The sequence below is a fragment of the Prionailurus viverrinus genome, chromosome B4, assembly GCF_022837055.1.
Source record: "Prionailurus viverrinus isolate Anna chromosome B4, UM_Priviv_1.0, whole genome shotgun sequence".
NCBI lineage: Eukaryota > Metazoa > Chordata > Mammalia > Carnivora > Felidae > Prionailurus > Prionailurus viverrinus.
In genome coordinates, this window is record NC_062567.1 from 102,765,912 (window position 1) to 103,342,627 (window position 576,716).

A 576,716-nucleotide genomic window follows, 5' to 3' on the forward strand; every position below is an offset into this window, starting at 1 on the left:
GGCCAGGTATGAAGCTAAGCACATTTCAAATATCACCTCATTTACTGTTTACAATAAATTTGTGATATTTCCCAGAAAAGAAAATTCAGTAAAGAGTTTAATGCAAGTTCCCTTAACCCGTCTGTGGTAAAAGACCATTTTATTTTTATTTCCAATCCTTTACTGACCCAAACTTTTATAAAATATCATATAAATAACTAAAAGTATGACATGAAAAAAGCTCTAAAAATACAAATGCCAATTATTATTAGATTGAATAGACATAAAATTGCTCTAGCAATCTGCTCTAAAAGTTTCTAATTCTATATTTCTGTACTTTCTCATCACTAACTGATAACATACCCTTCTTGGACCAGCTCTGATGCAGACTGAACTTTGAACAACACTGTTCAGCAACTTGTTCCAAGTAGCAGATCAAGATTCTTTGGACTCCAACATTTTGTTCTGAACTTTGAAGCAAAAGACTTCCTTCCACACTTCAGGAATCTGGACCAAACTGCCAATAGGCCCCAGAGAGAAATGCTTTTCTCAGACATAATTTCACATTAGGCTTTGCCTCATTTCCTGTCCCCAGTCTAACCTTTGTGTGAAGGACACTGGAAACATTAATTACAGAATTATTAAGGACACTCCACCCTCAAGGGTGTGGTCCTATGACTCAGCAGGACAAAATAGTCCACTGTCCCTGCAGTCAAGTGATTCAATCTTGGATAAACCGCAAATGAGGCATCAAATTTCTCTGTCAGAGTGTCCTCCAGAGTGAGCTCTGTGCCCGCTGGTGTTTCTAGCACTCCCTGTGATCTCAGTTACAGATTTCCTGTAAACAGTTGCCTGAAGGAGAACACCCACAACTCTTTGGGACTGAGCAATAATCTATAACACTGGGAAGTTTTTAAAAATTAACATTTCTCCCGGAGACAACCAAATCCACAGAGGCCACATTCTGCTAAAAGGTACTCAATTTACATTTCCAAACAGAACAAATGACTTCTCAGACCTGAAACATCTGCATTCAAGTAATTTCCCTGTCTTTCTTCAGGGTAATGTGCGGGATCTAATTTTACAGTTTCATCACTAAAAAGCCCATTGTGGTGTGTGTGTGTTTTTTTTTTCTCCAAAAAATAAATGGGTGGTCTGCGTCAAAGGTAAATACAAGTGTCCGAAATTTAGAAGACAAAAATATGTAACACTGTCCACATTTTTTTCCTAATCTCACTCAGTTAAAAAAAAAAAAAATCTTAAGGTCCTGTTTCAGCCAGAGTCATTTTAATTTGGAATTTAATAACACAATCTGTTTATTTCAGAATGTAATAACTTGCTATACATACGATTGTTCCCTTTCCTTGAAGCAGCCCAAACCTAAAGTAAATATTAGAATATATTTCTGGTATATTTAACAGCATGGTGGAGAATTCACTGTAGTTTACACAACTGTATATCTTCATAGAAGAAACGGTAGGTGAACAGATTTGATGTGAGTTTTCTGACCTGGCATTTAATCCAGCCCTGAACACTTGTACAGGTAACTGTGCTCAGCTGTGTAATTCTGTCATCTGGCATGCAGACCTACATTTCAAATAGAAGACCAGCCTATGGCAGCAACTTCCTCAATCATGACATATTTGTAAGCGGTGATGGAAGGGGAAGTTTCATTCTGAAGTTGGCTTCAAAAACCTTATGTTGGCAACAAATTACTTTGGTAGTCTTTATAACTAAGTAACATTTTAAAATGAGGTACCAAAGGGGCACCTGATGATATGCCCCGATTGGAGAGACCCCCTGAAAACAAACCACCAGAGTCCAGAATCAAAGCCAAGCGGCAAGGGTCGTTTATTGCAGGTTCGAACCCGGTCCTCCGCGCACTCGTTGCCGGTGACGCTAAGAGGACCCGAGTAAGGATCTTACAGCTTCTTTTATAGACAGGCACAAACAAGTTAGGGATATTTTTTAGAGGTTACAGAGCTGTTGTTGGTTAACATTTAAATTTGAACGCTCAGCAGAACTTGATTGGTTCCCGCCTTTATTTCAAACCATTCAGCAGAACTTGATTGGTTCCCGCCTTTATGTCAGACTACAATCGGGCACGCCCTGGCTGGTTTCAGGAATGGGGCGGGGGGGGGGGGGGGGGGGGGGGGGGAGGTCTTTTCTTTGCAGTTGTGAGTACACCTGGTAATTTTTCTCTTAGTCTCTCACTGGGTGGCTCAGTCCGTTCGGCGTTTGATTCTTGATTTCCACTCAGGTCATAATCTCACGGTTTGTAAGACTGAGTCCCATGGTGGGCTCTGTGCTGACAGTGTCGGGCCTGCTTGGGATTCTCTCTCTCTCTCTGTCTGCCTCTCCACCCTCCCCCACTCCCACCCCGCAACTCATGCTCTCTCTCTCTCTCTCTCTCTCTCTCTTTCAAAATAGGTAGATAAACTTAAAAAATAAAATAAAAATGAAGTACCCTTTTCACTTATACAGACTATGGACATAATTCTGGAAGGTTCTAGAAAGTTCTTCATTGTTGTTTTAATTGCATGTTCTACTACCTGAGGTGGGGTTCAGGACATGCTACCCCAAAACATGGCACCCTGGCATATTGAAAATGTTAAGCTGAAAGTATTTGAAGAAACAAAAGAAGCAGGAAGGTCAGAGTGAAATAGGTCATAAAATCCTCATGTGAGAGGTGTTCTCCCTATCTTCTGAGAAAAGAAACATCTTTATCTCTGAAGACAGAGGGACTCCGAGAAGAATCTGAACAGGCCCTGTGAAGTTTCCCCAGTTTACTATACCTACCTCTTACTCTTCGATCTATATTTCTTCATGACTCTGTACTCTTCATTAAATCTAGCACAAAAATACTCGGGTCTAACTGCTTCTTCAGGTCTTTTTTTTTTTTTTAACATTTATTTATTTTTGAGAGACAGAGCATGAGCAGGGGAGGGGAAGAGAGAGAGAGAGAGAGAGAGAGAGAGATACAGAATCTGAAGCAGCCTCCAGGCTCTGAGCTGCTTGTTAGCACAGAGACTGGACGAGGGGCTTGCAAGAGCATGACCTGAGCTGAAGTCAGGGGCTCAACTGACTGAGCCACCCAGGCGCCCCACTTCTTCAAGTCTTCATTTCTTATGAATGTTCCTGTGTCATGTAAAACTTATGTAAATTTATATGCTATTCTCTTGTTAGTCTGTGTTTGTCAATTTCATTTTTAGACGCAGTCAGGGACCCTAAGAAGATCAAGGAAAACTTTTTCCTCCTTATATCTGATTATGCCCAAAATGTTAGCCTCACCTTCTCCTTTTCTTTTCTTTCCTTTTCTTTCTTTCTTTTTTTTTTTTTTTTTTTTTTTTTTTTTTTGTCTCCAGACTATATCTCTCCAGACTAAATAATTCCCTCTGTCCATTATCAGTCATTTCTTGGTTACCTGAAATGGATTTCCCAAACTGAGAATTATCCATTCTTTTTATATTTTTCTTCTGCATTGTGTCCTTTGTCACTTTAGTAATTCATTAATGCTTTTACAGATCTACTGGGAGGTGAGGGGAAAATGAACGTCGCTTATTAGGAATCCTTATAAAGTGAAAAGTGAAACCAATGGCTAAAGTAAGTTTCTGTGAAATGCCTCCACATCATTAGCATGAGGAATCAAGAGCTATCTGAACACTGATAAGCAGCCCAGAAGTTTAGAATTATCCTGAGGCAATTTCCCATTTTCTGGTTCCTTTCTAAGTAATTCTCTGTTGATATGCTTATGCAGTTATCTATCTCCCATTCTTCCCCTCTTTCAGCAAAGTAGTTCTTCATTCTTGTGTAGCAAAGCTTTTTCATATTTCTCTTAAACTTTTTACCAAGATCTCCAAAAAAAAATAATGGCATCTCCCTTATATTTGTTTGGACATTTTAGTTGTAAGAAACAAAACTCAGCTTGAGCTAATTAAGGTGCACAGGTTGATTTATTGAAAGAATATTGAAGAATTCCCCAAAATAAAAATAATTAAAACAAACAGGGTAGCTCCAGGGTCACTGGGGAGAAGAAATGAAGCCCCTCCAATAGCATGTCTCTCTTTTTGCTTTTTTCTGGATTTTGGCCTTTTAATTTCAGGCTTTCCCCCTAGAGAAAGGACATGAAAGCAACTTTGGGGTCACATCCTTCAGGTGCCGTGAGCAGAGAGGAAAAGAGACTTTTCCCATAAGACCCACTTAGAAAATCTTGGGAGAAACAGCTTTCTGTTCAGCCTGCATTGGCTTCTCATTTCTAGCCTTGTGTTACTGGGGCAGTTTCTTTTTGTCCTTATTATTTGTTCTTTTTTCAATATTTCTTTTCATTTCAATTTACTAATAGTTCCCTTTTCAATCAGAAATTAAATAATGATAATTTTAACTGTTGCAGTAAGTTTAATAATACGTTAGATCTAACTTTAGCAGAATGCTTACTACGTGCCAAGCTTTATGATCAGTGACATGCATGTAACTACTTATCCTCAAACAACTGTGAGTTAAGTCTTAGAGTGAAGCTGGAAAGTAACTAGTTCCCATTGGTAATTGATTGTTAGACCATAGCTTGAATACTAAAACCTAAACTAATATTGTTGAAGTATCAGAGTTGAACCAATGAGACGTGATTTTTGCATAGAGACAGTGCCAGGTTTTTAGCTTTTGTTACATGATGCATCAGGTGAAGATCTCTGGCTATACACCACTTCTGGTCTCTCTTTGTGGACTCACATGCAGCTAGACAACATTTCTGAGTATCCTTGCTGCAAAGTGTAGTTAAGTGATTGAGTTCTAAGCCATGGCAAAGGATATCTGCATCTTCCGGACCCTACCCACAAACCTTCCCCCCATGTGCTGCTCCAAGCTCTTTCAACTTCCACTGGTTGAATGCAGACAGTGACAAGGAACGGGGGAAGGGACACCAGACCAGAGAAGGACTGAGCCCAGAGGAGAATTACTCTGACCACTCAAGCAGCAGTCTTGGACCAAAACACAAGATTTCAAAATCTATTTGTTACTACAGGCTACTCTACCTTAACTCATTAGAACACATTAGAGAATTACTTTATATTTTATAATTAATTTTATACACATATGCAGTATATATTCTCATTGCTAGCAATAGTTAATTAATTTTAAAAATTGGGTCATGTATGGCTGACTGATTGATTTAAAGCAGTTGAGCCCTACAAGTAGGGAAGAAATGTTTTAACTGACATCTCTGTAATTCAGCCACCTAGGCTTTTAGAGAAATCTTCTGCACTAGAAATGAAGAAGTGTTTTGGGGGAGCCTGGCTGTCTCAGGCTTCGGAGCATGTGACTCTTGATCTCGGGGTTGGGAGTTTGAACCCCACATTGGACATAGAGATTACTTAAAAACAAAATACTTTTTAAAAAAGAGGGAAGTGTCTTTACAAAGAAGTCTACCATTTCATCAGCCTCCATTCTTACCCTTAAACATTGGGGGGGTGGGGGGGTGGAGCTCAGTCATATTTTAAATTTTATCTCAATAGCAGTATTATTAGCCCAAATTTCACCAATGAAAAGACTATATTCATTTTCTGTTGGTACTGAAAAAAAAACAATTGCCACCTACTTGGTGGCTTATGACAGCAGAAATTTCTGATCTTACAATTCTGTAGGTCTTAAGTCTGACCTGGGTTTCACCGGGCTAAACCGAGGTGTCTAAGGCCTGTGTTTCCTTCTAAGGGCTCTAGGAGAGAATCCGTTTCCTTTCCTTTTCCAGTTTCCAGAAGCTGCTCACATTCCTCGTCTTATCACTCTTTTTCTCCATTTTCAAAGCCAGTAAGAGCAGCTTTCAAGTCCTTCTCACACAGCTGTCACTCTGACCTCCTCTGCCTCCCTCTTCCATATCTAAGGAAGCTTGTGATTACATTGGACCCAAGCTGATAATCCAGGACAGTCTCTTCTATTCTGAGGTGTGCTGATTAGCAAATTTAATTCCATTTGAAAAATCAGTTCTCCTGGGCCATGCAACCTAATATATCTACAGGTTCCGAGGACTGGGACTTGGGTGTGTTTAGAGGGGCCATTATTCTGTCTACCACAGAAACTGAGGCTTACAGATAACAAGTTGGGAGTACCAGTTGGGAGTCATTCCATGACTATCTTTGTGTCTTTCTTATCTATCTTTTAGCTCTTCATTGCTGATTAAATTTGTTCTCGTATTTCTCACAGCTAAGATAAAGCTTTTATTTTTGGTGAAGACATCACTTTTTTTTTTAATTTGAGTTTTTATTACAACCTTTCTGTGTAGCTAACCCATGTTTTTGACCCATATTTGATTAGCGCATGGATGCTGTCAACAGGATTTCTCTAGACTTTTAGACTTTTAAACATCTCTTTTTCATAGTAAAATAAAAGTCTCCATCTCTAATGGAGATGCTTTCTCCCCCCTCCATGGCAGAAATAGAAAATATGTGCCTGTGTCCATACTCTGCCACAGATCCACTCTCTTGTCTGTCATTCACTATTGGCACAAGAGGCTGACACCTGTGACAAATCCCAGGCTTGCTTACATCTGGCTTCTAAATGGGATCAACCAATGGGAGACAAGGGCAAAAAGGGAGTGGGCATGGAGTATTTCTCCTTTACACCCTCCCTACTTTGACACTATATGGCTGAACAACATAGGTTTGAATTGCAAGGGTCCACTTGTATGCAGATTTTTTTTTTTTTTTGGATAAATACCGTACTATAAATAAATTTGTTCTTCCTTATGTTTTTCTCAATATTTTTTCTCTAGCTTATTATAAGAATATAGTACATAATACATATAACATACAAACTTTGTGTTAATTGGCTGTTTATGTTATCAGTGAGGTTTCAGTCAACAGCAGGGTATTAGAAGTTAAGTTTGGAGGAAGTCAAAAGTTATACATGGATTTTTGACTATGTGAGATTCAGCAGCCCTAACCCCAAATTGTTCAAGGGTCAACTATATTTACATAGGGCCAATTCCACATTTCTCCTTCACCATAACTTCCACTGGGATGTCCCTGGTCTAAAAACTCCAGCTCTCACTGAGTCTTGGTATCACTATTACCTCCTTTTTCCCCTTTGGTAGTAAGGGTAGTGATCGTTTCCCACTGATAGTGGTCTCTGGATCCTCATCATCCCTTGTATGTTCCTTTCATGGTCCCATATTTCTATAAGAAGATTTTCAATAAGTTCCTTCATTTGAAATGAATCCTGTTTTCTGCTGGAACTCTGACACAATATCCCCAAACAAATTATCCTAAAAGAACATTTGTATCTGATTTTAATGGTAAAACAAATAGATCTTCAGCTCAGTGGAGCTAAACATTCTCTTTGATGATATGTGAAAATGGCCAAGAAGAAATGAAAGAAGGTAACCAGTGGTCTTCCTTCACACTCTCTCTCTTTATGTGTCTCAGGACTTAACCTCATAATGTATACTTTCCTTATAGAGATCAAAACTACCATTCATTCATTATTCAACATTTACTTGGAACAAAAGAGTGGTTTAATGACACTGATGTGAAAAAGAGACAATATTGGAGCTTATAGCAAAGGAGGAGAAGGTGGTTGGGGACAGTTCTCAAAAAATCACAAAAATATAAAATTACAAGCTGCCTTACCTGTAATAAAAGAAAAAAATAGAAAGGACCATTGAGCAAGGAAGTAGGGGAGCTAACTCACCTGGTGAGAGTGGGGGAGCTTCCTCATAAGATGATGTATATGCTGAGGTTTGAAGGAAGGGAGTGATAACTCAGAGAGGAAGTGGGGATAAGGAAAGCATGTAGTGTGGTTGTACAAAAATCTCAGATAAATCCCAGAAGGCACAAAGGCCTCGAGCAGCCATAGAACTTGACAGTTTTGCAAAATCTAGAAACCAGTGAAACTGGATTACAGAAAACAAGGCAGATGATAAAACAATACATGGGGCACAAGTCAATGGCCACCTTACTCAGAATTTTGCATCCATGTTAAACATTTTGCTTATCACCTTAAGAACTATTAGGGGCTATTTCATGGTTTTAAGCAGATGAGTGATGGCAAGACTTGTGTTTCTTAATAATAACTCTGGTTGCCACAGAGAGGACAGTTTGTAAAGAAGCAACAAGGTATAGAGCTGGGAAGATGGAATATTTCTTACTCAGGCAAGTGATGAGTGTAGCCTGAACCAGGATAGAGAGACTAGAAATAGAGAAAGAGCCACCATTTTGAAAAATGTTTAAAATTGGTGAGAATTTGTAAAAAAAAAAAAAAATACAGATGAGGATATGGGGAAGTGTCGAGTGGGCCCCCAAATTTCAGTTTGTGCAATTGGATGAGGCCTTTAATGAGACTGGAACCGCTGGAAGAAATCCAGATTTAGAGGGAAGAGTAGTGTATATTTAGTTTAGGACATACTGCTTTGATATTTTATTTTATTTTATTTTATTTTATTTTATTTTATTTTTTAATTGTAGTAAGAATACCGATTATGAGGTCGACATTCGATAAATTTTTAACTGTCCAATACAGTATTGTTAACTATATGCACTATGATGTACAGAAAAAAAAAAATCCTAAAATTCACATGGAACTACAAAACACCATGAATAGCCAAAGCAGTCCTGAGAAAGAACAGAGCTGGAAGCATGAATCTTCCTGATCTCAAGATATGTTATAGTAATCAAAAATAGTAAGGTACTGGCATAAAAACAGATATATGGATCAATGGAACAGAATACAGAGCCCAGAAATAAACCCATGTATATATACTTGATTTTCAACAAGTGAGGCAAGAATGCATGTGGGGAAAAGACAGTGTCTCTGACAAATGGTGTGGGGGAAACTGGACATCCACTTCCAGAAGAATATGACTTTCAGACTAGACACCAAACCAGATGAATTGTGAAGTAGAGATGCGCACAGTTCTTGCCTCTCTGAAGAGAGATCTGTGAGGAAGAAATATGAGGACCATTAGAAGACAGATAGTGGTGGACGTCCTGAGTAAGGAAGAGAGAGAATATAAAGAGAATGGAAGATAATTGTCAAGAAGTTTAGAAATTTTTTTTAATGTTTTTTATTTTTATTTTAATTTTTTTAAATTTTTTACTGTTTATTTATTTTTGAAGGAGAGAGAGAGAGACAGACAGACAGACAGATAGAATCTGAAGCAGGCTCCAGGCTCTGAGCTGTCAGCTTAGAGTCCGATGTGGGGCTCCAGCTCACAAACCGTGAGATCATGACCTGAGCCAAAGTTGGACGCTTAACTGACTGAGCCATCCAGGCGCCCCAGTGGTTTTTGGGTTTTTTTTTTAATGTTTATTTACTTTTGAGAAAGAGGCAGAGAGACAGAGGCGTGAGTGGGGGAGGGGCAGAGAGAGAGAGAGGGAGACACAGAACCCAAAACAGGCTCCAGGCTCCTAGCTGTCAGTACAGAGCCCGACTCGTGGCTCAAACTCATAGATTGTGAGATCATGACCTCAGCTGAAGTCCAACGCTCAACTGACTGAGCCACCCAAGTGCCCAAGAAGTTTAGAATTTAGGAAAAGTGGGCACTGTGATTAATCCAGGAGGGATTGGAAGAAATATGTCATATGCTTTATGAAAATTTACTGAAGGTTTAAGGATTCTTTGACTCTCTGCCTTTTATTCCTTTATCTAAATTGTAGCTATACTACCCTTTTCTAAGAAGCAATACTCTGTTTTTCTTCTTCTGTTCCTTGTTGAAAGAAAACAAGCCAAAATATAAAACCCCGGATTTTTTTCATATTCTAAAGAAAATAAATATTTAAAATTTCTAGTATTTAACTATCATTTAGTAATTAAGATCAGATTTATATTTTTATTATTTTTTAAATGTTTATTTTTATTTTTGAGAGAGAAAGCGTGAGTGGGAGAGGGGCAGGGAGAGAAGGGGGGACAGAGGAGGATCCAAAGCAGGCTGCGTGCTGACAGCAGAGAGCCCAATTCAGGGCTTGAACTCAGGAACCGTGAAATCATGACCTGAGCCGAAGTCAAAACCTTAACCAACTGAGCCACCCAGGCACCCCTAAATTTTTATTTTAAAAACTTTGCTTCTTTTGCAATGGGTCTTAATTTTGAGACCCCCCGAGAATCTGTTCAAATAATGGACCCTTGTCTGGGAAGAAGATGAATAAGCCCACATTTAAAATGTTGTCATTAAATTCACGAGCCCCAAGGAACCCCTGAAGTCTGTCATCCAACCATAGACTCCCTAGAGAGGGCAGATCAAATCCTCCTGCTCTAAAGGAACACAGAAAGAGTGTTTTGCTATTTTTATCTTAATTTTAATGATATAACAGACTGCTTTGATTTGGGATACATTAGGTATTTTTTAAGGACTTGAATTCCTGATATTTTACATATGTTTTGTTTCAGGACTCATGGCTTTTAATGATTACATATTTTGATACTTTTCATGACATTGAGCTTCTCCACACATGACAAAATGGAAGATCAAAGATGTTTTAAAGGAGAAAAAAAGCAAACCTTGATTTTACAAAAAACTATCTCTAGAGAGTAGCTTTCAACCTGATAAGTTTTCCCTTTGGCAACCAAATTATTTTTTCCTTACACACAAACATATTTATTTGATTTTTCCTTATTATCTTCTCCTGGAGGAGTATACCAAAAATAAGCTGCACACAAAGTATGAGGAATCTTTTCTAGACCTTTATCTAAAACATAACAGATTATAAACACAGTAATATAAGACATGCAAAATTAATGTCTCTGCTTTTCCCATAATTTTTTAATAGCAATAATTCTTCCTTCTGACAGTCCCTTACTGAGATGGCAAAGCCACTGGTTTTTGTTGTGGGTTTTAGATTTTGGCATCCAATTTTATATATTATAAAATTATATTATAAAATATAATGCATATATTTATTTAACGAATGTATGTTAGCTTTCTGGCTGCAATATTACTGTAGATGTAGAAGATTCTTCAAGATATGCATGTAGTCAGAATTGCTTTATTCAGAATTAGTCCTGTTCAGACCACTCATCCCAGGCCCTGACTGAGTAAAGGAGAATTCTATTACCATGACCCACGCCTGGCACACAGCAAGCCTGCAGGAAGTCATCGCTGCCCCTAACCAAGCCAGATGTGACTTAGTGATGGTAGAAAATCTAACTCAGAATCATAGCCTCAGCTCTGTTCTCACGCAGTCTGAAGGGCAGCGCTCTGAAAAGCATCAGGTTGGTGAGACTGGCGTGCGTTGTAGAAACATTTCCTCAGAGAAATAGGCTTGTATTTGAAATGAAAATGAGGACTGCAATATTTACAAGCCTCATCCTGTGCAAAGAGTAAGGCAGAGGCTATCAGAGTTGGCAAGCAGAGAGCTCGTAACAACAGCAACGGAGATAGTGATTCACACAGAGGAGAAAACACGGTAAGCTGAGTTTTGTACTCTTGGCCACATGCAAAAAATGTGCCAGATTTTAAATTTGCCATCTAAATATGATAACCCCAAAGGAGGAAAAGGTAGAAGCTTATCAAATCTCTCCATACTTTCAGTTTTCCTTAAATATATGTTTTTGGAATAATACAAGAGGAGCATAAACATTGTTTGAAACATTTTTAAAAATGTTTCATTTTTTTTTAAGCCTTTGGATTTGTCATCAAGTGCAGTATTAATGCAAATACCTGTGGCGAGAATCCAATACAGATCCAGCAATGTTTGTCAGCGTGGTTAGATCTGAGGGCTATGGCAAGGTGGTACCAAGAAGTTGAATTCTGGGGAATTTTGAGACCAGCACAGGGTAGATTAAAGAATAGATATGCCAAGTCCCTGAAAAGCAGTCTCCTGCTTTGTGAGAGAGACATGGAGTGGTGGGAAAGAGGGAATGAGGGATATTTGCAGGGCATACTGACTTTTTTTTTTAGGCTTAAAACAACAGAAACTTATTTTCTCACAGTTCCAGAAGCCAGTTCAAATTCAAGGTGTTGGCAAGATTGGTTCCTTCTTGGGGGCGCAGAGGGAGACCCCATATCATACCTCGCTCCTAGCGTCTGGTGGTTGCTGGTGATCCTTGGCATTCCTTGACTTACAGCTGCATAATTCCAATGTCTTTTCCCATTGTCACATGGCCATCTTTCTTTTGTGCCTCTGTCTTCACATGGCATTCTCCTCTCCGTGTCTGTGTCTCTTCTCATAAGGCAATGACCCTATTTCCAAATAAGGTCACATTCTGAGGTTCTGGGAAGGACATGAATTTTGGTGGGGACACTATTCAGCCAAGTACACCATTACAAATTCTCAATTTAAAGTAGGCTGCATTTGTGGAGCTATACCAATAAACATACTCACACGTTATTTATTACTACCCAAATGGTGAGCCAGACACTTCATTAGATCACATTTCATGCATTGTACTCAATTCTGAATACATCATCCACAAGAGGAAATGGGATTGAACTAGGATGTGAATGGGGTTATGAGGATTTTAGAAATGGTATTCTATGGGGGCGCCTGGGTGGTTCAGTGGGTTAAGTATAAAACTTCGACTAAGTCATGATCTCATGGTTTGTGAGTTTGAGCCTCACGTTGGGCTCTGTGTTGACAGCTCAGAGCCTGGAGCCTACTTTGGATTCTGTGTCTCCCTCTCTCTCTGTCCCTCTTCCTGCTAGCACTCTGTCTCTCTCTCTCAAAAATAAATAAAACATAAAAAAAAAAAGAAGAAGAAAAGAAAGAAAGAAAAAAAAAAGAAATGGTTTTCTATGGATAAGAACTGAGGTCATTCAGTTGGAGAAGATTTGGAAAGTCTGGATGGCCCTCTGCAGGAGGACTGTCCCTTCAGAGGAGAGGTAGTAAAGATGATCAGATTGTAAGTTACATAGATCACAGGTCTGTACGCCTGTAGGTAAGAAACACGGGTTTGCCTTTTTCCGGGGAGGGAGGGGTCTCTTTATCTTTTCACATTATACCAGATACCAGCCTGCATCTCTCAGAAGACAGGATAGTGACTTTATTTACTTTTTTTTTTTTTTTTTAACTTGGGAGACATTTATTTACTTTCCCACATCACCAATCATGGATACGAGTGGCTAAGTCTTATATTCCGTCAGGAAAACAGAGCGCTATCACATCCTAAAAGATCTGTGATATTTGGTCACAGCATCAAGCACTCCTGGTTTTGGTCCCACAAGCCTTCTTTGAAATGACCTAGGGTTAGTGATTTTAAATACTAACGTGACTCCAAAAGACAGGCAGGCTATGAAGCCATTGATCAGACTCGTAAGAACAGAAAAAGACAGAAACCTATAATTTTAACACCTTAATAGCTACCACATACTGAGCACTTAGTGTATCCAGCCAGGGTACTGTGTAGTCGATACATATCTATTTAAGTACCAATTATTCCTATATCATGGATGAGAAGACTGAGGCTTAAGGCAATTAAATAACTTTCCTGGGCACACAACCAATTGGCATGGTATGAGTTCTAAACCAGACAGTGTGGCTCCAGGCCCATGCAGATACTGGCAGGGCCTCCTGAGACAAGGAGCAATGATATCTGACTGCAAGTGTTGTGTTTTTAATGCATGCCCAGTGTTAGTGTGAGAGATGCATCAGACAGTCTCACCCTGGTGCCGCCAGTATATACTCCACTCTTCATTTTTTATTCACTTCTTTGTCCAATACTATTGACTATCCATTTTATGCAAAACTGTGCAAAGCATCAGGGTACAAAATCACAAGTAAAAACAGACACCATTCTTTCTATCACAGAGCTTATAAATATAAAATAGCAGCAGTGATAAACGCTATGCTGGAGGCAAATGAGGCTATAAAACAGACCAAGGCTATTTGTCCGAGTCAATGAGGCCAGTGTGGGGTTCATTCAGGACATGCCATTTGAACCAGGATTGAAAAGATGCACAGCAGCCAACTCCATGAAGGGATGGGTATTAAAGAGTGCTAGACAGAAGGAACATCAGATGCTAAACTGCCACGGGTAGGGGATGTGCAGCAATCCTGAGAGACTGAAACACCAGTGTGGTTGGAGCTGTGGGGGCAGAGGGATGTGGAGGAAGATGAAATTGACAGGGCCACAGAGACCATGCAGAACCTGAAGAGGCATTAAAGAGATTTGTGCTTATTTATCCTAATAGCAGTGGGAGGTCACTGCTAGTAAGGGCCAAGGGTAGGGGTAAATGTTTTAAATAAACCATAGTTACAATATGTAGCATAAACTGGAGAATGGAAACATGGAGATCAGTTGGAGGCTATTATAGTTGGCCAAGTGAGAGATGCGGGTAATTTGAACCCAATTTGTTGATGGTGATGGGTTGAAGTGTAGAGATTGAAGTGTAGTGAGATGTTTTTTAGAAGCCAGAATCAATAGGATTTGGAAATGTATTTGTTTTGAGAGTGGTAAGGGAGAAGGTACTATCAAGATTGACTCTAGGGATTCTGTTTTATCCAGCCAGATGAATGCTGTGCCATTCACTAGGACAGAACAGTAGGACAGGGGAGCTCATGAGTTGGTTTGGGAGATAGGCTTATTTTGAGATGCCTTTGAGACGTTCAAGTGGAAATGTCAAGTAGCAAGTTAGTTATATGGATTGGAACTCAGAGAAGAGGTTGAGACCGGGAACTAGAGATTTGTGACTCATCTGCTTCATCTCAGTGATGTCACTCTGTGTGGGCGAGAAAGCCTGGAGAAAGGATATAGAGTGAGAAGTAAAGTGCCAGGGAGGAAAGCTGGAGAAGGTTCAGCATTTATTCCAAACCCCCATCTCTATGTCCTGCCTTCAAGAAACCATCAGATTAGAAGTGATGTGACTGCAAGAAGAGTGGTCATCCTGGGGATGTCAAGTGTCCCCATTTTTGCACCTGCACTTTCACAAGATAAATTCACAGCTGTTTCTGATAATACTGTAGATTCTCATGTATAGGTGGGCACGAGGAGAGAATGTGCAGGTCATGTGAATTTTGTACTTTAATAATTGCCATTCTGCCGTCATCTCACCTCTGTGCGTTTCAGAAATGGCGAGCCAGTCTCTCAGAACCCCACAGGAGACAGTCTCAGAGCCTTTGTGACGTTCAGAGGGTACATCCAGCGAGAGTCCCTCTTACAGACCCACTTCCAGCCCCCATAGTACTTATTTTTATATCCCAACATTCAATCTCGGTGGAGCTAAAGGTAAGGTCCTGTTATGTAGAGATTCTGGAGACATCTAGACCTTAAGGAAGAGAGAAATGGTTGGGAATAAGCATTATGCGAAATTCTAGGGTATCAACATGATCTAAGTTAATAACTGCCTGGCAGTGAAGACCCCACTTAAGGGAGAGATTCCAAACTTGTAAAACACCTGGACTGCACTGTTACATGACTTTTTTTTTTTTTCAAAACCAAGAGGTCAAGCCTTAATTTCTTATTGTATTCTCTCGATGTTCTTTAACTGTGAACTGCTTTTCTCACAAAAACACTTCACAGGGATTCATGTTTAGAATCGGGAAGTATGACTGGCAAATCTATTGTTTTGGGGGTTTATCCTTTTATTGTCAAAGGCATTTTGCTTCAAAAGGTTCTCCCCTAATTTTGGTCTTAAGTAAATGAATGTATGTTCACATCTCTATAATTATGTTCACATTTGACACATTTTACTTTTCAGACCTTTTGTTTAGCTGTCATGTAATCAAATTATGTCTTACAAATAAAAGTATAAATAGAAGCAAATGTAGACAAATTACTTAACCTCTTTAAAGGCACCCCGATTTTCTCATCTCTCAAACAAGGACAATAATACCTGCAGAATGGGGAAAACAATTTTCATATTCTCCTCACTTTTCTACCTCAAAATAGAAACTTCTGCCTTTTAGAGACATTGAATTAAAGCTTTTCTGCTCTTTTTCTTTTCACCCTCCTCACTGGCTGTCCCCACAGGATGAGTAGCAATTTATACAACTGGTAAAATGAAGGGAGTGTCACATGTATTACTCCATGCTTCTCTACGGGGCCAAGATAATGTGTTAAAGCTTGGGGTATGCATATGACCTTTCTCTCTCTACACCTCTATTTAAGTTCGAGTAAGACTAAACACAACAACAAAGAGCCCTGAATACGTATTATGGCTCAGATATAGTAAAGATTTGTCTCTCAGGTACAGTCCAAGTCATGTATTTCCTGGTTGGTGAATGGCTTTTCTCCACCCATCATTCAGAGACTGAAATCATTTCTTCTGTGGTTCTGCTGTCTCCTAGCTTGGAGTTATCTGCATCCCACTAGAAAAAGTCAAAGACAGTATGTAGGGACAAAACCTATTTTTAAAAATCTTGTTTCCAAATGGCACTTATCAGGAGGCCCCAGGTGGCTCAGTCCGTTGACCATCCGACTCTTAATTTCGGTTCAGGTCATGATCTGTGGGATCGAGCCCCGCTTTGGGCTCCATGCTGAGCGTGGAGCCTGCTTAAGATTCTCTCTCTCCCTCTGCCCATCTCCCACATGTGCTCTCTCTCTGTCTAAAATAATAATAATAAAATGGCACATATCGAAGACTTGGGGGGAAATCTAGTAGTTTCTCTGGTTTTTGGCCTTTTGGTCTCTCTGTGCTTGACAGAGTTTGTGGCAGGCAAGAATTCCCCATATAATGTTCTGTAAGCTCAAGTTTATCAAGTTTGGATCTAGAGATTCACATTGGGGCTGTTATATTAGGAGTCCTCTCTGGGTTCCGGGCTAAGTTAAATTTTCCAGTCTAGCTGCAGAGTGAACTGGTTGCCACATTCTGACGCTGGACTTAGTTTCAAATACTGGCCTGCCACTTACTACATGTCTCTCTTCCATTATGTCTCATTACCTTTCTCTGTTCATCTCTCTCTCTCTCTCTCTCTCTCTCTCTGTTTCCTCATCCATGAAATGAAGATATTAAAAGAGCATACCTTGGGACGCCTAGGTGGTTCAGTCGGTCAAGTGTCTGACTCCTGCTCAGGTCATGATCTCTCAGTCTGTGAGTTTGAGCCCTGAGTCGGGCTCTGTGCTGACAGCTCAGAGCCTGGAGCCTACTTTCGATTCTGTGTCTCCCTCTCTCTCTGTCCTTCCTCCACTTGCACTTTGTCTCTCTCTCTCTCTCTCTCTCTCAAAAAGTAACATTAAAAAAATCTTTTTAAATAAAAAAAGAATAGCATACCTCAAAGAATTAATAGCAGATTAATTTAATTAATTCCTGTAAAGCACTTAGTAAATGCTCAATGAAAATGAACAATTCTTATTACTACTAAAAAAACCAATAAAACCTCTAACTAAACTAATAGTTTAGTCTATTTTTGGCTTCTGTCTATAATTTCTCAATTGGACTGAATGCAAAAGAACTAGAGGCACATTAATGACCATCTAACACTTACCTTCAAGTGTACTGGCACTGTGCCTGGAGCATTCTAGAAATAATAAAAATTAAAAAAAAAAAGAAAATGTTATAGGTTTTCAAGTTATTTCCTCAATTTCGGGCCTTAATTTTTTGTTTGTGTTTTGTTTTGTCTTTAGCCATAGCACACACTTCCATTCTATTCTCATTTGTAGTCTATAACTTGCTCTGTCAAGATGCTTAGGTTTCCAAATTTGAATTTAATGAACATAGGTTCTTCATAGATGCCTCTTCACTTGGTCTCTGTTTATTTATTAATTGACGTTCAGCCATGCTTAGAGACTGTCTCTTGCGTCTTTAGTAGCTGGAGATCACTAAATATCATTTTTTTAAAAAAAATTTTAATGTTCATTTATTTTTGAGAAAGAGACAGAACACAAGCAGGAGAGAGGTAGAGAGAGAGCAACGCAGAATCCAAAGCAGGCTCCAGGCTCCACGCTGTCAGCACAGAGCCCGACATGGGGCTTGAACTCACAAACCGTGAGATCATGACCTGAGCTAAAGTCGGATGTTTAACTGACTGAGACACCCAGTCAGAGCCACCGACACTTCCTTCTGTGTCAACCTAGTCTCTTCCCCACTTAGCATCAGATTCCTATTCTATATAAAGATTCTCCTTTACTGATTTCCTGGATATTTCAACATCTCACGGGTTAACTAATCACCACAACCACTGATCACCTTGGATGTGGACCTTTTGGAGCCATAATGTCATAGAATGCTCTAAGTATCTTATATCTGCACTGTGTTGCCATCTGGTTGGTTGATTGTCCATCATTTCATTTACTATCCAAGTATCAAGTAGCTCAATTTCTGGATAAGAAACAAGGGATCTAAGAGGCTGAGCAACTTTGTAAAGATCGCCCACTTTGTAGACCCTTGGGTGACACTGCAGGAGTTCTAGTCCCTCAGTGGACACTTCCCTCCATTTACACAACACTTCCCTTGAAACTGGCAAGCAGCACAAACTGTAGCTCTGGTATTGCATTTATCTTTTCTCCCCTTCAGTTTCTTCAACTCTCACATGGGATTAATAATATTGACCTCTCAGCGTTTCTGTGAGGCTGGCCCCTAGCAAGCATTCAATTCTTGTGTTAAAAGAAAGAAAAAGAAACCAGAAGAAGCAGAAGGGTACGTTCTTAGAGAGAAACAAAATCATTATGAAATATTGTCTTACATGTTGTTTTGTATAATTTCCTATCCCCTCCCTAGATCTAAGAAGTTATCCAGGGCCTTTGGGCTCCCTTGCCCTAAGAGAAGCATAGTTCACCTTTCTGAAGACGACTACTCCTTATGTCTAACTCATAGATTAAAATATGAGATTAAAAGTTCATGGGATTAGTGGGGATTCTCAGTCTTGTTCAACCCACTCGCTTGCAGTGCCTGAAGGAAGTGACAAGATCTTAAAAAAAAAAAAAAATGCTTGGCAGACCCTAGAAAATTGAACACTTGGCTCTGAGATTTTGGAACCAATGACATTCTTGGAGCCCCAAGCATGACAGAAAGGTTGCTGCCTTTCACGTACTTATTTGGGGTTAGGTAATGAGAATTATCTGCAGCAACCGTGATAGGCTGAGCACAAAGGAGTCCTTTTCCATTTTAGTCAACCACATAAACCACGGGATTCTCAGGAAAGCCTCAGGAAAGGGAGCGGTTGCTCACAAAACGACTGAGTCTGCGTCTCCAAACAACACAGGAAGATAAAACTCCAGTTAGGTATCTTGTTTAAATTAATTAAACAATGTGATGTTCCCTATTCACCTTATTTGGGGGACTAAAATTCAAATCCACTAAAACAGTGTGAGGGAGAGATGAGAGGGAAGAAAGATTTATGCCCAGTGTAATAAACTATTAGAATAGAAAAGAAGTCTGCATAGGAGAAGGGGAGAGAAGGCCAAAATATGACTAAAGAGTAAGAGGACCAAGAGGTTAAATGTCAAAGGGCAAAAGTCATGAATTTCTATTAACTTTGTTAACCCTCCGGAGGAGACTCACCGTAACTTCTGTGCCATAGTCACCTATCGTGCCTTTGTTCTTAGAAGCTTGGCTAAAGCTGTGCCATCCGTGGCAAAATACCTGAGGGGTAATGAGAGCCACCTCTTTTATGTGTTCCTGAATGGTAGGAACTCTGCTCCATCTTCCTTCTGTTTATACTCCCAGCATCTCATAAATATAGAGAACTCAACAAAACTTCCCTAAACACATGGGAGACTGAATCATCTATTTTTTTTTTAATTTTTTTTTTCAACGTTTATTTATTTTTGGGACAGAGAGAGACAGAGCATGAACGGGGGAGGGGCAGAGAGAGAGGGAGACGCAGAATCGGAAACAGGCTCCAGGCTCTGAGCCATCAGCCCAGAGCCTGACGTGGTGCTCAAACTCACGGACCGCGAGATCGTGACCTGGCTGAAGTCGGACGCTTAACCGACTGCGCCACCCAGGCGCCCCGGGAGACTGAATCATCTAAAGAATTCCACTTTATACAAAAACTTTTGGATATCTCGGACAGATACTTCACTATACACTAAGCCGTGGTCTAACTATTTCCACCAAGATTTGTGGAACAGAGCTAAATGGGTTTAATTTCTCAACATCATTTTATATTCATGATAATCATACCTTTCTTCAGGTATGATTACTCATTCTAAGTGATCATTGTTTAAGAATCAAAACTTAGAAAATAAAGAGTAACATTTATTTGCTTTAAAAGAGTCAGCAGGACAAGAACCACATAATTACTCTCCATCTGTTTCTTGAGGATCACATATGAAATAACAAATGTCCTCTTTGTGAGCAATACTTCCATTATATGCATCTGGTAGTAGAGAAAAAACAATGTGTTGCCCTCTGGTTTATAGTTCCATTTTAGGAACTGAAAAAATATATAAAAATAGGAACACTGTGTATAATAAGTAACTGTAGCATGTTTTTCTCTGGTGTTGGTACTCATCACTTTCTAATAGAGTTAACAATTCAACATAATATGCTATTAAGTTGGGCTTTATCATAAACCAAATTTCTTAATAAAAAAATCAGTGTTCTAACTGATATTTTATTTTAAATGGTCTCTTGCAGAGATAAATGCAGGGGGAAAAGGTGCAATAATTCAGCCCAGCAAATACTTACTATGCAACAACTGGGTGCCAGCACTATTTCAAGAATTTGCCTTTAACCATAACAAGAGGAGTAAAATTCTTTTTTTTTTTTTCAGTCTCTTTGGACATTTCCAGGCTGTTTGAATTTTTAAAAATATTTGTGCTCAATGTGGAAGTAAAAGAGAAGGTCAAACAATATGCTTAGCTTAACAGTGGGGAGAAGAAAATTCTTGTTTCTTCTCTGCCTAGAAATGGGACAAATAAATAGATCATCTTGTTATTTGTTTTTTCCACTTTTAGATTTTTTTATTTTTTATTTTATTTTATTTTATTTTATTTTATTTTATTTTATTTAGAGAGAGAGAGAGAGTCGGGGAGAAAGAGAGAGAATCCCAAGAAGACTCCACTCTGTCAGCACAGAGCCTGATGCCCAGGCTTCATCTCATTACCCTGGTATCATGATCTGAGCTGAAATGAAGAGTTGGACGCTTAACTCACTGAGCCACCCAGGCATTCCTCATCCTGTTATGTAAAGGAAAAAAGTAAAGACTGTTTCATAATCAAAATGCCTATTTGGGAGCAAGTTATTGTGTGTTCCTAAGAGCAGGAGCCATGTATTCAGTAAAAGCATCATACTGACAGAGTCCACTGGATGACTGTGGAGGTGCTGTTTTTATTTACACAATACAACTGACTTAAGCAATCAGTCTTTAGTGCAATTAAGTATAACTAGGTTTTCTTTTCTTTTCTCTTTTCTTTTCTTTTTTTTCTTTCCTTTCCTTTCCTTTCCTTTCCTTTCCTTTCCTTTCCTAAGAGTTTAAGTAATCTCAAGGGGCGCCTGGGTGGCTCAGTCTGTTGGGCGGCCGGCTACAGCTCAGGTCATGATCTTGTGGTCTGTGAGTTCGAGCCCCACATCGGGCTCTGTGCTGACAGTTTGGAACCTGGAGCCTGTTTCCGATTCTGTGTCTCCCTCTCTCTCTGCCCCTTCCCTGCTTGCTCTCTGTCTCTCTGTCTCTCAAAAATAATAAACATTAAAAACAAAAATTTTTTTAAAGGTTAAGGTAATCTCTATACCCAACATGGGCTCGAATTTACAACCCTGAGATCAAGAGTCACATGCTCCACTGACTGAGGCAGACAGGTGCCCCAGTCTTTTGAAAATTAATGAACAAGTTTGGTAGGCTGTAGGAATATATTAAAATAAATGAGGGGCCATTGGGACAACTTCAAATAATGTGATTTCTTTGTGTGTGTGTTTGTTTGCTTGTTTGGTAACTCTGACTTCTACATAGGCAATGTCTAGGAAAACCTCTTTGCTCTCCTGATCACAGCTTCTCACACATCAGATGCAACAGCTGTTTTAACTGGCACGTCCACACAACCGTTCCTGACAGGAAGTGCATTAGAACAGTGAATGTAATTGAAGCTGCCTAATTTAGGGAGGCAGCATACCCTTGACCAACTGGGAATGTGGCCAGAATATTGGAGCTAACACTTCCTCTTAGAGAAAGGGACGTATCCCTGCACCCAGTCATACCATCTGCTCCACCGAAGTCCTTCTCTCCCTGTCTTTGGTCTCTCCTATAATGACTCGCCTTGGTGTAGGATTGCTCAAAAGTGCCCTGTATGATATATGAACACCATCTTCTGAAAATGTATGTTTTGCATATGCCCATTTTTGTAGTTTATAACGCCAGATTTATACAGAATATGCAGGGAAAGGTAGATAACAGGAAGGGTATAATAGTTGGGTGATATGGTGACAGGACGAAATAAGGCATTTTTATCTTACAAATTTAAATTTTAAACCAGATCACTTGAGAATTGGACAACTTACAATCCTACTGGAGTGATGTGCGTTTATGGGGCAGGTGTTATGCAAAAGCCTGGAGCTCGAAAGGAATGAAGCTGTCTTTCAACGTTTTTATCTCAAGGGAAATCTTACAGAACAAACGGCATGAATGGATACTGAGCCAACAGATGACAAGAGGACTTGCTCCATTCTCTGGAAAATATGATGATAAGAAACAGATTTCAGCTGTTCCTTCAGTTTTTTCTCTACTGGACAACAAAGCTGCCAAGAAATGAGGATACACAGATTATGACACACACATAACCCCTCCACCTGCATCACATCCTGACAAGCCACAGCGTTTCTTTGCTTCAAGGGTAGGAAACCTACCCATGAAGAGAAATCGTCTTTTCCTACGAAATACTGTATTCTACAGAAAAATCAAGCAAAACAAATGAGTATTCCTGTGATATTGTTTAGAAAGCAGTTGAAAATACCTCTAACATCAATATTCAGAGGCTCACATAAACACTAGTCCAGAAAGTAGAATCCCACTTTTACCTCCCCTGACACAAACAGACAAATAACAACAACTAAAATAAAGAAAAATTAGGGTCAGTGTTCTATTGCTCTGTTTAAGTACACGTTAGCTCTTCGGCCTATCCCTGACATTCTCACAGCACAAGGCAAGAGCATAAATGGAAACCTACATACCATCTACTTTTTAAATCACGCAAACAGTTCTTTCCTTCTATTCTGACAAATATACTTGCATAATAACAAAATCAGAAAATATGTGTATAGCTAGGTTTTTTCATAAAATTTAATTTGGCAAAAGATCAAAGCTGAATGAATTTAGTTACTATTGCACACGTTGGGTGTTCAGTTGATGGGCTAGTGATGTCCTTTTTTTTTAATGTTTGATTATTTTAAAAGAGAGAGAGAGAAAGAGCACGAGTGAGGGAAGGGCAGAGAGAGAGGAAGAGAGAAAATCCCAGCAGGCTCTGCACTGTCAGCACAGAGCCTGATGCAGGGCTCAAACTCACAAACCATGAGATCATGACCTGAGCCCAAATCAGGAGTTGGATGCTTAACTGACTGAGCCACCCAGGCACCCCAATGTCTTTATATATATATATATATATATATATATATATATATATATTTATTCAGCCTTTATTTATATATATATTTATATATAAATATATATGTTATATATATATATAACATATATATATATATGTTTATTTATTTTTGAGAGGCAGTCAGAATACGAGTGAGGGAGGGGCAGAGAGAGAGGGAGACACAGAATCAGAAGCAGGCTCCAGGCTCTGAGCTGTCAGCACAGAGCCCGATGCACGGCTCAAACTCACAAACTGGGAGATCATGACCTGAGCTGAAGTCAGATACTTAACCAACTGAGCCACCCAGATGCCACCCCCCAATGTCTTGATAAATCATAAGAAAATCATAGTACATACATTATTATGTTTTCTATAAAATTTATTAAAATTTGTTTTTAATATTTATTTTTGAGAGAGAGGGAGAGACAGAGCGTGAACAGAGGAGGAGCAGAGAGATAGGGAGACAGAATCAGCAGGCTCTAGGCTCTGAGCTGTCAGCACAGAGCCCGACGTAGGGCTCAAACTCACAAGCCATGAGATCATGACCTGAGCCAGAGTCGGATGCTTAACTGACTGAGCCATCCAGGCACCACTATAAAATTTATTTTCTTACATTCATCTCAGTAAGCTCCTTGATTATGTTTTCAAAATCAAGATTTTTGTATAGTTTTTTGATAACATCAATGATTTAAATAATTAAGTATGTAATTATATCCAAAGTACAAAATTTGAATATATTTTCATCAAAAATATGAATTTATGTAAAAATCATGAACACAATTTATTTTGTTTTCAAACTAAATTATAATTGTTCCAAAATTTTCATTATAAGGAAAAATACAAATTATAATTTGTAAATAAACACACTTTAAATAAAAATTATTTAAATAAATGTTATTAAATAAATTCCTAACATTCAAGGTCCACATAGTTGCCAATGTAAAGAATCAGCATCACGTTTTAATACCAGATCTACAAATACAAATTTAAAAGAAATAAATTGCTTAATATTCCACAATATTCTTCAGCTGCCATGTGCATCAGTTGAGAATACACACTAAATTTGTGAGTATTGATAGAATCACGAATGGGAACATATAAACAGGCAAGGTGCACTGGGACCTAAGTAGCACAAGCTTGAAGGTGGTGAAAGTGGTTACCGTGGAACAAAAAACTACCCCAGCTATTGGGCTATATCATGAGGGGACTCTGCTGTAGTCCAACCTACAGAGTCCAAAGACTTGGTCTTGATTCCAGTAGGTATGGCTATCTGAGGAGATTCAATCTGTTTGATGGGAACACAGCCAAAGGAGTCCACAGGTATCGGGCTATACTAGAAGTCAAGAGATGGATGGAACTGTAGGTTTCAAGTGATATATAGCAGAACCTTCTTGAGTAGCAGGAGGGCCCAGGTAACAGAGCTCAGGCTCCATTGACAAACCTGTCAAAACTAGGCAGGATGTCAGGGTCCCAGCCAAGTGGGCTTGGGTGCAGGGAAAAGCTCTGTATCCAGATGGGTTTTGAAATGATGGGAGAAAACCAAAGCAGATGTCTGGATATAGACATAAATTCAGCCAGCACAACAGGGGTGAGGGAGAAACATTGATTCAGTAGGCAAATGGTGGGAGAGAAACAGAAAGCATGTGGATCCCAGGTCCCTTGTATTTTCTGCCATGGTGAGAATAGTTTCTGTTTGGGTTGAAGTTGAATCTCAGTGAAAAGGGTATTTGTGATTATAGTTGAGTGGAGCCAAGAAGAAGACAAAGGCTGAATAATTTTATGTATTTATTTTTTAATAATTTTTTAATGTTTGTTTTTGAGAGAGAGAGAGAAAGAGAGAGAGAGAGAGCACAAGCAGGGGAGGGACAGAGAGAGGGAGACACAGAATCCAAAGTAAGCTCTAGGGTCTGAGCTGTCCACACAGAGCCTGACATGGGGCTCGAACTCATGAACTGCGAGATCACGACCTGAGCCGAAGACAGACACTTAACCAACTGAGCCACATAGGCGTCCATAAGTGATTTTAAAATAGTGCCATGGTATGGCATATTTTTAAAGTGCTTTTATGGGATTGTTGGGGAAATTGTTTATTAAAGTTTTAATATATAGGTCCAGTATATTTGTGAGGTTTAATTTAACTTTAACTATGATGACGTTTGACCTGATATTCATGGTAAATTTTGTATTAAAACATTATGCAAGTTTTCATTAACTTATGTTCAGTGGGTTTATATATAAAATAAATTTTGGAAAATCTTTATTACATCTTAAGACTCTTGATACTGGTATTCCCTGAGTCAACCTGGGGCCCTGAGACTCTGCACTTATCTTAAAATAGTTTTTGTGACAGTGCTGAATGGCTGAAATTGTGTACTGCATTTTAGTATCAAGTGTAAAAACAAGTCTCTATTAAGAGACAAAGCTGATTCATGGATCAGCTCTGTCCATGAAAATGCAAATTTCTGAATACAAGATCTTAGCAGGAAGATAAGGTATATTCTTTCCAGTCCTGAAAATCAGTTCTAGATAACTTTTGCTTTCTAAAGATGGTTTTCTTTTCTTTTTTTTTTTTTCAACGTTTATTTATTTTTGGGACAGAGAGAGACAGAGCATGAACGGGGGAGGGGCAGAGAGAGAGGGAGACACAGAATCGGAAACAGGCTCCAGGCTCTGAGCCATCAGCCCAGAGCCTGACGCGGGGCTCGAACTCACAGACCGCGAGATCGTGACCTGGCTGAAGTCGGACGCTTAACCGACTGCGCCACCCAGGTGCCCCTCTAAAGATGGTTTTCAATGCTGTTAGGAATACTGACGTGGTATGAAATTTCAAAGAAAAAAGTTTTGGATTTGGAACTTGAGTTTCAAGGGACTGGCAAGGATGGGGTACTGCTTGCCTGTTCTTACTGGATTTTACATTCCAGAGACTTTGCCTTTATATGATACAGGAGAGGCATAATCAAGGAGCCAAGCAGCCACTTAGATTTCAAGACACTACAAGTGAATAATAACTGGCAATCAGGAAGTGGAAATCATTTTTGTTGACTCTTTTCCTAAAAAGGTACTGTCTTTAATATTTTAGCTCCACTGACTGATCTGAACGGGGAAATGACTTCCCCTAAGAAAATGCTTTGGTGCAAAATCTATTTTGTTAATATTCAGGCAAACGTTTTGATTTTAACTATTGTTTCATATTATTTCCTGCTTATATCCATTAAAGAAATAGCCAGCAGATCAATCTTCCTCTAAATACATGCTCCTATTTTGCTGAGATTATTTCACCGATAGCTTACTGAAGTGTCTGTATTAGAGATACACTGTAGTGTGTGTTTCAAAAATATAGGTAGTAAGGTAACTTTAAAAAGACACATAAATGAATAATAATTCTTAATTTGAGTGATACCAGAAAGCCTGAAATGGCATAAGAAAGGGTATTCTGCAAATATTAATTATCACTTAAAGTTGATTTCCCAGAATCGCTTTTTTAAAAAATTATGGTAAAAAACCACATAATATGATATCACCCTCTTAACAATTTTTAAGTATACAGCAGAGTTTTGTTATCTCTATGTACATTCTTTTACAGCCAATCTCTAGAACATTTTCACCTTGTGGGACTGAAACTCTGTACTCACTGAACAGGCATTCCCTACCTACTCTTCCCCCAGCACCTGGCAATCACTCCCAGCATCACTTTTAATTAATAATCCTTTATTTAATATTATATAGTTCTAGAATTCTTCAAAAAGTATCCATACATATTATTAAGGAATTCTTGAGTTGTTTTTATTGAATAATTGTTTCCAGAATCTCTGAACGGCTTTCCAGGGTTGGATAGCCAATTTTTACTTCGTTGCTATCTGGTGTTTCTGTTATAAAACATGATTTTTAAAAGGTATTTTGAATATGATGAAGAGATAGGAAATGTCATTTGTATATCTTTGTGTATACATTGTATTCTTTTATCGCTACATCTGGCCTCAAGGTAAAAGGCTAATTTTTCTCTGTCTACAAAATAGTTTTAAAAGGTATTCCTTGATGTCCATCTGTGCAGAGTGGCATCCCCTTGCTTGGCTCTCAATACTGGATTGGGGCATAAAATTTCCAACAGTGGGAATTAGTCCATTCCCCACCTGAATCGTAGCTTATTGGTGTTCTCTGCAGGAATTCACTACCATTAGTGTTTCTATCTTTCACATTCCAAATTCTTTGTATCCTGCCAAAATTCAGTAGCCTTCTGGACTTTGCCTCCATTTTTGCGTATACAGAACCTAAACATGATTTTGTTTTTATGACCCATGAGTCTATCTCTTTTGATTCCATTATCTCACAAAAATCTCACCAGAGCAAAAAAACCCAAAAAACAAAAAACAAAAAACAAAAACCCCAAAAACAAGCAAACAAAAATGACTTTGAAATCCTCTCAAAAGCTGTTCCTTCATCATTTTACGAAGGGCTTAAAGAAGGAGAGAATCTAAAAAAGTCACTTGATTCTGAAGTAAGTTCTCAATATCGTTAATGAGATGGACACTGTATAAGATTTAACATAAGAGGCTTTTGGAACAAGACAGAAATGGTATAGAATCCTGGGTCGTCAGTTACTTGTGCTATCCAGCGCAAGTTACTTAATATTGTTGACCCTTTGTTTTGTCATTTGTGAAAAGATAGTAATATTCATTTGGCCAGACTATTATGAGAATGAAATTACATAGTGTATTCAACATACCTGGCATAGTACCAGTTGGTACATAGCAAGTGCTCAACAAATATAAACACCTTTTTTTTTCCCCCTGTCTCTACATCAGAAACCCTACTTATTTGGCTGTGGGTAAGAGAGACAGTAAGGGGGATGGAGAGGGGATTAGCAAAAACATTGTATTCAAACAAGGTACAGGCACACATGTGGGCAGCTATCATGCATGGCTTTTAGTAGAATTACTTGGGCAAAGGACTGACTGCCACCTGTACCCAGAGCCAAGTTAAAGGGTGGGTCAGCCAGGCAGTTGCCCCGCATTCTTATTCACTGGGATTCTGAAATCATAACTGAACTAAATTGGAAATATAGTTCATATTTGGCTCCTTTCATAAATGTAAAGATGATTGATCCCTTGAATTGCAACTCAAAAGTCACTTTGGGTCAGAATCCACCTATCCCCACTGGGTATTTTTGTGGCATATTTCTGTAAGGAGGTGTCACGGTGCAGTAACCGACCAGGCCACTAACCCCGAGATTGAAGTCTGTACTTGCTGTCAGCTGAAATGTTAAAACTGACTACAGCACGTGATATATGCTGTTTGCTGAGAGCCGGTGATTTACAACTAAAGTTTAAACACTGTAAGATACTTTCAAAGATGCTGTCATGTCCTGAAACATCACAAAACTAAAACTTATCATAGAACAGGAACCACAGAAGAATGAGAAATGTTTTACTGGCATGAATGCATGAAAGAGAGTGGGGATTGGGGGGGGAGAGAAGAGAAATTGAAAATATCGGAAAGGAGCTTGTAACTGTATTCATTAAAATCACTTATCTTTTGTGAATGGTAATGATTAGCGCTGTCCATGTGACAGTACAGATTTGGGTAATAATTCCAGCTAAGTTGAAGTGTTGTGTTACTTTCAACGCCTATAATTTTCTCATTTTGAACCTAAAGAGAAATCCATGTTGAACAGATATTTTAAGGGTTTTGCTTAGAAAGGATGACACCTGCATACATTAATCCTATCCTACCCATGTTACTAACTAATATCTTAGGCCATAAATGTTCACTCTACTTCTCATACAGAGAACTCACTCAAAGAACAGACACATTTTTTGGATCTAAATGCCCACACACACATAATCACATATTAAATCACATATATTAAATCACATATACATCTACCTAAGAAATAGATATATCTTAGAAATATATCCTATATATATATATCATATACATATATGATACGTATATATATGATATATACGTATCATATATGTATATGATATATATATCTTAGATATATAAGAAATAGATATATCAAGAAGAGGTGAAAGAAAACAAGAGCCAAATGATAGGGGCTTATAATAGCAAGTGGAAAAAAATGTAATTAAATAGAGGTAGGGAACAACGTTGAAAAAGAAGAACCAATTTGTAAAAATTACAATACTCGACTTTAAGACTTATAAAGCTTCAGTATCAAGACAGTTTCATGTTGTCATAAAAATAGACAAAAGGATTGATGGACAGAATATATGTCCAGAAATAGATCTATGTATATATGTCAGTTGATAAAGATGCAAAGGCATTTCAGCAGAGAAAATAAACTTTTTTAGCAAATCATGGTGGAACAATTAAATATCCAAAGACAAAAAAAAGGAGAGAGGGAGAACTTTAAGCAATATTTTATCCCAAAAACAAAAACTAAGTCCTCATGGGTTATATATCTAACTCTAAAATCCCAAAACTGTAACATGTGTAGAGAAAAGTAGGAGAAACTCTTTGTAACCTTGGATTAAGCAAACATGTCTTAGATACAACATCGAAAACATGATTAAAAGTAAAGATCAATTGGACTTACTCAAAATTAAGAAGATCTGCTCTTTGAAAGACACCATTAAGAGACTGAAAATACAAGCCAAATGCTGAGAGAAAATGTTTGCAAATTATATATCTAACAAAAGACTTGCATTTCAAATAAAGAACTCTCAAAATTTGATAAGAAGACAAAGAATGCAATTTTTTAAGATGTCTTTTTGACAGAGAGAGAGAGAGAGAGAGAGAGAGAGAATGAGTGGGGGAGGGGCAGAGAGAAAGGGGCACAGAAGTACATTAAGTGCTGTCATTTCCTTCATTCCCATCAAGTGAGACTTTGAGCTGCCCAGATGAGCAATGCTGGACTTCTTTTTTTTTTTTTTTAATTTTTCAAAAAGTTTAGTTTTGAGAGAGAGAGAGAGAGAGAGAGAGAGAGAGAAGCATGATTTGGGGAGAGGCAGAGAGAGAGGAGACAGAGAATACCAAGCAGGCTACGCATTGTCAGCACAGAGCCTAATGCGGGCTCGAAAGAACTGGGAGATCATGACCTAAGTCAAAGTCCGATGCTCAACTGACTGAGCCACCTAGGTGCCCCAAAGGATGCAACTTTTTAAATGGACAAAAAATAGATTTGAAGCATGGAAAGGACTTGAAGCACTGTTGCTAATTTGCAAATGGAAAGAGAACTTGTGAGAAGGAAGGCAGGCAGCCTGTAAAATCTGAGGAGAACAAATGGGGACTTCAGTCCTATACCCACAAAGAACTGAGTTCTGCCAACATTTGAATGTGTTTGGAAGTGGATTCTTCTCCAGAGCCTCCACATAAGAGCCTAACTGCTCTAAGCCCTTCATTTGCATCAAGTGAGATCTTGAGCTGAGAACCCAGATGAGCCATGATGTACTTTTTTTTTTTAAGTTTATTTATTTTTGAGAGAGAGACAGAGAGACAGAGACAGAGAGAGTGGGGGAGAGAGCACGAGTCGGGGGGAGGTAGAGAGAGGGACAGAGAATACCAAGTATGCTCCACATTGTCAGCACAGAGCCCGATAAGGGTCTCAATCTCACAAACTGTCAGATCATGACCTGAGCGGAAGTCGAGTTGGGCCCTTAGCTGACTGAGCCATTCATGCATCCCTTTTTTAATTTTAGGAGGACTTTTTAAAGTTTATCTATTTATTGAGAGAGAGAGAGAGAGGGAGGGAGTGTGTGTGTGTGTGTGTATGTGTGTGTTTGTGCGGGTACACATGGAGTGTGAGTGGGGAGGGGCAGGGAGTGAGGGAGAGAGAATCCCAAGCAGGTTCTGTGATGTCAGTAAGAGCTCAGCTTGGGGCTCAACTCGATCCCATGGACTGTGACATCATGACCTGAACTGAAACCAAGAGTGAAATGCTTAACTGATTGAGCCATCTAGTTACCCCCATGCTGGATTTCTGATTATAGAACTGAGAGCTATAAATTTGCTTTAAGCAGTTGTCTTTTGTCAACAAAGACATGGGGCAAATGATTTGAACAGACTTGTCACCAAAGATGTATGGGTTGAAAATAAGCATATGGAAAGATGCTCAACATCGTTAGTGTTAGGGGAATGACAAAAGTAAAATGTATTATTCTTTCACACCTGGTAGCATGTCTAAAATTAAAAAGACTGACTCTACAAGTGTTGGCAAGAATGTGGGGTAAGTGGAACTGTCATAAGCTGATTGCAGGAATGTAAAATGGTATAACCACTGTGGAAAACAGTTTGGCAGTTTCTTAAAATAGCAAACACTATGGGACTGAATGATTCAGCCATCCACTCCTAGGTATTTACCCAAGGGATATGAAAGCACATATCCATGCAATGACTTCTCATGAATGTTCATAGCATCTTTGTTTGCACTAGCCAAAAGCTGGAAAGAATTCAAATTCTCATCAACAGATACATGGATAAAGAAATTGTAGTACAGCCATACAAATAGAATATTACTCAGAGATAAAAATAAATGAACTATTAATATACACAGACACACTGAAGAATCTCAAAATAATTATGCTGGGTGAAAGAAGCCCCCCTCATAAAAAAAAAGTAGAGTGTAATTTCCATTTATATAAAATTTTAGAAAATGCAAACTCATCTATAGTGACAGGAAGCAGATCAGTGCTTGCCTGTATCACATGTTTGCAATATAAATTATAGGTGACAATTGCCAAAAATCAGCTTGGAGGGGTGCCTAGGTGTGGGCGGCCCAGTGGGTTAAGCAGCCAACTCTTGATTTCAGCTGAGGTCATGATCTCACAGTCCTGAGGTCTAGCCCCACCCCCCACCCTGTGCTGGACATGGACCCCGCCTAGGATTCTCTCTCCCTCTCCCTTTGTCTCTTCCCCACTGGCGTGGGGGTGCTCTCTCTCTCTCTCTCTCTCTCAAAAAATTCAGCTTGGAATTCATGAATCTAATGTCTTCATTTATCCACTTCAATTAGGGACTGACTTTCCAACTGACTGCTAAGAAAATAAATGTCTTAGCTTCAAATCTACCATTGCAGACAACCTGTTTTCTTAATAGCTGGTCTCTGTCAGGGCAGATTTTCATATGCATAAGGGTGGCTTTGTTGTTTTGTGCATTAAGATTTAAATGCTGGAAGCAAAAACAATATAAAAAAGGGAGGAGGACAAAACACAAGAGACTCTTAAATATAGAGAACAAACTGAGGGTTGCTGGTGGGTTGTTGGGTGGGGAGACGGGTTAAATGGGCAAGAGGCATTAAGGAGGACACTTGCTGGGATGAGCACTGGGTGTTATATGTAGGGGATGAATCACTGGATTCTACCAAAATCCTTCTTGCACTATATGTTAACTAACTTGGATGTAAATTAAAAAGTAAATTAAAGATAAATAAATAAATAAGATTTAAATGTTTTCATAGGAATAAAATATGCAAAAATACAAGAGACTCAAAAGGACAAAAAAGATGAAAGAAAGAGCATTGGGGAAAAAAAGTATAGGGTGGTGGAAATCTACATGCAAAGCTGTAAATGTATCATTCATTTGTAATTATTAAATAATAGTATTACAAATTATAAGATATTTATTCATTTAAATGGACAACTTAATTAAATCTATTGCAAAAGTTTTAAATACAGTGACTTCCTGTCATTTATCATTAGATTAATAGACCAACTCTAAATATACTTTCTAGTCATTTCATAGCAATAATAAATGGATTAAATACGCTATATGAGGTACAAATTTGTAGTGGGGTTTTTAACATAATTATATTAAATCAATTATAAATGCTTTATTTGGTTTTCCAAATTGTAATTTGCATTAATACTTTCATTACTTTGTTGGAGTTTGAGTTACGTTACTTATCCTCGCTATTTTTGTAATATGTGATGTGGATTATGTTAGGAAAAATGCCTATACAGGATTTGAATACATCTATTTTAAAAAATATATGTGGGGTGTGTTTGTATTTTATAGAGGAGGGTTTCTAATATGTAATCTCTGGAGTCTTTGCAGGTTTTGATACGAGATTTGGGGGAAAAAATCAGGTAAAAGTAGTTGACAAAGGAAGATAAGTATTTTATCCTTAATCATCTGAGTGAGGGGAGAGGAGGAAGAATATGAATTTAATCAAAACATCCTGGAAGTAGCCAGGAGTTCCTTCTCCTGAAGCAGATCCCAAAGGGGATGTGGTGTTTTGAATGGGAGAAGGAACAACAAGATTGGACTGAGTAGTGCTTAAAGCATAGACTTCTGGAGTTAAAAGACATAAATTCAAATGTCAGCTCCACCACCAGAAGTGGAAGACTATGAACAATTTACCGAACCTCTCCACGCCTCTGCATCCTTACCTGTAAGAGTAATGGTACCTATCTCCCAGGGCACTTGTGAGGATTAAATGAGGTCATAAACATAACATGCTCAGTGAAATGCCTAATTCCTAAAAGGTGTTCAATGGCTGGTGGCTGTTTTTTTTTTTTTTTAAGTCTAAGTTCTTTTTTAAATTTTTTTAATGTTTATTTATTTTGGAGAGAGAGAGAGAGAGAGAGAGAGAGAGAGAGAGCAAGCAGGGGAAAGACAGAGAGAGAGGGAGACACAGAACCCGAAGCAGGCTCCAGGTTCTGAGCCGTCAGCAGAGAGCCAGATGTGGGGCTCGAACCCATGTGCCTTGAGATCACAACCTGAACTGAAGCTGGTTGCTTAACAGCCTGAGCCACTCAGTGGCCCCAGCTAGTGGCTATTTTATAAAGGAGACAAGCCACATGTGGGTGTGGAGCAGTCCAATGCAAAAGGTTCAGAACTAAAGCTGTTACTGGTGGCAAGAGGAGACAATGGTTTTGATAAGTATCCTCTTGTAAGGCACAGAGACAGGGGTCAGCTGCGAGGCCCTGAGAGCTTAAGCTGTGCTGTCCAATAGAGTAGCCACTAGCCAATGTCCTAATTTAAGTTAAAATTAAAATTCAGTTCCTCAGTCACACTCGCTATATTTTAAGTGCTTAGTAGCCACATTAGCTGACGGCGACTACATTGGACAGTGCAGCTCTTCAACTACCTTTGCAGAAATGTTTGTTGGACAATGCTGGCTTAAAGGGCTCACGTTGGGCTGAATCCCAGGGCAACATTCATGAATAACTGGTTTACTTAATGTCCTCATCAAATCTCATCTTCTCTCTTCTCCTTATCTTTTATTTTACGGAATCTGAGGCTTATCAAAACTGTGACCCAAGAGTCTGTGCAATTTTTCAAGCTGTAGGAATATTTTTGATCACTGTTTATATCAGTGCATGTGAATGCATTTGGAGAGATTCTGTGAAGGAGGTTGTCCTTGCTTTTCTTGATTGAGTTTGAATTCTATCATTAGCCTTAACATCTCTGCAATTACCCATATCTGGTTATTAACATGTTACTTCTACACTCCTCCTCCTCCTCCTCTCCTCCCCTACCCCCACATCCTCTGAATTGCAAGCTGGGAGACTGTGAGATTTTTAAAGTGATCATTATTTTAGTAGCAGCTGGTTCTTAACAGCCCCGGGTTTGTGACAGAGGTGACAGGATTTGTTTCTGTGGCTGTATTGTCCTAATTATATTCCTAATGGATCACAAGTTTTGGGACAAAGCGATGTTACATATTGCAGTGTCTGCAGGGCAGGATTTTATGGTGTGCTGGGAACATCTAAATGTAACATGTGTAGCCGATGCATTTACTGTCATTAGTTAACCAAGCAGCTAGTGTGCCTCTTTCAGCTCCCTGACCCACATTTCATCCACGCTCTGCTGTTTTTCTCCTGCAGGGTTATTTCCTGAGTAAAGCCCAGAGCTTATGAGTCCCCCAGCAGAGAGCTCTGTTCTGACCTCCCTAAACAGGCAGTTTCACCTGCTGGGCTAGTGTTTTTCTGCCTCCTAGTCAATCTGTTAAGATTTTAGCAGGAGATTCTTGGATACCTTTTCCACAAAACATATGGGAGATTGTAATTACTTTGGCCTGGTACAATTTTAGAATTGAGAGAGCAAGGAAGAGGTGCAAATCTTCTGTTCATAAATAACCAAATCTGTGGGCACTTTAAAAGGCATTCTGTGCAGCAGGAGAATTTATGTGCCACATTTCACCCTTGGCACACTCTCCAAATGAATTGTTCAAAGAGAAGTTATATTAGGACAAATAGAAATGAAGACCAACTCCAGATGTGGATTTTTAGTTAATATTTATGCAACACCCAAAGGGAAGACGGTATTGCACAATAAACCAAAAATGTCTTAGGCAAATAAGGAAATCTTTACCCCCAGGACCTGGCACCACAAAGGTATGAATTATACAACAAAGGCCTGGGAATGCAGAACGAATGCAGGGTAGGTCGGGGCGACTATAAAAAAGAATTCATTGAGGAAGTGGTGAGGTAGCAGATGTGTGGAACCTACTTTGGGAAAATAAGGGCTTAGCACTTTTTTGGCCAGTCTTGTGTCTAAGGTAGAAAAGTCAAGCCAACCAGCCTAATTTCCTTCATCTGTGGAGAGCAACAGTAGCTTTAAATAGAATATGTATATCTATATATATATTCATTACCGAGGCAGCAATCTACAATGGGTGGGTATACCTTAATACACTGAAAAGCAATGTCTCCAGATTTGAAATGATCTCCAAGGATAGTGATGACATCTTTGAGACGATAACGCCCTCCCCGCGCCCCACCCCCACCCCCCAATTGGTGTTCAAGGAAGGTAGGAAATGCAGAAAGTGGCTGCTTCTCAGTCCTTGGAGAGTAGTCTGAATGCAACCAATGTTTAATGCGTTGGAAGAATGTTGAGACCTACATTAAATTAAAATAGGAAAATTTGTTAAAATCAGCACAGCTGTTTTTTCAGCCTTCCATTCATCAGGGACAGCAAAATGTGATTTCTCACCATCTCCCAGGCTCCCAATCCTCAGGAGTTGGGAGTAGGGAGAGGAGAAAAGAAGGAGGTGGAGGAGGAGTATAGAAAATATTTAGAACTATTGGAGCCTTGAAGTGGAGACAGCTCTGGAAATGCTTACAAGCTGTTTGCACGCTGGACCCAAACCTCTTTACTACTTTCATGCCTCGGAGTCCTCTTAATTATTGAAGAGAGCTGTTTGTGTGTGACTTACCATAGGCTTTCCTGAAGAACTGATGCTTTCTTCAGAATTTTTAACCTACTTCCTCCCTCTCTCCTTTGTTAATTCTTCACTGTCTCTACCATGGACAACAATTCAGTTTACCTTATTCTCTCATGATGAACATTTGTGAATTTCCGGTTGCTATATTGTTTCTGCTAAGCACATTTATTTGTTCATTTGTTGTCAACATTTTGTGTTGTTTTGTTTTAGCTTCTTCTGCTTGTCCAGATGTTACAGGCTCTGGGTGTTATGTGGAAAACCGGGCTGTTAAGATCCTCGCCCTCTTGGAGCTGCTGGCATTCTAGTGGGCATTCCAGATACAACGCATGCTATCAAGAAAATCTTTCGGGGGAAAATGGGACAAAGATGGCTGGGAGTGAGGCTACGGTATAGGGTGGGTGGGGGAATTCTCTCGGGTGGATGGATAACATTTGAATTAAGATTGGCATGCTGAGAAGGAGCTAGGGAAGGTCTGAGAAGGCATCCCAGGCAGAAAGAGGAGAGAGTGGTGTCAGAGGAGAAGGATGCCCGTGTGGCTGGAACACTCGAGCACAATGTGAGGGGAGGGAAGGGATCAGGGCCAAAGGAGTGCCTAGCTGGCCATGGTAAAAATCAAGAGTTTTATTCGATGTGTATCAGGAAGTCATTAAGCATTTTAAAGTAGAGACATTGTAAGTTTTCAAAAGAATCTTCTAATGCCTGAAGTAAGACTGTGGGGAAGGGGGAACTGCAGAAGTAGAAATAAGGGTACTGCTTAAGTCCATGCAGGAAATAAGGGAGTTAGAAATAGGGTTGGGGCCATGTGGGCGCCATGATCTACATTTTGGAGGTATCTAGGTTTTAGTGAACAACTAAAAGGAAAGGAGAAAGTTGGAGATAATAATAATTATAATTATTATTAACACTTCTATTGCACTTAGGTGTTTCACACCTTAATTACTTTAATCTTCATAATAATAGTACCCACAGATATTATTTTCATCACTGCTGTATAGGTGAGACAAAAGGGGCACAAAGAGGTTGAGGGACTGGCCAAAGGTTTCTCATGTAATAATAGCACAGTGAGGACTTCAGTTCCTGGGTGCTCTTCATCCAGTGTGCTAGGATCCAATATCAACATGTAAATACAGTGGAGGGATACAGATATAGAGGAACTTGATGGGTCAATTAACAGGATTTTTTAAACTTTGCAACAGTGAGCAGAGGTTACAGAGTTAAAAAAAGAAAGTTAAAAGATCAGTGTCTGAAAAAAAAAATTAAAAGATCAGTGTCTGCCTTTAAAGATACAACTCCCTTTTTTGTATGTTTTACATACGTTTGTCTCAGGGAACAAAAATGGGTCCATCTTGCATGGCAAAATAAATATAATAAATGTTCACCATTTCATCCGTGTCTACACAGATTTTTTTGTGAAATCAGGAAAAGACGGAGTTTTGTTTTGCTGACACCCAAACCACAGTATTTACTTCTCAGGCCATGGCCAGACATCCAGAGGATTACATTTGTTGCCCTGGATTTGAGTCCTGGAAAGCTTGTTACTTAGGCGCTTCCCTTGGACGGCGGAGGGGAGGGGGGCGGGGTCAGTCAGCCCTCTCCCGGTCTGTTTTCCAAGCACTGTGGTTGTCATGCAGCAGGGGGCGCTGCAGTAGTGTTCATCTTGGTCCACGGGAGCCCATCGCCCAGCCAGAGAGGGGCCAAGCCAGGAGGAGGTGTGGCAGGCAGCCCACCGTCCTCTATGGTCTTACAACTTTAGTACTCAGAGCTCGTCTACACAGGCCATTCTTTTACACCATCATTTATCAGGTTGGACGCCTTCCATCCAGTCCTGCATCCGGGCGGAAAGGAAAGGGCATTAGCTTCCCGCCTTCCTAGGTTTTGAGGATAGCGGTGTACCGGGCTGCAGAGGCGTCTCTTCTCTGTATTTCCAGAGTCAGCCTGAAAGTCCCCCCTGAAACCACGAAAGGCCCCCGCAGCTGCGGTGTGTGCGTATGTGTTTCTTTCCTCTCCGGGGGTCCTTTCTTTTTAACCTGACTGCGGGAACATTCTCCTTCCCATGCGTCTTTCTACTGACATTCGGGACGACGGTAGGCTCGGAGCTGAAATCTCTCCCTCCTAAGATGCCCCCCAAGCTCTCCAACACCCCCTCCCATTTCGACTCACTCGCTGTGAGCGTGTATGAGAGGTCGCGTGAATGTTTGTGGCCACCGAGCTGCAGCCCTCGCCAAACCTGTTCTTCCTCTCTCGGTCCCCAGAAGTCCCTCCAGCTGACCGGACTTACGCCTGGCAGCGCTTGGCACAGTCAGCGCTGGGGCTGAGATCCAGTCGGTGCCAGGCACTGCCAGGCAGCAGCGGCGCGAGAGACCGGGTCCTCCTCGGTGTCGGTTCTCTAACAGCTCCTACTCCCAGGGCGCACTCCAGCTACCCCTCTGGGCTGTCTTCCAGCAGTCGCCCTTGGGTCCCGGGGGCTTTCCGGAGTGAAATCGAAGGTGAAGGAAACAAGAGGAGGGCGGGAGGTGGGTGGGAGGAGCCCCGGGCCGTGGGGAGGTGGGAGGAGCCTCCAGCCAGGGGGTGGTGTGGGAGGAGCCTTAGGGGAGGATCTGGGTGGAGAAAGGGGCCGGGCAAAGCCGGGATGGAGGGTTGGCCACGCAGGCGCGGGGGGCCGCGCCGAGAACCCCACGCGGGAGCTTCTGGAGTCTCCAGCCACCGCTCCTCACTTCACCGGAGAAGGGGCTGAGGCTGGGAGGGAGCTAATAAAGAGTGAATGAGCGGCAGCCGCTGTGGCAGCCGGAGTCAGCCGGAGCAGCACCGGAGCCGTGCGCCCGGGAGGCGGCGAGGGGAGGCGGTTCGCCTCGTCCCTCCCACCCGCCCCTCTTTCTCTCTCTTCCTCTAGCTGGTCTCAGAGTCCGGCTGGGTCCGGTCCCTCTGTCCCCATCCCGCATTCTTCCACCTCCTCCGAGTCCCACTCCTCACCTAGGGCGCCCCGAACTGCCATGGGTTAGGGTGGGGGCCGCGAGCCGTGCGAAGGACCAGCCCTGTACATCCGCCGGGGGGCGCGGAACCCGAAAGCCGCCAGCCGCTCGCGGGCGCCGGGCATGGGGAGCGTGGTGTGAGCCCGCACCCGAAGAGGACGCAGGGGCTGCGGAGACGGGCGCGAGGAGGAGGAGGAGGAGGAGGAGGAGGAGGAGGAGGAGGAGAGCGGCGGATTGCAAGGACCCGAGGGAGGAAGGGAGGGACAGGAGGGTGGGGAGCTAGGAAAAAGTGAAGCTGGGAGGAGAAGGCGGCGGAAGGTGGGGATTGATGCTTCTGTTTTTTGTTGCCGCTGCTGCCCTCGCGCTGGGAGCCGAGCCGGAGGAAAGGCGGTGGAGAGATGATTGCAGAGTTGGTGAGCAGCGCTCTGGGGCTCGCCTTGTATCTCAACACCTTGAGTGCGGATTTCTGCTATGATGACAGGTAAGGGGTCGACGGGCTCCGTGGGGACTCCGCGGTGGCTCAGAAGCTTCCCGCACTTTAAGGCTTGAAGCGCGTCTTACAGGAACTGGTCCAGCACCTGAAGGTTTAGGAGAAGCGTAAACAACACCCAGAGCAAACACCGGGACGCGAGCGCGCTGGGCGGGCTGAAGGAGTTTGGGTTCCTAGTTTGCGGCAGGTTCTTTCTCTTGGTTCTTGGCTGTTGGCGAACGCTTAAGTATCCTAGCGGAAATCACAGCAATTTGGGAAACTGTTTAATCAAGGTATTAAATGGAAAAAAAAAAAAGTCTTAGGTATTTCTTGGTGCACATTGAGCGATTTTAGGTCTGGGCTGGAAGGAAACCGCTCCCCTCCTCTGAATAGGTCTTCCCTGTGACGTTTCCTTTTATTGATGGGACACTTTTATTTCCCGAGGAAAAAAAAACACACACACACACACACACACCTTTGACAGTTACCAAAATAGTGGAAGGAGAGAATCGTCCTGTGCTCCAACTTTCCCATTTGACGTGTACGGTACTTTACTTTGAGCCAAGATAATGCTGCTGATGGACACTCCGACTCCCCCCTCCTCCCTCACCAATCGATGGAGTAGCACTTTTATAAAAGCCTGCGCTTTCATTTCTGTTTGGGAGTTTTACATTAGACGTTAGCGATTCTTTTGTGCTAATTGAGGAAGAAGACGCCCCTAGAGACTGAAGTTGTCTTCTGCATTTGGGCTAGTTTGGGTGGCTAATGAGACCTGAACTGTGTTGTCAAAGAAACTGCATCGATTTCTGGAAAATGTCACAGTTGTGCTGGTGTCTCTACCTATTTTTTAAACGTTGTTAGTGTTTAGAAACTGGTGAAAAGCTCCGATAGCCATTAGGGAAAATTCCAATTTGTGCCTTTCCGGTGACTTAATCTGATTACAATTAAAACAGATGCATAATTAAAATATATTAGGGAGAACAGCACGCCTGGCTAAACTTATTAACCGTCCTGGGGTGTTTCATGCTCCATTGAAATTAAACCATCCAAAAAGTGAGCACAGATTTACTTTGACAGCTTTTCAGCAGCCTCTCTGGGCTATGGAAAGGGAATGGATCCCCAGGGTCAGGGCAAGGCAGAGAGTGAAGTTAGAGTGGCTGATCGTGAAGGCAGAATCTTTTCTGGGTGGTAATTAGCCATCTCTGGTGTGCCCACTCTACGGGGAAAAGCATGTTCATGGATGTATGCTTGAAATCTGTGAATCTTGATTTACAGCCACATGTCTGCTACGAAATCAAGCAAACTCTTCTTAATGCATTTTATGTAGTTTCTATCAGAGACTGGTTGATAAGGAAGCCACTGTTAGACGTAAACTTTTCCTCAACTTTTAAGCAATGTATATGTTTAGCAATTATGCTACATGCTCTGAGAAATAAATATTCTTTGTGTAAGACTGGGGTGAGCTGCTTCTGTTCCTTCCAGTTTTTTGTTACCGTGCACCTGCTATTTCTAGGGTATTGGAAGAAAAAACTTTTGCTTCCAAAGATGGGTGACTTTTCACTAAAATGAGCTCAGGGATGAATCTGAGAAGTTCCTGTTTCTGTTGGGGACAGTTTGAAAAGTAATCACTTAAGCCAAGAATAAAGAGCTTGGAAAAAAAGCAACTTAACTGTAATGTGCTAAGTATTGTAGAACGCTGTGATAAATCAAGCATTCTCAGTGTATGCTGTCCTTTATTCCTGTCCAGTTCTGTAAAAAATACATGTCAGAAGAACATATCCTGTAAAGATGAAGGCTTGAACTAAACTAAACTTGCACATACATTTTTCTATAGATTTAATGCTTATTTTGTGTTCTTTAATCATCGGTCAGGAGCATTAGGACTTTGTAACTTGGGGAGAATAGTGTGAAGGAGATGATAAATGAGTTGTGCTTTGATGGTGGGCAATCGTCGTAAGTTCTTTACATACTGTAGGTTGGGTGCAATGTCAAAATTCCTGACTTAGCTACGGAGATGAACATAATGTGATGAGTTGTCCATATCATCTAATTGATAGCTTGCTCAATATATGATACATAGATAGACATCATATACTGATATGATGTTGAGAGCCTGTAAATATAAATTATACTTTGCTGTGATTTGGAAGTGTATTTTTAGTCCAGTTTTCTTAGTAGCAGAACTGCATATACAGTCCTATGCTCTTAAAAGAGCATGAAGTCTTAACAGAATCAAACTTGGTTTTCATGTATCCTAGAAATTCTGATACACTTGTTAATAGGAGTGTGGAACTTACTGGATGTCTGCATGGCCTGTGCAGGTGATTCAGTGCCAGAGTGCTCTGTAAATTGTGGCTTTTTGGATATAATTTGTATCTACCTTCTCTAACTCACAGCTCCATGTGGAACTGGGGGAGAGCTAAGGAGTCAAGTGGAAACTGTAGGATGATGATAATGTGTTTACTTCTAGTACTGCGTTTCAGACTACAGAGACTCAAGTTTAAAAAATTGTGTAAACTGCATGTGTGCATTCCACTACCCCCCAGGAACTTTGTGAAATACAGTTCTGGAAGGAGAGGCCAGTGCTGGGAGCTTGCGAGAAGGGAGATGGCTCTTACGCTTGACTTGCTTAACTAAATCAAGACTCTGCATTTTAGCTGAAGAATCTGGCATTTGCTAGAGGAGGGCTTTATATTGCTTCAGCTTAAACATTATTGCTGTGGTACTTCTCAAAGTTATCATTTCCTTTAAATATGGTGATCAAGTTTACTTTGTAAACTATATATGTAATTACTTTCACTGTTTGATGTAACTTGGTTGAGATTAAGTGGTAATCTGAAACTTTTTCATAGCAAAATCGATTTCCCTATGGTAAAACTTAATATTTTACAACTGTTTTAATGCTAAACTTAAGAATATGGCTGGGAAGAATAGAGTTCATCATATCTGATGAAAAAGCATATATAGTTTCAGCTTCACCGCCCCCCCCCCCCCCCAACTCCATCCCCTTGCGTTCAGTCTAGCCATGATTGTATTGAATCTTAAATTGTGGTTAGAGTACAATTGGAATTATAAATGTGCAGTCTTGGCCAAATTTGAAGTCATGATGAATGATGACTTCTTGAAGGGCTCTCTCATTTTCTGGGGAAATTTGGTGTTTAGGTCACTGGAAAAAAACTTGCTGACCCCAAATTCTGTGCCCTCTTATATGTCTGTTGAGGATAACATTGCATCATTTTCACTATGTCCTCTTTAAAAATCCTATCTTAGGTTTTGCACAGAGATAACACTCAGAGAGGAGTCTGTGTCCTTCAAAGCAACAGAAGTATGCCAGAACTGTTGTTTTGTAGTCAGATTTCATGTTGCACGTATCATCTAATTGATAGCTAGCCCTTTATGATGTGTAACACGTAAACAAGAAGATAATGCACCTAACACGTATTTTTATTCTTGTGTGAATAAAATCATACATTACTTAAAAAAAAGATAATTTGAGTATTTGGAAGTGGGAAGTGGGTTTGTGGTACTCTGAAATTTCTTTTCCTTGTTGTCCATTTTGCAGTTTGTTAAAACCAACCTTGATCGTCAACGTGACCGTTAGGTTTCTTAGCTATTCCATTGTGCAACAATCGTGTGAAACTTGGAAGAACAGCTCCACAACTGAAATTTCAACTTTTCAGTCAAAACTACCACAACTCTTAATAGCACTTTCCTGGTTTAGTATTCTTTCAGATGTGAATATAAATCTGTTTTTATAGAAACATGAGTTAATCTAAAGTCATAAAGATTTTGATTAACAGCATTTAAAATGAAGGAATGGAGGAATTAAGATATTACAACTTTTTTTTTTAAATCTTTTTTTTTTTTCTAAGGGTATTCAACTATTCCTTCTGCTTGGCCCTTTTAAAGTTATTTGGGTTTTGACCTGGTATGATAAGAATCCCTTATGAAATGATCAGTCACTCTTTTAACTTCCCTCTAAAACATTCTAATAGGCTTGCAGGAGAACAGTCTGGGATTGTTACCTTAGGATTCTAGTATGTTCAACCATTGAAGTCGTGCTTGGTATTTAGTGAAAGCATGTTTAGGAAGAATTACTGTATAATCAAAATATATAAGGAAGGAGTTTGCTTTGTATCAAAGTTGCCTACTCAGGTTTTTATTGGAAGAAGTCAGTGTATACAGGGGTGTTACTGTACTCTGATTTTCTCTCCTGAGTTTATGATATACTGAAAAAAATGCAAGTGGATACAGTTTATAGTTTATGAACTATTTTAATGTATTTTATTTTCTAGCTAAGTTTAATCAAATGTATGCAGGACAGATTCATTTTGCAGTTTGAACAAATACATCTCTTAATAGTAAATTAAAATTAGGTGAAGCCAGTATGGACTACTTTACCTTACTTCCAATGAGCCTGTCACATGCGGTTTATCCTAGCTAATGACCCAAAGACAAGCACTGAATGGCCATGTATAAAGGCAATACGGAGAATTGCCGCGTGCCAGCCATGTGTCTCTTAGTTGTGTTTCTCTCTCTATATATTATAATAACAATATTATTATTATGTGTGTGTGTGTGTGTGTGTGTGTATGACGTGGGGGGCTATATTATTATATATTATTGTTTTACATTTTTTGTCATCTGCATTTAGTTTTTTTAGTACTAATGTGCCCCTAGGGGAACCCTTAATTCTCTGATGCTATAATTCTGAAACAACTAGAACCTTTTGGATTCCAACTTGAGTTAGGAGGACAATTTGTCTTCCCAATCTCTCTGTTGCTCTTCTGCATGCTAAAAGCACTTCTTTAAAAATGCCCATGGTGTTCCAGCTGTTCATCATAGGCAAAGGGAGCATATCTCCTAAAACAGGCACCTTCATAATGTTAGGAAAGGGCATAGTTTACCCTTGTCACCCTGAAAAATGTGTGGCTGACAAACCTAATAACTTTATCATTCTCACTTACCATGCTTTTAATACAATAACATATACCTTTTAAGTTTTTTGATTATTTTCTTATAAGCTAAATATCACGTAGCTTTGGGTACCTACTTTAATGGCTTCACAAAGTGACATGTGTGGCAGCTTTGATGGAAAGGACAAATGGGTTGTTGAATGTAAACCCTCCTCTTCTGTGAATAGCTGTTCTCATTTGGAGCCTGGTTGAAAAAAAGAGGAGAGACATATGACCAGGAACTGTGTACGTTCTGTTTTTCGTGAAGGCATCATACTTTAAATAATTACAGGTGTAACTGTGCACAATGCTAGATGGTTTCTTTGAAGATTTTATTTGTATGTACTTTTGAGGTATAAATGACTGTGTTCAGCAATTCACTAATTGTGAATACTCCTACACATAGGCTTCTCATATATATGATGCATAATACAAACAGCGGCTGTTCACCCTCGTCAGCAAACATCGTTACCGGTCTGTCCTTTCCTACTGTACTATAGCTGGTATTGTAAACTCTTTGAATCTGGGAGTCTGATGATAAACTTATAAAAATGCTGATACATTGTACTTTAGCAGATTCACTTGCATTTAGTCATGTTTATTTTGATTGATACTCGTATTTTAAAACTTTTATTGGGACTCTGTTGGCTTCTTTCCCAGAACAGCTGTGCTGAGGGTCCATGGTAGGTGGTTTGAACTGGCCTTGTTGTTGGTCTGGTGCTCACTGGCACTGTATTCATACACGTAGAAGCTTTAGAATACCTCTCCCCAAATGTGTTTTTCCTGTTTGTCTGGATCAGTTGTTTTCCATGGAGGGAAACAGTGGTTGAATACTTTGAATTAACTAGATTTGCCTCGACTGGTCATGGGGATTGAAGGCTTTTGCCTCAAAGATTTTTTTTTTTTTTTTTTTTTTTGGCTGTAGTTTCTAGGCAGATAATTCCATCAAGATGCAGCACTATCAAATTTCTATTGATCTCCTTTCCTCCTCTCTGACAGTTTAACTTTTCAATCATATTTGTCAGTTTCTCTGGTACTCAAGGTTTCTTGGAGCAAAATGTATAAATGTTTGTTTCAGTCTTTTAGAAACTCTTTGGGATTACAATTTTGGGTTCAACCATGACTTTTTTTTTTTTTTTTTTTTTCTTACAGGTAAATGGGAAAGAACTGAGTGAGCCTAACTACTCAAAAAAATTTTTGAAAAAGGCAGGAACACTGAAGTGATTGGTTTTCAAGATGCTACATTAAAAGTTGCTATCGTGTTTTTAGAGTAGTTTGTTTTCTTTAAGGGCATTTCATAAGATGCAGTTAATTTGAATGACCAGAATGATTATTTTAAAGATGAGATGAGCAGAGAGATTTTTATTGGCTCAGGTCTAAAAAATTAATATGGAAAAGAGATTAGAATTGAAAATTCTAAATTCACCTTTAGATTTCATTTTATTGTGGAATTAAATGAAATTATATGTACACTTATTTATTCTAAAAGTTCACCTTTAGATTCCATTTTATTGTGGAATTAAATGAAATTATATGTACATTTATTGATTATAAAGGTATGCACATGCCACATTGCTTGAGGGCAGTGCTGCAGTATCTGTTTTAAGAGTACCTTAGTATTTGGCAGAGGAGATACTATTGAGCTTATGATAATTTGATGTAAGCTTTTGTTTCTTGTTTTCTTTGCTGGGGCATCTTGTGATATCAGAGTGAGGCAGGATATGAGGCGTGGCCCAGCATGTAGTTATAGTTCAGGAGATTGACTAAATTACATGATTTGTCAAATGAAACGTACATTAGTGCCCTTCCAATAGCAGCTGTGTGTTAGGTGTTGGGAAAAATGAAATGGTTCTGTCCTATCCCTTTGCCTTTGATGATTGCCCTTCATTTCTGTGGCATTTATTATAATAAATGTGTCATTATTTCACTGAGACATCATGTTTAAAAAAAAAACACAACCCAGCAAGTTCACTAAAGGCTTGTGATTATGATTTCATTAGCAAACAGTGTATAAAAATTATTGCCATAGGGTAAAAGGAATTTACTGACATTTGAAACTGAAAAATTTCCAAGTTTTGATAACAAACATGCTTTCTTCCTAATTGTGATTCCAGATTATTGATTTCTTCAGAAGTAGAAAGTTTTGACTGTAGAATCCTAGAAATTCTCCCTTGGCATCATTTAGGAGTATTTTAACTTCAAAGGATGTGTTATTTGCTGAAGAGTGGCCACTGGGGCGCAATATGGCTCTTGACATTTTGAACAGTGTTAAATGATGATACTGAAGTATTTCAAACAGCCATGTTTCAGCATTGTTTAAAAATCCAGTGGGAAGAATGGCAATCCATATAACCCTGCATTCTTGGAATTCTTTGGTTATTAATTTTAAATGCAGTTCACAAGTTTGCATTTTATAAAATAAGTTTTTTTTAAAGATGAGTAAGTCTAGTAAAATTTTTTACAGCTGTGTCTTATGAAATTTTGTTTTCTTTTTTGAATTGCTTGTAACTATTCTATTAAGAGACTGAAAGGATACAGACCATAGCCTTGTTTGTTTTTGCTTTAATCTCTTGGTTGGGTTCTATGTCTATGTTTAGAACATTGTTACAAAGCATATTATTATTAAATTTCTATTATAAACCCTAGATTATAAAACTAGTCTTGGAGAGAGGCAGATAAGTGAAAACACTTTGGGAAAAGTAAACATCTTGTTTTTGTTAATTTCCAATTTGTTCCACAATGAAGGCAGATCTACCCTGCTTTCTTTTCTGTTAGTGGCATCCCTTGGATTAATACTGAAAGTCAGTAGTTTAATTCATTACAATGTCGGTGCATGTTGAAGCGCTATCTCTGCAGATTGTGTCTGCAACAGGGGATAACATAGGTGGTGGCTTTACAGATTACATTGACAGGCTCGACCACTTTTAGTTTGGGGGAAGATGCTTGTCATTACAAAGCCATTTAAGGGAAGTGGTTCTTGAGGTAATGCTGGCAGCTGAAATACTCATCTGGGGACCTTTCTCATTGTTTTATAAACTGTCTTTTGGCTACTTCTGTCTTCTTATCTTTAGGTTTTAAAAGGTATTGCACATACTGAGCCTACTGCCTTGGATTATAAAAGATGTCTTAAGTCTTAAGGTAGAATACTTGGGTACAAATATTTTGTCAAGTGTACTTCTTTTAGAAGAGGATGTTCCCCTCCTCCTCCAAATAATTAACTATAGGACTGCTCTCTGAAAGCAATTGAGAAGAGCTCATTTTGACAAAGCAGGCTTCTAATGACAAATTTTCCAACTACAAATTTGCAGAAGAAAAGTTCTCAGATGATGAAGAAGTTTAATCAGGCAAAAAGACATTTTTATTTGCAGAAATAGGCCCTTTAGAGGGAGGCAATTATTTATAGTTGATGTGAAAAACCGGTATACCTGAATTCATTTGGTAAACCTCATTTAAAATAGGAAGGTTATTCTATTGGAAAAAAAAATGGTGCTGAATTGTGTCACTGAATTTATATTAAAGAAATAAGGTTTTATACTTTAACCCATTCCCACAGGGTTATGTACTGATTTAACCAAAGAAAATGAATTTAAGATTTGAAGAAAATCTATGAAAGATACCGGTGTGTAGACTGAAATTACCAAATATACTTTGCCACAAATATCTAGTCTTTCATTTAAAATATCCCATTAGAAAGCATCTCTAGGGTTGCTTCCTTCGCCTTTATATTTAAGAGTCTGTATTTTTTCTTTTAAAAGCAGTGGTGTTTTGGGCATTTGTTTCGCGTTGAACAGAAACTGAAATTTCACTGTTGGAAACCTCCTGTATGTCATCAAGCCATTTCTATGAGAGAGTAGCTAGTAGCTCCTTTGGAACTCATGCCTGATAAGATTGAGATGCCTGTGGCAGACAAGGGGGCTTTCGACCTTGTCCTCTCTCATCATTTGCTCCCTGCCTTCATCCTTTGACATGGATGATTGCCTTTTAGGAACTCTTTTAAAATGCACTTTAAATCTCTAGTTTCTTCAAATCAGAGGGATCCCTCCGTGCTTCTCCTAAAGATACATTTTTGAACTGGGCCTGGGCCTCTTGTTGGGTGCCCCTCTCTCTCTCTCTCTCTCTCTCTCTCTCTTTTAAGAGAGAGAATCCCAGACAGGCTCCATGCTCAGTGCCTGACCTGAGCTGAAATCAGGAGTTGGGCACTCAGCTGACTGAGCCACCCAGGCACCCCCTGAATCTCTTTCCATCCAGGTATATATATATATATATTTTTAAATCAGTGCTTGCTAAACTCCCTTCTACCTGCAAATCACCTGGGGTGTTACAATGTAGGTTCTGAGACAAATCAAGAAATAAACTCTTAACTATAGAGAACAAACTGATGGTTACCAGAGAGGAGGGAGGTGGGGGCATGGGTGAAACAGGTGCCAGAGATTGAGGAGGGCATGTGTCATGATGAGCACCGGGTGATGTATGGAAGTGTTGCATCACTATATTGTACACCTGAAACCGCTATAACACTATGTTAAACTATACTGGAATCAAAATAAAAACTTGAAGGAAAAAAGAAAGGAAAAATATATTTCAAAAATGCAGGTTCTGGCTGGAGTGGGGCTCAGAGTACATGTCTGTCTCTCACAGGTGCAACAGATGATGCTGGTTCATGGACCGCACCTTGAGTAATAAGGCTCTATTTCATTTAAATGTATTACATCAGCTCAGTCTGTTTCACAGACGTTTGGAAAGATTGCCTAAATTCCTGAATTGAATAAGATTAAGGATAAGGTGCCTGTTCTCTGTGTAGCAGTTTGGCCATTTTATTTCATCTTTATGTTTTGTTTTCACATTTGTTCAATCATGACATCTTTAAATTGATCAGATGGATTTGAGGTATTGTGTAGATTTTGAAAAGGTGGAGAGCCTGTTGAAATTCTAGGAGATGATCTCTACTGAAATGTCTGTCACCATCTTGTATTACAATATCATCTCCTTTGTAACATTAGTGTGTAGACAGATGTTGGATTCTGATTTTGACAAACTGATCTGCAATTGCCTTAGGCTTGGACTTGAAAAACACTGATGCTTACACTGAGTCTCTGTAGTCAGTGCCGTTTTTGGTTTGTGCCTCTTTTGAACAATTCCTTGTAAGGAAACTTGACTTACATTACGTGAAGACTTTACAGACTTTAGACAGGCACCACAAAATAGGTGTTTAGGCAGCTGAGAGTAGGAAAGATTTTTATATATTAATGATATTTAGGGTACTGGGTGATGTGGTCATGTGAAGGTACCTACACAGGATTAGAAATACTTGAACCCATGTAATTTTTTTAACCTGGCACTTATGCCTTAGCCTTTGGGCATTTTGGGGGCTTTCTGAATAGATGAATGTCCTATATATCTGAAGTTTTAACTTCCTACTAATAGACATCTTTTTTTTTTTTTTAAGCTTATTTATTGATTTTAAGAGAGACAGAGATAGCGTGGGTAGCAGAGAGGGAGAAAGAGAAGGGAGACAAAGAATCCCAAGAAGGCTCTTCACTGTCAGCTTGGAGCCTGATGCAGGGCTCGAACTCATGAAACTGTGAGATCATGACCTGGGCCGAAACCAAAAGTCAGACGCTTAACTGACTGAGCCACCCAGGTGCTCCCTAATAGACATCTTCTTAAAGAACTCATTCTAAAATCGGTAATGATTATTCCTTTTTTTTTTTTTTTTTTTAATACTGTGCACTAGAGGCAGTATCATGAATGAACATTGAGCCAAGATCAAAGGCTGGCATTTAAGTCTTGCAATTACTACTGCATTGAGCTACTTTGCTCTCTAAAACTTTGTCTTATAATGGATCAGGAAGTGGAAATAATAATAACTGCTGACCACAGAGTGAGGATGAAGTGAAATAGTATGACAAATATTCTGTGTGTGTTTTAAAAAGCTGCATGGGTATATACCCTTTGATGTAGAGGGTGTTGGACCTGAAGGTGACTCTTAGTTATCACTGCACATTAGCGTCTGAGAACAGAGCTGTGTCCCGTTCCAAGCTGTTGCTAACTTTTCCACTTCCAGTCAGTGGTTGAGCTCCTGCTGCCGCAGCTGTTTCGCCCCCCACACCCTATCTCTGCTTCTCATCTCTGTCCACCCTCTGTTGGTTAGCAGTCCTTAGTCTGACGGCAGAAGCGGTTTTTTGCTCTGCTGTATTTCTTTTCTGTTGCTTTCCCCATGCTTCTGGTCTCCGTGCACGAAGGGTTATTTTGAATAGACATTCTGGCCAATCTGAGCACTTTTTTTCCTTCTGCAGAGTAAAAGGCCCAATTACAGTGCATCGGGTGTAAATAATCTTTGGTACTTTGGTTCTGCTTGGCAGGATGTATTATTACTGGGTACTCATGGTTTCCCTCTTCAATGACAGCCCTTTTTCTTTTGGGAATACATGCAGATTCAGATCAGTTCTGGAGGCTCGGTGATTAGGAAAGCTGTATGTCAGATGAGCCAAAGTTTTCCTGCGTTCAAATGTTTGTGTGAGTCAGTAATGTATTGAGACTTTGCAGTGAGTATGTTTAGTATATGTACTGGAGAGTAGCACCTAATATCTAAACCCGGTGATTCACTTTTACAACTAATTAGAAAATATTTCCTTCTTTAAACCTTTCCAAACAATGGGGTGGCAATAAGACTATAAAAACTTCAAAGTCAGATAATCTAGGGATTTAATCCCAGAACTATTACTTGTTAATGGTATAATTTTGATTGTTACTTAAACTCTTTTAGCCTCTGCTCCCTGTTCTATAAAATTGGAGTGGTAATACCTCCTTGATAGAGTTGTGGGGAGAATTTAATGAAATAAGCTACATAATTAGTGCCTGGCACAGTGTCTGGTCTGTCTAGGATACTTAAATATTTCTCTTGAGAAATTATTCATTAACTATTGATTGCTGGTAGTTGAAAATCACTATATAATAACATCTGGAAATATTGTAGAGCATTTAGGGGCATTTCTTTCGAAAGCAAATATTAAACATTTAAACTTGTTTTAGTAATTTTTCACTTAGAATTTCAGATAGATGTAGGATAACTGAAAGGGTTCAGTGAACTATATATTTATTATATTAACTATGAATTTTGGAATGTAATTTTCATCTCGAGTTATAAGTTTGGAAAAATGATGCTGAAACTTAACCATTTTATATGCATGCATGCACACATGTAAATTTTGCCAATACAATGTTTGTAGTGTATACTCAAAAGTGCATATGAAGAACAGAACTAGGATTTCTTCCATCTTCTTTATAATTGATACTCTTCTTTAAATTTGATGATGCTGTGCATAGGAGTATATGCAAAATTATGATTTTTTTAAGCATCTTCTAAGAACTGTCCCACTCTATAATGTGCATCTTAGACAATGAAAAAGCTTAATGAAAATACACAATTGTTTTCGGTTTCATTGTGAAAGGTTATGTTGAGTTAAGAGTTAGCCCGAATCCCAGAAATACTTATATATCTTTTGTTTTATAGTGAGCAAAACTGGACATAAAAGCTTATTATTTTTTGAAACCTTTTCTGGGAAGCTTGTTATGCTTTCTCTTATGAACTTACTCTCTTACCAGGACCTATAACGTGCATTAATTTATTTACAGGTGGTTCTGCATTTAAGAATATTGACCTCTCTCCTGATTAAAATAGATCTTTCTTCACATTTGCTTAACATTTTTCTAGGAATCCCTATATAAAGAGAACACATAATCTTATAACTCTAACATTTCTTGCTTTCCTTTTTTTTTTTTTTTTTGCCTAGAAAAAGATTGCCCCCCTCTTCCCTGCCCCAAACCATGAGATAAGTTAAGTATATTGAAGTTTTACCATATTGGTAACACAGCTTTCTTTTTAAAGTCAAGGTATGGCGGTAATGATTCCCCAGGTTCCCTTCCAGCTTAAAACAGGTCACAATTCTAGGGTTATGGATTTGGGTTCATTTGCCCAAGAAATATGCTTGAAATTGGCCATTTTGGGGTAATTAATAATATGTTAAGTAAAACGTTGGCCTTATTGTCACATATAGAGTGAAAAATCAGGCACATTAATAAACAGTCCGTATCAACCAGAGATGTTTTTACCTCAGCCATAATCATCATTTATTTCCTATGTGTTACCTTATTCGCAGTTGGAATGTTTACTCTGTTCCTATTGATAACTAAATTCTTTTTTTTTTTAAAAAAAATTTTTTTTTCAACGTTTATTTATTTTTGGGACAGAGAGAGACAGAGCATGAACAGGGGAGGGGCAGAGAGAGAGAGAGGGAGACACAGAATCGGAAACAGGCTCCAGGCTCTGAGCCATCAGCCCAGAGCCCGACGCGGGGCTCGAACCCACGGACCGCGAGATCGTGACCTGGCTAAAGTCAGACGCTCAACCGACTGCGCCACCCAGGCGCCCCGATAACTAAATTCTAACAGCAAGTGGCAAGCTCCTAAAAAGGAGAACACTTTTGGTTCTTGTTGGATGGCAGCCTAGTTTTCTCTGGTGCACATCTGTTCCTTGGAACATTTTTAGAATATTCAGGTGAAAATTCACTTAGTATTTTAATAAACCAGATTCTGTTACTGATGGGTTAAAAAGAATCAGTCATACTGTTTTAATTTATTAAAGGAAAATAACAAATGGTTTTTGCAGAGTAGCCCTCAACTCTCTGGAATTAATTTAAAATTAGTACAAGAAACCAATAATTCAAGACCTTATTAAACATGCCTCAGCTGCTGATTTTTAGGACTAAACAAAGGACTAGCATTTGGATTTCTGCAGGGTGAGGGTTGGATGGGAAGGTGTGGGTACCTATTATAAGGGAGGATATTATCCTGTTTTGAAGTATGACATCCCTATGAATGAACTTCGGTGGAACTGACAAAGTTGACTTGCAGAGGGTTTTGTCCTTTTCTTGCTTATGATACAGTGCTTTCCTTTATGGTATAGGGGCGGCGTCATTATGGGGAAGTGTGGGTGAACTTTGTTTGTTGGGGGAAAACAGAGATAAGAAAGATGGGTGGTTTTGATTCTGATCTTTGTGAATTGGAACCAGAGTGGCACATAATTGTCAGTTTCTTGAGGTGGAATCAAGACAAGTTGTTAGGAATGGAAATCCTCCAATTTAACTGTTTGTGGAAGTAACCCAATGGTGTTTTCTAAAGATTATATGATATATTTTGATTGCATGCTGAATTTTTGGTGTGTGTTATAAAATAGAAGCTTGTTTATGGTTTTAAAATGCTATTGTTATAAATGAGAAATCTTTGTAAATACCTCATCTTTGTGTATTTGGAATTTGAATTCTGAGAATTTATTATGTGGGGAGGGAGGGAATTAGGTTTATTTTTCAAATGGAAGCCTGAAGGTATTAGTAGACTTACTGTTAAATTGGACAGTTTATTTATATACCGTAAACCGTGTAGATTTAAGGTGGACCATGGATGATATTTAAAGGTTACAATGGTTTTTAATACTAAGCATCATCTTAAGTTTAAATTTTTACTTTTATTTCTTTTTGTGTCATCATTGTTTATGAAAACTGGTTGAAAATGAAGTTCAAAGATTTCTGGTACATCATAAGGTTTGACAAGAAACATTATTTATTCCAAACTTGAATATAAACTTAAACACAAACCAGAACTTAGCCTGAATGTTTTCTCTTGAAGCATCTTTGGAAGTCTATATAAAAATAGAGTAAATGCTTTGCATGCAGCTTACCTACTGCATTTGAAGAAAATCTTTTGTGTATGTCTGCAAGCTATTTGTGTGTTCAGGAAGAGTTTACCAGAACAGACTGAAATTGGTAGAAATAGGTCAGAGTAACACTGCAGCTATAATTCTATTGAAAACTGGAATGGTATTCTCTCTTAAACTCTTGAGTAAATGGAAATTGATGAATGATTTCTTTTGTGAAATATTACTGGTTTTTTTGTTCACTTAAAGAAAATTATTTGTATTTTGCTTTTGAAAATTATTTATATTTTAAGGATTGTTTTCCCCCCATAAAATCATATTGGTTGCTAACTCTTGGCGCTCTTCACAAACTAACTTTTGTATCAGTGTTGATATCAGAAAAAGAGGGCGAGGAATGGAAATTAAGAAAGCAACAAAAAATGATAAGGAGATAATTGTCTTTGTACCGTAACAACCAAAAGACTTAAGGATGTTTAGTGATGCCTTTGTAAATTGTTTTGTTATATATTTGCTCATGAGCACTTATCTCAGAGGCCAGAAATGGCTCTTGTTACTAGAAGTGAGGGAAAGAAAAGAACGGTAAGGGTATGTTTACCATTTAAGTACTCTGATTTCTGCAAATTATAGTGTAAAATTATGAGAATTGTATTCAAAATTTGGGAGAGAGATTTGAGTGTGGTTTATTTTCAATTCAGGAAATCAGCTCAAATAGGCATTGGCCTTTGGTTTCAAAGTGTTTAGTCATTCTTATGTAGAAATGTGTTGTCTCCCAAGAAAGCATCCTTGTGGGATGCTTTCAGCTTATGTCACCACCCTATTCCTTTAGCTAGTGTTTGCAAATGCCTAGCTGTGTCAGGAACCCTGTTAAATCTTGGGGCACCTACCGAGAAGAAGATGTAATCCATAATCTCCAGTTGCTTAGAGTTTGGTGGACAGACCAGATAAGTAGTTTCTCTCAAATAGGGGCATGCTTACTCTTCTAAGTGAGCACACAAGAGAAGTACTTGACCCAGGCTGCGAGGGAGTAACATGTCAGAACTGTCTGAGGAAGAACCAATCAAATTAGCTTGATAAAGATGATAGAGGGGGAGGACTATCTGGGGAAAAAAATGCACAGGAAGAGAAAGGCACAGTGTCCAAAGAGAGGGCATAGCGCCAGAGGAGAGGGTAGGGAGAGAGAGGAATGGAAAATGAATTGGTGAGAGAGCCACGAGCTGGAACACTCGGGCCTTGAGTTCCATGATAGCATTTTGAGACTTGTCGGAAGTAGGTGAGATCCAAAGCAGAAAGACCGGAATAGTGTCCATTTATAGGATCATACAAGCTATTTAGGATTATATTAGAGGATTTCTGTTCCCAGTGATGCTGAGTGTTAAAATAAGCTGGGGACAGAGGTGAACAAGAAATGTGAGTGTATTAGAAATGGAAAGGTGAAGAGAAATTGGCCTCCCTTGGTGTGAGTAGCAGAATGGGGAGGGAGGGTGAGAGAATTTCTGTCCTGTGCAAGTGGGAAGAAAAGGAAACCCAGGTACATCAGCTTGGGGTGAAGGGAGGTGGAAAGATTAGCCTACTTTCCTCTGTGCAAAAGAGGAGACATGAGATATCAGAACATCTCTGCTCGCAACATGTTATGGGTGTGGAGGTTTTGGAGTTTGGCAGGCCTGTATTGTGGCTTTGAACTGTTGCTAACACATTGTCACTGGGCCTTTGTTTTTGCTGGCGTATTATGTATTTCGGTAATAAGGACTTTTGGTTGTAAGTGACAAAATGTCTGATTCAGGGAAGGTAGATCCCTTTGCTTGTCTGAACCTGAGGCCTGTTGAAGTTATGAAGACTTGATTTTTTTATCTCATGGTCTGGCCATCATGGTTATCGTGGCCAGTGGCAGCCTAAAGTTCCTTCCTTAGCTCTCCCGGAAATGCTCCAGGGAGGACCTTACTTATCCTAACTTAGATTATAAGCTCATCCAGGAAACACAGTTACTAGCCAATTGGGGTGCTTTTGCCAGGTGTAGGCACCTGCCTGAACCTCTGGTCTGACATATGAGTACAGAGAAAGCTGGTTTTCCCGTCCCACACTACATGTAATAGGTTCACCACAGGAAAAGGGGCTCCATTAGAAGGAAGGGCAAGGTATTCTGGGGGCAGGGGGAGACCATAGACGTCCACTGAACCTGGGATGTCCACTTCCATTCTATCCTTACTGCCCTTTGAGTGGCACTCTTTTGTGCCAACTGGATGCTAAATGCAATCTCAGAAGTCACGTGGCTTACATAGGCATGAGATGGTCACTCATGGGGTAGAGCATTCATGTGGCTCTACGTGGGCAGATTGGATTTGGATCACCACCTACATCAGGAGTGGGCACCAAGGCCTGTGGGCCAAACCCACCATATAGCATGTTTTTATAAAACAGCCATACCCACTTGTGCATGTATTATCTGTGGCTGGTTTCTCTTTACAGTGGCAGAGTTGAGTAGCTGTGACAGAGACCTTGGGCTTGCAAAGCGTAAAGTATTTACTATCTGGCCCTAAACTGAAAAAGTTTACCAACGCCCAATCTAAAGAGAAACACACATTTAAAATTCTTCTAGCAGTCTTCCTGATCCCCGAGAGCACAGCTGGGCACGCTCAGGGGTTCCCTGACATTAGTCAGGAAACCTAGCCCTAAGAATTGTTGGGAGTTACAGCTCAAGGTCAGACTCACAGATGTAAAATTTTGCCAACTTCTCCTCAGATGACACTAGGGTAAGCACTTTCAGGCGAGTGTTGGGGAACCGTGGCATGGACCCCACATCTCTACGATTGTTCCCGTCTTTGCCTTAACCAGTGCCCTGATCCCGAGCGTGTTGCTGAGAAGTGGGTTTCTTGCAACAGTGGGTCTTTGTGTGCGGGTGCTGTGTGCCCCCGCCACGCGGCCCTGGCAGTCATGTTTGGCCTGCAGGAAGTGCCTGCTGCTTCCTCTCTGAGTGGAGGCCTCTGGGATGCTTGTGTAGCTGTTTGGAAACCTGGCCCCCCTGCATCTGTAGCCCCAAGCCTGTGTTTGCAAGCAGTTGTTGCCCAGCTGTCTGCTGCTTTGTTACATTGTTTCAGTCTCTGCTTCAATGTGCTCTCCAAGTGTTTTTGCTTGACCTCCCCCTGGGTATCTGCCTTGCTTTAGCTCATTGCCGAGCAGCTGTTTGGTATTCTTCTGGTATCCATTTTCCCATGTGGTCTGCCCACTGGTCCTGATTTTCTGTGATTGAGGTTTTGACACCTGCAAAGTGACTCTGCATCATTGCTTGGTTGTCGACAGCCTCGTCTTGATGCTTTTTTCTTCTTTCGGCTCCCCAGGAGGCACCCTTGATAAAATGTGTTCAAGAATGCACTGCCTTGATAGGAGGTTTTTTTTTTTTTTTTTTTTTTTTCCTTATTGGCAAAGAAAAAGGCCGTATGTTTTTTTGCTTTGAACTGGATTGCCATCTTCCGCACTCTTTGAGAGTCCCCATTTGTAGGATGGTTTCAGTTTGGATATGGTTGTCCTCTGATAGAAAAATTGGTGTCAGGACCAGGATTGCCTACTACAGGATTGTGGCTGATTTCTTCCGCTTTTCAGGAGTATTGTTAACTTATGGGGTTAACTTACAGGGTTAAATGTGAGTTTTACAAAATAGTAGTCCCTGGCTTTTCAAAATTTGTACCTCAAATTCATCTTTATTGAGTGGAAAATTCTGCCTTTGGTATTATTTTTAATAATGAATTTGAAAAACAACTAATTATATATGCATATGAGATGAAGTTATAAGGCCTGATAAATAACTGGAATACGTTTTAACCAACAACTATCTGTTCTACTTAAAAACAATGCCAGAAAAGCACATCTTATTTTGATTTCCAATAAGAGCCTATTACAAATTCTTAATTCATAAACCAGGTGGTAAACATTGTAAAAGCAGACGTTTAGGTAGAAAGGTTTTGACCCGGAGGTAATGTAATTAATTTACAAAAAATGAGCTAGAGGAGACACAGTAAATCAAACATATATTATAATACTTGTTTAAAAGGTATCATGATATTCTGAGTTTGGGGAAAGTTCAATCCTAATGTTAAATTTTATGAGTAGGTATGTAATCTATATGCATTTACATGCAGTTCTCTGCTTGCCAGAAGCCAAAGAAGAAACAATCAATTTACAAATAACACAGAGGCAGTAAATTTGTTGGCGGCACTTCTGGGCCTGTTGTAATTCTGTAGTTCTTTCGATATGCAAGTTGTGAATTGCTGATGTTGCTGTGAGCCAAAGATATGGAGATATGTGAACGTGTCCAGGCAGCACTTACATTATGTAAGGCTTGGAGGTATTTTGATATCAGTGAAATAGTTTATGGGTGTAATAGGAAAATGTATACTGCTGAAATCATAGCCATAAAATCAGTGTTTATATTGAAGTTTCCATTCCAATTCACATTTTAGGTTTAAAGGTTTTGCTTGGTGCTGTGTGATCAATCGAGACACAGTTCGCCTCTGGCAGGGGTTCAGGTCTGAATCTACACATCTTATTGGCTCTGTTCTAATCACATTGATCACTTTGAACTGTCACCTAGGAAAACATGGCTTCCAACATGGATGCCCTGTTTTCTTCTACAGTGGTTCAAAGTACATGACAGTCTCCCTCTAGTAGCTCTCTTAGGTCTGGCTGTCATAGTTGATCTTTTTTGCTTAGTCCAGGATGATTGCTATAAACGAGCTGAGACCTGGGTTCTTGCTTCTGCAAGGATGCTTCTGTCTCTTCCAGGCAGCTCAGTATTTCCATCTCAAGTCACTTCCAGGTTACCTGTTGTGGACCTAAATCTCAATCTGAATAAATTATGATTATTATGAATGTGATAAATGAGTAATGAATTTAAAACCAGGAACATTTCGAAGGCATATATTTTATTTCTCCAGGGGAAATCAAGTAGGATGGATCATTGACTAATGGATGCCCTTGAGAATATTCTTTAAGTTTTCACTCCGGCCGTATTATAATGGGCCTATCAGTGACTCGTCTGAACCAGGGTTTGCTCACCTCTGAACAAGACTGTAATTCCTGATCTCATAGTGTTGTTATGAGCATGAAATCCACTTCAGCTTCATATGCATTGTTTGCTCTAATATGCCAGGCACTATGTGAGTGGAATGGCATGCAAATGATGAATCATATGTTCTCTGGTCTCAAGGACCTCGAAAACCTGGTCAGTCATCATATATTTTGGTTTCCTACATGAATGAACACTTTGCTGAGGTATGAGAATACCCAGTGGGGGCCTGTAAGAAGAATTAGATTACCTCTGGAGAGACTGGAAAAGGATTCATGGAGGAAATGTCAGGTCGTTAGGTTGGTGGAACTCAAAACTGTGACTGCAGAGTTTTACATGTGTCCTCAGCATGGATGATGGTAGATTGAAAAAAAAAATCAGGCTGCTCAGGATGACGATGCTTGGCTTAGCAGATAATGAGGGCAGGAGTGCGGAGAAATAGGTTCTGCTTACATAAATGGGTTAGAAAAAAGCTTAGGGTGAAAAGCTGCCACCACACTGAGATATTGTAATAGGATCATGAGTACTTTCCATCTGATGCCAATATACTATTGTACTTTGATCACAAACTCCATTTGCACTCCAGGCCCTTCTTACACGTACAGGTTAATGATTGCTGTCTGTTTTCTCCATGTTCACGTGTGTAAGGCCTTGTTTTCTTCATGTTTACCGTGTGGGTAATATCTTATGAGCTCAATAAATACAGAGACAAAACCCCTGTTTGGGGCTCTTGTCTCTTCTCGGACATTAGCCTCTCTCATATTGAATTCTGCATCTGCTCCCTTGCTGGACAAGAGAGAACCCCAGACTCCTAGTCTGTGACACAGGAGGAAGTGGTATGACTTAATGTGGTGAGGTTCAGAGATGGACTTATTAGTGAGGTTTCTGATGCAGTACTTTGAAGATGGAAGGAAGAACCAGGGAGAGGCTGCTCTGGCTCCCAGCTCAGATCTTCCTGGGCCACGAGTTCATTTGAGAATAAAGTCCGTTCTGAGGAGTTTTAGAAAATGGTAAAGCTATATGAAAATACAAATAGTATCGTGAAAAACCCCACAAAAATAATAATTAGGCATGCAGTAGATTATTGTGTCCTTTTAATAATTATGTGCAAAATACAGTGAGTTCTTTGTGTATTTATTTTCAGCTAATCCTCTCAACCCGGTAAAGCACTTACTTTGAATGAGGACGTGGGCTCTGTGAGGTTAAGTAACTTGCCTTAAGGTCATTGAGCCATTAAATGATGAATTGGATTTGAACCCACACAAGTGTGTCTCTGGAGCTCAGGCTCCTGACCCCACTCCATTAAAGTACCGGAATAGACGAGAGTTCAGGAGATCTGAGTTTGAATCCTGTGTTTTTCCTGGGAAGTGTGTGAGCTTGCACCTTTACTTCAGCAAGTATTTACTTGTATTTCCCCATCTTGGTCATTGCAGCACAGACAAGAGATGAATCTGAGGCAATTTTGCTTTTAAAGCAGCTTTCTTTGGGCCATGGATCCCTTTGGCCATCTGGGAAAACCGATGGACTTCTTCCCCCCAAATTGTCTTGAATGCATAAAACAGAACATAGAAGCCAAAAAAGTTGAGATATAATTATCAAAATACTAAAACCCCAGTTAGTTGTAGTAATACACATTCTTCTTTATTAATCGATTTAATAACAATCAAGTGGCCGATCCATTAGCTGCTATAATATCAAAGTAATGATGAGTGTAAATGATTTTTTTTTTTTTTTGAGAAATTTGTAACAACTGCACTGTGATAGAAAAGTATCTGTGAATCTGCATGGTGTCACTGCATGGTTTGCTGCCTTTATTCATAATTAAAGGTAATCCTAAATATCTTGAGGACTAGAAAACTAAGCTGTACTTTTTTTTCCCCATCTAAGGTCATGGGCTCCTTAAATTCTTTCTGTGCATCAGGATGAGAGCCCCTGGTAGGACAAGAAGGCATTTATTAAGATGCTACGAAGAAAGAAGGCAAAAAATAAAGGTCATTGGGAGTGTAGAGGTTAATATTTTTTGGACTTTTACCTCTCTAAACTGGAGGAGTTTGGCTGGGGTGAGTAGCTGGAAGCCTAGGAAGGGGCATGGAAGTTCATAGTGAGAGTCCATCATTGACTTCTATTAATGGGGCGCCTGGGTGGCTTAGTCGGTTAAGTGTCCGGCTTTGGCTCAGGTCATGATCTCATGGTTCGTGGGTTCAAGCCCCGCATCGAGCTCTGTGCTGACAGCTCAGAGCCTGGAGCCTGCTTTGGATTCTGTGTCTCCCTCCCTCTCTGTTCCTCCCCTGCTCTCACTCTGTCTCTCTCTCACTCTCTCAAAAATACATAAAGATTAAAAAAAAAATTAAAAAACAAAACAAAACCCTGGAGCTCATTCTTTTCCAGTACAGGATCATATAAGCTAACAAAATGTTGAGATTTTGTTTGTTTTGTCTTGGATTTTGATCAATAATTTTATAACCTCAAGGGTAGGACTGGGTAGTTTATGTTCAGAAAATCTGATTATTAGCTTTGACTTTTGATTAGTAAAATGGGAAAATACATTGTGAAAAGACAAAGTTAGGCATAGCAACTTTTGGAAAGCTAGGCTTGGGTTGAGAACAGTGGATACACTTAAAGCGGTCTATGGAGAAAATGTTGGAAACTGCCGATTTGGATAATCTCTAATACCTCTTTTAACTCTGATTCTTTCACCCAAATATCCTTGATATTTTATGGCATACTGAAATAAGTCTCGTTTTCCATGGATTCTGATGAAAGAAAAGAAAAAAATGAAAACAGATGGAAAACCTGAAAAGTAACTCTTGGTTGATTGACAGTAAATGTGGAGAATGCTTTAGAAAGGAAATGAAATGTTGTCTCCAGCAGATGGAAGTGTGTAAATTTTTCCTCCACATTAGAGCTAGAATCACTGTGAGTGGTAGTGTTTCAGATAAAGAAGAATAGAAAGAAAAATTGTATGATTATCATCACAGGTAGAAGTAAAAGAAAGGGTTCACATTTTTATTAAAGGCTCATGCCCAAAAAGGAAAAGCCTTTCCTGCAAGATGTGGGTCCTACCCTTTCTTCCTCTTTATTTTTCGTGCTTTGTCCTCAGAGAGCAGCCTTTATCTTCTTCCATTTTTTCTCTTCTCTTCCAGTCCTTTCAGATCCTGTCACTCCTTCCTCTCTGCCATTTCCACTCTCCCCTCTCTTCCCTCCCCAGTTCAGGTGATGCTGAACAGGGGCTCAAGAGGAGGCATCTCATTGAGCCTCACAGAGTTGATGGCACTTTGAGAGCTTCTTTTTGCATATTATCTCATTTAGCTCTGCATAGCAGAGGCACCTCTAAATTCTGCTACGTGGCCCAGGTAATCTGCTAAATAGAGTGATACTCAAGCTACAATTTGGGAAAGGGGAATGGCAGTCATGGAGATGCTGTGGATTGACTCGCTTGCCGGAAGCCCGGAGACTGGCTCACACATTCAGAAAACTACAGGTTGTTCAGAATGACCAGTCTCAAGGATGTATTCTGGAGACCTGCCAGAGATGGAACTTACAGAAGCAAGGAGAAAGGAGTTTGTGATGGGCCCTGGGTGACAAGCTAAGGAGCTAAGCTGAAAGCTAGCGGGGAGCCCTTGAAGGAGAGAAATGATCAGGCTTGGATTTTAAGAGCGAACCCTCTGATGGAAATGGGATGGATAGACCAGAAGAGCCAGTTGAAGGCAGAACAGGTAGGAAGCTTTCGCACTAAATAAGGGGAAACATTGAGAGTTGTAACTAAAGCTGAGGGGATTAGGAGAAGGAAGCAAATTTGAGGGAGTAAAGAAGATTCTAGAACATGAAGATTGGAGAAACAATGGGTGAAGAAGTTTAGGAATTTGTTGAATTTCTGAGGATTGTGGATACTTTTAGTATTTCCTGTGTGAAGGGACATAGGAGGAAAGCAGTATTGAAGGGAAGGCTATAGAGTTTGGTTTGGGACGTGTTGAATTTGAGGGTCCACTGGCATAGGAACTGTGGAGGAGTTTCCAGAAAACAGGGGTAGGGTCTTACCTACTTTACAATTAGCGTATTGTGCACTCAATGTGTGCCAGCCAGGGTTCTAAGCACTTCACATAGATGATCTCATTTATTCCTTAGAATAGCTCTGTGAGGTGTAGGTATGATTATTGTGAGAAAAATGAGTCATAGCAAAGTTCAGTGACTTCACTAACGTTACATATTTAGAAAGTGGTGGAGTATCCTGTAATTCCGTTTATATGAAATGCCCAGAAAAGGCAGATTGGTAGAGAAAAGAGAAAGGAGAATAGTGGTTTCCTGAGAGTGAGAATGGGGGTGGATGTAAATACACGTTAGAGATCTTATTAGGGTCATGAAAATACTCTAACACTGATTATGGTGATAGTTGTACCACTCAGTAAATTTACTAAGAATCATTGAATTGTGCACTTGAAACGGGTGAATTTTATGATATAAAACTCTATAAAGTTGTAAAAAATAGTGTTCAGGGTTGGGATCATTATAAATGTTTTATTTTAGCTGTTGTTTTCACTTGGGCTATAATAGAAAAATGCTTTTAAAGATAGCAAGTCATGTTCAAGTGCTTCCTGGCACCCTGAAAATTGTGCCTGTAACTTAAAAAAAAAAGTATTTGTTTTTTTATGCCAATCTTTCAGTTTTTGCTTGATTACTACTGTCCGTGAAGCATTTTTCTGTTCCTGCTTGCACCTTGCTGGTTCGAAGCTCCTTTGGGATACAGGGCAAGATGACTAAGCTGTCTTCTGCCTGCTGCCTGCTCTCGTTTGCTCCTTCTCTTCCTTCTGCATTCAGAAACTGTGTTAGGGATGAGGAATTAAGCAACAACAACAAAAAGAAGATAATTAAAACATTCTCCTGTCACTGGCATTCTAAAATTAGATATTATAAAGAACTCAGTGGGGCTCTGAGTCTTCCCTCATAGACACAAGGGAGGTTCTGTATAGGATTGCTCCTCTGTGTATTGCCTTGGTTTTACGTTTTGGTTCATGGGATCTGAATATAGGTTGGGTACAACCTTGTTTAGAAAGTTCCCATTTTGTTATAGGCCATGAAAAGGATTCCTTGTATCCATATTTGCTATGATACCTTTAGAAGCAGATAATGGCAACAGAACCCAAGTCCTTCCTCCTCTCTTCACCTCTTAGTTCTGTCACATTATCATCATTTACTTTTATATTTTTCATTATGAAGTAGTATCTCAAATCATCCAATGTTATATAAAATGTAAAAGAAGAGAGATAATGGTGTTTTGCTTCTTCTGCTTTGTTTTACAAACCTTGGTGTCTAAATCATTTTTTTTTTTTTTCTTTTGGTCAAGTAAATCCAATTTTGAATGCAACAAAGACTTTTCTGGTTAATCTTTGGGAAATCTGGTACATGTTTGGGCAAAATGTCAACTTGATGTTTGAGTTTTCATACTGTGTTCTGAGGAGCAAGCTTTTATTTCTAATCCTCTGTTCTTATTTGTGTCATCAAATAATGGCACTGATTGCTGGTGGCAGATTAGAAATGATAATGATGCTATTATCAGAATTAGTGGACACTTGTCAAGTATTAGTGGCGCATTCATATTTGGATGCATTGGAATATTTGTAAATTGTTTCTGTGAGTGTCAGTTAAATGTGGGGGCAGATGTGTGGTAGGTACCTGGATTTATCACCAAATCTAAGTAGAATGTCTTTAAGGCTGTGCACTATGGTACCATATGCTGAATGGTTTATTAAATAGAAAACGATAAGGTTGACACATAAAACTGAAACTTTGTGATTGAAATGCCCATATGCCTTTTCTGCTTCTCACATACAAGCATTGCTTTCTACACAATTTGTTGAGGCAGGGTGGCAGAGGGAAGGAGATATATGTAGAGAGGAGATAGTATTTACCTGGCCCTGCAGAACAGAAATAAATATCTTCACATTTAAAGTCTCACAAATCTGAAGAGGAAGACGAGCGGGAGATTTAGACGGCTGGGCTGTTTGTGTTCATGAGGGAGAAGTGTATCACTTCCAGCCTGGAAGTTGAGGTCCTTCAAGCTGTTAGTGATGGAATTCTTCACCACATTGTGAACCTGCCTGCAAGACAAATTTATTATCTGTTTGCTGTTTTTACTTGCAAGAGTAACAAAGGATCATTTTTATATTGTGTGCTTTAAGAGGCTTATTATTTAGGCACCTAAATTGAACAAATAAAAACCAGCTCTTTAAAAAATTGGAAACAATTCGAAAATGCAAAATAAGACATGAGCTACACAAAATACTTTGAAATCTTCAGGGGACCTCTATTAATTATTCAGAGGGCATTCATTCAGTAAATTGTTTAGTACTGTCAATGTGTCAGGCATTTCGCTAGGTTTGAAGCTGTAAATCAGGTTTTTATTTATCCCGAATTGTGTTGCAAAAAAATACAAAGCAAAGGAAAACAGAATAAAACAGAAAACAGTTAGTTAGTAGCCAACAACCTAAAAATTAGGACACTTTATTCCTAGATTCATATTTGCAGCTTTCTTAATTTAAAACAAATTAAAAAGAATTTGACAACAGCAGGCTCATATTCCTGCATGGAACCAATTAGCAGGAGCAAAAGAGTGACTGCCCCCTCATTACCAGTTTTATAGATGAGACAACTTAAGAAACACAGTTAGGCAGTGTCCCCAAGGACGCAGACTGTATATTGTGGAGTTAGATTTCAAACTTCATCTCATCCAATTAAAAAACAAAAAAGTTCTTTCTGCTCTCTCATATTGTGGAGGTTGCAAAGCAAGATATAAACTAATATTTCCTACATTTGGCGATGCTTTAAATCTGTGAAACCTGAATTATACTGGTACACTCTAACAACCAACCTGTAAATCTAGGCAGGAGTTTAATTTCCTTTCAGAAAGGGAGCTGTTAGAGGCTCAGAGCATATCTGAAATCTACTAAGTGACAGTGTCCAGATTAGAACACAGGTCCCTGGCCTCAGGTGTTGGAGATTTTGGAATGCTCTGAAGATCACAGTTTGGCTAATAATCTGAATATTAAGCTCAAATTCAGAAAACGTGTTCTTCTTAGGTGTAGGATGAACCATATAACAGTGCTGTTTTGGTCAAGAGTGGTCAGAGATCAGCAATTTCATGTGGTTTAGTGAGTATTTCTGAAGAAGTACACCCAGTCACCAGTATGCTTGCTACATTGTACTTAATGTTTATAGAGATTTAACCTTTCATAGGAAAATGGAAATTGGGAGTTTTGGAGTTTATTAAGCAATTTATTAATATCCAAATTGAAGTTGTGGATTCCAACGAGCAGATTAAGCTTATAGATCTAGGATTTAGACTTGGCAAACACTATACTTTTTGTCCATTGTGGAGAGTTTAATTCTGTTGCTTACAAATATGAAACAGCACCTTTCCATTGTAGCATATATATTCAGGATATTGAGTGCTAGTATATAGCAATTACTACACTTCTATGGCTTTTGTTGCTATGGCTTTTGTTGATTATATTATAAGTAAGTCTGAATTACAAAATATAATAACAAGGTAAATAAGCAAAGACTTAAAATGAACAAAATACTCACTGAAAAAATGTCAACAGCCATCTCTTTACTTTGCGGATTGTAGACTTTCAGGGAATCTCTGTTTAAAGAATGAGTGAAAACCTCATGCAATACAGGTGCCACGACATTGGGTGAGTGCTTTTTCCTACTGTATACCCAAATTACTCATGTGGTAATTGCCGTTGGGCATGGGCCTGGTAGAGAAAATGTGATTCTGTCTCTTTATCACGATGTCATAATGTAGGGGAAAGAGCATAGCTTAGACTTCAGGTAAGCTTGGGTACGTGTTCTGGTTCCATTGGTTTTCTGTATGACCACAAGCAAGTTATGACTTGACTCTTATTTAACTGCATAATGGAAATGGACAATATCTGAAGGCCAGGGGAGTTTGAGATTCAGTGTGCAAAGTTCATGGTAAATAGTACAGGCTAGCTAAATGGTAGTTTTTATTGCTATTTTCATTGTTTGTTGAAATGATGTTTTTAGCAACATTTTAAAGTGATTCCAATTTTAAAATACAGTGATTGATTTACTTGATGTCTAAAATTTCATCTTTTCTGCCCTTCTTGCTCCCCACTTTTTTTTCTTTCTTTCTTTCTTTTTTTTGGTAATAGCTTTACTGAGATATACGATTCATCCCTATCATACAATTCACCCATTTAAGCTTGTACAGTGTACAGCTTTTTTCCATATGTTTATAATATTTTTAATAAAGATTATATATATTTAAGTTGTACAACATGATTTGATATACAGTTGACCTTTGAACAACCCAGGAGCTGGAGGGTCAATTCCCTGCACAGTCAAAAATCCAAGTATAACTTTTGACTCCCCCAAAACTTAACTACTGAGAGCCTGCTATTGATCAGAAGAAACCTTACTGATAAACAGTCTATTAGCACGTATATTTTATGTTATATGTATCACATACTGTATTCTTATAATAAAGTAAGCTAAAGAAAAAATGTTATTTGGAATCATAAGAGAAAATCCATTTACAATACTGTACTGTTTTTAAAAAATCTGCATATAAGTGGATCTGCACAGTTCAAACCCATGTTGCTCAAGGGCCAGCTGTACATATAAAGTGAAACGATTACTGTAGTCAAGCTAATTAACATATCCTCTCCTTACAGAGTTAACACTTTTTTGTGAGCGCACTCGAAATATACTTTTAGCATGTTTCCAGTGTTCAGTACAGTATTAAGCACAGTCATCATGCCTGTATATTTAATCTCGACTTATTTGTCCTGCATAGCTGCAGCTCTGGGCCCTTTGACCAACATCTCCCTATTTCCTTCCCTATCCCCTGGTCGCTGCCATTTTACTTTCTCTTTCTGTCATCTGATTTTCTTCTTATTTTAGGTCCCACAAATAAGTGAGATCATACAGTATTTGTCTTTCTCTGTCTGGCTTATTCCACTTAGAATAATATCCTCAGGGTCCATCCGCGTCTTCACAAAAAGCAGGATTTCCTGCTTTCTCATGGCGGAATAATACTCCACTGTGTATCTTCTTTATCCATTTGTCTGTCAAAGCCACTTAGTTATTCTGAATCATACTGCAATAAACATGGGAGTGCAGAGATCTCTTTGAGATCCTGATTTGACTTCCTTTGAGTATCTATACACAGTAGTAGGTTTTTAACGTATTCACAGATCTGTACAACTGTCATCACAATGCTTAGAACATTTTAATAACTTCAAAAAGGAATTCCATATTCTTTTGCTATCATTCCCTATATACTCATTCCCTTCTGTGTGGTGCAACCAGTGATCTTTCTTTTTATGTATATGTTTGCCAGTTCGGGACATATTCACATGCATGTAAATGGAATTATATGTAATGTTTTATGACTGGCTTATTTCACTTAGCAAAATGTTTTCAAGGTTCATCATATGTCATAGCATGCATTGGGACTTCATTCCTTCTTATTGCCAAATATTCCCTTGTATGAATATGCCACATTTTCTTTAGGCATTCATCAGTCGATGGATATTTGGGTTTCTATCTTTTGGCTATTGTGAATAGCGCTTCTATGAACACTCCTATACAAGTTTCTGTTTGAGTCCCTACTTTTAGTTTTTTGGGTATATTCCTAAAAGTGGACTCGCTGGTTTTGTGGTAGTAACACTATGTTTAAACAGTTGAGGGACTGCCAGACTGTTTTACAAAGTGGCTGCACCCATTTACATTCCCAGAAGCAATCTAGGAGTTTCCCATTTTCTCCACACCTCAACACTTGTTACTATCCTTTTCCTTGTCCTCCTAGTATGACAAGAAATGGTGTGTGTAATATGGTATCTCATTGTGGTTTTGATTTACATTTTCTTGACGGCTAGTACTGTCGAACATCTTTTGTATGTCTCCTTGTTATTTTATTGTGACTCTTGAATAAACCAAAAAGCTCTAACTTTTGTCTGATTTGTCTTGTCCAACTCCCAGTGGCCAGGGTTGGGGGTGGGGGTGGGGTGGGTGTTGAATGATGAATGTGCATCTAGAAAGCTCAGCAAAAGAAGATTTAATAAATGTTTCTTACTTCTGCTATATTTTAGCTATCAGATCAGGAAAGGAAAACAAGAGTAGAACTAATTGCTCATCAAGAGAGGAGTAACAAATATAAGTGGTTCCGATATGCATTTAAATTAGATTACATTTAATGAGAGGTTTTCTAAATGGAGTTAATTTGAAAGGACACATAAGTCATTGGGTTTAATCTGTGTACCTTTCAGTAAATAGCTACAATCCCTCCTCCTTCCTTAATTTCTGGTAAATAAAACTTACTCTTCAGAAGAGCATTTTACTTTCTTGTTCCTCATGATCTCTCTGAACAGCAGCTGCTGGGTGGGTTCACTAGTGTAATCCATCTGGTTAGAGGACAAAGTCACACTTTCCAGTTCCTTATGGACCAGAAAACATGGGCATTTTGACAAAGGAGCAGGGAAAGTAAAAAGGTTTTGTATTTGCTTTTTCTTGTAATAACTCAATTATGTTTTCATTTTGTTTTTTCTTTGCTGAAATAAATTCTACTTTGGTCACTTTCAATATTAAAATCAACAACAGCAACAACAACAACAACAGCAACAACAACAAGTAGTCATCTTTAGTTAGCTTCCTGCTGGATAGGGACTAGATCTGCAATTATGCATTGAACCTATTGTCTATAAAAAAGACCCTTGCATCCAACATTTGACTGTGAGATAATTTCTAAAAATAGTGGAGTAAGAAGATAACTGACCGATTTAGCACATGCTTTGAAAAAAATTCCAAGTTAATTTTGGTGAGAGAAGACAGAAATAGAGATTAAAATATTCAAGCTATTTAAACATTTATAGAAAAGTTAATGCCTTGCCCGGACAAAATTTCTAAGATTTCTGTAATGATATGTGTGGCCATTTGTATAAAGATGTACTATTTTTTTCAGAGTGCTTTTCCATTCAGTATTGTGTTGGCTTCTCACAAGAACTATGTGGTATAAATAGGGCAACAGTAATATCCTCACTTTAGAGCTGAAGAAATTGAGATCTTAAGATGGTAATGACCTATCCAAATCTGTCTTCTGGTTATTGATAGAGTGAGGATTTGAATCTGGCTCTACTGACATCATCAGCACTTTTTCTCCTGCACTCTGTGGCTGTTTCACTTTTGCTGGATTGCTTCTGGAAGAACTCTAAGGTTTTTTTCTTTGTATATTTTGCAAAATGTTCACCAGCTCTCCCACTCCTGCCATTATAAAGACTCTCCTAATGAATTATGCATCAGCGTTTGACTTAAAAAAGAAAAATCAAAGGACTTGGATTTAAGTAGTATTCTCACATGGAAACATACTACTTCTTACATGCTTTTCTTTTCCCCTAAAATTGTTTGTGAAAGAATGATTTAAATACTAATGTGAAGCCTCATATGATGTTGCCACCTCAAGAATATGTGATTTGCTAAGCTGCGGAAAGTAGTTTTAAAGAAAAATTAGCTTCAGTGGCATTAAAAAATTCTTGTTCTTTTCCCCCCAATTTCATCGACTGTCAATAAAATCCATCTTAAGAAGCAAAATGGATTTTGACAAGCAGTCCTCACTTTCTGCTGCAGGTTGTAATTGTCTGAATTTAACATGCTCCATCCGATTGATCTGTAAGACTGTAGAGTTTTCATGGCAGGTGTCTATTCATCGTGTCTTTGTGGTACCTGTTGTAGACTCTGACACATGGTAGGCACTCATCAAATATGTTCTGAATGAATGAATTAGGACTCGGTGGTTCATTATCTGATGTGAAGGAAGATCATAGTCACAGAATTAAAGAGAAATTTATAACTAATCATTATTAGACCTTAGGCCTTATAATTTGGTGCAGGAGAGGGTTTGAGGCTGAGACTAACTGGTGCAGGTAAGTTGCTCAGAGGCAGGGGTTCTCCTTGGCAGAGGAAGGTTGGAGGAGTGGAAGTTTCCATTTGTTTCTATTTAGAAATTCCCACTGTATCCTGAAACCAATATTGCACTCTGTTAACTAACTAGAATTTAAATAAAAACTTGGAAAAAAAAATTCCCACTGTAGTTTTCTGCTTTTGGTGAGCTGTGGTTGTGCAAGGTGTTCTGAGAGATGGGATCCATATGGCCTTTTCGGCATTACCAAACCAACGTACAGGTTAGAGTATATTACAGAGCATCCTAGGATATCTGAAAACACATCTAGTCTGCTCTGTGCATTGAAAGGCAGAGTGTAGGCTTTCTCTAAGTAACCAATTGAGTGTTGTCACTTACATCTTAGAGGCCCTGGATAAGTCACTTAATTTCTCTGAGTTCCAGCTTCCTTATCAGTCAAATGATACAAAGACCTTTGGATTTGTTATAAGAGTTTGCTATTATTATAATTTGTTATGAGAGTGAGTGATAATATAAAAAAAATATTGTCCAGTTTCCTCCTGACATAACTCAGGTTTGAGTGTAGGGCATTGAGACTGTGCAAGGTAGACTGGAAATTCAGAAATAATCCTTTATTAATTTTGGAGTCTTAGAAAGTACCCTGGTGTCCTTTAAGAACCTATCATTACCTTAGGAGGACTGAAGGGAGATTGGCTGTTTAGTCAGAGCCTCTCACCTGTCAGGCTTAAATAGGAGTCACATAACAATATGCTACTTGTTAGACTTGAAGGACATAAAAATGTTGTATGGAAACTTGGAAGGAGACTGCTAATCAGTTGTCAAGGGTATATTCCGTCATAAATCTTTTAGCGATAGATTGGTATGACTCTCTAAGAACATATGGCCATTATTGTGTGATGTTATTATCTCATATTGTGTTTCTCATAGATAGTAGCATCCATTTGTACTTCCCTGGGAAAAATATTCAGTAACTTCATGACCTTTGACAATATTCATGTTCAGACAATAAACACCTCTGGGCTGCTAGTGTCCAGGAGATGATACATGCAAACCATAGAGCATCACGAAGTTAGGGAAGATAAAGGCAGTTGTGAGATGATCACCTCACATTTTTGAGACCTCTTACTATTAATTATCCAGAATCTCAGAGTGTTCCTTTCCAGTAGGAGGAGAGCAGGAAGGGGAGTTACAAACTAGATGTAGAGCAAGAGGCCTCTCCTTGTTCAAAAAAAGTGTTAGTAAAGAGTTGGTTGTTATTGTTGTTGTTTTTTAAGTCATCAGTAGAGAATATTTTTGGAAGGCATCCAGATTTGGAAGTGGGGTCAGGGGAGAATATTTTTTCAAGAGATCTTGCTAATCTGGATAATCAAAATAAGTTTTCTTTTCACCACTTTTCCACTTTTTTATTTTCTGTCATCTTTGTAATACCTGGAGGTGTCTCCATTAAGTGTGAATTTATTTGTACTGGATATTAACTTTCTTTTGAACAAGTAGCATTAGAAAATGGAAATTATGATTTATGGATTTTGGGACAAGTAGTTCACAAGATTCTTATTAAGATAACATGTCAAGAAAAATTGTTCTGGATGTCTCTGCTGTTGTTGACTGGAAGTGGTTCCCAGTTGTTAAAAGTGCACACAGATTGAGATGAAAAGCATAGGGGAGGCCCTAGATGACTGAAGATGTGCAGGAAGCATGCCTACCACATGGTAATGGGATGGTAGTGACACTTGTGGTTCTTTTACCTAGCAAAAACAAACGAACAAACGAACAACATTCCTTGAGTGTTTCCTAAGTGCCAGGTATAGACCTAGGTTCTTTATATACAATGCTCCTCATTTCCCAGTGACCCTGATAGGAAAGTTCTGTTGTTACCTGTATTTTACAGATAGAGAAAGTAAAGCTCCCGGATATTATGCAATTTGCCCAGGTCACATAGTTAAAAAGTGACAAAGGCAGAGTTTGGGCTCAGTCAGTTATCCCATACGGCTGAAATGCTGTGTATCCTTGGGAAGCCTCTTTCCTTTCCTGATGTGCAATTGAGTGACCTGTTAAATAACGAAAGTCTGTTTTCTTTGTGTCTCTTCTAATTCTGATCTTTTGTGTTGGCTTTCCTGACAACACTTTGTGACATTTATTTTATTTTTCATTATAGAAAATAGAAAATAAAATAGAGGAATTAAATTGTAATTCTAGCACCTCAAGCATATAATCAGTCTTAACCCTTTGTTCTATTTTCTTCTAATCCTTTTCAACGTATGTATTGATTTGTTTCTTCTGCTGAGACTAAACTACACTATTTATTCAAAGCCTTTGCATCCAACTCTTTGGGTCTTCAGATTTTCTATGTTATTCTCTTATATTGGTGTGACATAATCTCCTCCAGAGATGCCTGGCATCTTATTCCCAAGACAGGGGATCCACAACTTAAAAAAAAAATGCTTTTTTTATTTTTAAAATTTTTTTAACATTTATTTATTTTTGAGAGACAGAGATGGAGCATGAGTGGGGGAGGGATAGAGAGAAAGGGAGACACAGAATTTGAAGCAAGCTTCATGCTCTGAGCTGTCAGCACAGAGCCTGATGTGGGGGTCAAACCCACAAACCACGAGATCATGACCAGAGCTGAAGTTGGACACTTAACTGACTGAGCCACCCAGGTGCCTGTTAGAAAAAAAACATGTATTTTTGGGACACCTGGGTGGCTCAGTTTGTTTAGTGTCTGACTCGTGGTTTCGGCTCAGGTCATGATCTCACAGTTCGTGGGTTCAAGCCCCACGTCGGGCTCTGTGTTGACAGTGCAGAGCCTTCTTGGGATTCTTTCTCTCTCCCTCTCTCTCTGCCCCTCCATCCCACGTCTCTCTCACTCTCAGAATAAACAAATCTTTAAAAAAAAATATGTGTTTTTAATTCAGGCTTCACCCAGAAACCTGAGAAGGAGGGCAAGAAATCACTCCCTAATGCAACTCCACGGTGTCAGGATAGCCAACAAATCAAAACAAACAAACAAACAAACAAAACCCAAAAAGCACCGAAGTAGAAAGTAGAGAAAGAAAGGAAGAAAATGAAATGGCAGAATACTAAGCAGCTGAACAACTTGTAGCTGAGGGTTCGAGCTACAGGACAAGAAGTTTGCACCTTCATAAGCGCAACCTTTTAACACTCTTGAGACAGAGCTCTGAGAGCCGTGATTAAGGATCTGCTCTGGTCTTCGTCACCTCATTGGCTGTTCCTCCACCGGTCCCTGATGGTCTCTAGCATTTACAACAACACATTGGAGTAGCTGGCAATGGCAGGCCCTCCTGTGCTCCCGTGGCCCCCGGCATCACTTACCTCACTGGAGTGCCTGGTTCTCTGCTGGCCTTCTGGTTGCGCGAGCATTGCTAATAGAGATGAAGTCCTATTCGGTTTTGTCTTTTGTGTACCCCCAGAGCTTATTATACAGTAGGAACTTTATTACTTAAAACTGGCTTGAGATTATTTAACTTTCTTAATTTTTAGGAAAAGTTTGTTTTGATTAAAATAATCCTTCTAATTTGAAAAGTCAAAAGTACTACGAGGCTTTTAATAAAAAACAGACCCTCCTTCATTCACTCCCTGTTTTAGAGCTGCGTTTCCCCAAAACGGCCACTTTTCATCTCTTCGAGCTTTACTTCTGCTGTAAGTATCTGTGCACTGGAATAATAAGAGGGTGGCCCTAAGGCCACTCGTCACTTAGGTGCCTTTCAAAAAGAATTGGTGATGGGTATGCAGCTGGCAACGCTCTGTCCGCTTTGAGCAGCGCTGACTTTAGGGGAGACAGATTTTCAGGTCTCCGGGAGATGCTTGCTACTATTGACCGTTCTCTTTAACCCATGTGCACAGAAGTGAACACCCTTAGCCTACCCTGTTTTGTACAGTTGTGTAGCACATGAATATTCTTCAGTGAAGGTGCTAGTTGAAGAGTGAGGTGGTCAAGTCATCTCAGAATCAGAAGCAGAGGAATGAGAAGATAAATTTAATGGAGCCATCCTGAAAAGAAAGCTGCCTATACATCAGTCCCCTTTGCATTACTGCGGGCAGCTTCTCTTTTAAAAGTCTAACGGGCACACTTTGCAAAGTGAGATCTACTTGGAAATTGTGGCTCACATTTTCTAGGGAGGTTAAACGAAGAAGTGAGGCATAGAGATAACTATTTTGTCTTTTCAACTATATAAGTTATTCTGATTAATGTGTTGGCACATGGAAAACTGTTGCATTCAGAGTAGCTAGCGGCTTTTTCTAGTAGCTTGTGGAGAAGCAGACATCTTCAATAAGGTAATTATTTTAAGTGCATCTGTAGCTATGTAATGTGCACATGTGTTTGTAATTACAGTTGGCGAATTTAGAATCAAGTGCCAGATTTATCGGTGTTTATATATTCAGCAAATGAAAAAATCTATTTAATATTGGCTGCTACCTTTACAAATGTGCATTGTTTCAGAGTTTGCAAAGCACGCTCCTTGATAGTTGTCACCACTTAAATTTGCTGTGTAATATGTAGCACAGAAGATTGCGTCGGGTAACCTAACAAGCTTATCGCTGAACTGAGCAAATGTTACTTTGTAGGTTGCCAACATGGGGCTCCAGAGTGTCTAGCCGTGTGGTGGTAAGACTTGGCATGTAGGAGTTCAGGGTTTTTTCTCATCTTTTAAAGAAAGAAAATTATACGTTAGTGAGTACAGTAATATTTTCAGTAAGTAGAAATAACATGCTGTCAGGACATAATTTATGAGAAGTATTTAGTAGGCCATATACAAATTTTAGAACAGTGGGAATTTTTGGCTAGAAATTTATAGCAGTTTGCTCTTAACTAAACTCCAGGCATCAGAGGCCTGCATTTAAATACTTCATATGTACATTAATTTGTTTACTTACCAATTTGTTGAAGTTTTAGGCTTTCATATAAATAACAGGCCCTTTTTTTGGGCAAAGTCAAGAAAAATAACATGTAGGATTTGGTGCAAGTAATGTCTTACATAAACAGTTTAGTTATGTGTGTGCGCACTGCAGTGAGATTGCTGTGTAATCAGGAACTGGTAAACCAAGGAAGTGTGTAGCTGGCGAGGTCCTATTTTGTAAGGAGTGGTTTATGTAATAAATGACTAAATGGCTCTGCTTTAGTTCTCGGATCACGCTAATATATGCAGAAACAACATAGAGCCAATTCTTGATTAATAGGAAGTTTACCTAATTTGTAAGTCATGAGGGCTGCCCCTTTTTCTCCTTGTTCCTTGCCTCCTCTGCTTCCCCTCCTCATTTTCATAACTGCTTGGAAAAGGTTTGGGTGGGAGAATGATGAGGATTTATCTGGTCGTGATTTCGGCTGATGTTGTTGGAAACTAGGAATGGTTCAAGTGTCTTGCTGGTGTTAAACTTCAGAATTAGTCCTATATGTATTAAAAAAAAAATTGTTCAGCCTTCTTTACCAAAAGCAATTTCAAATTGACTCTGGTTCTGGAAATTTAAAATTCTGTATCAGGCTTTACTATCAATTTTTATACAGATTCTTGTCAGAGTAAATGTCTCAATGGGGCTTCTCCCCCCCGCCCCCCCCCCCTCACCCCAGGCTACTGTTTTCTGGAAGAACAGCTATCCTCCCTGCACTTTGGTTCTCATGATCTTTTAAGGCTCAATGAACAAAGAACACAGTAGTTACACACAGACAGATGAGGACTAATTCAGATTTCCAGCTGTGTGGAAGCATGGGTTAGCTGTATTTCTGTAGGTCACACAATTAACTAATTTTATAGTTCTAATTTGGAATATTCCAGGACCTACGCAAAACACTGTTCGCTGGAGCTTAGAAACTGATAAAACGTAGTTTCCTCTTGGGTGCCATCTGAACAGGGTTAATTGCCCTAACAGGACCCTTTTGGAAGGAGTTCCAAAGCATGGATACTAATATCAGCATCACTGTGAGATGTCAGTGGGCTGTATTCACATAATTAAAGCAATTAAAGGCATCGATTAATATAGAAGAAAACTTTTAAGAATTTTTAAATTTTCATCATTTTTAGAAAGAATCTCTTTATTTTCTTCAAAATACTTTCCCTGTTCATTTTGCTTATATTTATACAGTTAAAGCAAGTTGAATAATGGAAACTATGCAATTAAGAAAGGATGGATATGGGATAAGATCATTTAAGTCTGTTGAATTGTAAGGAATTCCTTGCTGTGAGGTGAGGGTAGCATGTAGGTTTAAGGATACCAAAAGTCATCACAGATTTTAGTGCTATTTCAGTTCAGTAGACATGTATTGAGTACCTACTGTGTTACTAGGTAATAAAATTCTGATTAATGGGATTCACAGATGAATAAACACACTGTGTGCGTGCCAGCTGCCTCCTTGTGCAGAGTTTAGGGTTATGAAGTCCACAGTTAGCAGCTTGTTCAGTGATTTCAGTTTTCTTCTTTTGTGTGTGTGTGTGTGTGTGCACGCGTGAGGGGGGTTAATATACCTTTCTAGGAAGTATTTACAGGCAGTCAATCTAAGTGATTAGTCTTACTTGATATTTTTTCTTCTGGTAAATGACATGCCTTTGAGTATAGGTAGGTAGAAGTTGTTTTGAGGGAAGTTTTCTAAGAGATTATGATTTTGACTGTTACGCCAATAGCAAAGAAGAAGCTAGAAGACAGGGCAGTTGGAGTCCAGAGAAGTAAGAAACATGGTGACATGAAGGAGATTTTGTCTGTCTTCTTTGTGGAGGATATAATGCCAAAGGCATTCTGTGTGTAAACTTGTGTAGTTCTTTGTAGATTATACAGTGAGGCTGAGCATATATCCAAGGAAATATCTCAAGTTTACATAGTCATGGAACTGGTCTTTAAAACTGTGTGTTTCTTCAGTTGCATACCAGGGTATAAAATGGCAAATTTTAGCCCACGAATATTCACTGAGGCCCAGGTCAGATGCAGGTTGCTTCCTCCTCGTCATTGCTGTCACTGTCTTACAATTTTATTAAAGAACTAGCGTGTGCACTCATTCAGTTCTTCAACGTCAGCTGAGTGCGTAGAATGAGTCTGGCCTTGGGCAAGTCACCCCAAGGTGTGTGGGTAAATCCCTAGTCTTTTGATAAGAAGGAGCTCAGATGAACAGATAATTGTGCTTTGTGATATTATGATGTTATGCAGTGGTTGATATATGTTTTCTATTGCCATGTAAACAGTTACCATAAGTCTGAGCAGGCTTGGTTGTGTTCTCTGCTTGGGATCTAACAAGGATTAAGTCCAGGTATCAGCTAGGCTTTTACCTGAAGGCTTGGGGAGAGATGTGTTTCCAAGCACATTCAGGTTGTCAGCCGAATCCAGTTCCTTGTGGTTGTAGGTCAGAGGCTCTCATTTTCTTGCTGTCAGCTGGCGGTCGGTCACTCTCTGTTCCTAGAGGTCACCCACATTCCTTCAAATGAGGCTCCCTCCATCTTTAAAGCCAGTAGTGGTGTGCCAAGTCCTCTGGTACTTTGAATCTTTCTGACATCCTTTCTATCATCAGCCAGAGAAAACTTCTTGCTTCTGAAGGGCTCATGTGATCCGGTCTACACCCTTTTGCCATAATCACAGGATTCTCCGGGGGCAGAGATCATGAGCGTCATCTTAGAATCTTGCTCACCAGAGTTGTTACTGGAAAATGAAGAGAGGTTTAAAAATGGCTTCTTGGAGTTGGTGATAACTGAGCTGGAGGGACATACAGTTGGGTTAAAGTCCAAGTCTCCACTTACTGGCTTTGTCATTATTATCCAACCAATATTTACTGGGGGCCTGTGTTAGGAGCAAGTTACTGCACTCTCAGAGACTCATTTTCCTCAGTCACAAATTGGGAGACCTATATTTACTTTGAAGGGTTCTTGAGAGAATTAGAGATAATATAATTAAATACCTGACAAAGAGCGGTGCTCATCCATGGAGCTATCAAGAGGGTATATTGCCTTGAGCACAAAATATTACGAGGTGGAGAAGGTTAGTGCCAAAAACTCAGTAGTAAGATAAATTACATGCTAGGCAATATTTTAAAAAATAAAGTTAATGCAAAAAATCCATAATGAACCAAATATCAAAATAAATAACACTCCTTGTGCTGAGCCATACTGTGGTCTAAGGCAAAAGGAAGTCAGTGATACTGATCCTATCTTTATTTAAATATTATTTTGTTCTAACTTGGATTTTTAAAAATAGTGTGTTAATTTCTCTATCTCGATGCTGAGTTTTAAATTTTGCACTCAAGATGAAAGCCTTTGTCACCATACCCTAGCCCTGGCCTTGTTCACTTGGTAGAAGGTTTTTCTTTTCCCTTTTGGGACCTTGGAAATCGGCAATAGAGCGTAGAAGTTACATAGATGGTACAAAAAATTTAGTCAGAGTCACACTTCACTTTGAAGATGGTTTTTGACTACATGTAAATATTATTTTAGGTTATCATCCTGTCATTGTTCTCAGTAGTTCTTCCATTTCTTCATGTATTAAAAGAATGACCAACAATTGTCAAGGCGATTGACTTATTTTTTTTTTTTAATATGTACTATGTGGAAAGTACAGAATTCTTTTTTTATTTTGGAGTTGCTTTAAACATCTTTGAGTATCAATAAAGTCCCATTAGAGTGTTCTAATAACGGATCTGTCAGTTTTGACTTTTTTGTTTAATTCCTCTCTAATTTCAGTGGCTTTGTAATCGTTCTTTTTAGCTCTTGAGTTTTATTATGGGTGCTTTCCAGTAATGTAAGTGGTTAGGGCAACTGACATATAATATCAGAATGACTTTTTTATTGCAAATCTGTGCTCTATTGTGTTTTCCTTCCACAGCCTTGTCAGAAAAGGCTAATATTTTCTATGGTCTGGGCATTATTCCCATGGTGGATATTTAGTCCTGTGATTGCTGTATTATTGCTAGCATTTTAACATTTCTAAGAAGTACAAACCAAGATGCCGCTTGTTATTTTGAATGTATTCCAAACAATAGACTTTACCTAAGAATAGATAGTTGGAAAAGGAAAACATTGCTTCTGACTAATACAAGCTCAAATGAAGTCTTTGACTTTAATGAAGGTTGCAGTTATACAGCTTTTATGACATGCTAGAAAAATTTATTAATCTCCCTTTTAGCTTACAAATGAACAAATGCCCCACATTTACACACTCATACACCCATGATTTCAGACATTCTTAAATCCTGTAAAATGTGAGCAACCCAAAAGCAGTTGGAATTTATGACCATAAAATAAAATGTCCATCAGGGGAGGTCATATTAATTAATCTGAGGGAAATCTGATACTTCCATTTAAAAATTGTTCTGAATGGTTATAAGCATTAAGTGACTAATGCCATGAGTGCTTTCCTTAATAAAATTTTGACTAGAATTGTAAAATTATGGTGTTGTTTAATCTCCATCCTTTTGAGAAACTTAAATCACACTGATGTCATGATAAATTTAAATAGCAGTCAATATAATACAATTGAGCCAAATTTCTTTCTATATTTTTGCAACTGAACAGTCTTAACACATGCTTTTTTTTTTTTTTTTTGAATATCACATGTCACTAGTAGGAGAGTAATGTTAATAATTAAAATTGTTATGTGCAGCTCTGTTTAGATATGAATTTGAACCTACACCCAAAACATCCACATTGTGGAACTAGAGGGTTCTGTTTACCGCTTTAAAGCAACCACTCTGTAGGGAACTTTTAAAAATAGCTACATTATTAATATATTTATTTAAAATGGCAGGCAGCTCTCTCTACCCCAGGAAGGGAGCAGGAAGTAGATGCCACTGTAAGCAACATAATAGGCTTGTTTCTTAGTTTTGTTTGTATACATATTGCAAATTGTTCAGGAAATATAAATGGATAAATAGTCGGAAGTGAAAGATGATAAACATGGAAATTTTCAACTACAGCTTTGACTGTAAAGAAATTTGACGTTGCTTTAAATCTGTGATGCTCAAGCTTGCCCATAGCAAGCCATGAACAACCTATTGAGCTATTTTGTATGCTTTTTAAAGGAATATTTTACCTTTCTAATGCCTAACTACCAGAGCCCAACAGGAGATAATTCCTTGATGTTTTTGTGAGGATCACATTCAACAGAAAGTATCTTAGGCAATGACGTAGAATAATAAATATATGTTGGGAGAAAGGAAGAAGGCCCATTGGTGTGCAAAGCAAGCTTTAAATTCTTTCTCAGCTTTGCCAGTAGTAATTTTCTAGGAGTCATCAGGTTACTGTGGTATTTTTATTTTTGCCTTTCTTAGAAATTTCTAATAGTTCCAGTTTAAACAAAGTAGTATAAATCGTTTGATCTAGTATAATTAGGTAATTTTTCTTTCTCTTCATTTTGCAAGTTTGAAAAGGACAAATGGCAGAAATTACTATGTTCTGTTAAAATAGCATCCCAAGGGACAAACCTGTATTATATCTAGTAAACAAATGAAAATGGCTTCATTATTCATAAAACCAGATGCCTTAGGGGAATTTATTTTTATCTTATGGTTTAACTACTTTATCGGAATTCTCTTCCTACCTTTCATTTAGTTTAGGAAAATATTTCTTTTGATTTTGAATAAGAAGACTGATCTGTTGCCTTTTAAATTTTGTAATCACTTACTGAGGGACAGACATTTGCGTTCCAAATGAATGCACAGAATTGTTAATAGTTACTTGTTTTTCTTCTTAAATAGACAGAAACAACAAGTTGGCTCTTATGTTTGTTTTAGTTTTATAGTGTTTTTCAAGTTTTAATGCTGTAAGATAAGTTTTAAGAACAGGGAACGTTTTCCTCTGAGTCACTTGGGATAAATTGTCTGTTGACCTAGTAGGAAAACATAATAGTTGAAAATGTGTTCATTCATATGAAGTGAGAATTCCAGATCATTTACCACCAAATATTTAAACACTCTGAGGCTCTTATGGGAAAGAAGAACCAGTTATTATTGTTAATTATTTTAATGTTGGTGGTAGCTGTTTTGATCAGTGATGAAAAAAATTAGTAAAATGATCCTTAGTAAGTCTGCTCCTTAATTAAAAATGGTACATAGAATGGTGTTTGATAAATGCTTGTCCTGTGAATGATTAAGGCAGTGATTATAAGAATCAGAGTGGCCAGTGTGCTAAACAGTGCCAGATATATGCGTTGAACACTAGAATTTGAGTAAGACATATTTCTGCCTTATAAGCGCTCAGATTCCCTAGCCTCTTGGTGGGTAGATGTGGCCATATGATTTAGTTTCGGATGTAAGTAGAAGAGATGTGTGTAACTCGATAGGCATCATTTTCTTTTCTCTTCCTGCTGGCTGGAATATGGGTGTGATGGTGGGATCAAGATGGCCCCAAAGGGATACCATGAGTTGAATATAGCAGAGCAAGAAGATAGGAGTCTGTCTGGGTCCTAATGTCAGGGACCTGTATTTCTGGCACTAGACTCTGTATTTATGTAGATGGAATGAAATCCCATCTTGTTTATGCTACTGTTATTTTGGAATTTCTACTTATTTTTGCTGAACTTAATCCTATGTTAAGATCTAATGAGACAAATGTAATCATTGGTCAGGAAGCTAGGTAGGCTAAATGAATTGAATAATGGATATAATTATTCCATCTGTTAGGAATAGGTGGATATAATTAAGGCAAGAATCCAGGGTTATCCATCTTTATGTGGATACAAGATGCTAGATAGGAATCCAGGAAGACTGACTTCGAAAACCTTAAAGGAAAACAGTATTGGAAAGAGTACTACAGTTGGCTTTACAAAACCTGTGTCCTACAGCCAGGATTGCTGTTTACTATTTAGTGAGCCCTGGTTCCTCCAACTATGAAACATACTTTTGATGGTTAGAAAGATAAAATGGAACATGGATGGTGAATTGCTTTGTAAACCATATTCTGGGTAATTAGCACATTGAACATGTACAGCTCATAGGATGGAATCATAATGCAAACTTGAATCGTGCTTCCTGCTATCCATTTAAAATATTCAGAGGGTAAAGTTTATTCCCTGTTATTAATGAAAATCCTAGCAAGTCCTTTGACTTTTGTGGTGGTACTAGAAAGCCTTATAATTCCTTTAAATTGCAATTATCGTCTTTTTTTGGGAAATAAATCTTTGTCTCTGGTAGACATTGTAGAAGGGAATCTCCATTCTGGAAGGGTAGATGTGATGGGCTTTTCATTCATTTCATTCATTGAACACCTACTATGTAGCAGGCATAGTTCTAGGCTTTGTGGAGTATAGCAAGTGACAAGGCAGAAACTCCTGCTTCTTGGAGCATACTTCTACTGGCTACTACTTTATTCCTTGCTAATTTTTTCTCCATTTACTGGCTGCTGTCATAGACTCTTCTGTGCTATAAGAACAGTATAAAGTGTCCACAGGAAAGTTCTAACTTTAGGTTATGTATTCACACTGGCTTTGCACACTCTGGATCCAGCAGATATCCAGAGCTAACTCATTTTCTTACGGGTGTGTCTGAATCCATCAGAGCCTCCCCTGCTGGGACCCTCTGACCAAAGCTCCCCTGGACTGTTTTGTTTTTCCCTGTGGCTGACATTTTCCCATCAGCCCTTGTTTTTTGGTGATCTGAGTCATTGTCTTTCTCTGTTGGTGACCCTACCTGAGAGCCTTGTTAGAAATGGTTCAGAATGGCTCCAAGCTGGCTCTTCCTTCTGCCAGACCCACGGCTATAATCCATGTCTTTGCCCATCTTTGACCTCCTCTTAGAAAGGGGAACCAGCCAGTGCTTCCCAGATACAGCATTCTTTTGTGTTGCAGCAGGCTGATATTTCTTAGGTTGGGGACACCAGTAAATTGTGGCTTCCAACTATGGGACAATAAAATAAGCTTTCAAGGTGCCCTTGAGGTTTCTTTCTATTGAAGTGAAAGAGGTAGCACTCATTCCTATTCTCCTGTTACCTGATACTTTTGTACCCATTAAATCAGCAAGGGTGCCTACTTCAAAATTTGCATTTTAGTTTACACCTCCCTGTTTATCCGATATTTATCATCTGAGGCCTGAACTAAAACTCTTATTTTAATATCCACTTACACATACTTTTCAAATGTAAAAGTTGTTTATTTGTATTCTGTCTCAAGAGGGCTTTCCTAGGGGTAGCATTGCTGTTTTTGAATTTCAATGCTTGGCTAAATTACTTAATCTTGGCCCAGATGTACAGAGAAAATGGGAGCTTTTTTATTACTCTGTTAACTGATCAGGATTTCCTTGCTTCCTGGATAGTAGGAAAGGGACCACTACAAAGTCAAGGAGAAGAAACAGTCCAACACAATTAGATCGTATCTTTAGGTAAAATGAGGGAGGATCTGAGGTTTTTCTTCCTATCCTCTCTCCTTCAAGTGGTCATGCGAGTGGATGGGGTTGAAAGTGGGACATTGGGTAGAGGCGGAGTTGGGGTCCTTTGGTCTGCATACAGCCCTATGAATTCTCATCAGTTCCTAATGGCTCTGTTAATGTGATCAGGATGAGTGATTACTGAGATGCAAGTAGTTCTGTCTTTCTAATGAGGAGAACCTGGACTAATCCCTTTTTTTTTTTTTTTTTTTTTTGGATCCCAGTACTCTTCTTTCAATTTGTTTGTATTTCTTAGCGTTTATATTTCCCCTCCTGGGTCACATAAAATTGTGGGTTCACTGCGTACCTTATGGAGGCCATCATGAATGTAGTATGGCCAAAGATGATTGTCATTACTCCACATTTTGGGGGGGGATCCTTCTAAAACATATGCCTTCCCCACTGAATGTAGGACCACTGTACTTGACTTTCATGAGCCCTTCTGTCTTCTGCATCCTTATGATAAAAATCCTGCAAGATAGAACCATGCTTTCATTTATTTCTTTTTGGAAACTTCTATGTTGTATTATCTTTCTTCATGTCTTCAGCTTCATGGCTAAGCCTAAATGAGACAGGAGGATCTAATCAGAAGGTCTTTGAAAAATTTTGTGACACGTACGATATTTACATTACATGCTATTGCTGTATGGTAGATTGGAACAAAGGTAACTGGGTAGGATGCAAATGAAAAGAAGTAGGAATTTAGAAATGGCTGTCTTCTACAGAAGACAACTTTCTACTATATCCTCTACATTCTTCATTCCCTTTATCCAATTTATTTTCATTACCATCCCTTCATCATTGATACCCAGACCATCCGATCTCCTTGCCTCTAGTATTCACCTACTCTGGTGCATCGTGATTGCTTCATATGTAGACAGTTACCTTTCTATAACAATTTTGACTATAGCTACCCCTATTTGCTGTCTTTATTATGAAATTTCTCTTGTAGCTACAATAGTAGCCATGTGATTTTTGGCAGATGATTTATCTTCTGGGCTTTGGCTTACCTATTGGTAAAATAAGGATAATAATACCTGCTTCATACAATTATCGCTAGGATAATAAAAGAGCACCATGCCAGGCAAGGACTATCAGGCATTCAATGAATGGTAGTTTTTATTATTCCTTTTCTTAGTTTCCCAGCACAAGCCTTCCCTTTTAGCCAGGGTGTTGTCACTTTCCTAAATGTTTTACATTCACTTTTGATCTTGGTTCTCAAATTTGGCTTTTATGCTACAATTTTTTGTTGAGTACCCTTTCCCTCCACTTTGCCTGTTTAAGCCCTACCTATCCTTTAGGGTCCATTGCAAGTCTTATTTGTTTTATAGGTGCCTTTATGATAGCTTTATTTCCCATGAATCTGCCCTTTCTTTTAACATCCTTTACACCAATAGATAATACAATTCTCATAACACCTTACAAAACATGAAGCCCTAGGCACAATGCATTATAACTTACCTACTTCATGTATGGATTTTGTATTTTTTCTCATTGTTTCCCATTATTTTTCTGGTTTTTAAAATCATTTCCTTAGCTTCTTCCACTGGAGACTATGCTCTTGGAGAGAAAGTTTTGTTGTCTTTTTTGACCTGTTTTTATAAGTAAACAATCATGTGCCAAGTGCTTGGTAACCAGTTATTACAAAATATAAAACTTTGACTACTGTTGACTAATAATAACTATTAAATTATGTGCATTGGACTTCCATAACCTTTTAGTTATTGAATATCCATCCAATACCTCTCAAAAGTATTTATTGTTTGTGTCTTTGAAAGAAATACTAGTGACTATTTTGGTAAGCTTCTGAAATTTGAACTCTCATCAGAGAGTAGGAGTCAAGTACTATCTCAGTTTGAAGTGTTTTTGTTTGCAAATAACAGGAAACCTGTCTCTGGAGACTTTAAACAAATGAGAGTTTCTTTTTTTCAAATAATAAGAAGTTCTCAGGCTAGGAGTCTGTTGCTGCACAACATCACAGACTAGGGCCTTTCTTTTTCCTCCTCCATCTTGGACATACTGGCCTGGACCTTCACGCATGTCGCTTCATTCTTGCCTAGTGGCTGCTACTCTTGTAAGTGTCTGGTCCATCCATGTTCTGGGCAGAGAGAGTAGGGGAGGCAAAGCATAGGAAGGGCACATCTGCCAAGGCTTTAAAATAGTTTTTATTTATAGAAGCAACATAAAATTTTGCAGAACTCCCAATGGAAAACCTACTTACATCTCCTTGCATAGAAAAGTGCCACATGGTGACCCCTCTCTGCAAGTGGCTGGGAACAGGAGGTAGAGGAAGGTCGGGGCGGACACTGATAGTACCCCACACTAATAGTAAGCAACAGTTCAAATGGCTATTTACCCACCTGAGACTCAACTGTGAAAGTGCCCTCTACTGTATATCAGCAAAAAATCATGCTTCAGGCTAATGACACTAATAATTTAACTTTTCTGAAGGGGGAAGTTTATACTTATTTGAAGTGGATCCTGCTACTCATTGGCTTTTTTTGTTGTGAAAGACTGTATACAAAAAGATAGTATGGTTTCAGGTTTGGATTGAAGAAATACTCAGACTATAAATCTCGTTTTATTTCTGGAAGAAAAAAAAAAGTCACCAGTGAGCATCTTGAAAGCCACAACAGGGATTTATTTTGCCTTCTGTTCATGTGTACGCCCTTTAATTTTTTCATTCTTCAAGCAGAGTTCAGGCAACCCCAAATTAAAGCAGTTCATGGTGTGCGGCACGTGATGATTAAATCTTATCTGGCTGTTCTGGAGATAGACAGATAACAGTTGTCCTGGAAAACCTTTTGTAGTAGCTGAAAAGACAACTGTCACAAAGAATGCTGTAACTCCCCCGTGTTACAAGATAAAGTTAAATTAGATCAGCTGAGGTCCTTTGCAGGTAGTGATCCCTTTAATAGTATTTGAAATGTGTTGACTGAACAGAAATAGTGTCCTAAGTGAAGTTTCATTATCCATGGGAGCCTGTTGTAAATAGCACAGTGTTGTGATGTATGTTTAGTTAATTTCATGTTCTTTTGAAGCTGCTCTTCAGTAGCTTAAAATGCTTATTACCACTAAGCATTGTACATTAGCACACAAGAGCCTAGAGAAAACACCACTTACCCTTTTGGTAACGGACAAATAGATAATAGCGGAAGATGGAATTAATTATCTTTATGCAGATGTCACATCAGCCTGCAAAAGAATGGGATTATTTATGCTTCGGAAAAAAAATACCATTTTGTTTTTATGAAGATGCAGAACAGGCAAATAGCTGCTGAAGAATAAATTATTTGAATTGATATTAACTCAGTGGCTTATTCAGAGCATCTAGGAATATAGTACACATTTTTTAAGCCTCCCTTCTCCCTTTTAAATTCAAGAAGTAACTGCAAAATGCTGCAGCCTTCTGAATTAGGAACTGTGGCAGAATGATTGGTTTCTTTTGTCCTGCTCTTTACATGGGCAGTCTGTTTGCTTGTCGGCACTATTCAAGGTGCTGATCCTAAATTGTAATACTTATTGGCCCTGGCTGTAGAGAGAGCATTGTTTGCCTGTCTTACTGTGCTCCCGAAAGCATTATGGAATATATATAAGAATTCTTAAATAAGGGTTTTTCGTTTGTATTAGAAGTTTCTTCCAGTGATAAAGAAAGCTTTTGTAGCTGTTAGAAAAAGGTATGGGACGTGAGGGTTTTGAAATAACTAAGAACCATATGTGCATTTTTAAAGTTCTTTTTCCTCACTTGCTCAATTATTCAGCTGTTGATTTGGCTCTGACATTTTTGTGTGGAAACAACTAACATTATCAACATTTTATCCGTCTGTTTAATAAATGCTTTGAGGTAGGTGCATTGCATTTCTACCTCATCTTGAGTTCTAGGACTTAATTGATAGCATTTGGTGCTGTATGTGTTTTTGTCTAATGGGTAGTGTTTTGTTGAATTGAGCAGATACTAGGGGACACATAATTTTTCAGCACTTAGGTGTGTAATGGGGATAGAAAAATGACTATGGCGTCTAGCTTTCTGAAGGGGAGAGAGACACGCGCACGTGAACAGACACCACGTGTCATAGGCAGACTTCTAAAGATGGCTTCCCTGGGTTTTCATCTCCTGGCTATTCAATCAAACATGAATGAAGGTATTATAGTGAAGGGATTTTGTAGTTGTAATTGAAGCCCCAAATCAGTTGACCTTAAGATACGGAGATTATCCAGATGGGCCAGATCCTAAAAGTTGAGCCCTTTAAAAGCAGAGAATTTTCTTTGACAGTGGCAGAAAAGGAAATTAGAGAGCTTCAAAGCCTGGCAGGGACTCTCCGCACCTGACCATTGCTGGTTTGAAGATGGAAGGGACTACGTGAGAAGGATCGTGGAAGGTTCTAGAAACTGTAAGCAGCTCCTTGCTGACAGCCAGCAAGAACATGGTGACATCAATTTTACAGTAAGAAAATAGGATTATTCCAGCAACTTGAATGAGCACGGAAGTGGATTCTTGCCTAGAACCTCTAGGTAAGAGGGCAGTGCAGCCATCACCTTGATTTTGGTTTTGTGTCAGACTCTAAGCAGAGAACCTACCAGATTCATGCTGAACTTCTGACCTACAGAACTGTGAGCTAAACGTTGTCTTGTTGCAGGCCTGTACATTTGTGGTAATTTATTTTGTAACAATAGAAAACTAATACACAAATACAGATAGGGTGGTCACTCTATGCTAAGAGAGGTTAGAGACGGTTCATTAATACCAATTTAAGGACCTCCTTTCTTTCCCCCAGAAGGGGTCAGGATGACATTAACAGAATTTTAGATCACTATTTATGTCCTAATTGTATACTGACAAAATAGAAGTCCAGAAGGGTTAATATTTTTATCCACGGTTTTGGAACTACGTAGTGGAAGACAGAGCTGGGATAGGAGCTTGTACCCTGATTCAGGTTTCAGTGTTGTTTCCATGTATCTCACGGTGGTGCATAAGGAATTCTAGCTTTAAATAGGAAACAAAGTATAAAGCCAAAAAATGGCAGTTTCTCTGTGATAACGCCAAATATCAGGGAAGAAAGGAATAGAAAAGAAAAGTAATTTCAGGAAAGCATTATGATTTTTTATCTGAAGATTCCAAAGCATGGAGTGCAGTGTGGTATATGTTGCCATGACTGTTTTGATGCCAGTATAAAACCATGGCACGCTCAGTGGAGTGTTAGTCCATTCAGAGGTGACCTATGGCCGAGTTCTGTCAGTGATTCTACTGTTATTTGGAGTATTATTAAAATGGCTTTTTTTTTTTTAACTTTAGACATCTGGAATTTTCTTTTGAGCATCCGTAGTGATAGCAGCTATTTGACCCACTTTATTTTATTTTATTATTTTATTATTATTTTAATATTTTATTTTATTTTTAATTTATATCCAACTTAGCATATAGTGCAATAACGATTTCAGGAGTAGAATCCAGTGATTCATCCCCTACGTATAACACCCAGTGCTCATCCCAACAAGTGTGCTCCTTAATACCCATTGCCCATTTAGCCTATCCCCCAACCTATGACCCCTCCAGCAACCCTCAGTTTGCTTTAAGAGTCTCTTATATTTTGTCCCCCTCCCTGTTTTTATATTATTTTTGCTTCCCTTCCCTTATGTTCATCTGTTTTCTATCTTAAATTCCACAGATGAGTGAAGTCATATGATATTTGTCTTTCTCTGATTGGCTAATTTCACTTAGCATAATACACTCTAGTTCCATCCATGTAGTTGCAGATGGCAAGATTTCATTCTTTTTGATTGGCGAGTAATATTCCATTGTGTGTGTGTGTGTGTGTTGTTGATAGTGCTACTATAAACATTGGGGTGCATGTGCCCCTTTGAAACAGCACACCTGTATCCCTTGGATAAATACCTAGTAGTGCAATTGCTGGGTCATAGGGTAGTTCTATTTTTAATTTTTTGAAGAATCTCCATACTGTTTTCCAGAGTGGCTGCACCAGTTTGCATTCCCACCAGCAGTGCAAAAGAGATCCTCTTTCTCCACATCCTCACCAACATCTGTTGTTGCCTGAGTTGTTAATTTTACCCATTCTGACAGGTGTGAGGTAGTATCTTGTTGTGGCTTTGATTTGTATTTCCCTGATGATGAGTGATGTTGAGCATTTTTTCATGTGTCTATTAGCCATCTGGATGTCTTCTTTGGAAAAGTGTCTATTCAAGTCTTTTGCCCATTTTTCACTGGATTATTTATATTTTGGGTGTTGAGTTTGATAAGTTCTTTATAGATTTTGGATACTAACCCTTTATCTGATACATCATTTGCAAGTATCTTCTCCCATTTGGTTGATGCCTTTTAGTTTTTTTGATTGTTTCCTTCACTGTGCAGAAGCTTTTTTATCTTGATGCAGTCCCAATAGTTCATTGTTGCTTTTGTTTCCTTGCCTCCAGAGACAAGTTGAGTAAGAAGTTGCTGTGGCCAAGGTCAAAGAGGTTGTTGCTTGCTTTCTCCTCTACTGTTTTGACGGCTTCCTGTCTTATGTTTAGGTCTTTTATCCATTTTGTGTTTATTTTTGTGTATGGTTAAGAAAGTGGTCCAGGTTCATTCTTCTGCATGTCGCTGTCCAGTGTCCCCAACACCGTTTGCTGAAGAGACTGTCTTTTTTCCATTGGATATTCTTTCCTGCTTTGTCAAAGATTAGTTGGCCATTCGTTTGTGGGTCCATTACTAGGTTCTCTATTCTGTTCCATTGATCTGTGTTTCTGTTGTTGTGCCGGTACAATACTGACTTGATGATTACAGCTTGGTAGTAGAGACTGAAGTCCAGAATTGTGATGCCTCCGGCTTTGGTTTTCTTTTTCAGGATTGCTTTGGCTCTTTAGGGTCTTTTCTGGTTCCATACAAATTTTAAGATTGTTTTGGCTCTGTGAAGAATGCTGGTATTATTTTGATAGGGATTGCAAATTTTTTTTTTTGACATATAAACATGGCATAGTTTGTTCTTAAGCATACTTTTTTTTTTTTAAATGTTATTTTTAGTGGTAGTTAACTGATGTTATGAATAAGGGTAGCTTCTTGTTTTATTTGTACCCAAGAAATAGGATTACCCAGTGAATTCCACTCTTTGCTTATTTCATAGTAATTCTGTGTAGAGCCTCTGTAGTGTTGGCCTGGAGTGTGTTGGCTGCGGAGGAGGTGAAGTGAGAGGTTCTCTATTTTCATATCTTCTTTTCCTGCCCAGAGGTCTTGCGTTACCATGGAATCACTTTTGTTTTTCCTGAGTGTGCCAAACTCTTCTTCTTCCTTTTTTTAACAGAGAGATAGATGACTTACAACAATGTGTAAGTTTAAGGTATATGACATTGATTTATGTATTTATGTTGCAGTATGATTGTCACTGTAGCATTAGCTGACACCTCCATCATATCACATAATTGTCATTTCTTCTAGTGTTGGGGATAATTAAGACTGGTCAGACTCTTTCATCTTGGACTTGGCTTCAACTTTAGAAACTATCATTCGTTTGTGTTCACGTAGTGAGAAAACAAAATCCTTGTCCTTCTTGACTTACATTCTAGTAAGAGACAGACAAGCAACTTTTTTTTTTTTTTTTTTTTTTTTTTTTTAAAGCTTAGGACAGTCTACCTGCTTGGCTTCTCAGACATGAGACTAAAAATGTGGGTACAACTCTACCTTGTAGACTTGATGGTTTCTTTGCACAGCAGCTGAGCTCCTGAATTTGAGTCCCAGCCTCAGCACAAAGAACCCAGTATCTCCATTCCTTTTGGTCCCAGGTGGGCTCCATTTCTCTTGATCTCATTCAGCCAGACTTGCTGTGCCTCTTGGAGCAGATATAAGCAGAAGCTAGTCTAGTGCCTCAGGAAAGAAAGTTAAGATTGTGTTAACACATCGAAACTTTATTTAAAGCAGTTTTTAAAGATGGACAGGGGAATGAATAGTTCTCACAAACAAAACTATAATAAGCCAATTCAGATATTTGTGTGATAGCACAACGTGCACTTAGTTTTTTTCCCTTCCCTTCAATTGTATTTAGCTCAAATTATGAAGTGCTTTCTAAGTTTTATATCATTGAGCTCTAAAAGTGAAAACCATGTTATAAACAAAGAATGACTGATGTTCGGTACCTCCTATAATGCTGACCAGTCAGGTGGGCTAACGCTGGAAACCAGCATGCATGGTTGAGATGTAGGGGCGAGATGGGCTTTGATATCTTTTCCTCATTTTTGAGTGGTGACCCGAAACAGCATTGGGTTTACCATTTCCTGAAGGAGTTAAACTTTCTTGGCATTCTTCCCTCCGTTCTCCCCACCTACCACTACCAGTGAATAGGGATTGCATCAGAAATAGTCATAATATTAATTATCTTGTAATAATAGCTGATATATAGAGATTTTTTTAACATAAGGCTAAGTGCTTTGTAAGAATTAGCTCATTTATTTCATACAACAATCCTGTGAGATAATCATAGGTGTCCATCTTCAGTCCTGTGAGATAATAACAATAACTATTATCAATCCTGTGTCTTTGAGTGGATTCTTGTTTCCAACACCTCAGAAAGTGCTTCATAAATATTTTTTTTCTAGTTCCTCACCAGGGCCTCCTGAGGTATTACTCTACCAGCATGTAATCTGTTTGAGATCAGTGACTTTATTTATTTTCTTCTTCTGGATGAAATCCTAAGACAGCAGCTATTATAGCACTTGGTAGGTGCTTAGTAAATAGTTGATAATGAATGAACAAATTCCAAGTTTTCTGATGATGAGACTGTTAAACAAAAAGAAGTTAAATTTGCTCAAGGTCAAGTGGTGAAGTTGGAATTTTCACCAACGCAAGTGTGACATAAGAGCCTTTAATCTTTCTTTCTTTCTTTCTTTCTTTCTTTCTTTCTTTCTTTCATTTAAAGTTTTTATTTAAATTCTAGTTAGTTAACATACAGTGTAATATTAGTTTCAGGTGTAGAATTTAGTGATTTATCACTTAAATACAACACACAGTGCTCATCACAAGTGCCCTTCTTAGTTCCCATCACCCATTTAATCCACCCCCCTGCCCACCTCCCCTCCAGCAACCCTCAGTTTGTTCTCTATAGTAAGAGTCTGTTTTCTGGTTTGTCTATCTCTGCCTCCCAGTGTTCATTTGTCTTGTTTCTTAAATTCCACATATGAGTGAAATCATATGGTATTTGCCTTTCTCTGACTTATTTCACTTAGCATATAGTACACTCTAGCTCCATCCACATCATTGCAAATGGCAAGATTTCATTCTTTTTGATGGTTGTGTGATATTCAATTGTGTGTGTGTGTGTGTGTGTGTGTGTGTGTGTGTGTGTATACATACATGCCACATGGTCTTTATCCATTCATCAGTTGATGGACATACAGGCTCTCACCATAGTTTGGCTATTGTTGATAATGCTGCTATAAACATCGGGTGCCTGGACCCCTTTGGATCAGTATTTTTGTATCCTTTGGATAAATACCTAGTAGTGCAATTGCTGGGTCATTGGGGAGTTCTATTTTTAACTTTTTGAGGAACCTTCATATTTTTTTCCAGAATAGCTGTATCAGTTTGCATTCCCACCAACATTGTAAGAGGATTCCCCTCTCTCTGCATCCTCACCAGCATCTGATATTTCCTGTGTTAATTTTAACCATTCTGACAGGTGTGAGGTGATGTCTCATTGTAGTTTTGATTTGCATTCCCCTGATGATGAGTGATGTTGAGCATCTTTTCATATGTCTGCTAGCCACAGCCTGTAATTTCTATGTGTAAGCTATGAGAGTTATTTTTGTTGTTGTTGTTATCAATTTCTGTAGTAATGTTGAATTTAGAGGCTGAATGATATATACTTGTAGGTTTCTGAAATAATAGGTATAAAGTTATTTTGGAAACTGTTCACAAAGTTATTTTGAAACTATTGTAAATCATCTCTTAGTGGAAAAGCTGTAGGTTAGAGTGCCTAGTCTTGAAGAAATCATGCATAATGTGAGCATTGCTTGTTTATGGGAAAATATGAATGTACACAAATATATATGAATATATTCATATGAGTATATATGAATACATATGAATATATAAAATTCTGTGACACATTCCATCATATTTTTAGTTTTTTTAAAGAAGAAAAAGTTGAAAGTGTAATATTTAGCACATTTGCCAGTGTTTACTATTTTATAAACTATAATACATAATTAAAATATGGATTTCCAAAATGTATTGACACTAAGCTCGTACTGTCAATATTTTGTAATGCTTTTCTCTTTCCCTTTTATAAAAAAGTATCTGGAATTATGAACATGTATGTTGTATGGAGTCTGAACTGTGTTTTTGATACTTACACATTTAAGGCGTTTCTAGTGAAAGTTTTGTGTTAAAAGGGGTGAACAGAGTTTCAAGTTATTTCAAAAATGATTGCACCAATTTCCATTATATCCAGAACATTTTGAACATGTGCTTTGTTCCAACCAATGTTATTGGCTATTAGTTTTCAAAGTTACTGTAATTTTTATAGGAGAAAAAGGGCATTCCATTTTAACTTGAAGTCTGTAGTTTTGGTAAAGTTAAACATTTTACAAGTTGGTATTAACTAAATACACTCCCCCATAAGTTATCCATTCATTTATTGGCAGTTTTTTGTTTGTTTGCTTCTTTTTATTTAGCTCTCTAGTTGGTTACAGGAATCTCATGACTGGTATTATCCTGAGTTACTAATATGCAAGCTGTTTATACTCTGAAGAGCATAAAATTGGGAGCAGCTAGGCATTCTTTGGGTATAGTGGTTTAAAGAATTCATAAAGGCTAACCACTACATCCCGCAAATTTTGAATTGGGAATATATGACTACATAATACCAACATATACGTTAGTAGACATTAGACAACATCCAGAATGTAGAACTTTAAAGAAAATTAAATGCTACAATAGGATTTGGCTTTAAATAGTAGCAATGAACTTTATGCATAATAATCTAAGACTTTCGGGGGTAGTACTAACAATATATTGAGACACATCTTCTGTATCTCCTCTTTATTCCAACTCATGGCTATGCTGTGGTGGGGAGTAACTGGATCTGAAATCTCCCACATCGGGTGTCACTGTCTTGCTGTCATTAGCCACCAGGCTCCAGTCACCCAGATCAATTGTTCCTGCTGTCCTTGAGGGCTGCTTCACTGAGAGTTTCTCTCTTTGGGTCTTTTCATCATCTTTTTGAATGAATACTGTTCTCTTAAGCCAACAAAATAGAAGCATACACCTGTTGACCTTGTGGCTTTTCTTTTCCAGTAAAGAAGAATTCAGGCAGATACCGGATATAGAATTGGTCCTATCTGCTGCTTATCTGGTCTACTCATCACTCTTGCCCTCCTATACTCAGGAGCCAAATAACTCTTCATAGATTAACTGTGTAAAGTTTATTTAAAAACAACAACAACAACAAACGTACAGGGAGGAAATCATTTGTTGCTTCAGTTTTGATATTGTCATGCCAGTTTGCTCGCTGAAAACAAAATAGCTTTTTTTTTTTTAATTTTATGAAGGAAGTTTTGTAAAAACAAAAAGTTTGACCACATGTAAACATCCTTTCAATGATTTCTCATTTGTGGCTTTACTGTGTGGAGGACTGAAGTTTAAAATAAATACAATGTTATGATAATAAGGGTTTACAATGACTTTTTCAAATTGGCCAGTGTTTTATATATTAATTATGTGGCTTAATAATTTTGACTGGAGAAACCTGACTAGGAAAACAGTTATTCATTTCTGTTTGCCAAATTGAGAAGAATTCCTAAAAAAGAAAACTCCAAAAGCTCGTTCCTTTCAGAGAAGGTAAAAAACTTTACACATAACTTCTGAAATTTAGGTCTCTTTTGTGAAATAGCCAAAGGCATAATAAATTCTCTGGGAGACCCAATTGATTAATGTGTAAAGCTGCTTAAAATTTCAAAGATCTTCTAAAATGCATTTCTAGTTTTTTGATGCAAAAGTTAGTTGATTTCAAATGTCAGCCCATGTTGTATGGTGATGAAAGTGGTTGGCCCTGTTAGGAAAATACAGGTAAAAATAAATGGTACTGTGTTAATTGGAAGAGCTTGATGGAGTTAGAGCCATCATTGAGCAAATTCTCCAGAGTCTTAGTAGGTCATATTTTGCCATGTATTGGGATGTTCTGGGATCCTAGTTACATCTATCAAGGGACAAATGGAGATGTCACCAGAATCAGGAGATTGAGATTTATGCCTGGGAGTCCACCTCTTTTTCTAGAAGGTACCCCAAGGGAATGACATTTGCTCATACTTCCATTATTCTGCCTTTTGTTTATGAGAAATGAGTTGAGAGAAGATGGAGAAGTTAAGGCATTTCATAGTGAATAATAATCAAGAGTAATTACACTTTTAAATGCACTCTGTTATTAGTGACTTCTACAAACAAATATTCCATTATTGATTTTTCTCACTCAGTAGTTTAATTCACTGAGTTAGGAAAACAACAAAAGAACTCGGGATGTTCGGCTGTAAGAAGTAGATTGCTCTTAGCTAAAATAATAGACAGGCTCTGCTAATTTATTGGTCGAACAAAACTTTGTAAGTTAAATGCTTAGATTATACTTTTGTAAAAGTTTGTTTATCTTGAGAGAGAGAGAGGGTGAGCAAGCACAAGTGGGGGAGGGTCAGAGATAGAGGGAGACAGAATGCCAAGCAGGCTCTGTGCAATCAGTGCAGAGCCCAGCGAGGGGCTCGAACCCACGAACTGTGAAATCATGACCTGAGTCGAGATCAAGAGTTGGACACTTAACTAGCTGAGCCACCTAGGCACCCCTAGATCATGTTTTTAAAAAGTACTGCAGCAGAGTCAGTTCATGCAGTAGTGTTTCATTTTGAAATGTGGCCAAGCACTCCTGAATTTACATGGCCTGGAAATTGGGTTTTCTGATATAAATTTGATATAAAAATCCAGGTCAACTGCACTCATGTCTTTGTGAAAAGGAATGTTTGAGGATAGGTTAAATGAGCTACAGAAAGATTCCTAACAAAGGTGTCATGCAAGCCATAAGTATTTACCAAGTACTATTCTGTGAGCAGCTTTCACAGGTGAAAGCTTCCTTGAAATGGAGCCCACAGGGGCCACTGGGTGGCTCAGTCAGTTAAGCATCCGACTTCAGCTCAGGTCATGATCTCAAGGCTTGTGGGTTCGAGCCCCGCGTTGGGCTCTGTGCTGACAGCTCGGAGCCTGGAGCCTGCTTAGGATTCTGTGTCTCCTTCTCTCTCTGCCCCTCCCCTGCTCGTGCTCTGTCTCTCTCTCTCAAAAATAAATCAACATTAAAAAAAATTTGAAAACATTGAAATGGAGCCCACAGAGTTCATTGGTATACATACTATTGTATTTGGAGTGCCTGTCAACATTCCAACTTGGCCATCCCTTTGAGTGAAAAATTCTTCAGATTCATCAGTGTTGTAGGCAAATGGCATTTAACTTCTGATTGCTGGGAACCTTATTACAGAGAAGGCACTGGGCAGGTGAGCTGAACTGCTCAGTGTGTCTGTTTTCCCTTTGTTCTTTTAAGGTATTGAGCAGTAGTTGATTGTTGTAGGTGTCTTGTTGGTTGTGCTTCTCCAGTATCATCTCCCCTTTTCTTCTCCGTATAGTATCTGGAATTTCATTTGAGAAACCTTTTCTCCTGTATTCTCAGACTGTGTAGTTCAAAAGGGGCTGCTGTAATGGGCAATGGACCCATCTTCTGCCCACTCAGTAGAGGTCAAGTAACTGATACTGGTCAAATGAGACCAATTATTCAATATTTTGTTGGAATTATTGGAAAAGGAGACTAACCTCCCCCCCTCACTATCCCTTCACCGGAATTTCTTGGCTAGTAGTAAGCAAGATGGCCTGATGTTGGTGGGAGCTCTCATCATTCCTGAGACTGAAGCCAAGCTTGAACTGGAAATATAGAATCCTGACAGCCTAGTTTGAATACATCATCATTTATATGAGGCAATGAATTCTCCTTTTTTGTGTAATGCAGTTTGAGTTGGTTTCTGTCACTTGTAACTTTAACAGACCTGATTGACATACTGGTAATACTTTAATATTGGAAACACCTTCATCCTCAAAGCTAACTTTTGTGTGTGTACCATTGATTTTCTTGTCAGTTTAATTTTTCTTAAAAAATAGAGCATGTTTTTTTTTACCCAATAAAAATGTACATACTAAATGTAAAATGGTAAAATAGAGCAGAAAGACAGACTTTTACTTTTACGCTCATAAGCGACGTTAGGCAGCCCTTGTCTAGTTTGGGAGTCAAGGTTACAATAGCTCATAAAATGAGTTGCGGGAGCATGTGACATACACTTTAAATATCTTAGAATTTTATGGTTAATTATACCCCAATAGTGCTGAAATTCTTTAAAGAAATTAGTTGAGAGCATTTCCTGGTTTTTTAATTTTTTAATTCTGTGAAAGAATTTGTGTAAGATTAGAATTATCTGTCCTTTCAATGTATGGTGACGTTATCTATAGAATGATCTAGTCAAAGACTGTTACTTCCTTATATTTTCTTTGGGCTTGTTTTGTTTTTCTCATGTCTTAGGTTAGATGCTTCAGTAACTCTAGCCCCCTAGTACTGCTCCCATATATAATGGTTTACAGTTTTCCTGAGCAGGAACGTCAGGACTCTGAGGTATATGAAACACTTCCAAGGACAGATAAGTCCTTGATTAGCAGAATGGCCAGGTTATTTGAGTCAGTGTCAGAGAATTGAGAAGAAAGCATGCATTTTCTTTATAAAAGAGAAGGTTGGGTGTGCTTGGGAGTAATCATCCTGCCAGTAAAGCTGCATGAGGATTTCACCTCACTGATGTGGCTTCGTGGCTTTGGCAGGTATTACTGCTTCCAGATTTGGTCACAGCATGGGACAAAGGAATATACAGACCTCCTTCCTGCCTTTGAATAATTAGCGTCAGCATAGTATCCTGAACAGTGATAGGATATAAACAAAGTAAGCAGATAGAGAACCTGGAGAGATTTGGCTTTGGGGAATTATTTAGCAATAATCACCAGCTCTGTTGAATGTGGAGGCATTTGTGGATTTTGACAGCATTTTCCTTCGGCTCAGCAACATTTACCTTTTTTTCTTTTTCTTTTCTTTCTTTCTTTTTTTTTTTTTTTTTTTTTTTTTTTTTAAAGGAATCTACCACATAGTGGAACTGAGTGAGGGCCCTGCTGGTTGTATACACAGATGGGCAACTACCAATCCAAATATCACACAGCTACAGGAGCATTCACCCAAATGGCTCTAACTGAGCCCTTTGCCTCGAGGGCCTTTTTCTTTCTGTGAAGAAAATTCGAATCAGTGCACTAGTGGTGATTATAAAAATACTACTATTTTAAAAGGACTTTCAACTTCTCGTCTTTTGTAGTCCAGCTTCTTTTCCTAAAACAAAAGCCTGATTTCCAGAGATAAAATTTAGAAAATACATGACAAACCCTGAATACTCTCAATGTGGGCATGGTTTATGTATGTAGTCTTAACTGTGTTTATGTTCCTGTAAAGTTGAAGTGAATCCTATTTGCAGCATAGTTGAAGAACTTGCCGTTTACGTAATCCACTGGGACTCTATTAGGAAGCGAAGAAGAGCCTGTCCCACAAAACAAGTGATCTTTGGGACATGATTGGTGAAGTATTCCTTTATTATTTGTCATGATGTGCTGTGTTCATTTGGTTCTAAGTGGAAATAAATATTGCTTCATTTGTGTAATTGCTTTCTCTTGCAATTTGCTCATGAAGAAAGTCTCTTTAAAATATTAACATTTGATTAAATGAACTTGAATGTTTACCAAGTTGTTCATACAAATGGCCTTACCTTCTGTGTGGCAACCTCCAGTGGCCAGCTGCAAATTAATGTTCTCATCGGTCAGTTCATTGAAAAGCAATCTGAGGCTCTGTGTAGGTTAGGAAATGTACCTATTTTAGGAATCCAACTTGTACAGTGCTTATTATCACAATTCATGCAGTTATGAGGTTGCTCTCAAACACAAGAGAATATTTATTACTGATTTGTCCAATCAGTCCTTATTCATGTATCCCTCTCTGCTCAGTCCTACCTGCATCTCTACCCTTTGGCATCAGTTAGATAAGTCTTTGACTGTCTTCTGGAACACATCTCCAAATCACATACAAATGCAGTGCAAAAAACAGTCAAATTGGGCATATCGCAAAGGATGCAAGATTCCACGGAGTGAGTGCAAGTGGCTCAGTAAGATCTGAGTTAACACATAAACCTGTAGTCAAATTGCATTGGATCAGGCAATTATCACCATGATAATGACAAGAGAGGCCCTTCAAAAGAGTATGATTGAAATATCAAAGGATTAGGTGAGACTCTTAGAAAGATCAAAATTTTTGACATTTTGACAGACATGGGTTGTTTTTTTTTAAAGATATTACTGTAATGTGCTGGCTTGTATGATGCCATTATCACTTTAAAATACACATTTTACATTATTTTCTACCTACAAAAGAATATTTGTAAAATATAATTATGTAAGTGCTCTTAAATCCTGTATTTCTGCTTTCACTGGGAAAAAAACATTTAGAATTTTGTGTTTATTTTTCCACTGTTTTTTTTTAAAGTAGTTTCACCATGTATTTATCTATTTACATTTATCTGGTTTTGAACTTTCTTGACCTGCATAAAGATTTTTGTTCTTTACTTTACAAAAACTCAATATAATATTTAAAGGTTTCTTCTTGTGATATGTAGCTTGTCTTATTATTTATACTTCCGTATACTATTCTACAACAATACTGACATTTCCAAGATTTGATATAGATCCATGGAAATTCTTGCATATTGAGAGTGTGAGTGGAACTCGGTATAAAACTTTGAAAAAGAGTTTGGCATTAACTTATAAAGCTATTTATATAGTTTCCTTCCTAGGCATAGACCCTAGATCTAGAATGATAGCTTAGAATTATAAATTTTATAAAATTGTCTATGACACAGTTTTTTAAGTGTAGTATAGAAGGTCAGATGCATGAAAGTAAATTTACCAATCTGAAAGTAAAGACATAGAATAATTATTTTCCGTTCAAACAGCAACTTAAACTCAAAGCTTGTTATCCCTTAGAGTAAGAATAGGTTTGAACAATATGAAAGCCCTGTATCAGATATCAGAAAGTAATTTGGCTTATTTTAGTATTATTTGGTGTAAGTGTATGTCCAGTAGAGCATCCCATTTCTTAAATATTTAACATGAACTTGAAAATCACTATATCAGACATCACTCAAGGAGGCAGCGTGGCCAAAAGGGAAGAGTCCTGGATTGGGTGTCAAATACTGAGATCTATACAATTAGTGCTCTGCCTCTTGAATCTTGTCTGGTCTTGACCTCTGAGTATCAGTTTCATCACTGGTAAAATAGGATTGATGGTGTTAACTTTGCTTCCATGGCGGTATGTCAATTGAGTGAAATAGAAAATGGGAACCTTCTTTGCAAGTATAAAGTACAGTATAAGCTGAATGTTCACTTTTATTGTTACCATCACTGCTGTTTGGAAGAATCCTGCTTTAATAGACAAATCCAGATCATATCTTTTAAACATTTATATCAAGAGAATATGTCTCATGCCCTGGTGTATATTAAAATAGCCTTTTAAAAGAATGCCTTGGGGACACCTGGGTAGCTCAGTTGGTTAAATGTTAGTGGTGATGCAGAGGCTGCTTGGGATTCTTTCTCTCCCCCCACCCCCCGCCCCTCCCTGCTCTATCTTTCTGTCTCAAAAATAAACTTCAAAAAAAATAAAAAGAATGCCTTGAACCCTGCTGAATACCTCAACTTTTTATTTTGTTACATAAAATGACCAAGAACTGTTCTAAGAATTTAAAGTAACTTTTCCTCCTTCAAATGGCTTGACCAAAATTTATCATTAAAGAGAGATAAGATTCTAATTGTAAATTTTGAATACTTCTTTTGCTCTTTATGGAAAAATTCCGAAGAATGATATAAAAGCACTTTTAGGTGAAGAGGATAAACTGTAACATTGAGGTCTTGATCCTGTGTGGGTAGCTGTCTGACGTGATTACTGCGTAAGCACCAAATTCTAGCTCAAGTACTGACGAAATTCCAGTACTTGATAGATGTATGTTAAACTTTGTCAATAATTTGAAAACCTTGCTTTGTGAAAGCCTGGAAATGTAAAAAAGTTAAAAAAAAAGTAATGGGCAATTTTTCTAAGTTCTGGTAACAAATAGAAGCCATGCCCTTTTAGAGATGACAGCCTAAAGGCTAGTTTGTAAACTGTTAATAATTTGTAAATATCATCTCAGATTAATGCTTGGATGAATTAATGCCTGGAGGTTAGACACCTGGGAGTTGATGTATAAAGTGATTTGGATAAATGCGAGTCTCTTTAAACCTTTGGAATTCTTCTAAGCTAAATGCAAAAAAAAAATTATCTTAACAGACTTTGGGTACTTCGATAACCTAAGTTTTAGAGAAGTATATCTAAAATAACTATGTGATGAATAGTGATGCCACTGGATTATTTTTCTGTATTTTTTTTCCTTTCCTCGTTTTAATTTCTTCATTATTTAAGTCATACTATTTATTACTTTGTACAAAGTCAGGTCTCAGGATTAGGAAAGACAAATAACCAAGTAAATTTGGGAAGTAACTAATTTATTTGAAGAAAATAACTGGGTTGTTTCCTAATTCTTATTTTAAAATATGTAGTCAGCATTTCTGAGGAGCTCCCATTTAGTTGAATCTCTACAAGATATTGGTGGCATTATCTTAGCAAGATTTCTGATACAGTTATTTGGTCATTCCTTTCTAAATCAACCAGTTTAAAACAGGAACAACAACAACCCCCCCCCCAAAAAAAAAACCAAACAAGACAAAACCAAATGTGTACATATTCTCAGATTTTCACTTGATGACTATATTTTCTTAGCTTTAGGAGAATATTAAGTCATCTAGTAAACCTGTTCTTTCTGAGTGTTAGCTCGTACTTTGGCTAAGGTTTCTTTGGGGAGCCTTCAGTGGCAAACTGGGAGTTAGATGCTAAGCATTCACCTATAGAACGGGATCTCTTGGCTTGAGGATGCAGTAGAGTGATCAGTGAGGGGCATGGGTTTTGTCTCAAGCAGATGAGTTCAGTGTTTATCTTTTCCATTCAGCAGCAGTGTGATCTTAATCAGGTTTGCTAACTTCTCTGAGTCTCCATTTTCATACCTCTTACAGAATGGAACATATTTCGTTGTACTAAATGTTTTACAGAATAGAGTATATTGTCATCGTACTACATGTTAAAGAAAGGAGGTATTGATACAACATGCTTACCTTTCTGCCTGGCATGTCATGTTGCTCAGTAATGGTTAATGGTTTGTGGTTAAAATGAGGCATGAGCTTGATCAAGTAGGAAAAATTGCAGAGTGATGAGGGTTGGGATGAGTATAGTGTTGCTTGAAATGGAGATGGCTCAACAGGGAGACACATGCATTCCAGGCTGTGGCCTCAGAGATTCCAATAAGTATTAGCTTGAATTCCTGTCCCACATGGTGGAATTCTCTGTGACCTTACTGTCTTTAGGGATTCATAGAAAACTCACGTTTCCCTAGGCACTGCCAGTTCTAATTTCTGCTTTTGCCAAGTTCTGGATGAATCTCTGTTACACAGTGGATGTGCTTGTGATATCTCTCTTCCACTCCCTGGGACCCTGCTTGGCTAAAGTGGCCTCTTTATTTACCAGAGCCCCACTGATGTTAGTGCTGTGTACCCAGATATTAATGGAGGTTTGATGTAAGCCAGAGGTTTGCAGCACAATACAGCAACAATGTAAAACAGACCCTTAGAAATCTCAGCCTTAAAAATCCCTTCAGTTATTATTGCTCTGGGGAGTATTCATTGATTGCTTGTTTTTGTCTCTACTCAGGTACCAGCCTGCTGCCCCACTGCTGGGTATCTTTTCTCTCTTGTTTACCTCACTCTTCCTCATTCTCCCAAATGCTTATGTAGTTCTGCAAGAGCTGTTAAAGTGTCTTGTCCTGAAGCATCCTGATCTTTACCCCATACATATCGGGGTATGTAGCCTTACCTCCAACTTCTCTTCCTGACAGGAATGCTCTGGTCACTTAACTTCTTGTCCTCTGCTCTGTTCATCAAGGCATTATTTCCTTGGATAAGACTCGAGAGATTGAATGTAAGGGTGAAGAAAAGGGAATCAGTAAGGAGTCCAGGATTGCTAGACTGGGAAACTGGAAGAAGAGGATTGCCGGCAATGCAAATGCAATGATTGGTGAAGGAAATGGACCTGGTGATATAGTGGACATTATCTGAATATTCGAGAGCTCTTTGCCATGTTTGACATTTTCATAAGACTAGTTTTAGGATAATTATCTTTTTAAGAAGTAGGTTAAAAAAATGCAACCGTGGAAGGGAAGATAGCCACAAAACTTATTCCCTGTTAATTGTGGCTCCTCTAAGAAGGAGGAAGTGAAGTACAGGAACTAAGTTGAAACAATAAAACTAGTGATCAGTCACTGGGCAGATGTTTGTCCATTCTTCTGGGCTTAGAGAAGAATCCTCACAGGGGGAGGCACTGAATCAACATTATCTTTCTTTGGGGCATTTAGTTGATGGAAAACAGGAAATTGGGAGAGAGACAGTAACTCGGTTCATTGGGATTCTTCCCAGGAGTGGGAGAGTGTAGTCTTAGATAAGGGTATACGTTTGTTAGGAGGTTCCAGGAAGCCTATAGTGGATAGCATACAGCCCAAAGGCAGAAGGAGGTAGCCAGCTAAAATTGGAAGCATACTCAGCCTTGTGATGTTGGAAATAGGGAGAAGCCTGGAACATTTTTTCAGTATCAGCACTGAAAGCCCAAGCACAGAGAAACTTCTAAGACTTTATGATCCAAAGCAGCAAGAGGCTTTGAACTCTAAAGCTGTAACAGAGTTCTAGGCTAGCAGAGTCTGGGCCAGGACCTGAAGCTGGCTTAGCTTGGCTTACAGTGCCAGTATGCATGCTAAGTAAGTCTCACCCTAAAGCATCCTTGTGCAGTGAGAGCTGAGCAATGTGGATGCACATTGAGTTTTGTTTTTTTTTTTTTCAGTTTATTTATTTTGAGAGGGGGAGTGGTGGGAGGCACAGAGAGAAGGAGAGAGAGAATCCCAGGCAGGCTCCATGCTGTCATCACAGGACCCGACTTGGGGCTCTCACAAACTAAGCTGAAATCAGGAGTTGGATATGTAAGCAACTGAGCCACCCAGGCACTCCTTGAGTTCTTGAATATTTGTATTTTCAATTAAAGATCTCGTTGAGAATCCATTCCTCTTTTTGGGTGCTCTCTTTTAATAAATAGATTCTTTCTTTTGTTGTCTTCTTTTCATTTTTTTTGACAAATACTTTTTGACCCCAAATAATCTGACCAGGGTGATGAGATGGTGAGTATAATGACAGGGAACCTATTTTAGGGAGCTAATAATCTTCCGGGGGGAAGAAGAGAAGTTTAGAATACCTAACATACTGACACAGACTAAATTTTAATACATATTTTTTGAATGCTCAATTAAATACTGTGAAAGAGATGCTATGAGTATTTGGGCAAAGTGTGGGCTTTGAGAAAAGTGCCTTGATTGTTTACATCCCTTGAAAAAAAATATTTTCACTGATGTTTCACTGGGGTTTTGTGAGAAAGCAGAGGTAAATACATGTTTTCACTCTGCTGCCTTTAACGGACATCCTCCATTTAAAAAAAATCTAGTTACTCATTTGTTTTTTGCCCTCATGTATTGATGGAAAGAATTACACTAATAATTTTCCTGTAACTAAATAAATATTACACCTGAGAATAAAACCAACATAAGTACAGGGTGATATATTAATATAGTGCTAGAGTCCATTTGCAAGTAGTTTATTTTTGTACTTATTTCATGATTGGGCTGTGGTTTTTGTTTTTTTAAGCTGTATTTGTCATGATTATGCTAGCATCATAGAATCATTTGGGAAGGTTTTATGTTCTCTAAAACATTTTATATGACATGAGTATCTGTCCCTTGGGTTTGTATGACTTTATCTGTGTGACCATATTGTCCTGGCTCTCCTTAGAAGGTATTTCACTGACAGCTTTTTGTTGTGTTGTGGCTATTGATTGGTTCAGTTTTATTTTTCTTTTTTTTTTTTAATTTTTTTTTTCAATGTTTATTTATTTTTGGGACAGAGAGAGACAGAGCATGAACGGGGGAGGGGCAGAGAGAGAGGGAGACACAGAATCGGAAACAGGCTCCAGGCTCTGAGCCATCAGCCCAGAGCCTGACGCGGGGCTCGAACTCACGGACTGCGAGATCGTGACCTGGCTGAAGTCGGACGCTTAACCGACTGTGCCACCCAGGCGCCCCTCAGTTTTATTTTTCTTATTTAATCCTTTCTTTCTTTCTTTCTTTCTTTCTTTCTTTCTTTCTTTCTTTCTTTTTTCCTTCCTTCCTTCCTTCCTTCCTTCCTTCCTTCCTTTCTTTCTTTTTTTTTTTTCCTGGAAAGTAATTTGTATCTCTGAGTGTTTAAAATGTTTTAGGATAAAGTGGTGAATAGTGTTTTCTTATAACTTCAAAAATCTGTGTCATGTTTTTGTGTCCCTTTTTTCTTACTGAGTTCTTTTATCTGTCTGCCTGTCTGTCTTTAATAGACTTGAGCTTGGTATAAAACATTTTTTCAGATTTTCAAAGTGTTGTCCTCAGGCCACAGACATACAGAACCACTGGGGTGCTGGTTTAAAGAGGACAGCCCTGGACATCTTTCCCTACAGTTGAGTCAATATGTTTTTAATAATTTCCCCAAGTAATCTGTAAGTGTAGTAAATTTTGAGAACTACTGAACCAGAGGGTTCTATTATTCATGTACTTTTATTTTGTAACACTTGGATGTGTTAATTAGTTCTATAATGTTTTTTATGTCTTATAATCAATTTCTGACTTGATCTTTATAGCTTCATTTTTTTCTTATATTTCTAACTTCTGTAGTTAAATGTTTACCTAAGTTTTTCTACTTTATAGTGCTTAGAAATGGAAGCATTTTATTATAAATTTGCCTTTCCTTACTATGCAACAAAGCATAGCTTTTAATTTTACCGTGATTCTCTAATGTTCTCTATTTCTGCTTCAACTTATTTTTGTTTGATGAGTTAATATTTAACTTGCAGATTTTTTATGTATACATTTAAAATTTATTGTTTCAGTTTGCTGTGATAAAAGAAAGGCTTCCTTTTAAAAATATGTTGAAGTTGTAAAAGTATGCTGAAGGATTCATTCTCGAAGTACTCTTTAACAATGAAAGGTGTATCTTTTATGGAGAGTAGAACTTAATATATATTCATTAAAGCAACCGTATCAGTTGTAACATTCAAATTCTCTAAATATCCATTTGTTTTGTCCATTTAAATGGAAAAAGAGTGAGAACAATATTTCCTACCCTGTTATGTTTCTACATTTCTTTTATTACATATATATATTTAGTACCTTATTTTTTGTTACATGAAACCTCCCTGATTTGCAGTTTTTCGTGTACAGTGTAGGGGTAACACCTATTTCACAGATTTTAGTAATGCTCAAATGTCATATAGAGACATTCTTTTCATAGTCCTTACCTTTGTTCATGGATTAGATTGTATATATGTGTGTCTCCCTTCCTCCTTCCTTTCTCCCTTATACTACACCCCTCACTATATTCTATCTCTGTGTGCAAGTGTATATGTATCTTTACTTGTATCTTATCTTTTCATTGTAAGACACCATCTTTAAATATTAGAGGGAGCACCTGGGTGGCTCAGTTTTGGTTAAGCATTGGGTTTTTGATTTCAGCTAAGGTCATGATCTCACAGTCATGAGATTGAGCCCCTCATCAGGCTCTGTGCTGAGTGTGGAGCCTGCTTGGGATTCTCTCACCCTCTTTCTCTGCTCCTCCCCTGCTTGTGCTTTCTCTCTCTCTCTCCTTCTCAAAAGAAATCTAAATAAACATTAAAAAAATATTTAGAGTTTAAGTCACACATACTGTGTTGACTGAAATATCACTTATATCTTTTTCTCTCAAGTTTGATGCTATTGATGGATTTTTTTTTAAGTTTTATGTATGTATGTATGTATTTTTGAGAGTGGGGGAGGAGGGTCAGAGAAAGGGAGAGAGAGAGTGTGGAGCCTAATGCAGTGCTCAAACCCACAAAACGTGAGATCATGACCTGAGCCCAAGTCAAGAGTTGGATGCTTAACCAATGTGTCACCCAGGTGCCCCTGATCAATTTGTTTTTAAGTGATTTCAAAGGAATACACCTTTTGGGTTCCAATAATATCTGACTTAAGTTTTTATAGAGCATAAACATATTTTCCTATTCCTTAATTTATTAATATAAGAAAAGATACACTGATGTCTTCTTTTAAAACTGACAATATTTACTCAGTTTTACTTCCTTTTACCATTTTTCTTCCCCTATTTCTTTTGGCATATTACTATTGTTTTTAGGTTTTTATATGTTTATATTCTTTAGAAATTACTTCTGTTCTTTGCATTCTCTTTTATGGCAGCATTTACAATAGCTGTTTTTTAATCTTTATATTGGCTCTGTATGTGTCTGAATGCTGCCTTTGGATACAAGTACAGAAGGACCCTTTCCTATCTGTCACTGGTCTCTGTTTTCAGGCACAAATGAACAATGTGTGAGACTATGTTATTCTTGTGTTGCAATATTGCATCCTTGGCTTCTGGGAAAGTTTCAAGCCAGTCTGATATTTTTCTCCTTTGTAGTTTTTACATTTTTCTGCCTTGATGCTTTTAGAATTTTTAAAAAATTCTTACACTTCAAAGATGATCTAGGCTATCATCTTTGACTTTGGTCAGTTTTCATTACTTTGCCTGGTACTGAGTGTTACCTTGTTCCTTCAGCTTTTCATCAGCCTGTGGAAGTTTCTTCTCCACAAATGTTTGGTATTTTCTTCCTTGTCATTTTTTCAGTCCTTTTTAAGGACTTTCTGTTCCTTTCTACTTCATACCATGCTTTTCCTTCTTCATCTGATTTTTTTTTTTTTTTTCCTTTTCCTTGGGATGGAAGAAGTTTGTTTCCTGCTGATTGATTCTGCTGTTTATTTTGTCTTCTGAGGATTTAAACTCTGCTATTGAATTTTCAGCTTTAGTCAGCTGTTTTCTGAAAGAAACGCAGCTACCTTTAAATCCTGCTCCTTCCTCAGCGAGTCCTTCCCTGCTCTTTACAGAATCTCATGCTGTTCTGTCAGATCTCTTATTTCATAGAGGCCATGTTTTCTCAAGTTGTATTAAGAACACAAAGGTGAGGTGAAGTATTTGTTTCCTGAAATCATTAAAAAAATAAGTTTTCTTCATATTTTTTATGTTTTAAAGTTTGTGTGTGTGTGTGCGCGCACGCCTGCATTTATTTTTTCTGCTACGTCATTTTTTAATGTTTATTATTTTTTTTAATTAACATTTATTTTTGAGAGAGAGAGGGAGTGTGTGATGGGGGGAGGGGCAGAGAGGGAGACACAGAATCTGAAGCAGGCTCCAGGCTCTGAGCTGTCAGCACACAGAGCCCAGTGCGGGGCTTGAACTCATGAGCTGTGAGATCATGACCTGAGCTGAAGTCGGACGCTTAACCAACTGAGCCATACAGGTGCCCCGAATGTTTGTTTATTTTTTAAAGAGTGTATGAGAGCAGGGGAGGGGCAAAGAGAGAGGGAGACAGAGGATCTGAAGTGGGCTCCACACTGACAGCAGAGATCCCCATGTGGGGCTTGAATTCACAAGCCTGTAGATCATGACCTGAAACAAAGTCGAGTGCTCAACCAGCTGAGCCACCCAGGTGCCCCCTTTGCTAAGTCATCTTTGCAAACAGAGAGGTCTGTTTAGAACTGGCATTTATCTTGCAGGCTTGCAGGATTACCTTGAGGCCTCTTCTCTCAGAACTTGTGCTGGAGAGCTGGTTGATAAAATCAACACTGTAAGTGGAAGGTTCTAGAAGTTAGATGGAGAGGAAGCTGGAGTTCTACAAACTCTGTTAGACAAATTTTGTGTCTACTGCCTTCCCTTCTGCCATTTAATGAATCTGTAAGGACAGAATTCACACTTAGTTTCTGTGTTTTTGCTTTGATCCTGGAGCCAGGTTTGCACTCTGGCTGTGTCCACCCCCTTTCTGGTACTTCAGCATTCTACAGAAGGAAAAGACCCCAGCACACTTGTTTTTTGCATGTTGTAATAGCTTTGTGACTACTCGGCCTTCTAACACAGCTGCTCTGAGTTAAGCTAAATAGTGTGTGCCCAGTATCCCATGGCCTGTCCACACTTCCAGCTCCTAACTTTGCAAATTAAGATGTGTTAGTGGAATTCTGCCAAACATGCTTTGTTTACTTCCCACAACACTGGGTAGTTTTCTGGTGGTGTGGCTGGTCCTTAAGGCCCTTAATGTCTTTTTAATTACGTTCCATATGCAACATATCCAGGATAAATTCCTCAACATTTCTGGCATCTTGAGAGGGATGCTTCCTTAGTTTATAGCGTTGATGCAGGATTTTCTACAGTTATACGTTTATTGGTCATGAGAGTTGAGATTCTGAGAGCCTATATGTAGTTTTTTGTCTAGCATCTGAACCAGTTGAGAGAGAGTAAGGAATCAAATGGAGATCATACTGCTGAATTACCAATAAAGCTGTTTTGAATGTGGCATAGAGTGTGACAGTTGGTAGTGCTGATACTTTTTTCCAGACAGATCTTTCTCACGCAGCCACAGGCAGAATGGGCCATCAGAGACCTTCTTTTTCAAGGACAAAGAGCGCCTAGCTGTTGTGTGGCGTAGAGAGTATATGAAAACACACAGTCTCGCAGGCAGGTATGTCCCAAAGAGTGCCAAGAAGGGACTGAGACACCATGTCCAGCCCAGTCCCCAGCTCACCATTCAGCAGGTCTCTCCTTTTCTCTCAGGACCAGTTGAGGGGTGTTAGAGTCTGGCAGTGTTACTTGAACAGCAGTGTGAGATGTAGGGGTAAGTGCAGCTACCGAACAATTATTACGATCTAGAATCTGCATGTGTTCAAGCCATCACGTCTCTAGATGTTTTCTGGAGCATAAATGTGAAAAGGGATGTAAGAACACTTATTTTCATGGCCGAGTTTTGTCTTCTTTTAATATAGTTGTATGAAAATCTGAAGAACCAGGATGACTATATTCTGACTTTTTATTGAAAACTATATGTTACTCTAAGTATAAAATTCTACTGCTAGAGTTTAATTTTGCATGTGGATGTGAATCCCATTAGATTTTAAGTGTTTTTGAGTAATTTATTATTATACTCTTAATAAAATGCATAATTGCAAGTCAAATTGTGACTTTTACTTGAGTTTGCCTAGGAAATAATAAACCTTCCAGTCTGTGAAATTTATCCCATTTAATATAATATGACTGTAGTAAATGATTAGGCAATTAAATTCCTTAAACATATGCATTTGATGAATTGATTTGCTTCTAGTAGTTCTTGGATCATTGTTTATAAGGGTATCTGAAAGATTTAGGGTTTCAGATTTTCAGATACATTTTGCTCTATTACAGAATGTTAGAAGAACTGAATGCTCTGTTTTAGTTCAGCAGGATATTCCATCTGTTTGAGGGTTCAGTGGTATACTTCCAGAGTCTAGCCTACAAAAGGGATGTGTTAATCCTCAGATCAAGGTAAATAAACACAACCACTGACCTCTAAAATAGCCTAGCTGAGCTTTCCCTTGAGGTAATTTTATCTTTCATTTATATAAGAAAAGCCAAGGGGGAGACTCATTTGCCCGAAGTACTTACTCTGAATGAGCCCATCACTCTTTAATTACTGTGTTCTACTTTAGATATAACCTTTATGATTATCTAAAATTACCTTATTAATTTGTTTTCTTGTTTATTATCTGCCTGCCTATCAAAACATAATTGTCCCAGAGCAAGTAACTTAGATGTCTTGTTCACCAAAGTATTCCCAGCTGAGTGCACAGTAAAGAGTTGTTGAATGCCAGAAAGTGAATTTGCGTAGAGCATTTTATCCTTAGGGCAGAGATCAGAAATCCATGGCCTGCCGGAACCATTTGTTTGATACAGTCAGTATCATTTTTTTTTAATTGAGTAAGTTAAACATTTATAAATTGAATTGCAAATAAACACCAAAGTTTCTGACTTCCCTTGAAAACTTGAAGGAGCTGACGACACTGGCCTCACATCATTATGTGCCATCACCAGCAGGAACTGGGCAGTGTTTATCACACATCAGACATGACGCCTACCTACATCTATTTATTTGTTTGTTTATTTATTTACTGCTTGGCCACTGAAGACTTTTGAGTTTGGTACCTTTGCTTCCAAACCAGCCCTTAATTTTATTATAAATAAGAACAAATAATGGTGTCACTTAAATTCAGTGCTTTTTGCATTTGACAACAGTACAAATTATATTGACATATGGGTAAGGCAAAAATAAATAATTGAGTAGGACAGAGAGGTTATGTATAAATAACTAATGAACAATAGAAACTGGTAAGTGCTATTTTAATGGAATTCCATTGTACCTACACTTAATTTACATGAATTGAAATATCTACGATAGTTGCAAAGAGATAGGGAGGTCAGAAGTGAAATAGGTAGTTAAAGAAGGAAAGTAGGTTAGCCAGAAAGACTGGAGCAGTGGCTAAGGGAAGAGAAAGGGGTTATAACATTTGTTCTGCTTGTACCACATTCATGTTTGCACCGGAATAAGTGTTACATGGGGCCAGCGAATCTTCTGTTCCCACTGTTGGTTGCATTTACATTGTGCCTCTCTTCCTCTGCTGCTGTCTACTGGATATCTAGATGTGAATATTTCTTACATCATGGACCTTAAGTGCCAATCTACTACTACTATTGGTTGAACTGAACAAACAGGAATTTGCTTCTAACTTGGGAGACTTAATTTAGGGATTATGGTCTTCTTTATAAGGAATTCTTAAGAGTTATTTTGATTCAGTTATGTTTTTGTCTTATGTGCTGACCCAATTCCATGTAAACTTCTCTGTTTGTATTTAATTTTTTTTAAATGTTTTTGAGAGAGAGAGAGAGTGTGTGAGCAGGGGAGGGGCAGAGAGAGAGAGGAAGACACAGAATACAAAGCAGATCCAGGCTCTGAGCTGTCAGCACAGAGTCCAGCGTGGGGCTCAGACTCATGGACCATGAGATCATGACCTGAGCCGAAGTTGGACGCTTAACCAACTGAGCCACCCAGGTGCCCTCTCTGTGTGTTTAAATTGTGGTGGTATACTAGAGGGAAGAGGTCAAACCTTCCAGATTGTAGGATGTAAAAGTGTTTCATAGAGGTGATAGCATTTGACTGGAAACTCAAAAGGTGGTTGAAGTGGAGCACACCCTAGACCCTTGTTATCCAACATGGTAGCCATTTGCTGCACATGACAATTAAAATTAGTGAAAATAAAATAAATTAAGGAATTCAGTTTACACTTGCGCTAGTCACATTTGTAGAGCTCAGTAAACTCTTGAACTCTTGACTAATGGCTATCAAGTGCAGAACATTTCCTTCATTGCAGAAAGTTCTACTGACAGTTCTGTCTACTGATGGTAGACATAGGAAGTAGTTTGCATCAATTACAGGAAGTAGAACAATTTTGACTTCTGTTACGGTGAACAGTAAATAGTTAACAGAACATTCCCTGTCTCCCCCACACCCAAATAAATTTAATTCTTTTCCCCTTAGAGTCAAAAGTTAAGCCGAATAATGCTAATTCTTCCCCAAGAAATTATGAAATTTTACAACTATTCTAATTCTGTCCTGGGTCCTTGTTTCTGTTATGATCTGTGGAATTATTCAGCTCTTGATATAAACTTGGAAGCAATGTTGGGGCAGGCAGAGATATCTCTTTCATATGTATAAAAGAAAGGTTAATTGCTAATTGCTTAGAAAAATGTCCTCATATTTTTTTTATTGACAGAGGTTTGAAAGAATTTTTTTTTTTTTTTTGGTTTGTTTGCAAATGTGGTTTGGTATTTTGATGTATGTAGCTGATCGTTTTTCTTCACATAACTTACGTGCCATGTTGGTTTTTTGATGGGAAAATGGAGCCCAAGTGAAAATGTTATATGTTGTTTTGGTGCTTCTAAACTTTCTCCCACTTCTCCTCACAGTTACTCCTCAGTTAGTTATATTGGTTGTCACCAGAGACTACCAGCTTCTATGTCTTTTTGGCAGTTTTAGAGTCTTGTTTCAAATTATATACAGTCAAAAGCTTGGCAGTGATTTGTTACTGCTCAACCTAATGTTCTTTTGATTGTATTGCAGTTTGTGATAAAGTATCTGTTGATTTGTGATAAATAATTAATATTGTTCGGACTGTTGGAGTTTCCTAGGTAGTGGTTTATGTACCGAGGACTAAAGAAAATTTGTCTAGCAGGTAATTTATCCACAGCAAAATGAAGAGGGATATTTCTTTAGCCAGGATATTAATGCTTGAGCCCTAAAGTGGCCTCTTGAGGCCTTTTATTTTTTTTCCATTTTCTTAAAGCAGATGTTATTTTTTTTTCTTGGCAGTTTCAGAGATGAGAACTGTAGGTAAGATTTTTTGTGTGTCAGAATGAAAAGAGTAATCCTTCGTTGTTTGGATGGTTTTTTAGAATTGATATTGCCCTGCCGATGGTTAGGAGGAATACCTCTTTCACCCAGGACATCTTTACCTTTTTTCTCTATTATTTTATCTAAGAGATGAAGAACAATGAAGAAATGAGAAGAAAAAAACCCTGAATAACAGTGGCTTCAGTGGGAGGGAAGTACATTTTTCTCTCAAGTAAAAATTCCCATCTAGAGCTGATAGGGCTCCTTCAATCCGTCTTAAGGTGGCCTTTCATCTCAGGTGTTAGATGGCTGCCACGGCTTCCAGTATTGAGTCTTCATTTGGGCAGTACTGGGGAGGTGGGAGGGGATGACACCCACTTTCCTTCAAGGGCAGGACCTGGAAGTTGTTCTTGTCACTTCCACCGCATCCCATTGGCTGGAATTTGGTTACATGGCCACAGCTAGCTGCCAGGGAGGCTGAGGAACAGTCGTGGAGTGTTCCCATCCTCAGCCCAGACCGAGTGTTCTGCTCTAAAGGAATAAGGGGGAAGTCTATCAGGGAATGAGATGTTGCTTCTGCCATGAACCAACTACTTGGTATCCATTTAGCATTCAAACAAATTGTGAGCCTTGCCATTGGTAAGACAGACACCGAGTAAACGGTGTGTTATTTTAGAGTTTATTTTGCCGCTAATTAAAAATCTTAATGGCAAGGAAAAAATTAAAGCAGGGGCTGCCTATTTTCTAGGGCCTGCATGAAATGATAGAAACAGGATTGACCATCCCCAGGAGTCATGAAGGCCTATGAGAATATACCATGTGAGGGGTGTGTATAACAGGAATGTTACAAGAGGATGTTTAAAGTAATTATAGCTGATTTTAGGCCTCATGAAGTTCACGGAGTTCTTGATGACTAATAATGGTCACTGAAATTTTTTGCAATCTCAAAAAGAAAAATATTTTTACTGGAGAATAAAAATGTTCTGCTTGAGGCCAGCCTTCATCTCTAGTAGCAATAAAAGCCTGTGATATATAATGATGCTCATATTTCTTCCTTTTTCAATAGCACTGTGGTAGGGAATGTAAATGTACCAAGTTGCATCTAGTGGATGGAGACAAAATTCAGCCCTTTTATGCTTGGTTTGATTTTCCTCTGACATATTTATAATCTTTTAGTTTCTTTAGCCTGTAATTGAGGGCTTGGCAAATTTTCATTCTTTGAGAGGATTGTGTTCTTTCCTTTTGGAAGGAAATATAATTTAGGAAAAAAAACTGGAGATGGGTTGTCCGAGTGTGTTCAAAAAACCCAATTTCTTATTTTTCCAAGAAAATCAAGTATGTATATGAGAGTATCCCATTGAAGTGAACTAACCTTTACTGAGTTTCCAGTGATATATACACAAATGCCAGTATTAGCTAATATATATTAAGAATGCCTTGGCTTATTCATGTTAGCATTTCCAAGAGTGTCTCTTTTAGGTTTAGATTTTTTTTGTTTCTCAAACATGCTTATGTTAAACATAACATAGGATGGAGCCAAGAGATGAAAGGGACCAATGTGGGTCTTCCTCATGGTTCCTAGGGATGCCCAGGTGATATGTTTCTGTCACTGGCCCTCAGGGAGCATCAGCTCAGCACCTTGTTTCCACTCTGGGTGTGTGTTGGCTTTGGGGTCACCTGCATATTTTATTTCTTTTCATTTCCTGATGGGAAGGGGCTTAGTTTGGACACTAAACTCTACTGGACAAATGTGTGCTATGTTAAACAAACTTGAAAAAGTCTGCACTGAAGGTAGGCGCCAGCCAACCCAGTTGATCTCAGTGGTCCCCTGTTCTGTGTTACGTAAGTCCAGGTGGTGCCATATTTTCATAGATTTCAGTGTAAACGGTGCCCCTTGACCATGAAGTCTCTGGTCACAGCTTGGATCCTGGTAGTCGTCATATGTTGTAGCTAGAATGACGTTTTCACCTCTCATTGTCCAAGCCAGAATCTTTTTGAGAGTAAAAGAGAACCTGAGTAATAACTACACCAGAGCAACACATGTGAACTCATGTTCTCCTTGCAAAAGGGACGTTTACGGTTCTCCTACTTATAGCAATCAGTATAGAACCTAGTTGGTAATTGAGGCAGGTTAAATAAGTTATTTCTCTTTAAAATAGTTTTATTGATAGCAAAGCAGTGAAACAAATGAATCAATCAAAACGAAGTACACTAAGAATGACCTCCGCTTTCTATACCATGGGTTTTCTAAGAGAAATCTTTAGAGGATGACTTTATTTTTTGTATTGAATAATCTTTACAGAGGATTCAGCATGTTCTCTCATATGTTTCTCCAACTGCTACAAACTGTTAAACTTACTTTGAATTGTGGTGAGGTTTTCCCAGTAAATGTTCTGGAGAGTATTATTTAAAAATGTCTTTGTAAAATTCTTTAAGTCTGATGTTGCCTTGCTCACAAACTGCCAGTGGCAAACTCTTATATACTATCTCCTTCCAAATGCCTTTCTGGGTTTTGCATCTCTTTACATACCAGGTCTGTTTCCCACTCCCCAGCTGACTTTTTTGCTCTTGCTGATCCATCTCTTAAAAGGCTCCCAAGTACTGTTTCCATGGTTTTTCATCATGACTTGGCTGTTTTCTCTCCTTCTGCCTGTTCAAATCCTTCCCATTCTTCAAAGTGCGCGTCAAGGCTCCTTTCCTCTGCCTGCTTGTCTGTGGGGGTTGCACCATGTAGGAGAAAGTGATGATGAGTTACATTAGTGTCCTAGACTCATGCCCCAGATCCATCATTAGGAAGAGTATGTAACCTTGTGACTCTGTTTTCAGTAAGTTGATGCTAGTATAAATCACTTTTTCACCCAGATGTAAGGAATACACTTGATAAATATTACTTAGTTTTAAAAAGGAAGGAAACTCTGTTACATGCTACAACATGGAATAACCTTGAGGACATTATGCTAAAGAGAAATAAGCCAGACACAGACAAATACTGCATGATTCCACTTACAGAAGGTATCTAAAGTGGTCAAGTTCATAGAAACAGAAAGTAGAATGGTAGTTACCAGGAGCTGGGGGGAGGGGAGATGGGGAATTGTTAAATGAGTGGAGTTTCAGTCTTGCAAGATAAAAAAGTTCTAGAGATTTATTGCACAGTAATGTGAATAAACTTCATACTACTTGAACTGTATACTTACAAATGGCGAAGATGGTAAATTTTACGTGTTTTTTTTTCACCATATTTAAAAATAAATTAAAAAACTGGGGGAGGGGAGAAAAGAAAATATAAGTTGTAAAATACTATGTAAATCTTCATTATTATTCCAGTCTCTTGTATTTGGTCAAATTGTATTAATGTCTACTAATTATTTTACATACAATAGTCTTACTTCCTCACAACATTCTCCATAGCTTAAGAGCAGAGACAGTATCTTAGAATATTTCATTATTACCCAGCCATGCCTACAGAGTTGTGATGGGCACATTATTAAATATCGAGCATTGCAGGTCTGTTCAGAATTTTCTCTCTTCATCAGCTTCACCCTTCTGAAGAGGTTTGAAATAAGGCTTGCTAAGTGCTAAAATGGAGAGTTCCTTTTATTGTGGTTGTCAGTCAATTAAGAATTCTCCCACAGCCTGACACTTCCAAGGCTGAGTAGCATTATGGGCAAAACAATGTGGCAGAGAAGGACGTTCCAGACAGAGAGTGTAACATGAACAAAAGCAAAGAATCTGAACATCACGGCAGAGTAGAAAGTATAAGAAAGTTTGAAATGGTCCCAGTGCAGGAGATGGTGTTGGTAGTGATAGGATCCCTGGGGGGAAAGATTGACAAAGGTCAAATTCTGATGGGTTTTATAGTAACCATGCCCACAGGGAGATATAGAAGGATTTAGGCCAGGGGTATTAAGTATCAATTAGGATCTATTAAATAGATTATTCTACTGTGGTCTCTCATTGAAGATAGCAAATGAGAATGGTTTGTGTGATAAGCCTTTCAGTTTTAACTTACATTTATTATAATTTAGAAACTTGATATTCAAGGTGCAATTAAATGTTATAAAACCTATCAGGATAAGCATATGATTAATGTCTTGGTATTCAGAAAGTATATACTAGTAGATATATATTGAACTGGGATCAGGAATAGTAAAGACCTAAAAAAAGAATAGTAAAGATGTGATAATAGATAATAGATGGATCCTTTTGTTATTTTTTCAATAGCTGGATCTTTTAGCAATTTCGTTTAGCATAGCAGTTAAATAAATAGCCACATTCTCATGATGTTACATGTCATAGTTCTGTAGCATTAATGGAGTCTCAGTGGAGTCAGGGTTGTTCCTTTAAAGATGGATGTTTTTGGGGTGCCTGGGTGGCTCAGTTGCTTAAGCTTCTGATTCTTAATTTCACCTCAGGTCACCTCAGCTTCTGAGTTCGAGCCCTGCCTCTGGCTATGCACTGACAGCGCGGATCCTATTTGGGATTCTTTCTCTCTCTCACTCTCTGCCCCTCCTTCCCACACTCTCTCTCACTCACTCTCTCTCTCTCAAATAAATAAATAAATAAATATTAAAAAAAATAAAGATGGATGTTTTGTAAGTTCCTCTGTGTGTCATTTATTTGTAAATATTGCATTATGGGAAAAATTATTTTTATTGATTATCTGTTCTTCATCTTTTCTGTTTGCTTTTTAGCACATCCACACCCATTAAGATTGTTGTTAATGAATTGAGCAAAACACAATATAAGCTTTTTGCCAATATTTGCTTTTTAAACCTTTACCTAAAGTATTTAATGCCAAAACTGTTACTTCCTTGTCTGCCTGGCATAATCTTAGAGTGAATGAGAACATTTAGCTCACTTTCATTAATCAAATGGGTTTAACTGGCCATTTTAATGTCTAAGAAGAAAAGTTTTCTCCAGCTTCAAAGAGTAATAATTTGTTCCTTTTTTCCCTTTTGTGAGAAATATGGAGTTAGGTGGATTTGAGATAATTTTCTGTAAAATATTGGACTCAGTGCTGATTTTTGACAGCAATCACCACCTCCTTTTGGAATGTTTATATTATATAGGTATTATTGAATACATGTTATAAATTCTGTGTATTGTATAGATCCTTGTGATACGAATCTGTAAAAAGCCTCAGTAGCATCACATAAAACAACTTAAGAAGGTTAGCATACACAAATTAACCATCAAAAATGGAATGACCAAAATAATAAGGAAAGGCACTTTTAAAAAGTCTCTTAGAAACATAAACAGGAAAAATAATATTGTTGGCCCCATGAGAAATTGAATTAACACTTTCAGTTTTGTGGTAAAAATGTATTGGTATTTGCAGAGGTCAGTGTTAAAAATGCATGGGACACAAAATATATTTGTGTATATAAATAAAAATGTTCTAACTTCCTTTTTTATTGATTTCTCAACATATCAGTGTATTTCTTCTTTTTCTTTTTTGTTTTTTAAGTAGAATTAATGGACTTTCTGGCTGCAAACCCTTGTGTTTAAGTCACAGTCTAGTGGAAGTAAGTTTCTTAATAGGGTTATGTTTCCGATCTGTTTTTGTTACAAAGACAATTTTCTGTTTTAGAAAATGGAGCTACGATAATGAATGTGAGATTTTATTTTGAGTTTTCTGAACTTCTGTTCCCTTTTGAGTTATCCTGGAAAAGTTTTGCCTTTGCAATTATAAATATTTTCTGACCTTAAATAACTTGATTGCTGATTTAAAGTCCATTCTCATTCAGAGTAGCTGAAACTTTTCTCGAGTTGAATCTGAACAAAAGTGGGATTTAAAACAAAAACAAAACCAAATCAGAACTGGGCAGGGGATGATGGCTGATGATCAGATCACGTTAATAGGGTTAACATTCAAAATGCTGAAAATATATCTCTCCAACTTTTCCAAATCAAATTTCTGCAGTTATCTTGCAGTAATTTAAAAAAAGAAGGGTTTTCATTGCTAGGAGAATGGAAAAACCAACAGTCCTATAGTACATTTTAAGAAAGGGGTTCTTTGTCACATTTGAATAGAGTATGTGTGTCCAGTTTGCTCTTTATTATTTTTTTCAACGGAAAAAAAATCAACAAGTTGGCACTTGGTTGTACAGATTTTTCTCTTTGTGGTGGAAATACTGGGATGTTGTGGGAGAAAACCGCTGCCCATCTTAACACAGATGCTAATTGTATTCTCTAATTCTTCCTGGTTGCCATTGCGATGTTCTTAGCTGCCTTTTATTCGTTGTGTCTCTAGGACAGAAGTGATTACTAATTATGGATCATGCTGCACTGTAGAAGTGGGCCATTTGGTTTTCTTTTCTTTCGTTTTCTTTCTTTCTTGTTCCCCGTTTTCTTTTATTCTTTTAGGGAGAGGAAACTGAAAAGAGGTTTGGAGGTTTTCATGCTGCTGCTCATCCCCTACATGCCTGGGCCGCTTCCCTAATTTGCATGGGTACCTTGGGCATTGTCCTGTAGGACTGGGATAGCATGACCTCTTCTTTAGTTTAGTGACCCTTGTCATCTTGGTGTTCATTCCTGAGGCCTGTTTAATGCTAATTAGGGCTTCAACCAGTTGCTGTTTACAACTGTGTGCTTTAGAAAGCAGGGCCCTCTCCAAAGACCACACTGGTGGTCTTAAACTGAACTAGTAGTATTGAAGACCCTCGCCTCCCTCCCCAGCTCCAGAGAAAAGCCTCTTAACATTTCTGTTTATTTAGAAATATGTAGCGACAACATCGTTAACATAAACAAATAGTGGAGAACTGAATTTTTGGCCTCAATGCTTCTTAATGACAGGCCAAACACTCCTTAAGGGCTGCTCTAATCCCTAACTCCAGGGTCCCCCCAAAATAGATGTTCTCTGCCTCCCTTCTCACTGCGAACATTGGATAAAGGTATTTTGGAGGGCTGAAAAACAGAGGGCAGGTTCAATGACCCCAAGTTTAGGAATTATTTACAGTATGATTATCTATTTGATGACACTGCTTGAACCAAAAGAAACCATTTTGTGAGCCTCATGCATGATGTGTGTTTGACTTTGGTAAATAAAAGTTCCAGAATTTATTACAGGTCTTATCTGATAGTCATTGTATCTGCATTTCAGCTGAGAGCTCTGCCTTCCTGGTGTTTAGCTAATGCAGATAGACTCTTTGACCAATAATGCTTTCGGACACTCTCATCTATGGAAGTTAATGGAAGCCAGTGTTAAGTCAAAGACCTCACCCTGATGATCACTTTGGAGAGCTGGTTACAAAGCCCCATTTTGAGACAGCAGCTCTGAGATCAGTGTTTGCCATAGTCACTGAACCACACTGTCCCTGAAAAGAGGACAATGGCAAGAAATCTGTGTCCTGTGGACATTTATACTCTCTGCCCTTAAACTAAGTGCAGTGTGATAGCTGTTTAAAGCATTGGGATTCAAGGCTTGTGTGATATACAATACCTTTACATTACTTCTGAGTAGCCTCTTTATTCCTAATTTTTATAATGTGGCATATTTATTGCATTGAAGTTAACAAAAATTATTGAGTGTTCCTTTTTGCACAGAAAGGGTATGTGGAGTTTATTGGGGGGAAATGCTTTCATTTGGTCTTTCATGGGCATAATAAATCTCAATCTCATGTTGATAGGCTACTTGGCTTCATAAACTTGTTTATGCAGTTTCTTTTACAATGAAAATAGGGTACAGTAGAATTTTTGATTAGAAATTTTTCAATTAAAGGCAAATGAGCTTAGATGCTAAATGGATTTGAGTAACTTCCTGGATTTGGAGAAAATTAATAGGTGATAAAAAGCAAGTAATGCAGGTCATTTAAAAAAGATAAGTCTTTTTTTCTTGTTGGTCAGGTAATTTTTAAGTAATTTTTTTTGTAGCTCTTTCTATAAAAAGGTGTATGAGTAAGTGTGTGTGTTAGAGAAACAGACAGACACTCTGAGTGGTTAAGGCCAACTTAGAGATCCTCCCTTGCCTCTTGTTCCTCAGCTTTGTTTCCTTCTCAGACACAAACAAGAGGACAATGGATGGAGGCAGACCTTCTCTTTCCTTGGCATCGATTTGACAGTAGGGTATTTGTAGCCAAGGGAGGAGAACCTGTGTTTCACCTGTAGAATTCTGATTGTGTGTTTTTCCATAGTATGTCAGTGATTTTTTTTTTTTTTTTATCTAGTAAATTTCATTCTTGTCAGTGGGGAACTGACACTTATGATTTCATCTAGGTTTTTAATCTGGCCAAAAGAGTAGTTATGTGGTGGTGAAAATCTGAGGGACAGGGGCTCACTACCAAATTGTCATTTCATGAAGAGTATATTTATATTGTACTGGTTTCCCAACACCTAAAGGATCCTCAAGGGGGTGTTTTTTGTCTCAAGGATACAAGCCTCTGCAGCCAGTGAAGCAAAGGGGTTGAGGGAACAGGCTGGAGAGGAGGACTCAAGCAGCAGTCAACTTCAGATGGTTCTTTCCAGTTCTTGGTCTCCTCAACTGTTAAAACGTTGAGATTGTACCACATTCTGCCTGCTCTATAGTAGGGTTGTGGTAGGTCAAGATGAGATGTTTGTAACAGGACTCTGCAAGTTGTAGAGTGGGATGCGCAAAGATGTGAAAATTCTGAGTACAGCCATATTTGCCATTAATTACCCTTAGCAGACATAACTATGTAGAGTAGGCCTCTCTATATGTGGGGGTAGTACAATATACTCTTCATGAAATGACAGTTTGGTAGTGAGCCCCTGTCCCTCAGATTTTCACCACCACATAACCATTCTTTTGGCTAGATTCCCCCCCCCCCCGCCTTTTTTTTTTCTAATTAACTCTAATCATTCCAAAAAAATTTGAGAACACATATATACTATATAAATATATTAAAAAAATTTTTTTAATGTTTATGTTTGAGAGAGGCAGACAGACAGAGCATGAGTTGGGGAGGGGAAGACAGAGAGGAAGACACAGAAACCAAAGCAGGCTCCTGGTTCTGAGCCATCAGCACAGAGCCTGATGTGGGGCTTGAGCCCAGGAACCACGAGATCATGATCTGAGCCAAAGCCAGACACTTACCCAACTGAGCCACCCAGGTGCCCTTCACTATATAAATATTTTAAAAACATATTAAAATATTTATGCATGTGTAATTATACACATATAATACTGTGGTAATATATTTTGTATATTACAAGCCTGTAAAACTGGGAACCAAGATGGAAGATTCAGTATATTTCTTCCATACCCTGGTTGATTTTTTTTTTTTTTTTATATCAACTCTCCTCCAATAGAGTGTGAAAAACCCCCTTAAAGGCATTGGCTGGGAGATTGTATCCTGGAGAAGATGGACTATGTTGTCCGAAGATCTGTGTATTGAGAAAGTAGAAATGCTACATGACATTGACATAAGATGTATTGTTCAATATATGGCCTTGGTGGACGTGAGTGTTAGATCTGGTATAATAGCTATATTTGTATGGTGACAAAATTGGTGTTTTCTCCTACTCTATCAGAAATTAATAGAGGGTGACAATTTGATCCTGGGCCATGGTTCAAATGGCAGGACCAGGCTGAATTTGTAGGCATTAAAACCCCCTAGCCTCTATCTTTTTCACCCAATTTAAGGCCACCTCACTTCTTTTCTCCCTCTAGCTATAGATGAAGCCTGACTTCCTTTTCACTTCCATCTGGAAGTCCAGAAATGGTTAGGCAATGTGGAGTTAGCATTTTGTCAGGATAATTCCATGCTTCATTTTTTGGTTTTTGGTTTTTAATTTTCCTGGCATGTATTCAGCTGGAGTTAACAGCATATTAATTTCCTTAGTGGAGAACATCAGCTTTATTATAGAATTCTGCCCTAAAGCTTTCTGAGCAGCATTGATTTCTCTTCTGTGTGTGTGTGTGTGTGTGTGTGTGTGTGTGTGTAGCATAGATTATAATTTCTGCCTTTTTTTCTCCCCCCAGTTTCCATTTGGGAATGCTAGAAGTGAATGATTGAAGGCTTTTACCTGGCACGGAAGGGAAGGGATTTGCCATACTTTCCTTGTGGTTTTGCTTCTCTTAAAGATACAATGATGTAGGATTCATTAAGATCCAGGGCACTGGGAAATGACTCAGTTTGACTTTGCAGGCTCTCCTTAGGGCTTGAAGCCACTGCGGAATTTGGGGAGCACTGAAACATTAGATGGGAAAGACAGAGGAAAGCCTCCATTTTGCTTTGATTTTTATCAGAATTGGGAAATGCTACTGGAAAAGGAATTTCCTTATACTGTGCATAATGTTGAGCCCTCTAAGTTTTTTTCTTGGTATCAGCTATTTTAATTTTAATTAAAAAAAAAAAAAAACAAACGAAACCAAACCAGAATATATTCTTCCTGTCCTGGCATATGAGAATTTAACTTTTTCTTTTCTTTGTGAATATTATTTGGTTTACCAAGTCATTGGCTGTAGAGCTCTTTGTTTTCAGGCAGAAAAATACATTTTGCCGAAAAAGACCATTTGGCTGTGAGTTCCCTCCTCCCCCAAAATTGGATTTCCCCATACTATTGAAAAATACTGTGAATTGAAGGAATCATTTTAATATTTTGAAATGTTACTACTTATATTTTATTAATCCCATTACTAATCAAATCTATGGAGTTTGTCTTTATCAATATCATTTCCTATATGGAATTTTGAAAACCAATTATTAATCTTGTCAATAAATTAGAACTGCAGAAAACTTATTAGTTATTTTTTTGATGGACAGAATTGTCAGTGGGATTGTTCCCTCTCACTATCTCTTTCTCCCCTATCTTCTTCACTCTCTTCAGTTAGAGGGAAGTTCTCAGATTCAGAATTTAAGTTTTTATAACAGATACACTTCTTGTGATATATATGTATGTATATGCGTGTTTGTGTGTATACACATATACCTGTATCTCTGTCTATGCACTTATTGTTGGACTATGTAATTTAAGCAGACTTCACAAGAAAGAGGAGCAACTCAAGGAATGATTTCTTACCCAATTAATCAGATGCCCTGAAGTCAATAGTGACCTTGAAGAAAAAAATGGCAGTCTCTCACCATTGAACCTGATTTGGCAGGCCTGAAGCTTGTCTTTCTTACTTTAGGATGGTGTGGTCTTCATGATTCTCGACAGTGGGACTCAGCACTGACCCCTGACCATTGGAGGATTTGGTTCATTTCTGCAGATACCAGTTAAACATCTGATAAGTAGAAGGCAGTTTGTAGGCGTTTCTGTCAGTTTAAGTACATATTAAAATTCTGAGTGAGGCTTTTTATATTACATCCTTTTGGATTTTTAGATTTCTTCCCAAGTTTTGGTCACTGCAGTGATTAGTATTTTTAAGTGATTACTTAATTTTTTTTTCTTTTTTCTTTTTGCCTGTAGATCAATACAGAAACTTAAGCTACCCAATAACCTGATGGCTGTTTTGCTGATATTTTTTTCTTTTTCTGATTTCTCTATGTTCTGTTTGGTGAAGTTTTTGTTTTGTTTTGTTTTGTTTTTTAACTTTAAGAAGCAGTAATGAGGCAGTGATCAGCTCATCCAATATGTATATATACACATATGTATTTAAGATGTATATAAGATGTACAATGTATATTATACACACACATACACACATCTTTTTTTATCCATTTATCTGTTGATGGATGGGATACTTGTGCTGGTTCCATATCTTGGCTTTTGCAAACAATGCTGCAGTATACATAGGGGCACATATATCTTTTCAGTGTGGATTATTTTATTCCTTTCATTGAAGTAATTTAACTCATGTTGATGCAGAGATCAATGGCACTGAATTACTTTCTTCCATTTTGTACTGTGAGAATTTTTTTTGCCAGTTGGTATTTCTGATAGGGAAATAGATCTCTGGTTGCATGTGGGGTGGGGGGAAATGAGCGTCTGACATTATTTTGAAATAGTGCTGATGAGTTAACCTTGAAATGTTGACTTTGCAAGCACTCATTTATTGGGAGTTTTTTGATTTAGAATATTACTTCCTACACTTCTCCCCTTTGTCTCCAGCAGTGACTTGGTCTGGCATCTTTGCATAAAGTGTCTGAGGTCCTGAAGAGCTCTGAGAAGTTTTCCTCGGGCTTTGCGAGTACCTCAGAGTGAAAACAACCCCAATTCCAAGGGCTCTTGTAGATTTTTTTCTTTCTATAAGCATTTTTACTCTTCAGTTATGCTGTAGTTGCTTGGTGTATATAGCATTTAAAAATGAATTCTTGTTTTATTACAAACTAGAGAAAATGAAAAGTGCTCAATTTCTGTTATCTTTCTCATGCTGTGGAAGGCTGTATAACAATGTGGTTTGCATTGAGCCCCAACACTCTTTCCATTGCTCAGTGAGCTTCATCAGGCTTTCTTTCTAACAAACGTTGTTTTAGTTGGGCAGTGGGCTTGTACATTTTAATTATCATACCAATTGAAAACTAGTAAAAGTCTTTTGCATATTTATATTTTCACTATCATTTAGACAGAGCACTTTATCATTTTCTTTCTGTGTGTTTTACATGGGGTGAGTAAAATGACATGGCAAAGGGATATTATTGATGAAATGTCATTGGAACTTATTTTCTGAAGTAAATTTTCATTTTACATGTATTAGCTTGTTTGTATTTTAACTTGCTGAATTGGAAAGGAGATACTATTAAGGAATTGTTTATAATGATGTTTTAGATTCTTACTCTTAAAGGGTTCAAATAATACAGAACCCATCTACATGTAAATGAATTTATGCTTTTCCCTGTAGTGTTAGTATTTGCTAAATCTTCCCAGACTATTGCTTGCTAGATTTGCTTCTTAAAATCTTTATTCCTTACAATTATCTTTGACCTAATTCATTTCATCGTATCAACACAGATTTGTGTTTATATAATTCTCTTCGGTGATTAAAAACAGATAACAGAAATTAAATGTCCTTAGACCAACAGTGGGCTAAAGTTTTCTTTCCTCACTCCATCCCGATAATGTATGTCCCATTGTAAGAAAGTAATGTATGCTTTCCAGAATGGCATTTTGGTGTGAGATAAGAATAGATTTTCCAGTGTCCCAATAGCATTTCAATGATTTCCTTACAAAAATTCTGTCATGGGTTTCCATAAAGTAAACTTATAAAAGTCAGATCTGTTTCTATAGTTTAAATATAACTTGATTTAAAAAAAAATCTATTCTTATATAACACTTTGGAAACATGCATTTTGGGTAAAGTGCTTTTTATTTTGGGGAGAGTTTATTATAGCAATAGTATTCAAGTGAAAAAGTGACATGACTGTATTTTTTCTGACCCTTTATATAGATATTTGGAATAAGGGAAATAAGTAGTTTCCCACAAATTCAATGGAAATATTCAGAATTCTTACATCATTGCAGCTACCAGTAACTACTGGCAAAATTGAGGTTGGGTGATACGTATTTGTCAAGGACTCCGTTATCATGGTTACTTGATTTTTTTTTTTTAAAGTTTTATTTTTGAGAGAGTGAGTGAGTACAAGTGGAGAAGGAACAGAGAGAGAGGGAGGGAGAGAATCCCAAGCAGGCTCCATGTTGCCAGTGCAGAGCCCGACGTGGGGCTAGATCTCATGAATGGTGAGATCGTGACCTGAGCCAAAATCAAGAGTTGGATGCTTAACCGACTGAGCCACACAGGAGCCCCCGCCTTTTATTTATTTATTTTTTTAAGCAACATTTGGTAGGCTAGGAACAGTAGTAATGTGTGTAGCAGGGTTGTTTGGGTGGGAGGTTGTCAGTGCTGGGATTGTAAATCTGTCCCCTCTCCCTTTTGTGGCCCTCCCCCTCCCCCCATTTATCCCCCTTCTTACATGGTCCTTTGTGTTTTACATATGTGTCTTCACCATTTTATAATTTGTTTAGTTGCTATCTTCCTAGTGTGATGAGTAAAAAAAAAAAAAAAAAAAAAAAAAAAAAAGTTACTGACTTATTTTTCTTTGCATTCTTGCTCTGCCAGACCCCTTTTCATGTTCAAGAACTAATGTCCCCATCTTTTCCAGCTGGCACTTTAATGTCCCTGGGAAATCATGTTATAATTATGTCCCTAACATCTTGTCGCACTCACCATAAGCACTTAACTGCTCTTGGGTTTTTGGCCTATTCTCTGTGTCCTTTTCCTAGTGCTCTGAAGTTCCAAACCCCCGCAGCTCTTCCCTTTCACTTTCCAAACCAGGAGTTCTGAACGGACTTTTACAGGAAAGCCTGGCCTGTATTTCTCTCACCAGATGTTCCTAACTCTCTAAGGAATGTTCCTCCCAGGTAGTAAAGAGTTTCCTTTTGCCAGATGGCTTCTAAGAGTCTCCAGGTTCATTCCTTTTGTCTTTTTGAAACCAGCCACTGAAACCTGGACTAAACAAAGTAAAATGGGTGTTCAGATCCTGTGAGTGGCAGAGGTAGGAAGCGGGGCTTTGCTGAGCAATCAGGATCATCCAAAATAGTGTCAGGGAAAAAGAACTGCCACCTGTGAGCTATACTTGTGTGTATCCTGAATTCTAGAAGTTGTCAATAAAGAGGGAGAAGGAGTAGGTTTGAGTACACTTTCATGGTCAAGCTACATTTAAAATAAGTAATAAACAGGCACAAAGACTCTGTAAATACATGTATTTTTTAATGTTTATTTATTTTGAGAGAGAGAGAGTGTGTGTGAGCAGGGGTGATGCATAGAGAAAGAGGGAGACACAGAATCCAAAGCAGGCTCTAGGCTCTGAGCTGTCAGCATGGAGCCAGCCCTATGTGGGGCTTGAACTCATGAACTGCGAGATCATGACTTGAGCCGAAGTTGGATGCTTAACCGACTGAGCCACTCAGGTGCCCCAAGAACTCTGTTAATAAATATAACTATGATGAATAATGGCATTAGCAACATGAGCAACATACAGGTTCACTAAACAAACTTTGTCTTTCCATCTAGGATGAACCATGTTGACTTGAAATACAATGCCATGCTTAATTTAAAATTATGTAGTGATATTGACTGAGCCAGACTCTTTATTGGGATATGCAAACAACTCACGTTCTTGATGACCTCTGGAAAAACAACAGTGACAAATGATGCCAGGGGATCTAAAGAAATTTGTGCTGTTAATACTACAGAAAGAATCCTGACTAATGGGCATTTGATTCATCTTCTATTCTTTGAATGTAACCTTGAGTCTATTCTAAGAACATGATAGGAATACAAAGAATAAGAGTTTGGGATACCTTATGCTTTCAATTTGCTCTCTACATTCTATTGTATTTGCTTTTCACATTTAACTTGTGAAGCAGGTAAGGCAAGTATTATTAATATTATCCTACATTTTATGGAGGAAGAAACCGCTTGGACAAGATGAGTAAACTTCCCAAGGCCATGATGTCAGGTCCAGAGTCCCATGCTTTCTGCTGCTGAGCCCAGGGCTTTGTCACAATTGTGGAGGGATGGGTTGGGCCAATAGGAGTTGATTTTCTCTCTGGCGGCAGTACACTGTTCCTGTCCGAGAGACTCAAGTTGTGAAATTTCTCTACTATCAGTAGTTTGTTTTGGTTTGGCTTGGAAATGCCATTTGATACCCTCCCCACCCCCTCCTTTTTTTTTTTTTTTTCTCTTATGAATTCCTTTTAGAAGAAGGGGATGCTGACTTTGCTGGTGAGAGACAAATCTCTGGATTACATTTAATGTGTTTAAAAGATCCCCTCTTTTCCTTCCTTCTTTTCCTTTGCCTTTCTTTTGTAATATATTTTGAACAAAATATAGTGATTGCTAGGGTACTATCGTGCCACTTAACCCCTGTTCGGGAGAGCCAGTCGAATGAACCCATCCATACCAGTCCAATGACGTGGGTGAGATTGGGTATTATCTCTGGGTTTCTGTCTTATGGGACCAGATGCTTCTCTCTGAAGACTGTAAATTTAGCCAATAAACAAGTCATCTTGAGTATGTTATGCTTCTGTCCCGGAGATGGAAGGAAACTTACTCATATATTTTAACCTTCAGTAATATGGTAGTCTTCTTTCCAAGATTAGCATCCTTCAGTGACAGAGCTAACACATGATTAGATTTTTCTAATGAGAAAGCCCTTTCACTAGGAGACTTATGCCTCTGCTATGGACAGAGGCCATAGTCCTGGAAGTTATCCTGCATGAAGTTACAAAATCCTTCCCTTCGGAAGTTGGTGTTTATCAGGAAGAAAAGCTTTTCACCACTTTTCTTATGGTAAGGAGCATAGCTCCCACTTGCATTAGTAGCATATCTGATTCTTATACCTGAGTGTAAGTAGCATATCTGATTCTTATACCTGAGTGTAGGTGCCTGCCTTAATTTAATCATTTGCTTTGTAAGTTAGGCTAGAAAGCATGTCACATCTTTGTTCTTTATACATGAATTGTCCATTTCAATAAGAAGTCTATTCCCATGTTATGTAATTCCAGTTCTTGAGCTTTTGAACTTTCCATGTTGCTAGGGTATTTTATTCTTTGCTAATATAGCCATATCTCTGGAGCATCTTTACTTGTGACCACTTTCATGGTTATCCCAGTTGATGTTTTCATTATTTTTTTTCTTTGTTTCAGTAACTCTTGTCTGTTCTCTGCCAGTAATCTTACATAAAATGTTGCACATATATTTATAGAATCAAATTGCTCTCCTAATTAAAAACCTGTGATTATTCTATAGGCCAGAGGTTCTTAAATTATAGTCACTGGACCAGCAACATCGCCAGCCTTAGGGACTTGTTAGAAATGCAGATTCTCAGACCCCCACCCTAGTCCAAGTGAATCAGAAACCTGTTTTATGAAGCCTTCCAGTGATTCTCATACACCCTATGGTTTGAGAACTACTGTGTCAGCAGTGGGATAAAGTCCATCCTCCTTACCAGGCACATAGGGCCTTTGACAGCCTCATGCCTCAGTAGCTCCTGCTCCAAGCTTTGTCTTCATCACCTACCTGCCCCAACTGTCACTGTTCTAGACTTCTTGTCATTTTCACCACATGACATCTACTTCCATGTCCTGTACTTTGCTGAGCTATTCTGAGTTATCAAGAATGTTCTTTCCCTCCCCCAATCCCCATGCTTGGTGAATTCCCTCAGATGCAAAATATAGTAGAACGAATATGAACAGGCTTGATTTAAAATCTGTCTGCTGTCATTTACTAGATGTGTGTCCACTCTTAGCTTAGTTTTTCTGATCTAAAACTAGTGATAATAATATCTTAGCACAATTTTAAGACTGAATGAGATGTTCTGTATAAAGCACCTATCATAGATTCTCTCAGGGAGGTTCAGTATAATTTTGTTGAGGCAAAATTCACACTACATAAAATCAACCATTTGAAACTATTCAATTAGTGGCTTTCAGTCCCTTTCACAATGTTGAGCAATCACCACCTCTATCGGGTTCCCAAACATTTCAACACCCCCAGAGAAGACCCTGTACCCGTTAAACAGCCTCTCCCTCTCCCCCTTCTGTCCTCAGTGTTACCTTTACATGTTCTTTTCACATGATAGGTCAGGAGATGAATATTACCGTATGCATCTTTGATTTTCTCAATATACAGAGTGCTTACCATGTAGTATGTATACAATTTGCATTTTAATTATGATAAATTGAAATGTGCTGAGTAGCTAAATCAGACTTCAAAACATGGTTAATATATGTTATACAGTCATTCTAACTCTTATGTGATTTCCTAAGTGTCTGTATTGTTATCTTTACATTAGCAGAGCTCCTCTAACAGAATGGATACACACATGCAGCCATTTCAGTGTTTAATTACATAACAGCAATATGGTTAATTATTCTGAATAGTTTTTACCGTTTCTTCATTATCTAGCTATTTATACAAACCTAACTGTTGTAATGCGATGATGGAACAGTATTACTTTCTTTTTTAGGCCCCCTCTCTTTCACCTTCCAGATCTTAGTTTTTAAACTCTCAAAATAATATTTAACCCTTGTCAAAGACTTTGCATTTTGTGTAGTTTTTGTTTATTTAATCTTTATCCCAAAATAAAACATAGTCCTTTTTTGGGGGGGGGGGGTAACATTTAAACACATCTTCAGTTCTAAATTTTCCAAATTTACTTTGAAACTAATAACTTCTAAAAAGCATTATCTAATTAATGTTGCTTTCATTTTCCGGTGACATAAGTCCAATGTATCCTTAATATTTTACATGCAGAAGAACATGCTTTCATTCTAAATGACTAAATTAGTATTACCACCTCAAATGACACTGGATTTCACTTTTGAAGTATTAACTCTCATAAGGAATTAACAGCCTGAGGATTTGAGGAATTTCTACACGTCTTTTTCCTGTGCCAGTTTAGAAATGACTTAGGAGTTAGTAATATGGTGTGGGGGTGGGAATGGGAGTTTTTCAAGTTGGAACCCTGGCGCTCATTAGCATCTTTCAAACTCTAATGCTTTTTGTTTCAGATAGATTTATTACACTGTCTTTCTCCCCAATTCACTGCAGTGTGTGAAGGCTCAGTTGGAACGAACAAAAGATATATAACCCTTGAACCAATTAGCATAGCTTACAATGTTCTTAATAGGCTTATCTACTGTATATGGGACTTGGGAAAATGACTTAACTTTTATGCTTCCTTGATCTCTAGGGAAGTTTTTCAGCATCAGCTGCTTTATACCCACAATGTAAACTTCACGTATTTGATTTTCAGCTTTCTGATAGAAAACCGTCTTTACAATTTGATGGCTCCAGGGTGCCATAGTCACTTGCTTGCAGCTATTCAGTTATTTGCGCAGGGTCTGTTGATGCGTGAGAAGAGGGCACATGTGACTTGGTCCTGGGGCGACTCGCGGCCCTCAGTCCGCGTGGGGGACAGGGCACAGGACTGCAATTTGTTCAGCTAGTGCCGACTCCTGGGGCGCGCCCCTTCTTTCTGACTCCTCCCTTTAGCCTTTGTCCTCGCTCTTTTTCCTGCCTGTCATTGAGCTTTGGTCCCTCTTTTGTCTTTGAGAGGTATAAATGATGCACATTTCCCCTCTTCCACCCCATCCACCCACTCACACACAGAAAGGGCTTGTGTCAGAGGAAATAAATTGCGTATATTGTTAGTGGCTTTTATTTCAGAGAACAGGGCAAACCCTGCCACACTCACCTAGAGAATATTGATACCACAAATGGGTGGGGGGCTGTACCTCTTGTGAATTCTGCTTTTAAGATTTCAAGGAGAAGTATCTTACAGTTTTATTTTGTCTTAGGTCGAAAGAGGTGGTACTTTCTTTTTTTTTTTTTTTATGAAATTTATTGACAAATTGGTTTCCATACAACACCCAGTGCTCATCCCAAAAGGTGCCCTCCTCAATACCCATCACCCACCCTCTCCTCCCTCCCACCCCCCATCAACCCTCAGTTTGTTCTCAGTTTTTAACAGTCTCTTATGCTTTGGCTCTCTCCCATTCTAATCTCTTTTTTTTTTTTTTTCCTTCCCCTCCCCCATGGGTTCCTGTTAAGTTTCTCAGGATCCACATAAGAGTGAAACCATATGGTATCTGTCTTTCTCTGTATGGCTTATTTCACTTAGCATCACACTCTCCAGTTCCATCCATGTTGCTACAAAAGGCCATATTTCATTTTTTCTCATTGCCATGTAATATTCCATTGTGTATATAAACCACAATTTCTTTATCCATTCATCAGTTGATGGACATTTAGGCTCTTTCCATAATTTGGCTATTGTTGAGAGTGCTGCTATGAACATTGGGGTACAAGTGGCCCTATGCATCAGTACTCCTGTCTCCCTTGGATAAATTCCTAGCAGTGCTATTGCTGGGTCATAGGGTAGGTCTATTTTTAATTTTCTGAGGAACCTCCACACTGCTTTCCAGAGCGGCTGCACCAATTTGCATTCCCACCAACAGTGCAAGAGGGTTCCCGTTTCTCCACATCCTCTCCAGCATCTATAGTCTCCTGATTTGTTCATTTTGGCCACTCTGACTGGCGTGAGGTGATACCTGAGTGTGGTTTTGATTTGTATTTCCCTGATAAGGAGCGACGCTGAACATCTTTTCATGTGCCTGTTGGCCATCCGAATGTCTTCTTTAGAGAAGTGTCTATTCATGTTTTCTGCCCATTTCTTCACTGGGTTATTTGTTTTTCGGGTGTGGAGTTTGGTGAGCTCTTTATAGATTTTGGATACTAGCCCTTTGTCCGATGTGTCATTTGTGAATATCTTTTCCCATTCCGTTGGTTGCCTTTTAGTTTTGTTGGTTGTTTCCTTTGCTGTGCAGAAGCTTTTTATCTTCATAAGGTCCCAGTAATTCACTTTTGCTTTTAATTCCCTTGCCTTTGGGGATGTGTCGAGTAAGAGATTGCTACGGCTGAGGTCAGAGAGGTCTTTTCCTGCTTTCTCCTCTAAGGTTTTGATGGTTTCCTGTCTCACATTTAGGTCCTTTATCCATTTTGAGTTTATTTTTGTGAATGGTGTGAGAAAGTGGTCTAGTTTCAACCTTCTGCATGTTGCTGTCCAGTTCTCCCAGCACCATTTGTTAAAGAGGCTGTCTTTTTTCCATTGGATGTTCTTTCCGGCTTTGTCAAAGATGAGTTGGCCATACGTTTGTGGGTCTAGTTCTGGGTTTTCTATTCTATTCCATTGGTCTATGTGTCTGTTTTTGTGCCAGAGGTGGTACTTTCGTACTTAGGTATGAAAGAGGTGTTTTAGGTGGAAAGAAATCACTGGTACTCCTTCCTTTTATAAAGGCTTTATTATGAAGACAGGAAAATGGTAATCCAATTACTGTATTATATGGTATTCCAATTTGATAAAGTAAATTTAACCACCTCTCAAAAGTATCTTTGTTAAGAGATTAGAGTGGGAAGCTGGAGGGACTTGCCTTGGTTATGGATTGTTGGACTTCAGGCATATTACTTACCTACTCCAAGTTTCAATTTCTCCATCTGCCAAAGAGACAGTAATCACAGGATCCTTGTGAATAGTCCTGCACAAGGCTACTGGTAACAGTCTCTACCTTGTAGAAAACATTCCAGACAGGGAAGGTAGCAGCGATACTGATAGAAACCTTTTAGGAGATACAGAAAAGGAGCTTAGGATCCTAAGAAAGGATGCTCTTGAACCAGAAGAAATTGAGAAAATTGTATTTGGTAATTTCTTTCATACATTCCATATACTGTAGAAAACTCTCAGTGACATCTTTGATATCCTGATGCTGTATTAGCCTCGTATTTGTGTCTGAGGGGTAGAGATTGGGTTGCCTTAAATAAATAGTGGTTTTCAGGGCACCTGGGTGGCCTGGCCAACTTCGGCTCCTGTCATGATCTCACAGTTTGTGGGTTCGAGCCCCGTGTCGGGCTCTGTGCTGACAGCTGGAGCCTGGAGCCTGCTTTAGATTCTGTGTCTCCCTCTCTGCCCCTCCCCTGCTCGTGCTCTGTCTCTCAAAAACAAATAAACATTAAAAAAATAAATAAATACTGGTTTCACAGGTTTATAGTTGGAAGCATGATTAAATAATTTACCCTGTTTCCCCTTCTTATGTTGTAGATTTAGGTTTATGTATTATCAACCATTTTGGCCTTTCAGAGGTAATAAGGTGTGTTAGAATACGGGATGTGTTCTGAACACCAGAAACATAGTGCTAACCACATAGAAGATATATGTGTGTCTATGAGGCGGATGAGAGCCTCCTTTTGAGTTGCTTGATTTTAGTGAGAGTGGAAGGGAAGTTTTGTTGGGAGGAGACTGTGTTTGTAGCCAAGGTGACTGTCCAGATTCTCTCAGCCCTGAATTTCAGTGAAGGCATTGAGAGCTATGGGGGTGGGGCGGGGGTGGGGAATAGAGCCTGTTACTAAGGTATCTTGAAACAAGGCTGAAGAATGATTTTATTTGCTGTAAAACATAAGTTTTATAATAGACTGACACCAGCTGAAGGCCCTGGTGCTAAATTGAACCCTTTGGCTTCTGGTTTTACTAGAGAAAAAATTTATAGGAAAGCTGGTAGGCTTTACCCTAACATATAATGCACATGTAATGACTAATTATTTCTGGTCCTTTACATGTATTTTAACTTACTCAACAGCCTCCTTTATCTTTTGGTGAAAAGAATTGATAAAAATAACTTCAGCCTAATCCAGCAGTTTAATTTTAGTTGGTCTAAGAATAGCTTTGTTAGGGTGGTGAGTTTAAGGGGAAAAAATACATTTGTGTGTACACACACATTCTGCATAACATATTTAATAAAGTACTATGTGGGAGATATGTTAAATTTAATGTGTTTTTCTAAAGTTAGGCATGATCCTATGTATCCAAAAAAATAATATCTTAAGAAGTTATGTTTGCCACCTTGCAACCACTGGAGAGTAGACTTTAAAAAGGTAGGTGGCAAAGACTTTTAGAAGAGTAGTATACATTTAGTTGATAAGGTAAACTTGATTTTGTGAGGAAAGGTGATGAATCTTCTATTTGTGTTTAATTTTCAGTATACATTAACCACATGATTTAGCTTTCATTCTTTCTTCTTTCTTTAAAGGACCATGTTGATGCAGATTATTGAATAATGCAGCATTGGTTGAAAAATATGCCCATTTCATGAGTTAGAGCCAAGGGGATGGGTATATTTGAAATCTCATAGTCTTCCAGAACTCTTTCTGGAAGTCCTGAAAAGTCACTGTGTTTCTATAGTATGGCCTAGTGGGGTAATGAAACCAAATAGGACTGGGTTTAGATCCTGTGCTTCTTAGTAGCCATGCAACCTTGACAAATGTGATTGACCTCTGAGAACTTCAGTGTTCTTATTTGTTAACTGTCCGTAACAGTCCCTGGCACAAAGAAATCACTGGTGAGTAAAGTTCCCTTTACTTCTCCTTTATTAGTGTATTTGAAAGCACTTTGCACAATATTTAGCATTTAGTGAGTGCTTAACAAATGTAGCTCTATAGATGTATATTGAATTTATTTAGTCTCTTACCTTTTCCTGTCAGTCCCTCCTCCCCATATATACCATTAATGTAGCCAAATACTTGCAACAGCCAAGAATATGCATTTTATTTGATTGTCAAATATTTTGTTACCCAGAAATAGAAAACAGCTCGAAGGCGTGGAATGAATCCTACTCTTGTGGTCTTCTGCCCCGTGGTAGGGGTTCTGTGGCTGACCTCAGGATGATTCCTCCACCAAAATGATGTTGGGGCTGCATCAGGGGTGCCCAAGTCATGCCCAACCTAGATGGGCCACCAGTATAAATTTCAGCATTTCCTTCAAGGGCCTCTTCTGAGGTTGTAAGCATTCTCCTCAGCAGCTTTCTTGGCTGAACCTTGGTTGAAACTTCTGGCTGGCTACCTTTCTTCCCAGGCCGGTTCTGTGAAGAAGCCGAGCGGTCTAAAGACCAAGAGCAGGTCACCTTGGGAGTCTGGGATGTAAGTGCGGGGTCTGCACCTTAGCAGCCACCAGTTATGACCTTGAGCAAGTTATTTAGCTCCTTGAAGCCTCAGTTTCTCGCCTATAAAATGGGGATATGGAGGTTTCTGCCTCATGCTTTTGTGAAATGCTATTTCAGTTATTATACGAGTAGATATGAGCAGCTCAAAATAACAGCCGTAATAATAAATATTTTTGAGGTCATGTCTCTGTAACACAAGGCTAAATGTTGGGTGGTTCATGCTATGATTTATGTCACTGGAGTACCTGAAATAGTAGTTTTTAGTCGTCTTTTGAACTTCTGCTGTTTATACTATAGTATTCATACTTTATAGAGTTCATTACTTTCCCTGCCTTGTTTTCAGCAACACTGATTGCCATTCTTATAACACCGTAGATGTTCTGCAAATGATTTTGGCTTTTTTATATCATTGGAAAATAATTTGATGAACTATTATTTTTTACATGGCCTAGTTGCTGCTGTAAGGTTATGTATTGCTAATTATAATTTCAATAAAAGGGTGGGAGGGCTATCATCTCTGTCAGTTTTTTTAATTCACGAAGGCAGTCCTTACACTTCTATGGTTTAATAAATCAGAGAGTCACTCTTATGTACTTCAGAAGAATAAGCCTTCTTGTTTAAAGTGAATAGATTGGTTGAATTTCTCATAGAAATGACCCCATGGTATCCTGATTTATGGTCTCTTAGGAAGCACTAACTATTTTCTTCAAGTGTCATATATTGGTTGCTGTATGAAATGAGGTCTAGGCAGATAAAAAAAAAAAAAAGCAAAACAGAAGTCATGTCAAAAGCATATGTAAAAACATAGTTCATTGCCTCTATTTTCTGCATTCTATGAGTTGTATAGTAAATCAGTTCCTAAGATAATAGACTGTAGTTCATCAGCCTTTGAATTATCTGACAATGGTTGCTGGCTTATTCATATATTCATGGCATGTTTTTGAAGGGTTTTAGGTAGAACCAGGAAATATTAAGTCATTTTAGGCTCATGTGAGAAGATTGGATCATGTGATTTGTGTAAAAATGCTGTGAAGCTTATAATTCCTAGGTACCATGGATGTCTCTAAATTTTTGTCTGTAGAGCAGTTTTTTTTAAAAGTAGTTCTTTTTAATATAACTGATCTCATTTTTATTATAAAAGTTGTAAAAGCTTGCTACTTAGAGAAATTATGGCTAAGGAATAGCCAGAGGTAAAGAAAATATGCATTTGAAACAAATCCAAGCCATGACAATATTTGCAGGAAAAAAAAATTGCTTTTAAGGGCAGTTGTCGTACTTGATGCCTTCAGAAAAGCCCATGTTATATTTGTAACTCTGACCAAAAATATCATTCCTCCCTTTTACAAGGTAAGGTAAAGTCATTCCCTTCTGCCTGCCTGTGTATCACTGCAGCTGATATTCTAGTTTATAAACTATTTTCATGGGTGAATTACTACCAAAGAATTATCTGTAGTAGCTATCTACAGCTTTAAAACTTACCTAGAATTATTACACTTTCAATAACACTGATGAAACATATACTCTGTGATGGAAAATGCACTCCATCCTACAAACCAGAGGTCAGATGATTACAGACTGGTGGTGCAAACGCCTTCTTTGATTGGGAATCACTTAGCTTTTTTACTCCCAGACTCCCTATTGCAGCAAGAAAGGCTGTGCCCTGCTATTTCCCAGAGATGAGAAGTGAGCTTTATATACTAAGAAGCATTTTCTAGGGAATAATAAGTGCAGAGGTAGGATATGGTAGAATAGAAATACTTGCTGCCGTGGCCACATGTCTTTTAAGTTTTTGGAAAGAGGTGTATTAATTTGCTAGGGCTGCCATAACAAGTACCAGCAGCTTAGTGGTATAAAAAGCAGAAATGTATTGCTTCCCGTTCTGGAGGTAGATGGCTGAAGTCAAGGTATCAGCAGAGTTGATTTCGTCTGAATGCCGAGGGGAAAGGATGTGTTCATCACTCTCCCCTGGCTTCTGGTGTTTGGGCAGCAGTCTGTGGCATTACTTGGCTTTAGAAACATCACCCTGATCTCCGCCTTCATTTTCCCATGACATTCTTTTTCTGTGTGTGACGGTGTCCAATTTTCCCCTTTTTATAAGGACACCAGTCACATTGGATCAAGGCCTACCACAGTGACCTCATTTGAACTTGATTATCTCTGTAAGGATCCTGTCTTCAAACAAGGTCACATTCGAGAGTACTGGGGATTAGGATACTACATATCTTGGGTGCCTGGATGGCTCAGTCAGTTGAGCATCTGACTTGGCTCAGGTCATGATCTCGCGGTCCGTGAGTTCGAGCCCCGCATCAGGCTCTGTGCTGACAGCTCAGAGGCTGGAGCCTGCTTCAGATTCTGTGTCTCCTTCTCTCTCTGCCCAACCCCCATTTGTGCTCTGTCTCTGTCTCTCAAAAATAAATAAATAAATGTAAAAAAAAAAAAAAAAGGATACTACATATCTTTTATGAGAGAACACAGTTTTACCTGAACAAGGGTTTTGCTGCTAAACCCCTGAGAGCTGCTTGCTGGGGCATTGTGCCAATGATGGATATCAAGAAGCATCATGGTGAGTTTTAACCACCACACATGCCAGCCTTAGGCTTGCAGTATTGTTAAGCGTCTTGGGCCCATAGGCATACACCTAACTATTCGACCTCATTGATGAATCTACCAATTGTGATCAGCGCCATTGCTGTGATTAATACTCAGTTCATTGTGCTCAAATGTCTTACTTTCTTGCTTTTATGAGGAAATAAGTGGAATACCTTTTTTTTTAAGTTTATTTATTTTGAGAGAGAGGGAGAGAACGCACGTGCACACGAGCAAGGGAAGGGGTGGAGAGAGAGGGAGAGAGAGAATTCCAAACAGGCTCTGTTCTGTCAGTGTGGAGCCCGACATGGGGCTCGGTCCCATGAACCATGAGGTCATGACCTGGGCCAAAATCAGGAGTCTGCCTCTCAACTGACTAAGCCACCCAGGCACCCCCTAGAATACCTTTTGAACAGTCACATGTCTGCACACAGAATCCCAGGTGAAGTCAAATGTCCTGGCCTTTTGTGAGACACAAATAGAAATAAGTAAGAAAATAATAGTGATGATAAAGCAAGTAAACAGAAATCAGTATATGTTTGTCAGCATAAAGCAGAGGGGTTAAGAATTTAACCTGGTTTCAAGGGGCACCTGGGTGGCTTAGTCAATTAAGCATCTGACTCTTGATTTTGGCTTAGATCACAATTTCATGGTTCATGCGTTTGAGCCCTGCATTGTGCTCTGTGCTGGCAGTGTGGAGCCTGCTTGGGATTCTCTCTCTGTCTCTCTCACCCCTCCCCTGCTTGTGCGCTCTTTCTCTCTTTCTCTCAAAATAAATAAGTAAACATTAAAAATATATATATATAACCTGGTTTCAAACCCTGGCTCTACCAGCTGTGTGATACTGGGTAAACTGCTTAATCTCTTTAGCCTCAACTTCTAAATCTGTAACTGAAGGTGAAATTAATACCTTTCTCATAGAGGATTGCTTGCAGCTTAAATGAGATTATACCCCGAAAACTCTGAAGTTCGTTGCCTAACCCGTCGTATCAGCACACTAGCTGAAGGGAATAAGAAAACCACCAAAAAGGCTGCTGCTCCTGCGGACATTGGGAAGCAGGCACTTCCCAGAGCTTGGGGAGACAGCTGGTTCCTTACCTGGCAGTGCTTCTCGCCTGTGTCTGCTGTGGTCCCTGACCCTGTCAGGGTTTCTACCCCTTTCAGATTTTGTGTCTGGGTACCAGGATACTTGATCTCAGCGCTTGGCACCCAGCTGGGCATCAAGCCTCTTTCTTCTCTTTTAAGTTTCATTCATTGTTTTTTTTTTCAGAGCATTTTTGTCATGAGAGCAGATTATTGGAGGAAAAGGAGGAAAAAAGTATAAACAGAATTTACTTAAGTTCCTAAGTAGTAAATGCTAGTCAATAACCACCCTGCCACCAAAATTCTAGTAGTAGTTTTAGTGTTCTCACACCATGAACTTGGAAATGTATGATTTCTTCTCACTGATGAAATAATAAAAATGTCATGTCCACGCTTTTTGCAGGCATAGGGAGAAACCAGGGTTTGTCCTTGCTGATTTTTAACTGGCAGAGTCCAATCTTCTACAGGCACATTTTTCCCGTTAACGTTTACTTGGAAATATGGAAATTGTTTGTGTGTGGCTTAGAGCTGTCCCCGTTGGTTGTAGATCATTTTTAAACAACAAAGAGGGGGTTAAATCAGAAACACACGTTGGCATGCTTAGAAGGAGTGTTAATGGAAGTTCAGGGTACCAGGCTGTATTTTTGTAACTTTTATGTATTTTTTTTATCGACTGTGTTTATTTTTAAACTTTTTAAAGGGGAGGCAGGGGTTTTAACAACTTCTAAAATATTTGACCATCATTTTTAAGACTCTTCTATGTATGAGGCCGTATGCATGGGGCAGAGATAAGGAAAGCTTCCAATGTAATAAAGGACATAAGACAAGTAGACAGAAGTCATTTGAATGAAAAGAACTGATTCCCAACTGGAGAACTCAAGGAAACTTTTTTAGTTTTCTTCCTTGAGGGATGAAACTGATTCTGACAAAGAAAACAGGATGAAGAGGAAGAAAATTCTGAGGAAAAGGCATGACATACACAAAGGTGAAGTGCTGGTGGGGAGGCTGGTGCTGTGGTGGGGAGGCTGGTCTGACAGTGTAGAATACCTTGAGAAGATGGTATGGTGATGGGGAGAGCCTCGAAGGAGCTCCTCTAGTATTCCTGGTTTATAGATGTGAGGCCTGAATGTCGTTAATGAAGGCAGGAACGTGGAGAGAATGACAAGGGGTGTGAAATATTGTAAAAGTGTTGTCAATGAGATTTAATGCAGGTTAGATATGAGAGGGGATCAAAGATGGCCCCAGTGGTGTGATCCAGAGTTTCTGGGAAAACTGGGTACCATTAGTAAATGTAAGGAATACAGGAAGAAGATGTTAAAATTTAGATATGTTGAATATGAGTGGGTACTATGAGATCATGACATTCAGTTGGATATAACTAACAAGGCAAGTGGAAATATGAGAGACTTAGTATTGTAGATATTGGACTCATTCTTGACAAGACAAGACAAGACAGTTGAGTTCCATGGGGTCGATGGTATTCTGAAGAAACCGTAGAGTTAAAAGCTTTCTGATGTGGAAGATGAAATGAAAACAGAAGAGAAGAGAAAATAAGCTTCGAGCAGAAAAGAGGAGTGCTGTGTCACAGAGAATGATACAGGGGAGAATTTTAGGAATGCAGGGGTGCCTGGGTGGCTCAGTCCGTTGAGTGTCTGACTCATGATTTTGGCTCAGGTCATGATCCTAGGGCCATGAGATTGAGCCCAAGTCAGGTTGAGCATGGAACCTGCTTAAGATTCTCTCTTTCCCTCTGCCCCCCCTTCCTCCTTTCGTATGTGCGTGTGTGCTCTCTTTCTCTCTTTCTAAATAAATAAATAAATAAATAAATAAATAAATAAATAAATGGTGCATTAGTTGACCGTCTTAAATGTTCTTGTGAGATTAAGGAGGTTGGCCACCTTTCAGAAAGCACTTTGACCAAGAGCCATGGGTTCCAGATCAAAGTATATGGAGCTAAGGAGTCTGTAAATGTTAAAAAGTGAGAACTGCTACTTATAACGATGTTTTTCTTGAAATTTTAAAAAATTTCTTTATTTGAAACATCTTGGTAGATTATTTTTGTTGCTTGGAACTGAAGTTTCTGAAAGACAAATCTTGAATTTTATAATTAAGTAATGTTACCTTTTTGCCCCTGGAAACTTTATAAAGCAGTGATAATTAAATTTTGGTTTTAATAATAAAGACAAGCTATGCTTGTGACATAATAGCTGCTTAATTAAATATTTACTTAAATTCCTCTTTTGCCCAGCCTTATCCCTACCTGAGTATAAAAGGGCTATTTACAGAGTAAGGTCTCATTAGATGCCTATTGATCAAATAATATCAAGTTTAAGTTGTAGTTTTAATTTGTGGAAGGAGTAAGTTATTCTGTTTTCCAGAAATTTCTTTAAGTGAAACTCCATATTTTTTATTAATTTTTTTTAATGTTTATTTATTTTGGGGAGAGAGAGAGAGACAGAGCATGAGCAGGGGAGGGGCAGAGAGAGAGAGGGAGACACAGAATCTGAAGCAGGCTCCAGGCTCTGAGCCATCAGCACAGAGCCCCCCTGTGGCTTGAACTCTCACAAGCTGTGAGATCATGACCTGAGCCAAAGTCGGGCACTTAACCAACTGAGCCACCCAGGTGCCTTGATTGGAGCTCCATTTTTATGAGATATCCTGCATTTGAAGACACTGGAAATTGGCATTCTTCAGAGCCATAGATATAGGACAGGTTAACCATAGATATAGAACAGGTTAACCATACAGAACTGGTTAACGAGATCTGTAACTTGACAGGGACCCTGTGTAAACACAGCAAGTTGCCCTTTTGCATATTTGCTTTTCCACTTTTTTTTAAAGCTCTGGTCTTTCATTGCTGCCATCAGTGATGCTACATGAGATTAAAAAAAAAAAAAAAAGTAACTCACCAACCCTTTACTGAGGGTCTGTATTGTGCTGCTTTGGGGACTGTAGAGATGAATGATACGGTAGTTATCCTTGAAGTATATGCAGTGTAGTAGGGGAGACAGAAGTAAACAGAGAAATTACAATTCAGCCATTATAGTGTATGAACAAAGTCTGGAGCAGGGCGTGTGGGCATGTAGAGAGAGGTGTAAAATCTAGAGAAATTGAAAGGCAGTCCTTAATTTTGTGCAGTTGAGTTAAAGATTGTCAGATAACAGCAACCTAAGCACTTCACAAATGATAAAGGTTTCAAAAGATTGTTTCCTTTACTCTTTCTGCTTTTTTAAAGGAAAGAAGAAAGGACTCAATTAGTCACACAAATACAGTAACACTTAAAATTATTTAAGTCAAGGAGTTAGGAGTTAGGATGATTTTTCCATGGCAGCCAAAGTTAAATTTCTCCTCAACTTCCCTACAAGGGCCAAATAAATATTCAAATGATAGTATTTGGCATTTCTATTTATTTTATACTTGGTATTTGGGATTTCTATTTCTTTTCTTTCCCAGGGGGAGAAGAATATAGAATGTGGATATACATACGCCATTCTTAAATATATGGATTGTGTACATGTCTTATCCACTCTTAGAAAATCTACCCATAAGTTTATGATACCTAGCACAGAATCTTGTTCAGTTCCTAACAGGAATTTAGTTTGTATGATTGATTGAGAGCTTGGCAAACAGGAAGGGGATGTAGATCCTCAGATTCTCAATAATTAATAGAAATATTCAGAAATATTCTAGGATACAAATGTGCTGCCTCACTCCATATATGATTTGTAAGCCTATGAAGTAGACAAATAAGGAGGTGATTGTATTCATAGCCAAATGATTTTTCTCTTTATGAAAGGATTCACCTAGGGTTCCTTTAATTAGGTAGTTTACTCAGTGCATTTAAGTGTTAGTTTCCAGACCATTAACTCTTTGACAGAAGAATGGAGGGGCAGAGAAGCTTAAACCAGAGTATTGGGAACAAGCTTCTAGATTGTATTGTTCATAATGGAGCAAAAAGAAGGATGAATGGTTTCCTTCAGTGTTGACTTCTGGGAAAATATAATTTCCTTTTCATATCATATGTGAGTACTATCTCTATAAGATACAGTTGATAGGGAAGTGTAGGTTTCATCTGAGACATAATGCATTAAATGTAGACTTAGGTGTTCCAGAATGGTAATCTTTGAGGCAAGGCATGTTTCTGTAGCTGATGTAAATAATATTCCATAAACCTGTTTTGGGATATTAGATAAATTATACATGGCCTCTGAATGTGTGGCCAAATTGAATACAGGTACATGGATGGATGAGCATCGTATGAGGCCAAATCCACCTTCACTGAAATAACTACTAAATACAAAATGTCCAGATTAATTTATTCTGGGACAGCATAATTAGATCAATAACAGAATATTGGTATAACAAGCGGTAGAGTCATCGTAACAAATACATTTATATTGAGACTTGGGCTAGAAAGCAATTGTCAGCATGTAAGTGGCTATATGAGGGAGTAAAATAAAACTATTTAAAATAAATATGGATGATAAAAAACAGAATTATCCCATTTATATTTGTAACTATCTGAAAGTTATTAGCCCTTTCTTATAATGGGCTTTAAGAAATTTCAAGTCTCACTTGAGACTTGGATAAATTTTAATTGGATGTAGAAGCTGGCATCTCTAGAATCAATCTTTAAAAAATGGTTTATGGGGATTAAATGGTCTCTGGGGATTAAAAAGCAATACAAACTATTAATAGAAATTGAGCTAAAATGTCCTTAAAATTCAACACCACAGAAATTAAGTGACCTAAAAAGTGACATGAACTGTTTTTGAAATGTTTCAGAAGAAGTGGCCGAAGATATAATTAGTGTACTCGTATCCTTTCAAAAAAGAATTTCCCAGGGGCGCCTGGGTGTCTCAGTCGGTTAAGTGTCCAACTTTGGCTCAGGTCACAATCTCGCGGTTTGTGAGTTTGAGCCCCGCATTGGGCTCTGTGCTGACAGCTCGGAGCCTAGAGGCTGCTTTGGATTTGGTGTCCCCTCTCTCTCTGCTCCTTCCCCACTTACTCTCTCTCTCTCTTTCTCTCTCTCTCTCTCTCTCTCTCTCTCTCAAAAATAAACATGAAAAAAAAATTTCCCTGATTTTATTATAGTGCTTGCCTGAAAAGTAGTTGCCAATGTAATTTTATTTTTATATATAAGATCATGTTAAGATCACAATAAAATGTGTTTACAATATATTAATAATCAAGCATTATGCACTCTTCTTTCACTTGTCCATTTACTTGTTCAGACATTTACTGATCACGCTCTGTATACTGCTCTAGAGGAGACCCTCTGTAGTGCAAGCAAAACTTGTAGTAGATGTTCCACTTTCCCATCCAGTGTTCTTCCTCACTGCTACTTGCTACATCTGAAATTCAGTTCAAAATTATAATTTACGTAATCTTTTCTTGTCTGTTTTGTTTAGATATTATAATAAGCCTTTTTACTAAGCCTGGTTTGGAGTTAGTGAGTTTTCAGTTTATTTTCTAACATGTATTTTTTCTTTCCTGTTGACATTTTAGTGTATGGGTTTTCCCTAATCAGCTTTTTTTTTTTAATTTTTTTTTTAACATTTTATATATTTTTGAGACAGAGAGAGAAAGCGCATGAACAGGGGAGGGTCAGAGAAAGAGGGAGACACAGAATCCGAAACAGGCTCCAGGCTCTGAGCTATCAGCACAGAGCCTGACGCGGGGCTCGAACCCACGGACCGCGAGATCATGACCTGAGCCGAAGTCAGACGCTCAACTGACTGAGCCACCCAGGCGCCCCCCTAATCAGCTTTTTTTAAAAGTGTAAATCTGTATGAGTTGAAAGTTTTGCCCATTAGTATATCAAGTTACACTTAAACTGCTACATCACCTCTCTTCTTGGTGTTAGCCACCACTTTCAAGATTTCTTACACTCTTTAATCCATTATGCACTGATTTTTTTCTAATGGAAAAAGAAAGAGCTCTCAATCGACTTTATACCCTGAGAGAAGATAATAAGACTCAGAAATTAATTATTTATAAATACACTAGTATTTAGATAGTAGATGAAAGCATCTATTGTATGAAATAATATATATTACAGCTAGTCACCAGTAGTATACATTGGCATAAGGAAGAAAATTCCAAATCCAGCTCAATAAATTGCTTCTTGAGAGTGTACTGAGTATCATGCTGGGTACTTTATAAGATAAACAGAAAGCCTCAGATCTTGCTTTTCATACCATTGTAACCTGGTTGGGAAGAGAGTCATAGTACATTACATGGCAAACATTACAAGGAGGTGGGAAATAACTGCAATAAAATTCCTTGACTGCACAGAAGGCATCATTGCTTAAAGAGAATGTTGCATTGCAAGTCATTTAAGGGGTTGAGATCTCTGAGGAGGAAATGGACATTTTGAGATAGTTCCACATGATGAAGAAAAGCACAGAAATAGTATAAAAATGTAAGATATAGAAGTGGCTAGAAATAGGTTATTATTGTTTTTTATTTTTAAATTTTTTGTTTTTAATGTTTATTTTTGAGAGAGAAAGAGAGAGACAGAGACAGAGAGAGAGAGTGGGAGACACAGAATCTGAAGCAGGCTCTAGGCTCCGAGCTGTCAGCACAGAGCCCGATGTGGGGCTTGAACTCACAAACTGTGAGATCATGACCTGAGCCGAAGTCAGAGACTTAACTGGCTGAGCCACCGAGGAGCCCCAGAAATAGATTACTTTTAAAAGAGTTTTATTGTTTTTATTTTTATTGCTTGTAGTTTTATGGTTTTACTAACACGAATAAGACATGCACAGAGGCTGTCTATTCATTTTCTTCACTGTACAGCCTGACGTTGGGATTGGTGACTCTGATGGCCACGTGGGCTGCCCTTTCCACAATACGTTGAGGTTCTTGGAGGAGACATCATGAGCAATCTCTGTACAGTGAGATTTGTTGCACGTTCGCAGCACTTCAGACTCCCTGACGTTGTGGATTAGGGACTTCCGGGAGCCACTGGGCAGTACGTGCTTTGTTTTCATGTTGCTCCCGTAACCAACGTTGGGCATCAAGAGCTGGTGCTTAAATCGTGTGCACACCCTATTGTCAGTGCCTCTGGGTTTCTGCCAGTTGCACTTAATCGTGACTTGTCGTCCACCTGGTGCCCGATGTACTTCTTAGTCCTCTTTTTAATGATCTTGGGCTTCACCAGAGGTCTGAGCGTGGCTGTGATGCCAAGTGGGGGATGGCTGCCATCTCCACAGGCAGCGCCAAGGAGAAGGGGGCAAGTTTTTTTGCTTCTAGACATTTTCACAAATAATTATTTGCATTTTTTTCTTTGTTTTGAACCTGAAGTCTCTAGGTATAGATAAGGGTTGAAGGCAGGAGTAGATTCTGTGTGTAATCAGTCCTTGACAGTTGCCTGGAGCTTAGTGGTTTTGGGACTGGAGTGTAAAGGTAAGTTGGGGATTCATGTCAGGGATGACTAACATGTAAGAAATAATCTTCTCTTTCAAATTTCCACTGAGAAGAGACATAAGACGACCATGCTAGGAATGCACAGTGTTTGCTGCAGCCATCTTTTGTATTAGATAGAAATACCTGGGGTAGGTGTTTGTATAATTTGAATATTCTCTAAATTAGGCCAGTCCTTGCCATGTATGTCTCCTTAATCTCTGTTCATTTTGGAAGACCTGAAACTCTGAGAATTTATATACAGAGCCTTTTTCTGAAGAAACTGGCAATGTTTTGTTCCTTGTAATGATACTTAGTTTTGTTTTGGATAGGAAGAGCAAATGCCACTCAGCCTAATGAGAGAGAAGACTAAGTATAATCAGTTGTTCTTACGTATTACTTCCTTTAAAAGCATAGTAAAACTGGGTGTTTTCCCCTCTGCTGTGGTCAAAGGAAGCTTAGGCTGCTTGCTGTCAAATATTAGAAGATTATGATTTTTCTGGGGCGCCTGGGTGGCTTAGTCGGTTAAGCGTCTGACTTCGGCTCAGGTCGCGATCTCATGGTTTGTGAGTTCGAGCCCTCCATCAGGCTCTGTGCTGACAGCTCAGAGCCGGGAGCCTGCTTCTGATTCTGTGTCTCCCTCTCTCTCTCTGCCCCTCCCTCGCTCATGCTCTGTCTCTGTCTCAAAAATAAACAGTAAAAAAAATTAAAGAGGGGCGCTTGGGTGGCTCAGTCGGTTAAGTGGCTGACTTCAGCTCAGGTCATGATCTCGCGGTCCGTGAGGGCTGTGAGTTCGAGCCCCGCATCGGGCTCTGTGCTGACAGCTCAGAGCCTGGAGCCTGTTTCAGATTCTGTGTCTCCCTCTCTCTCTGCCCCTCCCCTGTTCATGCTCTGTCTCTCTCTGTCTCAAAAATAAATAAATGTTAAAAAAAAATTAAAAAAAAAATTAAAGAAAAAAGATTATCATTTTCTTTAAAGCATAATGGATGAGATTTCAATTTGTCTTTCATATCAAAGGCAAGGGTGTCATGTTTATAGAGTTCCATATTTAAAGCTGTTTTAATTTTAAAAAACATAGAAATTAATTATAACTTACACTAATAAAATAACTATTTAGAAAACAACACAAATACTATATACACAAAATATTGAATCTCAAATTGAGTCTATAAGATCCTCTTTCAAGCATGGAAAGTTATATTTTTCAACAAGGTTTTTATGAAACAGAAATCAACTATTTTTTATTTATTTTATGCAGTAAATATTTATTGAACACCCTGTGCTAGGTTTTTCTAGACATGGGGGTGCAGAAAAACCTACTCTTGTAGAGATTACACTGTAATAAATTAATGAGGCTTTGCATTCTCTTATATTTCACAAAAATGGTATTAATTTGGTTGGTTATCATTTTATGTTACTTAAACTAATATTCTGCACAAATTATAATCAGTGTTTTGCCAAAAAAATACAAAAAAATCAGTGTAAATGTGTATGTTATATGGAATATTTTAAGAGAAATTGTTTAGGGGCACCTGGGTGGCTCAGTCGGTTAAGCATCCAACTTCAGCTTCAGGTCATGATCTCGTGGTTCGTGAGTTCGAGCCCCACATCGGGCTGTGTGCTGACAGCTCGAGCCTGGAGCCTGCTTCAGATTCTGTATCTGCCTCTCTCTCTCTCTCTCTCTCAAAAATAAACATTAAAAAAATTAAAGGAAATTGTTTAAATTATTATTTTTAAACAAAGGACAGATAAGAAATGTCATATATTTGCAAATTTTTTTAGAAGCCCAAAATATAATTCTTCAAATTATAGTGGTAAGAGCTTATATACATCTTTCTGAACGGAACCATTTATAATATGAAAAATATTATTTCATATTAGATTCTTGCTATAGGTAAAATTAGTGCACTTTTGAGGCTTATTTGAAGTTTTCTATACCATTCTCTGCTTTCTAAGATATTTTAACATATTTGCAATTCTAGAAGAACGTTAGTGCCTTACTTTTTTCTTCTTCAGTAGCTTCTACCTCTTACTGACTGAAAGTAAGATCAGTTAGTTATCTTAGACTAGCTGCCCTTGAGTTTTATTTCAACCACATCTCTCTATAATTGTGATTGTATGGAGAAAATTGATTCATGAATCCTTATGTTCCTTGGGAATTAAAAACAAATCCCATAGGAGGTAAGGAATTACTTTAAAGTAATGGAGCAACTGGAAATCTGCATGTAGTACAACTTGTCCATTTAATGGAAACAGACTTAACTAACTCTTTTGAATGAAAGGCGTATTTGAAATGACATGAAATCGATTTGAAATGTGGATAGAACTAAAATCAAGTGGTGTTTTATTAACTTGATCTATTGGTTGTTTTCTGTATCATATGGGACAGCTGTGTCAAAGGCAGTTAAGATAGAATTTTGGAGGCAGCCTTTTACATGTGATAAAAGGTTGTCCCTAGGCTTATTGACATCATTGGCCACATGAAATTATAAACCCTTGACTGGCTTGGTCTGTCTCCCTCTCCTTTCTCTCTTTCTTTCTTTCATTCTTCTTTTATAAATATTTTATAAATATTTCTTTTATAAATATTTTATATTTTATAAGCCACTAGAAAAATATAGAAATTAGGTTTTTCCTTTTATAAATATTTTATTTTATAAATTTTGTAATTTTTTATATTATATATTTTATATATTATATATTATAATTTTCATAATATTTATAAATTTTATAAATATTTTAAAAGCCACTAGAAATATTTTATTTTATAAATTTTATAGATTTTATAAGTTTTTTATATAATATATTTTATATATTATATATATTTTATATATTGTAATTTTTTATAATATTATTTATAAATTTTATAAATATTTTATAAGCCACTAGAAAAATACCGAAATTAGGTTTTTTTCATATAAGAAATTTGACTGATATAAAGCGTGATTTTTTTTTATGATTAAAGACTGGTTTGAGAAACAGTGAAATCACTTCTAACCTCTGTCCCTAGAATATCAGTTTTCATTTTTGATTATTCGATTTAAGTAGTATATATAATTTGCTTGATTGCAATCATACTGTAGACCTAGTTGTTATCATTCTGTGGAAACTCGGTTTTTAACAAACCTATCAGACCAGTACATTCATATATTCCCTATTCACTTTAATAATGATTACAACCATCTCTTCCTTTCAATGTGTGGGAACTCAGCTACTTAGTACTTAAGACAATATGTATGTTTAAAAATTTCTTAGTATCTATCTAGTTTCTGCTTGAATGTTTATGTTTATCGAGAACTCACTACTGTGTAGCAGCAGCCTGATATATTCCTGGGCATCTTTAGTAGTTGCTCTGTTACATTGAGTCAAAATACTCTTTTCCTTATACTTTCCCTTATTAAGCCTTGTGAAACAACACAGAAGTCAGCTAATCTCTTTGCCCAGTGACAGCCTTTCAAATGTTTTAAGCCAATGGTTCTATCTACTCTTTAGCTTTTTTTCTTTTAGTTTGAACATCCCATTTCCTTTGTTCAGAAGTTTATGTGGCTTTATTTCTAAGTCCCTAACTATTCTGGTCACCTTTCTCTTGACATATTCCATTTAATCAGTGTCACATTTAATATCTAGCCCTATACTGAACACTACCATGAAACCACTACCTCCCTTGACCTATCAACTGTATTTCTACAGTTTCATAAGCTTTTCTGGCAGCCAGTTTACACTACTGGGCTTGGTCAATTTTTTCCCCCACCCTTCCTCCTCTTTTAAGCTGTATTTCCTTCTGTTGTCTTTTCTATATGCAGTCATTGTTTTACCATAATTTTCAGACTTCAAGTTTTAAGTCTGCTTTATTGATTTCGTTGGTATATATTCATTCATTTATGTGTGATTTTAACAAATATTTATTGAGCTCCTATATGCCGGGTATTCTAGCGGGTGCCGATAGATCATAATGGTCAAGATGTAGTACCAAAATGTATTTCCTCCGGTGTCTTGTGACCCTGATTATGCCATTAGAGGGGAATGATAATAAAGAAGATGATGATGATGGTTATAGCCAACGATTATCAGGTGCTGCTATATCTAGCTCTAACGACAGTCCTTAAGGTGTAGGTGCTATTATTATTCCCATTGTACAGATGAAGAAACTACAGCTCATAGAGATAAAGTAACTTGTTGATGGCCAGCTGGTGGTTGGCAGAGCTCGCATCACAGTCCAGATGATGGCGTGCAAAGTCTGTTGTTTTAACCATTCTGCGAAGATAGGAACAAGGTAGAAGTTTAAGTAAGGGAAAGACTTTGCTTTTCAGCATGAATGGCAAAGACTTCTTTGAAGAAATGGGATTTTGAGGGAGATGTTTCTAGCAGAGAAACTATCACTAGATGGGGGTGGGCACGAGGGTGGAAGAGTACAAAGCATTAAAGAGGAATCCCATTTGTTCAGTTTAGCTATACTGTGAGATACATATAGGCATGCTGAAATGTAACAGGAAAAGGAACTAGAGACAGATTGTTGAGTACCCTATGTATCATGCCCATATAAGTGTGTTGTGTTGGTAAGAAGAAATCATGAATAGTTTTTGAGCGAGGGTGTTCCGTAGTCATATCATGCCTTAAAAATACGATCTTGTAACATTCAGGAAGGATTACAAAGGATGCATATAGATGATCAGACTGGGAACAAATTCAGGGCTTGAATAAGTAATCAAACTAAGAAGTAATCAGAGCCAGACTTACCAGTTATCAGTGGAGGGAACATAAAGAACAGGTATGAAAAAGACAGGACATTGCTTCAGTTGTTTTGAGTTTGAAACCAAATGACTATTGGAAGAAGCAAGAAGTAATAAATGAAAATGAAGATGCTGCTAACGGAAACAGTCAGATCTGGTTGAGGATTTTTTTTTTTTTAGGAAGATGAGGAGTAGTTGACCTTTAAAAAATGTTGAATTTGAAGTATTGCTGTGAAATCCAGATGGAATTATCTCACAGGCAATTTGAGAATCAGTGATATGGAAGAAAAGGTAAGAGTGGTAGATGGGAACCACTGTTAGATGTAAAGGGGTAGGTGTAAAACATGGTGCATGAGGGCAAGAGGGCACATTGCAAGTGCTACTTCTAGGCTTGGAGATGACTGAAGGGATTTTCTGAAAGTAGTCTGTGACAGATATCAGCTTGGCTGTTTTCGTAAAGACTTTGTGTATAATTTCAACTTAAGCTCTTTGTTCGTGCATTTCCTGATTTTTTTATGCTACATTCCATGAGTGGGTCAACCTCAAACACTTCATTACTAAGACCAGATGCTAATTCCACTATCTTGGCCAAAGTTTCAGATTTTCCTTTAAATTTAACAGCCAAATCCTTGCCTTATTTTCATTTCTTTCATCACTTGGCTTGAATTCTTCATGGTTCTCTCTTTGAACTCTTTCCTTTTGTAGTCTGCAAATTCTGTCTCTTCTGATTGCATGTTCTTAAGTGTTTCTTACCCGGTTGGCATCTTGTGGCCCACCATCCTATGCATGCTTCATCACCAGGTAGGCTGCATCTTCTGATTTCATTGAGGTTTCTGTAAAGTATTGCAGTTTACCTGTGTTGCAAAATGTAGCTTGATTTATATTATTTGATAATCATTTCTTTGGGATTTCCTGTGTGGTCTTTAGAGTATTACGAAACCAATGGCCTTCCATGCCTCTGGCAACCAATCAGCTTTGTACTGTTTAGTGGTAAGATTATTACATTTGAAAATATTTAAAGTCATCCTTTAAAAATTTTTTTTTTAATGTTTTTATTTATTTTTGAGACAGAGAGAGAGCATGAGCAGAGGAGGGGCCGAGAGAGAGGGAGACACAGAATCCGAAGCGGGCTCCAGGCTCTGAGCTGTCAGCACAGAGCCTGACACGGGGCTGGAACCGATGGACTGTGAGATCATGACCTGAGCTGAAGTCGGACGCTTAACCTACTGAGCCACCCAAGCGCTCCAAAATCATCCTTTTTTTTTTTTTTTTTTTTTTTTTTTGGAATACTATCCTTTTAATTTTACAGATTTTAAAGAAAGAAGAATTCTCTTGGGGCACATCTGACCTCATATTTAACTTTTGAAGGGAAAGTGTGGCTCCTCTGACAGGGTCAGGAATTGAATTCTCTATTATCCTTGAATTTTAAAGGGATCATAACAGTCAATCCATTATGGGAAATCTCTCCTTAAGTTTTATTGATGTTGGCAACTGTTCTGCTGAAGATAAATATATTTTTGCTTACTCTGTCCTAGGAAGAAGCAGAAGTGAAAGGTTGTAGGCTAAAGATATTGAATTAACTGCACAGTGAAGGTGTGACCCAGTAAATTTAAGGAGCCCAATATGCTTCAGTTTGACATGTTGAATTCATCTGAAAGATAATGCTGCCCATTCCCAGGAGAGAGTAATGGGCTTCATTAATTCCCATTATATAGGATGATTCTTTACAGGTGCATGGGCTGAGGTTTAGTGAGTGTGGTTTATTGGAAAAAGTCTATTTCTCCCTCTACTTCTGGAGCATTCTAATAGACCTATGTTAGCTTCACACCTCTCCCCTTTATAAGCAGACTCCTCATCTTTGCATTTCCACAACTGAATGTCCAAAATTTATATAAAAGGAAGTTTGCTCACTTAAAATTTTTTGTTGAGTTAAATGTGTTAGCTATTCTTTTTCTAATTCTTCACTTTAGAAGTGAGCACTGAAATTTCCATTTAGAGAACATTTTACTTGCTATAAAATGTATGAACCTCAGGACATTAGGAAAACCTAAATCATTTCAAAGAGACCAAACAGCAGTAGCTAATTTCCTTTTAGTGAAGTTAAGCTTCACTTGTAAAGACTTCACTTAAAGTTGAAAGGCACATATGCAGTGCCTTGTTCTCTATTACCGTCACCCTAGAATCAGGGGCTACTTTAATATTCGTTAATTTCTTGAGGGCCGCAGAGTTTTTAAGGGATTGCCAAAAAATTTCCAAAAAACTCATGAATAGATGGTACCTTGGTGACGATTTTAAAAGGTTGTGGTCTCTGAAACCTAGTGTGAGTATGTGATAAGATAGAAAGCAGGGCCAATAAAATAGACTTCCATTATCTTCCGGTACATGTATCGAGAATAGCTCTATTACCTCAAAGGACCACCAAAAATCTGTTTTTTTTTTTTACTTCAGATAACATTAGGCTGAGTTAAGATTTGTTAAAAAGGGATTAAAGAAGACAATTGGGGTGATACAACCAAACTTTCATCATTCATGAATGGGATAGTTAGAACTACAAAATAAAGCTGATGGCAGGTAGCTTTCATAAGATTAACAATAAAGAACAAAGGAGGAGAAAAATAGGAAATCTATGATTGGCTGGGGCCACCTAGTCAACCTTGTTTGGGGTCAGAAGGTCCAAATTGGTTTAGCTTTGGGAATTGGCTACCTTGAGAGATGGAGCTTCTACTCATGCTGGGACATTTACAGGAACACATGGGTTATCTAAATTTAAGCTTGCTAATGTGGTATCCTAGGTAGGAACAGCTCACTCTTGGGCCCAGAAATTTGTTTCAAGAGATGAGCAGACTTTTTGACTATAGTTGTTTCTCACAATAAAAAGGGCAGGTTTGTAAGTTAGTAAACTTCCAGTGACTAGAAATGTTCAGTAGAGATTGAAAAATTAGAGAAGATTCTAACTGGAATCTTTTCTGAGAAGAAAGATTGGATAAGGTTTGCTTAGGCAAATAAAATTTTTCTTCTGCTTATTCCAGCCCACACTCTAGAAATAGTTCAGGTTGAATTGTTGAAGCAGAGGTGGCACGGTGTATATGAACATGGGAATAAAAGTCAGAAGAGCCAAGAATTTTCCTTCTATAAAACTCTATTTTGTACATTTACCTGGTAGCTAAGACATTTTCTACTTTTCCTAAAACCACTTTTGTGTTTATTTTACTGTTATATAATATTCTTTTAGGAATTGAGCCTATGGTTCAGTAGTTCTGTATAATGCTATTTGGCCCGTATCATGTAATAATTCTTGGATAGGAGTCTTTGTAAGTGGAATGAAAAAAGGTCCTTTGTGCTGTAAAAATCTATTGCCTTTGACAAAGGAAAAAAGAATCACTTTCTGTGTGTCAGTGTTTACTACCGGTGACTTGTTTGCATCAAATTCTTCACTGTTGTTCATCAGATCATTTGCGTCCTTAGTCATTATACTTTGTTTCACTCCTCAATGAGAGTAAGCACAGGAGGCCATAAAAGAGGAAATTGACACATCATTTACTCCATAGTGTGGACTTCCCTACTTCCGTAAGAACCCAAGTTGATTAGCTGACCCTGATAACTGTTATCTTCTAAAACTCTGGATCAGTTGCCTTTTGTTGTCTGCCATAGACAAGATAGAAATTAGAGTCTAAAATTTTCCATTATCCCAAAGGTCAGCCGGCACATTCGAGAACCACTGATGTGTGCCACCAAGCTTGAGCCTGCCGGTGAGAACCTGCAGAGAGGCAAAAGGCAACTGATCCGGAATTTTAAAAGATAACAGTTATCAGGGTCATCCAATCAATTCAGTTCATTTGGGAGTAGGGAAGGCCACATTATGGAGTAATTCAAGTTCCAGCTTCTTTATTCACTTGTAAGCTCAAGCTTGGCGGCACATGCTAGTTATTCTTCAGTGTGTAGGTTGACCTCTGTGATAATGGAACATTTCAGGCTCTTATTTCTATCTTCTGTGTCTTTGGTAGCATTTTCTGTATTGTGTCCAGCAACATGCTTTACTTACATTTACACCTTAGAGGAAGAAGGGAGCTGGAGTGATGATATTAAGGAGGGAGTCAAATCGCCTATTTTTCCCTGTGTCTTATCATTCAATGTTTGTATCTCCCCTTTTCTTCATGGAAATAGTTTAGCATTTCTTAGACATGGAGCTTAATTTCTGGACTTCTCGGACCTATGTTTTGTTTTTTACTTTATGCTAGTATTGCCATAGAACTGCTGACTTGCCATGTTTTGGTTTTATATTTTAAGTTAATCAATGAGAAAAATACAATTTCAAATACTTCCAGATGATGTATATTATAAAAAAGTAATTTCTTTTGTCCTTGTTCCTGTTGTGGTCTTTTCCCTCAATATAAGTTTTCCATAGTAAGTCTTTGCAGAATAAAAATTGTTTCTTACTTATGGGAGGTCTAAAAAAAATGATGGATGGCTTAACTTTAATGCTTCCATCTTTTCAAACAAACATAACAAAATTTTGCCTAACTCTTCCCATGTGCATGGCCACGTGCTATAGACCATGATCCAATAGAAAAGTTAATTGTGAGGTTCTCTAGGTCATTGGTAACAGTGAGCATGGTTGTAGGTGAAGTATTTGTGTTTATTTCTTGTGTAAATATATGCAGAGAATGACATCCCTTGCTTTGATTGTCAGCATTTTTAGGGCTCTGTGAATCTCTGTAATACTTAGTACGACCGTGCCTGCTAAGAGTCGTTTAACAAATACTCTGTGATGTTAAATAGTGTTCTAGCATGTTCAGCCATCATTTAATTACTCTCTCATATTCAGCCTGTTAGAATTTTAGGATGGAATGGGGCTTTTCCTGAAAAGAGATCTGTTTGAACCTCATGAACTACAAGCTAATTAATATGAAAATAAAAAAAAACTGCATTATTAGTGATTAAATATGCATCTATAAACTTCATCTCCAATCTAAAATAGTTGTAGTGGGTAAACTTTCTTATCACTATCATGTATTTTTATTATTTTTAATCGTGCTGTGTAAAGATAAATTCACAGTAGGCATAAAGTTAAGATCTAACCTTTTCTAAATAATTCCTAAGAATTAGTATAATGGGCACTCTACAGCGTTTCACTTAGTTTTTAGGATTATTTATATTTCTAGATGTGAGGAAAATGCTTAAATTACAGCGTTTACAGTATTGCTTAGAAATGACCATCCAGCTACTGGTGCAATGTTTTCTTTTCAAGGAAGACTGCTGCTTTAGTAGGGTGCCTAGCTAGCTCAGTCAGTGGAGTGTGCGACTCTTGATCTCGGGGTCATGAGTTCAAGGCCCATGTTGTTAAAAAATAAAATCTTAAAAAGTTTCAAAAAAAAAAAAAAGACTAGTGATTAAGACACATTTTTTTCCATTCCTAAATTAACTCTAATGATTGGAAATTTTTTATTTTAATTAAAAGTTAATTTTCTTATCACTTTCAACATTAATGGCTCTTTTGTCAGACTTGACATCTCTTATTTTCTAACCATTTAGATAACATGGTTCCTAGATCCTTCATTCTTCTGGTATTCTTGTGGATATTCTCCAGTTTATCATGGTTCCTTTGGAAGTGGGGTATTCTGAACTAGACACTGCTGATGACCTCATATTGCTTTCTAAGGAAACTGTATATATTTATTAACTTACCTTATGTTTGTATTAATTATTCTTGCATGCAACTTACCATATTGATTCTTAATGGCCTTATGAATAATTAAAACACTCATTTTGTCTGCTATTAAGCCACAGTTCTCTCATCCTTTACTGGTACAATTGATTTATAGACTTGGAGTCTAGGTTTTTATATTCAAGTATGCTAAATGTAATTTTTCTTGTTTCTCTTTTTTTTTTTTTTTTGTCTCTTGGAAATGTTTTGAATATTGACACAGTAAATGGAAGAGTGACTGTCTCCTTAAATTTTGTGCCTCACTCTAGTTCTGGCCCTGCTCTCTTCCTTCCTTACCATTTTTATTTTCTTGGAACTAAAGGATTCATAGCCTCAACTTGAAAATATTGTTTTAATTAAATAAATTCATAGTAATAGTGATGATAACAGCTCTTTTATTTTAATTTTATTTTTATTAAAAATTTTTTTTTTTAACGTTTATTTTTGAGACAGAGAGAGACACAGCATGAACGGGGGAGGGGCAGAGAGAGAGGGAGACACAGAATCGGAAGCAGGCTCCAGGTTCTGAGCCATCAGCCCAGAGCCCGACACGGGGCTTGAACCTGCGGACTGCGAGATCGCCACCTGAGGTGAAGTCGGACGCTTAACCAACTGAGCCACCCAGGAGCCCCAACAGCTCTCTTTTAAAAGAGGGAGAAGTAAGCCTCATTTTACAAGTGAGGGGAATTAAGCTTAGAAGGATTAAGTAACTTCATTTGCATGTTGATTTATTCAATAATATATTCATTCAACAAGTCACTTATTGGATACTTGCTATGTGATAGGAACATGGGAGTTTGTTAAAAAATAGACGTAGCTTCTGCCTTATACCTCTTACAAACTGCTTTATAATTTTCATCAAAAGTACTTTTAATACAATGGGTTATTATTCAGAACTAAAAGGAAATGAGCTGTTGGAGAGCCTCTCTGGCACAGTTGGTAGAACATGCAACTCTTGATCTTGGGTTGTGAGTTCAAGCCCTATGTTGGGGGTAGAGTTTAGACAAAAAAAAAAAAACCCAAAAAAACACAAAACCCGAAATGAGCTGTCAAGCCATGAAAGGACATGAGGGAATCTCCAATGCATATTACTCACTGAAAGAAACCAATCTGGAAAGGCTCCATACTGTATGATTCCAACAATATGACATTCTGGAAAAGGCAAAACTATAGAGATAATAAAAAGCCTAGTGGTTGCCAGGGGTTAAGGAAGAGGATGGGGTGAGTAGGCAGGGCACAAGGAATTTTTAGGGCACTGAAACTATTCTGTATAGCATAATGGTAGATACATGTCATTTTACATTTGTCAACAACATATAATGTACACCACTAAGAGTGAACTCTAATGTAAAGCATGGATGTGGGTGATAATGATGTGTCAGTGTAGGTTTATTGATCTTAACAAATGTATCTCTGGTGTGGGATATCGATGGTGGGGGAGTTTGTAGGGGGCAGTGGGAACTGCTCAGTTTTGCTATGAACCTGAAACTGCTTTAAAAACAAGTTCTATTTTAAAAAGTATGCTTATATAGCCTATTTTTTCTCCCCCTTTTTGGGGGGATGGGGGAGGGTTTATAATATCATGGGAGGTTTCAGAAGTACCAAACTAAAACTCACATGTGTTCCTTGGTTATACCCTGGGTATATAGGCTATCCCCTGGGTTAGAAGCCATTAATGTTGTTAGCTTATGATACCAAGTAAAATGTTTCTGGGTGATTTTGTGGTAAATTGATTTCCAGTGAGCATCTCTTCCAAATTCCCAGTAGCAAATGGAGAATTTGACAATATTATCAAACATGGGTGTATTTTCTGAAACAGTTTTAGAGTTTTATAAAAATGCTTGTGACTATCCTGTGGTAGAGTTATTTTGTCCTTAGTACAGCTGAGTACATTGCAGTAGGTGGTGTTTTCCATTTTCTATGTGGTGGCCTGGCCATGACCAAATAAATTATCCTCATAATCCTTACATAGCCTGGGACAGAGCCACAGTCTGAATCCAGGTGTGGGAGAAAATGCTAAAAAAAGACGAGAAGGAGGGTGGAGGGGGCATCTTAAAATCCTTCTTTGAAATGACGCTAGAAGGAAACTAGAGTGTTCTGAAGAGTTTTAACTTTAGTGTTCTTTTATGGAACTGAAATTAACCTGTGGTAATACCTCTTCTATCATTGTTTCTGGAAAATGACATGTTCTATAAATTAATTCTTATATTAGCATTTTATATTCTGAAACATTTCCCTTAAAAGTTGGTGGAAAATCTTTCTAAAATGTATTTCATATTTGCTTTCCTGAACATTCATCTTTTTACATGACTCAGTACTATCATTATGATTATTAAAATTTTTTTTTTCTGTAACATGTAGACATATTCAGGAACTCATCATACATATAGGAAATGTTTTTCCCACACAAAATGGCCACAGGCTTACGGTTTTATTTTTGTATTTTAAGAAAATATCTTTAATATTTTTTCCTTCATAATTATGCTGCCAGGTGTTACTTTTGCTTTTCATGAGTACTGTAACAGGCTTTCCACATTTCCTGATTTGTTAAATCCAATTTGCTATGGAATAAAAAATAAGCGTATTTAGCTTGTTAGTATTTCTAAGTGTGAGTGGACAATTATTAGCATAGATATTTTCCTTGGCTTAGAGAAAGATAGGTAAAAATCTACAGTTGGGGAACATACAATTGTTTTAGGATTTGGATCTTTTGGTAGTTTCATATTGACTCTCATTCTTTATTTCTATAGGGAAACCCCAAGTATTCCTGTTTCTGGAAGGAGCTAAGTAGATTTTCCTTTTTTAAAATTTTTTGCTTTTTTTTTTAAAGTTTATTTATTGAGAGAGAGAGGGAGCACATGTATGTATGTGAGAGAGAGAGAGAGAGAGAGAGAGAGAGAGAGAGAGAGAAAGTGTGTGCATGCACACGCATGGGGGAGGGGCAGAGAGAGAGAGGAAGGGAGAGAATCCCTAGTAGGCTCTGTATGGTCAGCACAGAGCTAGATGCAGGGCTAGATCTTACAAACCCTGAGATCATATCTCAGCGGAAATCAAGAGTCAGACGCTTAACCAACTGAGCCACCCAGGCGCCCCTCTTTTTTTGCTCTTACGTTCTCTAGTTCTATCTCTGGTGCTGAAAGACAGGGTAGGTATTTCTTATCTTGATCTGTGTTCTAGTCCTGAATCTCTTCTTATACTTTCCTTTAATCCTTTCCAGTATTTCTCTCTTCCCCCTACCTCCCCTTACAAAAATAGAAGAAGAGTAATGTGTAAATATTAAATCCTGGTGCTAGTTGTTATTCAGTCTCTTAGACAACAGGTATTGTATCTAAACCTTATAATTTATATTGAAGGGACTGGATCTTTAAGGAGAGACTACGTAATAATTTATGCAACAGGCAGAGTCTATTAGCAGAACCCAGAGCCCTCCTTGCCTGATAAGGTTTGGTGACCAGAATGGGTCACCATGTGACTTTGATATATTAATAAAAGTGAACACTATTAATTATAATGATTTGGGTCAGGGTAGTTCTAGAATTCACTTATCAAAGTGTATAGCACAGAGCAGGCATTCAATACAGATGTGTTGAATAAAGAGAAATAAAATGCTAGTTAGATGTTTGGATAAAAATTAATATATGTAACATGTATCAGTGTGTGCAGAGAGGAGTGATGCCAATATTTTATGTAAGGAAAAGATAGAGAATAGATTAAAATAGTAGGAATTTTATGTCTGTAAAAGTTTAGTAAAATTAAATGGCCTGGAAAGTTGTTGTTCACTAGGATGTTAGAAATGGAAGCCTCGAAAGAGCGTGCAACTCTGGATCTCGGTGTCATAAGTGTGAGCCCCATGTTGGGTGTAGATATTACTTAAATAAATAAAGCTTTAAAGAAAGAAATGAGTGCCATGATTCTGTGATTTATGATTATTGAAATTTGCATTCGAATGTTAAGCTTTCTAGTTAAATAAGGGGGAAGGTCATTATGGATGAGATTTTCAGGAAATAATCTATTAAAAATAGACATAAGTAGTTTAGAAACCACTGTATATGTTTATTATGATTTAGCTTCTCCTTTGACAGAAGAGGTAGGGAACTTAAGAGGACTTTCTTAAATTGATTGAGCGTCGACAATCTCAAGTGAGTTTATTTGAAAGTTTTTTGAGCTCTCAATAGTACTGGAAACAGAAGGTATTTATAATGGGTCAAAAAGAGTTGGAGATGTGAGGAGGGATGTCCTTATTTCTTATTTTCCTGCTGACCCTGATGGGAAGGGCACACAGGGCTCCCAGATTCAGTCAGCCAGAAGAGTAGAGAGCCAGTCAGGGTTGAACTAAGAGACATGAGGTGAACGGTGCTGATGTTTTTAAAGTAACTTCAATTTCTCAATTGAAAAAATGTTTCCAGTTCTTCGCCAGTAGTTTCTGTTGTCACTTCTGCTTTCTTCTCTGCTTTTCATGCATTTTATGAAAAAGTTCCTTCCTTAGTCACTTCTCTTCCAGTTATGTTACATACACATAATTACTCAAATGATTAAATGGGATACTGTGTAGAAGATTTAACTTTAAGGAAAGGAAATTTTCCGATGAGGAGAAACTTTGCTTATGCTGTTTATATAAGGTATTATATATGTATTTTAAAGTTTATTTATTTATTTTGAGAAAGAGAGAGAGCATGAGCCTATGCATGTATGAGTGGGGAAGGGGCAAGGAGAGAGAGAGAATCCCCAGCAGGTTCCATGCTGTCAGTACAGAGCTGGGCAAGGAGCTCTATCTCAGCAACCTTGAGATCATGACCTGACCCGAAATCAAGAGTTGGACGCTTAACCGACTGAGCCACCCAGATGCCCCAGCTTTTATATTTTTGTGACTTTTCCTTAATATGTCTTCACAATTTGTTCCTTCTGTAATAGGAAAACACAAAACAAAACAAAAAACTCCAGGTTGGTGGAGAGTGGCTAAGTTTCTTCATATCAATAAGTGAGAAAGTCCACATAAATAATTAATAACTAATTGAAACTTTTACCACAGCTTGAACAGCACTTACTTCAGAGTGCTGGCTTTGGTAAATTGAGGACAAATGGCAGATGATCCTGGATTTGGATAAATTTACGCGTATCAAGTTGATATACAAACTTCACTTTTAAAAACAAATGTTTAAATAAATTCATTAGTCAGTTCTATATTCTACTTCAATATCTTGTCATTGAGTGAAGGAAATTGGTAAATGAGCACATAATTCATCGTGGTTTGGCCTTTGATGAAAGTACTGTATATCCCGTATTCATCCTGTGTAGATTACAATAATAATAAGTATAAGAGAAGCATATGTTTGAGCACAGGGACGTGCATTCTGTTTTCATGCATTAAAACCTTAGAATACCATGCTAATGTTACCTCAATAATGGCTGCACTAAATATGTAATCTTCTGACGTTTAGCTTTGTGCTACCTTTTCATCATTTTACTCCACGCCTCTGAAGATTTTTCTTGTTCCCTGGTAAGTTTTAGAGTTTAAAGTATAATTTTAATGGTCTGCTTAAAAAAGATATTTGTAATTTTGCATTCCATTTCGAATCATTTACTCACATAAAAGGACTTGCAGAGATGGAGAGCCTCAATTATGTTCATATGTAATTATGCAGCAACATTTGCTTCAAATCACTGCACATCTTTGGTGGTAGTAGAGAGTATTTTTTAATTACTGGATGTACTGATTTTTTTCCTCTGGTTGAATGTACGTGGCCTTCCTGATGAGCTATTTGAAATTCTGACGTGGCCACAGAACATGCACTCTTGCCTACTGGGGGTTGGAATATCTTTTTGGTGACCAAATCTGTGTGATGCTTTCAAGCCTAATGCTTAGAGCTCTGTCCACATTTGCGAAGTATTAGTGTCTGCAATTTCGTTTCCCTTTCTCTGTAAACTTTCTACATGATCAACATATTTCGTCTTAAATTTTATGTATCTATTTTAGAGCTCAAGATTTTAAGGGGCTCTAATTCCCTTGTTTTTCGGATGCCAAAGATTGGAGTGTAATAATGTTAAGTAATTTGCATAAAGTAATTCTCAATTGCTGACATTATGACATGAATCCAGCACTCTGTACTTTTATTATGCAGTGAAATTATAATCTGCTTAATATAAATACATGATGAAAAGGTATATTAGCAGTAAAATGTAAAACATCAAAAACATTGAAATTTAGCTAACCATGGTATCTTAATTCATAACTATAGTAAGCTGGTTTTGTTTGGTGAAGAGTTAAAACCTTTAAAAATGCAATACTTCTTTTCTCTCTCAGATAAGGAGGAAAGCAGGAGGAAAGTGAGTCACATGACTTAAATACCTACCCCCTGACAAGCAGTTGAGGAAAACGAGGCTCAAAGATATTAAAGATATAGCCCAAGTTTACTCAATTAGTACGGGATCAAGCTGGGAGAAGTCTCTTTCAATGTATGTTGTTCTTTGTATCAAATGATTCTAGCTTTAAATACAAGAGAGAAGTATCTCGGGGTGCATGGGTGGCTCAGTCGGTTAAGCGTCCGACTTCGGCTCAGGTCATGATCTCACACTCCGCGAGTTCAAGCCCTGCGTCGGTCTCTGTGCTGACAGCTCAGAGCCTGGAGCCTGCTTCAGATTCTGTGTCTCCCTCTCTATGACCCTCCCCCATTCATGCTCTGTCTCTCTCTATCTCAAAAATAAAGAAACATTAAAAACAAACAAATAAATACAAGAGAGAAGAATCTCTGCAACTGCTGTGAATTTTGAACATAGGATGTAGTTTGAATAACCCAGGTTAAATTTTATCCTATTGTATTATGGAAGAACAGATCAGAGATCTAGAGTTTTATGAGAGGGCAAAGAAGCTTGTTATGGGGCAGGGCCAACTAGTAACCATGTCTGTGCTCAGTATAGTGCAGGGATGAACATCTGAAATGCTTCCAATTTTGTAGGGCCTTGATAAACTCTAGGGAGAAATATTCTTTGTAAAATAGCAAATATTTAAGCTTTTACTATGAGTGATAGACTTTGCTAGGTAGTTTAGAGGAAAAAGGAAACATCATCAAGGATTTCTGGCTTCCTAATGTTTGTAATTTTTGGGGGGTTCACTATTAGCACCCATAAAATCCTTAGACCCTATCATAGTGTCCAAATAACTGCTAAATTGGCTAACACACAGTGCAGTGGTATGCATTTCAACTTAAGGCAAAAAAAGAAAAAAAAACTAGGCATTAAGATAGAATAAGAGACTGCAAGAATTTCAGAAAGTTCTTATTTATAGGGGCAAAAATTTAAGAAGTTACGTACTGTCTAATATAGTGATTCAGCTACCTGCAGAAGTATTATCATTTATTGAAAAGCAGTAGTGTTCTTAGTAATCTTCAGGAAAACTTAAAAAAAATGGTAAAAGTAATTAGATACTGTAGCAGAACCAAATTATAACGTTGTGAACACATTGACAAAGTGTGGACCAAGAGTTGTATTATTTTGACAGTGATGTTTTTTCCTATGTGGATTCAGTGTTGTCCACTTTAGGCACTAGGCTTTAAGTAATTTTAATTTCCTGACTATGCTATGGTTTTATCAACCCTCTTTAGTTTTTGTTGTTTTGTTTTGAGGAACCAGAGACATAATTGATTCAGAAAGCTTTCTGGGTACTCACATAAATCCACAGTGAGAACCAAATCTATTTGCTCCTGATTGAGTTCCTTTCATGGTAATATTGTGGAAACATGGAATGCTAGAGTTTGAAGGAGAATCAAAATCTGTTGTCCTAATCCCTCCTTTATAGATGAGAAAAGCTACTCAGCTTGTGAGTAGCAAATCAGGGATTATCTGCTAAGATTTTGTTTGTATGATTTTGGTTTTTAGAGTGGCTTTTTGTTTTCATTTAAAAGAGAATTTACACCATCCAAGTTTTTGTTTTTTGTGAGTACTTTTTAAAATATTTTACAAGTAAAGAGATCATTGACTTTAAGAGGCATGAACACAATTCTAGTTTAATGACAGAAATTAGTGTAATAAACATGTCATCAGCTGATTTTGACAAATGTCACCCCTAATTGATGATCTTACTTGAAAAAAAAGGTGTAGATAGACAACTTAATACTGTTTACATATAGTTATTTTTGCTTTTTTGGTTTAACCTCTTCAACTTTAAGAGGATTACAAGAGTTCATATTTATAAAGTTCTTAGAACAGTGCCTGGCACACGCTAAGGGCTATAAAAGTCTTTGTTAAATAAATAAGTAAAGAAATATTAAGTATATAAGAGAGAGCGATGCATGATCTATGCGTTCTGGTACTTTAAGGACAGGAAATATGAGAAAAGATTTTAAATCTCAGTGTTCTGATTTGCCAACTTGAACAGTGTAATTTATAAATATTAAATGGTTGATCTTTTATAATGTGGTTACCATTAACCTTTATTCTTTATTTTAATTCAACTGATGTCATTTGAAAATAGAGTAAAAGTAAATGTCAATGGAAATACAGACTAAGCACATATCAGGACAGAATAATTATAAAGCATTCAGGTCTGTGAACGATCATATTTGTAAGAGTCATTTTATTTCATGATGACGGTCATAAAGTTATGTTCATGTTTCTGAGGAAGGAAAGACCAAAATGTGTTTTGCCGTATGTGTACTTTATAGAGGTGCCAGTCCTCCATTTGGATTTAAAACTGTCTCCTATTTGGTGTTTGGTGTTACTTGAGATTTGTTTATTCAGCCAGCATTTATGGAGAGTACTGTGTGTGAAAACCTAGGACAGTTTGCTTTGCAGCATGTTTATTGGTTTTGAGAAGTTATTTGAGCACCAAATATGTTTCAGGCACTCTTCCAGGATCTAGGAATATAGTGGTAGAAAAACAAAACATGATCTCTGCCCCTCAGTCCTTGTAATCTAGTGGAGGAGACAATCATTAAGCAAATAATTATCATGGGGGTGAGTTTTATAAAGGTAAAACAAGGAGGCTTCATTACGCAGAAATGTTAGAAGGTTTCTAAAGTCAACTTTGAGGCTGAACTTTGAGGGATGAGAGGGAGTTAGCAAGGTAGACGGGGATGAGGTCGAGACGGGAGGGAAAGCTTTAGAAGGTCTTTACAAAGATACTGAAGACATTAAGAGCTCCATAAAAGAAAGGATAAAAATCAGACGTGGCTGAAGGTTTGATATTAAATGAGAACCGGCCTCAGATGTCGCTGAGAAGGTAAGCAGTGTCATCTAAGCCTGAACTCTGTAGAAAGTATTAAAGGTTTTCTTTTTGGTCCCACGAGCAATGGGATGCACTTTCAGGAATGGAGTTACAAATGAAGTTTGCACATGCGCTGATCAGTTTGGTTTCTAAACGATGAGTGCAAAATTGAAAGGTTTGAAACAGCATTTTCACAAATGAAACTGCATTGTCTCAAATTGAATTCTATTATGTTCTTATAATTATACCTTTGCGTCTCCGCTCAGCACAGTGGCCTTAAAGTGTTTATTGATCTACTCTTCCCTTGGCCAATGTAAGTGTTTCCGTGGTGTAGGTGAACTAGCTGGGTAATGCCCCACTGATGCACATTATATCTTGCCCTTCAGAATAGCTTGTTTGTGATACACTGATTTACAAGTAGCCAGAGATGACATTAGTAGAACATTGGGTAACGATTCTTTCCTAAAGAACAGTGTGTCCTGGAAGCCATTTTTTCTTGCTGTGCTTTCTTACTATGCCCTAATGGTCCCCCAAATGTACTATGTGTCCTCAATTGTAATTTTTTAATATTTAGTGCCTACTTTATTTTATTTATTTTTTATTTTTTTAAGTCTATTTTGAGAGAGAGAAAGAGAGAGAGAGAGAGAGAGAGAGAGAGCAAGTCAGAGAAGGGCAGAGATACAGGGAGACAGAATCCCAAGCAGGTTCCACGCTGTCAACACAGAGCCTGAGGCAGGGGTCAAACTCACAAACCGTGAGATCATGACCTGAGCCAAAGTCAAGAGTGGGACGCTTAATCTACTGATCCACCCAGACACCCCTAGTATGTAATTTAAACACTAAGCAGTGACTTTTATTTTATGTGTTAAAAAAATACATGTCAAAAAAGAAATTGGAAATAACCTAAATGTCTATCAGTATATCCCCGAGTGGTGGAATACTGTAATACTCTGTGGTAGTTGCAAGAAAAAAGGTGTATAAATATGGACCAGTCTCAGTCACCTGTTAGATCAAAATGTAAATTGCAGAATGAGACTTAGCTTATATTGTATTTCAGTAAGTTTTAAATATACACAGAGCGATACTATATATTTTACATGGAAAAATATTTAAATAGTACAAATATAAGAACACAGGGTGAAGAATCATACTAACTTCAAGATGGTAGTAACTTCTGAAAGGAAAGGTAAGGGATAGAATTAGGGATAGGTTTAACTTTAATATTATAGCTTTTGTTTCTAAAAGAAAAACATAGTTGAAATAAATCATACAAAAATTGAATATTCGTTCTGGATGGTGAGTGTTATGTGTGAGATATCGGGTAAATAAAGTTATGGTCATTTGCTTCGATTTTGGTGGCAAGTAACAGTTGAGTAGAAGTGGCTTAAACTATAATATGTTTATATTTAGTTGATTTGATAAATTTGATTTAATAAAATTTCTGGAGGAAGGCGGTCTCAGGATTGGTTTGGTGACTTAAGCATGACGCTAGGGACTTGTGGTCTGTCCAGCCCCGTTTGTCAGCAGTTTCTTCCGTCTTTGTGAGGTGGCTGTATCTCTGTGCCTCACGTTCTCATAGGAAGCCGCTGAAGTGGGATCCAGAAAGGATGAGGAGTTCTTCCCTCTCGTAATGAGAAAATATTTCACAGAAGAGTCTCATTAACCAGAGCCTGAACTAAGTCCTGTCATAGTATGGTGCCTGGCGGACTGTAGGTGGTTAATAAATGGTTGTTGGAAAGATGTATTTTCAGTAAAGGGGAATGGGATTGTCACAATTATTCTGTGAGGTTTGACTTTCTGAGTGATCTTTGCCTTCAGGCCAAACTCTTTATTGATGATGCACTTTTACTGAAATGTGAAGTGTAGAAGTTTCCACATTTTCATTTGTTTTTATTTATTACTGTTGTTTTTAATAAATCAAAAGGGAGCTGCAGATCATGGGTCTCAATCTCTTAATTTTTCCCAGATGAGGAAGCAGATATCCACACAGGTGTGGCAGTGCTGACACAGGAATTCCAAGCCCTTGATTTCTGCTCTGGTGTTCATTCTCGGTACATTCAAATTGTGTAATCAGTACTGTGAATCTCCTGAAGGATTCTCTTAAGGACTTTTGGTGAGGCTGAAAGATGCGTTAAGTTTTTGAGGGACGCCTGTGTGGCTCAGTTAGTTAAGTGTCTGACTTCAGCTCAGGTCATGATCTCATGGTTTGTTGGTTTGAGCCCCACATCGGGCTCTGTGCTGATAGCTCAGACCTGGAGCCTGCTTCAGATTCTGTGTCTCCCTCTCTCTCTCTCCGCCCCACTCCTTCTTGCCCTTGCTCTTTCTCTCTCTCTGTTTCTCTCTCTCCCTCTCTCTCTCTCTCTCTCTCTCTCTCCCCCCCCCACACACACACACACACAAATAAATATTAAAAAAAAAAGAAAAGTTTTTCAAACCTATAGAGAAGTCCTCTTGCATCACTATTATTGTGCCAGCACTGGACTAAAATTGATGTAGCTCTATGTTGCCTTTGTAATTGATTGGAAATGGATTGTATAGAAAATTGTATCTGTGAAGTAGCCAACCGTTATCATTTTGAATTGTCTGAGTGAGGTTTTCAGGCTGGATAACCAGGCTAATAACCACTCCTTTTCCTGGAACTAAACATACTTGGGGTCTTTATTTTCTTACACAGGCCATCTAGCCGAATTCATTTGACTGTGTAGTTTACAAGAAAAAAAAAAATGAAAATATAACTTGGCAAGCAAGTGGTTGTGTAGGAGAATTAATTTCTTGCTAACCTTGCTTCATCATTCCCCCTTCCTTACCATGACCAAACTTGATGTACATTTTATTTGAGAAGCAGTTGCTGTTTTTAATTATGTGTGCAACTCTTTTATAAGTGGAACGTGTACTACGAATTTTCAGGCTGAATAAATAATATACTACTGTGGACCGATCAGTTATTTGTATTGTAATTGTTATCTTGGTAAGAGGTATTAAAGTACCTCTCTATATTTTGTCCTGGGTGATACTGTGTCCTACATTAATACCTGGGGTGTATCTTCTATAATCCCAGCAAAATTTCTTTTGCAAAAGCACTGGTGAAATTTTATTAAACTCTGATGAATTATAAGGCTTAGCCCCCCTGCCCCACCTCCACCCGGAATCTCCTGAAAGGCCTAAGTCTTCACTACAAATAAATAGCGTGCCAGTGGCAGCTACTAATTCAAAGCAGCTTTTGAATCCAAGCAGAAAGTTTTAAAATTCTCTGGATTATAGCTTTAACTTAATTTCAGCCAAAGAAATGAGACAATTTCTTTAAAAGGAGGAATGAGGGACAGAGGACAGAAGATGTAATAGATCAGTCTTTTCCCAAGAAAAGCAAATGTTTTAGTTCCAGATTAGCAGTCCCAGTTCCTTGCTGCTCCCACCCACCATGGAAATTGAATGTAAAGCTTGGGCTGTGGTCAAGACACCCTCCAAGAGATTTAGTACTATCCAAGGACTATCCAAGATGGCTTCAGTTGAGTACAAATTCTGCCTAATTATAGCTAGACCTGGCTGCTTTCTCTTACTGGAGGATTTTCTCCTCCTTGTGCATTTTTGTCTTCATTTCGACATGTCAATAAACTTTATGGAGTAGAACACATAATGTTGCCATATTTTCTAGAGTGTTTTTCAATGACAAATTTGTTTATGTTTTTAAGGTAGCAAATGGAAAATATTTTGTTTCACCATGGCATAATAAACCAATAAAAACAGCTGGACAAACATTTATCAACTAAAGTAGGTGCTAAAGTCCTCTGTGAAGCTCAATCATGCGTTAAGAGCCTTGTTTCAGTTTATGGCTGATGTTTTCAGAATTACTAGTGAGGCTGCAAAGCAGTGTCAACTAAAAGTCAGCTAAGAGCTTCTGTGTTTTAGAATTTCAGTAGTTTGGGCTCTGAGAAGTCTCTGCTCTTTGTTGAGATTCTTTCTTGAGGAAGTTGTGGGACAAAAGCAGAGACACATCTATTTCTTTTTCCTCCAAATGCTTCTTTATTCATTCAGTTGTTTTACTCTCAAAATGTATGGTTTATTGCCAAATAAGTCTGTAAGGAAAATGGAGATCCCAAACAAATATGCCAAATATACAGCTGTTAATCTGTTAGCTAATTGGACTATTGACAAATTCAATAATGTATTCAAGATTTTTGAGCTCAACTTTAAGAAACGTTAATTTTAACCAGGGCTCTATCTTGACACTTAAGGCTGTTACCCATTATATGAATAATTGGTTTCCAAAACGTGAGGCAAATATAGCCAAGTAAGTAGGAGGCCTGCAGAATGTTGTTCTACTGTCCTCTTTCAAACAAAACAAACACAGCAGCAATACTGGCACTGTGCCAAAATAGAATAATTACCCACCAGGTCTCTTAAAGGTGATTTTCAAAGCTTACATATTTGAGGAAAAATATCTAATTAAAAAAATTTGTATACTTACTTTTGTAACTGAAAAGTTAAAACAGGGTATTTAAAGTGTGGTATGTGTGCTACTTATCTTAAAGGGTATACACATAAACATTTTAATATTTATTTTAAGGATTATTATTAAAAAAAGGTAATTAGCATGTCAGATAATCCATGGGTCATATTATTAAAAACAAGGCAAAATGTAATAAGGAAAACAAGATTGAGGCATTTAAAATTATATATACATATATAATTTTATATATTTTATATTTATATTTATATTTTATATTTATAAATATTTATATTTTATATTTATAAAATATATTTATATTTTATATATATATATATAATTTTAAATGTATATTTATTTTTGAGAGAGAGAGAGAGCATGCGTGTGCACAACCAGGAGAGGGGCAGAGAGAGGGGGAGACACAGAATCTAAAGCAGGCTCCAGGCTCTGAGCCATCAGCACGGAGCCTGACATGGAGCTCAAACCCATGAACCCCCATGAACCGTGAGATCATGACCTGAGCCAAAGTCGGATGATTAACCCAACTGAGCCATCCAGGCACCTCCAAAATTGAGGCATTTTAAAGGTAGATATTAAGTAATTAGTACAATGAGAACGTGTGTGGCAAAACTTTTGGAAGTTCTGTATGAATGACTAGTGTGTGGGAAACACTGGGTTCTTAGTATCTGTTTTAGCAGTGGTATCCCACAGAGATACAGAATCATTGAATCCCAAGATTTGGAATGCCCTTGAAATTTACCTAGTGTAGACTTCATCTAATACATATATATATTTTGAGAGAGAGAGTGAGAGAGCGAGACTGACAGTGTGAGAGTGTGCAAGCAGGGGGAGGGCAGAGAGAAAGGGAGAGAGAGAATCCCAAGCCAGCTCAGCACTGGTCTGGCTCCAAGCTGTGTGGGGGTTGAACTCACAAACCGCAAGACCATGACCTGAGCCTAAACCAAGAGTCAGACCCTCAACCGACTGAGCCACCCAGGCATCCCTTTTATCTACTATTTTATCATGATGATCTATCCTATTTTTGGACTTCCAGTGATGGAGAACCACTAACCCCTGAGGTGACATTTTCCATCATTAGATACATGTAACAGTTAAAGTTCTTCTGTATAATAGCTCATCATCCAGCTGTTACTAATTCCATGATCTCAGTCTGTCTTCATGATAAGTATAGAATAAGTCTAATCCTTCTTTCTTATGATGCAGTTTCAACAATTTGAGGAAATGTGTTATTCTTTTTCTCCTAAATCACTTTTTACTGGCTAAATAAACCTCTTTTTCTTCAGTAGTCCACAAAGTGACATGGCTCCAAGATCCCCATGTCATGTTGGTTTCTGCTTTGAATGCTTTCTGGTTTTAAGATATCTTCCCAAAGGGTTTCCTATAGTTGGGTGACTTCATATAATTTAGATAATCATTCTGAAAAGAGGGTATTAATTTAAATGAAGTGGAATCGTGCATAGAATTTTTCTATTACAGAGTTTATCATATGAACCAATAGATATGTGTCATCAGCATTTTTATTACTTGTATGTATAGTAATAGTGATAGTATATAACACACAATAATATTGAGAAAATGTTTCAAGTTTATTATATCCTTATGGTAAACACTGTAGGTTTTTAATTATGTATTATGCTTGTTTGTATTGCAGTCTAATGTTACATGTTTCCACTTGATTTTTTTTTTTTTTTTTTGGTGGCTATATCATACTGACTCATTGAGTCTTACTTTTTTCTAAAATCTCCCCAAGTATTTTTCCATGCATATGTTGCTGATTCACATCTTCCCATCCTGCAGCCTCTGGCGTTGGACCTAATTTTCGGTCTTAGGATCTAATCCTTATCCCTATTAAACTTAACTTTGTTTACTTCAGTTGGTCATTCCATTCTGTCAAGATCTATTTGGATATTGTGCTCTGCTAATGAAAACGTTCTTCCCTGCTTAGAATGGCATCAGCACTTCTCCCCCACCCCCCAAATTAGGCATTCTTTGCAATCTAACTTTATTTCCCTGATTGGGAATGTGATGTATACCCACTGCACAGTTATTGGCCACCTGTGCTAGTTGTGTTGGGACACTAATATTTTACCAGTTTCTCACTGGTATGACCATTGCAGTTGGTAAATAGCTATCGCCTTTTCCTCTCCTGGGGCTTTCTTCTTCCTTGACCATCCTGTTCCCTTACCTGAGATCACCTGGAGCTCCCCAACGTCCAGCTACTTAAAGTTTAATGCTGAAGGTAGCATAGGTCCTATAAAACCTTGCTCCAGTAATGTGGCCAGTACCCATTCTGTATCAGTTATTAATATTTTGAATATCACCCCTGGGTATAGCATAATATGTATGAAATCCATAGCCACGGAACTGACCACTTACCTTAATTACAAGTTTTCTAGTTCTTCAGATGTATTTGAGGCCCTGGAGAGATTTTAGAGGAAGTTTTGAGTGATGAAAGCTGCATGGAGGATATCTGCTATGAAAATTGTCTCTCTTCTTCAAGTCAAGAAAAGCTTCGGGATCTTCTTTGTTCTTCTTATGAAGTTATTCTTCATTTTATTTTGTCTTATCTATGTGCTGCTCCAGTCTTTTGTGTCATGTTTTCCTTTGGTAATTTAGTAGAAAATAAGACATGATGGTAATTTTTATTCATTTGTAGGCACATATAAACTGTTAGCACTTGCTTCTACATGCCTATGGACATGAAGCACCTTGTATACTTTAGTGAGGAATTGATTGTGATAACCTTATTAATACACTTGGTGAAGTCTAGCTAAGTGCAACACTGCAGTGGGCAAAGAGGCCCAAAGATAGTCACCCCCTAATCCTCAGCACCTGCTGAATATACTATCTTTCATAGCATCAGGAACTTTGCTGGTGTGATTAAAGATTTTTGAGAGAGAGAGAGAGAGAGAGAGAGAGAGAGAGAGAGAGAAAGAAAGCAAGCAAGCATGAGTAGGAGAGGGGCAGAGAGAGAGGGAGACACAGAATCCAAAGCAGGCTCCAGGCTCTGTACTGACAGCAGAGAGCCTGATATGGGGCTCAGTCTCTGAACCATGAGACCATGAGATCCAGCTGAAGCTGGATGCTTAACCGGTTGAGCCACCCAGGTGTCCTATCTAACACTTATTCTTGAAGTCTTCCCCTTGAGATGTGATTTGGAAATATGTTGTCTGCTTGTTATAACAGCAGCTTTATATATTTTTGTAAAAGTTTATTTTATTTTGAGAGACAGAGAGGAGAGGGGCAGAGAGAGTGGGGGGGAGAGAGAATCCCAATTAGGCACCCCCCACTGTCAACACAGAGCTTGACTCAGGGCTCAGAAAAAAGAAAGGGAAAGAAGATCCGAAGTGGACTCTACTGACAGCAGAGAGCCTGATATGGAGCTCAAACTCTGAACCGTGAGATAATGACCTGAGCTACCCAGGTGCCCCCTTATCCCATGAACCATGAGATCAGGACCTGAGCTGAAATTAAGAGTTGGATGCTCAACTGACTGAGCCACCTACCTGCCCCACAGCTTTATTCTTAATATGAGTTATAGTGGAACTTGACTTGCCTCTGGATTAACCATCTACTGAGGTCTGCTTGATGCAAAATATGTACTAAAACTGAAGCTCAGGAAATAAGGCTGGGTTTAAAAATTAAATGACTGAAGAAATAACAATGGTGACTTCTCAGTAAAGAAAATTCAGTTTTAATCGAGTTGAATTCTGGAAGTGGAACAACTGTAAAAAAATTGGCATTATTCTAATTGTCTGTTTTTGACGTTGTTGTTTAGAGACTGTAAGGCTTTTGGTCAATAGAAAACTCAATAAATGCAGAACACTCCTTGGTGAAATCCCTTCTGCTCCAGACAGCTTTCCAGTATGTTGTACTAATTTAGCATCATTTAGACTGTTTAGTCAGTGCTGTTAGTTGCAAACGAAATGGTGTGGCCAGAGGGAATTGACCAACACAGTTATGCTCTTTTATTCTTATTCTGGAATAACCCAAGTCAACCCCCTCCCAAATTATAAGTGGGAGGGGGCAAAGGGCCTCTGCCATACAGAGATAACAGGGCTGGGAGCAGTGTGGTGTAGAATTAGCATTGGAACACCAGTCCAAAGATCTGTTTTTTTCTAAGTTTTCTTCTTACTCACTATATGATCTGGATGACAGTCTTTATTGTCTTCACTGAAAAGATAGGAAAAACATTTGTGACATTGCATGGTGCCTATAAAAATATTTTGAAAACTAGAAAGTTCTGTACATACATTAAGTAATCATGGTTATTATATAAACTTCCCCATCGTTCTTCTCACTTCCTTTCACCACTCTGGGAATCCAGATGGAATCACGAGATAAAATAGGCTGGTGCAACCAGTGCTGACTTTATGGTGGTGACAGCATTGGTGTCATGATGTCATCACCTTGTGACAACTGTAGCTTTGTTGTTCTTTGTTGTGTTACTCTCCTGCTATCCTTTCCCTCCCTCAAAATAACTAATGCACCATAATCAGTGTGCAAACAGTGTTAGTCCCAGAGTAGTTGTTTGTGAGCATAGTGTAGATAATGAAACTCTTGTTTTGTTTGAAAGTTAAGCTTTTGGTTGAGTGCACTTCCTACCATGATGATCATTTTCAGCATGTGGAGCCCATTAAGCAGTGTTCGAGCTGGATTCACAGTTTAATGTGCTAACACTGCATCTGTTTCTACCCTGATGATAACACCTGGATCAGTTTAGAACTTATGTAGAAGTTTAAGATGTGGTGTAGTTAATTTCTAAAACAACTGTTGATCTTTATATGTGTGAACCCCATGGTCTTTCACATTCCAGATGAATTCACTGCCATTTGAACATGCTTGTACCTGTGTGTGCTTTCAGAATGGGAAATAAAAAACACGTGCCTTCCCCTCTAGGAGGCTTATTTGCACTTAAATTCTGATGGGTGACAATGATGAGATTATTACTTTTTTTTTTTTTTTTTTCCTTTTGGGATGGATAGGAAGATGCTTTTATGTTGTATTTCTTCTAACCTTTATCAAATGTTCATCTAAAATGAATAGTTGATGGGTGGTTTTCCTACCTACTTTATCAAAACATATGAATACACAAAGTCCAACCCATTTAAGATGCCATGAGTAAGTCTTGGATTCCTCTTGGGAGCACTGAAATGGACAAGCATTAAAAATTAAAGAAAGGCAGTTCTGTTACTGAGACTTCACACTTTATCTCTGTGGCTGGCTAAAAGCAGAGTGCCAGTTCGCTGGAGCTTTGAGAAATGACTTTTCCCAATGACCCACTGCCTTTTAAAGACAGCAGAGCTTGGAGTTCCTTTTTAAAGTGCTAAATGCCCTTGGAGAGTTGCAGTACAGTTATATTCCCATTAGAAAGATTGAACTTCTCTCCAGGATGCCCTCAAAAAAGAAACCATTAGAAGACAGGACCAATAGAGCATTTGGGATGCCTATTCTGTTATCCTCACCAAGGCAACTTTTAATGTTCGTTTTTCAGTGTGAAAATCCATCTACTCTGAGTGGAGTGACCATGACAGAGAGTGCCCTTGCTCTTTTTCATGAGGTGATCACATTTCTGATCTTCTAGATTATAGAGTATAAACTCCTCAAGATTGTATTCCAGGCTGTCATAAATTATAGCCTGTTCGCTGCCCACCCGCATAGGATTGGCTTATATGAAGACCTATAAAGAGAACATTTTCAAGTATTACGTTCACTTTTTTCTTATTGGCAAAGATACAAGAAGTTTAATACATATTGTCCCGCTTTTTAGAAGTTGCTGTCTTGGAAAGCAAGGAGTTTGTGTGTGATTGGAAATGGTGGCAGTAATTCTTTTCCTACTTTGTGCAAGAAAAAATAGGGGTAGCTTACAAAAGAATAGTTTGCAGATCACATTACAATTGTTTTGTTAGAATTAGTGATCTTCAGTCCAAAAGAAATACCAAGCCCAGCTTCTTCGGTGGTATGCAACTGTTATTCTTCCAGTGAGGCTCCTTCCCAGAATATTCTAATTAGGCTGTGCACTATGACATAAGCCCTGTGACTGTTTCTTCTTTCTGTTACGCTTGTTGATCCTGTCACTTAACTTTGCTGTTATTCATCCTCCCTGATGAATTAGACTGCTACGAACATCTTTCTTGTGTTTTTAGATGGGCTAATGGGGTTAACTTATCATTCATACAGGCAAAATTTCATATTGGGGAGGTAGAGGGGAAAGGAAGAAAGGCCTGGAGAATATGCTAAGAGAAAAGATAAACAGCACCAGTAACTGAGTGCTAGATACTGACCAACATCTTAGGAAAACAAAGTGCTCTTTTATGAAGTCCAGAAAGGCAAGAGAGGTGATTTATTATAGTAAGAGTCCTTTGTTAAGCACCTACTATATGTCAGGAATTAACCTCCTTATCTTAATTTTTATTTTCTTTTATCTTTACCAGAATCAGTAGGTTATAGATGAGAAAACTGAATCACTCAGCCATTAAGTTTAAGCAGAAGAATTTGAATCAAGATTAGGCTAACTCTGGTGTGTGTGTGTGTGTGTGTATGTGTTCCACACATAACATGGATTTTATGAGTTGCCTCAGATAAAAGATGAATGCAGATTTTTAAAAAAGTTTTATAGTTTGAAGTGAAAAATTAGATCCCTTGTGCTTAGATTCCTTTGATTGAATACTGTCTTCCATTCTTTTTTTTAATAGTTCATGTCTTTATTTACTGTTTAATTTTTTTTTTTTTTTTGAGAGAGAGAGAGAGAGTGTGTGAGTAGGGGAGAGGGGCAGAGGCAGAGCGAGAGAGAGAGCACTCGCGGGGCTTGATCCCACGACCTTGGGATCATGACCTGAACTGAAATCAAGAGTCAGATGCTCAATTGACTGAGCCACCCAGGCAACCCCCATCTTCCATTTTTATACCTCGGTCTGCTTGTTCATTTCCGCCTTGTGCATTTATTGGCCTGGTTACTTGCATGTTGAAAAAAAATTGTTTTATTGGAAGCAGCCAGTGTGTCAGAAATTATGTTTAGTGAAGGCAGTGATGGTCACAGTGGAATAAAAATGATCCTGTGGTCTGGTTTTGGGGTTCGGACTTAATGGAGGCTAGCTGAGTTAGCAGTCATAGATAATGGAGTGCTAAAGAAGATGTTCCTAATATCCAGCTCTTTCACATCTGACAATTTGGGCATTGGCAAAAGGATAAAATATACCGTACTTAAGATTCTTAAAGAGACATGCTGGTGCTTCATAACACATGTTCATAACACGAGACCTGAAAGATCTGATAGCTTTCATTTAACATGCAGCAAGTGTATTTTAAGTGCCTACCATGTAATTTATTTAAAGAGCTACAGAGCAAAAAAGTGTCAGGGCTTCCAGAAAACTTCCTTAATTTATTTCTTGATTATTAAAGTTTGGTCGATGAATGACATCTATGTTAGAGAGCACTGTATATTGAATGTCCATAAATTTTAATGGTGGAGCTAATATCTCCTTCTCTCCTCATTCTTGGATGAAATATCTCGTGCCTTCCATGACAAATTAGAGAGTTACTAGAGGTTTGTGGACCAAATGTTTGGGTACTTTGTGTAGGCTCATCTGTGTTAGTTTTAAATTAGAGTGTTTTCCTCCTTGCCTATCTGTTTTTCATCAGGGATCATATATTCTTGTGTCCAAAAAGACTCTCCGATTTAGCTGTGAGGCTGATTTTATTGTAAGGATGTCTGTGTATCCTGTCATCACAGGCAACCTTGGTGAAACTTCCCATGTTGTGTGTGTATGTTGCTGCAATATGTTCAAAGTCTGATCTTTCTCAGATGTATGTGTGTGCGTAACTATTTTATAGCTGAAAAGGGGTGCAGGCTGCAAAATCTCTGACAGAATATGTTTTCTATTATATTTTGTAATATGAAATTATAGGTTAGTTTTTGGCTTTCATAAAGCTGCCTTTTTCACCCGTCACTGGAAGACAACTAACACCTTCCTTTGACTCACGTTTTCCAAGACTCCTTAGTGTTAAAAGAAGACTTTCTTTTTGAAATGCAGAAATTAAAAGAATATGGTACAAAAGCATTTTTTATAGCTTTATTGAGTCTTGAGGGCAGATATATGGATTCCAGACAAAATGCAATAATAGACTAGGATTTTACTTTCAAATCGTCTTAGAAACACTTCTCGTTGGAGATTTATTGTACATGTGGAGGAACAGAGCTGCTTTGAAGGTTAAATGGAATAGTTTGGAGAACAGTGTTCAAGGTCTTTCTCTGCCTGGTATTAAGTGTGTGTTCTTTAACTAACTTAACCCGTCCAGCTTCAGTTTCCTCCTTTCTAGCAGTCTTGTGAGGGTAAGATGGGTTAGTGTATGTGTGCTTTGTAAGCTTTGTCAATCTCAGGGTAAATATGAAATGGCGGTAGTATTTTATTATGTGTGTTTAGTTAACGTTAATGCCCCATTGGCATGATCAGGAAATGCCCCCCCCCCCCCCCCCGCCCCGCGGTAGAGAGCATAGACAAATCCTGGCAGAACTAAGAATGAGATACCTCTTAAAGTCCTATTTATACTCACAAAGCAGTTCAACCCCTGTCATCAAAAACACAGCACCAGGCATAGTGTTGGAGAAATAAGACTTTTGTGTGGAATCTAGTTTCTCTGAAACTCTGCAGGATAAACAGGATAGTGTATGTAATTATATACGACGGTCTCTATGATATAGTTGGTTGTTTTCTTCTGTAAGGGCTGCTGGAACAAAATCCCACAGACAAGATGGCTTAAACAACGGAAACTTATTTTCTCTTGGTTCTAGGAGGGAAACGTCTGAGATCAAGGTGTAGGCAGGTTTGGTTTCTCTTGAGGCTTTTTCTTGGCTTGCAGATGGCCACCTTTTTGCTGTGGTCTCATATGGTCTCACCCACCCCCCATGTGCATTTCTAATGTCTTTTTAAATGTCCTTTTCTGATAAGGGCACCAGTTAGATTGCATTAGGACCCACCATAATGGGCTCATTTTAACTTAATTACCCATTTAAAGGCTTTATCTCCAAACATACTCACATTCTGAAGTACTGAGGCTAGGGATTCAACATACGAATTTTTTGGTGTGGGGGGGCGGGGAGCACAATTTACCCCATAACGCAGGGAGAGCAGTGGATGAGGAATTGAGATTTGGATTCCCTTGTGGGCAGCTCTGATCTTTACTTATGCCATTGCCCCAGGCAAGACTCTTAACTTCTCACGTCCATATCTGCCCACATCCATTTGCTTCCAGGGTGGTGACAAGGATTCAAGATCATCATGAACCTGAGTACATTTTGTGAAGTGTAAAAGCATGATACAAATGCAAGGTGATATTATTCCATGAACACCTGTGAAGGATACAGTGGCAATATGTGGAAATTTTTAGGTAGGAAAGACAAAGGATCATTGGATTTTGCTAAAAGAAGTTTCTTTTGGCTATTGTCTTTGGCTACGGGAGAAGCATGGATAAAGGAAGGTGACGTGGTTAAGACTTGATTCAGAGAAGACAGGGGTTAGGATAACAGATAGGCCAAGCATCTGGACATTGCAGCACGAAATGTCTTTCCTCCCCCAGTGCCTGTTTTCCTAGAGTCTATTAGTTTCTTGGTTTAAACTACCCCCCCCCCCCCACCACTTCCATGGGCTGTCAGTACTCAGGCTGAGAGCTCTTGGTGGGTTCACAGGCAGTGAACTTTTCACTTTTCCTGTTTACCTAAATGAAGGTTATAGCTTCTCCTTAAGGATGTGATTTTTTTACACAAGGTAATACTTGAGTAGTTGGGAGAACTACCATACCCTTTAGTATGTGTTCTGAAATTTGTAATTCTTACATACAAAGGCACGTGTTTTAACTAAAGAGGTGTATTCTCAGCTTGCCATTCCTACCTATTTAGAGTGCATTTGGATAATCTAATCCTTAAACACAAAGATTACATCTTCTTTTATTCTGTAAAAGCACAGAGAATAAGGCCATGCACAAAAAAAGATGTTCTTGACATCTTCATGGTTATACTTGTATTTGTTTTTGGAATCTGGGACCCAATAGAGACCATTCATTTTCCGATGCTTTGAACTTCATTAAAAAAGTTATAATCTGACATTTATTTCTTCTCTTAAGAAATAGTGAAACATTTGTAATTTTTTGTAAATAAAAAAATTATAAGGAACCAGCCATCCTTTAAAACATCACTGATGCTCAAGACCCCATTGTAAGGAAGCAGTATGATATATTAAAAAGGAAAAAAAAAAATAATCATCTTTTTATAGACCTATGGATTTATGAAAACATATGAAACCAAAATTCATAAATGATATAATGTAGTATACTTAAAGTGGTTCATATACTTGAATTAACTTTTTGGAACAAAACAGCTTCATAGTACCCCTTCTGGTACTAATTTCAAGTCTGGAAAAATAGAAATAAGGATATTTTCGTTAAGCTTTTAAGTTGAGGCTCTGATTCAATTTAGTACAGTGTGAAGGAGGGGAGTTGTGACTATAATATTTTATTATGTCAGGATGGCATGATATGGACACAGTGAACAAATCATTGCATAGAAAAATATTAATATTTTCGTCATACAAATTGCAAGGCACTGAAACTATTTTGAGGTGTTAAGCTAATATTAGGTAGAGGATTCTTTTAATCATTGAAATTAAATGCTTGGAGTGTGGTGTTCCTGGTAATTTTAGGCTGTTAGTTTTGGCTCTAATCTTGCAAAGTGCTTTTCATATAAATACTTTAAAAAACATCTTTAGGCATCTGACTATTTAATTTTGAAATGAACATGTTTCTGGGGTGTCTAGGTGGCTCAGTTGATTAAGTGTCCACCTCTTGATATCTGTTCAGGTCATGCTCTCATCGTTGTGAGGTCAGGCCCCGGGTCCAGCTCCACGCTGAAGGCAGAACCTGCTTGGGATTCTCAGTCTCCCTCTGCCGCTCCCCTGATCATGCTCGCATCCTCTGTCTCTCTGTCTGTCTATCTCCCACTCTCAAAACAAACATTTTTTGGAAAAGAAATGAGCATTTTTCCTTTCAATGAATTATTAATTAGCTTTCAGGGGCAAAGTTTTTTCTTGGCTATTTCCTATAGAAATTCTGAAAATGACAGCATTGATTTATTTGAGGAACTATAGATATTTGGAAAATATTTAACCAAGGTTCCTTCTCTGCATTTTCTCCCAGTAAGAGAAGGCAGGTGTCTGGGCAAACTCTAGACTTGGGTGAGGAAGAAGCTGCCTCATCTGAGGACGCTCCAGGAGACTGAATCTCTAGCAGCTCTGGGCTTAGGTTACCTTCAGCCAGGACTGCTTTTAATTAGAAACTTCTTTTTCTTTTCTTTTCTTTTTTCTTTTTTCTTTTCTTTTCTTTTCTTTTCTTTTCTTTTCTTTTCTTTTCTTTTCTTTCCTTTCCTTTTCTTTTCTTCCCTTTCCTTTTCTTTTCTTTTCTTTTCTTCTCTTTTTTTTCTTTTCTTTTTTTTTTTTTTTTTTTTTTTTTTTGCTGTGGAGACCATGGTGGGAAGGGCTGGGGAGCGTTGCTGTGTTAGATGAAGTTCGTAAAACTCCTTTATTGCTCATAGGAAAAACTCCTAAAGGGATGGAAGAAGGGTCCACGAAGAATGTTCCTTTAGTAACAAGGCTGAGCATTCTTAGACTTCCTTTGCACAAAGCAAGCAATTACTGGTGGCCCTGTCCCCTGGATGTCTGACAACAGCCGTTTATTATTCCAGCAGCCTCTTTTCATTCAATGTCTACAGGGTGGCAATTAAAAAAAAAAAAAAAGAAAAGAAAAAAAATTGAAGTGCCAGTTGTTTAGCACGTCACCATCTCTTCCACTGAAGGGTTTACAATCTTAGTGGGGCGGCGGCGGGGGGATGAGGTGGACACCAAGATAGAAACAAGCCACTTTAGTAATGTGTTACATGTGAAATGATAAATTCATTCTAGAGCTTAGTGCCTTCTATTTCTGCTGGGACCTAGAGACCTAAGTATGCTCTTACCAGTCCAGCACCCAACACTGAAATTTACTTGCCTACCTTAAATTTCTCAAGGAATCTGAAATACATTGCTTATCCCCAAACTAAGACGGACTGCAGATGTTATAGTATTTCTCATTCCCCCATCCTGTTAGCCAAGTATTTGCATAATAACTGGAGCTTTCTAAATATAATGGCTTATCCCTAAAGGACTCTAATGAAGGGATTATAGGTTAAGTGGCAAATGAATGCCAAAGACATTTGGGTAAGCCAATTAACCTGATGGTTTTCACAGTTAATTATCATTGAATGAGCAGAGGTTAGTGCCCAGAGTGAGTGAACTACTTTTAGATGAAATTGATAATTTCCTATATACTTGAAACAATGAAGAATTTTTAAAAGCACTTTTCCAGAAGGTGAGTGCAGTTTATTGGTACCAGTCATTTCTAGTTAGACTTCATCAGAAATATATCGAATGCCTACTATGTGCTAGGTTCCAAAGGATAAATTAGATGCCTTTCTACTTCTTAAAAGTTGACAGTGCATTGGGGGAATAACAGTGCATTGGGAGGTTCTGACAAGACAACAGCCGAATCAAACCTGAAGACCGTTGGGAGATTGATATCCAGCTCAATTCCCCTCCATTCATGAAGGACATTAATTAGTACAAGGCAGAGTAATGCCAGTGCTTCCTGTTGCTCTATTCCTCAGACTTCGCCCTAGCAAACTAACCTATTGTCTGTTTTCAGCTCCCAAGCTCACCGCTTTCTGACCCGACTCATGGTCTGTGAGAATATTGACTATCAGCCTGGCAATGTCTTTGCAGCTCCCTTCATGTAACTCCTTCCATGCTTTTCTCTAGGAAGCTTTGGATCTTCTAACACTGTTGGGAGTCTGTTTTGTTCTCCTATAGCGGTAGGGATTTCATGGTAGTGTTTTCGTAGTACAGTGAAATTGTCTGTACACTTACTTGCCTCTTCTATTAGGCTGTTTCTCAAAGTTGATGGATCTGTTTTGCTCACCATTCTATCTGCAGTGCCCTTTATGTAAGTGTCTAGTCTATCACTGAATAAATGAATATATATATGGGTGAGCAAATAATTCTCTCTCTCTCTCTCTCTCTCTCTCTCTCTCTCTCTTTAGTAAATAATTTTCTTATGACAAAATTCCTTTTTTGGGGGGGCAGTGATTTTCAGTTGGGGATGGAAAAGGGAATATCAGAATTACTTGTGCCCCATTTTCAACACGTTGATTTCCTCCTGCTCCTTCTGAAATATCTTCCACATATCATCCCATTTAGGAACCCTGTTAATTGTATTAAGAAGTCAGAGTTGCTAATGGGAATGTGTTAGTACTCAATGTCAAAATTAAGCATATTTGCAACAATAGCTGTGAACGATGTTGGGGGAGACTGTGGCACCACAAATGAGCATGGGGGATTGTAGCATACTTGGACGTATGTAACTGAACATACGTCCTGGCAGAGGAAGGAAAGGAATGACTTGAGCAAAGGCCTAGAGGCTGGGAAGTTAGGATGACATTGAAATGCGTATGGAGAAGTAATGGGAGATTGGTCTAGAAGGCATAATGGGGATGGCTATGAATGCTGGGCTGTGAAAGATGTTTATTATGGTAAGAAATAGGGCATGATGAGGGATTTTTATGGAGTAGAGTAGTGGTGTTAGACTTATATATCAGGAAGTTTTTCTCTCTCCATAGCATGTGTATAGTGGATCAGAGCGGGAAAGAAAGCAGTCAGGGATAACTATTTAGTTCAGTTTAACAAATATTTATTATGAGCCTAATATGCGTTGGGCACTGGGAGAAAACAATAGGGCCCGATTCCTTCCATGAGGGGACTTATCAGCCTAATGAAGGAGAGAAAAATGAACAGGCAGTTTTAGTAAGCATGTTAAGCTGTACAGGCAGGACGTAATGAAAGCCCGCATGAGACTAGAACAGAGAAGTTAAAGGTAGATTCAACAGAGACTTGCATGTTGGATTTTCTCTGAGGTTCTGAACAGTGTTAAAATATTCTTAACCAATTTAAAAATGGATGTAGGAGCAAAGAGAGAAGGAGCCCTCACGCACAACCTTGATAACAGTGTTGGAGGAATGATGGTACTTAATGAGGGACTTGTATGAAAAAGGAGGTAGATGGCGGGGAAAAGTACTGGGATTTGGTCTCACCAAGTTAAGATGCTAAAAGGGCAACTAACAATATCGGTAAGTCCAACATCCTGTTTTGTTTAGCACCCTCTTGGTTGTAGATGTCCAAATGACCATTCAAAGTGACTCATGAATAAGGAGCATTTACTGGTTTATTTAACAGTGTTATTAGCTTCAGGCATGATGGGATCCAGCTGCAGTAGGAATGGTCTCTTTGTCTCCTAGATCTGGGTTCTTTGGTGTTGGCTTTATTCCTAGGCAGACTCTGTTTTCAGGGAATTCTCTAGCAGCCCAGTATTTCATCTCATTCTCAAAAGAAGATGTTCTTTCACAGTAGACTCTTGGGGTTGTATTTGACTCTGATTGAACTGGCTGGCTGCTAAATCAGTTGTTGTGGCCAGGAATGAGGATAGGGGACTGTAGTACATTAGTTGGCCAAATCATCGATGACCTTTCATCAGGAGGTAAGGGCAGCCTCACCCTATCCATATGGACTAAAAGTCAATGTGGGTTATTCTCAAAAGAAAAGCAAAACAGGACACTGTTAACTAGAAGGGGCCCCAAACCACAGCAAGTATCCATTACACAGGCTCTGTAATTTTCAAACATTTAAAGTTAACATTGCTTTGTTTGATCTTCAACATAACAGTTTGTGGGAAGTGCTGTTATCTGACAACCATAGGTAATGACACTGAGCTTTTGAGAGACTAACTGGCCAAAGGTAGTACTCGCGGTGGTAGTAAAGGAACCAGGATGTCATCACTCTTCCTTCCATTCAGGTGTGGAGATCAAGTGGGCAGTTGGAAGTGGGTGGCTCCAGCACCCAGATTGGAGACACAGCTGGAGAAGGCAACTCTTGAGTTGGAGATGTTGGAGACGATTGACCATAGAGGTGGAAAGTGTAGAGAGAAAGGTCAGGGAACAGAACCAGGAAAGAAACATCCATATTTGGGAGAAAAATGCGAAGGAGATGCTAGTCAAGGAGAGTTAGAAAGAGGTAGCCTAAAAGGGAGGAGGAAACTCAGGAGACTAATGTGTTAAAGACCAAAGGTAAGACTTCATAGATGTGTATTATCTTGGGAGTGTCATTAAAGCTTAAAGGAATTTTAAGTGAGATAGATACTCATGACCATGATCCGGAGATTATGAAGGCTATAAACATAATGAAGGCTAGCAGCACTTGCTTGGTGTTGATGGTAATACTAATACTAATAATGATAGCAGCTAACATATAACATATATGATGTTATATATACACATTATATTACATGTAACAATGTACTTTCTGCTTACTGATTTACTCCTCACAATGACCCTGTAAGACATGTATATTTATTATCCTTATTTTACAGATGAGAAAACTGAGCACCCTGGACTCTAGTTTCATTGGCTCTGGAGTCAATTTTTTTAACTTCTGCAGTTCACTGTCTTTCCAGGGCATGGACAGGCATCCTTGGGTAGCACTGAAGTAGGGCAGGTTAACAAAGGTCATTCTTTTTCTTCTCTCTCTTCTAGAGCCAATTTCAACCCATCATTTGAATTTTTTTTTTCTTTTTTAATTAAAAGTTTGTCCTCTACTTACCTTTCAGTAGAACAATTGAAAACACTTTTGGAAGAGGCTGCCATTTGATATTTGAAGAATGGAAGCATCATTTCTGCTCTGATGGACTCATGGTCATTTATGTGGGTGTTTGTGACTGAAAAGGTCAACAGACAGAAAAAATAGCAGTGAGAGAAACACACACAAGGACAGTTAGGATGGCAGTGTCACACCATTCATCAGTTTTACAATAGTGTTGGCCTTTGTCAACATTTCCTAAAGGAAAAATCATAAGGCAGCAAAAACAAAGAGCCACAAATGAACAAAACTGGAACAGGTTAAGACCTCCTTGAAGACTTGAGGGACTGGATGTTTTTGCTTCAAAAGACAGTCTCTCAGTCATGTGTTCTCTGGAGAATTCTGCCTGCAACTGTTTCTTTTTCACATCTGCTGCTCCGATGTTCTTCACCTTTCCCGGAGTGGAAAATTTCCTAATTCCTTAGTGTCTTTCTGAATTTTCAACACCAATTCATAGCAGTAACCTAAGAAATTGTATCAGTCTGAAATTTTGTTTTGAGTTAAGGTTTTTCATTAGCTGAGAAAGAGCAGAAGTAGTTTTGCCATTTCCATTTTGGACTCTTGTAAGAAAATGCAAATGGATGAAAATCTATTATGCTTCGTGTTGAATGATTACCTTTACTTCTCATTTTGCTGGCAGATTATTTAGATTCTATTAAAGCCCTTTTGGTTCATATTTTTCTTAATATGATGTGAGGGATGCGTAATACATCCCTTATCACTGACTTGCATGTGTGACATGACTTATATACTAAAGCCCGGGACAATTTAGTCTTATTTCATGTCTTTTGCCATAATATTCATTGGCTAACTAAAAACCTGCCTAAGCAGATAATACCCATCAGAGAATTTTATCATATTAAAGTCTCCCTTAGTATAACATGTTTTGCACATGGGTAAAGTGTTCCTTTGCCTTTCAATTTTGTTCCATTAAAACTGTCCCCTAAATTTTTTTCTACGGTATAAATTTAGGGCTGTGTCTCAGCAAAGTTTCCTCTTGTGGCAAAACTATGAGATTTGTGAATTTTGTTTTTTGTCTTGAAACCCTTGTTTTGTGAGAGTTAGATATACAGTATATCTTGTCGGCTTCCACAGATGACTAGATTTATTGCTATAAATATAAGAAATTCTGGCAACTTTGTATAGCTTTTTTAAAGAATACATGCTTCCTCCACCCACCCACCCCCCCACCCCCCGAGAAAGTCTTTGTTGAGTTGGTTATGGAGCTGAACTAATAGCATGTAGAAAACCTGGTTTGAAGAACCTGATTCTCTATCCTATATGGATCCGCCGTGAAAGGGTGAAGTATGGTCCTGAACAAAATGTGCTTTCCAGCTTTCCTCACTGCATTAGCAAAGCCTTCTCCCAGAATGCTTTGCCATCGAGCTTTCTACTGCCCTGACTTCAATGGCAAGAGTGTTTCTCCATTGATATTACATAAATTCACATCAATATCTAGGTTAATGTTTAGTAGAGGCCAGTTGGCTTTTCATTCTGAATTGTTTGAAATCAGCTCTGACAACGCTGTTTGGCAATTTGGCAGTTTTTCATATTTCTTTTAAATTTTAATTATAACCCATCAAGTCTTAAGCAGTTACTTCTGGGTTAGACTCTTGATGAATGTCATAGCAGGGTGTTTTAATTTAATGGATCCAGAGTAACATCTGTTTCTAATATTTTAAAAGCCAATTTATATGGAAATTCGTTTAATACACAGTCAATACACGGAGACTTGTAAAAATAAAAACAAATATGGAAAATCAAACCCCTGTGATATAGTAGGTCTTCTGTTAACAAAGGATTTCACTGATGGCAAGGTTCAGCTGCTACTACCTAACACCCAAGATATCACAGCTTAAACAAGATAGCGATTTATTTCTCATACTCACAAAATGGTGAGGTAGTTAGCTTAAAGCTGGTATGGTCTACCATAATAGGGACTCAGTTTCCTTCAGTCTTATTGCTGTGCTCTGTGGAGCATGACTTCTATTCCTAAGGATTCCCTATGGCCCAAGATGGCTGCTGGAAGTCTAGCTATTACATCTGTGCTTCAGCAAGAGCAAGGAGTGGGGGAGGGAGGGTATAATGCTAAGCTTTTTGCTTTTAAGGACACTTTCCAGAAGTAGCGTGTAGCATTCTGCTTATGTTGCACTGGCCAAAAAATAGTCACATGATCGTATTTAACAGCAAGGGAAGATAGGAAATGAAATAATTTTTTCAGATGACTATCTACCCAGCTAAAAACTAAAAGATCTATGAGTACGGGAAAAGGGGAGAACAGACATTGGAGAACAACAATCTGTGCCACACTGAATATTTTTTAAGACATGATTTTAATAGACCTTCAGCCTTTTATTGAGCATCTAGAAAAGTCCAATGAGTTCTCATGAATAAATAATATATGTAGAAGGACTAGCATGGTGTTTGGCTCAAACAAGATAATCGTGACTACTATTGATAGGTTTTAATTCTAACCCCCACTTGCATCTAATTTCAGAGACTGTGAGTCAAGCTGACTTTAATAAGGGAGTTTTTGAACACCGTACCCCAGTCTTTATAGAATAGTAGCAACAGCAGCTCACAGAGCCCAGATGTCATGGCGCTAGGTCTCCAGAACACTCGTACTGGCAAAGCAGTGTTCTTTGCTTCTCTATATAGAAGATAAATACACAGTTGGGAGTGTTTGTTAGCTGTTTTCAAGGTGAAACTATTATTGTTACAGAAACTAAAGCTCAGAGAGGCTAATTGGGAAGCAAGTTAAAGAAGCAGTTGAAAATGAGCATTGCCCCATCATTTGACCCCAACTGGAGTACTAACTGTTCTTTCCTCTGGCTGTGTCACCTTGGATGGGTTTCTTAATCTGTTTGGATCTGTTACATTTTCCTGTTTTTGAAGATGCTCAGGTAAATTACGGAGCATGTTTCCCCTCAGTCCAGGGCTTTTCCAACCTCGTTTTGGTAATATTCATGTGGAGATTCCTTTGATCATGCCTGCCTCACAGTGAAAAGCTGAACCGATGGGGGCTGGAGGTTAAAGTCATCAGGTGGCTTTCTGTCACATATTCTTCAGCTGTACAAATGCCCACAGCCTTCAAAAGCCCTGACATCACACCAGGCAAGAGGCTTCTAATAATGGAGGCCTCTAATAATGTCTTGACCTCTCTCTGTCCTTCTAACTCACGTGCCTCTATTGTGTTCTGTAAGTATGGAGATGGACTAGGGGTACAGACATTCAAGATGCCACCTTGATCTCTGGAAGATATAATGGCATAGAGCAGGGATCCTTCAAACTGAACCATTTACAGGCCAACATTTGTACCTTGTCTGCATATACCGGTACTGTGGGTTCCTTAATATTTGTCTTTACGTTGAGTTTTTAATTTTTAACAGCTTCATTCTGAGCAAACATCTGTGAAATCCAGCTTCGATTTGATAATTAAATTTCCTTTCAAGTACACATTAAAATAAATATATCCATTCAAATTTTTACCAGGTTTGCCTGTGTATCTTCTAAAATACTTGCAGTGGTAGGTAGATCATCACATTTTGGGAACTGCAACAGAGTGGAAAGAGCGCGAGCCATGAAACTCTACCCTGCTGATTCCAGCTGTGTGACTTTGCTACTATTATCGATTGATCATTCTTAACCATAATTTGTTCACTTGAGAGATGTAGATAATATGTACCTCATCATTTACTCTAAGGATTAAACAAGATACAGCCAAGGAGACTGTTACAATGCTTGGCGGATAGCAAGTCCTCAGCGAATTACTAGGTTATCCTTCCTTAGAGTCTGTTTGCAGATACCAGGCATGCAGGCCTGTAACTGCTAGTTCTCAGAAGCAGGACACAAGGCACTTGGTATGGATGATTGCAAGTCCTGTGAAAACTCAGAGGGAGAAAGGCTGAAGCTTTCTAGAATGAAGGAGAAAAGGGAGACATTTGGATGAGGGAAGAGGCATTCTTCCCTGCCTCTACGGCTCTCCCTTGGCTACTCAAAGTGTGGCCCAAGGACCAGTAGCATCAGCATCACCCAGGAGCTTGTTAAAACTGTGGCATCTCCGGCTCCTCCCCAGACCTACTGACTCAGGACCTGCCTGTTAGCAAGATCCCCCAGTGATTTGTGTGTGTGCCTGAGAAGCAGTGCTCTGGGCACAGATATTCTGTCTAAGGTATATTTCATTTCTACTAGGGAGTTAGTCCTTGCTCTCAGCAGATCTCTGCACCAAGATCACCTGCACGAGGATCACTAGTAACACCTGCGCTGCGCTTTATAGAAGATGCAGATTCTCAGACCTCACATCAACCTGCACCCGTAATCTGCATCTTTAGCCCATACATTCCATGATTTTTTTAAGGCCGCTGTTTGACAACTGCTGTAGTAAGTCTTAAACCACCTATAGAAACTGCATTTATTCTTCAAACATATTTGCATTTGAACAAACAAGAAAACTTTTGAGAAAGAGAGATACAGTCCTAATTGTAGTGTCAGTAAGCATTAAGGGGAGGATCTGAATTCAATCTATATGTAAAGGCTTCTGTAAGGCTCATTTGCATTAATCCTGCATACCTGGAATCCCATCATACACAGGATAACAGCTTCCCAGAAGGCAGTGTCTTAGCAATGTCACACACAGTTGACACTTGAACAACATAGGTTTGAATTGCATGGGTCCACTTATACATAGATTTTTTTCAACAAATACAGCACTGTAAATGCACCTTCTATTATGATTTTTTTTAATAATGTTTTCTCTAGCTTACCTTATTGTAAGACTGCACTATATAATATGTATACAGAATAGGTGTTCATCAACTGTTCATGTTATTGGTTAGAATTCTGGTCGACAGTAGACTATTAAATTTTAGGGGAGTCAGAAGTTATGCTTGGATTTTCAACTGCATGAGGGTCGGCACCCCGACCCCCATGTAGGACAAGAGTCAACTGTATTTTCTTCTTTTCCGAAATTTTATATTTGACTTTCTGTAAACATTTTGTTTTTTAGCCGTGCTATCAAGACTAATCAAGACCTTCTCCCAGAAACTCCCTGGACACACATTTTCTACAATGATTTTTGGGGGACTCTTCTAACCCACAGTGGCAGCCACAAATCCTACCGGCCACTCTGCACTCTTTCTTTTCGCCTGAACCATGCCATCGGAGGGCTGAATCCCTGGAGCTATCACCTCGTCAATGTCTTGCTGCATGCAGCAGTCACCGGTGTCTTCACGAGCTTCTCCAAGATCCTCCTTGGGGACGGATACTGGACCTTCATGGCTGGCTTGATGTTTGCCTCTCACCCCATCCATACGGAGGCCGTGGCAGGAATCGTGGGACGGGCCGATGTTGGGGCCAGTCTCTTCTTCCTCCTCTCCTTGCTGTGCTACATCAAACACTGTTCTACAAGAGGCTCCTCGGCCAGGACTTGGGGCTGGTTCCTGGGGACAGGACTGTGCGCAGGATGCAGCATGCTGTGGAAGGAACAAGGAGTGACCGTGCTGGCTGTGTCGGCAGTTTATGATGTCTTTGTCTTTCACAGGCTGAAAATAAAACAGATCTTACCTACCATTTACAAAGTAAGTGATTGTGGGCGCTGGAGCATTGGGTTACTGAGCAGCCTCCTTGCCTGGTCCTTTTCCCCCATTTAAAAAGCAAATTTGTCCCTCTTCAAAGAGAATTTAAAGTAAGCTGTGTTTTGATCTTCAGTAAGTGGAAGTGTCCTTTTTGACCTTTCCCTACTAACATGGGTTTCATTCCTTGATTGTTTTATGTCTTGGGTTTCTTATTTTCATGATTTCAAAGGGTTCTGGTAGCTGGACAGTTTTGCCTTGTAAAAATTATGCACCTTTAGTATTTATTTTTATTCATTTTTTATTTCGGCCCCAATTCTCTGTAATCCAGTAAATTGCTTATAATGTGTATTTATAAAAGTATCAGAGCTGATAATAGAGCCAGATGCTAAACTCTGTAGAGGGGAAATCCTCTGCCATTTGTTAATAGTACTTTTCCTGATCTGACTTTGGAAAACAGCCCTTCTCTGCAGTGCACTGGGAACTCAAATTCTTAAACAATGAATCATCTTCACCTTTTCCTTGTTGTAGTGAATAAGAATAGAAGAGTCAAAACAGAAAGAGGTTATTATAAATTTTGCCCTGAGGCCAATTAAGGCCTTTGCCTCAGGGCTTAATATTTGCTCTTCTGTATTCCCTCAGTGCTTTCAAATGCACTGTGGTTTAAAGGTCACAGAAGCATTTTCAGATCTCTCCCACCTAAGAGGACCAGTTTTTGGCTAGTGTGTTAGGGGAAGGCATTGGACAGACAAAGCTATCTTGAGAAACTGCCTCTTTCCCATCTCCCCATTATCTCATTCATACTAAACTTACCCTTGCTTTGCCTTTTAGTTAGAAAAGATGCACTTGGCCAGTGCTGGCAAATCTTGGTCCTGTTCTAGGCCAGTTCCCCCTTCCTTTTGGACACTTAAGTGAGGAGCTGTGATTTTGGATACTTACCTTGAGAAAGCAGTCAACTTTTCTCATTTTGGCAGTTCTTTCCCCTACCCCCGTCAATTCTCGATGTTACTTAAAATCAAATTGGGAAGAATTGAAGTGAAGGAAAAATTAAGGGAAATAGAAACATTTATTTATTTTTTAATGACTTTTTTTTTTCTTCACTTAGTAGGCAGAGTAGTTACTGCTGCTCTCTGTGCTCTGTGGGGAAGCATAACCTTTTCAGTTAGAACTCAAGTATCAAGTGCTTAATGAAGTTCTTTTGTGATTTCGATTATATGCTGAAACTTTAAAAGAAAACTCTGGTTAGGTTGAGTTTGACGCCTAAAAACAATAGTTTGAAAGTCAAATTCTTAATTTCAAATCAATTTTAATTATTCTTTCTGGGAGATTTAGGGAGAGAATTCTTTTTTTCTTTTGTTTTAAAACCACATCAACAACAAAACAAGCTTTCTTGTTTTATTGGAAAGACAGATAGAATACACATAAATCATGGTCTTTGTCCTGTGGAGACTATTTGAGGACTTTGCATCGATAGCCTGTGAAACATTGTGGTTGGACATTTTACAGAATTTCCATTTTACCGTCTCCTGGAATACGAAATGATTTTGATATACCAGTTCAGGACTTGATTTTAGGACCTTTTAAAGTTCTAAGACATTTTCAGTTTTCTAAGCATATTTTCAAGGACAGAGTTGCTGATAGAGACCCTTATTTTAATTGTGTCCCCTACAATTATTTGGGGCATACCTATAATAAGAAATTATTCTTTATCTTAAGTTTATTTAAAAAAAAAATGTTTAGTTTTGAAAGAGACAGAGCATGAGTGGGGGAGGAGCAGAGAGTGAGAGGGATGCAGAATCCGAAGCAGGCTCCAGGCTCTGAACTGTCAGCACAGAGCCCGACACAGGGCTTGAACCCAGAAACTGTGAGATCATGACCGGAGCCGAAGTCAGATGCTTAATCGACTGAGCCACCCCCAGGGACCCCGGAAGTTAAATTAAAAAAAAAAAAATTAAGTTTATTTATTTATTTTGAGCAAGAGAGGTAGCAAACTGGGGAAGGGCAGAGAGAGAGGGAAAGAGAGAATCCCAAGCAGGCTCTGCACTGTCAGCAAGAGCTGGATGTGGGGCTTGAAGTACAAACCTTGGTACGTACCACTGTGAGATCATGACCTGAGCCGAAGTGAAGAGTCGAACTCTTAACTGACTGAGCCAACCAGGCACCCCTATCTGAAGTTAAATTGCCCTGAGCATCCTGCTTAAGAAAATAAGAAATGTCGCTAGCAAAGGAACTCCTAGCAGCAGAGAGTGTGAAACACCCCTCTCCCCACCCCCCATGTCATGGGAAAGGACTTAATACTTTGAAGATTCGGTGTCCTGAGAAGTTTCCAAATGGAAAGTTGCCTAGACTCTCTGGCAGCCATTGCTTGTGGGCAAGGGAAGTAGTTGAAGCAGCAAAACAATCTGAGAGTCGCTATCTCCACTCTGCTTTTTCTTTCATTCTCACATTTTGGGCCAATGGGCTTAATGAGAACATTTCAGTAACAGATTGTATAGATATGCAAGGGACCATAGAGACCTTCTATGCCAGTCCCTTTATTTCCAGCAAAGGTATAGAACACCAGAGGTGTGAAGGTCACCTAGAAAGTGGTAGAATCACTGGAACTAGGATACATATTTGCGTGTGTTTAGCGATCATTTTACTATATTTTGAAGATGTGAAGATGAATGAACAAATGTAAATAAAGTCAGATGACTTACTTGGAAGAGAAGAAAATAAAATGGAATCAAATATTCACTCACACTGGCTAAGTAACCTTAGGCTAGTTCAATGACCTGTTTTTTTAATCTGGAAATGGAGACGGTTCATGTTCTGTCTTAGAGATGTTGTGAAGAGTGTAATTGTGGGGTGTTCAGTGTGAGCTGAGTGCCCAATGTTTGGAAGGCACCTGATGATACTAGTTGAAGAGAAAGTGGAATCAGTGGAAATTGTAATTCTTTATTTTAAGGAAGAGAAGGCCAAAAGATGAACTTCTACTAGTCTTTAAACATACAGTGGTTTTGAAAGCATATGACTTAGGAATCAACTAAGGCTGAAGCATGAATATTTAGGCAGAAACTTTCATTTAGAATTTTATGACTATGGGGCTTGTAAACACTGGCATAGATTACATATGGAAGTTATAGAAAATTCCATATTCTGTCTTTATAATATATAGATTTCTATGCCTGGGGTGAGTTAGAAGAGACTCTGAAGGAAGTGAATTAAAAGACTTTAGAAGGTCCTTTTCAACCTTAAAAGAATAAATCATCTTAAATATCTTGCCAATTAACTCCACATCATGGTTTGCCAGATGAAATAAACTTCCCTGCCCTATTAAAACATAACTTTTATATAAACAGAAAGCTCCAGTGCACAAATGTTTAACTCTGTTATGCAAACCAGTGAACCAGCCAAGTACTCAAAACCCAAAATGGCGGACCTCTTAAAGCTGGAAATTATTAGGACCAGAGGGGCAAGGCTCTCTGTTTTGATAGTTTCATCAGTAATGTTTTTCTCATAACGGTCACACTCAACTTCTTTCTTCACAGTGTTGGTTTCAGTTCTGCACCTTTTAAAAGATTTTGGGTCTTTTAAATGTGCACCAGGGCCAGGCAGAAGGGATTGGTGGAAGCAAGATTCTGCCCACCTCTAGGACCCCTCTTCATCCAGTATTACAATAAGAAAATACAGGTTTGGGTTGGGTAGAGTTTGAGATTTTTCCCTTTGCTTTTCAAGTGAGAGAGAGAGAGAGAGAGAGAGAGAGAGAGAGAGAGAGAGAGAGAATGAGAGACAGTGCATGCAGGTGAGCTGGGGAGGGGCAGAGGGAATGGGAGAGAATCTTAAGCAGGCTCCTCACCCAGTGTGGAGTTTGACACGGGGCTGGATCTCATGGCTGTGAGATCATGACCTGAGTGGAAACCAAGAGTGGGACACTTAACTGACTGAGCTACCCAGGTGCCCCAAGTTTGAGATTTTTCTAAGAAGACAGACTTCTGGATTTTTCTATGACATTTCTTATTATTTAAAATCAATTACTAGTTTAAAAACAGATAAACCCTGTTTGGGCCCAACAAAATCCTTTGGATGACTGAATTTGGCCAGAATTCTTGGCTGCCAGTTTTTGGCTTCTAAGGCTCATGCAGATGATGCACATATCTATATTGTATAAAAGACGTTTGCAGTTCTGCAAAGGAAATATGAAAGTTTTCTTTCTTTGAAGTATGTGAAAAATAGTAAGGACCTGGCATATTGTAGATACTTTATTTAGCATTTAATAAATACATAATATATGTGTGCTAGGCACTATCCTGAGTGTGCTAAAACATAAACACATTTAACTTATATAATAAGTGCTTATTGAGAGAATATGACTTATGAACTAATGTGGTTGAATATGACATGAAATAATATAATCATACGGTTGTCAATAGTTAAGATTTGTTTTTTGTTTTTGTTTTTAATGTTTACTTATTTTTTGACAGAGACAGAGTGGGAGAGGGGGAGGGGCAGAGAGGGCGACACAGAATCTGAAGCAGGCTCCAGGCTCTGAGCTGTCAGCACAGAGTCCGACCTGGGGCTGGGACTCATGAACTGTGAGACCACGCTCTGAGCCGAAGTTGGACGCCGACTGAGCCACCCAGGCGCCCCTTGTGTTTGTTTTTAATAGTTAGCAAGATTTGTAAGAAGACACCAAATATAAAATCTTCAGAAGTGTGTTTGAACAAAATGTGTGTTCATAAACATCTTAAGTTTTTTTTGAATGATCCTCTTCTTCGCTTCAGCATTCTATTTATGGTGTTTCCCACATTGTCCTTGGCATCTGGTGCACCATCTGACACATAGTAGGTACTCAGTAAATTATTGAATTCACACTTGTTTCAGTTTGCCTTTAAAAAATGTGTGCCTGAAATGTTACAGTGAAATCCAATCCTCTTCCCTTTATACAAATGAGGATTTCATTCCTGGTTTGGGGTCCAGAAGGTACAATTGGAAGAAATGCATGTCAGAAAAATGTTGAAAAGTAAGTTTTCTTGACTTCTCATCAAATGATTATTTTAGGCTTTCTTAGATGACTTTCACCTACTTTAGTTTTATGTGGTCAAAAAGTAAAAGTGGGGGAGGTGGCCCTTGAAACACACTTAAACTAGCCTTGCAAATAAATGTTTCACTTTTATCTGCCCACAAAATTTTTTACAAGTCTCCCATGACCCCAGGAGGTACATGGGTAATAAAATCAGCAAAAGCAACATTTTTCTTACTTACCAAACATCAGTCATTGCTTGCCTAGTGGCCATTTTCTGTGCTTATTTAACATCTGTTAACTGTTTTAATGTGGAAACATCTTTTTTCCCTTTATTAGCCTCATAATCACTTATTCAGTTACAGGTGGAAAAAAAAATTAAAGAAAAGGAAATCTGAAAACCAGTGTAACAATTCTAATAATAGCCCAAATTGATTTGGAAAAATAGCCCTTTTAGTTTGCTCTTTTAAGAATTTCTGTAAAGATGACTATCTTCGCTTTGCTATAGTTGCTTCCAAGATGTACCCTATCTGGACAAGTTCCTTTTCTTAAAATTAAATTTTGTAGCTCTATTTCATGTAAATAAAATGATGAGACTACATTATGAGAGAGGAAATGGGGAGGCAGTGCCGCTTTTGGGAAAGGAGGCATCTCTGTCTAGAAATAACTTTTTCATTTTAATGCTGAGCAGGATGTGAATGGTGGAGGTTGCCTATGGTGAAAAAGTTTATCTTGGATGTTAGGTAAGCTTGGTTCTACATCAAGATGCAGTGATCAGACACAAAGTAACAAATAATCATCTGTTTTCAAACTATTTACAGGGTTTACCTTGAGAATGTTTCCTGAGGGCAGGGGCTTACGTTCTGTTGAAGGTTTGGGGTTTGTCACTATTGGAACACCGAGGATCTTAAATGTGGTGCTTCTGTACATCTATTTTGTGTGACTCCCCCTGTATAGAAGAGCATGGAAAGAGAGGTGCATCGCCTACAGGTATTTGCACATTGAATCCACATGTGCTTTTTTATTTGATTAGCTGCTGGGGATGGCATTGGCCCAACATGTTATCGTTTACAGCTTTGTCCCTTTGCTTTCTAGACTAGGTTGTGGTTTTACTCAAGATGTGACTCTCATATCAATTGCGCTGAATGAAATATATATTTGCTGTTTCTGATTTTCTTCAGTCCACATCTGTGCCATTCTACTTCAAGTAGTGTTCCCACTTTCTTATGATTTTCTTTCCCTTCATTTGCCTTACACTTGACTTTGTGAGAATCCAGATATAGCAAGACGCTCCGATTCTGATCACAGTATTTCCTAGCATTATTGAAACTGGAGGGCTGACTATTTGTCATGTACTTACAAATGAATTTGGATTTCATCCCAGTAAACTTGTTGTAGCATTTAATATTCATGACCTATAGAACTTTGAAACTTTGAATAGATGCCAGCAGTGCTAACCAGATAATACCACAAATAAAGGTGAGGTTCAAAAATATTTTACAACTCGGAAAGTCAAAGATTAATATTAATAAGGTATTTTATTTCTGTGGGTTGCCTTCATTGCTCAGCTGATTTAAGATGATTCTGTATTCTGGTTACAGTTTAAGTGCAAGTTGAGTAATTGAAATTTGGAAGCTGACTACCCTTGCCAGTTCATGTAATGCTTGTGTTAGAGTGTTAATACCTGGAAGGGTGATCTATTTGCAGATTATCTTTTTTTTTTTTTTTTTTTTTTTAAAGATTCACCTTTGTGCAAGACGCTGTATTAGGGCTTGTGGGGATTCAAAGATGAGTGCACAAAATTCTACCCCTAAGGACATTTTAGAGTAGGCTAGAAAGTTGTGAATAGCACATGCAAATGTAGAACTGAAATTCAAGCTGGAAAGTGGGGAGGCTGTAAGGGAGGCACTGGGAGTGCAGGACAGCTTCGAGGAAGGGGGGTGTACTTTCTGCGGAGGGGATCAGGAAGCACTTTCAGGAGCAGAGACATTTGAGCAGGGCCCCGAATGGTGGTTCAGATATAGACATTTATAATTGGAGAGGTGAGGGAGAGTGGAAGGTGGAGCCTGAGAACTGCACAGAGGGAAACTCCTAGGAAGTTCCGGGGGACCACTGGGCAGTGGTTTTGGCAGATACAGTGCATGAAATGAAACAGGAAAATGAGTGAGGAAAGGTAGATTGAGGCAGCTAGTATGTATAATGATGTAGGGACCTTTTAAGGTATGTTGTGGCCCCAGCAATGTTGGGAGACAATGCATAATTTTTAAATGTGCTTGTTCTTCGACTGGTCCATGGGAGAAGCTTGGGAATGTCCAGGCTAGCGCCATTTCGCCACTTGGGAGGCTTTCTTCTGTGTCCTTACTTGGGGACAGACCTGAGAGAGGATCCCTTTGATGATGAGACAGATTCAGGAGGTTTATCTCATTCAGTGAGTGTGTTTCCTGCCATCTCATTCTTTAGCATCAAGAAAAAAAAAGGCAGTTATTTTTCAAAGTTAGATTATTTTACTTTTTACTCTATAGTATCTAGCATATTATTATATACTCCTAATGAGAAAAACAGGGAGTCCTTCAGGGCTTTCTCCTGTGTCCGTTCTTCCAGCATTGCTGAACGGTGTTCAAATGTTACAGTGAGTGGCCACAAGTACAAAATCCCTCTTTGTTTTGTACTCCTTACAGGAAGACAGAAACATTTTTCAAAATGGTCCTTTTTACAATACAGAATAAAATATTCTATCAGCACTGAATTTCAACCAGTTAACTCCGTATACCATCAGTGAAAATGACACGCAAATTGGACCTTGTGATGAATAAATAATGAGTCTCATTGAAATCATCTCTGCTGTTCTCATAATACTGTCTGGGATACATATTACATCACTCGGCTCAATTTTCGATAACCTGCTGTCTCAGAGGAATCAGATCGACTGAAGGGGATCTCATGATTATCTGGTTACTCATATTCAACTGGGTACCTTCAGTTTCACAGAAAAAAGAAAAAATACCCAATGTGGTTTGCACAAATTTCAGATCACTGTCATTGCCTGTCTTAAATGCTGGGAACGGTGGAAATGCTAATTTAGTGTTGACCTCTCAAGTGGAATTTAAGCTATAGAAAGGCACATTCCAGGAGTGCATTAGAGATTCCTGAAAAGGCATGATCAGGTAGGAGGTGGGGTGGATAAAACTGAGTATTAAATCAAATTTATTGATAGTTAAAATAGTTACGAAATGTGATAGTGCAGTAAGGTTGCATGGTGTGGCATGTTTTAATGTTCACACCAGGTTCTTACCTACTGACCACAGTGTTCCTTTTTTCAAAAAGAATGGTAAGAAACCAAAAGGGGAAGAGAGGCAGCCAAAGTGTGCAATGATTTGGTGCTAGGAAGGTCAATGTGCCCTTGCTCCCTGGGTTTGTCTTTACAACTCTGCAGCACCCAGATGGCTCCTGCATGCTCTGTTGGTCTGATTATAACTCTTGCATCAAGTGAAATAGCATGAATTCAGAATTTAATACATGTTTCCTCAGTAATTATGGCCTTGATTAGTGAAGTCAGTGTATCAGTTCCAAAGGACACTTTCTTTCTCTCTCCACATGTTTACTCATTTAATTTCAGGAGATGAAATAAACTGCAAAGATTTTTTTCGATATGATAAGAGAATCTACAGTGCCTGTACCTGGTATGTGGTTGTCATTTTGCTAATAATTCATGTAAGATACAAAGCAAACAGCAGGGACAACATGAGAAAAATGAAGGACATTTAAAAACAAGTAAATGACTTGGTTTTTAGTAAGAGAAGAAATGGAAAATATATTTAGAATTTCCATTAAAATATTGCTTAACGTAACTAAGTACCAAGTACATTTAATAGAGTTCTTGATGATATGCAATATCAGTTGTATTTAAAAATAGTTTACGTATTTAAAAACTGAAAAAAAGAAAAAAATCTTAATATTTTAATTTTGTGCATTTTATGCATCTTAAACTCTTAGTTTTCAATGTGTTAACTCTGTCCCCTCCCCTTTAAAAGGGTTTATGTGTGTGTGTCGTGTTATGGGTCCTATTAGAATAAATTGCATAAAGACATGCTTCTATACTAGAGTCAGATTATACCAAAGTGATACATGAATGATTTGAGTGTATTTCCATAACTTCTATGAAATGGAAAACTCCAAATTGCATAGAATTAATCTTCTAACTTGCAGTTGGGCAAAAATTTGCCAGTTTCGGTGTTCCACAGAATGTAGCTTCTTTCTTCTTAAGATCTTGTGACATGTGATGAAGAGTTAAATCTATCTAATAGTATAAAAACCACCGCTGTTTACTTCGAATTACCGTTGGGCGTTTGGCTGCTCTCCTCTTGCACAGGTGCTAGTAAGGCTATTGTGGAAAAGCCATAGGATTGGAGCATCTAGATTTAGATGCAAATTGCTGTGACCTTGGATAAATTACTGACCGGTTTGCACATCCGTTATGTGGTCTGTAAAATAGGAATACAATATTTGCCTTGCAGGGTTGTTAGGTATGAATATCGTCAATGTACACTCTTCCGCCAAGTTCCTTTCCTGTAGAAATATCATGGTCATCAGCGTTTCACAGTGTTTCCACATTTCAATAGTAACGAACTTTTTACCTGTCATTTTGTAGAGCACTCAGCGTAGTTGTTGCTTTTCTCACAGGGATGCAGGGTGAAGCATCAATCAGAAAAAAATGGAGTTTTTGCTATCCTGTTCACCGGTGCTGACAATGTAAAGAATATTGAGAAAACAAACAAACCTTTTGCAAGGATAATTCTTCTGAACCACACAATTTGATCATTTCTCTTTTTGTTTAATCTATTGGAAACAAATATATTTAAGTCATTCCTTAATTTTTCGTCACTGTTTATATCAAAGCATCAACTAGAAATTTTGTAGCCTGATTTTTTTCCCCTTCTGGCTCAGGATGGTGCTGTTGCTTATACATCTGAAAATGGAGTCCCCTCCTGTTCCCCCAGCACCCTGTTGCCTGTATATCCCCTTTAGCCAGGTTTAGAGTAAGGAGGATTAGTTCAGTAGCTGCAATAGCTTGCAGCATTCAAGTCTCATTCTTTGAAGAAAGGGGAAGCATTGTTATCACCTAAAGGTGAATGTTAATCTCTTTCTTTCCCCTATTCTTTCCCAATCCTGGCAGGCAATATTGTTACAGCTGATTCCAGAATCTGTTATGAGAAACCTTTTCAGGGAAACATTGAGGCTGCTTTTTATTGGTGGTGGTGATGCTCAGCCGTTTATTTCCCCACCTCCTAGGGAGATAATAAAGAGCGAAAAGTTTTATTTTTAAAGGAATACTGCATCTGGCTGCCAAAATTTTTATGAAATATTTTGGATGCCTTAATAATATTCAGACCAAATTATTTTTACAGCAGCCTAAATCCTGGTAACGGTGGCTTGTTGAGACAAGTCTATAATAGGTAAGATTGGTTTTGATTTTAGAAAATCCAGTACTTTAAAAGTCTGATCTAATCTTCAGATGGTACAGGCGGTAGGTGGGGGTTGGTGACTGCTTCAAGATTTTAGGATTCATTTCATCATGTGTTTCCTTCGAATAGTCCAAACTGGGATGATCATCAGCGTCTCACCGGGAGACTTTTAAACCAGAGATTGCAGCCCAAGACTGGAAGCTACTGAATAAGAATCTTTCTGTCTGCTTACATTTTGTTTTTGAGGCATTGACAGGGAGCTGGTGGAGAGGCAGCAGGAGAGAAACTACTTTTTAAAAGCTCTCTCTCTGATTTTGATGATAAGCTAGGTTTGGGACCCGCTCATGTGCATTGATATACCTCCATACAGTATCATGAAAGGTCAAAAATGTTTTGTGGCTAGAGAGAGGTATTAGAAACTATGTATCTACATGCCGCCCCTTCTCTCTCCACAAATGTGAGGTCTGCAGAAATTAGGCACAGGCTTGGTTGAGAGCAGAGCCTCCTCTCCAGGTTCTACTGCTCTGTCACTTTCCCTCCCTGACTTCAGTTTGTAGAAACCTGTTACTGTGGAATTAATTTTCTATTTGTCAGTTAGGACTGCCTGGTGTTAATGGACCTGTGTACCCATCCCTCAAGTTCATCATTAATTAAGATTCAATCCTTCTTATTTTACCCCGGGTTCTCTTTGCAATGTTACTAATTCTAGAATACTTTTTGAAAATGAGTTGTTTTGTTTTTGTTTCCATCCTCCCAGGCCCCTCCTTTTCCTGTCCCCCCCCCCCCCACCTCATTCAGTTAAGTGCTTAAGTTTTTGTACGTTGTCTTCCTAGTCCAGCTTGATTTAAATCTGCATTCAAACGGAATATTTACTTTTGTAGCTACCAGAAACTTAACACAAAGACACTAAAACCACAGTGTGTTTTTCTTCCTAATTTGGTTAATTGCCTTTACTAACAGTGTATAACTGTTTGAAGTAGGTTACTCTTCAGTGGAAGGATTTTCTCTTTGATGATGTAGAGCCTGAGATTGGTCTAGAAGAGCATTAAAAAAAATATTGGGGCAGCTCTTTGTGGCTACCTGCTTCCAACTCACCAAGGCACCATGCACTAACTCAGAAGCAGGGGAAATTTTTGGCATTAGCAGTTGACCCATCAGCTGGGTAAATGCCACCAGGGGTGCCTGCATGGCTCAGTTGGTTTAAGCCTTGGACTGAGTCTTTGATTTCTGTTCAGGTCATGATCTCAGGGTTTGTGAGATGGAGCCCTGCCTGTGTGCAGAGCCTGCTTGGGATTCTCTTTCCCTCTCCTTCTGCGCCTCCCCTGCTTCTCTGTTTGCCTTCCCCCTGCTCCCCCCCCCCCAAATAAATAAATAAACATTAAAAAAAATGCCACCAATAGTATCTTAAAGATGTTCAGAGTTTCTTTTGACTACAATGTGAGTTTAGTGTCTCACTGTTGGGTGAATATTTGAATCAGTGACAACCTTAATGTCAAAAATGAGGATAACTCCAAAATGAACGTATTTCAGAGATGAAATAGCAAGAATGGAGAAAATGTAGAGGTGCCAATTGAAAAATGGGCTGGCTGAGTGAGAAAAGGACTGAATTTAAGTTGTCAAAGCAGCAGCCTAAAGTTTCTGGTTTTGGGACAGGATAATTTGTAGTCTTTGATTCTCCTGCATTCTGCAGTATAATCTTCTCCAGGGCTGTGCCGACTTCCATATTGTTCAAAGAGGAAGAGAAATCACTCATTTGAATCCATTAGCTTTCATTTGCATATACACAGAGCTGGCAGTAATAATGATAACAACCATTTATCATGCCTTACTGTGTGCTTGGTAGAGTGTCTTCTGTACATTATTTTGTTCACTCTATGTGAGTGGGTATTATTAATCTCATTTACAGTTAAGGAAACTGAGGTTTATGGAGGTGAAGTAATTTTGCCCAAGGATTCACAGACAGCATACAGTGAAGGGGTCTCATTCCAAGTATCTGACTCCAACGTGCATGGTCTTCCCATAATACTGTTTTTATACAAGCTTAGCTAAAGTGGAAGATCCAAATAGTATTTTTAAAAATATTTATATATTTATTTTGAAAGAAAGAGTGGGGGGAGGGGTAGTGAGCGATGAAGAGAGAGAAATCCCAAGCAGGCTTCACGCTGTCAGTGCAGAGCCCCATATGGCGCTCGATCTCACCAACTGAGACATCAAGACCTGAGCCAAAATGGAGAGTCAGACGTTTAAGGGACTGAGCCACCCAGGCATGCCCCACCCCCTCCCCAGATAGTATTATGAAGGAAATAGCCATTCTTACATTACTTGGCCTTGGGACAGATGCTACTTACTTACAATGGCTTTAAATACAAATTATCTGCTCGTCCATATGCAACAGTTTTATGGTTGCTAAAAAATACGTAGATGGATAACATATTATCCCAGCCCCTAGGAAGTACAAAACACGTATACAATAATTACATCACTCTGCACTAAGTGCTAATAGAATTCCATAGAAAGTGCCAGAGAAGCACATGTGTCTGACAAACTAATTCAGCCTTGTTGAGGAAGAGTCTGAGACAGTGGCAGAGAAGTAGTGACATCTAAATAGCCCGGTTTATCCAGGATTTTGTTTTGTTTTATATTTTTTAAAAATAATTTAAAATCATTTCATGCTTGTGCATTTCATTTAGGTTCAGAGTCAACTTCCTTATATCCCCCCCTCATGCCTGTCGTGTGACAAGAAATTTGCTAGATGCTTTTTAATTTTTTTCCATTTTTTTGATAAATAGGTACTAAGTGCCATTTAGGTATGAGCACTATTCTAGATGTTAAGGATAAAGTAAGGAAGAAAACAGACGAAATTCCTATTCTTTTGGAATTTACAGTCTCTAATTTAGCAGCTGCAGTTACCCTGTGAGGTCACTCTGTACTTTTTACAAGAGGTTGTTGAGTGAACTCCCCTGAATTGATCAGCGTGCAGTGAGACAGGGTTTCAAAGGTAATGCTAATTCTGAATCCAGATCCTTTCCAGTGCAGGTCATTGTTTCTCAATAGAGTTTCCTCGACTAACGAATGGCCTAATTATTTATGGTATTAGATAAGTAGTAATGATTGTGTGTGTATGTGTGTGTGTAATTGGTTTAGAACCTCCTTGAGACCGAGGACTGGATCCTTTTTTTTTTTTTTTTTTTCCTTTGGCATCCCTTTTCCCAGAGATCTTGACATTGTGATCTTGGTATTTGGAACTTGATCCTCAAAATCACATTGGCCTGCAAGGGCATATCCTGTCTGCCATGGACCTGCCCTACATTGAGCAGATTTAAAGGAGGTACATTGTACATGTATATCCTTTGAGGTTGGATTTGCATCCGAAACTCCTGTCAGCTTCTGCTACCTGCTCTGAAATGCATGGTGTTTCTCAGAACCGTGCAAAAAAAAGAATTATTTGGAGCCAGTTCACATTGAAATATTTGGTTTGGCTCTGAATTTCATATTGTATCATTGCTAATCAACCATATTAACTTATTTATGTGTCCTTGACAGGCAGTACATTTCTAACGGCTTTATAAGGGAAAAGATGAGTCTGTGCCACAGAGGTTGCTTTATAATTCAGATAAAAACACTTTTTCCCGCATTTCATTAAAAATATAAAACAGCTTAGATTAGCTAACAATGTGATGCCACCGGTTCCCATGTGTCTTAGTGGGTCCTAAATTGCACAGGATGTCATGTCTCCTTTGATGTGCATCATAAAGACTTTTTTCAGAATTTGAGCTTTCCTCTCTCTCTCTCTCTCTCTCTCTCTCTCTCTAGGCTATATCTATATATCTATATCTATCTATCTATCTATCTATCTATCTATACACATATAGGCTACAAGTTCCCTGATTGAGTGCCTAAAATGCTTGAGGCGTGATATAATTCAGATTTGTTTTAATTATTCAAAAGTGATAGGGTGCGTAAATTCTGTATTATGTACCGAGGTAGCATTTTGAAGTCAGAAACATTTAGTATTTCTGAAGGGAAATATGTGAATATTTACAATAAATAGAAGAGATAAAGACTACAACTATCCTCCTGTCAGTTTAAATCAGGGGCTTTTATTTCTTTTTAACATTTTTACTGAGATATAGTTCACATATCATAAAATTGAGCCACTTAAAGTCTATAGTTTATTGTTTTTGAGTGTGTTCACCGAGCTTTTGCAATTCTCATCCTAATCTGAATTATGTATTTTGAAATTAAGGATAAGGGGCTTTGGACCTGTAGTTACTGTTTTGTTTTGTTTTATTTTGTTTTGCTTCTTTAAAGATGTAGATGTTATTTTTTACTTTTTTTTTTTTTTTAATTTTTTTTTTTTTCAACGTTTATTTATTTTTGGGACAGAGAGAGACAGAGCATGAACAGGGGAGGGGCAGAGAGAGAGGGAGACACAGAATCGGAAACTGGCTCCAGGCTCTGAGCCATCAGCCCAGAGCCTGACGCGGGGCTCAAACTCCCGGACTGCGTGATCGTGACCTGGCTGAAGTCGGACGCTTAACCGACTGCGCCACCCAGGCGCCCCATTTTTTACTTTTTAAGTTTAACAAGATCTTTAGAAAGAAGTTATGACATGAATCCATGTATATCAATAAACTGGTTAAGGTCTTACTGAGACCCTTGAATGCTTTTGCTGTGTGTTTAATATTGTTTGCCTGTCTTATTTGCTGTTTAACAAATTGGTAATAAGTTTGGGTAATCAAGGTATCTTCTTTGGGGTTATGTTTGGGTCAGAATGCTTGGATCCTTATTTTGTTTTTTTAAACTATGATAAATCATGGGCCCCTACATAAATGCAATTTTCCGGAGTAAGAATCTGATGTCAGAATACTTGGATCCTTGTTTTGATTTTTTTTTAAACTATGATAAATCATGGATCCCTGGATAAATGCAGTCTTCTGGAGTAAGAATCTGACGTCAATATTTGAGTGCTTGTGGGCTGTGTATTTGGTGCATGCAATATTTGATTCTCGAATGAGGAACAGTGGTTTATGGTATAAACAGGAACCTGGATACTTCTTATTCTTTCCCATGTATTTGCCTCTCAGTGTGGTTACCCATGTCTGACACATGCAGCCATTGTTTTTAAAAACATAGAATTGACTTGTTTTTAGCTTTGACCAGGAATTTTATCAAAGTGTAAAGGTGCTTGTCAAATCTAGAATAAACCCAATTTCCATTTCCTTACTTTTTTGGGGAAAAAAAAAGGAAGGAGAGAAAAGAAAACATATTTTTAGACAAACTGAACATATTTAAAGATGGAAGTGAATTGAGAGTTTTTTTTTTTTTTTCACCCCTTTAAAGTAATGGCCATCCTAAAATGTGTCCCAGCTTGCTTCCTAGAGGCAAATTTGCTTCTGAGCAATTTTAAAAGAGCAATAACATAAACTTAATTATGGGAGAACGATTCTATAAAAATTTAATACGCCATTAAGACATTTGCTGATTTACATCAGATTTATATAAAGGTTGTTTGAACCTACACCTTTGCATCCAGCTGGTAGCCTTTTTCTAAGTTAATTACACGAAAGGCTCTGAAAAATGTTAGACATTTGAGAGAAGTTGTGATTCCAGAGATAAAGGGAGCACGCTGTGAAAAGTATGGCCATATGGCATAATGACATAAATCCTGCAGTTCTAATCAGGAGGCCTGGGTTCTCACGCCGTTTCTGCCACTAGCTAGTTGTGTAATTGTGGACAAGTCATTTAGCCTTTCCAGCGGTTATTTTCCTAATATGGGAGATCTTGGGGATGCTTCAAGAACCAAATTACATTGTACTATGTTTGATCATAATTAAAAAAAAAAATTTTAGTGCTATTTTTTTTTTTTTTAATTTTAGCCTTGTCTTTGAAATAATCTGACTGGAAAGATGGATTAATTGTGCAAATACTAAGTTCTTCATTTATTCCCAGGAACAAAAGATTAGATCCCAAAGTACTTATAATAATGTTTTTTTTGAAGGCCAGGTATTTACTGCAAACTGAGTGGGCTGTGTGTTGTATTTCACTTTTCAGAGGAATCTGTCTGTGTTAAAATACCTCCGTATCTCCCTTATATCACAAGGGTATGAATTGATCTTTTTCATTATCTTGTAAACTTAAATACAGTTAACTGAATTTCTGAAATGGATTTATCTCAGCAGTAAATCATACTGTCTAATTCTTAATTCCTTGCTCTAGTCTACATAATTATTTCCTTATATCATTTTATATTAGCTGTGCTATCATTTTATGCATAAATTAAAAATGGACTCTGATCCTATTTTCTATGCAAGAAAAACAGCATGTTTTCCTTAAATACCACAATGAATTTGCCATTCTCTATAGGGAAATTAAAAAAAAAATAAAAACTACAGAAATAATGTTATAAAGTATCAAACAGTGATCGGAACTGAGAACTCATCATACTTTATGCCCAATCTCAAAGATTGGCAAACAATGAGTGTAAAAGGCAAGATAGTTAATTTTTTTTCTGCTTTTGAAGGCCATAGGGACTCCGTGACAACTATTCAGCTCTGCTGGCCTACTGCAAACAAATGGGTGTAGCTGTGTTCTAATAAAACTTTATCTAAAATCAGCCAGGCACCAGATTTGGCCTACAGGCTGTAGGTTTGCTGAATCTGTCTGGTAGCTTAGTTGATAAACCCATGTACGTTAAGTCATATAGGATCTCCAAAGAGATTAGGAGAATATATTTATATTAGTTTGAATCATTAAATTTCATACAACTTGCATTCATTTTACAAAGCCTTTTATATTCATTTTTATTTTTACCTAGATCTTTAATACTTCTCTCAAGAGGATATTAACCTTTCTTTTTTTACAGTTGAGGAAGCCTAGAGTTGTACAATTTCCTGAGGTGACTCTAAGAGTGCAAGATTTTTACTGTATTTCCCTGCTTTATATTTTATCAGAGTATTAGTGAACTCATCAAGCAGATATCTCCAATCTTGCTTTGTGTTACTCGGATATCATTTACTCTAGAATTTTGAAAGTAAATTCAAGTTCAAATTTAACACCATGACTATTCTCAGGATACCGAATTCATTCAAAATAATCATACAAAGTAAACTTTGGTAACAATTCCCCCTAAAGGAAGCCCAAGTAAGCAGAAGGTGGTTTCCAAGAATAACCAGCTCTAGAAGTTCACAGCAGCTGTCAAAATATATGTTCAGTTGAAATTTAGCTTGTGATATGAGGGTTCTTGAAATTTGCTTTGTCCTCATCTTCCTTGATTTTTTTTTTTTTTTTGCAAGTGACTTAAATCTAGTAAAGGTACCTGTTGAGTACTCTCCATAAAAAGCTGAGCACTTTTATCATGAAGAAGGGCTGTCACTGGAAAAAAGTTGAAAAGTAAATAATACTATAGAATTATTATTCTATAGTATTAATTAATTAATTAATTAATTAATTAATACTATAGAATAAATTTGTTTTGGCCAGGGTTGTTGGTGCTGGAATGATGGTATGTTTCTTTTTCTTTGTTTTTCTTTTTTTTTCCCCTGTGGGTCCTGGACACAACGAAGGTATGTTTCTTACTGTGTTTACCTCCTGAGTAGATAATGAAGTAGTGTTGGCTTTGGCAGTGATTTTTTTTTTTTTTTTTTTTTTTTTTATATCTTGGTGATCAGTGTATTGGTGGTTGTGGCATAGTTCAGTTGGGTAGGAGCAGAAAGTTTGACAATGTTATACTATTTACTATGTTGTAGCTCTTTAAAATCAGCTGTTTTGCTTTCTCTGAATGAGGAGCAGTTCAGGTAGTCACAGAATAATCATTAGAATTATTGGTTCAGAATGATAAAAGCCAAGATAAAAAATCTGCAAGTCAGTGTGGATTTTGCATATATTTTCCATTTTCCCTTAAACTCATCAAGCCAAAATCTCAAATCTCAAATTTTTAAAAAAATATATTCTGTAATATTGTTTAATTTAAGTATTGTTTAATTATTCCTTTTCAGTGTGACTTTCATTTGGCCCTTTTCAAAGTTATTTCATTCTTTTTTTATGATCATTCATAGTATTTTCTTTCCTTTCTTAATTAGGCAGCTGATTGCATGAGGAAATATGCCTGCTGCTTTAGTAGCAACATGGCCTGGGAATCCTGATATTACCTCTTTAAACTTAACTCCATACATCTCAAATCTAGGATTTTTGAAGATTAAATGAATGTGAATACATGGAAATCTCTGAGTGCCTAGCACATAGTAATTGCTCAAGTAGTGTGGGCCATTTATTTTTTTACCTATTTTAAGATGGCAGTTTTCTCTGCAAGTGGGCTAATTTTAAAATATGTACCATAAGGGCACCTGGGTAGCTCAGTTAAGCCTCAGACTCTTGATTTTGGCTTGGATCATGATCTCACAGTTGTGAGATCGAGCCCCACGTTCCTGCTTTGGACTCTGTGCTCAGTATGGAGCCTGCTTAAGATTCTCTCTCTCCCTCTCTCTGCCCCTCCCCTGCTAGCACATGTAACTGTGTATGTGCTCTTCCTCTAAAAAAACAAAACAAACAAACAAACAACACCCCCCAAAACCATAAAGATCATCTAGTGCAGGTTTAGATATTTCTTCTAGAAGAGTCCATTAGAGGAATTAGAGTAAATGTGAATACTCAGATACTATTTTGAAATATCGCAAGGATATTAATTCATTTGTATATTCATCAATCATTATGTTTTTTTCTTCACTGCAACACTAAACTAGGAAGTGGCTGTATTTTTAACTGGGTTATTTAGGAATGAGATAAAGATAGCTTCCTCTCTGGGACCACATTCTCCATTCACTGGAAGTATGCAATTATGTACAAGTTTCTCAGATCCCACAATAGCATCCTTTTGAAGGAACTGACATTGTAGGTTCAAGTATATCCTATCTCTCATATCCTCATCTCTTACATTTGTCTAGTGGTGCATTGTTTAGAAATCTTTCCAATGCCTCATATGACCTCTTAAACACCTCAGGAAGTATTTTAAGAGTCTTCAGTAAGGGCTGAGAATGCCCAGAGGTATTACATAATTTGATTACTGTCCTCTTGTTACGGAGAACTTGCAAGTCTAATCATTACAAGTCTTGTCTTCCTGATTCCTTTTCTTCCTTCCTCCTCTTTGTGTCTTCATCCTTTTCTTTTCTTCTCTTCCTTAAGACACTGTATTCTTCTCCTATTTTTTATTAGTTAAAAATAGCCCTAAGGATTAGGAACTTGACTGGGCTTCCTAGTGCAGGTATATTTAGTTTATTTATTTATCTGTTTTTTTATTGAGAGAGAGAGAGAGAGTGCACGCATGCATGAGTGGGGAAGGAGCAGAGAGAGAGGTAGAGAGAGAATTTCAAGCAGACTCTGTGCTGTCAGTGCAGAACCCGATTTGGGGCTTGAACTCATGAAATGCAAAATCATGATCTGAGATGAAATAAAGAGTCAGACGCTTCACCATCTGAGACACCCAGGCGTCCCTTTAGTGCAGGTATATTTAAAACACACATGAAACTTTTTTCCAGTATAGAAGAGTTTTGTTTTTTTGTTTTTTGGTTTTTTTTTGCCGTAGGGGCTTTAAATGCTTTACCATTGTTTTAACTCCCAAATCAGTGAAGTGCCCACCAAGAAAAAAAAAAAAAAAAGAAAGAAAACTGTTGAAGAAATTATGGACACCAGCACAAATCTGTATGTCAAAGAACTGAGCTTCTGGTATCACCTAGCCATGTAGACTTCAAAAAGTCCCAGGAAAAGGAACCCTCTCTGTGTATTGTCTTATATAGGTACATGGACTAGAGAGATCAGATTGGACTAGTGATCACTGTATCAAGATTCTGGTGTATCTATCTAGAACTACCCTCATATACTGCTCTCCAGCTTCCTTCTGGACTACTGTCTTGGTTTATCGTTCTTTTGCTCATTCAGTCATCTACTCAGTCATTCATGTACTCATTTCCCCATCTAGTACTGAGTGCCTGTTCTGTGGCAGGTGCTGGTACAGTTGCTGTGGATAATATACTTCGTGATCAAAATAAATTCCTGCCATCTAGGAGCTTGTGTTTGTGCAGGAGAGCAGTGAAACTCATTTCTGAAGAGTATGATCATTATTAAAGATTATTAATGCTTAGGGTCACTTTGGGCCTTAACAACTTCAGACTTGACCTTTACAATATATGATTTCTTTCATATGGTATAAGATTGGACAACTTTGAGAAGGCAGGTATTGGTGTAGCCTGGAGGAATCAGAGAAGACGTGTGGAAGAACTGGAATTTAAGCTGGAGGTGAGGAAGAACATTTGGTTGTTGGATGTGACATTAGGTTGATGGATATGAATTTGGTTTATATCTAGAATCATAATGAGACCAATACCACTGAGGGGATTTTGAGGTTTCAAGCAATAAAGGTATCAGTATCACTAGGGGATTTTGAAATGTAGATAGTAAAGATGGGCCAGATTTTGGACAGCTTTGAATACTAGGCCGAGGATATTGAATCTAATTCTTGTTTTACATTGTCAGTTATTGAGAATTATTGTAGATATTTGATGAAGAGTAGTGATTAAAAGGACAAACAGAAGGGTAAGATACTATTCCATGAGCACAGAGGAAGATGAAATTTGTGTTTCTGAATGCCACAAAATAGCTCTGTGTTTTGAGGGAATATGTTGAAGCTTTAAGGACATCAGTTTCCTCATTGCAGAATAAACATTGAGGAGATGCTCTCCAAAGTTCTGGGATTTTACAAATAGAAATTTCTGATCTAGATCTCTTTAGCACTTACTCATCTGTGGCTTTGTGAGCTTTTCTTTTAGAAGTTCATGGTCTTTCATGGTAGATGCCACCTTAAGGTTGGAGAGGGTTAGATCAAGTTGAGGAAGCTGGTTGGTGAAGAACTACAGGTGGTGGTTACAAAGTGGGTACTTATGTGGTTTTGGGTGGGTTAGGGGAATGGAACCTTGAACTGAGAATCAAAAAGGTAGCTTTGAGTCCTGGTCCTTCTCATTAGCTGTGAGATTCTGAGCAACATTCTTCACATCTCTCTGTCTCACTGTCCTTTTATAAAATCCTAACTTACAAAGTTTGCAAACATCATAGGGTTTTAGAAAGAATTACTTGAGAATACACACACACACACACACACACACACACACACACACACACATTCTGTAAAATGTTTAATAAACATTCCTAATTAGTGTTACTACTGCTATTACATGACTTCCCCCATAGTTGAATATAATGACAGAATAGAATGTTTTCTAGGCACTGCTGTCCTCACTAGATGCCAGGACCCCATCTGGGAGGTTTAAAATGACTTAACAGGTGTTGGAATTCATTAGGCAATTATACATGATTCTCTCTTTCCTTGTAATATCTGGTCTCTCATGGAAAAAGACAATGGACCTTAATTTGTTCTCACTTTAGTGTATCATTCGGGTGACCTGCACTTGTTTAGATTGTTGAAACAGCAAGACATGTGTGTTGATTGGAGATATAGTGCAGAATAGAAAAAAGTAGATTTATAACGAAATATGATTCGCACTGTAAAATTTCTGGAGTTTAGTTTAAGAGTTATTATGGAACCTTCTCAAGAATGCAATGTCCTGTTGTTACTTAAAAGGGAATATCTGAGCTACAGAGGCTAAATGAAGACTAACACATCCTATAATTGTTAGTGTTATTGAAATGTATATTGCAGTGTTGAACTATTTCATCTTTTGGTTTGATTAATGTTTGACTTGCCCACGGTATGGGCTGCATGAGTTTTCTGCACTGTGAGTGTTGCTGGTGGTCACTGCTAAATTGAGGTGGGGAACAGGGTACAGCACGAGGGGACAAGGATTACCAGTGCATTTCAACAAGGGTGCAGTAAGTCGGGAGCAAGAAACCAGAGCCTTCTAGTCAGGTATGTTAACCAATCCACTCCACTTCCCCTTTGCTTAGTCCAAGCTTACTGAATGCCAGTCATGTACCTGGAAAAAACTTCTTGCTTGTCTCCCAGCAGGGATGTCAGGGCCAGGAGCCAGTCAAAGAAAATGATTGACAGTTTAGTCAGAGAGCATACACTAAATCACAACTGTTAAAGCAGACAGAATTCCCATTAGACGAATGCCTTTTTGGACGTAATCCAATGATAATAATCTATTAAAACAAGTTGTCTAATCTTATGAGTCAACTTGAAAAGAGAAGGGGATGCAGGGTGATTTGCAAAATGTTTGCACATGTAAGTTCAATTTATTTAATTTTAAATAATTAGGGCATGGCAATGATTAGTGCTAATTGGAGCTATGTCGGGCTGAAAGAATTATCCAGATATGTTTTGAAGAATCATGAGAGATCTTTGCAGTAAATCGTACTTAAAACTCTGTGTGTGTGTGTGTGTGTGTGTGTGTGTGTGTGTGTGTTAATGCTAAAAATCAAAGATACACATCTTAATGAAAAAAAAATACCAGATTTTAACCCGGTCTGAAATGATTTGAAAACCAGTACTTTAATGATAACTACAAAGGGTGGATGTGCTTAAAAAGGAAGACTAATGGGGAGAGTTTTAATGGCCCTCCAAATAGGGATTTAATAAATGCAGAATTCTTTTTCTAACCAATTTGAAGCAAGATCAAACTTTTGGGTTGTATTGAAGTCTTAATTCAAGTGGAGGACAAATACTGCTGTGGATTTCACAATTTTCAAATTCCTTCTTGTTTCAGAATCTTCTTCTGAAGTTGCCTATGACCTTATTGAATACCTCCATTCCCATATGTATCTTTAAAAAGTTAGTATATAATTGAATTTCAAAACTCATAATAAAAGAGGAAAAGAAAAAAATGTGGTAGGTTACATTTACACAACGATTTCATCTGTTTAGGTTGGTAGCCACCTCCAGTAGGTTCCAAAAATTGCTTTTGCCAAGTTGCTTCTGGCAGGAAGAGATTCTTGGAGAGGCTATCAGAACAGTTCTGAACTGAAAAACTTTAGTATTTTTGTTTGTTCCCAAACATCTGGCTTATGGCCACTTGGCAGCTATATCAATCATTTCTCTGTCTGCATAACATGAAACATGCAACTAGTTTATTATTCCTAAAGTAGGTATAATTTAAAGGTTGTTCTTGATGATTAATTCCAGCTAATAAAGGTATGCATTTAAAAGTGCTTATTTGGTGATACAAACATTAATTGATGCTCTTAGAAAAATTGTCCCATTTATAATAAATATTGCCATCTATGTTACTATTTTATTTTTAAAAAAGAAATTCACTTTCAGAGTAATAAGATGTATAGGTGTGAAAGATGGCTCTTCTTTTCATGAAAACTAAAATTATACTTTTTGTTTCCCATGTCACTCTTGTCTAGACTCAATTTTTGTTTTTAAAGTATTTTCAGACTCACCTGGGTGGCTCAGTCAGTTAAACTGATTTTGATTTCGGCTCAGCTCATGATCTCATGGTTCCTGAGATTGAGTCCTGGGTTCCTGAGATTGAGCACTGTCAGTGCAGAGCATACTTGGGATTCTCATTCTCTCTCTCTCCTCCTCTCCCTCTCCCTCTCCTCCCTCTCCCTCTCCCTCTCCCTCTCCCTCTCCCTCTCCCTCTCCATCTCCCTCTCCCTCTCCCTCTCCCTCTCTCTGCCCCTACCCCCAGTGTGTGTGGGGGCTCTCTCTCTCTCTCTCTCTCCCTCTCTCTGCCCTTACCCCCAGTGTGTGTGTGTGTGTGGGGGCTCTCTCTCTCTCTCTGTAAAAATAAACAAACAAACAAACATTAAAGTAATTTCAAATCACTGGCTCTAGGTTACTGCTATTAGCTCCAATTTGCTGCTTTTTACATCTCTTCCTATATTAAAGGGAATTAACCAAATAGTCCACTCAACAAAGATTTGGATGTGGAGTTATTTTTTTCTGTAACAGATTCTAATAACTGTAACTCCCTTTACTGCTCTGATGTACATGAAAATTTGGCATGGTTGTTTATTTACACTTTTATCTTTTAGGAGAAGCAAGGGGGGAGAATAGGTAATGACCCCTTTGCTTGCTTAGTAAACCCAGAATTTGCTACTCAGCTGATCTTGTGAGGATTCCAGTTCTGTTTGATTCTGCTCTGAATGACTAATAATTATAATGCCTGAATGCGTGCCACAGTGTTGTCTGGGAATTTCTGAATAGTTGTAATTACCAGATATTGAATTACAAAATTCAGTTACAGAATTACAAAATTGATGGATGTTTTCTCAAGTGAACAATTTTCTTTCAAAACACCAATTACTCTGCCTCAGTTTCCCAATAAAAGAAACAAGTGTTATTTCATAAATCAGTGTGGTGTTTTGAGAATAAGGACAAAATCGACATGAAAAATGTTTAGATAAAGGGCTACATTTTTATCTGTGAGTAAAAGAAAATAATCATGTGTCTACTTTGACATTGAATTTACTCTATATTTAGCAGAAGACACAAATAATTATAGAGGGAGAGCATATTTCCATTTCAAAATAATAAGCATTGAAATGATGTTTATTAACAGATACCTACCCATACGATGTATATATTGTTTTATTTGTCTGCGTGAAGTCTTCCTTTTTTTATTGGTGTCTATTGTATCTTCATAGGAAAGTCCCACACTCATTAAATAGCTGGCTATTATGATATCTTTGAGAGAAGAAGGCTATGTCTAGGCCTTCCCACTGAGTGAAGCCTCATTATAATTTGTCTCTTTAGGTTTCCAAAATGCTGGGCTCACATGCTTAACTCATTAATGAGACTGGAACACATCTCATAATGGCTGGTTTGTCGCACTAAAGCCACACAGAGTTAAAAGAATGTTACAGTTTAATCCATTGGCGCAGGAAATGCATTTGCAATGCAGTTGCCCACTTGAGGAAAGATGGATAGAAAGGAGTTCCTTTCCCAAATTCAATTAATGTTGCGCTCTTTTATTTTGATTCCCCCCATTAGGTGTATTCTTAAAGCGCAAGGAAAGGAATCTAATAAAAACCAAAAGTAGTTTGATAGTCAAAAAGAGGTGTCTTCTTTTGTTTCAAGTATTTTTTGTTTCTTAGGTGACAAAAGGATATTTTCTTCACATATTTTCTTCATAAAGGCTGGATTGTTTCGTGGCTAACCCGATTTGACCATAGTGCACTGCCTGGTGGGAAGTGTTAAACCTCTTATTTTAAGCTAAACAAGATTACTCTGAAGGCTGGCATTCAGGGGCTTGCTTTTAGTGTAATGGGTTAGGGGCTGTGGCACACCCCTTACAGTTCCAGTAATTGAACTCTTTGGGTACTTCAGTTCCTAATAGTTAGCTCTAGAAGGAGCCTGCCATGGGTATGCAAGAAATTGCTAACTGCTTGATTTCCCCATGTTAGCTTAATGAGGAAGAATGGGTCACCATGCCAACAAACACACCATAGTAATGGGCTTAGAAACATCCTTCCCTTGATGTTTGTTTCTCATTTGGGTATTTATAGTATCCTACAATTAATGTAGAGTGTCCGACAAAAACCAAACAGGATTTGAAATTAATGTTATCTCTCATACAATACGTGTAAGTTACTGTGCTCATTTAACCTGAGTTCTAGTTCCTTCTGTTGTTCCGTCTTATTAGATCAACTTTGAAAGCAGTTAAAATGTTAATATGCACTTAATGTTCATTTTTTTTTTTTACTTTTTGCTGTTTTTTTTTTTAATATTTTTGAGAGAGAGAGGACAGAGACAGAGTGTGAGTGGGGGAGGGTGAAAGAGAGAGGGAGACACAGAATCTGAAGCAGGCTCCAGGCTCTGAGCTGTTGGCACAGAGCCCAACATGGGGCTCGAACTCACCAACGAGGAGATCATGCCCTGAGTCAAAATTGGACGCTTAACCCACCGAGCCACTGGGGCACACCCCTGATGTTCATTTTCAATTGATATTTCTTCATTCACAACTTTTAGATATTGATCTATCAAAGCCCATCTAATTTCATTTGGTTTCTAAAGGCTTTTATTCTAGTTACAACCATTCTTTAAATAGTCTTTGTTGTTTAGAACAGTTTTAGGGTTACAGAAAAATTGGATAGAACAAAGTCCCCATGTAGGTCACACTCAGTTCCACCTATTTACTGATATCACACGCAAGTATAATATATATGTTACAATTAATTAACCAGTGCTGATACATTATTATCAACTAATGTTCATACTTAGATTTCCTTCATTTTTACCTAATGTCCTTTTTCTGTTCCAGAATGCCATCTAGGATAGCACATTACATTTATTTGTCATGAGTCCTAGGCTTCTCCTGGTTGTGATTTTTCTCAGACTTTGTTTTTGATAACCTTGACAGTTTTGAGGATTCCTTCCTAGTCAGATATTTTGTATAACGTTCTCCACTGGAATTTGCCTGATGGTTTTCTCATGATTCAACTGGGTTTATGGATTTAGACAGGAAGAACACCAGTAAAGTGACATTTTCATCACATATCATCGAGGGATTAAGGGTACATGCTGTCAACATGACTTAGCACTATTAAGGGTGACCTTAATCACCTGGCAGAGATAGTGTTTTTCAGGTTTATCCACTGCAAAGTTATTCTCTCCCGATTCCCTCCTTTCTCTTTGGAAGAAGGCACTATGCACAACCTGTATTTATGGGGTGAGGATTATGCTCTCTCTCCTTGGATGTGGACTGTGTGTGTGTGTGTGTGTGTAATATTATTTGACATTCATCTGCAAGGGAGATTTGTCTTTCTCCTTTATCTATCTATCTATCTATCTATTTATCTTTTACTTATCAGTATGGATTCATGGATATTTATGTTTAAGTGAAAGAATAGATGGTCATCTTAGGTTTCTTCTCTTCATGTTACATTTTAAAAATGTTCTAAAATGCCCATTTTTAACCAATGTTAGCTAGTGTCATATGGAGGAATAAAGATTATGAGGAATTTAAAATAGGCTAATAGTTGTGATTATAATTAAAATTTAAAAAACCCTATTTTCTTTGGTGACCTTTTACTACAAAATCAACCCAATGATATTTGGTCTTGAATTTTGGATAAGTATCTTGTCATTCATTAAATCAAATTACATGAAATATGCTTTGATACTCTTTAGATTTTTATATAAGCATAGTCTCCCTGATGACAACCTTGTTTGGTAAATTATAATTTGGTCTAAAAGATGTCTAAGTTTTCATCAGTGGATTTCAATCTGTAACTGATATATTAAGCTACTATATGTTTTTCTGGATAGGTACAACTAAATACTTTTTGATGGATGTTTGAAGTCAGTGGAAAGTATTATGCTCTAGTATAAAGTTAGCTTGAATAAACAAAAGAACTCCTTATAATCTAAAGTGCTGAATATCTCACTAACATATTTTTTTATGCCCTTAATCTTCAAATTCTTTCTCCACAAAGACTGGATATACCCATCTGTTGAACCTCATCATATCTTTTAAAATGCTAACCTTTAAAATTCTTTTATTTTGTCTGTTAGTTGGTACAGGAAAAAAAAAAGTTTGTCTTGTATCTAGGGTAATTTTTAATAAGGAAGCCCATTTTTTTTTCTTTTAGGGGAAACACATACCCTGACAACTTGGTGATGGCAGAAATTTGATAAATCATATGAATATGTTCTAGAAACAATTTCTAATTATACCTTTAACCATGCATCCCTTCTTGTCACATTTTCAGAAAAGTATGCTTTTATATTCATGTTTTGGGGTGAGTCTCCAATGAGAACTATTTTAGAAGGAGGGAAGCTAGGAGAAATCCTATATTATTGATATAAGGAAAGTTTATGACTTCAATGATGAATAGTGGATACAAAGTAAAGGATGCTAAATTTTTGTTATGTCTGGATAGCCTTTTCTCTCAGTTATTCTTATAACTTTCAGATACTGATTTTTATCTGCTTTATTATTACAACTCTACTATCATTGCCAAGGGCTTAATTTGGAATTAAATGAGCCTTATGCTTAAGTAATTTGTTTTCATTAGTTTGCCAAAAATGAGTCTCATGATGGTTTTAATACTCTAAGGCAGAATGTTTACATTTTTCTTTCATTGAGTATAAAATATTCCTTTTCAGTTTCCTTTATGTCCCACAGAATCTGAGATCAGAAGGCAATATTGAAGCTGCCACTGTGAACGGCAGTTTTCCTTGAATAGTAGAGAGGGGAGCTGTTCTAGTTGATTTTTGCTCTTCTCTTGTGCTATTTCTTTAGGCAAAGACTCTCATAGAAGAAAATAACGCACTACAGAGCTTGTATAAAGGCATCACCACTAGTTAATACGACAGGTTCTTCTGATCAGCTTTGCCTTCATATTTCAGGTGATGTGTGAGAAAGATTTTGATGTTTTATGATAAGTTTCACATTATTTGCTCATTATAGCTTTTATTCTATTAGTGTTTCCAAAGACTAGAGATAAAAATGTCAACCATGAACTTGATATCCTTATTTGATTTTCATTCTACAATTTTCTATATCTGACAGTTCACAAAAATCCCTCTAAAATTTTGAAATTAGAAATATATATCTATTTTTTTAATAAAATGGAGACTTATGCTGATTTCCCTTTTAATGTTAAAGAACTTTTTAAGAGGTTAACTTAAAAAAAAAGCTGACTTACTTAATTTTATAAATGAATAGTGATTTAAAACATGAAGGGTGGCTCACACAGTTAAGCGTCCCTCCCACTCTCGGTTTGGGCTCAGGTCATGATCTCAAAACTCATGAGTTTAAGCCCAGCATCAGATTGTGTACTGACAGCATAGAGCCTGTTTGGGATTCTCTCTCTCTCTCTCTCTCTCTCTCTCCCTCCCTCCCTCCCTCCCTCCCTCTCTCTCTCCCTCTCTCTCTGCCCCTCTCCTGCTCTCTCTCTCTCTCTGTCTCTCTCAAAAATAAGCAAACATTTAAAAAATAAAAGTAAGACATGAAGGAATCCTGTCCATTCAGTAATTGACATAGAATGTATCTGATAATGATTCTTCTTAGGGATGTAATCATTTTCCCATTTCCAATTCTACTTTTGGCATGAAGTTGTACTCAGGAACATGGCTCTCCAGAACATGTCATTGCTTTTATGTGTATTTTCCATGGAGAGATATGGAGTCAAGCAGAAAAGTTTTGATATGAAGGTGCAAGGCCAGGTTTCTCTGTATGATGACAACTGAGTTGGCTTTGGAGTTGTGCATTATTATTTCATTTAATTCTTTGTGTGGGGGATTGGGAGAGAGGATTTACCATAACAGGATTTAAAATGTGTGAGATAATGACAAAAAACGGACTTTTGGTTTGAGGGTCAGTGTTTTCAAGAATCATTTATTTGAATGCCTACAAATGTTAGGCTCTGTATTGATCTCTGGGGATTCAAAGATGTGCCAATTGTTATATCCTAGATCTAAAAGAACATTTTTAGGTAATAGTTTTATAATTTTCTATCTCAATTTGGATTCATTGTATTTTTATCTAATTTTCTTGGGTAATTAAGAAGTGTTCTATCAAAATTAAGGTAAGGATTACAAAATAATTGTAGATAGACTGAATTAGGATATAGAAAAGTATTTTTTAAGGTTGAGAAACTTATTATAAAATAATAGCTGCAGTAAATACTCAACATGCAAAGTATATGAACTAACACATAGACACTTATGTGTCCATAACCAGAGTTTAGATTTATTAATATTATTTGTTTGTATTTGTGTTTCAAAAAATTGTTTTAACCCAAGAAATGTCAGTTTAGATATATCAGATTATCAAAACTTTTTTTTTCTGCTACATTTTTTGGGGGGCCGTGAATAAATGGCAACTACTCACAAATTTGAAGCCATCTTTGTCTTTTCATCCATCCATCCATCTTCCTTCCATGCCCTGCCCTAGAGATTGCATCATCTCATGTTTGGTTCAATTATTTCTATGCGTGAGGGGGGCGGGGGAAGACTCTACATATATATTGTATGCATTTCTGAAAAATAAGAGATTTTTTTTCCTGAATGGCCTATATAATTTTATAATATACATTTTTTGCAACCTGAGTTTTCATGAGTCATGTTACTATCTAATGATTTGGTTCATTTACTTAATTGCTCTACAGTATTTTTCATGTTGGTATATATGCATACATATGTAAATATATGTGTCTATATACTATATGTTGTTGATATGTGTAGTTTATTCGTTTTGAGAGGGAGAGAGAGAGAGAGAGAGAGAAAGAACATGAGTGCACATGTGCAAGTGGGAGAGGGAGAGAGAGAATATTAATCAGGCTCTGCACCCAGTGCGGAGCCCAGTGCAGGTTATGATCCAGCAAACCATGAGATCATGACCTGAGCCTAACTCAAGAGGTGGATGCTTAACCAACTGAGCCACCCAGGCGCCCTTGGTCTATTCCTTTTAGTTGCCTTATAGAGTCAGAGCCATGTTGATATCCCATGATGTATTTCCATACTTTTGAAATTTTTAGCTATTTCCTTATTTTTGCTTTTATAATCAATGCTGCATTAGAAACCTTTGTATTTAGATCTAAGAGGTTTTGTTAGAGAGTAACTAAATCTAGGTTACCAAATACTAGTGCCCGAACGGCTCAGTCAGTTAAGTTTCCAACTTTGGCTCAGGTCATGATCTCATGGCTCAGGAGTTTGAGACCAGCATTGGGCTCTGTGCTGACAGCTCAGAGCCTGGATCCTGCTTCAGATTCTGTGTCTCCTTCTCTCCCGACCCCTACCCCGCTCCCACTCTATCTAGCTCTCTCTCTCTCTCTCTCTCTCTCTCTCTCTCTCAAAAATAAAAAATAAACATTAAAAAAATTAGGTTACCAAATAATAGATTACAAAAATTATTAATTATCTTAATACTTCCAAATTTCTTACCAAACTAATTTATATTTTCCCAATTTGTAGTGATTCTTGTTTCAACACAATTTTAGTGACTTTTATACTTTTATAGCCAATTCTTTTTTTCCAATTTTTTTTTCACTTAGATTCTTTGAAATATGGTCTTTTTACTTTATTTTTCATTTTTATTGGAAATGAGTTCTAATTGTTTATTATAATAATTGTATTTTCTCTGAATTTCCTGTCTGTATTTTTTAATCTATTTTTTTTATGTTGTATTATTTGCCTTTTGTGATTCACATTTAGGAGCCTGTTCCCCCCCAACCCCCACCCCCCGGGGCAAAAAAAATTTTTTTGTCTTCTGTATATTGCAACAAGACTCGAATATTTCAGCTCTGAATTATACTTATTACAGAGATCTCAATTCCTTTGTAACCTGACCTTCATGATACTCATTTATTATACTAAGAATCCAATTTGTCCCAGAGCCTGGGAGAAAGCATTATTTATGTTTCATTATGATTTATTCACTTAGAATGAGAAAAATATGCCTTAAAACTTTGTGAAATGAAAGCCAGAATCCCACAGTATTTTCAGTGTCAGTGCTAAGATTTAGACTTGTACAAATAGGTAACAATTCTCAACTTTGGCTGCATTAGGATCTCCTATGGAGTTATTAGTCAGACAAGGGCATCGGTATTTTTAGAAGTTCACAATTAATATTGATGCTTCTTTAGATTTGAAAGCTTTCCTTTAAGGCACTGTGATTCTTCTCCTCCTCAAGTGTTTTTCTAGACAGAATAGAACTTGTAAACTCTATAAGCTTAGGGTCTATGTCTGTCTTCTCACGGGTATGTATCCAGTGTGCAGTAGGATAGTGCCTGCCCCAGCCAGCAGTCTTAATGGTATGCTCAAGAATTCATTATGTTTTCACTATTGAACTGCAGTCACTTCCCAATGCCACCATCAAAGATTATACTCAGATCACGTTCCCTTTCCTGGACTTAGACTTCTCATCTTCGGAGTGTGGATTTTTAGTAGTTTCAACTTTCAAGTCGGTGGTGGCAATTCATAAGAACTCTCATACCTTATCTTACAAATAACTGAGTTGAATCGATTTGATAAACTAAGCCAAGAATAACAATAACAACAACAAAATGCTGAGGCTCATTGTCTGTCTTAATTCCTAATTGTAGCTCAATAAAAAGGGACTTTTTCTGGGTTTGTGAAAGGTATTTTTAGATGGTAATGAGTCTGAACCTTTTTATTTTTCCAGAATGACCTGAAAGTGAAATATTGGTGATGACTGAACATATTACTCCCCTTACCATTAAAAATTCCATAAATCATTATATGAAATACTGTTTTTTAAGTTTTTTTTATTTTGAGAGAGAGAGAGAGAAAGCAAGAGCGAGCAAGCATGCATGAACAGGGAAGGGAGGGGGGAGAGAGAGAGAGAGAGAGAGAGAGAGAGAGAAAGAGAATCCCAAGCAGGCACTGTGCTCTCATAGTGCAGTGTGGGGCAGGAATTCATGAACTGTGAGGTCATGACTTGAGCTGAAATCAAGAGTCAGATGCTTAACTGACTGAGCCACCCAGGCACCCCAAATACTTTTGAACTGAAGTTTGCCACAGATGTTTTAAAACACTGAGGCAGTTAATTCTGTGAATTTATCATTACTGTGATCTGATATTTAACAATACCATCTCTTAAAATTCTCATAATTTCCAACTGTTTGCTGTTTCTCATTTTCCTTGTTTTGAATTTTTAACTTCTAACCTCCTCATTTCTTTTATACCTAGAAGTACCCCTTCTTTAAAATAGTTTTCAAAATAATTTTCACACTTAAAAGTAATACATCTGTCTCTCTCTCATTCTCTGTCTCTGTCTCTGTCTCTGTCTCTCTCTCTCACACACACACACACACACACATGCACACACAACTCAATGAATTAGAAACTTTTTTTGGAAGTGATAATTTCCAAGGTCTTAGAGGAAGATCCCTTTCATGATTTTAAAAGTTGGGAACAATGTAATCTATGTTAAAAAGTGCTGGGTCACCAGTTACAAAGAGACTATCGTGCTAATTCAAGAGAGGGCATTTGAGCATCAAATGATGACAGAAGGGATGGTGAGAAATGGACAGATTTGGCATGTATTCTGAAGTGTCAGACTACTTGGTAATGGATCGAATGTGGAGGGAAGGAGAAAGGCTGGAAAGAAGAAACTGGTTACATAGTTTTACCACCTTCTGTGGTGGTGATTGGAGGAGGAACTATTTAGTGTTGGGAAGGTACAAAGTTCTATGTTGGGCATTTTGAATCCACACAAGTGGATCCACATTTTGATTCACACAAGTGAATGTGCCCAACAGGCAATTGAATAAATGACTGTGGAGATGAAGGAAGGTTAAGGTGGAATCATTAGCATATATTAATATATTTTTTTTAAATTACGGACCTTTGCTAAGATCATTAGGTTAACAACAGAGATGGAGCGGATGGTCCATGACCAGTTCTGTGGCTTCCAGCAATTGAAGGTGGGGTGAACGAGAAAGAGTCTGAGGAAGAGAATCCAATGGCAGTTGCATATAATACACAGAGACTGTTTTAATAGAGGTTGTACATGCGTAAGATATATTGCTCTTCGTGGACTTTTTAAAATGGAGGTATAATTGACGTTTAACATTGTATCAGTTTTAGATGTACAACATATGATTTGGTGTATGTATATAATGCACATGATCACCACAGTAAGTTAGTATCTGTTACCACACACACATTTTTTTCTTGTGATAACAACTTTTTTTTTAAATTTTTTTTTTTTCAACATTTATTCACTTTTGGGACAGAGAGAGACAGAGCATGAATGGCGGGGGGGCAGAGAGAGAGGGAGACACAGAATCGGAAACAGGCTCCAGGCTCTGAGCCATCAGCCCAGAGCCCGACGCGGGGCTCGAACCCACGGACCGCGAGACCGTGACCTGGCTGAAGCCGGACGCTCAACCGACTGCGCCACCCAGGCGCCCCTGTGATAACAACTTTTAAGATCTGCTCTCTTAGCACCTTTCAAATATGCAGTACAGTTTTGTTAACTGTAGACATCATGATGTACATGACATCTCCAGAACTTATTTATCTTATAACTAGAAGTTTGTACCTTTGACCACCTTCACCCCTTCATCCATTTTGACAAGCCTTTCATCCCTGTCTCTGGCAACCACCAATCTGTTTTCTTTCTCTGTGACTTTGGGGTTTTTGTTTTTTAAGGTTAAGTGTTTGTCTTTCTCCAGCTGACTTATTTCACTTAGCATAATGTCCTCAGTCAGTATCCATCCAGGTTGTTGCAAATGGCAAGATTTCCTCCTCTGTCGTCGTCGTCTTCTTCTTCTTCTTCTTCTTCTTCTTCTTCTTCTTCTTCTTCTTTTTAATCTTATTTATTTATTTTGGGAGAAAGAGAGAGAGCAAGTGAGTGAGTGTGACCTGGGGAAGGGCAGAGAGAGGGAGAGAGAGAGAATCCCAAACAGGTTCACTGCTCTCAGCTCAGAGCCTGATGCAGGGCTTGATCACATGAACGGAGAGATCATGACCTGAGCTGAAATCAAGAGTCAGACACTCAGCAACTAAACACCCAGGCTCCCCTCCTTCTTTTTTTGTGGGCAAATAATACTCCATCGAATGTATATAGCATGCGTGTTATTTTTCATCTGTCTATTGACATCTATGTTGTTTCCATGTCTTGGCTCTTATAAATAATGCTGCAATAAACGTAGGGGAACAGATATATATATTTTTTAAGATAGTGATGTTGTTTTCTTTGTAAAAATACCTGAAGTGGAATTTCTGGATCATATGGTAGTTCTATTTTCAATTTTTGAGGAACCTCCATACCGTTTTCCATAGTTGCTGCACTAATTTACATTCCTACCAGCTCTGCAAAAGTGTTTTTTTTTTCCTTTCTCTACATCCTTGCCAACACTTACTATTTCTTGTCATTTTGAGAATAGCCATTCTAACAGGTGTGAGGTGATATCACACTGTAGTTTTGGTTTAAATTTCCCTGGTGATCAGTGAATGTTAAGTACCTTTTCATGTATCTGTTGACTATCTCTTTGTCTTCCCTGGAAAAATGTCCATTTCGATCCTATGTCAACTTTTAATCAGATTAATTTTTTTTTCTTTTGAGTTGTATGAGTTATTTGTATGTTTTGGATATTAACCCCTTATCAGACATGATTTGAAAATATTTAGATTGCCTTTTTGTTGTGTTGATGGTTTCCTTTGCTCTACAGAAGTGGTTTTTTGGGTTTTTGTTGTTGTTGTTGTTGTTGTTGTTGTTGTTGTGTGTGTGTGTTTTGGTTTGATGTAGTCCCATTTATATTTGTGCTATTGTTGCCTTTTTGTGGGTTGTTCACAATTTTTTTTAATGTTTATTTATTTTTGAGAGAAAGAGAGAGAGAGTGAGTGGGGGATGGGCAGAGAAAGAGGGAGACACAGAATCCTAAGCAGGCTCCAGGCTCTGAGCTGTCAGCACAGACCCTGACACAGAGCTCAAACTCATGACCTGAGTTGAAGATAAGATGCTTAACCGACTGAGCCACCCAGGGGCCCCTGTGGGTTGTTTTTTAAACTAAATATTTGTCATATCCTTAAGTTTCCAAGCACCATTCTGGTTGTCATTAATGTATAATTATATACAGTGTCAATGTGAGCAGTAAGATATCGCATTACCAAGGAATCATTAAAATTGGGATATACTGTCCATCCCTCCCCCTTTCCATTGCCTCTTCAGGACTTAGATTGTTTGAGGTCACTAAATTCTCACTCAGGTTGAAAGACTTTGCCAGAAAATTCTCATTAGCAAGAATGCCCTTTGGTCTTCCTCTTGTAATCTTCCGTCTTTCTCTTGAAATAAGGAAGTACATTATTGAAGTCGTTTTATTTTTAGAAAGTTGTCATCGGTGTGGGAAATTTGGGATTCATGAAGAGTGTTATTAAATGTTTGATGTCACTGATGTCAGTGACAGCATGGGGTAGCAGATGAAAGCCTGGTTTATAAATTCTGCAAGAAAATTCAAGACAGTGAAATGAGGACTGGCATAGACAGAGCTAAATGCTGTTATTCCCTTGAGCCAAGCAGAATCTTGTCATACTCCATATTTTGGGGCATGCCTGCTCTTGGTTTTCCCTAGAATCTAAACCCCAAGGTGAAAGAAGATCGTTATCAGATGTCTTCTGTATCCCATGCACAGTACTAAGTACTTTTACACTGTGGTCTCCATTTAACCTGACACAGTTCTGAGAGGGAAATACGTTCAATCCATTTTATAGAGGTCAAGGAAGTGAAGTTTCGGTTATTGGTATTTTAGAACAAGAAGAAAAAATAAAAAATGCTCGTCAAAAGTCACGTACAAAGTAGGCTTCCAGAGCCCATTGTTTTTCAGGTTAAATTTCCCCCTAAACTTGTTTAAAAGGAGATGGAAATAAAGTCATGTATTTAAGACCGAGTGTGGTTTGAACTGTCCACTTCAGAATGTCTTTTTGTCTCTAAATGTCGTGGTCCCATGCTGTATTGCCGATGGTCTTAATTTTTTCCCCTTCTCTTTTGGTTTCAGAGAAAGAACTTGTCTCTTTTCCTCAGCATTAGTTTGTTAACTTTCTGGGGGACTTCGCTTTTGGGTGCCCGATTATACTGGATGGGAAACAAGCCACCAAGCTTTTCCAACTCTGACAACCCAGCTGCTGATTCGGATAGCCTTTTGGCTCGGACACTCACTTTCTTCTACTTGCCAACCAAGAACCTTTGGCTGTTGCTATGCCCAGATACACTCAGTTTTGATTGGTCAATGGATGCTGTGCCTCTGCTGAAAACAATTTGTGATTGGAGAAACCTACACACTGTGGCCTTCTATGTCGGACTCCTCCTCCTTGCCTACTATGGCTTGAAGAGCCCAGGCGTGGAAAGAGAATGCAATGGGAAATTTGTAACAAATGGCAAGCAGAATGCAAATGGACATAGCTGCCATTCAGATGTGGAGTACCGGAACTCAGAGATTAAGCCCAGCTTTGCATCCAAAGTAGAAAATGGCATTAAAAATAATGTATCACAGAGAACACAACTTCCTTCTACCGAGAACATTGTTGTTCTTTCTTTATCTTTGTTAATAATACCATTTGTTCCTGCCACGAACCTGTTTTTCTATGTGGGCTTTGTAATTGCAGAGCGAGTATTGTATATTCCTAGTATGGGCTTCTGCCTCCTTGTTACAGTGGGTGCCAGAGCCCTTTATGTCAAAGTCCAAAAGCGGTTTCTCAAGAGCTTGATTTTTTATGCTACAGCTACATTAATTGTTTTCTATGGACTCAAGACTGCAATGAGGAATGGAGACTGGCAGAATGAGGAAATGCTGTATAGGTCAGGGATAAAAGTAAACCCAGCTAAAGGTAATATTTTATTTTATACTTTTGCCTGGACAGTTTACTCACTGTGCCTTTTTATGTCCTTGCTTCTTGCCTAAAAACACAGTATTAAGGAGGAAAAGGTCCTTTTACACAATACCTCTATCTCCCTTTCATTTCATTTTTTGAAGAGATGAGCAGTACAGCCAATTAAAGACGTATCCAGAATTCCGTATTTGGAATAGGCAGGTATTTTCTTACGTTCTGGACTGCATTTGTCCAGAGGAATTAGAATGCGTGTGTGAAAGTATTGACTGTCGTAAGAATTGAGAAAAATGCTTGGTTTCTATATTTTAAATACTTAAATAGACATCATCTCTTTCATCATGTAATGAAAGTCAGGCTGTCCCTCTTGAGTATATGTTAGCTTTCCTGTTTTCCAAACATTGCCTGAGGAAATAGCATACGACTTGCATCGACATCTTTAAAAGATTTGGAGGTAAGGCTACCTCTGAATCTTGGAATTGTGTCTCTAGGTGTCAGTGTGTGCGCATACAAGTGTGAGTCACCCTTAGCTTTGCCGAGAGGCTAAATAACCTGGATGTTGCCAGGCAGCTAGCACATTCTTACTTAAGAGTTCTTAAGTCACTTAGGGAAATAAAGTTCACTATACGATAAGATTGATCATATATTTCATTATCGTTTTTGATTTAGAAAACTATTTTAGCAAATCACAGACTCTTTAGCCAGAATAGAAAGTCTGCCTTAAAGCATAAATGAGTAGTCAAAGCTGTTACAGTGATTTCTCTGGTTTAGGCAATGAAATAATGATAGAAGCCAGAGAGCAGTTAAATGAAAACAAGTGCACCTCTAAGTGCAGAAATATATCATGGTAAATAGTGCTAACTAGTTCTGTTCCTCATAAACCATTTTTAAAGTTATTTATCTTTTAAATTATGGTAGCTGAATAGCATTTGAGCTGGACTTTTTCTACTTTTTCTAACACAGTTCTGAACGAGTATTCAAATACAAAAAGTGTAAAACTGTTCCAAATGTATGGAGTGACATACTGATGGGTCTTGGAATATATATGCAAAGATCTAGATACCCCAGAAGCAACTCTGTTATCCTTATCTGATTGCCAATTAAGAGTTCAGCGAGCAGCTACTCATTTCTTTAAGCCAAGGAGGTAATTGTTGGTACTTGCAATACTTAATAGATTGCAGGGATTTTAATGGGAGTAGAAACATTAAAATTGAGCTAGTGCATAGCAGAGAATTCCTCAGTTGTGTGGAAACAAATCTTTACCATGTGGCTTTTGTAGGTAGTGAATGCTGCACAGTTTAGTGAATGCATAAACCCAATTCTTGCTGTAAAAAATGTTGCAATCAGTTCTCAACAGAATGCTTTTCAGCTGGTTTTTCTTCACTGGTAGATGAAAGTATATAAAGCAAGGCTATGTTGCCAGTTTATTTTCCTGCTGTTTAAAACCAGATACATTGTAAGGAATGAAAAATAAAAAAGCCAGCGTGTTAATTTCATCACAGGGTCGTTCTGCAGATTTATTAAATTCATTGGTTAAGTTTCAGGTTAACCTACTGTAACAAGGAGCCAAGATAACAGTGGCTTAACTAAGATAGAAGCTTTATTCTTTCATGTAACAATCTAAGTATATGCAGCCCAGAGCTGATAAGATGGCGCCATGGGTTTTCAGGATTCGGGCTCCTTCTCTTTTGTTCCCTTGCCATCTCGGTAGTGTCACCCTGTCCACATGGTCCAAGATGGGTCATTATCACATCAGCACTTCAGCTAACAGGAAGAGAGAAAAAAGTGCAAGTGGTGGGTGTACCCATTCTCTTTAAGAGTGTATCACGGAAATTGCACACACCATGTGTGCTCACTGACTATTGGCCACACCTAGCTGCAAGGAAGGCTGGAAAATGTTATCTTATTTCTGAGAAGCCAAGTATCCAGCCAAATTTCATTACTCTTGAAGAAGTGTGTGGTGGGGGGGTGGGGGGGAGGGGGAGGGAGGAGCAGATATTCAGATGCTAGAGTATGCTGTCCCTGTCCCAGCATAGGTGGAAAAGCATTTTGTAAACTCCTAGGTACTTTCCAGATACATTTCTAGATATATTTGGCTAATATACTTTTAACAGTTATAATTCCAATTTTGATTAAGTTATTTTGGTGACATGGTTAAAATGCTTGATTCTTCATCCATTCACTCAGTAAAACAATTATTAAGCATTTCCTTGGTTTCCAATATATTTTCCTGTCTCCTTCCTAGTACTTCAGAAGTACTAAGGTAATATTTAGGTGCTCTAAGTATTATTAGTTAAGTGAATATATCACTGACTAGTATTATGAGTCCTTTGAAACCTCAAAAATTGAATTCCTGGGGAGTGCCTGGGTGGCTTAGTTGGTTAAGCATCTGACTCTTGATTTCAGCTCAGGTCATGATCTCACCATGGTGAGATTGAGCCCTGTGTCTGGCTTTGTGCTGGGCGTGAAGCCTGCTTAAGATTCTCTCCCTACCTCTGCCCCTTTCCCCCACTTGCTCTCTCTCTCGCAAAAAAAAATTGAATTCCTGAACCCTGTACCCCTCCCCTCTTCCCGCCCTGCAACCCCATCACCATCACCTGTACCCCTGTTTTACTTACAGCTTTGACCATCTCAGTTGATGGTAACTTCATTTTCCCAGCAACTCTGACCACTATTTTAGAGTCATCCATACCTCTTCTTTTTCTTTAACACTGACATCCGCTTCATCAGCAACTCCTCTTGGCTCTGTCTTTAAAAATATATCCAGAACTTGGCTACTTTTTATCACCTCCACTACTACCACTATGGCCCAAGCCACCATCATCTTTCATGGGATTACTACTAAAAGCCTCTCACTTGACCTCCCTGCTTCTGTTTTCTTGCCTGTTAGAGAAGAGAAGGCATTCTGTAATGAATATATTGAATAATAAATGTGAAAGTCATAGTCTTTCTCCCTGAAGAATTTATAATCAGTTTTAGAGATACAATGTATATGCATTGAAGAAGATGAAAGTGTTAAATATTATGCTGTTGATAGATAAGGAACTGAGATATACTTCATAATAAGAGGGATAGAATAGGAAATGGAGGTAGTTTGGGATTCCATGAGTCCCTTCTGTGCCATATGCTTCCATTTTGACACAGGGCAAAACTAGGTTCTTTATTTTTTTCTATTTATAACATGCTAATAATAATGCTGGCTATGATTACTTCCTTAGGAATTATGAGACTGGTAGTGATCTTCCTTTAGGTAATTTTTTTTTTTTTTTTTTAGTCTCCTGTTATTTGAGTCTAGCAAAAGATTAGAAACCCTTTAAAGCCAGTCCTTTTTAAGGTTGTCAGAGATTACAGTTATTTCATTGAGTTATTTTTTCCCCCTCCTTTGAAAGCTTTTGCAAATTTTAGAGCACTTCAGTCTACCATGTGCTTTAACAGAATATGATTTGAAGCCTCATGAAGCATTATACATTAAAGCTGTTGCCTTCAGTAATGGGTCCTGTAGACAGCTGCCAGTCATTAACTGATTGGATGCAAATGATGATGGGTGAAGCCTGTCGTAGTGACTGTGCTGCTAATTTATGGTTTAAATCTGGATGGTGGAGAAATGATAGCTGATTTGGACTATGTAAACCACAAGTCCTGTCTCATTATGTGGTTGATAATGTCAGGAAAATACTAGACATAGTTGATTACTGTAGTTTGCTGATTTCACAATGACTCTTTGCATTTTTGTGCTTAGGAAAGAGGAAATTTTCTCTGATGACTGCTTTAAGGAGCAACACACATAATATTTGAAAGTGTTTGTATGCGGGCGTGTGTGTGTGTGTTTAAAACAACATATTTTGGAAACCATATTGATTAGTATCTGCTTGAAAAAAACCATTTTTTAATTCATTAAAAGTGGTTACATGTATGATCACACTTCTTCGTGGCCTCTGGCTTTCTCTGAATCCCCATATGTTTGGCTCTCTGGAGAATTGGGTACCATCGATCTGCTACTGTGGCTTTTTTGAAGGCACTACCCAATTTTCATTTTCTTTCTCTCATTTTCCACAGCTCTTTCTTCTATAGGATGGCCTCTTTCCTAAATTGATTCATTCTCAAGGTTCTGTCCAAAGATTGCCTTTATTTTCCTTTTTGTATAGATTCTAGAACACTTCCTGGTATATATAGTAGGGGGTTGGTAAATGTGTAATTGAATTTCTAAATTATTTTCCTCATGACCTCTTATCCATGTGGAACTTTTCCACTTGGATGTTTTGCCAGTACCTCAAACTCATCACCATCTTCCTTAAAACCAACTATTTGCCCACTTCCTCATTCATTAAGGTCATAAGCACAGACTAACAAAGTTATTATCCAGAAACAGATCAGTGAACACATAAACTTAACAAAGAATGATAGCATATAGGTGGCATATCTGGTATCCCAAAGGCATTTAAATTTTTTTAAGTTATAGATTACAAAAATCAAGTAATTTCCTTAGAAGAGTTTGTTTATTAACTATCAATTTGCTTTAAACAACATGACTATGATTTTTAATTGTTTGAAAATAATTTCTTGAAAAATAGGAGCAATTAAACAGGGTTAATCCAAGGAAAACTTGTCCAAAAGGTAAAGTTTATTTTAATGTCTGTTTCTAATGTAAATATGTGAAATGATATAAGTGATGTATATTTAATGACACACGTATTTAAAACTCTAAAGGTGATTACCCAAGGGTTCTATATTCAGTTCCTCTTTATGCACATGACAAACACTGCCCATTTTGATATTGAAAAGGATAGAAAATAGTTGTTGCAGCCATATGGAGTTTGACGATTTTTCTTTCTTCCTGGAATTATGTAAAACTGATAGTGCTGTTTCAACCCCATGTAGTTTCTGATTTCAAGCAGCAAGTGTGTTGAGGGAATAGCATTTTACGTAGGAAACAACTCATAATTTAAGTGAAATCTAAACCTTCAAGTCATGTGAAACTTGACTAATTCATTGTAGATTTTATGGTATGAGTTTTTGTTTACCTCTAGTTGAGTGTCTTCTTTAATTGTGGTGAACTGCTAGCATTTAAACAGCTAACACTGAAATTGTATAGTAAATGTTCCCGTATTTCTTCGGTAATTTATTTTGTTATTTCTGAAGTAAGATGAAAATATTTTAAAAGGGGTTTAAATTTTTATAAAAAAATAAAATTTAGCAGTAAAGTCAGGAAGGGCAATGAGTGTAGCATTTTACTTAAGACCAGCTGGCCTGGGTTAAAAAGCTGTAAAATACAGATTTTCACTTTTAACAGAGAGATGTGATAGGAGAGAGCTAGCAAAAAGCACCAGGAAAGGCTGATTGCGAGAAAAATACTACAAAGTTAATTCAGGCTTCCACAGAGTAGAGAAATTCTATGCGGCTTCACCTCAATCCATCTCTTCTCTCTTGAGTAGAAAATTAAAATATAAAATAATGGGAGTGGCAAGAATAAAAGGAAAATGTCTCATTAGCTCAACCAAAGTATTTTAAAAAATAAATATGTTAAATTGTTAAAAAATAAGGCCAGTTTAAAACATTTGAGTTTTGAAGGAATCAGTGGTTGCTTTTTAGTTGGGATGGGGTAGCTACAGACGTTCCAAAGCATCAGGTTTCCTTGCCTCTAAGAATGGAAGTGACATATAAATCTTTTCTTTAGTTCCAGCTCTCATGACCCCAAGTACAGTTGTATGGGGGAAAAAAAATACTGGACCACAATATGAAGCAGGTGACACACTACTTACCCTGTCTTTAAAATTATCCATAACAGAACTTTTCGAATCTTTATGGGCTTTCGAAAACTCTAAAACCTAAAATTAACATTGCCTTAGATTGAATACATTTTACCAGTGGCTATATTTCAAAGGAATTCAAACCAGCTTGTTATTAAAACAAATATGAAGTTAAATTATTCTGATTTCCATACTAGTTTTTGTGATTGATACTTAGAATGCAAACATTTTTGCTCTTCCTAAATATATCTGAAAAGATGAGAAATGTGTATACATACTGTTTAAAGAATACTACCAAAACAAGTAGCCATTTCACAGCTTAAGAACACATTAGACCAGTATCTTTGAAGACCTTCCCCCATTCGTCTTTTTTCAGTTTTGTTTCTTTTGATTAACTTCTTTTATTTTATGCTAGAACCTCCATTACAATGTTAAACAGAAGTGACGACAGCAAATTTTTTGTCTCATTCTTGTTCACAAAAGGATGTTTTTAGTATTTCACCATTAATTACGGGCATTTTGTAGGTTTTTCTGTAGATGCTTTTATCTGTAGAGTTTTCTTCTTATTTCTAGTTTAAGATTTGTTTTTAGGAATTAATGTTGATAATGTCACAGATTTCCCCCCACTCAATCTGTTAATTTGATGATTTATATTAATAGATTTTCTAATGAATGTACTTTGCATTCATGGAGTAAACCCAAGAATTATAATGTGTTATCATTTTTATATTCTTCTAAATTTGTTTTTTACCCATGTTCCTGAATGAGATTGGCAATTCGGATCTTGTGCTTATCGTATTCTGGTTTTAGAATCAATTAATCTTTCAGAATCAGTTTGGGAGTATTACTTCTTTTGTGTTTGCTGAAAGATTTTGAGTAAAACTAGAGTTCCTTTTTCTTTGTAATTGGCAGAATGTACCTGCAAACCTGGCTGAGCCTGAGGTTTTGTTTACAGGTGGACATAATTTATTTTACTTTCTTCATTTCTTCCATGATTTTGAAAACATTTAAGATTGACTTTTGGATTGATTTCAGGATTTTTTTTTCTTCCTGGATCTTGTTCAGTTTAACTAGTTTCAAATTTATTTGCACAAAGCTATACATAATGTTCTCACACTATCTTTTTGGAAATCTCTGTTGCAAGATTAGTTTAAAACATATTTTTACTTTGAGAGGATTTGAACAACAGATGTTGTGTTGTCCCAAACTTTGTGAAGGTGAATTTATGTATAGGAATTCCCAGGGAATTTTTTTATTCTTTTTTTTCTGTTTGTCCAGATATTTTTGACAGAGAATGCATTTGCCTTCTCCTCTGAGGTTTTTTTTTTTTGTTTTTTTTGTTTTTTTTTTTTTTTTTGCTCGTTTGTTTGATTTTGTCTAGTTCATCTCTTTAGGCTGTTTGCTTTCAGGGGCTTGAGTTTATGTGGTTTCTGCAATCTGAACTCTCACTTAAAGCTGATTAAAGCCCAAGGCCTCGTTCATCGTAACGTCACATATGCAGAGTGAATGACATCCTCAGAGCTGTTTACCCTTATGGATTCCTGCTTGCAAGCAGTTTCTAGACCTAGGGATTCCCCTTAACTTTTCTACCAACTAATACATCCCTTAACAAATATTTTTATTTTTTGATCTAGCATTTTTATGCATTCTGTACAAGGAGGGGATGTCTGGACTTTGCGTTCCACCTGCTGCCAGGATGGGGAGGCTGAGAAAGGATTTCAAATCTGGCATCTATTAAGAAATGATTAGCTGTATTACAAGTTATTTTTGAGCATAGAGTCATTTGTTTAGTCTTAAACTAGTATTTTTGAAATTTTAAATTCTCTTTTAACGAAAGAGAACCAAGTTACTAAAGTAAGCTGACAAGTATATCAGAGCACTATCTAATACAAAATGAAATTAGAGGTATTTAACTGTTATAAATCACAGAGGGGTAAAATATATTTGTTTCCTGGCGTAATAAGAAGTTACAGATAATGTCGCAGATACTGCAGGCTTTTAAGAAAACAAACAGAACATGTTTTTTAGTTAGCCTTTATTACGCGTATACCCCTATCCACCCATCACTGGTGATCATGGATTTAAAAGATTTCAGTTAAGTCTCACGGGATTATGGAAAAATCTGAGATGTTCCAACTCTTATAATAATTTTTGAAAAAGGGTTAGTTGTAGGAGAATGTTTATATATCATTCTATTGGGAAGATGGCCAAGACAAAGTGTGAGCCCTATTTTTACATACAGGTATTAAATTAGAAATCTCATCTTTTTAGCTTTGCATATTAGTATTAAACTTGTATGTTATTTTGGAATATGAATATTACCAGCCAGGGGGATCTAGCAGGAATATACATATTAACTAGTGTACTAAAAATTAAATAAGGATAAAACATATTAAAAGTTTTGATTTAAAAGATAATAATATTGTTTTCCAAGTAAGAAACCATAATCCAATTTGATTAAATAGTAGAGAGAAATTAAAAAAAAAAAAAGACCATCTGGAAGGCAGAGCTATATTAGAGGCTTTATTGTGTCATACATTTAGGAGTTTAGGATTCTAATTCCCAATAATACTAGCTGCCACTCTGAACATTCATTCAGTCATCTTAAACAGCGTAATTCAATTCTTTTATGTAAAACGCCACAGGATATTATATTAAAATATCAACATTAATATCTTTTTTGGAAGGAGTGTAGACATACATGTTAATTAGGAAACTTTCTAGGGATTTTAAATTTAGAGAGAAGGAACTGGATGAGATATTTAGTAAAACAGCTGAGAGTCACATTTTGACAAAAACAGGGATTACTGAGATGTCAATGCACTGTTTCTGTGAGTGCAGTTCTTCTGGATGGGAGAGGAAGCTCACAGTTTTATAATGTTTGGGGCTCTGTGTATTGCAACTGGGAGCTTCTAAAATAAATGCGAGAAATCGTTTTTCTTCTTTCTTCTCTTCTCTTGGGGAAAGGGAGTAAATTTCTTCAATTATATATCATGAGACAACCAGCAAAGACCAGAAGGTCTCTGATATGTTGATAGATTATCTGTTTTTACTTCATCAGTTGGCTTACTCTCTGAGTCTCACAAATACACTTTGGTGGTGTGCAATACAGATATACAATACCTCATTTCTCTACTTAACTCTGTTTTTAATAATCTGAATATTTTCCAAGGCTGGCTTCAAGTCATGTTCACCCTAGTGGTTAAGATTGAATAGTGTTGTCTGTATTTGTATGAGTGTTGAAACAGTTTTAAAGTAGAAGTGAGTTTCTGGGCTTATGTAATGAAAATATGAGCATATTAATTAATGATATTGTACAAATCTTTGTATTCTGTATTTTCTTATCTTCAGTCTAAATGATATATTTGAGGGGCGCATGGGTGGCTCAGTCGGTTAAGCTTCCGATTTCGGCTCAGGTCTTGATCTCATAGTTTGTGGGTCCGAGCCCTGCGTTGGGCTCTGTGCTGACAGCTCGGATTCTGTGTCTCCCTCTTTCTCTGCAACTCCACCACTTGTGCGCTTGTTTGCTCTCTCTCTCTCTTTCAAATATAAATAAACATTAAAAAATAAAAAAAATAAATAAATGATATATTTGAGACTACTTTTGCTTTTGAAACTCTATTATTTGGAAGCAGTGATATGGGATTTTAAAGTATCTTTTGTTGTTCCACATTAGGATACTGATTTTTAGATCATTTTTGAGGGCAGGCGATACCATCCCTAAAGTCCTTCCTGTGCCATGCCTCTTTGCTCTAGGATGTGATTCTAGAAGTAAGAGGTTATGTGGTGCTTTGCTCTGAGGCCTATCATGCTTTGGTTGTGGCTACTGGTTCTCATTCCCAAATTGAACCTAGAGTAGATACTTACTTTTGAAGTTTTAACTTAAAAGGTTGGATTTAAAAAAGTGTATCCTAACCTCAATTCTGATTATTTGATAGGAAAATACAGCTTCTCTGGGCACTCGTGTCTCAATTGGTTAAGTGTCTGGCTCTTGATCTCAGCTCAGGTCATGCTCTCACAGTTCATGAGTTCGAGCCCCACATACTGCAGAGCCTGCTTGGGATTCTGTCTCTCCTTCTCACTGCTCCTCCCCCACTTGTACACGTGCATGCTTTCTCTCTCCTCTCAAAATAAACTTAAAAAAATATTTAAAAATTTTAAAAAATATAGCTTCTCTATGGGTTTTAATCAACTTGACATGTAATTAGTTTGCATGTCAATATTACTTTAAGACTCATGGATAAAATAATACAGATTTATGTCCCCCAAACCACATAATCTAATCATCAGGTCGTAATGTTCATTAATCACTCATATGTGCCCAGTGGATGTGTTTGTTGCAAAAGGTCCTGTAATAGCCTCTGAGAATCCCCTGCTGTGATGCCTGCTAGTTAAGATTAGAACTTCCGGAGACTAAACCAGCCCTTCTCTTTCTTATATACCTCACTTGATGTGATAATGTCATTTAGTGCATTGACCCTTCGCTTTCTTCGTATTTATTTTACCCTTGTGTGTAATAGATTGCTTTCACCGTTTGGAAGTACAGTGTTCTGGATTGTACATTTAAGTCTGTTAAACAAGAAATAGCATTCTTCGTTTCAATATCATGTTTTTCAAGTGATGCAAAAGTGCCTGAAGTATTTGCTGTGTAGCCTTTTTTTTCTTTTAATTTTTTTTTTAACGTTTATTTATTTTTGAGAGAGAGAGACAGAGCATGAACGGGGGAGGGGCAGAGAGAGAGGGAGACACAGACTCAGAAGCAGATTCCAGGCGCTGAGCCATCAGCCCAGAGCCCGATGCGGGGCTCGAACTCACGGACCGCAAGATCGTGACCTGAGTTGAAGTCAAGTTGGACGCTTAACCGACTGCGCCACCCAGGCGCCCCGCTGTGTAGCCTTTTTAAAGAACCTTTATCTCGGGGCGCCTGGGTGGCGCAGTTGGTTAAGCGTCCGATTTCAGCCAGGTCAGGATCTCGCAGTCCTTGAGTTTGAGCCCCGCGTCAGGCTCTGGGCTGATGGCTCAGAGCCTGGAGCCTGTTTCCGATTCTGTGTCTCCCTCTCTCTCTGCCCCTCCCCTGTTCACGCTCTGTCTCTCTCTGTCCCAAAAATGAATAAACATTGAAAAAAAAAATTAAAAAAAAAAAGAACCTTTATCTCATGAACTGTACAGAAAAAAAGGCAAAGACAATTAACCTCCCTCTATTCTGTTGTTATAGTCAGCTGAAAGTACAGGAAAATACTTTAAAATGATAGTTGCCCAAGATTTGTGCATATAGCAAAGGTAATTAGTGTTTTTAGAGATTTCATATTCAATAGATAATTGTTCTTTTTTTCTTATTAGCATGCATAAATATTTTTTACTCACATGGGTTATTGAAATTTGTATTTTTACTAATTATATTTTTAAAGCCCCTTTTCCCTAGTATTAACTCTACTTTTGCAATGTTCAGTACTAGCTGCTGAGTTGATAAAAGTGACTGTCAAAAATTAATATAGAGAGGCTAATGTAAGGTATGAAATAGTGTCCTGATACACTATATTTGAGATGTACTATGTTTTTATTTAGAAGCAGATTTTTTTGGATAACATATGAACTTGATGATTTTCAAAACTTTGAGTTTTGTTTTTGTTGGCCTGGATTTACTTGGCAATATAGTTCTCAATGGCACACTCAGAGATCCTGAATATAGGAGACGTCCTATAAAAGTGTATATCTAATTGGTTATGTTTCTAATAGATGATAATGAAATACCATTCCTTTTCCATAATAATGTACTTTTCAGAATATATATCTCTTATCTTATTTCATCATCTCAGTCATGCTGGAGTTTAACTTGGGCAAGCATCTTTACACCTGTTTCACAGATGAAACATTGAGAGGCAGAATGCTTAAGGAGAAATAGCATGGCAAAAAGTGCAGATTTTGCAGTAAGGTAGGTGTGCGACCTAATCTTAACCCAGGCTCTTAATAGCTGTTTTCATTATTCTTATAGTGTTATCACAACCCCTCTGAAACTCAAGTTGCTGATCTGTATAGTGAGTGTGCAGTACCACACAGGGTATGTGTAGCATATCCAGGCCAGGGTGTGGCCCACAATTCAAGCTTGCTAAATTACAGCTTTTGCTATTGCTAATAAGAAATGGAAGATTCGAGTAATTTACTTGTGTATACCCAGATCTAATTGGTAACAGGACTCTACTAAAACTTTGGTTTCGGGTATTTTGTTTTACATTTCCACATCAAAATTCCTTTTAGTGACCATTAGTAGGAAACTAACCTGGGCCATTTGATGGCATCATCATTCAATGATGACAGGATTCACTATGAGATAAAGCAGATTATGAGATTCGATTTTAAGAGAACAAAAGAGGGATGCGTTTGTGGCTCAGTTGGTTAAGCAACTGACTTCAATTCAGGTCATGATCTCAAGGCTCTTGGATTCCAACCCACCTTGGGCTCTGTGCTGACAGCTCCAAGCCTGGATGGAACCTGCTTTGGAGTCTGTGTCTCCTTGTCTCTCTGCCCCACCCCCACTACTGTTCTTTCTCACTCTCAAAAATAAATGAACATTTAAAAAAAATTTAAAAAAGGAGAACAAAAGATCCTCTTGTAAATAAATAAAAGGATTCTCTTTCTCCCCCCTGGAGTTGTTTAGGATTCTTGATATTGTTGTTTAAAAACTCTTGGCTTTCCTAAGCATTTTTCATCTTTCAGACCTGAGCCAGACTCAGACAATGGCACCCATGTGAAGCAAGGGATTCTTTGGGACATTTCTCTTTCTGATACAAAATCAGAAGCAACTCAGCCACTCTTTATAATCAATCTAAAGGTGCCCATTGAACAACTTCACAGTCTCAGTCTGACTTCATGAGAGATCAGTCAGATTTGAGGAATTTCTAAAAAGCCTGCACTGAATCAGTAGCCTGTTATGTAAACAGGGTCACTGTATGTGGTGTGCCGGATTATATATTCACCACGTGTTTTTGTTGTCTACTTTTAACAGTGTGACAGGCTCAAAAGGGTCTGTTTTTAAGATCTGAGGAGAAACTCAAGGTTTAGGTGCTTCCAAATTCATTACACTTCTAAATGCAGTTGTATTTACTATGATATTATTATAGTACTGTGGGTTAGTTATTCTGAAACTTTGCAGACAGCACGTTGCCATTAGAAAGGGATATAGAGCAGATTTTTTGTTTTGTTTTAATGGAGAGTCCATGGGAAAACTTCTGACCACAGATGAGAGAAGTTCATGAATAAAGGCAGGCACAGGGGAGACCCAGCAGTGCAGATCACGAGTGGAACTGGTAACAGACACTGGGCTATAGATATGGGGGTGACCCATCATCAGTGTCAGGAATGTGGTAGAGATGACAGATGCTAAGATGCTAAGGAACAACTCTAAATGTGTTGAAACGCAAACACCTGCTCTGAATTTTATATGTGGATATTGTACTATGCACATAGATATTCTAGTGACTAACAATGTTTTCAGGACAGTGTTAACATGTTATTGGGCTACTAAATTTTACCATGTCACTTTTAATACTTGTTTTTTTCTTTATAGGAATAAATTTAGTTTCAGGTTCATCCGAAGTAACTAAAGATACAGAACTATGAGGAAATAATTGCATATTATAAAATTGCTATAATTAGAATTACATAAAAGTATATGGTATGAATTCTGGTATCCTATGAATCATAGTCTTTACATTATGTCTGCTTTTTCACTTTACATCTTAACTAGACAGTTTCTTTTCTTTTACCCACTTAATATGTTCTTTCTTGTAATAATTCAAGGTTTCGTTACTATAGGAAAAATAAGTTCTTGTCGTCTTATAAGGACTTTTATTTCCCTGGAGTGACTATCAATAATTAGTAAAAAGCCCAGGCTACAAATGTTGACTCCCTTATGGTCTTTACTAATGGAAGGAGTGTAGTTTAAAATATATATACATATAATATATATAATATATATATATTATATGTATATATGTATATTATATATATATTGCATTTATATATATATACATTGCTATATATATATATATATATATATACACATATAATATTATATATATATTGCATTTATTGCAAGTTCCATGCAGTTACGTGGCTCTTTGTAATTCTCCTTTGGCAGTTTTCTTTCCCCCTCTTTAAAGTGAGAAAGTTTAACATAATTAACCTTTATAACTTAAAATGATACTTAAGTTATATCTTTGGTAATCCCATTTTGGGGAATTTACCTAAAGTCCTGTGTTCCATAGTGATTATAAGCAAGGGCTTTGGAATGAGGCAGACATAACTTTTACCTTTATTAGTTTATACAGGTCACTTGACTTCCCTGAGACTCAGTTTCCTCCTCTAGGATTAACTGATGATAATCTTCTTTATTATATGGATTAAGAGTTAATGTATACACAACATTTAGGCCTGTCATCTGAATGGACATAATTCTTACCAGACACATTAGGCATTACTGTATTTATTTTATTTTGCACCTGGTCTGGCTTTGATAACTGGCAAGATTTCAATTTTTTAACCCTTTTTGGTGGTTAGCATTCTGATTTCAAACAGGTAACTCATATTGGAGGAAACAAAATTGAGGATTTATTACCTTATTTTTTGTAGTTAAATGTTTCAATTCTGCCAGATCTTTACATAGAACTCAAGTTTTGAGATAGAGTCTAAAGACCTATGTTAAAGTTCTAAGGTAAAAATAAGTTAGAGCTGAGGGCAGAAGTCCAAAGTGAGTGTCCTTAATGATTTTGGTGACCCTGATCATTGCACCAGTGAAATGAAAATGCTGATATGATCACTCTCAGGCATGATTGCTTCTGTAGACCTGAATGGTAAGTAACTTAAATTTAAATCATAATATTAAGGGAGTCGTTCATCTTAGCTAATTTTTTGAAGAGTGCTGTATGCCAAAGTCGTAAGAAAATTATTTTAACCTTTATGATAAGTAAGTATACATGTCTTCAGACTTTTAGTATAAAGTGAAAATATCCTTGAAAAAATTGCTCAAATCTTCCTCCATGGATTTTGTGAAATCTGTCAAGAGATAGGAAATTGCAATAGTGTAAGTTTGAAGTTAGTCTGTGAACTTAGAAATACCATGTATTTGAATGAGGGTTTTGAAAAAAAAATTGGAGGTATTTATTGCTGTAGATCACTTAGCATTTCTAGAGGGAGCTCACATTTGATTTTCTCTTTAGAACAACTTTAGCAAGATGGGAATATTTAATTGTTCTTCTGCCTTTCAAGGAACATAAAATAAACTGTGGCAGATTGTGGACTAAGTACAAGAGGAGCTTTCATTGTGAATTAAGGTCAAGTTTCTTCGTAAGTGGATACCTTTTAGATGCAGTTGAATATCAATGTGAAGGGCCCTTGAGATGTTAAGAGTTATTCTAACTACTTCACTTCCTGATATTTCAACAGAAAAATTTTGTTTTCTTTTCGAAAATAAGATAACTTCATAGGTCAGATTTTCTAAAGCTGATTCTCTTATACTGAGAAGTAGCTGTTTGCTTTCCCTTCATGTAATCATCCTGTATGCTTAGTCCTGGGGAATAAATCATGTGCTTGTTAAACAATGCTTTTTAAATGTCTGTTCCGTGCAAGGCATCTTCAGGGCACTTACAAGATCTTGATAAATGTACCCGAGTCCCCAGCATCTTTGAGCAACAACCTTTTGTTTACAGAGTATGTTCTATTGCCAATAAGTTAACTGGAAAATGTGACATTTAAAATTATATTCCCAAAGAAATGTAAAACACTTAATATATTGTTTGGCATTAATTTTTCTGTGGTATGAAAAATACATTATGAAATATGGGTACAGGATAGCTTTATTTTGTTGTTCCTGGAGGATTTTTTTTGCTCCTAGTGGTTCTGAGGGCTGATGACTCATTTGAATAATTTATTTTGTTTTCATATTATACTCCAGTCCCTCAATTAAATATGTAAAAATATTGAGTATTATAATAGGTTATTCTACTTTATATTCAAACTCAATATTGATAGTGTGAGACAGCTTTATCTCTAAGTAGATTCTGATGAATGGAAATATCTGGATCTGCCTTGTCAATAACTTTTTGCTACTTAGGGAGTTAAACTCCTGTTTTCTCATCAATGAAATGGGTGTAGTAATATACCTCAGAGGTTTTTATTGGGTTAAGTTCTGGACACTGTCAAAGCATATAGTAAGCTTTAAATAATGGAAGTACTCTTATTATCTTTATTATCATAATCTATTTTATTTTATTTTATTTTTTTCAACGTTTATTTATTTTTGGGACAGAGAGAGACAGAGCATGAACGGGGGAGGGGCAGAGAGAGAGGGAGTCACAGAATCGGAAACAGGCTCCAGGCTCCGAGCCATCAGCCCAGAGCCTGACGCGGGGCTCGAACTCCCGGACCGCGAGATCGTGACCTGGCTGAAGTCGGACGCTTAACCGACTGCGCCACCCAGGCGCCCCTATCATAATCTATTTTAAAATTTCTTCTCTCCTTCCTCTTCCCTCCACTTTTTCCTCTGCATAGGCTCAGAGTACTACAGGGTAAGGCCATGAGATGAGACAGCAGTTCTCTCAAATTAAAGCAGTTTCTTATAACACTCATTTTGTAAAATAACAAAAATAAGATGAATACTCTGAATATTTTGAGATGCTATTGGGAAGAACTTTTAAAAACTACATAGAGATTTTAGAAATAACTAATTAACATTTTTTGAACTTCAAAGAAGAGCTTTATTATATTATCTTCAGAGTTTAAAGTGTGAATTAGATTTCATGTGTGTACCCTGTCTATTAAAGTATGGACTTTAAAAGCAATGAGATATTTTTTTAGGCTTCATCATAATTTCTTGGATGAATTTCAGAGATTTTATTTCAATAAAACTGTACTTAAAAAAAAAGTACATTTATGAAATGAGTGCATCACTAAAATATATGGGCCTAAAAATGTAAAAAAAATGTAAGTGACATTAAATATTAATGAAAATGTAAGATCTTTCAGTTCTGTTGGGCCAAAGTGTAATTACCAAGTGAAAATTTGAAGATAATCCCAGACATCTGTTTCTGATTGTCTTACTACAAGAAAAAGTTTAGTGAATGTTAAAACTCTTTATTCCTTAAGTAGGATATAGGATAACCCTGTCTCTATTTTAAAAGAATGTGGGACCTTAATTTTTCTTCTCTCTCTTCCTTCCTTTCCTTCCCTCCCCTCCATTTCCCCTGTGTCCCCTCTCCACCTAACCCAGTTGTAGACAGTTAGATTAATTATATTCCTAGGTTCATGGCCAGTTTGATCATGACCAGGATAATCCCTTCAGGTTTCCTCTCTTTTATTCATGTGTTTATTCCCATTAACTCTTCCTAACTTCATCTTCCCTTTGCACCATAGACAACTGCTCTAATGTACTTGATTTTCATCCTTAGATTTGTAGTATGCCTTTGCAAAATGTGTAGTGATATTTTGGGTGAAATGAACTTTTAACATTTATAGCTAGTATTGGGACACAGAATGCACCTGATATTTTGATTCTTTGTTGGCTTTTTAAGGTCCATTCATGTGTCAGTGTTTATATGGTGTTTGTTGGTCCTCACCTGTGCATAGTAATACATGAAGTTTATTTCCCACGTGGTACTCCCATGATGGACATGTTGATTGCTTTCCACTACCAGCCAACACTAAGAGGCTTGCATTAAACACCCTTTTACGTGTTCTCTTCGATGAACATTTCTTTGGCCATGGGATTGCTGGTTAGGGCTTATCCTGGATTTGGTGAATCTTGTTGATTTGACTGAGTTCTGTCAAATGGCCCAACAGGATGGCTGTCTCAGGCTTACACTGCCACCAGATAGTACACTGGGCCTTCCCCCACAATCCCACTAGTACTTGGTTTTATCCGGTTTTCTAAATATTGCCAGTCTCAAATCTCATTGTTCTCATTTGTGTTTCTCTGGATTGCTAAGGAATTTGGATATTAGTTAAAATGCTTTAACTTACTTATTTTGTTTTAATTTATGTTCATTTCCTTTGCCCATCTTTTTCCCCTCTCTGTTGGATTTATCTTTTTCTGGTTGCTTTGTTAGGAGTTTTTTCTTCTTTTTATTTAAATGTTTGAAATATCTTATCCTAATGTATTAATGCATGTTTAACTTTGTCCCTGTTATCCCTCAATAATTAGAAGTCTTTAATTTTGAGATACTCAAATTCATCATTTTGTAAACCTTTTGAGTTATATTCGAAGGTCTTTCTAAGAAATCTCTTCTCCTTCCACAAGATATTCTCTTACATAGCCTTGTTAGCTTTATCTTTTCACATTTAACTTTTAAAGCTATCTGGAATTTACCTTTGCATATGATAAATATGGTATAAAACTCAAGTTTTATATTTCTCCTAGATTGTGGTTAGAATACATTTTCTTAGTATACTAATAAACAATGCAAAAATATTGATTGAAGTTACTTAGAATTTATAGATAAATTTTGGGAAAATTAATGTTAATTAATTGTTATATTAATCTTGTTAAATTGTCCTGCCCATGAGCCTTAGAATATTTCTCCATATTTTTCAAGTTTGGATAGTTTGGGTAGTTTCAATTACTCAGACTAGCTACATTTAAAAATTGATCTGATATAAAAAAAAGTTGACTTGGTTGATATGATCAAATTTAAGTAAAAAAAAAAAAAATAACAAGAAAACCATGGCTACTCTGATTAAGTCTTTAGGATAATTCTATAGCTGTGAAATCATGACGTTAGCCCTCCTAAAATATACTTTTTATAGTTCACTTCAATGTGTTTTCTTCTAAACCATATCTGTGATAGCTAAATTTTAAATGTTTTTTTTAATTCATTGATTTTTAAAATTTTTTTATTGAAATACGATAAATGATCAGTTTATGAAAAGAATTACTATTTAGTTGACCCCAGTGGAATTTTTAAATTTTAGGTCATATTCTATAAGATAGTTTTATATATTTAGAAGTGATCTTTATGTTAGCATTGAGGGTTTTTTTCTTTAATTTTTTTTTTTAACGGTTATTTGTTTTTGAGAGACAGAGATGGAGTGTGAGCAGGGGAGGGGCAGAGAGAGATAGGGAGACACGGAATCCGAAGCAGGCTCCAGGCTCCCAGCTGTCAGCACAGAAACCAATGCAGGACTCAAACTCACAAACCATGAGATCATGACCTAAGCCGAAATTGGACACTCAACCGACTGAGCTGCCCAGGAGCCCCAGCATTGAGTTTTTGTAGCAGTGATGCAATAATTAATCATATTTAAATTTGAATGTGTGGAAATAGTGACAGCAGTTTTTACACCAAAAAACAAACAAACAAACAAACAAACACCCAAAACCTAAAATGTATTTTGGTAAACACAGTACTGAAGAACTGTTATTTAAGAAAAAAGGGATTTTGATGCCTTAAACTTATGACTTAGGAAAATAATGATTTGGGGGGACACCCGAATGCTCACTGCTAATTTGAGACAAATATTTGAGCTGGTAGTTTGCCCTAAGGTGACCTGCCCACTTTGCAGGAAGCCAGGTAGTGGTGATCTGTCCATTCTTCTTTAACACTGAAAGAGGAGACTGGTATGCAGGTAATAAATGAGCTTGAGGGGGGAAAAAAAGGGGGGGGATTTTGAAAAGGAATTGTTTTCATATTTGAGTGTGATGCCTTTCAGCCTAAGACCATCAGGAACACAGTGATAGTGAGGAATTTGGCTTAATTACTACTTGCACTGAGGGAACACCACATCATGGGCATCCTGAGGTTGTGTCATAGAATTTGAATATTGGTTGGGTGATTTGGGAGAGCGTCTAAAGAAGCAGGGTGTTCTCTAGATTGGATGCTGAATCAATTCTGTGACTGGATAAAGAGGCCATTCATTTAGGAAGAGAGAGGGATGTTTTTGGTGTTTCTTGGGTTGTACACTGGCCTTTTTCTTTTTTCTGTTTAGTAAAATTATGAAGTAATCTTGCTTTGTCTCATTTATCATGGATTGAAAGTAATCTTGTCTCAAGTTGGTATTCTGTAAGAATGTGTAATATATAATAGAAAAATATAGCCTGGTGGTGAGAGTCTGATGAGTTCAGGACATCAAAGTCTACCCTCCCCCTCCCCCACTTTTGTCCTTCCTTCCTCTTTGTTCCACAAGTAGGTAAAATTGTTTTAAAAGTATATGCTTGGGGCGCCTGGGTGGCTTGGTCGGTTAAGCGTCCGACTTCGGCTCAGGTCATGATCTCATGGTCCGTGAGTTCGAGCCCCGCGTCGGGCCCTGTGCTGACAGCTCAGAGCCTGGAGCCTGTTTCAGATTCTGTGTCTCCCTCTCTCTCTGCCCCTCCCCTGTTCATGCTCTGTCTCTCTCTGTCTCAAAAATAAATAAACGTTAAAAAATAAAAAAAAAATACAAGTATATGCTTGATTTGGGAATTTTCTTTTTCTTGTCCCAGTCACCTAGGGCAATGACTGAATCATAAAGATGTGAAAGGCTTCCATCTGGACAAAGAACAAGAATCATGGTATTACATTGTGGCTTTGCCACAGATAACCTTGCTGGTGGTTTTTGATTCTGAGTTGTATTCTCACTTTGAAATAACCATCTCTTTTGCTGCCTGTCCCAGTGGAAGCCACCCTGGATCCTTTGCTTTTACTGTTCCCCTTATCTGGCATCACCAATCTTTGTAAGGCTGAGCTCCTTATCTTTTAGTCCTTAGATATCACATACATTTCCCTGTGTCTAAGATTATCTGTATAAATTGGCCTCATTCAGTCTACCTAGCTTTGTTTTATTTTGTTTGTAGCACTTAGCATTATCTGAAGTTAACCCATTTATTCTCTGGTGTGGTCCTCCTTCCCCACTCCTCTTCACATAAGCTTCTTCACATAAGCCACTTCAAACATAAGCTCCACGTGGGTGAGAACTTGTATGTATGTATGGGTCTGTGCACCCAGCCCCTAATAAAGTTCCGGGCACCGACTAGGTGCTAGCAAATATTTGTTTAATAATTAGATACGTACATAAATGAATAAATGACCAACTCAGTAAACATATTCTGAGCATAACTCTATGTCTGTTGACTATTAAAAAGAGAAACACTTGTTAGTTTATTATTTAATTGAGATGTAAGTTCCTGAAAAAAAAATGCCTTAAAATATTCAAATCAGTGCTTTGCTATTGGTTTTTTGTTCAGCGTCTGTGTTCCAAGAGTATGGGTTGGATGAGATAGTATTATGATGGTGCTTTCCTGATGCTTAAATTAATACTTGGAGGCATTTCTGTGGAGTGATTCCAAGGTAAATATACTTTCATTCACTAATGCCACAATCAAAGCAGAACTTTGAGAGAAGTGAAGTGGGTTGAAAACAACCTGGCTATTAGGAGTTTCCGTAGATCCATACTTTATTAATTTGGTAATGGTGATGGTGGGAGAAGCAGGACTGGATATAAAATACATGTGACATTATACCTATTAAGTTTGAAGATAATTATAACTTACTTTGCTGTATGCTTTTCCTGCTATGTTTCCTGTTACTGAACTTAATATTGGGATTTTATTCCAATATTATTGGATATTATAAAGTAATTTGACAATTATTATAAACTTATAAACTAATTCAGTATTATAAACTGTCAATATTATAAACTAATTCGACAATATTTTAAAACTAAGTTTTATCTTTCAGCTTAAGGATTCAATTTTTCATGGATTCATAATGCCAAGGTCTGATTTGTAGTGTGTGAAAGTTGGTTTGCCGTGAAAGATGAAATGTGGTATGAAAATCTTAGGTGAATGGTGGAAAAAGTTTGGAAGCCACCACTCTTGGATTGGAATTCCTGCTCTAATGCTTTTGTTTTAACTCTGCAACTTCTTTAGTGTCTCTGAGTCTGTTTCCTCACTCACAGAGTAGATGGGGTATTTATGTACAGGTCGGTGTTGAGAGCTCAGTGAGACGATCCATTTCAAGGGTGTGGTGTGGTATGTGACATTATTAAGTGATGAGTAATTGTAAGTGCAGTGCTTTCACTCTGTTTTCCATCAGAGGAAAAAGGAGTTATATGACTTTCCAAATATAGAAGATTATTATTCTCTGTAGATAACATAATGGCATATAATGCGTTATATTTGACATTGTTTCTATAAGCAATGCTTGACATGGTAAATTGCAGAAGAGCACCAATCACAATAATATTAATGATAATAGCAAATATTTGTTAAGTGTTTGCCACGTGTCTTAACACCTTTAATCCTTATCACAAGACCCATGAAATACTAATTATTTTTCCTGTTTTACAGACGAGTAAATTAAGGCACAGTGTTAAATTAGCAGGGCACACAGGCAACTTCATTACTGAAAGATTCTACACTTTTTTATTCATTAAAAATTGATACCACCAAACCCCTTTCATTCTTCAGATAAAGTCAGTAATTATCCAAATAAGTATATTCTCGATATACAAAAGCCTTCTCATCCCTGCCCTCTGCCTGGGAAGGACTCTGGTTTTAGGACTCAATACCGCCTCTCCTTTCGGTAAAGAAGAAAGGCAGCAGAAGCATCCAGGCTTGAGTCCTAAGTCTGCAGACTGTACGGACAGTTGTTAATAGTGTAGGTTTGGTCTTTTGAATGTTGAAACATCATGATTACTTGGGGTGAAAAAGAGCATACAGAAAACACATATTTTTTTATTTTTTTTATTTTTTTAAAGTGTACTTCTTTATTTTGAGACAGAGACAGCATGAGCAGGACAGAGGCAGAGAGAGAGAAAAAAAAATCCCAAGCAGGGCTCCGTGCTGCCAGCACAGAGCCTGATGTGGGGCTCATACTCACAAAACTGTGAGATCATGACCTGAGCCGGAACCAGAAGTCAGACGCTTAACCAACTGAACCACCCAGGCACCCCAAAACACAGATTTTTTTAAAAGTATTATGTGTGAAAATACTGAGACACTGGCTTTCCTACAAATAAATTTATTAACAAGGAGCATATAAAAGAACATTATATCTGAATAAACCATATATGTTTAACTGTTTTAAGAAGTGTCATGTTTCTGATGATTAAGCCTCTTTATAGCTTTGATCTTAGTTATCTTGCTTTATATGCTGTTCTCTTATGTCATTTTTCAGTTTTATCGTATTTGAATGGAAATCTTTATTTATTTTAAGATGATTTCTTACAGTTCTGGTTCAGTAAGTTTACAATAATTTCAGGCCATGCAGACCCCTACTGAAATTTGAAAGAGCCTGAAGTCTTTGTAGATGATCTTAAGATAACATTGTTCTTGGCCTTATGATGAACTGCATATGTATATCAGCTTTGAGACATAATAATTACTTTAATTTTTTTAAGACTTCGATTGTATTTAATCTCCTGGTTTGATGAAATGTTGGATTATAAAGGAAATAAATTTTTCCTTCTTAAGAATGCTTTATGGAGGTTTTCTCTCCCTGTGGTACTTCCTGACGCCCTGATATTATGTCATGTATAATTGGATTGACGCTCAGCCTGAATACTTCTTTCTCTTCTTGGCAGCATGGGGTAACCTTGGAAATGTTCTGAAGAGTCAGAGCAAAATTTCTGAAGCTGAAAGCGCCTATAGAAATGCTTTGTACTACCGTAGCAACATGGCTGACATGCTTTATAATTTGTGAGTATGCATTACTTTCTCTGGTTTGCTTCATCTTTGAAACCTGTGGTGAGAGACTATTGATTTAACTGCTGGAAATGGAAATGATGATAGCTGTTTTTCTGAAACGGTCTTTTCATTAATCATGCCTGTGAGACTAGTAGGTGCTTAGTATTTGTGATTTCTTTGTTTTGGGCCTATGCACTGGCCCAAATATTCGTGTCTATTGATGTAGTATGGTTGAATTTTCTTGAAGTACTATGGTACTTCATATATAACCTAAAAATTGGTTTAAATGCTTTCAGTTTTGTTTGTTTGTTTGAAGTTTGTTCCATTGACACTTAGTTGGGATCAGGAAATAAGGTTGCTATGTATGATACTTCATATAATCAATATTTTCATTATTATCAAAGAATTGTTTGTGTCAAAGTATGTATAGAATGTGTAATAAATCTGGGGAGTTGTCAAATAAGAAAATGTGGTTTAACAGCCCTCCCCCTGCAAAGGTACTGGTAATTAAGTCAGAGTATCTGTCTATGTCAGGTTAGAAAAATCCCTTGGGGAAAAATTTGCTGTTTTTCCCTGGAAAGAGGATGCAGTAAGATATTAATGGATACATGCAAAACCCAAATACCTTCTTTGTCTCTTACATTTATGACACGTTTTTGTTTGCAAGTAATAGAAACTTGGTCTAAATTTGCTTAAACACAAAAGAGAATTTATTAATTCCTATAATTGAAAATTTCTGGAGTTGATTAAACGTAGGCACAATTAGATCCAGGTGCTTTACCTTTCAGAAATTTGTCTCCATTTTCTGTATCCAGTTTCCTTTGGGTTCATTCCTCTCCCTGTGGGGCTCTGTCAGTTGCAAAGACAACTTGTACACCTTTATAGACATAATGTCATGACCCTTTTCAATCTCAGAAGGGGTTGCCTTGGTGTCTCTGTTAATCCTGGTAGAGATCTTTGAGTGACCCTTCTGGGGTCGTGTGTCCTCTCTTGAGTGAACCATGGGGCAGAGTGGCAGGGGCAGTAGGACACCTCCTTTGGCAGGGCCTCCATGCTTAGAATGGTTGGGAGGAGGACCAAGTCCCTGTAGGAAGGGACCAGACATAGTAAGATGTCTACTGCTTATCTTTAATGGATGAAGTAATACTGATAGCATCAAACTAACTTGGCAACTTAATTTTTAGTATGTGTTTATATTTTGGTTATATCTAAATCTTTCGTACTGGCTAAATCTAAGTGGACAGAAAAAATAGAAAATGAATAAAAATAAACAAAAAAAAATCTAGATTTTTAAGAAAAAGTAGACAAGGTGAGCTAGGTTTAACTTCCTGTTCCTACATTTACCTTGTATTCAAACTCCCAGACTTTAACACCAGGATCTCAGCCTCCTGGCCTATGGTCTAAATTAGGCCAGCATGTGTTTTTTGTTGACGTGAATAGTGTTCAGTTTTCTGTTTTTACCTGGAATGCATTTAGATGGGACACACCCTCTCTAGTTTGTACTCTCCCTGATACTTGCTTTCTACTGTTTCTTGCTTCACCCTGTATATTACTGTAATTTTTCATGAAATACGTATTTCCATCTTTTTTTTTTTTACTTGAATGAGTATACCTAGATACGCCTACAAAGGCTTTCCCCATGTCCACCTCATCTAAATTATGTGATGTTACTTTATTAGTGATTAGCAGTATTTTTATTTCATGAAAAAAGAACCTTATCAGTTTAATACATGTATACCAATGTTTTTTGGGTTTTTTTTTTTTTTTTTGCATCTGAAAGTAACTTTGTCACAGGGACCCCTTGTCTTGTAATAAGGGATCCAGTTTTCTTCTGGTGCCCATTCCCCACAGATTTTCAGAGGACAGAGTAAACTGAACAACCAGAACCTCTTCACTGAGCTTGTCTTTCTTTTTCTTAAAGAACCTACAGCCAGTAGTTTCAGGTTACCTACCTCCTGGTGGTATCTGGCATGGCTTGAAAGAAGAAGGAAATGTATCTATCTAGGCTTACTCTTTGCTGAGAAGAGAAATTTATTCAATTAGACAAATACCCTTTACATGTAATTTAAAACCTGCATCTTGTAACTTCCTCTGTGGCTGTATATTTGAACTATTACAGAATGGATGGACCTCCCAAATCCAAATGAAAAATCCTTGCTGGAAAAGTGGTTATTAACAAAACGTTTTTTTCCCCCCTTATTTATAAGTGAGTTGTAGCATAAATGCCATATATAGTTCCAAAATATTTTTTATTAACATGGCAGGTTTTTTAAACTACACTTAACTGTTAGGTCAAATGGGGAGGCTTAAATTCCATAAGAAATGTTACCAATCATTTTAAAGTATTGGATTATAAAGCCCACGTGTTTGATAGAATTCTGATACTAAATAACTATATTTCAAAAGAAGTGAATTCTTCATTGATTTATTTTTATTTTTTTATTTAAAAAAACTTATAAATTTATTTTGAGAGAGAGTGCAAGTGGGGGAGGGGCAGAGAGAGAGGGAAAGAGAGAATCCCAATCAGGCTCCACGATGTCAGCTCAGAGCCTGATGTGGGGCTTAATCTCACAAATCGTGAGATCATGACCTGAGCCAAAACCACGAGTAGGACACTTAACTGACTGAGCTACCCATTGATTTTTGATCAATCATTAATAAAATGCACCAAGATAAATATCTTACCACCTGTAATATTATAAATGTGTCTGGTATTATATGTCCTTACGAGCAAACTTTTGTTTCTGGTTTTGTTTTTTCTGTTTATTTACATAGTTTGGAAAAAAAGCCAAGTTTTCTCATGGACCATTTAGAGACTATTTGACAATACAGTTTTTCTTTTAAGGTATATATGCTATTCCGTAATTTTCTCTGATATACAGAAATTTCTTCTTGTTCTGTTTCAGTTTTGAAAGAAAAGAAATGTGCTTTGCTCAGTTTTATCAGTTAACGTAACCTATATCACTCCTTCGTGGTAGTAGCAGTTATTAATCACATTTCATATCCTCAGTTACAGTTATATCTCTTAAAGATGTGTATGACCAAAGCCTGAAATAATGAACCTAGTATATCGTTGGCATGAAATGCCCATTTTTATTAATTAATTTTAGAAGCTTTTGAGAATCATGTAAGCTCCTGTTAGGTCCTGTACTTAACTTTTAATCAGTAACCTAGATTTATTTATTTTTTTCTTTTCTTTTTTTTTCTTTTCTTCTTTCTTTCTTTCTTTCTTTCTTTCTTTTTCTTTCTTTCTTCTTTTTAACACCTTCAATGTTTATAAAGCTACCTGCTTTGGAAACTACTGAAAAAACTGCATGGTGTTAGGAATTTTTATTAGGAAAATGATCTGTAGACATACATTATTATGTAACTTCAGAACACTGATTACCAAAGTGAGGTCCACCACCACTGGCCAGATACAAGATGATTCTAGGAGGTCAGAGATAATCTTTAATCCCTATAATTTTATTTTTCTGTTTATAGTTTAAAGATATAACTAGCTCATCTAAATGTTCTAGGTGGGGATAGAAGGAAGAAAAGATGATTTGGAAAAACATCAAGTAAGTAATGATACAAATGATAGGTGGTTATAGCTGAAGTTTAGGGAACATTGCATTAAAAGATTTTAAAACTTTGAGGATGTTTTTCTGTAGCATTAATATCAAGTTATATCTGAGAGGTGCATGTGTAAAGTTCAATTGCCTATTTATAAAATGATGGAATAATTTTAATTTTTTTCTCTGTTAATAATTACCTGAATTACTTCTATGTGCCAAGCACTCTTAGTTCTTTACATATGTTATAACAGCTTGTCTTCAAATGAGGCCTACAAAATGAAGAAAATGAAACTCAGATAATTTGTGTTGGTTACACAAATAAAAGAAAAGCCAGTATTTGAACTCAAGATGTTCTGACTCTATACCCATGCAGTCATAGTATTTCTTCTCAAGCTGGCAGAGATAAACCAAGGATGTGGGAAAAAAAAAAATAACCTCAGTATATTTCTCATAAACCTAGGAGAAAAAACTTAATTCTAACTACTTTTACATATATAAATAAAATACTTGTAATTACGTCTTTAAAAAAATTTTTTTTTAACGTTTAAGAGAGAGAGACAGAGAGACAGAGACAGAGCGCAAGCAGGGGAGGGGCAGAGATTCAGGGAGACACAGAATCCAAAGCAGGCTCCAGGCTCTGAGCTGTCAGCACAGAACCCAACGTGGGCTCGAACCCACAAATCATAAGATCATGACCTGAGCTGAAGTCGGACGCCTAACCAACTGAGCCACCCAGGCACCCCTACACAACTGTAATTACATCTAATAGAGAGTATCAGTTATTATTATTTTTTAATGACAGTTACTAAGTTTACTGAACTTTTGCTGTAGAATTTTGTTAGAAGGATCATGAGTTCGCACAACTGAGCTAAAAGTTGCTTTCAAGAAGAAACTACTGCAGAAATTGTTTTAAATTGCCTAAATCCATTAATTGTAAGGTTTTGATATCACTTCAGTCCATGCTTACAGATAATAAGCATGTAATGTGAAATTTGAAACAGTACATAATTCTACTTTAAAAAATTGAGATGTAATTTAAATATAACATTAGTTTCAGGTGTACCTCATGATTCAATATGTGTATGTATTGAACCAACTAACAATAAGACTAGTTAGCTGTCACTAAACATGTTCACAATTTTTTTTTTGTTTGTGACGAGAGCTTCTACTTAGCAAATAAGACTAGTTAGCTGTCACTAAACATGTTCACAATTTTTTTTTGTCTTGTGATGAGAGCTTCTACTTAGCAAATAAGACTAGTTAGCTGTCACTAAACATAGTTACACTTTTTTTTTCTTGTGATGTGAGCTTCTACTTAGAAAATTTCTCTTTGCAACTTTCAAATATGTAACACATTGTTATTAGCTATAGTGACCATGCTGTACAATGGATCCCCATGACAAATATATTTTATAAGCAGAAGTTTGTACCTTTTGACCCCCTTCACCCGTTTCACCAGACCCCCATTCTACTCTTAAGAGTGACAGATGTGGTGCATTGAAAGCATAGCCTTATATTCAGCCTTTTATTCATATTGCTCTATTTATTAAAATCCATTACTTCACACAAGTAATTTTAAGACCAGTGTAACAGATCTGTATTATGATGTTGGTTTCTCTTTTCATGTCTAATAAATTTCAGGGATAAAGCAGATAGACCATTGCTCAATGATTTATACTGTCAAATTTTATAAATATATAGTCGACTTTCAACCTTCTAGCAGCACTACTCACTGTCTCTGAAATATAATTGATTTCTAGCCTGAAAAATACTCATTGTTCTTTCATTGTTGTTATAGATTTGCCCTAGCAGTCTGTTCCAAATGATATTTAAACAAGCAATTCAATAGAACATTGAATATTTCATTAGGTATTAAATTTCAGGGTGCAGATAATAAATTTAATGTGGTTTAATCAATTCTTGATTATCTTACATAACAGAGGGGATCATTTCTGTGGATAATAGATTTTGCCACCATAAGTTAGTTGCCAGTTTTATTCTATGTTGTAAGAACCTAAGTAATCATCTAATATGAGAAGCCAGGAGAGGAGCAATAAAATAATTTAAGGAAATAAAAAGAAAATGTTAATGAAGGAGACTATGGTGAAACATTGGGAAGTAATGAGTAAGTGTAAGAGAATGTTCTTTAAAAGATCAACAGTTTGGGGCAAGCATAGTATATGACCAAATAGAAAATCTCAAGTATATAAAAGAGAATGAGAAAGAGGCTACAACCAGATGTATGGAAGCTTAAAATAACAAAACATTCGTTATATATATATGAAAATATTAGTGACATGAATGCTTTTTTGCAAAAATACAAATGATCGATATTAACCCAAGAAGTAGGCAATTGGAATCAAAAACCTTAAAAAAATTTAAAAGCCATATGAAAGAGTTTTCTCCAAAGGAACAAAGTTAAGGCATTTGACAAATGTGTACTATCAAATCGTCAATCAATGAAGTTATTTCTTGTACCAGTTACACTTCTCATTTATTTTTGTGAAGCTATATAAACTGATGGCAAAAGGTCTGACTATATTTAACACCAAAAAACAAAGGAGAATAATGAAAATAATAACAACAGCAAACATCAAAACCCCCCCAAAAACAAAAAACAAACCCACACACCAAAAGCAAACAAACAACAAAATAACAGGACTACCAGTTATACTTATGAATATAAATGTAGACATACCCTAAGATTAATAGAGTGAATGTAGTAGCATATTAAAGATTAAAACATCGCTATCAGGTGGGGTTTATTCTAAGATTTATAATGGCATGTTCCATATTACAATTCAATTATTATACTCTTTCAATTTAAAAATTCAGAAGAGGAAAAAATTATGATCATCTCTAGAAATTCCAGGAAGGTTTTTGGTCAACATGTGTTTCATAAATAATAAACAAACTTAGTCAGACTTATAATAAACTAGGAATAAAGACATACTTCTGTTATATAAAGAATATTGGTCTAAAGTTAATAGCAACACCATATTTAATATTAAAGTACAGCAGTCATTTCCATTTACATTCAGTTTCTTGAAATAGTGGCAATTTCTTATTGATCATTGTATCTCTTCTTACACAGTTCTAATTGTACTTGTTGATTTTAATTTTTTTTTTTAATGTTTATTTATTTTTGAGACAGAGAGAGACAGAGCATGAACAGGGGAGGGGCAGAGAGAGGGAGACACAGAATCTGAAATGGGCTCCAGGCTCTGAGCTGTCAGCACAGAGCCCGACGCAGGGCTTGAACCCACAGACCGTGAGATCATGACCTGAGCGAAGTCGGATGCTTAACCGACTGAGCCACCCAGGCGCCCCTGTACTTGTTGATTTTATAAATGAATTATGAAATCAATATCAGAGCAAGGAAGATCCCGTTTATCAATATGTGATAAGATTAGTAATGGGTATTAGATAAATCACATTCTTGGAATTGTATAAGTGTTTTTTAATCATTATCATGAAATGATTCCAGGTTACAAGGAACCTTCTTGAATTAGATGTCTGGAGTTGCATTTTCTTGCAATTTCAGAAGCAAACACATTTACATTCAATTGGTTTCTGTATTAGTTTCTTTTTTTATTTAAAACAAATTTTTAAACATTTATTTATTATATTATTGAAAGAGAGAGAGAGACAGAGACAGAGACAGAGCATGAGTGCAGGAGGCACAGAGAAAGAGGGAGGGAGACACAGAATCTGAAGCAGGCTCCAGGCTCTGAGCTGTCAGCACAGAGCCTGACATGGGCTCAAACTCACAAACTCACAAACTCGACATGGGGCTCAAACTCACAAACTCACAAACTCACAAACCGGGATATCATGACCTGAGCCAAAGTCAGATGCTCAACCGACTGAGCCACCCAGGTGTCCCATTGTGTATTAGTTTCTTAGGGCTGCTATAACAAAGCACCACAAACTGGGTAGCTAAAAACAATAGAAATTGATTTTATCACAGTTCTGGAGGCTAGCAGTCTGAAATCAAGGTATCCACAGGACGATTTCCCCCTGAAACCTGTAGGGGAGTCCTTCCTTACTTCTCTCTTATGGCTTGCTGGCATGCTTGGGAGTTTCTTGGCTTGCATCTGCAGAACTCTAGTCTCTGTGTTTGTCATCACATGAGCTTCTCCCTGTGTACTCTCTAGTAAGGTTACCAGTCATATTGGATTCGGGGCCCAAACTTGTTAAATTAACAAGTTACATCTGCAGTGTCCCTGTCTCCAAATAAGGTCATATTCTGAGGTGTTGGAGGTTAGGACTTCAACATATTTTTTGGGGGGGGAGAGACATAATTCAACCAATAACAACTGCCTATTGAAAGCTTCAGTTTGAGAGAGACCAGACAGTAGTTTTTCATGGAGGAGCAGATCAAGTGAAAGACTTCTTGATGAAGCCAAATCTTTGCATAGAATTTAAGTGGGTTTATGTATCTCACACTGTAAAGAACCTTTAGGAGGAAGTAATTTAAGAGGCTATAGCAGTGAGAGAAATGTGGGTACAGAGTTGTCACAGGTCTGCTTCTAGTGAGATGTTCATTTGTTCATTTAGGGGCAGGTTTTGAGGACCCTTGAGAGGTAAGAAAAATCAGAGATTATAGAATAGAAGTGATGTGACTATCTGACATGGAGCTGAGCTATTCTTAAACTCCATGGCCCAACAAGGTATGAGAAGCCCAGGGAAGAATGAAGACTGGTGGAAATAAGGGGAAAGGAAGTTTTGGCCAAATGGCTAGAGTTCAGGACAGGGTTTCCTGCCAAGTTCCATGGATGTGTGTGGGTGTGTGCGTGTTAAGGATGGAGGGAGGTGTCCTGGGGATACTAGGTAAGCAGGCTGGTCTCCTAAAATAGAGAATTCAGGAGACACTATCAATCAGGAGTGCCTGGAGGTGCTTGTCGTGTGTGAAGTAAGCGTAATTGAGAGATTTTTGGTAAAATTCCATTGGCTTGAGGACACTAGGACTCTGGATACACAATTTTTTGGCTCTTGACTGATTCCTGCAATGAGGTGGGACAGACTACCAGTACCTACTTGTTCTTATGGCAAAAGCAAGGCCTACCACTTATTACATACTTTGTTTTAATTGATAATTTTCACCAATCAATACACAAATATAATCTTGTTGTAAAACACTGAAATAGTACTGAAGAAAATAGAGTAAAACATAAAAGTTTCTAATTATTGCATTTCTTTTTGTTTTTAAGTTTATTTATTTTTGAGAGATGGAGAAAGAGCATGTGAGTGGGGGAGGGGCAGAGAGAAAGTATAGAGAGAGAATCCCAAGCAGACTCCCCACTGCCAGCATGCAGCCTGATGCAGGGCCTGAACTCACGAACTGTGAGACCATGACCTGAGTCAAAAACAAGAGTTGGAAGCCTAACCGACTGAGCCACGCAGGCACCCCTAATTATTGCATTTCTTAACCCCCTTTTGCCTACCCTACGATATATCTCCTCAGATTTTCACAAGTATGTATACGTGCATTTATACATGCAGTTATGCATACATATTTTAATACTTTTCTCCTGCATATATGTGTCACCACTGATTTTTAAATTTGTGTGTGTGCAGATATGTCAAAATGTGCATGACCCTCTCCATTTTGGTTTACACTGAATAGTTTTTACTGGCATATCCAATAGGATGGTTTAAAAACTATGCTGCTTCATTCTTCATCTTTCTAATTAACAGATGGAGGTAAACATTTTTTTTTATTGGTTCTTTGTAATTTTACTAGGAGCTAATTGTTCATATTTCTTGCCTAGTTTTATAAGTGACATTTTTTTCTTGTTTTGCGGGGTTTAAAATAACATGCCCCCATGCACTTATATGCGTATACACAACAATCAGTTTTGCAAAGTATTTTCTCCTAGTTTTTACTTGTCTTTTAACTTTTCTTATAGTGTTTATTGTACATAACTTGAATTTATACACATATGCATATATACGCATAGATATGTACATATATACATATGTCTCTATGAAGACCATTCACAGGCTAATATTCAAACAATTGTATATTTTTAAAATATATTTAGAATTATTTTTGTGGGTTTTTTTTTGGGGGGGGGTCCTTAGTCTACCCAGGACATACTATTTTTGTATTAAGGCATAATTTTTTTCTAATGAATATTAATATCACCCTAATAACTTAGGAGTTTTCACATAGACTAAATTCCTGTGACAACCTAGAATCATTGTTGTGGACTTTATTCGGGTCTTGTGGCAACCCACAGCAAAAACAAACTTTTATTTGCTATAACTTATACTAAATTTCATATTTAAGAGGCAGATGTTCCATTCTTGTTTTTCATATTCTAACACTTCTTGATTATTCTTGTGTATTTTCTGTTTAATGTGGATGTGATCATAGCCTTGTTAAATTGCATTAGAAGTTGAGTAGCAGGGTGGTTGTGTAGCTCAGTTGGTTGAGCATCTGACTCTTGAGCTCAGATCATGGTCTCAGGGTCATAAGATCTAGCCCCACATCTAGCTCAGGGAGTCTCCTTGGAATTCTCTCTCCCTTGGTCCCTCCTCTGTGTGCACTCTCTCTCTCTTAAATAAATAAATGAATAAATAAATAATAAGTAAATAAAGTAAGTCTAGTTGGGCTTTGACTGGTTATGCACTAACTATATATCAAAGTGAGGAGGACTAATATTGTCACACTTTAAAGTTTCCCTTCCAGATGCATATGTTGCTACACTTGTTACAATTTAAAATTTTCCCTTTATTAACATTTTATATTTTTTTCACAAAGGTCTCCGTTATTTGAAGTTGATTTTTTCTTAATTTTTTTCTTAATACTGCAAATGTGTTTACTTCTTTTTTTTTTTTTATTATTCAAGTATAGTTAACATACAGTGTTATATTAGTTTCAGGAGTACAATATAATGATTCAACAATTCTGTTAATCAATTAACATTAATTAATTCAACATTAATTAATCAATTGAACATTAATCAGTGCCCCTCAAATCAAGTGTACTCTTTTTGTTTTGTTTTGTTTTATATTTTACTTTTTATTTTTCTATTTTTTAAAATTTATATCCAAATTAGTTAGCCTATAGTGCAACAATGATTTCAGGAGTAGATTCCTTAGTGATCCTTACCCATTTAGCCCATCCCCCCTCCCACACCCCCTCCTGTAACCCTCAGTTTGTTCTCCATATTTATGAGTCTCTTTTGTTTTGTCCCCCTCCCTGTTATTATATTATTTTTGTTTCCCTTCCCTTATATTCATCTGTTTTGTCTCTTAAAGTCCTCATATGAGTAAAGTCTTATGATATTTGTCTTTCTCTGACTGACTGATTTCACTTAGCATAATACCCTCCAGTTCCATCCACGTAGTTGCAGATGGCAAGATTTCATTCTTTTTGATTGCCGAGTAATACTCCATTGTGTATATATACCACATCTTCTTTATCCATTCATCCATCGATGGACATTTGGACTCTCCATACTTTGGCTATGGTTGATATTGCTGCTATAAACAAGGGGGTGCATGTGTCCCTTCGAAACAGCACACCTGTATCCCTTGGATAAATGCCTAGTAGTGCAATTGCTGGGTCGTAGAGTAGTTCTATTTTTAGTTTTATGAGGAACCTCCATACTGTTTTCCAGAGTGGCCGCACCAGCTTGCATTGCCACCAACAATGCAAAAGAGATCCTCTTTCTCCACATCCTCGCCAACATTTGTTGCCTGAGTTGTTAATGTTAGCCATTCTGACAAGTGTAAGGTGGTATCTCATTGTGGTTTTGATTTGTATTTCCCAGATTATGAGTGATGTTAAGCATTTTTTCATGTGCTGGTTGGTAATCTGGATGTCTTCTTTGGGGAAGTGTCTATTCATGTCTTTTGCCCATTTCTTCACTGGATTATTTGTTTTTTGGGTGTTGAGTTTGATAAGTTCTTTATAGACTTTGGATACTAACCCTTTATCTGATATGTCATTTGCAAATATCTTCTCCCATTCTGTCAGTTGCCTTTTAGTTTTTCTGATTGTTTCCTTCACTGTGCAGAAGCTTTTTATTTTGATGAGGTCCCAGTAGTTTATTTTGGCTTTTGTTTCCCTTGCCTCTGGAGATGTGTTGAGTAAGAAGTTGCTGCAGACAAGATCAAAGAGGTTTTTGCCTGCTTTCTCCTTGAGGATTTTGATGGCTTCCTGTCTTACATTGAGGTCATTCATCCATTTTGAGTTTATTTTTGTGTATGGTGTAAGAAAGTGGTCCAGGTTCATTCTTCTGCATATCACTGTCCAGTTTTCCCAGCACCACTTGCTGAAGAGACTGTCTTTATTCCATTGGATATTCTTTTCTGCTTTGTCAAAGATTAGTTGGCCATATGTTTGTGGGTCCATTTCTGGGTTCTCTATTCTGTTCCATTGATCTGAGTGTCTGTTCTTGTGCCAGTACCATACCGTCTTGATGATTACAGTTTTGTAGTATAGCTTGAAGTCTGGGATTGTGATGCTTTCTGCTTTGGTTTTCTTTTTCAAGATCGCTTTGGCTATTTGGGGTATTTTCTGGTTCCATACAAATTTTAGGATTATATGTTCTAGCTCTGTGAAGAATGCTGGTGTTATTTTGATAGAGATTGCTCTGAATATGTTGATTACTTTGGGTAGTATTGACATTTTAACAATATTTGTTCTTCCTATCCAGGAGCATGGAATCTTTTTCCATTTTTTTGTGTCTTCTTCAATTTCTTTCATAAGCTTTCTATAGTTTTCAGTGTATAGATTTTTTTCACCTCTTTGGTTAGATTTATTCGTAGGTATTTTATGGTTTTTTGTGCAATTGTAAATGGGATTGATTCTTTGATTTCTCTTTCTGTTGCTTCATTGTTGGTGTGTAGGAATGCAACTGATTTCTGTGCATTGATTTTATATCCTGCAACTTTGCTGAATTCATGAATCAATTCTAGCAGTGTTTTGGTGGAATGTTTTGGTTTTCCATATAGAGTATCATGTCATCTGTGCAGAGTGAAAGTTTGACCTCCTCCTGGCTGATTTGGATGCCTTTCATTTCTTTGTGTTGTCTGATTGAGATAAGTGTACTCTTAATCTCCTTCATTTCACCCATTCTGTACTTTATTTCGCTCCTTTATTTTACCATACCCACCTCCTCTCTGGCAACAATCTGTTCCTTGTCTGTATTTAAGAGCCTTTTGGTTTTTTCAATTATTTTTTGTTTTTTTGTTTGTTTGTTTTTGTCTCCTTTAAAAAAAAAACTGTTCCTTTGTTTTGTTCTTGAATTCCATGCATTAGTGAAATCATATGGGATTTGTGTTTCCCTGAATTATTTTATTTAACAGGTCCATCCATGTTGTTGCAAATGGCAAGATTTCATTCTTTTTTATGGCTGAGTCATATTCCATTGTATCTATGTACTACATCTTCTTTATCTGTTCATCTGTTAGTGACACTTGGGTTGAACCCATATCTTGGCTATAATGTCTCAGTAAACATAAGGGTGCATATATCTTTTTGAATTAGTGTTTTCATTTTCTTTGGGTAAATACCCAATAGTGGAATTACTGCATCATATGGTAATTCTATTTTTAATTTTTTGAGAAATGTCCATACTGTTTCCCACAGTGGCCGCTCCGATTTGCATTCCCATCAACAGTATACAAGGACCCCTTTTTCTCCACATGCTCACCAACACTTGTTATTTCTTGTGTTGTTGATTTTTATACATCTGACAGGTGTAAGGGAATATCTCATTGTGGTTTTGAGTGATGTTGACCATCTTTTCGTGTGTCTGTTGGCCATTTGCATGTCTTTGGAACAATGTCTATTCAGATCCTCTCCCTGTTTTTTATTTGGAATATTTGTGGATTTTTGTTGTTGAATTGTATAAGTTCTTTATCTCTTTTGGATATTAGCCCCATATCAGATATTTCATTTGTAAGTATCTTCTCCCATTAAGTCAGTTACCTTTTTGTTTTGTTCATGGTTTCCTTTTCTGTGCAAAAGCTTTTTATTTTGGTATGGTCTCAATAGTTTAAAATACTTTTGTTTGCCTTGCCATAGGAGATGTAGCTAGAAAAATGTTTCTCCAGTTGATGTCAAAAGAAATTACTGCCTGTGTTTTCTTCTAGGACTTTTATGGTTTCAGGTCTCATATTTAGGTCCTTAATCCATTTTGAGTTTATTTTTGTGTATGCATTAGAAAGTGCTCCAGTTTCATTCTTCCGCATGTAGCTGTCCAGTTTTCCCAACATCATTTGTGGAAGAGACTTTTTCCCGTTAGATAGTCTTGACTTCTTTGTTGTAGATTGATTGGCCTTCATGGCAGTGTGGATTTACTTCTGGACTCCATTCTGTTCCCCTGAGCTGTGCGTCCATTTTTGTCTAGTACCATACTGGTTTGATTACTGTAACTTTTAATATATCTTGAAATCTGGGGTTATGATACCTCCAGCTTCTTCTTTTTCAGTATTGATCCAGAGTCTTTTGTGGCTCCATACAAATTTTAGGATTATCTGTTCTAGTTCTATGAAAAATGTTGTTGGCATTTTGATAGCAATTGCATTAAATGTGTAAGTTGCTTTGGGTTGTATGGACATTTTTGACAGTATTGATTCTTCCAACCCATGAACATGGAATATCTTTCCATTTGTTGGTGTCACCTTTGCTTTCTTTCATTAATGTTTTCTAGTTTTTGGAGTACAGATCTTTCACCTACTTTGTTAAGTTTATTTCTAGATATCTTACCTTTTGAGTGCAATTATAAATGGTATTCTGCTACTCATTGTTGTATAGAAATGCAACAGATATATGTATATTAATTGTGTGTCCTACAACTTTATTGGATTCATTTATCAGATCTAATAGTTTCTTGGTGGAGTCTTTATGATTTTCTATATATAGTATCATGTCATCTGCAAATAATAAAAGTTTTACTTCTGCCTTCCCAATTTATATTTCTATATATATATATATATATACATATTTATAATATATATTCCTTAATATTATTAAAACTTATTTTTGTTAATGTGAATTAAATTTTTCCCCTTCATTACATTTTAAATTGATTGTTCTGATTATTTACATTTTATTTTTTTCTAAATATGCCTGATTCCAAGTTTTTCTTATTTTAGCTTAATCATATATCTTAATTTTAGTTGAAGGTTCTTTCTTGCATTTTCCCAAATATGTGATTGATTGATATATATATCAGTTGATATATATATGTGGTTTTTTTTGTTTGTTTGTTTGTTTGTTTTTGTTGCTAAGAGCCTTCTTGCATACTATTTCTTTTTCCATATAACATTTTTCACCGTTTCTCCCCTTCTGACTTCTTTACCTCCTACTTTCCATTCTTTTTACCTGGCTGATAAACTATATATTATTTCTGTCTCAGCATAAGTGACACTACCTGGGAAAATTTCTTGATACCTTTTGTATTTTCAGAGTTGGAAAATAAGTACCCTTCCCAAATCTCACCATGGCAACTAATACATGGCTCTTTTTAGTGTGGATCGTATTTACATTTGTGATGTGTTACCCGTAATTACAGTGTAATTTCTTTAAGGGTCAGGGGTTACTTAGATACCATTCTATCCCTGATACCAAGTATAATGACAGGCATATGGGCTTTAAATTATGTATATGTTGCATTAATAAGCTAATAAATGAGTTAAACTATTGATATGTTAGTTAATAAGCCAACGAATGAATGCATACAGTAATAAGCAAGTTGATTAATGAATATACTGCTGAATGAAAATAAATCAGCTAAGTTCAGTTTTGTTGGACAACACTCCTGTGTCATGCTCATTGTACCTAGCTGATCCACTTTCCCAGCTAGTTTTACTAGTGCCCCTATCACTTATCTGACTCTTCATATTGATGTATTCCACAACTTTTAAAATTTATATTTATCTATGTATCTATATATCTATTTCTGTGAAAAGAGTCACTGTCCAAATAGCATGAGAGTAGTAAAACTCCCTCACAGAGACCATTGTTACTGCATACAGTATATGTACATACTCATGTGGGATAGAGATCTGGAATATATCGTCTAATGTCAAGATTTGAGTTTTCTTTCCTTTTCTCCCACAGAACTCTGAAAATATTTTCTTTATTACAGACATGTTGAAAATAAACTATTTTTCAAAATCAGTAAGAGAAAATATGATACTATCTTACTTAACTGAATAACCAGCAAATTCTGCTATTTCAACAAAAGAAATCCTGATATTTTCATTTGCTAATTAGAAAAAAAAAAGCAAATCAAGTGTGTACTTACATTCTGATTTGTTTAAAATGCAGTGATGTTTCATGGTGCTGAAAATATTAAGAGTCATTTTAAAATTCTACTTGAGAGGGGCCACTGGGTGGCTCTGTCACTTAAGCATTGGATTCTTGATTTCAGCTCGGGTCATGATCTCAGTGTTGTGAGATCGAGTCCTGAGTCAGGGTCCATGATGGGCATGCAGCCTGCTTAAGATCTTCACTCTCTCCCTCTCCCCACACATCTGCTCTCTCTCTGTCTTAAAAAATAATAATAAAATAAAATAAAATAAAATAAAATAAAATCCTATTTGAGATATAAGCACCTTTACCAACTGGCTTTTGTTAATAGGAATGCAGTATTTAAATTTGTCTTTTAGTAATTTCAGTCCTAATGTGTAGGCTTACTGTAATATTAACCATTTCTGCAAGACAAATAGATCATCTAGGAATATAATTGTAGCCTTTATTGGAATATTTTTGAAAGTGAAAATTAGTGATTATTTGGTACAAGGGCAAATTGACCATGCTCAGTGATTTCACCAACCCTGTATGCATTTTTGTATGCAAATTCTTGACAATATTTTAGCATTAAACTATCCATTCTTGAGTTTTGGTCATGATATACTGTAATGAAGGACTTTGGCTACATCTGTCTTATCAGATGCCAGTATAGATTAAGACAAGAGAATTACTATATAAAGACCTAAACATCTGCAGGATAGTAAAAGAGGAAGTCAGGAATGATTTTATGGCATAGCTATAATTAAAACACATCAAGTCAATGAAAAAAAGAAAAAAAAAGATGAAACATTTTGTTTGTAGGTTTTATGGTAAAGCATCATATGTGATTATTAGTTAAAGTTATAAATTGTATATAACCTGAAAACTCATATTACAGCATTCAGTAGTACTCAGTAAATTTCGCTAAGTGGTCTGAGGAAGAAACTGGATCATCTGTTCAAGCCTTTGGTGCAGTCCCAGTGAGCCCTATTTATCTAACCAAAATTCACAAAAAGGATGAGGAAAGTTCCCGTGTGCTAGTGTTTTCATGGGATTTCCTCCACCATATTGTTACAGATACTAGAAGGCTCAGAGTCCAGTTAAATTTGTATGGGATTCATAAATTAGTTTGGTGAGCATATCTATCCACAGGTTGGAAACATTCAGTTTATAAAAGCATTGGGCTGGGGAATATTAGATGAATTCATGTATTAATTCTTAGACATTAGTCTAAGATAGCCTATGTTATGAAACTCTGGCTGAAGTTCCTCCTTCCTGGAAAGCGCCAGAATAGGTGTCATTGACATTTACCTGCACATTTATACATGAGCACATTTGCAAATTCATGTGTTGGAAATAAGGATTCATTAATTGATTTGACAAATATTGAGTGACCTCAGAGTGACAGACGTTGTATTAAATGGTGAGGATAAACTGACAGAGTGTGTAGTTTCTGCTGTCAAGGAGCTTATAGTTTGGACTTAAAAATAAGTAATAAAGTAGCATCTTTTCTGAGAGATAAGCTGATATTATTATGAGAAGACAGAGAGAGACCTCACTCAGCCTGGACAAAAAGAAAAAAAATAATAAAGACAAGACAAGAAAAGAAGAGTCATACTAGGAAGAGAAATTAATAAGATGTTTGGGGTGAAAAATCATTCAGTTGTGACTAAGTAAGTTTCAGATGACTATCAGGCATCCCCTAGGAGCTAGAATGTGCTTTTACATCTCATGAGAGAATTCTGAGTTAGAGCCTGTAGGTTTTAGAGTTGTAATTATGTAAGTATGTAAGTTGAAACTTTAACTTGTGTGTGTGTAATATGTATAAGGATAAACGAAAAGAAAGACTGTGGATGAAATCTTGAGGAATACCAGTATTTGAAGAGCTTGGTAGAGAAAGAGGAACCATAAACTGTGTCGAAGATGAAGGAAGGAAGACTGGGGTTGTTTGATGTCATTGATGCTGATGAATAGTACAGCAAGAAGGGAGAAAAGGCCAAAGAGCATGAAGTATTAAGAAGTTATGTATTTGTATGGGGTTTTGATGTCCCCACAGGGGGAAAAATAGTGACATCTATCATGGGTCTAGAAACTTGGATATATTATTCACTTCTCTTAATGTAGTAGTGCATTTTGTCATCGTGAAGCTACAGGATATCCCAGAGAATAATTTTATCCTATGAATTGCAGGGACACAATGACCAAAGAACCATACTTCACGAGAAAAGCCCCTTGGTTGCTGGGGGTGTAAATCACTTATGTTGTTGTTTCTAGCGCAGAGTGAAGTCCCAACACCTCCTTGGTACTCAACGCATGCTTTTGAATAGATTTATTCAAACCACTTACTATTTCACACTCATTTCTTTTATAGCAATGGAAACTACACATTGTAGTATTGGTGTCTAGGATTGCCTGTGGGAACAAACTGTTAAGCCTTGCCCTCCCCACCATAATCCAAAGTAAAATTGGGGGAAATCAGAATCCTTTAAGAAATTGGAGTCTGGCAAGAAAAAGAAGGAGATTGAATCATTCCTATACCCATTTGTATTACAGGTTTTCTATTACAAGTGTAATTTTAAAATGGCATTGTGTGGGTCATGCTTTTCCATGTAGAAATCTATATTCAAGAGTAATTGTGTAGAGAGAGTTAAACTATTTTCCATGTTGGAAAAATGATGAAAGGCATTTTTCTGAAATCTCATTAAAATGGCCTTTAATTTTTTTTTTAATTTTTTTTTTTAACGTTTATTTATTTTTGAGACACAGAGAGACAGAGCATGAAGGGGGGAGGGGCAGAGAGAGAAGGAGACACAGAATCGGAAACAGGCTCCAGGCTCCGAGCCATCAGCCCAGAGCCCGACGCAGGGCTCGAACTCACGAACTGCAAGATCGTGACCTGAGCTGAAGTCGGACACTCAACCGACTGCGCCACCCAGGCGCCCCGGAATGGCCTTTAATTTTATAATCATTTTCATCCAGGGTTCTGTAGGTAAATTTGAGGACATGTATTAGTCCATAAAATAGGTGTATAAAGAAGTTCATAATCACATCCTGTGTGAATGCCTTTTGTTTGGTTTAACTTTAAAACTGATTGAAAGTTGTTTAAATGGCCAGATTTTTTTTTTTGCGTGTCTTGTTTGTCCTAAAATTATGCTCATGTGAAAAGTGGAGGCTGATATGCAGCAGAATTTCAGGTAAATTAATTTGTTTTCTCAGAGTGAGGTTTTGCATTTTGAAAAAAAAAAAAGTATCTTTTTCCCCCTGTTCCTGAAGAAAAATGAACAGATGTACATTTGTTATGTGTGTAGTTCTAGTCAGTCCTCTGCAGATTTCCAATTACTATGACTTCGGAATTATTTCCTAGACACACTAGGACATATAGTAATATTATCTTCTATTTAATTTATTTTTTCTCTTACACAACACCTAACTGTGGTTTTGCCTAAATGATACAGAAGTTGCTTAAAGTATAATTGAAGTTTGAGGCCATCTGGATATTAAGATGTTAATGAATTTTAAAAATTAGTATCTTGTCATCTGCTGTTTATTTTTCTCTTATGTTATTCATATAAATAATATTATTTGTATGGCCAAATTTTATCTCCTGTCACTCACTTCTTTCAATTATTTGTTTCAAAGACTTGCAGGAGGCCTCCTCGCTGAGCCTATGTAAACTGTAGGCTGTCTGCCACTCACACTAGTTCCCCTTTCCTTCATTCCTTTTTATTTTAACATTAGATTTATGACCTTGTAGTGAACTATATAATTTCCTGTTTAATTACATACAGTGAGATGAAAATAAATAAAATATAGAATTTATTTTGTGTATTGCTAACATGTAAAGCCACGAAGGCATTATTTTTGTACATATCCTAAGTGCCTAGCATAGTACTTAGCTCACAGTACAAGCCCAATAAATATTTGCTGAATGTACGTTTATACAATGTGCCCATGATTTACGCACATTTTCCTTAGACTTCATATGTGCAGGGTGCATTAAATAACAAAAAACTCAACTGAGAAAATTTATTTTTTTATTGAAAAATTTTTTTAATGTTCTTACTTTTGAGAGAGAGACAGAGCGAGTAGGAGAGGGGCAGAGAGAGAGAGAGAGAGAGAGAGGGAGAGAGAGAGAGAGAGACAGAATCCGAAGCAGGCTCCAGGCTCTGAGGTGTCAGCCCAGAGCCTGACATGGTCTCAAACTCACGAGCTGTGAGATCATGATCTGAGCTGAAGTCGGATGCTCAACCGACTGAGCCACCCAGGCGTCTCTCAACTAAGTAAATTAAAGAAAAATATTATTGGCTTTATTAAAAGATTGATAAATTGGGGAGAGCATCTCATCTAGCCAATAGAGGAGTGTTCTGTGGAGCTACATGAAAGGGAGGCTTCATAGAAGGAGGATGGGGCAAGAAGGTTATTAGCAAAAGAAAAAGATTGTTTTAGGCCAGGTGGTTTTCCTTTGGGGGAAAAAAGAAAGGGATCTTATCATATAGATTACCTCATCTGTCTTTGGGGATGGAGAAGTCCTGTGTGGCTGACTCATTGGTGCTGATTAAAAAATTTCCGATTGACTGCATTTCTGGGGAAGGCTGAAACTGCAATTAAATTAGGTATCAACCTCCAGTTTGGGAATCTGGTCTAAACGACACCATTTGGGTCTATGGTTTTCTTTTGAATAGGTGCATCATGGATTATTTAAAAAACTTTCCTTCCTGCTTTTTCTTTCTTCCTTTGTCCCTGCTTACCTCTGCAGAATCAAAAAGCACCTAAGGATGCCCTTTTTGCTTTACTCTTCTATTGCTTTTAATTATACCGCCCCCAAATTGACTTTGTCCCTAAGGACTCTTAATGTTGGAGATGACTAGATTGGGGGTGGCTGAAAGGCAAGAGGAAGGAGTGATCTCATCTTACTGTTCTGACTATGAGAACAGTGTGAGAAAATGCTCATCAGTCATCTACAAAAGGAAAACCAATTCCAGCCTGGTCAGTATAATCACATCTTACTCAGAAAATAATAGGCAGGTACTTTCTTAGAGAATAGAAATTACAGGTTAGGAGAATAATCTGAATTGTCTTGAATTCTGAAGGTAGACTAACTTTTAACACCATTTATATTTTATGAATATCCTTTTGATGTTTTAATGAGTGTGTGTGTGTGTGTGTGTGTGTGTGCGTGTGCACGTGTGTGTGTTTTCTGTAAATTTGCCTGTTTGAAGTAAAAATCTTTAAAAAAATTCTCTAAATCTTCAAAGACCAGATTCAGGGGTGGGTACAAATCTGGGGTGCAAAATGTATACTCCAGTCTCCAAAAATTTGGGTTTAGAAAAGATAATGCAACTTTAATCAAAAGCAATAAGCACTGATAGCAAGGAAAAACAAACGCAGTTTGGCCAATTTCTAGGTACTAGTCTTAACAAAATGTAATGGGAAGCATTCAGAGATGAGAAATTTCTCTGGGCCAACGCCATTATCTTTATAAAGCATGAGGGTAGAAGAGTAGAGTGAATAGAAAAGACAAGAAAGGAGAAGCAAGTGCTGCTGAAAGTATTCACCAATTTTCTCTTCATTTAGCACTTTAGTCCCAATCTAACATCATTCCATTGTTGTCTGGCTCCCTGCCAGTTCTTTTTCCGTGTCCAGCCTTAGACACCAGCGTGCCTTCTGCTCCCATACTGGGGCCTGAAATGATGGGTACTGCCATGAAGAGATCTTTCTTCTCTTTGACCCCTGATTGGGGGGAAAGGATATCCCTTTTTGGCACCAAAAGTAAACCTGCAAAGGCAGTTTTAGGAACATCGTTATACCTGGTGCTTTCTTTCAAACTTTTTGAGTACTGCAGGATAAGCTTGTGAGTTGTTTTGATGTTGCAAAATCTATTCCGAGCAAAAAAAGAAAAAAAAAGATAAACTCAGACTTTTATTTTTGGAACTCATCTTGCTTGTTCTTAAGTTAGAAATTGCTTGTATGACCTAACACCTATTCCTGCTGGTCTGTGAGATACATGATACCTTTTCCCCTTTCATAATTTATTGCTTCAACAGCAGACTTTTGTTAGAGCACTGCTGTTAAGGGACAAAGAAAACACCCACTTTGTTGAACATTTATGTTTAAAGTGAGTACATTGTGCTAAATCACTGTGTGCCCATGGGAACATCTCTAACCCAAATTATAACCATATCTATAGAAGGAATCAGGCACTGACGCTTTCTTTCTTTCTTTCTTTCTTTCTTTCTTTCTTTCTTTCTTTCTTTTCTTTCTTTTTTTTTGTTTGCTGATATTTTTTTGAGTGTGGTGATGCCTGTGGAATTCATAATTGTTCATTTTTCTTTCCTCCACTGCCTGAACAAACTAGTTTCAATTAAGTTTTCTTGCTGTGGACTTCCATAGCATATCACACAATATCATAGTACCCTACAGACAATTTTGTTACTGCTTTTTAAATTATCTCTTTTCTACCAGTCATTAAATCTCTCTAATGGCCCTATGGGATACATTTTCAATGAATGCATGAATGAACGGATCAACAGTCTACATACTTTGACTTTTACGGAGTACAGCCCATGCCCGTAACCCAGCTTACAGGTTCCCCCAACAGTAATTGCATACCATCCAACTGATAAATTTTTCTTTTTTAAGAAATTACATAATAATTAATCATCCATGTTGTATAGCTCCTGTAAATAGTAAAGAATAAATAGCAAGCCTGTACATAGGTTTAAAGTTAAATCATTGCTAGTTAGTGCTTTAATTTGTGTTAGGTGCTTTTTAGTTCTTAATTTTGTTTGTTTTCAATCACAGAATTCTCTGGGAGGATGAGAGAATCTTTGAAAGATATTTGACTGTGATCCCAGAATATATAGATAGAATATATAGAATAGTAGGAATGGAGTGGGAAAAGGGAAAAGTTTCCATTTTAAAAAATTTAACTCTGTGCCACCTTTGCACCATGCAGTCAGGTTCGTGAAATAGTTACTAGCATGAACTTTGGCATTAAGCAGACTTAGATTCAAATTTCTCATTTATTGGTCCCATGGTTGCCTTAGTCAAATTGCATGATCCTTATTCCTCGTCAGCAAAATTGGGTTATGGCATCTCCTTGTACTGAAGCAAGGAATAAATAAAATGCCTGGAAACTTGATACAATTATATAATAATTAAAGCTAAAGAATTTGTTAGCTGTTAATTGATTTTGCTTCTAACTGTTCATGGCTATGCCTCTGTGGGGGTATACCTGTATTTACTGATGAACATGTCTACGAAGAGGAGTGGATCCTCAGCATAAGAATAACTCAAGCAAACCTCTTTATAAGTTGTATTAGGCAGGGACCTCCAGAGAAACAAAACCAATAGTATATGTATATAATAAATAAGTTTATTATAAGGTGCTGGCTCATGCAATCATGAAGGTTAGAAGTCCCAGGATTGGCTCTTTGCGAGCTGGAGATCCAAGGAGACAGTGGTGTAGTTCAGAGCCTTGAGAGCCTTTGTAAATACCAGTCTGAATTTGAAGGCTTGAGAACCAGGAGGTCTGAAGACAGAAGGTCAATGCCCCAGTTCAGGCAGAGAGACAGCAAGTCTTCCCGTTTTCTTTTTTTGTTCTGTTCAGGCCTTAACAGATCAGATGATGCCCGCCCACACTGGGAAAGGTAATCTGTTTTTTATACAGTCTGTGAATAAAATGTTGATCTCTTCTGGAAACATTCTCACAGATGTACTCAGAAATAGCATTTAACCAGATATCTGGGCACCCTATGATCCAATGAAGCTGACACATGAAATTAGCTATCATACAAGCATGTTTGTTCTTAGTAAGGCTGATAGGCATAGGAGGCTTTAGTTTATCCACATTTGAAGCAAATTAAAAATATGTTTCCACTGGTATGGACATACATAAACACAGAAAGAGGGGAAAGAAATATGTTGATACAGACAGTGAAGAAGCACTGGATATATGAGCCAGCAGATGGTAATTATTAATGCTTATACTGAGAACAGGCACTTCTTCCCAATGGACCAATGTGGGGTAATGGGATTTGAAGCCGAGCAGCTCTGAATGAGTCTTATTCAGAACCTTTCTTGTTGTGTTATCTTGGGTAAGTTATTTAACTTCTCTCCCTGATGTTTTCCCATGTCTAAAGTGAAAAGAGTAATATCTTATATTACTAATTTTAAGGATGAAAAGAAGTAATATGTAAAACATTATCATAAAACCATCCAGTATGAATTCTCTTTCTTGATTCCTATTAAACACTGTTTTTTAACTAGGGATGTATATTCATACCTATTATTATTTTATGACATGTAGAGGAAAATGTAGCCTTAATTATATATTCAGAAGACAGTTATAAAGCAAAGTAGGCATATATTAATAGTTATGTGAATCCCAGATCCAACAATAAATTAGCTACATGGATTTTTTTAAGTTGAGTACCCATTCTGATTTGGGGGCTCCTCTTTGTAAAATGGGGACTATGTCTCTATGGGCTTATTGAAAGAATTATGAAAGGTAATAATCATGAGGCATCTTTTTCAGGACCTGTCACAGATACAAATGGGCTTTCATAGGACATAAAAACTTGTTAAGATGCCATCGTCTCAGTTCTTGCTCAGGAGAAGTACCTTTTTTTTTTTTTTTTTTTCTAAATTTTTTTTTCAACGTTTATTTATTTTTGGGACAGAGAGAGACAGAGCATGAACGGGGGAGGGGCAGAGAGAGAGGGAGACAAAGAATCGGAAACAGGCTCCAGGCTCCGAGCCATCAGCCCAGAGCCCGACGCGGGGCTCGAACTCACGGACCGCGAGATCGTGACCTGGCTGAAGTCGGATGCTTAACTGACTGCGCCACCCAGGCGCCCCAGGAGAAGTACCTTTTTAATGAATGCTCCATTTAATTGAGACCTCACATATTTTTAAGACATAGTGAACATATGTTTCTCCTTCTTTAGACCCTAAGCAAAAACTAATTTTAAAAGGAAAAAAGGAAAAAAAGCTACAACTTCTTCATTTCTCCCCTAATATTTATTGATAAGGTTTTTGGTAATGCATTTGATACATAACAACAACAAAATTAATTTGATTGGATGCCTACTGTTCCACATTTGACAGGTTAGAATGGAAAAAAATCTTCTTTATGAAATAAGATGTCAGTATGGTACTTTATTTGTCAAAGTTAAACAAAATTCAATTTAGAACAAATAAACAGGTCTGTGTCAAAAGAAAGATGCCAGAGAGGAAGCTTAACTGTATTTTCTGAAATCTAGTTGGCAGTTATGTGACACTTGGAAGTGACATCCGATGAAATAGGATTTAGCTTGGGGAGCTATGTAATAGAATCAGGTGTGCACATCTGTCTAATTCATGTCACATGGCTGGTGTCTTTTTCTCCATCTCTGTTTCCATTCTTTTTCATGCATTTTAAGTACAGAGTCAGGAAACAACTTGCTCATTACCCTTTCCAGTGGAATTTAACCTTTTCAAGAAGGGACATCTTTTCTGTTTTGCCCATAGTACATAATGGTATATAATAATCATGTATAATAACTTAGCAATAGTTTAAAATAAGTATCCAATTAAGTCATGCTTTTTGTAGCATACATATTATATATTGTTTTCACAAGTTGAGTTTATGTGTTTTAGGTAAAAATGTGAACAATTTATATCCACTTCCTTATTAGTGCTTTTATACCCAAAGTCATCTTTGTAAAAATGCCATTTTTACTTCTTAAATTGAAATAGTTTAATTAAAATAGAATGGGAGAAAGAGAGAGTTGAGTATATGATTTGAGAAAAAAAGATAAGAGTAGAGAGAATTAATATGTTTGGTCCTCAGATACAAGGTTTATTATCCTACGGCGACCTGAAAGCTATTGACGTGCAGTGTGAGACCAGAAAATATAACTTTATGGTATCTCCTTTGGAGCTCAAATTCAATCAATTATATCTCACTGAATCTTTTTTTTTTTTTTTATGAGATGAAAATCCTACCTATTTCATTTCAGTTGATAATTCCTGTGAGTTTCCTTCTTTCTAGTTATTTGGGGATTGAGAAGATTAATTAAAATGGTTTCATTAAAAAAAATGTTACTAATGTCATTACTCTTTTTGAGTGAAGAGTGATAACTCTGACCACTCTGATGTCTAGGAGCTTAATTTAAGCGTTCCAATTTCATGCACCCATTACGCTCTTAAGTTATATAACTTTAATTAAATATAAATTGCTATTTTTATACTTGGCAATTGCCTAGTCTGGTTATCACTAAAAACCAGACAACTCATTTTTTGTATTCATTCAAATATAATTAGAAGTTTTCCTTAAAATACTCTACCAGAGCCATACTTGATATTACACATTTTATTACATAACATATATATATTACATATTTTATTACATATTACACTCTACATGGTTTAAAAACAAGCAAAACAAAACAAATAGAAAACAAAATGATGCATGTGGCATTTTATCAGTTGGGAAGAGGTTGGTTTGCAAATAGTAAGAAACCCAAATTAACATTAGCTTCAGTGAGTTAAAATTGTATTTGCTATCTTACAAAAAGAAGTCCAGAGATGTGTAGCCCCAAGAGGTCATGAAGAGTTTCATGAAGGGCTGTTTCCTGGGCTCCTTTAAGTTTTTTCTAACAGTGTTCAGAAGAGGACTTGAACTTTAAAGTCAGCAGGACAGAGGAAAGATAAGGAAGAACATGGTTTCTCTTTTTTCAGGGACCTTTCCTAAGAGGTACACAGACTGCTGTGCTTTCATCAGATTGAACAGCACCTACTCACATGACCAAGCCTGGCTTTCTGGTTGGTCATGGTTCTTTTTATATGTTCAGTGGCTAGTACCTATTAGATACCTAATTTCCAAGCTCTGTGTCAGTCTAACCCTTGGAATTACTGCCATTGATTCAAGTAGTAATTACTCATTTTATTTACCAGGTTTTTTTTTGCAGTCTATCATTTCTATTGATTATTATCTTAAAGACAAAAGTGCAATGGAATTTCCTAAAAATTAAAAAAGAGAAAGCTTGCCTGCCCCACTTTTGTCATTACATCTGAGCAAGTTGTCAGTAGCTCTTATAATAATAGATTCCATTTATTGCTGGTATAGTCACTTAAAATTTTTGCCTGGTATCTATTTTATCAAGCAAGATTCAGAAGCATTTGTGTGTATGAGTGTGACATGCTATTGTCACTTCTGTTTGATATTAGAAAGATTTATTTTTCCAAGTGTCCTATTATAAACATAGCCTAAAACTAAGCATAAATCTTGGAAAAAAAAAACAGAACAAGTTCAACTGTAATGCCATTTCACAGTTAAATTATATGAAATGTCATTATTACAGTCATTAGTTAAATTAGTCAATTTTATTAGGAAATTTGGATGTATGCAAAGTTTAAATATGTCTCCAAACCAGTGCTAATTAATTTCATTTGGGAAATTTCCAATGCATAAATACCTCAGAATAAAATTGAACATCTAAACTTTATAATATTTTATCTAAAGAAAAGCATCCTTAGTTTCAAAGTGCCATGTGTTAAAAGACACTCGAATGCAATAAAATTCAGATAAATATCTCAATTTAAAATGAACATATTTTATTATTATAATAGACCCAGTGGGGGACTTATCTGTGAGGGATATGTTCCGAGACCCCCAGTGGGATGCCTGAAGCTATGGGTAGTACCAGACCCTATTTCTTATTTCTGTATTTTTTCTGATATATACATCCCTATGTAAAGTTTAATTTATAAGTTAGGCACAGTAAGAAATTAACAACAACAATAATACAACACAATAATTATAACAAGATACTGTAACAAAAGTTATGTGAATGTGGTCTCTCTTTTTCTCTCGAAATATCTTACGGTGCCATCCTCACTCTCCTTGTGATGACGTGAGATGATGAAATAGCTACCTGGTGAAATGAGGCGAATTATCGATATAGGCATTGTGAGGTAGCGTTAGGCTGCTATGGACCGTCTGATGATTCATCAGAAGGAAGATTGTCTTTCAACCACAGATGACCATGGATGACTGATACTATGGAAAGCAAACTCACGGACAAGGGAGGAGTACTGTACTTGGGCTGTAGGGATTACAATTATTTTGTGAGCCATTGCCTGTGAACAGTAAGTTATCCGATTTATTCTGATTGCTAAGTATGTTTACCCAGGGAATAGCCAAACTATTGACTGTGAAATATCCTCATAATATAATCTTAATTTAAGTTGTCTTAGTGCATGACTCTGTGTAAACTGCATCCTGTTTCACCCACATTCTTGTGTGTAAACATCAGCTTACTCACTGTCCCATATATTCTTCAAAAGTATATGTTTTTCTGCTGATGTGCTTCATTAATAACAACTTTGGGGGCACCTGGGTGGCTCAGTCTGTTAAGTATCCGATTTAGGCTCGGGTCATGATCTCACTGTTCCTGGGTTCAAGCCCCACTTTGGGCTTTGTGCTGACAGCTCAGAGGCTGGAGTCTGGAGTCTGTTTTGATTCTGTGTACTCCATTTCTCTCTGCCCCTCTCTCGCTCACACTTTCTCTCTCTCTCTCTCAAAAATAAATAAACTTAAAAAAAATCCAACTATTTCAACTATTTTGAAAGACCTCTGTTAGAACCTGAAGCAAAAGAAAGCTTTGCTTGAAGATCTGTATGTTTCTATAGTTATGTATAGAGGGTAATCTTATCACAAAGAGCCACTGACTATTTGCTTAGATGTACTGCTAGAGGTAGGGCAGGCATGCTTTTTCTTTTTAATTTTTAGAAAATCCCATTTCTAATTCCTTTTTTTAATGAAAAAAGTAGAAATGATAGATTAGATTTTTATTGAAAAATAATGTAATCCCCATAGTTTGATTTCTTATTTTCCATATTCTTTGCATAGTTCATGTATGTGAATGAGGGGACATGGAGGCCTAATAAAGTCTTCTTCAGAAAATATTCTGAAGAAATGTGTTGCAGTTAGTATATATGAAGTGCAAAATGTGATATCTTAACTTCAGCATTATTTGTATTTGGGGCCAGATAATTCTTTGATTTGGGGGGCTGTCTTGTGTTAACATATTTACATATTTAGTGGCATCCCTGGCCTCTACCCACTAGATGCCAGTAGAATCCACCCAGACATGACGGTATAAATGTCTATTGCCCGCTGTTCCCTGGGGGACAGACCAGATGGGGGGATATGACAAAAGTCATCCCTGGTTGAGAAACACTGTGCTAAATAAATGTTCCCCTTCTGTCTCTGTCAATGTTTGGAGTCAGCTAGGGATTTGTATGCCTATTTACATTTAATGTTTGCATTTAATTCTGTCCAATCCACTGTTATCATGGGTCTGATTGGTTTTCATTTATCAAGTGTCTAGATTATTGTGATTCTTTAAAAATGGGATTTTAGACAAAGACAGGGTTGTTAGGGAGATTGGGATAAAGCTAGACAAAACTTTCACAGGGGAAAGAATATTTTGCATGCTCAGTGGTAATTTCTAAACCATATGGTCAAAACAAGATTAAAAATAGCCGAGGGGCGCCTGGGTGGCTCAGTTGGTTAAGCGTCCGACTTTAGCTCAGGTCATGATTTCATAGTCCATGGGTTTGAGCCCCGCGTTGGGCTTTGTGCTGACAGCTCAGAGCCTGGAGCCTGCTTTGGATTCTGCCTGTGTGTGTGTGTCTCTCTCTGCACCCCCCCTCCCCACTCACTCTCTCTCTCTCTCTCTCTCTCTCTCTCTCAAAAATAAACAAACATTAAAAAAATTGTTTTAAAGAATAGCCAATAAGATTTAAGGGAGGTCATTTTGTTGTTTTGTGGGTTTTTGTTTGTTTGTGTTTGTTAAATAAAGTGTTTTTCTAAAATTTAATTGTTAGAGTGAACATTATAGATCCAGATGTGCTTTCTTTCTTTGACTAAAACAATATTTATTTTCTCTGTTTCCCCAGTTTGTATTCTTCTTCCCTCAGTGCTTAATTTCATTGTTTTTCTGAAAGATAAATCACTGGGGGAGAAATATGAGAAGTAAAATATTTTCTTCTATTAGAAAATACTATAGCGGTTCCTGGGGGTGGGGGGGCTCCATCGGTTAAGCCTCAACTTCAGCTCAAGACATGATCTCACGGATCATGGGTTTGAGCCCTGCGTTGGGCTCTGTGCTGATAGCTCAGAGTCTGGAGCCTGCTTCAGATTCTGTGTCTCCCTCTCTCTCTGCCCCTCCCCTACTCTAGCTCTGTCTCTCAAAAATAAATAAACAATAAAATTTTTTAAAATTAAAAAAAGAAAATAACATATCCACCTACACCCATACATGTGTAAAAGTGACCCAACCACTTATCATTCAGAGATCAGTAACTTTTTTTTCAATTTCTTTCTCAAAAGACTTTAACTTTACATTAATGTATAGCATGAACTATTTCCTTGATTGTAAAGCACCTTCATGTAATATGAATAAATTTATTTCTCATTAGATTCTGGCTTGGTGGTATATTAAAATGTGTTTTTATTTTTAATATATAGGGCATCCAGAATATTTTGTTGACATCAGTGTGTAAACAAACCATGTCATCAATTTTAAACAATTCTGGAAAAGCCTTTGGTATAAATGTTTTATGACAATACAGATCCTTCTTTATTATCAGATTGCTGGGCTTCAACTATAGCATCCTTCTTAGTAGTTGTGTGACCTTTGGTGTGTGTTGCTTAACTTTTTCTTGTCTGAAGTTCGTGTTCTGTAAAATGGGGCTAGTAATAATAGCTTACCTCGTAAGATTATTGTTGAAAATAAATGTGAATTTTATGTCAAGTGCTTGACACACTGTAAGTGTCAAATGAGTTTAGTTATTATTATTACCATAATTATTACTATGTGAAGCGTTTCTATTCCTCTGTCATCTCTTCAGTAAATAAAAAACAGGTTTGGTAAATGTGGAGAACAGCAGTAATAGAAGCTTGGTTGTTACAGTGCTACAACTAACCCAAATTCATCCTGAACCGCCAAAACTGTCAGATTCCTTTTCAGAGCATTGATGCAAGTTAGTGTTTTACCAAATCTGGAGGGTGCTCGAACAAAAGGCGACCTAAGCTAGTATGCAGGCACTTCGAATTGAAATATTTTTCTCTTTCCTCTTCTTTTCTTCTAGAAAGAACGTGGGATTTATTATCAGAGAAACTGTGTTCCAGATCCTGGCTTTGCCTCTTCTTAATCATAAAACCTAGAGTTAGTTGGTAAATTTTCTGAACCTCTTTTCTTCCTGTGCAACATGGAGCTCATAACATTTTTTACTGTTGGCTAAGTGCTGCCTATTACACACCTCTGCCAGTGTCCCTTTGACTCTGAACCTTCACCTGTCCACTCCTGAGCTGGACCAGTGTTGGTCCTCCATGCACTAGCAGAGTAGTTTTCCACACCATTTATTTTATTTATCTCCCTCAGTAGATTGTTCATCCACAGGCGAGTGGATCTCTGTCTTGTTCACATTTACAGCATGTACACTATGGCATAGTTGATTCTTAGTTAAAATCTTTAGCCATGAGAAATCAGTCCCAATAGCCACCTCACGCCATTGGACTCACTTCTCTGCTACCTTTATTCAGATAAAGTAGGGAATGATACTTCACATATTCATTATATGTATTCCTGGACATTTGCCTGCTGTAGCACCCCACGGGACTATGTTCCTCCAAAGAATAGAGCAGGCTGGACAGGGTTGTCTAGGTGTGGTGATCATGATATGTGTCATTTTCTCCTCTGTACGTTTTTTGAAGTGGGAAATGATTGGAATTTAATACATCAGTGTTGGGGAGGCTGAATTCATCAGATTGCAAGGTTTATGGCCTTTAGGCACATTGTGCCTCGCCCCGTCATGTTAATTCTGTCTGTCCCCTCATGTTAATTCTATTCGCCCTTCAGAAATGTAATTATGTGGAGACTAATTAATGGGCTGTTGCAGTTATTTAGGTGGCAGTGAAGATACAGAGGGCTTTAACAGAGCCATGAAGATAAACCTTGAGAGACAGAGTAAAGAGTTAGAAAATAAGAGTTTGTGGGTTTTGGAGACTTTATAAAATATGGAATTGTGAGTATGAGTAAAAAGTCAAGAATGATAACCAGGTTTCTGATTTTGTAAATGTAGTGAATGACAGTGCTGATTGCCAAGGAGATATTTTTCTTCTTTTATTTATTTCATGTGTTTATCTTTTTAGTTATTCTTTTTCTTAACGTTTATTTATTTTTGAGAGAGAGAGACAGAGACAGTGACAGAGAGACAAAGTGTGAATGGGAAAGGGGCAGAGAGAGAGAGAGGGAGACACAGAATCCAAAGCCGGCTCCAGGCTCTGAGCTATCGACACAGAACCAGACGTGGGGCTCTAACTCATGAATTGTGAGATCATGACCTGAGCTGAAGTCGACGCTTAACCAACTGAGCCACCCAGGCGCCCATCTTTTTATGATTGTTGAGCAGGAGATGCTGTTCTCGAGTTTTGGATGTGTTGATTTTGAAATTCCAGTGAGCACCTAGATTGATGTAGTTTAGTAAGCTGTCAAAAATAAACCTGGATGTCAGGAGACCAATCACTACTTCAGAATTGAGAACAGTCAGTATATACATGACCTACATGTAAGCATGATGTCATGTGGAGACAGTATTTATGAAGAAAAGAGAAGAAAGACAAAGTCTTTTAAAGTACCAGTCGTTCAAAGTAATGTAGGAATGTTCTTCAAGAGACACTTTTCTTTATTCTCTGTAGGATGGTGCCAGGTCAAGAGAACTAGGGGAGCCTGGTCTCCAGGAAACAGGGGAAATAGTTTCAGGAAGGAAGAGGAGTTTCATAGTCACAAATACTACAGTTGTGTGGGCAATTCATATAAGTACACTATTTGGAGGGGATTGGGGGTTGATAATTAGAACCTAAACTGGATTTAGGGTTAAATGGGATTTGAGTCATTCGACATTTACACTATAGACCATTCTGAAAGGAGGAGGAGGAGGAGAGCAATAAGAGGTAGAGGAGGATGCAGGAATGACTAAAGGTTGTAGGAGTTTTTCTTCCTCTCTGCTAAGAGACACAAACTTCTTTTTTTTTTTATAATTTTAAAGCAAAGGAAACTGTAGTGGACCAAAATATTGAAGATTTTAGATAAAGAGGGGCTCTTGGAAGCATTTTGATTCCTAACGAAGGTAGAAAAAATAGAATTGAATATCTGAAAGTCATTTCTCCTCTGGTGCCATCAGCCTTGTGTCAGAGGTGTAGGACCTTGTTATCTGAGTCTCAAAGGAAAGTGATAAAGGTAATTAAGGTTGTAGATAAGTTTCTGAAATGAGATTATGTATATGAGCTTAATTAACTGGAAATCCAGCATTTTGTCAATAAAATTATAGTTAGAAAGAAAATTATTCCTTTTTTGAAAAGTATGTGAATGTTCTTTCTCTTTAACAGTTTTATCCTTTTTATTTATTTATTTATTTATTTTAAAGAGAATCGGGTCTTTACAAAGTATTTCATCCCTTTGTTAAAATTATTATTTATTTTAATTGAAGTGTAGTTGATGTACCATGTTATATTAGTTTTAGGTATATACCTACTTTTAAAGACCGTTGAACAGGGGTGCCTGGGTGGCTCAGTTGGTTAAATGTCTGACTGTCGATTTAGACTCAGGTCATGATCTCACTGTTATGAGATCAAGCCCCTCGTCCTGCTCAGCATTGAGCATGGAGCCTGCTTAAGATTCTCTCCCTCCTTCTCCCTCTGCCGCTCCCCAACTTGTACTTGCTCTCTCTCTCTCTCTCTCTCTCTCTCTCAAAATAAATAAATAAATAAATAAATAAATAAAAGCATTTGAACATTGTCTCAAGCTCTTGGATACTTCAGGAAACTTTTTTCTAGCAACTGAAAAGTATACTCAACTTCAAAGCATATCAATTTCCTGATCAAATTAATTGTTGCTCAGTGACCCCTGGTGGCTCAAGTCGGTTGCGTGTTGACTTCAGCTCAGGTCATGATCTTATGGTTGGTGGGTTCAAGCCCCATGTAGGGCTTTCTACTGTCAGCTCAGAGCATGGATCCTGCTTCGGATTCTGTCTCCCTGTCTCTCTGTCCCTCCCCTGCTCACACACTCTCTCTCCCTCTGTCTCAAAAATAAACATTAAAAAATTAATAGTTGCTCAAACCTTTTTATTTATTTTTATTTTTAATATACTTTATTGTCACATTGGCTTCCATACAACACCCAGTGCTCATCCCAACAAGTGCTCTCCTCAGTGCCCATCACCCACTTTCTCCTTTCCCCCACCCCCCTATCAACCCTCAGTTTGTTCTCTGTATTTAAGAGTCTCCCTCCCTCGCTGTTTATAACTTTTATCCCCCCCTTCCCCTCTCCTATGAAGTCTTCTGTTAAGTTTCTCAAGGTCGACATATGAGTGAAAACATATGGTATCTGTCTCTGACTGACTTATTTCACTTAGCATAATACCCTCCATTTCCATCCACATTGCTGCACATGGCCCGATTTCATTCTTTATTGTTGCCAAGTAGTATTCCATTGTATATATAAACCACATCTTCTTTAACCATTCATCAGTTGATGGGCACTTAGGCTCTTTCCATAATTTGGCTGTTGTTAAAAGTGCTGCTATAAACATTGGGGTACATGTGCCCCTGTGCATCAGCACTCCTGTATTCCCTGGGTAAATTCCTAGCAGTGCTATTTCTGGGTCCTAGGGTAGTTCTATTTTTAATTTTTTGAGGAACCTCCACACTGTTTTCCAGAGTAGCTGCACCAGTTTGCATTCCCACCAGCAGTGCAAGAGGGTTCCCATTTCTCCACATCCTCTCCAGCATCTATAGTCTCCTGATTTTCAAACCTTTTTATAGAAATGTGCATTTATGGAGGCACCTGCGTGGCTCAGTCAGTTGAGCGTCCAACTTCTGCTCACGTCATGATCTCATAGCTCGTGAGTTTGAGCCCTGCGTCGGGCTCTATGCTGACAGCTCAGAGCCTGGAGCCTGCTTTGGATTCTGTGTCTTCCTCTCTCTCTGCCCCTAACCCACTCGCATTCTGTCTCTGTCTCTCTCAAAAATAAAAAAGATAAAAAAGAAATAAAAGAAATGTGCATTTATGTATCTATGTACGTGATGTTAATGTGCTTTGGAATGGTTTGATCTATTCAGATGACTTTTACACAAATATTAGAAATAGTAAGGTTAATCTTTGCTAATGATACAAGGGAGCAGACTTTAAGTTCAAAATGATCTTCTTCAGATATTTTTTCAGTGATTCCCATTACATAGTAAGCTGAACATTTAAAAAATATTCTACAAAATGATGTGTTTTTATCGGTAGCCTTCTCATTTTGCAAAGGCCTTAGCAGCTGCAAGAGGTCTCTGCAGTTTGCGGTGGATAACAGCAGTACTCCGGCCCGATAAAGGTGCCAAATGTCTGTAAGATACTCGCTGATTACAAGAGAATAAGGCATAGGCCAAGAAGCTTCTGAGAGACCTTTTTGTACTTAGTCCAATTCCCTGACATTGTATTTTAATTTTTTAAAACTGTTTATTCATTTTGACAGAAAGAGAGAGAGAGAGAGAGAGAGAGAGAGAGAGAGAGAGAGATCCCAAGTGGAGAAGGAGCAGAGGGAGAGGGAGACATAGAATCCAATGCAGGCTCCAGGCTCTGAGCTGTCAGCACAGAGCCTGACGCGGGGCTTGAACCCATGAACCATGAGATCATGACCTGAGCTGAAGTCAGACACTCAACTGACTGAGCCACCCAGACGCCCCCTGACACTGTGTTTTTATAGATATGATTATAATTGATTCTCATTTAGGTCATGAGGGTGGAATCTGGAATGACGTATAATCCATGTGGCCACTGCCTTAGAAGCTTCCGCAGGAGACCCATGGGGTTTAGGGGTCTGTAGACAAAAGCATGTCATGTCTCACAACAGCGAAGTGAAATTTTCCCAGTGTTCTGAAATTCAGACTTATTTAACCAAATCCAGAAAATAAGGAAGTAACAATGTGGGTAACCTTCAGTCTTTTTCTCTGTTCCTGTATAGTATCTGATTAAATTCTCTCTTTTTCCTGTTGACCCATATTACCTTTTGTTTCTCAGGCAGTCACGGACCAATATTTCCCCAGTAATATGGCTAGTCAGAGAGGCATCTCATGTTCTTGTGTGTGTGTGTGTGTGTGTGTGTGTGTGTGTGTGTGTTGCCTTAGACAAGTTTCCTTTCTGAAGTGATGAAAAATTGTGCACGCTCCAAGAAGAAATCCAGGTGGTGGGTCATTCCAATGGGAGAGGAAAACTGCGGGAAAGGGAAAAGTTCACTGGGAGTAAAGGGCTTTTTGAAAATACTTCTTAATACTTTCTAATGCAACATAAATGTAGCTGATACCTCTCCAGTATTTTCTCTCCTGAGGAATCATTTCCTTCTACTTAGAATTTATTTTTATACTACCAGGTCAGCATTTGTATAGCCCCTCTAACCATTTTTATTTTTGAAATATAAAATACAGATTTGTGGTTTTATGTATAGTAATGCAGTCCTCCAAATTTCTATTTTCCTCCTGCAGAGGGTTACTTCTACAGGAGAACAGCAGGTTTGCGGAAGCATTGCATTATTACAAATTGGCGATCGGAAGCAGGCCTACGCTGGCTTGTAAGTAACATTCAAGTTGTTTTAAAACACCTCTTTCTTTCCTTCTTTATCCATGAAAATTATCTTGATGAGTTACAGCCTCAGAGAGAAAAAAACATGCTATTTCCATTTCTGAATATTTACCAGTTGGATTATAAGCCTCTCACAAATAGATCTCTCTCAATTGAATCATGTTTGATATCCATTTATCATTTTTAGTGTATTAAGATAAATACAACTTTTAGTCCTCTAGCGTTTAAGCTCAAAATATTTTGAGCTCTATGAGGGCAATGACTATTCATAGTTTCTTCACTGACACCTGCACTCCTGCATTATTTTTACGTATATGTTTGTTCCCTAAGTATTTATCTTGGTTTTCTTATAAAATCAGAAATAATCCATAGAAACTGGGTAGCAGTAAAGATAACTTTATTGTAGTCACAGAGTGCATCATCTTCTCACGTTTGTATTTCCCTTTTTTTTTCCCTCAGCTGCATATTTAAACACCGGTATTATTCTAATGAACCAAGGAAAGACAGAAGAAGCCCGACGCACGTTCCTAAAGTGCTCCGAGATCCCTGATGAAAATCTAAAGGACCCTCATGCACATAAGAGCTCAGTTACCAGCTGTCTGTACAACCTGGGAAAACTCTATCATGAACAGGGACATTATGAGGTCAGGCCAATACCTCTGCCTTTTTCCTTCCCCCTTGTGCTTGATCTAGTCTCCATGTTTTCTACCGTAAGATCTCATTGCAGGGACACTATGATCATTTAAGAAGTTAATATGAGTTTTTATTAAAAGAATTGTGAAATTCAGTTGGAAAAGAATGTCTGCTACACAACACTTAAGATTGCTTTACTGTGAATTTCTCAGAGCAATTGTGACTCCTCTAGAAAGAGAAATAACATAGTTTCTTAAGCTTATTTGCCTGTCTTCTCTTTGATTTTATGCTCCAAGACACATTGTTATTGTTATCTCCGCTGTTTGATGTTAAAAAAAAAAAATACATTGCTTGTGCTCTGAGTATTAAGGAAGGGATTTGATGTTAATCCTACCCACTTATTTCTTTTTATAATAGGACTAAGATGAAAATTAATTTTATATTTTTAATTGGGATGAGAGGAAAAGCAATGGAGACAGGACATTGTACAGGAAGCTGGGAGGTGTGTGTACCCTTAATTTTCCATGAAGCATGCCTGTCTGGGTTTCTTCTCTCACATTTACTATCACTCCTCCTTCCCTTTTGCTCTCTCAAATCCATACTCTTATACCATGTATTAAGACTGCAGTATAAGGATGAAGATACAACTTTTTAAATAAATGCATTTTATAAACTCAGTGGATCTCAGTAGCCAGAAGATTTGTTAGTCAGTATTTTGTTTAGATCCTACCTGGTTGCTTGACTTGAAGTAACTACAAATTTTCGATGATTATGGGTAATTTCCAAATGTGAATTTTACTATTTTTTAACTGAATAATCTACGTGAACTGGAGAACCTACCTTAAGATGAAAGAGCATTGATAACATTGACTTCTCATTAAATTACATTTTTATATGGCCTATCTCTACTAACTGGGTTGAATATTTTCATTCATGGAATTAAGGTAGTTATGCTACCAAAAGACAGCTCAATCATTTTCCTCTAATGAAACATTTAGAAATAGCAGTGGAAGGTTTTGATTTTTGAAGGATGTTATTATTTTATTTGTAGTGCATATCACTGTACTTTGTCTCTTTTTTGTTTCCTAAATTAGGATGCCCTTAGTGTATACAAGGAAGCAATTCAAAAAATGCCAAGGCAGTTTGCCCCACAGAGCTTGTACAACATGATGGGTAAGTAAAATGTTAATATTGTAACTGATATTTCAGGGACCTGTGGAGAAATGAAAATTTGTGCTTCTATTAAACAGAAGTCTAGTAAATTAGATTATTACTCCTTACACACAAAAAACTTATTCACAGCCATGTGATACATTCAAATTTTCACAAAACACCCTTCTTCTTCTTCTTTTTTCTTTTTTCTTTTTCTTTTTAAGTAAAGTCTACCCCCAATGTGGGGCTCGAACTCATGACCTAGAGATCAAGAGTCGCATGCTCTTATTGACTGAGCCAGCCAGACATCCCGACAAAGCACACTTATTCTAACAAGAGCAAATAAATACATTGACATAGTGATTCTTAACAAATTGGCCAGATACCATAGTTGTTGCAAGAGACTCACAAACCCATTGGATGTGAGTATTAGCTAGACTCTAGAGATTGAAATGGTGAATAAAGATTTATATTTTAATGATTTATCAAATTCATGCTAATTTTTGATCATGTTACTTTCTTAATCAGAAAATTCCTACAAATAAACATGGTATGGAAGAGAGAGTAATGGTTTTAATGCTTATAAAAAATGAGAATAACTGAACCAACTTTATAGTTTTCACTGATAAGGTTTTGGATCAAAATAGGTTTTTTTCAGAGTATTATTTTAGAGTAAAGTGCAAGAGGTCAAGCACTAGAATTTCTAATAAAATAATCTAGCTATCGTCTGTGATTGATCTGTGACTGCCTTAAATTGTTACCATACCTATTTGATAGTAGACACAACTGAAAACTACGTATTCAGTATGTGTTTCTTGGAAAAAAAAATCCCTACAGTTTAAGATACTCTGCCGATTAACTTTGCTATTTCCAGATAAAGGAGGGAAGAAAAAAGGTTACTTTTTTCTTTAAATTGCATATTTTTCTCCAAAGCACAAATCATAAACTCAGATTTTCCTTTCTCATTAAACTTGGTTAAATTGTTTAATATTTCTAGGCATATAAAATAAACGAGACTTACATAATCTTTAGGATTATTTTATGCTTCTGTAGTCTTTGATTTGAGAAATTTGATACTGGCTGTATGGCTTGAGCACACACAACAAATCCCAAACCTTCCCAAACTAGAAAATATATAGCTAGCAAAGACACTCACTTCTTCTAATTTCTAAATGAGACAAAAAAAAAATTAGAAATAGTTTAGAGATAGAATGAGGCACAGGTCAGTAAATAGAAAAATAGTAATTTGGAAGGGGTCCATGTTTTCATCCCATGTCTCTGGAGATCCCACCCCGAGTTGGCCTGTGTAGCAGCGGAGAGATTGCATGATTAGGTGAAAAAGGACACTGGGATATTTTTAGTTGTGGTTTCTTTTTCTCTTTGGTATAATTACTGAAAGCTAAAAATCTAGCTTCATTAAATGTACTTTGGGTACATTTAGTACATTAGAACAGTGCCTTTTACTACCCAGCATGTTATCACCAATCTGTCTACCTAGCACATGTATCTAACCTGTATATGTGTCCATAAAGGGTGTGCCTTAGTATGTATAGATTTGTCAGTTGAATTAACTTTTCTGTATTAATGCTGGATGGTTATTCATGTCAAAATCAATATTAAAAGGATTGTTTTCTCTAGCTTTCTCAAGAAGGCACAGTGGTTTTAGTTCATGATTTTATTTTTTTATTTAAAAAAAGTTTTTTAATGTTTATTCATTTTGAGGGAGGAGAGGCAAAGAGTGGGAAAGAGAGAGAGAGAGAGAGAGAGAGAGAGCAGGGGAGGGTCAGAGAGAGAGGGAGAGAGAGAGAATTCCAAGCAGGCTCCACACTGTCTGCACAGAGCCTGATGTGGGGCTCAAACTCGCGAACTGCAAGATCATGACCTGAGCTGAAACCATGAGTGAGATGCTTCACTGACTGAGCCACCCAGCCCCCCTTAGTTTATGATTTTATTTTTAACACTAATGCTCGGGAACCCTTGTTCCCATTTTTCCTGAATTTTCACATATGATGTCTTTCTTTAAATGGGGAAAGGACTCAGCTCCTTGGCAACAGACTGCATATGGCATCTTTATTGCTAATAGGAAGTGTGGTATTCACTATAGTGATTTCAGAAAATTCATTCAATTATTTTATGCAAATAAATTTGATTGAAAAGTCAGCTGCTACCTTGGGATCTGTCTCTCATATGGTTACACAGATGCTGAGCACACACAGGCAGCAAACGATAAGTGTGTCCCTGGGGTTATTGCTTGGTCCTTTGTCTTATTTTTCATTATAGAAAGAGGTCATTTTGCTCAAACTCTGAGAAGGCTTTGTGATGGGAGAATCCCAATATGATTTAACATCCCATATTTCTTCCATAATTATGGTGGCTGCCTTCTGTGTAATTTTAGGTGAGGGTCTTTCAGCTGAGTGGGTTTTGTAGTTTCAATTGTTCACGAAACTATAATTTTCTCAGGGTGAGTTCACCTCCTAATCAAATGGGTGAAATCCTCCGAGTATTTGCTTTAACTCCTAATACATTTTGATTAGCCTCCATTTGACAAGAGAAAAAATGGCCCAGGAGATAAGCTGCCCTATCAGTTCATCAGTTTCATTAGTCTGTCAGCATGTGCTGATTATCCTATCAAGTTTATCAACAGCCTTGAATGTGTTTTCTAATTCACACATTTACATATTATTAGTGCCCTTTAGGGATCAGTGATGGATTATAATGTCTGGCCACATTTAGCCTGTAAGTATTCATTTTTTCTCAGGGCTCATTCATTGACACTCTCACAACCACTACCCCCAAGCACTTGTGTTTATACATACAAACATTATCTTTTTTTCCATCTTATTTTGTCATTTATTTGGAGCTTAAAATAAAGGAGTATGTAAAAACAAATACAACTATATTTGAATGTTATTTTTAGTTTAATAACTCAACCCATTGCAGTTGATTTTCAAAACAACAAAACTCTCTAATTCTTTTAATTTTCCCCTTGCTTTGAACATTTTATGAGAAATTTCTATTCTGTACGCTACATGCCAATAGTTTACTTATCCTGAAAACTAAGTGAGCATATTTTCCCTCTTGTGTATTAACAGAAAATAAGTTAGATTAATTTGCTTCTCCACTTAATTTGTTCTGTATTTTATCCTGACTGTTAATTTATTTTTTGCAACAGTTCATAAGATAACTTAAAAAAAAAACTATTTAAAATATACTTTCATTATTCTCTTGGATTTCATAGGACCAAGATGATTGAATAACAAACTGTTGAGTAACAAGCTATCCAAAATTATGTGAATAGCCAACATCCAATGATATAAAGCAGATACTAAATATTAGTTGATAAATAAGTAAACTTTCACCTAGCTCGCTTTTGTATTTAGCAAGGTGTTTGAATGTATGAAATATAAAGAGACCGTATCACAAAATAACTGTTAAAACTGCTCCTGGCCAGTTTTATGATTCTATTTCTGTGGGCCTCAATTTCCTCTTGAAAGGAAGTATGACTATAGTCATATATACAGTATTCATAGTATGAAGTCACATAACCCCCGCTCAAACTATGGCTTTGACACTTACTAAGTGACTTTGAGCAAAATACTTACTTGAATCTTGTTTTCCCATCAATAAGATGTCTGTAATAGTAGCATCAGTTTGAGGATTGACTGAGATCATGAAGGTAAAGCCTATTGGACCAAATGCCGAGCCTAGCAAATGTTTCATAATATTACCTTCTATTGTAATCACTGTCCTCTCTGAGGGACTGTAGCTCCAATAGTCTTTGGTTGTATTCTGTCAGTTCTTTTGTTTTAATTCATTGTAGTAGGATTTTTCTTATAGATAATAAGATTTTGTCCTATTTAGTTCTGTCCTGTCTACAATTTCTGTTTTTTCTCTTGAAGGCAACCACACTCAGAATCCTTCTTTTATCATTAATTGTGTTAACCAAAAGAGAAACAGCATACTAAGTTACTGCCCAATTAACTTAATTCTGTTAACAGAGTACACCCTCTAAATTAAAATTGTCATATTTAGGTTAGATTTTCTTCTCCCTTTCGTGTCATATCATATTTTCCCCCTAGACTTAGTCACAATTTTTCTTTATTCTGACATCTATTGTAGGCCTTTACTGAATCTCAATTTCTCCCCAAATATAGTTGTATTTTAGGATCATAGAATGTTAGAGATGGAAGATGCCTATCTTAAAAATCCCTCCTAATATATAATCTCTTTTATTTTGCAAAGTAGAAATTAATACCCAAAGAGTTGAGTTGGTCTTTTCAGAATTACAGTTTGTGTTAGAACCAGAAAGATAGTTTCCTGATTTAGATTCAAATCCTTTGTCTGTGTAGCCTTTGTCTGTTACTGGAACTGGTAAGTTCTACATTATGTCAAGATAGCTTTTATATACCTATTTAAAAACCAGCAAAATATCTGTAGATATAGATGTAGATATAGATGTGTGTATCTCATTCCTTGTCCAAAGATGTATTAAAAACTTCTTTATTTTACTAAAAGTTATAAAACACCTGCAAAAATGAAATGTGCAGGATATTAAAAAACTTTAATGTAGGATAATTTTTAACCACCTTCAATTTTTCCCTTTTTCCTCTATAATTGTTTGTTTCCTTTATTATGTATCCTGAAGGGTGGCTTTTGAATATTCCTAAGAGATTATGGAAAACTATATTAGGCTGTAACTTTCAATTACTTTTATCAGTTTGAGCCCTTCTAATCCCAAAGGTCATTTTAAGCCTATTTACTATTTAAAAGAAAATCACTCGGCTTTCTCCATGCAAAGTAATTGTTGGGTTAATTATTTAAGCAATTTCAGCCATTTCATGTTGGTAATATATCTTGAGAACAAAAGGGCATAATGTGTTGCCTGGAGTAAGAGGGAATCTGGAGTTACTGCCTTGTCATTGCAGTGTATAATCACTGTGTTTAGAATAACCTCTGTGTGCCAAAAAAAAAAAAAAAATTTTTAAGTCACAAGTGCTGGGTAGGGGGTACAAAGGTGGTGGTGGTAGTGGTGGTAGTATGAAATGAAAATAGCCCCTATGATTCCTGCTGTCATGGAACTTTCTAGGTGATTTCATAGTTAGCCTGGAGCTCTTCAGTACTTTTCCTTAATATGTAAATGTCTATAAATAAGATGGAAAATTGTATTACTCTAGCCTCAAAAATATTTTGTCTATAACTGTGTCAGCTGTGCTGTGTTGTCTGGACCAAAGAAATCAAACCAACCAAACAGGAAAAATCTCTTTTTTATTTCTAATGTGACAGTAGTTGTCACAATTTGCATACATATTCGTATTTTCCTGTTCTTTAAAAAAATATGTGTTTACAATGGGTAACATGCCTTTTATGTGAGGCAGAGATTGTATTTTTCTTCCAGGGGGAATTGCATGATAATGATCCGTTGCTGTTTATTGCCTTATTTGCCTTTATTTTGTTCTTACCATCTTGATTCTCTTATTCCTGATAATTTCTAGGTTTTCTTTTTTTTTAGGTTTATTTATTTTTAGAGAGAGAGAATGTGTGGACACAAGTGCTGGAAGGGCAGAGATAGGGAGAGAGAGAATCCCAAGCAGGCTCCAAGCCCTCAGCAGAGAGCCCAAAGTGAGGCTTGATCCTAGGTACCTGAGATCATGACCTGAGCCAAAATCAAGAGTCAGCTGCTTAACCAACTGAGCCACCCAGGTGCCCCATAGGGTTTTATTGTTGTTGTTTGATTTTTTATTTACTTATATTTTTTAACATTTATCTTTGAGAGAGAGAGATAGAGTCAGAATGCGAGTGGGGAGGGGCAGAGAGAGAGGGAGACACAGAATCTGAAGCAGGCTCCAGGCTCTGAGCTGTCAGCACAGGGCCTGACATGGGGCTTGAACCCGTGGATGGTGAGATCAGGACCTGAGCTGAAGTTGGGTGCTCAACTGACTAAGGCACCCAGGTGCCCCAAGAATCTTTTCATTTAATTTTCAGTTTTGTTTTTAAAACCTCAGCTTTTAATTATGAGAGATTTCCTCAAATTCATTGAGCTAGTCAGAGAGAATGGAGAAAGAAACAATGAATAGGAAACACAATGAATTCATTAGAGTAATTTTTGGAGTAAAAACCTTGTCCTAATTTTGGAATTGTATTTTTAAGAAAGACTTGTGGGGCTGCCTGGGTGGCTCAGTTAAGTGTCTCACTCACTCTTGGTTTCAGCTCAGGTCACGATATCACAGTTTGTGGGTTCCAGCCCCACATCGGGCTCTACGCTGACAGTGCAGAGCCTGTCTGGGATTCTCTCTCTCTCTTCCTTTCTCTCTGCCCTTCCTCTGCTCATGCTCTCTCTCACTCTCTCTCTCTCTCTCTCAAAATAAATAAATAAACTTAAAAAAAAAAGAAGCTTGTGGAATAAAAGAGTCAAGGGTCATAAATGGCTACCAGTGGTCTTTAGATTCCTTACTCTTATTTAGGTAAAAACTGACACACAAGATGTCAATTACACCTCCTGAAAACAAAATGCAAAAATTCTTTCTTGTAAATTTATCCTAACTCTTCTTGAAGTAATGTACATGATATGCTGAAATCAGTTAGTAAAATGGCTCTAAGTAGTCTGTTTTTCTTTCAGCCTTCTGTATGGCTGGGGTCTTTTTGGCCGAATCATTTATTTTTGCTGGATTTTTCTAGCGTGTGTGTGTGTACACCTCACCTTCTTTTAGAATACATTGAGAATCAAGATATTCAGAATACATTTTTGACATGATCGTTCACATGCTTAATGTTCTCTTCTATGACTGGCTGTTCTTAAGTGGATTGCTCAAGGCATTTAGCATGCCGACTGTGAAAGAGATGGTTTTCAACTGTGTGTGATTTGAACTTCACATCCTTCAAGTGTGGAAGCATTAACACTCTGGTAGTGTTAAGCTTTTTATACCATCTGCTTCCTCTGTTTTGAGTTCTGGTGATTTTCCAATGATTGCTTCCCCTGCACTCTTGAAAATTAGTGAGTCAGCCCTACAAATATGGGTATGACCATGTAATTGGATTAACCATTGATCTATATACCTCCAAAAAGATTATTGAGTTCTAATTTTTAAGATAAATTATTTATTGCATTTTGATTTTTTTTTCAAAAAGGACAAGACCAGGAGACCATGTTAGGTGTATAGTCTACCAATCCGGAAAAGTGAAATGTAAATTTGAGGGATTTTCAAAGTTCACTTTGTAAGATATGGAGCCAACAAGATAAGAAAATCAAGAAATTTTGGCTGTATATCAAAAAGAGTAAATATATAAATTGATGTAGAAAATCTATAAATTTTTTTCCTCCAGGTTCATTTTACATTATAAAACTGCAGTGCTTTAATTTTCTTCTTTTTTACCGTTCACTCTTGGTACAAATTCCACTTTATGTACTATAGTTACAGACATTCATTTGCCAGGCGTTAGTCTATACACTACAGAGGCCAGCATCTAGTTCAGCTGCATTAAATAGGTAATATATTTTGTTTAAAGTTTCAATTAAACCCCGGACCAGAAGATATATGGTCCCTATGGGGAGTTTGAATACTTTCATGCCAATAGTAGGGTTGCTAAGAATCATGCTTGGTCTAGATGTCACTTGCTTTCCTGGAAATACGATATGAGACAGTTGATTATATTTCATTGCTATTAAAACCACATGAGCCCACCTGTTACATTAATTCATACTTTTGCCAGTGTAGTGGTAAAGGAAAAGATTGAAGTACAAAAAGTTTATTTTTGAATTGAGTTATAAGGAAATGAATATACTCAAATTAATACCTAATTATATCCTTGTTCTCTGATTTCCAGAGTTTCACTCTTTCTGCTTGAAAAAAATCATGTTTTACCCTTTTATTGGGCAATATTCAGGAAGTGAATCTTTTACTCAGTAGTAAATATGGATTGGATTATTCTTGAAAAAATTGAGGTAATGTTATGTGATACTGCGAAATTAACAAGATTTCAAAATTTGCTTTCTTAACAGATGCCAATTTTGGTAACATTGAGATGAAATGAATATAATCATGAGTAAGAAGAAAATATTGTTCTAATGGATAAAACTTCAAAAATCAATGTCAAGGAAACTATACATTGCATACATTTATAATAGTTCAGTAATATAGATAAAGGTAAAAATGAAACACATTACTTGGGGTGCTTGACTGGCTCAGTCATAAGAGTGCATGACCGCATGTCAGGGTCATGAATTTGAGCCCCACATTGGGTGTAGAGATTACTTAAGAAAGAAATAAACAGGGTGCCCAAGTGGCTCAGTTGGTTGAGCATCTGACTCTTGGTTTTGTCTCATTCAGGTCCTGATCCCAGGGTCATGGGATCGAGCCAGGGTCAGCGTTGGGGTCTGCTAGGGATTCTCTCTCTCTCTGTCTCTCTCTCTCCCGCTCCCTCTGCCCTTCACCCCACCCCCCCGCCAACACACTGTTACTCTCTCTCCAAAATAAATAAAATTAAAAAAACAAATAAAAGAATACGTTACTAATTGTATATACTTTGCTGTATATGTATTTGTATCTGTTTTTCCTAATAAGTAGGGAAAGAGTTTTCTACATAAAAATCTCATTTAACTTCCAAAATGAGTTGTTTTTTGGTTTTAATTTTATCTACACCGATAGAAGCTATTGTAATACTCAAACTGAATAAGGGATTAAAAAAGAACATGCAAAGTTTTCTTCCAGAATGCAAGTCATTTTTGCCAAAATGTTAATTATGGGCATGGAGTGTTTGAACTGTTGTAGAATCTTATTTTCAAGTATTCATTAAAAACAGATTAATTTTTAAATACCTGGTCTGTCTTAGCAAGTAATAGTCACATAAGAATTATAGTATAAATTAAATTATTCATTACATGTTATAGAAACATATTACATGATCCAGGAATACATATTAAATATATCCCCAAGAAGATATGTATAAAACTGAAAATTCTTTCATTATACTTTCTGACATCTTCCTGCAATATTCAAGTCTTATTTCTTCGAATACTATTATTTTCATTAATTCTTTACAGGTTAGTATAACATTTATTCTTTTTTCTTTTCTCTGGTGTAAAGTTTGTTTTTTAAAACCCAATTTAGAGGGGCGCCTGGGTGGCGCAGTCGGTTAAGCGTCCGACTTCAGCCAGGTCAAGATCTCACGGTCCGTGAGTTCGAGCCCCGCGTCGGGCTCTGGGCTGATGGCTCAGAGCCTGGAGCCTGTTTCCGATTCTGTGTCTCCCTCTCTCTGCCCCTCCCCAGTTCATGCTCTGTCTCTCTCTGTCCCAAAAATAAATAAACGTTGAAAAAAAAAATTTAAAACCCGATTTAGTACTTATTTGCATATTTCTAGTGTTCCCTAATTATTTCAGTTATATTAAGCCATTTTATTTACTTCATTGTAATTCTCTTGAGGACAGTATTTACGTTGGGGGAGAGAATCATCACCTCGTCCCACATACACATGAACATACACACAGTCTCAATTTCTGTTTTTTTTGGAAAATTCTGAGCATTTAAAAGGGCTGGCTCCAATATTTATTAATTATTTTTAGTGATTTATTTCCTTGAAAACATAAAAGGAATTGATTAGCCTGAACAACTCCAGGATACTAGTTGCATGTAGAGAAATATTGACACAGGTTCCTGGCTTTTTTCCAAGTTAAATTTTGATGGCACATCAGATGTTTCCTGTATATAACCTTATACTAGAAATTAGGAGCCTTTTGAATTTGCTCTGAGGTTTAAACTCTTTCTTGATGATTAGTTTTTTACTTAATGAGATACATATTCAGTTTTTTTTTCCCCGTGCATTTCTTCCTTTTGTTTTAAAACTACCCTTTCAGGCTTACGGGTTTCTTCTTAAGTTTGATGCTATAGGACTTGGTGAAACGTTAACATACTGAACATTTTCATAACCCTCCTTAATTTAAGACTTGTATTTCATTTTACTTCTAAACCCTCCACACCAAGGAAACTTTTTAACAGCAAGAATTGTTAAAAAGTCTGTTGTGAGATACAAAATAGCTTCTAATTTCTGTAATCATTTTACTAATTTCTGTAATCATTTTACTTTTTTTTCTGTATCTTTTCCTGCTCTGTATAGTAGCTACCGAGCATTTCCAATCAGAACTAATGTATCTAGGTCAACTAGACTGTGTTATTTTACAAGGATAAGATCGGGCTGAGGAAAAGATTAGGATGGAAATATAAGAGATTCACAGCCTACAGATACAGCAAGTTTAGGATATAAATAAATGTAAAAAGCCAGACCCCCTAAGGTTTCTATGTTAATGCCAACAGAGTGAAGTAAAAAGAGAGAATTAAAATCACAGCAAGTTAAATTAAACTCTTGATATAATAGGCTCCTGATATCATATGGTTGTGTCAGAATGTAGATTCTAGAAAAATAAATTACTTGAAAATTTCAGTGACATACGTGGTAAAAATAGAACATCTAAATCTATGTTGATACGTACTGTGATCAAATAGTTATCAGATATGTATCAAGACTCTTCGGAGCTAGAGGCTTCCGAACTTGGGTTAGAGGACAGAAAAATACAGGGTTTTGTGCCTGGCTCCACACATCTCACAGTCCATTTTGAGATCAGGAGTATTATATTGGTGAGATAAGTACATAAAAAAGAGGAAAGGGGCTTGAGTACATGAAGAACTGAGTACTAATCTTGAATAGGGGAACTCAGTTTTCTAAAAATTTCCCTGTTAAATTGAATCATAAATTATATTTCAATAGCAATAAACATGTCAGAAAGAATTTTATAAAAAAATTGACAAAATGACTTTAAAATTTATCTGGAAAATAGAGCCAAGAAGGTTTAGAGAAAAACAATGGGTGAGGCATGCCGTACTCAAATATCAAATATTAGAAAAGCCTACAGTAGTTAGAGCAGTGTTGTTTTGGTATAAGAACTGAAAAACAGATCAGTAGGACTGAATGGAAAGAGCCTATACATACATCAGAATTTGTAATGTCTTTATGCAGATAATAAATGTGAAATTAAATACTGGCAAGGAAAGGGAGTTCTTATAAAAGGTAAATCAGGAAAAATTGATTAAATGATGTTTGGAAAAAATAAAATTAGACATGTGTCTCACATCATATAGTAGATGTATTTCATATGGAATAAGTAGCTCATTTTAATGATGAAACTATATAATTAGAAGAGAATGTATGTCCCTATGATAAGGAATTTTTGTATGCATAAAAGACAGTGACAAAGCTACAAAGGAAAAGTCAACTTAATTTGCATATATAAAAGTTAAAGTAGTCTGACAAGAAAAAACAGTTTGACCATCTTTTGCATATTATAAAGGAAAGATAAATATCTTAATTGAAAAATGGCTTAAAACCATCAAGCAATGACCTGCAACTAAAAAATATTCACGGTTAAAAATTTGTGCAAAAATTTTGTAGGAATCTGTGAATTTTCATTAAGAATTAAAGTAGGAAAATTGAAATAATAGCATTTTTTTTTCAAATGTACGTTTAAAAAATGTATTTGAATCTGAGTTTGATGAGGGGTTAGAAAAGTTGCTCTCATTATATAGTACTTGTGGAAGTGAAATTGGTACAGTATTTTGGTAGGCTAATTTGGTTCTCCGTATCCTCAACATTAAATTTGCTAATGCCTTTCAGTTCAGGAATTCCACTGCTATGTATGTAGTCTAATTAGCAGATATATGAAAATAAATAAGATAATTACAAAACAAGATGATAATTGCTGAAGTAGGTGCAGTGCCTGCATAAAAAGTTGGGAAAGAAATTTGAATAAACAGAAAGCTGAATATTGATCTTAAATGAGAAAATTTAGTTTTAGAATAAATAGTATTTTTGCTTAATATAGTAAAACACTAGAAGGAACTCAAATACTTAAAAGTAACAAGAAAATTTACTTATTATATAACTGATTTATTTTCAGTATGTATTTATTTTTAACTTTTTTTTAATGTTTATTTATTTTTGAGAGAGAGACAGAGTCAGAGCACAAGCACGGGGAGGGACAGAGAGAGAGGGAGACACAGAATCTGAAGCAGGCTCCAGGCTCTGAGCTGTCAGCATAGAGACCGATGAAGGGCTCGAACCCACGAGGTTTTGAGTCATGAGATCATGATCTGAGCCACCCAGGTGCCCCTGTTTTCAGTATTTAAAATAAATTATGGAAAAACAGCAAAATGTTACCACTATCCATGAGTGATGGAATTTACTTGATCTAATAAAATTATGATCTTTAAGACTTTATAATAAGCAGATATACTGTTTATCATTAGATAATATATACTAGACGTTGGTGAATCCACAAATGATTATCTGTATCATTTTGGAAATTATGGAATTATTTATTTTTAGCCCCTCATTTTGTAGGTGATAAATCTCAGTCCCTGTCAAAAAACTTACTTGTCCACAACCATGCAACTATATAATGGCAAAGTAATAATTAGAAACACAGCTATCTAGCTACTGTTTTGGTATATATATAACTCGTCATAATTCAGTGCTACATCATAAATGTAAGTAAGTTCAACAGGTAAATGAAACAACCAAATTAATCAGTTAATTAATTAAAATGCATTTATTTTATTTTAAAATTATGTGGCAAAATTATTCCTCGAGGCAATAATTAAAGAACATAAAAAGGAAATCATCATAATAAATGTGAACATTGGTAAAATGCCCCTTGAAGGAAAAGTGACCAGCACATAACACTAAGTATCAAAAACACCCCAAAAAATCTAATGTCTTACATGGAGAATAATAATTTCCTAAAATGGAATCATCACCTTGGTGACCAGCCAAGTCCTCAAACTTGGAAAGCTTAGAAATTAGTGTGGAATTAAATGCCTGGTCTTCAGGCAAAGTATTCCAAAATTCGGAGTATTGGCAATGACATGATTTCACTGGATTGGCAGCAGGAAGCCTGCTAGAAAGACCGTGCGGCCGATAGGAGTGTTCCCATTCTTTAAAGCTGTGAGCCTTTTACAAAACTAGATTTTCTCCCCCGTGTGCTGGTGGAGCAGTTTTTGTTTTACAAAGAACTCTAAAACTTTTTCCTCAAATGATAGCTGGGTTTGCATAATTCTGTGTGCTCCACACTTCATTTGTATTCCTCTGTTGTGATTTTGCTCACAGCCACTGTCTGTATTATTATTTATTTGGTATTTTTCTACCTTCTAAACCATGATATCTATGAAATGACACTTTTTTTTTTAATGTTTATCTATTTTGAGAGAGAGATACAGGGCGAGCAGGGCAGGGGTAAAGAGAGAGAGGGAAACAGAGAATCCCAAACAGACTCTGTGCTGTCAACACAGAGACCAGTGTGGGGCTTGAACCCACAAACTGTGAGATCATGACCTGAGGTGAAATCAAGAGTCAGATGCTTAACCTACTGAGCCACCCAGGAGCCCATATGAAATTACATTTTTATTTATTTATTTATTTATTTATTTATTTATTTATTTATTTATTTATTTTCTTTTTTTTCCAACGTTTTTATTTATTTTTGGGACAGAGAGAGACAGAGCATGAACGGGGGAGGGGCAGAGAGAGAGGGAGACACAGAATCGGAAATAGGCTCCAGGCTCCGAGCCATCCGCCCAGAGCCAGATGCGGGGCTCGAACTCAAGGACCGCGAGATCATGACCTGGCTGAAGTCGGACGCTTAACCGACTGCGCCACCCAGGCGCCCCTGAAATTACATTTTTAAACACAGTTAAATAAAGGATAAGTATTAAAAAGTTTTGTGTCATGTGCACCTAAATATCAAACTTTGGAAAATACTCATAAATATATTTGTCACTTGACTATAAGTTCCATGAAGGTAAAAATGAAGAATATCTCATTAACCTTTATGTTTACCGTCATTATATTATCCTGTTGCTTAACCTAAGTTGGTATGAAAGAGAGTATTCGAGAATAAAAAAAGGAAACATTTGACAATTCAATTATTATAAAAGTTGAGTAAGGGGTGATCACTTTTGTTAAAGCTGGTCACAAAGTTGTTGGTTTTTTGTTTTGTTTTGTTTTAGTTTTTAAAATAGGGAATTCAGAGATGTGAGAATTGGATGAAGGCAGTCAAAAGGTGCGGACTTTCAGTATGAGATACATAAATTCTGGGAATATGATGTACAATGTGATGACTATAGTTAATGCATCTGTATGGCATATTTGAAAGTTGCTAAGCAAGCAGATCCTAAAAGTTCTTATCACAGGGAAAAAAAATAAAACATTGTTTTTCTTTATAAAATTTATGTATCTATGTCAGATGATGAATGTTAACTGAACTCGTGGCCATCATTTCACAGTATATGTAATCAAGTCATTATGCTGTACACCTTAAACTTACACAGGGTTATATGTTAATTATATCTCAGTAAAATGGAAAGAAAACGTAAGGAAGCTATGAATCTTCACATAGCTATATACTGTTGAGCAAGGGCGGGAGAAACAAAAGGTAACTCTAGCAAGTATGGGTAGTATGTCCCATTACGTACTCTATTCTTTATCTGCAAGCCAGAGCTGTCCAGTAACTTGAAACATGAGAATCAGTGAGATCTGGGCTATTACATCATCAATAATCCGGCATTCTTTCCTTTAAGGAGTTAGCCTTTGCCTGCGTTATTTAGACCCAGGGCTTTTTAGGGAGGAAGAGTGACACTATTTGTTCTACATCTGAAACTGGTTTATATCTGCTTGAAGCCAGCCTGGAGACATCCAAATCCCTTTTGTCTGTGAGTGAATCGGAAATAAATCTGGGTGATGAACCTGACCACTACATCATCACAGCAAATCTTCTCATTCTTATGAAAGTGGCTCCATTTTATTTATTCATTTTTTTTTTTTTTGCAAGATGAGAAGGAAACATAGTCATCATTGCTTCTTTCCTCCTGGGTGCTATAAACATTTTTTTCTATTATTGTAAGTTAAGAAGAATTACAGTACCAGAGAAGATGGCTTAACTTAACCCTCCCCTCTCCACCCTATCCTGAACAAGTATTTTCATTTCCTTCCTCATTGAATGTAAAATTTTCTTGTCTTGTAGCCATTTCCTTCATGGAATTTTTATGATTTTAATATTTTAATGAAGCTTAAAGGATTACATATATCTCATTCTCCCCCAAAACTGAATCCACTGATGGCACTTTTTTTGCGGTTATTTTATCCCCTCTCTAATTACTTTTTTATAGTGTTTGAACAGAATGGTATGGTGAAAGAGCCAGAGAGAATTCTAATCTGAATCCTGAATCTGGGATTTGCTCAATTTTAAACATTGAACAAGATGCCTAATCTCAGTGAGCCACAGTCTCTTCATTTGTACAATGAGACTGATGTTAATTACAATGTAGGTATAATGTACAAGTATAAAGATAATATATTAAGACATTAGGAAATATTTGATAAATAATAAACTTTATATGGTAGGCATTTCGATGCAGTAGAGAAAAGCATGAGCTTTACAGCCATTCGAACTTTAGAATAGGATTATTAACTGTACTTGTGCAAGTCACTTTCCATTCCTGAGCCTTCCTCCTCATCCATAAAATGAGTATTCTAATTCCTAGTATGAATTAAGCATGAGAAATGTGAAGTTCCTATGTTGTCAGTGCCAGGGGTATATCCAGTACTTGCCTGTATATTGTTTGTTGCCCACATCTTTACTGAGTCACTTTTTAAATACATTTAAATTCATCCATTATCTTTTTCTTGCATTTTAGGTTTTACATCTTGATTTTATTACCATTTTTATAGGCTGTTTTTGTGTTAAGATTAACCATAGTACTGAAGTGCATCTTGTATGATACATATTCCCCTCTTAAGAGCTGAATAACATATGCAGCAGAAGCATTTTTAAAGGTCAACTATAGATTATTATTGTTCTTCCTTATTCCCTTAATTCGGTAGATAAGCCCCAGGCAAAGTGAAATGATCTTGATGGCCAATGTATCATAAAGCTAGAAAACAATTTTCCAGGAGTGAGAAAGAGTATAATTTTCACCTGAGCTGGAGAGTTGAAAAGTTTGTGATTATTCACTACCAGTAGGTCAAAGCGGTGTGCTTTGAGGTCAAGTTGTCCTGGGTTTGAAATGCAGCCTTACCACTTTCCTCATTTATGGTTTTGTGTGTTTTATTTACTGCTCTGCTTCTCAGTGTTCTCATCTGTGAAATCTAGGTAAAGATATTCCTTAATAAAAAAAATGAGATGCATATATAAACAACTAATACAGAGATTGAAAATCTTCTGTTTCATCTTGCAAACCTAACCTGAACAGTTAGTTGGTAGCAGTTGAAGGAGGGTAATGTGTGAAGGCTCATCGTGGGGCTAAGGGAGAAAACATTCTACATGCCCAGCGATATGGAATAAGAGGAGTAAGTGTACATAAGTCAAACATGTGCCCTCTATGGCTTGCTACTCTGATTCATAATAAATATTCAATACAAATGGTTGCCAGTGTTATTATTGAGATACAGTGAAAGGTTGCATGAAGTTTTTCTGAGTGGTAATGAGTAGTACCTAAGTAGGCTGGTCATTTACATTTTTCATATACTTGCCAAGATGCATTATTACATTATATTTCTTGTAGCCCTTTTGTATTTCTCCATCTCACAAGGTTTTCAAATTATTAAATTACTTGTGAGTTATTGAAGAAAATGGGCCAGCCACTAATTATTTAGCAAGTTAATATTTCATTGCAAAATAACTTTTAGTAATAGATTTATGACTTGAAAAAATAGAACACTTTGTGCAATGATTTTCAGACAACTTAAATGCAATACAGATCTCCATCTCAAAATTGCTATGGAATTGGGGTTCTCTCACATTCTTTTTATTTTGAACATAAAACCCACTGTTTACTATTCTACAAATTAGCTGAATTTTTTATTTTAGTTACTTTTTTATTTTTTTAATTTTATTTATTTTGAGAGAGACAGCACGAGTGGGGGAGGGGCAGAGAGAGGGAGAGAGACAGAATCCCGAGCAGGCTTGCACTGTCAGCCTGGAGCCTGACGCAGGGCTCAAACTCACGATACTGCAAGACCATGACCTGAGACTATACCAAGAGTTGGACGTTTGACCGACTGAGCCACCCAGATGCCCCATTAATTTTTTTTTTATATAAATGAAAAGTAGAAGTTATATTAAAGGCAATGATGGTTCAGTTTCTGAAAGCTGACCTATGAGGCCTTGAAGACCCAAAGAAGTGCAGGTTGTTTCCAAACAGATTCTGGCCCATCTTTTTCTTCCAACTCTGAAGTTAGTGTATGTTTTCTACTGTGTTTGGAATCCACTTTAGATATAGATATTTGGATGTAATTTGCCATTAATTGCTTTAAACTTAGCAATATTTAGATATCGTCACATTCTTTCTATTACATAAATCATATCTAGTATCATTTTAGTATGAAGAAATGGTTCACTTGCCCTAGAAAAACTTACTGTTTGCTTTCCTGGGAAACATTTGTTAGCTCAACATGACAAAAAGAAAAATAAATCTGTCTGACAATGTTTCATGTTTATAGAGATATTATAACAATACAATATTATAGAAATGTGAAATTAAAAAATTATGCCTAATCCTCCTGCTAATAACGGTGAGCATTTTGTTTATTTAATTTCAGTCTTTGGTCTTTGCTTCAGTATTTCTTGCATTCCCCCTGAGCATTCTATTTAATCTAACTAAATTCTTCTTAAATGCAAACACATTTTAAGTTTTAGATTAAAAGAAAAAATTTTCCACTATCATTTTTATGACAGTATAGTTTAAGAACTATTCTGAGAACCAGAAACACATAGACGTGTGTGAGTGGTATATACATTTTTGTTCATATTACATATTTGTCACTAGTATTTTTTTTACTAACCAGCTGAGCAAAGGAAACTCAAAAGGTGAGGAGACTTAATTCAATTCTTCAAACATATTTGTATTGACAGCACTGGGCTAATATAAAGGGAATATGATTAAAGTAAAAGGAAGCTAGTTCTTCCTTTGAAGCAAAGAGGTATAGCCAGTGTGGAAGGAAAAGCCTCTGATTATGCCTTGAAATGGAAAAAGCTATCGTAGTTCTGATTAGTTAAGCTCCAATGGTCTGCCTGAAAAATAATTCCAGTTACCAGTCTATTACCTGGTCTTAGAAATTGAATAGCTTCTATATTTGCAGTGCTTATTAAAACTATAATACTTAAATATACAGATCAGCTTAAAATATAATATTCCCATCAGGTAAAAATTCTTCCATACTGTAAACAAATAAAGGAGGGGGATGGTAATAAGTAAGGAACTGATACACGTTTGGTTTTACTTCCAGTTTTTGGGGTTTTTGTTTTTTGTTTTCATTCTCTTGCTTGGCTGTTAGTGAAATGCTCTTTGGCAGGTAAAATTTGCTTCACTTGAAAGTAATAACTGATGGCTGAAACTCTTTACACTAGTTCTGTACATGGTACTGGGTGTGCTAAATAATTATCATATATTCATGGAATTTTGCAAGTGATACTCATAAATTTTATTTATTTATTAAAATATAAAATGCAAATCATTTGTGAAAAAAATCTAGCACCACTACTTAATCCAAAATATTTTTGACTCCTTCTACTGATCTTATTTTCTCAACAATGTTGTAAATCTTGGAAGGACCTTAAACTTCTTTGTCCAAGTCCTCATAATTCTCTCTACTTAGTAGTTATTCTATAAATGCTTGAATTTCTAAAGGAATAAATGAATGTGAATAAAACAGAACAATTGACTGTACATAAGAAAGAACAAACTTATCTTTAAGAAAAAGAAAAAGACAAAGGGTGTATGCTTATGGGTTCGAGGTTATTAGGTTAAAAAATCAAAGCTTTATTAGTTACTAAAGTTTTGAATTTAACCATTTCACTTAATTTCTCCATATACAAGTTTTCATATATGTGAAATGGAAATTATGGTGACTTTGGGGGAATCTAATGAGATAATGGGTGAATGTACTTGCCACAGCATCTGAAGTTTCATAGAGTATAAATACGATGATGTGCTACTATTGCATTGTTGGAAAGCTGTGCCCTCAGGTTGATCTTTATGACTTTCTTCCCAGGTGAAGCATACATGCGATTAAGCAAACTCCCTGAAGCAGAGCATTGGTATATGGAATCATTGAGATCCAAGACTGACCACATCCCTGCTCATCTGACCTATGGGAAACTGCTGGCTCTAACAGTAAGTAACATCTTCCTTCCTCACCCTTTAGAAGCTGGTTTTCTCCATGCAGACTGAGGTAGAGTTTAAGGTATTGGTTCTTAGCTGATTGACTCATACTGTTAGGAGGTAGTGATGGTAACACTGAGTTAGAACTCTGTATGGAACCTATAGACAAATGCATTTGCTTGGCTGTAGAGTTTGCCATAGCTAAAATGTGGTATGTCGTGATCTTTGATGTAACTTAATGGAAAAATATAGATGGTGAATCCCATATATGGATTACATAATGGATTTCTCATAATAACAATATTTGTATGAAGATTATGTTCTACAAACCACTGTTAGCCCCCCATTGGCTACACTGTAGAACTCAGTCTGATTCTTTCCAAATAGCTAGCATTATGTAATGTTTTGCATGTGTGTGAATTAGTGTCACCTGGAATTTCTACTAATTGGAAATCATTCCAGAAGAGAAGTGGAGCCATCGTTTGGCCACCCACTATGTGACAAGCAGTCTCGGAGGCCACATTCTCATGAAAGTGGTGTTAGTTTGAAGCATAAGAAATTGCTGGAATTCTACCATTGTGATTTATAAAAATCATAATTTCATGTGTTTCAAAGTAATGTTGACATCTTATTGTACACTGTAGAGGATTGTTCAAGGTAAGTAAATGTTCTGAGCTTATCCAGTTAAGAATAAGCAGTCGGACCAACCTTTGATCCCTATCCCAACCTATTGTCTGTGTTGTTTTAGTTATATCACCTACTCTCTCTTCAATATTAATAAAAATAAATGACTCCTAGAAAAGCATAGGACAGATGGTCAGGAAAGTAATTTCTAAGTGAATTCATAGAAAGGTAGCTTATAATTATTTAAAAGTAATAACATTTTATTTTCTACAGAAGATGGTAGACTAAACACTCAAATGGTACAGGCAGACTAAGTACCAGAAAATACCCCACTAAAATATATCTAGGTGTCCTTAATAAAGCAGATAACTCTCAATGCGCAGCTGAGTTCAAAAAGTAGTGAGAGAATTTCCTAAGGGCAGGAAGTGAGGGGTAACCGAATGCCAGAACAGTAAAACCGTTGGCTGATCTGGTAGCTAATCTGGTATAGTTTACCAGTTGTGGCAACTGGAGGGAAAGGGCTTTTTGTTTGTTTTCATTCTTGCTGGAGTAAGAGACAAAGCTTTGGACCAGTGAATGGCCAGGGATTAGATACCTAAATGAAGCAGGAAAATTCATACCCTCTGTGAAAGGATAATCTGGAGTAAATTTGCATACTGCTATAAGAAGGCAGCATGAAGGTTTGCCTATCTCAGCATGGGATTTAGATGGAGAAGGAATGAATTTTTACTACTGTCCTCCTTTTGTCTGGCTTTGAGTTTTGAATTTGCTTTACTTGCATGGTCATGAAATTCCTAGGCCAAGAAATTAAATTAAAACCAGGCCACTAGAAACTCTTGCTGAAGAAATTACTGAAGATGTCCTTCAAAAGAACACAATTAAATCTAGAAGGAGTTGCTGATTACGTTGCGAAAAGAATGTGAACAAAGAAATGTGATCATGTGGGTAAACAAAGAATAATAATTGTAAATATTACACTAAATATTTGTAATACTGAATAAAATATTGAGAAGGAATAACCTCACAGGAACAATCAAAATGGGGAGATGAAATTTAAGATGATTTTTGGAAGTCAGAAAGTAGAAAGAGGTATTACAACTGATTTGTCAGAACAGAATCCACCAGGGGCGGCTGGGTGTCTCAGTGAGTTAGGCATCCAACTTCAATTCAGGTCACGATCTCACCGTTTGTGAGTTTGAACCCTATGTCGGGCTCTGTGCTGACAGCCCAAGCCTGGAGCCTGTTTCAGATTCTGTGTCTCCCTCTCTCTCTGCCCTTCCCCTGCTCACACTCTGTCTCTCTCAAAAATAAATAAACATAAAAAAAAAATTGGAAGGAAAGAAAGGAAGAAAGAGAGAGAGAGACAGAAAGAAAGAGAACAGAGCCCAACATCTGAAGAGGCTTTGGGATGGGGTAACAATGAAAAGAAATCTTACATACTCAAAAAGAAACCCAGAGAGACTCAATACTTGGAGGGCTCTGGCATAGAAGAGAGTGTTAAGGAGCCTTTATTAAATGGGGTAATCAGTTGTAAACTGTGTCTGAAACCATCAGGTCTCTCCCCCAGTGCGCAATGCCAGCATCCAGGCAGTCACTTCCAAGGCAGGGAAAAGAAGGTTTATAGTGGAGCAGCTGAGTAAGACAGGTTCATGAAGCAGGAATAGCTTGCACAGTTGAAGGTGAAATGCAGAGAGAACTGAAAACATTGACTCAGTATCTTCCATTGAAGTACGCAGATTGTTAGTACCCCTCCCCAACCACATGCATAATACCAGCAACACAGAGTTATACTTGTCCAGCACCGCAACGCATACATGTGCACACACACACACACACACACACACACACACACACCTGTCCCACCCCTGAGAAATTGTAGAATTCTTACCTGGAGAAAGTGGCACACTGTAGGGAACAGAAATCAACATACCTACATTTGGAGGTCACCCATAAATGACTAGCTCCCAAACCAGATACACAAAAGTGAATCTTCTCGGTCTATGAAGCACACTGATGCCTAAGGAACTCCATTCAGCTTTTATTAAGTAACTTTTGAATAACAGTGGGCAACCAAAAACCATCACTCATATTTAGGAAGCCTTGAATGTAAGCGATTGGAACTGAAGCAGATTATTAGGAGAAGGAAGATGGAGGAAACAGAAGAAAATTTTTTAAAAAAATCCTTAGAGATAGTAACATAGCATTTTATAAAAGCAAGATGCTATAAAAACATAAATAATGAAGAAAAAAATAAAACAACAAGAGCTTTTAGAAATTAAAGATATGAGGACAAACAACTTTCATTTAAAGGATAGGAGACTACAGGCACCTGGCTGGCTCAGTCAGCAGAACATGGGAATTGATTTCGGGGTCATAAGTTCGAACCCCACATGGGCGTAGAGATTGCAAAAAGAAGGAAGGAAGGAAGGAAGGAAGGAAGGGAGGGAGGGAGGGAGGGAGGGAAGGAGGGAGAAGAAAAGGAAGCAAAGAAGGAAGGAAGGAATGGAGAATAAAGATAAGGAAATCTTTTCATATACAAAAAAAGATGAAGAAATAAAAAAACGTGGAAGAAGAAATTATGAAAGAAATAGTAAGGCCCAATGGAGAAAGGACAGAGAAAGGAAAAGGAGAACATATCTCAGAGTTGGAGAGTATAATTTGCTATTTCTGATGTTTACAGGATCATAACATGTCGAGTTTAATCATTTGGTAATTTTTTTTAACCTTGTAAAAACCTTTTTATTTCCTATTCTTAAGGGTGGTAATTCACACAGTTCCTCATGAGAACAAATCATGTATACCTCTTGCCACAACTACTGTCTTTGAGATGTTCTTATGGAATTCAGATGGAAACATCTTTAATTAAATTGATAAAGGATTACCTTCAAAAAATACCTAAAAAGTTTAAGATGCCCGATTTTTTAAAAAAGTCATTTAGTAAAGAGAAAAAAGATGAAAGCTCAAATGTACTTAATTCTGAATATACCTAGACCGTAACACTGCTTTGGATATAGAAACCATGTGTTCTTTTTTTCTTCTTCTTTTCAAGCATGAGTATATTTTAAGTTTCCTGTACCAAAAATATGATTTTACAGGCTGCTTTATTTTTTAGAAGGCATTTTTTTTATAAAAACAAGATTTAGAAGTTTTAATTTACTGAAACATATGGAAGGGAAGGAAAGACTCGTGTATTACAATCCAAATTTTAATTCCCCCCCACCAACAAAATTTTTATAGTTTCCGACTAGCTGATTAGATGAAATACAAGCCTTATTATGGAAAGGCTTAAAATCACAGTGCCAAAAATCCCACAACCATCTTTAACAGCTTCTTTTTGAATTATGAGATTTGGCAAATTTCTTATCCCAATGGATGGTCTTTGTCTAATTTAGGGTTTTTGAACCTGGTTATATGCCATTGACTTAACATGGAGTTTGCAAAGTGGAAAATGCCACACATTTTGACTTCTGAATGCTTTAAATATAAGATATTATAAAATGGAATTGGCTATTAGTCTCAAGAGAAGAGAAAAAAATAAGGTGGGTGGTGTTTTTACTGTTTGGTCAAAACTGACCACAAGCAAAATATGTAAAAATGACACACAGCTAAATCAGACTTAGACCATACAGTGAGATTTTATATAAGATTTATATTTTTATAAGAGAAATCAGAAAAAAATTATTTACAGTGGTTTTATTACCACCAGTATGTTTTTTTCATACAAACGTTTAAGCATTTGTAGTATTTGTGGTATTTAGGAAAGTTCAAAGTGATTTTGAGTTTCCCAGAATGCTTTGACAAATTCCATAGATCAAATCCTTTTTTGTTCCCCTGGAAAATGTCCTTTGTCTCTCCTCTCCACTTAAATATTACTTCTTATATGAAGACTTTCCTGAGTCTTTCAAGCAGTTAATTTTTTTCTTTCTTCGTATTTTCATAGCACTGGTTTCAGTATCTCTTATAGTAGCATCTCCCAGATTGAAGAGCAGACATAAATCTTGGTCTTTGGACCTTACACATGGAGGAGGAACTAAGTTTTCACTTACCTTCTTGATCTCTTCAGTAGGTGGCATTTCATATCTTGGTAACTATCCCTGTACATTTCAGTTTTTAAGTTATTTAAGGGCTGGGTGCATGACTTTTTTTTTTTTTTAATGTTTTTATTTAGTTTTGAGAGAGAGAGACAAAGTGAGTGGGAGAGGAGCAGAGAGAGAGAGGGAGAAACAGAATGCTAAGCAAGCTCCAGGCTCTGAGCTGTCAGCACAGAGCCCGACGCGGGGCTCAAACTCATGAGCCATGAGATCATGACCTGAGACAAAGTCGGATGCTCAATCCACTGAGCCACCCAGGCACCCCTGGGTGCATGACTTTTTAATATTTTTGCTTTCCTGCTCTGATCCTTGTTTCCTCATTAATCCCTTCATTTAGTCAGCAAATGTATCGAAACTTACTACTCCATGCTAGGCATCACTATGACTCCAATGATATGTACTGAATAAATGAATGAGTGATAGCATGATTATACGGTGGACACAATGTAATCTTTCAAGAGCCCAGAAGGGGAGGTGGGCACAAGAGGGGTGTATATCTCTTGAGTGCCTGTGATTGACGTGTTATTTTGTGAAGCTTTATAATGATTATTATCCTCTTTTTATAAATGAGATAACTGAGCTTCAAAGAATTAAGCAACATCTTCAAGAAAAACTTAGCTACTAAATAGTAGAATTGGGTACAACCTTAAGGTTTTCTGAATTAAACATCACTAATTTTCACTTTGTATTAAATAATTTTAAAAGTGGAAGTTTTGTTTAATTTAGCTTGTTATACCTGATTGGATATTCTAAAAGTCAGTCAGTACTTTATCTCTCCCACTTTTTATAACTTATTCTTAGACATCACCTTAAATACATTTTTATTACTAGGCATCATAAGTCATGAACTTAAGACTTCTGTTTTTGGCTATTGGCACTTTTAGGTCCTACGTGAAAACTAGAATACAAATTTTCCAGCATACCCTATGGAATAGTTCTGCCTTAGGTCACTGGTACCCTCTGTGTTTAAATATAGTTGGGCCCGGGTGACATTCTCTTTAAAATATATGGAACTTTCATACCAATGTCATGTCCAATTAAAATACTAAACACGAGCTCTCTTTAAAATTTTGATTTATTCCTTGTTTGAACTTTGTTACCTAGGGCTAATGCCATGAATTTAAAATTGGGCATGCATTAAGAGAGGAAAGGAAGGAATAACATTTCCATTATTTGGGTATTTCAGATGATTTTATAGTTGTTTCTAAAGCTGTGTGTTCTCTATTTGTGTGCACATCCTCACTTTAATGTTTCTTTGGTCTTCCTCTCTTTTTGTCCTGTTCAATTTATTTAAGGCAAATATTTTGCGGTTTTTGTGAGCCAGTAAAATTAATATTGACTTAAATTGTAGTAAAAGTTCCTTGGCTGTTAGCTTATTTTCCAGGTTTGGGTAAGTAAGAGAGAAGGAAGGATATGGGAGACTGACAGTAATTCTTGATACAGAAAACCTTTATTTTGGCTACTGCATGGAAGCCCTGAGCCAGACTTCTGTGTCTAGCCAGAGTTAATTGGGCTACATAAAACTCCAGTTGTGAAAGTACTTGAGGTTCCATTGTAAAGTTCCAACCCCAGGCTAAGGTGGTGTCGATGTAGTCTGTGTGGAAGTACAGTGCTGTATGTTTCCCTGGGTCTTTTGTAATAATTATTGCTGTTTAGACCCAAGATTATTCTTTTTCATTTGGTCCTCTTTGCAAAGTTCTTCCCATTTTGTATATTAACTAGCATTCGGGTGCTTCATTACGGTCACTGCACGGCCATGTTTAGACTGGAGGGAGAGGGGGACAAAAATTCCCTGTAACTCTGACCGAATAATTATTATGGGTATGTTCAAGTTGCAAAATTTATCCTATGAAAAGAGAAGGCATGATATCACATGTACCATGCATCCGAGAAATTGAATGAAATGTAGAAGAAAGTTTAATTCAGTACAGGGTTCGGCTAAGTATTTTATATGAAGTTACTTCACTGAAACGTGCTTTAGATTTCTGGAAATAATACAGGTATTGTATTATTTGTACTCTGAAGCATAATGAATCTGGTTGTTTTTTTAGAAACCACCCACTCACTTCAAGATACACATTTTGTTATCTACAGTCAATCTTATAATTACTTATTGTGACTGACACAGGAATCCAGGGCATCTCCAGATATTCTAGGCTTTTATTTTGCTCTTGTATGTCAGTTAGTAGAAGTCATTGTTAGATTTTCATTGGCCACATTGTCTTAGGAATCTTAAAAATTAAAATGATCAAGTCCTCAGGCATTATAGGTCACATGAAATAAGTCCAGCTGCTTTATATTTACATAGACATGCTGCTGTGTTTGAAAAAAAAAAACAGCTTTTTATTTAGGGGTAAGTAAGGTTATATTGCTTTTAAACCAACTTACATTTCGTTGTGATTTTGTTGATTTGGTTTCTGTGTTTGGTCTATAGTTATCATCTAGTGCAATTTCAATAACCCAGCAGGCATAGACCTCATAATCCCCCGGTACTCTGGTATGCCACATTATTGGAGTGATGGAGATGTGGAAGTGGTATTTCCCTTAAATATAGCTTGGCTTTCTTGCAGGAGTCTAAAAAAATCCTTTATAAAAACCTGCATTTAACACTCATTTTCTGAGGCTGAACTTCATTTCATGCTATATAGTAAACATTGGGGATACAGCGACCAGCAGGGCACTTCCTTCACCTCAGGAAGGTCTCAGTGAGAATTCTTTCAATGAATTCTCAAGAAATTCTTAATAATGCCACTGACAGGTACTTTAGCTATGGGCTACCATGCTTATGGCTTTTGTCATGGCTTTTGTTTCAGAAGGGACAGTGAGGTAGGTACCTTAATTTTACTTGCTTACTCCTTCATTTTTATTATAGGAATGGGATTCCACACAACTTGGTAGGTATTATTCTTCCATTTTACAGTTCTTTAGTTTTTTTTTTTTTTTTTTTTTAATTTTTTTTTTTTTTCAACGTTTTTTATTTATTTTGGGACAGAGAGAGACAGAGCATGAACGGGGGAGGGGCAGAGAGAGAGGGAGACACAGAATCGGAAACAGGCTCCAGGCTCCGAGCCATCAGCCCAGAGCCCGACGCGGGGCTCGAACTCACGGACCGCGAGATCGTGACCTGGCCGAAGTCGGACGCTTAACCGACTGCGCCACCCAGGCGCCCCAGTTCTTTAGTTTTTTAAATGAGCCCCATTGATGTATTATACTACACATATTCTACTTAATGACTATCAACTTGTTATTCTTTGACGCTCTCTTCCCTTATGTAATAAGGCATGAAAACATTTTAATGTGAGTTAAACCCTTTCTGTTTTATGTTTTACATTTTCATCACTTGATTTCTTTTTCTAATAGAAAATTTGAGTATCTTTCTTTGTTAAAAAACATATCTTGGTGTAAGCCTATATTTACCTTTAGGAAAGGTGGTCCACACAACATGTATTTTTCAAAAGCAAGTGTCTTTTTTCCTAAGTAGTTGAATCAATACTTTTATAAAAGGAGATTGCCTTTTTCTTTTCTCTATGGCATCTGGATATGGACGTCCAGATATTCACACACATACACACATATGGATATTCACACACATACACACATATAAAGGAGGCCACATCTGTTCTCAAATGTGGAAGTTTTCATTTTTGCAGCCTCCTAAGTAGGTTCAAACCAGCCTCACTAGGAACATGTTCACAAATCTGTATCGTTTTTGTCATTTTCCCTTATATTTACCCATATTACACTCAAGGAATTTGTCCTGCAATTATTGATATTTATTGATACTCGTTATCATGCAATGAACTAGACATTTTGTATATGCTATTCCAATACTTCCTCATGCAATCCCATATCTAGATACCCACTATGTAGAATGAGGAAGCTGACATTCACAGAGGCTAAATCAAGATCGGTGTCCAAACTCTATTGGATTATACCACCCCTAGGTTTTTCTGAAGGCTGTTCTATTTAAATTGCTCTTGAGCCTTTGTTTATTATGATAAAACTTGCATATTACAGTGCCTCAAGTGCATAAATGTCTAACTTCCAAATGCACAAAAAATTATTCTTAAAACAAACCTCCACTCAGTTTTTAGGTTTTCTTGTAATGCTGCTCTGAAGTGAAAAGGTAATCTCTCTGTATATTGTTAAATTAAAAAAAAAAAAAGTTTTAACAGGGGTAATTGTGAAATGGATTTAGGTATCTATGTAAAGTAAAAGGGAAACAGTGGTAGTGAGGTTTAACATTTTAATTTGAATAGGGTATATATGATGTATGGCATGCCATACATGGTATATAGTTTCATGTTTTAGGTTGTGAACAAGGAAACACTACATGGCCAACTGAAAGGGAGGACAGTGTAGACTGCTGACCTTTACCTGGTAGAACATTGAGCTGGAGCCAGAACACCTGAGATTTACCTACCTAGGAATTTATTTCTTCTCTTAGTGGAAAGCATAATTCTTTCCAAAGGCTTAACATTGCAGGACTCTCATTTCTGAGGTATAATTGAGGCTCTTGGTCAAAAGTGACAAGGTACATTCTTGAGGGCTCACTGTAATTCATGTTCATTGTAATAATGATACCATAGGTGGAAGACCTCAACATGCAGGATTCATGCATAAATAGGACTCTTTGGTAAGTTGGATATTAACCATGTGGCAGTGGATTTAAGATGGGCACGGACCATGCATTATATGTATTATGATGTCAGGTAATGGAGAAATAGGTAGCGTAGTTGTCAGATACAATGGTCTGCCCGGGAAATTTATCCCTGGGAAATAGAACCTGAAGACATTATATAGTACATAGTTTGTTCTAGTTTATGTCTTGAGATGAAACAGCAATAGTTAGTGGGAAAGTCCCAGAAATCAGGATGGAGGTGCCACCAAGGTCAGCATTTGGGAAGTAAAAGTTTATTCATACTGGGGCTAGGACTACTCTAAAAATAGCCCTTTGTCTAAATTAATTTAAATCCATAGTAAGTTGAACTACAGTTGATAATGTTATAATGTGATGAGGATGTGTATGGCCTCTCCAGAATACAGGTAGAACAAAATAACTTTGTTTTTATGCTCACTAAATTTCAGCTATTATTTTGAAAGAGGAAATTCACTTTATTAATTTGCAACTAGATATAAATTACTTTTAATTGTTTTTATTTCTGACATAGAAATAGCAATTGATCATGACAGTTTTTAAGGTCTTTTCCTGTAATACCTGTACTAAAAGCTTATACTTATATCCTCTAAAGAGTAGTCCATCAGAGGCAATAGTTACGATTTTGCTTGAGTTTTTTCTTTGCCTGGAATATTCTCATCCTCTTATTTAGCAGTTTGAATCATAACAAGTATTTTAAAAGATTTTTATCTTATGAATTTGCTGTTGTTACAAACTGTTCAGAGCATATAGGAAAAGAGAATGTTTTAACAAATACCTATGTATTTTCAAGTCAAATAAACCAAAGGCTAAAATTTTGTAGCTTTTACATAGATTTTTTAAGAAATTAATTTTTAAGTAAACACTTTTAGAATAGTTTTAGATTACAGAATTATTGTGAGGTTAGTACAGAGAGTTCCAGTATGCGCTTGAACCAACTTTCTCTGTTAACATTGTGTATTAGTATGACACATTTATCATGATTAATGAGCCAGTATTCATATGTGATTATTAAATAAAGTTTATATTTTTTTCAGGTATGTTCACTTTTTCTTTGCTGTTCTTTTGCTATTCCAAGATCCCACATTTCATTTCGTTGCCTTGTCTCCTTAGCTCCATCTGACCAAGTTTCTCAGTGTTAACTTGTTTTTGAGGAGTAATGGTCATACATTTTGTAGAATGTTCCTCAGTGGGTCTGTGGCAGATGTTTTGTTATTAGACTGGAGTTACTGGTTTTGAGGAGGAAGACCACAGAGATAGTGTCCTTCTCATCATATCAAGTCAAGGTTATTTATGTATTATCAGTAAGACTTATCACTGTTTATATTAACTTTGATAACCTGGCTTGAGGTATTTTTATCATATCGCTCCAGTGTCAAGATATTTCCCCCTTCTGTTTCAATATTGTAGTCTTTGAAAGGAAGTTACTGTGTGTGATCTGTATTTAAGGAGAGGGGAGCTATGCTCCCTGTCCTTGAGGACAGAATCTCTGCATAAATTATTTGGAATTCTTCTGCATGGGAGATTTGTCTCTTCTCCCCAATTATCCATTCAAAATTTTGTGTATATTAGAGTGGACTCAGAAATATTTAGTTTATGCATTGGATTATAACACAATACTACTTTATTTATTTTGTTGCTCAGATTAGTTCTGTTGCCCAGCTTTGGCCAATGGGAGCTCTTTCATAGGCTGCGATATCCCCTTGACATACCTCCATCATTGTGTGGGTATGGGTGTGTGTGTCTCTTTACCTTTGGGAACTTTCTTATTTTCTGTCACTAAAACATGCTCCGGGTTCATCTTCTATATTTACTGTTGAAGTCTGAGAGTCAGACATTTTTCCAAGGAGCCCTTGGAAGGAGCGTTCTCTTTATTGGAGAATGGTTTAGAAACCATGAACTAGATTCTTAGGTGTACTTATTGCTTGCTACTGGGGTGCTGTTACATGTGGGCTCTCTCAGGGGTGGAACAAAGGTTTCTCTTTGTTGGAATAGGAAGTTACAAATAAAGAAGAGGAGGAGACTAGAGTTATGATTAGAGGTGAAGGCATAAGTGTGGACTTGCATTTATTTTAATACAGATACAGTTATTATAGAATATGTATTATAGATATGTGTAACTTCACATTCCAACAAAGAGAAATCTGGCTTCCACCATGCACCGTACATTTTCTTAATTGTTCATACTCTGCTATTCATGTATAGTTGTTTTAGAATTGTTCACCTGTACTGCCATGGGAAAAAGCTTTAACACCTAGAGGACTGTCTTATGTATAATTTCTTTCGCCTTCTGTTGTATACACTTAAATAATTTCCAAACTTAACATAGATTAGCACTTTGGTTCCTTACCCTATTCAATGAGCTTATTTTATGTATTTTTCATATATTATGATTCTTCTGTCACATTCTGTATTCCATCCTGGTATCCCCTGACCTCCTAATTAGGCCCCTCTTTACGTGTAATAATTTTCCTTGTTCTGAGGTCTTCTTTGTCTGAAAGTAATATTCGAACTTTATTTGATTAGTGTTAGTATGTTTTTTCTTTATTTGTCCCTTTGCTTTACTTATCAGTCTTTATATTTAAAGTGGGTTTTTTATAGACAATGTATAGTTGGGCTCTTATTATTATTATTATTATTATTATTATTATTTACTTTCAGTCTCTATTTTTTAATTGGTATATCTAGACCATTCACACTTTGAGTGATTATTGATATATTTGAATTAATGTTAGCCATGTTTGTTACAGTTTTTTATTTGTTGTCAGAGGCTTCTTTTTCCTCCTTTTCTACTTTTTTTCCACCGTGTGTTTTTGGTTTGTTTCTGTGGTTTAAAAATCCCCATAACAGGGACTCCTGAGTGGCTCAGTTGGTTGAGTGTCCAACTTTGGCTCAGGTTATGATCTTATGGTTCGTGAGTTTGAGCCTAGCATCAGGCTTCCTGCTGACAGCACAGAGCCTGCTTCAGATCCTCTGTCCCCCTCTCTCTGCCCCTCCTCTGCTCATGCTCCCCCTCACACTAAATGAATAAATAAACAAACAAGGAAAAAAATCTTAAAAAAACACATAACATAAAATTACCATCATAAACATTAAACGTTAAAAAAAAGTTAAAAAAAAACACAAACATAATTGTCCCCAACAGTCAACCATTTTGTAGCATATGACAGGATTTCCTTCCTTTTTAAGGCTGGATACTGTTGCATTGTGTGTATATACCACGTTTTCTGTGGTTTCTATTCATCTTCCAGTAGTCACTCAGGTTACTTCCGCCATGTAGCTGCTGCGAGTAATGCTGCAATGAACATGGGTGTGGACATAGCATTTCAAGATCCTGTTTCTGGGGCACCTGATTGGCTGGCTCTATTGGTTGAGTGTCCAGCTTCAGTTCAGGTCATGATCTCCTGGTTCCTGAGTTCAAGCCTCACATTGGGCTCACTGCTATCAGCACAGAGCCTGCTTTGGATCCTCTGTCCCCCTCTTTCTGCCCCTCTACTGCTTGCTCTCTTTCTCTCAAAAATAAACAAACATTAAAAAAAGAGATCCTATTTTCAGTGTTTTTGGATATAAAGCCACAAGTGAGATTGCTGGATCATGTGATAATTCTATTTTTGAGGAACCTCTGTAACTGTTTTCCATAGCAGCTGTACCATTTTGCATTCCCACTAAGAGTATACAAGGCTTCCAGCTTCTCTACATTCTCATTAACACTTGTTATTTTCTGTTTTGTTTTGTTTTGTTTTGTTTCTATAGTGGCCAACCTAATAGGTGTGAAGTAACATCTTACTGAGGTTATGATTGGCATTTCTGTAATGATTAGTGATGTTGGGCGTCTTTTTATATGCTTGTTGGATATTTGTTTACCTTCCTTAGAGCAATGTCTATCCAAGTCCTTTGCCCATTTTTAATCTGATTGTTTTGGGCTGTTGGTGTTGATGACTTAGAGGAGTTATTTATATATTCTTGATATTATCCCCTTATCAGATACATGGTTTGCAGATATTTTCTCCCATTTCATAGGATGCCTTTTCATTTTGTTAATTTTTTCTTTAGCCACACAGAAGTTGTTTAAATTTGATATGGTCCCGTTTGTCTATTTTTACTTTTGTTGCCTGTCCTTTTGGTGTCATATCCAAGAAATTATTGCCAAATCCACTGTCATAAAGCTTTTCTCTGAGAAGTTTTATTCTACAAATTTTATGGTTTCAAGTCTTATGTTTAGGTTTTTAATCCATTTTGAGTTAATTTTTGTATATGGTGGAAGGTAAGAATCTAAATTCTTTGTTTTGCACATGGATATCCAGTTCCCCCCACCCCCACCATTTGTTGAAGAGAATATCCTTTCTTCAATTGCATAGCTTTGGCCATATACATCAGGGTTTATTTCTGGGCTCTCATTTTTGTTCCACTGTCTATAGGCCTATCTTTATGCCCATGCCCACAGTTTTTATTATTGTAGCTTTTTAATATATTTTAAAATCAGGAAGTCTGAGGTCTGTAGCTTTGTTTGTCTATGTCAAGATTGTTTTGCCTATTTGGGGATCTTTGAGATTTCAAATAAATTTTAGGAAGTTTTTTTTTTCTCCCTGCCCTCCCCCCCCCCCCCCCCCGAAAAAATGCCATTTGGGTTTTGATCGGGGTTGCATTGAATCTGAAGATTGTGTTGGGTAGTATGGACATTTTAATAAGATCAACAGTATTAAGTGTTCTAAGCCATGGACGCAAAATGGCTTTCCTTTATTTCTGTTTTCTTTAATTAATTTCACCAGTATTTTGTAGTGTTTAGTGTCCAAGGCTTTTCCTTCCTAGGTGAAGTTTATTCCTAAGTGTTCTTTTAGATGCTGTTGTAAATGGGATTGTGTTCTTAGTTTTATTTTGGGGTTATTTATCATTAGCATATAAAAAGACACCTGGGGTACCAGGGTTGCTCAGTCAGAGATCCAGCCTTACCTTGGGCTCTGTGCCAAGCGTGGAGCCTGCTTAAGATTCTCCTGCTCCCTCTCCCTCTGACCTTCCCCTGCTTGTGCTCACACATGCTCTCTCTCTCTCAAAATAAAATGAAAAAGCAATAAAAAAATTAAAAAAATAAAAGACACCTGATTTTTGCATGTTAATTTTGTATCCTTCAACTTACCTGAATGTGTTAGTTCTCACAGTTTTCGTTGGAGTCTAGTGTTTCCTGCATATAAAATCATGTAATTTGCTAACACATATAGTTTACCTTTTTCTTTCCATTTTGGATCCCTGTTTTTGTTTTTTGTTTTTGTTGTTGTTGCTTTGTTTTTAATTTTTCTTACCTAATTGTTCTGGCAAAGGCTTCCAATTCAACTACTATGTTGAATAAAAATGGTCAGAGTGGGCATCCCTGTCTTTTCCCTGTTCTTAGAGGAAAGGCTCTGTTTTTCACTGTTGAGGGTGACGTTAGCTATGAATGTTTCACATATGACCATTATCTTGATGTATTTTTTTATACTAGTTTTTTGAGTATTTTTATCATGAAAGGGTATTGAATTTTGTGAAATGCTTTTCCTATATCAATTTAGATGAGCATGTGAATTCCTTTGGGTTTTGCCTAGAAAGTATTTCTACTTCACTTTATAAGGATAATTTTACGGAATATAAAATTCTAGGTTTGTGGTTTCTTTTTCTCTCAACATTTTGAATATTTCACTCTATTCTTACTTGATGGTTTCTGATGAGAAGGCCAATGTAATTCTTACTTTAGTTTCTCCATATGTAAAGTGTTTATGTGTGTGTTTTCTTCCCTGACTTCTTTCAAGATTTTCTCTTTGTCTTCTGTTTTCCACAGTTTGGATATAATGTACCAACACTTACTAATTTTGGAATTCATCTTGCTCAGTATTCTCTGAGTTTTCTGAATCTGTGGTTTGGTGTCTGTCATTAATTTTGGAAAGTTCTCCATCATTATTATTTTAAATATTTCTTCAGCTCTGTTCTCTTTCTTCCCCTTTTGATATTGCTGTTACTCATATGTTACATATTTTGAAGTTTCCCCACAGTCCTTGTATACTTTTCATCCATTTTCATGTGGTGATGCATTTCAGTTTCAGAGGTTTATGTTGACCTATCCTCGAACTAATTGATTCTTTCCTTGGCTGTGCTGACTGATCTCAAATGTATTCTCCATTTCTGTTATGATTTCTAGCATCTCCTTTTAATTCTTTCTTAGAATTTCTTTCTCTTTGCTTACGTTATGCATCTGTTCTTGCATGTTGTCTACTTTTTCCATCAGAGTTGTTAACATATTAATCATAGTTATTTTAAGTTCCCTTTCTGACAATTCCATCTGTTTCATATTCTAACATCTGAGTCTGGTTCTGATGCTTGCTTTGTCTTTTCGGACTGTGTTTTTCTTTCCTTTTGGCATGCCTTGTCATTTTTTTGTTGTTGTTGTTGAATGCCAGACATGTTGAATTTGTAATGGGAATTCAAATTAATAGGCCTCTAATGTGAGTATTTATGTTAATCTAGCTGGTAGTTCAGCATAGTTTAGTATTTTCTTAGCTGTTGGAACTGGAGGCTTTAAATTTTTCTCAGGTCCTTGCTTTTTTTATCTTTTCTATTGGTGTTAGGCTATCTTTAGTACCATTTCTATGACAGACTCTGTGTCTTGCAGCATTTCACACATAATCCAGTATTATTGTACTAGAGCCCTTTTGTGATGGTGGTAAGGTAAGATGCGGGGGCGGTGTTATGTAATCATTCAATTAAATCTCAGTCTTTCATTTGGCCCATGTCTCTGTCCCATGACCTTCACAAGTTTCTCTGCTTATGTAGCTACTCCCCTTTCATCACTTCCCATGAAACAAAAAATGGGGAAGAATATGAATAAGAAGAGTGCCCTTCCTCCACAGCTCTTGGAAAAGGCTCTGGTAAAATCTCTCACTCTGGACAGGAAGGCTTTTGTTAATGAGAAGGCTCTGGGTATATTTCACAAGGATTACTCTCCTTCCCCTGCCCTCACAGGAGAGGATCTTTTTTGGTTCTTCAGTATGCAAACCGCATCGGGTTCCTGGAGTTAAAGACTATGAAAGGTTGGGAGCCCATCAAGGACTGTGACCTTTGGGAATCTCTCACTTGCAAGCTAGTTCGCACTCAGCCTCCAGTAAGTCTTCAAAATTAAGTGTGCCTACCAGTTTATGGTTCCAGGAGCTTCTGTGTCTGATAAGCAGATCTCAGCTAAGACTCTCTCTGTGTCTGTTCTGTTTCTTTATCTCATTCTGAGTCCATATCTATATCTATGTGTGAGTATATTGGGAATCACAGGTTGTTATGGGATGTGTTATATATTTTTGTTTTCCTATGGTATATTGTATGTAGCAAATACTCAGTAGATATTTTCTTAATATTTCAAAATTATAGAAACAGATATTTAGAAAAATTTATTTGAAGATGAAGCTAGCCTCTCTTCTCTGTTACCACTCCATCACATTAGAGCAGATGCACTTCTGTGAATACTGACTCTGGATCACGTGGAGTATTCTACCACTTACTAGTTCTGTGATCTTGGTCAAGTTATTTAACTTCTTGGTATCTCATTCTACTTATATGTATAATGAAAGCAAAAAGATTTCCTTGTTGAGAGGTTGGTCAGAAGTTAAATGAGTCTATGGGGCGCCTGGGTGGCTCAGTCAGTTAAGCGTCCAACTTCAGCTCAGCCCATGATCTCACGGTTTGTGAGTTCTAGCCCCGCGTCGGGCTCTGTGCTGACAGCTCAGAGCCTGGAGCCTGCTTCGGATTCTGTGTCTCCCTCTCTCTCTGCCCCTCCCCAGCTCATGCTCTGTCTCTCTCTGTCTGTCAAAAATAAATAAACAAAAAAAAAATTTTTTTAAAGTTAAATGAGTCTATATGAATATATAAAAGCATTTAGAACACTGACTCTCATGCATATTATAAGGACTCAGTAAATGGTAACCATTAGCAGAAAGAACAATAGAATGACTCTTATTCAGTAAAATCTTTATGTCTTTGTGTGACATAGAACATTGTTTATTATTTGGCTGCTGCCTTTCTTGTTGGGCCTCATCAGCCATTACCCCTACAATATTAAACTTCTGATAACTCCTTAAGTGTGTTACATCTGTTCATTCTTGGTCTTTCCCAAATACACTGCTGCTGTAGCCTGGGATATCTTTTTCCTGTCTCCAGTTGGCAAAGTCCTACCCATCCATCCAGTCTTGACTTTAACACTGCCTTTCATAAAATAGAATCTTCCAGACAGCCTTAGTGGTTCTCTTCCAGAGTTTTTATTGCATGATTACATGAATATCTAATAAATACTGATATATTACTATTATTTGTTTTGTTTGTTTTTTAGGCAGTCAGAGTAGGGACTCTGTCTCTTCATTACTCTTACTGGCTTGGTGTTTAGCATATGGTTATTCAATAAATACTTATTGAATGAATGTAAATAAAATTACTCTGAAACAGGGTTCAGACACACGTTCTGTCAGGGCAAAGCACTGACTGCACATTACGACCCTTTCCTAGCAACTCAATTCTTCCATTAGCTGTGCTCCCATGATAGTAGGTCCATCACCTTCTATTCTTGTTAACTACTTTACTGTCTGTCTTCCCCACTAGAATGACAGCTACATTAGGGCATCAGTTCAGGCTTTCTTATTTTTTAAGATGCTAAGGGAGGATTTTGTACAGCAATAACTGTTGAATAAATAAGTTTTTTCAGTGTTGCATGGTGGAAGAAAAGGCAAAAGAAGGAAGAATAAAAATTTGAAAGGATAAATGGCAACAGTGTGGTTTATATAAGTAATTATAAAGGAAAAACTTGATGGTTGAAGTAGGTTAAAGTAAGTAAAAAGTATGAGAATTTATATTTTTTGTTTCATTCTGTTGCTTAAAAATGTCAAAGATCCTCAACATTAAAAAGGGATTAAAGAGTGAATTTAAAGGGTCAAATAGATGGAAAACAATCTTTTGTCATATAAAATAATTTTTCTTCCTTTTGTCTCAGTAAAAACACTACAGTATTCCTATGAATATAGATCTTGATCATTATTGAAAGATGGGAATGAAAAAATGCAAAATTTAATATATTCTTTTTGTTCCATTTGATAACATAGTGGAATGTGATCTTCTGGATACATATTTTGCTCTGATAGCCTTAAAATCTAATCTCAGCTAAGTGCTTATATATCACTCATTTCAGAGGGAACTTGTAGAATTTCGTGAACAGTGTAGTGATGATAATGAATATGTGTTCTTCTGACAGGTGTAACAGAATACAGATAATCCTCTGTTCTTTTTTTTTTTTTAAGTACAATGTATGGCAGCCAGGAATAGTATTATCTTTTATAGAAATTATCATAATATTTATATATTTTACTTGAAGAATCAGCTTGACATATCAGTTTGATAGGATGGTGAGCAATATGAACAATTCCCTACTGAAAGTGATTAAATTGAATTTACACTAATGGTGACTATAGGAGAAGCAAGCTTTTCTTTTTATCCTTTGCTATAGTTTTGCTGAAGTTCATTTTTTTCCTGTTTTTTTTAATTTTATTTTTTATTTTTTTAAATATACATCCAAATTAGTTAGTATGTAGTGCAACAGTGATTTCAGGGGTAGATCCCTTAGTGCTCCTTACCCATTTAGCCCATCCCCCCTCCTACAACCCCTCCAGTAACCCTCAGTTTGTTCATTTATTTAAAAAAAAAATTTTTTTTAATGTTTATTACTGAGAGAGACAGAGAGACAGAACAAGTGCTGAGGAGGGGCAGAGTGAGGGGGAGACACAGAATCCGAAGCAGGCTCCAGGCTCTGAGCTGTCAGCACAGAGCCTGACATGAGGCTCGAACTCACAAACTGGGAGATCATGACCTGAGCTGAAGTCCGAGACTTAACCGACTGAGCCACCCAGGCGCCTCATGAAGTTCATTTGTGATCTTAGAAAGTAATAACTTCCAATTAACATAACCTCACTCAATTTGGAACAAATATTAAAATAACTACTGTATTAAATGTCTTATTTGAGAAATCTTTATTTAAGGGACTCCTAGGTGAGCATCCAACTTTGGCTCAGGTCATGATCTCATGGTTTGAGAGTTCGAGTGTCAGGCTCTCTGCTGTTTGCGGTGTAAAACCTCCCCCTCCCTCTCTCTCAGCCCCTCATCTTCTCATGTGCACACGTGCTCTCTCTCAAAAATAATTACACATTTAAAAACTTTTAAAAGTTAATCTTTATTTAGAACTCTAAGGGCTTATTTTTTTTTTTTAATGTTTGCTTATTTTTGAGAGAGAGAGAGAGAGGAGGGAGAGAGGGAAAGTGAGCAGGCAAGGGGCAAAGAGAGAAGCTGACAGAGAATCTGAAGCAGGCTCCACACTGTCAGCGCAAAGCCCAATGTAGGACTTGAACTCATGAGCCATGCAATAGATCATGACCTGACCTGAACTTAGAAGTTCAACCAGCTAAGCCACCCAGGTGCCTCATGAGGAATTTTTAAAAATGTTATTGTAGGTATCCAAATATCTGTAAAATGAATGGATTTTTATTATTCTTATAAGCCACCAACATTGAAAATAGTCACTATCCCGGAAAAACAATATGTCCTGTCATATAAAACATTAAAGATAATGTGATTTATTGTAAGTGCCCCTTGTATAGGCACATAGTTTATAGTTTTTCTGCTCCTCTAACTTCGTTTGATCATTAATCTCGTTAGTCTAACAACAACCCGAACTACCTTTTCTACTCTGTTCCTTGCTTATCCTTCAGGACCAAAGCTATCTGCTGAAAATAATGTCTTCTATGGGTATTTTCTGTACTTCCTATTACTTTCCTATCCATTGCCTATCCAGGACGTCTTATTTCATTGCTTGTTTAATTTTTTTTTAATGTTTATTTATTTTTGAGAGAGAGAGAGAGAATGAATAGGGGAGTGGCAGAATGAGAGGGACACACAGAATCTGAAGCAGGCTCCAGGCTCCAAGCTGTCAGCACAGAGCCCAACGTGGGACTTGAACTCACAAACCACAAAATCATGACCTGAGCCGAAGTCGGACGCTCAACCGACTGAGCCACCCAGGTTCCCCTCATTGCTTGTTTTTAAAGACAAAGAAATATTGGGGTGCCTGGGTGGCAGGGTCAGTTGAGTGTCTGACTTGGGCTCAGATAATGATCTCCCAGTTCATAGGTTCAAGCCCCATGTCGGGTTCTGTGCTGACAGCTCAGAGCCTGGAGCCTGCTTTGGATTCTGTGTCTCCCTCTCTCTGCTTCTCCCCTGCTCATGCTCTGTCTCAAAAATAAATAAACATAAAAAAAATAAAATACTAACATGGAAATCTATAGCCATTTACTTTGAAAAAGTAGTGTGAAATAATAGGACAGGTATGAATAGAATTGTATTTTGATCAACTAAAATTTTGCTTCCATCAGATACCAGGTATCTGAATATTGAAATCATAAGATTCAATTATAATTCTCCTACTATCTTATTATTATTCTAACATTGGTAGCAGATTGAACCATGCCAAATACCAACCTGAGCTTGTCAAGTCATGCCAGGATTTCAAAGAGAAAGTGGACCTTCTGGAAAATACTTATTTCTGGATGAGGAGAAATGTAGTCTTAAACTGTCACCAGTATTTATATGGGTTTCCCAGTTTTATCAAAAGTGGTCATAACTTATTTTTACTTCAGTTTTGAGCTTTGGTATTCTCCCTGTTTTGTCTTTTCTTCAAATTCTCTGAACTCAAAAGGTAAATTTTGCCTATGACATTCTAAGACATTTCAGAACAAGGAACAATTTGGTTGATAACAGTATTTTGAATCATAGAGTTCTTCATGGGGGTGTGTTACCAGAATACTATTTAAAATACTTGGAAAAGAATCATCTACTTCCATGACTTACCTTTGAACCAAAAAAAGTTCTAGTTAAGAAGAGAACCAAGTTTTTCTTTGCATGCTTATGATGTGTTGCTGTGCTATGCTTTTTAAAATAGATTTTAGTTCACTTAATCCTTTTAAGATACTGAACAGTAGCTACTGCTGTTTCTATTACACAAACATCATAATAGCTAACATGTGTTGATCACTTACTATGTACCACGTGCTGTTGTAAGAGCTTTGCGTGATCTGTCTCAGTTATAGACCTTATCAGGAGGTATCATTGTTAATCCTGTGAGGTACTGAATTTCTGGACACTTTAAACAACTTGTCCAAATAGCCCAGTTACTCAGGGATTACTCTTGAGGTGTTCACACTCAGATCTATGTGATTTCCAAGCCTGTATCCTTCTTTCTATGCCAGAGCTTCTCTCTCTCTCTCTCTCTCTCTCTCTCTTTTTAATTTTTTTAACGTTTATTTATTTTTGAGACAGAGAGAGACAGAGCATGAATGGGGGAGGGTCAGAGAGAGGGAGACATGGAATCCGAAACAGGCTGCAGGCTCCGAGCTGTCAGCACAGAGCCTGACGCGGGGCTCGAACTCACGGACCACGAGATCGTGACCTGAGCCGAAGTCAGCCGCTCAACTGACTGAGCCACCCAGGCGCCCCACTCTCTCTCTCTTTTTAAGTAAGCTCCATGCCCAGTGTGGGGCTTGAACTCATCACCCCAAGGTCAGGAGTCACATGCTCTACCAACTGAGCCAGCCAGGCACCATTATATAACACATCTATGCTTCTTTTAAAATAAAAATAGCTTATGTTTTTCCCCAACTCTTCAAAGTACCATGTTTGTGTTTTCGTGACAAGGCACTCATACCCCCAAAGTGCACATGTATTCCATTTTGAACATTTGAGCAGGTCAGTGTGTTTCTTCCAAAGCCACCTCTGTGTGTGTGGCAGTTGTACAAGGAATGGTGTCAAGCTGAATACACTGCCCTCGTGTATACCTTTGCGTTGCTTTGTCAAAAATGCCCTTAGGATGGGGTGTGTCAAATCAGTCCCTCTTGGGTCTCGCAGATAAACTTGCCAACTCAAATGTTAACCTTCAGAACTTGATGAAGACAATTCAGGAGGTTGATGCTTAATGAGCTCTGTGCGGCCTTCATCACACATTTTTCCTACCCAAGTCAAGAGGGTCTGAGATGTTAACAGTGATAATTGAGCCTCGAGCCGAACTACTATTAAATTGTCTATCCGGAGGCAAAGAAATTCATACGTTCTGTTCTCCATCTCCATGTCACCTCTGTAGTCAAGTTTTCCTATTAGTGGCCCATATTTTCTTGTGATTTTACACATTTTCTCTGACTGTAAGAGAGAAAGAGAATTTTATTTTGTAATAATGCCAAAACCCATGTGTGTATGTGTCAGCACACTGGACTGCTAGGACTTGGGAACGAGCCAGTTCGGCGATATGCTTGTCATGCGCATTTATACATACAAACTCGTTCTGCTGGTAATGTGCCAGCCTCTGACCATTTGCTGCGTGTGTGTGTGTATGCGCGCACGTGTATTTTCCCCTTTCCACCTAGTTTAAAGATTCCTATAATCTTATATGTACTACCTCTGGCTACTTCACACTCTAGAAGTTCAAGTGAATGAGTGTTGCTTACTAAATGATGCTGTTTTCGTGATGTCATTTTTTGTAAGTCACAGAAAATTATTACTCAGGAGTTGGCTCAAGAATCATTAGGCTGCCAGAAAGTAGATATTTGCTAAGTTTTGTTGTTGAATAACCTTATTTTACCATACAGATGTGTTCTGAGTTGGTTGATATCAACTTAACCTTTGTAAGTTGCAGGTCCTTTGATGGTAGAGTAAGGAGAAAATTCTCCATTAGGCTGACTTTCTAAATAATTTTCTTAATTTGGATCTTGTAAAGAGAACTTTTAAGCCACCAACACTTGGACTGAGCAGATAGTTGTCTTGGTGCCTGGCCAGCCTTCCCTCCATCTGTGAGCCAGCTGAAGTATGCCACCTCCATTCTGAGACCTCCCCTGACTCACGCGGGCAGAATAGATGTCTTGGTTTCTGTTTTCTCCTTATGTGCCGAGCATATGTCTAACAAGAGCCCTTTTAAGTATTATCTTGCAATTGATGAGGACCTGCTTCCAAAGTCACCATGGTATTACTCAGTTTCTAAAAGCAGGAGTGATCATTTATCTTCACATTTCCAGTGCCTGGCACAATGCCAGGGATATGGTAGGCACTCTGTAAATACGTGATGAGGAAGGGATGGATGGGTGGACGGCTACTCTGTAGAGCTCATCTTTAAGCAGCATCGTGATTCTTGGTAGTAAACTTCGGGACCAAGATTATAATATAATGACACAAACTTTGCAGCCAGATTGTCTCTGTTTGAACCCCAGCCCTGACAAACGTAGCTTTGCACCTTGGGCAAGGTACTTAACCTCTCTGTGCCTCAGTTTCCTATTTTATAAAACAGATAATAATAGTATCTCAGATGTAGTTTGGCAATACACAGAAAGTGCTTGGCATGGTGCCTGGCACATAGTGAGCTGCTCTGTAATGTTTCTGTTCTTATTGTATAACCTCTAAGAGTAGAATTGTTATGTGCTGAGACAACTGACTACTTGAAAAATGTGTTTTGGGAAGCAGAGATGAATGGAAACTTAATTATGCTTGACAAATAGCCCATGGTCTTGTGCTGTGGAAGGATATCTTTATTAATGCCCTCTTTGTTAGGAGTGCGTTGAGGGATGGAAAGCTGAGGTCACAGTGAGACCTCACTGATGCTGCTAATGGAGCCTGGAAGTTTCATCTGATGGGTCATGGCAGTGCTAGAAAAGCCATAGTTTGACTCTTCTAATTTAGGTAAACACTTGTGAGAGGTAACCAAGAATGAGTTTAACTGCAGAATATTTCTCCAAACCAGGAAGGGGGGTGCTTTTATTTTTATTCTGGAACAGTGGGCATAGACAGGGTAGTTTCGGGCAAACCAGAGTTCTTTACTCATACAGCATACACTTCCAATATACACGTGGCCTGGATGGTGTAGGAATCTTTCTAGTATATTCTACCTTTGAGAGGCATCTTTACCTTGAAAGTACTCTCAGATGAAGATAAATGGATCGTTTATCCCAACTCCATTGATTTTCATTGATTTAGTGTGTAAAATAAACTACAGTTGATTTAAAGTCTCAGCTGCTATCAACAATCTCAGTGTCAGCTCACTGGCTCTGGGGGAGAACGGTCTATAATACCTCTTCTCTGTCATAGATTGAAAAGTGGTGGAAGCAAAAGAGGATGGCTTGAATTAAGAATTTGGTGGTTCTTGGGGCACCTGGGCGGCTCAGTCGGTTAAGCGTCCAGCTCTTGGTTTTGGCTCAGGTCATGATCTCACGGTTCATAACAGCACAGATCCTGCTTGGGCTTCTCTCTCTCCCTCTCCCTCTTCTTCTTCCTGTCCCCCTCCCCCTTCCCCCCTCCCCGTCCCCCTCTCCCTCCCCCTCCCACCCTCCTTCCCTCCCTTCCTCTCTCTGCCCCTTCCTTGTGCTCTCTCTCAAAATGAATAAATAAACTAAAAAAAAAAAAATTAGCTGTCCTTTAATCTGAATTTTTAACCAATGATTACATTCCTGTGTCAAATTTCATTTTTTAAGTGGGGAACTGTAACCAATAGAGCTCTGTTAACCCAGGTGCTTTGACTGACTGACAACAGAGGGAAATGAACCTGTTTTGGTCAGCACCCCACTTAAATCATCCAAGAATTTTGCCTCTAAATAAATTAAATAACTCTGTATATCTTTTACTGCTGAAGCTTTATACAAAAAAAAAAGTATAAAATTAGGGAGTTATTTACATCTGGCTTTATCCTCTTGTGAGAGCATGTGGATTTGAGAGCCAGTGGCACCCTGCCAGTGATAAATGGAGGCACAGAGATTGCCTTCCCATCATCTGCTACCTTTTATGGTGTCGAGGGATTTCTTGCTCTCCTTTGTGACCCAGCTGCAAAGCAGCTGTTGTTGAGGCTCCTGCCTTTCCACTCTCACAGCGCAGCGTTCCTAACCATCCCCATGGGATTTAAGCTTCTGCAGCAAGTGTGTCTACTCAGCTGTGTGAGCCAAGGCCTGCTGGGGGGGTGGGGGGAGACCATCCGCAGAGCCGCTTCTCATGCTGTTGCTCAATAGTTTGGGATGGAGTGATCCGGCCAACTCATGAAACTGGTCATGACAAACAAGAAGCACTCACTGCACAAAGAGCGCAGCTGACTGGTTGGACTGGTTGAGAATACCTAACATTCAGGGGCTTTCCAGTTGCACGAATTCCCTAAATGGAGATCAAATCACATTGACCACTTTATCCATCCTAGTAGTTTCCTGCTGGAAACCATTTTTTTATGAACTTTTGGTGCCATCTTATGGACCACAGAATGCTAATAAAAATTGTGATTTCCCCCCTCTGGTATAATGGAGGTGTTGACAATAATGACAGTAGGGGTGACGTTTTGGGTATCACTCATGCCTCACCATATGATCAGATTTACCCCCTGGAGTCTGCGCCTTTGTGTGACTAAAGCAACAATCTCAATGAGAGTATGCATTTGAGAAATGGGTTTTTAGGGGCACCTGGGTGGATCAGTTGGTTAAGCATCCAACTTTGGCTCAGGTCATGGTCTCACAGTTCTGGAGTTCGAGTTCTGCATCGGGTGAGCCCAAGCCTCATATCAGAATTCTCTTTCTCTCTCTGCCCTTCTCTCTCTCTCTCTCTTTCTCTCACTCTCAAAAGAAAATGTTTTTATTGTTTGCTTTTCCAAGACATTTAACATTTTTACGCATTTATGACCACCTACTATGTATCTGGCCCTTTGCTAAATGTTGATCAAACGATTCTCCTAAAGTGGTTTACAAGCAGAAGAGATGATAATTAGAATATTTAAGTTGAGTGTCACAACAAAAGTAGGAATCGATCGTTGTTAGAGCACCTGAAGGAAAAGACTCAGTTTAAAGAATTCTGGACAGATTTAATTTGACCAAGACCATAATGGGAAAGTTATCTAAGACATCTAAAAATTAATTGGGGTTATTTTCCCTTCTAATTTTCACTTGGAAACCAAGGGGAAAAAACTTAGGCCTTAATTTTTACGCCTCATTGTAACTTATGTTTTGATTTCTATGCTCTTTTTCAGAGCACTCAGCGTGTCTCCTCCCCTTCTGCTGACATTGTCCCTTCCCCTCGCCTTCACAGCCAGCCATTGACGGAGTTGTCTGTAATTGTGGTATCCACTTCCTTACCCCCACCCCTCACACTTCCCCCAATTCCTTCTGGGTTCAAGACCTATTGTTTCATAGAAACACACCTTACTGAGGTTACCAGTAATCTCTGTGTCACTAAATCCAGTGGATGATTTTTCAGCATTTGACATAATTGACTATTTCTATTTTCTTGAATTACTGTTTTACCTTACCTTCAGTCAGCCCTTTAGGTTCAGCCTTATTAACCAACTGCATTCAAAACTAATCTTATTTCCTTATCCTAATGTTCTTCCATTATTTACAAGTTATTGTTATTTTGTTTTTTGGTTTTTTTGTTTTGTTTTTGTTTTGATTTCACAATCAGGATCCTAGAGGTCATCTTGTTATTACCTCCATCTCCCTCCATCGCCCTCTCTCTCCTATTCATCATGTAATTTTGTCTGTACTATCTAAATATCCCTCATGTCAGTCCAATAATCTTTATCTCCATTAGCAACCCCATCACTCTTTTTTAAAAGCCTGGACTAATCTGCCTCCATACCTTCTGTTCCCATTCCAACCCAGTAATCATGCTGCCCTCAGAGTGATATTTACAAAACAGATAATGACACATTGCTTCTTGGAACCTATCCAGTCAGGTGTGCTCTACTTTTCACATGACCCGCCTTTTATCCTTGTCTCCCTCATCCAGGCTCTGCACAGTGGTTTTGTATTCCTGCCGCAGAGATTTTACCTCTGCTGTGTCTCTACTTTTTCTCCCCTTCAGCTAGTTAATCATATACCTCTTTCACATTTTTAGAGCAAAGAGCAATAAAGGAGCAGTGTTCCTTTGAACACCTTTTCTGAGTATTTGGCTAGGTCAAATCACCTGTTCTCAATGATATTCCACACCCCTTGTTTTTTGTCGTGCTTGTAACAACTGTTGTTTTGGAAGATTCACAAGGGCAAAGGTTATGTTTTTTCACTATTTTCATCACAATTGTTAACACAGTGATAGGTACATGATAGGTACCCAATACATATTTGTTGAATTAAGAAAATCAATGAATAAATTTAAGGAATTGCTAAAAGTTCATTATTTTAATTGAAAACAGATATTTTTGGAAGTGCCTGAGTGGCTCAGTCGTTTAAGCATACGACTTCAACTCAGGTCATGCTCCCATTGTTTGGGGGTTCAAGCCCTGCACTGGGCTCTGTGCTGATAGCTCAGAGCCTGGAACCTACTTCAGATTCTGTGTCTCCCTCTCTGTCTCTCGCCCCTCCCCTGCTTGTGCTCTCTCTCTCTTTGTCTCTTTCAAGAATGAATAAACATCAAAAAAAATTGTGGGAGTGCCTAGGTGGCTCAGTCGGTTAAGCGTCCGACTTTGGCTTAGGTCACAATGTCACAGCTTGTGAGTTCCAGCCCAGCATCGGGCTCTGTGCTGACAGCTCAGAGCCTGGAGCCCCTTCAGATTCTGTGTCTTTCTCTCTCTCTCTGCCCCTGCCCCGCTCACACTCTGTCTCTCTCTGTCTCTCAAAAATAAATAACCTCAAAAAAAATTTACAAAAAAATTTAAAAAGAAATACTTTCTAAAAAAATTTTTAAACACATTTTTTCTATTTTTGTGATTTAAAGGTAACCTACACACATTACTCTAAAGTCTAAAAATAGCCAGTTTTAATATTTAAAATGGTTCACATCATTTTATTTATTTATTTATTTATTTTCAACGTTTACTTATTTTTGGGACAGAGGGAGACAGAGCATGAACGGGGGAGGGACAGAGAGAGAGGGAGACACAGAATCGGAAACAGGCTCCAGGCTCCGAGCCATCAGCCCAGAGCCTGACGCGGGGCTCGAACTCCCGGATCGCGAGATCGTGACCTGGCTGAAGTCGGACGCTTAACCGACTGCGCCACCCAGGCGCCCTGGTTCACATCATGTTAAAGTAAATTGGGAGTGCATGGGTGGCTCAGTCTGTTGCACATCCAACTTCGGCTCGGATCATGATTTGTCAGTTCGTGGGTTTGAGCCCCACATCGGGCTCTGTGCTGACAGCTTGGAGCCTGGAGCCTGGAGCCTACTTTGGATCCTGTGTCTCCCTCTCTCTCTGCTCTGCCCCGCTCATGCTCTGTCACTCTCTCCTTCAAAAATAAATAGACATTAAAATTTTTTTTAAATAAAGTAAATTGTTTGGATATATTTATCTGTAATGTAGTTATAAATTTGATTTAAACAAAATTTTTACTTCACAACAACTTCATCAGACATTTTAATAAAATACCTGAATATTATTTTCATCAACCAATACTATAGATGGAGAACAAATTATGGTAATATGTGGGTTTTAACTTGACATTGAGCTTAGTATAACAAGGCAGTGTAACAGACTAAGGAATTTGCCCAGATGGAGTTTAAGATGTGGCTGTATCCTATCAAATTAATTATCTCACACTGAAATGTTACTTCAGTGAGTGTGGATGACCTCTTTAAGCTTGAAGAGAAAATATGCAAGAGAACAGATGTAGAAAGGAAATGAAAACTTGTAACAGGAAATCTGAGTAAGCTAAACACCTTCAGTTATATAATATTTCAGAAATTAGCTATTTGTATTTGAACCTTAAAATCTAACTTTTTACTCATAATGTCAATGCTGTCAACAAATAGTTTAAATTTTTTAAATTATTTTAAGTATCTATGAAGAGCAAGTTAAAGTTATTTTAAAATATATACTTTTTCTTTTGTTGAAAGCATTGAAATCTAAAAGTTATTTTTCATTTTTGTCTTTTTTCTTTTCTTCCTCCTTCCTTCCTTCCTTCCTTCCTCCCTCCCTCCCTCCCTCCCTCCCTTCTTGGCATTCTTGCAGGTTTTCTTCCTTTATTTATCATGCAGGGTACCAGATATCTGGTGTTTTGGTTTTTTTTTTTTTCCCCTCCTTGCCAGTGCTTGGTCTGTGGCCTCCTATCTGCCCAGTCTTACCTAAATTAGTTCTCCATACTCTTGCCCTAACACCTCAATCTAGTAGAACTTGATTACTCCACAGTGCATTCACTTTCCTAACAACACCTACCCTTTTCCATGTGAATAAGTCAACATGCATTCATTTAGGTGCCAGAAGTCACACATGTGGAATAATCTTTGACTTCTGTTTTTAGGTTATACCCATACCCAATCTATCTTCTACGGATTCCAGAGCTAACCACATCTTATCACTTCCACTACTTTCACCCTAGTCTTTTTTTTTTAATGTTTATTAATTTTTGTGAGAGAGAGAGCACATGCTCACATGTGAGTGGGGGAGGGGCAGAGAGTGAGGGAGACAGGGGATCTGAAGTGGATTCTGTGTTGACCACAGACAGCCCAAAGTGAGCTCAGACTCGTGAACTGAGAGATCATGACCTGTGCCAAAGTCTGACTCTTAACCGACCCTAATCTTTTTCACGGAGTATTAACCATCTAAGAAGTCTCCCAGTTTTCTCTTCTGTGCCTCCTACACTTTTCCACCCAAAATGTAAAGTGATTTTGTAAAAAGGTAAGTTGGATCACATTGTATCTTTATGTAAATTCGTCCATGGTTTTCCTTCCTAATCAAAAGAAATTCTGGCACTTGTTTTAGCATCACATACACTAAAATTGAACTGATACAGAAAGGAATAGCATGGATTCTGTGTAAGAATTACACACAAATTCGTAAAGGGTTCCATATTTTTTGAAGTTCTCAGAGTCTGATCGACTCTTTGCTGATTAACACCAAGGAAATGATATGAATCAAAGCAACATGTGGTATCCAGTATTGAAGCTGTGATTTTCACTACCAAAAAAGAAAAATTAATTCCAAACGACTCCTAGGCCCTACACAATCTGGTCCTTTGTGCCTCTCACACTCATTTCCTGTGATTCTTGGTGGAAATTACCCCATTACTGCCATATTGGTTTTCTTTTTAAGTCCTAACTCTAAACATCCTAAATCTTTGCGTGGTTCGGTTACTCCTTTACTTAGGTCACCTCTCAAATGTCACAAAGGTCTTTCTGGAACAGTTTATCAAATATCATTCTACCCTTCTCCCATTTGTATATTGTTCTCTTCCCTTAGTATGTATTAATTTTCACCAAAGTACTTAAGAGTAACAGACAGTGTCACCTCCGGATGTGTAAAACTATCCATTCCATCACTAGAATATGAACTGCAGGAGGGCAGAAACTTTGTCTTGATTACCAAGACCTGGAACAGAACCTGTTTCATGGCAGTTCTATGAAGTGATATGTCACATCTCTGAATCTCTTACCCTTTTTTAGTAGGCTTATTTCTACTGTGTTCTCAAGACAATTGAGTTGGACAGGAACACATCACTACCTTTTAACATTCTGCTCTAGATATGTACTTCTCTCCCCCTCAGTCTTGAAATACCAAGGGATGGGGTGCCTGGGTAGCTTAGTCAGTTAAGCATCCAACTCTTGATCTCAGCTCAAGTCGTGATCTCAGGGTCGTGAGTTCAAGCCCCGCATTGGGCTCTGCACTGGGCATGAAGACTACTTTTTAAAAAATGTAATTAAGACATAAAGTACAATTTCTAACCTGCTTATTTCATTTAGCAATGGGTCATGGAGATCTATTATAGTTTACATAAGTTTTTGCAAAATTATTTTAATAGTTACATAGTATTTAATTGACCTTTGCTTAACCAAGTCCATGCTGATGGACATTGAGTTTGTATAAACTGTACTGCAATGAAAATGAATAGCTGCTTCTTGGCATTTATATTTTCTTAGAACCGATGCCTAGAAATAGAATTGTTTGGCCAAAGGTGCCGGGTGGCTCAGTCTGTTGAGTGTCTGACTCTTGATTTCAGTTCACATCATGACCTTCTCAGTTTGTGGGATCAAGTCCCACCTTGGGTGCTGGGCTGACAGCATGGAGCCTGACTGGGATTCTCTCCCTCCCTTTCTTTCTCTCTGCCCTCTCCAACTCATGTGCATTCATCCCTCTCTTGCTCTCTCTCTCAAAATAAATAAACATTTAAAAAAAAAAAAGAATTGTTTGGCCAAAGTATATCTATGATTTAAAAGCTTTTGATACATATCAAATTGCTCCCAAGGAAGGTATTACCACATTTTTATTATTTTTTTTCTATGTGTTAAATGAGTACCTGTTTTTTATGAATCCACAGCAGTATTGAATTCTGTTATTTTGTGGAAACTTCATTGATAGATGAATAATGACATCTCAGTGCATTAATTTGTATTTTTAGGTAAATTGAATATTGAGTAAGTTGACCATGTTTTTATAGGGATTTTAGCAATTATTTTTTGGTATTTGCAAACTGCTTATTTGTGCTTATTATTCCTATAATATATATGACTTTCAGTCTAGAGACTCAGCTGTATGTGGACAATCCACTTCTTTATCTTACTTGAATGAAATTCAGTCCATTACAGTCTTTCATCCCACTTGGTCAGCCATTTAATTTCAGCTAGTTCCTATGCCCTCTTCCCCTTCCAAAGGTTCATGTAAATCTGAGAGGCTCAATGCTGTTCAAAAAAGCTGGGAAAGAGACTGCCCTGTTCGAGTTGGCCTAAGCTGATACCTTTAACGTGAAGTCTGATGGCTCAGCAGTAGAACTTGGGATTTGGTTTCAGGGAAGTTTGCTCAGTTTGGGAGTTTTTGTTCTGGGATCCAGCCTTGCCTAGGCAAACCACAGATCATCCTTCCCTGTGGAGTTCTTGCCATGCACTCCATATGCTGTCCCTGATCATTGTGGGGCACTCCCTGTCACTGCTAGCTTCCCTCAGTGTCATTTGACATAATTTTTCGATGAGCTTAGGCCTTATACAAAATATTCCAAGTGTATTCACGCAACTTCTGCTTTGGGATGTTTAGGAAAAGAGGTCACTAAAGGCCTGGCATTTATAGAAAGGGGGACTTGGAGGACAATTTAGGCAGGGAAAACATAAACTAGTATCAGTAAGCTACTCAGCCACATTCATTTTTCTGTCTTATTCTATTGTATTTTAAAGCTTTTTAGAAGAAATATTATTCCATCCCTAAAAAAAATGTCATGGTCAAATTTTAGGTGTCTGATATTTTGATGGGGGAAATATAGTAGTATGGAGATGAAATATTTCTTCATGAAAGTTACCACGTCCCCTGTCCTGTTACTTTGCTTCTAACTAGAGTTAGCTCTGGTTGATAATATATAATGACCTGGAGGGATATGAGAATTAAATGGTTTGATATAAATCATCTTCATTTGTAAAAGTTATTTGAAGTGCTAGTCATTTTTAAATGATTTTTTTTGTATTTTGAGGAGGAAACACTTTTATTTCCTAAAGACACTTCATATATAAACACTGTGGTGTTAAGATAGAACATCAAATAATTCTCTTTCCATTTGTAAATGATGGTCTTCACAAATTAACCCTTCAAGAGTATCTTTTTAGTTACTTTTTGCACTCATCAAACCACCATCCATGTTTAAACAACACTTTTACCAAGCTACACAAGCTTTTGGGCCTGTTTTAGCTACTTCCCTTTCTTAGGTATTGTCCATATAGGTTGACAATTGAATGTGAAATGAAGATGTGAATTTCATTGGTTGTGAAAAATGACCAGCATTCACAATTATCAAACATCTTCAAAGAGTAAACACTAAAATGTATGGAAATGGCTGCTAGATACACAACTGCAGGAAGCTTCCATACTGAACTTACAGCAGCCTTTCAAGAAGAAACAGGGACACTAGAGGGAAATTGTCTGGTTTGTTTTTTTGTGTTATTCCAACTGGTATTCTTATGAACACTGAAGACACACATAGTCCCTGGTTACAATATAAATATTTGGGTGAAATTGGGCTTGTTCTAAGGAACTGTTTTTATGGTTTCATAGACAATAGTTCATGTTAAGTTTCCAGATGTGAAATGGAAAAATTACTGGTTTGTGCACAACTCTGTACTTTAGTGACAATGTGTGAACATGTGAACTAAATAACTAAGGGGTAACTATAAGCTGTTAAGTTACATAAAGACAATAGTGAAAGCCTGTTAATTTATTGACTGGTTATTATATTTATCATATATTTGGATGACTATTGAAGGACAGGTGAAGTCTTATGGGAATAATTTGTTCATACAACAAGGTTAATAACACTGATTATATTCATATATAAATATATTTCTATATATATTTAAATATATTTTTATATTAAATATAAAATAATATATTTTATAAACCTATTTTATATATTAAATAGATTTTATATTAAATATATATTTATATTTATAATGTGATGCAACAATGCCAAGTCTTGATGTTTTCTGGTATCATTCAGTAAAATAGTTCTGAGCTAGGGATCAGGACACACTTTATGGGGAGTGGTTAATATTGATATAATGGCTAATTTATTACTAAAAATATATATACAAAATTTGTGGCACGGTTTCCTTTTAAACTAAAATAATTCAAGCTAAAGCCATGATAGTATAATTCTCTCTTATACTAGTATTCCTGCATGCTCTAAGTGGGAGTTAAGAATGTTCGGGGTAGGGTATGTATGTATATAAAAATATTTATGTATTTTCATATTTGTATGTTTTGTAGTTGGGAAAAGTATTAATCAGCCATCAGAAGAGGTGCTGCTTGCCTTGTACACCCTCTTGGGTGGGCACCTGCTTCTAAACAGTGGTGGTAGCATCCAGTTTAATTAGAAAACAAAATAAGGTGAAAATGAATGCCATACTGTATATAATCCCACAAAGGCTATATAAACTTTACTAAATATTTATCTAACATGTATACATTTTATTGCTGCCAGTCAGAAGAGGACCTGACAAGGCCTAGTCCTGACTGAGAATGATTTTTCCATGAGTTTAGATAATATTATCTGTGTGTATGTTGTTAATACTCAGTATAATGTTACAAATAATATACTAATGTAAATATAATGTAAGTATACTGACAGTCCAAAGCCCTAATTCTGGGATACAGGTGCAGCCCTTGTCCAGGAAAATATCTGTTCTCTCTTTTTATCCTGCTTGCGCTCTCCTGGTCCCATAGCCTTCGTGCTGCTCAAGGTCCAACTGGTTACTTCTCAGCACCGGCACTAACTGCAAAGTGCCTATCCTAATCTAGGACTATTCCAAGTGCTGATGTTAAAATAAGAAAGAATATTTACCAAGAATTCTGTTAGCTCTGCTTTATGTCCTTGACTTCCTAATCTTCTGCATTGTCAGTTGCTCTTTTTTTTCAATATACTGGGTTTTTGCTGTTTTAACTGACTTGTATGTATGACTGAGTGGTCATGTCCAAACTCTAAATACGTACCTAGAATTACAATTTTGCAAAAATTAAATGTCCACTTTCCAGCCACTTTATATATGATAGGACTTGGTCCAGTATCCCAGGGTTTAAGTTATATAACTAGCACAGTAGTAATAACTCTTTTAAAAATAATCATATCATCATAATTAAAAGAAGAGCAAATTACTGGCCATTGGAGCCATCACAGAAAGCTTTATAGAAAAGTGAGGCTTCAGTCAAGTCTTGAAGCATAAAATGCATATGAGCAAGCAAAAAAATAAGCAATATTATAGACTGGAAGAAATAATTGAGGGAAGACGTGAGGAAATTGGCCTGATAAGGTATAAGAATTTATCTAGGAAGACTTGAGCTACATTATGGAAGATTTCGGACATTAAACTGATTAGTAAATAGAATGAATGGAAAGTAGGAGCTATTAACATATTTTTGAGCAGGAGCTCCTGGGTGGCTCAGTCGGTTGAGCATCCAACTTGTGATTTCAGCTCAGGTCATAATCCCAGGGCCATGGGATCAAGCCCAGTGTTGGGCTTTGTGCTGAGCGTGGAGCCTGCTTATTAAGGTTCTCTCTATCTCTCTGCCCCTCACCCACACTCTTGCTGTGTCTCTCTAAAATTAAATAAAATAAAGTGTTTTTGAGCAAAGACAGCTTAATTTAAGGAATATTAATCTGGTGAAATGAAGCTCATTGAGTCAGGACATCTGAAATCTGTATCATGGTAGATGTGAGGTGAGAGGGGCTTTTATTTGAGGTAGGGAGAGTGTTAGGAATGAGAAGCATTTTATAGAAAAATTGTGAAATTTAGTTTCTATCATGATATGAAATTCTGAAAAGCATTTTTGAATTTTGGTAATTAGGAACAAGATAATGGCAGTGAAACTGGAAGGAAGAATTCTTTTGAAACAATAGAAGGACGAAAAATCAAAGAATGTCAGAGCTTTATATGTCAGATCTGAAGCTAGTTATTTCCATATGACCTATGATTATTTTTTTTTAGCAACCCTCCAAAACTGATTGGTATTACATTTACTTTCCCAAATGAGGAAGAAGAGATGTTACAAAAGATACTCAAAGTCACACAGTTAAATAAGTAGAACCAGCAAGATTCAAACCCAGGCTTGTTGTCTCTGGGCCAGCTTTCAATGAGAATTGGAGAAATTGTTTGCCCACAGTGCTCTGTGACTAATCTGCCTGCTGATGGGGTTATGTGTTCAGTGTGTGGCTCTTGCAACTAAGACTTGAGGCCAAGCACTCTGTTGTTCACAGTTATACCCCCGTTACTTAGAACTGTGCAAAGCAAACAGTAGGCCTTCCGTAAATCATTTTTAACCAACAAAAACAAAGGAACAAGCACATAAATAAGTCACAGAGATGGTGGTAGAAACTGAGCCTCTCAACTCACATTTCCCTTATTTGTCACAGCTGACCACAGTCCCTTTTACTTGATTTTCAGAACCACCACACGTGTTCAAACATCGGCCAATATACAAAATGAGTAATGGTGCTTGATGTGAGGAGTTTGTACAACCAGTGGCTACTCCACAATGCTTGCTTATAGAAAATGCTGACAAAATCTAAAAGCACCAAGAAAAACCTGCTGAGAAATAACTTTTTCTTCTTATCCACTTTCTTAACTGCCACCCTTCCAAAACAATAATAGTTGAAAGAAATAAATTGGATTCGACATAATATTCCCTCCAAGGCACCATGATTTCTTCCCAAGACCTAGTAATGTATGTGTATGGCTGACTTTTGCATTTGCTTGACTCTTGATTTTATATACTCTCATGAGGATTTGCCTTTCTTCCTCATTATTTGGCACTTGACTAAATAAATAGTGATCAAAGCAGAAAGATAGGTTTTTGCATGATGGTTTGGTACTCCCCCTAGAAAGAATGTTTTGGCCTTCAGTGTGTTTATTTTGCATCTAGGAGATGTTGGGACTCATTGCCTTTAATAACTTAGTCCACTGAGCAACTAGAGATCATTGTCTTTTGAGATCTGATGCATGTGTTTAACGCTATATAATATTTTTTTGCCAGTGGACTACATACAAGGATTTTATAACCCCATTTACTGTGACATTGATAAATGAGCCAGTTTCTTCTCTATCCTGAAAAACTTAAGTGGAAGAAAGTTCACAGATCCTTTGTATCTTTGCATATAACATTTGTACAGACCCTTTACTGATGATAGTTTTTATTTTGTGTCTTTTATTATCTTTTTGAAATTCTTAGTACATCATTTTCTAATGGTTTAAAGGCTGACCTTGTGTTTCTGAGACTGTATATATAATAAACATATTCTTTGACATTCAGAACTCTGCTATCTATTGCATACTATATGTTCATGTATATATGTATATTTAAAAAATAGTTAACATTTATTACAAACTTATACCTAAGTACTATAACAACTTTATATATATCGTCTCAGATAACTCACTAATCATATGAAACAGATTGGACTGTTATCTTCTTTTTTAAAACAGTATACTTTATTTTTAGAGCAGTTTTAAGTTGATAAAAAAAATTGAGGGGTACCTGGGTGGCTCAGTCAGTTAAGCATCTGGCTCTTCATATCAGCTCATCATGATCTCACTGTCCGTGGGATTGAGCCTGCTTGGGATTCTCTGTCTCTGTCCTCTCCTCTCTCTCTCTCTCTCTCTCTCTCTCTCTGCCACTCCCCTCTTCTCTCTCTCTCAAAATAACTAAATAAACATAAAAAAAAATGGAGCCAAACATGCAGAGTTCCCATATACACCCTTACCCTCCTACCATCCTACAATTACCAAGTTGCATTAGTGTTGCACATTTGTTACTATTGACGAGCAAATACTGGTGCATTATCATTAAAGTCACAGCTTACATTCGGGTTCACTCTTCATGTTATATATTCTGTGGGTTTTGACAAATATATAATGACATGTATCCACTGTTACTGTGTCTTACAGAATAGCTTCATGGCCCTAAAAATTCCCTGTGCTCCACCTATCTTCGTATAATAGAGAACATTACAGCTAAGAGATGAAATAATTTACTCAGGGTCACATGGCTACACACATGGGGGAGCTGTTCTCCCTGCCTAGAATCTATGATCTGAACTAATACATTATACTGCCTGATTCACTGGAGTTATGTGATTATTTTAAGGAATCCTAGCTTTGTAAGATTCTTGCCAAGTCTTGCTTACTTCATGGAAGTTGCTGTGTGTGGGGAGCATTTGCCTATACTTTCCTTTTTTTCCTTTGAAGTTAAAATGTCGTGAGAAATATTGCAGGGAATAAACTTTTCAATTATTAGATATTTGGTGAGAGTTGTGAGTTAAAGAGAAGTTATGACTGGAGTAGCAATGGAGATGTCAGATGTCTGTTGTCTATAGCAGAAGCTGTATGTAGGCTGCATCCTCCTGGCTAGGGCAATGGGTGAATAAAGGATGTAGTGACAGTGAATTTAAAAAAAAAATTTTTTTAATATTTATTTATTTCTGAGACAGAGAGAGACAGAGCATGAGTGGGGGAGGGGCAGAGAGAGAGGGAGACAGAATCCAAAGCAGGCTCCAGGCTCCGAACTGTCAGCACAGAGCCTGAGGTGGGGCTCGAACTCACAAACCATGCGATCATGACCTGAGCCAAAGTCGGTTGCTCAACCTACTGAGCCACCCAGGCGCCCCACGACAGTGAATTTTTTAAGTGAGTGAAATGAACAATTTTTTTTTAAATGGGTGAATGAGCAAAGTTGAATGGAATGGAGGGTATTAGATTAATTACATACCTTTACCTTCAGATGACGTATCTCTCTAATGGTGGTTTAAAAAATATATCTGAAGAAAGAAAACAACATTATCTGAAGTTCATGTGGTAGATAGTGTGTGTATAAGTTAGAAGGAACAGGGAGATAAGATCATTTCTCTTTACTCTCAGTGCCTGTTGCCATTCTCAGTCAGCATGGATCTTCATTCCAACCTTTCAGGACAAAACAGACTTGCTCCAGGAAAATTTTTCTCGGGGCTCTTCTCCTACCTCGAGCCACCCCTTTGTATTACTCTGTAGGCAATTTTGGTTCAGAGGCTATAAGAAGGTAAAGAATAGGGGCGCCTAGGTGGCACAGTCGATTAGGCGTCCGACTTCAGCCAGGTCACGATCTCGCGGTCCGGGAGTTCGAGCCCCGCGTCAGGCTCTGGGCTGATGGCTCGGACCCTGGAGCCTGTTTCCGATTCTGTGTCTCCCTCTCTCTGCCCCTCCCCTGTTCATGCTCTGTCTCTCTCTGTCCCAAAAATAAATAAACGTTGAAAAAAAAAAAGAATATATAGTTTAGGATCTGGCGGGATGGATATTGTTTCATGAAAAGTTGGTTGATTGCTTATAAGCTTTCCCCCCTGTTTTTTTGCTTATTTTCTTCTAGGCATGATGGTAATGTTTACTAAAATTAAAACTATAGCTAAGAAGAAGAGTTGGCCTTAGATTAAATCCTGGTGTAGGAGTATTTTAGTGCTGAATGACATCAGCAAAGATAAGCAGTATTTGCTTGAGAGGCAACAAACTGTGACCTAGTTTCTTTATATGTAAAGTAAGCCATTAGGATAAAATCATCTCAAAAGCTAAAATGCCCAAGATTCTTTACAAGGAAGAAGAACTGAAGAGGAAACAAATCGAAAGAAAATAAAATAGAAAATGAAAATGATGTTTTCCACCATTCCTTAAAATTATCTCATCCTTTTGGTTTTCATGAAACCATTTTTTCACTTTTTTCTCTTGCCTTCCTGGCCTCTTCTCTGATCTCTTTGATCAACTCTCTCACTATCTTTTCTTCTCATCTTGGTGTTTCCCAAGATTCTGACTTCAGTCTTCTCTCTTGGCATATTCTCCTTATCATCCTTGTTTAGATAAAAACAAAACACCTTTTTTGTGTGTGTGGTGATTACCAAGTAGACATCAGTCTACTTACTTCATTTGGGCCCAGGAGGTAAAGAATCCTTCATGATCTACTGCTGAATCATCCATTTTCTCTGTTTTTCAAGGGTCGTAAGAGTGAGGCTGAAAAGTTCTTCTTGAAGGCTATTGAGCTGGATCCCACCAAAGGAAACTGTTACATGCATTATGGTGAGTGGTTGATAGTTTTTTTCCATGTCCTCCCTCCCCTCCCCATTTACCGTTAATGTTGATATGAGATTTAGGATTTGCTGGCAAAGAACATTTTGAGAGGGCATAGACTTCATTGTTACAGATTGAGCCTCATGGTGTAGTCCTAGTTTTTCATTCACAGCAGGCATGTTATAGAGGGCTATGCATTATATTTTCCATTAATAATTTTCATAGGACTTCAATGGGGAGAGGCATTTTCACAGTTGTTTCTTTCAAGTCCAGTGTGAAAGGTAAAGGTCTCATTAGGAAAGCATCTTGCTCCTTGCCTGATGCATGGTATATAACCAGAATATTAGCTCTCTTATATTTGTGAATGATAATATATTGTTCCTTGAGTATATCATTTTGAAGTTTCAGAGGTTTAAATTTTGACCACAAAATCTTGCTTTCTTGCTTTCTGGAAAATATAAATGTACCCCAGCCTCTAGATACCTGAGATTTGGGTCAAGGATAAACCATAAATGGTATAAAAGATGTCTTTCTCATGCAGTTCAGTCTTTGCCTTAATCAGTACAGAATGGACTTATATAACAACTCTGTCACACTCCACTCTATCATTAGGAGTGAGTCATGTGTTAAGTGAGGTGAAGTATATAGCTGGTTTGGTGTTGGGTAAGATGCACTTATTTCTACCAGATTTGTAGTTGGAATGGCTTTCAAGGAACCGAAAGACATTCACTTTTGCTGATCCTTTGGGGGAAAAAATGATTTTTTAACCACTCTTGGCTTTGATGTGTTATTATCAAGTAGTAAGCTGAAAGATGGGTGGTGATTAAATCTTGAGGAAAAAAACCCTAATATCCTTCTTCTTAAAGTTAATTCTTTCTTCCATTTTACAAATAGTAAAAATAAATCAGTGACAGGCTCTGAGTGTAGAAAAATGGAAATAATAGAATGGAGGATACACTTAACCAACCACAAGTCCATTTGCTTATTTACATTTTGCATATATGTTTATAAACTTAGGGTCATGATGCTTTATCTTACCAGCATAACACAGCATGTAATTCCACATGGGTTATTGCATAACCACTCCTGATTTTGTTTCACGATGCAGTGTTATTGCCATGTTAAGTTGGCAGTCAACTAATTTAAGTTTGCTGCAGAATATATTTTATTTTTACAGGATTTCTCATATGAAGTATTTTAAATTAGACTTTCTCATGCATACTATTTTGGGTACCCCTACTGTGCATTAAAGTAGGTCCATGATTATTTTCCCTGAGTGCTAAAGAATCTCTTCTTATTGCAACTTTTGAAGTAGAATTTTTTCCCCCTATCTTGCTTTCTGCATTTCCTTTACCTCAAACTAATTCTACTTAACCTTCTAATCTTATTTCTATAATTTTGTTACATGCTTTAGATATTTCACAATCAATTCCTTTAAATTTCATATTGGCTTCATTTGAATTGCAAGGGGAAAAAAATCACTGTTGTGTTCATTTTAAGAGTTTGCCCCCTTATTATTCTGACTTGTCTGTCTTTACCTATTTCTCTTTTTAATTTATTATTGTTTTTATATTACATCCTCCTGATTTTTTTTTTTTTGTTTGTTTGTTTTCAGTGTTGGTGGTAGGGAGTAGTTCTCCCATGAGAAGATTTTGGATATAGTTTTAACAGAAAATGCAACAAATTCCTTATTGTCTAGGTTACATGAAAGACAGTGATGATAACACACATCTGTAAATTATGTATTAAAACTGATTCTTCTTAGCACTCCTGGATTATTTAAAAAATTTTAGCACACATACATTGTTAGAAGTACATGTATTTTCTATGGGAGGAATGACTGCATAATTCAATATAATTTGATGAAATCGTTTCAGTACTTTTCCCCACGCTGGAATGGGAAATAAAAAGGACTCAGGCTGAAGCATCAAAAAGTGGTAGTTAAGGCAAAATAATCTACAAACGGACAGAAAGCCCATACGGAGTGCTTGATACGCCTGTCTCACTGTGCTCATGTTATAAAAAATGTACATTTCATTTGAGGGAAATCTACTTCAAATGACTGAATTTTAAAACTGCAAAGTTGTTTTCAATGGTTTAATATAATGTGTTTAACATAATCTGTTGTACAAATAAGTTGACTGAAGCCTAGAGAAATGGCGTTGGCTTGCCTAAGTTAGTTGAAGTAAACTAACTTTTGGGTCCCTTGATAACCACCAGTGCCTTTTCTTCTCTTATGTATGCTCCATTTCTTTCACAACATTGGGAGACATACAACCAGATGTGCGGGTGGGTAAGTAGGCCGATATTTTTGATTAGTAGGTCATTCTATGCAATTTTAGAGTGCCAAATTCATATAAATCATAACTTAGCTTAAAATGTTTAGGGAAGGATTTTTATTAATTTTAATGTGTATAAGATGTGTCTAATGGTAGAAGGTACTGTTTCTTTTTCAGAAAGTGAGTAGGGCTATGTAAGAAATAGGGTGATGTCATTTTTAGAAGGTGATGTGGTGGGACGTGGGGTGCTTCTTGAAAGCAAGCAGGCAAGTAAAACATTTGTGAAGAGGTGATATTTGAAATCTGTAAGTGTGAAACAGCTCTTTGAAGAGCCAGGTAACAGCATTTCAGACAAGTAACAAAGTTCAAAGTCGTAGGCAAGAGCAAGCTTGTGTTCACAGTAGAGAAGGAAGGCTAATGTGACTGGATTATATTAAACCAGATGGGAAGGTGGGAGGACAAGGCTTAGCTCTGTCGACCAAGCTAAGGAGTTTGCATTTTCTTCCTAGGGAAAAAGAAGGGACTCTGAGGAGAAGACAGGATTAGGGGAAGGTGGAGGGGAACTCTATTGCTATGTTTTAGGCAAAGAAGATAGTTTGGACTTGGCAGTGGTTGTGGGAATGTTAATATTTATATTGAAATTATACACTTACCTTCTTTAGAAAATTCTAAGATAATTGAGAATGGAGAGTCCCTGTTTTCCGTTTTTGCACCATCAATATCTAGCATATTGCCCTACTCACAGTAATGTGTAATAAATGTCAGTTGAGCTCAGTTAGAGGTAGTCTCCATTTTAATTGGATATGGATTCCAAAACGGACTGAAAGTTTGTTCCATTAGCATTTTTATTACTTCTTGTACTGAGAACGTACGTACTATGATTTCTCCGTCAACTTACTGGTTATAGATACTCTTAGGATATTTATACCCACAGATTGAATGAATAATACTTTCTCAGCTTAAAAATAAATGTTTAAATGAAATATACATGTTATTTTGTATCTTTTTATAAAATGCTTTTGCAAGCGCCCATGAAAATGCCAGCATGGGTGAATTTTGTTCTATTGGAGATTCACTCTCCTGGGTGATTATGTGCTTGTGATTTGCTTGTTAATGATACAAGTGACTTTGAAAATACTATGCAGTTGGGACTACACAGAGTGAAGTACAGGAATTTGTATCGGCTGCAATGGCCATTAGAAGGCAGTGTTTAGGGGCGCCTGGGTGGCGCAGTCGGTTAAGCATCCGACTTCAGCCAGGTCACGATCTCGCGGTCCGTGAGTTCGAGCCCCGCGTCAGGCTCTGGGCTGATGGCTCAGAGCCTGGAGCCTGTTTCCCATTCTGTGTCTCCCTCTCTCTCTGCCCCACCCCCGTTCATGCTCTGTCTCTCTCTGTCCCAAAAATAAAATAAACGTTGAAAAAAAAAATTAAAAAAAAAAAAAGAAGGCAGTGTTTAAAAGTATTCTCAGTTATTTGCATTTTTAATCCACTAGTTTTGTTTTGGGGAAGGGATTGCATTTGCAGACTGTCTTTTCTGCTTCAGGTTGGCTTGCCACAAAGAAAGCTAGACAGGTTTGTAAAACTGGTTCAGTAAGTTTGTCAAATGTAGGGCCCTCTAAGGGGCACCTGAGTCATTCAGTCAATTAAGCATTTGACTTTTGATTTCAGCTCAGGTTATGATCTCTCAAACCATGAGATCAAGCCCTGTGATGGGCTCTGTGCTGACAGCGTGGAGCCTGCTTCTGATTCTCTCTCTGCCTCTCTGTCTGCGCCTCCCCCTACTCGTGGGCGTGTATGTGAATGCCTGTGCATGTGCACACGTGCTCTCCAAATAAATAAAAATAAGTTTAAAAAAAATGTAGAGCTCTCTGGTCCCTGTAGTCTCTGGGATGAAGATTCCTTATCTGTAAAGTGTGAACGAGTTGATGTGGGCTTTCAAAATGTGTTTCAGTGCTAGGATTTCATGTTGTTGCTAATATATACTCAATTTCTCACTAATTGTTCATCAAAACTTTTAAGGAATGTATAGAAAATATGTTTCAAACTATGGTGTCAGTAATAGTATAATGTTACATTCATAATGTCATCAAGCTTACAGTGTACCCCATGTCCATATGAAAGAAATCATCTGAAGGCTTTATGGAAGGTAGTTTATAAATGTCAAAGATGAGGATTTGGTGGCTTACTGTCTCATGTGGGCCTGTAATTCATGGAATTCTCCATGGATTTCCCTATGGCTCCAATGGAAAGTTTCTGCCAAAAAAATAAAACTTAAGACAAGACGTCTCTGTCTCTGTCTCTGTCTCTGTCTTTTTTTTACAAATTACTAGAAAAACCATTTTGTCAAAAAGATATATTGTAATTTTTCTTTATGTGCTTAGTAGTAAATTTTATGTAGATCGAAACAAATTAAATCAAAATGCATTTATTATGAGATACCTACTATGTATACATCTGGGTAGATGGAAATTCATTAAATATTAAGGACAAAAGCTTAAAAGTGAAAAGGAAGCAGAGTATGATAAATGCTATTAGAAGTACTCTTTTATGTTGACCTTGGATGGTTTCTTCTTTTCTCAGCAACCTCTTGACCGTAACCTTTCCCCTCATTTTCTTCATTTCGGTTACTCTCTCTGGGTGAAGGTGTTCATTCCAAGAGTTCAACTATGTAGTGATGAGTCCTGAACCTCTTAATCCAACTTAGTATTTACTAAGTTAGATGTAAGGAGACAACAGGGAGCTTGCAAACCGATGAGGGAGGCACACGTTGTAAAAATAATCATTTAATTATAATTACAATTGGTTTTATAAAGGAGATATAGTATAATAAAGGGGCCTCGATTTGGGAGGCTGGGGTGCAGGAGAACTGTGCCTGATGAGCTGACACATAGGCTATATTTGAATGAATAGTAGTTCACCAGAAAAAAAAAAATGGAGAAACAAGTGGATACTTTGGAGAATAATAAAGCAGAGAAAATATTGGAGGCAGAAGGCACAGCATATGTCTGGAGAATAGGTCAAGGACAGAACTAGGACCATAGCTAGAAACTCTGCGAAGATACATTCTGGTTCCATAGAAGGAAGAACATCCAACATAAGAGAGCTTCCAGGTTAGGAAATGAGTGCCCATTGAAGATTTTTCAACTGTAGATTTTTAAGGATGTTAGAGAGAATTCAAGCAATGGGAATGGAAAAGGACTGGTCCAGACAACTGTGAAATCATTTCTAATGTGGAGAAACAGTCATTTTGTTATTCTTCCTCTTGAACCCAAAGAGAATTGTAGAATTTTTAAAACTGTAATTATCTAGGTTATTATTTGGCTCTACTATCAATTTTAGAATCCTGAAAATGTCTTATTGCATTTATTCTGTTTTTTTTTATTTTGTCTTAACTCCTATGAGTTAGGAATAGATCTCAATGCCATTTGATTGAAATAACGGAAGTTCAGAATTTCCAAGTGACTCTCTGGATCCTAAATTTTCAACATACATAGTGGGAGAAGAACTTGAAAAGTCCAGAACTTTCTACAATTAAAGTTCTAGTCTGTTTGTCTCTAGGATACTTTATATGCCCTTAAATTGCATTTTAAAAAGTAGATCCTTGTGGAAATTGTTAAAAAATTATATTTGATATTTCACCAGTGAACACTATAAGAGAGGAAGTTGAAAATATGTGATAAGTCGAATTGGTAAGAGGTGTGTAGTTACTTTTTATTATCATAATTAAAGCTAGTCAGTAGGTGGCAGTTAGCTGAGGTTGAATGTGTTGTAACATTTTATTTTTAATCACTTCAGAAACTCCAAGAGTAGTTTTAAAAATTAAATAATGAACGAAATAATGGCGTTTCCTTGATTTAAAATGAAAATACATTTTTGGTGAGTCTGTGCAAAATTACATTGAGATAACGGTTATGTTTAATGCTTAAGACCAAAATATTTTGTTAAAATATCAGTATTTGTGTCTCTTTATTGCTCCAAGGACATCACAGGCAGTTCACAGGTATATAATTAGAATATGATGTTTCTAAATGTCATTCCAAACTACTTCGTTTCTTACCTCTGAATTTTTATTTTTAAATTTGTTATTACTACAATGTGTCTAATAGGTTAATATTATTTAATCTTCATACCTGGTGTGTATTTTATGTGAGGTATTTTTGAAAGCCTTTTGAAATTAAAACTAACCATGACTAAAATGGGAAAAACAGGGAAGGGATTCTCTAAGCTAATAACCAAAGAATAAAGGAAAAATTAAAGGATTAATGTAAAAAGAAATACAGTAAAAGGACAAGCAGGTAAGGGATAAGAAATAATTTCCATAAAAGCATAAGCTAAAACATCTGTCTACTTAAAACATGAGAAACTATAAAACTACAAGGGAAACAGAATATAAAGACCAAGGGATATGAACAAATAATTCCCCAAAGAGGAAATATAACAGATTTTAAAAGATAGGTTAACATAGAATTTCCTTAGAAATAAAGAAATTCAAATTCAAATAGCAATAAATTCCCTTGTTACTCTAGCATTTATTCTCAATAATTCTCTTGATAATATATGTTAAGAAAATATTTTTTCTATGTTTATTAACAAAAGGTAGTAATTGGGCCATACCATTGCTATTTATTAGAGGCAAAAATAGGAAGGTATCTAAATGCCTGAAAAGGGGAAATGATTAAATAAGTTATTGCTATTCCCATTTGATGAAATATTTAATATCCTAAGTTAAACTTATAAAGAATATGTAACACAGACAACTGCCTATGTTACTGTACATGAAGAGTGATTAAATTTTGAAAAATAATCACATCATTGGAAAAGCAAAGCAAACAAAACCAAAGAAGCAATTTTAATAGTAGATGTTTTAGCATTTTGGACTCTTGCAGCCATTTTTTTTTGCAGGCTTAATATTTTCTGTTTATATTTTCTTTAATGAGTACATTTATTATGAAGGAATATATATACTTGATAAAATGTGAAAGAACAAGTGTCTTAAACTATTATTCAGGTAGTTGGTAGAAAAGATAGCAGGAAAATTATTATAGTAAACAAATAATTTTCCAAAACTTATTTGACAGAACTCAACATGTAGAATTTCAGATGTAAAAATTAAATGAGATAGGAATAAAAAGAGAAAGGCATCTTGCCTGAAATCTCTACTAAGTACCACATTTCTGTGATGAATTCATCAAATATAATAATAACACAAGCATTTACTTAGGGCTTTTGTGTCCTGAGAAATTCTTGTGGAATTCTCATTTAATCCCCACAAAAGCCAGGTGGGGAGATTGCTTGACTGTCTCCATTTTACAGAAGAGGAAAGTGAAGTCATGAAGCTGGAAGATAAATTACCCAAGACTTCAGTGCCAGTTAATAGTAGAGGCAGCATTTGAACCAAGGGACCCTGACTATACTGTCTATGTCAACAGAGGACATGAACAGGTATATTTTCCATCCACAGATGCTCTATTGGTAGGTTTATTGATACATGAAATATATACCAAATACACTGAAAGTTGGGACTCACTCCCCCCCCTCTTTTTTTTTCCCATCCCCTTGGGTGTTAGGTTTTCAAAATATGGATTTGGGGAGGGCACAAACATTTGGACCATTGCACCCACCACATTTCCTTATTAATTCTAAAAACAAAAAGAATACTATTGTTATAAAACATAGGAGGATTAAGACGTTTCACAGTATTAAAACGATTAAATCAATTCAAGTAATATGGTATGACCTGACACCAGGGTTTTGAGAATTTCCACGAAGAAAAGTATTTGGTGTCATGCTGGGCACATCTGTGCTCATTAATGCTAGTGCTATTATTGAAGCTCAGTGTTCAACAGTTATGTCTTTGCACCAATGCTGGGTGTTTCTATGTACCTTTTGTTGTTTCAGCAATCTAACACTGTGCAGAAATCATATCCTCTCTATTTTACATCTGTGGGATTTAAGGTATCAGGAGTATACGTGGCAGCATTTAAAGGCCCTATGCCTAGCTGGTTGGCAGAGCAAGGATTTGAACCTCCTTTCACTCTAAAGCCTAGGATATGTTTATGGTTTGCCTTGTGCTTTCAACTGTACGCACTAAGTGTGAGCCTGGTGAGTCCTCAGTGGTGACAAAGACCCAGAATGCTGAGATTTTGGAGCACTGCTTGGGGGAGAAACACAGGCATGGAGCTCTCATAAGCATGTACTTCAAGGCTGTAGGAAGGAAGGGCAGCTTGAAGTCATCAAGGCAGGGACAGAGCCTGAAAGGTACAGAGAAAGAAAAGAGCTCATGGAAAGAGGAAAGAAAAGGAAAGATAGGAGGCAGGGCACCAGATGTCACCCCACACAGTGGTACTGACATGATCTCATTTACTCTTCCTGATAACACAGCAAGGATATTCCTGTTTGTGAAGTGAGGAAACTGTGGCTGAAAATCAAAGACTCATGAAAGTAACCCGAGTGGCCTTGCTCCAGAGGTTCCCGTACTGGCTGCAGTGCCTCACATAACAAAGATGGTCAGTCAGTATTTTTGCAGTAAAAGGATGACTGCCGAAGGACGGATTGGCCTTTAGTTAGTTTTGCTCTTTCCTTTTCTCATCTCTGCTTCCATTTTTTGCATGGGAATAGAGTCCACTTTGCTTTAAATTGTAACTAGGTGATGCTTTGTTAAGAAAAAGGTACAGTTAAGTTCTGCCTCTGTTCATTGGGGCTGCTGTAACAGCACAACATAAACTGGGTGGTTTATGAACAAGAGAAATTTGTTTCTCACAGTTCTGGAGGCTGCAAGTCCAAGATCATGATGTATGCAGATTCAGTGTCTGGGGAGGCCTACTTCCTCATTGACAGCCTTCTCACTGTGCCCTCACATGATGGAAGGGGCAAGGTAACTCTCCGGGGTCTCTTTTATGAAGAGACTAGTCCCATTCATGAAGGCTCCAGGATTTCAACATATCAACTTGTGGGTGGAGAGAGTAGAGGTACAAACACTCAGACCACAGCAACAATTTATATATGCATATTATTTTGAATCTGTCTTTGTATGGGACTCAAGAAGCCACAAAAGCAAGGTGATAAGAACTGAGTTAAGCTTTAGATTAGGGATAGGGGGGGTGTAATGGATTTTGGAATGTGGCTCTCCCAGCCCCTCTGTTAATTGCTCCTTCAACATGGTCTACCTTTTGCTAGCTTCTCTGTTCCTCAATTTCTTAATCTAGAGATGATTGCTACTGCCTCAGCTTGTGAGGATTTATTGACAGTCCTGTAAAATAACTAGCCTGTCATATGTGCTCAGTTGTCACAATGACCATTTATTATTTTAAAATGGAATAGGACCCATACCGATACCTTGGAGAATGAATGAATCCTATAGAAAGAACTTTGGATAAGGTATATAAAAAAGAGACAGAGATCAGGGGGAAAGGGGACAATAAAAATCTAGATACGAAGAAAAAGAGGACTCTGTATCCATCAACATGAAGACAGAAAGAGAGAACAGAAAAGACACAATTGCTTGCAAGAAGAATGAGTATTATAGGTAACAAGTAATTGGGAACAGAGTGAGAGAACCAGCAAGGAAGGCAGAGAGGGAAAAAGAGAGATACTGGTTTTCCAGCCTTAGCTATTTGGATTTGGTGATGGAATGCACTTTGAGATTCTTGTTTATGTTCTGCCTTTCACTTAATTGAAGACAGTTGTTCCCGAAGTTTGCTACCCTGCCATTAACTCTTCTGTGCCTCAGTGACACATCTGTGAAGGAACCCCTCAGAAGAGTCCATTGAGATGGTGTTGGAGGGCAATGAGGAGACTCAGAGCTCTTCCTAGGAAAAGGGTATAAGCATTTGGCTCTGGGAGCCACCCCTCTCCATTCTCATTGCCATCGTAAATTAGTCTCAGAGGCACACTCCCTTCCTTACTGACTTCCCCTGTGTTTGAGACCTTATGTCTACCTCATTTCTTTCCTTACAACTCCCTTGTCTAGCAAATGACACTACTCACCTGTATACTTTGATTAGGTCACACTCTTCATCTAGTTATATCTTTACCTTCGTCTTTAGGTGGTAAAACTCCTCAGATTGTTTAAAGCCCAGTGTGAGCTTGTTTTCCTTCATACAGTGTGTTGGTTTATATAAAATATATATATATATATATATTATTTACACTTATAGTGGGTTGTGAGGTTTCTTCCTCCCTGTCCCTCCTCCCACTCCTTCTTTCTCTGACATCTTTTTACTTTCTCCCCAGTCTCCCTTCTTCTCTTCCTCGCCTCCTTCTACTTCTCACTCTTTATCTGACAGTCTTCATAACTTCCTCAATATTTCTCTGGCATTTCATAACCCTTCAGGAAAGAGGCAGGGGAGAAATAAATGTAATAAAGCATCCCGAGCCTTCCTGACCTCCTTTCTACTTGAGCACAGAGCCTTGGCCTGCTGTTCCTCTAATCTCCTTTGCACCAGACACCTTCCTTGCCACCTGTCCAATTCAGGGCAAATTTTTGGTCTCGTGTTCATACAGGGACAAATAGGGGACCTCCCAACCTCAAAGTGACCACTCCAGATTGATCTCCTGGGTATCCCTTTCCTCACTCACCTGGTCCACCTGTTTTCTCGGCCAGTAACCACCACACATTTATCACGTTGGGTTTGTCTCAATAAACCAGAGCTGTTATTAAATCAGGCTTCCAAGAGCACAAAAACACAAAGCAACAAAACTAATAGAAGGGAAGGGGAGAGAGACTGGTTTTAAAGATTAAGAGCAGGGACACTTGGCTGGCTTAGTTGATAGAGCATGTGACTCTCTTGATCTCGGGGTCATGAGTTCAAGCCTCACATTGGGCATAGAGATTACTTAAAAAAAAAAAAAAAGTAAAAGCATACCTGAAATGCAAGGGATGCTCAGAAAGAGAGACACTCAGCAACCCTTCCTTCAGAGAAGCAAAAGGGAAGGTTCCCCTCCATATTTTTAATCCTTCCAAGTCTAATTAGCATACATTAAAACCTCTCCTTAGCAGCATCTTCTTTGGACAGCCAGTCTAACTCCTGAACATCGCATTACCCCCTACCCTATCTTATCAGGTGTTTGTTACTCACCTTCCTGAATAGAAACATTTCGGGCTTGCTACAGTTCCACTTTACCTGCCTGGCTTATTGCCATAAGATATCAACAAAATCAGCCCAAATATATCTACCATCTTCCAGGGTTTTCCCCTGCTTCAGTCTGCTGAATCTTTAAAAAAAGATTAGATGCTTCTGGATATTGGTAATGTTCTTTTTCATGATCTGGCTAATAATTATATGACCATAGCCACTTTGTGAAAATTCCAAGTGATACCCTTACTTGTCCCCTTTGTGTATATTCAACTTTGATTATAAGTTGAACAAAAACCAAGTGTTTACACCATCCAGACACAATGCACTTAGCTTGTGATACCTTACATCTCCTCAAATTTACATCTCTTTTGCACTTAAAATATCTCCATAATCTCCTCTTTCCTCTACTAAGTTGGAACTGTTTCAAGGATAAATGTTGCATGTATCTTCCCCCTTCTCCACTGCCAGTATCACCATATCTTATGTGTATTAGGCACAATATATGTTTCTTGGATTGGATACATTAACCCATTGTTTCTTCTTCTTTTCCCAGACTACTGAATTTATTCCAAAGTACAATGGGGTATAATAGATTTTAGTCAAATTGCATTAGTTTGAACTGTTGTGGAATTAGTATATCTTTGAAGGTATAATTGACGTCTGGGTTATTTGCCATGTTCTAAGAGAAATTTGGAGATCTAAAACCAGGGCTGCCATGTTGCTTATACTCATAGAGACCTCACTGTGAATAGCAACCTTGGAAATTTTGCAGTACACAGCATGTATGGCCATTTAGTGCAGCCCTGCCTAAAATCACTCTTAAGGTGACAGGATATGAATAGACAAGTGCCTGGTGACCTATGCTGGCTGGACTCTAGCTTACACTTGCAGATGACAAAAAGTAGCCACATAGGGACATAGGTAATTCATTCCTGTTATTGAATGTGTATTTATTAAATCCCCACAGTGTGCCACGAAGTAAGAGAGTGAGTCACTCTGATATCTGGAGAAAGAGCTCTCTAGGTGGAGGGAATGGCAAATAAAGACTCTGAAGCAGGAGTCTTTGTTTCTCCAATGTGTTAGACAAACAGCAAGAGGCCAGTGTACGTTGAATAAGTGACCAAGAGGGAGAGTAGAAGGAGACAAAGGAGATGAGGTCAGAGAATGGGTGGAGGAACTCCCTCCTGACTGTATCAGGCAGTGTAGTCCAAGATAAGGGACATTACGTTTCCCTGAGTCACCTGTAGAATGATGGTCTTTGACTCCCGTTTTAATAGGATCATTCTGACTGCTGTGTACCCTTTAGGGTCAAGGGCAGCAGTATGGAGACTGGTCAGGAGGTAATTGCTGCAATCCAGAGTGACATGATGGCTTGAGACAAGGTGGTAGTGGTAGAAGTCAAACAATTCTGGATCTATTTAGATATCTGATGTCCTCTGCCAAGGGGAACTATTTAATGAGAATGTTAAGTTCACGGTGTTATTTTATAAATAAGATTTTCATTTGCCTTTGAACATTTTTTAAAGCTACATACGAATGATTTTTCCCAAAGAGAATTGTATTAGCATGACACCTATTACAGATTGTTTTAGCTCTTTAATTTAGTTACATTGATCAGAAGAGTGACTTTTTCATATATTTTAGTAAAAAATGCCAATCCCAACTAATCTAGGGAGTTTATTTGCAGAATTTTTACAAAGCAGTATTTGAGCCTTGGGCTTAAGGCCAACTTATATTGTGGATTTCTACCTTTCAGGCAGTTTTCTAAAGCCAGGAATTAATGAAGGCTTGATCTTCACCAGTTTGTCTTATTGAAACATTGGTAAAAATCTACCAAGTTGTTTAAAGGGGTCAGTTAGAGAATTATCCAGAAAGGAAATGGTATAACTGTAATGCAGAAGCACTTGAATCTAGAACTGTCAACTGCTTTTTCCCTCTGCCTTTTTTAGCCTCTGGGGAGACTTCAACTTTTTGTATCTGGACCTCTAGAGAATGCTTTCTCTTTAAATACCCTTTTCTGTATTTCCCTATTCAGATTACTTTCTTTAATTGTAATTTCTCATCTTGTTTTTGCCTTTGTTATTCCTTTGATTGAAGACAAATAAGATGATGATAATTAACTTGGGTAAGACAAATTATAAACCAAAGAAATAATAATAAAGCATGGTAGTACAATACATACATAAGAACAAAATATATTTTACTTAAGATTTTCATAGTTTATTTGAAATTCAGCTCAATTATCAAACACAAAGGATGTGCTTGTTTACTATATGTGAAAGAGAAGTGATTTCTCATAACTATTCTACATATGAAGGATAAAATTCTTAAATCTCCTTATTTTAAGAGTTTGAAGAGTAAACTTGTATTTACTGCATATATCTTATTGATATAGATGTATCTTTCTATCTACACGTGTATGTGTAACCTGGCCATTATTTTTTGTAATATAGGGAAGAATACATGTAGTTGATTGACCAAAAAAACCTCAATCTAACTGGTGACTAATCCAGACAGAGCATCTAGATTATGGTACAAAATGTTTATTTTGTTGTTCCTATCAGACACTGGTTCTCAAACTATGGACAGTGGAATAGCAGCATCAATAGGTACTAGTAAAAAATTAAAGTCATATTTATTACTCCCTTGTTGAATGAATTTGTTAGAGGAATGAATATACAATGGGGAAAAGTCTCTTCAACAAATGGCATTGGGAAAACTGGACGGCTACATGCAAAAGAATGAAACTGGACCACTTTCTTTCACCATACACAAAACTAAACTCAAAGTGGTAAAAGATCTAAGACCTTCAAGTAAAAGACCTGAAACCATCAAAATCCTAGAAAAGCCCATGGGCAGTAATTTCTCTGACATCAGTGATTCAGAGAACACTCTAGAAAAAACAATGTTTTTCTAGATATGTCTCCTGAGGCAAGGGAAATAAAAGCAAAAATAAGCTATTGGAACTACATCAAAAAAAAAATGCACAGCAAAGGAAACAGTCAACAAAACTAAAAGGCAACCTACTGAACATGAGAAGATATTTGCAAATGACATATTCAATAAAGGGTTAGTGTCCAAAATATATAAAAAATTGATACAACTCAAAGACCAAAAACCAAATAGTCCAATTAAAAATGGACAGAAGACATGAATAGACATTTCTCCAAGGAAGATACCCAGATGGCCAAGAAACAAACGAAAAGATGCTCAACATCACTTATTATTATCATGGAAATGAAAATCAAAACTTCAATGGGATACCACCTCACACCTTAGAATGGCTAAAATCAACAACCCAAGAGACAACAGGTGTTGGCAAGTGTCTGGTGGGAACAATAATATATAAAGCTGCTGGAAGAGTAAGTTGAGGCAAAGTCTTCCAGAAGGAGTAAGAGCAAATTTTGTTCCTCATTTCCCCCAATGACTTATCAATATAGGCTTTTTGGATAGTTATTAAAAAGAAAGCTAGGGGCACCTGGGTGGTTCAGTCAGCTAAGCAGCTGACTCTTGATTTCAGCTTGATCTCATGGTTCGTGGGATCGAGTCTCTTTCTGCCCCATCCCTGTTCACAAACTGTTTCTCTCAAAATTAAATAAATAAACTTTAAAATTTTAAAAAAGAAGAAGAAACCTAGTGTGTCTTTATTTCCCAATTTATGTTGGTTCTCTGTATTTAAAATGCTTATTGCTCTTTTCCCCGTTAATTTTGGGCTATATTTCAAACAAACAAACAAACAATCATTGTATAAGATAACAGAATAATAATTCACTTTCAACCTCGATTCTCATTTTCAAGTTCAGTTTAAAAACAGACACCAAATGGTCCACACTGCATAATATTTTATGCCTTTATCATAGCAGAACACTAATGCTGGGATATTGAGATATATGGTCCGTCGAGAACAGAAAGGGGGGAATTATGCAAATATCTAATATGCTGCGGTATTGTTTTTCTGAATGTTAATATGATGAATGAATTCTGCTGTTAAAAATGATCATATGGGGATTTTTTCTGTTACTGTTGAGTAAAAATTACATGTTTCATGTGGTTTGGGGACCTTGCAAAGTGTGTAAATGCATTTTGCATGGCAAAGCTGACATAAAGCAAAAGAAATGTTTTAAAATTATGATAAAAATTGTGTATTTAATTTTATACAGCTAGTTAATGTTGTTATCCTTTTTTGTTGTTGTTGGACATTAAAGATATGTTTGGCTCCCTCCCTCTCCAACTTTTTTTTTTCCTTCCCCTCCCCCATAGTCTTCTGTTAAGTTTCTCAGGATCCACATAAAACTGAGAGCAAACTGAGGGTTGATGGGGGGTAGGAGGGAGGGGAGGGTGAGTGATGGGTATTGAGGAGGGCACCTGTTGGGATGAGCACTGGGTGTTGTATGGAAACCAATTTGACAATAAATTTCATATTAAAAAATAAAAATAAAAAAATAAAACTGTGAAAGAAAGAAAGAAAGAAGGAAAGAAAGAAAGAAAGAAAGAAAAAAAAAAGAAAGAAAGAAAGAAAAAGAAAGAGAGATAGATGTGTTTGGCACTGACAGAGCTTGAAAGGCTTTGCCCTTGGGGCTTTGCATCTAAACTGACCTCTTAAACCACCAGTATCATTATCTGTATCACACAAGCTTCTTGCCATTGTCCTCTGTTTCTGTGTGGATAGTGTAGGTATCATGTCCCTCTTTTCTCTCTTTTTCTCTTCGTTTTCCTTTGTATAGTTTTTTCTTTTTGGACCAGAGCTAGTGTATCTTATCTTCTTTACCCTGTATAGTCTGGAGTAATGAATTTTACTAAATAACCTTCATTATTCAGTTAATTGTTGTATTTTCCTAACTATTAATACAGAATACATTTCAGAGTTAATAGCTGTCTGGAAAGGGAAAAGAACAATTAATAAATCCCTACATTATCCTTTGTTTAAATATCACATAGTAATTAACATATTTGTTAATGCATTTACTTGGGTGAACATTACTTTTTTGAAGGCAGGTGGCAATTAATATTATGTGTTAATTTGAAAAGCCTATAATAAGGGGTGCCTGGGTGGCTCAGTTAGTTAAGCATCTGACTCTTGATCTTGCTCAGGTTGTGATCTCAGGGTGTGTAGGATCCAGCCCTGTGTCAGGCTCTGTGCTGACAGCAAGGAGCCTGCTTGGGATTTTCTCTCTCTCCCTCTCTGCCCCTTCCCACTCACGTTTCTCTTTCTCTCTGTCTTTGTCTCTGTGTCTGTCTCTCTCTCTCTCAAATAAATAAATATTTTTAAAAAACATTGAAAAAGGAAAAAAATACACACTTATAATAAGAGTAACTGAAGAATGGGTTTAGCCTGGTATCCTATACTAAGACATAAATGATGAGATATTAATAATTTTCAGGATGCCATAGAGTATCTTATTCTTATTTTGCTGTTTTTAAACAGCATATACTTTCAGTTGAACCTCATATCAACACATTTATAGTTAGTATACACACAAATTTCATAAGTATTGTGTTCTTCTATTTATAAATGTAACTGCAATTGGCCTTTGAACAGCATGGGGGTTAGGGGCACTGATCACTGCACAGTTGCAAATCTGTGTATAACTATTGACTCCCCCAAAACTTAACTACTAATAGCCTACTGTTGACTAGAAGCCTTACTGATAACACAGACTGTTAACACCTATTTTGTATGTTATGTATATTATATACCGTATTTTTAGAATAGAGTAATTAAGCTAGAGAAAAAAAGTTGAAATCATAAGGAAGGGAAAATACATTTCTAGTAGTGTACTGTATTTGTCAAAAAACAAAGCAAAAACACAACTACGTATAAGTGGACCCATGTAATTCAAACCTGTGTATTCAAGGGTCAAATGCATTTATAAATCTGTGTCCTTAATAATCTTCTGACCAACAATTATGTTTATTTTGAGGCATGAGAAAGGCATAGTATTAGGTGACAAACTAAAAGAGTAATGTACAACTTTTAGTAGAAATACCTGAGAGATGTCTAAGTTCTGGTCTTAAAACTTTGTCACTGTAATAAGTAGGCTTGAAACTATAGGTTTATCTTTACTTACCATTTCTTACCAATTTAAGTTTAGAAATGCTTAAATACAAGCAATATCTGTAGCTTATTATAAATTCTTAAAACAGAAAATGTCCTCTTGTATCTTAAGACCAGTCCTTTTGGGTTAGAAGACTGTTATGCATTGCTTTGGTTTTCTTTTGAAAGGGCCAAACTTTGTCAGATAGGGCCAAACTTCATTACTTGTGCTGTTAATAAATCTCCAGCTATAAAGGAAAAAATCAAAAAGTCAGCCTATTCTCTCTGCTTGCCTATTTACATCCTTAAAATTGGACCCGATTCTTCTTCTTTTTTTTTTTTTGTCCTTAGAATATGTTTCTGGGATAGTACCCTATATCAATTCTTGAGGTATAGTTTCAAAGAATAGTATGGCTCTATCTGCAATAATTCTAACCTTGCAAAGCAGACTTGAAAGTAATCTCAAAAATGTGAACTTGTTAATATTTATTCCATGTTTAGTAACCAATCTAATTAATAGTGAGTAAATGCTAAATGGACCTTTGTGTGTTCCTTCAATAATTGTAGTGCTGCTTGAATATAAGAAATGAATATATCTCAATATAGATAGCCTTGTTTGCACATATACATAAGAGACAGTAGCTGTTTTAAAGGACTAATAATTAAAATAAATTTAATTCTTTTTTGTAATATATCTTTAAATGTATTCATTTTATTTCTTGGTTCGATAGTCTATACACGATTTTTTTTTTAAGGACAAGAAAAGAACCAACTCTATTAATGTACCAGACGGGTACATTGGGATGTCCTGCAATGAAGGGAAAGGCATATAAAATATAACCAAGTGAAGAGATATAGATGTACAGCATACATAAACCTTAGCTTCAGATCATGTTTACCGCTATTTTTATATTTTCCTCTGTAGCAGCTTTAATGGCTTCACAGGATTAGATTTGTATTTTCCAAGTTGAAGCTCACTTGCTTTTATACTTTACAGGTCAGTTTCTTCTGGAAGAAGCTCGCCTCATAGAAGCAGCTGAAATGGCAAAAAAAGCAGCTGAATTGGACAGCACAGAGTTCGATGTGGTCTTCAGTGCTGCCCACATGCTCAGGTTTGTTTTGCTACTATAGCTTAGAAGACCAACTTCGTGGCTTTGGGAAGGCAATTAGGTATACTGATTCACCTGTCATACCGCCTTATTCCACATTCTTGAAGTGAATTGTGATTTTTACCATGCTAAAATCAGTCAGGTGTATTGTATTCATTAAAGTCCATGTGCACAGTATATGTAGGGCATATAAGCATTCAGAACTCTGAAAAATATTGAGACCCCTTTTCCCATGAAAAGGGAAATTCACGTTCCTTTGTGATTCCCTTCACACTCCCTTCCACATTCCCATGAATGTGGCATATGAATTTATTTTATTATGTTTGGTGGTGGAGAGGATTGTCAAATACAAATATACCTAAGGCTTATCAAAGTCTCAAAATGGCCCTGAAACAATATATCTTTGTAGACCTTTTAATACTTCTATCTTCAGAAAGATATCATAAAGGATAATTATAATATTAGCAAAGCAATTAAAAGGCAGATCAACAATTTTTGTTGTGAATATAAAAAGAATGTTTAATGCATCCATAAGTGGTGTTTTAGGTTAAAGGAAAATGTTTTTAAGAAACTCAAATGATTTATACAGTTTTTTAAAAAGCAGTATTTGTTCTATTAGCAATATGAATACCCCTTCTCCCACAATTTCACTTAATTAAATACTACCTGAATTTCACTTAATTAAATCTCTATCTAAATGCTTCATTAGCTGACATCCACACTATGGGCTCTGTGCTTGATTCTAAGGATAGGTTTATAATCATGTAGATTACTCTCTTACAAGGGAAGAAAAATACCAAAGGAATTCCTTCACATTTGGATGGCTTTAAAACATGGCATTTCAAGAAAAGTAGTTTTGCTTAGTTTTTATTTTGAGATCATTATAGATTTATATACAGTTGTAAGAAATAATATAGAGATCCCCTGTACCATTTATCCAGTTTCCCCAAGGGTAATATCATAAAATGATAGTATAATATCAAATGCAGGAAATTGACATTGATACACTCCACTGATCTTACTGAGTTTCTCTAGTTATACTTGTATCCCTGTGTGTATGTGTATGTATGTATGTATGTGTGTGTGTATGTGTGTGTGTATTTATTTATTTCTGTGCCTTTTTTTTTATCACATGTGTACAGGCTTGTGTATCCATCATCATAGTCAAAGTACAGACTATTTCCAATACCTCAAGTATCCCTTGCATTGTCCTTTGAGAACCACTTGGCTTCCTACTTAGCTTTTTGTAAGTTTTAAATAAATTCAAAGTCTGAGAGTAAAGAGTGCACTGTGAGGTCTCAGTTGAATGTACTCACTCCACATTTAACATTTAGCATTCATAAAGCTGGTATCTACAAAGAGAAACCAGTATTCAGTCAACTGTTGGTATATTTATAAAATAAACTATAGCCAGTCTGCAAGAACCTTCAATGCAAGGATACTTTTTAAAGGACACTTCCATTTGCATGACAAGCTTAGGGCTGTTATAGGGAAGGAACTTGTTCTTCATGAATAAAACACCATGCTTTTAGTCACAATAAACCATTTGCAAGGATGGATATGCACAACTTTCTACAGGCTAATTCATCTTAATCATAATAGATACTTTCATCAGTAAAGCATTTTGCTACATATTAAGTCAGTACCTGAAATTCAAAGTCTACCAATTGAAACCCATTATAAGAACATTACAAAAATAACGTCCTTGTTAAATATATCACTCATAACTTTTCCTTAGTTACCATAGTGCCAGAAACCAGTGGAAAATTTTTGTTATACCTTGGTGATGTAGAAATCTTTAGGATTTATTTTTCAGAACCTTCCTTCTAGCTTTCTGCAGTCTGCATTTCTCATTAAGTTGCAGTCAACACCTTCCTAATATTGATTGCAATTATGGACACAGCAACCTGGCTATAGCCTACCCAAATTGGTGGCAGTCCCCATGAATGTTTTTACTCCATTTTTCTGTTTTTCCCCTTTATCAAATTCAACTATTTCTTGAGTACTTACTGTGCAAACTGAATAGCAACCTTTTCCCTTATTAATCAAGAGCACTTAGGACTTTGCTGAAAGGAGTAAGAAAGGCTACTGGTTTTGCCTTGAGCAGCATTATCAAAATCCTTAGCTATCAAGATCTTTATTATTTAATGTTACCTGTAACATTTCCTCTGGTAATGCCAAATTATTGTATATTGAGTTTGGTATTAATTCTCTCCTCAGAGCTCTGTTGTTTTGCTAGGTACTTAGGAGACAAAATTGGCAGGGTTTGGTGAAGGAAGAGTATAAGGCAGGATATGAGGGAAAGAGCTGATGTCTCCCTGGTTTGTCTTGGTTGACTGGATTAATGGCTACCGTCCTATCCAAAATCAGCAATTTAGGAAATGTTGTAGTTCAAGGAATGGTTTGAACACATTAATTTAACTTACCTTTCCTTGGCTAATTCCAGTGAAATTGCCCAAAGAGTCTATTAATGAGGAAAAAATGGCTTATCACAAATCCAAAAAAAAAAAAAAAAGTTATTCCACCTGGATGAGACTAGATTGGGAGAGGGAACGTCCTGGGGCTAACCATCAAGGGACAAATCTTCATCGTATTGGGACCTTCCAGAGGCTTGAAATTTGAGAAATTTCAAACAGACCGATTTCAACTCTCAGTAGTGGATAGTGATCTGTCTGTGTAGAATTAGCACATAGAAAGTTTGAAATATAGGATTTCAAATTGTCAGTTCAGATAAGAATGACAAATCAGATGTATCCAAGTAAAGAGCCCTCAGGAAAGCAGTGAGATTTACATTAAACCCAAGAGCCACTTAGGCTATCTATAAATTCCTGCTATTTAGGTGATTCACGAGAACATTATGTGGTATGAAAGAATTAATGCTGTTTACCAAATGTGTAGGCCTTCCACCTTCAATAAACATAATAGGATTATACTTTTCTGCTTTTTCCAAGTTGAAGACCTTTATGGATCTTATTTGGGTTGTTGAATGTGTGTGGATATGAATATGTCACTTTTGAGCCAAAGCTGTAAGAGTCCAGGTCCTTCCCTTTTCTGACTTGGAAATTGTGGAAATTGATCCTGAAATGACCAGAGGCGGACAGACCTCCCTACTCATGTGCACTGAATGAGTGAGTGAGAAATAAACTTTGTTGTCTTACTTCACTGAGATTTAAGGTGTGTTTATATTACCACAGTGTCACCTAACCTAGCCTAACTGACACAGAAAATATCTTTGAAAATGAAATAGGTGGTTTGAAAGAGGAACAGTGTGACATTAGAAAAGATTACTGAGAGATTAATAGGATCTCTGAGGTTATAACTGCAGTGGAGGTAATGGATAATTGTTAGACTGATAATTTATTTTATTATTATATTCTAAGTGTTTTTTTTATTTTTGAGAGAGAATGAGAGAATGAGAGTGCACAGGAATGTGAGGAGGGGAGGAGCAGAGAGAGAGGCAGAGAGAGAGAGAATCCCAAGCAGGCTGCATACTACATACTGCATAACAGCAAAGAGCCTGATGCAGGGCTTGAACTCACTAATTGTAAGATCATGACCTGATCTGAGATCAGGAGTCAGATGCTTAGCCAACTGAGCCACCCCAGCATCTGATAGGCTGATAATTTAAATAGAAGTTACAGGTATCTTTTCAGAACTTAAATCATAAGTACTAAAGACATCAAAATGGTGACTGAAAGGATAAAAGATTGGAGGGTGGATTGAGGACATTATATACATACTCATAATTACACGTATGTTAGTATAATTATATGTAGGGTACAGGTATGTATATATACCATATATAGTGTATATGTGGCATGTATATAGATGTGATACATAGTCTTATTTGTGTATATATAAAGATTATGTATAGTTATATGCCATATGTGTGTGTGTGTGTAGTCATGTTTAGCATTTATACATATATGTAGTTTTATTTGGTTTTGTATATATAAATGTTAACATAAATAGAAAATTTCTGAAGGTGAGCATAGAACACATTAGGCATTATCAACAAACAGAAAATTTCCAAGCTAGGATGAAGGCCTCTGTCATCGTATTGAAAGCAAAACTGCCAAAAATAGACCTCCTCCTAAGCTTGTCTTCATGTCTGGGTCACACTTTTTAGTTGCATACTGAAGAATTCTCTCTTGCCAGTTTAAGCAGAAGCAGAATTTATTAGGAGAGTATTCTGTAGCCCACAGGCTCTCTCTTGGGCTTGAGATCACTCTACACAGTCAGAAGTAATGCCCAACCAACTAGCTTTCTCTGGGACTCAGCAACTTTTGCAGTCCCAAGCTCTACCACCATCACCCACAAGGAACCAAGCAGAGCAAGCCCCACGTTCATTAGATGGTCCTCCTGGGTGCAGCCGCCACCCCGTTAGGCTTATTGCTGACCTTGTTTCTCTTGCAGCTGCATCTGATTGGTGATACCTGAGTCATGGGTTGGACTCTTGGCTACTAGAGAGTTGGAAGACGAGGCAGTTGGCTTCTGCCTTCTTGGGAAGGTGGGGTCCACATCGTGGCTGATTACCAAATACATTTATAGGGAGGGTGATCACAGATGTCGAGTGGCCTCACATAATGAATATTAACCATATGTGTTGACATTTTTAGTACTTCAAATAAAATGGGAGAAGTACTGGATGCTTCCAGATGAGAGCATTATTAAAAAGGAGATTGGTTATCATCAAAGGAAAATAATCAGAGGAATTTAAAATGCTAGAACTCAGTAGAGTTATATCTAGAGAGTTGTAAGAAGAAAGTATTGAATCAGTTATTCTATTAGGAGCATTTTGTGTGAATGAATTTACTCAGTGTTCTCCTAGAACTAGAAGCTAGAGATGGCACAAAGATACTTGGGAGATACTGGGAGGAAGTCCAGAGGCACTAAAAACAAACTTTACCTGATTCACAGCATTCATGGACTCTGGCGGAATTTTTTTGTTTTTTCATCCACTTAACAGGGTAAGGGAAGAACAAAGGTAGCATTTATTTAAGTATGTTCTGTCTGCCTGGTGCTGTATTTTGTGTTTTATATCTCTCACTCTCTTAGTTATAATTGCACATATGTGAAGTAGACAACAATATTCCCATTTGACTTATGAAGACACTGAGGCTTTAAAAGAGCCCATATCTCCCACAGTTGGTAAAATAAAGCTGGGATTTAAATTTAGTGTATTCTGGCCAAGTATAACTGTTTTTACTGTGTCACATTAGCTCCCTCATGTCTTTATGACTGGGTGACTATGTAGAGGCTGCGATTCTTGAATTTATTGTTGGAGAAAGGATTTATAGAGGAACAGGTTATCAAATGTGTAAGTCCTAAACAGTAAGACCCTTCCAATATTATTAAGTTATCTCTTTATGATAAATTTTAGAAAAGTAGAGTTATAGTCATAGGAGGGAGAACTCCACCTTTGTACTCTCAAAGAGATACTAACTTTTTAGACTGGTACAGTGTCTGACAAAGGACACACTTAAAGCTGCATGAAGCGTGAACTTCTCTTTTTTCCAGGACTAAGGGCCAGGTTGTCGCTGCTCCCTAAGGTAGTAAGGACCTGCACTGTACCAGCTGGTTCCCATTGCTTCCCTGATTTTTAATGAGCAGAAGGAGTATTTGAAAAAGAATTGTTGTCTTTAAATTTCTGTACTGGACACAATCTTATATAATTAAATATGTTAAAATTAGAGACTTTATACTAATTTCTTTATAAATTCCACTAGAAGTGACATAAAATTGAAAAAAAATGTTTATTAATTTATCTTGAGAGAGAAAGAGAGTATGATCAGGGCAAGGGCAGAGAGAGGGGGAGAGAGAGAATCTCAGGAAGGCTCTATGTTGTCAGCACAGTGCTAGACACGGGGCTCCATCCCACCAACTGTGATATCAGGACCTGAGCTGAAATCAAGAGCCAGCCACTCAACTGACTGAACCATCTAGGCACCCTTAAAGTGAAATTCTTAAGAAAGAAAGGAACAAAATCAAACTATTTCTCAAAGTGGATTGGAAATGTGTACACACACACACACACACACACACACACACACACACGTTGGAAATATATTTTTTTCAAAGCTCTCTTAGGCCTTTTGTCTTTAATACTTCCAAAATTACCAAAGACCCCTTGAAAAGTCATTGGATTCTTCAATTATAAATTGTACTTTACTGCCAACTTTTGGTCCAGAGGGGGTTTATTTCAACTAGGTTGTAATGGGTTGTAAGGTCTTTAAAGCAAAGGGCAGTGGCAGATGAGGTTGAAGGTTGCATCTTCCAACCGAGTGCCTCTCCAACATGAATGTGCATGTGAATCACCTGGGGATCTTGTTAAAATGCACGTTCTGATTTAGTATGTTTGGATGGTGCCTGAGGTTTTACACTTCTAACAAGTCCCAGGTGATACTTAACGATGTTGGTTCTCAGATCACCCCTGCAAGCAAGTTCTATCTTGCCTGTCTTCTTTCCACCCCTCCCAACTCCTTCTCCCCACCCAAGCTTTATGAATTGAACATAAGTAGTTATTTACTATATATGCATATTATAACTGACATTGCCAATAAACATTTCCTCCCTTTTAATATCTCCAGTACATTTTGTTATATAATCTTTTCAGACATAGGCTTAACCTGTCCTTCGCAGCCCTGAAAGATCTGAGGTCATGAAAGAATAAACTCAGACTCTCAAGGGGCATCAAGAAGTTTCTAATTCAGAATCTTTTGTGAAATTACACCATCAGCCTCGCCTTTTCCTTGATTATTGCTACATGTCTGCTTTACCTCACCATCTTTTATGTTTAGAACCAAGATGGATGTCAACAGATCATGTAGCCTATTTTTGATGTCTTGACAGAGAACTTTTCATTTAAGGTGATTTGATGGTTATAAGCAATATCTTCTAGGAGTTCTATTAGAAGGATCTTTTCTGCTTCATTGTTTGTATATATGTGTGACTCTGGTTTTGCCCTTTTAAGATTTTCCACACACTTTTATGTCTTTGTTTATTTCAGTTCTACTTCTATTCCTATTATACAACTTATCAATTACAATGAAAATTTAGTGCTGCTTTGAGTAACTTAAGTCACACTTCAGTTTATCTGTTGGCAAGAACCCAGGAAAACTCAGCTACTGTTTCATTTTACTTTGATGATGTGAGAACAAACAGTTCTCTAGTTTAGAAGGAGAAAGAGTGAGGGGCCTGGGTAGCTTAGTCAGTTAAGGGCCCAACTCTTGGTTTTGGCTCAGGTCATGATCTAACGGTTTGTGGTTTTGAGCCTGCCATCGGACTCTGTGCTGACAGTGTGAAGCCTGCTTGGGATTTCTCTCTCTCTCTCTTCTCTCTCTCTCTCTCACCCTCTGCCCCTCCCTGGCTTTCTCTCTCTCTCAAAAAATAAATAAAAATAAAGATAAGAAAAGAAGATGGAGGAGATGATTCCTCCTCAAATTATCCTTGAGAATAATCACCAAGACTTTAATAAAATATTATCTTTTGTATGAGTCAAAGTGGTTATTATCCATGTTAAGTAATTTTTAATTTAAAATTGACAGTTCACAGCTACTAATAATCATAGTCTCCTAAATGTTATTAAAGTTTTTTTATAATTTAAAGGAAGTAATTTTGAATTTAGCAACCTTTAATTTTATAATTCTCACAGAATACATACAAATGTAGGCAGTTATAAATGATTCTCTTAATCAGATTCCTTTTAAACATTTCACAGAGTATATTAAGTTGTTATTTCATAACGTAATTGACTCCCAAATTTTTTTTATATATCTTTTCTTTTAAGAATATTGGGCCATAGGGGCACCTGGGTGGCTCAGTCATTTGAGCATCTGACTTGATTTCGGCTCAGGTCATGATCTCAGGGTCATGGGATCGAGTCCCGTGTACGACTCTGTGCTGAACGTGGAACATGCTTAAGTTTCTTTTTCTCTCTTCCTCTCTCTCTCCCCACCCCTACTGCAGCCCCTCTGCCTGGCTTACATGCTCGCTCTCTCTCTCTCTAAAATAAAAAAAATAAAAATAATAAAAATAATAATATTGGGCCATAAACCTGTGTTCCAAAAGATACTTTTCTATTATAACACTAGGGAGGGGAGTCAGATACATGAAATATATTTCTATATTGTTTTACAGATACAGGTTTCATAGTCCCATGTACAAAATGGAATTCTTTAGTAATCAAATAATGACATTTGTTTCTGACTTTCATTACTTTTTGTGTTCACTCTGAACCCACCTTTTCACAGATGGCAAAAAAATAAATTTTAAAAGAAAGCCCAATCCAGTGAGTTTTTGGGAATTCAAGGTTTACTTCACAGTCCAGTTTACAAATACCATCTAGGTTTTTTTTTGTTTGTTTGTTTGGGTTTTTTTGTTTGTTTGTTTGTTTGTTTGTTTTTTACTTCCTTACCTTTCCTGGCCCTGAGGGACCACAGATAATATTGAAGAGGGGAAGGGCTCTACATATATGATTGTCAGGAGTTGGCAATGAGATAGGAGCCAACTGATCAGCTGAATCTCCAGCTGATAAATCTATTATTGGCATAGATGATAAGGGACATAACTTTTCTTATGTTAATGTTAATTCTTAGGGGTGTCATGTTAGATGGGGGTAGTCACCCACTTGGACCCAGTGTAGCTTCCTGGTATGAATGATTTTTATTACTCCTCATCTCATTTCTGGCTTTATAAAGTCTGTTGTGGTTAAAAACTCAAGGATGTGTACATCTGGCCTGGGAGATTCCTTGGGAGAGCCACTGCTTTTCCTCTTTACCTACCTTCTGAGTCTTCTACTTGGACACGTGGGGAACTTATGATTGCCCTCCATATGTAGTTGTGACCCTTCTCTAAAAATGGGAGATTGTGGGGGTAGGGAAGTGAATATCCAACACAGTTCTCACTTTCCCTCATTCCCCCTTTCTTCGCCTTTCCCCTGAGTTCCTCCTCTTCCCCCTTCTTGAGGTATATGAAGCAAAACAGAACGTTGCATTTCATTCTGTTCTTACAACTATCATGTGCTCCATTTGGTCTGGTGAAGTTCACTTCTATCAGTATGGAAGACGGAGATGGAAGGAAGTAAACCTATAATTGCAAATGTCGTCCGTATTCTCCCCTTTTCAAATCTCATCTCTTACACTTAAATCATGTCTTTTAAACAGTATAATCAAAAAGCATATCTTCTTCCTTTCTTCGTATTTGGTGTAGAAAATTTTGTAGTCACCTGCCACAGAACAATATATCACATATCATTCTGCTACATATCGGTGTATACAAAGATATCGGCATGATCCCGTGGTTCACATACTTAGCTATAGAATCTATGACTCCCAGATCAGTCACTTACCAGCCATATAACTTTGGGGAAGTTATCAGCTTCTCTAAGCTTCATTTTACACATGTGTAAAATGGGGATTGTAATAGCAGTTACTTCATGGTGGTGTTGGAACTTGGAATAATCAATTCCTGGTATTTTATAAGTGATGCATAGAGGATTTAGAAATTTCCTGTCCTAGAGACAAAATAGTGAAGAAAGAAAGGGTATAGGTATTCAGGAAAAGTTATTCATCAGCTTCTTTAAATAGTTCTATCCTAGCAGTCTTGGCAACCTGGGTTCTGCAGTTAGTCCTAACAATTCAGAGGTTGAGGTTCTTTACAATTCAAGAATCCCCTGAGCAACTAGCAGAAGATTGCTAATTTCCTCAGTTTCAAATGTTGAATAATGATTCAGTAATTTTTGCGATTAAGATTTATTAAGCAGTCCCATGATGTTTCTTGCAGAGGTGAGTAAGAAATACAACATATACTGTAGAGTGGACACTGGACAGTTCCTCATGAGTTTTGTCTCTCGTCTAGAGAATAAAACAAGAATATAAGTGAACACACGGTGGGTAGAATTGGCATACTCTTTCCCCTATAGTCCTAGAGTGAAAATTAATTTTCACAGTTATGTGACAAATCTAATAAACTCTATTTTTTTTTCTATTTCGTTAGAATATTGTCAATTTTACTTATAGCTTAAGAAACTAAGACTCCTAGGGGCGCCTGGGTGGCGCAGTCGGTTAAGCGTCTGACTTCAGCCAGGTCATGATCTCGCGGTCCGTGAGTTCGAGCCCCGCGTCAGGCTCTGGGCTGATGGCTCAGAGCCTGGAGCCTGTTTCCGATTCTGTGTCTCCCTCTCTCTCTGCCCCAGCCCCCTTTCATGCTGTGTCTCTCTCTGTCCCAAAAATAAATTAAAAAAAAAAAAAAAAAAAAAAGTTGGAAAAAAAGAAACTAAGACTCCTAAACTAGATATTTCCTTTGGGAATTAAACTACTAAAGACAATGAAGACTTTAAAAACTAACAACTACTTTTGGGGAAAAAACCTTTTTTTTTCCAGTTGTGTTCATTGTTATTTTAAAGGCACACTGTATAGTGAATTCCTCAGTTTCTCCTTATCTACCTGATGAATTTAAATGTCCATAAAGATGAATATTAATGGTTGCTGTACTTCCCATGTTAGACATGTATTGGTCGATTTTGCTTCAAAGTAACTTACTTCTTTGTAGTATTAAGTTACACTAATTTCCTACCTCCCTGCCTTTTATTTTCCTCTGGAGAAAACCCTTCCAGGGCATGACCTAATGAATTCTGGTTCAGATTTCCAAATGAATTTGAACCAAAGTGATTCTATAATTTGGTGGAGCGAACCTTCATTAAATACCCTAGCAAGGAAATTTTTACTATTTCATACCAGACTAAAGTACATTTCTTGACATATTGAAATTGAACTTCAACATTTATGAGAATATAAATTGCAACAGCACATTGTAACTGTCATGAGTCCAGTAGAGCCTTAGGTCAAGGGTTTTTACTTTCTCTGTAACCTCATTAAAAATAGCAATGTTTCTAATTATTTTTCCTTTAAAAATTAGAAAAATATGTCCTGGTCTCCAGAGAGATGTTATCTTCAGTTATTCGTATAATTTATATGGTTGCATGGGGTATGTCTTTATAGTTTTTATTTGCACTTGACCAAAGTGCAAATTCAATTTTATAGGCTAATTGAGCCTTCTCTTTTAAAATCTGAATGTAATTTTCTAATTGAGACCATTAATTTTTGTTTCTGCTCTTTATTCCTGACCTCTTTGCCATCTTCGCACCCCAAAAGCTTCCCCACCCCCAGTCCCACCAGTTTGGGTATTTCTTTATTTTGTATTCAGTATAATTAACATACAGTGTTAATTACTTTCAAGTGTAGGATACAATGATTAAACATTTCTATATATTACTCAGTGTTCTTCAGGGTAAGTGTGCTCTTAATCCCCTTATCTATTTCACCCAACCCCCACCCAGCTTCCCTCTGGCAACCACCAGTTTGTTGTTCTCTGTATTTAAGAGTCTGTGGTGGTGGGGGCCTGGGTGGCTCAGTTGTTTAAGTGTCCCGCTCTCTTGGTTTCGGCTCAGGTCATGATCTCATGTTTCATGAGTTTGAACTCCATATCCAGTTCTCCACTGACAGTGTGGAATATGCTTGGGATTCTGTCTCTCCTTCTCTCTCTGCCCCTCCCCCTGCTCGTACTCTCTCTCTCTCTCTCTCTCTCTCTCTCTCTCTCTCTCTCAATGTAAATAAATAAACATTTTTAAAAAATGGTCTGTGAGGGGTTGTTTTGCCTTTTTTTCTTTGTTTCTAAATTCCATGTATGAGTGAAATCATATGGTATTTATATTTCTTTCTCTGACTTATTTCATTTGGCATTATACCCTCTAGGTCCATCCATGTTGTTGCAAATGGCAAGATCTCGTTGTTTGTTTTATAGCTGAGTAATATTCCATTGTACTCCATCAGAAGCTTTTGAACAATTTCAAAAGAGACTACTCCAGTTTTACTTCAGACCCCAAGCCATTGATTACTACTGTTTACATTGTAGGTGTGCTATATGCATCATCTGACGTTGAATTTGACATTTGTCTATATCATCTCTATACTCTTCAAATACAGTCACTGGATTACAACATACCAGCAAGAGCTTGTAGCTCTTATTACTTATCATCTTTGAAGGTTTTCTGAAGCACCATTGCATGATTGAAAAACATGCTACGTTGATGGCTAATTGACTGAGCTTCCTCAGGACTCTGACACTTGATTTCTCCTCGTAACCCGTTGGCTGAGTCTAGGGGTCTGTTTTTTTTTTTTTTTTTTTTAATTTTTTTTTTTTCAACGTTTTTATTTATTTTTGGGACAGAGAGAGACAGAGCATGAACGGGGGAGGGGCAGAGAGAGAGGGAGACACAGAATTGGAAACAGGCTCCAGGCTCCGAGCCATCAGCCCAGAGCCCGACGCGGGGCTCGAACTCACGGACCGCGAGATCGTGACCTGGCTGAAGTCGGACGTTTAACCGACTGCGCCACCCAGGCGCCCCTAGGGGTCTGTTTTGAATTGCAAGAATAGACAATGCATAAACTTATCAGTAAAATTCAGTGTATCTTATTGTATAAGTCAACTGCACCACTCCTGGTATTCAGTGTTAGTCAAGATGAACTGGCTATTTGAAGGATGTGGGAACTACAGAACTCTCTATAGGCTGGAGAACATAGCTTGAATCAGCAGGAGACAAGGTAGCCCCAGAAATGTGAAGAAGTAGGACATGCGACAGCGACTGTTTACGGGGGGGTCTGCAAGAGATAACTTACTGCTTCCACGATTGTCAGTGAATTCCAGCCATTCTTTCATCTTCTCTCATTCAGAAATGAAAGTCCCAAGCAAGAACATGCAGTTAGCTGAGACTATGTCATGTGCCCACCCTGGTACAGAGAGTCAGCAGAGGAAGAATCTGAACTTTTTTTTTTTTTTTTTCCCCTGTAGGCTACACACAATAGATGGTTCCCCTCCTAAACTGGAAACAAAATGTATTTCTGGATAGATACAGACATTTTATTTTAAAAACTTAAGATTTTTCTGGGATATCATGTTGAAAATGGAGACTCCCAACCCTATAACATTATCTGTGTTAGATTAGAAAAGAAGAATAACATTTCTAATCCCTAATATGTAAATTTAAACTAATAATGCCTACTGAGTACATTATGTTGAAATACTATTTATAATGCCTTAAACACAATAAGTACATTGCCTACATTCAATTTAATGTATTGAATTGCTAAAGCAATTTTTTTTGCTAAAGCAACTTAAGGTTTGATTGGTATGATTGTAATATTTTAAAAAATTAATATTGGTATGACTGTAATATTATAAAAAGTTAATATTTTAAAAAGGTAATGATTCTGTTCACCTCTCTGCAATTTTAAAATAAATGATATAGTTTGATTTTTTTTTTTTTTCTAATCTTTAACAGGCAGGCTAGCCTCAACGAAGCAGCCGAGAAGTACTATGATCTGGCGGCTAGACTGAGACCTAATGTAAGTACTTCGCTAATGAGAAACGTTACTCAAAGGGATAGATTGACAGCATGTGATAGCTTTAGATAAAGAAGTCTCCTGATGCTGGGCTTTTTCCTCTCTGGTCCCTTATTCCGAATACCCACTAAATGGCTAATTCAACAATCAAATCTGCCGGTCTCAAGCCTCTTTCTTTTTGCAGAGGTACAAATTGCTGTTTTCTATCTTGTATAAACCGCCATACAGTTTTATCATTTGAATACACGTCTTAGTGTTATTAAATACTTGGCATCTGATTGGCTTTTAAAATTAGTTCCTTGAAAGTATTTTTGCTGTGGCGTTTAATACCTAAGGACTTGCTAACATCAGAAGCTTTTTTTGATCTTTACATACACTCGAACCTTGAGTCATGCCTCTTTCCTCTTCCACGGTCCTCATTTCTAATAACTGTGCTTGTCAACTTTATCAAGTATGTTTTTATTAGAATTTTTCCCTGAGTAGTCACACTTCCATAAAGTGAGATGGATATAAATTAGATCATTACTATTGAAATAGAGTAACCATCTATGAGAAAATAAGAACTGGTTTTATATCTGTCTTCTAAGCCGTTTTTTATTCGCCGCACATCACTGACCTCTGGCGCGTTGCTTTTATTCTCATACACCCTGCTCTGCATCACCCTCCAACACTAAAACCTTCTCCCCTTACTCTCCAGATCTAGACTGTCTATTGAGAAATTAATTTTGAAACAGTAATGAAAATGCATGTGTGATGTGACTACAAATAATGGGATAAGTCTCATTTTTATACAGTAACTCATCCGTTGGGCAAACGACTATAGAGTGCCTGCTTTGTGATAGGATACAGAGATTTGATTTCATTCCCTAAAAGACTACATAATGTAGCAGAGAAGACCGAACATAATCAACTAGTTGAAACACAGTGTGGCAATTCCTAAGCAGAGGTATATACAGTCCTGTGGGAGCACAAAAGAGGAGGATTAATGTTCCCTGAACGCTACCCACAGGGGGAGTAGCTTTTTTTTTTTTTAAGCAGATATAACCACATGCAATCTTAGCCCTCAATGTCCGTGCCCCCAGTTTCATTAATTATGAGGTACTTCAAGAATCAGTGAACTGTTTGCAACAGAAGAAAATAATTCAATAGTGGTAATGGTAAGAACAATAATAGCTGAAATTTATTAAACACTGATTATGTGTCAGGCATCATGTTAAGTACTTCATTGATTTCTCACAACAATCCACAGGTACTTCTATGGTCCCCGTTCTGCTGAATCTTGGAGAAATTAGTAACTCACTCAGTATCATAACTGGAGAGTGGGATCCCATGATAACCCAGGCCTCTCTGTGCCTAAGAGAATGCTTGCTGGAAAAAATGCAGTTATATCTTAGGAAATGCAAACCAAAAGTCTAGGAAGCAAAAAAGAAAAATGATTCCCTCATTTATGTATTTGGTAAATATTTACTGAGTACCTGTTAGTGCCAAGCACTGAATACACAGCAATGCATAAAACTGACCTGAGTTCCTATCTGTTAGGAGCTTACAATTTAGTCTGAGGAGATGAAGCAGAAAAATAAGTAAAGTATATATGGCGTCAGACAATGATTAAGTGCTTTAGGAAAAAACGGAGCAAGAAAAGGGGAGTTTGGAGGTACAGGGAGAGATAGGCAGGGGGCATAGCTTTGTGAATGCCTGAGATGGGCCTCTTTTTATAGCATTATTTTTTTTAAAAATTTTTTATTGTGTATTTATTTTTGAGACATAGAGTGTGAGCAGAGAAGGGGCAGAGAAAGAGAGGGAGACACAGAATCCAAAGGTGGCTCCAGGCTCTGAGCTGTCAGCACAGAGCGCTCCATAGGGCTCAAACTCCTGGAACCTTGAAATCATGACTGAGCCGAAGTTGGCTGCTTAGCCAACTGAGTCACCCAGGCGCCCTTGTATAGCATTTCTAAAGGTTGAATATGAAATCTTTAATTATTATAACTTCAACTGAAGATGAGAATCAAGGGGTTTTTTTTCTTACCTTTTTTTTTGTTCCCTTCACAATGGTTAATATAAGGCCCACAATATACATAAAAATGGTGATGTTAAGTTCAACTTTTACTCACTGAGTATCAGTCACTTGAGTATCACTTTTATTTTTGCTAAGTAGTTGATCAAATGGTCTTCTTCAGCACATTATAATGGATTAATGAGAAAAGAGCTATCTGAGCTATTTGACCTGACCTAAAAAAATGAAAAAGATGCTGAGGCATTCCAGATTTAAGCCAGACTCATGAGCTTGTTTATTTTAAATGGCCAGCCAAATCATAAAATCAATATTTAATCTCCCAACATAAAGCCATTTTTTTTCTGAAACCCCAAAAAGTTTCTTCATAAACATGCCTCGGAAAAAAATGCATTTATTCAAATTCTACTTCCTTTATCTGGTAGCAATAAATTAAGTATTTTATGGATTCGGATAGAATAGGAAGTTCAAATTTAACAATAAGTAAATGATGTTACAGTTGTGGGTCAACAGATGTGGTCTTTCCCTAATCTGTTTTATGAATTGTGTTTTGGTTTTCTGTATGTAATCTAGGTAAGTAAGTTGCCACCATGGCAAGACTGATAAAATAAAGACATTGGCAGTAATATATAAGTTTGTGTTCTGAACCAAGGAGACCTATTTAAAACAATAGACCATATAGTGATTTATTAGTGGTTAGCATCTGATCCAAATTAAAGCATCCATCGAACATTTATCTTGATCATAGCTGTTATTCTCTTTGTCCTGAAAACATTCTATGTTATTTCTGTGCTTTAACTTAATAAATTTCAGTTCCCTGCTTGGAAGAGGACACAGTCAACAGACCTCCATTCCCCTTCTCTCTAAGTAGTTTCACTGACTTTTCTATTTTTCTTGTCTACACAGTAATCTAATCTTATTTTTCAAAGGGCATTTTCTTCTGTTGTTAGAACGTCCAACTGTAACAATCAGTAGCTGTATGTGGGGGACCGTTGGCAATGCTCATGTCAGATCATGATTGTACACAGTAAAATATGTGGCTGGAACCTTGTGTCCTGCCACTTACTATCACCATATTAACAATATTGTTATTTGTGGCATGTATTTCTCTCTTAATTAAATACCTGTTCCATTTTTTCAGTATGTCCCACGATGAATTTCTGTATTCCTTTCTATTCTACAAAAGCCATATGTTTTTTCATACAATTTGCTTTAAAACTGTGAACTGACTTCTTGGGATATTTTATGTACAAAGAATTCCAGTGAACAAATGCTAAACTAATGAAAGTCTAAATTAGTGGGCACACATAATTTTAAGTGTTAGATTATGATATTGTCTCTTTACAGGGGTATTCAGTATATTGTCATTTACTGAAGTATACAGTTACATTTTATTACCAAAATGGGACCATTAAATTTTTTAATTCTATTTATTTGATTTTTTGGGGAGGTAGGAGGGAATACTCTAATCTTAAATGTCATACTACATTAAAACATTTTTATAATGGGAAAAGTCTTTACCAAAATTGCCATTTTAAGTTTTTCCACTCTTAGTTTTTCATTTGTGTAAATAAAACTGATCTCTCTGTCGAGGTTACTTTAAAAAGACAACACTCTTTATCTTCTCTCACTTATGCACATTAAAAAATGCTGACTCTTGAGGACTAGAGGGAACATTTAAATGAAATAGTTTTGTTTCTCCTGTGGGAATTAAGCCAAATTCTGCATTAACTTATGGATTTTTAATTTTTTTTCTAATGTGAAGAATGGGGAATTTGCATAATACAAAGTCACCTACTTGTACTTGGCTTTTAGCAAACTCTAGAAGCTAGAAAGAGGTAACTATTAATGATCCTGTCTAAAAATCTTGTATTTTTCTGGATGTAATTGTTTGCAATCTGAATTCATTTAATTTATTTTTTTTTTATCAAGTGCCAGATTTGTGAAAGACTCTATGCCAAGTGCAGTGGGATTTCAGTTATGAAAAATTAACCCTGACCTGGAGAAATGTACTATCTCATGTGAGGAGGCAATGGAGGAGAGAATACTTAGATTCATATCCCCACAATTCAGGGCAGTAAATAATGCTGCATAATACGTACTTTGTGAATGCTGTAAGGTAGTGCTAGAAAGTATTCAGGAGAGAGAAATCACTTTCAGCTGAACCCTAGAAGGCACTGAGTCTGAGTAGGAAACTTAGATAATCATGAAATGATAGGATGTTTATAGGCAAAGATTTTAGAAGGAGGAGGAGAAAAGAGAATTCTGGCAGGTAGGGACATATACATGAATAAGGACATGGAGCTGAGAAAATGAATGAAACACAAGGAATAGTAAGCAGATATAGTTTATATATTGGCCAGGGTTGGGGCAGAGAGGAAGAATAGGGGAAGATAGAACTGGAAATGAAAATAAAACCAGATGAAAGGCATTGAATGCCATACCAAGAATTAGGAACTTGTTTTCCAGAAGTATGTTGAACAGGATGACATAATGAAAGTGATAAGTTAGGATGGCCATTTATATGATGTAATGAAGAATGTGGGTTGCATTTGGAAAAGTAGAGTTGAAAGATGCCACCTTGGGCAAACCAATAAAAAAAGTCATTGTAATAGTTTAAGCAGAAGGTATAATCCAAAAGTACAGAAACATAGTAGAATGGAAAAGAGTATGCAGGGGAAATAAGTAGATTATTTGATGGGATGTGAGTAGGAAAATTAGTTGGCCCAGTGAGTGTTCCAAAATTTTGAATATAGGTAACTTGGAAGAAGGAAAAAGAAATACCCTGAACAGAACTGAGGCAGTTGGAAGAGTATGTTTATTTCAAGACAAAAGACCCAGCAGATTCTGAGTAAGAAGTAGGATATTATATTTGTCCAGGGGACATTCCTATCAAGTAGGCAGTTGGAGGAAAGGCCCCAGTTAGGATTAGAGACGTGGGAGTTGTTTGCAGAAAGGAGATAGTGCCACAGCAGTAGTTAAGATCACTGAGGGAAAGCTGTACAAAGGTAGAGAAGAGAGACAATTTCAAATCCCTGGGAATGTCTACATTTGGAATGTAGGATAAGGAAGACATGAGACAGTGACAGAACATAGAAATCAGTATTAATGAGCAATTTTCAGTGCTGCTAAAGGTAAAGGAAAACAGAGACTAAAAATGTCCACTGATAATCAGAGAATAAGATGCCATTGGCCACCTGGTACAGTTTTGTGCCGGTGATGTGGGCAGAAGTTTGTAATGTGTTAAGGAAATGGAGAATTGGAAACAGAGAGTGTAAAATTATTCTGTAAGTTTGCAGGTAAATCAAAGAGACAGGGAAATACGAAAAATTGTCAAGTATATATTTATTAAATATTAAAGGCAGGTGTTGAGATGTGTGTGTGTTTAAATATTAGAGATTAAAAATGTGTCCAAGTACAGGATAGAGAAAAGGAAATACCAAAGATCCTCAAAGATCATTTTCTCCCCAGGGACTGAAGAACAGAAAGTAGACTGAAGATATAAAAGGGGGAAAAAATTAGAAAAAGAGGAAGCATAAGCTTAGGTGGTAAATTCCTTATATCAGTTATTTGCTTGTCTGCTGATCCTGTGGAAAGCGAATTTGAGGTCAAAGACCTGTGGATGGCTGGTGTGCTGAGATGGTCAGTAGGTAATAATTGATATAGGTCTGGCATATCTATATGTGATAAATGCCAATAGAATAATAGTTTTGCAAGATATGTCATTAAGCCATTTATCATTTTGTGATAATTTTAAATAAAGTTCTCAAATCACTGGGAGATTACTTCTCATTTTGATTCAACCTCTCCAACTTTTATGCTAGATGTTGTATTCATTCTTTATCTAACATGTATAATATTTTATAAATGTTCTATCATGTGCAGTTATTATATATGAATTAAAGGGGAATCTGTTCCAAGGATCAGATTATCCAGTAGAAAATTACATACGTACATTATGCTTTTCCTAGGCATCTAGAACATAAATTATTTCAAGGCATTATTATAAAATCAAAGCCAATGTTATCCATTTGGGCTCTTTAGCAATGATTATATGTCAAGAGATAAAATGAGAAATATGAAATTCAAATAAATGAGCTTCCTACATAAGAGAGTTGCAGTTGTGTTATAAGATGGCCAACATATTCTACAATGTATTACTTTCAATTTGGACTACCCTTTTTATGGTAAACGTGGTGGGGCGGGAGGGGAGGGTAAGAGGAGATGGCTATTCAGTAAAAATAACCACTAAGGCTGGGATTGGGGGGGCAGGTTAAGAATTAATTGTTTGGACTGTACTGATGGAAGAGATAGAAAATATTTCAAGTTACAGTTATTTATTGATGGAAAAGATATTCTTCCACCCTAATTAGAACAAAAGACCATGAAATTAAGTTAAACAGGACAGATTCAGATTTGACCATATAAGGGATTTTGGGGGGAGGAAATTACTAGATTGTCATTTTGTTGGGGGGAAAAGGGGTGGGGGGTTTAATAATAATTTGTCTGCAAAGCAGTTAAACCACATTTCTGCTTGTAAATGGAGGAAGAACCATATGGCCTCTTCCAAAAGTTTCCACAAGCTTCTGTGATGTGGTAAAATTATATACCATGTGTCTCTTGACTTCCAGACATTAATAATATGTGGATCCCAGAATCACCAGATTGACTTCATGAGTAAAATGTGTTTTTATATTGCACATATATTTCCCACTCTCACTAGTTATTTCAGCTTCAACTGCATCTCTATATTTATAGTTAGAAAATGGAATGAGGTAAGTTAACAAATCCAAAATAAACTGGTTTCAATCAAGAGAGAAATTGCCATTAGTTTCCCCCCACATTTTACCTGGTTTTATTAAATGGGCCCAGAGATATCACCGAAATGAGACTGTTGTTTATTCACAGGTACGCAATTAAGTCAACAAACACTTACTCTGCTTCAGTTCATAAACAGGCTTCATCACATTGATATGTATATTTATGCACACATTGGGAGAAAAAAGATATCTAAATCTTGTCTAATTTCAGAAAGATAGATGCTCACTTTCCCTGATAGCTTCAGTTACACCAGGATCAATTTTAGTCTTGTCCCACCCATATCTGTCTTCAGACTCCTTTCCACTGTAGATCTTCTTCCCAAATTATTTAGACAGTGCAGCTCTTTTCACTTCACAAGTTACAAAGTCAAGTTTTTGGTGCATTTACCTCTCTCTGCTTACATTGTAGTTTGTTTTTTATACTTCTATTTTGAGTATATTAGATAAACCAGAAAGAAATGTATTTCTGAAGTTGTTGCTATTTTTTTTCTGTTTATTATCTTATATAAATCTTCATGCTTAGAAGACAAAGATGGTTGGTTACAATCCACTTGTTTATTAACTGTTGGTATGGGGTAGTTTTCACCTGGGTCACGTAGTTGGGCTAACGTAAGATGTATTTACAGGTTTTCCATACTTGGGCATTGTTATTCATCACAATCATTGCTTTTTGAATGTGTGTATATGCACTATGTGTGTGTTTCAGAATCACAACCAGAAAAGGACGGGCTGGGGGGGAAGTGTGAGGCATGGGCAGGAACTTAAGTGGCTCTTGGCTATGAAGAAAATCATCTGAGTACTTTAGGTTGAGGAACATCAAAACCTTTGGGAAATTCCACTTAATTATGTTCTCTGATTCCAAGCATGTTTATTTTTACTCACATTTCTTTGTGGGGGTCTCCTTTGCATGGATTTATAACTATAATTATTTGAATTGTGGGACCACACACTAAAATTGAATTTAGTTCGTTCTCCTCCAGAGAAACTGGATTCCTGGGGTTTGGGGAGAAAACTCAGCTAATCTAACCACACTGGCCCATATTCCTACCTGGGAGTATCAGCTAGGTGGGCTAGGAGGTACCACCATCAGAAGGATGTGCCCTTCCCCCACCCCACTCACCACATTCTTCATATCCCCTTTGGTTATTTCAACAGCTCGTTTCCCCCATTTGTATTATCCTTTTAGGCATTTATGTTTCTGATCCTTGGCTGGTCCTATGGGGCTAAGTTTTTCTAAATATAAACTGAAACATTAACCAAAAGATATGTGTATGAATCTTTATTACCTCCCTCTTCTAATGTTCCTGTAACATTTCACCTCTTTTTTTGTTTGTTTGTTTCCTTATTTTCCCCCTACTCCTAACTCCTTGATATCTGTCGGAACCCTCTCTTATATATCTGCAGGTAAAATTATATTATACTTTACTTTAAAGATAAGTAAAAGTTGGGCAGATCCTGAAAAATTAGTGAATTGGTAGATTGATTTCTCCTAAAAGTCCTGTGTCCTTGTTCAAGAAAAAAAATTACTGATACTTTTTAAAAAGGTAAACAAGACTAGGACTCTTGTGATTCGTGCCAAGACTATCACAATGAGGGCAGGGAGAGATCACGTTCCACCTCAAATACAGTAAAGACACAGGATTTATAGCCAACAAACATGGGTGATAAAGAACTTGATCAGGTATCAAGGGTGGGAAGATTCTCACTACATGAATTTAGGAGGACTTGTGCTATGGCTGGGCTAGGCAAGCCTCAGACAAGGCCCAAGGATGAGGCCTAGTCAAAAAGAGGGCTCAGAGGAGCCTGTCTGTTTTGGTCAAGGAGAGATGTTTTCATCGTGGATAACATTATTCTCCCAGACTGAGCTGTATAAATGTTAAATTTCCTATCATTGGATAATATCAGAATCAAGATTTTCTCTTTGTCACTTGAGTAGAATTTATTTAAACATCTTGCTGTAACATAATCTTTGCTAAGAAGCGCTGCAATAGAGCTGAAAAGATTGACATCTTTAAGAGGAGGGAAAATGTGTATGCTACACAGTTTTTCAGTCTTTGTCTAATAATCAACTGTTATTTCCTTGAATATCAAGTGCCAACAAATGGTTACTGTGATACTCAAGAGTTTTAGAAGCTATCCTGAACCTGCATTGTGGTTACATCAAAAATTAAAATTGTAGAGAATAGGAATTTATATTTGACCAACTCTCATTGTTCCTGTCTGGTTTTTATCTCCACTTTTGTTTTCACTTTCTTAAATGATCTCCACTGAAATAACACCCAGAAATGCAACTTTGCAGCGTATGCACATTTTCTCTTTGAAGAGTAAAGGGCAAGTTAAAGAGGGCAAATGTGATGTCATTGGAGATCTCGTGACACGAAGGAGTTTGAAATGGTCACTCAGTGATTAAATTGGTTTCATCTGAAAAGTAACTTGCTCAGTTTAGGAATGCTGAATTTTAAAGAGAAACAATTTTGAAAATATTTGTTAGAATGATTTACCAAATAATACATATGAGCTACTTCTAATAATTCATAACTAAAAAAAAACAAAACAAATTCAGTGATTAAATTACAGGCAGAAATAATCAACTGTGGTTTTGAAAGTGTGGTATGACAGATGTCAACAAGTTCTAGAATGGATGTGAAACATTATTACTACTACTGTTCTTTTTTTTTTTTTTCTTATTGCTCAATTAAAGCACTGTATCCTTATCTACTTAAGTATTTGATCAAAAAAGAGACAGCTGAGGGGTGCCTGGGTAGGTTAAGCATCTGGCTCTTGATTTCAGCTCAGGTCATGATCTCACAGTCATGAGATCGAGCCCACTTTGGGCTCTGCACTGAGAGAGGAGCCTTCTTGGGATTCTCTTTCTCCCTCTCTCCTTCAGCCCCTTTTCTGCTCATGCTCGCTCATTCTCCCTCTCTCTCTCAAAATAAACATTAGAAAAAGAGAGATAGCTGAATCTTCTCTATGGAATCTATTCTTGTGCTAGGTTATTTCTTGATTCCATGTATAATTTTCATTGGTTGTTTATATAAGAATACTAACAAACCCACTAAAACACCTGAGAATCCTCAACATAGATTATAACTTAGTTTCCTGTGAGACAAATTATTTCTCTTAAATATATATAGTGCATTTTCCACTATAATTCCATAAACCAATGATTTTTTTTCTCTTTTTCTTAACAAGATTCAGCTACCTGATAGCAAGATATCAGCACTGGCTGTGCTTTCACTTGTAACCACAACTGTGCCATCAAACTATCAGCAAATCAGACCTGCAGTAGTAACCGAATCCATAGTATGCATTGATACAGCTTCATCCATGATTAGTTGCATTATTAAAATGATACCAGACGTTACAAAAAAAAAACTACTTGGAAAAATAACAGTATGAAACTAATAAAAGGCCATAGGATTTTTAACATATATTTCTGTAGGTCACTCTACTTAAATTCTAAATACATGGACATCTATTTTAATTTAATTTTCTGATGGAAAAAGAGATTTATATTAAGAATTTATAACTTCTTGGGGCACCTGGGTGGCTTAGTCAGTTAATCATCAGATTCTTGATTTTGGCTGAGGTCATGATCTCCCTGTCAGCATGGAGCCTGCTAGGGATTCTCTCTCTCCCCCTCTCTCCCTGCCCCTTCCCCGCTCACATGCACACATGTGTTCTCTCTCTCTCTCTCTCTCTCTCTCTCTCTCTCTCTCTCTCAAATATACTTAAATAATTTATAACTTCTCACCTATAATTAGTTACTTGTCGCCACTTTAATATCTCATGTTTTTAAATAGAATTGATTGTCAAATTGGCTAACATACAGTGTGTAAAGTGTGCTCTTGGTTTTTGGGGTAGATTCCCGTGGTTCATTGCTTACATACAACACCCAGTGCTCATCGCAACAAGTGCCCTCCTCAATGCACATCAGCCATTTTCCCCTCTCCCCTACCCCCCATCAACCCTCAGTTTGTTCTCTGTGTTTATTAAGAGTCTCTTATGGTTTGCCTCCCTCCCTCTCTGTTTGTAGCTATTTTTTTCTCTTCCCGTCTCCCATGGTGTTCTGTTAAGTTTCTTAAGATCCACATATGAGTGAAAACATACGCTATCTGTCCTTCTCTGACTGACTTATTTCACTCAGCGTAATATAACATTATTAGGCTTGTATTGAGAGCAATAGATTCCACAGGTCTTGAGGATGGAAATATTTTGCTACCCAAGGAGAATTGAGCACTTTAGTTAGTCTTGGAAATCTTGACTGTAGACATGTGTGTACGCTGAGTTTTCTCTTCATTAAATAATATGACACTATCATTTTATTTTACGGTATGCTGATTGACACAGTAGCTCCCAAATAATTTCTTGCTTCTAGGGAACTTTTGTGGACAGCAGATGATGGATTATACCCTAAGCACTATACTATCCTATCATTGCTTTAAACCTATTATTTACATTTGAATGTGTATAAACTGCCTCTCTGTGTTTGGAAATTAAGAACTTTTTTAATTCACACCTAATAATGTAAAAAAAATAGCATTCACCTGAGGGGAATAATAATATTGACAAGTTTAAAAGTTGATAAACAGCTTTTATAGGTCCATATTTCCAAGTGTATATCTATTATGAATTAGTTGAAAATTTGTCTGTATAACTTGTAGAAGAATAAACATGATAATATTGGACACCAGAAAATTTTTTTTTCAAAAATAGGAAATATAAGCCTTACAACATTCAAAGTTAAGTTCTACTGCATTTTTACAGATGGGGATACCAAGGCAGGGTAACTTGTCCAGTATGTCACGGCTAGTCATAGAGCCAGAATACAAAGCCAGACAGTCTGGCTTCAGAATCTGTGTTCTTAACTTTCTGCTTCTTGTATAAGATTGCCTACCAAAAATTCAATAATGATCATAAATAAAATCCTAGACACTGAAATCAGAGGACACTTCTTATTTAAAAGGTGGTGATTCAAATTGTCTAGAATATTTGTATGTTAATCATTTTGAGGAGAAATGCTGTTTGGCAAATTGGCAAATTCTTAAGGTTAATTCACAGACCCTTGAACATATGCTTATATCCACCACACTTCACAGTCTCTATAGATCCCAGTTGGAGAATCACTGGAGAAGTGACATGGTAGAGATTTTAAATGTAGAGAAGCAGAGTGCCTGTTATAAGTCAGTTTCTAAAATAGGCTCCAGGAGTATAATGAGAAACAAAGATGTTGTGATCCCTGCCCTCTCAGAGATAATAACAGATGTAGGCTTAGCATTTTATTGTTCCTTAATTTTTTCATGAGAGGTTTATCTAGGTTATGAGGCTTGAAAGTTTGCACATTCTACAGATTATACAACAGTACCTACAAACACATGGACTCAATCACCTTGTCATGTTGTGTGTTCAGAGCCCATTTAGGGACTTCAAGAAACACAGCAAACAAATTACTATTTTGTATTGCTTGAAATGTATTGATCACTTTGCCCTTGACTGCCTTGACTCATACAATCACAGTAAATATGCTGCTCATTTTCTCGTAAAGAAAATTTACTTCCTTTTCTTAATAAGCCCTGAGAAAAACTGAAGCAAGCAGAATGATTTCATGAAATGTTGCTTTAAGATTTGGAAGGCCAGACACTTTGGATAATAGGTTCTTACTTACCTGGCAGTTTCTTGGGAAGTTTTGCTATTACTGAATTTGATTTTGAAATGAGAGTGGTAGTAGAATAACAGAGATGCCTCCTATCAGATTTGATTTTATTTCTACTACTATATGTTTATTATGATCTGTAGATATATTTGAGAAAAAGTTTATATATTAAGGTTATTGTGATTTCATGTCTAGTACAGAATGTTTGAATACAGTACAAAATGTTTAAATGCATAGGAATCTAAAATTTCCCTACACATCAATAAAGCAATATATAGAATTTTTTTAAATAGTCCTTGAAAAGAAAAAAAATAACATACCTAGAAATATGCTAAATCAATTGTAGGTTTGTAAGCTGTCTGATAAAGTTGTATTAATAGACTATTACAGCAAAAAAGCTTTTATTAAGTCATTCAGAATCGATCTTTTCATCCTTAATGTTAATTTAACTAATTTTAGTATTTCTCTCATATATCTAAACTGAAGTTGCTGGATATGGTGAAGATGTTTGCGTAGTAGGAAGTGCAGCATGAAGATATTTTATGACTCAATTCTTTTTTCTTAATGTTTATTTATTTATTTTGAGAGAGAAAGAGAGAGAGAGCATGTGCAGGGGAGGGGCTTAGAGACAGGGAGAGAGAATCCCAAGCAGGCTCCATGCTGTCAGCACAGAGCCTGACACGGGGCTGGATCTCACAAACTGAGATCATCAGCTGAGCCCAAATCGAGAGTCGGATGCTTAACCTACTGAGCCACCCAGACACCCATGACTCATTGTTTTTAAAACTTCGCTTGAATTTTCAACTCTGCTTTAATGGAAATTTACTGCCTCTTCAAACATGTCATGCTTTAGCACCACATGTGCATACTGGAAAATGCTAGGACTAAGCAAAGCCCAGGAGGATGGGTGCCATCAGTCGCCGCAGAACAAGTCAGGGTCACTTGGTGAAAGCAGGGATACTAACAAAACACTATGATACATACCATCACTGAAGTTTGACAATCAAAGGACAATTTGTTATTGCAAGTTTTGAAGGCCTATATTGAACTAAAAGTTTTGAAAACATAATGGTGCATAATGCTAACTGATCCTTGATCCTTGGTATAATGAAACATGTGTCGGTTTTCAGAATTTTAATATGTTGTTAGGAATAGCTATGGTTTAGCCTTTATGTATTTCCTTTCAAAAGTATAAATCTTAATAATGATATATATTTCATGTGTATTAAGAGCACCAAAATTTACTAAATGTTTAGACATCAACTGTAGTCTGCCCATGATAAGGCAGCAGAAAGAAAGAAAGAAAGAAAGAAAGAAAGTTGTATATTCTCAGCATGGTATTTCACAAAGAAACTTTGGTTTTTGCCTTCCTGTATGTATAAAGACATGTATAGCACATGGGATTTGTCTGTTTACTAAGTGTTGCTATAAATAGTATTCCTCAATGACCTCACTGGTTTCCGAAGAGTAGTCTATGGCAGGGAATGCCTAGTGGAATCATGTCTTATTCACATGCCCTAGTAGGCAATATAGCTTTAGTCGTTTGGTCTCTGGAATCAAATGGTATGCATACTAAATCAGGCTTCACCTCCTCTGGCTCTGGGATCTAGGATCTAGGATCTAGCTTACATCCCTAACCTCATATACTCACTCTGTAAATGGAGGTAATAATAACCACCTCAGGGATTTATTTTTGGAATTTAACAATACATATAAAGCACTTAGAATGCTGCCTTGTCCATAGGAAATTATTTACATTACAGGAATCTGTGTATTCTTTACATAGAATAATTTCAAATAAAGCAGTCAGTTCCACTTGCCAGGCTATGTAGACAAAGAGCAGATTGGCGTTGCCCATCTCAGGCTCAAGCATCCTCCTTCCTCAGGACATTTATACTCACTTTTTCCTCCAGCTGTCATTTTTTTCCTCCAGATAGTAGCATGGCTTATTCAGGCACCAACTCTAAAACTTGCTCGGATAGTACCTTATATCAGTGAGCCTTCCCTTCCTGCCCAATATGAAACACTTCTGCACCCCAAATGTGCCCTGCCTCTTTTATCTTGCTGTACTTTTTATTTTCCCTTGGCGCTTATCATCATCTGTAGTGTATATATTTCCTTCTATGTTTGCATTATCTGTCTCCACTCCCTAGAACATGAGCTCTGCGATGGCAGGGATTTTATTCTCTGTACTGTGCTTTCCCCAGTACATGGAGTGGTGCCTGGAACACAGTCACTGTTCAGTCAGTATCATGAAGGAATTCACATGAGGCTTTAGTCCTCTCAGCCTGTGCTGGCTTCCTGTCCTTTCATACTGTGGACGTCTTGCGGCACTGAGTGTGGTTCTGGTGGTTTAAATATGTTGTGTGCATCCTCCTCTCCCCCAATAAAACTTGGCCTCTAAATGTAAGACAACCACAGCATGGGCTACTCAGCACAAAACACAGTGAAATTTTACAATGCTGGAAATAAAACCAAAACACAACAAGACTGACTGCCAAGAGCACATTGAGAGGCTGTATGGTAGCTTAAGAGCCATTGTAGTGATTCTTAAGAGGTTTTCAAGGATGATGTTGATTTTTAACTGTCAATGAATGTGGAACCTTGAAATCTTCCGTCCCTGTCCCTGACATGCATTCCCCTGCATCTCTTGGTTCTCACAGCCTCTACTGGAGAATCAGGGGACAGTGATCACAGTGAACTGGGAGCTCTAATATTAAAATGAACTCATACTCTCATGAAATTAATAATCACTCAGGTGTCTTATTAAGGTCTCTTATTAAGTGTTCATACATTCAGATTGTAAGACTCAGCCCATGGTGGAAGTGACAATAAACCTGATAGAATAAACATATATAAACCTTTGGGATAGCTGCTACAGAGCTCTGTATTTCTAAATAAAATACATTTGTTATTTATTATGTAGAAGAACAGCATAACTCTTAAATATCTTTGCTTGGCCTGGTGGCATGCATACTTCACAGGCCTCCTATTACTCTGAAAAACACAAACAAAATAATAAGGTAGAAGCTGATTTATAATTTGACGAAATCTTGACCATGGTTTTCAAAACATTTACCCCTAAAAGGGCATATCTCTCTCCCAGCAGGTAATTTACCCTATAAAAGACTTCTTGTTAAAAAATGACAGAAAGATTGCAGTGCAGAACATAAGAGTACATGAAAAAAAAGAAATAAGAGATGAATAATGAGCTAAAAAGTTTTCCTCCCCATTAGTCAATTTTATGGAGGGGGGGCAGGAACCTTCATTTTATAATTTAGTTCCCTGTGCTGTTGTCTGTGGGTGACTGTTTCGATGTTTGTAGCCACAATAGGACAAAAGCACCAGTGAAAAAGAAAATGGCAGAAACAACAGGGGAGGTGCCCATATTGAAAGGGAAAGTGTGCCAGAGCCCTAATATGACCAGCCACAGCCCTGTGAATCAATGATTTTGTGTCAACCATAAGAAGAGAGAAAACCCATAGTCTCTAAAAGAGAGGTAGCCTGTACCTTAAAAAACCTGACTGTGGTCAAGAAATAATTTGAAAGATGAAAATAACAAATTATCTAAACTAGTATGCATGCTTTCCAGGAAGGGTATCTTTTCCCAGACTCTTTAGAATGGCTAGCCTGGTGGGGAGTCTGTTGGGTCAGGAAGCAAGAACCAGAGCGTTGCCTGCACCTCCTATGTGGGGTTTGGTTATAATGTTTTTATTTTAATGGAGTCATTGAATTAACACCCCATCCCTAGAGAAGAGCACACAGTCTTAGCCCCCTCCACAATTTACATTTGCTATTTGTTCCCCCATGAGTTCCACTGACTGAAGAAAACTAAAATAAGGGGGTGGGGATCAGGAATATGATTACATTTTTTAAAACTATGCCTTTGAGAAAATGCCTTAATGGAGTTAGTATTTGACCTAATTTCCCCCAACAGGTAAGGTTTGCCAAGCATTAGCCTTTATCTGCCTAATCATTTTCTCATAGCCTTTTCACTTGCCACTGAAAGAGCATAGCTTTTAGTTATGGTCACAGTTTCCATCACGCTACAAACAATTTGACATCCTAGACTTCTCTTTGGAACTTCATTTGTTTGAAATCCTATTCATAAAACAGTGGGAAAATAGCGGTGTGTATTTACTTGAATTGAGAAGAATGTTTTGTATGTATGCCTTGAAAATATTTCTATGTCTATCAAAAATAACGTGGCATGGTATAGAATTGTTGAATCACTATATTGTACACCTGAAACTTATATGACACTATACGTTAACTGTACTGGAGTTAAAATTAAGAACTTAAAGAAAAAAGATACAGTGGCAGGAAAATATAGAATCCACAGAAAGAAATTAACATTTTAGAAATTAACCATCTGTTTGAGTTCAATTAACAAAAGATACTGCAAGGCCTCCCTTAACATGGTATTCCTGAACTGTTCTGGAAACAATAGTGTGAATTTACTATCCAATTAAAACTGATAAGAAAGTTGGCTTTGACATTCATTAAATAAACCCAAGATTCTATATCCACTCTGGGACTCTTTGTTTTTTTTTTTTTTTTTTTTTTTTCCAACGTTTTTTATTTATTTTGGGACAGAGAGAGACAGAGCATGAACGGGGGAGGGGCAGAGAGAGAGGGAGACACAGAGTCAGAAACAGTCTCTAGGCTCTGAGCCATCAGCCCAGAGCCTGACGCGGGGCTCGAACTCACGGACCGCGAGATCGTGACCTGGCTGAAGTCGGACGCTTAACCGACTGCGCCACCCAGGCGCCCCTGGGACTCTTTGTTTTAAGTTATCTATTATTCTCTTGCTTCCAATCAATGCTAATAAATTTTCTACCACAGCAAAGGCAATAGTGGTATAGTTCTTTTATTTACTGTTGTGTGTGTTTTTTAAGTCTACCTCCTGTCATTGACCTTGAGCCCAAATGTTATTTGTTGAAAATAAAAATGCTGGTCCTGCCTTTGTGTAATATAGCGTCTCTCAGCCCTAGCTGCATTAGAATCACCAAGAGGACTTTTGTAAAAACTGAAACCTGGGTCTTACCAGATACTCTGATTTTAATCAGTCAAAGATAGAGCTTGTCATCCTAGTTTTTAAAGTTCCCCAGGTGATTCTAATGTGTAGTAAGATTGTGGACCACTTGGGGCGCCTGGGTTGGCTCAGTAGGTTAAGCATCTGACTTCTGCTCAGGTCATGATCTCACAGTTCAGTTGGTGAGTTTGAGCCCTGCTTCAGGCTCTGTGCTGACAGCTCAGAGCTTGAAGCCTGCTTCAATTCTGTATTTCCCTCTCTTTCTGCTCCCCACCCCTACCCCCCATTCATGCTTGCTCTCTCTCTCTCTCTCTCTCTCTCTCTCTCTCTCTCAAAAATAAACTTAAAAAAAAAGATTGTGGACCTACTAGTTTAAAAGCCATTCTGTTCTGGATTGGCTTTGGTTCCATCAGCCAGTTGCATCTAAGCCACTTACTATGCAATCTTGGGTTTGTAGTTTAACCTCTCTTTCAATTTCCTTTTCTGTAGCATAGGGCACTAATAGTACTGAAATCATAAAATCATTTTGAGAATCCAATGAGTTATTGAATTTTAAGCCTTTAAAATGGTGCCTGAAACATAACGTGTACAATACAGGTTAGGTGTCATCAGCATTATCATCTCAATTTTTAAAAATCCAAGTGATAATAATCAGGCTTTGGATTGCTTCCTTATGTATACTTCCTAACTTGTACTCTTCTGAAACATCTGCTCATTTGTGCTTTCACTATACAAGCATACTCATTGTATTGCCCTTGACTTACTTGCACTCCACCGGTTTTTACACATGGAAAGTCTGTGTCAACACTGCATCTACCAAGTCTATCGGTGCCATTTTTCCAACAGCATTTTCTCAGTTCATGTCTCTGTCACATTTTGGAGATTGTCACAATATTTCAGACTTTTTCTTTATCGCTTTTTTTTTTTTTTTTAAATTTTTTGTTTTTCAATGTTTATTTATTTTTGGGACAGAGAGAGACAGAGCATGAACGGGGGAGGGGCAGAGAGAGAGGGAGACACAGAATCGGAAACAGGCTCCAGGCTCTGAGCCATCAGCCCAGAGCCCGACGCGGGGCTCGAACTCCCGGACCGCGAGATCGTGACCTGGCTGAAGTCGGACGCTTAACCGACTGCGCCACCCAGGCGCCCCTCTTTATCGCTTTTTTTAATGGTGATCTGTGTCAGTGATCTTTGATTTTACTATTGAAGCTATTTTGGGACTCCACGAACTCTGCCCATATCAGATGGTGAATTTAATCAATAAATGTATGTGTTCTGACTGCTCCACTGACCATTCTTCCATGTCTTTCCCTCTCCTTAAGTCTATTTCCTGAGATACAACAATATTGAAATTGGGCTAATGTATAACCCCACAGTGGTCTTTAATGTTCAGGTGAAAGGAAGAGCCCTACATCTCTCCCTTTAAATCAAAAGCGAAAATTAAGTTTAGGGTGTGTGTGGTGTGGTGTGTGTCTCGTTATATGTATATTTCTATTATATATACTGGGAAGCTTGTTGAAAGCCTCTGAGATAGGCTGAAAGCTAGGTTTCTTGGTGAGTTAGCCAAGTTGTAAATGCAAAGGAAAAGTCATTGAAAAATATTAAAGGTGCTACTCCAGTGAACACAAATAATAAGAAAGTAAAGCAGCTTTATTGTTGATATGGAGAAAGTTCTAGTGGTCTGGAGAGAATATCAAACCAGCCACAACATTCCCTTAGGCCAAAGCCAGGGTAAGACCCTAACTCTCTCCAATTCTGTGAAGGCTGAGAGAGGTGAAGAAGCTGCAGAAGAAAAGTTTGATGTTGGCAGAGGTTAGCTTCTGAGGTTTGAGGAAAGAAGCCATCTTCTGGTCACAAAATTGTAAGGTGAAATAGCAAGCGCTGATGTAGAAGTTGCAACAAGCTTTTCAGAAAATCTACCTAAGATAGTTGATGAAGGTGACTGCACTAAGTAACAAACTTGCTGTGTAGATGAAATATCCATGCCATGTAGAGCTTTCATAAGTGGAGAGGAGAAGGCAATACCTGGTTAACGCTTCAAAGGACAGGCTGACTCTCTCATCAAGGGCTAATGCAGTTGACGACTTTCGGTATCAACCAATGTTTGACCATTATGCAAATCCTGAGGCCATTAAGAATTGTGCTAAATCTGGGGTGCCTGGGTAACTCAATCATTTGAGCACCCAACTCTTAATTTTGGCTCAGGTCATGATCGCACACTTCCTGAGTTCAAGCCCCAGGTCAGGCTCTGTGCTGACAGTGCAGAGCCTGCTTGGGATTCTCCTGTCTCTCTGCCTCTCCCCTGCTTACTCTCACTCTCTCTGTCTCTGAAAATAAATAAATAAACATTAAAGTTTAAAAAGAATTCTACTAAATCTACTTTGCCTGTGCTGTATAAATGGACCAAGCCTGAATGACAGTACATTTGTTTGCAGCATGGTTTACTGAATATTTTAGACCCACTGTTGATCTGCTTTGGAAAAAAAATTCTTTTAAAATATTACTGCTTATTGATAATGCACTTGGTCACCCAAAAGCTCTGATGGAGATGTGCAATGAGATTAATGTTGTTTTTATGCCTCCTAACACAACGTCCATTCCATAGCCTACAGATCAAGGATTAATGTCAACCTTCAAGTCTTATTTAGGAAACACATTTCATAAGGCTATATAGTTGCCTTCATCTGAAATGGAAGTGATTCCTCTGATGGATCTGGGTAGTACATTAAAAACTTTCTGGAGAGGATTCGCAATTCTAAATACCATTCAGAACATTGTGATTCGTGGGAAGAGGTCAAAATGTCAACATTAATAGAAGTTTGGAAAAAGTTGATTGCAACCCTCCTAGTTGACTTTGAGAGGTTCGAGACTCATAGCGGAAGTAACTGCAGATGTGTTGGACATAAAGCAAGAGAACTAGAATTAGAAGGGGAGCCTGAAGACCTAACTGAATTGCTGCAATCTCATGATAAAACTTGAACAGATGAGGAGTTGCTTCTTAGATGAACAAAGAAAGTAGTTTCTTGAGATGGAATCTATTCCTGAAGAAGATGCTGTAGAGATTGTTGAAATGGAAACAAAGGATTTAGGATATTAAATAAACTTAATTAATAAAACAGTGGCACAGTATGAGAGGACTGACTCAAATATTCCAAGAAGTTGCATGCGGGTAAAATGCTATCAAACAGCATCACACACTATGGAGAAATCATTTGTTAAAGAGTCAATTGATATGGCAAACTTCATTGTTGCCTTCTTTTAAGAAATTGCCAGTCATTACAGCCTTTGGCAACCACCACCCTCATCAGTCAGCAAAAAGATTATGATTCCTGAAAGCTCAGGCATTTTTTAGCAATAAAGTATTTTTTAATTAAGCTATATACATTATTGTGTGTGTGTGTGTGTGTGTGTGTGTGTGTGTGTGTTGTTTTTAGACGTAATGCTGTTGCACACTTAATAGACTGCAGTATAGTATAAACAGAACTTTACATGCACTGGGAAACCAAACAATTCATTTGACTCATTTTACTGTGATACTCACTTTATTGCACTGGTCTGGAACCGAACCCACAATATCTTTGAGGTATGCCTATATTGTAAAACTTAATGAAACTCTTGCTTTTATTCTGGTTCAGCCATTTAAATGTTGTATTACCTTCACAAATTAACTTGATTTTTCTCACTATATCTATTGCATAGAGTTTGTATGAAAATTAATTTTAAAAATTGAATGATATATAGTAAGTGCTCAATGAATGTCACTATAATTATTGCTTTTATTAGCTTTATGGTACTATTACTATTAGCTGTGGTGTTTCAGAAGACAACTAATTCACAATACAGCAGATATATTTTTGTGCTTTTACCCAAACTAAGTAATCACTTAGGTACAATAAGCACTCTGAAACAAAATCAAACAAGTTGTAATCGCCTGTTCTTTAGCCAGCATGATGCCTCTGTGGGAAGTATAAGAACAAAAACATAAGCCATAAAACCTTTTAAATTTTAAATCCTTAAAATCTTTAGTCTCATCCCAAAAATCACTTTGAAGTATCACATGGTGGTAAGCCCAAGAAGCTCCTCGAAATTCTAAATTCTGACCTCTTATAAATCATGACCTTTCAGTAGGCAGTTTTAACTCTTGGGGTTTTCAGTCATGTATTTTCACTTGATAAAAGCAAAACAAGGAGTTGACTTGATAGTGTAAAAAAAAAAAAGGACAGAGTTATGTCTTGTGCTTCTTTTCATATTCTTTCTACCCCCTACATTTTCTAGAATTCAATGCATATACACTAGGATTATAGTCAGCATGGGCTCCTGAGTTGTGATAGAAGACATGGAGATTAAAGGCATATTTAGCATTTTTATGGCTTCATTTTCACACCAAATACTTAATAATTTGGTTTAAAAGTCTATGCACAGTCCTACTATCCTATAAGATTTTTACCATGGTTTAGGTGTTTTAAGTGTGGCCTTAAGATATCTTAATTTTCAGGGGTGCTTGGGTAACTCAGTTGGTTGAGTCTCTGACTCTTTATTTCAGCTCAGGTCATGATCTTGCGGTTCACTTCATGGGATCAAGCCCTGCATCGAGCTCTATGTTGACAGTGTAGAGCCTACTTGGGATTCTTTCTCTCTCTGCCCCTCCCCTGCTCATCCTCTCTCTCTCTCTCTCTCTCTCTCTCTCTCTCTCTCTCTCTCACTTTGTCTCTGTCTCTCTCTCTCAAAAATAAACATTAAAAAAAGATAACTAATTTTCAGAAGCATTAGAAGGGGAAGGTTAGATATAGATATACTTTCCTAGATTCAGTCTGTGTCTTGAAGAAATTATTTTAATCCATGTTCTGAGTGAAGGAGAAAAGAAAAAAACGAATGACAGTTGGAGAAATCAGATGAAATATATTCTAACTAAAGTGCTTTATTCTAACATATCTTGCGAAAGAGTGTCATATTCACACCTTTTAGAAAACTCATTTGCTGTAATTTAATACCGAAGGTTTTGTTTCCATTGTTATGAACTAAGAGTCATACAGCTGACACATCACAAATGTCTGAAAAAAGTTAACCTGTTTCACTAAGATGGTTCTTTAAGATCAACTCGCTCTTCTGACTTCCCAGAGTTTATGAGTGGTTCCATCATCTACCCAGGCTCTGAAGCAAGAGACAAAGCAGCCCCAAGTCTGCCATTTTGCTAGGCATTTCCGTCTTTCATTTCTCAAATCTGCCTCCCCTTTCTCTATCTCTGCCAACACTTCCCTCATACACATCCTCAGTATGATTCTACCATTGCATGAGTTGTCTGCTTCCTTCTTAGACCCATTTCCTAGATTCTGACAGAGTGACATTTCTAACATGTAAATCTGATCATATTACTTTCCTGAATGAAGGGCACACTTGTCAGATTCCTTTTACACCCAGCACTCCAAGACTTCCTTTTGTATTATGAGACTCCATGAAAATGCTTGTTATATCAGCAAAAACATTCAGTCATTTTGGATATAACCCTAGACCTCAACATACCACAATCACCAACTAAACTTACATTTTCTTTAATATATGACTGAACTTAACCTTTCACATAATTTCAGGGTTTCCGCCCAAAGAATGGTCATGTGTTCACAGAAGTGTCTGGGTGGTTTCTTAGGCACCGTAGTAAGCCTTTTTCTGTCCAAACCCTCCCTGATCTAAAGCCCAGCACCTCCCTTCACTGCTCTTCTCCCATCATGCTTTGCCTCAAATTGCCTTCCATAACTACCCTATGCATAGGGTACTGTTCTTTGGCTTGTAAGTAAACTTATTAAAAGGTACTAGAATATGACCAAACGTCATTTTACAGAAGAGAAAAATTTACTCCATGGTGTTACCATCATTTTGTCAAATTGTATCCTGTTGATGAACATTACATATTTCTTTTTTTTCTTCCTAACTGCTGTTATAAACAGTGGTGCAGTGCTACTTTTTAAAAAAAGTATTTTATTATTTGGGGCACCTGGGTGGCTAAGTCGGTTGAGTCTCCAACTTCGGCTCAGGTCATGATCTCACGGTCTGTGAGTTCGAGCCCTGCGTCGGGCTGTGTGCCTACAGCTCAGAGCCTGGAGCCTGCTTCAGCTTCTGTGTCTCCCTCTGTCTGTGACCCTCCCCCATTCATGCTCTGTCTGTCTCTGTCTCAAAAATAAATAAACATTAAAAACATTTTTTTAAATAAATTTTAAAAATTATTTGATTAAAAGTTATTATCATCTACATTCCCACCAGTACAATTGCTAGATATGAATAATATCCACCTTTTATATTATCATCAACCTGAAAAATAAAAATTACTATCTGTTATTTCAAATCGCATCCTTCTGACTACTACTATGATAACATATCTTAAATATTTATAAATTAATCCTTTATGAGATTTATATGAGACTTTCAATTATATATCTTTTGCCCTTTTTCTTTACTCGGTTTTCTTATCAAGATGTCTATGTTTTCCACCATGACATGTGAGTTTCCTGTCTTGCTTAAGAGGACCTCTCTCACACTAAGATTTTGTTTTCTTTTTTTAATTTTCAGTTTAGATATTTACTTCATGTGGAATCTACTTTTTTTAAGGTTTTAGGGTAGAGTTCATATAGAGATGTTGCACAACTATTAAGAACACACCCTGTTTATATCGTCTGGAAATGCGGTTAATGAAAATACATGGTGTAGATTTGTCACTATATTTTAACACCACCGATTTATACACATGGAGGAAGGGGGATGAAAGGATTAATAAATAAGAGACAATAAGAAAATAAATAAGAAAGGACAAGTAAGAGAGAAAAAGTATTAACATGTATGTATTGGTTTGGATAGGAAGGAAAAATGGAAATCATGAACCTTCTTTGGAAAAATACATTTGTGTTCCTTCAAGAGCCATGCTTCTTCTCTCAGTGCATCTCTAACCTCTGTCTTTATGGTTGCCATTATGCTATAGAGATAACCCTGCCTTCTCCCAGAAGGTATATTTTTGCAGAATTTCTCCCACACAAAAGTCAGGCCTACCTGTTCCCAACCTCAAATCACGTCTAAGACCCTCCATCTTCCGTTCTGTTCATCTACCATTCCTTGGAGCATGAGCCTCTTTTCCATGGTCACAGCTGACTGCACACACCCCTGTCCTAATGTACGGAGAGCAAAAGAAAGTACGTTCAGGGTAAGGACACCCTTTTATGCAAGTTACACACATCCTTTCCACTCACATTTCGTTGGTGAGAACTTAATTACATGACCAAACCTAGCCGCAAGCAACAGTGAGAAATACTGCATGTAGCTGGCAACTATGTACCCAGAAAGAAGGAAAAACCAGATTATAGTAGGGGAACAATCAGCAGTCTTCACCATATTACTTATATTATTTTCATTGTTTACTCTTAGCTTTCCATTCTGTCTTACAAGTTTCTATTTATAATAGGTTATTTTGCTTAGTTCAATTAAGTAAAAAAAATATCCATGTTCTTGATATTAAAAAATGAAACTTTTTATCATGGGTCCCTTATTAGGCATCTCTGAACTAGCATCACATTGTATTTACTACAACTGTAAAGAGACAAGAAAAAATTGGGATTCCGTGGTCTCAAAAAATAAACAAGGGGCAAAGTTAAGTAAAAGCATAAGGTATTCTTCCTCTATGATTTTGCAAATGGATATTTGAAAACTGACTTGAAATTTAATGGTGGTAATGTGGCAACATTTTAAAGATGTGATGTGTTCAGTATTGAAGCTTCAGGGATCCCCACATTGTCTCCTGGGAGGCATGTAAGTAACTAGTGCTAATTCACTGTGTGTGTGTGTACACAGTCATCTATTGAAGTCTATTTTACCTTAGAAACATGTGAAATAGCACAAGATAATGAATAATAAAACATTACAGAAGATAATCCTTGTAAATAGAAAATGCACAGCTAAATTTATTGTCATCAAGTCTGTAAGTAGTATTTTATGTATTATATTTTTATATTTTCTACTGTGGCAGAACTCAACCATAAAAGAAGAAAAGGGAAAGAGAAAGTAAAACACAACCCTTCAGACATCTCCAGACATTTCCATTTCCTTTGTGCCGGAGAGTTGAAACTGCCAAGTTCAGTGAATGAAACAGTACCTCCAGTGAATTCCCAAATGTATCATATAAAACAGGGAAGAAAAGGCACTAAAATATTTTTATAACTCTTGCTTCAAACTTTTTCTGTGTATTAAATAAGTTGTCAGCTTATTGTTGGGTTTGTTTCTGTGAGAGTCTAGAAAAGTAGCAACGGATTGTGATCGATGGGTTTACGCTAAGCTTTTACCCACTAAATCTCTGCAGAGGAAACTCCTCTCCTGCTCCTCTTGCTCCTCCTTGAACAAAGGAGGAGGTAAATTAAGGTCTAGGAAATGAGGAGAAATTTAATAAGTTCCTTAAAACTAGGGCAGTTGTAAGCAGGGGAGGGAGAAGAGGCATATTTGAGGAATATGTAGGAGATCAAATGGGCAGCATTTAATGATTCCTTAACAGGGCCATGAGAATAAGGAAGAGGGAGGCGCTTGTAGGTTGGGTGACCAAGTAGATTCCAGCACTTGTTTAAATAAGGAGTCTTGTTTTTTATTTCTTCTTCTTCTTATTTTTTTAAATAATTTATTGTCAAGTTAGCTAACATATGTGTATACAGTGTAGTCTTGGCTTTGGGACTACATCCCTTACATACAATACCCAGTGCTCATCCCAGTAGGCGCCCTCCTCAATGCCCATCTCCCATGAAAATGAATGAGTGAATGAATGAATGGATGGATGGATGAATGAATGAGTGAATGATAAATATTAAAAGCAAAAATAACTTAAAAGAAGAGCATTTGTTGTGAACCTCTGCTCCAATAAATGAGTTGGTATATAAAGCACCACAAGTGAGAACTATAGGCACACAGGGCCTGTTTCATTAACAAGGACTTTTCTGTTTAGCAAAGGGCGTCAAGAGAACCCCAGAGGTCTGAGTGGCTCTGATAAGACTACCCCACAACACACACCCTTTCTTCTCATCCTTAGGATGAGACCCTGGTCCCTGCATGTTCCTGGCAAGCTCCACATTATTCCTCACTGATACCCATAGCTCACCACCATCTCTGAGTTCTGATACAACTGCAATTAATCCTGTGTGCTGATGGACATTAACTAGACTTATTGTGGTGATCATTTCATCATATATACAATATCGATCATTATTTTGTACACCTAAAACTAAGATAATGTTATGTGTCAATTGTATCTCAATAAAAAATAATAAATACTAAATAAATAAATAAATAAATAAATAAATAAATAAATAAATAAATAAATAAATAGTAGGGGCACCTAGGTGGCTCAATCAGTTAAGTGTCTGACTTCGGCTCAGGTCACAATCTCACGGTTTGTGAGTTTGAGCCCGCATTGGGGCTGACAGTTCAGAGCCTGGAACCTGCTTCGGATTCTGTGTCTCCCTCTCTCTGCCCCTCCCCTGCTATCACTCTGTTTCTCTCTCTCTCTCAAAAATAAACATTAAAAAATAATAATAAAATAAATAAATAAATAAAATAGGGAATAATGAAGGACGAGCATATCTGATATGCAAGATAATGCATTTAAGTTGACTATTGGCTGTCCTGGATTCCTATAGGCAACTAAATATAATCTTAGGGGAGACTCAGGACTGGAGATCCAGATTTGGAAGTCATTGAAAAACCGAGGGAGAACACATAGAATATATCTTCTAATGCAGAAAGAACACATAGGATAGATGTTTTAAATGCAGAGTCCTTGGGACGATATCACTTTTTGTGATTCCCAAACTCGACATATTAGTGTCAGTTAGAAGATAAGTTTACAAGTGTGACTACAAGAAATTCTCCAACAGGTGGGATGATTGTGTGTGTGTGTGTGTGTGTGGTGGTGTGTGTGTGTGTTTGTATGTCCGTGTATACATGTGTGTTTAAGCTAAAGCCTACAGTATTGGCTGATGGATTTGATGTAGGGTGTTAGAGACAGAAGTCAAGAAGACACCACGTTTTTTTGGCCTGAACAACTTTCAGAAGGATGAAATTGCTGTGTCCTGAGCTGGGAATGACTCCCCAAGGAACCAGTTTATTCAGTAAGTGAATGAGTGAAAGAAATAAGGAATGAATGATTTTTAATAGAGTTGTAGCTTTAAAACTTTATCATAGTGACTTAACCGATGATAATGTGTTTGTAAGCCTTACTAAACCATTGTAATGAACAAACTAATTTATATTTAGTAGCTTCCCATTTGCATGTAAGTCATGCATTCTAAAGTAGTTGGCCTTGCAAGTAGGTTAAATATGCCTCCAGGAAACCCACTTCACAATATTAATTTGCTTAACAAGCTCTTTCTCCTTAGATATTAGAAATGGAATTTTAAACTCAGATGAGGAAGACTGCCTCTAGATCTGAAGTTAGAACTAATGACTTCTTACTATTATAAAAATTTGACATCATGGGCACGTGTGTGAGTGAGATAAAAACCTTGCAAATGTCACAGATGCACCCCTTTGAACCCACACAGATACCAGTTGCTTTTATTCAATTCACTTTATAGGTACTTCCCAGATTTTTCAAATATGCATTTTGCATATTCTGAAAGGGTTTGCAGTTTATAGTTTTTAAAGAAACAGTTTGTTAGGAAGCTCCTCGTTGGCATACACCAAAGTACAACGGTCTTTCCGGTGTGAGAGATAACAGGCTACCAGCGAAAGACCCCATGTAGTGACTCCTTCATTGACTAAAGTCCTTAAGAAGCCCCGAGGACCTGCACAATCTGGTTTCGAGGGATGTTTGCTGTCACAACTGACCTTTCTTTTTCCTTTGCTCTCTGAGCACTCATCAGCCTGGTTTTCTGTCAAGGTCTTGAACATGCCATGCTTAGTCCCAACTCACATCTTCGAATTTCTGCTTCTGAATGAAGGTCCCACTGATGAAGATCTGTTAATTTCTCTCATCCCTCTGATCTCATTTGCTCTGATGCACATTTGCTCCCTACACTTTGCTTTGTATTTATAGTGCTTATTGTACTTGATACTTATTCACTTGTTTGATTATTCGATTGTTCATTTCCCTCACAAAGTATAGGCTCCATGAGGACAGACGTTATGATTGTTTTGTTCAACATTGAACCATTACATCAGCACGGTGTCTATCCATGGTGAGTGCTTAAGAAATAGTTACTGAATAAATATATATGTGCCCAAAGTCACATACCTAACTAGTTTCATTCAAGCTACTCGTCGTCTAAAGAGAAATTAGGGACAGATGAGTTTCAGTTTGCTTATGTGTCCTGGAAAGATATAATGAAGTTATTTATAACTAACTATTATGGGAAAATTGTCCTTCTCAAACACACACACGCTCACACACACATACACACACACACACACACACACACACACACACTCACCACATGCAAACACGAATGGTAGCTGAGCCTATAAGATATCAATTGTAGTACAACTGTACCTTATTCCTCTGTTTCCCTCGACTTTATGTTTCCCCACAGCTCAAAACTACTTTCTACCCATCTGTACATGGTTGTACATGGTTGTACTGTGTACTGTGGGGCACTTCAGGCACAGCATGCATTCTTTCATTTACCAACTGTTTATTGAGTATCTGTTCATTATCAGCACTGCTGTAGGTATTAAGAACTAACAGTAAACAAGGTAAATAAAGTCTCCTCTATTTACAAAAAGGATTTGTTTTTCCTGGTAGTGAAAGGATTTAAAAATATAAAATACTGGAGCATCCGAGTTTAGCTCAGATCATGATCTCATGGTTCATGAGTTCAAGTCCCTGTTTCAGGATCACTGCTGTCAGTTCAGAGCCTGCTTCAGATCCTCTGTACCCCTCTCTCTTTGCCCTTCCCCCACTGGTATTCTCTCTCTCTCTCTCTCTCTCTCTCTCTCTCTCTCTCTGTCTTTCAAAAATAAATAAACATTAAACATTTTTAAAAATATGAAATATTATTGAATGATGCTCACTATAAGGAAAATAAAGCAGAAGCTGTAAGAAAATAAGACACATGTTTTAGATTGGATAATCACTTTTTAGTTTCTCTAAAAAATGAGATAGAAATTGGGACTGAGATAGCAAGGAGCCAGCCATGTAAAAATGTAGGGAGAAGCCGCTTGTGTAAAGGCCTGAAAGCAGGTTGGAAATGAGGTTGGAGCAGAAGGAAGACCAAAGTGGAGGGACCATATGAGTGAGAAGAAAGGGCAAGAGCTGAGGTTGGAGAGCTAAATAGTGATAGACAGGGATGACTTTGAATTCTAGTTTAAGTACAGAAGGAAACCTCTTGGGTGACTTAAGTGTGAGAACAAAATAATTTTATTTAAATTTTACAAAGCTGTCTGGGACTACTGTGTGGAGAATAAATTATAGGGACAAGCTGGAAGCACAGATTTAATTAGCCTTTGAAGTAGTCCATGCTGTAGAGGGTGATGGTTTAGTCCTAGGTAGAGATGGAAAAGAATGGAACATTCAGAATAACTGACTCCATCCATCCATCCATCCATCCATCCCAGAACATCACTTTCTCATGGATTCTTACATTAATTATCATATTTACTCTCCACTCAAGTTGGCCAAGCTAATAATTTCAGTTTTACCTTCACCTTTCCTTTTCTTCACCCTCAACCAACAGATCACTATATCCTGCCAGATAATGACCAAAAATGGCTTGCTATCATAGTTCTTCCTCATCTCTCTTTTCACTCCCTGATTTTAGGTTCCATAATTATTTGCCTGAAAAAATGTAACAGGTTTCTAACTACTTTCTCTGCCTCAGATCTCAAGTCCTTCAAATCCACTTTTCAGACCTGCCTCAAGAACTTCATCTTTCTAAATGCAGTGCTTTCAATAAATACGCCTTGACTTCTCATTGCGGGTAATCTTTTCCTACAATTTTTTTCTATCAACAAAACCACTTTTCTAACAAAAGTTTTAGTAGAAACCAAATATGTAAAAGATGAGCTCTTATCAAGGGTACCCCATCCCCTGTCTCCATGCATAAAACCACGGTACTACAAGGCACTGGCTGTTACTACCTCCCAACCTCCAGCACTACTCACCATCCAGGAACTCAATGTACTCTGAAATTACATGTACTTTAGCCTTTGTTCCTTTGAAATTCATCTTCCACCAATACGTCCTGCCCTGTTCTTCTCCCTGGCCCCATGAATTAATCTTTGAAAATCTATATCAAATATATGTGTGTGTGTGTGTGTGTGTGTGTGTGTGTGTGTGTGTGTATGTGTGTGTGTGTATATATATATGTGTGTGTGTGTGTGTGTATTGTAATATTTTCTTGAATAGCAAGGAAAGTAGAAACAACCTAAATGCCCACTGAGAAAACTTGTTAGAGTATGTCATATCTTTTTAGTGAATTTAGAGTAAATTAGAGGATGTCATATCTTTTAAATGACATTTTTAATGAATATGCTACACTGAAAGAGAGAGGGATCCATTTCTGTTGCTGAGAGATAGTGATTTTTCTTCATAATCACCAGATTCTCATGCCAATATCCTTTTATAAGGGTCCAATATTTTTTCAGACTTTTTTACTGTGCAAAACAATGAAATATGACATACTCTCCTCTCCCAACTATTTCCCAGGGAGCTCCTAATTTCTTGATTAAAAGCTTAATTTCATTCTCTTTTCTTACACGGTAGGTGTTATTTTCTGGCATTTATGGTAAAGATTTATAACAGTAATGAAATTTTCCAAACTAAATAGAAACAACCCCATAGGCAAACAAATGAGTGCAATTTAATTTTTTTTCTATAATGAAATTCTTACTGTGTACAATATCCATGCAGTCTACTCACTTTGGATTTTAAGTGTATACTTGTGATTTAGAGCCAACATTTATACACACGCTGTTTGGAATTTCCTTGTGCTACTATTAATATATTTTACATTTTCCTAGAGTCCAAATTCCTCCAGCATTAGGAAGGAGAAAGAAATATATTTGTATATATGCTGAAAGCACAGATATTTATGTTTCCTCAGATGCCTCTTGAGAGTAAGCCAGATTAAGAGATTCTCCAAAGCCTAATACTGTTCTTTTTCAACTGAAGAATTCACAAAATAGAACTTATATTCCAAAATTAAAAGAAAAAAATACCATTGACTTTCTCACAGTTTTAGCTTACCTTACCTTTGTAAATAATGTATTTTTTGTCCTGGATTTATTTTTTTTCTGCTAAAGAAGTACCATCTCAAAGCTTGCACATTACCACTGGAATCTTACATCTTTTGGTAACATGCTGCAAAAGAATAGCTAACATTTCTGTAGAGTTTTACAAATTTACAGATGGTTTGTATACCTACTGTATTATTCCTCATAATACCCAGTAAGGAAAATGACAGCTGTTTCCCCTGGGGTTTGTGTTTTGTTTTGTTTGGTTTGGTTTTGGTTTTAGTTTTGGTTTTGGTTTTGGTTTTCATGTAGGAAACTGACTTGGCAATGTTGGCTGATTTTTCCAAAATCATACAGGCAGCAAATGCAAAGTAGGGATTAAAGACCAGGTCTTCCCACTGCTAATCCAGAACTGTTCCCACTTGCTGACTATATATTTGGTTTTTGATACCTTTGTCCTAAAACATTTCATTTGGAAATAAATTTATCAACACCTTTATAATCTAAGGTCTTTCTGTTATTGTCAGCAAGAATGATCTGTTTGAACAGAATGTAATTATGTAGATAAAACAGCTTGGAGAAAAACCCTATTGTAATGTTTCCTAAACTAAATAACTTATGTGGGAGCTATTCTATATTATACGTATTTAGAAAATGATTTGTTAGCATTTGCTAACAAATGCTAGCAAGAATGGGCTGCAATTAAGATAATCTTTTCATTTCTAACACCTAATAAACCCTGAAATAGCTCTTATGAAACCTCTGGAACCTTCTCCCAGAAAGTAAGCATGTCACTACCAGCACACTCGAGATGCTTCTAATTGATTAGCCAATTATTTTGTTATTGGATTGCTTTAGCAGCATTGTTGTTCAGACTTAATAATCTTAGTTTCCCTCATACTTTAGTGGCTATCTAAAAATAATATTGATCAGGGCACCTGGGTGGCTCAGTCACTTGAGCATCTGACTCTTGATATCGGCTCAGCTCATGATCTTGTGATTATGGGATCAAGCCCCATATTGGGCTCAACACTGAGCATGGAGCCTGCTTAGGATTCTCTCTCCCTCCCTCTCTGCCCCTCCCCTGCTCTCTCTCGCTCTCACTCTCTCTCTCTCTCTCTTTCTCTCAAAATAAATAAACATTTTTAAAAATAAATAAATAAAAATAATATTCATCACATTTTAATCACTATTCACTGACTTGATAGTCAATAGGACTATCAAATCAATAGGACTTGATAAATGAAAAGCAGATTTATAAATCAAGCCCATTAAAATAACAGGCATTTAGCATGATTGCTAGTGACATTATTTTACATTCAAAGATAAAACTTCAATAGAATATTTGGTGTGATTAAGTAATCTTGGACAGCAGTGTTTTTGTTTTTTTGTTTTGTTTTTTAATGCCTAAGCAGTATAGTTTTAACCCTACTGCTTGTGAGCAGTGGGCCAATTGTAAAGATATAAATTTTATGTTTCTTCAAGTAGATATTTATTTTTATTCTCAGAGCACATGAAGCAAAAAACAAAAGCTAACTCAAGAATAATTTTATGACCCGGGGCACCTGGGTGCCTCAGTTGGTTACACATCAGACTTTGGCTCAGGTCATGATCTCATGGTTCATGAGTTTGAGCCCCACGTTGGGCTCTGTGCTGACAGCTCGGAGCCTGGAACCTGCTTCAGATATTCTGTTTCCCTCTCTCTCTGCCCCTCCCTCTCTCTCTCTCTCCCTCAAAAAACCCAAACAAAAAATTAAAACAAAACAAAACAAAAACCTTAAAAACAATTTTTTTAAAGAAAAAGAGAATAATTTTATGATCCATATACTTTTTAGTGTGTTTCAGAAAAAGCATACAAAATTTATGTTGGTGAAAATAGATTTTCTGTATCTGTCAATACCTCTATCTGTCATTCTTTTCATCTTTCAGTTACCCTTATGCCTTTAAACTACAGTTATATTGTCAACCAGGTCAACCCAAATGCTTATGACAAATATTATGAACTACTACCCATGTTTACCAAAATGAAAACAATCACCATCATAATAAATTGCAATAGTAGAGTGGAAAGGGAAGGGAAAATGAAGTGGAGAGAATTGGGGTTTGGGCCCAGCAGTACTGAATACTTGCTGTGTTACCTTGAACAACTTACTTTATCCTTCAAGATCCACATTTCTCTGGTCAATGGCAAGGATCAAATGAAACTGTGTAAACAATGTACTTTGAACAATTTAAAAGTAGCAAACAAATGTAAAGTACCTGTGGTATAAATAATGAGAGATGATGATGATGATGATGATGATGATGATGATAGACTCTCTGACCCATTAAGACACTAAGACTAAAGAAGATGTAGAGGCTTTGTACATAATACATATTTAACAAATAATTGCATTGAGAATGAAAATGATTTGCCATGTTCAAGTTAACCATCAGCTAATGCTGATTTCCCTTGGGAAATTACATATAGAAAGCAGGTAACCAGTTAATATTGTAAGGATAATTCCAAATTCCTGCAGTTGACAGCGATTCCTAAGTGACTAGCATGTATACTGACATTTGCTCCTTGCAGCTGGGTAGACCTTTGCCACTTGCAGGTCCTTAGAGTGTGATGCCTGTAGGTGCATTTGTGCCCACATGAGAAAAAGTTTGATTGAGGTAGACAACAAGAAAAGTAGGGCAAGAATCCCTTATCCATCCTGTGAACCTCAGTCCTGGCAGCATGGAAGTAGGCCATTTTTTTACTCTTTCTGTAAGTAAAGAAAGGAACAAATATATGTGTTCTGTGCAGAAGCAATTTTCACCCCTCTGATTTGTTGCTTAATGATAGAGAGAATAGATGAAGGAAAGCAAATTCGTTCTCATTTTGTCGAAGTGAAATTAGATTTTATCTTGGCAAGACGTAGAATTGCTCTGCTGACAACATAATATCAAACTGAAATTTCCTTGAAATATAAGAAAGGGATTGTGTCAAAACACAAAGTGGTCATGCATGTGATAAGTGTTCTTTTTAAAAAAATGTTTTTATTTCAGTATCATTGACACATTAGTTCAGGTGTAAAACATAGAAATTAAACTTCTCTATATACTGTGCTGTGCTTACTACAAGTGTAGCGACCATCTGTCACCATAAAATGCTATTACAATACCATTGGCTATATTCCCTATGTTGTGCCTTTTATTCCCATGATGATATGTTCTTTATAGGAAAAGCACTACATACTTTTTTTTCTTTTAAAGCACTACACACTTTTGAGAAACTGTGCATTGTGTAGTGGTTCTCAATTGTAAGCTAAACAAAGTAGAGTCCTGCCCAAAGTGGTAACATTCCAGGAGGATGTCAAGTGTAGCTCTCTGTATGCTTTTACTTGTGTTGTTTATCTGAATTTGCCACTTCCTCCCTTCCCTTGAATTTGAAAAAATCCTAAGAGCAAGATCCACTTTCCTTCTCCTATTATTTAGAATGGAGTTATATACCAGATGGAGGCTAGATAATTGTTATTGACCAGCTCTTCATTAATATGCTCTCGAATTTTGAAGCCAACTCTTAAAACTGTCAAAATTTCAATGACTTTTATAATTATAAAGACTTCTACTTCTTATCAGCACAGAAGACCACAGAAATTCTCTCCTCAGGCAGAGCATGGAATAGTATTTTTCCACATGAAGTGGTATTGGGCTTTCAAGAGCAAGATAAGAACCACTCTTCCAAGGAGGGAATAGTGGTGAGGAAAAGAAAGAAGAAAAGAAAAGAAAAGAAAAGAAAAGAAAAGAAAAGAAAAGAGAGAAAGGGAAACTTTGAACTGGACTTTGGGAGTCTGAGTAGTGAGTCACCTGTAGACGCAGGGTTATCCTGAGCATGGAGTTCAATAACGACCCTGCCTTCTAGCTAATGAATCTTGTGCCTGCACTGATGTGGTGAAATAGAGCTTGTAAATAAGTCAGAACCCTCAAGGGTGAATGTGGTGGTTTTAGGTTGGTAAAATTCTCTGGCTATTTGTAGATGCAAATCCTCTCTGGAGAAGAGCATCCCCAATTCAGGCCTTCTGGATTCCCCAGACTAAGATCAAACAATTAATGAATTGAAGAAAACTCAAAAATCACTAGGACCCCAGGGAACTAACCACCATGAGTGAGAGTCAGCAGAAAGCAAATACTGAGACCTCTAAAAGCTACAGGTATTGAAATATCAGGAACAGAATATAGATTAGTTTTGTATGAAATATATAAGAAATAGACACTAGAGTGGTCTTGAATGCTTGAATTCAAAGCTCAAGGGTTAGATTAAATATCAGATTAGTCACAACTGAGAATATTAGTGAAATTGAAGGAACATGGGAGCAAATTACCTAGGATGCCACATACAAAAGGAAAATAAGGAACTTGAAAAGGAAGTTAAGAAACTGGAGAGTATACAGTGAGAATATCTAATATCTATTCAGAGCCCCAGACATTGAGAACAGAATAGTGAATATACCAAATTTCCTTGGTTGACACAGCACAATATACCCCAAATTGAATAAATAAATCGAAGTCTATACATAGACTCATCATGGTATATTATAGGAAACCAGAGGCAAGATGATAACCTGAGCCAAAAAGAAAATGTACCTTTGAAGGAATGCTAATTTGACCAAGAGCACATAAAATTAACATAACCCTGAAAGACACAAGATAATGAAATAATCTCTTTAAGATGTTAAAAGAAAATTTCTGTAATACTCTCAGCAGCTAGGAATATTTTTCAACAATGGTGGTGAAATAAAGACACATTATGTAATCAAAAATTGAAAAATATTACCATCAGTAATCTTTTACTAAAGAAACCTCTGAAGCATCTACTTTAGGCAGAATGGAAATTCCAAAAGGAGAAGTTAAGATGCAAGAAAGAGTGATAAGCAAATAAAACAGCAAACATGAATATAAATCTAAATAAACATGGTATAAGCTAATGACAGTGATGATTTTTGTGTGTTTAATGTTGGAGCATAAGATGATGTGGCATCTTATTCACCTGTGCCCGCTTGATTTCAGCCAAAGATATATGGCGGAAGGGAACTTTTTCGTAGGGTGTGTGGGACTTTTTTTGACTCATGCCAATGGGGAAGCCCAGCAGAGTCTTGATGTTATAATATATTTTTTAAATGTCAAGTATAATATCTAAACACATAGATTATATTAACATATTATGTAAGTGAAAATGCATAATAATGAACAATGAAATGTATGCTTGTAAACCCAATATAGAACTCTAAAACTAACCATTGCCAATAACTTCCATCTGCCTCTGTGCTTCTTCCCTATCCCATCCCCTTGTCTCTCCCCACATGAGATAATCACTACTTGAATCACCACATTGAATCTCGAAGTTTAGATTTCATGATTTCATTCAACCATCTCACTACCTGACTACCATCTCCATCTCTGGCACCAACACCATCAAATTCTTCAGCTACACCCGGGACCTACAGTCCATGGAAATCACCAGTGTTTCAGTGTCCTTGCCCACATTATACCTCATATCCCTCCTTATTTAAATAAGTTCCAAGACCAGTCATTGATAATCACTCCATTGCACATAATCTTGACTCCTTTGCTTAGTTTTGTCTTATCAACACTCGGCTACATCCATCTCTGCCTGTTCCATGTCTGTATCTTGAAGCTAAACATAGCTAGAGCAAAACACAACTTGTTTTAAAGTTCAGGATCACTAGCCTCAAGTTAGCCCTCAGTGCCAGGTGGCAGTCATACTATCATTTTCTAGTCCATTCTCTCTGATATTTTTCTAGATAACCATACTTAACTCACTTATCAAAAACTTCCAGCATCTCTTTCCCCATCATCACACTCAACTAGACAACCGTGTATCCTTTTTCATTGAGAATATAGAAGTAATCAGAACTTTCATAAGCTTCCATCACTACATCTAACCATCTATTAGCATCTGTGCCTTTAAAGGACACCCTTTTCCCTATTATTATAAATTGTCTATACTTCTTGCTCAAACAAGTTTCTTCATTTCTTCCCTAGATGCTTGTGTTCTTAACTATTTAAGGACATTAGTCCTACAGTCGCTTCCCTCCTCCCTCTTTTTCACTGTCTTTCTTATATTAACAGATTTTTCCTTTCTCCCAAAATATTCCACCAACATTTAAACATGTTATTTCTCCCCAAATTGGAAAACAAAAAACCTTTCAAGCCTGTTTATGCCTCTAGCTACCATTCCATTTTCCTCCTTCTCTTTATGGCATAACTTTCTATTTTCATTTGGAACTACTCCAAACAGGCTTTTTCTCCAATGATGTCACCAAGACTGCTCTTGTCAAAGTTACAAGAACAACACTCAACAACATTAAATCCATTTGTTCTCAGTTCTAATTTTACTTGTCCTATCAGTAGCATTTGACACAGATGATTACTCATTCCTCCTGGAAACACTTTCTTCCCTCGGTTTCCAGGATTCTTAGCTCTGGTTCCTCTTAACCTTCATCCCCCTGGCCTGTTCCTTCCCATCCATCCAATCTCTTGACCTTGAAATTTTTCCTTTTTCTTGACCTGCTTTTCTCTGTATCTTCACTCTCTCTGAGATCACATTCTCTCTCATGACTTTAAATGGCATTGATATACTGATGACTCCCAAATTTAAATCTCCAGCTGAGATCTCTTCTTTGAACTCTAGACTAATCTATCTGGTGTTTACTTAGTATTTGCACTTACACAGACTCTTCAAGCTACTAGTTCAGAATTGAACTCCTGATCTTCTTCCCACACCTTTTCCTCCACCTTCTTTCCCATTGCAGCAAATCACTTCATTTTCCTAGTTGCATAAGCCAACTCCATTGCCACTATCCTTGTCAAAGACATCAACATCACTGCTAATCTGTAATACAGCAGTTGACTCCTCCTTCATTGGTCTGCTTTCAAAACAACATTCAAAACATGTCAGATCATGTCATTCCTTGTGCAGTTTGCTCCCTCACCTCCAGTTCTTCACTCAGATGCTATTTTAAGATCTTTACAAATCCTCTTATTTAATGTCGTATGTGAGGGTTCAGCATATTTTTGTTGTAGCGGACCAGGCAGTAAATATTTTAGGTTTTGCACTCCTAAAGTCTCTGTCACAACTATTGAGTTATGCTGTGGCAGCATGAAGGTGGCCATAGACAAAATATACCTGATTAGGTGTGACTATTTTCCAATAAAACTTTATTTATGGACATTGGCATTTGAATTTTATGTAATTTTCATGTGCTATGATGTATTTCTTTCCTTTTGAGTATCTTCAACCATCTAAAAATCTACATTTTTAAATGGTCTAACTCTGGGCTGGATATGATTCCCAGGCTGTAGTTTATTGGCCACCCTCCTCACATACATTCCTTAAATGGTTTCTTTGCTGTAGTTTTGATCTTTTCATGCATCACAGTATAATATATTACATGTTTTGTTCATATTTTCGTGTTTATTATCTATGTCTTACAAATAAGATATAAGCACCATGAAGCCCAGGATTTTTAACTTGTTCTGTGTACTGCTGAATTCCCAGTATAGGTGCTCAAAAATTATACGTTGAATGAATGCATAAAATGAATGAAAAAGTTATATTTTCAAAAGAAATAAAATTGGCTATAATGGATGAGATAATTGAAGAACTTAATTTTATTTTAGAAATTATAGTTTTGAAGATTATAGAGAGATATCATTTTAACCATTCACAGACTGCAAAAGGCTCCATCGTTGACTTTCTTATTAAAAATTCATTATTATTTCATTGTTATAAATATTTTTTTTCATCTTCCCTAAACCTCATTTCTTTAGTTAAGAGATACCTGTCTATATCAGTTCCCCTTTTCTTGGGATGGCCTTGCTTCCTGGTCTCTCATTGTTCTCCAGGTTTTGTAGATAAATAGAGCTACAAGATTAACCACATGGCCTCCTGCTTCTCAGCTGGAGGCTGCTTTTTCCATGGCCACTATAAGTGATCATGCTTCATAGCATCGTGGACTTAATATTCTAAGAATATTGACTTCATAGTTACCATTTCATTCCTACTTTGTTTTGGATGAACCAAAGAAGTGAACAAAGTTCTTGAAATTCTGTTGCTGACTGAAGTAAATAATAGTGTTAAATTATAGGCATTAGAGCATAGCTGCATTTCTCTAAGCCATTTCAAGATACTAAAATGGGATTTAATTATTATATGTAATGGACATTAAACATTTATGAGATAAATGGCCTACAATTTAACTAGTCAAGTATTAATAAGATAATTTGTTTTAAGAATAATTAATGTGTAGGGGCGCCTGGGTGGCGCAGTCGGTTAAGCGTCCGACTTCAGCCAGGTCACGATCTCGCGGTCCGTGGGTTCGAGCCCCGCGTCAGGCTCTGGGCTGATGGCTCAGAGCCTGGAGCCTGTTTCTGATTCTGTGTCTCCCTCTCTCTCTGCCCCTCCCCCGTTCATGCTCTGTCTCTCTCTGTCCCAAAAATAAATAAAAGTTGAAAAAATAAATTAAAAAAAAAAATAAAAAAAGAATAATTAATGTGTAATAGCAGAAAAAGATCTCACTTCTGGTTTCTTACACAAAGGAATTAAAAAGATGTGCCTTCTACTAAAGACCTTTTTGTTTTACTTGTTCAATGTGAATCACAGGTAGAGGTGATATGTAGTCAAGTTTTTCTGTAGCTAAGTATCAGATCACTATTCAAGGTTGTTGCATTGCCAATAATTGGTTTTTGGGGAGGTAAAAATGTACTACTGTGTGACTTTATAAACATATTCGATATATATTACATAATCATTATGGTTCCCTAACTCATTATTGAAGATGAGTCTAAAAGAAATCAGAGTTGGTGTCTGAGTATTAATCACTGGGTTTAAAATAATCTGTTTTATCCCTTCTTCCTTTTTAAGTCGCATTTGGGTTGTTATTTGTGGCATATGAGTGAATAAGTATCCAATGTATCTGCCTCAGGCCAAGTATTTGGACTCTGGGTCTGTGTTATTGCCTTATTGATTGCTTGTTATCTGCTTGCTTGCTTGTTTTATATTAACTGGATGGACCAAAGAAGGGAGGTAAGAAAGTAAGGGTGTAGCATTTTCAAAAATGAAGTTACTCAGAGAAGAGGTAATAACATTGGTAGAGTAGGTAAGGCAATACAAAATCTCTATCCTATACAATTTTGGAAGCTGTTGTGCAGAAAAATGTCATCAAGCCAGTCTTTAAAACCTTCTTAAAAGTATGGAAATATGCTAACTGTTCAGGCTTTACATTAGATGATGGATGCTATCTGGATGTGGCAATCTCAGGTATGAACATCTCAAAAATAAAGTCAAAGTGTGCAATTGAATGTAGAGATCCTGAGGGTAATACATGAGGGTATACTGTGTGAGCAGCAGCGGTTCTGCCATTAAACCTCCCTTGATTTGCTGTAAGTTTAGATACACACAAGCCGTGTTTATTTTTACATTTTCAGCAGGTGTGACACTTTGGCAAGTGTATTGGCTTGGAGTACAGCATGGCTTCCCCGTGATTGGTGGGTCCTGATGGAATGTTTTCTGAAATGATGGGTGAAGACCTTGCATCATTATTTTTCCAAGCGTGTATCAACAAAGCGTTCATCCTATAAAAGTGCAAATAGAATGTTATGCACCAGGCACCATATTTACATTTTATTTTTAGTTCCTGGAAAGATTTCTAGTTTCTGGAGGAATTGCTTGCTCCTTCTTGTTATGTTTGATCGGGTCATCCTAACTCAGAGTGTTAGCAAAACTTTCCACTTGCGGTGTGCATGAAGCCTGTGGTGAATTCTCTTTATGAAACACGTTTCTTCATGTTCGTTCTGCGGGTGGACAATTGCTGCCTTCTAATATCATGTTGAAATGTGATTGATCCAAATGATAGTGTCACCCTTGAATGAATCATGCTTCTTCACTCCATCTGTTTCGTGAGAGGAAAAAAAAATGTCTTACCCATCCTTAGAGTGTGTATGCCTAACCTAAATTTCATTTAATCCACTGTTTTGAGGTCTGTGACATGCTCATTTCCATGTTTTTTTTAAAAAAAGGATTATTTTCAATAAGTCCTATTCAAGAACAAGTCTGTCATTTCACCAGTATGCAAACTAGAATCTCTCAGTTGACCTCCCTCCGATCACACCCTATTTATTGGCAAACATAGAGGTCAGTTGGAGAAGTGATATATACACAGATTAAAAAAATTTTCCTGGCACCTGTCAAATCTTTACTTCAGTTGAAACTTTGATTCTGTCAACTTAGTATATCTGTAGCTCTTGCTACACTGTTTTTTTTTTAAGTTTATTTATTTATTTTGAGAGAGACAGAGACATCACAAGCTGGGGAGGGACAGAGAGAGAGAATCCCAAGCAGCCTCCACACCGCCAGCACAGGGTCTGATGCCTAACCGACTGAGCCACCCAGGTGCCCCTTGCAGCATTGTGTTTTTGAAAATTCAGACAAGCCCCACATGTGTGCACCTAATCTTAGCTGGTCCACACGGGACCCCCTGAGTGCCAGCCCTAGTCCCCCATGGGGTCCCATTTCCACTCCGACAAGATGAAAGAAACTATCATGAACCAGGAGAAATTCATCAAACTGCAAGCACAAGTGTGCTTTGGTGGGAAAGGAACTGCTCGCCCAAAGAAGGTGGTTCATAGGACAGCTACCACAGAAGATAAAAGCCTTAGGTTCTCTTTAGAGAAGTTAAGGGTAAACAGTATCTCTGGTATTGAAGAAGTGAGTATGTTCATAAACCAAGGAACAGTGATGCACTTTAACAAACCTCAAGTCCAGGTATCCCTGGCAGTGAACGCTTTCACTGAGACAAGGCAGCCAGCTGACCGAAACGCCACCCAGTATCTTAAACCAACTTGGTGCAGCCTGTCTGAGTAGTTTAGGAAAACCTTGTGAATTTCTGCCCAATCTGTGGACGGAAAAGCACCACTCACTACCAGAGAGGAGGAGGAGGATGAAGTTCCAGACCTTGTGGAGAATTTTGATGAAACTTCTAAGAATGAAGCAAACTGAATTGGGTCAACTTCTAAAGAGGATAAAACTTGAAGAAGTTACTGGGAACTGCTATTTTAATTTGTTCATAGATCTGATAAAATCTAAATCTCTAATAGTTTTAAGCCCAAGCCCCTTGGACAGTGCAGCTCTTTTCAGTTTTTGCTTATACACAAAACATTCTTTGCAGCTGATTAAGCTGAAGAAGCCCAGGAATAAAGTTTGAAACAAGGTTAATGAAGGTCATTACCTAGTAAAAAATTAATTAATTAATTAATTAATTAAGTTAAATTAATTAATAATTTAAAAAATCAAAACAAAAACTCAGGTGATCATTTTACAGAACAAAAAGGGCCAGCCCCTCAAAAAGAAAAAAAATATATTAAAAAGAAAAAAAAATCTCTCTCTCCTTCTGTCTCCCATGACAATGAAGTTCTAAAATGTTATAAACTCAAATCTCAACTTCCAGCATACTCTGAAATACACTTTATTGGATATAAAATACCTGATATGTAATATTAGATATCTAATAAAGCATCACTTTATTAGATATATTCAAACTCACGCTTCACACATACACATGTGGATGGCCCATACAGCTGGAAATCCTTCTGTGCAACACAATTATGATGGAGAAAGCATGAGCGTGTTCTTCCCTCCCCTTCTTACCAAAGAGAAATGAATAAAGTGTAGAGTGAATTATGTTGCTTAGGGTACATTTGGACTAGAAACAGACAAGGAATTTGGTTCAAGGAAAAGTAAAAGAAAATGCTGTAGATTTTGTGTCAGCTGTCTACATTAGTAAGGGAAGACAGCTCTTGGTGTTTTAGAGATAGAGATGATTTTGCCTGTGTGCAGATTCTTTCCTAAATTTCATTACTTTAGTGTTTTAATGTTTTTAACCTTCAGTAAGTTCTACTTATTTTTATTCTTCTAATCTTGCATGCACTTTAAGTCCTATATTTTCTCACTTATGTAGAACTTTTATTTGTAGTTTTACTTCAAATAATGAGCTATGTGCTTATCGCAGATCAAGAAAAACAGCGCATTGATTGCATTTTATAACAGCTCTGAGTGAAACTGAGGTGACCAGGGATCTAGCTTTTCCATTCAGATCCTATGAGAGATGTTGTGATGAAATTAAGGGTATCAGGAAAACCTGTCTTTGAAATAGTATCTTCTTTAGTACGCAGTAATTTCTGAGTTCATATTCTTAATTTAGTATGTGCACTTTAAAATCTGTTAGAAATAACTACCACCTTTGAAAGGACTCTGTTACGATCACTGTTTGCTATCCCCCTAACCACAGATTTTGGCATTTTGATTGCCATCGAAATGAATAGCACTCCACATTGTGTCAGTCACACCCTCATAAAAGTTAAATGAACATTCTTGCAACACCCGCTGGGATGGGACAGATGTAGGAGAGAAGGACTGAGCACACAGGATAAAATGTGTCACCGAGAAATTGAAACTACTCCCTTAACACAGCGTTGTGTCTTGCTTGTCACCTATACCTCTTTTGTTTTATTCAAAGCTATTTCAAAAACACAAATAGCGTGTTGAAATGGAGAATCACTGTAAATCATTTCTATTGTCTGTCAGGCTGTGCCTTGCCATTGCTAGATTCCCTATGTTGTTTTTCCTCGTCGTATGTACACTTGGTAAATCATTTTAGCAGAGATACTTTATTCAAAATACAACTATAGTCAAAATATGACTACAAAGAACTATCATTTCTAAACTGAGACCATCGCATTGCATGTGGATTTCTGTTTTATCATAGACCTTTGTAACAGATATTTTAAGTTTATTGTATCAATATTTAATTTTTTAGTACAATTTTTTTTATCCATTTTGAGTTGGTCTCAAAGGTTCAACAGCACAGATATCACGAGTGACATCTTATTCTCCAAACTAATTGAAATTCAGACTCTTCTATGTTAGGGCTCTCTCCAATGTTGGCTCTACTCTCAGTTTTCCAAAAAATACTCTTAAAAAGTAACAAGTTGATTTTGATGTGACACCAATTTCAAAAGTTTGTATGGCATTCTCCCTTTGGAAGAATTAAAGTCTTGAAGCAACCTGACAATTCATCTTGTGTAATAAATAGCCTAATAGCCTTAAGGAAGTAATCTCCCCTCTCCTCTATAGCTCACCCTTACAGACATGTCTGATTCTTCTCTGTAGCAGAAAGATTTGTATTCACATGCTGGACTATAAACACCCTGAGGGCAGTGAATCCCTTGGTGAAGTGTCTCCTATTAGTGTTTAGAGCAATGCTTAGAACAGTGCATGGGTAAGAGTTACACTGACCTCATTGGACATCAATGAAATAATGAATGTACACCTTTTAGTGGTTTGTGAGAAGTGCCAAATGTGCAATTAAAGTTGGCTAAAACCCCATACAGACTAAAAAAAATACTGTTCTTGTTCACCACTTATCTAGAGTATCTGACAGCAACCTTGACTTATAGTGGGTGCCTACTCAGTGTTTATTAAGTTACATTGAGATCAAGTTAGAATTTACCTCTTCTAGGTCAGCTCTTTCTGCTAAATCATATATTTTTTTCTTCTTTCAGCAAGGATTCATTGAGAATTTCTTTCATATGCCAGAGCCTGGCACTAGCACTATAAAGACAGTTAAAATAAATTCACTGTCGGTCTCACTCTCCAGCAAAGACAGATGCTTATAACAAGTAGATATAATTCATTGTGGTAAGTGTTGCAATTAATGTATGTAGACAGTACTATGGGAACATACAGCAGCAAGCTATGATTAAGGGATTGTTAAACTCCCTTTTTAAAATGAGCAGAAGTTTGTTGAAAAGAAAATGGAAGAAGGGCTTTGTCAGAGAAACAGTCTGATAAAAAAAAAATAAATGCTCAAAATTGCACATGGCAGAAGTAGAAGTTTCACATGGCTCATGCAGAATGTATATTGAGGGCTTATTTGGGGTGCCATGTCGTAATCTGTGTCTTAGCACCAGGCTGAAGAGTCTGGATTCTTTTCTGTAGGCACCTGTAGGTTCTGGAGGTTGACCCTTCAAAACCCCATTTATATTTTAAAAAAGACAGATGGCCAAGTGGGAGATAGATAGGGGTGAGCAGAAATCAAAGGTGGGAGAACAAGAGGTGGACAGTATTTAGGAACGGGTGAGATGCCACGCCAGACGGTGCCAATAGAAATGGAGGGTAACAAAGAGAGGGAGAATATGACACATATTGTTCACTTTAATTTCTCTTGTTTTCTCTAAGTCGAATAGCTAAGAAGGGAGCCAGAAAGCAGATAAAGAAGAGAAGCAGGCCATAAAGAAAGATCAGTTCTGTGTGGGGCTAAATAGGAGCTGCCAGCCTCTCCCACATCCAGTTGTCCAAGATTCCCGTCATTGCTGTGCGACACTTTTGTGGACCTGGTGCGCTTCTCTACTGCCCAGATTTGTGCCATCCTCTCACCCACGTTGAAGGTGCACCTATATCAGAGACTTGCCATTTTGTGCATAACAGATTGTCCATCTTGGAAACAGTGCTCATCTGGTTGTTCGTCTTGGGAAAGTGACTCTGACCAGGAAAACACTAGGCCAGACAGTCCTATTTAGGAGCTGTTTTGAGGTAGTAGGAGCTCTGTGGAATTCCCGTTCAAACACCACCATGTGGGTGACAGCCCTTACAAAACTGATTCTGTCTAAATGTTAAGGAACAGGTGGATCACTAAAAAGAAAAAGGAGAAAGCTAATAAATTTATGAAAATGGTATTGGCCTCTGTAGTAATCAGGAAAAAGAAATCAAACACAGAATAAACTATTGTCTTACAACTTTCAATTTGCAAAAACTGAAAGTCAGACAATGTCAGTTGTCGTTAAGAATATGGAATAAAGGGGCCCCTGTTACATGTTGAGGCTAATGCATTTGATACAACCACACTGAAGAAAAATTTGATAATGTCTAGCAAACTTGCAGATCATCTGCTCCAACAATTCCAATCCTCAAAACTCTCCCAATAAATATGTGTAGAGATATTCACAAGAATATGGATGACAACCCTCCTCTAAAGCAGAGTTCATCCTTAAGAGAGTGGGTTTTCATTCAATGGAATTGATATAAAAGAACTAAACTTTATATCCATCAACATGGATAAGTCTGCAAAACAAAATGTTGAGCAAAAAATCTAAGTTTCATGTGCGTGCTTGGCAGGATGACATCTCATGATGGGTGGTTTTAAAATCAAAACTTATAAACATATAAGATTATACATTTATTATGGGTACACAAAAAATAAAAGTGAAAATAGACATTGGAATGGTGAATACCAACTTCAGAATAGTGGTTTTCTTGAGAGAATGGGGGGTGAGTTCAGGAATAGGACAGTGAGATATTTGGGGGTTTCAGTTGTCTTTATAAAGTTTCACTTGTTAGGCAAGTACATAGTTCTATTGTATCCTCTCAAAGTTTTGTTTGTATACCTATAATATTTAGAGTAAAAACCCTGCATATGGCTTTCCTCACATATTCATTCATTCATTCTTTTAATCTATCACCTGTTAATCTATTCAGCTACCCATTCACATATTCTTTCTCAAAGTAATTTTATTTAAATAATCCAAGAAAGGGTGATTAGGGCTTAAACCAAGTAGAGAGAAAAGGACAGAGTATAATTAGAAGGCAAATTTAAGGGAGATTATTGGGTAAAGTTGTCAACACTTAACAACTAGATGTAAGTAGGTGTGTGTGTATGGAGTAAGGCAAGGAATCAAGGATAATTTATTCAGATCTCTAGCTTGGCATTGACCATGAAGCATGCCAAGAAGACAAAGGAAGAGGGGTAACGTTGATATAGAGGGGGGATGTGGTATCAAACTTTGTTTGGGTTCATGGTACACTTTTTTCCATAATCCTGACAGATAATCTTTAATTCAGTAATTATTTATTGAATATCTGCCATGTACAAGGCACAATAAATAGAGATCTCTTAAGTTTATGCATAAATACTCTTTTTCATGAATATGTTTTTTTTTAAGTCCAAACCATTATTTTTTAGGCATCATGGTGCAGTTACTGCTCCGCTAAATTCAATTGGGTAAGCAATTTCAACTGAATACAGTTGAATGGCAGTGTGCAGCCTTCGTTAAGTTATTCTGTAACTACTTGAAAGAGAGTGAGAATCCATTAAAAACTTCAGACTGGGTAAACTCATTTAAGTTTGCAAATTACATTCAGAAGAGAAGTTAAATGTGGTTATCTTGAAAACATCCCCCCAAATTATAGTGTAGTAAATAATAATTGGATAAGGCTAACCTCAGAAATTCTTCCTCAAAAGTTATTTAGTTCATACAACAGTAAATATACAGCTATATGGATACATTGAGCACTTCTTTGGATGGAAATAAACATATTTGTAAAATTAGAAGTATTGGAAATATTTGTAAAATTTGTAAATTTAGAAGTTTGTAATTTGTAAAATTTGTAAAATTAATTTGTAAAATTAGAAGTTCAGATATTTCTGTCTTAATCTTTTTCAAAACTTCTCTTGCCTATTGATTTACCCTCACAAAAAGGAAATGGTCACAGGGAATAATGGGATAAGAAAGCCCAATTACTGTGTGTATTTCCAGCTCCCACCTAAGCAGACCATTTCAACCAAACCCTTTTCCTTTTTCTAGGCTCTACCCTAAAATCTAGATTTTAGTCCTGTTCTCAATAGAAACATGAATGTCCAATCCTGAATCCTCATATGGCTTTACTCTTCTTCCTCCGTAGATATCTTTCTCTTTCCAAGACTGCATAATAGGCAAAGACCAGGTGTCTTCTAATCCTGTGTGCTGAGGATACCCTGTGAGCTCAGCTGAGTTCTTTGGGAGCCTCAAAGGTGTTAGTCTAGAATCAGACCCGTGCAATCTTGCCTTTGCTCTACCCCACCCCACCCTATTATTTGAGTTTGCTTACTTCCTCCAGTGTTGGAGAAATAAACCAAAGGCCACAGTCAAGTAACAATAAAGTCGTAATTCCCTGGAGACTTGAAAAAAGATGTCACTTGTTGCCTCAGCATGACGACCAATTAGCCCCTTTGATGTAAAGCGTCTGTCCTCTTCGAGGAAACAAGAAAGGTCTGGTTCTCCTTTCTAGTCTGTCATTTGTTGTACAGAGCCATAAGCCCCATTTTACTGGTTTGCAAGCTACTGCCTTTGTTAACGTGCTGAAAACTTCATCAGCTGTCTTTAATCAGAGAAGATGTGCGTGAGGGACGACACCAGCAGTTGTGGTTGGGTTTCTGTTCCCCAGCCCATGAGTCACAGCTGGCAGAGAGCAAGGACACCAGTGTATCATCAGACAGCCAGTCACCTGAGCTTCTTTGATTTCAGTTATATAGCTAGGTAGTCCTTAATTCTGTTTAAAAACCTTTACATGCTTCTGTTTGGCTATGAAAAGGTTTTTCCTCTCCTGTCTAATAATATTTGGTCATTTATGGCTTCTGTTTATAATAAAGTTTCATTTGCACATTTCCTACTCTAAATAATTGCCTGGCCAAAAGAATTCACTTTATGAGAGGACAGACATTTGATCTGACATTCTTTGTTCTGTATGGGACTTCATCCTCCTCTAGGAAACTTCGTCTCAAAAGATGTAAAATAATATGACTTAGATCAGGAAATGACCTCTAGAACACTGCTTCTCAAATTGTAATGAGAGTGCAAAACACCTGGGGATCTCGTTAAAATTCAGATTCTGATTCGCTGGTTGGTACCTGAAATTCTGCATTTCTACCAAGCTCCCAGGTGATGTTGATGCTACTTCCTAGACTAGAGGCAAGGCTAGAAGACCCATAGGCACTCAGTCCCTTGGGCATCCAGTCAGCTACCCCCGGTCGCGCGGTGAAGGCTTGTCTTTGAAGAGAGAAAACAACCATGTAACAGAAAGTGGTCTATATTGAGTTTTATTCATAAATTTTTATCAAACACATGAAATTGTTTATGTCAAAGTAACTGTTGACAGTTTTAAGCAGTTACCTAAGGCTTGTACCTAAGTACTTGTTGATTAGGTCACTTTTGAGCATACATGCAAATTTCCTCAGTCTCCACTCAACTCAAGTAAGAGGCTATAGTGATGTTTTAAAAGCATTGCATAATGATGTAAGTTTGTAGGTTTGTAAAATAAAAACTCTTTTTTACTCTGGTGAGATAGACATATTCAGAAAAATACGTTACATCTAAACACAGAAATCTATTAGCTGCCTAAAAATAGTATGTTCTTAAACATATACATTTTTAGTTTACTTGGATTTTTACTGTTTATAGAGTTGGGCACCTGGGTGGCTCAGTGGGGTGTGTCCAACTTTGGCTCAGGTCATGATCTCACGGTTCGTGGGTTCAAGCCCGCGTCAGACTCTATGCTGACAGCTCAGAACCTGGAGCCTGCTTCAGAGTCTGTGTCTCCCTCTCTCTCTGCCCCTCCATTGCTCACTCTCTGTCTCTCTCTCTCTCTCTAAAAAACAAATAAACATTAAAAAAAAAGCACAATTAAAGAGTATATGTGAACTTCTATTGGATCTGTTATCCCATTTTAACCCCATAATGTCAATTTTTGATTATTTCTGCTTAATGAGTAACATGCTAGGGTAGCATGCTAATGTAAACATGCTAGTAACATGCTAATGTAAAATTAAAGTTATTCCATGTGGCACCTGGGTGGCTCAGTCAGTGAAGTGTCCGACTTTGGCTTAGGTCGTGATTTCCCTACTTGTGGGTTGGGAAACCTACTTGAGCTGTGCTGACAGCTCAGAGCCTGGAGCCTGCTACAGATTCTGTGTCTCCTTCTGTCTGTCCCTTCTCCAGCTCGCTCTCTCTCTCTCTCTCTCTCTCTCTCTCTCTCAAAAATAAGTAAACATTAATTTTTTTTTTAGAAAAGCAAAATTAAAGTTATTCCAAAAACACTATGATAACTAGCACTCAGAACTCATTTTGATGACAGATGTCACTTCCTAATTGTGTTATTTTAGATTAATATTAACTTTTCTTTTTAAAGAAAGAAGTGACTTGAAGTACTCTGAGGACAGAAGAATCTGGGCTGCAGTTCAGTAGCAATAGTAAAGCCTATTTATGTGGCTTGGTTTACTTCACCACCTGTCTTCACCTCTGTCTCTTCTGGTTTAACCTAAGTCTATAAAGCTAGTAAAGGTAGAGCCAGGTCACAAATCCACAGGGTTTGGATTCAGTAGTTACTCAGGCACACTCACAGGAAATTCTGCTTTCTGTTTCTGAGATGATAGGGAGACAGAAAAGAAGAGGAAAAAGACAATAATGTTGTATTCTCATGTAACCTTAGCAGCAATTCTATGCAGCAAGTAGTGTTATCATTCATTTCTATAAGAAATTGAAGTCTCGAGTGTTCCGTCAACTTGTCCGAGTGTACACATCTCTGGGGCAGAGCTGGCCTGGCACTCAGGCATTGTGACTCTGTAACTTTTGAGTATTTTTAATAATCCCCTTGAGTTGTGATTATAGTTAGGCACAGATACTTTAATAATAAAGTGATTCAAGAAATAACGACTATCCCACTGAGCCATCTGGTTTCTCTCAGCCCCTGTCGCTGGGCCTCTTCTATTTCTGGTTAGCCAGGAATGGTCTCCAACCGTGATTCTCCGTCTCCATTTCCTCTCTTCCCACTCAGGATAGCGGAAGTCTGAACATTTTATCTACTTAGCATCTCTAGTAATTCAGGCTGTGAACACACTTTGCCGTCACTGTAGTAGCTGTTTATTGATAGTTGTGCTGAGCTCCGTGAGGGAATAGAATTGAGAAATGCATCCATGCATCGAACGACTCAAGATAATGGGTGGAATGATAACAAAGTTCTGTTAGGAAGACAGAGTAGGTGGTGTTTTAGGTTTCCAGTGTGGACCTTCATTGCACATGTAATTTAGAGCTATGTTTATTTGGCTTGGGGTTTAAAATTAGAAATTGACCATCTGTATTTTTCTTGATAAGTATGGCGTCATCCTGACCAAAAGGTTTTTGAAGGTCAGGAATAGCTTATATTTGCAACATTATTTTTGGAAGAGAAAAGAGGATGTAGACAAGTTTGAAAATAATGCCCTATAGTTGAGGACTTAAGAGAATTTTGCTGTACATCCACAGACATATAGTGTAGCCATTGGAATAAAAATTGTAAAGTATGTATAAAAACATAAAAATGTTTTTATAAAAACATGCATGTGCTATATACCTCAAGCAGATGAAAAGAAGGAAAAGTGAACTTGACGTTTGCAAGTCTATTACATACATGTACTGTACCACATTGTTAAATGTCTCATTTTATCTTTCTGACAACATGAAAAAAAGTTGATGTTATTTTGGTATTTCATAAATGAAAGAATTGGGCACAGATATGTTAGGGGACCTCAGCAAGGTCACAGTCAGTGGTTGAGCAAGAATTCAAACCCAGACCTCTTAAAGTCCAAATCTGATCATCTCTTTCCAGTTGGTTTATTCTGAGCTATTCAGCCCTGCCCCTAGCACTCTTTTTGGTTCAGAAATAATTGTTTTTACAGTAAAGAGTGGAGTCACATGAATTCAGCTGAAAAAATGCATGCATTTTGTGAAAATACTAAATTGTAAAAATTATTGTGAATTATTTTACACTGCATCACAGAGTTGCCAGGACAATTACTCTGTTGACACCATCTGTAAAATGAAAACACAATCTTAGCATAAACACATTTAGTTTTATCTGATATTTGAAATATGCATTTGTGTAACTGCCAAAATATTAGCTGCTGTATGTTCGCCAGAAAGTTCGAGCAACAAGACAAGAACAGAACTGCCTTTATTTGTACATAGCAAGCAAAAAAAAAATTTTTTTCCCTTTGGGAAGGACTTTTGTTGTTGTCAACCAATATCTCAGAATTTGGGGATGGAGACCCTTGTCTGAAACTAGTGGTACATAGTTTTGTTTGTTTTGTTTTTTAACTTTGCCTTTCATATGATAACTTTGTATTGCAAATATCACATACTATAAAATTTTTGTGTTTGAGACTCACAACTACCTTCAAAGAAATAATAAAAAACTTTTCTGACAAAGGTTCCATTTTTCTGCACCCCATTTTATCTGTTTTGGTATGTTTTTACTTTGCTGTGTTTATAATAAACATTCACCAGGAGAAGTTTAAAAATTTGACTTAAAAATAAGAACTTTGTCTCATTAAACTACTTGGGTTAGATTTGGAAATGACATTAGTGGTTACATTTGAAATTTTTTTTCAGAGCGTTTACCCTGAAAACATCAGTAAAATTGTACAATTTTTTAACTTATTTACTTAATGTTTGTATAAATGGCCTGGAAGATTGCTAAGGAGAGGAAACAGAGTGGGTGAACGTAAATTTGTCAACTTTTCCAACTTAATTTTTTTTATTTCTTGACATTGAGTTGAAAAAAGAAGATCAATTCTATCTGAAATTGTATGACTTTTAACTGTTTCCTTAGAAAAGTACAGTCTGACTAGGCGACGAGGTTTTCATATGTAACCTATGCCTTCTCATTAAAGAAGAATATTTTCGTAGCTGCCTGCACTATTTAAAGCACAGAGTAAACCAGCTGTTTGAAAACTTTTTGTTGTTGTTGTTATTCCTAGTTATCTTGATCTATTTGTATAAATTGCTAAATTGCTTCCATAAAATGCCTCCAGACATAAGGGAATCATTTGCATAAGTGGATGAAGACTTTTGTCTTCCATGAAGGAAAGCTTGAAACAAGCCTCTTAATCATTTCCCTCCCTCTCTGGTTCCAGTATCCGGCTGCTTTGATGAACCTGGGGGCTATCCTCCATCTCAATGGCCGTCTCCAAAAGGCCGAGGCCAACTACCTGCGGGCACTGCAGCTCAAGCCAGATGATGTCATCACGCAGTCCAATCTCCGCAAACTGTGGAACATTATGGAAAAGCAAGGCTTAAAGACATCCAAGACCTGACACAGGAGGGCAGTACCTCCTCCTCCTCCATATTTTAAAGCTGGCTTCGTTAGTGAACAGAACTTCCCAGCAGTGCTATGACAAGAGCTAGTATGGACTTCCAAGATGGGGGCAGAGGTCACTGGGGTCACTGCCACGTCTGGGAGTATTCACTCTGCTGTTGGCACAGCCGTTAACACCAAAAAGGGGAACATTGGAAACCTCTTGAAGGACGTAATTGTTACCCATAGAACTATTATTAAACCAGAGCACTTAAAACAGGATCTTACGGCATTGGGGTGGGAGGTGGGCAGGGAGTCTAAGTTACAAATTTTGTTCATTTTTGAAAGCTAATTTAGAAATTATACTGTTCCTTAAACACTGTGAGAGGAAGTCAGAGTGTCCATTCAGCCCTGCTAAACTATTAAGATCAAGTGTTAATAGGGAATAATTAAAGTGTCGTGTGAATCCCAGCGTGCCGGCCGGTTGTCCTGACGCTGCTGTCTTCCCTCTTTGGGACAGCCTGCTTACCAATTTGTGAAACTTAGGGGAAAAAAAAATTTTTTAAAGTATGTCAAGATCTGTCAGAATCTATAGTTGTTTCCCGACTAGGGCACATAACATTTTATTATTTGGATGTCACAGTCTTCGTTTCTTTTAGACAGCATTTGCTTTTCAATGTTCTGAGCTGAGGTAACCATGTTTCACACTGGCGTTGCTGGAGAGGTTGGGGAGACCTTTTACCTGTCCGGCAGGCAATTTTTATTTTTAATGTCACCAGCATTTCCCCCCAGACTGCCTAGGAGAATTCACTGTATTAATTCTTAGGCTTTTGAAGTAGCTATACCTGGTTAATGCACATGCTTATATAAGGATTAAATCTAAAAGAGCTTAAATGTGTTCTAATTCCAATAACTAGCCAGCAGCTATTAGACAAAAGGGAAGTTGCTGTGTGCTTCCCAGATGTGGTTAATGGTTAAAAAATCAAGTCTGAACAAAGGAGTGTACAATAATGGTTGCCAGTGATGTTATATTTTGGAAAGAATTGGTATAAAATGCTAATCACTTCCTGATAGGTTCCTAGACAGCAATGCTAATAAGTTTTTAAGGAATTATTTTTTTTATATTTTGCTCGTCCCAAAACACATAAAAAATGAGCTACAGTATAGCATCAGCCTGTGTGTTTTTAGGTCTTCTGCCTTGCGCTTTTCACAGTTAAACTATTTTTTCACTAGCAAACTGGTATTTTATTCCTTTACCTATTAGTAACCACTTCAGTGATCATTACACAAGTAAAAATGAAGTAGAGAAAAACATTTATTGAACATTGTTTTGACTTGCAAACTTTGCTACTAAAAATTAACTTTGCAAAAAAAAAAAACAAAACAGTTCACTATCAACTTCATAGAGAAAGTAGCTATACAATACCCTACGTATTTATTTATTTATTATTCTACCATAGCAAAATAACAAAACTTGATTCATTAAGTCAGTTCTTTGCAACTGAAAATTAGCTTTTTTCTCCTTTCCTTCAACTTTCATGTATATATATTGGGCAGCAGCCCCACTAAAAGGAAGCTGGACATGCAAATACATCATATTTTGTGTTCTCCATATTTTATATGTTTTACTCTGTATCTGAATAAAGCGGGATAAAGAATTTAAAGTAGTGTTCCTACGGAATTAGTGTTTTCGTAAAAAGGGCAGATGTAGTGAGAGAGGTTTGTTGATGGCATTAGTAAGAAGGCCCTCCTAATAGGTATATTATTTTGTAAACATTTCATCGAAGGGCCAAAAAGTTAAATTATAACTAGATCACTGTGTCTTCAGAATGATATTTAACGTTTAACAACAGCAAACCCGTGGTCAAACCAAAAGTGTGGGTTGAAGTGTATTTTTCATCTTTTAACGCATTGGCAATTGCAAAAAAAAAAAAATAAGTAAATAAATAAGGAATTTAATATAAGGATATAGAGATAAATTCAATGTCTAACAGTTTTATTTATTTAAATAGTTATTGACCTATGATGACTTCCTAGTCTTAACATTTTATGTCTTTTTGTTGTTAATGTTCTTCCTTTCAGATACTTGGTTCTTAATAGGTTCGCTGATTGCACAGTAGAGGCACTTCGAGTTGACCCAGTCCCCAAGTAGCATTAATAATTGGGCCTGTGTCATAAAATGCATGGATGTTTAATAGCAAAATGTCCCTGACACCTTTCACTACAGGGCTGGGCTTAGTAACTGACCAACTTGGGGGGAGGGTGGGACGGGGGGCTATAGAACATGGTCAAAAAATGTCTCCGCTCAGGGATTTATGGTGGATTATTGCAGACAGTGCTAAAAATATAGAGCACAAGACAAGTTTACTAAATTAAAGTTTTATTTTTTGAGAAACTGTTATTTGTATAAATTATCAAGATTTGTAGGCTTTCCTTTTGTAGAAATAATTGTTTTATGTGCCAGAGAATTTCAATTTTGTTTTCAACAATAAAGCATTGATAACAAATATGTTGTATAAGCCTTTTTTTAAATCTTCTACAGCAACAGCACTTAACGTTCTCATGGATTTTAACAGAAATTGAAAAAAGTTTTAAAAAGTAGACATAGAAAGTCAAACAGACATATCATGGCTAATGTATAATCAATAATAATTAATCATTAATTTTTAATCGTTATAATAATATTAAGGGTTCCCTATAACACCAGATTTGCCACCTTCCAAAAACAGATGGCACAATTTTTGTTTTATTGATGAGCTATAGAAACGGAAATATCCCAAGCATGACTCATTCATAGGTCATTTGGTTAAAATGGCCATATTAGAAGACCTGATACTCGAGTTCTGATCCTAGAGGAAAGCACAACACTATTTTGTTGAGAGACAGGAGTACGACACATTCAAGGTATCAGTTACAAGAAAGCATTGGGTTCTAGACAAAATTTGATAGTCTTGTTAAAGTTGTCATTATATAATAACATAATTATATATTGCCTAATCCCTTTATTAGGGATAAAAGTTAGCTACAAAGATTTTACTTTATGTTAAACATCATATGGATGTGCAAGGTTGTATTCCAGCTTTACAAAAAAAAGCCAGAGCTCAGAAGTATGAAATTAACTTGTCCAGGTCACAAAGCTAGCAAGCAGCAAGCCTGTCCCCGTAGTGTCCTGTGCTCACATGCCCTGTGTCATGTGAGCACTCAGGCTGTGAACCCAAGTCTGGAGACGAGGTTTCTCGTCCCCTTTGGCATTTTCTAGCTATTCCATCTTCCACAAATCACATTCCCTACCCCTCACACTTAAGATGATCATGAAGATTAAAGGCAATTCCTGTGGTCTAAATGTTGATGTCCCCCCAAAATTCGTATGTTCATAGATTATGTTATTAGGAGGTGGGGGGAGCAGGCAAGTGACTAGTTCATGAGGGCTGATCCCTCAAGAGTGGGATTCATACCCTGACAAAAGAAGCCCCAAAGAAGTCTCTCGCCCCTTTCACCATGGGAATACAGTGAGCAGCATGCAACCCAGAAGTGGGACCTCAGGTGACCAAGCTGGCACCTTAATATCAGACTTCCAGCCTCTGGAAGAAAGAAGTTTCTGTTGCTTATAAGCTTTAGTCTTTGGTATTTTGCTACAGAAACCCAAACACAGAGGGAGCACATGAAAAAAAAAATGTGAACATTTAGACTGTGAGAACCAGAGAGGATTTCAGTGAACATGTAGTTAGACCTATTTACTTTGAACCTAAAGAACATAAGGTGCCCCCATACCAGGTGGCTTAACTAAGCTCCCCAAACTAGTTAGTGGTAGTTACATGACAGGCTATTGAAATCTCAATTATTAAGTGGTCTTGCCACATGCAGTAATTGCATAATTCTGTTTTTAATGTTTTTTTTAATGTTTATTTATTTTTGAGAGAGGGAGAGAGACAGAGCATGAGCAGGGGAGGAACAGAGAGAGAGGGAGACAGAATCTGAAGCAGGCTCCTGGCTCCGAGCTGTCAGCACAGAGCCCAACACGGGGCTCGAACCCACGAGCTGTGAGATCATGACCTGAGCCAAAGTTGGATGCTTAACTGACTGAGCCACCCAGGTGCCCCCAGTCTCTTTTTAAATCAAGGTACAGCTTTATCTTAGATTGAAATCACTCTGCTTTGAAACCAGTAAGGGCAGGGGCCATGTCTTTCTTTTTTGGCACGGTTCCTTCAGCCTTGCACACTGTTGAGTAGAACATAAAATACACTATAAATTAGAATTCCATCTATTATTTGCTCCTTATCAACTAGATATTTTTGAAAGTCCACTTTCTAAAAAGTTGAGACTGGGAATTCAATAACTCTTTTCGCTTGATGTTCTCACCTTAGGGCTGCGTTTTCACATAGTAATCATTTCTAGTACAAAGAAAGGAAATGCATCTCAGTCTCCGTTATGTTTGCTATTACAAGGGAGGAAACTGGGTTTCTGGGGACAGTTTAATTATTACAGTAATTCCAATTCATTCATATGTACCTTTGGAATATGAGTTTACACTTAATTTAAATATTTTCAATATTATAGAATTTGCTTCCTACTATTCACAACTCATGGGTGTTGCTAGAAAATGGCGTAAGCATTGGAACTGCCATGCACTGTGAGGAAAGAAAAGTTGAAGTAGCAATGCAATTGCACTTACTCTGCTCTGCTTAGCTTTGCAGTAGAGAAAGATGCATGTGGACCAGGACTTTAACCTTCTTGCCATGTCATTTTGGGTGGTCTTCCTGCACGATGTAATCACAGAGGCCTTTGAGTTGCCTTTCATTCCATTGGCCACGTCACCACATATTGGCCTTCTGCTGTTGCTGTTCTGTAGACTTTGAGATGTATTTTTCCCCCTGATGTACTGCTGGGATTTAAATTTCCGTTCACTTGAAATTTCTGTGACAGTTTTCTTCCAAGTTTTCAAAACATTTCCTCAAGTTTTTATAACTGCTCCCTGGTATTATTGTGTTATTTGTCTGCTTCCAAAGAGTGGACAGAAGAGCTTTTGTTTAGCAAGAAAATTGTTAGGTCGAATAAACAGTTACGAATATGTGAGACGACTTGATGGGGTCACTATTAAATACCTATAGGGATCTAAGAAGTTGATATATCTGAAATGGTGTTCAGGAAAAGTGTCTAGAAATCCTAAAAGGAGCAAGAGAATGGATAGACACATGGGGAATTGACTAATAATTGCTGCTAGAAATAATTAAATTTTTGTCATAGAAGTGGAGGATTGGATTAGAACACTTTTGAGACTGTGTCCTTTTGGGCTGCCCAGTAATCTGCCAAAATTGAGCCACTGTGTTATAGGGAAAACAGTGTTACAAATAAGAGATTGGTTTACAATATAACCACTGAAAAAATGTTCAACCAATTGAAGTCTAGGTTAGAACTGGCTATTTATTCCAATCTAAAATGTATTTAATTTTTCTCCTACCTCCTTTGGATTTGACAGGAATTGCACTCATTCAAGACAAAGCTGTCAAACATTCTCCAGACAGACGGAGAGAATAGAGTTCCATGTTCCAAGTAATAGCTCAAGACTTCTAGAGACCCTTTTTCTAATAATTTCTATCATGTGTCTTCCTTTTCCATCCTAAAGGACGCAAAATGAATAACTCCTCTGAGAACTTTCTCTTGGTAATATCACTGAGCAGCTAGATACTATAATGAAGTTGTCGAAAATGTATTGCGAAGTCAAGCAATTTGTTTTCAAAAATACCAAAAATATTGACAAAGTGTTAAAATGCCTCTTTCATCTGGATCCTTCTCTTGTATCATGTAAAAGGCCATTTGTGACCAGAAAATCAGAATTGGTAAGGAAGGAGAAGGGTATGTATTCATGGAGACAGGAAACAAGTGACTACCTTTAATTTTAATGTAGGACCTTGTTATAATCTCTTTTAGCAAACAATGGCCATATTGACTCTAACAATAATAATTAACTTTTTAACTCTGCAGACATCAACTTATTAAATTACATTAAGACAATTAATAATCTCAATAGGTTTTCATTTTTTAATTCTTTTTATTTTAAATATGTTGTTTTGCTTACTGTTTGGCTATTTTATGTTTCCTTTACAATCAACTACTCTTTTATAAATGTGCCTTTGCCTGTATACTTTGTGATAATGAAAATTTGGGAAATTCCACCAGAATTATGGTGTTTCAAAATATATCTTTAGAAATCTGTCCTACACAACCAAGTATTGAGATGTTACTACATTCTATTAAAATTTAATTGAATAATTTTGTATTATATGAGATGGAAAAGTACATCAATATTATGTTTTATTATATCCCATCAGGTATCACTCTCCCGATTATCCTGTCAATGATATTTATAGAATGTGAATATACCAGCAAAGCCTATCTCTTTCTACAAAGTAAGTCAAGGAATTTTTTGGTTAATTTGTTGTCACTTCTGTTTCTAGAACTAATGGTTGTTTGGAATTATATTTGTTCCAGAAGTTTGCTCTGTGAATGATGTTGAAGATGAGTCAGTCTGCTGCTATTTCTCAAGTGGTCACAAAGTGATATTCGTAGAAATGCTAGTAGTGACATCAGAGAGCAAGAGAAAACATTAGATTTGACTTGACCTCTGCACTTGACAAATGAGGAAGCTGTTGTTTGGGGCAGTCAAATGACATAGCTACACTTACACATTCACAATGGATCCAATGTAGCAGGGAACACGTTGAAGTACGAACTATATGTTGAACTATATGTTACATGTTTCGTGGCCCAATACCAACCATCCAGAGTTTGTAAAAACATCTCTTCTTTGGAGTGGAGGGTAGACACAAAGCTTGCCAGGAAAGATTTGATCATGGATTCTTTATGGGTTGCATACATGGAAGATATTACTGCCTGAAACTCCTATATCACTAAAATTCAGTTTGGGTCCCTCATTTAAGACATGAACTCCATTTCAGAATAAATTTATGAAGCATACCTAACCAAACACAGCTGGTCTAAGTAAAAGTGGTACGCAGAAGTATTAGGGTAGATTAACCCATTTCAAAGGTCCATTCCTGTCATCTGATGACAGTGCTCAGTTATTTTTTCTGACCTGACCATGGTGCATCAGGTCCAAATGATTCAAAGTTCATTTGCCTATTGCAGCAGGTACAATGTGTACGATTCCAGGACACATAGACGTATTAGATGGTGATCCTTCGTGAAGAAATTGGCAAGTTTTTTTTTTCCTCTCTATTTTACCTGAGTCATTCTATGTGCCATTAAAGATTTTTGGAGCATACTAGCTACCTGAAAGCTCTTTATAGGTCATAGAATCATTGTAAAGTATGGATAGCATGTATTTTTCTATTGCAATATAACAGCAGTAAATATATTTGCTACAAGTCTTTATGATTATTGGCTGATCTATTTGATTCTCTTTCAACCTTGTCCACCTTCTTTCTGTCATATGCGTGTGTGTGCATGGGCACACACACACACACACACACTCACTGGGTAGCTGAGAAGTCTGCAATTAAACCTAAGTCCAAACATTTGATCCTCCAAAGAGGAAATCATTATGGGGAATGTGACATAATTTGAGGTGTTTTGATTAACAGAGGAAATAAAGTGAGAGCAAAGCTTTTGTCTTTGGGTGAGTGATTTAAATCCAGACAAGCAGGAATCAAAAGGAGATGAAGGAAGGCATTTCTTAAGATACTGTTATAAACACCTTAGCAAATCTCTTTTCACACTCTCCTATGCCTGTCACAATCAAGCAGCTGCTGTGATTCATCAAATCACTCTTTTATATAGGGCACTTTCCTGTCCTTCTGCAAATGGAATGCCACTCAGATAAAGAGAAGATATGACAAATGTAGATTTGTTACCCTCCATTTTCAGGGTAATTACCAAATTATGAAAAGAATTACCACACTGATCTTTAGATATTTTATTTTTAAATGTGCTTCCTCTTGGTGATATTAAAATGATCAAACAACGTAGATTTTGTACAGAGAACAACACACTCCAATTCTGAGCACTGATGAAAATAAGGTGACCACAGTAACACTCCAGTTGTATCGCCTTTCTTTGGCTTTTGCTCCCCAGATGACATTTTGTCTCAACGTGGTGACTCCATTCAACTCGCTTCTTGAAATGTCAGGGCAGTGGGGCCTTTCTCATAGCTATAAATCTGAATGAACAGAGTTTCGTCATCCTTTCACTCTGAATGTCTTATTTCCATTGTAATTATATTTTCTGTATGCAGAGCATTTTTGAGTTTTCAAAAGGCCTCATATTTTTTATATTTAGCTTTTGAAAACAATCTGACAAAGTAGGCAAGAGAAACATAATTATCCTCCAATCCAAACTCCAGATGAGGAAGAAAAGCTCAGGAAAGCCATATGACTTGCCCAAGGTCACATTCAGAAGGAAAACTGGTCTTTCTCCAAATCTTATGACTTTGGTTTAAACCCTGGACAGGCATTGATGGATATGGACATAATCAATACACTAAGGGTGTCCCGCTCCCCTTTCTTATTCTTAGTCTTTGGGGATCAGATAGGATGAAGGAGTGTTTCCATATGAAGTGCCTTCACTCAAAACTAGAGATGGATTCCAACTATATCCCTACATGGGGAAAGGATTGGGGAACAAGAAGAGGTCATTCAATTATAAGAATACGTGGGCTCACAACAATTTCATATTTTCCCAGCCACCTTATCTTTGTCAGTGCTGGGAACTTGGTATTAATTTTTTCTGTTACAATCTTGGGCCTCTTGAAGCTTGTTCTTGCAATCCAGCTGTCAGTTGAGCTCAACCTGATGAGCCATCCCATCTTCCATGGGGTGTTTGGTGCTGTTCCCCAGGTTTTGTGAATACCTACCTCTCTTGTTCTGAGACTCTGAGCCCCCTGCTTGTACTTTTCTCTCATGGCCTTTTACATTCCCACCAGTAATGTATGCAAATTCCAGTTTCCCTATATCCTTACCGGCACTTGATATTTTCTGCTTTTTTGATTACAGCCATCCTAGTGGATGTATAGTGGCATCTCATTGTGGTATTTATTTGCATTCCCCTGATGACTAACATCACATAATTTAAAAATTTAAAATTTTAATAACAAAAAGTTCTCAAGTGAATTGGGGAAATGAGAGACAATATTATAAAATATTGAATAAAGAGAATGTTTTTCTCTTTTCTCTAAGTAGCTTTAATATTATTAACTAATTCAGATAATGCCTGACTTATAAAACTTAACTCTTTATTGGTGTTTGACTAAGGGACTTTTGCAATTCATCATGCTAGAACAAAGAAAAAAGTCCCCCCACCTTATACACCATATTGCCTCAGAACAGAGTTATTTTTCATATCCCTTATCTTACAAACTTACCCCATTCAGCTACACTTATACAAATAATTGTAAATGCCTCCTACTGCAGAATTTAATTTTGATTGATGGAAACCCAGTCTTGAACCTACAAAGAGCATGCTGCTGAGGGAACCAAAAAATGAGACAGATGTTTAAGAACATGTGTATTCTATTTCACCTTTTAACTTTAACTGGAGATAATAAATGAACACCAACAAAATAGTCCGTATGCCAAAGTTTTGGTTTTGAATTTGGTGCACTCAGTAAGATTCTTTTTCAATTAATAATAAACAGTAAACTTAGAATCCATAAATACCTGATATACATAATTTGTAAGGCGGTTAAAGTTAGTCACTTTCTGTGCAGACGTCTATGCCAAACCCTATTACAAGTTTCATCAGGTTAGGAATTTCTTATCTAAAGGGTCTATGTGCCCTTGCTCTCCCCATAATTGTCTTCAGTAGAGTGAACTTGATTAATGGACTGTTTCATTTTTCAGGATAAAGCTAACATTTTCCTTTTCCCAGCAATGCTAGCAAATTACTTGATTAATATCAAAAAGCTCTCATTCACACATAACCTTTGAATAAACAAGTTGTGATACTGTTGGCAACATGTTAAGAGGGATTCCTGTAAGTAGGCTATAAAGGAAATTGCCTTTGTAATTCAACGTATAAAGAGGAAGCCTGTTTTTTGCTTGCTACAAATCTCCCTCCCTCCCTCCCTCTCTCTCTCTTTCTCTCTCTCTAAGTGGAGAATGTATAATGAAATGTAGCCAAAGCAGAATATGCTTTCTCAATGCTGGGGTTCCATTTGCATTGCCTTCACCACTGGAAGCCCAGGAAGAAAACTGTGAAACACTTATGGAACTTGAACAGAGTTTCTAATTCATAATTTTACAGTTCTCCAGCTTACCCTTAAAGTGTGGCAACAGAGAGTAATCCACACCATATTGATTGAAAGATAACTCTCCAAAAGACTTTTCTAATATTAATTATTTAAAAACCCAGGGTCTGGATACCAGCTACTCTAATGGAGCAGAGAAAAGCTCTTTATGAATAAGAAAAAAAAATGTAGATTAAAGTGGAAGAAAGAGAAAGGAATTAAAATATTATAGCCGTATACCAAATACTTTATACGAAAGCGTATGCATGTAGAAAATAAAACCTACTCTTAGTTGCAGCATTGTTAGCTGCCTATCCCGTGTTTATTATTTCTTCTTTAGAGATAACTATGAGAACACCACTATTAGAACTTTGTCGTAGCTTCTTGCCCAGATCCAGTTGATGGGTTGTCCTCGGTCCCAGCCAGGGATTGGCAAACTCTGGGCTCGGGGGCCAAATCAGGCCTACCATCTGTTTTTATGTGGCCTGGGAACTGAGATTAGTTTGTACATTTTTGAGTGGTTGAAACAAATCAAAAGAAGAATAGTGTTTCATAATATGTGAGAGCTATATCAAATTTCAGTGTCCATAAATAAAGTGTTATTGGAATAGAGCAACACTCAATCATTTATGGATTATCTATGGCGGCTTTCATGCTAGAACGGCAGAATTGAGTGATTACAACAGAGACCGTATGGCCTGCAAAGCCTAAAATATTTACTATCTGGCCTGTTACAGAAAAAGTTTGCCGACCCTTGGTCTAAGCCAATTGTGATAGTCCTGTCTCTTGCTTTTCCAGGCTCCAATCCAGCTGGCAGTGCCCATGTGACAATGAAATGCAAGCAGAGGTCTGCTGGGGAAAACTCTGGAAAGTCTTTGCTCTCTTCATAAAAGACTGGCATCTTAACACCCCTCAGGTTTTGAAAATAAAAGTGAAATCTGGATGTGACAGCAACCATCTTGCAACCATGGGGTGATGAATATAAAAGTAAAAGCTAGCACCCTAGCAAAAAAGGAAAGGACCCTGAGTACCCGATAAAGTTTGTAAGCAGCTGAATCAAGGCCAGTACCTGCTTTACTGCCAGACTTCCCATTATGTGAGAAAAATTACCCTTGTCTGTAAGGCAGTCCTCGTTGGGCATTCAGTCACCTGCAAGCAAATGCCTTTCTTACCGACATGCCCTCCTCTTTCTTTCCTTAGGTGTAGAACCTCGTCAGTCTTGATTGCATAGGAAGACTTGTGGCAGCTGGAGAACACTTCCCGGTATTTTTATAAAATGCCCAAGTGAGTAGCCATCCAATCTCTCCACAGGTAAAGTCACTTGACGTTGCTCATCCTACCAAACTAGTCTCCCCAGTGGCATTATCTTGATACCTGGGAAAGTGATTATGAGAACAGTCTATTTTCCTTTGTCATTACAGTTCACAGCAGAAGTTCGTTATACAGATGTTGATAGTGGCACCCTTCTCCCTGTACCCACCTCCCCTCCACCTAAGTTACACATTCTACCTTTTGTTTCCCTGGATTGTTTAGGTTAGAATGCCTTTCCCCACTTATATATATGTATTATGTTAGTTTATGTACTCAGCTCTGGGCTTCTTAAGGACAACACCATGTCTCATTGACCTCTGTCGTTCTAGCATCTAGCAGAGTGTCTCAGATAGGTGATGAAAAAATGAATAGAAGGAAAGTAGGCAGCACAGTTGTTAGATGAAAGAATACAATGTGGAACACAACAAATAATCCTTTTTTAAAATTATTTAATGTTTATTGGTTTTTGAGAGAGAGAGAGAGAGAGACAGAGTGCGAGTGGGGGAGGGGCAGACAGAGAGGGAGACCAAATTTGAATCAGGCTCTAGGCTCTGAGGCATCAGCACAGAGCCCGACATGGGGCTCAGACTCACAAACTATGAGATCATGACCTGACCTGACCTGAAGTTGGATGCCACCCAGGTTCCCCAAATAATTCTTTAATTTAGCAGATATTTACTGAGTGCCTAATTTGTGCCCTTTTCTGGGTGATGGGGATAAAGTGATGAGTAAAACTAACATCATCACAAAAGCTAGCATTTATTGAGTACTTTCTAAATACTAGATACTATTCTAAGCACTTTACAAGTATTGGCTTATTTAATCCTGACAATAATCCTGTTTTGGGAGCACCTGAGCATCCAACTTCAGCTCAGGTCATGACCTTGAGGTCCGTGAGCTTGAGCCCCACATGGGGCTCTCTGCTGACAGCTTGGAGACTGGAGCCTGCTTCAGATTCTCTGTCTCTTTCTCTCTCTCTGCCCTACCCCACTTGCACTCTGTCTCTCTCTCTCTGTGTCTCAAAAATAAACATTTAAAAAATTTTTTCAAAATCCTGTTGTCATTCCCATTTCACAGATGAAAAACCTGAGACACAGAGATGTTAAGTACCTTGACTCAAATCACATAGTTATGTGCTTGAGTTAGAACTGGAATTTATCTGCAGTAGATCTAGTTCCAGGATACTACTTATTGTCTTACACCATATTTCCAAGCTGCTTCTCTGATACACTACATGCAGGGAATATGGTGTGAAGAAAACAAATGTCCTCCATTATGGGATTCCAAACCATAATAACGTAAGATGCAGTTTGTACAGTGGAGGTTTAGATCCAGCATGCTAGGTTTTAAGTCCTGGCTATTGCATGTACTATATAACTTTGAGTATATTAACTAACTTCTCTGTACCTCAGTTTCCTTATTAGTAAATTGGGATCATAATATTTTCTAACTTAAAGTGTTATTGTATGGATTGCATGAATTAATGCATGTAAAGTACTTAAAGAAATACCTGGAATATTTTAACTGTAAAACAGAGTTTGGATATGATTACTGTTATTGTTGTGGGTGGTTTTATAATTATTACATTGCAATAATAGTTACATAGCTATTATTACTATCCCTATGCTCAAAGAACATGTAATCAGACCATAAATTAAATTATCTCACAAATGATTGTATAGTAACAAATAGTGATTAGACAAGAAGCAGGTAGATCAGTCAGGACTCTCCAGAGGACTAGAACCAAAACCAAAGCCAATGGCATAGATGATTAGATGATGGATAAGATAGATGATAGATAGGACTATTATAAGGAATTGGCTCACAAAATTATGGAGCCTGAGAAGTCCCAATAGTCCCAAGATTTGCTGGAGAGCCAGGAAAGCCAATGATATAAATTGTGGGCTAAGTGAGACTGACTTTTGCCCCAGGTCAAAGATAGGCAGAGAGAGAAAATTCTCCTTTACTCAGTCTTTTGTTTTATTCAGTCCTTCAGTGGATTGGATGAAGCCTGATTGCATGGGAGCACACTCTGTTTACCAATTTAAATGTTAATTTCATCCAGAAACACCCTCATAGACACATTCAGAATGATATTTCACCAGATGTCTGGGCACCTGTGACCCAGTCAAGTTGACACATAAAATTGATCATCACAATCGCTTCTCAGCCTTTTGGCTAAGATCAAGTGTAAAATTGATCATCATAAGTCCACCTTTTGTTAACTTGGCACTGATATGCATCTCCTTAAACTATACTTAATCTCCAAATACAGATCATAATTCCACTGAACATGACAACTATTCTGCAAATAACCACAAATACAGTAACCTCTTCCCTAGAAGAGAAGGTAAAATCCTTGAGTGATGTCTATTCCTTTCCTTGATATCCCATAATTTAAGTACTATGATGTAAATTAACAATATTTATATTCTGGGATATGAAGTCAATGCATCTTATGTTACATAAGCATATAAGAGAAGGAAGAAAGCAATATTTGCTTAGTCTGTAGGTATACATATATGTCACATACACACACAAACATATTCAAAACAAAATAAGGAGTAAATAGTCATGACAATTACAGTCTTTGTTTCTGTAACTAGTCACATGATCATAGCTGGTATTTATAGCTACCTTTCCCAACTACCCATTCTGCATTCCCTTGGCCTTTATTAAGTACCTCAGCTGGTCTTGGTTCTTTACCTAGTGGGATGACCTAAACCTCCATTCCTGAAGGGTATGGATCATTAGTAGTCCTGTCTGGATTGGGTTGTTATACTTTTCCATTGACCTTAATCACAGGGCATGGTAATACTAAGAGATAACCTGAGGAATCTCTTCTATTCCAGATATACTCTTTCTCACCTCCATTGTGGAGTAGTAGTCCAATTTCCCCTTGGTGGTCAGTATCAGTCACTTGAGCCAGTCTTTACTTGTTGATTCAGAGGCACGAGGAGTTTAAAGTGGATGGGCACCATTCCTAACTTCCAGTTCAATGGAGTCATTGTTGTATCCCCTAGTGAAGGCATTCCTTCTCTGGAACTAAAAGTCCCAGGCCAGTAGAGCATAAGGTGACAATAATAGGAAGAAAAATTTTTCTTGTGGGTTACAGGCATAGCTTGGAGATATTATGGGTTTGGTTCCAGACCACCACAGTAAAGCCAATGTCGCAATAAAGTGAATGTCGCAATAAAGCGAGTCAAATGAATTTTTTGGTTTCTTAGTGCATATAAAAGTTATTTTTACACTATACTGTAGTCCATTAAGTGTGCAATAGCATTTATGTCTAAGAAGGTTGTATGCAATGAAAGGAAATGATACATTGGAAACTGAAGTGGAGAATTATGAAAAAGAAAACATTAATACAAATGGAAAATTGAGACAAAATAAAAAGATTGCAAACCAATCTTTTTGTTTAATTCCTCAATATTGAGTGAGAACCCTTAGGAAAAAAAATATAACAGAAGCCCTTCTCAGAAGATTTTAAGGGGCAATAAAGTCAAAATGAAGACTGACGGGGTTTTCAGGAGCCCCGACATCTCATTCTAGCTCTGGCACCCTCTTCAAACCAGTTAGGAGCCCTTGGTCTCAGTTTTTTCTCATATGAAAGAACACAAAATTGTTAAGTGAAAAGACTCAAAGTTAAGAACCAGCAATCCTTAAGTCTTTCTCTGTCACTTGACCTTGGAAAATTAAACCTTTCAAATCCTCAGTTTTTTAATCTGTTAAATGGAGATAATGTGGAACTGCAACGATACATGTGATGTGTTTCACAGAACACTCCATGATATTTGAAAATGTTCTATAATGGGAGCTGTTTAAAAACAAGTCATCGAAGTAAGTCATCTTTAACGTCTCCTATGGTTCTAAATACTGATTCTTTGAATGGACTCATTTATCATGTGACATGTTAAGAACTGTGACTCTTTTATGTGTTTGCTAGAAGAATTTCTCTCTGAATCACACAACTGATTGCATTCTTGGTTTAACCACTAGGGGACTAAAGTGAAATAACTACAAACCTACAGCAAAATGGACTGTAAAAGTGTAAATCCTTGTAAAAGAATGGGTTACAGATGAAAAGCTTTGCCTTATTTTCAAATGAAACTAAATTTGAGACAAAAACTTAAGCCAAACTACTACAGTGTAAAAGGAAAGCACGTAAGAGCTCTCTAGCTCTTTCTCCCATTTTCTGCTTTGCAAAACATGATAATAATTCTAATAAAGAATTAATTAGAAAGCTACTTTATATCCCAAAAAATTATGATGAAAGGATAACTCTTCCAATGAACATCACTGAAGTTTATAGGAAGAAAAACAATATTTTTCTAGGGCATATGATGGTTTGCTGGATGGGGTACTAGTGCGGAGAGATGGGGTCTGTAGTAATTGGCCCCAAAAGCGTCTTAGATGCTGCCAAAAGAATAGAAGAATTGGGGATGGGATAGAGACAAGATACGCCATTTATTGAAGACCTACTAAGTGACTAAAACTGTGTCAGTGGCTTCCCTTTGTTTTCTCGCTTGACTCTTCCATCATTCTGCCAAGTAGTTCAACTCTTTCTAACTTAGCAGGAAGGAACCAAGATTACAAGAATTACAAGGATTGAGAAACTGTCCAGGATTCAAACTGCTGATAGATAAGTAGATATACTGTGAGTAGAAAATGAGTTTGTCTGACTCTAAAACTTATACTGTTTCTCCTCTGCCAGGCTGAGAGGGTGTTTCTCTTGGGGAGCCAGCTGCAAACCTATTACAGCCAGGCTTGCTGCCATTTATCACCGCTGCAGTACTTGCCATCCTTGTGATTGGGACACAAGGTGTTTAGCTGACCAGGCATGGCAAGGAGTTTACATCTCTTCCTTGATTTCTTCAGTGGGGTGCCAATGTGGGGAGCAGCAGTAGTGAAAACAATCTAGGCAGGTCCCAAGGATGCCCACAGATGGCCTCTTATCACACCTTCTCAAGTTCTCTGCAGAGAGGGGAGAGGTTACTGCCAACAATAATGTTAAAAGCCACTTGTCTGAAAGCAGTACTTTTATCCTTCATTGAGAACTTCTGTACATATACACTTTGCACACATATATATTTTGCACACACACAATTCCATTAATTCTCATGGCCATAATTTGTGGTTGTGAGGGGGATACTAAAGCAGAGAGATCGAAAGTGCTAGCAAGTGCAGACTCACAGACACAAACCAAGGTCTCCTAACTACTTTCTATTACAATCCCAAAACTCTCTAGATGTCTGTCTGTTTTAATATAATTTGCCAGTTTCACTGGGGAATTGCAAAGCTTACTTCCTGTTTGAAAGTAAGATCCTTTACTTCCTCAGAAGAAAGCTTCTATATACAAAACATAATGGCATAGTAATGAGCTCCCTTGACTGAATCAACCGTCTATGCATACCCTCAAGTATTACCCTCCCTTGGCTTCCTACGGTGTCCACAGTAAAGATCAACAGGAACAGTAGGAGGCTGGGAGAGCATAGAAATTGAAAGTTCAAGAAGGTTGAATTACATATAAGAATAAGCCCTTATGAATAGTGAAATCTTGGTTCAGAAAAACCACCTTTTTTTGAAGAGCCCCAGGGTGGGAAGAAATGACCCTGTTACTTAGATACAGATCTGAAACTATGAGCGATCTCTCCCTTTTTAGTTTCTTGTCTTTCAAAATGTGTGATCCTGCTAAAACAGTCCTTGGCCAATTGAACATCCATGGAACAAAAACATAGATGGCATTTGAGTAGGTAGGAGATTCTGAGAATTTTTTTAGATGAAGCTTCTCTGTTTTCATGCTAATTGTATTTGATCACTGATACCTTGAGAGCAGTGCAAAGTATTCATGGGAGTTGGAACTAATGTGTATCAACAGTTTGATGTAAAAAATAATTTCTACCCACCTTATATTTGCTGACAAGAGATGAGAAACATTGTTGTGCAAATATAATAGGAAAATCCCTTTTGGGGCTCCTGATGAATCATGTAGTAAAACATGAGATTTGGGTACGTGATTGATTCATTTTTATTTTGTTATTGAAAAACATCAAGAGCTAAAAACCGATGGAAGACCAACCGAGTTCATCACAGATATTCAAAATTACAGACGTGGAGAAAAGAAAACATCTATGGCAATGATTCTGAACTAATACGGAAAATGAAACATTACTTGATCTCAGATTACTTCTTTTAAATCAGCTTGGGAAATGACATAACCATATTTAATTCCTCTGAGAAGAATTGTTCAGTTCCAACCATCTGCTAAATTAAGCAGCAGTGATTATAATGAACATTTACAACAGACCCAATTCAAAAGAGGATAATAACTTTATACATAAAACAAAGTCCTGGGAGGCTGTTGCAATCTCGAATATGAAGATCAAAATTCGGAGAACAGATTTTTCAGGGTACTGGAACACTAAGGGTGGTGAAGGTCAAAGTGCACCTCACATTTCCTTAAATTCTTTACTTCCTTTTAGGAGAATTAGCCACCAAGTTCCATCAAACTACCACTTGTCCAGATTCTTTCCTTTACCATGTTTCAAAAGACTACTAGTTTTTCTTTTTCCAGGTGGTAATGTAGATTTTGTTTCTTAACTCTTTATTTTCTCCCTCTCTGTACAGGTGAATGAATCTCTGTCATAACTTCTGACAAATTTTAGGAAGACCCAACAAATTAAAATAGCCAATCTGCCAAGTACCAGTAACCCTGAGAGATGTAGTATTAATTACTCTGACATTCTCCTCTTTGGTCCTTAAATGGATGTTCAATGTTTCTGCAGTTTTCTGGCAGTGTTTATATATATGTGCAGGTCCACACACATTTTCCATGGAACCAGTTGCCTTACAATAGTATTACTAAGGTGACATAATAATAATAATAATAAAATAATGAGGAGGAGGAGGAGAAGGAAGGGGAGGAGGAGGAGGAAAAGTAGTTTTTTGGCCTCACCTGCTTGGGAATGCTGCCTATGTGCATTCTTCAACCAGGGAACTTATTTTCATAGCACAGGGTCACATTTTAAGTATTGACAGGACTCCTCATCAAAAAAATGAAAAAAAAATGTGTTTATGCGTAGCCTCAGATTCACAGAAAATAAAGTGCCTTAGAATTTCTTTTCCCTCTAAATGCCAACAAAGCTAATGCAGCAGCGGCACTAAGGCATCTGAGAGAGAACTAATTTATGCTTTAGATTTTCAAAGACATAGTTCTAATTATGTTGCTGCCCCACTGACAGAATATGAAAGCCCGATAAAAGACTGACCTCCCTCTCTTTCCTTATGCACACACCCACCACTGTGAAAGATATTGAGTCTTTGCAAGAGTCTCACTTATGAAACTCCTTAACTGCACTTTACGGTCTATGGAACAAAGAGGTCTGGAAATTGATTAAAAGCACTAATTATTGTAATTGTATTTAGAGATGTGATTGGCAGGGATGATGCCAGTAAAACTCTAAGGGTTCTCCATCTCTAGTAACATGCTTACATATTAATTTGGTAGAATTAAAAATGTTAAGATTACATAATGAAAACAATATTCAGATTAGGAGTCCTAGTGAGTTTAATAAACACAGAGCTCCTAAATGTTCTTCCTTCCTTTTATATCATCAACTGTACCTAGTGGAGTCAAAGGGAAGTTTAACAAGACTTTCTTCCTCCTAATATCCATCCATCCATCCATCCACAAAACACTTATTCATTCAACAAATACTTCTTAAATCACTACCATATTCCAGACACATAATGAGTAAGAAAGATATAGTTCCTTCTCTCATGTGGCTTATATTCAAAATAGAAAAGACAGAATACTGAAAAAGAATGATTGATTAGATACTTTCGACAGGCACTGTGTCAGCATCAACAACGAGGCAAGATTTTCACTCGAGTGCCTGTCCTAGTGACATTGTAACCTGGGCAAATGGAATCCTAGTCTTTCTAAAGGTTCCCACGCTACATCAGTGACTCTGAGGCAGAAGTCTCCAGACCCAGGAGACCACATTGCTCGTGTAGCATATATCTCTGTGGTTACCAGGGAGGATAAATGCCATAGCTTAGATGATGAACAGGAGTGTCAAGAAGAGGTAAGCAAGCGCTCGGTGAAAAAGCTGGAAGTGTACCACAGCCACACAAATGGCCATTGTTTTTGCTGAAAGACGTGGTGTTCCTCTCATGACAAATGTTAAATTGAATATCATTTTGCTTGTTTAAATGACAGGCGGTAGGGATTGTTGCTTTGACTTTCAGCAAAAAAAGTGAATGCACATCAGACGGAGAGAAGGGAATAGATGAAATACTGATCCTGCATCTATCTCCCTTTCCTCTCTAGAAGCAACGGTTATCTGAGGTTTTGCTTCTTCCCCGGGGCACTGACAGTAACTGCTTAGAGGGTCCACAAACTTTAATGCCCTCCCCGGTCTGAAGATTTTTTCCTTTGCCAATCTGCTCTGTTGCTGCAGATGCTGCTCTGGCAGACAGCAATAAATTTGCAGGTAAACAGGAATTTACAATCTACTTCAATGTTTGTATACTAAAAATTGTCTTTCTGCTTTAGCTTTCCCAATAGTTGGCCTATGCTGAACTAGCTCTTCAATTCTGAGGCAATATTTGCTCTGTCTTGAAGAAGAACCAGGTTCATAGCTGAGTGGATCTTCTGCAAATGAATGCATTCAATGAATTATTTATCGAAACTCTTGGGAATATAACCACTGCCTTGACAATAACATAGCTTTGGAGTGAATTATGGGGTCTAGGATACGGGCCCCAAGGAATTTCTGAGGAGGAAAGGAAAGTAATATGTTTCATAACAACACTGGGATAAGAGCAAGAAAAGTGAGAAAGATGATAGTTTTAAAGAGCTGCCTCTTTAGACTGCTTATGTTTTAATGATCCATGCCAGGTTTATATTCAAAAAGGATATTCTGGCAATGAAATAATTAACGGAATAACTAGAACAACTAGCCAAAATTTGGGAATTCAGTCAATTCAGGGACTTAGGATCATGTTGACAAAATAACTCATTTTATCAAAATCAAATTTTGGGGGGAGAGATATTTCCAGACATGTTTATTCAGCTCTGCACATTTACATAGCATAAATAAGTAATTTTCTTAAGATGTAGAACATTTGTAGCTACTGCTAAGGTATAGGCAAAGTTGAACCCAGATGTTTTTACAGAAAGTCATAGATTGTTTACAAAGCTTGATCTCTTTTTGCCTTATTGGAAGATCCCTTATTTGCCTCTGTCCTTACTTGTATATCAAACACAACTTGCATGTCTGCACTCTAGATGCAACTAATAGCATGTACCTATGATTTCCAGCTTTGCCACCTCACATGGAATTGTGACAATATTTTACTCATCAAGTCTTCATTTTGTGATCTAGTGACCAAACACTCAAGTGTTTGCATGATAGGGCAGCCATATGAGTAATGGTACTTTATTTTTATGACTCTGCCCTACCCACTCTGTGATAAATTGACACTTTTTCACAAGAGCTTGTAAACGTAGAGCTCCTGACTAAGACATGGCATTCTGCCTTTGGGGTCACTTCTCTGATTGTTCCAGTGATGTCTCCTGCCCCCTCAAAAGCCTAGTGTTTGATTCCAAATCTGGTTGGCCCTGCTTCTGGCTTAGACCATTGTGTGACCTGTCCCTGTTCCATTCTACACCAACTATGACTCCAGATGTATAAAGCTGACTTAATATCATCTCAGACCACATGTGCTTCCATGGGTCACAAGGCCTTGCTGCTCTATGCTCTCAGTCTTTTAGAGATCTGTGGTAATGGGACTCTCGTTTTATTATTATTTTTTAAATTTTCATGCCTTTTGCCATAGATCTCCAATGGTCTATTAGGAGTTGGGAGCTGGACTGCAGGATCCAGCACCCCCTACCTAGCATTACTTACAAATGTTTCTCTGACCCTTTCATTCTTCGGTGACTCTTCATTGAACATCTACATACTAGGCATTGTACTAGGCACTGGAAATAGAGTTTTGGACAAGACAGGCATCGTTTTTGCCCTAAGGGGGCTCAGGGAATGATAGATACAAATAAATAAGCCACTCAGTAAATTATTATTTAAAAGTAGATGTTGAAGAAATAATCACAAATGTAAGAGTTGTTTCAAAATGGGAAGTAGAGATTGCCATGAGAAGGTATAATGAGGGAAAACTAACCTCAGAAGGTCAAGGAAGGATTCCTGAGGAAGTAATATCTAGGCTAAGATCTGAGAGATGAGAAGGAATAAAATAAGTAAGTGGCTGTGGGAGAAATTGGGGAAAAATAATGGTACCTCAAATAGAAGGAAGGTGTGTGAGGATCCTACACTCCCAGAGAGTGAAACCCACCTGAGGAGGTCAGACGAGAGTGGTATACTCTCTTCAGTGAGACTGGAAAGGCCAATGAAAACCAGATAGAAGGGCCTTGTAAATCACAGTAAAAGGCTTGCACATTGTTCCCAGATAATGAGAAACCATTGAAAGCCTTATTAAAAATATTTCAAAATATGAAATATTCTAAAGGTCCAAAATAATGTAAAAACAATCCATTAGATGACTCTTAGTCACTGCTGAGCCTGTTATTTTGCATGTACTTCACTTTGTTTTTTTAGAAAGAAAATGTTTCATTTCAGCTAAAATCTCAAATCCATATCCTTTCTCCTCTTTCCCTCCCTTTCTTTCCAGATAACCACAATCCTAAAGTTGGAGTATATCATTCTTGTGCAATGATGAGGTATCTCGTGAAACTCAAGATATATAATCCCCATGACCCTGCAATTTGTCTTCTTGCTATCTGTTTTAGAGAAACTCTCATGCAAAAACACAAGAGGCATTTTCAAGAAACTTAATCACAGCAGTGTTCACCACAATAAAAAAATAAAAGTGGTACCAACATAGCAGCCCTCAGTAGAGGGATGAATAAAGAAACCCTGGTTTAGTCACACAATGGCATCCTATTCATCAGTTGAAAAAAATGTCTTAGAGCTTATGAATTGATGAGGATAACGTTAAAAAATGAGATGCTTCGTTAAGAAGGCAAGTTTCAGAAGAATATATAGTATATATTTCATGTATGAAAAACTTAAAAACATAAATAAAATAGTATCTATTATTTATGGAAACAGGTATATATAGTAAAAATATAAAACCATTAAAGACTTCTAATCAGGGAGATACATAGTAGAAATTGCATTTTAAAAGTTCAGTCTGGTTATAGTTTTGAGACTGCAATCAAGAGGGTAGACTAGTTAGGAAGATATTACATCTTAACTATAGAAAACAACCTGAGGGTTGCTGAAGGAAAACGAAAAAAAGGAATCTACTATAGTAGGATAGTTGAACAATGAATGTAGCTGTGATTAGGGAGAAAAGTAGACCAGTTCTAGAGCTATGTATTTATTTGTTGTTTGTTTTTATTTTAGAGAAAGAGTGTGTGACCAGGGGAGAGGGGCAGAGGGAGAGAAAGAGAATCTTGAGCAGGCTCTATGTTTAGCATGTAGCCCATTGTGGGGCTCGATTACATGAACCTGGGATCATGATCTGAGCTGAAATCAAGAGTTGGACACTCAACTGACTGAGCCACTCAGGTGCCCCATCTAGAGCTACTTAAAAGGTAGAATTTTTAGGATATGGTTTTGGGCTATGACAGTGTGAGGGATGGGAAGGAATTGAGTGACTTTCAAGTTCCTAGCTTAAATAATTTGGTCACTCGTGCTTCTATTTACTGATACAGATGACAAGGACTGAGGTGACAGCTTTGGGAATGGCTGGAGATGATAACCAGTTTTTTTGAAAAATAAGTTTGAGTTGCTTTCTCCAAGCAGATACGTCAGGAATGTATGAAAATAGGTCTAAATGTCTATTGAGAATTTGGAAATTAAGATGGTTTGTGAATCATCGGCATATACCGTGGGAGGTAATTAATTTTGTAAGAGTAGCTGAAGTTGATTAAATAGAGTACATGGGATGAGAAAAATGTATGGCCTAGGACTAAGCCCTGTGGACAGTATGATGTCATGCTTGCCACGGAAGCTGGGAAGGAGAGGTCATAGACATAGGGGGAAAATAAAGAGGGACTATGGAGTGAGGAAGGCCAAGGGAACAAATTATTTCCAGAAAAAAGTTGTAGCTATCAGTTTTGAATGCTGTTAATATTTCGAGCAAGAGAAGGAATGACAATTATCTGTTGGATTTTGCTATAGTATCATTGGTAATCCAAAATTGAGCATTTTCAATGTTAATTATACTTCAAATGCATACATACATACATCATATATACATAAGTGAGCATTTTCAGAAGAATGTTTGAGCCAAAAGCCATGTAGGGTGTGTTGACAATTAAATGGAGGAGTGGAAATGGAGACAAACAAGATGTACAGACATCTTGGGTAGTTTGGGAAGGAAAGGACGATAATAGGTAGGTGCTAGGGGCCTAGGAGGGGGTAGGGAGAAAGAATAAGTGTTTTGTTTTTATATATTTGTTTCTTTAAGATCAGGCAAATTTGAACATGTTAAATTGCTGCTGTGAATAATTCAGTGAGAAGGGAGAGGCTGAAGATGGACAAAAAGATAACCAGTGGGTGAATTTCCCCCCAAACTTCAGAAGATGAAATCCAAATCATTCAAAAATGATTTTTGTGTCGAATTAATTGCTAAATGAATTGGAAGAAGGATTGCATTTCTCCTGAAGTAGTGGGAGAGGAAGAGAGATGTATGTGGATGTCAATAGGCTTACTGATTTGGGTAGTGGGAAGTTGAGAGTTTTCATTTCTGATTGTGTCTAACATCTCTCTGAGGTGGGAGGTGAAAACATCTGAAGAAAAGGAGAGGGGAGGGTTTTAGAGATTTTAGGAGAGCAGAGTGTGCAATATTTGTTGGGAAGAATTGGAATAAAGGCTGGATAGGGAAACAACATAGAATTTCTGTCACTGTTTAGTTCCAAGTTGAGGTTGGAGATTTTGAATTTATGGTGGTGCTAATCTCCTTGGACCACACTGTGTATCTACACTCTATTCCCTTTGGATTAATTCTTTCACAAGAGTCTTCTCATTTCCTCCCACAGACAGACTACCCCTCCAGATGTGCCACACATGGCTGAATTTACAGTCCATATAAAGCTTTGGTCAGCTTCTGGGAACCTACATTATTTTTTTTTTAACTATCTCCAGCATCATCGAAAAACCCTATATGATGGTGCTATTCTAAAGCTTAGCCATCTCTAAGTGTTTTGTAGGCATTCATGAGCTTCCAAATTTGTTGTGTTTTTAAGCCCCTGAAGAAAGAATTCAGTATTTCAAAGCTCTCTATGAATGGCAATGTGAGACTAAAGAGTTCCATTTTTTTAGGAACGATTATACACTCTGTGACAAAGGTTTCACCAACTCTGTGCTGGAAATAAGGGACCTGCAATGTGCCTCTAGAGTGTGGCAATGTTTATGTTGTACACATTTTTATTGTTGTCATTTAGGCATATTTTTAATATGGGAAAATGTAATAGGTATTCAGAAGTCTGAGAACACTGAAGAGTATTCTAGTATGGTTACTGTGGTCTGATTGACTCAGCCGCATATTGTCACACATTTGCTTTTCCATATATTCAAAAGAACCAATGTTTTCTTTTTAAAAGTGACTTCATCTTCCATCATAAATGTCTCTACTCTAAGGCCTGGTGAGAGAATTCCTTGGAAACCAAAGAACATTTAGTCATTTAGTGTGTATGTGGGTGTTTTTCTCTTTAATTTATGAAGCCCTTTGAACGAGTAAATTAAAAAGTGGTGTGTTAGTATTCCACATTTGAGAATTTGTTTCATAAGCAAGTTTATAATTTACGGTGTTTGTGATCTTCTGTGAAAGTTATGTCTATGCATTGTGAATACTTGAACCATTTTTGCTGGATTTTGATCAGAAGGATATAGAATGATCTTCAGTTGTGGAGTGAGAAAACTTGAGTTCTAGTTTTAACTCTGATACTAACAACCATAACCTTGAGTAAGTCTTTGTCTGAGCCCCAGTTTCCTGACCTGTGAAAAGAGGAGTTTTATTAGGTGACTTTTAAAATATATTCCAGATCTTAATGTCAATTTTAGGAGTTGATACAGCTGTTTGGCAGCATTAAAAAAAAAGCCTAATATTGTTAAGGTTATTAATTCTTATATGGTACAATTAAAAACATGCATGCTCAAGCCTGGGGTTTAAGGTCTCAGTATTCATTCACTCACACATATTTTTATTCAATAGTGAATATCAGAAATTTGGGGAGCAATGATGAACAAAGAATTTATCAGTCCTCAGGCAGTTCTCATTGTAGCTGGGAAGACAGACATGTCAGCCAATTATTGGAATAAGTACAGATGATCCTGCAATAATATTTACATCTCAATCTTCTCTTCTTAGTATATCCAACTTACTATGTGAAATCTTCATTTGGTTATCTTATAGCACTTCAAACTTCACACAATTGACTACTCTGCTCTCAAAACCAATCCCTCTGATTTTTTGAGGGGGCGAGGGGAATAACAGCACCATTCAAGTAGAAATCTCAAAGTAGAAATGATCAAGTAGACCTCTAGGAGTCTTGCCTGATTTCTTCCTCTTCTTCATTATTTGCATCTAATCCATCAGCAAACTGATCGAATTATGTTCAGAGCTTTCAACTCCCACGGCTACCACCCTAGTCCACCATCATACCTTTCCTGGACCCCTGTAAGGACCTCCTTGCTGCTCTCCCTATGGCTAATTTTGTCCCATTCCAACCTATTCCCCAAATGGAAATTAGAGCATTGTGTTAAAATATGAATTCAATCATGGTGCATGTATTCCTGGAACCTCTATTGAATTCCTGTTGTATCTCATGTGAAACCCAAGTACTGGCATGATCTGCCCGTTCCTACATCTCCAGTATCATCATGACACTTTCCCGCTTGAACATAAAGCTTCAGCCTAGGTCAAGTTATTATTCTTCAGGTTTCCATTCTGATATCGTTTTCTCAGAGATGATTTACTCTCTAAATAGATTGTACTTCCTCACCTCTTTGTGTATTTCATTAGCACCTGCTCTTTTTCCTTCAGATCAGTTACCATAACTTTGAACTTGACCGTATTTTTATTCCCTTATTTATTGTTTGACTTACCCACTAGAATGGCATCTGTGTTAGAGCAAGAGATTTGTTAGTTTCATCTACTTAGCTTCTATCATGGTTCTTATTGCATAAATTATTAGATATCACTTGCAAAAAAATCATCCCAGTTATTATGACATTTTTATATTTTGCAACCTGAAAATATTGAGGAAATTAAAGCAACAGGTATTTCTTGACATTTCTTATTAATAATGTCTCTAAGGCTGTTACTAATTATGCAAAGATTGGCATGATTAAAATAACAATTTGCAATTTGTTTATTATTACATTCTTCATTCTTTAAAACCATGCATCTATGAAGAACCATAAAAAGAGAAATTATTAATTGTACCAAGTCCAATTCCATTTTAGTAGTTATTCATATAGCAAGTTGTGGAAGAGTTTTAATTAGTAATGCACTTAATGACTAACAAATTTTCATACCATTCAACTTTTACTCCTGTACTCAAAAAAAATAAACAATGACCTTCCTTCTGATTAACTTTTTACTCATAAAAACCTAAGTACTAATATGCTGGTAAATTGCCATCAGTTTTGGTGTGAAGTAATTTACTTATTTTTGGTCTTTTTTATTACATTGTGATCTTATTTATTTTTACATAAGATCTAGCATCACATCATGATGCTAAATCTTACATTTATAAATAATTATTAAACAGAAGGGGAGATATCAAGATAATATTTTTTTTTCATTTATATAGCCATTTGGTGTTAATGAAAATTTGTGGGTGATGCAAATTACAAGCCTTAAGAAATTTGCCTATGGATAGCTCACATTTTATAATAATAAAATATAGCATACTTTCAATAGTAGATATACAGAGGACTACTTAGACTCTGTTAATATAGAGCTATCTCTCTCTTGTGGTATTCTCATTTCCTGGAATATTCATAGCTTTCCTATAAAGATACACCACATCTCCAACAATCTTCGTATGTAAGAGTCTATCACATACTAGGTGCCTAATACAATTTTGTTGACCCGAAGTGAAATAGTTCTCCAAGTTATTCTTCAGTCTTGCAATGCTTATACTCTATGCCATAGGAATTGTCAAAACAGATCAGAATTCTTTTTTTTTTGTATTATAAAAATAGAATAATCACTAACATTTTAGGATTATTTAGATTTGAGTGCACATATTATGAAGTCAAAATTACAGAAGCATATACAGTGAAAAAGAAATTTCTGTCTCACCTCTCTTTCCCCACTGCTCCATAATTCTCCAGGGATTTCTGGTATCACCAGTTTCTTGCATATCTTTAGAGGTATTCTATAGAATCCAGATGAGTATACATGTTCATTATATTTATACAAGTTAGAGATTTGGCTTTCATAATTTTTCACTATATGTTATACCTCTAATAATGTAGAGTTCCTTGTTCTTTATATGACTGCATAGGATCCTATGGAAGGAGGCTGCAATATTGTATTAACAATCCTGTATTGATATTGAGTGGTTTTCGATCTTTTATTATAAAACTGCTTGTTTTCGTTCACTTGGGTGGCTATCACAAAATGCCACAGATGGGGTGGCTTATAAATGACAGAAATTTATTTCTCACAGTTCAGGAGGCTGGAGGTCCAAGATTAGGATGCCAGCATGGTTGGGTGAGGGCCCTCTTCTGGGTTGTAGAATTATCCTTGTGTTCTCACATAGCAGAAGGGACAAGAGAGCTCTTTGAGGTCTCTTTTGTAAGGGGTATCTTGCATTAGTGGGGACAGATTATAGCACTGCTGTACTGAATATTCATGGATGTTTCTGTGTGTGTATAATTTCACACATGCACATATATCTTTACCCAAAATATTTAGAAATAGCATTACTATGTTAAAAGCTATGTCCATTTTAAGTTGAATAGTTAATGCCACAGAGATTTAATGCCATTAATTTACATTTGGACTTGCAACATACAAGGATTCTTTTTCTCCATCTCATCAAGAAATTGCGGATCAAAATTTTGATATTTGTTACATCAGTATTATTATTATTTTTTTTTAGACATTGATCTAGCCTAAGCAGTAAGATATGAATCAGAAACAAGAGGAAACAATTTTTATATTTCTTCTGAATTCCTCTTTTAATCTATCATTACTACTTAAAACATTGGTTGCTTCAAACTCTAAATTGTTTTCCAGTGGTAAGAATGATGCAGTGCAGACCTATCATATATTTTTACCTAGTTCTTGTGCCTAATGGCATATGTTTGTTAGTGTATGAACTAAGTCTGTGGTGATGGAACAAAGAAAGTCTAACTGACCTATAGAGGATTTTAATGCATTTTTCCCTGAACCATTTATTTCTTTTCTGTGTATTTATTTTTGATGGGGGGGGGGCATGCTTTGGAATGACATGCTTATCAACTAAAAGAATGTAGCACATGTTGGTCACTATTACCATTTTAATATGAAAATTCATATCCTGAATGGTGCCAATCTCTTTAAAAATTGCAGTTAATTTCAAATGTTATTTTTCTTCACTTACTTATTTTGCTTCACTGTGTAATGTGACACTGACAGAAAAGTTCAACAATAAGTTTCCGTTTTAAACAGCCATTTAGAAGCTCAACATCTGAAGAAGTTCATTATCTGTGTGCAACATTCGGTGTTGAACTAATTTGTAAATCTCACAAAAACCTTAGAAAATATTTTTATTTATTTATTTTTTTATTTTTTATTTTTTTAAGATATGAAATTTATTGTCAAATTGGTTTCCATACAACACCCAGTGCTCATCCCAAAAGGTGCCCTCCTCAATACCCATCACCCACCCTCCCCACCCTCCCACCCCCCATCAACCCTCAGTTTGTTCTCAGTTTTTAACAGTCTCTTATGCTTTGGCTCTCTCCCACTCTAACCTCTTTTTTTTTTTTCCCTTCCCCTCCCCCATGTGTTTCTGTTAAGTTTCTCAGGATCCACATAAGAGTGAAACCATATGGTATCTGTCTTTCTCTGTATGGCTTATTTCACTTAGCATCACACTCTCCAGTTCCATCCGCGTTGTTACAAAAGGCCATATTTCATTTTTTCTCATTGCCACGTAGTATTCCATTGTGTATATAAACCACAATTTCTTTATCCATTCATCAGTTGATGGACATTTAGGCTCTTTCCATAATTTGGCTATTGTTGAGAGTGCTGCTATAAACATTGGGGTACAAGTGCCCCTATGCATCAGTACTCCTATATCCCTTGGATAAATTCCTAGCAGTGCTATTGCTGGGTCATAGGGTAGGTCTATTGTTAATTTTCTGAGGAACCTCCACACTGCTTTCCAGAGCGGCTGCACCAATTTGCATTCCCACCAACAGTGCAAGAGGGTTCCCGTTTCTCCACATCCTCTCCAGCATCTATAGTCTCCTGATTTGTTCATTTTGGCCACTCTGACTGGCGTGAGGTGATACCTGAGTGTGGTTTTGATTTGTATTTCCCTGATAAGGAGCGACGTTGAACATCTTTTCATGTGCCTGTTGGCCATCCGAATGTCTTCTTTAGAGAAGTGTCTATTCATGTTTTCTGCCCATTTCTTCACTGGGTTATTTGTTTTTCGGGTGTGGAGTTTGGTGAGCTCTTTATAGATTTTGGATACTAGCCCTTTGTCCGATATGTCATTTGAAAATATCTTTTCCCATTCCGTTGGTTGCCTTTTAGTTTTGTTGGTTGTTTCCTTTGCTGTGCAGAAGCTTTTTGTCTTCATAAGGTCCCAGTAATTCACTTTTGCTTTTAATTCCCTTGCCTTTGGGGATGTGTCGAGTAAGAGATTGCTACGGCTGAGGTCAGAGAGGTCTTTTCCTGCTTTCTCCTCTAAGGTTTTGATGGTTTCCTGTCTCACATTCAGGTCCTTTATCCATTTTGAGTTTATTTTTGTGAATGGTGTGAGAAAGTGGTCTAGTTTCAACCTTCTGCATGTTGCTGTCCAGTTCTCCCAGCACCGTTTGTTAAAGAGACTGTCTTTTTTCCATTGGATGTTCTTTCCGGCTTTGTCAAAGATGAGTTGGCCATACGTTTGTGGGTCTAGTTCTGGGGTTTCTATTCTATTCCATTGGTCTATGTGTCTGTTTTTGTGCCATCTTAGAAAATATTTTAATTTGATTTCTATTAGAGCATAATTTCTGTCATGCCTGCACCATCTATCCTTTTTTTTAAACATGCCCTTTTGCATTAACGTGCCATCTCAGGCAAGCTCAAAGAATCCTTTACAATAGTGCTTTATCAGATCTATACCACAAATACTTGCTTATTTGTATGGTCATACTTATATTCATATATTCAATCACTTACTAACAAGCACTCAGTATGTTCACTGAGCTTATTCCTATGGGATTTAAACAAGATTATTAAACATATATTGCTTGTCTTTGGAGAGCTCATATTTTCAGATGTTGAAATAGAAACCATGTCAATACTTTCACTGGGAATTTTGTTTGTACCTCTCAGTTTCCTTTTAGACCTGAGATTAGATAGATAAGTAAATATATCTGTATCTGTATGCATTCTATATCTACATATATATAGGAGGAGAGAAAGAGTACAGTCATAAACATCTTTTAAACATTTTAAAATTACAGAAGTTTATGCTCACTGTATAGATATTGAAGAGTAGAGAAGACATAAAAAATAGAAAAAAATCCCATCCATTAACTTTTAGAGAAAGGCAACCACAACTCGTATCTTGGCATACTCTATATCCTTTTCGTCTTTTCTCTAAGTATGTTCTATTTTGTTAAGATCATACTAATATTAACTTTTGTTGTTTCATTCAATGTGTAATAAATATTATTACAGTACTTTTTATTTATCTTTTTCTTTTTTTAATGTTTATTTATTTTGAGGGGTGGGGGAAGGGGAGAGAGAGAGAAAGGGAGTGAGAGAATTCCAAGCAGGCTCCACGCTCAGCACAGGGCTCAGGCTCACACACGGTGAGATCATGACCTGAGCCAAAATCCAGAGTCGGATGCTTACCTGACTGAGCCAACCAGGCACTCTCTACAGTGCATTTTAAAATTTTTTTTTTTTTCCAACGTTTATTTATTTTTGGGACAGAGAGAGACAGAGCATGAACGGGGGAGGGGCAGAGAGAGAGGGAGACACAGAATCGGAAATAGGCTACAGGCTCCGAGCCATCAGCCCAGAGCCCGACGCGGGGCTCGAACTCACGGACCGCGAGATCGTGACCTGGCTGAAGTCGGACGCTCAACCGACTGCGCCACCCAGGCGCCCCTCTACAGTGCATTTTAAAAACTACAAAATATTCTATCTATAATTATACCATAATTTACTATGACTCTACTTCTCATTTTTTTTAATGTTTACTTATTTCAGAGACAGAGGGAGACAGAGCATGAGAGGGGGAGGGGCAGAGAGCGAGGGAGACACAGAATCTGAAGCAGGCTCCAGGCTCTGAGCTGTCAGCACAGAGCCCGACGCAGGGCTCTAACTCACGGACCTCAAGATCATGACCTGAGCCAAAGTCCATCGCTCAACGACTGAGCCACTCAGGCACTACACTATGACTCTATTTTTAAATACCTGGATTATTTCTACTCTATGTTAATATATAACACACTGTGATCACTATCTTGTGGTATGCATCTTTGCGTTTTTTTCTACTGGGTAAGTTCATTGGACCTTATGATAGAGATATTTTAATTCATTTGAAATGTGTTGTAGCATTCAGAAAGTTTAATAATTTTTAATAACTAAATTTACTGTGAGTATTTCAGGCATGTTTTCTCATGACTCCTTTTTAGTAGGCATTATTATTATTGACCCTTTAAAACTCAAGGTATTAGCTTAAGTAACATGGCCAATTTTACAAACCTTGTTTTTGCTGGGACCAGTTTTCAAGCCTAGATTTTTCTGGCCATAAGGATATACTTAAATAATAGGTATGTAATTTCTCACAGTTCTGGATGCTGGAAGTCCAAGATCAGGGTGTTGGCTTCTTCTGAGACTTCTGTCCTTGGCTTGCAGATGGTTGCCTTTTCGCTGTGTCCTCACACGGTCTTTCCTGTCTGTATACATGCCTGTGTTCTAATCTCTTCTTATAAGGACACCAGTCATATTGGGTTAGACCTTATTTCACCTTAATTACTTATTTAAAGACTTAGTTATTATTATCTGTAGATGATATGACCATATAGCTAGAACTGTACCCCAGCTTGAATTAGCTGAAAATCTCTTCAAATTTTGAGGTATTTTTTACAATACCTCATTTACATTGATTTGTTCTTGCTCCTTTCTCTTTGGGTATCTCTAATCTTTTATCACATAGAAATATTTAGCCTTAGGATCAATTGACCATGAAACAGGAGGTTTTATATAATACAGTTTCAAAAATGTAGGTATTCACCCATTAATGGATCCTGGGATCAATGTGGGGGTAAGGCGAGTGTTTTGCACAAAATAGAATAGATCAGAAATTAAATAAGTTTTGTTTTGTAAAAGTTTTGTTACCATTCTCTGTGTGTTAAGTTGCAATAAAATGTATTTTTAATTGTAGGTATGTAACAAAATTTTTTTCCTCATTTTTTTTTAGTGAAAAAAACTTCTTAAACCTCCTTCAGCTGGGGTATACTATTTATTCTGACAAATTGCCGAACTACTCCCTACCTTAACACTGAGACCTCTAAAGATTTTATTATATGGCATAGACTGACCTTGGGATTCAGGCAAATCCATCAGTATTAGAATTTCAATGGCACTGTGTGTAATAACTGCCCACATTGGCTCTTAGCTTCAGCTATATCTTCAATGGGGATCAGATGGTATTTCTCAGAGTTACTTTCTGGCAATGAAATCTGGGAGAGCTTCCATCTCCCAAAGGTTGAGCAATATTGGGTTACTTCTTGAACTTTTTCCTGTCAGCCTTGTGGTCTGGTTCTAGGTGAACAGTGCCTGGGTGATCATGATGATCTGGTTGCATCATACTTTATCACATTTAATGCAGATTTGAGAGCCCAAACTGGCTCTGAGGACCCCTTGGCTTGGGTTGGAAACTGATCCCTGATGCTGGGGACCTCAGTGGTCAAAAGGCCAACCTTCGGTCATCAAAACAGGCCTACATCAGCCCACTATTCTGGTGCTTTGCATAATTTTCTTCTTCCCTCAGTGTAAACACCTTTTGATTTTCTCCCTCTTCTTTTTGGTTCAGCTTCACTAATCTGTTAGAGCTATGTAGGCTCTGGGGACTCCTAAGCTTTTTGCAGTCAATCATGCCAATGTGCTTATACTTCATTTATTCTGACTTGTTCTAGTAATTTCCAATTCTTCAAACTGCACCCCACATAACCTTCCAAATCTTGATACAAAAATCTTTTGATTCTGTATAAATATTCAGAGCAAATCTCTTTCTAGTGTTTATATATGCTTATAAATAGAAAAAACCACACATCTCTCCATCTTAAGCTCTTTTAAATGAAGTGCAATTTTCTTCTATAGACATAGAGATTTGGGGGCATTCAGGTCCCATATAATTATAGTACTCAAATCCTATAAACTCCTAAGTCATCTCTGTTACCCATCTACTTGTGAGGCTTGATGTACTGATACAGTACTCAGATTTATAGTATAATGATGACTCTGAAGTGTTTTAGGTGTATAACATGCTAAGTATAAATGTTATACACCAAAAGAAGTATTTCCCCACACCCTAAGTTTTGTCGTTAGTCTGAGCCAGATCAGAGATTTCAATGATAAAAGTAGCTAAATCATTCTACAAAATAGATAAGAGACCAAAAGGGAAAGATTTTGAGATAACAAGGAGGCTGGTGGATCAAAACTTCCTTGATAATATACTTCATGACCTCCAGATGTTTCTCGCTCCAAGGGATCGTTTTTTGAATGATAAACAGACCAAGGCTCTGAACCAGTTCACACATTTCTGCTTCATACTCAGTGGTGTGTGGGAGCTTGCACCTGTTGACTCAGGAGAGCCATTTGTGATCAACTATTCCCAGCCTGGCCTTTAGTGACATCATGCTAGTGAAAACATCAATGTCGAAACTGGCCATAGTAGGAGTATTTATACCACAGAAATCGGCAAATGTATGCAAATCAGTGCTTTTTGTTTTGTTCATTTGCCTTTAGAAAACATTTACCAGCACAAATCTGTTTATGTTTGATTTTTTTTTTTTACTTTTCCTTTACTGGGAAATAACATAATTTATTAAGATACATCATGTGTGGAGAGATTGGATAAAAATGCAGTTTCTCATCTAGGTTTACACACAGATTCTCTTGGATTATTTCATTAGAGTAACATTTGCCAGCACTGTGTGCATCCGTATTTTCAATAGGAATGGCCAGTCTTGAACTCTACCTTAACTCTCTCACCTGTGAAAAATGAAAAAGCGATTGAGGGGGGTTTTCTGTGATCTTATTCTAAATTTGATGTGGTCTGTCATCACACCTCTTGTCAGCTCAATGTCCACTGACTTGCCCCTCTCAATCATTACAGGGATGTAATTTCGACTCAGTTCTAAGCTGATAATTCAACTTGCCGCTCTATTTACAGCAGACCTGCATTCAGAGCACATATTCCAGACAGAAGCCCTCAAGGATTAATCTGAATATAGCTGGACTCACTTGGAAACCTCTGCTCTTGCTTTAGGTTGCCCTGAGACCAATCTGCACATTCAAGGAAACAAACAAATAAGAACACCAATGTAAATTAAAATACCACACACATAATACCTACTTAACTCAAGAGCACAGACAACTAATGTAGACCTTTATCAAAAGTTTTGCGATTAGATCTGAGGTTCTCAAGTGAGGTTGGTTTTGCCCTCTGGGAGACAATTGGCAATGTCACAATTTGCGGGCAGGGATGCTATTTCTAGTGGCTAACACCTGCTGCTAAACTCATCAAATGCATTGGAACGTCCCACAGTAAAGAGCTATCTAGGCCCCAGTGTCAATGTGCTGAGGTTGAGAAACCCCAGACTGGCTGGAAATGGGGCTTACAAGACTATCACCTTGTCAAACTTTCTTAAAATTCATCTTAATTACCTCTACTCTCTGTCTTTGGCAGCTGTCACGTCTGTTTCCACAACTCCAATCTTCAGGCTGCCCCACCCTTCCTCTCAGAGGCCGCGCTTCCTTTTCTCATTTGGAACAATCTAGCAATGACTTATGTCTTTTCTTGACTCCCAATTCCCCTGCATTCTCCAAAATTATCTTAACTTGCCACTCTACTCAGCAGAGCAGATGAGTTTCCTTGAAATCTATTTTCCTTAGGAAGTGATGGAAAAGGGGTAAGGGGCATTGTAAATAATAAACGTGGTTCTCTTCTTATATACATGGGAGAGTTAAGTGGATCTTACAATGCATGAGTAATATCTTTATGAATTTTATATTCATTTTTTTTTCTATTCAAGTTTGTCATGCTTTCTACTTTGTTCTTTATTTGGGTAATTAAAAGGTAATAACTCAGCAGGTGGATTTTCCCCCAGCTGTCAGAATTCCTGCTAAAGTATGATTTAGAACACCTTGACTCAAAAGGGACCTGACAATTAAAGTGGTTTTTTAAAGAATTGCACGACGAATGTTCTTCTTTAGAAAGTTTATTTTCTATCCATTACCATACTTTGAAATAGAATTACTAATTGTTATTCAACTATATTTCATTACAGTTAATTGGCTTCTAACATTTGAAAATGATTTACTCCCACCACTTCAGAAACGCTTAATAGCAGCCCCTACATCATAATCTTGACAGAACAGCTTCATGTTCTTTCCTGATTACATTGTCTTTGCAATTCCAAATTTAACAAGGGGATTGCATTCTTGAATTTTTGTGCTTTGTGAATTTTTTTTTTAGGAAGAATAATATGGTCATGCTAAAAGAACGCTGTAAATTAGAATCTTAAATCTTTCTCCTTCCTAAATGATATTTCCAAATTTTATCATTCAGAGAGCAACTGGTACAGGTACAACTGGCCTCTGGGAAAATGCAGGCAGGCTTTTACAAGAGCAGTTATACATGAGTGGGTATAGAAGCACTTCAGAGATAACTGATTCCTCCTAGACAATGTCATCTCCAACTCGTGGAAATCAAATGTGGAGCGACATACATCAAAATCACTGGAAACCTCATGTGTCTTCAAGAGGAAAAATAGGTAAGCAGAGAATGGGGAATGGAGCAGTTACTATCCCTCATTAATAAGAATCTAAACAATCAGATCAGACCATGCTTCTGCTACTGGGTATTCATAGGCAGATCACTTTACTTTTTGAAGCTTCTGTAAAATGGGAACAATAGTGCCTACCGTGAATCCCTCGCAGTCCTGGGTACATGATTCAGTGAGTTCATTATTATCTTCATCACTGTTTATTGAAAATCACGCATGTAGGGGCACCTGGGTGGCGCAGTCGGTTAAGCGTCCGACTTCAGCCAGGTCACGATCTGGCGGTCCGTGAGTTCGAGCCCCGCGTCGGGCTCTGGGCTGATGGCTCAGAGCCTGGAGCCTGTTTCCGATTCTGTGTCTCCCTCTCTCTGCCCCTCTCCCGTTCATGCTCTGTCTCTCTCTGTCGCAAAAATAAATAAACGTTGAAAAAAAAATTAAAAAAAAAAAAGAAAATCACGCATGTAATAGACACTATAGTAGATAAAACAGATGTAGGGGTGAACCAGGTAGGCAAGGTCTTTTCTCTTTTGTAGCTTATTATCTTGTACTCTGCCATTCAAAGAGCAGTGCGTGCTCATAACATCCACACCCCCTGGGAGCTTGTTAAAAATACAGAATCTCAGGCCCTCCTCAGACCTCCTGAATCAGAATGTGTATATTAACAAGATCCCCAGGTGATTCGTATGTACATTAAAGTTTGATAAGCACTGGTCTAGCAGGTATTATGAACACTAATTCTGAATTTAGGAAAGTGCTACACAAATATTTTTAGAAGGCCAGTTACAAAATAAGAAAAGGAAGATACACAATGTATTTAAAATTTCAAAGAAATATATGCATATGTTCTTCTTAAATCAGATAATTTCTGTTAAAATTATGGGGAAAAGATACATTGTAATTATTATTTATATTATTATTAGACATTCATCTTAATACTAAAGGAGTTAAGAATAACGTCAGGAAAATATATGAGATTTCCAGAGGAAACTATCCATGGAAACCTCACATAAAAGAAGACAAGAGAGATGAAATTACCTGATTCAAATCAGTTTAGGTCATTCTTGGAAAATATTATCTTAGAGGACTTGCTCTTTGTGGAATTGCAAACAAAAAAAAACATAGAGGAAAACGTCTTCCCTTGTGTAGGAGAAAGTATAGTTAAGACAGATAAGAAGAAACAAAGAGATGAGAAAGGAAATAACAGATCGCTTGAGACAAGAAAAGGGTCTGAAAGGGAAAGAATAATTCAGAAAGTGTATACTTTGTGTCCTGTGGGTGCTCCAGACATCAAAAATAAGAGTATAATCTATTTCAGGGCTTTATATTCCTGAACAGCCAGAACAGCCACAAACTACTGCCAGTAATTTAGCAGAGATGCTGTGTCAAGGACAAAATCCACACCCACAACCTCATACTTAACCAAATTGCATACAATTGCCTATGACAAGTCCTTGTTGGAATCCTCTTATCATGGCAAACATCCCTGGTATTCTAAACAGTGTCATGAAGGGGGAAAAATAAAAATATCATGAGCCTGGGGCACAAATTTTCTGTGGAAACAAGAAAAAAAATTGAACAGCTCTACGAGAAACTGTTGTTCATATGCAAAGACAGTTGTAAACCTTACAGACACTCTACATGTAAAATACACACTCTCAAGCATTGTTTTCTAAAAGTAAATAAATACACAAAGGTGACTTTTGTCATTACAGTGTAGTCAGTTTCAGTTTCAGTACTGAGAAAATTCCAGAATTAACCCTCCTATTATTGATTTTAAGTTTGCTGGAAGAACACAAGTACTGGAACACAGCCAAAGTATTGTGCCAACAGTGTAGGATTAAACACTCTAAATTCTGCTACTTGGACAGCACACTATTATTCATTGAAGGAGTGCTTAATAATAGAAGAGAACCCAATCCACTTCACCTGTCCTCGGGTGGTATTTACAGTGTGATACCAACAGAGCATCGATACAGCTATTTAACAAATATTCATTAGGCCATTAATATGTTTCAGTTGTAGTAAGGTGCACAAGTTTTCAATCAAATTAAAGATCTGAAAACCATGGTAGGAACCAAATCTTTTGTGTGGAAACCAACCCCGCACTTATCATAGTTCCTGTAACTGGACTGTGTAACATCCCCATCAGCAATGTTATTGCCTAGATGTCACCAATAGTGAGAACCATTAATTGTAAGTCTATTGTGTGTCTGGAGTCTTGTATATATAACAGTGACATGGGGTATGGAGGTGAGAGCATTCTCAAATCAGAGAGGCAGTGGATGATTTAATAATGTTGAAGTGGTAAACAGGAGATAGATCTGAAGAAATTAGAGAAATGCAACGGAGACATTTAATGGAGAGACATTCCACCCTAAAACGAATTGAAGTTTTAGGAGACGATCAGAGAGGCCATGGGAGGAGCTGTAATTAAAGAGATAAATGGCTGAAATTTAAAAATAAAAAATGATGAAAGACACCTACTTCCAGGTTCAAGAAGCACTGTCCTACCTCAATATCTAGTAGGATAAATAAAAGAAATCCACATCTAGAACCAACATGGTGCAAATATCAAATTCCAGAGACAAAGAACAGATCTCAAAAATAGGGGGAAGAGAGATTACTTATAAGGGAACTACAATTAGATGGACAGGCAATTTCTCAATAACAACGAAGAATTTCTCAATAACGTAACCGAGACATCTGGGAAAATTATCAAAATGTTACAACTGTCATTCTCGAATTATATTCTCAGTGATTTTTTTTCTTTTTAAAAAAATTTTTTTTTGTTAACATTTATTTATTTTTGAGACAGAGAGACAAAGCATGAACGGGGGAGGGGCAGAGAGAGAGGGAGACACAGAATCGGAAACAGGCTCCAGGCTCTGAGCCATCAGGCCAGAGCCCGACGCGGGGCTCGAACTCAGGGACCGCGAGATCGTGACCTGAGCTGAAGTCAGACGCCCAACCGACTGAACCACCCAGGCGCCCCTCAGTGATTTTTTTTCAAGAAAAAAAAAGATGAAATGTAGGTGTTTTCAATGAGTAGAATCTTTATTGATAAGAGATCTTTAGTAGTGGAATGTCTATGGCATGTATTTCAAGATTAAGGAACACACTGGGAGGAACATTGACCTTCAGAAAGGAATGGTGAACAAAGAGTGATAAAGCATATAAGAAAACCTAAACAAACGTTTTACAGAACAATAATTATGATACTTTATATTAGAGATTTTTTTTAAGTTTATTTATTTTGAGAGAGAGAGTGTGCGTGAGCAGGTTGGGGAGGGACAGAGAGAGAGAAAGAATTCCAAGTAAGCATCATTCTGCGGAACCTGACACAGGGCTCAATCTCACGACTGTGAGATCATGACCTGAGTGGAAACCAAGAGTCCGACGCTCAACCAACTAAGCCACCCAGGTGCCCCTGTATTAGAGATTCTTAACCAGAGAAACTTGTGAACGTGTGGACTGACAGACTGTTACAAAAATGCTCAGAATAGCCTTTTGAATAATAAAGGCTACATACTAATTGCTTTGAAAAAAAACAAGTAGGAGGAAAAGGGTACAGTAATTTGCGGGGGTTTGCTATTGAGGGGAGAGCTGCTTAAGAGAAAAATGAAGCTCCCTCTGAGAGGTGACCCCTGAATGATCTAAAAGCCCTGACTATTTAAATCTGAAAATCAAGGGCAGGACCCCAAACTTGTGGTGACTTTATGTAAGTATGAGCAACTGGCCGGTATTTCTCTTTCTCTAGTAACTTAAGTATGATAGTGATAGCAAGATTAAAAAAAAAAAGAAAAAGAAAAAAGATCAGTCTAAATTGCAGATGTGGATAATTGGACTGATATTTGAGAATCCTGCATTCTAGGCTGGACAAGATATGCAATTTTCTCTGCCTTCGATTTTATCGATTATAAAAGATAGAGTTGAATTAGATGATGTCTAATGTTCTTTCTAGCTCTAAAAGTATAGGATAAAATAAAGGCCAATTCGGGGTAATTTTTCTTGAAGAGGTGATCAGAGTAAGTGAAATACATATATGTATGTGTAAAATTTTAAAAACTAGCTTGTTGCCACTTAATTGTTAATACCATTAGTAAATAGCAATATGCCTGTTCAAATATAAAGCAAGTTTTTCTTTAAAACAGTGGAATTTTCATTGAAGTATTTTGTATATTCATATCCCTGGTTCAGCTGTTTGGGTTTTCATATGCTTAAAGATCAATGTCCATTAATCAAATGGATTTTAATATTCACAGTGAAGTGGTCATTTGAAGTAGCCACATACTAATTTTCTATGAAATGAGAATCTTCTCAGGGATGAAGCAAAGGTTGTTTATGTTCCTCTGAACTGGGCAATAATTTCTCAGATTCTCATGAACCCATGATTTTAGTAACTGAATTCTGACACGAGAGAAAAATGGAAGACAATATGTTTTTATTTGTAGCATGATTGCAATGCCTGATTTTTAGATATAAAGTAAGGAACTGGGCTTTCTCCATAATTTCATACCCTAGCTTATCTCATGCAGTCAATAAAAGGCAGCCAGAGTTAAATTTCAGTTTACTAACTAGAAGAATTATGCAGTATTCTTTGCTTCCTATCCTCTTTGAACATTTTAGTGGCATTAAACCTAACTTGTCAAAGGCACTGCCTCTAATGATTGACAACATATCACAGTTCAGATAGAAAATGTACCAAAGCATCTGCAATACCAATTTTCCTTTCTTCTCTCTTGCATTGGCCAAAAAAAAAATGAAGCCATTTTTTTCCTATTATCATTTCATTGTATTGAAAAAAAATTTTTTTTGAAGTTGGATTTTTCAAAGAAGTTACTTGAAACAAACATGTTCTATCAAATCTGATTCAGGTGTGGCTTTAAAGAAGGAGTTTCTTGGGGTGCCTGGATGGCTCAGTTGGTTGAGTGGCTGACTCTTGATTTTGGCTCAGGTCATAATCTCATGGTTGGTGAGATCGAGCCCTCCATCGGGCTCTGTGCTGACAGCACAGAACTTGCTTGGGATTTTCTCTCTCTTTCTCTGCTCCTCCTCTGCTGGCTCTCAATCTTTCTCTCTCTAAATAAATAAGTAAATAAAGAAGAAAGAAAGAAAGAGCAAGCAAGCCTCTGTGGCAAGGAACAGCTTCAAGGCTAAAAATCAACATGCTACATTTTATAATTTTACATTTCAAAATTCTCTTTATCCCTCATTTTAATATCTACTTCCTGTTTATCTCTGTCTGAATTAAATATATACTTTATTTAAATATAGAGGTGGAACTATGAGTGTGACTTTAATTATGAGAGTTAAAAAGAAAAGACTACATCTTGACTGCAAGTAATTAATACTCTTTGTATTTTGAGAAATGAAAAATGATGAGCAGGTTTCAGGGTAATTTATGTATAAGAGGAAAGGTGAGGAGCTAATATATTAGCATATTAATTAAGTAGAGTAAGATTAATATTTCATATAATCATTTGTTTTAATAAATGTATTCAAGCCCATTCTACCTGTCAGTGAGAGATGATGTGTTTCAGGTTTTAAAATGTTGTGGGACCCTATAGTATTTTTTAAATGTGTTTCACTGGATATTGGTCCTGCATATAAAATTCCACATTTGTCCATATTTGTCATATGTAAAAAAATATTTCAGCATAACTACTGGTACCATTTGTGCACTGCTTTTCATTTAAAATAACAAAAAATATATATTTCACATGAAACTACACTTAAGTTTCATGTGAAATAATTATTTGACTTTTTTTGACCTTTTCTTATTTATTGATGCTTATCTAAGGCTGTTTTGTATTCATTTTACATATTTAGACAAATACACACAACATTATTTTCAGATTAAATTTGTTTACAGTTTATTTTGAAAGAGATAGTTCTGCATAAGACACTTAAGTTTTCCTCCACTTCTGAGATTCTGTGATTAATTAAGCTGATACTGGAATCTAGTCTGGCTTTAGAGACTCACCATGAACAGATTAAGGGTAACTAGGCTACATTGTGGAAAATATAACATTTACTCTTCAAATTATCTTAGAAACAAAATAAATGAAAATTGTAGCCATCTTTTATTAAGCATCTATTAAGTACCATGCACTATACTGGATTTATAAGTCACAATAGTCCTTTGAATAAGTAACAATATTTATAAGAATAAATATTAATAAGAAATTTAGAAGATGCCTGAAAGGGTCAGTCAGTTAAGTCTCCCACTGTTGATTTTGGCTCAGGTCATGATCTCATGGTTCATGGGAAAGAGCCCTGTGTCGGGCTCTCAGCTGACAGCACAGAGCCTACTTAGGATTCTCTATCTCCCTCTCTTTATGCCCCACCCCCACTCACGGGCACATGCTGTCTCCCTCCCTCCCTCCTTCTCTCCCTCTTTCTCAAAATAAATAAATATTAAAGAAATAAGAAACTTAGGTTCAGGGAAATTAAGTAAATTGCTCAAGGTTTTAGAATTATTAAGTAACAAAGCCAGGATTCAATCCCAGAATTTTTTGATTCCCAATCCTAGACTCTTCCCAGTTTACCACTTCTAATGTCACCAAATGCTTCAAGATCATTAAACATTACTTTAATCAAAACCATAAGGGATTAAATAATAAATATCTGTTATATATATATATATTTATATTTCATACAGTCAGAATATTATATTGTTATGTAAAGAGTTAGTTATAAATAGTTTTGAAGCAAGTAATAATTGTCATCTTTTAAAATATTTTCTGTAAAATGCAACATAGAGTTCTATGAAAGGAGGTTGCTTGCCTGGTATTATCCACCCTGGGCACCAAAAACGATTGCAGCAGCCAAGTAAAGTGTACCTCATAAAATATCTAGAGAGAAATTTATAACAGAAATTCTTGTGGATAATGATTTAGCTTTAGGTCAATGAAATAAATGAAATTTAGAAATATATCACTAGAAGGTTTACCTAAGAATAGGAATATACCACAATTATAAATGACATATAGAATGTGATATTTTTATAAACATCCTATTATGCTATACTGAGGAAATGAGGAGACTCTTAGGTCACTGTGACTAAAAAAAACTAAGGTCCACACTGTTTTCTTTCATGACTTCACTCACTATCTCTAATCAACGACTTCCATCCAGGTTTATAGCTCCCATTAATTTTTCCCTTTATGAATCTCCTTTGTAAGTGTATTCAACTTGATATTAGTTACTTAGCATTTCCCCTTGAATCTTTAAAAAGATTGTTAAATTCAACATATTCAACAGTGTCTAACATCTCCCATAGCCACTCTTCCTTCTGGATTCCCTAACCTAGCATACTGTAATCTCTCTATAGCTGCAGTAAGAAATCAGGCATCATGCCTGATTCTTCATTCTCCCCAGTGCTCTATATCTGATCCATTTCCAGTGCTTTTCTTTCTATCCTCTAAATAGCCTTCAAGTCAGCCTATTTCTCTCTATCCCTATTCCTACTTCCTGAGTCTAAGCTAACAAAGCCTTTTCATGGGCGACATCAATGGCTTCCTAATTAGGCTCATTACATCCCGCCACCCACGCAATCCTTTCTTAGCATGGTCACTAGAGAAATTATTTTCAAACATGATTTTTTTATCCTTTCCCTCCTGTTCTTAAAACTCTTCAATGTCTTCACATTGCTCCTAGAGTCATAGCTATATTTTTAAACATGGTCTACAGGGCTTTATATACATGGTACACCTACCTCATCTTGAAACTCTTTCCAGTCTCCTGCCTATTTTACACCAGCTATATTAGTCTCCTTTCAGTTCCTGCTGTATGCCATATTCTTCTCTTCCTTAAGTCATTTCTTATTAAATTAGTTGGAATTAAGGTCTGCTGTGTGATGGAAAGCCCAATAACACCGGATTAAATAAGAGAGTTTATTTCTCTTTTACATAAAAGCTTAGGATTCTAGGGATATGTTTGCTGAGACCCATGATTCTTCCACTTTGATGCTCCACCATGTGTATCCTCAACCTCACTGTCTAAGTGGCATCTCTGATTTAGGGGCAGGATGGAAAAAAAGACAAAGCAGAAGAGGCAAAGGGTCCATGCACTCTCTTAATATTCCTAGAAGCACCATATAGCATTTCTGTATCCATACCATGTGTCAGTTTTACATGGATAGCCATACCTGGATGCAAAGAAAGCTGGGAAATGTAATCTTTATTTTAGGTGCACATGTCCAGCTAAAAATATTTGGGCTAGACAATTTTCTTTAAATGTCTTCACTTCTTCCTCTCCAAGTTGTTGTGTCTGAATCAGTACCCTGGAATATAGACAATCATCCTACTACTTGAGAAGAAAGAGAAGATGGATATAGATAGACAACATAAGCATAAGCCAGGGATACACGAGTTCTCTGTATCCCTGTCACCCCATGTTACCCACCGCCCTTAGCCTGGCAATTCTTAAGCGCCTTATATCTCAGTCTGAAGCCATTTCCTTAAGGAATACTTCTCTGACTGTCCCCCCATCCCCACATCCAACATTCTTATCCCAGCACTTAATTAGGTTTCCTAATTACTATTTTTACTAGACTTTATTTTTTAAAGCAGTTTTAAGTTCACAGAAAAATTAAATGGTGAGTATAGAGGTCCTGTATACTCCCTGCCCCAACATATGCACAGCCTCTCCAACTTTCAACACCTCCAACAACAGTGGTACATTTATAACAATATATGAAGTTATATTGACACATCATAATCACCCAAAGTTCATGGTTTACATTAGGGCTTGCTTTTGGTGTTGTGCATAGTTTATGTTTTGATAAACTTATAATGATGTGTATCCATCACAGTATTATACAGAAACAATAGTTTTGCTGCCCTGGAAATCTCTGCTCTTACTACTCATCCCTTTCTTCCCCCTAATCCCTTAAACTACTAATCTTTTTTACTATGCCCATGGTTTTACCTTTTCCAGAATGTCATATAGTTGAAATCATATAGCATATAGCCTCTCAAGGTTGGCATCTTTCACTTAGAATTATGCACGTAAAGCTTCTCCATGTATTTTCATGGCTTGATAGCTCATTTCTTTTTAGTGTGAATAATATTCCACTGTCCAGATGCATTGCAGTTTATTTATCTATTCACCTACTGAAGGACATCTCGGTTGCTTCCAAGTATTGGCAATTATTAATAAAGCTGCCATAAACATCTGTGTGCCAGTTTTGGTGTGGACATAGTTTTCAATTCATTTGGCTAAATACCAAGGAGCATGATTGCTGGATCATATGGTAGGATGTCTGGTTTTGTAAGAAATTGCCAAACTGTCTTCTAAAATGGCATTTTGCATTCCATTTCCTATTGTTCCACATCCTTACCAGTTTTTAGTGTTGTCAATGTTTTGGATTTGGGCCATTTTAATAGGTGTGCAGTGGCATCTCGTTGTTTTAATTTGAATTTCCCTGATGACTTATGATGTGAAGCACCCTTTCAAATGCTTATTTGCCATTTGTATATCTTCTTTGGTGAGACTAAAGTCTTTGGCCAATTTTTTAGACAGAATGTTGGTTTCCTTATTGTTGAATTTTAAGAATTTCTTCATACATTTTGGATAACAGATCTTTATCAGATACGTCTTTTGCAAATATTTTTTCCCCTGTCTGTGGCATGTTTTTTATTCTCTTAACACTGTCTTTTGGAGTGTAGAAGTTTTAAATTTTCATAAAGTATAGCTTAGCAATTATTTTTTTCATGGATTATGCCTTTGGTGTTTTTTCTAAAAGTCATAGCTATATATAAGGTCATGTAGGTTTTCTCCTACATTACCTTTTACAAGTTTCTCCTACATTATATTTTAGAAGTTTTATGTTTTGTGTTTAGGTCTATGATCCATTTGGAGTTAATTGTGAAGGATTAAGGTTTGTGTCTCAATTATTTTTTTCTTTTTTTTTTTTCTTTCTTTCTTCCTTTTTTTTTTTTTTTTTTTTTTGCATATGTCCAATTGTTCGACCATTGTTGAAGACACTATCTTGGCTCCATTGTATTGCCTTTGCTCATTTTTCAAAGATGAGTTGACTATCTGTGGACCTATTTTTGGGATTTCTATTCTGTCCCATTACTCTATTCTTTCAACAGAACTACACTATATTGATTACTATAGATTTATAGTAAGTCTTGAAGTCATGCAGTGTCAGTCTCTTCTCTGTTCATATTTTCTTCTGCTCTGTACATATTGTGTTGGCTATTCTTAGTCTTTTACTTCTCCATATAAACTTTAGAATCAGTTTGTCCATATCTACAGAAAAACCTGCTGGGATTTTGACTGCTATTGCATGGAATGTGTAGATCAAAATCAGAAGAACTGACATTTTGACAATAATGACTCTTTTATACATGGACATGGAGTAACTCTTCAGTTTTTAGTTTTTTTTTTTAATTTCTTTTATCAGGGTTTTATAGTTTTGTTCATATGGTAGGCACATATTTTGCTAGGTGTAATATTATTTTTTCTTATTTATTTATTTATTTTAAATACAATTTATTGTCAAGTGGCTAACATAGTGTATACATTGCGCTCTTAGTTTTGGGGGTAGATTCCCATGATTCATTACTTACCTACAACACCCAGTGCTCATCCCAACAAGTGCTCTGTCAATGCCCATCACCCATTTTCCCCTCTCCTCCACCCCCTCACCCCCACCAACCCTCAGTTTGTTCTATGTATTTAAAAGTCTCTTAAGGTTTGTCTCTCTCCCTCTCTGTTTGTAACTATTTTTTCTCCTTCCCTCCCCCCATGGTATTCTGTTAAGTTTCTCAAGTTCCACATATGAATGAAAACATATGTCTTTCTCTGATTAACTTGTTTCACTTAGCATAATACCCTCCAGTTCCATCCATGTTGCTGTAAATGGCAGGATTTCATTCTTTCTCATTGCCAAGTAGTATTCCATTGTATATATAAACCACATCTTCTTTATCCACTTGTCAGTTGATGGACATTTAGGCTGTTTCCATAATTTGGCAATTGTTGAAAGCACTGCAATCAGACAATAAAATGAAATAAAAGGCATCAAAATTGGCAAAGGAGAAGTCAAACTTTCACTTTTCACAGATGATAGGATACTCTACATGGAACCTGAAAGACTCCACCCAAAAGCTGCTAGAACTCATCCATGAATTCAGCAAAGTCGCAGGATATAAAATCAATGTACAGAAATCAGTTACATTTCTATACACCAATAATGAAGCAACAGAAAGGGAAATCAAGACATTGATCCCATTTACAACTGCACCAAGAACCGTAAAATACCTAGGAATAAACCTAACCAAGATGAAAAAAGATCTGTATGCTGAAAACTATAGAAAACTTATGAAGGAAATTGAAGAAGACACAAAGAAATGGAAAAACGTTCCATGCTCATGGATTGGAAGAATAAATATTGTTAAAATGTCAATATTATCCAAATAAATATACACATTCAATGCAATCCCTATCAAAATTGCACTGGCATTCTTCTCAAAGCTAGAAAAATCTTAAAATTTGTATGGAACCACAAAAAACCCTGAACAGCCAAAGTATGTTGAAAAATAAAACCAAAGCGGAAGGCATCACAATCCCAGATTTTAGTCTCTACTATAAAGCTGTAATCATCAAGACAGTATGGTATTGGCACAAAAACAGACACATAGACCAATGGAACAGAACAGAGAACCCAGAATTGGACTCACAAATGTATGGCTAACTAATCTTTGACAAAGCAGGGAAGAGTATCCAATGGAGAAAAGACAGTTTCTTTAGCAAATGGTGCTGGGAGAACTGGACATACAACACTGTTGTTTTTTTTTTTTAAATGTAGTTATTCAGGGGCACCTGGATGGCTCAGTTGGTTAAGCATCTGACTTCAGCTCAGGTCATGATCTTGTGGTCTGTGAGTTTGAACCCCACGTCAGGCTCTGTCCTGACAGCTCAGAGCCTGGAGCCTGTTTCAGATTCTTTGTCTCCCTCTCTCTTTTTGCCCCTCCCCCACTTGCACTCATTTTCTTTCTCTCAAAAATAAACATTAAAAAAATTAAAAAATAATATTTAGTTATTCAATTATTTCCAAAAAATTAAAACCATCTACCTTTCCAGCTAGACTGTTAGTTACATGAGATCTAAGCCAATGACTTCATTGTTTACTATTGTATCTCTTTTGATACATAATGGACACCTAAGAAATACATATTAAATAAATAGAATACTGAATGTTATATGTGCTGAGCAATATCACATAGTGAATGCTGGAGTTATCTTTCCAACATCTGTCTATCCCAGATGGATGGTTCAGCCACATGGTATTAAATTACCCCTTGTCAGTGAATTGTCCCCAAAACAGCATTCTGTCCTATGAAATGTTAGAAGTGCTGGGGGATTTGGAAGAAAATAGTCTCATTCTTAAAAGAGCCGCTGGAAGAGGTGCCTTCATAGGCATGTTGCTGGATCTGGATCCAAAGCCTGGAAGTTGTGCAGCTCTTCTACCAGCAGCACCAGCATGAAGATAACACCAAGGATGGATGTGTGGAAAGACTGAGGGAAAATAAAGCCCAAACTGATCCTTGAATAGTGTAATTGTGTTCCTGAATCAACCAATCCAGAGTCTGCTTTTCTCTGGATGTCATCTTCTGTGAAATAACCCATGTTCTGGTTGTTTAAGCTAATCTTAGCCTCTACATTAGGAGAGCAGTTGGGTATTTTAAAAGTATTTAAGTTCAAAAACTTCCTGTGTGAGGTCTACCTAAACTAAATACAAATACCCTCAATTGGATAGAAGCGTAAAGATCATGATACTTCTTTGTTGACCCTATTTGATATATCCACCTTCTTCTCACACCCACTTCCAAGAGTACACTATGTGCTTTAGTTCTGCCCTAGGTCATCTTTCAACATATATATTAACTAGATTCTGCTAGATATTAAGTATTTTTATTTTTCTATGTGTTATGTATATTTTCTTTAAAAAATTCAGGATATAATGCATATCACCACTTTAAATTATTGGGGTACAAAAATAATGACCTCAAATTTGACCACCATAAAAAATATAGTCTTATAGAAGAGTGTTCTTAGGGGCACCTGGGTGGCTCAGACAGTTAAGCGTCCAGTGTGGCTCATGTCATGATCTCGGGGTTCATGCATGGGCTCTGCACTGACAGTATGGAGCCTGCTTGGGATTCTCTCTCTCTCCCTCTCTCTCTCTCTCTCTCTCTCCCCTCCCTGACTTGCACTTTCTCTCTTTATTAAAATAAAGAAATAAACTTTAAAAAAAGAGTGCTTTAAAATCTCCTCATATAGTCTTTGCCTTTTTAACTTTTTATTATCAAATTCCTCTATTTTTTTTTAAGTTTACTATTTATTTTGAGGAGGGAAGGGGCATAGAGAGAGGAAGAGAGAGAATCCCAAGCAGGCTCGTGCTTAGCACGGAATCTAACATGGGGCTCAGTCTCACCACTGTGAGATCATGAACTGAGCGGAAACCAAGAGTTGGACACTTAACTGACTGAGTCACCCAGGCACCCCTAAAATTCCTCTATATTATACGCATATATGCACACACATACACGTACACAGACCCCATCACAGTTCCTCTCACATTCTTTTAAACTTCAACAATTATCTTTGTGCTGCCTGTGTAACTTTGAAACGAAGGGAATTAGAATGTTAAGTGGATTAAAAGGTTAATTGCCTAATTTTAGTTTCTTTCCTGAAAGGACTATTGTGGCCTATTCAAGTTTCCTGTCTGGAAGCTAGGAATCTTTTGAAATATAGTTAAATGAATTAGTCTTTACCTCTAAGGTTAACTACTTTTACATAATAGTTCTAATGTTAGTTTCTTGGTAACTGATATTTTTCTTTTTCTTCTATTGTTTTTGGAAAATTATGATCTCTAAACTTTGTTTCTATTAACAATTATATTGAAACAATATTTTGGAAAATGCCATAAATATTTGAATAAACCTATTGTATTTCCTATTTTTTTAAGATGTTTACAGTCTGGAAATAAATAAAAATATCTGAAAAATTAGAACTATTTCAGAAAATGTTCCATTTTCTGTTTTTAACTCAATACTTATGGTGACAAAGTGGACCTTCAAAGGTGTTAGAAAAATACTTAATTTGCAATATCTTGCATAGAAAAAACCTTTGATATGTCCCAGTATAATTCTCTAAAGTACTGGTGAAAAATTGCAATTATTCTCAGCATACCATTAACATTTAAGCATCTCACATTCAGTAATGGGAACTTGAAATGTTTCATGTCTTAAATGTCCCCAAAGTAGTATTTGCTTGAATTTTCAGTCTTTGCTTACATGATAAAAATAAAACTAGTATTGATTTGATTGGGCTCAGTTCCTTGAGTTTCATCCTGGCTGATCATACTTTCATATCTACACATTTTAATATCTTTGATTTGAATTCAGGGATATTTAAGACATGCTGTTTCTATGGGATATTAAAGCACTACTCTGAAGAGATGACATTTAAAAGCTTGACTATTGATTCCACTCCTGTATAATTTTTAGTAATTTATAAAAGTAGAGAAAAACCTGTGGTCAGGCTTTCAGAGTTAATATCTCCATTTCATGAAGTTTTTTTTCTTTTCTTTTTCTTTTACCAATTGAGAAGACAAGGTCTTTAGATAATGAGTTTTAATTCTTCTTTTATTTCTAAATAATCACCTTCATTGGGAATGTTTAGACATTTCCATGAAGGAAAGGTAGTGGAAAGAAAAGTACCCAATGTCATTGTCAGGAAAGAAAGAAAGAAGAAAGCCAAAGTGATAGAGCCTGATGGAGTAAAGACAGGGAAACGCAACAAGAAGAGAGAAAAGAGAAATACAAACAGAGAATAAACAGCACAATGAAAAATGCCCATATTGCTGATGCAGTAAGTTTGCTAGGCCAGGGTGGAATTCATCTGTGGATGAGGTGGTAAATAAAGAGAAAGGGCAAACAGAGTTGACTGAGTTGGGCTGGGAACAGTCATTACCTCATGAGAACATTTATATGGTTTCTCTCTAAAGGCCAATAAATTCACACATGACCTGGCTGACGTGAAGCACTGAGCAAAATGGGTCAATACATCAGAGCAAGTCTGGTAGAGAATTGGTTCATTTCCTGTTTCTGTGGTTGTTTACAAAATTATGAAATACAAAATATGCACAGAAGAGTATGTTAAGGTTGCAAAGCAATGTTTCTCAAACCTAGCTCTTACGAATATTGATGCCCAGCACCTGAAGATAATTAAATTGATGCTGGTTTTCATGTTTTTTTTTTTTTAAGCTCTTTAGATAGCATAATGTGCAGCCCAGATTGAGAGCCACTAGGAAAAAGAATGGTAATGAGATTAATGCTCCTATCCCCATCACAAGTTCAAGAAATATAACATTACCAGCTCCTTAGAAGCCCTCTATGTTTCTCTGATGGAATTACCAGCCACTCCCCTCCCCATCCCAAATATGCAAAGGTATCCATAGTCCAGGATTTTATATTAATCATTCCTTGCTTTTCTATCATGTTTCTCTACATATTTTAATTTTTAGTTTCTGCTCTTAGATCTTTTTATAAAGGAAGCCAAGGCTAAATACAGTCTCCTGTAATATAATATTTCACTGAATTAACTTTTGGAGGTGAATCTATTTGATGCATATAGGTTCCCCCCTCCCCCCAGTTTTATTGAGACATAATTGACATACAACACTGTATAAGTTTAAGGCATACAACATAATAGTTCTCTGGCCAAACAGATCCAGTGATTGTGCTCTGCAAACTATTGGCCCTTCCTGCCCTTCTCTCAGCTCCAGCTCCTCTGGGCCACACAGCTTCCAGATGTTCTTGCCAGCCCTTCTGGTCAGATGGGGCTGGGACCCACAGGGGATGGGTGGAGCTGTCTCAGCTCCCTTGCCTGGGTGGGAAGGGGAGTGAGCACTCCAGGCAACTCTAACAGACTCCAGTTAGAAGGAGTCAGGGTCTACCCATAACCTTGGCTATGAATTAATCCGCAGTCTGTGTGTAGCACGGGAACGCTTCATGCCAGCAAAACCTCCTGGCTTTGCTCTGGGGGCCATCAGCCCTGCCTACCCATCTCTTGGTTTGGGCATTGCTCGGCTACATAGCTTCCAGGAATTCCTGCCAGTTCCTCTGGTCAGATGTGTCTGGGAGGCACTCCCCACAGTAGGTGGGGTAGTGACTCAGCTTCTTGCCTGGGCGTGGGCAAACCACTCTCTTGGGATGGCAGAACTCCTCGTTACAGTATGTGAATCAAGCAGGCCTTCACTCTGTGGAGTTCCCTGGTCAGAGGCCACCACTAACTTGGTTCTGCAGATGAGTAAAACCACTGGTTGGGATTTCTGCCGAACTTCGTGTGCTGTTTGTTGCTAACCTCTCCCCCGTTCTCCATCACAGTCAGTTTCCCAATGATGGAGCCTGGCAGATTCCCCTGCAGTCCTATGGGGCAAGGTGAAAGTAGTGACACGCACAGAGCCAGAGTGAAACACAGTGCTGGGGATGTGGGTGCTGGTGGTCCCTACTGGGTTCTCTTTTCCTGCAGGAGTAGCTGAAGGCTCAGGGGAGTCCTCTTCATCATGTGGTGTCGTGCTGGCCTGAGAGAGGGGTGATACAGCCAACATCTCTTTCACATTGGATGGAGTCTGTCTTGGTATCTGTGGTGCAGCGGGAGGCGCTTCAGCCTTATCCCCACATTCTAGGATTTGCTCAGTGGATTTGCTTGTTCTTGAATATCTGTTAGTTTTTCTTCCAATGTGAGGAAGTGAAATAAGAAATGACCTATGTCATCATCTTGCTGATGTCTCTTGAGTATAGTTATTGTTCTTTCATTTTTTATTGTTGAATAGTATTCTGTTATATGAATATAAACCATTACTGTAATATCTTGTAGTACCTTCTGAACACTAGGCCTCTGTATTTTTGCCATGGCCAATTGATTGTAAGGAAATCTTATAAGATTGTAACTATGGACTAAGGGAGCAGGGACAATGCAGCAGCATTATCTGAACTGTTAATTCCTTCTGCCTTGAAGACTTACTTTAGGCTGATATCTTTTATATCCTTTCCAGTTAGTTGTGAATTGCTGTTCAGCCCCTTTAGAGCAAAAGGATTGCTATGCACATGACTTGGGATCTGCTGGTTCTCTCACCTACCACACCATGCAGAAACTGCTGCCCTGATAGAACAATGAAATGGATTTAAAAAAAAAATTAATGAAACATTTTTTTTTAATTTTTATTTATTTTTTGAAGGAAAGAGAGACAGAGCATGAGCGGGGGAAGAGCAGAGAGAGGAGACAGAATCTGAAGCAGACTCCAGGCCCTGAGCTGTCAGCACAGAGCCTGATGCAGGGTTGGAACTCACAAACTGTGAGATCCTGACCTGAGCTGAAGTCGGATGCTTAACTGATTGAGCCACCCAGGCACCCCTGAAATAGGCTTTTAAAGATGCAGCCAAAGTGCCTGCTTGGAGATGATTTCCTGCAAAGAAAGGGCACCATCCTCTAGAACACAGCATATATCTTAATTAGAAACATGAAAACGTGCTCTGTCTCAGTTAGAATGCAAAGAACCAGAGGCAATGGCTGGAAATAGGAGTAGCTTCATTTACCATCTCTCTTGGTTATCCACTTGGGGATTTGATATTTCCTGAACCTGGGACTGTAAATGTATGCAGAGCCTAGTTCCCAGAGAAGGAATGCTTCCATCAGGGAACAAAGTCAGATTCTTGTGGAGTTTTATTCCATGGTTGCCATCTGATCACGGATGTGATTCTCATTCTAAGAGTCTAGCTGGCAAGAGAAAGAGTCGCTATATTGGCAAGGGTAACTGACTCTATTCCTTAGGAGAAGACAGAAATTCTGTTAAACAGTAAAGATAGAGAAGAGTGAGTTTAGAACCCAAATTATCCAGTTCTGTGTCCTTTGACAATTCTTTGCCCAATTTTTATGGTAAGTTGATAAAGGGAGCAGCCATGGCCACAGAAAGACCAGGGACCAGAGGCTCAGAATTGGTTCCAGTGTCACCCTACCACAATACATCCCTTAACTCAGCAGAGGAGCTAGTCAAGGGTGAATCTGGAATGACAAGCAGAGGAGAGAGACAATGAACATCAGAACTTTGTCCTTGTAAAGTTACATAGAAAAAGAGGCCAGAATCCTGAAGGAGTTTTTTCCCAGATGAGTGAACTTATGTAAAACAGGTAGATTTAAACACACCAAGTGTGGGCTTTAGTGGAGGCTGCGGTGAACCAGCCTGTGGTGAACCCAGATGCCCCACCTATTTCCCCAGCTGCTAGGAATGTTGACGGCTGACAACTCACAGCTGAGTTCTTGCTTGGTTGTTGGCCAGAGAGAGCTGCTTTCCCCAAGTTTATGTTTGTTCCCAAAGGCAACTGCATTCAATGACAGGTCAGCATGGAGGTAAAAATGCCCAGCTCCTTTGCCTCAGTTTGGGACGTCTCTGAAGGCCAGTTCCAACTCCACGGCTCCTACAGGATTGACTAAGTCCTCTCTTGCAAGCATGTCAGTTCTATTCCCACTGCTCAGTCCTGCTTCCCTCCCTAACAGTGACTTTCTGAGATCTCCCACTAACAAATCGGACTGCAGATCTTTTCATCAAAATCTGTTTGCCTGGAGACCTGAACAAAGACAATGTCCTGCCATCTTTTTCATTTTTATATGGGTGTGCTTTCTCACTGTGTTTCTTTTTGCTTCAGTTTTTAAAAACCTATTTACTAGTTCACGGAAAAAAACTAGAGCCTAGCCTGGCTCACTGTTGTCAGTTGGACCCAGTCTGCTGTTCAGCTCCTCTTTTAATTTATTAATTTCAGATACTTTCTTTTTTATTGACAGAATGCTGATTTGATTTTCTTTTACGAATTTTAATTCTCTCTCCACTGTTTGGTCTCTCTTTTTCTCTATTGTTTTTAACATATTAACCATAGGTGTTTGAAAGTCCTTGTTTGTTACTTCTACTCCCTGGTCATCTCCCCTCTGCTTTTTTTGTGAGGGTTGGTCATTTTTCCTCATCCCTTCATTTCTAGAAATTTCATAATGCATGTTGGACATTGTATATAATTCTAGAGGCTTTAGATGATATCATCTTCCTTTGTTGGTAAATAGAATGAAAGTTGGAGCACCTGAGTCCAATCAGACATCAATCAAGATTGGGGCTGGGTTTCAGTTTTAGTAAAGTCTGTTCATTTCTGCTTGCCCTTGCTCGTGTTTGCTGTACCTCCCTTCTCCCTGCATGGGGTTTGATTCTGTGTCGGTGGATCTATGTGTCAGATTTGGAAGACTGAAGAAAACTCAGCTCTGCGTTTCAGAGATCGGAGCCCAGCTCTCCAGTTTCCAACTTGCTTCAACATACGGCAACTTTCCTGAAGGCGAGACAGTATGTTTGAGGTAGGCCACTTCTACAAGACTTTCTGGAGATTTCACTTCGGCTTCTGGAAGCTTTTGGCTTAGTTTCCCAGCTTCCTGTATAAGCACCAAGGGGTAACAAATACTCGGTGAAGAAGAGGAGTTGTGCATTTCCCTCTGGTTTCCAGTTTGTCACGTTAGTCCCGCAGACCCACTCACTGTTTTTGTAGGTTCTCTTTTCCAAAGCTGGGGCTCTGACTGATCAAGCCAGTTCTTCAGCAAGCACCCAGAATCAGAAAGTACCCATAGGGGAAAGAAAGATAAAAATCCTTGCTCACATAAAAGGGTTTTTCTTTTTTGCTGGAGTTTTAGTGTGTTGCTTCTGAAGTTCTCTGATGCTTTATAAAAATATATTTATAATTTATCTGGCTCTGTCCAGTTTGCAACAACAGTACTTTCCTGTCCTGACCTATTCTGTTCTAGAACAGAAGTTCCCTTGTCATCGGCTTTTAATTCCATCAATTATACATTGTTAATATTATTGTTTGGTAAAGTCAAACTTTCAATGATTTGTTGTTTGCCATTTCCTGTCCTCACAAGTCATTTTTCATCTTAGCTTTTTAAAATTGATTTCTTAAAGTACATTCCTTGGAGGTTTCTCTAATGAGCATTTGTTGGTGGTAATATTCTTACTAAATGTTTGCATAACAGTATCTTTAATTCATCCCAATTCCCGAAATATGGTTTAATTGGGTATACACTTCAAGTTATTTTTTCTCTCTGCCTTGAAGACTTAATCCAAACCTCTCTTGCCTTCCATTTCTGAGAAATATGTTGTTGGTCTAAATGTAAGTCCTTTCTAAATGTTCTGTTGGATTTTTAATATTTGCTTTTGTATTTGGTATTTCTTAAGTTTCTCTGGATGGGTCTAATTGTAGATTATTTGTTTATTTGACTTATTAATTTTTATTGTGTTTGGGATGTATTCAGCTTCTGGAATCTAGAATAAGAGTCTTTTATCAATTCTGGAAATCTCTGTCATTATGTACAACATTCTGTATGTCTTTTTCTTCAGCTCTCTTTCTAGAAGTCCAGTTAAATGTTTATTATATTGTTTCACTGTATCTTCTAAATCTTTCACTCTCTTGTAAAAAGCTACGGCTTTTTTCCCAAGTTTTATTCGGGATAGTTTCTTCTGATCTACCCACCATCTTACTAGTTCTCTGTTTAGTTATATGTAACTAGTTCTCCTGTCGATTCCATTCAAAGAGTTTTAAATTTCAAGCATTTCTGTTTGGTTCTATTTCTAATTACCAACTTTCATAAGTATACTTTGGAACATCTGAATCCAGCTTACAAATTTCTTAACTTTTATATTTTCCATATTTGTTTTATGTCTTTGCTACATTCTAAATATTTCATTTCCTTCAGTTCATTTGTTCTTCAGAGTTTACTTCCTGTCTAATCTGGAGTTTCTAAATTCAGTTGTTACATTTTAATTTCTAGAAGTTATATTTGGTTCTTTCCAAATCTGCATGGGAAATTTAGAGATCATGGTAATGCTTAATTACAATTCTACTATAATGTTTTATTAACATGAACATTTATAATCTCTCTGATAATTCTAGTGTTTGTAGCTTTTGTATTTCTGCTTCTTCAGTTTACTGCTTCTGCTCTCTCATGCATGTGGCTTTTTTCCTTCTGTGGTTTGATATTTTTATTTGTCATATAATCCTAAAATTGTATCTTTAAGACAATGTGAACTTAGATTTAAATTTTGTTTCCAGGGGGAAATTTTGCGTTTCACCTGCAGTGTACCTGGGAGCTCTAACAATTTGGGGACGCTCTAATTTTTTGCTTGAACTTTTCTTCCCGCACCATACCTATTGGTATTAATTCCAGCATTATTGTATTCCCCCACCATACCTATTGAGGGCAGGTGTTTCTATTATTTTTCTCTGTGGAGCAAGATGTTTTTAGGTTTCTTTTTTTCCCCTCTTGGTACAATGATTGTAATAATCAAAATTATTAGACTAAAGGTATTTAAAAGTAAGCCCCCAAATTTCAGTGACTTAAGAAAATGATGGCTGTTTTCCTCATGCCAAGTCTGATGTGGAGTGGGCTGACTTCCCACGTTTTTTAACCTGAGTATGTGGAACACATTACCTCTAGAGAGTCAGGTCTGGAAATGGAGTACATTATTTCCACCACATCCTACTGGCCAGACTGCTGTCACACAGACCCAAACAAACTGCAGGAGAGGCTGGGAGAGTCTTCCTCCGTGTCCACAAAGAGGAAGCGTTACGATGAACGTATGATATATTCTCAGTCACATCCACTCAGGTTGAAAGGCTTTCAGGTGTCCAGCATTACGTGGAGGTCTCCATTCTGATTTCCTAACTTTCAGGAGATTTAGAATTTTTTTTTTTCTTAATGCTTCCCTAAATCAGTGCTGGGGTCAGTTAAAATCAAACTGTGGATGCCAGTTTGAGTACTTCAGGGCTTGCTGGATTTGTACTTTGTTGACAGTTCTGGCCTCTGAGAATTTCCCTTATTTTTCTGCCAGCTTATCATGAATTTTTTAGAAGTTTTTTTTTTTTTTTTTTAATGTACATTTTGCGCGCTATTCTTAGGTAGTGTGTACCAGCAAGATTTCTGAGGGCAGGGGCGTCTGGGTGGCGCAGTCGGTTAAGCGTCCGACTTCAGCCAGGTCACGATCTCGCGGTCCGTGAGTTCCAGCCCCGTGTCAGGCTCTGGGCTGATGGCTCGGAGCCTGGAGCCTGTTTCTGATTCTGTGTCTCCCTCTCTCTCTGCCCCTCCCCCGTTCATGCTTTGTCTCTCTCTGTCCCAAAAATAAATAAAAAACGTTGGGAAAAAAAAAAAAACTTTCAAGATTTCTGAGGGAAACTAATCTGACATATTGCAGAAAATGGAAATCAACTTCAGCTTTTGAGAGATTATTGACCCTAATTGATAGCCCTACACTGTGCTTCTTCATGTTGAGGAAGAAACTGGGTGATTTGCTCATTTCAAAAGAGTCTGAAATGTTAGGCCTACCAGATAGCTACTCCTGCTCCCTAGTAGCTTGCTCAGTTTTATATTTTATATGAGAAAGCCAAGTTATTCCCAGACCAAGTTGTTTGAATCAAGTTTCCAAGGGTTGCTTTTATCCAGCTTTCAATTAGACCATGACTGGTATCACTTCTTTGGTTTTTTTTCTTTTTAAGATCTACTTCAGGAAGTTATAGGGGTGTTCAGTCCAAGGATAAGAAGAACTGATTACATAACACAACATAAATTCATCATCACTTACATTCCAATTAAAATGAGGTAATATGGAGGCACTTGGGTGTCTCAGTGGGTTATGTGTCTGACACTTGATCTTGGCTGAGGTCATGATCTCACGGTTTGTGGGTTCGGGCCCCACATCGGACTCTGAACTGATGGCATACAGCCTGCTTTGGATTCTGTCTCTCCTCTCGGCCCCTCCCCCGCTCCTTCTCTCTCTCTCTCTCTCTCTCTCTCTCTCTCTCTCTCTCAAATAAACTTAAAAAAATTTTTAAATGAGGTAATATAAAGGACATCAAATATTGAAATATAGAGTATTAGTATCTCATTATTTAAAAAAAAATTCAGTAAAGCTCCCTTGTTAGGAAAAAAAAAAAACCTGAAGACTTAAGAATTAAGATAAGTGGGGGCTCCTGGGTGGCTCACTTGGTCAAGCGGCCTACTTTGGCTCAGGTCATGATCTCCAATTTACCAGTTCAGTGCTGACAGAGCCTGGAGCCTGCTTCAGATTCTGTTTCTCCATCTCTGTCTGCCCCTCCCTTGCTCAGGCTCTGTCTGTCTCTCTCTCTCTCTCTGTCTGTCTCAAACCTTAAAAAAATTTTAAGAAAAAAATTCAGATAAATGGTCCAATTCAAGATTGTTCATTGTGAGTTGTCATAGTGGTAGATCACAGACTAATCTAAATGCAATGTTTAATTACTTGTAAAAATTGTTTCGTATTTTCCTCAGGAAAATGATTCCGATGACATAGTTGATTTTGCTTAAGCTCAATGGGTATTAACCAGGGCTATATATTCTCATATAGTGTCAAATGAATTTCTGTTGTAAAAACATGGATTAAAATTACTTTTGCCAATTTTTGCAAACCTTGAGGCAACATCAGATTGAGTTCCATTTAGAATTTTAAGTCTAAATTAGTTGTAATTAATTCAGTGATTGATAGTCTCTTGTGTTTTTGTTATAACATTTCTAAGAGAGTCTCAATTTGGAGAAAGTACTTTAGCCAAAATTTTCTGTTTTCATGAACTGATTTCACAGACTTCACCATAGGCATCTTTTGTAGAGTAGAAACAGTACCGTGTAAGGCAGACCTAAAATTGTGCCACTCTTTTATTGTAATCTTGTCTTTTATCCCTTCAAATCAACAAATTGATACTTCCCAATTGTTAAAACCTATTTTTCTATATTGCCTCCTTTACATACTTCACTTTTCTTCCAATTACCAAGAAAATTTGATGTTATAAGCTTTGTTAATTTAAGCTTACCTTATTGTAGCCTCAAATCGTCAAATTCATGACATGTACACCAATATGGTTGCCAGTGTGGTTCTAGAAGGTAATTATTGCTTTTTAAATAGGACCATTCTTGAATCATTTTCCTGTCTCATAGATTTGAGAGATAACATTCCCTCATTTCACTCATGTCTTTCCATGACAATTGCATGGATAAGACACAGCAGTTTATAAATAGTACTTGTAAGTCCAATTAAAAAATAACATGTATTAGTGTTTGTGTTAAAAAGGAAATCCTGTTCTATGGCCATTGTGCTGATTTTCTCTTAAAAGCTGTTTTTATTTTATTCACAATTTCAGCCTGGTTTCCATTCTCCATCACATAAGTCATAGTTATGACAAAGGGAAAAGAATGTCTGCGAAACAAAGATAAATTGGAGATAGCTAGGTACAGAGTATCAGCACCAATGGGCAGCACAGACAGGAAGGCAGAGGATTTCAGAACAGGATGACAATGCTTGCACTGAAGAGGTCAGGAAGGATCCAAGGAAGTGGTAGGACTTGAAATAGTCTATTATAGTTACTCTACTTTTTTTCTTTTCCATGTTAAGACCCAAGCTTCTAAACATTTTACAGACGACTTCTTTTCTTTTCTTTTCTTTTCTTTTCTTTTCTTTTCTTTTCTTTTCTTTTCTTTTTTTTAGTAGGGTTATTTTACTAGGTTAAGTTGGCAAAAGAAACTTTTATTTATACATTAAGCACTTGGAAAAACACATCCTATAATTCAAGTTGGTAGATTTTTATACCTTAAGGCAAATATTATCAGTGGATCCCACTGAGATTCTTTCACTAGAGAAATTTTTCTGTGGCCAAAATTTTGTCAAAAAACATTTGGAGGTTCTTAGAATTTATACATCGATCCCAGGTTAAGAAACTCTGCTTAATATATTATAATAATCCAATACCAAATGAATCAAGTTTGAGAGTCTTAAGAAAAAGTAGACTACAAGGAGAGTAAATGATTCATTTGAGTAGTTTCTACCACCTTCACTGTGTCTTTCTGTAGCTTTGTGTTGTTATTTTGATTAAAAGTATTAAAATACTGGGCGCCATGTATTCCAAGATGAAATAAAGTGTTCAGGGAGCCAGCTAGGTTAATGAGTTCATTAAAAATAGTAAGGCTGGTCCAAGTTGGTAATTTGTCAAAGAGAGAGAAGTGATGAAAAGGAGGCCAAAGAGGGTTTCCAGAGATCCAGAATAACTAACTTCTGATGAGAGTTGTGTATATTAATCTGTTTGGGCTACCATCACAAAGTTCAACAAATTAAAAAACAAATTTATTTTCTCACAGTCCTGGAGGCAAGAAATCCAACATTAAGTTTCCAGCTGAGTTGGTTTTTGGTGAGGACATTCCTTCTGGCTTACCGATGGCTGCTTTCTTGCTATATCCCAACATGGCCTTTTTTCAGTGTGTACATGGAGAGAGAGCTCCCTTTAAGGTGTCTCTTCTTATAAAAACATTAACCCTATTGGAGCAGGACCCTACACATGTGACCTCATTTAACCTTAATTATTTCCTTAGAAGCCCCATTTTCAAAACACAACGACACTGAGGGTTAGGACTTCAACATAAAATTGGGGGGGGGGGTAGGCTGGGGAAGGGGAACACAATTCACTTCATAATACTGTGTGTCTCATAGTAAGCTTATAAGCCAATAAGGAATAGCCAAGAGTGTTTATCAATTCTAATTTCCGAGCCACCTCTGTTCAGCTCATCTGACCAAATGAATGTTCAAGAGTTTCACTCACATATTACTGAAACAGAATTTCTAGGATTTGGGCAAAAATCTCTATTTTAATAAGACCAGTTGATTGATTTGTACACCAAGTATTGAAAATCAGTAATTAGAATACTCAGTAAGAGTTGCTGCTAAAGAAAAATCAGTAGTTTCCATCAGAAAAAGCATTTTACTGAGCACTTACTAAACTCTTGTGTATAAATGCAAGCTTCATAAGTACCCTTGCTGATACTTTTGTTGCACTCAAACTGTGAAAATGGTATTCCTATCCTCCCCCAGTTTGCTAAGAAGTTTAGCAGTGCAGATTAATTTGATCAAAGGCTTTTGATCATTTGGGCCCATTTGAAAAAGAAAAAGAAAAAAAAAAGAGGGGGTTGTCTGTGTGGCTCAGTTGGTTAAGCATCTGACTTCAGCTCAGGTCATGATCTTATGGTTCATAGGTTTGAGCTTCGAGTTGGGCTCTGTGCTGACAGCTCAGAGCCTGGATCCTACTTCAGATTCTGGTTCTCCCTATCTTTATGTCCCGTCCCTGCTCATTCATTTTCTCTCTCTCTCTCTCTCTCTCTCACACACACACACACACACACAAATACAATGAGCATTAAAAAAAATTAAACAGAAAACAAAAGAACTTGTTCTTTGCTATTGCAGTTGGCATAAATTCCAAGGAGTAATTAGAATTTAGTGAAAAATTTTGAGAAAGGTAACAGATTTCTTATTGTGTAAGAGAATCCCAATGCATGATTAAGAAAAACAAAACTTTCCTTTGAATTTTAAATATTCCTCTCAAATTGCCAAATTTACATGTGAGGAGGATGAAAGGGAAGCCTGTCTTTTATTTGGTGGATCGAATATTTCTCTATCGGACATCCAGGGGCAAAAATCAAGCAGGAGAAATAAGCTGCTATTTGCAAAGTGTTAAAACAACAGCCAGATTGTTTCTTCTTCACTTACTGTGCACAGTATGGGCTGGCACCACTGTGGTAGCTTAGAAATCTCAAATGCTGTCAGGAAAAACAAACCAAACCCTCTAGATAGAATAAAAGGGTGAAAAAAACAAGCAAGGAAGAGACCAAGAATTTATCTGCAGTTAACAAAAGAATGATATATTTGCTAACAGAGTGGTGGAAACTGCTGTGTGAGGAGGGAGAAAGCTCAGGAAATGTCTTTCTTCCATTCTGCTTTCTTTGTTCCTGATTGCAGCATAAATGTTTGTTTAATTAGCAGTGAATTCTTTTAAGATGTAAAATTTCCTTAAATACCCCAAAGCCTGTATAGCCTACAAGATGGTGTGGGCTTGAAGAGTTCATGTATTTGTTAGATGTTTCATCAAAGAAGTGGCTTATAAAGTTTTTCAGTGAAAACTGAGTGAATGAAAAGAGAGAGAGAAGGGAAATTATCTTTTGTTACCCTAAACCAAAGCTATTTACCTGGAGTATACTATAGGGCAAATATTTCTTGTGGTAAACGATCTCTCTACCACTCTTTCCGTCGCTCTTTCCCCTGTAAAAAATAGACCTTTGGAAATGTCCTTGTGGAGTAGTTGTAGTATTAATTGCCCCCATTGCATGGACAATTTCAGCATAAAACACAGGTTTAAGTGCTTGAAGACATTCTGGTCACAGTGACTGGAAAGGTCAACTTCTTCCCCAACCCCACCCCATGAATCAATTAGCTGAAAATCTAAGTTGCTTGACTGAAATGATCAAATAATCTATTTTATTTCTTCTATTGTTTGACTGGTTGTCTGCATTTCTTTTTCTTTTTTTTTACTTAGTGTAGGACTGATTTTATCCTGATCATTTTGATAGCATTTTCAGGGAGGTAGCTTGGTGGTAAGGATCTGTCTTTTCCTCTCAATTAAGAGTGCAAATGGGCTTTCACCTTTAGAGGTTCAACACATTATGTGGGTTTAATTTAAAAACTAGAGATGAGAAAAGAGTTGGTACTACTAAGACATATTAAGTGTGAATACTTTGATAGAAATTTCTTGATAATAGACTTAATAAATTATTCATCTCAAAAAACAAAATTCAACTGAGTAAATTTCAAAGATCTTATTGGCTTTTTTCAATGATAAAAAGGAGCTCCAAGGAGCTGTACGAAATGAAAAACTTTCATAGGCAGATGGGAGTCAGACCAAGGAGGCAACAAGTAGATTGATTCTGTCAAAGTCACTTTCCTTTAGAGGATGACAGGGTCTACCAGGCAGGTTACTTAACTAGTGCTCACCATTATAATTAATTCTGGTTTGGTGATATGGGGCTTAGCATAAGTGACTCCATTTTGGGTCCATTGTCTTGTTTTTAATACTCAGGAAATAGAACGTGTCACATTAAAAAGCTTTTGCCACTGGATGACTAATCTGGACTGTGGGGCAATCATTTATATTTTTGTACCATTGAGACACTTAGAAAAGGCTCTCATAACTTCTAAAAGATGACAGAGGAAAAATAATGGAAAAATGGATTTAGAGTTAATATACTGGTTAACAAAACAAGTTCACATACCAATCCTGGGATATTACCATAAGCATAAGCTTCTAATCTTAAGGATTTAGTAAAAGTTGTATAGTTATATTTCTGTGAATAAATGCGGGCACTTCAATCCTTTCAGCCACTAAATCAATCAGCTAGCAATAAAGGGAACTGAGTTGGAATAGGGAAGTAACTCAAACGATTTCATTTTTTTGGCATGAATGCATACTTCATTGTTTTAGCAAAGTTGTTTTGTAATCTGAGGTTGTCAAATGTTTCTGTGCGTTTGTGTTCGACAGACTGCTCCTGGTTATGCTTTTGATTGGTAGGTAGATGCTCCAAAAATAGTTTTGAAATAATGAGTGAATGAATAAATGAAGCCTTCTTAAACATCCTAAGAAAAAAAAAATTCAATTGACCCTTAAACAACGTGGGGATTAAGGAAACTGACCCCCCAGGCAGTTGAAAATCTTAGTATAACTTTTTTACTCCCCTAAAACCTAACTACTAATAGCCTGCTGTTTGGCTAGAAGACTTATTGATAACAAAATCAGTGGATTAACACATATTTTGTATGTTTTATGTATTATATACTATAATCTTACAATAAAGTAGCTAGAGAAAAGAAAATGTTATCAGGAAAATCCTAAGGAAGGGAAAATAAATTTACAGTACTGTACTGTGGATAAGAGGAAATTTGTAGTTCAAACCTGTGTTATTCAAGGGTCAACTACATATATATATATATAAAACATTACATATGCCTAATATGTTTTACATTATATATCATATAACTATATAACTGTGTTTACTAGTATCTGGTGATTTGAATTGATTACCCGATTCTCTCTTTTGGTTTTTTAAGTACATTTAGTTTTTAGCAATCTCTACACCCAATGTGGTTCTCAAACTCATGACCCCAAGATCAAGAGTCACATGCTCTTCCAACTGAGCCATCCAGGCACCCCCACACTATTCCCTTAAAAAATTTAATCCTCATTTTGTTCTGTGCTTTCCTTTGTCCCAAGATTCACTCTTCCATTGCTAACCTTTGGCTTAGCTTTTGTGATTGCTCCCATGAATGTTTTATTTCTTCATAGAATGTTTCTGACATACTTTCTCCTCCTGACTTAGTTTCCTTTGTCTACTGAGGACACTTGGTCCATGAAGTTGTTAAACTAAATACTGCTCATTCTCTGATAGGCCCAAGTTTTTTTTTTTGTTTTTTTTTAGATGTACTGTATTTTCAGATCAATTAGGCATTCTTGAAGTATTTTTTGAGTGATTTTAATGAGATTATTATTCTTCCTTCTCTCAGTAAAATCCATTCATTATTCCAGGCTAATAGTGTCGAACTATGCTTTCCTACTTTTTGTGGCTCTCTTCTGAGGTCATTACTCACTCATATTTATCAAGAATTTTGCTTCTTCTCTTAATCTTTCTCTTTATCCCTCTCCCAAGTTCAATATCCCTGTTGCTGCCCTGCCTGATTAGTGCCTTTGCATTAGAATTTGTTGTTCCATTCCAAAAGGTGTAAGCTATGCTCTACCCATTACATGGTCAGACCATAGATCTGTGTATCATCTGGAACTGTGAGACAACTGAAATTCCAAACTTCTTCAATCTTTTTCATAACTAAAACTTCCAAACACCTCATCAGATTCCTACCTTTATCATGTTATTGAAAATGCCTTACTGTACTATTACAACCATTCTAACTCCTGAAACCTTCCTATATTTTTCCTTAGAATACTCATCACTATTAAGAATTATATTATTGATTTGTTTGATTTATAAACTTTACTTCTCTCTCTAGAATGGGAACTCTTGAAGGATAAGAGTTTGTCTTGTTAACTAATAAATCCCTAAAGCTTACAACAGTGCACAGTGTAGAGTGGAGATTATCTTTCAAAATAATGAGTGAATAAAGTAATTCCAGTGAATCAGGGTTTTGTTTTGTTTTGTTTTGTTTTTTAAACGATTGTATATCAGGTTAACTCTATCTTTCAATTATATGTACATCTGCTTTTGCCGGGTAGAACTGGCTTCAGACTCAGTCTCCATGGTGGGAATGATTTCAACATGTGACTAAAAGATTATTTTCCCAAGACTGTCTCAGAGGTGTGCACATTTTAGGGTGAATGTTCCTTTAGAGTATGTTTACAAATACAAACTATAGTAAATTAGGTACATGTATTTTATTATTGAGTGACACTTTATAGTCCTGTCCACTCTTTGATCACCCTCAGTAGAAAGACTGCAAACATTATAGAGCCAAAAGAACTGCACACTTCGTTCTTTGTAACCAGAGGTATAATTTAGAAGATGATGTATATGTTACAGAAATTTTGGAACAGAGTCTAGATAAATGATGCAGGAAACTCGTTTTACATTTCACCCAGAAGCAAGAACATCCTCTAATGCATTTTCGTTTTGGTCATCTAAGTAGGTTACTTTATTTCCTTCCCTTTGCATTTGAGGATGTAACTCTACTAAAGAAATTTAATAAACAAATAAATGTAAAATGAGAAGTAATGATAGGAGCTTTCAACCAGTGCTGGCGTTGTTTATTTATCAAGTATTATGTAGCGTGTAATTGAGAGCTCTGTGACATCAGGAACATTACATTCTTCCTCCGGTCCCTCCAAAAGCAAAACACTGTGCCTAGCATTTGGCAGACAACATGCTTGTAAAATGATCCATCAGATTTTCACTCGAGATCTGGTATCTGATGTAGATTTGCATTCATTTTCTCAAAATTAGTTTTTGCTTCTGATTGTCTTTTGTTGTTGTTAAAGGCACTCATTCTATGAAGAGTTATTTCATTATGGTTAAAAACTATGTAGCTGTAAATACACAGTCTCACAGGAAGTACATCTTAGAACCAGAATTTTAGGACTGGAGGGGTCATTAGAGAACAGTCAGTCCAAACATTTTATTTTACAGATGGGCAAAAATGTCCCAGAGAGGTAAGTTGACTTGCCTGGGGTTTTACAGCTTTTAAAATTGGCCTAGAATCTGGGTCACTTAGTGCTGGGCTATTTCCGTTATATTAGATGATTGTGCACCATAGAGCACATTCAAAAAGTAGTAAACCTATGTTATGCAATGTTCTCTAAGGCAGGGACTCCCAAACTTTTGTGATGATACACCCTAAAAAGTAAACCACTTGAGAATACTCTCAGCATATCTAAAATTATCTGTTAATAAATGACTAAAGTGTTGTGTATAATTTTCATAATAGAAATTTAAAAGAATAATAGAGTAATAATACTCAAATAATTTATTTTTATGAAGCGTACTAACATCCTTTTCTGCTTTCACCAAAAATAATTATTAATAGAATTTCTAAGAATTTGAATTTGAATATACATTTGAATATGCTTTGTTGTTTTTGAAAATCTTGGTTTAAATACAATTTGATAAAGTGACTTAAAAGTCAGGCTCAGAGTTCAGTTTCACTCTTAGCTTTAATGGCTTTCCTACTGGAAGAATATAGGGTATAAACTTCCAGTTGTGAGTAAGTGCTGGAGATCTAATGCACAGCATGATTAGTTGACAATACTGTATTATCCACTTAAAAGTTGCTAAGAGAGGGGGCACCTGGGTGGCCCCATCAGTTAGGTATCTGACTTCGGCTCAGGTCATGATTTCGCAGTTCGTGAGTTCGGCCCGAGCCCTGCATCAGGCTCTGTGCTGACAGTGTGGAGCTTGGAGCCTGCTTCAAATTCTGTGTCTCCCTCTCTGCCCCTTCTCCCTCCCTCCCTCTCTTTCTCCCTCTCTCCCTCTCTCTCAAAAGTAAATAGTCAAAAAAAAAGTTGCTAAGAGTAGAATTTAAATGTTCTCACCACACACACATATACACAATATATGTGAGATGTTAAATGAATCATTAATTGACCTTATGGTAATCATTTCACAATATATTCATGTATCAAAATATCACACTGTACACCTTAAACTTACAGAATGTTATATGCCAATTATATCCCAACAAAGCTGCAAAAAATACATGTAAAATGTAAAAAAAATTTCACTGGCTACAGCTAGTACAACATGATAATAACTTTTAAATTGCATTCACCAATTATGTAAAAATTTGTAGCTGGAATTCATCTTCTTCCCATCTCCTCTGGGATTCAATAATTTATTCTTATACACAAAATCTAGATGTCAAACAAATGTAACTATTGAAAAACTTTCCTTTGGATAAAAGTGCACAGACATACGCTTCTATTTTTAAATGTTGATATGCATAAATTTTAGTAACTGCATGCACAAATATTTCCAATTTTTTTTTCTCTAGTATGCTCTCTCAGCATACTTTATTTGGAAAACAATTATTGTTTCATTTATTATTAAAATTGTTCTCTATACACATGTTCATTGTAACTCATATAAAAATTCACACTTCAAAAGCTTTCTAAATAATTTTAAGATTTTGAGCAACTGACTATCAAATCTGATAAGATTACCATTGTTGATCTTCCAATATGGTTGATGGAACTTGCATTTGAGAATAGGGAAAGAATCTGTTCTGCAATTTTTGTATTCAGTTTTACCCCCTTCCCGTATCGTCAACCCACAGTTTTTACAGAAATATTCTGTAGTTATTTGCCAATTTAATGAGAATTAGTCTAGTTAAAACTGGGTAATATATAAATCTCCTCCTTGGTTATCTGTCCATTGAGATACCCTCTGTGTTGAAAGCAAATGAATGCGTGAGACCCACTGTGACAAACCCTGTAGGGTCAAACCTTCCACCCTTCTTTTGGGATAGCAATCCTTCGGGACATAAAACTATCTGAATTGTGTTTTTGGACATAGACTGAACAAGATCATCAGTGTGAAATCATATTGACAGTTAAGTACCAGCAAATATTGACTTTTACCATTCTTTTAATTAAAAATATAAGTAGAAATTTTAATATTTTTTCCGTCACCCTAATAAATCATTTTGCATACACGAATGGGTGCCTTTACTCCTCTTTACAGATTCTGTCTTTGTGGTGCTGTTTTGCTTATCTCGTTTGTATAATCTTAAAACCAGAATCAAGATTTTTCTATTCTAGAGAGAGATTATTCAAACTACATATATATCCAGGTACAACTAAGATAATTATCTCTTTTTTGGTTCAGTCATGGCTTCTCTTTGGGAGTTGTCGAAATTTTGCTGATGCTTTGAGTGTCTTACTTTGATTTATTCTGGGATACTATTTTTCTTGTATTGGGGATTTAAAAATTTTTTGATTCAAATTTGAGTTAGCTAACATACACTCCAATATTGGTTTCAGGAGTAGAATTCAGTGATTCATCACTTACATACAATACTCAGTGTGTGTTGGGGATTTAATTACTATTTGCAACAAAACAAAACAAAACCCCAATTCTATCATCTGTAATTGTTCAGAGTTTAAGTTTCATTGATACTTGTGATACACTTTATACAATATGGCTAACAAAATACCCAGTTTGGATTGTTTTCTTTATTTTGATTATTTTAGAGTGATTTTCATTTTGCTCTGTAAACTGTTCAAGATTATGTGATTGGAAAGGTGATAAGTTCAGATTGGATGAAATGCTAATGGCATGACTCTCAGTGTAGCTCTACTATGTACATGTCATATGTGACTGTCATTTAGGATTTTTTTAACATTCAATTATAATTCTTGAAAAAATTGGGGTTCTACATATTTTTCATTTTCCTTTATATAAAATTGAAAGCTATTATACTAGGCCTTTGAAAAGAGGATCTTAAATGTGATGATATAAATATAATTTAGGTAAATGAATACATAGGTATTCAACTATGTTATAATATAGATTCCTACCTTGCACCATGGAGACAAACTCAGAGCAAAGATTTAAATGTAAGTCTTAAAACTATAAAACTTTTAGAAAAAAAACATAGGAGTGAATCTTCATAACCTGGATTGGATAAAGTTTTTTAAGTATGACAGCTAAAGTAGAAGCAATTGAAAAAATGGACTTCATAAAATTTAAAAACTTTTGTGCCTCAAAGGACTCCATCATGAAAGTGAAAAGACAACCCACAGAGTTGGAGATAATGTTTTCAAATCATATATCTGATAAGGGTCTAGTATCCAGAATATATGAAGAATTTTTACTATTAACCAAAAGAAAAACCTTAACAAATGGGCAACAGATCTGAATAGACATTTTTTTCCCCAAAGAAGATATGCAAATAGCCAATAAGAACATCAAACAATGCTCTACATCATTAGTCATCAGGGACATGCATATCAAAACCACAATGAAGTATCATTTCATACCCACTGAAATGATTATAATTTAAAAATATGTAAAAGGAAATAAGTATTGGTGAAGATGTAGACAAATTGGGGCTCTAATACATCGCTGGTGGAAATGTAAAATAGTGTAGTGCTTTTCGAAAGTAGGCAAATCCTCAGAAAGGTAAACATAAGGTATTTGACTCAGCAGTTCTACTTTTTGGTATTTAAAAGAGCACTGCAAACAAATGTTCGCAGAATACCAAGACGAAAATATTCATATTAATATTATGATAGCCAAAAAGTAGGTACAACCCAAATGTTCATCAACTGATGAATAAACAAAATGTGCTATATCCATATAATATAATTTGGTGAGAAAAAGGAATGAAGTACTAATACTTTCTACAGCATGGGTGTACCTTGAAAGTTGATGAAAATTATTTCTCTCCCCAGAACAAAAAAATTCTGAACATACAGTCACACAAATTTTGCCACAAATTTCTGGGCATTTGCAAACCTCCTAAAAAATGTTCCCAAAATTCTAATTCTCATGACCCCAAGATAAAAATCCTTGGTGTAGGGGTGTGTGGGTGACTCAGTCGGTTAAGGGGCCAGCTTTAGCTCAGGTCATGATCTCACGGTTCGTGGGTTTGAGTCCAATGACGGGTTCTGTGCTGAGAGCTCAGAGCCTAGAGCCTGCTTCAGATTTTGTGTCTTCCTCTCTCTCTGCCCCTCCCTGGCTCATGCTCTGTCTCGCAAAAATGAATAAATGTTAAAAAATTAAAAAAATTCCTGGTCAAAAGATGCTGGATGAAATAATATGATCACAAATAATCCCAAAGGATTTTCAAATATTTCATATTTTCATAATAGTTACAACATTGAATGTTAATAACAGCCAACACAACTACAACAATGGCAACAACAAAATGACATTTACTGATACTTTATTCTAAGCTGAGCACCATACTTTAAAACCTTTTTCTCATTTAATTTTATCTGCATTACAGATGAATCAGAGCTCCCAACTTTCCTGTTTCTTTTTGTCCTATCTGCAAAATGATGATAATAAAAACCACTCTGCCTACCCCACAAGTTGAGTGAAGTGTGTAATGTGGACAAGGCACTGGAGTAGAGAGTGAGGAATTCCTGGTATTACTTCAAGCTAATTCTGAAATTAGCTTATACGATTTTGAATATTTATTTCAAGCTTCTGAACATTAGTTACTTTATAAAGTGAGAGTGTGGCTAAGGTAGATTATGCTTTTAATTTCCTTATAAGCTATTATGTTATTTTAATTTAACTTAAATTTGTGTTTATGCATAGTGTACACCTACACATATATTTAAAGTAAGGCATAATTATTTTTAAAATACATTTAACAAATGTATTTCCAAACCAGATGATATTTTGGGGAGGGAGACTGAAAATATCCAGTGTGTATGGGCTCCAGGGACAGGACCTTATGGGGATTAGAGACCGTAGGAGTCCAAGATAAGAAAGGAAGTGGCTGCTTTGGCGATCTGGTTAATTCTCCCACAGCAAATGTTTTTTGTTTTTGTTTTTCCAAGGTGGAAAACAATTAGTGCTAACCATTTGCTTAAGCACCAGAGGGACTCTGCAAAAGGATTAGCTAGAAACTTTTAAAAGAAGATCAAGTGACTTTTGAATGTATTTATAGAATAAAAGCAAAGTCCAAGCTGAGCTGTTCCCATGAAGTCTTATTTTCTGGGTGAAAATTTGCCTTAGCTATGACTTTGGTGTCTTCCTTCTGTCTGAGTGTTTCCTGAGTCACATGTTGAGGCAGAGAGAAAATATCCAGCTGGAAAATTGGTTCCTCTCTAAGAACCTTCTAGAGGAAAAATGGCAAGTGGAATTAATGCCTAAAGAATAAGTCTCTCCAAACTGAATTTATTTCTTCTGACAACGGGGCAAAAGTGCTCTGGAGATCAAGTTGTACCCAATCAGGCATTTTGCTACTGAACTATCAGTTATGTGGTTAGAAATGGAGAAAGATGTCTCTGGATAATTGAAGAGTAGTAGTCAAGAAAGGGTCTCGAGAAAATAAGCAATTGGGGAAAGGGGGAAGAATATAAAGAGCAGAAGGAAAAAGCGGAAGAAAGATCAGAGACACTGGTAGTTTTTACTTAGGGAGTAAATTGTATCTTACACAGAGATTGAGGGAATGGGATAGCGTTACAGAAACATTTAAATAGAAGACGTTATGAGCCTAGCCTTTTTCTCTTTTGTTTGCAAAGAAAAGGGCTTTCCAGTTTTAATGTATTCTTGTTTGAAATAAGAAAGTTTAAATGGAATGAATGCCTCTTTCCTTTGTTTGATAAACTACCACTTTAACGATTTTGAGACCCAATTTCAGTTTCCCTTCCTCTCAACCTTCTCCACTTCTGAGGAATTGGTCTCTGTTCCTTTATGCTTCTGTTATGCTGTATATATTTCTCTATCTGTGAGCCACATGCCACGTTGAATTAGCAATCCTTTGCTTATCTAAAGGTTTCCTGTAACACAATGAGAGCCTCTTGACAGAGGATCCTGTTTATTAGCCACAAGCTAGGTCCTGGCACATTGAAGTCAGTCAATTTATGAAATGATTTAATGAAAATTTATAACCCGGGGTCTTTAAATTTCAGGAATGACCATACTGATGGTGACTGTGTTGTGATTTTGTCATCTATTCAAAAGGATACTTTTATTTTGATTCTGAGGCTAGTGATACTTCAGGCCTTCTGAATTAAGCCTCTAGAATTTCATCCTCTTTGCAGGTTGAGGTAGCCCCTCTGCTCTTCTAGGGCACTTATATAGTCCAGAGGACAGGATGACAAAAGAAAAATGTATTTCAGGATTTTGCAAAAATATGATCCACACAAAGTAAAGAGACTTAATAAAGTCTCAGCAGGAGTAAGATGAACATAGGTTGTAGGGAAGAAAGGGTAACACACAGATGCTAACCTAGAAATAGCGTAATGATGCTCAATGAGCGTGAGTATTAAAAATGGGTCACCAACTGTCCTTACTATTCCCACTGCTCTTTCCCTGCCTTATGTATCAAGGCAAGTGGACATGGAAGACACCTCGTGGACAATCAGAGAAAGATTGTTGTTGACCTAGGTCCCAGTGGTTCCTGTGGGTCTGAAATAACAAAATCAAACCATAGAAGGAAGAAGGAAAGAGCTAATCAAAAGAAAGTGAAAAGGCATTCCACTTGAAAACTGTAGTGAAAGGGAGAGAAATGTAAGCGAGCAGAACAGTTGGGTCAAGAAAATGATTTTCCTATTCAGAACTGAGAAATTGCCTTTTTTTTTAATGTTTATTTATTTTTGAGACAGAGAGAGACAGAGCATGAATGGGGGAGGAGCAGAGAGAGAGAGAGAGACACAGAATCCGAAGCAGGCTTCAGGCTCTGAGCTGTCAGCACAGAGCCCGACGCGGGGCTCAAACTCACAGACCATGAGATCGTGACCTGAGCCAAAGCTGGACGCTTAACCGACTGAGCCACCCAGGCACCCTGGGAAAATGCTTTTAAGTTTGAAAGTCTCATACAAAGACCCCTAAGTTCAGTAAGATGTGAACAGGAAGACAGATAACCAAACCACAAGTTACAAGCTGCTTTGTGAAACTATCATGAAATTCAAGGTAGAAGAAAGGAAGAAATTTAGAAATTAACTTTTTCAGAAAAATGCTAATCTTTCATGTAAGATTAAATATTTTTTTGTACTAACTAAAGCCTGTGTCATTGGTTATCAACCTTATCAGCAGTGAGTTTGGCTTTCATTTCTCCAGTCCTCCACTGACCTTACATTTTTGAAAAAATATTGCTAGCTCAATTACATTTATTAATAATGACACATTTCTCATTAAATAAATATTATAATAAAAGAAAACTGCCAATCAGAATTTCTCATGAGCATCAAATAAGAAGTGACACCACACATTTCAGTTGAATTAAGAATTCAACTGAAAACAAAGATAATTTAAGTTCTGGTTAGTCTGTGCATTGTGATCTTAGTTAAGTACATACTTTATTAGGCTTCTAAATGTTATTAAAAATAGCTTAAGATGTCCCTTGCTTCCTTGCGTGGTTTCTCAATAGTGGCACTGTTGACATTTGTGGCCAGGCAATTCTTTGTTGCAGGGGGCTGTTCTGCACATTGTAGGATGACATTTGTGGTCAATTTGTTGCAGGGGGCTGTCCTGAGCATTGTGGGATGTTAAGGAGCACCCTGGGTTTTCCCCACTAGATGCCAGTAGCACCCCCTACTCATGATTATCAAAAAGGCTTTGCAAATATCCCCTAGGGAGCAAAACTAACTCTAGTTTTGTTACAAAAAAGATCTGGGGTCCTGACTTGAGAGCCACTCACCTCAAGGGATCAAGCAGCCAGAGAAGTGAATAATGCCTAGAGCCAAATAATGCATCTAAAAGGAGGAATAGAGGAGATGGTAAAATGGAATGGTTCACCTTTCCCAGGAAGCAAATGCTGCCTTAAGAAGCATTGCAAAGCCAGGCTGTCATTTTTGTAGTCTCTGATCAGGACTGTGTTCTGCAGAGCATCAAATGACTTAAAGTCAAAGTCAGACCACACAAATTGAAAAGTAAGGGGGAAGCCTCTTTGAGGTCCTTCAAACTGATTGTTTAATTCAGAAAGAAAGAAGCAATTATAAAGAAAAAAGGAGGAGGCTATGGATTCATCAGTTCACACTGTTTCTAATTCAGTGGGAAGCACTGCCCATCACAGGTTTGCAAAAGCAGAGGACCGATAAGAGTTTACAAGCTTTTCAGTCTTGTTAGGAACAAACCTTAAATTACCTGATGTGCTGTCCAACTGTTAAAAATGCCCTCTGCAAGTAATGTGTATTGGCCATTTTCTTTCTATCACTTTCTGAATTTGAGGGTAGAATTCTAAGCAAAACCTTTCCTCCCACATGGCTCCATTGTATGGTATACATATCGTTTCCCAGTTCTCAAGACTTTAGTGGTTATTAAAGTGATTGGGGAGATTTAATAGTGTTCACCAATGTTCTATTTTTATATTTTGCCACAATTTTCTGCAGATTTAAAGATTAAGTCATGTTAAGAGAAGCTAAGAATTAAAATTCAATTTGAAATTTTGCTCATCATCACTATAGTTCTGTTAGCTGAAGAGTGAATTGCTGGGGAGTGTGCCCCTACATGGGTTTGAACATGTAGCAGGCCATATGTCACTAGTAGAACTGGTTTGAGCCACATATCCCTTGGGGCAGAGTAACTAGAAGTGATCTCAGATTCTGTGATCAAGTCACTAGTTGTAAGCTACACAGAGGGAATCGGTATTGTCTGAGAAGAATGAACTCAAGGTTCTGACATCATCATTTTCACATATAGGAATGAGGAAGAGCCAGAACATGGTTAGGTTAGCTCCACTGAAGTCTCTTTTTACATAATAAAGGGACAGTGCATTCTAATGTTACTGGTTAAGTGGTTTACTGTTAATGCTACTATTAATTACTATGATTGCCTCCACTATTATCACTGCTAATCACAAAAAATAGCAGTAGCTTCCATCAATTTAGGAGGGTCTACTCTATGCCGATTCTTGACATTTATTAAAAACATGATTTCAGATCCCACCCCACCCACCCCACCCCCGCCATTGCCTGTGACTAGTACTAGCTCCAATCCGGAGATGAAGAAATCACATTTTGGAGAAATTACTTTCTGCAGATCAAATTCTATTAAGTGGTAAAGCCTGAATTGAGCAGAATTGCCTATCTCCAAACTCCAAGCTTTTTGTTTTTGTTGTTTTGTTTTTTAATATATCGCACAGAATCCGTAACAGTTCCCATGAAGAAGACAAAGAAAGAGGCAAGAAGAATGCCAAAGAGCTAGCCTGTGCACCTGTTATTTCACAGAGGATCAAGAATATTCTAATTCTCCACCCTCCCGCTCAGTTGAATATTTGGGTAGAGAAGTCATTTTCTTTCCTTCTACTTGTTGTTAACCTTTTGTTAGCCTGTTTGTTCCCAGAGATGAGATCATACATATAATCCAACTTTAGTGGTATATTTTAAAATGTAGTTTTTGCCGCATTGAGGCACGGTGAGGGAATGTTCAGTTTTGATGAGAACGAGAATCATGAGTACCCTTTTACTAATAAATGTGTTCCTGTCTAAAGCAGAAAGATAATCTAAATGACAAATCCAACCAGTGCATAATTTTGGTGATATTAACCAAGAATAAAACCTCCTGAGGTAATTAGCAACATCTTTATTCTCCTTGCTGCTTTGCATATTTATACAAGATCCTTCTCTGACAATTTCAATTTTTTTAAAAATTTTTTACATTTATTTATTTTTGATAGACAGAGAGAGACAGAGCACAAGTGGGGAGGGGCAGAGAGAGAAGGAGACACAGAATCCAAAGCAGGCCCCAGTCTCCGAGCTGTTAGCACAGAGCCCAACGTGGGGCTCGAACTCACAAACCGCAAGATCATGGCCTGAGCTGAAGTCAGACACTTAACCGACTGAGCCACCCTGGTGACCCTTCTTCTTTGACAATTTCAAAGCCAAGGCAAATAAATATTTGTTTAAAAATACCCAGGCTCATATTTTCTTATATCTACTTTTGTAATGTTCAACATTTCTTATTGTGATAAATGTATGACCCTGCATACACATATAAACCTTTCTATTCATTTTAATTGTTGATTTTTGTCTATGATAAACATAAAAGTCACCCTTAAAATGTGGAAAGAAGAATGTTCTTGTGAAGTATCATCTATTTAACAATGTCTAGGAAGTGGCTACAATGTCCCTAGCTAGGTACTATGGGTAGCAAATGTAACTGGGTTCCTGCCCTCATTGGACACAGGTTGGGGGAGCAATATATATGCGTATTTCTTTTGCTTTGCTTCCCTACTACCCTACCTCTCCTGGTCTATTTATGCTTATGGAATACCAGGGGCAGAGGATTCAGAGTCAAATTGAATTGTATTAAATCTAGTTCTGAGCTCACCCTGAACCTCAACTTCCCATTTGTAAAATAGGACAATCATACCTACTCTAAGGGATCCGTGAGATGTCAGGTTGCGTGAAATACTGTATGTAAAGACACCACCCTGGTGCCTGAGGGAGAGACACTTAATATTAATTTTATTACCACCATTTCTGTTTCTTTATAGCATCTGCATCCCTGCCATCACATAGTATCCTCTGTGGAACTCTTGTTTATGAAGTCTTGAGGGATGAGTATCTATGGATTCTTAATTCTGAGATGCAAGTATATTGGATAAGGAAAATGAGAGGCTTGAAGGCCAGAAACATGGGTATCAGGGGGTCACATTTCTGAGGATTGAGGGTCCTCACCCTATGAGGCACTTTGTTTTACCACTTCATGGAGGTAGAGTTTTCCACCTATGTTTTAAAGATGCTAGTAAATTGAAGTCCCCATTAAGTAAAAGCATAGCTAAGTGGTAAAAGAAGGAAACCATTAATTTGGAGAACAGAAAAAAAAAGCATCATGGGACTAAATACCTAGCTCTCGTAGAAACAAGAACAGTTTTTCCTCCCCAAGTAGTTTTCTGGGTATTGTGGCAGATATCAGAAAACCATATGTGTTTGGCACATAGTTGATGTTCGATATATATTTTCTGAACAAACACAAATTAATAAAAAAAAATTCTTCCTTTGATTAAATAAGATTTTGAAAGACTCCAAGAAATAAGGCAAGTTAGTTAATAGGTAATTGTTTTGTATTTTATTGATATTGGTGACTATTAGAAACCTATACTAATTCTACTTGTATTAAAACTTTGGATGATACATGTTGGTTTCAGAGCTGTCAACCCAAGAATACATAGGCAGCTACTTTCTTTTTTTTCTTCCAAAACTTTATTTAAATTCTAGTTAACACACACTGTAATATTGGTTTCAGAAGTAGACCTTAGTAATTCATTACTTACATATAACACCCAATGCTCAGCATAAAAATTACCCCCCTTAATACCCATCACCCATTTAGCCCATCCTCAGTTTGTTCTCTATCATTAAAAGTCTCTTATGGCTTACTTCCCTCTCTCTTTTTTCACCCTTCCCATGTGTTCTTCTATTTTGTTTCCTAAATTCCACATGAGTGAACTTATATGGTATTTGTTTTTCTCTGACTGACTTATTTCACTTAGCATAATACAATGGCAAGATTTCATTCTTTTTTAAAAATTTTTTGTTAATGTTTATTTATTTTTAAGAGAGACACAGAGTGCAAGTGAGGGAATGGCAGACAGGGAGAGAGAGGAAGACACAGAATCTGGAGCAGGCTTCAGGATCTGAGCTGTCAGCACAGAGCCCGGCATGGGGCTCAAAGCTACAAACTGTGAGATCATGACCTGAGCCAAAGCCGGACACTTAACAGACTGAGCCACCCAGGCACCCCTAGATTTCATTATTTTTGATGGCTGAGTAATATTCCTTTGCATTTATATACCACATCTTCTTTATCCATTCATCAGTAGATAGACACTTGGACTCTTTCCATAATTTAACTATTGTTGATAGTGCTGCTATGAACATTGGGGTGCATGTGTCCCTTTGAAACAGCACACCTGTATCCCTTGGATAAATGCCTAGTAGTGCAATTGCTGGGTCGTAGGGTACTTCTATTTTTAACTTTTTGAGGAATTTTCATATTGTCTTGCAGATTGGCTGCTCCACGTTGCATTCCCATTAACAGTGTAAGAGGGTTCTTCTTTCTCTGCATCCTTGCCAACATCTGTTGTTTCCCGAGTTGTTAATTCTAGCCATTCTGACAAGTGTGAGGTGGTATCTCATAATGGTTTTGATTTGTATTTCCCTGACGATGAGTGATGTTGAGGATTTTTTCATGTGTCTGTTAGCCATCTGGATGTCTTCTTTGGAAAAGTGTCTATTCATATTTTCTGCCTATTTCTTAACTGGATTATTTGGTTTTGGGTGCAGAGTTTGATAAGTTCCTTATAGGTTTCAGATACTAACAGTGTATTAGATATGTCCTTTGTAAATATCTTCTCCCCTACCATAAGCTGCCTTTTAGTTTTGTTGATTGTTTCATTTGTTGTGCAGTAGATTTTTATCTTGATAAAGTCCCAATAGTTCAGTTTTGTTTTTGGTTCCCTTGCCTCTGGTGACATGTCAAGTAAGAAGTTCCTCTGGCTGAGATCAAAGAGGTTACTGCCAGTGTTCTCTTCTATGATTTTGATGGTTCCTGTCTCACATTTAGGTCTTTCATACATTTTGAAATTATTTTTGTATATGGTGTGAGAAAGTGGTCCAGTTTCATTCTTGTTCATGTTGCCATTTAGTTTTCCCAATACCACTTGTTGAAAAGACCATTTTCCATTGGATATTCTTTCCTGCTTTGTTGAAGATTAGTTGACCATACAATTGTGGGTCCATTTCTGTGTTTTCTATTTTGTTCCATCGATCTATGTGTCTGTGTTTGTGCCAGTACCATACTGCCTTGATGACTATAGCTTTGTAATATAGTTTGATCTTTGGAAAGATGAGGCCTCAAGCTTTGCTTTTCTTTTTCAGGATTGCTTTGGCTATGTGGGGGCTTTTGTGGTTCCATACAAATTTTAGGATTGTTGATTCTTGCTCTATGAAAGATGCTGATGGTATTTTGGTAGATATAGCATTAAATGTGTAGATTGTTTTGGGTAGTATAGACATTTTAACAATATTTGTTCATCCAGTCCATGACCATGGAGTGTTTTTCAATTTTTTTTGTGTTCTCTTCAATTTATTTCATAAATGTCCTATAGTTTTCAGAGTATAGACGTCTTTGGTTAAGTTTATTCCTAGGTATCTTAATGGTTTTGGTACAGTTGTAAATGGGCTCAACCTCATTTTTTTTTTCCTTGCTGCTTCATTGGTGTATAGAAATGCAACAGATTTCTGTACATTGCTTTTATATCCTGTCACTTTGCTGAATTCATGTATTTCTTCTGGCAATGTTTTGGCAGAATCTTTCAGGTTTTCTTTATAGAGTATCATGTCATCTGCAAATAGTGAACATTTGATTTATTTCTTGCCTATTTGGATGCCTTTTATTTCTTTTTGTTGTGTGATTGCTGAGGCTAAGACTTCCAGTACTATGATAAATAGTAATGGTGAGAGTGGACATCACTGTCTTGTTCCAACATAACTTTTCCACAGAGGGGAAACTTAACTACCTGACTCAATTAAAATTTTTCAGACATCTTCTATCACAAATTTAGCATTCTAATCTATAATGGCAATGTAATACCTTATTGAACTGACAGGATTTCATTCTATTATTATGAAGTCATATTCTGGCAACATTAGTCAGAAAATTGTGTTACCTTATAAAAAGAAGCATTATCCATTGGCTTAGGAACTTCTCCAAACATGATTAATTTATTCATAGCTTCTAAAATGTGTGACATGGTACCTTCCATTTGAATGCTCTTGGCTTCAGTTTCCTCAACTGTAAAATTAATGACTTGATATTTGCATATTCTTAATTATTTAGATAACTTGGATATTCTTAAGGTTACTTCCAGTTGTAAAAGTCAGATTCTATTGTTTAGTTATGTCAAAGGAAACTGTTCCTCATTGTTGAAATACATATATTGTATGTGTTCAAAAGTCCTATCCATAGTATACTAAATTATTCCTTCAAATTTTAGCTTGACTGATGATTCCATGCACGGGTGTAGATCAAGGATACGCAAATCATGGTCCTCAGGCTAAATGTGGCTTGCTACCTATTTTCATGAGTAAAGATTTTTATAACCTTGCCATACAATTTTGGGTGCCTGTGTATGGCTGCTTTCACACCACAATGAAGAATTAACTAGTTGTGAGAAAGTAGATTGCCCACAAAACCTCAAATATTTACTATTTAGTCTTTTACAGAAAAAGGTTGCAAAACAAAAATATACTTTTATGTATGTATTCATTTTATTGAGTCTTTTACAGATTTTTATTGCTTGCCCTATAATAAGAATTTTTGTTGTAGGTATTCTTGGGTGTGTGTATATGTGTATTCGGTCTTTTTGGCAGTAAATTGCACCTTTGTTTCATTCAGTTTTCAATCTATTTTTCTGTTCCACACTAATATTTCAATTGATTTTACATTATGTAGACAATTGGTAACTAGTCATTGAACTTAAAAGCCAGTAATATATGGATAAACAGTTCTGCTGCTATTTAAAGAGGACTGTGAATTAGCTTAAATAAAATTTGTACTTTTGTCCACGAAAACCCTGTCAATGGATTGAAGAGCTCTATCTAGTTCTATATATCTTTAGGCACTTGTACTAGAATATTTCCTTTTTTTGCTAACATCAGAAGAGAATAAACAAGTTATAATTGGTCATAGATTATTTTTACATTGATCTTTATAGTACTTCTGTAGACTGAAAAGTAAATCCTGTTTGATAAAATAGAGGATATTTACGCTGCTCTTTTCTCTCAAAAATGGCTTTTTCATTTAAGGGCCATTACCTTGTTTTCTCCTTGCTTTCGTTCTTCCATTTGGTGTGGTGGAGGGAGGGGAAACTGGAGAAATAAGAGAATGGCAGAAGCTATCACGGTCTGAAGTGCAGGAGGAAAGGGCTCTGCTTTAGTTAACATTTAGGTCTGATTGTTACTTAAACTCCACAGTTCCCCTCATCTCCTCAGGAAATTAGACTTAATACAATTTTTACAGTTGAGTCTATTATATGAGAGGATGATTAATGAAGATGACATTTACCCTGATTGTTGTGCTCTTTAAAAAGACACTCTCCATGAAGAGCTTGCATTTCTAGGCTCCAGATGGAGATGACATTCTTTGGGGAAGAAATTGAGTTGAACTCCATTTCACTAACCACATTTCCAGGTACAGATTGCTATCATGGTGTTTCTAGTCAGGCTCATCAGAAGAGATGTTTTCTTTGAAACACAGCACGCATCAGTGTCTGAGCACTAAAATTATATGACCTCTTTCTCTCTCTCTCTCTTTTAAAGTTCACTGAAGACACTAGAATTCTGCCTTAAATTAAACTGAATTGTTTGAAAAATTCCAGGAAACTTATGTTGGAGAAGCTTCAAAGGGTTCAATTGGATCTTAAATTGGAGATTCAAGACATGAACATCTAAAAGCAGACAGGGTTTATATTCCACAAAGTTACCTTTCAGGTCAGGCAAGCAGAAGGACTAACCGACTGCTCTAGTCTTTAAGGGATTATGATGCCCTTGTCCCTTGGAAGTGGCATTCAGCTATTTTGTTAATCACCATGAGGTATCAAAAACCTTAAATCTGTTTTGGAGTTGCACGAAGCTAAGCAGGCCAGAAATCATGCTAATCTAATTGCAGTGTGGTTTTGTAGATACAGAAATCAATGTTGAATTTGTACCAGGGGAACAAATTCAACAAAGGGGGAACTTGTCTGAGTTTCCTTCCTGGACAAGCAGATACCCTGGTTGCCCGGCCCATAGAGGATTTATTTGTTAATTAGTTGTTTATTAATTGAGTTTTTCACACACATCAACCACTGTGTGTATTCTCATGGAGCTCACAGTCTAAGTGAGCCCTAGAGGCCTGGTCTGAGCTCCTTTGTAGGTAGGACAGATCCACAGGACTGACTTGAGGACCCCAGATTATGACATCCAGTGAGATCTAAAAAAATATTTTTGAGGGGACAAATCTGAAAAAGAAAATTGAGGCAGATAGTACAAATGAGGTAAGACTGAGAGGCAGGATTTAGGTATAGGTCACAAGACTATACTAGAATTATTGGCAGATATGAAAGTCTTTGGGTTGGACACTAGGATAGAGAGATGGGATAGGGGCTGGGGCCAGTGGAGTGTGTGTGTGTGTGTGTGTGTGTGTGTGTGTGTGTGTGTATGTGTGTATGTATGTATGTATGTATGTGGAGAAATCTTTCAGAGCATTGAGTTGTCCAGGAAGAACTTATCTTTTCTTTTCTTTTCTTTTCTTTTCTTTTCTTTTCTTTTCTTTTCTTTTCTTTTCTTATTTTATTTTATTTTTGAGAGAGAGAGAGAGAGAGAGAGCGAGCACAAGATGGGGAGAGGAGCAGAGGGAGAGAACAAGAATCTTAAGCAGGCTCCACACTCAGCAAAGAGCCTGATGTGGGGCTCTGTCCCCACTGGGGTCATGACCTGAGCTGAAATCAAGAGTTGGATGCTCAACTGACTGAGCCACCTAGATGCCCCAGAACTCACCTTCTTATTAATGCACAGTAGTCCAGGGGAAGAGCCTCTGAAATAAAATGCAGACTCAATCACAGAAAACTGTAAGGAAATGGTTTTATTACTTTTAAGTCTTTGTTTTACTATCTCAGTTTAGGATATCAAAGTTATTACCCAACAGTGACCCCTTATGAATAGTCTTAAGAATACATGTCATGGATTTGTAATTAGAGCATAAATGTTTTCATATTCATTATTGCACTTAATGTACTTTGAAATAGTTTGTGCCCACTCAGGTAAAATGCTTTCCTTGCAATTACATTTAGAGTATTGCTTAGTCAAGCTTTTCCCTGTGGGTTGTGAAAAACATCAACTTTCTTTTAATGTCATAAGTACATGATCACAAATCTCAAGTGACTAGAGTTCAAACTGAACCTTCCTTAGAAACATTTGTTTGCCACTCTAAAATAGGAGAAATGACATCTCTTTTCCATTCTATTTATTGTTAGTTACCACCAGGACATTGTCTCATTGGAATGAAAACTTATGGATCAGAAAGAACTTATGTATCAAAACCAATTTAGGAAGATACTACTCAGCATTAGGATATGCCGAGAATATAAAGAGACTCAAAGAGAAGACCTGTCTTCTTAAAGAGACGATGCATTTCCTCAAATATATTTTCATATTTCTATAACCTAGATGAATCTGATTATAAAGTAATTTCACCAGACACAATCATAATTTCTTTTATTCCTAAAGCTGTCATTTAATTAATGAGGGGCTTTGCAATTGAGGGTGTTTGGGACCTAAGAAAACATGGCTCTTAAGATTCTTTGATGTTTTCATGTTTCAGAATTATCTGCTCTTTTGGATCTATCTCATTTCAAACCATAAGTCTGCAAAGCCTTCTAACCCTGGCAAAGCAATCTGGTAAAATCCATTTTAAAAAAACTTTTGCTTGGCTACTTTATCCCTGTGCAGTTCCTTTTCCTGTTTCTTACAGGAACCATTATAGTTTTTCTTAAGTTCTTCAATCCATCCTTGGACCTTCACTGTCAAAAGATGACCTTTGATCTTTTGGGATAAAATGGTCTTGCTCAGATTTTCTCCCAGTCTCCACCAAACAAAACTGCCTTTACCAATTATTACTTTTATTACTCCCCTGTAAGAAAATGATCTTTTCATCCATTCCCATCTCATTTGTGGCTTTGTCCCATTACTGACTCTCTCTTTCTATAACATCTTCCATTTCTCTGGATTGATTCCTTCTCTTCAAACTAAATTTAAAAGAAAAATTACATAAACTACATTTAAAAGAAGAAAAAAGATCCCCTTCCCCTACATTTATTTGTTTACAGGTTCCCTTTCATTTTATTTATCATGAACCTTATAAAAAAGATTAAATTCACTCTCACTGCTGCCTACCCCTGTCTCTTAGACATTTGTCACAGTACAGAAGTCTGAATTTACCTTACTTTGAAATTGCTCTCAGTGGTCAAGAATACTGCCCTGGTTACAATGTCTAATGATTTTTTTTTCAACATTTATACTTTCTTTTTTTAACGTTTATTTATTTTTGAGACAGAGAGAGAGACAGAGCATGAACGGGGGAGGAGCAGAGAGAGAGGGAGACACAGAATGGGAAGCAGGCTCCAGGCTCTGAGCCATCAGCCCAGAGCCCGACCTGGGGCTCGAACTCAGGGACCGCAAGATGGTGAGATCGTGACCTGAGCTGAAGTCGGACGCTTAACCGACTGAGCCACCTAGGAGCCCCTCAACATTTATACTTTTGACACATACATAACTTATGCTGGTGACTTCCCCCAGGTAACTGCTACTCCTGTTTCTCATAGGAGTTTATTCTCAGCATCCTTAACACCCTATTTTGAAGCATTTTTAGTTGTTGGTGACTGTCAAGTTTCCATATCATTCTTCATTTCTTTTGGCTTTGAAATTTCACTCACTTCAGCATCTTCACTTAATCTCTGACATGTTAGCATGGCAAAAACATATCTCTCTCTGCATTCTGGATATTGTCACATAGAGGGGTACTTCCAACTCAAAGTGTCCCAGCTTACTTTTAAAACACAGCCATACAGGAGACTGTTAGTCACCATTGATTCTTCCAAGCCCATTACTAACTCAATACATTAAATCAACAGCAAGCCCTCCTTAGTTTACTTTAGAAATGTCTTTTCCCGATCTCTCCTCTTTTTTCCATTTGTATTACAAAATCATTAGCCCAGTTTCTCATTGTCATTAAAAAACATATTTAATTTCCTTAGCCTGTCTCAAAGCTGTTCAAATCCTATTTCTAAACTGAAACTTTCAGTGTATTCTCCTGATGCTTCTCCCTCATTCTTGCCACTGTGGGTCATATATCATCTCCTGGATAATAATTTAAAGAATAAAATGTTGAACAGCTTACTACTTGTATGCTTTTGATCATTTTCTTTTTTCTGTCTGCAGTGCTTGTGTTTTCATGGCCTTGTAAAATTCTACCCGTTTATAAATTCCAATACAAGTATCCTCTTCTTTGTGAAAAACTTTTTGTGTGCTTAGGCAGAAATAACTCCTTTCTCTGTTTCTCAGCTATGGCTCTTTTGTTTTTAAGTAATAGAAACTCAGTCACATTAGATTAAATGGAGAGAGATTCAGGAGAAAGAAAATGTGCTTTACATACATTAACCATTTGTATGAGCTGTCTATTGCTGTGCAACAAATTAGTCTGAAACTTAGTGGCTTAAAACAATACATATTTATTATGTCGTATTTAATATGACATATTATTATGTCATACTTTATAAGGGGCAGAAACCTGATCATGCCTAGCTGGGTCTTCTTTATGGTCTCTCAAAAGACTGCAACAAAATGTCAGTCCAAGGCTTATACTTTTATTTGAAGCCTTGAATAGAAAATGATTGACTTCTGAACGGTCTGAGTAACAATACTATTGTCTGTGACAACATCTACAAATAAACAACAGGCATGATCTTTTAGGGTCTTTCATCAAAGTTTGGGGCTGTTGTCTTTGATACACATTTGTGTTATTGTGCCTTAACGCAAAGAGTTTGGTCTCATTCTGTGACATTGACAAGTGCTCAAAATGAGAGATATTGGTAATGGCCTCTCACACTATTTCTCCATTTTGGAATATTGTCCCTTAGGCACCTTTATATTTGGAATATTTGCGTAGACTACAAACCTACCTCCTCCTTAAAGTTTGGAGTGATCAGTGATCATTCAACATACGTTTATAAAATGTGTGTTATATATGAGTCAAAGGGATGGATATTAATGATACTATGAATATGATGCTTTCTGCTCCTCAGGGATTCTGTCCACTGGGGAAGACATCTTGGTAAACAGATATAAAACCATTGAAAAATGTATTGGATATTTATAGGGAGAATGAAAAGTAATCTCCCTTTCCTTGAAGGTCTAAAGTATTTGTATTATAGAAATACTTACCTTAAATTACTTGTTTTAGAAGTTTCTATATTTGCCTCATGTCTTATATTAGCAGTAAATTCTTGAAGAGCATGCAACTGAATATTGTTTCCTTCAAATATCAGCTAAAGTATCTATTTCTAGTAAACTTTCTCTCACTTCTGCCTTCGTATGCCTCATTTTTCCAAAGCATATGGCTATATCTCCACCTGCTTCTCTAGACAATAATTTTTTTTTAATTGAGGTATAATTGACATATGACATTATGTTAGTTTCAGGTACATAACATAATGATTTGTTTTGTATATATTGCAAAATGATCACCACAGTAAGTCTAGTGAACATCCGTCACCCTACATAGTTTCCACTTTTTTTCCTGTGATGATAACTTTTAAGATTTAATCTTCCAGCAAGTTTCAAATATGCATTACACTGTATTTAACTATAGTCATCTTGTTGTACGTTACATCCCACAACTTACTTATTTTATAACTGGAAGTGTCTAACTTTTGACCTCCTTTAGCGATTTCACCCAGCCCTGCCCCTTCCCTGGCAACCACCAATCTGTTTTTTTTTTTTTTTTATCCATGAGCTTAGTTTTTTTTTAAAAACTTTATTCTATATAAAAGTGAGATCATAAAGTTTTTGCCTTTCTTTGTCTGACTTATTTCACTTAGTATAATGCCCTCAAGAACCATCCATGGTATGCAAGTAGCAAGATTTCATTCTTTTTTATGGCTGAATAATATTCCATTGTATATATACATTGTATCATCTTTATCCATTCATCCATTGGTGGACACTTAAATTGTTTCCATATTTCGGCTATTGTAAATAATACTGCCTAGAACATCTCAGTGTATATATCTTTTTGAGTTAATGTTTTCTTTTTCTTCAGATAAATACCCAGAAGTGGAATTACTAGATCATGTATTCTATTTTTGATTGTTTGAGGAACCACCATAATGCTTTCCATAGTAGCTGCACAAATTTACATTTCTACCAATAGTGCATAAGGGTTCTGTTTTTTCCACATCCTTGCCAACACTTGGTATTACTTGTCTTTTTGATAATAGCCATTTGACAAGTGTGAGGTGATACCTCATTGTAGTTTTGATTTGCATTTCTTTGATGATTAGTAATATTGAGCATCTTTTCATGTTTCTGTGGGCTATCTGTATGTCTTTGGAAAAATGTCTTTGGAAAAAGGTCCTCTGCTCATTTTTAAATCAGATTTTTTTCACTATTGAGTTGCATGAATACTTCATATATTTTAAATATTAACCTATTTTCAGATATATGACATGCAAATATTTTCTTCCATAAAGTAGGTTGCCTTTTCATTATGTTGATGGAGACTATAAAATTTTTTTATGGGAAAGAGTTAGAGTTCCTATTTTAATCCTAAATTTTCTGGTACTGTACTAGGTCTTGGCTACTGAAAATAAGATTCTTGAACTGGCCACATTGGTATCACCTCTAAGTTTGTTAGAAATGTTGGCTCTTAGGGCCCAAGTTAGAACTATAGAATTAGAATATGCATGTTTACGTATCTCCAAATGAGTATGTGCATATGAAATTTAATTAACACAGTGGTGGAGGATACAGAGTATCACAGCACAGGGTTTTTCAAATGTGTTTGAAGAGTCATTAATATCAGAATCTGAATCATTGAATTTTGGTTAGCGTGATGGTTTAGTGATGGACAATGGTGGTGGTAGTGATGGTGGTTTATGAGTTTGTAAAAATTCATGGCCCTTGACCTCACATCAGAATCTATGAAAAAAATGTAACATTCATGTTTTTGTTTAACATGTTCTGCAAGTTAATTTTATTCTTGTAGAAGTTTGAGTAGAGTCTAGGTGAAGTGTTCAACCTCTGGAGTCAGTTCCCTGTTTTCTCCTTTATAATATGGGATAATGATACTTCCCATCTCTTTGACTTACAGAGTTGTTAGAAAGATTACGTGAGTTACTATACACACTGCTTGCTGCTTAGTAATCGTATGGTAATGTTAGCTGCTAATAGCTGTAACACATACTTGGTATTCATCAAATGCACGTCTGCCTTATAAAGTTACTGGCAGTGGTAGCTACTCAGTAAATATTGTTTTTACTTACTTTAATTTCTTCTTGTTTACTCCTTTGCCCAAACTATATTTTGTATTTTTTTTTCCTTTCCTTGTTTCTTTCCTGCGACTCTCCTTTTCTTTGTACCTCTTGCAATATCCTTCATAGTGTTTAGTGCAAAGAAATTCCTTGATAAATTTGGTTACATGAAACATTTGCTGATTTCAGTAGTAAGAGATAAGAAGGAACAGCAGGGCAAAGAAAGATAATACCATGACCCTTAGAGAAGAAGTGGGAGGAAGACAGTATCTAGATAATAAAGGTGCATGACTTTATAGCCAGTCTAGGAGATAGCCACAATTCAACAGGCCCTTAAAGTCAGCCACGGAAAATGAATTTTCACAGCCACCTAGTCATGGCAACTAACCGTCTGGATTGTTCTTAAAATCTTCTGATATCAGTGTACCTCTAAATCAATTTTTCCTAAATTATTTTTAAAGCCAAGGCATATTCAGTCCTCAAACTTCCATATTACTAAATGATTCATTGTTAAAAATCAGAATTTCCAAATGGAAATAATCTGTGAGCCCAGAGAAAGGAAATTTCAAGGTATGTTTTGGTAGGTAGAGCTTGTAAAGCAGCTTTACTAAATCAGAGGAGGTTCAAATTTAAAAGAGTACATTTATTTAAAATACGTCATTTTGTATCACTTCCTTCTTTAAAAGACTTGAATAGGGGTGCCTGAGTGGCTCAGTTGGTTAAGTGTCCAACTCTTGATTTCAGCTCAGGTCAGGATCTCATAGTTTGTGGGATTGAGCCCCACGTTGGGCTCTGTGCTGCCAGCCCTGTGCTTGGGATTCTCTCTCTCCCTTTCTCTCTGCCCCTCCCCCTTGCACGTGTGAACATACATGCATGCTCTCTCTCTCAAAATAAATAAATACATGTTAAAAAATCCATTTGAATAGGTTAGCCTTGCGTTTGTAAGAAAATATGAACTCTGCTCTACACCAACAAGGCCTTTTGGATATGCCTTTGCCTATATCTCTCATGTCTTAGCACCAACTACCTAGTTCACTGCTCCAGCCAGGTCTCTTTACCATTTCTTGAACACTGTATGGAAGTAACTCAGTAAATACTTATTAAATTGGATGGGTGGATAAATGAATGATAAATTGTTGAATGAATAGTGTGAAAATGAAATAATCTTTTGATTTTTTTTAATTTTGAGAGAGAGAGAGAGAGTACACAAACTGGGGAGAAAGGCAGAGGAATGGAGGGAGGGAGGGAAATAGGGAAAGATTGAGAGAAAGAGAGAGAGAATCTCAAGTAGGCTCCATTTTCATGCGGAGTATGGGGCTCAATCTGTATTCATGTGGATATGGGGCTCAATCTCATGACCCTGGAATTATGACCTAAGCCAAAATCAAGAGTCAGACACTCAACCAATGGAGCCAGCTAGGCACCCTGATTTATTTTTTTCTTTAAGGCTTTGCCTATGGAACCAAATTTGAATAAAATATAAACAAAAGTGTTTGCTAGTATAAGCAGCAAGCTTGATAGAGTTGGGTTACTTTGTCTATGGGACTATATCATTTTTCCTATAGATTTAGGTTCCTTTTCTATGAAGCTGGGTCACAATTTCTCATTCTATAAAATAAATCTACTTCATTTAATCATTTGCCTTCCAAAAGAAATGTTTGCTTAAATCAGTTATTCCTTAATGTTTTAGACTGAAACTTTAGCTTAATTTTCAAGAGTGGCTAAATGTATACCTAAATGCATTTCAGTTGGAATTCTTTTTATTAATTTGGGAAAAAAGGCAAAGATACTTTTTTATTGACTAAATCTATGGAAAGTTTGAATTGATAACCGAAAAGTTATTTTAATGTTCTTTGGATAGTTTTTAAATTAATAGCCTCTACCCTGACAACTTTAAATATGCTTAAACATAGAGATTTAAGTTGCAAAAAAGGTCTCAGTTTAGCTTTGAATGAATCCAGAAATACCTTTGAAATATTTATTTCTACCACAAGAAGATCCTTTTTAATAGCCAATTTTATTTGACTGTCTTTTCTTCCTAATTTATAATTAATCCTTCTAGTAGAAGACTTGGTTTAGAAACAAGGTAAATAAAAATAATCTTTCTGCTTGTTGGGCCAGTTATTTGTCAACAGATGGTTGTATAAACACACAGGGTCAACATTGCTGAAGTTCAAGGTAACTATGATGAGCCTTTAAAACTTCCCTAACACCACAGGGAGCTGGCCATGGCAAGGCATTTATCCACAGAATACCATACCTACAGAAAATGTTCACATATCACTGAAAACCTTTTTGTGCTACTGTCCTATAGTGACACCACAGATACAAATTAGTCTCTGTAAACCAGATGTTCTTACTCTGTGGTAACATTTAAGTGGCCTGTGGGTGAATGTTTGAGGGTCCTGGAAACCTCTGAAATTGTATACGAAATTTTGGCATAATTAGAATGTGCATTTTCTTGAAAGGGAGTCTGTAATTACTATCAGATTCTCCAATATCTCCAATATCTCTATAATTACTTCTGCGTCAGATGTGGTTTACTTGACTATATTTCTCACTAGAGTTTAATTACGACCAAATATGAGGTTTACTCACTGTTGAGACCCTGGTACTGAGTTCACTACTTAATAAAGAAAAGGCTGAGTAAGTGAATAAATGAATGTATGGTTGAGAAGGATGTACAAATGGACTATATCATCTGTTTCTGGCATCAACCATCTTGTTATGATGGTATGGCCCTTCCATTCAACTTTTTACTTGGCTTGGGGGAGGGATTAGCCCCAGATTGTTTGCTCTAAGTGTTTCATGTTTGAGTCCATTTAATGGAGTGTTTATGCTCTTAAAATTTCTATAACAGATTTAAGAATAACTTTTAGCATATTGCATAGTAAAACCATTTAAATTCTTATTCTTGTGAGAATTAATGAAGCTAACAAAGTATTCCAAAGATGTCTTCTCTCCGAAATTGTTCTATTTTTACGTGCTTCCTTTGTAAAAGAATCATGTTCTTTTACACTTTTACCATTTTCATCCATCATTAAATTGGCATTATATTTAATATAATAAACAAAACACGAGGAAAACATGTATAGTATAATATTGTAAAATATTCTCAACATTCCTTCTTTCCTGAATTTAATGACGATTTGATAAGGGGACCAACTGGGAACCAAAGTGCTTTCTTATGGTTTTCTGTATATTGCAATTCAGTAAAAATTTGTAAAACAACATTTGATATTGAACTGTTTTACCAGTTCTGCAGAAACTTTGTGCTTCTGAAGAGGGAAGGATGTGTGTATACAGGGGAAGGGAAGCTTTAGAGCAAATACTTCTGATTAGACCCGGGCTTATATCCAGACTTGGAGGCATTTTGATGACACATTCATTTCTTCATGGTGAAGTAGTAACACCAATATTTGGTTTGCCCCATTCTACTCAGTTAAGGAGCTGAACCAGTTCTAACAGAGTTCCTTCTATTGTAGTATACAGACACTGAATGGGGAATTGGGTATACAAAATTTCTGAGCCTAACAATATACTAAGATTCACAGATAAGTTCACATTTTAGGGTTAAACTATGTGCCATGTATCCTGCAACTGATGTACTTGGCGTGGAAAAAAAATAGAAACACAGATATGCACCGTTCACATAGAAAGGAGTAGGGTGTGTGCTGAAGGATTAGTATTTTTCTCTTAAGCTATTTTTGAATCAAACTAAATTATTACCTTCAGCTATAGAAGATAACCTTTTTCTTCTTTCAAAACCATTGGTATAAGACATTTTAGTAAAATAATTCAGTTGTGTTTTCATTTATCTAAAATAACACAAAAAGATCTACCAACCAAGATTGTAAAAATATGTTAAAGCATCTGTTGTGAGTAGATTATGCTATCCCCCCACTTTGTTTCTATTATCTGTTTCATTAAGAGGCAACACAACTGAAGGTCTAAATTTTTGTTTTTAGACAAAATGAATGCTTTGAATATAGAAACCACGTTCGTAAGATTTAGAGTACATTAGTGGATTTTTAGAACTATTTTTGAAAGTAATTGTGGCAAGGCATGCTGGTTCTTTGTCAAAATTTGTTGGTTTGAAATTTCAATGTGAATATAAAAACTAAGCAAAAAGAAGAAGATGAGAAGACACACAAAAGCTGCTATGCTGCAGTGTATAGAGTTAGAGAGTTGGCCCAGCACCCATGACAAAAGAATCCAAATCAAAAGAAAATTATACTGAACCAGAATACACAACCAGCTTTGCGAGTATGAATCAGGACGACTTTTACATTTTCATATGAGTGGGAACTTTTATCTCAAGGAGGAATGTTAGGTGTTAACTAATTCTTCCCTTCAGTTTATGAAAGAGCAAAGTCAGATCAGGCTATGTATGGGCAATAATTATTTGTCCGTCCAAGGTCATATGCTGGTTTCCTGTCTGAGCTAGAACTAGAATCCTGAATTCTTTACTCCACGTCTTTACCACAACGCACTACTTTCCTGTGAAAGTTTATATCTGCTGAAATATGTATATTAATATCTATGGTAAAATACATGTATTTTTATTGTAAATATTTATTATCTCCAAGTTACTGTGGTTAGAAATCGAGATGCAACCCAGCTGGGTCCTCCTGCTCCCAGGATACCACAAGGCTGTGATCTAGGTGTGGGTCAAGCCTGTAGTCATCTCTAGGCTCAGCTGGGGTTAGGATCTGCTTCTAAGAAAGCTCACATGGTTTCTGCGGGATTCAGTCCTTCACACTGAGCACCTGTTGCTGTTACTCAGCGGTTGCCCTCTGTTCCTTGTCACAGGGCTGCTCATAACATGGCAGCTTGCTTCACCGAAGTAAGAAAGCAAATGAGCCAGACAAAGCACAAGAGAAAGAGAAGGAACAGTCTTTTAAACTTAATTTTGATGTTTCTCTTTATTAGATGCAAGTCCTTAGATCCAGCTCACACATCAGGGCATGAACACCGAAAGGTAGGCATCACTACGGGCCATTTTAGATGCTGCCTACAACGCTGACCAAATCCCATGCTTTGTGCTCTTATAGATCACTACAACTCCCTCTGCAGAATTTCCATGAGATGCTATTATGTGAATGGAAAAGTAGATTGAGGAAAAGGCAATGGGTGGTGGTAAAGGCTATTGTCCTCATGTGTACGATTTTTCATTAATGGCTGTCATCTCCCTTGACTGCGAGTTCCATGAAGGCAGATGTTTTGTACTGCTAATCCTTGTCACTGTCCCCTTCCCCCAACCCACACACTATTATATATCCATGATCTTTTAGAGTTAACAGCACTAATAGGAATATAACAAATATTTTATAAATAAATTATTGGATTGTTCCCAGGGAATATTAGCCTTTCACACAGGTCCCTGTTGGGGGGGGGGCAGAAATTTGTGTATAAAGTCAAAAGCCAAAAGAAGTAAAGGCAGTTTCATAACCTTTAAGAATTCTTCGGTGCCTTGTTTCTTCATACACCAGACATGCCATATAGTATATATTCACCTACCAAACATCATTATGAGCATGAAATTTATGAGAACACACAACCTCTTGGGAGCAAGGATAGAGTGTTATTAAATCACTCACCCACTGATCAATTAGTGCAGAGATCTTGAAGACCTGTGTGTGTTTCAGTTTCAGTCAATGCTTTAGGTGGTCTACAGTTAAACGTGCAAAATGTTCCTTGATGTGAAAGAGTGAAAGAAGTTATTATCTAATTGGTGGATTAGGATGAAATATGAAAAGGCAATGACTGTTATATTTATATTTTAGGTGTGAAATGAATGGAAAGGACGAAAGTTTAAAGAGGGAAGAAAATTTTCAGTGGAACTGATCAAGGAAGTCTTTCCAACATTTCTGATAGTTCATTTGGATCTTCAAAGATGGCAGGATTTAGGTGGCTAAGGAGGGCTGGGGTACAAGAGAAATTTTTGATGAAAATACTGTGGACATGAACACTTGGGTGGCTCAGTCAGTTGAGCATCTGTCTGTTGATTTTGGCTCAGGTTGTGATCTCATGGTTTGTGGGATCGAGCCCCGCATTGGGCTCTGCTCTGGTAGCACAATGCCTGCTTGGGATTCTCTCTCTCTCTCTCTCTCTCTCTCTCTCTCTCTTTCCCACTCGTCAACTGCCATGCTCTCTCTCTCAAAGGAAATAAGCATTAAAAAAATACTGTGGACAGCAAAGAGGCTGCCATCAAGAAGTTCAATACACTAGAGGGATAATGAGGAAAAAAAAAACACAATGCTTAAAGGAGTTGCAGTAGCATTGAGGTTCTTATTGGTTTTATTTCAAAAGGCAGAAATGTAAGGGTCAGAACAACTTGTTTTTCTGAAGCCCTTTAACTCTGGCCTGTCTCTAAGATGCAAAAGATACTAAGGCCAACCTTGGTAAATTTTGGAAGAAGGGGCTAGAATCCCTAGTTTGTTTCTGAATTCTGATTACATGAAATTATCCTCTGAATCACCCCACTAATCCTTTGATTCAGATTTTTTTCTTCCTCTTACTCATTAGATTTCAGTTATTTGAGAAAGCAGATAAAACAAATTTAGACTGCGGAGTGAATGACTGATATTTATGGAACTCTCCTGAGGTGTTTACATTTAAAAAATAAAAGCATTTTCAGAAGGGGTTAGTGCCATTTATTTCTCTGAGAAAATGAAAGCTTACCTGGTATCTGCAGGTTTGGGGAAGGAAGTTAATCGTGTGCGTCCACCTCTTTTAAACATTTAGTTTCCTCACAGGGACCTCACAGCAGTTTGTGTTCAGTCCACACATCATATCATCTCTATTCAGGTGAAACCAACTGTACTTTGTTCACCGTACTTGTATAGGCCCCTACTTCTAGGGCACAGTGTATCAGAGGGTGTGTTAGCCTGCTCGGGCTGCCACAACAAAATATCAGATTCTGGGTAGCTTCAACAACCAAAATTTATCTTCTCACAGTTCTGGAGGCTACAAGTTCAAGATCAAGGTGTTGGCAGGTTTTCTCCTGAGAGGCTCTTATCTTTGGTTTGCAGAGGGCTGAGTTCTCACTTGCCCTTATGTGTCCTGTTCTCTGTGTGCATGCATCATTGATGTCTCCCATCTGTCTTCTCATGAGGACAGCCATTAGATTAGATTAGAACTATACCTTTAGGAACTCATTCAAACTTTATTTCCTCTCTAAGGCCCCATCTCCAAATACAGTCATATTAGGTTTTGACATGTGAATTTTGGGGACACAATTCAGGCCATAAGCGATGGTTACCTTTCACTAGGTAACTGCACAAAGAAGAATCCTAAGGTTTTTTCTGTGCAGTAGCCTTAAAATGTATGAAGTCAAGGCCCAATGTATTTCAGTGTAATAAACATTTATTGAGCACTTATTGGGGACCAAGAACGGGTACTTAAACACTCCAAGGCAGCAAAGTCACTCTTACACCCCTGGCTTCCTCAATGTAACAGATGAAACAAAAGAGTATATACAAAATTACAAGGTGTGATGATTAATTTCATTTGTCAGATTGGCTGAACCACAGTGCCCAAATATCAATTCTGGATGGTTTTGTGAAGTATTTTGTAGATGAGATTAACATCAAAATCAGTGAACTTTGAGTAAAGCAGATTGCTTTCCATAATGTGGGTGGGCCTCGTCTGTTTAGATGATGGTCTTTAAAAACATTTTTTTAACGTTTATTTATTATCGAGAGACAGAGCATGAGCAGGGGAGGGGTATCTGAAGCAGGCTCCAGGCTCTGAGCTGTCAGCAGAGAGCGCTATGCAGGGCTTGAACTCACAAACCACGAGATCATGATCTGAGTCGAAGTTGGACGCTTAACCAACTGAGCCACCCAAGCTTCCCTAGATGATGCTCTTAATAGAAGAGAAGATTGACCTCTCATGAGTGGGAAGGAATTCTGCCACTGACAGCCTTAGGACTTGAACTAGAGCACTGGCTCCCAACCAGGTCTCCAGCCTGCTGGCTCACCTTGCACATTTTGTACTTGAAGCCTTTACCAATCAAGTAAGACAAATTCGTTAAAATAAATCTCTCTGTGTACATATAAACACATCCTCCTGGTTCTCTTTCTCTGGAAATCCCTGACTAATACACCAGGTAAATTTTAATAACAGAGTGTACTCTGTTCCTTCAGTCGGCTGACCTCCCTTCTGTGGGCTTCACCTGTTCAGAGGTGAAGGTATGTCTCCTTTAGGAGGTAAGGACAGATGCAAGGAGCCAGAATGTCAGTTTAATTGAACTCTGTTCAAACCACTAACCAGAATCGGCTTAGGTGGTGAGTTTTCATACCATATGATTTGATGTTCAGGTCAGCAATTTACAACTCTACAAAAATCAGAATAGATAGATGATCAAACTCTTCTTTTTTTTTTTTTTTTTTCTGATTTAGTTGAGCCAGCTGTACTGCATGAACTCTTTGAGAGTCCAATGAGAATTGTGCATGGACATTGTATGTCACTACTAGGAGGGGGCATACATGTGATACAGTATGGGGTGGCCAGAAATATGTGCTAAGTTCTATGTGATTTTATTTCTAAGAGTAGTATGAGGCTCTGTATCTCCAGAGCATATTTTTGATAGCTCACTAGATTAACTTTTCTAGTTAGCCTTCTAACCTTGTCTGAAGGGGATCAGTGATAAGCATCATTAACTCCTTATTGGCATCTAGGGACTCTAAAATGCCAGGAAGAAGGTGACCTGCCATATATCATGTTGCGGGCCTTGGAGAGGATACCACTGCACAGAGCTATCTTCTCATGTGTTCATTCTCTGAAGCCACTGCTGGGGTCTGAAAGGTCTTTTTTTTTTTTTTCTGTGGGAGATCTCATTGTTGTAATTTGCGGTATATAGAGAAAATAAAAACTTTCTAAGGAGTATAGAAATGGATGTTATATTTTTCATTCCTTAAATGACAAAGTCAACCAGTGGAGGACTATGTTGACCTGAAACAAAATAAAAGAAGAGAGCTTTGGAGTTCACATTATTCTGTACTCTCCTCTGTTTGCATATAGTACCACAGGCTCCAAGAGAGCTGAGGAAATGAGAAGCTCTACTTAGAGAGTGTCTATAGGACATAAGATACAAGAACCCATATTTTTAATACTTTTTTAAAAAAAGATTCTATTTTTAAGTAACTTCTACACCCCATGTGGGGCTTGAACTTACAACCCCAAGATCAAGAGTTATATGCTCTACCAACTGAGCCAGGCAGGTGCCCCTATTTTTACTCCTTTAAATGAAATATGTAATTATTACTCATCAAAGTGTTTCATTTCACCTCACCAAAAGCATGACAAACACATTGCCTTTTAGTATTTCAGCTTTTCACCATCTCCTCTGGCAGGGTTTCCCTTCAAGGACATTGGGAAATGTTTTGTTTTGTTTTATTCTTGTATTCCAGAAGCCTAGCTTTAGAGACAATTCTGCCAAATCCTCATTTTGCTTATGAGAAAACAGACATTCAGGGAGGTTAAGTGACTTGCCATTTATCACACAGCTGTTTTTATTTTATTTTGTGTTGCGTATGTGTGCATTTGTGACTAAGGTAAGGCTGTTTGTTTCCAGCACAGTGAGAAGATTCCAGATACAAAAGCGCAATGCTGTTTTCTACCCTTTGTACTACTTTCACTCGAGCTTTGTCTGCTACAAATCTGGTAAATTAAATAAAAAGTAATTGGTAGGGTCCAGTGTTGGAGTTGACTACTGTTCTAACTGAACTGATGGTGCAGTTGAATCAAAGCCAGTGGCTGAAATGGGCATTAGGGAATATAAAGACTGGAGTGTACTTTTCTTTAATAGAGTTATTTCATTATTGAGAGAGTAGGAATGGCTCCCAGTCCTCTATCCTGTCTTAAACTACTGTACAAGGGATCAGAACAAGGATTTTGTTGTCAGACCTACGTTTTAGAGCTCTCTCTCTCTCTCTTCTGTTTTCTTTCTATGTAGTTTTGAGGAATGCATTAACTTTAGATAGAATGGCAACTAGCTTACAGAGACCAAATGGTGGAACAATGCCTATAAATTTCTTCTAAGGTAGCTTCTACTGTCTTGTGATTAGTACTGCTAATATTTGTTATTATTGGTCTTTCTCCTCTGATTTTTCTTCATATAATTTTTCATCCTCTGTCTTTTTTGTAAAACCTCAAATGTATACTAGAGCAGGAATTGTTATGGTCAATGAAAAAGACAGGGAATGGGGTATGTGCCAGCATAGATGGAAGGCTCTGAAACCATGTTCATGAAAAATAAAAGATCCCTGCATACTTTTCTCCAGATGCATAAGAACAATGGCAGCTACCAATTATTAAGCACTTATTCTGTGAAATATTTACTAAGTGTTTTGCATGTATTAGCTCATTTAGTCCTCATTATAAATACTATAAAATTGCTATTACTTCAACTTTTGGACAAGGGCATTGAGGGTTATGGAATTATGTAATATGTTTAACATGAATTAACTAATTTCAGAATTTATATTTAAATCCAGATATGTCTGATTTTAGGCATAAATATCCTTGATAATTATCCCTAAGCATTATCATGTAGAATTCTAGACTAGAAAGATAAGAGTGGAAGTTTATAAAGGTTAAATCATGACATGCTCAGCTATATGAAAACCACAACTTTCTATGAGTCTTGGCCATACAATTTCTGCCATTGGCTCTACTGTTGAGCTCAGGAAAAATTGCAATAATTTGTTAGAAAAACAAAGGATATTTCAAGAAGTGATGTGGGAACCATTGCTTGTTTATATGAGAAAACAATTTCTCACTCTAGAACAAAGATAAAGTTAGATTAAAAGCCTGAATTAGGGAAAAAAGATAGCTGACTTTTTTTGTAATTGAGGAAATCTTTATGATAATAGAAAGGGGAGGGTTTCTTAATATGATGAAACCTTGAAGGGACTGATGAATTTAACTGATTAAAATGATTGTTGTATAAAAAGATACTCTAAGTAAAATGAAAATAAAAGGCAAAGGAGAAGATTTTTGTAATACACATATAGGCAACAAAGTTTTGTGTGCAAAACATAAAAAAACTGTTACAAACAAATAAGAAAACAACCTGAGAACAACGTGAAAAATAGACAACGGTTATTTTATCAGTTAGGATTACTTTTGGCTACAAGTGCCAGAACGTCTCAAAATAGTAAACAGAAATTATTATTATTTTTCCCTCACATAAAGGAGTGACACAATAATCAGTCAAGGTCATCAGTAAATAATTCAGTTTGGGAGTCCATGGTCCTTTTACTGGATTGCTCTATCATCCTCCACATGTGACTTCCTATGTCCAAACTGGTGAGTACTGCTCCAGGGATCATATCCATATTTAAGTCCCTGGGAAGGGAAAAGAAGAGATGGGTATATTCCCTTACTTTGTGGGCATTTGCTATGTGGTATTACATACCACATTTATGCTTACATCTCTTTGGCCGGGAACCTGACACATGACTACACTAAATTTCTCTTGAGACTTGGAAATAAAATCTTTATTTTGGGTAGCCACAGGCCTGTCTACAAATAGCTCTGTTGCCAGGGAAGTCAGGTATTGGCTGCCACCTAATAGGCTCTGCTAAAGACACAAATAACTTCACCAAAGAGGAAATGCAAAAGGGTTGTACATATTTAAAAAAAATACTCAACCTCTTAAAAATCAGGAATTGTAAATGAAAGGAAATTGACCTACCATTTCACACATATTAGGTTGGAAAAAAACTTAGAAGCCTGAAGTGGTTATGTAGATAGAGAGTGATACAAATTCTTATTACACTATTTATGGAAGTGTCTAAATTGGTAAAAACCAATTGGCAAGCAATTTGGAAATATTTATCATAGCTAAAGATGTATATACTTTTCAAACAAGCATTTCCATTTTTACATATATAATGTCAAGATATCCTGGTGTGTGCTCAGGAAAAACATACTCAAGAATGCCATTGTAATATGTAATATAAATATGCGGAATAGGGAAGGAGAGGGAGAGAGAGAGAGATAAGGCCCACTAGTACAGTCTGTTTATGTAGAGACTAAGTAGAAATAAGTAGAGATAATTTATTTCATCATCAGGAGGATGAGTATATCTATTGTGGCATATCCGTAAAATACAATACAGTGTAATTGAAAATAAAATAGTAGAGCTAAATATATCAATAAATTTCTCTCTCAAACAATGTTGAGTGGGAAAAGGAGTTGTAATAGGATACATATATTGTGATACAATTTTTATGAGGCTATTGATTATAGATCCACACAGGCATAATAAAAGTTTTTAAAAATACATGAGAATGAAAATAAATCATGAGAACGACAAATACCAAAGGGAAGCAAGTGGTTACCACCTTCTAAAGCAGGAGGCATGTGTTGAGGAAGAGGACATAGTGCCTTCCATTTTATCTGTAATGTTTCTTTTTCGAAGCTGGGTAGTGGGTATGTGAGAATTCACTATATTTTCCTTACACTTTTGTGTGACTGAACTATCTCCTGGCAATAAAAAAAATCAAAGAGGAGGTAACTTCAGACAATCATTAGAGAGGTAATAGATCTAGGAAGAAGAGGAAAAGAATGATCCAACTCTCTAACTCCCAGTTCGTCTTCTCAAGTCAGAAGAAATCAGAGGATTAGTGAAGAGGTGAGCTCAAGGAAAGCATAAATCTCTCTCTCTCTCTCTTTTCCTGTTTGAGTGCCACAGATCCTTGTTTCTGCTTGTCCTTAAAGTGCTCAGCCAAGTGGCTATTATCGCAACAGCTAACACCATTTAAGAAGTTCCCAACACACTGTCTTCCTCAAGGCAGTGTCTGAGAGTAAACGAGTTGGTTGCTATGTGTGATATTTGCTCTACCTCTTTGGGGAGAGGGGTTGTTTGTACATGTGTAGGATTGTTTGCTTGTCACTACCGAGAGGTGAGTGATACCACTGTTTAATGTGTAGGGACCAGAGAAGCTTAATGTAGTACAGTTCAGTGATGCACAAAATGTTGGAGAGCTCCTCTGCCAGTGGCGGGGTGAAGTAAAGATCCTGGTCGAACTATCCTTCAATCATACAAGAAGTGCGTGTGTGTGCACGTGTGCATATGTTTGTGAATCATAATAAATTTATCACCTTAGAGCTTTGTTTACTATCAGGATGGCAGGGACATAAAGGAATAAAGAAAAAAATACTTCATAAATTGAAGGAAATTATTCCATTCCCTCCTACACTTGAGATGTGTGACTACTCCAGTTTATAGACTAATTTCGCATAGAGTGTGTTCACCCTGCCTTGTCGTCCTATCCCTGTAAGCTTATGGTTTCTAGAGAGCTAGTTTTCACTCTTTCATATTCAAAAGAAAAGATAAAAACAACAAACAGAAATCCAGAAGGAATATTCCAATAAGCCACAGATTTTTTGAAACCGTACAGATCTGATTTTATGTTTACTAGCCCTTCAATGGTCCCTTACATTTGCTGCCTGCCACTCTAGCTTTTTCTATAACAAATGATCTCATGATATGAACATTTAGACCAAGTGTTTAAAAACCACTCTTTGAGGGACGCCGGGTGGCTCAGTTGGTTGGGGGACCGACTTCGGCTCAGGTCACGATCTCGGAGTCTGTGGGTTCAAGCCCCGCGTCGGGCTCTGTGCTGACAGCTCAGAGCCTGGAGCCTGTTTCGGATTCTGTGTCTCCCTCTCTCTCTGACCTTCCCCCATTCATGCTCTGTCTCTCTCTGTGTCTAAAATGAATAAACGTTAAAAAAAAATAAAAAAATAATAAAAAAAATAAAAACCGCTCTTTGAGAGAAGCAAGAGATAGTTGATTTGGAAACGTTATTTCCTAAGCGTTGCCTGGAAGTGATCTGTATGGTCGAAAAGTCTATTATTGATGCCAGGGAACTTTAAATCTGCAGATGGGGCAATTTACATTCACTGTGGCTGCTACCATAGCGGCTGATTCTTAAATTATTTATGCAAAGAAGCGAACTGTTCTGTTCTTTATCTGAAATTATGCCAATTGCATGCTTAACAAGGCTAAACTTTTCCGTGAAAATTCAGCTTCTTTTTCAAGCTCGTATTTTTTATCTTGTCACTAACTGTTCACACCAAGGAAGATGAATCATGATCACACAGTACAATGCTTTGCCAGACTCTTGAGAGGGTAATAAGTAGAAGCTGTGATAACAGATTCCATAAGTAAAACCTAACAGGTTTATACTTTAGTCGGTAGGCTATTAAAGCTTCTTGAAGTTATATTGCTGAATAAACAAGTTTGGGGCATTATTATTTTTGTTCAGCAGAATATATTCTCAGTCAAAAATTGGGGGGTTATAAGACTGTCATCCATAATCTGTTTACTATAAAACTAATGAACTTCATGTGCCAAAAAAAATTCAGACGTATCAGAGTTGAGATTTGTTTTACTAAGGAAATTGAAAGTAATATAGTCCAATTCATTTATAAGAAACATCAAATTTTAGAAAATCAGGATTACTTTGGACATTAGTCACCATGCCCAAAGCAAACCAACACACTGAACGTTCATATTCGCCAGGTACTGTTCTCAGTGCTTTTTTACATGTTATCTCATTTATTGTTAGCAACTCTCAGTAGGAGGCATGATTGTCCAGCCTCAGATGTTTAAAATGGCTCAGTCACAGCCAATAATAATTGGTCACAAAAACAGAACTAGATATCTAAGTGTATTTAAAAAAATTTTTTTAATGTTTATTTATTTTTGAGACAGAGAGAGAGCATCAACCGGGGGAGGGTCAGAGAGAGAGGGAGACACAGAATCCAAGCAGGCGCCAGGCTCCGAGCTGTCAGCACAGAGCCTGACGTGGGGCTTGAACTCACAAACCGAGAAATCATGACCTGAACTGAAGTCCAACGCTCAACTGACTGAGCCACCAAGGTGCCCCTAAGTATATATATTTTTTGATACAATGGACTTCTGGCACAAAACTTGAGAATTTTTCATTTCCAAGGTTTTCTGTAGTACAGGAAGGAAGTTTGATTTCTTTCTTTCTTTCTTTCTTTCTTTCTTTCTTTCTTTCTTTGCATTTCTTTTTATTAACAAGCTATTAATTGGAACAGGTTTTCTTCCTTGGTTAGTGTGTGTGGAAGTGTGGTTAGCTCTTTGCCATAAACTGCATGGTCTTTCAACAGCATCACTCTGTCTAAGTTCCCATCAGGAAGCAAAATTCTCTGGAGAGGAAATAAACCAGAATTATGGGTATGACTGAGCAAGCATATCTTCATTTTTTTTTCTCTTGTTCTCTTCCTACGCCAGTACCAACCTATTTTTACTAAGTGTTTACTAAGTGTACTAAGTTTACTAAGTGTCCTGTAAAGGTACTTAATTTCATCCTTCTATTTTCTTTTTCTCCCTCCTGAATATCCTAGCCATTTTTGCTCAATTTATTCTGCTATGTTAAATTGAATATTTTTCTAGTTCTAAAAACAAGCAAGTAAACAAATATACCTTTGGTGTATAGCTGATATTGCTTAACAAAAGAAAAAAGCTATGCATGGTTTAAATAAGAAAACATGTTTGGAATTTTGGGGTAGTTTGGAATATTGTTCACAAAATATAGTCATAGTGGATGCATGTCACATTTTCTTGTAGAAAGGGTTTTGTTTTGTTTTGTTTTTTAATTTTCTTTTTGAAATTTATTGACAAACTGGTTTCCATACAACACCCAGTGCTCATCCCAAAAGGTGCCCTCCTCAATACCCATCACCCACCCTCCCCACCCTCCCACCCCCCATCAACCCTCAGTTTGTTCTCAGTTTTTAACAGTCTCTTATGCTTTGGCTCTCTCCCACTCTAACCTCTTTTTTTTTTTCTTCCCCTCCCCCATGGGTTCCTGTTAAGTTTCTCAGGATCCACATAAGAGTGAAACCATATGGTATCTGTCTTTCTCTGTATGGCTTATTTCACTTAGCATCACACTCTCCAGTTCTATCCACGTTGCTACAAAAGGCCATATTTCATTTTTTCTCATTGCCACGTAATATTCCATTGTGTATATAAACCACAATTTCTTTATCCATTCATCAGTTGATGGACATTTAGGCTCTTTCCATAATTTGGCGATTGTTGAGAGTGCTGCTATGAACATTGGGGTACAAGTGGCCCTATGCATCAGTGCTCCTGTATCCCTTGGATAAATTCCTAGCAGTGCTATTGCTGGGTCATAGGGTAGGTCTATTTTTAATTTTCTGAGGAACCTCCACACTGCTTTCCAGAGCGGCTGCACCACTTTGCATTCCCACCAACAGTGCAAGAGGGTTCCCGTTTCTCCACATCCTCTCCAGCATCTATAGTCTCCTGATTTGTTCATTTTGGCCACTCTGACTGGCGTGAGGTGATACCTGAGTGTGGTTTTGATTTGTATTTCCCTGATAAGGAGCGACGCTGAACATCTTTTCATGTGCCTGTTGGCCATCCGGATGTCTTCTTTAGAGAAGTGTCTATCCATATTTTCTGCCCATTTCTTCACTGGGTTATTTGTTTTTCGGGTGTGGAGTTTGGTGAGTTCTTTATAGATTTTGGATACTAGCCCTTTGTCCGATATGTCATTTGTGAATATCTTTTCCCATTCCGTTGGTTGCCTTTTAGTTTTGTTGGTTGTTTCCTTTGCTGTGCAGAAGCTTTTTATCTTCATAAGGTCCCAGTAATTCACTTTTGCTTTTAATTCCCTTGCCTTTGGGGATGTGTCGAGTAAGAGATTGCTACGGCTGAGGTCAGAGAGGTCTTTTCCTGCTTTCTCCTCTAAGGTTTTGATGGTTTCCTGTCTCACATTTAGGTCCTTTATCCATTTTGAGTTTATTTTTGTGAATGGTGTGAGAAAGTGGTCTAGTTTCAACCTTCTGCATGTTGCTGTCCAGTTCTCCCAGCACCATTTGTTAAAGAGGCTGTCTTTTTTCCATTGGATGTTCTTTCCTGCTTTGTCAAAGATGAGTTGGCCATACGTTTGTGGGTCTAGTTCTGGGGTTTCTATTCTATTCCATTGGTCTATGTGTCTGTTTTGGTGCCAGTACCATGCTGTCTTGATGATGACAGCTTTGTAGTAGAGGCTAAAGTCTGGGATTGTGATGCCTCCTGCTTTGGTCTTCTTCTTCAAAATTCCTTTGGCTATTCGGGGCCTTTTGTGGTTCCATATGAATTTTAGGATTGCTTGTTCTAGTTTCGAGAAGAATGCTGGTGCAATTTTGATTGGGATTGCATTGAATGTGTAGATAGCTTTGGGTAGTATTGACATTTTGACAATATTTATTTTTCCAATCCATGAGCAGGGAATGTCTTTCCATTTCTTTAAATCTTCTTCAATTTCCTTCATAAGCTTTCTATAGTTTTCAGCATACAGATCCTTTACATCTTTGGTTAGATTTATTCCTAGGTATTTGATGCTTCTTGGTGCAATTGTGAATGGGATCAGTTTCTTTATTTGTCTTTCTGTTGCTTCATTGTTAGTGTATAAGAATGCAACTGATTTCTGTACATTGATTTTGTATCCTGCAACTTTGCTGAATTCCTGTATCAGTTCTAGCAGACTTTTGGTGGAGTCTATCGGATTTTCCATGTATAATATCATGTCATCTGCAAAAAGCGAAAGCTTGACTTCATCTTTGCCAATTTGGATGCCTTTGATTTCCTTTTGTTGTCTGATTGCTGATGCTAGAACTTCCAGCACTATGTTAAACAGCAGCGGTGAGAGTGGGCATCCTTGTCGTGTTCCTGATCTCAGGGAAAAAGCTCTCAGTTTTTCCCCATTGAGGATGATGTTAGCTGTGGGCTTTTCATAAATGGCTTTTATGATCTTTAAGTATGTTCCTTCTATCCCAACTTTCTCAAGGGTTTTTATTAAGAAAGGGTGCTGGATTTTGTCGAAGGCCTTTTCTGCATCGATTGACAGGATCATATGGTTCTTCTCTTTTTTTTTGTTAATGTGATGTATCACATTGATTGATTTGCGAATGTTGAACCAGCCCTGCATCCCAGGAATGAATCCCACTTGATCATGGTGAATAATTCTTTTTATATGCCGTTGAATTCGATTTGCTAGTATCTTATTGAGAATTTTTGCATCCATATTCATCAGGGATATTGGCCTGTGGTTCTCTTTTTTTACTGGGAATAGGAATCAAAGTAATACTGGCTTCATAGAATGAGTCTGGCAGTTTTCCTTCCCTTTCTATTTCTTGGAATAGCTTGAGAAGGATAGGTATTATCTCTGCTTTAAATGTCTGGTAGAACTCCCCTGGGAAGCCATCTGGTCCTGGACTCTTATTTGTTGGGAGATTTTTGATAACCGATTCAATTTCTTCGCTGGTTATGGGTCTGTTCAAGCTTTCTATTTCCTCCTGATTGAGTTTTGGAAGAGTGTGGGTGTTCAGGAATTTGTCCATTTCTTCCAGGTTGTCCAATTTGTTGGCATATAAGTTTTCATAGTATTCCCTGATAATTGTTTGTATCTCTGAGGGATTGGTTGTAATAATTCCATTTTCATTCATGATTTTATCTATTTGGGTCATCTCCCTTTTCTTTTTGAGAAGCCTGGCTAGAGGTTTGTCAATTTTGTTTATTTTTTCAAAAAACCAACTTTTGGTTTCGTTGATCTGCTCTACAGTTTTTTTAGATTCTATATTGTTTATTTCTGCTCTGATCTTTATTATTTCTCTTCTTCTGCTGGGCTTAGGCTGCCTTTGCTGTTCTGCTTCTAGTTCCTTTAGGTGTGCTGTTAGATTTTGTATTTGGGATTTTTCTTGTTTCTTGAGATAGGCCTGGATTGCAATGTATTTTCCTCTCAGGACTGCCTTTGCTGCGTCCCAAAGCGTTTGGATTGTTGTATTTTCATTTTTGTTTGTTTCCATTTTTTTTTTTTTAATTTCTTCTCTAATTGTCTGGTTGACCCACTCATTCGTTAGTAGGGTGTTCTTTAACCTCCATGCTTTTGGCGGTTTTCCAGACTTTTTTCTGTGGTTGATTTCTAGCTTCATAGCATTGTGGTCTGAAAGTAAGCATGGTATAATTTCAATTCTTGTAAACTTATGAAGGGCTGTTTTGTGACCCAGTATATGATCTATCTTGGAGAATGTTCCAGTATATTCTGTTGCTTTGGGATGCAGAGTTCTAAATATATCTGTCAAGTCCATCTGATCCAATGTCTCATTCAGGGCCCTTGTTTCTTTATTGACCGTGTGTCTAGATGATCTATCCATTTCTGTAAGTGGGGTGTTAAAGTCCCCTGCAATTACCACATTCTTCTCAATAAGGTTGCTTATGTTTATGAGTAATTGTTTTATATATTTGGGGGCTCCGGTATTCGGCGCATAGACATTTATAATTGTTAGCTCTTCCTGATGGATAGACCCTGTAACTATTATATAATGTCCTTCTTCATCTCTTGTTACAGCCTTTAACTTAAAGTCTAGTTTGTCTGATATAAGTATGGCTACTCCAGCTTTCTTTTGGCTTCCAGTCGCATGATAAATAGTTCTCCATCCCCTCACTCTCAATCTAAAGGTGTCCTCAGGTCTAAAATGAGTCTCTTGTAGACAGCAAATAGATGGGTCTTGTTTTTTTATCCATTCTGATACCCTATGTCTTTTGGTTGGTGCATTTAATCCATTTACATTCAGTGTTATTATAGAAAGATACGGGTTTAGAGTCATTGTGATGTCTGTATGTTTTATGCTTACAGTGATGTCTCTGGGACTTTGTCTCACAGGGTCCCCCTTAGGATCTCTTGAAGGGCTGGTTTAGTGGTGACAAATTCCTTCAGTTTTTGTTTGTTTGGGAAGACCTTTATCTCTCCTTCTATTCTAAACGACAGACTTGCTGGATAAAGGATTCTTGGCTGCATATTTTTTCTGTCTAGCACCCTGAAAATCTCGTGCCAATTCTTTCTGGCCTGCCAAGTTTCAAAAGAGAGATCAGTCACGAGTCTTATAGGTCTCCCTTTATATGTGAGGGCACGTTTACCCCTTGCTGCTTTCAGAATTTTCTCTTTATCTTTGTATTTTGCCAGTTTCACTATGATATGTCGTGCAGAAGATCGATTCAAGTTACGTCTGAAGGGAGTTCTCTGTGCCTCTTGGATTTCAATGCCTTTTTCCTTCCCCAGTTCAGGGAACTTCTCAGCTATGATTTCTTCAAGTACCCCTTCAGCACCTTTCCCTCTCTCTTCCTCCTCTGGGATACCAATTATGCGTATATTATTTCTTTTTAGTGTATCACTTAGTTCTCTAATTTTCCCCTCATACTCCTGGATTTTTTTCTCTCTCTTTTTCTCAGCTTCCTCTTTTTCCATAACTTTATCTTCTAGTTCACCTATTCTCTCCTCCGCCTCTTCAAGCCGAGCTGTGGTGGTTTCCATTTTTGTTATGCATTTCGTTTAAAGCGTTTATGACTATTATTCTAAATTCACTTTCTGTTATATTATTTAAATCCTTTTTGATCAGCTCATTAGCTGTTGTTATTTCCTGGAGATTCTTCTGAGGGGAATTCTTCCGCTTGGTCATTTTGGATAGTCCCTGGCGTGGTGAGGACCTGCAGGGCCCTTCCCCTGTACTGTGGTGTATAACTGGAGTTGGTGGGCGGGGCCGCAGTCGGACCTGATGTCTGCCCCCATCCCACCGCTGGGGCCACAGTCAGACTGGTGTGTGCCTTCTCTTCCCCTCTCCTAGGGGCGGGATTCACTGTGGGGTGGTGTGGCTCGTCTGGGCTACTTGCACCCTGCCAGGCTTGTGATGCTGGGGATCTGGCGTATTAGCTGGGGTGGGTAGGCAAGGTGCACGGGTGCAGGAGGGGCAGGCTTAGATCGCTTCTCCTTAGGTGATCTACTTCAGGAGGGGCCCTGTGGCAGCAGGAGGGAGTCAGATCCGCTGCCGGAGGTTTGGCTCCGCAGAAGTGCAGAGTTGGGTGTTTGCGCGGAGGGAGCAAGTTCCCTTGCAGCAACTGGTTCTCTTTGGGATTTTGGCTGGGGTATGGGCGGGGGAGATGGCGCTGGCGATCGCCTTTGTTCCCCACCAAACTTAGCCCTGTTGTCAGGGGGCTCAGCAGCTCTCCCTCCCTTTGTCCTCTAGCCTTCCCGCTTTCCGAGCAGAGCTGTTAACTTATGACCTCCCAGACGCTAAGTCGCGCTTGTTGTGGGAACACAGTCCGTCAGGCCCCTCCGCTTTTGCAAGCCATACTCGGGGGCTCTGCTTGGCCCACAAGCCGCCCCTCCGCCCTGGCTCCCTCCTGCCAGTCCGTGGAGCGCGCACCGCCTCGCCGCCCTTCCTACCCTCTTCCGTGGTCCTCTCGTCTGCGCTTGGCTCCGGCGACTCTGTTCTGCTAATCTTCTGGCGGTTTTCTGGGTTATTTAGGCAGGTGTAGATGGAATCTAAGTGATCAGCAGGACGTGCGGTGAGCCCAGCGTCCTCCTAAGCCGCCATCTTGCTGTATCCCTAGAAAGGGTTTTGATTTGTAGTGATTAACTTCAGAAGATGTAGAATATATTTTGGCCAGTGAAAACATATGTTTACGTGTCTAGAACTCAACACAACATCATAATACAACAGTGTATGGGCATTAAGTAGGAGGTGCCTGTAGATCAACTTTTCTTCCTCTAGGGATCCCTCCCCCCCACCATTGATGGTGTCCGAATCCTGCGGGAGGATACCCCAGCCCTACTGAACACAGGAGTGGTCATGTGATTTTCTCCAGCCAGAGAAATATGGGTGGAAATGACCTGTCTGAGTTCCAGGCAGAAACTTTAAGGGCCTGTGTGTGGTTTTCCACATTGTTGTTGTTTTTTTCTCTCTGCCAAAGATCATCAATATTCCAGATAGAGAACTGTATCCCAGAAAAAGTCAACATGCAGCTGAGCCTTAACAATCCTTGGCAAATACAAAGCTTGAATGAAAATTAATCCTTGTTGTCATAACTCACAAGATTTGGGGTCGCTTGTCATCTATCTAACTTACTCTAGCTGATTCTAATAGTCATAATTTTTTGATGTTACTGTTTTACATTAAAATGATTTTTTATGTCATTGCTCAGAATATTTTTGAGATAACTCTAATGTAACTGACCCAGTTTCTGAGTGTATTTGAGTTTTTGCTCAGACCATTAAACAGGTTTTAAACCCACAACCAGTGTTGTCAAGATGATGAAATATCCTGAAGGGACATGTTTATATTGTTTTTCATTTCTAGTATCTTATATTCTTATTTTGCCAAAGAAACTTCAGATTGATCTACTCCATTTCCACATTTGTTTCTGGTGTGAGATGAAATTCAGGGTTGGTAAAATTTTCTATAAAAATATAAGTGGATTTACACATTGTATTTTATTCTCTATCTCAATAACACAGTTTGTCTCACTTTATATCCAGAAGCAAAAAAAAAAAAAAAAATTGGTGAAGATTAAACTAGAACCAGTGTGTTTAGACATGAAATCTATATAATTTCTGGGAAATTAGTAAACATTTGATTACCAGCTTTCTCCCCATTATTTACAGGGATCGGCATTAACTGTTTGTACAAAATCTTGTTGCTATTAACTTTTGAGCAGCAACCAGGAATTCCCACATGAGAAAGATTTTGATAGCATATTATTCCCAATTTCAGATGTCTTCTTTTGTAATCTTGACTTGATTCACAAAATTGAAACTATCTTGTTTTCTCTGACTTAGAATGTGTGAGAGGTTTATTTTGATTGGTAGTTCATATGTACTGCCTTTGATATACCAAAGTGCCCTGAAGATCTGTCTACGTTTTGGGGATGTCTAACATGGACATCCCAAGAGAATTTTGTATATGCTAAACAGAGAACATTTCAGAGCTCAAAAATCCAATTTGGGTAAAATATCTGCCTAGGTTTGTTGTTGTTGTTGTTGTTGTTGTTGTAGTATAGTAAAAGAACAGTCAAGGCATAATTGTCATTTATTAATGATGTGGATATAGAGAATGATAGATGATAGGTAGATAGGTATGTAGGTAGATAGATAGTAGGCATCTGATGTTTATTTCAAATGGAAATAAGGATCTATATTGCTTTGTTAAAAATTTTCAGTTAGGGTCATCAGTTTAGAACTACTTAGGATATTTGTCTTGATTTATATTCTAGATTGGATAAAATGGTGATGACAACTTGTAATTGATAAATGGAGTAGCAGAAACAGACTTTCAATCTGAGGATCATATTTTTGTTAATGACACCCTACTTTTTACTAATACGGTCTCTATGCTGTCTATTCTTATTTTTACATATTAGAAGTAAATAACACTTGTATTCTATAAGCAATTACTTTTCATTTGGAACAATCACAATATGTTAGAGCTAGAACTGTTAGTGTTTATCTGGAGGAATCCCCTCTGAAACTGAGACACTAAGTGACTTGCCAAGTGTCTCATAGCTAATTAGGGGTCAGACTAGGAGGCCTGGCTCTCGGTTCAGTGCTCTTTCTCCTCTGCTATTAACCTGTGCCTCTGTATGGGTTAAGAAATTTAAAACTAATGAATTATTGTTTGCATTTGGGTGGGCCTGGGAGGAGTGTTTTGGGGAGAAAATAAAATATATAGGGAAATGGTGTGGAAATTTGTTGTTGCATGTGACTTTCAAAGAGAAAAGCAGCTTGGCAGTAAGAAATGTAAGACATAAGAAATCTTATTATAGTATGCATTATGACATATAAGGGATAGAAGGGTCAGGGGCAGGAAGGGACAGAGTAGTCTCTTGGCTACAAAGCTGCAGTGACTCTTTCAAAGAAAATCTAAACTGGCATATATATATATATATACACATATATGTGTGTGTATATATATATATACACACATATATATATAAGTATATATGTATACATGCATGTATATACATATATGCATATATACATATATGTATATATATACATATGTGTGTGTGTGTATATATATATATATATATATACACATATACATACATACATACATACTGGTGTTTAGGGATGCCTGTCTGAAATATTAGGAGGTACACAGAATAAAAAGAAGCAATCTGAGCCAGATATGTCAATCTGGCCAGAAATAGAAAAATACTAGAATTTTTAAAAAGTAACTATAGACCCTTAAGGTAAAGTATATTTTTAAAAATTCAGAATACAAAATCATAGGAATCCTTGCTTTTAGGATGAATCTAGATGTACAGTGAAGTGTTATTTTTCTTACCCAAACACTTGACTAAATGGCCCCATATAGAGAGTGATAAGGTGGTTTGTTTCCTAACCTTTAACACTGGAATAAAAATATTCACTTTATGTACTTTCCAGGACCCTTGAGAGGTCAGGATGAGCTAATATCTGAGGTGGTTAGGGAAAAGGTAAAAATACATGTAAATTTTAAGTCCTCCTTTTGTAAATAGCTGAGCATGGAGTAGTTTATTGCTTATAATTCACAGTAGCTCTACCAGGAGTAGAAAGTGACACTGGCAGGTTATTTATAATTATCTCTATAAAGGAAAATTTTGTATGCTTCATAGCCCTTGACAAGAAGGCAGAAGTTACTTACCTCTCACAAATACGGTTTTTTATTGATATGTTGTATAAATTTATAAATATTTTTAGAATATATATATTTCAATATGGTGAAACTGCAACCTAAAGTCCCATTAGTTAAATTTAATAAAGAAACATGTTTTGTTAATTTGTAGCCTCATTGTTATCCTCTGCCAACAGAAAAGGAGATGGTCTCAAGTAGCGACTGGTGCCCATTGTGGGTAACATTTGTGGCTACTTTTTATGTACTTAGGGTGATTGTTTCGCTGTTGGATGTGGCCTTTCTGGGTTCAATTTCTGCTTTAATAATTTGTCATTAGTTGTTTTTTTCTTTGATTATTAATAATCTGAATCATTTGGGAATGTATTTTATAATACAGTGTGTCAATACGATCTATAACATTAAATTAAGGAAATGTTCACATAAGATCCTATAAGCTTTTATGCTTCTCTTTTGAGATATGTTCATGAGAGAAAAACTATTTGATAGCAAGCCTACTGATGATATAAAATGTATGAATTCTTCTAGTTGTCTTGTGGCTATAAAACAATCAACACATTTTTCTATTTTGATGAGATAGTAATTCATATGATTAGAAACTTCCATATATTCTGGTCATAATATTTAAACAGGCATTAAAAATTAAAATTCATATTTTGTGTATAGGACAGTCACAAAGATGAGACATTTTCAACTGTGAAAAAAGTTACTTATTAAACTGTGATAGTTTTCATAAAGTAGACGAACATGTACTATAGATGAAGAGTATGTATGTCATTGTGCACACTATTTTATTAGGACATTTCCAGTAATTTTTTTTGCAATTAGAGCTACCAATAAAATATGCATTATGTATATCCTCTACTTTCACCACACATACATACATATATATAATATTGTAAGAAAAAAATTCTTTAATTTTTAATTTTTTTGTGTTTATTCATTGAGAGAGAGAGAGAGAGAGAGAGAGGGAGGGGCAGAGACAGAGGGAGAAAGAGAATCTAAGCAGGCCCTGCACCATCAGTTTGGAGTCTGATGTGGGACTTGAACCCACGAAGCATGAGATCACGACCTGAGCTGAAACCAAGTGTCAGAGGCTTAACCAACTGAGCCACCCAGGTGCCCCTATTTCATTTTCTATTCAATGTCTTTTTACAGGTTTTCATTTGAAATTTGATGTTTGTAGTTAGAGCTTTTACTGACAAATTAGTCTGCTACCAGGGTCATTTACTGTAGTCAACTCCCCCCTGCCCTTTTTGCAGGCCTGTTATACATTACTCATTATACAATTAATGCTTATTGAATGGGTTCTTCTTTCAATAGGCAGTAAATTCCAGACACATTTCTACTCTGAGAATAGTAGGCAGGATTATTGAGATGACTGTGAAAATATCCATGAGAAATTCAGCTTTTAAGCATTATTGAGGTATCTCAAATTTTCTAGGAGACAGGACAAGAAAGGACTAAGAATCATGGAATTTAACAGGTATGATTAATTGAAATTCTAGTAAGAGTCAGCAGGGCTGAGTGTCATTCATCACACTGATTTGATATGAGGGATGTGTGACTTCAAGGTTAGCCAAGGTGAGCTGGGAATTTCAGGGGAGGGAAGGCTTTTCTTTATTCTCTTCTGAATGGAGACTATCAACCCATAATAGAACAAAAGAAAGCAAGTATTTAAGGAGGCTACCCTCTACGATACCAAATCCTATCTTTGGTTCATCTTCTAAATTCATTATTACTTTATTTAAATACTTTTGAACTTTCTGGCAAGAAAAAGTAGATTAGAAAATGAAAATTACTTAAATATTTTAAAGTCTTGGTAGTTCAATATAAGGATCCATGCAAATATTTTTAAATCAAACTGCCATACCACTTATCAAATTAAAAGGAAAAATTGATGGTGTTGTTAGTATCTTCATAGGTCAAGGCATAGTACAACGTTCTCTGTGCTTGTATTGAAAGCCCCTAAGAAACAGACATAAGAATTGCTTCTGGAAATCATATTTGGAAAAATATGGCTTTGCCTGTAGCAAAGAATGCCTGTTATTACTTCATGTGTAAATTTAACCTACCTACAAAGGCATAGGCATTATTAAAAAGCAAATGACCTCCCATCTGGGCACCTGACTGTAAAATTTAGGACAAGTGTGGGAGGGCATAGATTATGTGCTTTCTGTAGACAGTTGCCCCTCACAAAGATGAGGGAAATATGGAGGATCACATTGGACTCCTTTTTCCAAACTCACTAAGCAGATGAATGAGTGATTTTTCCACCATGCAGAAAAGTAAGTAAAGTGTAAGGATAAAGGCCAGGAATTTTACTCCAGCAAAGTCTTTGCACCTGGAGATCTGAGGGGTAAAGAATGCATGTATGCCTTTAATATTTTAAAGTCTTGGAGATCTGAAATGAATTCGAAATCGTTAGCAATTAAATAGTGTGTTATATTGTGTTAGGTAATTAGAGTCACAAGAAAGATTATTAATTTAATTTCTGTCACAAGAGATCTAGAATTAACTTCCTTTGGTTAATATAAAAGGTACAGCAAAGTTTCAAAAAGGTGGAATTTATGAGCTGATTTTTCTTTGCTTTATTTTTGGGGGGAGAATAAAATACTTATTTTAATAACTCTTAATGTGGAGGGAAATTTTATCAAAAGAAAAAAATCCAAACATTTTAGATGCTATATTTTCACAAAACACTAGTTTTTTTTTTTAATTCTTACCCAAAAAACTGGACTGACTCTTCAAGTATATGTTTGTTATGAGGATGTGTATAAGACAAAATGTTTGATGCATTCCTTTTTAAAAAATCATTCGATACCAGAAAAAGTCTGCCTTCAAGTACGTTACATTTTAGTAAGAAGAGCACAAATAAACATAAATGCATGCATCAAGTAGTGACAAGTATGAATAAAGTTAAGTAGTAACAAATGTTGTGAGGACCACAAGATAGCTATTATAGGTAGTTGGACTGACAGGTCCTTCCCAAGATAGAGCGTTAGAGCAAAGACCTGGGCGACGGCATGTGAATACCACTGTGGAGGAGCATTCTAGCTAAGAGAAGAAAGGCAAAGGCACTGAAAGGGTATCAAATACGCTGGGCATGCTCAAAAGGCAGCAAAAACCTCATGTGGTTGGCATGGAAAAGGAAAAAGGGAAAGCAGAAGGTAATTATGTTAGTGGCTAAGGGCCAGATCATGCATCATAAGGACTTTAGACTTTATTTCAAACGCAAGAAGAAATTAGAAGGTTTTGAGTTCTAATAACCTGATTTAAATTGTCATTCTGGTTGCTGTATAGACTAGACTTTTGGAAGGTATGGGAGGAAGTGGGAGAAAATTCATTCAAAACATTTACTTACTGTCTATTATATGGCTACTGTAGGAATGGAAGTAAATTCGTATTAGTGAATAAAAAGAGTCCCTGTTCTGAAGCTCACGTAAAAATAAATATATGCTCTATTAAGCATAAGAATGTAAAAAACTAACATAAGGTTTAGGGATAGAAAGTGGTGGTGGAGGTGTATGGGCATATACATATGACATATAAAGGTCAAGGAGAATATTACAAATAAGGTTAACATTAAAGCAAAGACCAGAAGGGAATGCAGATATCTTGGGAAAGAAGCTTGAGAAGGAAGAAGCAGCAGGTGCAAAGGCCCTGGTGGAGCATATCCCTGAGAGGGAGCTGAGTTGGAGTGAATGAAAGAGAAGTGGTTAAATGAAGTCAGAGGATGAGGGTACAGGTGGCAAAAAGTTTTCTAGTATTTTATGGAATTTATGTTGAGTGACATGAGAGATTATTGGAGGCTTCTGAACAGAGGAATGGCATGCTCTGACTCATATTTTAACTTTTAAAAAATATGGGGCACCTGGGTGGCTCAGTTGGTTGTGCATCTGACTCTTGATTTTGGCTTGGATCACGATCTTATAGTTCATGAATTCAAGCCCGGGGTCAGGCTCTGCGCTGACAGTGGGGAACCTGCTTGGGATTCTCTCTCTCTCTCTCTCTCTCTCTCTTTCTTTCTCTCTCTCTCTCTCTCTCTCTCTCTCTCTCTCTCTTTCTTTCTCTCTCTCTTTCTCTCTCTCTCTCTCTCTCTCTCTCTCTCTCTCCTTCTCTCACTGCCCCTCCCCTGCTCTCTCTCTCTCTAAAATATTAGATCTCTCTAAATAGTTGAGATAGATAGATAGATAGAGAGAGAGAGAGAACAAGCAAGTGCCCATGAGCAGTTGATGAGCAGAGAGAGTAAGAGAGAGAGAATCCCAGGCAGGCTCAGCACTGGCAGTGCAGAGCCCACATAGGGCTCAATCCCAGGAACTGTGAGACCATGACTGAGCTGAAATCAAGAGCCAGACCCGATGTCCCTCTTACTCACATTTTGAAAGTAACACTCTGGATGCTCTGTGTAGAATACATCATGGAGGAGCAAGACCAGATGGTAAGAAGCTAGGATGTTCTGGAAGATGGAGATTTATGCCACTCTGGTCCCCTTCAAGAAGGGACTCACTGTCCAGTGAGGAAGAATGTGGTTGGCTGACAACATCTGGTTGTTACCTTCATCATGGGTTGCCTCACTTTCTTAGAATGGCCTCAACCAATCACTGAGCAAGGTGATCGTACAGCCATTTCTACCTGGTGTGGGACCCCTGTAATGGGTAACCTTTTCTTCAGAGCCCTTTGGTGGGCTGGCAGACTCTGTCACGTTGGCATCACTGTCCACCAGCAGTCTCTGCCCGGTCCTGCTTCCTTGCTTTTCCTTTCACAGGTGTTACTTCTCCCCACCACCCCCCCCCACCCTTGCCCCACTACACTGTTTGCACTCCTAACTCCATCTCTGTGTCTGCTTCCTGAAGAACCCAAACTTCAACAGATGGAAAAAGTTAGATGAATTAAGAAGCTGTGGTGATAATTCAGGCAAAAGATGATGGGGATTTGGGGTAGATTAGTGGCAGTGGAAATCTCAAGAAAAATATTGTGGACATACTTCACAGATGGAATGAACAAAATTTATGAGAGGGTTGAATATGGGTTGTGATAGGATGATCCAGTCAAGGTTGACTTCAAGTTTTTGACTTGAAAAACTGGAAACATGGGATTGCTTCTCTTTGCCAAAATAGAGAAAATGGTAAAAAAAAAAAAAAAAAAAAAAAAAAAAAGGGTAGGGAGCTTAGAGAAAATTAAGAGTTCAATTGTAGCATATTAATTTCACCATTTTAAGTTGGGTTTACAAGTCTGGATTTTAGTGCATGACCATTGAAGAAGATATGCATTTGGAAGTTATCAGTCTATTATGGTATTTTAGCTACAAGAGTGGATGGGCACACCTAGAAAATGAGGGCAGACAGAGAAGTCTGTTTTATAGGGTACTACAAAGTTTACAGATCAAAAAAAAACAAAAAAAAAAGAGGAAAAGCCAGTTAAGAAGTCTGAGAAGATACAACCACTGAGTTAGCAAGAAGCAAGAGAGCATATATCAGGGGCTAACTGAAGAAAGTATTTCAAAAAAGAAGGAGAGATCATTTGATTCAAATGTTGCTAATAGTTACAGTATAATGAAGACAGAAATCACCACTAGATTTGGAAACAGGGAGGAGTTGATGGCCTTGATAAGGATGGTGTTGGTGAGGTGGTGAACACTAAAGCCTGAGGGCTGGGAGTTCAAGATCACATGCTGTGTATGAAAGGGAGGACAATGCAAGCAGAGCACAGTGCTTTAGACAAGTTGAGAAATAGCTGGAGCCAGTGTACTGCCAGCAGGATTTATTACATGATTACTGTTATTTTAATAAATACATTTATCAGTACAATATGCCAGACAGTTTCCTACATGCTCGATAAACACCTAATTTAACACTCATAACAATTCTAGTTGGAGACACTATTGTTATTTCTGTTGTAGTGGAAATTTGAGGACAGAGATATTACACTTACTAAGATCACACAGCTAGTAAGGTGTGCAGGTGGTGATTCAACTCAGGTCATCAGAATCAATAGCATTCTTTGGAGTAAGTTGTTCCAACCCTGTTGCTGTCTGTAGTGCAGGATGTCTGTCTGTTGGAGTTTATATACTGATGGGAATGTTAGTATAAAGAAAATCTGATGAAAGAAGAGGGAGAAGGACAATTATAGGAGCAAATTCCTTGAATATGCAGGAAGGGATCTAAATGCAGTGCATAAACAGAGAGTTTGGCCTTAGATGGATAGGAGCAGGGATTATTCATCCATTGATAAAGGACAGAAGCCCAAATATAAGCATGCAGGGGCGCCTGGGTGGCTGAGTCAGTTAAGTGTCCGACTTCAGCTCAGGTCATGATCTGATTCTTGGTTTGTGAGTTTGAGCCCCGTTTTGGGCTCTGTGCTGACAGCTAAGAGCCTGGAGCCTGCTTCTGATTCACTGTCTCATCCTCTCTCTGCCCCCCTCCCCCCACTCTCTCAAAAATAAATAAACATTAAAAAATGTAATAAAAATAAAAAATAAATATTAGCATGCAAATGCAGGTAAGATTTTAGGTTTGGTGCTAAGACAGTAAGAAAGTTATCTTCTGACTGCTTCTATTTTCTTGTGAAACATGAGGCCAGGCCTTCATTTGAGAGTGAGAAAAGGGGTAAAAGTGGTGGAGGATTTAAGGGAAAACAGAAGGCACAAAATAGTGGGTTAGTTGTTGTTTTGTGGATCAAATTTAAACATTTAAAGAATAATAACAACTGTAATGATTATTTGTAATATTGAGCACTTACTATATGCAAGTACTGTAATAAGGCCTTAAATGTATTAATTCATCAACTCCTCTCAGCAATAATATTACTGCTATTATATCAATTTTGCAGATAAGAAAATGAAGACATATAAAGCCATGGAACAATTTATTGGTTAGGACTCTGTTAGCAAGGGACAAAAACCAAACTCACTCAGAAGCTCACTGGTCCATAGAATAGGAGAGTCCGGGGATGTCTAGTAGCTAAGTTCAGGCACTTCAATGAAGTCATATAATCATTAACTTCTTCTCTTTGCTTCCCTCTGTGTTGGATTTATTCTCAATGTAGCTCTTTCTCAACACTCCGATCTCCCAAACCTTTTCCATGGGGATAGCTTCCGATAGCCTTAGATTCATATCCTTAGAGCTTATTAACCTCAGCGGAAAGAGACATTCTTTTTCCCAGTAGTTGCTACACAAATTTTAGTCTGACTTGAGATAGATGTTGTCTTGAACTGATTGCTGGAACCAGTGGGGTAGAATTCACTGATTGGCCAAACCTCCATCAAGGAGAGGGTAGTATTGGTCCCACCTGAACTTCATGTACTAAAAGTTGAGGAGGGATTGTTTCTTAAAGAAGATTTAAGATGTTATTACTAGAAGGGGCACTGGGTGCAAGGCAAGACAAAAATTCAAGTCTGTTATTATTACTAATTACCTTCAGTAAACTCACGAGGTTCTAAGGTCATCATAAACCAGTTTAATGAAAGATCATTCATTGAAGGTTTGTCAAAATTATATATATATATATATATATATATATATATATAGTAGGTTGAGCTTGTAGGTGCTAGTTGAGCAAAATTATCAGAATTTTGATTTATTCTTCCTAATACCTTTTAGTCATCTCCTGAACATGTGCCAAATTGCAAGGTTTTGCTCAGATTGCTTTACCAAATTGTGTTTCACTTTTGTTTTATTTAACTACAACTTGCACTTGTATAATGATGCCACTGGGGGAAGAATTTTCAATGGTGTTTGGAATAAATAAGAACTATAATTTGATGCATGGGAGACTGTTCCCAAAAGTTACATAATTCATTTCAAGGCTCACATGGACTGAGATAAAATGGAAACTCTGTTTTGACTTATGATTTTGCTTGTTCTTCCCTATTCTTATTTTCCCTTCAGTGATTAATTTTTCTCCAGGGAAAAGTTGAAATTTTATTTACTAATATGAATGACCAGGATGCCATTAGAAATCTAAATGGGGATACAAAATACCTGTTTCTGTTTGACTCTTTGAAAAGGTTTTAACATTAATATATATCTGAGGAACTGTCTGTAATATGAAATTGTTACTATCTCATCCCATAGTGGTAAGGATGTTTTGGAATTACTTTTTTGGAAAATTTCATATATGCAAGTCCTGATTATTTTATAATGAACTCTGATTTATATATTACTCAGCTTCAAAAATTGTTAGCTCATGACCATTTCTTCCTTCTGTGTTATGACTGAGTTTGCACTTTATAAAAGTAACATTTTTTTTTTTTTAGTGATAGTGACACTGTCAGAACCAGTGTGAAATATAGTGAAGCAGCTGTCAGAAAACTATTTAGGTAGCTATTGTGCTTATCTAGATGAGAACCTGAATTTAAGCAAATGAGAGATTGGATTTTAAAAATATATATGTAAAAGATACAATATCTACATAATCTGGACATGGGTCGAATAACAAGATAGTCTGATAAGGGAAATATTGGTATAATTTTATTTTTGTGTTCTTCAGTTTAAACATCACCAATATGCTACCAAAGTATTTTGAGTGTTCACTAGAGCTATAACTCCTTTGTAGTTAAGACCTAAACCATGATAATACATTTACATAACTTTCTGATTAGAATTTATAACCGGATGAAAATTTGTTATGAAGTTTCTTGGAATGAGAAAATAAAAATAAATTTTGTTTGATTTCCTGGTTTTTGGGAGAGGAAGCAGAACACATAGGAATATACCTTACACAAAATAGAAGCTTAATAAATGTGTTTGTGGAAATAAGTAAATATATTGTTCAAAAAGTAGTTTAGAAACACTTTGTAAAATCTCACTACTTCTAGAAATTGCTTGGGTATGTTTGTAGTAGGAATCCAATAGAATATTTTGTCAATTGTACCTCAATAAAGCTCAAAAAAAAAAGAATAAAAAAGTACATTTGTAAAAGTACAAAGGGAATAAACAGGGGCGCCTGGGTGGTGCAGTCGGTTAAGCGTCCGACTTCAGCCAGGTCACGATCCCACCGTCCGTGGGTTCGAGCCCCATGTCGGGCTCTGGGCTGACGGCTCAGAGCCTGGAGCCTGTTTCCGATTCTGTGTCTCCCTCTCTCTCTGCCCCTCCCCCGTTCATGCTCTGTCTCTCTCTGTCCCAAAAATAAATAAACGTTGAAAAAAAATTAAAAAAAAAATAAAGAGGGAATAAACAATAAAAAGAAAAGGAAGCAAGTAGACAACCATCTGCCATTGTTGGTTTAGTTCTGCACCTGTGACGAGTTTGGGCTGGTCTGGTTCCACGATCCTTGTGAGGAAAAGAAATCATTTTTATTAAATGTATTACACACACACAGACACACACACACACACACACACACACACAGTACACACAATCAGTATTCAGTGACTCAAGATGTTAACTTACAGAATTACTTAGTTTAACACGTAGATATCACAAATGGAAAAGATAACATGACTTTGATTTCTAAAATTTGCATTGGAGTTTATACTGGCATTTTAAGTACAACAAACCATGAAAAGTGACTCCCCTCCTACTCGAACTTCACCACTTGTAACAACATCAGGGAGGAAGGCAGAAATCCTGTGCTTTGATCATCAAAATATAGTGTCTACATAAATTGAGCCCTTACAGGATGGAATTATGGGGGTTGATACTTACAAAAACACATTGGAATAGATAAAGTGCAACTTTATCTCTTCACCTTGGACATTTATAATTCCCACTGGAAGAAAAGCTTCCTCTACCCATCCCCTCTTGCCCCCACCCCAACACTTCCAAGGAACTTATAGTACTTCCAGTAACATGTTTGGTCACTAAACTGCCAGAAATTGGAGTGCAACACTGTTTATATACAAATCTGATTAGTATTCTTTGGAAACTATCCACTTCATTGGTTCTACTCTGTCTGAGATCAGATGGAGCCCTAAAGTGAGACCATTCTTATTTTTCAAAACCATAACCTCTTCTGGAAGCTGTTCTCTTTTTAATGAAGTGAACTATCAGGATAGAAAAAAGTCTTTTACTTGTCTTATGACTAATATACATGGAGAATTGATTTCCTGATATGAAACACATAATCTACTTTTGAAATAATGTTTCTCTTTAAACTAGGCAATAATTTATTTTAGGCTTTAAAATATCATCAGTTATTGTCTCCTTTTTTTAAGTTTATTTATTTTGAGAGAGAGAGAGAGAGAGAGAGAGAGAGAGAGAGCAAGGGAGGGGCAGAGAGGGAGAGAAAAAATCCCAAGCAGGCTCCAGCTGTCAGTGTGGCGCTTGAACCCATGAACTGTGTGATCATGACCTGAGCTGAAATCAAGGGTTGGATGTTTAACTGACTGAGCCACCAAGGTGCCCCTGTCTCCTTTTTAACTTAAATTTTGTTAAGATTTTATGACTCCTTTAATTCTGGACACTCTGCTCCCTCTGGGTTGATTGTTTTGTGTGGTTTTTGGCATCAAAAGAAAGGAATGAAAAAAAATTAAAAAGTCAACTTGGGTAAATCATGGGAAGAATCTTTTAAAATTAGTGGCCCCATCCAGTGACAAATCCCTTTTAATTCCAAGTAAATTAGTAACACTTTGAGATTTCCTGTATCCTTAAAAATGTCTCAAAAGTCACAAGAATAGCAGCCACATAGCAATGTGATTCTTCACTTATATGTGCAAATGTTAACAAAAATAGCCATATGATGACAGCTTTTCAGTTTGGTTAAATATACTAGTCTAATTAAGAAATTAGAGTTCTTGGAGAGACACAGAATCTATTTGTTCATTCCTTCATTACTTAATTCAATAAATATTAGTGGGGCACCTGGATGGCTTGGTTGGTTGAGCATCTGACTTTGGCTCAGGTCATGATTTCACAGTTCCTGAGTTTGGACCTGTGTTGGGCTCTGTGCTGACAGCTTGGAGCCTGGAACTGCTTTGGATTCTGTGTCTCCCTCTCTCTCCCTCCCACTTGTGCTCTGTCTCTGTCTTAAAAAAATGAATAAAAGAATAAAAAAATAAGTATTATCAATAATCTGTTAAGCTTTGTGTCAGATACTTGAACTTAAAGTATGAATATGCTACATCCATACTTTATGCCATATATACCATTACCAAGTCCAAATTTGACTATAATGATAAGCAAGGATTTATTTTTGTGCTTAAAATAGAATCCCCCCCCAAATGGAGCTCAACTGACTTAATGAAACACTGCGTTAATAAGGTTTCTGCAATAAGTTTGATAAAAGTGAGTGCTATAAGCATGGTGGACCCCAAAAGACCCTGTAATAGTAGCATATTCAGCTGATTTATCACATTCTGTTTCTGTATGTACTTTTTTTTGCAATAGTTTCATTACCTAAAACCGTGACTGACACTCAATAAATATTTGTTAGATGAATGAATGAAGCAGTAAATTACCATCGTCAATCATACTCATCAGAAAAATTTTCATTAAGCAGCATTTGTATTTTGGATAAATGGCCTCTCTTGCCACAAATTAAAGAATCAAGTTGACAGGCAACCAATTAAACTCATAAATACACCTTTCTATTTTAAAATTCAAAATTGGTGATATAGTGTCAGGAATATAACATGATCTATGACACTAAACGATGTTATTAACTGAATTTTAATGGTTATGCAGTCTTTTCCATGCTTAATTTATAAGTTTGTTTTGGTTTTGCAGTTATATAAGAGTTGCAGTTATATAAGATTAAAGCATTTGTAAGTTGCTATGATTGCTAGATATTGTTCTCCGTGAAGAAATAAGAAAACTAACCTGTCTAGACTCACTCTTGGAGGCCACTGTGGATTGTAAAGGGCAAAGAGTGACATTTATCGAGTACATGAATGGATTGGCACAGTCTTTAGAAGTGGGAATGAGGATGGAGAAGACTCAATAATCCATTTTGCTGTTTACACGATCTACTTCTGCTTCCTGTAAAACACTGGAATTTTTTTTTTTTTTTTTTTTTTTTTTTAGTTTTCAGAGGTTGCTTGGACTGAGAGCAGCAGAGCATTTCTCTTTATTGTTTGAGTATAATCAGAAATACCAATTTTGAAATGAAAGTTGAAGCATGAAGAGTATAACTGAAAGACAAAATACTCCCTGATGCAGTATTTCCGTACCGTATGATGCAATTCCGTAAACCAACGTGTAGTTTTGAGCCCCAAATAGGAGCCTGCCACAAGTGTAGGCACTTGGACCCAGCAGGGTAGAAAACAAAGCCCCTGAGCATATGAGTTGATTTTATTTTTTCTATTTGAGGGCAGAAGGAAGAGTGGAAAAAATACTGGAATGGTAATTTGGATTTGCAGTGCGTAAGCAGATGCTATATGGCTTTTTGACGTGGGCAGGCATTTCCCCTTTGCGACTTCCTTGTGTGCAAAATGTGAAGTTGGAGCCTCTTCTTTTGGAAATTATTTTAAACTTACAGAAAACTTCTAAGAATAGTACAGAAAACTCCCAAAAATGTTTATTCATAAAGCAGTTTCACTACCTGTTACAATAGTGTCTTTAGTTTCATATGTTAAATGTGGTTGTCATGTCTCTTTAGTCCTCTTATATTTGGAATTTACCTCAGCCTTTCTTTGACCTTCATGACCATAAGTCATTTATTTATTTATTTGACCATAAGTCATTTAAAATTACAGGTAAACTCTTTTGGAGGAGTTAGCATTGTCTCGTGTTTCCTTTTTAGATTCAGTCTATTAATGTCATAGTAGGAATTTTGTGCCCTTTTCACTGTATTCCATCAAATGGCACTTTGGGTTGTTTTTGCCCCTTCATTGGTAGTGTTTGATCACTTAAATACGATGATATCTTCCAGATTTCTTCACTGTAAAGCTGTTCTTTTCTCTTTTATAATTAATGTGTATTCTGCGAGGGGATACTTTACACAACGTAAATTTCCCATTCTTCATTCCACTTTCACTTGCTAGTTTTGTTGATGTTTCTTGCCTGAATTAATTACTATGATTGCAGTTGACAAATGGTAATGTTCAAATTCTATCATTTCTTCTACGTTTATAAGTTGTTGTTTTTACTATATGGAACACTTTGCTAATTGTTTTAATGCATATGTGTAGGTTTCATTATATTCGATAGGATATATCATTAAGTCTCCTGACACTGACTTGTCTCAATTTTGGCCACTGGGGACCCCCTTCAAGCAAACTTCTGTGTATGTCCAACATGGTTACATCATTTTTTGTGCATTTCCTTAATTTATGGATTAACACATTTTAGGCTTATTCTGTAATGTTCATGCCCTAATCCTGGAACTAGCTTTTAATGCAAGGAGCCCTGGTAAATCTCACTGATGCATATGCTGATTGCTAGTGGGGTATCACTGCTCCCAGAGCTTCTTAATGTCCAGAGGTAGTGCATATGTATCTATATTATCTAGGTTTTCCCCTTTTCCTATATATAACTTCTTTCTTTTTCTGTGAAAATCTCTGTTTGCTTCTTTGTTCGATTTCCCAATCCCAGTGGCCTGTTATCCCACTTGGAAGCCTCCCTGACCTCAACCCCCGTCAGGCCTTTCTCCTTCCTTGATCGGGGCTATCTAGTGGCTCTTCAAATCGTTAAGGAAGGAAGGAAATAATGAGGGAAGAGAGGAGAGTAATAATTTTGAGTGAGTAAAATAGTAGCTATGCAGTTTATTTTAAAACCAGGATGAATGCATGATAATTCATTAGGGTATTATAGCAGTTGGATTGGATTAATTTTGTGGTGTCTTATTAATAAAGTAAAATACAGAATATATTTTTAGTTTTCATATCTGCTGCCTTGTCCCTTAAAATCTAACATTCTTCTCTCATGGCAATAGTAGCATCTTTGCACTCTACATTTGCTGTTTACACTGTTTTACAGTCTTCACTGAGGAAAGGAATGAATCATGGATTTCTTGATTTCATCTGGCTAACTACTAAGAGATACACTGTCCAATTTTTTTTAAAAAAGTGTAAGCATTTTTAATTGAAACAATATGTGCAAATTAAAAATAAACTCACTAAAGGAGAAAAGAATCCAAAACTCCCAATAGTTTGTGAGCCTTGAAAGAAGTTAAAAGTGGAAATGTCCTGACATTCTTCTTTTGAAAGGTTGAGCTTAAAAATAAAAGTGACCTGACAAACACAAACCTTGATTAGACATTGAACCATAACATTGCAAAAAACAAATAGTCTGAGAACAAATAAGTCTGAAAAAGATAGAGCACTGCTAAGGGGCAGGCAATATCTTCCATGGTAAAAAATAACAAATGATGGCTAAATGTATTTCTGCAGGAATTTCTGATTAGATAATACTCTGGGGAGGTAGATGGCATAGGTAGCGGGTGTTCTAACTAATGAAAGAACCACAACTTGAAAAGCTTGCTTCTTTGATTGTCTCAGTTATTATTCATTCCTGTAATCTTTCTAACACCTGGAAATACACCACTTTTTACTTACGGGGCATTACATTTTCAGTTTTTCCATGGCCATTTCTAAGTCTTCAAATTCTAGTTCTTATTTTAAAAGAAGCTAGGTTTTAAATACATAATGAGTTTCTCCGGCTGTTTTCCAGCATCTCTGCTCCTGATTTTCCCTCCTGCCATGACGAAGATGTTTCACAGACCTGTTCCTGCACTGGCTGGTGAGTATCAAGTTTCCTGAATGAGAAAATTGATTTAGTCACCAAAAAGCTGCTTTTAGAGCACCTACTATGTGCAGAGACCCCCTTTGACATCACTGCCTCATAAAACATACTTGCAGTCAAAGGGAAAAGATTAGATAATGCATAATAAGTATAGTGTTAAGAATTCTCCTTGTTGATTTGGCTATCTTAATAAGAGTCTTAGTTGCAAGTGACAAAAATTAATTCAGCTTCACTTAGAAAAGGAAGAACCATGGGCAGAATCTTTACAAGTTTCAAAAATGCAGCTGAAGAAATCAGAAAACAAATGTGGGGGCACCTGGGTAGCTCAGTCAGTTAAGTGTCCGACTTTGGCTCAGGTCATGATCTTGCAGTTGGTGAGTTCCAGCCCCACCGTGGGGTCTGTGCTGACAGCCCAGAGCCTGGAGCCTGCTTCAGATTCTGTGTCTCCCTCTTTCTCTGCCCCTCACCCCTGCTTGTGCTCTCTCTCTCTCTCTCTCTCTCTCTCAAAATAAACATTAAAAAATAAAATAAAATAAAATAAAATAAAATAAAATAAAATAAAATAAAATAAAATAAAATAATAAAAAAGAAAACATGTGTGGCTCAGCTGTAGGATACATAGCCAGGATCTGGATGGAGCTGATCTGGATAATGGGTACTTTATATAGAAAAAACTGGATTAAGATAAGGAGACAGTAGTGTGATTATAAGCATCTAGAGTACCAACAATCCCAGTTTGCCTGGGATAATTGTGGTTTTAGCACTGGAAGTCCTCTGTTTTAGGAAACCTTTTAGTCCCAGGGAAACTGGGATGGCTGGTCACCCTTCCGGTAACATTTAGCCAAAATTCTATCCTTATACAAGAGTGAAATTTAAATATTTTGGTTAAAATCATGGAAAAATATGCTTCATAGTCAATATAGAAAGCCTTGACATTGAGAGGTAAATTCTGTTAAAATAGAATTATAGTCACTATAGTTAGCCCATTGATCAATCTATTTAGACACAGCTACAGTTAAACTGATTTATATAAAATTTCGCCACATACTTTGTGATCCATACTAAGCTTCCCATTCACCCAACAGTCATCACTGGAATCTTCCTTCTACTACATCTGTTTCTTACCTCACAGTATAGACATTACACCATCTCTAATTTGCTGGCTAATGCCTTCTGATGGGTGCTTTGCTGAGTCTACCTGCATTATCTCATTTAATTCTTCCAACACCTCTATACAATTAACTCTCAGAAATTAAGTTACTTGCTCTTGGTTACATATCTAGTAAGCAGGAGAGCCAAAATTGAATGCATATTTCTTTTGACTCCAGAGTTCATGTTTCAACAAATTCATCCAGATTATTTCTCAGTGATAACTGACATTTTCTTTTTTTAATGTTTATTTTGAGAGAGAGAGAGAGAGCGAGAGTGAGCAAGAGGGAGCGCAGGGGGTGGGTGGGCATAGGGAGAGGGAGAGAGAAAATCCCAAGCAGGTTCCACACTGTCAGTACAGAGCTTCACCCAGGGCTCAATCTGACCAACTGTGAGCTCATGACCTGAGCCCAAATCAAGAGTTGGACACTTAACCCACTGAGCCACCCAGGTGTCCCATGGACATTTTTTCAAAACTGTTTTCAGAGAGACAACTCCGTTGAGGGTATGTCATATATGCTGCAAGAGCTGTCTATTGGGTAGAGTACCAGTTGTCAAACCCAGGGAGCTTTTAAAAGTATCAGTAGCTATATTTTTCCCACAGAAATTCTGATTTAGCTGATTTGATGTAGGGTCTAACCATTTGACAATTTTTAAGAAACCTTATCAGGTGACTCTTGTACAGCTAGACTTGAGAAACCACTGGTGTAGTATATTGACTACTATCTCTGTAACCATTGAGGCATGAACAATTGGGAACAAGAAGATGATCTGAGAGAAGTTGAATGATTAGGTAGGAATATTATGGAATATTTAACTACTATTGAATAAACAGCAATTGATTATATCACTTGTATGAAGAATGATAATCTTTCTTTTCATGTCAACACTAGTATAATTAATTCAGCCATTTTATTACATTTATTATACCCATCCTGTTGGTCATCTACTCTTTTTTTTTTTTTTTTTTTTTTTTTAATTTTTTTTTTTTTTTAACGTTTATTTATTTTTGGGACAGAGAGAGACAGAGCATGAACGGGGGAGGGGCAGAGAGAGAGGGAGACACAGAATCGGAAACAGGCTCCAGGCTCTGAGCCATCAGCCCAGAGCCCGACGTGGGGCTCGAACTCACAGACTGTGAGATCGTGACCTGGCTGAAGTCGGACGCTCAACCGACTGCGCCACCCAGGCGCCCCGGTCATCTACTCTTAACATGCACAGAAACAAATAAACAACTGAAAAAAAAAACTTAATACCAAGCCACCTTGTTGCTCCCTTAAATTAGATACCTTCCCTCAATGAAACTGTGCTATATCTGATAATGAGTGAGAATGGTGCAAATCATATCCTTAACTTTGATTTCTAAAAATACAATTCCAGTTTTGAACTCTTCCCAGGTAAGAGAGAAGTGACTATCAACAAATAGAATAAGGAGAGGATTCTAAGTCTAGACAGCTGGGAAGTGGAAGAGAAATCACAATTCCAGACAGATACGAGTGACGTGCAGGTGCTGAGGTATAAAGCAAGATAAATAGCCGTAAAGACAGCAACAATAACCTGAAGATTTTTCATAACCAGAATCCTCTGTCCTAGGGCAATAACATTTCTGGAATCCTGTTAAGGCAGGACCTGATTCTTGGTTTAGCTAGTTTGATTGTCAGATTGAATACTTGAGTGCTGTGGTCTGAGAGACAGTAGGAGAGGAGTGATTTATGACAGCATAACAGATGACCTTAAATCTTTTTGATTGAATTCTGTCGTAGTTAAAGATAGGACCATTATATTCTCTTGAAACAACTAACCAACTTACACTAAATTATCTGCATGACTGTTGATACATAGCAGTTTTTAGGAGTGAAAGAGGGCACACTGAATTCTTCTAATGTTTTCCTTCCCGATTTGCAATGACCACATTGAAATCTGAGTTGAAAATACTTTCTAGTATAAGACTATATATATCACTTATAGGAAAAACACAAACTGTATGAAAGCAGATGTGGTACTTCGGAATAACACCAACAGGGTAATACAGTTGTTAAATTGGCCCCAAATACCAGCACATACACTTTTTTAAAAAAGGTTGACAGGGAAAACATATCTCTTGGGAGTGTAGGCTAGACTATCTGTCAAAGGGAGAATTGAAACCATATTTCCATTAGAGGTGGTCATTGATCATTTGGTGAAGATTTCTGTAGACAAATTGCATAGACTATGTCATCTTCCACTATCTTATCTTACATATACAGACCTCAGACATTCTTCAAGGAAAGGCAATTTGGCACTCAGAATTCGGGCAGGATTGTTAAAAATGTGATTTCAAGGAAGGAGCTCTATACACATCAATTGGAGAAAAAGTAGTTGGAGAAAACAGAGGTTGTGTATTGGATCTGAGCATCAGTAAATCAGCAATAGTATACTCTAAGGTTTAAGCCCAGAAGTAGCTCCAATTAAAAAAAAATTAATAATTTTTTGTGTATTTGGTAGATAAGGGGGGAAAAGAAAAACCTGTAAATGAATTAACTGGAAAATTAAAGAAAGATCTCTCTCTTGTTTTTTTTTTTTTTTTTTAATTTTTACTGGGAATCCCTCAAGTAAATATTACTACATTAAGAGAAATACCTTCGGGGTCCTGGGTGACTTGGTCAGTTAAGCATCCTACTCTTGATCTCAGGTCAGGTCTTGAACTCAGGTTCGTGAGTTCAAGCCCAGGCTGGGCTCCATGCTGGATGTGAAAAACAAAACAAAACAAAACAAAAACCCCTCAAACCCATAAATACTTTGAGTCATCTAATGGCCTTTTCAGATATAAATATTCATATATGTAGTATATTAATAACATTATAATCCTTGAACAATAGTAAGAGACAGAAAATGTGTACATCCCTTCTCAGAAAATTGAGTTACCTGTTAAATTTTATAATTTGTTTGGAACAAATGACATAAGTCCTCACATTTTTATTTTACATTTTAAATCTCCTATGTGTATAATGTTTTTTTCCCTCTGTGTATAATGTTAATATCTATCATAGTATCTACATAGTATTAATGTTTCATATTTGTATACAGGTAAGGTAAGAAATAATGTTTATATTCATCATTATCAATATATAATTACTATTTTACTTTCCCCATGGACGTATTTTGTTTCCCTAAGAAGATGAAAACTTACAGGTGTGGAATGTATGATCTACTTTCCTGTATTCTATGTTGTGTTTAATATAGTGCTATGCCTTTAGTTGATGCACACATTTATTTGTTAATAATCCATAATATGTACCTGGATAACATGCAGGAAATAGCCTAAAGAAATTTGGGGTGTCTGGGTGGCTCAGTCAGTTGAGCATCCAACTCTTGATTTCAGTTCAGGTCATGATCCCAGTGCCATGGGATCGAGCCCTGAGTTGGGCTCCTCAGTGAGTGTGGAGCCTGCTTAAGATTCTCTCTCTCTCTCTCTCTCTCTCTCTCTCTCTCTCTCTCTGTCTCTGTCTCTCTCCCTCTCCCTCCCTCCTTCCCTCTCTCTTTCCCTCTCCGCCATTCACTCTCTCAATCTCTCTCTCTAAAATAACAAAATTTAAAAAAAAAATTAAAGAAAATTTAAGTATTTAAATAGTATTAAATATTAATGTAATTATTAGTTAATTCCACTAATTCACCTCCTCTGCTAGAGCCAATACCTGAGTTATTAGCAAACTAAAGACAATATGGTATTGTTTGGGAGTGGTATGCATTTTTTTCCCTTTCACTACCAATGTTCAAAGATAACATAAAACACTTAATAAGTGTTAAGTTTTTATTTGTCCTGACTGGTTATCTCAAAAAAAAATTTTTTTGCAAAGCATTTAATGCCTATATCTCATTGCCAGTGGACTTGAATCACAAGTCCACATATGAAAACACATATGAAAAAAGCATTGTTTTTTTTTTTTTTACCTGAAAACAACACAACTTGCTAACTTCTGATCCTTGTGGAGAGTGGACGCAAGTATGTTGTTTCGTGGGTCTTTAGTCTGAGCGATTTACATTAACCCATGCCTGCATGTACAAGAGCAAGTAGGGTTCTATGTATCGAATGAGGCAGGAACTAAGGATGGGGGCAGGTGGGATGAAAAGAGGAACAGAACAGGATGAAAAGGGAACATTACAGCATCTTCCTGTGATTGCTGGCGAGGTGCCCTCTTCCTCTTTCTACCTCTCTGGTTGTGACTGACAGGGTTTTAACTGTGTCACAAATGTTTTTAATCTTGGCCATATTAAAGAATCCTGAAGATAAATGTTTCCTGGTTGGCTCTCAGGGATCAGTCTTGCTTGTGTATATTCATCATGTCTCTAAGCCTTGGTAAGTCACAGTGTGTTAGCTTAGGAAAGAAGATCAGGAAAATACATTTGGGGTCAAATACAATGGTAATTTGGAAACACTTGCCTGATCATAGCTTTGACCTGGAGTGTCAGTATAGGAGGTTTCAAATTATTCACAGTCAAATATTTTAACTCATGTGATTATTTTAACAAATCCTACAATATCGACTGATTCCTCATTCTAGTTGACATAACTTTTTAGCCATTTGCATACACTTGAAAAACATGAGTTTTCAAAATGTTCATATTTTTTGGACTATGAAAGTCTGGACAATTGCAGTGTTGAGTACTCATATCACTGTCATTGCCTATTCAATTATCAAGTAGGTCTTTTTACTTCATATTGGAGCATTTATTCAATGGGCATTTCCTACATCTACATTCAGCACAGACTTTAATGCTAAAAAACTTTTGACAATGTGATTATTTCCACTGTTCCAAAATTTTAAAATTAATAATAGACCTTAGTGATTCATTGTAGTATTTTTAAAGTTTGTTATGATTATCAGATTATCTCTTTCTGTGAAATAAACTCAAATATCATTAATATTCCTCCTGAAAGTGCTTATTTTTTCCATCTTATGAAAAAAGCACTTTAAATTATCTTTAAGAGTTCCTTTTAGTTTATTAACTCCTATTTCCTCTACCATTGGCTTTTATTTTATTAAAAAAATTTATGTTTATTTATTTTTGAGGAAAAGAGAGGGAGAGAGAGCAAGCGAGCAGGGGAGAGAGGCAGGCAGAGAGAAAAGGAGACACAGAATCAGAAGTAGGCTCCAGGCTCCCAGCTGTCAGCACAGAGCCTGATGTGGGGCTTGAACTCATGAACTGTGAGATCATGACCTGAGCTGAAGTTGGACACTTAAGTAACTAAGCCACCCAGGCGCCCCATGCTCTACCATTGACTTTTAGATACAGTCTTACTTTAACACACCTTTCCAACATATGCCAGAATAATGCCAGAATATCATGTTTAATATCTATGGTAAGCTCAAGGATATATTTTACATGGAAATGGTTTTTCGTTTTTGTTGGGAGTGACTTCTCTACAGTTTTAATCAAATCTGACTCAAAGAATCGAATCTCCCTGATGATTAGGTAATACAGTTAGGATGAGTGAGAGTCCATCTGCAGGAAATGTAATATGAATTTCATTTACATTTTCATCCAGCCACTTGAACTGTACAGAGTAAAGGCAAGATATTTTAAGGAGCCAAGGAGTTATAAAGTTTTCAAAAATAAGTTAACTGAAGAGAGTCATTTGCTTAGATGTTTAAAAACAAAATCATTACACTTGTATTTTAGGGCTCTCCTGATTATGGCTAGTTGTAAAGACAAAGGCTTTAGGAAAACAAAGCATTATTATTATTATTTCCACTGTAAAAATGCCAAATCTAAAGACATATTCACATAGTTAATGCACGCAGTATTTCACTGAATGAACAAAGACAAGACTGTCAGGGCATTTCTCTTTGGTACAAGTCCTTTCCACTGCTTTGGCAAATGTATCACATTTTGAAAGGCCAGATCCTGAGGATAGAATAAAGCAATATAACATTATGAGGAAGAGACTTTTTCTCATGCTGTTATTAACATCCATCAAAAAACCAGTGTATTTTTTAATACTATTTTCAAACTGACTCCTTCCCATCAAACAAAATCACTTATGACTTCATTCATGAAAACAGGCTTTTGGTTTCCCATCAGTAAGTGGCAACCTGTTTTTGCCAACCCAAGCAACAAGTCAGTCTATTTTACATCTGATATAAAATGCAGTTTTAGTCAGTGAAATCATTTATAGGAATAAAGCAATAGAAGAAAGCTTAAAGTAGACAGAAGCTAACTATATTTAATCCACTGTGCATATTGGGCCATCCCAATGGAATCAGACATAAGTATTTCCCTAACTAAGCCTTCCTTCACCATTTCGAATGGAGTTATGAAGTATGTTTATTATGAACTTTTGAACTGTCTGAACTTATTCTACCCACTGAAATATTGCCCTGAAAATGCTCTTTTCAGCTAGTAACATGACAGCAAAAGCTGTGCTCTGTATCATTCAGCTGGAAGGTATTACGCTGAGAATTACATTTACTGGCATTAGCCTGGGTTCCTTGAAAATAGGTAAGCGGCATGGTGAATAATTAATATTGGCAGAGTCATTATAAACCTCTGTAGATAGACTCTAATGTACTCTACTGTGGTACGTCCCAAGTACAAAGCAGCTTTGATTTAATTCATTGTCCATTCCAGATTTGTTTTTCTTTTACTAGCCTGCCCTCTATGCAAGACATCATATAAATAAAATGACTGTTTCTGGCTTGAATCATCACTAGACTTGAGTTAGTGGTTGCATGAAAGGCTAATTTAAACAACAGCAGGGCCACTTCCTTATAAAGAAGATGACCATCCTTGGCAGTAATGCTCTGTCCAATTAGAATGAATCATATTCACGTTATATGTAAAATATATCATACCAAGGTAAACTAAGAATTTGCTCTCATAGAGCAAGAATGAAAGAGAGCTTCAAAGGTCGTTACCCTGTCTTCTAGCTTTCTGAGGGCTACAATTAAAAAGCCCTCAAGAATTATCTGCCAAGTCCTT

The 576,716-nt window shown here is 37.3% G+C and overlaps 1 protein-coding gene, 1 long non-coding RNA gene, 2 other non-coding genes and 2 pseudogenes across 5 annotated transcripts; 4 read left to right on the forward strand and 2 right to left on the reverse strand.

Moving 5' to 3' along the window:
- The first annotated feature begins 39,715 nt into the window (after window positions 1-39,715).
- On the forward strand, window positions 39,716-456,673 carry TMTC2 (transmembrane O-mannosyltransferase targeting cadherins 2). Of its 2 annotated transcripts, XR_007154185.1 has the most exons (14): window positions 39,716-39,928; window positions 194,868-195,438; window positions 232,321-233,149; window positions 256,444-256,558; window positions 292,938-293,023; window positions 293,494-293,678; window positions 294,762-294,840; window positions 313,909-314,030; window positions 353,843-353,924; window positions 372,303-372,417; window positions 385,754-385,817; window positions 439,327-440,199; window positions 442,437-442,440; window positions 456,662-456,673. XR_007154185.1 is itself a non-coding variant. In XM_047868211.1 (12 exons), the coding sequence occupies exons 1-12, from the start codon at window positions 39,846-39,848 to the stop codon at window positions 439,504-439,506; spliced, it is 2,511 nt and encodes an 836-aa protein (XP_047724167.1). In that variant the 5' UTR covers window positions 39,716-39,845; the 3' UTR covers window positions 439,507-441,764. The 2 variants fall into 2 exon arrangements, 1 of the variants encoding a protein (XP_047724167.1); XM_047868211.1 differs by lacking the exons at window positions 442,437-442,440; window positions 456,662-456,673 and having other exon boundaries at window positions 439,327-441,764.
- Window positions 64,220-67,375, reverse strand: LOC125171096 (uncharacterized). The gene is made up of 3 exons (XR_007154186.1): window positions 67,221-67,375; window positions 65,546-65,734; window positions 64,220-64,457 (listed from the first exon to the last, which is right to left on the reverse strand). It is a non-coding gene; the product is annotated as an uncharacterized LOC125171096 (long non-coding RNA).
- LOC125169803 (60S ribosomal protein L32-like) lies at window positions 149,371-149,854 on the reverse strand (annotated as a pseudogene).
- On the forward strand, window positions 252,327-252,473 carry LOC125171349 (U12 minor spliceosomal RNA). Its single transcript, XR_007154276.1, has one exon. It is a non-coding gene; the product is annotated as a U12 minor spliceosomal RNA (small nuclear RNA).
- LOC125171411 (U6 spliceosomal RNA) lies at window positions 344,119-344,221 on the forward strand. Its single transcript, XR_007154323.1, has one exon. It is a non-coding gene; the product is annotated as a U6 spliceosomal RNA (small nuclear RNA).
- LOC125171095 (transcription factor BTF3-like) lies at window positions 428,097-428,567 on the forward strand (annotated as a pseudogene).
- Window positions 456,674-576,716: the final 120,043 nt, after the last annotated feature.

Bases quoted from the DNA above. Each gene is read 5' to 3' on its own strand.
- TMTC2 (XM_047868211.1), top strand. From the start codon at position 39,846: ATGATTGCAGAGTTGGTGAGCAGCGCTCTGGGGCTCGCCTTGTATCTC. The intron at 39,929-194,867 runs GTAAGGGGTCGA...TTTGTTTTTTAG, and splicing joins GATTTCTGCTATGATGACAG to CCGTGCTATCAAGACTAATC. The intron at 195,439-232,320 runs GTAAGTGATTGT...TTTTGGTTTCAG, and splicing joins TCTTACCTACCATTTACAAA to AGAAAGAACTTGTCTCTTTT.